The sequence below is a fragment of the Taudactylus pleione genome, unplaced genomic scaffold (assembly GCF_031769625.1).
Source record: "Taudactylus pleione unplaced genomic scaffold, aTauple2 ptg000037l, whole genome shotgun sequence".
Taxonomy (NCBI): Eukaryota; Metazoa; Chordata; class Amphibia; order Anura; family Myobatrachidae; genus Taudactylus; species Taudactylus pleione.
The window spans coordinates 12,283,358-12,860,073 of record NW_028284439.1 but is presented as its reverse complement, the minus strand read 5'-3'; the positions used below and the strand labels follow the sequence as shown (position 1 = coordinate 12,860,073).

The 576,716-nt window shown below is 43.8% G+C and overlaps 2 protein-coding genes across 2 annotated transcripts; one reads left to right on the top strand and one right to left on the bottom strand.

Annotated features, from left to right (window-relative positions):
* Window positions 1-44,524: 44,524 nt before the first annotated feature.
* Window positions 44,525-51,602, top strand: GHSR (growth hormone secretagogue receptor). The gene is made up of 2 exons (XM_088452331.1): window positions 44,525-45,296; window positions 50,819-51,602. The coding sequence occupies exons 1-2, from the start codon at window positions 44,525-44,527 to the stop codon at window positions 51,121-51,123; spliced, it is 1,077 nt and encodes a 358-aa protein (XP_088308457.1). The 3' UTR covers window positions 51,124-51,602.
* Window positions 51,603-117,604: 66,002 nt separating this feature from the next.
* On the bottom strand, window positions 117,605-488,921 carry FNDC3B (fibronectin type III domain containing 3B). The gene is made up of 26 exons (XM_088452330.1): window positions 488,783-488,921; window positions 402,842-402,981; window positions 376,749-376,824; window positions 310,244-310,320; window positions 302,125-302,365; window positions 299,652-299,933; window positions 242,409-242,467; window positions 239,781-239,938; window positions 239,251-239,310; window positions 236,631-236,769; window positions 235,828-235,881; window positions 230,246-230,370; window positions 223,115-223,286; window positions 217,822-217,908; window positions 212,200-212,338; window positions 193,239-193,310; window positions 189,996-190,114; window positions 186,863-186,968; window positions 184,115-184,287; window positions 179,674-179,787; window positions 174,322-174,471; window positions 168,514-168,794; window positions 149,867-150,079; window positions 128,461-128,627; window positions 123,454-123,581; window positions 117,605-117,916 (listed from the first exon to the last, which is right to left on the bottom strand). Exons 2-26 carry the CDS (start codon window positions 402,950-402,952, stop codon window positions 117,605-117,607), a joined length of 3,615 nt encoding a protein of 1,204 aa, XP_088308456.1. The 5' UTR covers window positions 402,953-402,981; window positions 488,783-488,921.
* Window positions 488,922-576,716: the final 87,795 nt, after the last annotated feature.

The window sequence follows — 576,716 nt, the reverse complement described above, 5'->3', positions numbered from 1 at the left end:
GCATGTCAGAAGGTATATTTTTCCACATTTGGTGGAGCTGCCCAAAACTCAGTGGCTTTTGGCTAGATATTAAGTTGATTATCTCAATCACTCAACTCCCAATCCCTATGGACCTCAATTTTTTTCTTTTAACCCTACCTTTTCCGGCTGCCACCTACTATCAAAACAAATTAATCAGGCATATCCTCTCAGCTGCTACCTGTCAGCTTGCGGCTGACTGGAAAAGGATCTCGCCTCCCTCCCTTCATTGGGGGCAGCAATTGCATTGTCTGATGGCATCCCTATTTAGCAGGGGCAGAACTATGAGAGACAATGGAGGCGCCTGCGGCCGGGCTCCAGCACTGAAGGGACACCTCCTCCATTGCCCACAATACATTCACCCCAGTTAGGGTTATAACTATGTACCAGGAGTGTACCGTGATGGCCACCCAATACATGGTACCTCTTCCTGGCACCTAAGAAGCCACCATACACTAGTGGTGAGCTCCGTGTCAGACCATCAGCTGCCGTCTCCGTCTATCTATAGGCTGTCCCTACTTATTAGTGTTGCTGTACCTAAGTGTAACACCTTGCAATATTAAAATAGGCACCTATAAGCATGTAAATAGCATATTTATAGTTGTGTATAATTTATAAATATGTTTAGTGTGCTACTGTAATGTAATGTATATGCAGGGGTTTAACAGTGGGATCATTTATTCAGAGGACTGTGGACTATTGCAGTATCCCTGGCACTGAAGGGGGGCCATTGACAGTTTGTAGAGGGAAAGTTGGAGCTGGCAGTTAAGCAGTTCTCCCAGAGTTGGTGACGGCTGTTTACCTGAGCAGAGGAGGCTGTGCCTGGTGTTGGAGAGCTGGAAACCAGGAATTAATTGAAGGAGGAATGCTGAGGTGACTGCAGTTAGATATTAGGGGGAGGATCAAGAGAGGGCGCTGCCTATAACTGAGATTTGAGAAGGCGAAACATGAGAGTCAGCCAACCAGAGGGTCTGAGGCCCAGCCCCTAGGAGGAGTCTTAGTCAGCGCTACTGTGCTTGTGGAAGAGAAAGAAGACAGAGATAAGTCTAAAATCAGTCCAATAGTGCATTATCTTAAAGACTACATGCAAAGTAAAGTTCTACTACAATATTTCAAGCCACCAATACCTCAGACGATTATAGTAAGAGCTATTGGATAACACCACAGATACGTATATATAGAGGAATTAGTTATACTAACATCCAGCACCAGCTCAGCATTATAATTCTGGCCCTCAGACACCATAGACTCCTGCCTATTGTATTTATAGTCATACACAATTGCTAACAATGCACCGAAGATTATAAGGACCAACTCTACAGACTGTTGCATATCACTACTAAAGCCCATTGGATGAGTAGTGACTAATTTTAGGAATTTCCTATAAACCTGGATTTCATAACTTAAATGCATATTAATCTACTAGCATGTGCACCAACGAGCATGGCCATTCACATTGACTAATAAGGGGAGTTTAAGAACAGAATATGAGAGGGATAATCTCTTCAAAGCTTTAAAGAAAATGGGTTATTATTAGTATGTAATTTGTATAGAGAAATATTATGATCTGATGCTCAGCTTAATTGATAAATGTGTAAATGTTATTCTAAAAATGTTATGATTACTGCATTGTTCATTAACTGAATTCATCTTCAGCAGAACAGAGAGCCGCAGTAAAATAAACTATAACTAATTTGTGTATAATTTTGAGTATAAACGTAGATGTTATAGTGAAGTGAATGATTGCTGCTGCATATTTATAATTGTCATTGGTAGGTTACCAGTCTGAAATTAAGGTATAACATGACACAAAACCAATACTTACCATTCAGGGTATTCCCAAGTCCACTCCCGGTATAGCGTAAGAAAATCCAAGACTTGAGTGGAGACACTAAAGGGAAAGAAATATAGAGAGGTCTATTGTAGCAAGTAAAGGAAAGAGGATACCTGTTACATCAGCAGCTTCTTTTTTCAGTGTGATACCTCCGGTGCCCCCCTCACTCACAACTCTCGGTCTCACTCCTCCATGGCATGCCTATATTCTTTGTGCAACTATGGGTGTATCTCCTTGCGAAATACTACATTACAGTGTCAGCGGCTGTGACGTGGGGGGGCACCAAATTATAACTTGCCTCCGGGCATCTGGGATGAATTTACGCCACTGCTATTGAGGTATATAAAAACATGCCAAAATATTTGTTCAGACATTGTTAGAAATATTTAGTATGATCTTTGAAGAGGACTGCCTCCCTTTATCTATGTCAGAAGCAATTATTGTTCCTCCCAAACCAGGGAAAAATCCAAATTTTTTGGATTCCTACTGTTCTATTTCGTTACTTCCCACAGACACAAAGATTTTAGCTAATATCATGGCTATTAGTTTAAATAATATTAAAATCAGTGATACATCTGGACCAGTCTGGTTTTATGCCAGGTATGTCGACAGTAGTTAACATCCGTCGTTATGTACTCATTTGCAGATATCCCATGGGGAGGAGTCCTCCTCGGTTATAGTGTCATTGGATGCAACTAAGGTATTTGACTCCGTGGAGTGGCCCTTCCTGTGGGATGTCATGCGTCAATTCGGATTTGGCCCAATATACCGGAAATGGGTACAATTATTAGGGAAGCAATCGGGAAGCCGACTGCCTAAATACCGGCAGCCGGCTTCCCGACTGTCATATCCTTGCAAGGGTGAAATGCCGGGCATCTAGATGTAGACGCCCGCATTTCCCAGACGCCGGGAGACCGGCGCCCGGCATCCCGATCGTAGTGATGCCGGGCGCCGCGAGCGGACAGCCGCGGGGGGGAGGGTTAGGTTTAGGGCTCCAGGGGGGGACTTAGGGTTAGGCACTCCCCCGGGAGTGTTAGGGTTAGGCTAGGGGGAGGGAGGGTTAGGGCTAGGCACCCCCGGGGGAAACTTAGGGTTAGGCACCCCCCCTGGGGGACTTAGGTTTAGGCAGCGGGGAAGGGGGTGGTTAGGCTTAGGCACTTAGAGGGGGGATTAGGGTTAGGCACTTGGGGGGGAAGTGAGGGTTAGGGGGGTTAGGTTAGTAGATACTCACCTATCCATGATTGGGATTTCCAGCGCTGTCGGGCTTCCGCTGCTCGGAACTCTGCTGGTGTCGGCCTGCTGCTGACGGGAATCGAACCGCCATGGCCGGCGGTATTTCATTCCCATTCCAATTATTATATAACATTGCAAGTGCCAGATTGTCTGTGAATGGTTCCATTTCTGCCCCTTTTTCATTGGCCCGGGGCAGGTGCCAGGGGTGCCCATTGTCTGTTTTTATTTGCTTTGGTGATGGAGCCACTGGCATGTATCTTACAGTCTCATTCAGACATCACAGGTTTGCGAGTGGCTGGGAGGGAAGAAAGGGTGGCTTTATATGCCGATGACTTATTATTGTTTTTATCTAATTATGTAATCGGGCTACCAGCGGCTTGTCATAGATTTATTTGGAGTGTACTCTGGTCTAAAAATTAACTGGGATAAGTCATATATTATACCACTTAGAGGTAGCTGCTCGGTAACCCCTTTAGACTCTTTTCCTCTTTGTTGTGTAGACCATTTTAAATATTTAGGTATTTGGATAACAAATACACCTAGTGATTTTGTTTCCCTTAAAATAAACCCTTTATTTATGTTAAGGATAAAATTAGGACGTGGAGCCGACTACCCCTTACAGTTATGGGTTGGGTCAATTTAATAAAAATGGTACTGCAACCCAAGCTTTTATACATACTTCAACATTCTCCTGTTTTTCTTTCTGCTGGTAAAGTTAGGAGATTTAATAGTATCCTTTCTTCATTAGTTTGGGCAAATCGTCGTTCTCATATTAGTTTAGATACTCTTACTAGGACTAGATCTGCTGGAGGACTTGCATTGCCGTATTTTAAATACTATTATTATGCAGCTCAAATGGTACATCTGCGGATATGGTTTCAGGACCTGTCTTTTGATTATTTGCATGTTCTTTTAGTATCTCAGTCAAACCCTCGGTTTACTCCTCTACAAATATTGTTAGAATGTAGAATTATTGCATCCAGCCCGCCCTTATTAAAACAAGCAATAAGTTTGGAGGTATGTCTCTGGCATGATAGAGGCTCCTGGATTAGATTCTGATACTTCCTTGAGCAGCTCAAGTATACTGACCGAACTTGCTGGTTTACAGAATAATTTAGTCTGGAAGCCTGTGGGCATTTCTACACTTGGTCAGTTGTATGATAACCAGGGGCTAGCTGGCAACTTTTAGCCTAGGGGGCAAATGCATGCAGGCGGCCCTGGCAGAGGGGTAGCGTGTATCCAAGGTGCCCGAAGAACATGCGTACTACGACGCCCCCCCCTCAAGTGTTCCAGGGAGGAGGCGGGTCCATATGGGATTAATGTAAAGTAAAAATAAAGATTAGGAACAGCCCCATTGTGGTGCCCATATGCACTGCCCCCCGTGCCCCAGGAGAGGATCCCCTTATGCAGGCCTCCAGTAGTGCCCCCAGTAGTGATCCCCCTATGCAGTGCCCCCAGTAGTGGTCCCCCCTGTGCAGTGCCCCTTGTGCCCCCAGTAGTAAGCCCCTTATATAGTGCCCCCATTAGCAGTCCACACCCCATGCAGTGCCCCCAATAGTGGTAACCCTTATACAGTGCCCCTTAAATAGTGGCCTCAGTTGTAGTCTCCCCCCTATGCAGTACCCCCAGTATTGCCCTTTTTATAGAGCCCCCAGCAGTGGTCCCTCGATGCAGTGCCCCCAGTGGTAGTCCCCTCCCCCCTATGTAGTGCCCCTAGTAGTCCCCTCCCCCTTATACAGTGCCCCTAGTAGTTGTCCCCTCCCCTTGTAGTGCCCCTAGTAGTAGTAGTCCCCCCTTGTAATAGTCCCCCCTTGTAGTGCCCCCAGTAGTAGGCCCCCCAGTTGTAGTCCCCCCCTTGACGTGCCCCCAGTTTTAATCCCCAGTAGTGGTCCCCCTTGTAGTGCCCCCCCCTGTAGTGCCCCCAGTAGTGATCTCCCCCTTGTAGTACCCCCAGTAGTGGTCCCCTCTTGTAGTGCCCCCAGTCCAGTAGTGGTTCCCCCTTTGTAATTCCCCCCCCTGTAGTGCCCACAGTAGTAGTAGTCTCCCCCTTGTATTGCTCCCATTAGTAGTAGTCCCCCCCTTGCAGTGCCTCCAGTAGTGGTTCCCCCAGTAGTGGTCTCCCCCTTGCAGTGCCTCCAGTAGTGGTTCCCCCCTTGTGGTGCCCCCAGTAGTGGTCTCCCCCTTGTTGTGCCCCCAGTAGTGGTCTCCCCCTTGTGGTGCCCCCTGTAGTGGTCTCCCCCTTGTGGTGCCCCCAGTAGTGGTCCCCCTTGTAGTGCCCCCAGTACTGGTTCCCCCCTTGTGGTGCCCCCAGTAGTGGTCTCCCCCTTGTAGTGCCAGCCTCCCCCCCAGTAGACACACGTAGTAAAAAAAAAACACTTACCTGAATCCCCGCTTCCGCCGTCGCCATCTGCTCCTCCGTCTGACCTTCCCGGGCATTATGGGAGAGACGTCATATGACATCATGACTCATCTCCCATTGCCCACTGCCGGAGCCGGAAGATGGAGCGGCTCCCGCAGTGGGCGCAGCAGCAGCTAATTAGAGTCTGACAGACTTTCATTGGCTGCCACTCAAAACAAACACACAGCTGCCGGTGCCGGCGGCTGTGTGTTTGTCACTTGTGTAGCGCTGACCGAACTCCGTCCGGTCAGCGCTACACACGCGGTGCAGTCTGTGTCACAGTGACACAGACTGCCCGCAGCCCGCGGCCCGCATGATGCTGCGGCCCGGTGGGGCACATGGCACCCTGCCCCCCGGCCCAGCCCGTCACTGATGATAACTCAGTTCTTTGCTCATTTGATCGCTTAGACAGAAGTAATACTTACCATCAGAGTATTTCTATCGATATCTACAGCTTAGCCATGCCTTGTTGACACAGTTTTCAAATTCACCCCGCTTTAATTTCTTCTTTATTAAAAACATTCTTGCTGACTCTCGGCCCCCGTAAGCCTTTATCACACTCTTATTAGTTTTTACTATACTTTCACCATACTGAAAATTTACCTATCTCAGTGGGAAAAGGATTTGGGTCTTATTAAAGATGAGAGGGTCTTATTAAAGATGAGACTTGGGCAGAGGCAATGAAGTATCCTAAGGTTTCTACAAAATCTATTAGATTTCAACAAATTGAATTGTTTATTTTACATCATACGTAGCTCACTCCAATTTGTTTAGTTAGATATGGAGGTCGCTCTCCTGATCATTGTCCTCAATTCCACATAGAGGAGGCGTCATTTATGCATTTATTGTGGGAGTGTCAATCAGTTTGCCAATTCTGGGAATCTGTTTTAATTGAACTTGGAAATCCTAATGTAATACTCACCCCAGTAGCGTGTTGTTTGAGAACGATCAAGGGAAATCTTGTTAATAAAAAGAGTAAACACTTTATAATAAGTATGTGTGCCTTAGCTAGAGTGTCTATTGCCAGTTTATGGATGGCTCCAGAGGGACCGGAAGTTGAAGCCTGGTTTTCTTTGTTTCGCCTTACCGTACAGCATGAAAGATACATTTATATTACACGTAAGGTGGAAATTAAATATTTATCAGATTTGAGGTAAATGGCTGGAGTCCAGATTTGCCTCATCATAAAGAAAAAAGGAAGATTTCATAGTAGTTTATCTCTAGGTGAACATTTGCCAAATATTAGATGTACATAATAGTGTATGGTTTTCTTGTGTATTTAAGTTATGATGAGAGCCATTGCAGATTTTTAATTATTTTTTTATTTTTATTTTCTCTCTGCCTTTCTCTTTTTTTGTTTTTGTATATATAAGTTATGCTATGTGTAGGCATAACATTTATAATGTAAAATGAGATAGATATTACATTTTATATGGGAATATAATTTTTTTTCATAAATTATATATTTTGGTTGTAATTGGGTTGTTTATAATTATTTAGCATATAAAGGTTGTATTTATAATTAGTATATATGTCATTATTATATTTATAGACACAATATATATGGTTTAATAATGGTAATTAATAAGTTACTCATAGTCACTATTATTACCACGATGTAATTAGTTAGTAAAATGATAGTTATTACACCTATATTTAATACACTTATAGTTATTACAACTGAAGCAAACACATTTATAATCAATGCACTTATAATCAGAAAGGTACACTTTTATATTTACAATATTTGAGGTTAATAAATGTGTAGTTGATGTGTTAGTTGTTTTGAGGAGTCGGTATTTAAATACCGACAGCGGAACACTGATAGACATAATTCCCGACTGGAGCTAGTAAGTACCATAACCCTACCCTAACCCTCCCTTAGTGGTGCCTAACCCTAACCTCCCCCTTAGTGCCTAACCCTAACCTCCCCCAGTTAGTGCCTAAACCTAACCCCCCCTCCCCGCACCCTAAACCTAACCCTAAACCCCCCTAATGGTGCCTAATCCTAATCCCTTTCCCTACCCTAACCCTCCCGGGGGGGTGCCTAACCCTAAATCCCCCCAGGAGTCCCTACACCTAACGCTCCCCCCTGCGGCTAGACGCTAAGACACCCAGCTTACCTTTGTTCGGTATGTCAGGTGTTGGGATTTTGTAGTGGGGCTAAAGATAGGCGTTGGGATTTCACTGTCTATCTTTAGTCCCATGTCGGGCTGTCAGTGTCGGGATATATCAGCGGGCGGGATAGCGCCCACCTGTATCCTGATTGCATCCCGGTTTGTATACCCATAATAAGTATATAGATTTTCACCATGGTTAATATTTATTTTGTTTAAGTTAGTTGTAATTGTTAAAATTATTGTTAGTTTAATTGTTATAGTTGTAGTTATGTTTTAGGTCACTTTATTTAGAATATTTATAATGCTATAATGGTTAAATGTGGAAGTGGATTTCAATCTGCCACTAGGCACTATATATTGTGCTTTGGTTCTATTTACCGAATTATGGAATTGGTATTGAATTTTAGATATGTTGCTGTGTTATGTCTGTCCAGCATCACTATGTTGTATTATTTGTTATGTTTTAAAATGGCAAATTAATAAAATACTACTCAATTAAAAAAAAAATCTATACATATCATTTACTATGAACATGGATCTCAGATAGATGAAAACTCAGTTCAGGTATCAAGTGGTAAGTGCCCTCCAAACGTTGAATGCATTAGGGAAAGGATTTGTGGATCTGGGCAAAGATCACAATAATGAACTTTTAACCAAAGTTAGATCCAAGGTTTCATAATGTTATCATCACAGTTGTAAAAGGAACAAAACAATGGTTATTTACATTATACCTATTTTGATAAGCATGTGATATAGGGTGTCTATTTGTTGTGGGTTTGCACACTTTACATCAGGGGTATTCAACATGTGGCCCTCAAGCTGTTGTGGAACTACACATCCCAGCATACTCTGCCACAGATTTGCTATTACTGCATGCTTAAACTGTGGCACGGCATGCTGAAGTTTGTAGTTCCACAGTAACTGAAGAGCTGCACATTGAATCCCCCTGCTGTATTTTTCAGCAGTTTAACATGTTTTACAAGTAAGAGCAACTGTAAAAATGAAGATCTAGAGATAAGGCATATAACTTAAGAAACTAAACACCTGGACATCTCAAACACTTGTGAAAATGCAATTTCTCCATGATATGCAGTACTGTGCAAACATTTTAGTTTGTGGAAAAATCGATTAAAATGAGCAATTGAACGATAATGATATCGATATCATTTGATTGTTCAACAATCGTTCGAAAATAGTTTGCAGATTGTTTAAAAAATTGGTCTTTTAGACATCTATCATCGTGCAAACATTCTGGTCAACCTAACGATAACGTCAGGTTCAGCATGGAATGTGTCTATACTGAACAACTGCTCGTTCACTGTAGGCACATATTAGACTGACAAACGACTGCACGATTACAATGTCATAATCGTGCAGTCTTTTGCCTGTCTTCTAGTGGATAGGCACCTTAAGAATGCCTTCAAAAATAGAAGTGTTAATAGTTTATTTTTATCAATTAACAAAATGCAAAGTGAATGTACAGAAGACAAATCAAATCAATTTTTGGTGTGACCAGCCTTTGTCTTTATATTCAGGTATATGATTAATCAATCATAACAAACAGGTGATGATAATCATTTTCATATGTAGGTTAAAACAGACATTAACTGAAACATAAACAGTTGTGCAGGAGGCTTAAAACTGGGTGAGGAACATCAAAACTCTGGGCCTGATTCAGACCCGCTCGTGAGCCGAGTCGATGGTGGCCCAGTGCGCATGCACACGACAGAGCCGGCTCCATCGTGCGCATGCAGGAGACCCAGATAGCGACGGGCAAACCGTCGCTCCGGGTCTCGTACCAAAGGGGCCATGCTGTCGATGTTGAGTGACAGCATGCCCCCTTTGGTGGGCAGGCAGGGGGAGTGACTGGCCAAACGGAGGCGTTCCCATTTTCACACCTGGCAAAACTTTTGCACAGTATTGTATGTGTGGGGCTTTAATGAAAGTTCTTATATACTGGGAAAAAAAAACTAAGGACCTCATTCTGAGCCACTCGCAAAATGCGAGCGCTTTTTTATTAGCCGGCCTCCTGGCCGCTCGCTAAGCTGTGGGTGACCACCCACAGCTTTTTAGAGCAGCCAGGTGATGGTCGCAACCATCGCAACCATCAGGCTTGCGACGAGACCCTTGTGGTAGGGTCTCTTCTGCCGCAAGCCCCAGTGAGCTTCCGGCTTTAATAGAGCCAGAAACTCACTACTGACATCACTGGTGATGTCAGGAGGGCCATCCACAAATGGCAGGCATTCCTTCAGGAACGCCTCCGTTTGTCCAGCCACCCCCCACCCCGCCTACAAAACGGGGCAAGCTGTCGATCAACATCGACAGCTGCCCCATTTGTAGCGAGCACCGAAGCAAGTGAATTTCTCACTCACTACGGGGCTTGCGCACGCGCATTGCATACGCCGCGCGTGCACAATGCACAACCATCAACCCGCTTGTGAGCGGGTCTGAATCAGGCCCTAATTGTGCTACCAATTTTGGATTGATGATTCAAATTTTTTCCATCCTTTACATTTTTTCATTTTCTGTAATTAAAGTTTATGTACACCGAGTGCCTGTGTTTTCCCTCGCAGTCTCTTTGCTAACAGCTTGTGAACCTGCACTTCTTCCTGAAATCAATTAAGTAAATCAATTATTTTGGATCACAGTAAAAAGCCTTGTTTATATGTCTGAGGGGCCTATTCATCAACACTAAAATAACATTTTTAAGGACATTTTCCTTAAATAACGTTATTTTGGTATTCATGAACAGACTTAGCACAGGACATTTTTGCAATGACAGCTTTTCAGGAAATAGATACTTTTCCCTGCCTACACTACCTTAACGCATCTGTAGGCAGTGCTGCGCAGGTGCTGGTTTTACAGATGTAACAGCGCATGCGCAGCACTGTTTCCAGATGCGATAAGGTAGTGTAGGCAGGGAAAAGTATCTATTTCCCGAAGAGCTGTCATCGCAAAAATGACAGCTTTTCGGAATAGATACTTATGGAGAGGTGGAATGATGAATTCCACCTATAATTAGGTAGAACTCCATGCGAGTTCTAAACCTAATTATCTCCATCAAATTTTTCGGTTTAATGAATAGGCCCATAAATGAGATAAACAACCCTTGAATGCACAATTAAGGCCCCAAACACGGTAAGATTCAGAGTTGGTAAGATGAGTTGTACGATTGCAATTGAAATTCTTCCCTTGAAATTTTTCATAAGACGTGGTCAAATGGTGTGAGATTGAACACTACAATCATAGGATAAGATGCATAGAAGTGTGTCATATCGTACACGATCGGTTGGGATCTCTCTGCAAAACCATTTGATCTGCGATCCAACTAGATGTCGGCGGGGACGTGCATCGGGTCGCAGAAGACTCAAAATACATCTATTTTCAAACAATTGGTCTGTAGAAACTGTCAAAATCATGTTAAAAATCGTCCCGTGTATGGGCACCTTTATGTTGGCAATGCATCTACTTGATATTGCCGCATAGGGTGCATCAAAATGAACACAATCATTTGGCTCTTTGGGCCTGATTCAGACCCACTCGCGAGCGGCTGTCCGCTCGCAAGTGGGTCGATGTTCTGCACTGAGCATGCGCACGACGGAGGGAGCTCCGTCGTGCGCATGCGCCAGACGCGACGAGCGAAGGACTTTCCTTCGCTCGTTGTGTCTGATCAAAGGGGGCGTGCTGTCGATGTTGATTGACAGCACGCCCCCTTTGGTGGGCGTGCCGGGGGCGTGCCTCCCTGACGGGGGCGTTCCTAAGGGAACGCCTACCGTCAGAAGCCGGCCCACTGACATCACTAGTGATGTCAGTGGGAGTGATTTTGGCTCTGATAGAGCCAAAATCACTCCGGGCCTTGCGGTTGAAAACCTCAACCGCAGGCTCCGGCTCGCAGTTTCGATGGTCGCGATGGTCAAGACCATCGCGGCCATCAAACTGCACGCTCGTATAGGCTGTGGGTGGTGACCCACAGCTATACGAGCGTCCAGGAGGACGCTCCATAGTTATGGAGGACGGCCCTCATTAAGAGCGTGCGCTCTGCTCAGAGCGTACGGCTCTGAATGAGGGCCTTTATCAGCTATATTGCTAAATATGGTTGGAACAATAATCGCATGAATGGTGTAATGGTTAGCATTAAGGTGCGTATCCACTACTAGACATACAAACAAGAGCACGATTACGACATTGTAATCATGCTCTTGTTTGTTTGTCTAGTGATGTGCCTAGACTGAACCTTCACTCATTCAGTCTAGGCACATCCATCATCCCCGCACATGCTCAACCTGACGGGACCAGCATTTTCGGGCAATGATACATGTCAGAAGCGACCAGAATGCACGGCATCGCTGGTCGTTTCCGACCAAAACATGCCTGATGCATGCGCGATTTGCAAGCGATTGCATGATAACGACGTCGTTATCGTGCAATTGTTTGCTAAAATCGCCTAGTGGATACCCGGCCAGAGCCGGCCCTAGGCATAGGCATTGTAAGCAAATGCCTAGGGGCGACTCAGAATGCTAGGGGCATTCCAGGGCTCCGCCTGTCTGCCCCCCCCATCCCCTCCACCGCTGCTCCCACCTACCGCGATGTCAGCCAAACCCCGGCGCTGCTACCCACTCTCCCTCAGCGTGCTGCCGCAATCGGATCTCTCCGATTGGGCAGCGCAGCGGATGGCCAGGCCGGTCATGTGACCGGGATCCGCATCCGCCCGGTCCTTAGTCAGAATGAGCTTCTGCATAGAAGCTCATTCTGTCTACAGGAGGAGCCAAGATGGCCTGCCGCTGCCAACAACACCTCCAGGGCCAGACTGGCCATCTGGAGGTCCGCCCGGCAGCAGGGCCAGCCCATAGTGGCTGTGCACGGTCACCACTGTCTGGACTGGAACCATAGGCGGAGGGGGGGCACCTATTGCAGCTGCATGGCTGCACCAGGATGTGGCTGCTTGTGTCAGCCATCCCTGGGCCGTGCAGGTACTACAATTGATTTGCGCTGTGCGTCCGCCAATGCATGCAATAAAGTTAATTAAAAAAAAAGACAAAAGACCCGGCGCGCGTGACGTCGCACCGCGGCGCTTGATCGAGGAGCCACTTCGCGTGAGCAGCAACAAGGTAAGTGTGGGGGCAGCAGCTGGGTACAATGAGTGGGGGGCTGCTGGGTACATAGGAGTGGGGGGGCTTCTGGGTACACAGGAGGGGGGCTGCTGGGTACATAGGAGGGGAGGGCTAATGTGCACACAGAGGTGCTGCTGGGTACAAAGGGGGAGACTGCTGGATACATAGGAGTGGGGGGATGCTGGGTAGATAAGAGGTGGGCTGCTGGGCACACAGATAGGGGGCTAATGGGCACACAGAGAGGGGATGCTGGGTACATGGGGGCTGTTGGGTACATTGGAGGGGGGGCTGCTTAGTACATAGGAGGGCGGGTGCTGGGTACATAGGAGGGGCTGCTGGGCACACAGAGCGGGCTGCTGGGTACACATGAGAGGGGGTCTACTGGGCACATCGGGTCTGCTGGGTACATAGGGGGGCTGCTGGGCACACAGAGGGGCTACTGGGTACATAGGAGGGGGTCAGCTGGGTACATAGGAAGGGGTCTCCTGGGCACACAGAGGGGCTGCTGGGTACATAGGAGAGGGGGGCTGCTGGGCACATCGGGGCTGCTGGGTACATAGGAGGGGGGCTGCTGGGCACACCGGGTCTGCTGGGTACATAGGGGGGCTGCTGGGTACATAGGAGGGGGTCAGCTGGGTACATAGGAAGGGGTCTCCTGGGCACACAGAGGGGCTGCTGGGTACACAGGAGAGGGGGGCTGCTGGGCACACCGGGGCTGCTGGGTACATAGGGAGGCTGCTGGGCACACAGAGAGGGGCTACTGGGTACATAGGAAGGGGTCTCCTTGGCACACAGGGGGCTGCTGGGCACACAGGAGGGGCTACTGGGTACATAGGAGGGGGTCAGCTGGGTACATAGGAAGGGGTCTCCTGGGCACACAGAGCGGCTGCTGGGCACACAGAGGGGCTGCTGGGTACATAGGAGGGGGGCTGCTGGGCACACAGTAGGGGCTGCTGGGTACACAGGAGGGGGGCTGCTAGACACACAGAGGGGCTGCTGGGTACATAGGAGAGGGAGCTGCTGGGCACACAGGGGTTGCTGGGCACACGGGATGATTACATAGAAGAGGGACTACTGGGGCTGAGTACATAAAAAAGGGGGTCGGCTGAGGACACACGGGCTGGCTGGGCAGAGTACATAGAAGTAGGGCTGCTGGGGCTGAGCACATAGAAAAGGAGGGACACAGTAGGGCTGCTGGGGCTGAATACTTAGAAGCGGGGCTGCTAGGGCTGAGTACATAGCAAACGGGCTGTTGGGGCTGAGTCCATAGAAAAAGGGCTGCTGGGGCTGAGTACATAGAAAAGGGGGGACAGAGAGGGGCTGCTGGGGCTGAGTACATAGAAAAGGGGGGACAGAGAGGGGCTGCTGGGGCTGAGTACATAGAAAAGGGGGGACAGAGGGGGGCTGCTGGGGCTGAGTACATAGAAAAGATGAGCTGCTGGGGCTGAGTACGTAGAAGGGGGGCTGCTGGGTACACAGAGGAGCTGCTGGGGCTGGGTACATAGAAGGGGGGGTTGATGCTAGATCCAAGTTGGCAGAAGAACCTCTGTTGTCACAACCATGTTACCACTATTACAGGGCTGGTCAGCTACAAATTACTATACACGTGGACATAGAGGGGAAATAAAAACCTGTGAATATTGAAGGAAGGTGGGGGTGTTCTGATATGATGAAGAGGGGAGAGTGCCATGAAGTGGGGGAGTTCTGTGAGAGGAGGCCATTGAAGGGAGGAAGACACTCATCCTGTCAACTACCAGACCACTCCACGCATACTCACCCTGTCGCCTACCATCATCCACCAGACCTGTACCCAAAGACTTTACTGCCTCACCGCACTGAGGTCCTGGGTTCTATTCCCATGACCCTAACTATGTGGTGCCTGTATATTATCCCTGTGCTTGCGTGGGTTTCCTTCCTTATTCCAAAAGTATCCTAGCGTTCCCGCTAGACTGTGTTAGCGGGACACGGTGCCCTGCCCTCATTCTGGAGGGCAAAAAGTGCCCTGCCCTCACAGCCTGCGGGTGCCATCTTCACCAGCGTGTCACAGTGTCCTGCGGGTGGGGAAATTTGCAGTGACCCGGTCACCGCCGGTGAGTAGACGCCAGGCACATGCGCCCGGCATCTATTCTCCCTGTCAGCAGCGCTTGGGGGCTGCCCGGCATGTCCGTAAGTGCCAGGCACACCCCCAAGAGTGACGAAAAGGGTGACGCGTCTTATAGACATGCCCCCTTTTCAATGACCACGCCCCCTTTTCGGGTGTGCTTCTCTAGCTCCGGCGCCCTGCCTGCCGCCGAAGCTAGAGTGAACACTAGTATCCTGGTAGATTAATTGGTTGCTTACAGATATTATCCCTACTGTAGAAAATAGATTGTAAGCTCCACTGGGACAGGGACTAATGTGAATGTTCAAATATTCTCTATAACATGCTGCAAAATTTTTGAGTGCACTATGTAAGTAAGTACTAATACATAATCTTACAACCACATTTACAGACACCACAGATGTACATTGTTGTGGTTCTTGATATATACCTTTGACGTTTTCATAATGTTATATATGTTCTCAGGGCCACCATCAGGAATCATGGGGCCCAGTATAAGTGAATCATGCAGGGCCCCCCCTCTCTCCCAAAGCCTGGAGGGGGCAAACGTGTAGCATAGAGTGCTGAGTAAGAATTTAGTTGCGCTTCCCTTCATCCATGCGTCTTCTGATCTCCAGCCAATGGCCATGGTTCTATGTAGTACATTCAGAAGATTAGGATGGAAAGACATAAAGAGTGGAGAAGTAGAAGATGAAGTGGTAGAAAGGTGTGGCAAAAGAGGAAAGTGCATGGTGAGGGCAGATAGGAAAATAAGGTTGGGGAACAGATGGTTTGGGGAGAAAGATGGGTTAACGTAGCGTGATACCCCTAGTTCTGGGAGTATCACTGTTGTGTGCTCTATAGCGTAAACCACCTATTTATATATATATATATGCCTCATGTTGCCGGGGCATTGTCCCCATCTCCCAGGGTTGTGGACCGCTTTCCCATGTTCTGGACTGGTGCTATAGCAAGGCACTGGACAAGGATTTCCCCAGTGTGCTTTGATGGGGGAGTCCAGCTTGCCCGCAAGCCCGGAGCAGTGTGGCTCACACGACCACGGCGAGAGTAACAGCCAGCGCGTGGTCAGGGACCTCACTGCAGCCGCAGCATATAGAAGACCTTCCCCCCCACACTGTGACACGGGAGTGCAGGGGCAGAGCGGGGCAGCGGGAAGCGGACCTGCACGTGACCACTGGACATATAAGGAGCACTCGTGGGGGCCGCTGGGGGAGTGCTGGCTGAGGGGACAAGTGAGAGGTACTCACCGGAGTGCTGCCGGGGAGAAGCCACTGCCGGGACCGGAGCAGGCTGTGAGGGGAGCCTCAGGCATCTTGAGGAGATTCAGCAGCAGCTGTAAGAGAGCTGCCTGGTCCGGAGCACACAGGAAGCTGTCGGGGCTCTGCTGGAGGAAGCAGCATCAGCAGGAGCCACCCATGAGCCTTCCCCTTCGGGGTGACTGGCAGCCGGGGGCTGAATAGGAGCAGAGAGAGCTGTCTCTGGTGCTGAGTGGAGAAGCTTAGAACAGGTCTGTCAGAACTATAAGAGTTGTATTCAGCACAACACATTTCAGGCAAGACAAACTGTTGTAGTGTGAAAGCTTTAGAGAATAGTTTATTCTCCTCATCACAGAACAAAACAAGTATATATAAATATAGTTTTGGCTATTCAGGCATTCCCAACCAATAAAGCAATTGGTTCCAGTTAAATTGACAAGCGCAGCTTCTTACACAAATAACACCCTCAGGAAGAATAGAGAGTAAAGAAGCTAGCTCAGTGATTTCTGAGGCAATTCTACACCGTCGAGGGAAAAGAAGGGCACCTCAGATAGCGTAGCCAAACGTCTTGATGCTACACTAAAGAATGTTTAGTTTATGAAGCCTGAAAGACTTTAAAGTAAAAGGAAGCCCAGATGTTAACAAAAGATCAGCAAGAGATTATAATTATCAATTGTATTACCTTAACATACAGTAGGATATTAGGTGATTCAGCTTACTATACAGTGGATCTTGACTTCTGTCAGGAAAATACGCCAGTATAGTTAGAGTTGAGTATTTTCAGTGTCAGCACAGGCCCAGGCTTGCATCTTACAAGCAACAGAACAGCCTTAACAACTAACTCCAGCATAGTAAAGTAAATTTGGAGGCAATCTTTCTTCAGGTTTAAACAAGCTTTTAATGTGCACCACCGAAAGAAGGTCTGGCCAGACTTAAAGTGCATTGTACATCCCGAGTTAGTTAATTGCATGCAAGGATAGGACTAGTGACTATTGTCTTCTGATTTCCTTTGTGCACCAAGTAACAGCCATTCAAATTTCTGTGATTGAACCATTGCACTTGAATGTGATGTTATATAAATGTTTGCAGTTAACCCATTGCTTCCACAGGTGGATCAAGTATCCTGAGTTCCAGTTTTAATAAACAAAACACGGATCGAAGTGTACTTTTATTCTCTTAAAAGAGTGTCAATCCTATTGTAATGTAATTGTTTTAATATAAAGTTGTTGTGAACCTTCGCCTTTTAACACATATATTCTATTGAATAAATACTACTTGTGAGAATACCCTATTGCCTGTGTCTATATCACCTTCCGGAAGAGTCCAAGACGAATCAGAGGCTGTGTATTTGGTAAGGAAACCCTCCAACACCCTACACTTGGAACAGTACACCCTTAGCAGGGTGTTACAGTAGGTCTGGACAACCTTCCAGCTGTTGTGATACTACAAGTCCCAGCATGCTTTATCAGCTGATCGGTGGGAGGGTATGCTGGGCCTTGTAGTTTCACAACAGCTGTAGAGCCACAAATTGCCCAGGTCTGGAATGTGATACAGAGGAAGAAATAAAGTGACATGGGTTAGAGGCACACTTGGAATGTGAAGTGGTAGGCAGAGGCTCTCATTGGGAGTGCAAGGGGTAGAGGGATTCATGGTGCGAGGCAGAATCACCAATGAGGTGGTGTGGGGAGGGAATGGGAAGAGGGGGAGGGGCAGAAGCACTCATACTAAGCAAGGTGGTAGGGAGGGAACATAGAGCTACAGACACAAGTGAGTACTTACTGTGGTGTGTCTGCAGCGTTCTTCCTGGGCTGTGTGTGCCTGACAAAACATCTAACCTCCAGGGAGTCCAGGCTAAAGTGTCGATAACAGGTCTGCTTCAGACCCTCCAACATGACTCATTCCATTAGGTACAAAATGTTCTGCTCCTGGATTTCCTTAATTTGTGATTGCAGCCACCTGTGTTGAAACACCCTCCTCATCAATTAACTAGTTCAACACAGGTGACTGCAGTCATAAATTAGTGGGAGGTCCTGGAGCAGAGCATTGTGTACCTGATGGAAGGGGTAATGTTGGAGGGTAGGCTGCTTAGAAATCCAGCATGATAGCATCTATTCTAACAGCACTAGCTTGTGTGCTGCTAGCGCTGGCTGTAGAGTTAATTAATGAGTGACTCATCACACACACAGCTTAGCTCTGTGAGGAGTCATTCATATAGCTCTGGCCAGCACTAGCAGCTTGTGCTGCTTTGTGTTAGGGCAAAGATTTATCAATTGACCCTGCCTGCAACCGGGCCCCCACAGCTATCGGGCCCAGTACAGGAGTACTGGCTGCCCCCCCCTCCCCCTGATGGCGCCCCTGTACGTTCTCACAGTAGGAATAAGTAAATGTTATAGGTTTATTTTGAACTTTGAGAATGGTAACCAAGACAAAGTGCTCTTTAACATGTTTGTGTGTATTTCCTTTTGTCATTGGAATTTATTACCATAAGTATTGTCAATTCTGAAATTTAAATTCATGTTTTTTGTTTTAAATCTCTTTATTAAGTTTTTTGTTGTTTAATATAAGTATTGAAGTCAAATATGAATACAATACAATAAAAGTATGGTCGTCAAAATATAAACTTGAATTTAGTCATAATAAAGAAATAATCTACTAAAAGACTGTATGGTGTTATCATCATTTAATCTTAAACGTCGGCCATATCAAGATAAGTGTACAGGTTTAAAGGAAGACATGGGGGGGAATGGTAGATGGGGCGAACCAGTCGGAGTTGATCATTATAATAATAATAATTTTATTTATATAGGGCTTTTCTCCCATAGGACTCAAAGTCGCTTTACAGACATCAAAAAACATGGTACATTGTACAAGGATTTGGTGTTGCAAAAAAATAGAAAACCACACCGAGATAATTAAAATCAACCGAAACCTAGTTTTATTAACACTAAGGTAAACCTAGATAGTCGTCAAATGAGGTTCTGCCTCAAAGTGAGTTGTCCACAGGCATTTGGCTGAGTTTAATATGTGTTTGATCAATTTCTGCTTTGAACATGAGGCATGAGGAATGGGTCTAGATAGCAAGGTGTAGAAGAGAATTTGGGACCTGTTTTCCAACAATTGATGTTATTAAATTGTGAACTTCTGTCCTATAATGTTAGATATGAGGACACATCCACCAAATATGCAACAGGGTTCCTCGATGACCGCACATACGCCAACATAGCTCAGTACCATAGGGGTAGATTGTATGAAGACGAGTAGGTACCATGTACCAGCGAAGAAAAATTTTGTATGTGTTCTCTTTAATAATAACTGAAATAGAACTTTTAGCTATTTCTCTTCTAATTTTGGACCACTCTTTGGGGGTCAAAGTCTCCCCTCCATCACTTTCCCATGCTAATTTGTGTACGTCCTTTTGAGTTTGGTTATGGGAGAGCAGTAGTTGGTATATGAGTTGATTGGAAGTGTCAACACAGTGATTTTATGGGTGTTCTGTTGGTTGTGTCTGCAGATTTTATGAGCAAGTGAAAAGTGTTGTATTTGTAGGAATTGGTAAAATACTTTATGTGGGAAAGAGTAGCAGGATTGAAAGGTGGGTATATGTGCCACATCTAGTGGAAATAGAATATTACGACAGGCCCAATATGGAAACAAACTGTGGCCTATAACCGGGGGAAAAAGCAGGGTTATTTGATAAGGGAGTTGATAGGGGCTAGAAAGAGTGAATTTGATAGAATCAAGTACAGAAATCCCAATTGGTTAGTGTGAAGTGTATGGTTGGAAGCAATGTAACAGTTTATGGACAGGTTTGAAGTGGACACCAAAGGAGGTGGGAAGGCGAATATACTGATAGTATATCAGTTTGTTCAGGGGAAGCATGGCAATAAATACATGGAGTCAAATGTACTGCGCAAAAGTACTTGATTATATTGGGGACACCAACACCATCATGTTCAGTATTTTTGTAATAGGCACATTTGAACTCTCGGTTTCTTCCCCGCCCAAATGAAGTAAAATATCTTTATTTGGAGGTGCTTATGTGTTTTTGTAGGGATTTGATTTGGAAATGTCTGCAAGAGATATAGTATGATCACGTTTACCGCGGCAGTACGGCCAAACCATGATAATAGCAATTCCCAAACAGACAGATCTGATCTTATTCAGGCTAGTAGTCTTGGGAAGTTGGCTGCATCGGATGGAAGAAAAATTTGGATGAGATACATCCCTATGTATTTAAGTTTACTGGTTTGCCATCAAAACTTATAGATGGTCTGTAAGAGGTGAAGATCTGTAGGTGGCATATTGAAGTCTAAAATTTCAGTTTTATCAGAATTGACTTTAAAATTGGCTATAAATACTAATTTCTTCAAAGAAGCTTGGGAGAGAGAGATGTGGATTACCCAAGGTCAGAATCACATTATCCTCATATAGGGGTCAATCCAAATGTACACAATGTACTCGCGGGTGCTTGGTGGCAGCCCAGATTCGCAGAAAAATGCTCACAGCCCCATAGGGCTCCAAGCAAAATTAAGCAAATTTGGGCTTGAAGTGGGCCGTGAAGGGTGCGAGGTGCGGTACTATTTCCAGCGTTCTAACACTGTTGCAACGCCAACTCGCACCCTTCGCATTGAAATAGAATTGACCCCTTAGTGTGATTTTGCGATCCATAAGGCCAACATAATATTGCTGTTAAGTCTGATTCTTGCAGCTAATGGCTCTATTACTAGGGCAAAAAGGAGATGGGATAGGGAGCATCCTTTACGGGTATTGTTTCCAATGGGAAAGGGGTTAGAGGAGAGGCCATTCATTAGTACGGAGGTGGAGGGGTTACGAAAAAGTGAGGAGATGCCCCTATAAAAGGCTCCATTGAATTCCATGCTGATGAGGGTTTGTTGAATGAAAGACCAAGCAACCCTGTCCAATGCCTTTTCCGCATCGAGAGCCACCACCAGGGCTGACAAGGATCTTTCCTGTGCAAGAAGGTTAATGAGTCATCTGGTATTGTCGACAGCTTGCCCATTTGGGATAAAGCCCACTTGATATGGATAAACTGAGGATGGTAAAATTGATGTTAGACGGTTAGCCATAATTTTAGCAAAGAGTTTAATATCAACATTCAATAGAGAAATCGGCCTAAAATTCCTCATATCTAGAGGGTCGCGGTCTGACTTTGAGATATCAATTATGTTAGCCCTGGTGGCATCATCGTCCAGTGAATTGCCTTCTAGAATTGAGTTAAAGAGTAGTTGGAGCATAGGAAGTAGGGACTCTGAATTTTTTTATAATAGAAGGCAGTAAACCCATCAGGGTCTGGGGTAGCAGACCAGTGGAGTTGCACTATTGCTGCAAAAAATGTTCTTCTGTAATAGAGGCATTTAGGGAGTTAACATGGGTTGCAGAAAGTTGTGGGAAATAGCAGTACGATAAATATTGGCGGATAGAGTCTATGTTTTAAGGCAGTGATTCCCAAACTCGGTCCTCAAGGCACACTAACAGTCCTGGTTTTATGGTGATATCCATGATTGTGCACATATGATTAAATCAAAATAACTGAGGTACTAATTAAGTCACTTGTGCTCAAGTATGGCTATCCCCAAAACCTGGACTGTTAGCGTGCCTTGAGTACCGTGGTTGGGAACCCCTGTTTTAAGACATTGTTGTATTTGGCGTGAGTTTGTATAGGGATGTATAAAAATTCTGAAATTGCCTGGCCATTTCCTGAGGGTTATGAGCAATGGAGCCATCAGAGCATTTCAATGAAAGGATACGATTGAGGGTTCATTTAGCAAGTAATCTGCAAGATAGCAATGTGTCCACATTGTTTGATTTTTCATAAAATCTTGATGGATCCACAAAAGGACTCTAGCAGATTTTTTAGTGAGGATCTGTGAAAGTTGACCTTTAACTGCTAGTACTTTGAGGTATGTGCACTTTTTTGGGGTATTGGTGATGGAGATGAGTTAGGGAGGTGAGAGTAACTCAAACTCGAGTATACGTTTAGTTTCAGCATTCTTTTGAGCAGCTAAGAGATTAAGCAGACCACGGAGGGTAGCATTAGTAGGCCCAAAACTAGGATGTTCGGCACCTGGGGCAATGCAGTAATTTGGAACCTGCCCTCTCAACATAGAGGATGAAAAAGATGTGTGGTTTCGTGACACAGTAATGCCCCTTACAACACATTATGCCACACATTAATGCCACCCAATGACCGCAGACCCCCCCCAGAACTGACACATAACACTATTAAAAATGGACTCACACATTAAAATGGCATCTCTCAATAAGCCAGCTCCCTTCTCTTACCTGCCGAGGGTGAGCTTGGGGCAGCGCGGGAGGAGACAACGCTTCCACACACCGGGGAATGGTCAACACTACTGTCATTCTAATGTGGCGAGGTCATGAACCAATTGGAGCTCGCGGACTTGCAGCCACTGCTGATTGGCTCACAACTGGCGCCACATTTGACTGACCGCGGTGATGTGTCTCTCGAGGCCAGGCTGCAGACAGCTGCCTGCAGGTCCTGACATGTGGCTCTAAACCCACACATGCAGCTACCTGGGCACCCCCCCCGCACCTAGCAGCCTCTCCTCATAGCCCTCTCCGGCATCCGGGCATGTGCCCCCTTACCCTCTCTAGTTGAGTTAATAACTGTGTAAATAAGTAACATTATATATAGAACAACGCTGACATCCTGAATACGTAACAGTATAAAAAGGTGGGCTACTCAAAGTCTGAATCTTGCAAATTATAAATCTCTCACAAGTGGAAAGTGCAACATATGAAAAAAAAAAGATAACCAGTTCAGGAACTCAGGAGAACTCGGGTGTGTTTAAATACATGGTGATAAACCAATAGGAAGCAACCTGGAAATATGACAATCCAATATTTAATGTATAGAAGTTATAGGAATAAGATATAAAACAGTTAATAAACATCTATAAAATAATCAGAGAAATATTCTGGGATGCTCGGGGCAGTAATACAAGATGAATAAAAGGCTGGTATGTCAAGTCTAGAAAACAGTCCATGCTATTCTACTGAGTCAGAAGGACGTTAACAGATTGATTTAAAGGGATGTAGTTTTAAATCTCGATGGCTGAAGCCCGACAAGGGACTTAAGATGGGCGTGGAAATACTGATGCCTATCTTAATTCCGATGCCGGAACACAGATGGACGCCTGCCTGAATGAGGTAAGTCTGGGACATCCTTACTGTTAGTTGTGGGGGGGGGGGGGAGGGTTAGGTTTAAGTTACATAGCAGAGTTAGCGTTAGGATTTGGGGGGGGGGAGTTAGGGTTAGGCACCACTAGGGGAACGGTTAGGGTTAGGCACCACTGGGGGGGGTTAGGGTTAGGCACTAAGAGGGGAGGGTTATGTTTAGGCACAAAGGGGGGAGATTTAGGGTTAGGCTACAAGAAGGAAGGGTTATGGTTAAGGGGAGAAGGGGGGAGGGTAAGTATACTTACCCAACCCCTGTAGGGATACCAACCATCGGGATGCCGCTGTCGGTATTGTGACAGGAGGCATCCCAACAGCCGACATTAAATACCGATTCCGATTTAAACTATGGCAGGAAAAGTGAATGAACTAGCTTCAGGAGCGTGCCCTTAGGATGTATCATAAACATTAGTCTTAAGGGGTCTATCCATTACACGACTTTGTGAACAGTCCGACCAAAACTTGGAAGTTTTGGTCACATTGTTCATGAAGTCGTGTAATGGATAGCCAGCAAGGACAAACGATGCGCGTGCACGCTGGGTCCTTGCCGACCCAGACTATCTACTGAAGATGCCCATCATCCTGACTATGCTTGTCAGGTTCGACATGTTCAGAGATAGGAGGACAGGCTCCTGCACTGAATGATGTTCAGTGAACACCGTTCAGTAAGGGCACGACACCACAGCGACCTGAAGGTCTGAACGCTAGACGTTCAGTCTTTCAGGTCTCCTAGTGGATAGGCCCCTTTTGGAATTGCGTGTGCTAGTAATCCAATCAGATTAATCTATCATAGATAAAGGGGGTTAACTATAGAAGATGTGAAACCAGTATAGAGCAATATAACAATGTAACAGTGAAATCTAGGGTAAGCTAGCATATGAAACAAGAATCCTGGTTTTACAACATTTAGGCCAAATAAAAGTATCATAGGTACATATGAGATGTCAAACTTCCAATCAGAAGGTCATTTAAGCTGTAGACCATTCCGTGGTTGATGAAGACAGGCTATGGTGTGGAGCAAAAATTTGTTGTTGGATAAACTTAGGGAGTTCGTCTATAATTTCAAAAGTTTTGAGCAGTTTGTAACCCTGTGCTGGGCTTTTGATCACATGGGTCTTCTCACCTCTAGAGACTAGCAGTTGGAAAGGGAAGCTCCATTTGTACTTGATCGAGTGGTTCTGCAGGGCTTGGTGATGTGATGAGATCTTGTAAATTTTTAAGCGTGGATGGAGCAAGGTCTTGAAATAGCTGGAGTTGAGATCCAGAGTAGGAGACTGTAGGTACACCTCTAACCGAACATGATCTTTTTCTTCGCTGTAAAATAATGGAAGTGCGGGATGCCATCTTTTTGGCAGCAGGTTGGGCGGCGGCTTAGGACGGAGAGCTCTATGCGCTCAATCTAGGTGTAGTACGTTTGTAGAAATATCTGGGACCAGTTGTAGAAAATGTCCCACTAAGTAGACAGGGAGAGATTCAGCAGAATCATTCTCAGGGATATTACGAATGCAAATATTGTTTAGGCAGTTTCGATTTTCAATATCCTCCAGATGGTCTCTATACAGTATGTCTCTGTATCAGACCGAAGATCCACAAGAAGCTCTTGCTCCACATTCTGATATTGACATACTTAGTCCATCTTTTGTTCTAAGATATCTGTACGGGAGCCAAGGTCAACAAGTTCAGTCTTAAATTCTGCAAGAACAGATCTCATCTCGTATTGGATAGTTTTGTTGACAATGGAAATATCTTTAGTAGAAAGGGGAGTATCCAATGGAGGAACATCCTCTACTTCTGAAGTGTGGTCTGCAGCTTGCGAGTGATGAGAAGGGGGCCAGTTATCTCCCATACACGAAGAATGCTGGGCGTTTTTTCTGTGACATGTTAATCTATGGGAATACACTGAGATCGTGGAAAGCAGATTGTGTCAGTGAAGCGGTGCTTCCCTATCAATATATGGAAATCAACAACAGTCACTTAGATGTAAGAAACAATAACCCCTTATGCACTTTGATGCCGCAGCATGAATCAGTGGCGAGTGAGCATCCTAACAAAGAATCCAAGTGTGTCACTGGATGTAATAAGTACATTATTCATTGTAAAATTAGAGTACTATGGCTTAGGAGTCTTCAGTTGCTTGTATGTAGTTTAGTTTGCAAAAAATATGGCTGCTGTTCCTAGAAAGGAGCAGAGATCCTGCTACCTGGTTTAATGACTGTAGTGCTTTATCAAGTGGATTATCAGCTAGGACAGTGTTGGCTAACCTTGACACTCCAGCTATTATGGAACTACATAACCCAGCATGCACTGCTACAGTTTTGCTATTAGGGCATGCTAAAACTGTGGCAGGGCATGCTTGGATATATAGTTCCACAACAGCTGGAGTGTCAAAGTTAGCCAACACTGAGCTAGGATACTATTCAACAGGAGGCTAGAGAGAGGAGCCTGAGTGCAGGCAAGTAGTGCAGAAGGACTGGTGGATAGCACGGGGTTGTAGCCGCCGCAGCAGGTCCTAAGATGACGCCTGACAACTTTATCCTCTTAAATTCATGTTTACGTCGACTCATTCAATGATGGTGTTAGAAAAACATAGGCAATTTATTAAGTCATCAATATTTAACTGAGCATTATAAATTGATATCCACAATACTACATAGCCCCCCAAAAATTAGAAAAATAACTGAATTTAATGGAGGACACCATTGTCTGTTTCCGCTTATTGTTATGTCAAGAGGGGAGCGGCTTATGGGAGAATCTGGGGTAAATTTCCTAAAGTGAGAGTTTTTCCTAAAGTGAGAGTTTTTAGAAATGAGTTTTAGAAGAGATGTTGCCCATAGCAACCAATCAGATTCCAGTTATTAAGTTCTAGAAGGTACTAGTTAAATGTTAAGTAGAATCTGATTGGTTGCTATGGGCAACAGGGCCGTAACTAGGGTGGTGCGACCAATGCCATGGCACAGGGCACCGCAGGGCAGGGGGCGCTGTTTGGACCTGTCAATTTTCCTGTTTATTATCATTCTCATTTGTAGCTTCCTCTTTTTTTTATCCCCAGCATCTCCTGGGCTCCCCTATCTCTTCCCTGGCCCTTCCCCATGAGGCCATGACCCTTTTTCAGGTGCACCATCTTATGTCTCTGTTTAAAATATGGGGAGGAGGGGCGTCAATGCTCTTTCTGGTACAGGGCACCAAAAAGTCTAGTTACAGCTCTGATGGGCAACATCTCTTCTAAAATCACTTCTAAAAACTCTCACTTTAGTAAATTTACCCTTTGGGTGGATCTATTCCATAAACAATGTGGGCTAGTGGCAGCAACACTCCAGATTGTGCAGCTAAACTCAAAACTGAGACTTTATTTAGCAGAATAAGATACTTAGGGTCTGATTCTGAGTGGCACACAAAAGTGCATGAAGCAGTGGCTATTGGTGGAAGTTAATGCAAATGCTGCTACAAACCCCTTCCCTTGTGTACATCGCCGAATGTGCAAGGACTGTGACGCCTCTTTTAACACCTGTGCGCGCTGTAATACTGATTGGCATGTCCTTATACGCCACCATCGGTCGCACCATCTACACTTGCACTAGTGCTATGGCAGGTGCAGCTTCTCTGTCTGACCATGGCCTTCTATGCTTGCGGCTATGAATCTGGAAACACAGCTGCTTGCATTGACACTCCCGCAACACTTCCATAACACGCCCACTGAATGGACCATATTTGTGTGCACTACTAGCCACCTCCCAGTCACCGCCCAGGAACGCCCATCACTTTTCCGCAACATTTTGGATATAGTCTGACCCGATCACAACAACACCTTTGTGCATACACTCTGTGTGACGCATGCACTGTAGGTGTTTTTAAAAATTTTCATGCATGGGCAGTTGCAAATAATCGCTCAACTACATCCATGCGGATTGCGTGCAGCTCTGAGTCAGGCCATTAATGGTTTTCTACAGTTAGATAGCGGACATTTTGAGAAATGTTCCCTGGTTAGTGGATATTTACAGAACCTTTTTGGGCTTGCAATTTGACTTAACACCTTCACAGATAAACCTAAAAAAAAGGAATGGTGTATCCCTTCCCTGCTGCTTTACACCCATGGTCCTCTATATGTGAGGTCTCGTAACCTTTTACTATGCTGCTGTGTGTCGCTTAAGTAGTACTCCCTCTCCCCCTCCTAAATGCTCTGCAATACTTAATGTCTAATTGCCGCAGTATACTGTGAAAATAAATTATAATGATCAGGACCAAGTCCCGATAATTGATAAATATGCCCCTTAGTATGCTGGATTAAGAACAACCCTGGGAGCAGAGCCATAAATCCCTCTCCCCCTCCCCATTTTTTAAATAGGGACATACTTTCTTTGACTGGTGTTCAACTAGAATTCTTAACCCCAGGTCTGTCAAGATGCGGCCTGGGATCGGCCGCTACTCACCTCTGCGCTGGTTTCCTTGGGATTAGGTGTCCAGACGCTGGGAGTGGAGGTGAATGGTGACTGAGTATTCTCCCTGGGGTCCGCTAGGACTTCCGTGTCCTGGTTTCCGGACATGGGCACAGCCATGTTGGCTCATATCACCTGACTAGTCTCTCCCAGTGATAGTCCTGTGGTCGCTCAGTTGATCCCCTGATCCAATGATCAGCCACCCAGGGGTATTTTAGTCTGACTCCAGGAACAGGAAGCTGCTGTTCAACTTCGCTGTTCCAGTGACTTGTGATACTCACCAGTGTTACTCTGTGCTATTCCTTCAGAGAGTTGCTTCAGCCTGCTCACAGTTCTCCAGTTTCCTGTATTAGCTTCCATGTTAACCCTTAGTCTGAGACTTTAGCTCTCTCACAGTACTTCAGTGTTTCATGTCTCTTTCCTGTGGATCTTTGTATATGTGCTGCTAATTCTATTGCAGCTTTCATGTGGCTATTACCCTGTGTCACTGAGGTGTAAGATTACCTGCTATTACTATTAGCTCCCAGCTGCACCTTTTAGCTTTCCCAGTATATGCCTGTGTTTTCTCTGTGTCTTGTCTGTGCAATCTACACCTGCATATGTAATCATTCCCAGTTTATGCCTGTGTCCAGTCTGCTCTGTGTTTGCCTGTGTAGCCAGCACAATCAGTACCAGCGTTTCTAGCTTTCCCAGTATTAGCCTTTGTCCATGCTACTCTGTGTTTTCTGCACTAATCAGCACCAAGATATTTAACTGTTTACAGTCCATGCCTGTGTTCTAACATCCAGATTCTTCCCGTTTTCTAGCATTCAGATCCATCTCCAGAGTTCATTCATTCCGTTCACCTCCAGTGTTAGAGCTTTCATTATAGTATCGGTCTTCTGCCATTCCCAGGTACCTGTCCAGTGGGCCGTGACCTGCTCACTTGGTGCAGCAAAAACCAAATCCCAATTGGAGGGGTCACTGGAGAAACCACCAAGTGAGTTAGACTACGCACCTCTGGGCAGGTCTCGCCAAACCTGGGTTTGGCCGCAACTATGAGACCTAGTCCAGTCACTCCCCTAGTCACCCGAACCACCCGGCTCACCGTCCTCCACAGAGGAACTGTCACACGCCGGCCTGGAGACCCCAGAATCAGACCCCGTCGCTTACCTGTGCGGGCGCTGACCCGCGCTGTCTTCCGGCTCCCGCGCTGTACACTCCTTCCTCTTCTCCCAAGGCAGTCTCCGCTGTTGTCCTCTGGAGGGTCCCGCTGCTGTGCTGCTCCCACGCCGGCTCCTGCTGACCGCTGGTCCCCGCTGACTACCTCCAGGAAGCGCTGTCCTCCGGTCCATGGGCGCGGCCATCTTGGATTGCCCATGTGACCCCACTACCACCAATGAGGAGCCTTCTCCTTCTCTCTCAGCCTGTCAGCTCCCAGTGTCCACTATAAAAGGATCCCCAATGCTCACACAAGTTGCCAGTGCAACTAGTTTCTTAGTTTAGCTAAGCAAGCCTTCCCACTGCGCTCCAGCCGCTCCACGTAGCCGCTCAGCTACCAACGTCTACCCATGGCTATCCAGCTGCTCCACGTAGCCACTCAGCTACCAACGTCTACCCTCGGCTATCCAGCCGCTCCACGTAGCTTCCTAGCTACCTCGTTACTGCCGCATTCCTCAAACTCCTGTCAGTTCGCTGCACCCTCTCATGCAGAGAAACTTCATTAAGCCAAGTCTCCTCCAGCGAGCGTCTGCGCCAAGTAATACAGATCCAAGGCCCAGTCCGGGAACACAGCTCCTAAATTCCACGCTTGTGACAGTTTGCACTGGCCAGATGGACTCGGCAAGTGGTCAAGGATCTGGGATAGAAGCCTCGCAGGATGTACTATCCCGTCTGGAAAGACAGGAGACCTCTCAGGCTCAGCTGATCCAATTTATCCAAGATATGTCGTCACGCCTGGACAACACTCAGTCCTTACTGGCTCATCCCGCTCCCGCTGGCTCCCAAGCCGCCTCTCCTCCTGTGGTGTCACCTGCTCCTCCGGTTCTACCTTCTGCTCATCTTCAGCTTTCCCCTCCGAGCAAGTTCGATGGCAACCCCAAATTATGCAGGGGTTTTTTAAACCAATGCGAAATCCAATTCGAGCTACAATCCGCCAACTTTCCGACGGCCAGAACCAGGGTGGCATATATCATCTCTCTACTCTCTGGCCAAGCACTCGATTGGGTCTCGCCCCTCTGGGAGAAGTCGGATCCCCTGCTCTCCAACTACCCCGAATTTGTTGCTACATTTCGCTAAATCTTTGATGAACCCAGAAGAACCACTTCCGCATCAGCTGATATTCTACGCCTCCGTCAGGGTAGCAGGACCGTCGGCCAATACGTAGTCCAGTTCCAGACTCTGGCTTCAGAACTCAATTGGAACGAGGATGCCCTCATCGCTGCCTTCTGGAGTGGCCTTTCTGAAAGGCTCAAAGACGACCTAGCTTCCCGTGACCTTCCAAGCAGTTTGGATGGGTTAATCTCTCTCTGCAACAAGGTGGATCTCCGTCACAGGGAGCGTGCCTTGGAAAGAGGCAGATTTGATCGTGGAAGGCCACGTCCAGTTTCCCGCTTACCCTCTCCTCCTCTGGGCGAAGAACCCGTGCAGGTCAACCGCTCTCATTTATCGGCTGAGGAGCGGCAGAAAAGGCAGAGGCAGAACCTCTGTATGTACTGCGGATCTCCTCAACATTTAGTTAAAACTTGTCCCATTCGTCCGGGAAACGCCTCCTCCTAACTTATGAAAGAGAGGTTAAGTTAGGAGTTGCCATTGAATCACAAAGGAAGTCTGATTCCACCGTCCAGGCTCATTTAAAGTGTCCTCGAGGTTCCAAAGCTGTATTAGCTCTCCTGGATTCCGGAGCAGCAGAGAACTTTGTCACTACTGAATTTGTCCAGAAGCATCAAATCCCCATGGAAGCGTTGCCTCGAGTCATCACTTTAACCGCCATCGATGGTAGTCGCATTTCTAGTGGAACCATCACCCATCGTACAACACCACTTAAACTTACCATTGGGGTGCTCCATTCCGAACAACTATCCTTCCTAGTGATTCCCAAAGCCTCTCATTCTTTAGTCCTCGGATTACCCTGGCTACAGAGACATTCACCTCAAATCAATTGGACCACCATGCAAATAATCTCCTGGGGTTCCAATTGCTTCAAAGGTTGCCTTCAGCGGGTAATACCTATCAGATCTTCCGTTGTACGGGATTCTACAGACCTGCCCAAAGCCTACGATGGGTTTCAGGACGTCTTTAGCAAACAGAGCGCAGACCTGTTACCTCCCCATCGTGATTGGCACTGTCCCATAGATCTGATTCCCGGGAAGAATCCTCCTAGAGGCTGAACCTACCCTCTATCTCTCCCTGAGACTCAGGCCATGTCGGAGTACATTACGGAAAACTTAAATAAAGGCTTCATTCGACCTTCCACGTCTCCAGCAGGGGCTGGATTTTTCTTCGTAAAAAAGAAAGATGGTGGCTTGCGCCCGTGTATTGACTACCGGGGTCTTAATGAAATAACTAGTAAGAATCGCTACCCTCTTCCTCTCATTACAGAGTTATTTGATAGAGTCAAGGGAGCCAGTTTTTTCCAAACTCGACCTAAGAGGAGCCTATAATTTAATTCGTATCCGTCCAGGCGATGAATGGAAAACAGCCTTCAACACCAGGGATGGGCACTACGAGTATCTCGTTATGCCCTTCGGCCTCTGTAATGCTCCAGCCGTCTTCCAGTTTTTCGTCAAAGAAATCTTCCGGGACCTCTTGTACAAGTGTGTGGTCGTTTACTTAGACAACATTTTGATTTTTTCTCAAGACCTCCAAACTCATCGAGACCAGGTCAAACAAGTCCTTCTGAGGTTGCGGTCCAATCAACTGTTTTGCAAATTAGAGAAGTGTCTGTTTGAGGTCTCAAGTGTACCATTCCTGGGATACATTATCTCCGGAACAGGCCTTCAAATGGATTCGTCAAAACTACAAGCCATTCTTGATTGGTCTCTTCCTTCTTCCTTAAAATCCATACAAAGATTCCTAGGATTTGCCAACTACTATCGCAAGTTTGTAAAAGGTTTCTCGACTCTGGTAGCTCCGATTACAGCCCTCACTCGCAAGGGAGCAGATCCAACTATATGGCCCGTCGAAGCTACCTCTGCATTTCAACTTCTTAAGCAAGCCTTCATCTCCGCTCCCATCTTAAAGCAACCAGACTCCACCCGGCCCTTTATCCTGGAGGTGGATGCATCCTCTGAAGGTGTCGGTGCAGTGCTCTCCCAGCGATTTAAAGATGAAAAACTTCATCCCTGTGATTTCTTTTCCCGGAAGTTTTTGCCTGTAGAGAAGAACTACACCATTGGAGATCAAGAGTTACTCGCCATGAAACTAGCCCTCGAGGAATGGCGATATCTTCTAGAAGGAGCTCATTACCCCATTACCATTTTTACTGACCATAAGAACCTCCTTTATCTTAAATCTGCAAATTGCTTGAACCCTCGTCAAGCCCGGTGGGCAATGTTTTTCTCCAGATTTAACTTCAAAGTCTCCTATCGCCCCGGTTCACAAAACCTCAAAGCCGACGCACTCTCCCATTCCATGACGAGCAACCCTGATCTACCCATGGAACAGCCCCAACCAATCTTGAATTCAGGTTTCTTCGCCTCTACCCAATTATCTTCTATACCCCCGGTTGGGAAGACTTTCGTCGCTCCGGAACTCCGCAAGAGGTTACTGCATTGGGCTCATGCTTCACGGTTCTCTGGTCACCTGGGTATGGATAAAACCCTAGAATTTATCCAGCGGTCCTATTGGTGGTCTTCAATGAAAAAGGACGTCAGGTCTTATGTGTCTTCATGCATCAAATGTGCCCAACACAAGATACCTCGGCGGGTTCCACACGGTCAACTCCAACCTCTTGCAATTCCATCTAAGCCATGGACTCACCTATCTATGGATTTCATCTCTGATCTTCCTCCATCTCGGGGCCACAACACAAGTTGGGTTATCGTGGATCGTTTTTCTAAAATGGCTCATTTCGTACCACTTACTGGGCTTCCGTCTGCACCTCTACTCGCCCAGAGCTTTATAAAAGAGATCTTCAAGCTCCACGGCCTTCCTCAAGAGATCATCTCCGACAGGGGAGTACAGTTCGTAGCGAAGTTCTGGAGGTCACTCTGCTCAGCCCTTCAGGTAAAATTCAAATTTTCTACCGCTTATCATCCCCAGACCAACGGTCAGACCGAAAGGGTCAATCAAGACCTGGAACAGTTCCTGCGCACTTTTGTCTCCTCCTCCCAAGATGACTGGATTGAACTTCTTCCTTGGGCCGAATTTGCCCACAATAATCATTATCACACGTCCACCAGCTCAACTCCTTTTTTTACAGTTTTTGGTCAACATCCTCGAGTGCCAGATTTCCCTCTTCTTCCCACATTAGATGTGCCTGCGGCCAAAATGTCCCTTCAACGGTTCTCCAACATCTGGAAAAAGGTTCGTTCCTCTCTGACTAAAACGTCAGCCCGGTACAAGAGATTTGCTGACCGCCAAAGACGAGTGGTTCCAAATTTCCGACCTGGGGATATGGTCTGGCTCTCTACCCGAAACCCAAGACTCCGAGTACCCTCGATGAAATTTGCTCCGCGATTCATTGGTCCATTCCCAATCATCAAAGTCTTGAATCCTGTGGCTTACAAGTTAAAGCTTCCTCCATTTCTTCGCATTCCAAGTTCTTTCCATATTTCTCTTTTAAAACCACTAGTCTTAAACCAATTTTAGAAGGTCCTGCCTAAAGCTTCTAGTGTTCAAACACAGCAGGGAGAGGAGTTTGAAGTTGACAGAATCTTAGATTCCCGTTGTCGATACAACCGTCTTCAATACCTCATCGACTGGAAGAATTATGGTCCGGAGGAACGAATCTGGATAAATGCCTCCGATGTCCATGCACCCCGTCTGGTCAAAGCGTTACATGTGAAATTTCCTCATAAACCAAGGAAGTGTCCGGTGGCCACTCTTGAAGAAGGGGGTACTGTCACACGCCGGCCTGGAGACCCCAGAATCAGACCACGTCGCTTACCTGTGTGGGCGCTGACCCGCGCTGTCTTCCGGCTCCCGCGCTGTACGCTCCTTCCTCTTCTCCCAAGGCAGTCTCCGCTGTTGTCCTCTGGAGGGTCCCGCTGCTGTGCTGCTCTCACGCCGGCTCCTGCTGACCGCTGGTCCCCGCTGACTACCTCCAGGAAGCGCTGTCCTCCGGTCCATGGGCGCGGCCATCTTGGATTGCCCATGTGACCCCACTACCACCAATGAGGAGCCTTCTCCTTCTCTCTCAGCCTGTCAGCTCCCAGTGTCCACTATAAAAGGATCCCCAATGCTCACACAAGTTGCCAGTGCAACTAGTTTCTTAGTTTAGCTAAGCAAGCCTTCCCACTGCGCTCCAGCCGCTCCACGTAGCCGCTCAGCTACCAACGTCTACCCACGGCTATCCAGCCGCTCCATGTAGCCACTCAGCTACCAACGTCTACCCACGGCTATCCAGCCGCTCCACGTAGCCGCTCAGCTACCAACGTCTACCCACGGCTAACCAGCCGCTCCACGTAGCCACTCAGCTACCAACGTCTACCCACGGCTATCCAGCCGCTCCACATAGCCACTCAGCTACCAACGTCTACCCTCGGCTATCCAGCCGCTCCACGTAGCCACTCAGCTACCAACGTCTACCCACGGCTAAAAAGCCGCTCCACGTAGCCGCTCAGCTACCAACGTCTACCCACGGCTAACCAGCTGCTCCACGTAGCCACTCAGCTACCAACATCTACCCACGGCTAACCAGCTGCTCCACGTAGCCACTCAGCTACCAACGTCTACCCTTGGCTATCCAGCCGCTCCACGTAGCCACTCAGCTACCAACGTCTACCCACGGCTAAAAAGCCGCTCCACATAGCCGCTCAGCTACCAACGTCTACCCACGGCTAACCAGCCGCTCCACGTAGCCGCTCAGCTACCAACGTCTACCCACGGCTATCCAGCCGCTCCACGTAGCCGCTCAGCTACCAACGTCTACCCACGGCTATCCAGCCGCTCCACGTAGCCACTCAGCTACCAACGTCTACCCATGGCTAAAAAGCCGCTCCACGTAGCCGCTCAGCTACCAACGTCTACCCACGGCTAAAAAGCCGCTCCACGTAGCCGCTCAGCTACCAACGTCTACCCACGGCTATCCAGCCGCTCCACGTAGCCACTCAGCTACCAACGTCTACCCTTGGTTATCCAGCCGCTCCACGTAGCCACTCAGCTACCAACGTCTACCCACGGCTAAAAAGCCGCTCCACGTAGCCGCTCAGCTACCAACGTCTACCCACGGCTAACCAGCCGCTCCACGTAGCCACTCAGCTACCAACGTCTACCCACGGCTATCCAGCCGCTCCACGTAGCCACTCAGCTACCAACGTCTACCCACGGCTATCCAGCCGCTCCACGTAGCCACTCAGCTACCAACGTCTACCCACGGCTATCCAGCCGCTCCACGTAGCCACTCAGCTACCAACGTCTACCCACGGCTAACCAGCCGTTCCACGTAGCCGCTCAGCTACCAACGTCTACCCACGGCTAACCAGCCGCTCCACGTAGCCACTCAGCTACCAACGTCTACCCACGGCTAACCAGCCGCTCCACGTAGCCACTCAGCTACCAACGTCTACCCACGGCTATCCAGCCGCTCCACGTAGCCACTCAGCTACCAACGTCTACCCACGGCTATCCAGCCGCTCCACGTAGCCACTCAGCTACCAACGTCTACCCACGGCTAACCAGCCACTCCACGTAGCCGCTCAGCTACCAACGTCTACCCACGGCTAACCAGCCGCTCCACGTAGCCACTCAGCTACCAACGTCTACCGACAGCTATCCAGCCACTCCACGCAGCCACTCAGCTACCAACGTCTACCCACGGCTATCCAGCCGCCCCACGTAGCCACTCAGCTACCAACGTCTACCCTCGGCTATCCAGCCGCTCCACGTAGCTTCCTAGCTACCTCGTTACTGCCGCATTCCTCAAACTCCTGTCAGTTCGCTGCACCCTCTCATGCAGAGAAACTTCATTAAGCCAAGTCTCCTCCAGCGAGCGTCTGTGCCAAGTAATACAGATCCAAGGCCCAGTCCGGGAACACAGCTCCTAAATTCCACGCTTGTGACAGGAACACTTGCACCGGATCGTGACAAGGTCATTTCGACTCGCGAATTCATTCTTTCTTCTTTGCAGGTGGGGCTGGATTTGGGCCTCTACCTTGCTCCACTGAAGGTGCAGGTTTCAGCTCTTTTGGTCCTCTTTCAGAGACAGATTGTGCTGTTGCCTGATGTTCGGGCTTATCTACAGGTGGTCCTCTGTGTACATGTTTGTACCACCAGTGGCTCCTTGGAATTTGTCTCTTAGGGCCCTGCAGTCTTCACCCTTTGAGCCCTTGGATACTGTGGACATTTCTTAGCTTACCTGGAAGACAGCCTTCCCCCTGGCCATAGCTTCGGCCCGACGGGTGGCGGACTTGAGCTCTTTATCCTGTCTCTCTCCATTTATAATCTTTCACAAGGACAGAGCTGTCCTTTGAAAGCGACTAGGTTACCTTTCTAAGGTTGTTTCCAGGTTCCACATCAATCAAGAGATTGTGGTTCCTGCTTTCCAGGTTCTTCTCTGGAGGAGGCCTCTCTGAATGTTGTGCGGGCCCCCGGATTTATGTAGATAGGACAAAGGACCTGCGTAGAACAGATGCTCTCTTTGTCCTGTATGACTTTCACAAACAGGGTTGGCCAGCAACTAATGAGACACTGGCCAGATGGATCCGTCTGAATAGTCACCACGCTTATACTGTGATGAATCTTCCTGCACGGTCTGTGGTGAGGGATCATTCAGCCCCTTCGGTGGGAACTTCGTGGGCAGTACCATGTGGTTCTTCTGTGGAGTAGCTGTGTAGGGCAGCCACGTGGTCTTCTGCCAATACATTCCTTTGATACCTTCTCCACACCTGATGCAGCTTTTCAGCAAAGGGTTCTCAGCGCAGCCCAGGAGCATCCCCTCCCCTTAAGGGATTAGCTTTGGGACATCCCAGCATAAAGCCTGTGTCCCCTATGGGGGAAGAAGAAAAGGAGATTGATGTGCTTACCTAGTAAATCCTTTTCTCCGATTTAATAGGGGACACAGGGCTCCCACCCTGATGCACCCGGCTTGTGGAGCTTGCTCTTTTTTCAGTTCTCCTGGTCCCATGTCTTGTGCGCTTTGACCTGAGTGCATGCTGGTCTTCCTTCTTCTCCTTCTTGCTCCTTGTCTTAGGCTTGTTAACTTAACTAAGGTAGCCTGTGGCTGGGAGCGGGATATAGGGGAAGGGGGGAGCCTGGGCGGTGTCTAACAAGGTTAACTGTGTGGTGCCCAGACTCCTTTCCACCAACCTATACCCAGCGTAAAACCTGTGTCCCCAATGGAATCAAAGAAAAGGATTTAACAGGTAAGCACAGAAATCTCCTTATTGACATTTTGACTGTTGACATGCACAATGTCGACATAATGAACATGTTGACATTTTTGTATGTTGACATGTTACATTATGACATAATATCCATTCAATGTATATCTCTTCCCTTGTACTTTGTGGGGGAGCATGGATAGTGTAATGGTTGGCAGCACTGCCTCACAACACTGAGGTCTTAGGTTCCACAGCCCTAACTGTGTGGAGTTTGTATATTCTCCCCGTGCTTGCGTGGGTTCCCTCTTTGTACTCCAGGTTCCTCACACACTCAAAAAATATACTAGTAGGTTAATTGACTCCCAACAAAAGAATTAACGTGTGTGCAGAGCTGGCCCTAGGCATTACAGGCAAATGCCTAGGGGCATCCCGATTCCCAAGCTTAAGGCCAGCTTAGGAGTGGGACAGCAGCAGCTACCATGATTGAAGCTCAGCTACAATCAGGAAGCAGTCAGAATGAGTGTCACGATTGGCGTCTCAGCATTACCTGACTCAGGTGTTGAACTGGATTCCGCGGAGACCGGCTTGACTGGAACCATGGATAATGTAAATAGCTCTGTTTGCATAAGAATTATATGGCAGTGAGAACTGCCTTTGATGATAAATGACAGGAACAGGTAACGCTGGAGTGGAACCAGAGGGAAACCTGGAGGAATCGGACTGGGACCGGCAGGAAGGCTTGGTGAGCTTGATGGGATATCAGTAGGTACACTTGGTGCGGCTGGGAAGCTGTATGGAGAATGAACTTGGAATTGGCTCTGGACTGCAGTAATGTAGATTGAACTTGGAAATGGAATTGACTCTGGACTGGAGTAATGTGGAATGAAATTGGAACTTGGAATTGACTCCGGACTGGAGTAATGTGGAATGAACTTGGAGCTTGGAATTGACTCTGGACTGGAGTAGAGTAGACTGGAATGGGTAACTTGGAACTTGGATCTTTCTCCGGACTGGAGTAGAGTGGAATGGGTAGCTTGGAACTTGGATCTGACACCGGACTGGAGAAGAGTGGAATGGGTAACTTGGAACTATGATCTGACTCCACACTGGAGTAGCGTGGAATGACCTTGTAACTTGGAACTGACTCCACACTGGAGTAGCGTGGAATGACCTTGTAACTTGGAACTGACTCCGCACTGGAGTAGCATGGAATGACCTTGTAACTTGGAACTGACTCCGCACTGGAGTAGCGTGGAATGACCTTGTAACTTGGAACTGACTCCGCACTGGAGTAGCATGGAATGACCTTGTAACTTGGAACTGACTCCGCACTGGAGTAGCGTGGAATGACCTTGTAACTTGGAACTGACTCCGCACTGGAGTAGCATAGAATGACCTTGTAACTTGGAACTGACTCTGCACTGGAGTAGCATGGAATGACCTTGTAACTTATAAGCAAAGGTTTCACACTAGGAACTCAGGAACACAGGTCATGCTGCAGCAGGACCTCTGGATATGCCAGGTTTTGCTGTTAGCAGGATTTCCGAATATGCCAGGTATTGCTGTACCGCCTCCTGTGAATCCAAGCGAGCGACCAGGTTACGGAAAGCATTTGGTCCAATATTAACTGCTTGATCCGCCACCATCATTTATTCCTGAACATACTGTCACGATTGGCGTCTCAGCATTACCTGACTCAGGTGTTGAACTGGATTCCGCGGAGACCGGCTTGACTGAAACCATGGATAATGTAAATAGCTCTGTTTGCATAAGAATTATATGGCAGTGAGAACTGCCTTTGATGATAAAGGTAACAGGTAACACTGGAGTGGAACCAGAGGGAAATTTGGAGGAACCAGACTGGGACCGGCAGGAAGGCTTGCTGAGCTGGATGGGATATCAGTAGGTAGACTTGGTGCGGCTGGGAAGCCGTATGGAGAATGAACTTGGAATTGGCTCCGGACTTGAGTAATGTAGATTGAACTTGGAATTTAGAATTGACTCCGGACTGGAGTAACGTGGAGTGGACTTGGAACTTGGAATTGAGGCCCTGATTCAGAGCCGGACGCTCTGACAGAGCGCTCGCTCTGAATCAGGGCCAGGCTCATTTTTTTTTGAACGGCCTCCTGGCCACTCGTATAGCTGTGGGTGACCACCCACAGCTATAGCGAGCGGCCAGGAAGATGGTCGCGATGGTCAAGACCATCATGACCATCGGGCTTGCGATGAGACCCTTGTGGTAGAGTCTCGTTGCCGCAAGCCCCAGAGAGATTTCGGCTCAAACAGAGCCGAAATCTCTCCCACTGGCATCACTCGTGATGTCAGTGGGGCCGGCCCCAGACGGAGGCGTTCACATGGGAACACCTCCGTTTGGGCAGCCACTCCCCCAGCCCGCTCCACCAAAGGGGGCATGCTGTCACTCAACATCGACAGCACGCCCCCTTTGGTATGAGACCCGGAGCGACGGAGTGCCCGTCCCTATCCGGGTCTCGCACATGCGCACGACGGAGCCGGCTCCGTCGTGCGCACTGGGCCACCATCGACCCGGTTGCGAGCGCTCAGCACTTGCAACCAGGTCTGAATCAGGCCCTGACTCCGGACTGGAGTAACGTGGAATGGACTTGGAATTGACTTCGGACTGGAGTAATGTGGAATGAACTTGGAATTTGGAATTGTCTCCGGACTAGAGTAATGTGGAATGAACTTGGAGCTTGGAATTGACTCCAGACTGGAGTAGAGTGGAATGGGTAGCTTGGAACTTGGATATGGTTCCGGACTGGAGTAGAGTGGAATGGGTAGCTTGGAACTTGGATCTGACTCTGGACTGGAGCAGAGTAGAATGAACTTGTAACTTGGAACCGACTCCGCACTGGAGTAGCATGGAATGAACTTGGAACTGACTCTGCACTGGAGTAGCGCATGGAATGACCTTGTAACTTTTCACACTAGGAACACAGGTCATGCTGCAGCAGGACCTCTGGATATGCCAGGTATTGCTGTTAGCAGGATTTCCGAATATGCCAGGTATGGCTGTAAGGAGGATTTCTGGATATACCAGGTATTGCTCTAAGCAGAATTTCTGGATGTACCAGGTATTGCTCTAAGCAGCATTTCTGGATATACCAGGTATTGCTCTAAGCAGGATTTCTGGATATGCCAGGTATCTCTGTAAGCAGGATTTCCGAATGAACTGGTCTAGGAACCAGCAGGAACAAGAGCCTGGGGTACCCTTGTACTCAGAAGTAGCACAAACTATACACCACGGGAAGTAACAAGATGTTCAGGTCCGGAATGCTATCAGAGGAGGATCTTTATACTCTGGGTCTAGCAGGAATTGGTGGATACAGTCAGGTGGTCTGGCAGTAGCATTCTGAGTGGTGGAGGGATGTTGTATGCAGAGAGAGTAAACATATCTGCAGCATTGAGAGTCAGAACTACACCTGCAATTCCAATCAAGCCTAGCAGTGTTCACAGACAGAGGAGAGCCCAGGTGAATAATCAATGTGGAAAGGAGATCTCAGTCCAAATGCAATCACAGAAGTGTTACAGCCAGCATGATTCAGAGCAGATCTCCCTGGCAAATTGCACACACAGATCCACAGAGCAGCTAGCAGAGACAAGCCTCAAGGCAAAATGTAAAAACTAGTCAGGGTTGTGACACTGAGCTTCTGCACATGCGCAGAAACTCATTCTATCCAGTGATGAATCAGGGTGGGACGTTCACATTCCATGAAACACAGTTATAGCCATGCCTACTTATCTATGCTGCAGTCCCCTGCCGGGCCAGCCGGTCTAATCAGCTGTTACTATGATTCATCCCCTCCTGCATGTATCCCCCAGGAACAGGAAGTGAGGTGGACATATTGCTATTGGCTGAAAGAGTCACTTGATCTCTCAGCCAGTGTAAAACAGAGCATGCTGGGAGATGTAGTTCTATTGTTCACAGCATCCAGTGAACCAAAATGATCTAGATTGTGTTAGCTGGCAATGAAATTCATTCTGACAGCAACTTTTTCAACAAAGGTATAATGGATCGCTGTCCTCTTTTTAATATCTATCTACCTATATATCTCTGAAGTCATAGATAACTTCCAATTGTAAGATATCACTAAATGTAGTAAATATAAAATTAAGCATTGCTGCATTGTATGAAAGTGTCAGTGACTTGGGAGTCATTTGATTTTATATATATATATATATATATATATATATATATATATATATATATATATATATATAAATAATCAATTTCTGTACATGTCTTATGTTGTATCACAATAGAATATATCAAAGTGGTTTTAAAATGTACACAATAGACAAGATGTAAATGTTATGTTTTGCATGGTTTCTTTAATACTCAAGTCTGAAGTTGAGCTGGGCCAACCCCTTTTCATAGTATTTTACCATTGCTTCTAATGCTAAATCAGACTAGCTACAGGAATGGAAGTGCTTTGTTGAATGTGGATTGAATCAGCCGCATAATCATACAACTCCCTCAACGTATTTATACAAAAATACACTAAAACCATCTATAATTCTTTAGTTATCCATATCGTGGGGTACATAGGAATGGAAGTCCTTCGTGTATACTTGTACGTTGAGGGCGTTTTATGCTTTTAAGGGCGATTCAATTACTGTACATGCTTTTGTACTGTGCACATTATGGTAAGAAGTTCTGCGCTCATTTCTGCTCACACCTCCTTGGGCTGTGAGCAGAAATGAGCGACAGACACATCGCAAATACATTCAAGTGTAATTGCTTCGGCCCCTATGTGTCTGTGTATCTTTATGTGCACTATGTATATGGAACAGTATGGGGTGCATTTTTCCCTTGTATGAGCAGCTTGTGCTTACCTCAGTAACGTTCATGCCCCAGCCCTGCAGACTCTGTGTCCCTCGCCAAACACATCCTACACCTGTACTGGTAGCAGGCTGAGAGTAGACGCCAGAGAATACAGCTCACTTATTATGACGCAGGATAGTATAATAGACCCTGCAACATGACCCCTTCCACCAGGTACAAAATACTCTGCTCCTTGACTTCCCACCTAATGTATGATTGCAGACACCTGTGCTGAAACACCTTTCTCTTCAATTACCTAGTTCAACACAGGTGGCTGCAATCATACATTAGATGGGAAGTCAAGAAGCAGAGCATTTTGTACCTGGTGGAAGGGGTCATGTTGCAGGGTCGGGGAATGCTGTGCTGGATGAGGCCAGGGGTGCTATATTGTATAGGTCGGTGGTATTTATATTGCCGTTTGGTTACTTTTATATTTATACTGTAGTTGTATAATTTGTGAGTTTAACACGTGTTTCTTTGCCAATAAAAAATTGGTCATAAACCAATGTGTTATTTTTTGCCATCCATGTATAAACACAAAGCTTGGTGGTGTGATTATCTGCTAGAGGGCACCAGCCAAAATCTTGCCTAGGGCACCAAATTGGTTAGGGCCGGCTCTGTGTGTGTGCGCACGCGCATATGGTTGGGAATATATATTGTAAGCTCCTCTCTTTGAATGGCTACATATTCTCTGTAAAGTGTGGCAGAATATGTGTGTGCTATATGAGTAACACACTAATTGCCTGCTTACATTCATGATTGCCTCCAAACTTTCAGCTGTTCCACAGTAACTCACCTCTTTATCCGTTTTTGACATTCCCAAACTAACCCTTCCTAGGCTACTCTACCTTATTACCACCACCCTATTAACACAAGTTTACCTATTATCTCCCTGGGATGTAGTCGGCATTCCAGAGATCAAAATGGTCAGAATCCTGGCTCCAAAATCCCGACCACTGACATCCTGATGGTGAGTATTAGCGTTAGGGTTAGGTTTAGTGTTTAGAGTTAGGTACTAGGGGGAGGGTTAGGGTTAGGCTGCAGGAAAGGTGGGTTAGGGTTAGTGTGTGATACTTATTAATTCTGTCAGGATTCTGACTGTTGTGATGCCGCTGTCAGATTTCTGACCGTCTACATCCTGACTGCCGGGATCCCAAATCCAACCCATCTTCTTTTATACTCAAAACCCTCTGACACTTAGCACTCTTTCCCATTGCTATCTGGCTGTACCAATATGGAAAAAGTGGCACATAACCTCATGTATCAAACTCCTATTTGCTTATTGATTGGAAGCTTGCAAGCAGTGCCCTCTTACAGCTTTATCTGTCTGTTATTATTACCTATTCTTGTTTATTCTTCATCATCAATTGTAAAGTGTGAGATACTCTGGTTCTACAGAAATAAATGTTAATAATAATCATTATCATCATAATAAAGGGAAATGCCTGTTGCTATATGTCACTGTACTTTTGAATTTTGCACTTCTGCTAATAGTTGCCTACATTTTAACTTTATATTTTATGCATCCTGTAACAAATGATGGCATCCATTAATTATTTAACTGCTGTTGAACTAGAAGTTGAAGAACACCCAAAGGCTGTTGGAGCATGCTGGGACTAGTAGTTCAGCTGGATCGTTACAAATTGCCCAAACTTGAATATAAACTATAACACATTGTTGCAGACCAGCAGATTCGTATCAGTGTGCATGCATGTAAATATAATACATTAGATTAATGCTAGTAAGGAACCATTAACCCACTCGTCAATTATCCTCATGTTGGTATTTTACATGACCGTGTTCTATTTTAACTGCTGTAATATTTATATTTTATCAGAGGGAAAAATGTATCTTGTCCCCCTGTCCGGAGCTGAGCACACTGACAGAAGCCAGCTTGGATGGGAGGGGAGAGGGGGCGTGCTGGGGGCTGAGGTCCCTTCAGCAGCTCCCGGGATACACAGAGCACCCTCAGCCAGCAACGGGAAGACAGAGCTGGCACTCCAGCCCAGCAGCATGTGCCCCTTGTGCCTAAACCATGAGATGGAAGTATATAATAGAAGGGTGCCAGAGCTGGGTTATTATTATGAATATACTGTCCAGCAGAGGAACCTCTCAGTCTTCTCTAATCGACCATGAACTGGGAGCTGAGCCTTGATACACTCTGTAAAGCAGCTAGAGATGTATGATCGGCAGGTTAGTGGGAGATAGGACGCTTTCCGTGGAAGGCAATGGGTTGTGCACCTGCAACCAGGAGTTTGCAACTGTACCCTGGTATGGGTCTGTGTTATACCCCCTAGCTGATGGTATACTCCTATACACAGAGGAACCGAAGACGTACCCTGGACATCGCTGCTGATGGAGACAGAGCCGTCTCACCGCTGTGTTATACCTCTAGCTGGTGTCTCCCTGATACTCCTATATGCAGAGGAGATGGAAGTGCCATAGGTTTGCCCTTCACATTGCCCCCTTACCTCTGTATGCATGGGCAGCTGAGAACGATGCCCAGTGAGAGCCGCCGGCAGAACAGCAGCATGGATCACCGCTACTATAATCACTCCTGGCCAGAGGAGCCCGTCTACCTGTTCCCCTTCCCGGTGCTGACAGGGATAACTATCGCCTGCATCCTGCTATTCATCATTGGGATAGTGGGGAACATCATGACCATGCTGGTAGTGAGTAAGTACAAGGACATGAGGACCACCACCAACCTCTACCTGTCCAGCATGGCCTTCTCCGACCTGCTCATCTTCCTCTGCATGCCGCTGGACCTCTACCGACTCTGGCAGTACCGGCCCTGGAACTTCGGCAGCGCCCTCTGCAAGCTCTTCCAGTTCATCAGTGAGAGCTGCACCTACTCCACCGTCCTGAACATCACCGCCCTGAGCGTGGAGCGCTACATGGCCATCTGCTTCCCCCTCAGGGCCAAGGTGCTCATCACCAAGGGCAGGGTCAGGCTGCTCATCCTCCTCCTCTGGGCTGTGTCCTTTCTCAGCGCCGGACCCATCTTCGTCCTGGTCGGAGTGGAGCATGAGAACGGCACCGACCCACTGGACACCAGTGAGTGTAAGGCCACGGAGTACGCGGTCAGGTCGGGGCTCCTCACCGTCATGGTGTGGACCTCCAGCATCTTCTTCTTCTTGCCCGTCTTCTGCCTGACCGTCCTATACAGCCTGATCGGGAGGAAGTTGTGGCGGAGGCAGAGGGACACCATAGGACCCATCAGCCTCTCCCACAGGGACAAGAATAACAAGCAGACTGTGAAAATGCTGGGTAGGAGCTACACTCACATCACACTTCACTTTGTATAGAACAGATCCATAACACACAGCTGAGAAAGTCACATTGCTGCTGTATCCTCTATTACTCACCCCAGGGACATACAGATGTGTCATTCTCATAGCGATTTTACGCTGTATGGCGCGAAACTCGTGGCGTGACCTAGACATTGTGCAACAGGTAGCTAGTTTCGGACTTTCGCACTTTGGGGCTCATTTATCATTGTATATTTGCGGCTTAACCCCCGAAAACACACGTTTCCGGGGGTTAACCGCAAATATTAAGTTTCCCCCAGACGTAAGAAGGAGGGACTGCAGCAGATATCTCCGATACCTGCTGCAAGCCCTGAATTCCCGCTGGCGGCCGCATCCTCATAGTTATATATGGGGGATTCGATGCTGCCAAATTTACCAACATTCTGGAGATTGGCCCCCGCAGCTATCTGAAGATGGCGTTAGCCGCTGTAGCCTATGGGCTTCACTCCGCAGAATTCCCCCGTAACTCTCCCCGGCAATGACTGCCGCACATGAGCAGTAGCCCCAGCAGCACTCCTGGAACGTTGCAGGAACAGGCTCCTTTTGGAGTCCATATACCTGCATGTGATGGATGATACTTCCCGGCACAATGCGATCATGGGTGGTAATGTCATGCCCAGATCACATTGCAAATGCGATTATTAGTAAATGGGCCCTTGTAGCGTTTTTTTTTTACATTGCAGCCGCAAACAACATTATAGTGTACTGAGGGCTGAGAGTTTGTACTTTTCTGGCAATCATGGCAGTGTAAATGTTCCCAATGTTGCGTGGTGCGATGCATATCAGTGCTCAGAGTAACATTCTTTCTGTTACACAGAAGTCTGCTAGTGAAGTACAGGGTACAGAGTATGTGTACGTTGTGCTTTTATCACATTAGCAGTGCAAAAGATATGCTAAGTCAGTAGAAATACTGAGCGACAGGACGCATGGTGCAGCTTAGGCACATTTTTGTGGGATGATTAGAGGATAGGCGTACTGTATGAGGACACATCTGTATAGGATGTTATAGGTTGTATAATTGTGATCACTGGGCAGTTAGCTTTATTATTCTAATTATTCCATAATCTGTCACTCAAAAGAATTTATAGAGGACTGCATGTAGTCTTGTCTGTGTTGTTAAATTACATCTCTGCACAAACACTTGTCAGTGCAATCATACAAAGTAGTTTATGTTTTATTATATACGTCCTAGATTATTGTATATGTTTATTTTATGCTTTTACTTCCACACTATTGTTTTCTGGTAACACTGCAGTATCCTCCTCACAGGGACGGTGCTGTATGATTTATATTGTATAATCCCTATGTAGTTTCCGAATGTACCCTTGTGTATCTAGAAAAATAAGAAACTGCTTAACCACCGAAAGTGACAGGGTTAAAGAGAAAGTGATTGTTTGGTTTATAAAAATGTTTTGCCATGAGTTCTCATGGTAACCAGTACTTGGGCTGACTACCATCTAGTAAGCTTTTATCCTATTAGCAGGCAATGGGTCTTTATAGAAAATTAGAATTTTCCTTCAACAGATATTAGGGGGTATAAACTTATTTTTCTATGTTTATAGAGATGGCATAATGCCTGATATTAATAATGCAATAAAAAATATATTTTTTTATTATTATCACTCATATAATAAATATACAAATTTGAAAATGGAAAAAGGACCATTAAGAAGATATTTTTCATTTCCCTTGACTAGTAGAAGTTAGAGGTCCTACTGTTTTGACTCACCAGCAGACCGAAGACGAGTTCAACTTCTACATTTTGTACTCACCAGTTGTGTTTGCCTAGATAGTTCAGAAAAAAGGTTCCACTAGTCCAGTGGTTCCCAAACTTTTTTGAATCACGCCACCCTAGAGTGTCAGCATTGTTTTCATGGCACCCCTAACTTTGTTATTGAGAAATTCAGAACAAAAGTGGTGTATTACATGCCGTGAATTCTTTTACGTTGTAGAACACCACGGTGCACCACAGTACAGACATCACGCAACATTCCAAGGCGCGACTCTGAAACCTGAATATCGTGCTATGAGCAACAGACCAGCTGGGCCCATCTGTAGTAAAGTAGTAATGTATAGTAAATTGTGCTGACCTGTCATCCTTAGGTTCAGTTATGTGGTGGTGGACAGGTTTGCGCTTTTGTTTGTCCACATATTTACATTACATTGACCATAAATAATTTGATTTGGTGCTCGAATACCAACCTGAGGCACCTCTACAAGTGTCCCAAGGCACCCCTGGGTGCCACGGCACAGTTTGGGAACCACTGCACTAGTCACCTAAAGTTACAAGTTGAGACAAGATTTACAGTAGCTTCCATACTCTGCATACCTGCACAGATGCTTATTTTACTCATATGTGAAATGACTTCACTTGGTTCTGTTTCTAGTACTAGTTAAAATAATTAAAAAATAAATAAAATTGCCAATACTACATACCTCTGAATACAACCTGTAAAGAAAAAATAAAATAAAAACACAAAGCATTATTTTGTAACCAAGTGACACCTTAATATGAGCATATGCAACATACAAGTCTGCTCTAAGGGTACAATTGCTGTATATTGTGTATAAGCAAAAAAGAAATACATTTGGTGGCAATACTTAAGCCAGCCATAGGAAGCACGATTAGTGCAGACCACCCAGTGGATGATAGTCAGATGAGGGGAGGAGAGATAACCCTATAATTATAATGGTAAGATGTATGGAGGTGATCTCCATTCACAGCGCGGAGTTGGCTGAACAACAGTTAGGAGGATGGTATAGATTTGCTAACCAAACCATCAGACTGTTTTATAGGCTTTTTATGCTGTGAACAATTATTGTTCAGCTCCATACACAGAACCATAATCGATTAGAGCAGTAGTTTCATTGGCTCATCTGATTATCGTTCAGTGTATGGCCAGCTTTACTCACCTCCAAGTCGAATCCTAGATTTTCCCATCTTATTTTAAAATTCTTGAAAATGATTTGCTATATTCTAGTAAAAATGGATGTAAGTAAAACAAAAAAGTCTCCAATATCAAATAGCCGTACATTTTCATTTATATTGTATTTGTATATTGAGAACATTTTCTTTGTAATCTGCCATAATGTCACAGCAGTAAGAATGACTGGAGAGGAACACTGCCATCAATATTAAATAGAACAACTGAAATAAAATATATGCTGAAGTTTATATATTGATTTCCATTTTCTAAACATTTGTGTAACACATAAATCGCTATGTAAGGTGAACTAAAATGTTTTGGAATATATCTGCTATGATACAGATTATTTATAAAGCAGATATAATACAAAACACTCAAAAAAAGTGCGCGGAAGAATTTACATGTTATTGTTTATGTAGCTGTTACATCAGTCATTGGAGCAGGGCAAAGAGAGGCAGGCAGTACACACTATTCTCATTTGAAAATATATTTTCATTTTGGGTTAGAGATATTAATATCAAAGAAACAATCTCATCTGCATAGACACAACAAGAGAGATTACGGGAAGACGGACGCCAGGAAGGACTGCAAGGTTTATTCTCCACTTTAGCTTTGTTTAAATAAATTAATAGGTTATTAAGGGGCCCCCGATAATTAAGTATCCAACTCGCCGCAAGTTGCGGCAGTGGATCCTTAATTACCAGTGTGGGGACAGCTACTCCGAAAAGCATCTGTCCTACTGTCCATACTGCTACTTCAATAGCAGTGATAGCTACTGGTGCTGGGTCTGTATGCATGCGTGACCTGAAATCACACATTTGCACGTCCGTAGGTCACTCACTTCGGAGGAGGTGGAGGTATCCGTTTGCCCGGATTCGGCACAGAACATGATCTGCCAAGCTTCCATCAGCAGGATTACTGCCTTGTCCAAAAATACATAAAAAGACACAATGGTACTTATAGTGGACGCAGTAGTGATGTCACATGCAAACAGCTGATGTTGTAAGTCTAGACATGCGTCTGAGTCGCACTACGCACGTGTCACTATTGTTACCGCTCAGAGAAACAGAATAGATTCGGACACAAGGTCTGTGGATTTAGTCGGCGTTCCTAGGAGGTGGGGGGGGGGCGTAAACAGACGTGGGTGTGTCACAGGCATGCTGCTGGAAGACGCTGAACCACCCAGAGGAGGAAACTGGATGGTGCAAGTGTCGATGGTGCGTCCAAGATGCTCCGAGACAGAAATGCACCGTCGCAGGACACTGCAAGCGGGCATCTCAGTTTGTTGAAAATCATCTGCGGCATTAGCATAAGACGCAGATGCCACTGCGGAAAAAGGCAGCAGACCCGAGTCAGGACTCGGTTCTGCTCGGAACCCTAAAACTGATTCGAGATGGTACTCGAGTTGACTCGGAAGCCCAAATCTCGGGTTTGTTTGGCTTTCTGGAAAACCAAACCACTCATCTCTACTACTGACTATAAGTGAGATTCTCATTTACATACATCTATTGAATTTATCTCCATCCCCACATCTGCATACAGATGACAATGTCAGGCTGGTTACCCAGTGGCAATAGAAATCCGCCATTGATTTCGCATATAAAAAGCTGTCACATTTAATACACAGTTATAACCAGCACTTTCAGCCAGGGTACTAAGTGAACATTGGTTAAATATAGGGCAATCTTAACGTATTGGCTCACTGGGAAGCTGCCCAGGGCTCCACGATTCTAGGAACTTTGAGCAGGGGTGACCTGAGCCAATGGGCATCTACATGGAGTGTGCGGCCGCATGCAATGTGCATAGGGCAGGCTGGCTGTGATTGTGAATTGCACACAATCAGAGTGGGCATGCAGCATTCTCTACCTGCCTCCCAGTCTGCAGTCACAGAGCTGGATTAAGGGGAGTGGGGTATGGCCCCCCAATCACTCTCCTGGGGCCCCCATACTCTAATCACAGCTGCACTGCGAGCTTTACATCATATTTTTTTATGTCTAAACATTGATTTTGTTGAAAGTACCAATAAATCTAAAGGTTTCATTTTATTGAGCATTTCAATTATTATTCCCGTGAATGGGTGGGGAGGGGCCCCAGTGCATTGCTTTGCCCAGAGCCTACAATGCTATTAAGATAGCCCTGGTTAAATAGATTTGAAGCATTCAAAAGGATACTGCTATGTTGACATCAATGTGGTCATTGAAACCTATACTGTAAGTTTCATGTTTCATGCCAGTACTCATTTACCCACTTTTGTTATCATTACAAAACCCACACAGATAGGACCCTGGGTGAGAATGTCACTCATGACCCCAGTGCTGCGATTCAGCAATGCAATCCACTTTGCAACCATACCACCCAATTATTATTATTAATATTTTATTGTATTTAAGGGGCCTAAATGTCACAGCAAAAATTAAGCAATGTGATTATGCACACCCAAGACAACATACTGGGCTGACACAATGTTATAGTTGTGTAATCCATTGAATAAAAATTATATATTTGAATAGCATATGGTTGCCTTGTGTAAAATGCCATCTCTTTTCTCTTCCAGCCGTGGTGGTGTTTGCATTCATCCTATGCTGGCTGCCGTTCCATGTGGCACGCTACCTGTTTTCTAAATCCTTTGAAGCAGGTTCCTTGGAAATAGCTCTGATCAGCCAGTACTGTAACTTGGTGTCATTTGTGCTCTTCTACCTGAGTGCTGCCATCAATCCCATTCTGTACAACATTATGTCTAAAAAATATCGTGTGGCTGCCAGCAGACTATTCAGTTTAAAGCGAGTTTCTCGAAAAGCACCTTACACAATGAATGATGAAAGTTCTCCGGCTTGGACAGAATCCAATGTGAGTACATGACAATGAACTATCAGCACTTCGAAAACATGAACCACCCTATTGTCAGGAAACATCAAAGCCATAATATTCCAGAATTTACATTTGCGGGATGTAGGATTCATCGACTGTGTTGTGTGTTTATTGGATTTTCACACACAATAGTATCTCAGGATTATATGAAACAGGAAGAATGAACAGCGATTTGCGCCAGTGCATACCTTAATATTCATTATTTTTCCTATTGATATTTTTTCTTAAGAGAAAGAGAGAATTTTTGTATTGGTTTCTCAGAAGGGTGCTCAGGGCAGTATGGTTCTTTTCTGAGGTTTGATACATTTAAACAGTATTTAATAAGTTATAACCTATATGTCTGAAGTGCTGCTATGAACGTTTGGGTTTATGGTTTTATGTAATGCATAGTAATGTTTCCTGCACTTCCTGTGGTGATTCGTGGTGGTGTTACTGTTGAGTACAGTATGATGTTTTAATGTCACGTGAGAAAAGAGAGGAAAATAAAATCTCATCAAAATTATATTTGCCTCCTACATTGTTTTTATTTTCTGAGATATCTATACTCGTTATGAAGCATCTCTTGGGATTTTCGATTTATGAGCTGTGCCATTCAAGTCAATGGTGATTTACCAGTGAGAGTAAGAAATCTCCAAAAATCAAAAATAGAAAATATTTTATCTCTTGTCATATCTTATGTCATGAATATACCCTTGTGTGGGTTATAGGGTTGTAGTGTACATTTGCAGAGGAGGAGGACTTTAATTTCAATATGAAGGGAGACTACAGTCAATAGTTTGCCAGTCCTGAGCATTGCTCTGCTGAAGTAGAGTAACCCCATGGTGTGTGAGATTATTCTACTTTAATGCTTCCTTTAGACCTGCATGCAGTAAATCCCCCCCTCCCCCCCCCCCAAACCCTGCAACCTTATGGCAAACTAATCACAATACTGAAATATGTGTACATATCACCACAAGGCATGTGTAGGCATAGGTTGTCTGGAAATCCCATGTTGTCAGTTATTTGTAAATGGGTTTAAGAGGTTATTATGCCTGATTCAGATGTGGAGAGGTAATATTGTACTTTCTAACAAAGCTACAGTGGAATGTTATATTAACACTGAACAATTTATTTTATTTAATTTTATTGTATTTTTTCAGCAGTATTTTTTATGTAATAACATAAAAGTGATTTATGGGGTACAGAAGAAAATTGGAAAATGGTGGAAGGAGTGATCACATTGGAAGCCATCATTATAATTTACAATTTTAAATAACAATAAAACAACGCGACACAAACCAATGTATTGAAGTTTTAAGTCCTAATATGACATTAAAATTTTAGGTATTAATGTCACAGGGCCCATATTAAACAAAAAAGTTTATTATTCACCAAATTGAATAATACATAAAATATAATGATGATAATAATAATAATTATAATTATATAATAATTATAGTTGATTAATGTAATTAATCCTACACTTTATAAATTACTTTACAATTGGCTACAAGTGAACTAGTATTTTCAGTAAAATTTTCCTGTTCGAAAATGTGATATTTATATAAAATTATATTTAATTGATATTTAATGTCTAGGATATAAGTAAAACATATTTGTAACTTTTGTTTATTACTTTTAATAACGATCTATTTTTGAAAAACCTATGAATAATCTATTAAAAAAACTCAAAGAATATTGCTTTAAATATGAAATATATATCAAAAATATAAATAAATATAAAATGTAAAATATGAAAGTGATAATTATGAGAATTGTGTATTATATTTGTATTTAAACATTTGTATTTTTTCCATTTTTCACTTAGATCTATTAGCAAGGATAACATTGAAACAATTGCATTGTCATAAAGATTGAGTTTGAAATGTTATTAGCCAATTCAAATGTCAAAGACATGTACTTTATATGCATGTTCCATGGACTATTACATGTTAAGATTTTAAAAAGGTCATACATTTATGAATGACTTAATGTCTTAAATTAACCCTGACCAGAGCAAGTCATTTTGTTAGCGCAGATACATCTAATTAACCATAATATTCATTTGAATTAATTTCTCTGAGTTGGAGGTATCTCATTTTAAGTATCTGCTGTACGTTGTAGTCCATTTATTTCTGAATGTTATGGAATATCATTAGCTTCTGTTTGAGCCGTTTCAAGGCTGATTAATTAAATGTAATTTATGACAATAGCAATAATGAGTTTATACACTGCTTAAGAGAACAAGAGAAGACGTTTCACAGCCAACATATGCAGACATGTATTTTATGTGCTATTGATGCACATTTATCATAGGATGATAAATCAAGATGCCAGCTAAATTTGTATTCACTAGTTAGTGAGAAAGGCTGCTAGTCCAGCCAAATAAGTAAAATTTATTTTCCCATACATTGGTGCTCCCTTACTGGGGCCTATTTATCATCTGTAATGGGCTTGCTATACATGCGGAAATGCTAGTTTCTACATGTCTAATGTAACAGGTTAATTCAATTTTAGAGAGCCCATAGGGCCACTTGATATTCAACAAACTCTAAAAACGGGAAGTTTTTGGAGTTTGCTTCTGAGATTCAACGCCATCTTGAGATGGCGCTGATTCCCGGCGCCCTGCTCCTTACTATGTGAAGAAGTTCAGGGGTTGGGAAAAGAGGGATCCGAGAGGATCCCTGTGACATCTTCATACTGCACGGTTGGCGGCTGTGTGCATGCATGACCTCAGATCACACGTGCAGTCGGAACGGCTGCAGAGAAGTAAGTAACTTCTGTAGTAGTGTTACTGATCATGGGGGCAGCTGGTTTCCGGAGCAGCTGTCCCTGCTCCAGAGCATTAATTAATTGCTCCAGTACTTAAGTATCTGCTGCCGAAACTCACTGCGAGTTGTATACTTAATTAATGATGAATAGGCCCCATTATCTGACACATTTTAGATTAAGATCTTAGTATTATTTGTAAGTAAATATTAGTGTATTATTTTATCAATCCTCTCATCCTGTTATTATATACATACCTAAAATTTTAGGAAATATATATGGGCGCCCACCTATTGGTAGTTAAATAGTAACAGGCAGCTCTCCTAGGGGTCTCCCAACACCCTAATTCGAATAGAAATAAATGAATGGATAAAAGGATAGTGCCACAGTGTCTGTCCCGGACCCCAAAGACACACAATCCAGATAAATACAATAATATTTATTTTACTGAATCTGAAATGTATTCACAAGATAATCATTTGTATAACATTTATAACAATCATTGGGGCAGAAACAACTGGATATCAATTGATCTATACATATTCTCTAGACACACACCTATATATCATAAAAATAGATAGAGTACCAGCTGTGTACTCTATTTCCAAATAATTGTATATAATATGTCTCTATTCATTTAAAAATTGGAATAAGAGAAAAAGCTTACATATGCATATGAAAAAAGAGAATCCTTTCTGTTTCTAGACATTAGTTAAACCAGGGTACTGTACAACATGGTTGGCCAAGATGCATGTTGTGTTATGTTTGTAATGCAGGTGGTGGTGGGGGATAGTCCACACGTGATACAGCTTAACCAGTTATCACAGGTGTAACAGCAATATGCATATTTTATATTTTATATATATATATATATATATATATATATATATATATATATACACACAAAAAAACCTATCATGCGCTGAAAGAAAACATGGATGCACCCTTCAGTAAGTCTTCTGTTAGTAGGACTGGTCTAAAAATTATACAAATTGGTTACTGCTGGGGCGCCTCAATCAAAGTAAAAAAGAAACAAAACATAAATTTCTTATGCTATATGTTGTAATCCTTCAGGGGCATATAGGTTCCAAATGATGCAGTTTCACCGATATTCGTGCTTGTTCACATTACTGATCGATTAGTCCTTATAACAGAGCTTGTTTATATCCTCCTTGAGGCTCTACAAAAGATACCCTCATACCAGAAAAACACCCAAAAAAGGCCAAAGGCCAATATTAATAAAATATCATCAACATTAAAATACACTTTTATTAAAATAATCCAAAAGTGACAGATGGACAAATATTCTTACACAGAATTGATAGAATATCAACATCCACTTTGCAAATAAAAATTGATTTCTCTACACCTTCCAAGCGAGGGGGTATTAAGTGTTATGTCCACCTTTCACAAGAACCCTACGCGTTTTGTCTCTTATCGAGACTTCATCAGGGGTGAATCTCAAAATCAGTGTATATGCCTGTAGTCATAGTTTGACAGTAATTCTAGACGATTCTAAATCAAGAAATATACATCACAATTGGTGTATATATTGCGTTATTTGTAATAAATGACTGATCTTTTATCAATTGAATTCAATAACCACCAATGTAAACACCAGCTATGTCCTTTTGTCTCTCTGTCAAACTGCTACACCTATATATATTTTGTGATACGGCCGGGACAGGAGTCTCTCTCCTGGGGTAGATGGACTCCCTCTTTTCCACACACAGCAGCTGGGAAACAGCACACCAGTCTGGGGTTCTCATGCAAACTGGTCGGAAGCAGTCTTTATTGTGCCAAAGTACATAAACATAAGTCCTAGTCCGGCTTGGCACTAGCTACACAGCAGATTCCCTCTCTAAAATAATGGTAGGGCCTATTGCCCTCACCATCAACAAAACACATGCACAGTACTTACAAGGCTTATAACCAAGTGTCTCTGAACAGGCTAGTCTGGCTGCTCTCCCAGGTGTGAGACACTCAAACAAACCCAGCTTATATTAGCAGTGTCCAGGTGCAAGCCCTTAGGAGCCTGCTGTCAGGCTGAAAGACCCAAGGCCTGGAGTGGCCTGTGGATAGAGCCCTCCCTCTCCTCACATCCACACCCCCAGGACCCAATCCGGCTTTTCTCAAAAGCCGACACTGGTCTTTTAGCACAACAGACTTCTCTTGGGGGTTTTAGAACACATAGGCCAAAAATCTAGGGCAAATGTATCTGCCATTGACCACTTTACCAGTGCTTCTAACACATATCCCCCCCTTTGTTTCAACCTGTGGGGCGGAACAACTGCAACCCTGAAACAATACACACGCAACAGAGCGTCTGCATTGGCCAGCTGGCTTCGTGGCCTGTGTTCTACGGAAAACTTAAAGTTTAGTAATGCCAAGAACCACCTCGTTATTCTCCCATTGCTCTCTTTGACATCCACTTCAAAGGGTCATGGTCAGTGATCAGCCTGAATTTCCTTCCCACCAAATAGTACCTGAGAGTTTCTAACGCTCATTTTATGGCCAGCGCCTCCTTCTCGACTGTAGCATAGTTTCTTTCATGTACATTTAATTACCTACTTAAGTAAAAAATAGGGTGTTCTTCACCTTCCTTGCTCTGGGATAGAACCGCCCCTATACCTACTTCTGACGCATCAGTCTGCACCACGAACTCCCTGTCAAAATCAGGAGTCACCAGAACTGGTTGGGTACACAATGCTGTTTTTAATGCTTGGAAAGCCTTCTCTGCTTTAGGACTCCACTCCACCATGCCTTTCTGTTTGCCTTTGGTAAGGTCAGTCAGTGGGACTGCAATGGTGGCAAAATTGGGTATAAAGCTCCTATAATACCCAGTAATCCCTAAGAAGGCTCTCATCTGCTTCTTATTCAGGGGTCTTGGCAAGTTTTGTATTGCCTCAATTTTAATAAGCTGTGGCTTTATCAAACCTCTGCTAATGGTGTATCCAAGATATTTCACCTCTTCCTTCCCTAGACAACATTTTTTTGGGTTGGCTGTCAGACCTGCCTTATAGATGGAGTCCAACACTGCTTGTACTCTGGGCAAGTGAGACTGCCAATCAGGACTATGAATGATAACATCATCCAGATAAGCAGCAGCATACTGTCTATGGGACCTTAGAATCCTATCCATCATTCTTTGAAAGATAGCAGGTGCCCCATGTAACCCAAAGGGCAACATCTTGTATTGAAACAACCCTTCTGGTGCAGAAAAAGCTGTCTTTTCTTTGGCATTCTCAGTCAATGGCACATGCCAATACGCTTTGGTTAAGTCAAGAGTGGTTAATATCTGGCTGTTCCTAGCCTTTCAATTAGTTCATCCACCCTAGGCATTGGGTAGGCATCAAACTTTGACACACTGTTCAATTTCTGGAAGTCATTGCAGAAATGCACACTCCCATCAGGCTTTGGAATAAGCACGATGGGGCTTGACCACTCACTATATGACTCTTCAATTACACCCAATTCTAACATTTTTTACATTTCTTTAGATACTGACTCCCTTTGGGCTTCTGGTAACCTATAGGGCTTTAGGTTAACCTTAACCCCTGGGTCGGTGATTATGTCATGTTTAATGACCATGGTTTTTCCTGGTATATCAGAAAACAACACCCTATTTCTGATAAGAAATTCCTTAACTTCCTGCTGTTGAACAGCTGACAGGGATTTTGCTACTGTCACTTTGGGAACCAAGGGCCCTGGGTTTACTGGAGGGGCTCGGATGGCTGACAGAGCTGCTCTATCCTTCCAGAGTTTTATAAGATTTACGTGGTATATCTGTTCTAGCTTTCTTTTCCCGGGCTGGTGAACTTTATAATTAACCTGCCCCACTTTTTCTAAAATTTAATAGGGCCCTTGCCATTTAGCCAGAAGTTTACTTTCTACTGTGGGAACCAATGCCAACACTCTGTCCCCAGGAGCAAAGACGCGTAACCTAGCATTGCAGTTGTATACCCTCTGCTGTGCCTGTTGGGCCTGTTTCAAGTGTTCTCTCACTATCGGCACCACAGCAGCAATTCTTTCTTGCATTTGGGAAACATGCTCACTAACGGTTTTATATGGACTGGGCTGCCCCTCCCACGTCTCTTTGGCAATGTCTAGTAACCCCCTTGGGTGTCTCCCATACAGCAAATCGAAGGGTGAAAACCCGGTGGAGGATTGAGAAACTTCTCTTATGACTAACAACAAATAAGACAACAAGTAATCCCAATCTTTACCACCTTTGTCGACTACTTTTCTTAGCATATGTTTTAACGTCTTGTTAAACCTCTCCACCAACCCATCAGTTTGGGGGTGATAGACCGAGGTTCTTAACTGTTAAATTTTGAACAGGCGGCATAACTCTTTCATGACTTTAGACATAAATGGGGTTCCTTGGTCAGTCAATATTTCCTTAGGTATTCCCAACCTGCTAAAGACATGGGCTAACTCCCTAGCAATGGTCTTGGTTGACGTATTGCGCAATGGTACCACTTCCGGGTACCTGGTAGCATAATCCATTATCACTAGAAAATATTGACGGCCCCAGGTAGACTTCATTAAGGGTCCAAACAAGTACATACAGATGAGTCCACATACACCTTTGTGAAAATTGAGCCATGGCCTGCCATTCATGGCATCAGATAACCAGCCCTACCAAGATATACATGTCGGGACATGTGTAAGGAGGCTGAAATATAGTGTAGTACAACTTTTCAGACAGCAGGTGGCATTTTTAGAAAAGTATACTGTGGCTGCCTAAGTAGAAAGCTGGAGAGGAAGATCCAATACAGTAAGCTGCTTCCCATTGCAGTGCCAGACAGGCTTACAAAATTTCCTGCATACTTTGGCTACATATACAGTAAAAAGTCCTACAGAATAGAAAATAGCACTTGGAAATATAGTACCATATTTCATATACTAAAAAAATCTATTGCTATATTTCTAGCTGGATCTAGAACAGAAGCTGTCAGTTTCAGTTCATTTTCACTTTGTAAGAGGTAAAAGACTTCAGTATTTGCCTGTAGGTGTTATAGCGTAGTGGTAAGGTGACTGCACATCACACCAGGAAATTAGGGTTTGAATCTCAGTGTAAACCTATTTTTTTCTCCAAAAATACATTTTTATGATTCAATATATATATATAGTATAATTCAAAAACTGACCATCAGTAATATACTATATGTTTATGTCCTTCTCCAGGTAAACCCTTTGCTTTTCTCAACACAGAGGGGAGGGGGGAGGAATTAATTTTGTAAAGGCTGCACACTTTCCACAGACAGACAACAAACCACATTTTCATGAGACACTTATGTACATTGACACAGAAGCACGGATGGGATCAGTGAGACCCCTCTGTGCGGCTGTGTATTTCAATTACATAGATGCATGCATGGACCAGGAGATCCATGCTACATGCATCTGGGTCATTGACACAGAGCATAGACAGGATCAGAGAGACCCGTCTGTGTTGCTGTGGTAAAAAAAAAACCCTGTGAAAACAAATAAATAAAAAAATGGCATGCCCCCCCTCCACAAAAGAGCCCTGAGCTTTTAGTGACCCAGTGCTGGTTTTGATTAAATACAGGGGACAAATGACATAGGGGTCCCCTGTACTTAAGCACAACAAGCACTGGGCTAGTCAGAACCAGCTCTGGTTGCAAAAATATGGGGGACCAACGACATAGCGACAGTGCGCAACTAGCACTGGGCACTGATCTGATTTTGGAAATACAGGGGGAAAAATGAGTAGGGTCCCCCTGTAAAATTCAGAACCAGCACCAGACTTTTTCTAGTGAGGGGGCTAATGCCGCAGCCAGGGGAGCCCTTTCACTGGGCCCCCCAGTCAAAGCATTAAACCTGACCGCTAATCAGCCCAGGCCGGGGATCCCTGGGGAACTAAGGACCCCCTAATCAGAGCCAACTCTTGGGATGTTTGACCAGTGCGGTCAAACTAGGGCGCCGACCAATAGAGGGTGCTCGGATCTCTCTGCCTGCCCCAGATCCCTAACCCGAGGCAAAACCTCGTGATCCCACTCTTGGGTCGCGAGGTTGTGGGGTCACAAGGTTTTGTATTGAGCGGGCTTAACGCTGATTGGCTGAGAGAGCCTTCCGTAACAGCTCTCAGCCAATCAGCATTAAGCCCATTTAATATGCACACAGGAAACAAAAGAAGATGGTGCCCACCATCCCCCGCTGCCCTACACTGCCTGCACCCCCGCTGCCGACACTGTTGGCACCCCACTGGCAGCATCCCCCGTTGCTGACACCACCGCTGCCGACACTCCTGCACTGCTGCCCCACGTACTGAGGACACAGTCAACGACCCCCACACTGCCGGCACTCCCACACTGTGGACACCACCAGCACCCCTGCACTGCCGACACTGTCAGCAGTCATGCACTGAGGACACCGCTGGCACACCCACTCTGCCAAAATTGCCATCACCCTGCATTGAGAACACCCCAACACAGTCAGCAAACCTCCACTGAGGACACTGCTGGCACCCTTGCACTGCTGACATCGCCGGTACCCTTCACCGAGGACACTGGCAGCACCACAGCACTGCCATTCCATGTACTGAGGACAAAGCCAGCAACCCCCGCACTGCCGACACAGCCAGCAAATCTACACTGAGGACATTACTGGCACCCCCGCTCTGCCGACATCGCCGGCACCCTGCATTAAGAACACCCGTGTACTGCCAACATAGTCAGCAAACCTGCACTGAGGACACTGCTGGCACCCCTGCACTGCCAACATCGCTGGTACCCTACACTGAGGACACTGTCAGCACCGCAGCATGCCACATGCTGAGGACACTGTCAGCAACCCCCTACAATGCCGATGCAGCCAGCAAACCTGCACTAAAGACACCACTGGCACTGCCGACATCATCAGTACCCTTCACTGAGGACACTGCCAACACCAATGCACTGCCATTCCATGTACTGAGGACACCGTCAGCAACCCTGCTATGCCAACACTGCTGTCACAGTATGTGCACTATTGGTGTATCCAACCCACACTGTATAACACACTGTATCCATGTTGGAAATTGGAAGATGAACTGCCACATGTTAGTGTCGCCCACTGTGTCACTTAGCTTAGTCAGCCAGCTAGCTGGATGCAACCTTTTGGCCTTAACAAGATGAAAAATATAATATTGTGAGGTGGTCAAAATTGATTGGAAATTACTGTAAATAAATGTTATTGAGGTTAGTAATACTGTAGGAACAGAAACAAGCCCATATTGTGATTTTAACTGCTTTTATGATATTTTAAGAAAATATCCAGATACAAAACCAAAACACCAAGGAAAAAAATCCAAAACCAGGGGAGAGTCTCTCTCTATCTATCTCTATCTCTATCTCTATCTCTCTCTCTATATATATATATATATATATATATATATATATATATAGACCAGGAGGTGCGGCACTCACGGACCCATATGGGGAAACACGAAGGTGAGCCAAATGATAATGTTTCAGTTCTTTATGTAACTGTTTTCTGAAGACAGTTACATAAAGAACTGAAACGTTATCATTTGGCTCACCTTCGTGTTTCCTCATATGGGTCCGTGAGTGCCGCACCTCCTGGTCTGTATTTCGCTATATTGTGGGGGCACCCGGCAAAGCTGCTTATATTTTTAATGAGTGCCGGTCCTGTGTTGTTTATATATATATATATATATATTGTTATAGGATCACTGGTAAAGTGGTCTGTGGCAGGTACATTTGTCCCAGATTCCTGTCTTTTGTGTTTTAAACCCCCAGGAGAAAGTCTGCAGTGTAGCAGGCTTGAGTTTCGGCTTTTTGAAAAGCCGGTTTGGGACCTGGGGGTTGTGGGTGAGAGGAGAGGGAGGGCTCCACCCACGGCCACTCCAGGTTTTGGTTCTCGCAGCCTGGTAACAAGCTTGTTAGTTTTCCACCTGAGAGTGGCAAATATAAGCCTAGTGTGTTTAGGGCTGAGTGTCTCACCTGGGAGAGCAGGCAGGAAGTTTGCTCAGAGACACTTGAAAAACCTATTTGTGAGTACTGTGCTGTGCTTTGTTGCTGGCGAGGGCATTAGGCCCTGCCAGGTTCTGGTAGTGAGGGAACTACCTGTGAAGTTAGTGCCCCGACAGGGCTAGGATTTGTATTTGTTTTCTTTATATTTCTGTCATTGTACAATAAAGACTGGCGCCGACCAGCTTGTACTTGCATCCAGACTGGTGTGCTGCTTCCCTGCTGCTGTGTGTGTGTGTGTAAGGAAGGAGTCCTCTACCCAGGAGAGGGACCCCCTAACCTAACTGTGTCACAATATATATATATATATATATATATATATATATAGCAACTGACATACTGTGTATACTTTACTGTAATAACAAAGTGGAAAACAAAACATTATGCTTCCAGCTACATTACTGGTCTATGAATGTACAATATAACCATGGAAAATGAGTACAGTTTTGGGAGGAAGGGAGGGACTGAAAGTACTAAAGTGTCTCTAGACATAAAGGGCAACATTAATGAGTAGTAACAACATACAGGGGGAGGGCTAATGAAAACTTGATTTGTTGTCTGTGTAAAAAGTGCAACCTTTACAAATGAATTCTTCCTCCCTCCCCCTCTGTGTTGAGGCAAACAATGGGCAGGGTTATTCTGATAAAGGACATGAACACACTGTAAATTACTGATGGGCAGTTTTTGAATTATAATGTATATCTAGAACCAGTACTGTATATAAAATATTGAGCCATACTTTCAGGGGGAAATTTCTACACTAAGAAATCACTACACACACATGCCGTCCTCACTGACTCAGATCCCCACATAGTGTACACGGTGTTCACAGCCTCTAGATGAAATATGATATTATTCTAAAAAGTTATTATTATTATTATTACAATAATATTATTGATATTATATTATTGAATTATACAAATTTATTTTTGTAGCAAAAAAAAAAAATTTTTACACTGGGATTCCAACCCTAACTGCCAAGTGTGATGTGCAGTGACTTTACCACTAGTGACAGTTTTTTTTGTGCTAGTACAGTGTTTCAGCAGTTAGTACAGTGATATAGCCGCAAATGCATATAAGCCCATTTAATATGCACACAGGAAGCAAAAGAAGATGGCGCCTGTCATCACCCTCTACATGACACCGCCTGCACCCTCGCTGCTGACACAGCCGGCACCCCACTGGCAGCATCCCCCGCTGCTGACACCACCGCTGCCAACACTGCCAGCACCCCTGCACTGCTGCCCCACGTACTGAGGACACCGTTACTGACCCCCACACTGCCGACACTGCTGGCACTCCCACACTGAGGACACCACCAGCACCCCTGTACTGCCGACACTGTCAGCACACATGCACTGAGGACACTGCTGCTCTGCAAACATAGGTTCTATCATACTACCAAAAAGTAGTAGTAGTATGATAGAAGCTATGTGGTGACTGTCTTGCCTTTAAAAGCCATAACTGGCAGGTAAGCTTTAAACCAGTTAACATTTTTTCAGTTTGAACTCTGTGGTAGCAGCTACGTAAGTATAATATATAAGTATGATATATAGTGTAGAACCTGCAGAGAAATGGGGTCCCGTGATGAGGGCTGCAGGCTTAAATGCATTGATCAATCCATGAACCAAAACCCCATTATTTATTTATTATTGTGAGTGATTTAACAATGGTGAGTGCTGAGTTTTCTGTTTTTATTTATTTAAGCAATGTGGTCACAAGCCACTTGCACCCCAGTCCTGGGAATGGCGAGTGCAGGTTTGCACCCCAAATCTGGGAGTGGCGAGTGCAGTGGATATATATATATATATATATATATATACACACACACACACAGTGTATGTATATATATATATATTATAGGCAGTCTGGAGCTCGGGGTGTTGCTGGGCCTTGTAGTGCGCCAAGAGAGGTAGTGACTAATACAGCTGTGGATGGTAGCAGTGATGCCCTGCACTAAGATGGTGCATGGTGGTATTCAGGGGCGTATCTATAATGAGTGCAGGGTGTGCAGTGCACACGGGCCCCAGGGGGGCCCACACCGCACACCCTGTACCCATATACTCTTTATACTTACCTGTCCGTTGTCTCCATAATGCTGCTCTGCAGTATCGGGCCAGCGATGCAGAGCAGCAAAAATCACTGGGAAAATGGCAGCGGGCATTTTCCCGGTGACTCGCACATGCGCAGTACCAGGGGCGGATTGGGCATTTAAAGTGGCCCTGGAGAAAATACCTAAAGTGGCCCTAAGTGCGTGTGCCTGAAAAAGTGGGTGTGGCCTTACGGTAAGGGTGTGGCCGCATGTGAAATGCTATGCACGCAAGCTACTCCCCTTGTTTTCATCATGCTGGGGGCATGCCCACCACTCTGGTAGCTGATGGATAGGAACGGGTTCGATTCCCGTCAGCGGCAGCCCGACAGGAGCAGAGTGCGACGCAGCGGAAGCCTGACAGCGCTGGAAATCCCAATCGTGGATAGGTAAGTATCCACTAACCTAACCTAACCCCCCTAACCCTAACCCTCACTTCCCCCCCAAGTGCCTAACCCTAATCCCCCCTCTAAGTGCCTAACCCTAACCCTAAGTCCCCCCGGGGGTGCCTAACCCCAACCCTCCCTCCCCCTAGCCTAACCCTAACCCTCCCGGGGGGGGTGCCTAACCCTAAGTCCCCCCCGGGAGCCCTAAACCTAAACCTCCCCCCCCCGCAGCTGTCCGCTCGCAGCGCCCGGCATCACTACGATCGTGATGCCGGGCGCCAGTCTCCCGGCGTCGGGGAAATGCGGGCGTCTACATCTAGACGCCCGGCATTTCACCCTTGCCGGGATAAGACAGTCGGGAAGCCGGCTGCCGGTATATAGGCAGTCGGCTTCCTGATTGCTTCCCGATGGATATGCCCCCGGTCCCTCTCTCCAGAGAATAAACACACCATGTGGATAAGTATTTTCTTACCTATATGATTTCTCTGCAAAAAGGAACCTGGACACATAGCGTTTTGAGTAAGTATTCATTAATCATGCAGGAGATCACATGGTCCGGAAGCCGCCTGTTAGCGTAGGAACAAAGCCAATGTCATCAACATGCAACAGAGGTTCTCACCAGTACCACCCCCTGTATCTCACCAGAACATCCCCCTGTCACTAATACCATCCGCCTGGGTCTCTCCAATACTTCCCACTGTCCAGCTCCTCTTTGCCCTCAGGGCTATCTCCTTTTTGCTCCAGCACCATCTCCTCTGTGTCCCCAGTGTCAACCCTTTCCCAGCATCACAACATCCTGCAAAACCCTTTCCCCTCACAGCACTCCTCACAGCCCCCTTCAGCACAGCCCCTCACAATACAACCCTCATCACAGTCCCCTTCATAGCACTGCCCTCCACAGCTCAGCCCCCTCATCATAGCCCTTCACACCACAGATCCCCTTAGCACAGTTCCCCTCATCACTGGCCCCCATCATACCACAGTCCTCCACAGCTCAGCCCCCTCATCACAGCCCTTCACACCACAGCCCGCATCAGCACAGTCATCCTCATATGCAGCAGCAAAGAATTGGTAGCCCAACCTGTGGGATTCCAGTGCTTTACTTACCTTACTGCCGGGCACTGACCTGCTCTGCCTCTGAGGTGAAAGGCTTGACTGGCGAGAGGACTGCTGCTATTCAGATGGGCCACTGTACTTGCTGTGACAGGCAGCTTGCGGGCCTGCCTGTCATTCAACTGCACAGTTGGCCCCACAGACCAATCGGCCCACCCGGAATCTTCCCGCTACAGTTAATGTCCAATTCGCCTACTGTCCTCTGGAAACCGTTGCTGACACCATTTTCCAGGAAACTCACGCATGCACAATAGATTCTGGCACTAAGCCATAATCTACTGCTGCACCTGAAGGTCACCGTTGCAGTGGCACCGCTAGAGAAGAGGGCCCGCACTGAGTCTGCACACGGGCTCCCTCCTCTCTTGAATCGCCCCTGGTGGTATAGTATACTTGTGGTCCAGTTATGTGGCTCTGGGTGGCTCTATACTATGAGCATCTCCTGGATCTGTCCTTCCTTACAAATCTTTAGGAAGCAAAGAAACACAGAGATTTCGCACATGCGTAATAGCGCATGTCAGAGATCAGACCTGTCTGAATGAGCCCTGGCAAGTCCTAGTGACTGCCAGCTCAGTCCTTCCTGTCAGATGTTGAGCACAGGAGTGCGCTCCTTCCAACAGTTAAAGCTTGTTCTCCTACTACCACTAAGATTGGAAGGGTGGTGAAAATTCGATATTGTTAGCTCAGCTCCTTTGGAATTTCCATCATTTCAGCAATGAGTTTTGCTTCAAAAAGTAGAATTGTCCTTTTCCTGAAATGCATTTCTGCAGAAACATCCTTATAGTTCCATACTCCTATCTTCATGGAAATCAATATGCATGTAAGAATCTTGTACTTTTCTTCCAAAAATTCTAGAATCTTGACCCAGAATGCTGTGATAAAATTTACTTTCATTATCATTTGCTCCAAGATGAAGATGTCATATGTTTTGTTTGTCTAGTTGCTATTCAATGATTTCATTTCCCATCCCAATAGTGTGGTTCCAAAGCACAAAGCGATTTAATAATAGAAGATAGCAGATTAACAATTAATTCAAAAAGTACAGCCGATACACACGCATGCGCCCTGGATCCAGCAAGCAGCCATTCAATCCTGAAGTCTGTGGTCACACAAAGGAGATTGTTTGCTGGTCCCAGGGCTCAGAGATATATACAGTTTGTTACACAGAAAAACAAAGGAGGCGCAGGGTAAAATACCCCGTACTCGCAGAGTTTGTTTGGCTAAGTCCTCTATTAACGGGAGTTTAGGCCTCCCTATTTTTGAACATTATTATTTTGCTGCACAGTTCAGCCATATTATGTCTTGACATCTAAGCCCTGGACATAAAAAATATGTGGATATTGAAAGCGATTTAATTGGAGACCAAAGGGTGGGTTTTCTTTCATGGCTCCCTCCACATCTGAGACCAGCCTCAGTGCATACGGTTCCATGTGTTAAGGCCACTTTGAGTATTTGGGACAGGGTGAATAAACGGTTGGACTTAGCCTCATACCCATTCCCATTGACACCCCTTTGGAGACATCCTCAGTTCCCTTTGGCTTGTGTGGGCCCTTACTCGCGCCCATGGGTAACTGTGGGCGTCACTAGAGTCTTGCATGTTATTGGGGATTTTGCCCCTCGAACTTTTGAGGAACTGTGCGAAAAATCTACCACTTTGCATATTTACAGATCACTAGTTTTATTAACTCCCTCAGTAAATCACGTCCTCTCAGGGAACTCAGCTCATTTGAGCGCCTCTGCATTTACAACCCTGACCGTAAAAGTACTATTTCTATTCTATACTCCCTATTAGCTGGGTTCCCCACTGAATTCAAAGAGCCTTTTGAAATAGCATGGGAGACTGATCTGGGTAGGAATCTAGATGATGAGGAATGGTCAGATATTTGTCAGCTGGTCTCTAAGACGTCCATTAACACCAATTTTAAAGAAACCGCTTACAAACTTTATACCAGATGGTATATGGTCCCTGAAAGACTTCATTCCATCTACCCATTGACCTTCAGACCTTTGTTGGCGTCAGTGTGGACATAAAGGCTCCTACTTCCACATTTGGTTGGACTGTCCGCTGATTTCAATGTACTGGGATGCAGTCATGTCGTTGTTAGGTAATATCTTTAACTCTGCACCTATTAAGGATCCATTACATGTTTTGCTTTGTACACCATTTCCTGACACTCCTAAACCCTATAACAGACTATGTGGTCATGTATTTAACACTGCTAAAATTTTGATTGCGACTAACTGGAAAAAAACACATTCGCCCCCTATTCCTGCATTACTCAATAGAATCTGGTACACTGCTTCCATGGAGTATATCACTGCTCTCCTCCATGACAAAATGCCAAAATTTCATGAAGTATGGGCCCCCTGGTACTGTCACTTTAATAGGACCCTTCCAGGTCTGGTTTAATCCTCACTTTATACTTTTGAAACTATTCTAGTTATTTCATTTTTATTATTAATTAATTAAAATTGCTGTTTGGTGTCCCCCCCCCCCCCTCCCTCTTATCTATTTTTTAATTATTATTATTACAGGTTGAGTCTCCCATATCCATATATTCTGAAATACGGAATATTTTTATCATGACTGAGAAAGTTAAATCTTTGCTTTCTGGTGGTTCAATGTACACAAACTTTGTTTAAAGCACAAATTATTAAAAATATAGTATAAAATAACCTTCAGGCTGTGTGTATAAGGTGTATTTGAAACATAAATGAGTTTCATGTATGTACACAAATTTTTTTTGATGCACAAAATTATTAAAAATATAGTATAAAATTACATTCAGGCTGTGTGCATAATGTGTATATAACACATAAATGCATTCTGTGTTTAGATTTGGGTCCCATTCCCAAGATATTTCATTATTTTATGCAAATATTCCAAAATACGGAATATTCCGATATGCAAAATACCCCTGGTCCCAAGCATTTTGGATATGGGAGACTCAACCTGTATTATATATTCAATATTGTATTTATTAGATATTATTGGGTTTTTTTATATACCAAATTTTCTAAAACCAAATTTAAGAAAATAAGGTAGTTTGATGTTTTTCAATGTCTTTCTTTTCTATGGCTGTATGTTCTATTTTTTGAAAAATAAAGAGATTAAAAAAAAAAGAAAAACAAATGAGGCGATTATCATGTTTCCATTAGTTCAGGCTTCAGGTCAGTCTGGTGTAAAACAGGACATTGGACAGTTCAAAGGGTGCCCACAAAAGGTGGGGGTCAGATCTCCAACTGCTGCAGACATGATTTCCCTCCGAAAAACCTAGTTCAAAGTGGTCTATTTACATTACACAAACAATAGCATTCTTATCATTAATTCCCTATAATCCATAACTTGCATACGCAAGGTGTGATCTCTTTGCCGATAGGAACGGATGTCTGCGAATAAATAGGGATTTAGAATGATACCAAACATGATATGTCCTCTGAACCTTAGATCTCTATATGGTATATCTTACATCATTATTATTAACTATAAATAACTCTATCAACCCTGGTTATAAAGACAGTAGCCCTGATTCAGAGCGGCCAAAATGATGGTTGTGATGGTCAAGACCATCGCGACCATCGGGCTTGCAACGAGACCCTTGTGGTAGGGTCTCATCTGCCGCAAGTCCTGGAGTGCTTTTGGCTCTATCAGAGCCAAAAGCACTCCCACTGACATCACTAGTGATGTCAGTGGGGCCGGCCCCAGACGGTAGGCGTTCCCATGAGAACGCCTCCGTCTGGGCAGCCACGTCCCCGACACGCCCACCAAAGGGGGCGTGCTGTCAATCACCATCGACAGCACGCCCCCTTTGGTGCGAGACCCATAACGACGGCTTGGCCATCGTTATTCGGGTCTCGTGCATGCGCACGACGGAGCCGCCTCCGTTGTGCGCATGCGCACTTGGGCAACATCGACCCGCTTGCGAGCGCTCAGCGCTCGCGAGCGGGTCTGAACCAGGCCCAGTGTATAGGAACCATTTTATAAGTGAATGTGTATGTGTGCAAATGTATAAATATGCATATGTATAAAAAATGCGTTCGCATGTGATGTGCAAATACACGCTAACACGCCGTAGCGTGCTAGTCGCATGTTTTCATACAAAGATGATAGTATCGCTAGATAATAATTGCAAACTACTTCATCCAATAATTTGACTTCGACACATAACACATTTTTTTAAAGAACTTGGCTACAAGTTATCTCACTTCTTCAGCTGAAAGTAGTATGGTTAAACCTCAAGAAACAGGTGCAAACTCAGGATTTCTATCAGGGTTTTTCCAAATTCTTGATTTAAGAGTGAGTGTAGCCAGGTCATGAAAAGGGCATATAAAAACACACAAAAATCTATAGTCTGCGTCATAAAAAGTGCAGTGTACAGTATGTAATCCTTTATACTTATACCAGGTAAGCTGTTGAAAATAGCAGTAGGGCCTGAAGTGAGTATTTGTTATTCCCGATGTGAGCACCATTCCACAATCTAAGTCTGCTCTACGGAGCATTGCAGCAAGTCTGGGAGTCTGGTTGAGTGGCAGAAGAACCTAACACTGGCCCTGGTCATACTTGTACACATTGGTCTGGACAGCTGGAAACCCCCCCTGTGTTTGCCTATGAAGAAGTAATTTTTTATGACTACTTCAGAACAAGCCTCACTTGAAAGTTTTCTGAATAAATTATTTTGTTTTAAGCTTTAATGATACCTGGTAGTATTAAGTTATTGGACAAAAAAAGCTTCCACTCTTGCTCTCCCTCCAGTGGTACGTAAGCCATGTAAAGAATTTCTTCTTTTAGAATGTGCCATCTCTCAATCACTCCTCGCCATCCCTTACCTTTGGAACGGTACTGTATATACCACCCTAACAACAAGGGATCCATATCCTCTTTGTATCATACTATCATAGACCCAGACTCTCTACCTATACCCACACATGAACTGGCATGGGAATCTGACCTAGGCCTCTCTTTAACCAGACTGGGCTTTCCCGGACACAGTCGCATTTGATGCGACCATGTCAGAGGAGCCTGCCGGAAGCTAATATTTCTGCCCACTTGGCAGGCGCCTCTGTTTCCACAGGAACCTCTCCTCAGCCCCCTGCTGCCGGCTAGGGTTCAGAAGGAGGGATCCGTAAAGGTTATTTTTAACTATATAAAACAATTTTTTCCATAAATGTCCCCAAAATTGCTGATTTCTCTTGATCATATTATGGGGTCTATTTACTAAGCAGTGTTAGGAAACAGAGTGAAAAGTGATAAGGTGCCAGCCAATCAGCTCCCAACTGTAATTTTTCAAACACAGCCTGTGAGATGGCAGTTGGGAGCTGATTGGCTGGCACCTTATCACTTTCTTATCACTTTTCACTCTGTCTCCTAACACTGCTTAGTAAATAGACCCTTATGTTTTCTAATAAAACCATACTGAAACGTTTGCACGTTTGCTAATAAAATTATACTGAAACTGGTTTAAATATCTATTATTTACATAATCTGATAATAAAAAAAACACCACAATTGTTGGGGACACTTTTTGGGAAAAATATTAGCCAGTTAAGTGTTTAAGGTGAGACATTGGGCACACCAATCATTACCCCTCCCTCCATACTGTAGCTCTCTCATTGCCCTCTGCATAGCTCTCTCTCTCATTGCCTTCTCTCCATAGTACTCTCATTGCCCCTCCATATTGCCCTCATTGCTCTTTCAATAGTTCTCTCACTGCCCTTCCATATCTCTGTCATTGTCCCCCTCATAGCACTCTCAATGCTCGCTCCATAGCTCTCTGCAGTAGTTTCTTTCTCATATATCCCTCATTGTCTCTCCGTGTTCTTTAGACAACTTACCTTTTGTTGTCAGGCCTCCAGGGCTGCCATCAGAAATTGCGGTGCTCAGTACGCATGACACAGACAGGGCCCGCTCACTAATTCCTCCTTTTACCTTGACTTTTAATTGCCCAACCTCCTTATCCCCACCTTTCCCTCTCCCCACCCTTTACACTGTTGGTCTTGAGTAAGCCTTAGGAGCGAAATGCACATTGACGACACTTCCACTGTGTCAATGTGTCTATAATGTGTCTAATGCTTTTGTTACAATGTAAATGTCATGTTGCCGAATAAATATGCAGGCGGTAAGCCAGTGAATGGACTTGCAATATAGCGGCGGCAGCAAGGAGGATAGCTAGCGGCAGCCCTGTCAGTAGTGGGCACACAGTCTGAAACACGTGGGGTGTGTGAGGGATCTACAAACACACACCACTGTCACCGCATTTAAGCGTATAACTATTGTGAAGTGTAGGTAATGGATCATTGGCTTATGTAATACTTACCATCGCGACCATCCGAATCTCAGGATGTGCAGATTTCTAAGTGGTTAATAGATTGCAATTCAATGCCGAGCATATGTAAGACTGCACATTCAGATAGGGAATATTTATAGGTGGTGGGGCACTAATATTGGATATTAAATCCCTCAAGAAAACTGCTGAAAATGGACAGGTTGTGACACTTAGGGGTATATTTACTAAAGTGAGAGTTTTTAGAAGTGGAGATGTTGCCTTTAGCAACCAATCAGATTCTACTTAACATTTCAATAGCACCTTCTAGACGATAATAGCTAGAATCCGATTTGTTGCTATGGGAAACATCTCCATTTCTAAAAACTCTCACTTTATTAAATTTACCCCCTACTATCAGTATAGATCTGGCTGGATTTTAAGAAGAGGGATTTATCAATTTTTCCCCCTAATAATCCGTGGTCATAATACTGTTCAAGATAGGGTTAACCAGAAGGATTGTTGGTAACCTTGTAGTACCATCAGGCGGATGTTTTGTGTTCATATTAAGTTTGGATAATATTATATTTAATGTGAAATGAAACAGTAAGGACTAGAAACATCCAGCTAAGAAAACGATTTTTCACATTTGAAAGGTGAAAGTAACATACTGTAAGGACCACTTCAAATTGCTGCTATAAAGCACTTACAGTTCTGCCCTTTACATGACATAATATCAACATAAGGGAGACTTAACATCCAAGAACTATAAATGACAAGACACAGACACAGTGGATGTTTATTTTAAATCACAGCATTCAAACTTTATTCACTTCTTGTTCTATCATTTTAACATATTTTGCCCATAATAAATAGAACATGGATGGTTTATCATAGTTTTTAGTTATAAAATAAAATAAAGGTTATGTTTTAGGTTTACTTACCCGAGAGAATCTGTAAATAGTGTTCATATAAATTCTGGAGTGCACCTAGTATTCTCATTCTTTTCCTTTGTTACTTGATGTTGTCTTAATGAGTTAGGTAGCACCAGACCTCGCAGTATAGAATTGTACTAGGTGGATACAGTATGGATATAACTGAATTATCAGAAATGGTGGGCGAAGGAGATTATAACTGTGACATATAATACTACCTGATGCAGATGTAGGAGGCATAGAAGTTTGAGTACAAATTTATATAACTGTAAAGGTACCTGTGAGAAGCGACTTCTCATTGCTACTTTATACAGCCCAAAACTGAGTGCGTGCAAGGATATACATGGAAATATAGATAAAATGCTGTCTATATCTCAGCAGTTGACATCGCTAGGCGTTGAAGTGGATGAGGAAATTGCAATGGCGAAACTGCAAAATCATACATCGGAGATTGATTTTGTAGTAGTTGGTTTGGAGTCAAGCGTTTCCAAGCTATCAAAAGATATTGTCTAGGCAAAGCTGCTGCAGTTTTAAGAACGCATTCCTGGAGACAAATGCTAAGAACTCTGCCTTACTAACAAAAGGTGCACAACAAAAGAAGCAGAAAGTACAAGTTTGTTAAACGTCACAAAATGGGACAGACGCGGTCACTCATACTGTAGAACAAGTGAGTCAAAAGGCACTTCATGGAAATGTGATAAAAGAAACAAGTCAGCCCTAAATGTATCTAACAGCCATCAAAATGACTGATGGTACAGGGACTCAGGTGCCACAAGGCAGTTTAGCTGCATCCAAAACTGGTCATAGGAATAGGAGACAAGATCCTGGCTGCCACAAAAGTCGGGACAATAACTGTGTGCTTAAGGATCAAGGGCAAGACAGTAATCTCTGACAGAGGATGTGTTGTTTGAGCCAGATTGAAGAACCAACTTTATAGCCATATGTATACTAGAGAAAAATGGATATAAGGTCCAACTGACAGTGGGGCAGCATGTTGTGCAAAATAAAAGAAGTAGTGTGATAGCAACTGCAAGCCGGTGCCAATAGCTATATGTCCTGGACACTGAAGAGTGTTGTGCAATGGGGCCTTTGATTCCAGCCATTCTCTACAGCTATTGCATAGGAAACTGGGTCACCTAAGGTGCAACAATGTCCAGAAACTCCTATATGGCATGGTGATAGTGATGTCCATAAACAACCATGAGAGACCGGAGTTTGAAAGTTGCGTAACGGATAAGCAAACATGTTGCCCATTTCTTAATTCAGCATCCAGAGCTGACGTACCATTGGCACTTGTGAGACACATAGACATACAGTCAGGTCCATAAATATTGGGACATTGACAGAATTTTCAGATTTTGGCCTCTATTCACCACCACAATGGTTTTGAAATGAAACAAACAAGATGTGCTTTAACTGCAGACTTTCAGATTTAATTTGAGGGTAATTACATCCAAATCGGGTGAACGGTGTAGGAATTACAACGGTTTCAATATGTGCCTCCCACTTTTTAAGGGGCCAAAAGTAATGGGACTATCAACTAAAAAGCTATTTCATGGACAGGTGTGGGCTATTCCCTCGTTATTTCATTATCAATTAAACAGGTAAAAGGTCTGGAGTTGATTCTAGGTGTGACATTTGCATTTGGAATCAGTTGATGTCGACTCTCAATATGAGATCCATAGAGCTGTCACTATCAGTGAAGCAAGCCATCATTAGGCTGAAAAATCAAAACAAACCCATCAGAGAGATAGCAAAAACATTAGGTGTGGCCAAATCAACTGTTTGGAACATTCTTAAAAAGAAAGAATGCACCGGAGAGCTCAGCAACACCAAAAGACCCGGAAGACCACGGAAAACAACTGTGGTGGATGACAGAAGAATTATTTCCCTGGTGAAGAAAAACCCCTTCACAACAGTTGGCCAAATCAAGAACACTCTCCAGGAGGTAGGTGTATATGTGTCAAAGTCAACAATCAAGAGAAGACTTCACAAGAGTTAATATAGAGAGTTCACCACAAGATGCAAACCATTGGTGAGCCACAAAAACAGGAAGACCAGATTAGAGTTTGCCAAACAACATCTAAAAAAGCAATTAAAGTTCTGGAACAACATCCTATGGACAGATGAGACAAAGATCAACTTGTACCAGAGGGATGGGAAGAGAAGAGTACGGAGAAAGAAAGGAACTGCTCATGATCCAAAACATACCACCTCATCAGTGAAGCGTGGTGGTAGTGTCATGGCATGGGCATGTATGGCTGCCAATGGAACTGGTTCCCTTGTATTTATTGATGATGTGACTGCTGACAAAGCAGCAGAATGACTTCTGAAGTGTTTAGGGGAATATTATAAGCTCATATTCAGTCAAATGCTCCAGAACTCATTAGACAGTGCTTCACAGTGCAGATGGACAATGACCCGAAGCATACTGCAAAAGCAACCAAAGAGTTTTTTTAAGGCTAAAAAGTGGAATATTATGCAATGGCCAAGTCAATCCCCTGACCTGAATCTGATTGAGCATGCATTTCACTTGATGAAGAGAAAACTGATGGGAAAATGCATCAAGAATAAGCAGGAACTGAAGACATTTGCAGTAGAGGCCTGGCAGAGCATCACCAGGGATGAAACCCAGCGTCTGGTGATGTCTATGCGTTCCAGACTTCAGGCTGTAATTGCCTGCAAAGGATTTGCAACAAAGTATTAAAAAGTGAAAGTTACATTTAGGATTGTTTAGTTTGTCCCATTACTTTTGGCCCCTTAAAAAGTGGGAGGCACATACAGAAACTGTTGTAATTCCTACACCGTTCACCTGATTTGGATGTAATTACCCTCAAATAAAATCTGAAAGTCTGCAGTTAAATCACATCTTGTTTGTTTAATTTCAAAGCCATTGTGGTGGTGAATAGAGGCCAAAATATGAAAATTCGGTCAATGTCCCAATATTTATGGACCTGACTGTATGTGAGCTGATGGAGGTGGAGTCAATAAGTGGCTACCAATACTTCATGACACTTATAGGTGATGCTACGAGGATGACACTTCATCAAGACAAAAAGTAAAGGTGCCATTAAAACTGGAGAATACAAGAGCCTAGTGGAGACTCAAACAGGGCTAAAGTTGAATGTCTGGAGGCATGACAATGGTGGAGAATATGACTGAAGTATGTCCTTCTTCTTCAAAAGGTATGGCATACTGCACCAGCAACAATTACCCTATCAGCCCTCCCCCCTACTTCACACACACACTCACTTAGTTTTGCCTCTCCTGTAGCAGAACAATATAAAAAGCATCACTCCCATCTGATAGACCTAACCAAATCACAGGTTTCACTTATTATTATAGATAAGAAATAGAGCATTGTTAAGTAGGACCCTTCACAAAGTTTAATATAATATAGAATTTATTAACTGTCATGAAATTGTTACAATGAGGAAATTTGAAGGCCAGCAGAACTATATGGGATGTCAAAATGCTATTGTACTGGTGGACAGACACATGGCTGTTATTATAATGACATGCCAGCATGTAAGTAGAATAAAGTAGCTAAGAAAAGATCAAGAGCAAAAATTAATACCCAGCTATAGATAATATTACTATGTATAAATAATGAGCTCTATGTGCCATGACTTTCATTTCCTGCTTTATGTATGTATGTATGTATATATACTCTATATACAGTGCAATTTTTCAGCAGGAACTCAGGGTCTGATTCAGACCCGCTCGCGAGCGCTCGCAAGCGGGTTGATGTTGCCCAAGTGCGCGTGCGCATGAGGGAGCCGGCTCCGTCGTGCGCATGTGCGAGACCCAAATAACGATGGCCAAGCCGTCGTTATGGGTCTCGCAGCAAAGGGGGCATGCTGTCGATGGTGATTGGGGGGCGTGCCGGGGGCGTGGCTGCCCAGACGGAGGCATTCCCATGGGAACGCCTAAAGTCTGGGGCCGCCCCCACTGACATCACTAGTGATGTGAGTGGGAGTGCTTTTGGCTCTGATAGAGCCAAAGGCACTTCTGGGCTTGCGGCAGTGAGACCCTACCGCAGGGTCTCATCGCAAGCCCGATGGTCGCGATGGTCTTGACCATCGCGACCATCATTTTGGCCGCTCGCTCTAGCTGTGGGTGGTCACCCACAGCTATGCGAGCGGCCAGTAGGCCGCTCCAAAAAGGAGCAGGGACGGCCCTGATTCAGAGCGAGCGCTCTGTCAGAGCGTCCGGCTCTGAATCAGGCCCTCAGTTCCTGAACCTCTCATTAACTATGATGCAATGTCCTGGGCCAGGATGAATTTTACATGAGATAAGTTTAATTTTATAGTCCCTTTTGAGTGCCTTCTTTTCTAAATACTATATATATGTATATACAGTATAGATAATACACATATATTTGTTTTTCTATAGCTCCATCCACAGTTCCTGAACCGCTGTGTGTGTGCGCATGTGTAAACCAAATTAGGATCTCCATTTACATCTGGCTTCAAAATTAACAATGATTATATATATAGGGGTTACATTTACTCAACCTAATTCTAATGTAACAGTTTCCAAGCTTTTGTAGGCTATTCTCCCGTCCCCCCCACCCCGATTCTGTAAATATATTCTATTACCCCGCACCCATTGAGGCCATTACTCAAAACAAACTTTGCCATTGTAAAGAGGGGAACAGGGCCATGATACATTTCATATTGAATCTTGTCATCAATCTGCATAGATCGTCCACTTCTCTCGAGATGTGGGCAACAGTGGGTGGCAGCGAGGGGGCTCCATGAGTCCTGCCCACTCTTCTGGGCTAGCTACCCAAGATTCGGGAGTCTCCTGGATGTTCCGGGAAAGTATGCAAATATGCCCTTCTGTAGTAAAGAAACTAGGGGGATGTTTCATTAGTGAGGGATACTTCATGAGTGAGGGGAAGAGGCTGAGCAGCAGCCAGTATGTGCAGTGAGATGTAAGCGGGTAGCTCAGACCCCCATTCTTCTTACCAATACTAGCAAGATAAAGAAAGCACTAGCAATCAATATGTATTTTAACAAGCGTATAGAAGTAAAAAACACACAATATAAAATATTACACCGGCCGGTAATTATGCAACCACAAAAACACAGTACATAATTCACAGCCCAAGGAATGTCCAAACATAGGTAATGATCTGTTTGATTAGTGAAACAGCATATAGGGGCCTATTCATCATCCCTTATTTTTCACAAAAGCATGTAAAGATTTAAATATTCACATACTTTTAAAAAAAATAAGTGTCAGGGCTATTCATCAAGTTCCGAAAAAGCATTGATGGTGTTACTGAACACCACCCTGAGATGGCATTCAACCCCAGACAACCTTCACAGGCTGCTGTTTACACGGCAGCCTGTTAAGATTTGCAAGGCAGCCAAAGCAGAGGGATCTATTCAGATCCTGCACTGCAGAGCCCTGGAGCTCTCTTGTGACCCGGACTCACTGACAGAAGACAGATGAGCCCAGGTGGGGAGAAGATGCACGGGAGGGGATAATCGCCGAAGATCGGACACCCGCGCGCGCCGGGGGGGTTATCGGACACCCACAGGGGAGGGGGGATGGTGGTGATTGGACACCTGCGAAAGAGGGGGGGGTGCATTTGACACCCGCGGGGGTCAGGGAGTATTAGCCAGCGGAGAATAGAGAGAGGGAGGGGGGGGACAGACACACAGCAGTGAGGAAATCCTTGTGGATACCTCAGCTGCAGGGGAAAAGTAACACTTTTCCGAAAGCGGACTCGCAAAAAGAGCAGTTTTTCGGAAGTGATACTTTAGCGAGGGAGGAATGATAAATGCCTCCAAAACATCTTTTAAACTCGCACTAATGATAATTATGTCATGATGAATAGACCCCTAAGTCTTTAGTCACAATCAAACTGTATGTTAATGAAGCAGTCTTTAATGTAAATTAGCTCACTTGCAGGCCCATTTATTAATGATCGCATTTGCAATGGGATCTGGGCATGACATTACCGCCCATTACCGCAATCATAGTATATCATCCGACACACACAGGGACAGGGGCTCCTGTAAGATTTGTCTTTGTAATTATTGTCTCTTGACAAAGGTGCCGACGAGCACCGAAACGTCTACATTCTGGATATTTGAAAACTTGTACAGGTTGAGTCTCCCATATCCAAATATTCTGAAATACGGAATATTTTTAGCATGACTGAGAAAGTAAAACCTTTGCTTTCTGATGGTGCAATGTTCACAAACTTTGTTTAACGCACAAAATTATTAAAATACAGTATAAAATAACCTTCAGGCTGTGTGTATAAGGTGTATGTGAAACAAATTAATTTCATATATGTACACAAACTTTTTTTGATGCACAAAATTATTAAAAATATTGTATAATATGACCTGCAGGCTGTGTGTATAAGGTGTATATACAATATAAATGCATTCACTGTTTAGACTTGGGTCCCATTCCCAAATCATTTCATTATGGTATGCAAATATTCCAAAACACAGAATATTCCGATATCCAAAATACCCCTGGTCCCAAGCATCTTGGATATGGGAGACTCAACCTGTAATACAAATTAATTACCGATTCCTCTGTGATTTTGCTGGTTTTCTTGTTCTTGGATTTGCCCCACCTCGGGTGGGGCCTACTGCGTTTAAAGGAATATCAACTTGAGAACGAGTGTATACACGTGGTAATGGAGGTTACAAGAACAAGAAAACCAGCAAAATCACAGAGGAATCGGTAATTAATTTGTCTACCTATAATTTGAGTGATACAGAAATGTGTCTTTTGTCCAAGGGACTCACCTTTGTACCCACCACCAATCATGATAAATTTAGATGGTCAATTGACAGTTATAAACTTAGTTGTAAACTTAGGTTGAAAGAGAAAATTAGAGATGCTGTCAACAACTATGATAAAAACATTTTTAAAAAAAAGAGTTCGTTTGATCCGCCCTCACAAAATTCCAGCATTAAACTTTTACTAGACTATTAGATCTAGGTATACATAATTCTTTAAAATCTCAACAGAAGGTTAGATATAACTTGTCACCATTAGAACGACAAGCATTATGTGACTTAAAAAATAATGATAAAATTACAATTAGGTCAGCTGACAAAGGGGGAGCAGTGGTGGTATTGGATAAGACAGACTATATTATGGAAGCCAAGAGACAACTTTCAGATGAGCAGACTTATCGGCCACTGAATGGAGATCCCGTTCAAAGATTTAAGAATAAAATTTATGGCATATTAGATGGAGCCATGAATAATGGCTGGATCAATCAGGATGTCCATGGTTTTATGAAAACACAATTTCCTTTATGTCCCATATTGTATCTATTGCCTAAGATACACAAAACCCTTGATAAGCCACCAGGGCGACCTATAATCTCTGCCCGGAATTCTCTGTTTTCTCCCGTTGCCCAATATTTAGATCATTATCTTCAAAACTGTATTGTTAAGATTGGAAGTTATCTTAAAGATACTAGTGATTTACTTGATAAGATCAGGGCCTTGTCTGCAATTGATAATGGTATTTTAGTAACCCTAGATGTATCATCCTTATACACTGTAATCCCGCATGAGGAAGGGATGGTGGCGGTGAGGAGAGCTCTTCTTGAATCACATGTTGGGCCACCGCCCATTGAATTTCTGATGGAATTACTTGAGTTGACATTAACTTGTAATTATTTTAGATTTGGTGACCAGTACTACCTCCAGACAGCGGGAACCGCAATGGGTAGTAATATTGCACCGGCTTACACCAATTTATATATGGATACCTTTGAGACAAATTGCATGTTCCCACTGTTTGGAGGTAGTATTGGTTTCTACCGGAGGTTTATAGATGATATTCTTCTTAATTGGAGTGGTAGAGAGGAGGCTCTCTTGAATATGTTGAAATATTTGAAACAACTTGATACTCCAAATAAATTAACTATGTCTTATGACTATAAAGAGATAGATTTTATAGATGTGACCCTATAGACCACTGATACAGGCTATGGCTATAGACTTTATAGGACGCCAACTGACCGCAATACTTTCTTGGACTATAAGAGTCATCATCCTGACTCTTTAAAGCATAATCTACCTGTTTATCAATTCTTACATGTTCTTCATAATAATTCTGACCCTACGACCGCAGAAATTCAACTTGGTGAGATGCAAGAAAGATTTCTAACAAGAGGCTACAATTCCAGTATGACAGAGATGTCTGTCTAAGTCAAGGGAGATCTTCAGTGAAGGGAATTACAGGAAACAGAAACCTGTTATACAGGGCCGGCCGGCCCATTACGCCAGGTACGCAGCCGCGTACGGCGCCAAGATGTAAGGGCGTCACCAAGCTGAATACGGCCGCTGTCCCCCACAGCCGCCGACATTACATTGAGTCACACTGACTCATTAGTTGCCACTGCGCAGCCAGCACAGCTGTTGGCTTCAAAACAGCCCAGACGTTGTTAAATGACAGGCCGGAGGGGGAGGAGTGGCTGCTCTCTTCTGCTCAGCTCCTCCCCCCAGAGTCACAGCTTACAAGTCTGTGCCTGGCTGGTGGAGAAGGGGCCTCACTTTTCCATCTTAGCTCCTCCCCTTTCTGCGTTACCAGGCTCGGCGACAGGGGGGGGGGGAGACTGTCCCGGCCCCGAGGTCCTAGGGGGCCCCAGAGTGTAAACGCTGCCTGTGCTGCTGTAGTAGTCATCAGAGTGCAGGCATGTATGGGCCCCTGTTGATCACCGCAGCAGCAACACAGGCAGCGGTTCGAGGTCGGTCCGGCAAGGTGCCACTGTATTGCTCCCATGCCTTTTTTAACGAGGGCGGCATGGGCATGGCCGCTCAGCTGATGGTAATGATTCGGCTGCCATGAGGAACAAGCTGTGCGCCGGCATCACCATCCCCAGTGAATGAGGTTCCGCTACCCGCGCACGTCTCAGACTGACTCATCATCAGCTATGTAAGGGAGAGGAGGCAGGGAGGTCTGCTGTGTTTGCAGGCAGTACGGGCAGTGCTGCCCTGTCCCAGTCCCATTCATTCCCTGCGCGGTGCTGCAGTTGAAGAGGACTCGAGGCTAAGCTGCTCAGCAAAGTGTGTGAAGAGGAGCAGCCCACAGGAAGTGGAGAAGCAAGGAATAGAAAAGAAACATCAGAGAAGTAAGTAAGAAATAAATGAGTGTTCTAATGTGAGGCTGTGTACTAAGAGGGAGGTAGACTGTATGATAAACCAGTGTACTGAGATGGGGGGAAGGGGACTGTTTGTGTTATATACCAGTGTACCGAGATGGGGGAAGGGGACTGTTTGTGTGATATATGGGGGGAAGGGGATTGTTTGTGTTATATACCAGTGTACCGAGATGGGGGGAGGGGGACTGTTTGTGTGATATATGGGGGGAAGGGGACTGTTTGTGTTATATACCAGTGTACTGAGATGGGGGGAAGGGGACTGTTTGTGTGATATATGGGGGGAAGGGAACTGTTTGTGTTATATACCAGTGTACTGAGATGGGGCGAAGGGGACTGTGTGTGAGATATATGGGGGGAAGGGGACTGTTTGTGTTATGTACCAGTGTACTGAGATGGGGGGAAGGGGACTGTTTGTGTGATATACCAGTGTACTAACATGGGGGGAAGGGGACTGTTTGTGTGATATATGGGGGGAAGGGGACTGTTCGTGTGATATACCAGTGGGGGGAGGGGGACTGTGTAACATACTAGTGTACTGAGATGGGGGAAGGAGACTGTCTATGTGACATACCAGTGTACTGGGATGGGGCACTATCTGTGTGACATACCTGTATATTGGGATGGGGGGGCACTGTCTTTGTGACCTTTCTGTGGACTGGGATGGGGGGGGCACTGTGTGACATACTTGTGTACTGGGATGGAGGGAGGGACACTGTGACATGCCTGTCTACTGAGATGGGGGGGTGCCCTGACAGCAGAACCCATCATGCTCATCCGCTGTCACAGGCCCTATTGCCAGACCCCCACTGCTGAATTTGAATGGCTCCTTCTTTCTACTCCAGCAGATGCCCATTCAGCTCCGCGCCCCCTGCAGCATTGGTATCCCACACAGCTCCCACCCCGCCCATACTCCTGAGCCGCACACACATAATGTTGTTTTGCAGCAGCCCACCACCTTGCTCTACTTCCTAGCTGCAGATCCTCTTCCCCGGCATACCCAGGACAGCAGCCCCAGGTAAGAAAATTGAACTACCCTGTATTTGTCATGCACTGGTTGTCACCATCTGCCTGTCGTCAACCTCTCCGTCACCTAGTGCTTTCACTCCCTGTGGTCATTCTCTCCCTGCCATCCAGTGCTGTCACCCTCTTCCTGTCACCTAGTGCTGTTGCCCTTATCCTGTCGTCACCCTCTCCCTGTCACCCAGTGCTGTCACCCTTTCCCTGTAACTTAGTGCTGTCACCATCTCCCTGTCACTCACTGGCTGTCTCCCTCTCACCCACTGGTTGTTACCCTCTCCCTGTCATCACCCTGTCCCCATCATCCATTGGTCATTCTCTCCCTGTCACCCCTTGCTTTCACCTCCTGGCGTCACCCTCTTTCTGTCACCCTCTCTCTCACCCAGTGCTGTCACCCTCTCCCTGTCGTCACTCTTTCCATGTCGTCACCCTCTCTCTGTCACCCAGTGCTGTCACCCTCTCCCTGTCGTCACTCTTTCCATGTTGTCACCCTCTCTCTGTCACCCAGTGCTGTCACCCTCTCCCTGTCGTCACTCTTTCCCTGTCATCGCCATCTCCCTGTAACAAAATGCTGTCGCCCTCTGCCTGTCGTCAACCTTTCCCTGTCACCTAGTGCTGTCGCCCTCTCCTTGTCGTCACCCTCTCTCTGTCACCCAGTGCTGTCATCCTCTCACTGTCACCCTCTCCCTGTCGTCATTCTGTCCCTGTCGCCCTCTCCCTGTCGTCACCCTCTCCCTGTCACCCACTGGCTGTCTCCCTCTGTATGAATATGCATCTTAGGGTGTAATTGTAGCTTAGCACCCAGGGTGGTCCTATTGTATAGGGGCCTATTTCTTTTTTTCATGCAAATCCTATATGTTTTATTACTTTTATGTGGGTGCTAATGTGTGTGTTTATATGCTCATGTGGGGGGTCTATGTGTGTGTTTTTTTTCCTGCAAAGCACTATGGGACAGATGTATGAAGTTTTGGAAAGTGCAGAGTGATAACTGTCCAGCTACTCAGCTCCTAACTGTCATGTCACAGGCTGTGTTTGGAAAATGACAGTTGGGAGATGATTGGTTGGTCGTTTATCACTCTGCACTTTATCACACCCCAGAGCTTCATACAACTGCCCTTGTGTGTTTTAGTTTCACGTGGGGGTTAATGTGTTTTTTTTTATGCGAAGCCTATGTGTATTGTTATTTTCATGCAAAGCCTATGTGCTTTATTATTTTCATGTGGGGGCCTATGTATGTGTTTTTTATTTATCATGTAGGGCCTTCCGCAGTGGGCTTTAATGAGTGTTTTTTTTCTTCCTGTTGGGTCCATTGTATATTATCACTAAGGATTCTGTATGTCTGATGCAGGACAAAATCCATGTGTGGGTGACACTATGTGTGACTGCACTCATTTACACCAACCCTAGTGACGCCACTATAGTATAGTATTACATTATAACCATTTGTATATAAAGCTGGTCTTTTCATCTACAGATTCCCTTTTGTCATTGTTGCATTATTATATGTACTCCCGATATTTCACACACCGAAATATGAGGCTTTATTTCAACAAGGGGCGCCAAAATCTATATTCGCTTACCAAAAAAATTAGGCTCGGCCCGGCCCTGCTGTTATAGCAAATCCCTTTTACAACAACTTTTGATACAGCTGGGCCACTAATTCGCAACACAATACATAAGCACTGGCATGTGGTCACGAGTGATCCAGTTTTTAAAGGGTGATTACCAGAAAAAACATTGATGAGCTTTAAAAGGGGTCGTTAACTCAAGGATATACTAATGAGGCCAGATATAACTAGGTCTCTGGAAGCTTCAACCTGGTTAAATCCATTAAAATCTGGGTGCTATCGGTGTGTGAATTGTACCATGAGTAGAAGTATGATGGTTGGACAATTCTTTCATCATCCCCACACAGGACGGAAGATTCTTATTCGACATTGGGTTACATGTACATCAGACCATGTGATTTATATCTTGGTGTGCCCGTGTTCGCTCTATTATGTGGGCAAGACCATTTGCCCATTCCGCGATAGGATGGCTAATCACAGATCCTCGGTTAGATCTGCCTTGTCCACTGGATCATATGATAAGCCGGTTGCCCGACATTTCCATGAGTTGCATCATGCCTTCATTGAAGTGCATTATTATTGAGGGGGTGACTGCCCAAAGTTACTGCTACGTAAGGAGGCTCTTTGGATGCACAAGTTGGACACTATTTACCCTCGTGGCCTCAATGAGGCGATCCAACTAGGAATATTCTTAGATTGATAAGGATTGGGGGTGCACCATCAGACATTTTTTATTTGAATTTTTTTATTTTTTCATCTATTTTTCATTTTTCAATTTTTATTTTTAATTTTTTTCAGTTTTTGGTCAGTTTGGCAACACTGTGAAATCTTTAGTCCATAGTATATATATATCTATATTGACAAAGGTCCACGGTTGGGACCGAAACGTTGTTCCTGTATTTACTTTTAATTGTTGGAATAAAGGACTTTTTTAGAAGACTGGTGAGTGCACCCCTCTTTTCAAGTTTATATACAGGACCTGTAGGTCTCTTTTGTCTTGTATAAGACAGTATAAAATATATATATATATATATATATATATATTTTATACTGTCTTATACACATATGCATCAGTGGTATTTGCCTTTGATGGGTTTGTATGTATTATTAGAATGATGCATTTTTGGTAAATTTTCACTATGTTCACAGATATGTTTTTACATTGCAGCTCTTATGTGTGACACTGTGTATTCAGTCTGTTTTGTTCCCTCTCTACACCCCCGATTACTAGGTATTATCAACCTTTTATGATTGTGTATATTCTTTTGATTAAGTGACTCTTTAAGGTATTCCTTTCATATGTATGCACCGCTCGTGGTGCTGGCGCGTATAAGATAACCTTTGTTATTGGTTGCTTAGCAACCAATACGTGATAGCGTCTAATGCCATCAGGAAATTGAGATTGTCTCCTAGGAGACTGGTTGGCGTGCATTCCAGCTAAAGGAAGTGAATGATTATGAAGCTCACGCTAGCAGCGGCCATTAGAGCTCCCTCAGCGCTATATGCTGATACATCTGCAGCACCGTGTAAGCGATCAGGTATGTGCTATTGACACATTATAGGGTGCTTTCTGCATACTATTTGGTGGAAGAATCTGTATGTTTATTAGCTAGTCTAGATATTATACATTACTACTGATTGTTCATTGGGAGTGAATACCAAGCCCATATGGGAGGGGCTACGTAGTCACTAATTGACCAGGTGTGTATTTAAGAGGGATGCGTCACTTGTTCTGGCATCTTGACAAAGGTCCAGGCATAGGACCGAAATGTTGATCCTGTAAACTGCTGTTGTTTTATTCATTTGAATAAAGAAATCTATTTAAGAAGATTGGTGAGTGCACCCCTAATTTTTTCTATATATTATATATATACATACACCCACATATATATATATATATATATATATATATATATATATGTTACTGTGTATAATATATAATACTAATACATATATATTATATATATATATATATATATATATACACACACACACACACACACACACACACACACACGTGTATACATAGATACAGTCAGGTGCATAAATATTGGGACATTGACAAAATTTTCATATTTTGGCATCTATTCACCACCACAATGGCTTTGAAATTAAACAAACAAGATGTGCTTTAACGGCAGACTTATATCAAAATCAGGTGTACGGTGTAGGAATTACAACGGTTTCTATATGTGCCTCACAATTTTTAAGGGGCCAAAAGTAATGGGACTATCAACTCAAAAGCTATTTCATGGACAGGTGTGGGCTATTCCTTCATTATTTCATTATCAATTAAACATGTAAAAGGTCTGGAGTTGATTCTAGGTGTGACATTTGCATTTGGAATCAGTTGCTGTTGACTCTCAATATGAGATCCAAAGAGCTGTCACTATCATTGAAGCAAGCCATCATTAGGCTGAAAAATCAAAACAAACCCATCAGAGAGATAGCAAAAACATTAGGTGTGGCCAAATCAACTGTTTGGAACATTCTTAAAAAGAAAGAACGCACCGGAGAGCTCAGCAACACCAAAAGACCCGGAAGACCACAGAAAACAACTGTGGTGGATGACAGAAGAATTATTTCCCTGGTGAAGAAAAACCCCTTCACAACAGTTGGCCAAATCAAGAACACTCTCGAGGAGGTAGGTGTATATGTGTCAAAGTCAACAATCAAGAGAAGACTTCACAAGAGTGAATATAGAGGGTTCACCACAAGATGTAAACCATTGGTGAGCCACAAAAACAGGAAGACCAGATTAGAGTTTGCCAAACAACATCTAAAAAAGCCATTACAGTTCAGGAACAACATCCTATGGACAGATGAGACAAAGATCAACTTGTACCAGAGTGATGGGAAGAGAAGAGTATGGAGAAGGAAAGTAACTGCTCATGATCCAAAACATACCACCTCATCAGTGAAGCATGGTGGTGGTGGTGTCATGGCGTGGGCATGTATGGCTGCCAATGGAACTGGTTCCCTTGTATTTATTGATGATGTGACTGCTGACAAAAGCAGCAGAATGAATTCTGAAGTGTTTTGGGCAATATTATATGCTCATATTCAGTCAAATGCTTCAGAACTCATTGGACGGCGCTTCACAGTGCAGATGGACAATGACCCGAAGCATACTGCAAAAGCAACCAAATAGTTTTTTAAGGCTAAAAAGTGGAATGTTATGCAATTGCCAAGTCAATCCCCTGACCTGAATCCAATTGAGCATGCATTTCACTTGATGAAGAGAAAACTGAAGGGAAAATGCCCCAAGAACAAGCAGGAACTGAAGACATTTGCAGTAGAGGCCTGGCAGAGCATCACCAGGGATGAAACCCAGCATCGATGTCTATGCTTTCCAGACTTCAGGCTGTAATTGCCTTCAAAGGATTTGCAACAAAGTATTAAAAAGTGAAAGTTAGATTTAGGACTGTTTAGTTTGTCCCATTACTTTTGGCCCCTTAAAAAGTGGGAGGCACATATAGAACCCATTGTAATTCCTACACCGTTCACCCGATTTGGATGTAATTACCCTCAAATTAAATCTGAAAGTCTGCAGTTAAAGCACATCTTGTTTGTTTCATTTCAAAGCCATTGTGGTGTTGAATAGAGGCCAAAATATGAAAATTCTGTCAATGTCCCAATATTTATGCACCTGACTGTATATACACATTTTACATACATATATATATAGATATACAGTGTTCTCCCCAGGCTGTTTCTTGAGGGGGTTACGCCTGCAACAAACAGCTACCGCACGGCACTTCCCCCCGCCCCAAAGCACTGCGTCCCCTGTCGCCCAGTCACCCTCAACATTTACTTGTTGCCACGAACACGGATGCTGAATGTGACACAGAGCTGCGCTGACTTCATGTGTTCTTCACATCAGAGGCTCCATGTCCACCAGCAGTAAAAACATGTTAGTGAGGGTTCCGGGTGACGGGATGCGGCACATTGGGGTGGGGGGAGTGCCAGGCAAGGGATGTGGCATTGTGGCGAGGGGAAGTGCCGGGCAGTGGATACGGCATTGGGGCGGGGGAGAGTGCCGGGCAGGGGATGCGGCATTGGGGCGGGGGAGAGTGCTGGGCAAGGGATGTGGCATTGGGGCTGGGGGAAGTGCCGGGCAGGGGACGCAGCATTCGGGTGGGGGGAATTGCCGGGTTGTCCATCACAGTGCAGAGGCGTTGTAAGGCTGGAGGGCAGAGATCCCTCTCTCTGTATAAAAGCACTGGCATGCTGTTCAGGTGGGAACAGTCGCCTGAACACAATACAGAGAGTAGTCCTGCATCCACTCTTTGTGTAGGAGCTGAAAAAAAAAAATCGATAAATCCAGTATCTGGGAGCCAGCACTGAATAACCTGATGCTGATTTCACTAGAGGGACCAGATCCTACAGACTTTGCTTATGAAAAAGCTGCAGACGACTGGGACTCTAAGAAGAGGAGAATTAATATATAAAATGTTATTTTAAGTTTAAATTATTTTAAGGTCAGGAATTAAAACATTTTACTATTGCGAAGGCCCCCACCCGGCTACTTCTTGATGCCACCCGGCTGGAACAATTTTCAGGAGAGAATAATGGATATATACACATATATATATATATATATATATATATATATATAGTTATATGTTGGTGTGTATAATATATATAATACTAATGTGGGCACATTATATCTATAAAGAATGTGCATGCTGCAGCACCATAGCTTCTCTGACAGACAGTACCTCACTGTTTAGACCCCGCTTCTCACTGCTGCACTACACGATCCTCTTCCAGGCCCTGGCTGTCGAAGCTGGATAATTGGCTGAGACAGAATCAGTTTTAAAATTAGATCGGAGCGATGCCATCTTGCGAATGGCGACAAGACTCCATCTTAGAAATAGATCACACAGCGCCATTTTGTCAAAACCACATAGTACACAAAACACAACGCAAAATTGCTAATAAGTAGCACAGCCAGCTTTTTAACAATCTTCCTCAAACACATACCGACGGTGTCTGACATACATAAAAATGACTTTCCAACACATTAAAATCACCACAGACTTAAATATGAACAGCACTAAAAACTAGCAAATTAGTGGTGTTTTCCCTGCATTCACATTATCACATACACACAATGTTAAACAGTTCACAATGCAAAATAGCTAATTATTAGCACGTTCAGCTTTTTAACGATCCCTACACAACCAATACCGACTTGTGTTGCTCGCTAAGTACCCCACAGACCCCCAGATGCACAACGCTATTTAGTGTTGTTCTCCCTTGCATACATACACTTAAAGCAATAGTTCTGTAGCGCAAAAGGGTTATTACATGATTCATTCACAATGCCAGCATGTAAATAAATGACTGTTTTCTGCAACTAAGGTTTAGTACATAATAAGCAAACCGTATTTGGTGTTGTACTGATCTACTCTGTCTCAACAGCTTTCCGGTGTCATCGGTGAGAAGATCGCAACATGCATTCTCAACTTATGGACTGTAGAGAGTTAAAACACTAAAATGTACTTTGTAATATTAACAGCTTAGATTTGCATGCGGTGGGAAAAAGGAGACAAAAGGCCATCTGAGACTGATATGTGTCCATTTGAATCAACCTGTTAAATATCCTGTAACAGATGCACGCGTACTGGGAACCAATGGAACCATGCCACACTCTTCTATTGTGTTGCTTATCCCTGTAAGAGTATAAATGTGCGTACCGACTCCAATCTGTAGTCTTCATGATGATGCTGTTGATGGAGGTTTCTTATGGTAACTGGTCCCAGTGCAGGTGCAGGTGCAAATGTATAACTGTACCTTGGGTGTGTATAATTTCTTTGCGCTAAATTGTCTTTAGATCACAGCATGTAACCTACTGTTTTTATGTTGAATATTACACTTTATGCGTTGGACACACATTTCAATGTCTGAAGGTTTTTATTTTACTGTATGACTGCGTACGCAAATAGTGTCAACTTAGAAGGTATAGGCAGGAAGGCATAAAGCTTTAGAAGGTATAGGCAGGATTGTTCAGAGGTTTAAAGTCAGTACTGTTAGTTGGGGGCTCATCGAGTGAAGTCACGATACCAATTTACACGATAAATATACGGTTATCAATCTCTCATCAAAGGGTGGAGTGGCCACACGCAGTTTACCTGCAACCACTTGATGCTGAGAGATAGCTATCCGTTATCATGTGAGTTAAGGTACGCTGAATCCAGGGACAAGAAAGGAAAAAGTTTGTTTTCCTTTGTTGATAGAATTGCATGCTAAAAGGGGTACCGCAGTATTGTGTACACGGCTGGGTCTCATTTTTGCGTACGCAGCAGAGACACATTTTTGAGTACGCAGTTAAGGGTAACAGTCATACGGTTGTGTAGTGGTCGCATTATTGTGTATGCGACTAGTCGCACAATAGCATATACGTATTTCCGGTCTTGCTACCACATGTTTTAAAACAAAGCCGTTGAGATTACTTTATCAATTGTTGCCAATAACTGGGTTAACGTGTATTTTACTGCACAGGAAAAAAAGTGTGTAACTGTGAGTATTTGCTTAGGGTGTAACACGGGACCTAAATGTTAAGGGTATCGTAGGACCCTTAAGTGCTAGGCGCAGGAGTTGGCCTAGTGACTCGGTAGCAGCTTACCATTTACTTTACACAAGGCAGGTGTATGGGTTGTTATTTTTGTTAGGGTTCGGCTCCCAGTGTGATTATAATATTCAGTAATCAGTGTGTGATAATCTGTTATTTGAGCACTATAATTGAACCGCATAGTTTTGGCTAAACTGTGATTGTGAACTGGTGAGAGGGTGGACGAAATCAACTGGAAAACAAAAGGTACTTTGCTGCCCCCTAGCAGTTGGAGAGTAGTCAAAAAGGGATTGCTGCGTGGAAGCGGCCTTTCTTCCATATGTGAGTGGAGGCATCTAGAGGTCTTCCATAGGATTCGTGGATACACCCTTTTTCCAAGGCGTCCGTAAGGTAAGTGAAAGTATTTTGACTCTCTTTCACCAGTTTAAATCTTTATTGAAAAACGTAGGAGTTGTCCCAAGATGGGAGCCACACAAACAATAGAGATGTTAGACAATGATGTGCTGCTAATGGAAGCGTCGCTTGGATCGGCCCGTCGTATTATGCATACGAAGTACGGTGCTTATCAGGGCCGTAGCTAGGGTAGTGCGGCCAGTGCCATCGCACAGGGCACCACAGGTCAGGGGGCGCTGTTTGGGCCTGTCAAATTTCTATTTATTATTATTCTCACTTGTAGTTTCCTCTTATTTCATCCCCAGTATCGCCTGGCCTCCCCTATCTTGGCCCTTCCCCATGAGTACATTCCCCTTTTTTGGGTGCATTATGAAAAATGAGGGGGGCGCCAATGCTCTTTCTGGCACAGGGCACCAAAAAGTCTAGCTACGGCTCTGGTGCTTATGCAGTAAGGTATTGTGACATGGTTTAAGATAACGATGAAGAGTGTTAGACTGTTTCCCAGAATTGGTAGTTTTGATAAGTATGCAAAATATTATGAATGTTTAAAATTGTGGCAGCATGAAGCGGATGCATGGTTTAAAAATGTGCAAGCGACGCAAACTAGCGTTGCGAACACATTATCAGAAAGTACACCCGCAGCGCTAAATTGCACCTTATGTGGATGGGGGTGCAGGTACAGTTATTGAAAAAAAACCATAAAAATATAACAAGTAATTTGTACCCTCTCTTAAGTAACCATAAGGAAAATGTTTATGATGTGGATAATGAGCCTATTGTTAGGTCTGCCATTTCCCATGCTGTACACATGTTAGATGCTCCACCATGATCACAAGTGGTGCCACCATCTCCATCAGTGATAGTACACGAAGTGTTAACATCCACTGCACCCGTAGAGGAAGTTGTTAACCCTATACGTAGCAGTAACAGACTAAACCCCCAGACAGGTACTAAGGTCAAAAGTAGCAGTGCGGCCGGTCTGCATCCCATCCGGACAATAACTGTTCCGAATGGGAATGCGGATGCGAACGGAGTAGTGCCCACAAGGGAAGTAGTAATGCATTGTCCTTGGACAAGAGCGGAGCTAAGGGCCTGATTCAGAGCCGCTAGTAAGCGGCCGCTCGTTCGCTCCGAGCGATGTTCGCACATCTGCGCATGCGTATGGGTCGTAATGCGCATGCGCCAACCAGTCAGTGCGGTCGGAAATCGAGTGCCTGCTAATTTGAGTGACAGGATGAGGCGTTTGTGGGTGGTAACAGGGGAAGGTGCTTGAAAACGGGGAGTGGAGATCCGAACGCAGGCGTGCCAAACGGTCAAAACGGGCGTTTTAAGGGTGTGCATAATTAACAAAGCAGCGTCATCGACCATGTCACTTGGTTGTTTCTTAGCCTGAACTGTTTGCATGATTGCGGTAGGAAAATCCTACCACAAGCACTGCGAGCAGTTCAGACGACTTTCGATGTACTCGATTAATAAAATAAATAGCGGAGATGACGTAGGATGCGAGCGGCCAAGGGGCGTCTTTACAAAATAGCGAGTGCATGTTTCATTCGCTCGCTCAGACATAGAGGCGTCAACAGACCGCAAAGAGCGAGCGCTCAATTTAAATATCCGGCCCCTTTTTCTGAACGAGCGAGTGCAAATAGCGTCTGGCTCTGAATCAGGCCCTAAATTCCATAATGAATGATTTCCCCGATCCCAAAAAGGAAAAGGAAAAAGGAATTAGCCAAATGTCAAAGACTTTTGATACATTTTGGGTAGTTCTCACGAGCCAACCAACAAAGATTGGCGAGTGGTGTTAAGGGCTTGTCTACCACGCAATTCCAACGTGACAAAATTTATCACGGATTGTGTATTGGATGGAGATGTTCACTTAACAGACTAAATTAATCAAGGAAATATTTCCCGCATTGTAATTCAATTGGGGGTATATTTTCCAGTAGTAGTTAGCTGGAACAAAATTTTCACCGTAAAACAAAAGGAGAGTGAATCTGCAGAAGATTATTGTGACCGGGCTCTGCAGGCTATCACCCAGTACACTGGGTTAGAAGATATTAAAAATAGCACTCACCACTGGGGAATGATTGTCACTATACTCATGGATGGTCTTAAAGAGAACCTAAAGACCCGGGTTCAGACCTCACAGCCTGGCTGGAGGGGAGTCACAATAGATACCCTCATAGAATCCACCAGAGAACATGACAAAAACATCTCTAAAAAGAGAGAGACCCAGAGCGAGAAACTAATGGCTGTCAGTATTCAAGCTCTAGAAGGAATGACGGTAACATCACAGCCAACCGACACACCTGCACCCACATCCACACCTGCACCTGAACAGTTACACGTCCTCACTAATCCCACACCACTGCAAACACAGCCTTACCCCACTTATCAGACACAGCCACAGGTCCCATACTATCCACAAACCCCATATCCCCCACAATATCCTTTCCCTCGATATCCTTACCCATACCCACCACCTTTCTCTCCTGCTCAACCCACACAACAATCCTTTCATCCACTTCACCCACAAAAGTGTTTTAATTGCAACCAGCCAGGACATGTAAGAACTGTACGGTGAAGAGGATAGGATCCCCTAATCAGGGAGCACCTGGATATCACCATAAAGGAAATACACAGAGACCAGCAAATGTCCAACAGGCACCAGCTCCAATTGTGGCCGTTAATGCTTTATTGGAGAGTGGGAGCCAACGCTAGGAGTCGGGTCATACCTGTGGTCTACAGATAGACAGGTTGACGGGAAGTACTAGGGAAAAACCGGTAATGGTAATTGATGTAACTGATACCCAATCTCTGTTCTGCTTTCTTCCCTGTGTCCTAACACCCTGACTGTCAGTATCTTTTTGCTTTCACATAGGGGGAGGTGTACACCACACATGGACACAAGTGTCCCATGGGTTCATAGACAACCCCAGTATCTTCTCCCAGGCCTTATACGACTGTTTACAAACTTTTCAACCTGCCAATGGATCTGTTCTGATACAATATAAGGACGATTTATTGTTCTTCCCTGTTTCATTTATGCCCTGTTTAAATGATACTAAACTGTTGTGCTTCATCTCTGACACACAGGACACAAGGTTGAAGGAAAAATTGCAGCCATGCCAGGCTAAGGTCAAGTACTTGAGAAACTGTCCAAACCCAGGGGCTGAGACACTACCTAGAGCAGGAGCTATTAATAACAGGGTTCAATTGTACAGAAGGTTGTATGCAGATACGCTATCCCTAGAGTATAGGGATACTCATTTCAGAGGTGTGGTCATCCAGAAGCATGTGTAAGTTGATGAGTAATAGATAGCACCAGGACCACCCCCAGGCCCCCTCTAAATTTGTCCCCCTTTGAAAAACTGTTTGGTAGACAACCTCATTTGATTATAAGTCCACAGGAAGATTCGAAAGGTAACAACGAGGTAACTGAAAAGTATCTTATATAAATGAGTAAGCAGTTAAAACAGCAGCAGCAGAAACTGAAATTGTTGTCACCTGATATTCCAGAAGCAAATTGTCATGTCGTCAAATCTGGAGAATTTGTTATGATCCAAAATTTCTTACGCTCAGGTTGTCCGGTAGATCGGTGGGAAGGTCCGTATCAGGTGTTGCTGAAGGTGGCCGAGAGAGATACCTGGGTTCATTCCACTCACTGTAGAAAGGTCAACCAACCAGTGGAGATACGGGGCGGAGTCGAGGCAGATAACGTGAACCTGTCGATTGCGAGCCTGTTCCGGGAGGGTTAAAAGGTGTGGTGAGATACCGGAGCTAAAGAAATGTGTAGATCTGTGCTTCCAGCAATGGAGTGGTCTGCTGTGGTCATCCTAGTTTTTTCTTCCAGAGTTTCTGTTGTGATGATCTGTTTGGGGATATCCAGTTTCTGTGATGGAGGACAGAGGACGGAGAGTGGAGCTGATAGTGATATCAATGAAGTGGACTCGAGAGGAGGAGTACTATGCCAAATCAGGGGAGTGTCTGACCAATCTTAGTATCATAATTATTATGTTATTTGGGAAGAATACTTCCAGAAGTTATGACCCTCACACATGTTGAAATGCTTGGTATTCATAAAAAAACACCATCACCATATCTTCACACACAGTATGAACACAAAGGCAAAAGAAATATGATACCTGGTGATGTGCATAAAGCCACTCAGTTAATTAGTGAGACAACTGGCTTTCAAGTTTTAGTAGCATTGGATTCCACCAGGATCGCTCGGGGTACACTAAATTTTAGATATATCCAAAAACTAAATTGATAGATAATATCACCGAGATGTATGATGACATCTTCAGGTATACAGGTAGGGAATTGCATGCGTACAAGAAAGAGCTGGTGCAACACAGACTAGTGTTAAATTATTTAACAGCTGTCACTGGGGGGTACTGCATAACTTTGTCCACCCAATTTGGAGTGATGTGTTGCACTTATGTCACGAATGATACCAGCGACCCCATGGAGGTGATAGACCAGAAGATGGATGAAATTCTGCAGCTAAAATGGGAATTTCGGAAGAACCATAATGCTTCAGTGGCTGAAGTAGAGGAGAAGGTAGAGGAATGGGTTTCATGGTTGAACCCAGCAAAATGGTTCTCAGGTCTAGGAGAGTGGGTCCAGGAAATGATCGCAAGCATAGGTAAACTCCTGATCCTCATACTGGTTGTCATTATAGTAATTGGAATATGTGTCAGATGTGTCCCTACTGTGTTGAAGTGTGGAAGATGTAAAAATAAGGTAAACCGGAAGAACGAAATTATAATGGTGGTCAGTAATGACAATATGAATACTGAGGTAAATGTAGAACTGCATTACAACCCTGAACTAGGAAATACCATCATATAATGTATTATGTTTAGACATACATAAAATGTATTATTAAAATGTTATCTTAAAAACACCTCAAATAATGTAAGTCCCTATCTCCCCCACAAGACTTCCTTTATAGGATAGGTGCATTCTCACACCTTTCCCATGATCCTCCAGGATCCGCGGTTTGCGTACAAAGGTAGTTTTATATCCCCTCCTAGAGACACGTTATTGATGGATTAAGAACCACCGTGTGCCATCCCATACTATAATTTAAAAATAATATGTCAAAATGTAAGTCTAAAATAAATGTAAGACCAGTGTATGATAGCATGTTGGTTGCTATCAAAGGGTGGACTGTCGAAGCTGGATAATTGGCTGAGATGGAATCAGTTTTAAAATTAGATTGGAGCAACGCTATCTTGCGAATGGCGACAAGACTCCATCTTAGAAATAGGTCACACAGCGCCATTTTGTCAAAACCATATAGTACACAAAACACAACGCAAAATTGCTAATAAGTAGCACGGCCAGCTTTTTAACAATCTTCCCCAAACATATACCGACGGTGTCTGACATACATAAAAATGACTTTCCAACACATTAAAATCACCACAGACTTAAATATGAACAGCACTAAAAACTAGCAAATTAGTGGTGTTTTCCCTGCATTCACATTATCACATACACACAATGTTAAACAGTTCACAACGCAAAATAGCTAATTATTAGCACGTTCAGCTTTTTAACGATCCCTACACAACCAATACCGACTTGTGTTGCTCGCTAAGTACCCCACAGACCCCCAGATGCACAACGCTATTTAGTGTTGTTCTCCCTTGCATACATACACTTAAAGCAATAGTTCTGTAGCGCAAAAGGGTTATTACATGATTCATTCACAATGCCAGCATGTAAATAAATGACTGTTTTCTGCAACTAAGGTTTAGTACATAATAAGCAAACCGTATTTGGTGTTGTACTGATCTACTCTGTCTCAACAGCTTTCCGGTGTCATCGGTGAGAAGATCGCAACATGCATTCTCAACTTATGGACTGTAGAGAGTTAAAACACTAAAATGTACTTTGTAATATTAACAGCTTAGATTTGCATGCGGTGGGAAAAAGGAGACAAAAGGCCATCTGAGACTGATATGTGTCCATTTGAATCAACCTGTTAAATATCCTGTAACAGATGCACGCGTACTGGGAACCAATGGAACCATGCCACACTCTTCTATTGTGTTGCTTATCCCTGTAAGAGTATAAATGTGCGTACCGACTCCAATCTGTAGTCTTCATGATGATGCTGTTGATGGAGGTTTCTTATGGTAACTGGTCCCAGTGCAGGTGCAGGTGCAAATGTATAACTGTACCTTGGGTGTGTATAATTTCTTTGCGCTAAATTGTCTTTAGATCACAGCATGTAACCTACTGTTTTTATGTTGAATATTACACTTTATGCGTTGGACACACATTTCAATGTCTGAAGGTTTTTATTTTACTGTATGACTGCGTACGCAAATAGTGTCAACTTAGAAGGTATAGGCAGGAAGGCATAAAGCTTTAGAAGGTATAGGCAGGATTGTTCAGAGGTTTAAAGTCAGTACTGTTAGTTGGGGGCTCATCGAGTGAAGTCACGATACCAATTTACACGATAAATATACGGTTATCAATCTCTCATCAAAGGGTGGAGTGGCCACACGCAGTTTACCTGCAACCACTTGATGCTGAGAGATAGCTATCCGTTATCATGTGAGTTAAGGTACGCTGAATCCAGGGACAAGAAAGGAAAAAGTTTGTTTTCCTTTGTTGATAGAATTGCATGCTAAAAGGGGTACCGCAGTATTGTGTACACGGCTGGGTCTCATTTTTGCGTACGCAGCAGAGACACATTTTTGAGTACGCAGTTAAGGGTAACAGTCATACGGTTGTGTAGTGGTCGCATTATTGTGTATGCGACTAGTCGCACAATAGCGTATACGTATTTCCGGTCTTGCTACCACATGTTTTAAAACAAAGCCGTTGAGATTACTTTATCAATTGTTGCCAATAACTGGGTTAACGTGTATTTTACTGCACAGGAAAAAAAGTGTGTAACTGTGAGTATTTGTTTAGGGTGTAACACGGGACCTAAATGTTAAGGGTATCGTAGGACCCTTAAGTGCTAGGCGCAGGAGTTGGCCTAGTGACTCGGTAGCAGCTTACCATTTACTTTACACAAGGCAGGTGTATGGGTTGTTATTTTTGTTAGGGTTCGGCTCCCAGTGTGATTATAATATTCAGTAATCAGTGTGTGATAATCTGTTATTTGAGCACTATAATTGAACCGCATAGTTTTGGCTAAACTGTGATTGTGAACTGGTGAGAGGGTGGACGAAATCAACTGGAAAACAAAAGGTACTTTGCTGCCCCCTAGCAGTTGGAGAGTAGTCAAAAAGGGATTGCTGCGTGGAAGCGGCCTTTCTTCCATATGTGAGTGGAGGCATCTAGAGGTCTTCCATAGGATTCGTGGATACACCCTTTTTCCAAGGCGTCCGTAAGGTAAGTGAAAGTATTTTGACTCTCTTTCACCAGTTTAAATCTTTATTGAAAAACGTAGGAGTTGTCCCAAGATGGGAGCCACACAAACAATAGAGATGTTAGACAATGATGTGCTGCTAATGGAAGCGTCGCTTGGATCGGCCCGTCGTATTATGCATACGAAGTACGGTGCTTATCAGGGCCGTAGCTAGGGTAGTGCGGCCAGTGCCATCGCACAGGGCACCACAGGTCAGGGGGCGCTGTTTGGGCCTGTCAAATTTCTATTTATTATTATTCTCACTTGTAGTTTCCTCTTATTTCATCCCCAGTATCGCCTGGCCTCCCCTATCTTGGCCCTTCCCCATGAGTACATTCCCCTTTTTTGGGTGCATTATGAAAAATGAGGGGGGCGCCAATGCTCTTTCTGGCACAGGGCACCAAAAAGTCTAGCTACGGCTCTGGTGCTTATGCAGTAAGGTATTGTGACATGGTTTAAGATAACGATGAAGAGTGTTAGACTGTTTCCCAGAATTGGTAGTTTTGATAAGTATGCAAAATATTATGAATGTTTAAAATTGTGGCAGCATGAAGCGGATGCATGGTTTAAAAATGTGCAAGCGACGCAAACTAGCGTTGCGAACACATTATCAGAAAGTACACCCGCAGCGCTAAATTGCACCTTATGTGGATGGGGGTGCAGGTACAGTTATTGAAAAAAAAACATAAAAATATAACAAGTAATTTGTACCCTCTCTTAAGTAACCATAAGGAAAATGTTTATGATGTGGATAATGAGCCTATTGTTAGGTCTGCCATTTCCCATGCTGTACACATGTTAGATGCTCCACCATGATCACAAGTGGTGCCACCATCTCCATCAGTGATAGTACACGAAGTGTTAACATCCACTGCACCCGTAGAGGAAGTTGTTAACCCTATACGTAGCAGTAACAGACTAAACCCCCAGACAGGTACTAAGGTCAAAAGTAGCAGTGCGGCCGGTCTGCATCCCATCCGGACAATAACTGTTCCGAATGGGAATGCGGATGCGAACGGAGTAGTGCCCACAAGGGAAGTAGTAATGCATTGTCCTTGGACAAGAGCGGAGCTAAGGGCCTGATTCAGAGCCGCTAGTAAGCGGCCGCTCGTTCGCTCCGAGCGATGTTCGCACATCTGCGCATGCGTATGGGTCGTAATGCGCATGCGCCAACCAGTCAGTGCGGTCGGAAATCGAGTGCCTGCTAATTTGAGTGACAGGATGAGGCGTTTGTGGGTGGTAACAGGGGAAGGTGCTTGAAAACGGGGAGTGGAGATCCGAACGCAGGCGTGCCAAACGGTCAAAACGGGCGTTTTAAGGGTGTGCATAATTAACAAAGCAGCGTCATCGACCATGTCACTTGGTTGTTTCTTAGCCTGAACTGTTTGCATGATTGCGGTAGGAAAATCCTACCACAAGCACTGCGAGCAGTTCAGACGACTTTCGATGTACTCGATTAATAAAATAAATAGCGGAGATGACGTAGGATGCGAGCGGCCAAGGGGCGTCTTTACAAAATAGCGAGTGCATGTTTCATTCGCTCGCTCAGACATAGAGGCGTCAACAGACCGCAAAGAGCGAGCGCTCAATGTAAATATCCGGCCCCTTTTTCTGAACGAGCGAGTGCAAATAGCGTCTGGCTCTGAATCAGGCCCTAAATTCCATAATGAATGATTTCCCCGATCCCAAAAAGGAAAAGGAAAAAGGAATTAGCCAAATGTCAAAGACTTTTGATACATTTTGGGTAGTTCTCACGAGCCAACCAACAAAGATTGGCGAGTGGTGTTAAGGGCTTGTCTACCACGCAATTCCAACGTGACAAAATTTATCACGGATTGTGTATTGGATGGAGATGTTCACTTAACAGACTAAATTAATCAAGGAAATATTTCCCGCATTGTAATTCAATTGGGGGTATATTTTCCAGTAGTAGTTAGCTGGAACAAAATTTTCACCGTAAAACAAAAGGAGAGTGAATCTGCAGAAGATTATTGTGACCGGGCTCTGCAGGCTATCACCCAGTACACTGGGTTAGAAGATATTAAAAATAGCACTCACCACTGGGGAATGATTGTCACTATACTCATGGATGGTCTTAAAGAGAACCTAAAGACCCGGGTTCAGACCTCACAGCCTGGCTGGAGGGGAGTCACAATAGATACCCTCATAGAATCCACCAGAGAACATGACAAAAACATCTCTAAAAAGAGAGAGACCCAGAGCGAGAAACTAATGGCTGTCAGTATTCAAGCTCTAGAAGGAATGACGGTAACATCACAGCCAACCGACACACCTGCACCCACATCCACACCTGCACCTGAACAGTTACACGTCCTCACTAATCCCACACCACTGCAAACACAGCCTTACCCCACTTATCAGACACAGCCACAGGTCCCATACTATCCACAAACCCCATATCCCCCACAATATCCTTTCCCTCGATATCCTTACCCATACCCACCACCTTTCTCTCCTGCTCAACCCACACAACAATCCTTTCATCCACTTCACCCACAAAAGTGTTTTAATTGCAACCAGCCAGGACATGTAAGAACTGTACGGTGAAGAGGATAGGATCCCCTAATCAGGGAGCACCTGGATATCACCATAAAGGAAATACACAGAGACCAGCAAATGTCCAACAGGCACCAGCTCCAATTGTGGCCGTTAATGCTTTATTGGAGAGTGGGAGCCAACGCTAGGAGTCGGGTCATACCTGTGGTCTACAGATAGACAGGTTGACGGGAAGTACTAGGGAAAAACCGGTAATGGTAATTGATGTAACTGATACCCAATCTCTGTTCTGCTTTCTTCCCTGTGTCCTAACACCCTGACTGTCAGTATCTTTTTGCTTTCACATAGGGGGAGGTGTACACCACACATGGACACAAGTGTCCCATGGGTTCATAGACAACCCCAGTATCTTCTCCCAGGCCTTATACGACTGTTTACAAACTTTTCAACCTGCCAATGGATCTGTTCTGATACAATATAAGGACGATTTATTGTTCTTCCCTGTTTCATTTATGCCCTGTTTAAATGATACTAAACTGTTGTGCTTCATCTCTGACACACAGGACACAAGGTTGAAGGAAAAATTGCAGCCATGCCAGGCTAAGGTCAAGTACTTGAGAAACTGTCCAAACCCAGGGGCTGAGACACTACCTAGAGCAGGAGCTATTAATAACAGGGTTCAATTGTACAGAAGGTTGTATGCAGATACGCTATCCCTAGAGTATAGGGATACTCATTTCAGAGGTGTGGTCATCCAGAAGCATGTGTAAGTTGATGAGTAATAGATAGCACCAGGACCACCCCCAGGCCCCCTCTAAATTTGTCCCCCTTTGAAAAACTGTTTGGTAGACAACCTCATTTGATTATAAGTCCACAGGAAGATTCGAAAGGTAACAACGAGGTAACTGAAAAGTATCTTATATAAATGAGTAAGCAGTTAAAACAGCAGCAGCAGAAACTGAAATTGTTGTCACCTGATATTCCAGAAGCAAATTGTCATGTCGTCAAATCTGGAGAATTTGTTATGATCCAAAATTTCTTACGCTCAGGTTGTCCGGTAGATCGGTGGGAAGGTCCGTATCAGGTGTTGCTGAAGGTGGCCGAGAGAGATACCTGGGTTCATTCCACTCACTGTAGAAAGGTCAACCAACCAGTGGAGATACGGGGCGGAGTCGAGGCAGATAACGTGAACCTGTCGATTGCGAGCCTGTTCCGGGAGGGTTAAAAGGTGTGGTGAGATACCAGAGCTAAAGAAATGTGTAGATCTTGCTTCCAGCAATGGAGTGGTCTGCTGTGGTCATCCTAGTTTTTTCTTCCAGAGTTTCTGTTGTGATGATCTGTTTGGGGATATCCAGTTTCTGTGATGGAGGACAGAGGACGGAGAGTGGAGCTGATAGTGATATCAATGAAGTGGACTCGAGAGGAGGAGTACTATGCCAAATCAGGGGAGTGTCTGACCAATCTTAGTATCATAATTATTATGTTATTTGGGAAGAATACTTCCAGAAGTTATGACCCTCACACATGTTGAAATGCTTGGTATTCATAAAAAAACACCATCACCATATCTTCACACACAGTATGAACACAAAGGCAAAAGAAATATGATACCTGGTGATGTGCATAAAGCCACTCAGTTAATTAGTGAGACAACTGGCTTTCAAGTTTTAGTAGCATTGGATTCCACCAGGATCGCTCGGGGTACACTAAATTTTAGATATATCCAAAAACTAAATTGATAGATAATATCACCGAGATGTATGATGACATCTTCAGGTATACAGGTAGGGAATTGCATGCGTACAAGAAAGAGCTGGTGCAACACAGACTAGTGTTAAATTATTTAACAGCTGTCACTGGGGGGTACTGCATAACTTTGTCCACCCAATTTGGAGTGATGTGTTGCACTTATGTCACGAATGATACCAGCGACCCCATGGAGGTGATAGACCAGAAGATGGATGAAATTCTGCAGCTAAAATGGGAATTTCGGAAGAACCATAATGCTTCAGTGGCTGAAGTAGAGGAGAAGGTAGAGGAATGGGTTTCATGGTTGAACCCAGCAAAATGGTTCTCAGGTCTAGGAGAGTGGGTCCAGGAAATGATCGCAAGCATAGGTAAACTCCTGATCCTCATACTGGTTGTCATTATAGTAATTGGAATATGTGTCAGATGTGTCCCTACTGTGTTGAAGTGTGGAAGATGTAAAAATAAGGTAAACCGGAAGAACGAAATTATAATGGTGGTCAGTAATGACAATATGAATACTGAGGTAAATGTAGAACTGCATTACAACCCTGAACTAGGAAATACCATCATATAATGTATTATGTTTAGACATACATAAAATGTATTATTAAAATGTTATCTTAAAAACACCTCAAATAATGTAAGTCCCTATCTCCCCCACAAGACTTCCTTTATAGGATAGGTGCATTCTCACACCTTTCCCATGATCCTCCAGGATCCGCGGTTTGCGTACAAAGGTAGTTTTATATCCCCTCCTAGAGACACGTTATTGATGGATTAAGAACCACCGTGTGCCATCCCATACTATAATTTAAAAATAATATGTCAAAATGTAAGTCTAAAATAAATGTAAGACCAGTGTATGATAGCATGTTGGTTGCTATCAAAGGGTGGACTGTCGAAGCTGGATAATTGGCTGAGATGGAATCAGTTTTAAAATTAGATTGGAGCAACGCTATCTTGCGAATGGCGACAAGACTCCATCTTAGAAATAGGTCACACAGCGCCATTTTGTCAAAACCATATAGTACACAAAACACAACGCAAAATTGCTAATAAGTAGCACGGCCAGCTTTTTAACAATCTTCCCCAAACATATACCGACGGTGTCTGACATACATAAAAATGACTTTCCAACACATTAAAATCACCACAGACTTAAATATGAACAGCACTAAAAACTAGCAAATTAGTGGTGTTTTCCCTGCATTCACATTATCACATACACACAATGTTAAACAGTGCACAACGCAAAATAGCTAATTATTAGCACGTTCAGCTTTTTAACGATCCCTACACAACCAATACCGACTTAGTCCCTTACACTCAGAAATACCTTTCCAGCTTAGTGTTGCTCGCTAAGTACCCCACAGACCCCCAGATGCACAACACTATTTAGTGTCATTCTCCCTTGCATACATACACTTAAAGCAATAGTTCTGTAGCGCAAAAGGGTTATTACATGATTCATTCACAATGCCAGCATGTAAATAAATGACTGTTTTCTGCAACTAAGGTTTAGTACATAATAAGCAAACCGTATTTGGTGTTGTACTGATCTACTCTGTCTCAACAGCTTTCCGGTGTCAACGGTGAGAAGATCGCAACATGTATTCTCAACTTATGGACTGTAGAGAGTTAAAACACTAAAATGTACTTTGTAATATTAACAGCTTAGATTTGCATGCGGTGGGAAAAAGGAGACAAAAGGCTGTCGGAGGCTGATCTGTGTCCATTTGAATCAACCTGTTAAATACCCTGTAACAGATACACGTGTACTGGGAACCAATGGAACCATGCCACACTCTTCTATTGTGTTGCTTATCCCTGTAAGAGTATAAATGTGCGTACCGACTCCAATCTGTAGTCTTCATCCTGATGCTGTTGATGGAGATTTCTTATGGATGCCAGTAACTGGTCCCAGTGCGCGTGCGTATGTATAACTGTAACTTGGGTCTGTATAATTTCTTTGTGCTAAATTGTCTTTAGATCACAGTGTGTAACCTACTGTTTTTATGTTGAATATTATACTTTGTGCATTTTATTTTACTGTATGACTGCGTACTCAAATAGCGTCAACTTAGAAGGCATAGGCAGGAGCGTATAAAGGTTTAGAAGGTATAGGCAGGATTGTTCAGAGGTTTAAAGTCAGTATTGTTATGGCCACTGCCCGGTGGGCAGAGTCTGATGAGATGATGATGTCATCATCTCGCAAGACCATCACTAATAGCTCTTCAGCGTCTCGTTGTTGTGATGCTCGGGGGACGGGTTGTTGGTGGAAGCTCAGGGTATATGAGTGAACCCCACCCCTTCCCAATCTCCCGGGCACAGACACACGAAGCTCGGCCGCCCGCTGCCGGGTTTTAAAAGACAGTGGGGGTAAATAAAAAAAAAGAAGTCTGCTGCCTGCAAGGTGCAATGGGATGCTTGCTGGGCCGGCAGGCCCCTTAAGCCGCCGGGCACCATAGCAAGTGCACCCCTTGCACCCTTCATAGTTATGCCACTGCTGTGTATGTGTGCTGCCTATAATAATGCAGGAGGATACATTTAGACTGAGCAGAGATTTTGTTCAATATACTGCTTTACTGCTGATAATACACCAAAATATTTTAAGGCTAGACCTAATTGGCTGCAGTTCTAGACACCATGCAAGCCACATGCAGGTGCTGTGGGACAGGGATGGTGATGCCCCCAGGATCGCACACCCCTGGTTAAAGCTCTGAGTAGGACAATAGTACACAATGGACCTGATTCAGAGGTGCACGCTATTGCAGCTGGAACTGTGTCTTTATGCTAATGCAGCAGCCAATGGTATTTGTACAGAGACGCCCACCAGCTGCAACACTAATCTGCTGAGCAGCCCTATGGAGGTGCACATCTAAGTTTGAACATTGCCGCTTTGTCTTAATGCTGACCACAACGCCCGCATCTGGGTAGCCACTCCTCTGTTACGATCCAGAAACGCCCACCGAAATGGCCTGTTTACATCCAAAGTTGTTCTGCAGCTCCATTTGGTAACCATCGGGACCCATGCACAGTGTTACTTGGGCGCACAGGGGCACAGAGAGATAGGAGGTACTAATTACTTGGGCATGTAGGAGGGGCCTGTCAGCGGCAGCAGCCTCTTACCCCAGCACAGCACATGCTGCTGTGTGCTGAGCTGCGGTGAGTCCAGGAAGATCCAGGAAGACTACTGCCACGGAGCTCAGCAGCGGTCTCCGCTGACTGATCCCCCACCACCCCTCGGATCCTCCCCTGGCTGAGGGGCACAACACCCCTCCCCCCCCCCCCCCCCGTTTGTTTGGTGCCAATAATATTTTTTTCCCTTAAGATGCCACAATCATGCTGCCTATATTAGTGTATAGCGGGGAGTAGCCATGACCCCCTGGTGGCCTCCTGCCTTTCCAACCCATTCATAAATGTCAACATGGATAAACTGATATGTATATGTAAATGTTTGTTTTATTTTTAGGGTTAGGCTAAAATATAAAAAAAACGGTCTGTTGACATTCTGGTTTCTACATTTTAACCATGTCGACAGTTGTGAATTTCGACATACTGCTTTGTTGACGTAATGTCCATGCTGACATTTTGACTATTGACATTTAGAATGTCTACTTTTAATACCACATACATTTTTAGAATTTAAATATCATTTATTGATATACTTCATTGAGGTTCCGTCTCATTTAATATAATGTGCAATTCATTTCTTAGTTTTATTAAATTGTTTACAGGTTTGTTTGTCCAATTGAGTAAATTGATGTATAAATGTTGTATATCCAGGATTGTTGGTATGTTTCTAGTTACCAATGTAGTCATTATTTTTCCAAGTGAGAGCAAAGAATAGCCAGTAAATTGTATTGTGTGCTTGTGATTTGTTATTCACATCGTATTAAGTGAGTGCAAAACATGTTGTGTGCAGAAAAATACATTCTGCTGTTTGCAATGTGGGTCTTAACTACTGTTTTACTTTGTGACTTGTGCTGTACTGTATGTTGAAATTAATTCTCTGCTTAAGCTCATATGTTAATCAAGTACAGCTGCCACCAAGCAAATTATAAAATGCCACTCAACTGCTCCCAAACTTTATATTCATGTGGTTGAGATTCTTTGTTATAACCTAGTGCGTGACGTGTATGAAAGAGTTAGCCTCATGTTAACAACCAAGCAATTGTGCAAAAACCTTTTGCAGTAATTTGCGTTCATTTTATTTATTATGAGGACAATATTTCATGATCATCATCATCATAAAAATTGACAGTGTTGAATAAACTCTATGACAATGTCAATAGGAAGTAAAACATTTATTGGGCTTAAATATATTACATATACACTAGAAGTACAATTAAGTTTTACATACTGTAGCAATTTTTATTTTGCTAAATCTATACATTAAAGTAGATATGACAGATTTAATACAATGCATATAAAGTAGTCTTAAATTTACAATACATAAAAATGTGATAATCTTGAAATGTTTGGAATGTTTGTCCAACAGGGAGGTAAGAAATATTTAAAAAATGTAATGTAAAAGGTTGTACAATGATGCCATTCAGACATGTCCAAGTTCTAAAGTTATTTCTGAAGTGACAAGAAAAGCCACAGCCTATCACTGTTGGGTACCAAAGAGCCTGGGTGCTGGTTAGTTCAGATTTTTGTAACCAATTTTCTGCATCCGCAGTTTTGAACAGAAAGCGAAAACAGAAAGTTGGATAGCGTACTGATAGTTACATTGTATTTTCCACCAAAGGTATAATTCTAATTCTTTATTCATATTTTCTTCTTTAGCAAAATGTCATGACAAAAGGTAAATTAAGTATATTAGTCACTAATGCAAAGGTCAACTATAATCTTAAAATGGTTGTAATTGGATAAACTTAAAATATACCAAGTATAGAATCATGGTATAGCAATTAATAGCATGGCTTGCTCTACAGCAAATAACCATGAAAAAAACAACAAAAGGACTATGACAAAATATAAAAAAATGCCTTTTTCTGTCAATTTCATCTTTTCGGTGGACACACACATTATACAAAATAACATTAATCCCATAATAAAAATAAGTCCCTCCAGAAATAAAAGAAGACATCTTCTAAAACTGGCCAATTATGTTCCTTTTTCTAAATGCATATATAACATGTTCCCATAGTGGCTTATTAAGAGTTGGAATAATGTAACCACAACACTTTTGTGTTCTAATCAGAGCATTTATAAGGGTCACATAGTAACAGTTATCATGAAACATTCAAAGCAGCATTACTACATAATATGATATTCTGAAAATGACATATGTGTTTTTAGTGCCTAAAATGTTTTCTACCATCTGTCCCCTAAATTTTCTTGTATTGAGTTAAAAAAAAGAGATATAAGGTGCAATTATGGCTTATTATGAATATACTTGCTCTTAAATCAAAGGATCTACATGTACCACTGCGGAAATCATATTGTGCGGATAATTGTGCTGCTGTAAAAGTCATATACTCTCATTGCTTTCCAAACCATTTTTGGTGTATGTGGGTAATAAATAATTTACAAATGTTACAAATGCTATACTTAGCCTCCACATAACAAAGTTAGCTATTTATTCTTACATTTTCAGTGTGACTTTTCCTAAGCAGAATAAAGGTAATAATGCTGCTTTGAATAAGAGCATAAGGAATTAATTGAAAATATTCTGTGGTAACAGACTTTTTTTTTTTAAGTCTGATTATACATAATTTATTCATTTTTTATATTTGTTTTAGTTAGCAGCACTGCTAATTTTTTTTTGTAAAATCACAATTTTTTATTTTTCTTTTAGTCAATGGGACAAAGATTTATTTTTTACATTTCTTTTGCCTGAATAAAATACAAAAAGATATTTTTATTAACACCGATGTAGATTATGCTCATAAAATACAGGAGACAAAACAGACTGCATAAAAATACATTTAAATTAAAAAATATATATATATTTATACTGTATAGAAAATATGTAATTCGCCACAACACTGGCAGAAATATTAGTTTGCAGAGCTATGTTAACATAGTGTTTACATTTATATTACAGGACATTTCTAACATATGCTACATCATTATAGGCACACAGCATGATTAGTGGATCATAACACTTTCCTCAGAAGAGATGATTAGAGCATTTGGTTACATGTAAACATTTCAATCACAGATGTTTTTGGCTTTACATGCGCTGATTTTTTTATTTTTAAACATTAAAAAAATCTAAAATAAAGACAGTTAACACTTAAAATGCTGCTGGGTAACAATTTACCTTACTTACAAGAACTGAAAATGTAACATGCTACGAATATTAGTAAATATTTTTTATAATTTTGTTTTTACAATAAATAAAAGATTGCACTGTAGTTGGTATTTCAAAGTACTTAATGTAATATACTGTAAAAAACAAACAAAATATTGTTGGGTTTCCCATTTCTTTGGTTATGGGAGTAAAAGCAGATATACTATAAAGAGGCATATCAGACAATACATCAATGAATTTCAAACATTAGACTCTATAACAATGCAAAGTAAAGCAGCAAAAATATACAAAATATAGATTTATATAAAAGCGGGCATACGTTGTGTGTCTGTTGCACCTTTTTGGAAATGTGTTGCACCTTCAGCTGAAAAGTTTCCCTGAGGCACTTTTGTCATATCAATATAAAACTCTAAATCTGATTTCTTAGTGTAAAGTATATATAGATGCACAACTACATTAAAGTTGTCTGGTTGGTAAAATAAAACAACCAATGGCTACTTTATAGGGCTTATGGGTTACTAGGAATAAAAAATGTGCTTAATTCAATAACAGCAATTTTTCAATATTGAAGTAAATGAAAGTGGACTGTAAAACATAGTATTGCTAAAGCTTTCTAAATGGTTTGCTCTTTTGCACACTGCTGAAAGCAAGCTTCATTTCTTGTGCACTTGAAAACAGTATAAATGACGGGAAATCTTGGTTTATATACTGTAACATTAAGGAAAACTATACCAACATTAGTTTTCCTTTTAATACTGCTGGCAGTGGAATAATAGGAACATCAATGTCCCCTAAAGTTATAGAATGACAGGGGTTTTAATCAGCACTGTTTTAAAAACTGTAGATACATAAAAATGTTGAAAGTCACTGACCAGTACATGGTCTTACTATTGAAAATTGATCTGGTGACATCAGTTACATGTCAACCTGATGCCCATATTCTATAGAGTAAAAAATCCTTAAATACTGAAATAGGATTTACCACACAAAAATATATTAACCTAACAGCTAAATTGTGCATTTCAATGTTAAGTCCCGTATTCAATTAGCAGCGAAAAGCCGTAATCTGCGAAAAAGTTTTGCGGATGACGTCATTTCGCCAGGCGTAAACTTTCCGCCGTATTCAACTGCAAAGACTTTTTGCGTACGCTGAAAGTCAATGCAATGTAATAGGCAAAGAAATTTCACCTATGAATACCCGGCGGAAAAAAGTGCAAAGGTGCGGAAACCACTCTGCACCCTTTGGACAGACCCCCAAAAGATAACTGCGTCAAAAAAACGCAAAAATAAAAAAAAGAGGAACACCCCTAAAAAGCACTTTGAAAAAGTACAAAGTTGGGGTACAAACTTAAAAACTAGTGAAATAAGCATTTAGGGGATCTGCAAGTATGAGGGAGGTATTTTTTTTGATTGCAGGTGCTTGTTGAAGGTGCGTTTTTAACGCTTTTTAAGACTTCACATCTGTGTTTTTAAACATGCTTGCACCCATTTTCATGTACCCCAAATTTGATGGAACTAGTTATTTTCACCAAAAAAACCTGCTAAATCCTATTCTTCACTTATACAAAGACGCTATATAGAGGCATTTGAAAGCACTTAAATACCCCAAATAGCTCCAGAGGGGAAAATCGGGGACATCTATACACATCCCCAATGTTAGTGCATCTTTTGTGGGGTGTCAGGCTGATTTCCCCAAAACAGCCAGCACTTTTTGCCTGTTTGAGTTTCGCCATGACACGTTTTTGCGTCATTTGGAATTGAATACATCGAATAGCATGGGCACGCACGATAAGTTTCTGCCGCTAAAACACACAAAGTCGTCGAAAAGTGCGGCATGCGGTGCAAAACTAATTGAATATGGCCCTAAGTGTTAATAATAGTCACCTCTTAAAGACTGTTTCTTTAACTCTACTTTGGAAATTAGGAAATATTATATAGTTGCTCATGCCTGATTGTATTATAATTCAGCATTGACTATCTCACATGTGTTTCACTAGTTTGGCAATCAGCGCTTTTTACAATAAAAGTTTAATTATAGGCAACTACATCTAGTTACCTTTATGAAAGCATATATTTTTAATATGTTTACATTTTTGTGTTGCTTATTTTGCAGATTCAAAAGAAGGATTTAGTGTTTGTCTAATCTGCATCAGTTTGATAGTATACTAATGTTACGGAATACAATAAGGTGCAATGTGACAAAAAAAAATAAAAGCAATCAAATTAAAAAAAAAGGTACTGCACAAATCTTTTTTCGACACAAAATACAGCGTATAGTAATAAAGTGTAAATGAAGATACTTCCAGCATTGCTAATAACTTAGTTGGCAAAATAGATACACAAACCATTATGGGAAATTTAGTACAGTGCATCCTGAAAGTATTCACAGCGTGTAATTTTTTCCACATTTTGTTATGTTACAGCCTTATTCCAAAGTGGAATAAATTCATTGTTGTCCTCAAAATTCTACACACAATACTCCATATTGACAACATGGAAAAAATGTTTTTGAGATTTTTGCAAATTTAATAAAAAAACATTAAGAAATCACATGTACATAAGTATTCACGGCCTTTGCCATGAAGCTCAAAATTGAGCTCAGGTGCATCCTGTTTCCACTGATCACCCTTGAGATGTTCCTACAGATTAATTGGACTCCACCTGTGGTAAATTCAGTTGATTGGACATGATTTTGAAAGGTATTTTACCTTTCTATATAAGGTCCCACACTTGAAAGTGCATGTCAGAGCACAAACCAAGCATGAAGTCCAAGGAATTGTCTGTAGACCTCCGAGACAGGATTTTCTCGAGGTACAAATCTGGGGAAGGGTACAGAAAAATATCTGCTGCTTTGAAGGTCCCAGTGAGCACAGTGGCCTCCATCACCCGTAAATGGAAGATGTTCGGAACCACCAGGACTCTTCCTAGAGTTGGCTGGCCATCTAAACTGAGTGATCGGGGGAGAAGGGCCCTAGTCAGGGAAGTGATCAAGAACCCGATAGTCACTCTGTCAGAGCTACAACATTCCTATGTGGAGAGAGGAGAACCTTCCAGAAGGATAACCATCTCTGCAGCAATCCACCAATCAGGCCTGTATGGTAGAGTGGCCAGATGGAAGCCACTCCTTAGTAAAAAGCACATGGCAGCCCGCCTGGAGTTTGCCAAAATGCACCTGAAGGACTCTCAGACCCTGATGAGACAAAGATTCAACTCTTTGGCGTGAATGCCAGGCGTTATGTTTGGAGGAAACCAGGCACCGCACATCACCAGGCCAATACCATCCCTACAGTGAAGCATGGTGGTGGCAGCATCATGCTGTGGGGATGTTTTTCAGCAGCAGGAACTGGGAGACTAGTCAGAATAGAGGGAAAGATGAATGTAGCAATGTACAGAGACATCCTGGATGAAAACCTGCTCCAGAGCGCTCTTGACCTCAGACTGGGGCGACGGTTAATTTTTAAGCAGGACAACGACCCTAAGCACACAGCCAAGATATTAAAGGAGTGGCTTCAGGACAACCCTGTGAATGTCCTTGAGTGCCCCAGCCAGAGCCCAGACTTGAATCCAATTGAACATCTCTGGAGAGATCTGAAAATGGCTGTGAACCGACGCTTCACATCCAACCTGATGGAGCTTGAGAGGTGCTGCAAAGAGGAATGGGCAAACTGCCCAAAGATAGGTGTGCCAAGCTTGTGGCATCATATTCAAAAAGAATTGAAGCTGTAATTGCTGCCAGAGGTGCATCAACAAAGTATTGAGCAAAGGTTGTGAATACTTATGTCCATGTGATTTCTTAGTTTTTTTATTTTTTATTAAATTTGCAAAAATTGCAAAGAAACTTTTTAGACGTTGTCATTATGGGGTATTGTGTGTAGAATTTTGAGGACAAAAATGAATTTATTCCATTTTGGAATAAGGCTGTGACATGACATAAAATGTGGAAAAAGTGACGCGCTGTGAATACTTTCTGTATGCACTGTAAGTATGACTGAATTATTAAATATAACGTAGCTTTGCAGAGATGACTGCCGCCACTTCGGAGGTGACGAAAGAGTCTGGCGCTGGGAAGTGAGAAAAGAGCAGTACACATTCTTAAAGGTAATAAATAATATCATTACCATACGTATGCAGCCTTGCCTTCTCTGATTACTCCTCGGACCACCGTAGACATCATCACAAAGTGGTCATGTGGAGAAAGTGCGGAAATGCGCCCTTATCCTCCATATATGCCTTTATACTTACACTCCTTAACAGGACTACTCTGTTATATTATACTTTATTAGATGATATCTTGGTGACTAATGGAAATAAATTATATCCAACTTGAAACGGATATATTTTAGGAGAATTTAGCATCTTTCTAAGGCAATTATAAACTGTATATCACTGTTTAATAGCATGTTTTACACTGGTTATATAGTCCTACAGCTAAGTTGCAGCTGAACAAATTAGATAACAAACTATTGCACAATGCCCTTTTGCGTTAAATTGCTTTACAATAATCTGAATTAAGGTAAACAAGGTATACGTTTCAGCATACAATAGGCTGCAGAAACAGGCACGGAACTGTGTTTTGTAAAAACTCTGTTATACAGGCGTAGCTAGTTTTCAGACTGCATTGCTTTATGACAATGTGATATCAGGAAGAAGAGGGAGGTAGGTTCAGGGGACATTTGAAGAAAGATTACTTCACAGAAAGAGTAGGTGATTAGTGGAATAGGCTCCCATCAGAGGTGGTAGAGGATAATACAGTACAGCAACGAAACATGTTTGGGATAGACATAAAGATACCGTATCATTACAAAGAACTAGAAATCACATGGGTTTGAGTTTACCATAAGGTTAAATAAGGGGCAGACTAGATGACCCAAGTGGTTCTTATCTGGCATCAAATTCTATGTTTCTGGGAACCCAACACATGGACTAAATAATCAAACGGTTTCAATTATTTACTAAAAACAATAAAAAGATAATAGAAAACACAGTTTTTGTAAAATCATTTTTAACCATTCTATAGTCCCAACGGTGGCTTCCAGTAGGAACTGAATGCTCAGGTGCTAGAACAGATATCAAGATTAAACTATATCACATCTGTAGCTCTGGGCGATTCCTTCCTGTCTTCTATACTACGACAAGCAAAACAGGTTAGTGAGTGTGAAACCATGATTAAATCATTTAAGTATATCCTCAGCTACCCCAAAATTGTATGTAAATTGTGTACTGCACCAAGCAGTAGTTTGGGTAGTTGGTTGTTTTTTGGCTGCATTGGTTCAATGTAAATTGCACACTTATGCTGTAATTATTGTTATAGAGTGTGTACATTAATATCACATTTGTAGACTAATTATTAGTCAACCAAAATGTATATATGAATATTACATTCTTATACAGCTATAGATATACTGTAATATAAATTACTTATTCCATAGCTCAGAAACTGGCTTGGTTGGTCCATTAGCATTTGAACACATATAGCCAGCTCCCACTAGTATCAACTGACCAAGAGTAGACCTGGGCTTGAGTTTCAAAATAAGGTTTGAAACACCCCTTGCATCAGGTGAGGGCAAGGGGGGTTGGGTTCACATACACAGAGCTCAGAGACAGTAGCTTAGTGGTGTCAACCTCGGGCCCTTCAGCTTTTGTGGGACTACATATCCCAGCATGCCCTGCCACAGTTTTAGCATGCCCTAGTACCAAAACTGTGGCACTGCATGCTGGGATGCGTAGTTCCACTGCAGCTGGAGGACCCGAGTTTGACACCACTGCACTAGCAGATGGATAGAGCAGTTACTTATTGAGGCTGCTGCAGCCATAGCAAGGATGGGATCTCAACACTCCCCATCGGAGAATCTGGCTCCTTTTCTCTCTGATGGATAACTAACCCTCTCTCTCTCACAACCCACACTTGGCTTACACGATAATGGCATGGCGTGGTTAATGATTTGTTAAATAATGTAGTGATTTGTACAGTAGTTAGCCTATACGGGTATTTGTAGTGATTTCTGTTAACATGTGGTAGATTGTATGTAGCAAGTTTGTAGTGATTTGGTAAAGTGATTCATAGAGGAGTTTTTGTCTATTCATATATTTAGTTTTATATATGGCTGGCTGTGAGATATATATATATATATATGGGCATCATGCAGGAAAGGAATTTATTTTAGAATCTTTGTTCATATACACAGATATTGTAATAGGCTCATAAGCACTATGTACTGTTTGCTGTATATTATCAAAATGGCTGCTCACATGTGGTTTAAACAATAGGTTCCATGTGCTTCTCCCCCTCCCTCCACTGAACCATGTGCTTGGAACAATAACATGGCATAGTGAAAGATAGGTTTGGTATATGTTGTATTCTTGTGGTGTAGCTGTAATATGGTGTAGTTAGAATTGAGATGGAACTGTTTGATGTCAGCTGGTGATAAGGGTTGTGTGTATAATATGATACTAGGGATGGATGCGATTGTATAGTTCAAATAGGTTTGTTATCGTGAGAGATGAATTTGGAATGGCGTCGGTAGTTTGTTAATATGGCTGCCACCATGTGGTTTAAACAAAGGGATTCCATGTGCTTCCCCCCCCTCCACTGAATCATGTGCTGAACAATAGCATGGCCTAGGAAGTACAGCCTTGTTAATGCTGACTGTATTCTGGAAGGATTGTGAGATCTGTATTAAGATGATATTGTTAAGACATTGGAATCAGCTTATGTTATGCATTCTGGAATACTATATAATGCAATGTTTGCCTGTAAACATCACAAAGTTGTGGTGTGTGAGAATGGTGTCACTTTTACCAAAAATAGCTTCAAGGTGAGGTGAGCTCCACATCTCACTAATAGATATTGTATTTGCCAAAGAGCATTGAAGTTTATTTCCCTTAATACCAGTTTGCATATTTATAATAGTAATACAAGTAATGTCTGATGAAGTGGTGTAATGAAGGAGGTGGATGGATAGATATGTGGATTACTGGATGCATTACGTTGGTATTACAGAGCTATAGCATCATGGGCGTTTCAAAATGGAGGTTATCTTTGTGCCATGAGGTTTGGATAAAGCACATGTGCCATCCCATCCCCCATACATCCCATACACTCTCTCACTCATCTATGTATATCTTATTGTATTCTGACTAATATTGTGAAGTTTAAATACAGTTTTATGATATACTTTATGTATGTGGGCTTTATGAACATTTATTTGATTCTATAATACACCTTTACTTTACTACATCTGGTGTGCTATGTCTTATTGAAATGAAATTATCCTAATAATTCAAAGGTATATAATTCTGGGTAACACTTTGCGAGTTCATATATGAATTATAATCTGTTAATAAAAGAATAAAAATTGAATATTTGCTTCAGACATATGAGATTAAAACAGGCAACTGCATGCATGTACAAACAAACAAACACAAGCAAGGAAGAAAAAAGGCACAAACCCCCGAACATTATATTGTAGTTGAAGATGACACTTAATTGCCAGGCACCTTTCCTGTACTACAGACAACACAGTAGCCTAATCAAGCAAATATAATTTTAAGGCATTGCTTTGTGTAAACCTATTCTATCACTTTGTAAACATGAAATTCATTTCCCTTCTTACAATTAGCAATATCACATCAGTTATAAAGAGCAAATATAAAGGTACTCTAATATATGTAATTGCACAGAAACTTTCCATGTACATACTTATGTATGTACTCGATATGCAAGTACACACACGTATATTTCTAATATATATATATATATATTATATACATATATATATGTGTGTGTTCTATAAACACATGTATGTATGTATATATATATATATATATATATATATATATATATATAATATACACACACACCTACCAATAATATAGAAACTTACACACATGCATAACTAAGCTGTACACACACGTGTGTGTAAAATAGAAAAACGCATGCATATATGTGTATGTGTGATGTGGATATAAAAATAGAGGAAAATTAAGAATTATCACATGCCACAAGCATTTGGACTGTATTTAACTATTCTGCATTTTTAGTTTACAACTAAAATCTAAACTGAACATTTAGGCAATGACCAAGAAGACATAACACTATTGCTGCACTGTTATATAGCAGAAACAAATATCAGCTATGTCCTGGGGTTGCATTTCAAAAAGGTGCATCAAAACACTGAGAATGTATCTAGCTGAAACAGTAAAAATCGGAATATAAAATGTAGAACTCAAAATGTCTGTATTTCTTTTAAAATGAATATCTGAATAAATGTCTGGATTATAATGCGTAGCATTAGTTAAGTTTATACCTCTAAACTGCCTTCATTATTTACTTCATAAAGAAGTACTGAAGTATAAAGGCAAACAAAACAGACAAGGTTGCAAAGCCTAAAACAATTAGAATTGCAAACTGTTCATCAGTAGGCATCATGCTCTTCAGTTTTGTATGGTCTAATTGAGATAGGTCCTCCGGTAACATGACATCACTCCGCCTCATAATGAAAGATGCAGATGGACTGTAAGATCCACAGAGCTCCTGTGATGTCTCCACACATCGGCGACATACACAAACGCGAAATCTGTAATCCATATTGGTTTGAAGGCCTGAGATTTGAAAGGATGAGTCGTCTCCCTTATATACCTGCAAACCACAAGCCAGAATATAATGTGACTATGGTGGGAGCATTGAAACAAATGGACATTAGCAGTGGCGGCTCCAGATGTGGGGCTGCAGTGCAGTCTAAAATTGAAATAAGGGAGCCACACCAATTGCCAGTGAGTCCCGGCTGGCGATGTGTGGCAGCATTTGGAAGGGCTGTTGATGTTGCTCCCCTATTTCAATTTTGCGCTGCAGCCCCACCTCTGGAGCCGCCACTGGATATTAGTGAAACCATTTAGTTTATTTCATGATTACTGTTTTTAGCTGTCAGCTAGCAAACCAAAGCAAGAGGTTGTAAAATAATATCTAACTGATCATAAGAAAAAATAAAGAAATAAAATCCTTGAACAAAATTGTACATTTCAAAGATATTTTTGAACAACAAATATTGTAAAATGTTGAAAATAAAATTGAACAAACTTTTCTTAGCAAACTATATCTTCTCTTCAATTAATTTTGCAGCATTAACCAATAAAAAAAAGTTTTGTGAATTGACTAAGTAAAATTAGAACTATTTACCCAATATCATAACTCATTCAGTCAGTGAATTGAATCGCAGAAAATTCACATTATGGAAACAACTAGGGCCTGAATCAGAGCCGGACGCTATTTGCGCTCGCTCGTTCATAAAAAGGGGCCGGCTATTTAAATTGAGCGCTCGCTCTTTGCGGTCTGTTGACACCTCTATGTGTGAGCGAGCGAACGAAACATGCGCTCGCTATTTTGTAAAGACGCCCCCTGGCCGCTTGCATCCTACGTCATCTCCGCTATTTATTAGATTAATCGAGTACATCGAAAGGCGTCTGAACTGCTTGCAGTGCTTGTGGTAGGATTTTCCTACTGCAATCATGCGAACAGTTCAGGCTAAGAGACAACCAAGTGACGCAGTCGATGACGCTGCTTTGTTAATTATGCACACCCTTAAAACACCCGTTTTGACCATTTGGCACGCCTGCGTTCGGATCTCCACTCTCCGTTTTCAAGCACCTTCCCCTGTTACCACCCACAAACGCCTCATCCTGTCACTCAAATTAGCAGGCACTCGCTATTTTGCGAGCGCTCGATTTCCGACCGCACTGACTGGTTGGCGCATTACGACCCATACGCATGCGCAGATGTGCGAACATCGCTCGGAGCGAACGAGCGGCCGCTTCGAGCGGCTCTGAATCAGGCCCTGAGTCGGAATTGGTATGTAATGTCGGCTGTCGAGATGCCTCCTGTCAAGATATCGACAGCGGCTTCCTGGTGGTTTTATATCCCGACAGGGGTCAGGTAAGTATACATACCCTTCCCCCCTAACCCTCCCTTCTTGCAGCCTAACCCTTACCCTCCACACCCCGCACCCTAACCCTCCCCGTTAGTGCCTAAACCTAACCCTCTGCCCTTGGTGCCTAAACCTAACCCCCCAGTGGTGCCTAACCCTAACTCACCCCCCTAGGGGTGCCTAACCCGAACTCCCCCCAGAACCTTACCCCGCTATGCTACCTAAACCTAACACTCTCCCCCAGCGGTTAACAGCTAAGGGCGCCCCAGACTTACCTCGTACGGGCTGGCGTATTTATGGATTCCGGTGTAGGGATTAAGATAGGTGTCGGTAGTGGACGCCTATCTTAAGTTTCGTGTAGGACTTTCAGTATCGGGATTCAGACCGGCGGCATGCCGTCCGCCGGTCTGATAACTACATCCCCCTGAGTAGGAGGTGTTCGCACTGCCGATGTTGGATGTAGTGGAACATTTTTTTGCTACTGCGCGTGCAGCAAAGTGCAATGCACTAGCGCCCCGATTGTGTCCGTGCTGAGTTCCAGTTGTAATTTCAGGTGGACACAAGAAGTGTATTGAAACTGTAGTGGGAATTTCAGGGTAGTGTCTTAGCGCATGCATGGAAATGGTTGTCATATGGGCGTGTTATGGGACTGCTGCAGGCGTTACAGTGAAAGTGGTTGCGCGCACAGACGCTCAATCTGTCACATAAGAGGCCATACTCAGACAGAGAAACTGCACCTGTTGTACGGCTGGTGAATGTCTTTATGGTGCGACTGATGGTGGCAAATAAGGATGCACCAATCAATATTAATGTGTGTACAGATGATGAAAGTGGGCATCTCAGTCCTTAGACATTTGAAGGCACGGATGTAAGCAAGGGAAGGACTTTGTAGTATCATTTGCCTAAAGAAGCAGACGGGCATCCGCCAGGAGATGTAGCTGCAGGAGCATCTACGTTCACCTCAAATCAGTCATGTTGCAAAAAATCAGCCACTTTTAATTTTGCTGTAGATTTGTGCAGGGGTGTATTAAGAGAGGGGGGCACCATGTGCCGTCTCCATGAGGGTCCCTTCCTCTCAGTGGCGCAGGCGAGTAGACTCTCGTGCAGTGCCATAGTTTACTGTGCAAGCTCAGGTCTACAGGAAATCTTTTTCCCCCGCCATGTTCCCTTTTATTTTTATACTGCACATACACAAATTGCTGGGAGAATACCCCCAACGCCATTTTTCAGGTGATTTATGCAGTGCTGATACTGCTGGGAGTTAAGTACTGCACATGGGTGCAGGGTGTGGGCCTGTGTGCACTACACATCTTACATTCATAGATACGACACTGGATCTGTGTTCAGGAAATATACAGCCATGGCCAAAAGTTTTGAGAATGACACAAGTATTGGTTTTCACAAAGTCTACGGCTTCAGTGTCTTTAGACCTTTTTGTCAGATGTTACTATGGTATACTGAAGTAAAATTACAAGTATTTTATAAGTGTCAAAGGCTTTTATTGACAATTACATTAAGTTTATGCAAAGAGTCAATATTTGCAGTGTTGACCCTTCTTTTTCAAGACCTCTGCAATTCGCCCTGGCATGCTGTCAATCAACTTCTGGGCCACATACTGACTGATGGCTGCCCATTCTTGCCTAATCAATGCTTGGAGTTTGTCAGAATTTGTGGGTTTTTGTTTGTCCACCCACCTCTTGAGGATGGACCACAAGTTCTCAATGGGATTAAGGTCTGGGGAGTTTCCTGGCCATGGACTTAAAATGTAATTTTTTTGTTCACCGAAAATGGGGGCGTGGCCTACTTACCATAGGCCATGCTCCCTACGTGGCATTATTTGGAGTGGTGCCCGTATGGCACGCCTCCAAATAACGTCAGGCTGGGAGGAGCCTCATTAGCTGGGCTTCCCCCAACCCTCTCCCATCACTGAATGGATGCCGCGCGCAGCATCCATTCAGACTCCGGCACCGCTGCTCCCGATTTGACCACCCGCGGGCCACTTCGGCCTACAGATGGAACAGCGGGGCAGTACTATCCCACTGAAATTGGGATGTTGGGGAGAGGTACACCCCTAGAGCTGGCCCTGTTTGTGCCATTCTCAAAACTTTTGGCCACGGCTGTAGTTAATCTTTCCAACATATTCTCAGTCAATAAACAACTGCCTTATAAAAAATGTAATTCTCATTATCTAACCATATTTGCTTCATAAATTCTAGTAACATTTAATACACAGTATACATGATATGTTTCTTAGAGTGGGTCTTCTCTTCTTCTGATTAATAGATGAAAGGGACATTGTCATACATAAAAGGGGTAACCGAGTTCACAGTCTTTAGTACTGAAGCTGCCTGTCAGGTGGGCGTGGGCTTAATGAGGAATACAGTGATCAGTGATTATGCTCCATAATATCTGTGCTGACATAATACTGAATTTTCTAACCCCCTTTGTTTTATCGGTGTAAATGGCAATTGTTGTATGGAAGAAAATATAAGTTTATAAGTGGGATTTAGATTTTCCCACATCACGTAACAATATAAAAATGTAAATTCTGTATCTCAGAGCACAAGTGCTTAGTTCTTCATATTTTGATGCAATTTCCACATTTCCATGTCATGCTGAAGATAGCTTCATGTGACAGGAGAGGCTGAAATTAGCTAGCAGCCTCCTTACTCTGTAGCTCAATTTATCATAATTCACATATTGTGCTTCAATCTATGTTATTTTTATCTTACTGCAACTCATCTGTATGTGATGATTGCTATCCTCGTGTGAATTGTACATGTCATTTCTTTTCAAGCACGTCCTTTACAGCAGCCTCATTTTGATGATTAGGGCAGTTGAGCGACCAATTAAAAAACAATAAAGTCAAGTGTTAACAAAAGAAAGATTAGCTATTTTAAAATATAGTTTTAATTTAAAACTAGCAAAGTCTCAACCTCAATCATGTTTGGGTATCAGTCTAGCACTCTACAGGTAACAGCGTAGTCTTATAGTTCTATAATAGATGGATAATCCTAAATCACTCAAGCCAGATCTTCAGTTAAAAAGCCAACTGTATTGAAAACATGATAATCATTAATTCTGTGACAACTTTAAGCTACAGTTTAATCCTTCTTTAAAATAAATCATTAGATGTGTTTGTGCACCATCGTACATAAGATAAGGTTAAAACCCATGTAAATATGTAGACAGCTTCCATTGCGTGGTATTCAGTATAGAATGTGTATTATCAATACTAAGAATATGAGAATAACAAAGCTGTTGCATTAGCACTAGAAATTATACTAATACCCAACAAAGAAAGACACACACAGACAATTATTTGCGTGCTTCCTAATGAGACACATTATTTAATTTCAGGAATATGATTGCATTCTGGTCTGAATTAAAGAATACAAAATAAATGCTACCTATCAGACGAAAAGAGAAAGAAGAGATGTTTTGTCATTAAAATGAAATCTTACTGTATACTACAATTCTTGGGGGAATGGCAGTAATTTGTTATTTGGTTACAATTGCACTGTCTGACTTATGATTTTAGAACAGTTTATAGTTTGACTTATGTTCTTTTTTTTCCAAGAAATCACAATTGAATTACTATTTTTCTAAGACAAATGGAAATGAGTCTTGCAGCTAATTAAGCCCAAGGTAAATTAGATGAATAAACAAACAAGGCCAGTACTTCAAGTAAGTGGGAACTGAAAGAAAAGCAATTAAATAAAGGCAGTTTTGGGGAAATTTATGATTTTGAAATAGGATATGAAATATATATCTTCATGGGTGGCAACATGGAAGTTGAAACATGGCACGGCAATGCTCTGCTACATTTGTAGAGGTTAGTAAACTCCATATTTGCCTAACATCCTGGAAAGGCAGAGGCTCCCGAAAATTATGTGGTGCTCTCAGCCGCCCAGAAAAGTGGGCAAGTCTCCCAGTGGCTGGAGCCACCCTGCTGCGGCCACCCTCTACCAGAGTGAAGTGGGCGGTGCAGGCGGCCGATAACGCAATTTGCATTGAATTGTGTTTTCGTGGATCCGCCCCCACTTCACAATGCTATTAATTGCGGCATTGCACAGTGGAGGACAGGGCTACAATGATGCAATTGCGCCATCTTGTCCACAGAACCGCCCACCTCAATTGCGTCACACCCCCCACATTGCCAACCTGGCTCACCCCTACCGGAGGGGGCAGCCAAAAGGTTGGCTAGTATGGTAAACTCCCTAATTGGTACACATAACATAGGGTTTTATTTTACCTGTTTGTATTCAGACTCCCGACCAACCTGTACTTGTAAAATGTATCCAATGGGATCTCCTCTCATAGGCAATACTGTCTCCCATGCAATTTCACACGTGTTTCCTTCTAACTGTGTTACACGAGGTGCTGAAATAAAGGTTATGTTTGTAAGCAAAACAAAAAGCTCACAGGAAAAACAGCAAAAATAGAATACAATACATGAATGTAAGCAAGAGGATTGTATTTACAATACACTACCATTGGCAAAGAGCCTGGTTTCATCCTAAGCAAATAGAAATGTAAATTGCTGGACTCTTAGTAAAGTGTGTGGTTGTACACAGTTATACATTAATGTAACAAGCAATTAAGAGCCTAACATAGCTTAATATTTGTTTTTGGGAAAACCTAATGGATCTATTCATCAGGTAGTTCATATGATATGAAATCTGTGATGTGTGCAGGGGTATATCTGCTATAAGATGAGGTGTGAACCTTGCTTGAAATGTCAGATTATAGGTGGCGGCTTAGGTAACAAAGGTACATATTATGATTAGTACTCAAAGACTTCATTTGTTCATGCTCCATTCAGGAGGCCAATAGTGTGACAGGGACAGTTTGTACTTGAATACTAACAGTGATTGGCATTATATGACAATGAGAAATGTTAACCAATGCTAGTTATTGGGGTTCTAAGCACAGTGGGAACCAGTCACATGGTCGACAGTTACCATGATGACATCCATAATGTCGATACCACATGTTCCACATGATACCACATGCACCATGTCAACATCCTCAGAATGTCGACTTTTAAAATATCGCCCATGTGACATGTCTGCATTCTAAGGATGCCGATGCACAAGAAGGGGGTGTTAGGGTTGCAATACTCACCTAAACTGCCACTCTGTCAGTGATGTCACATGACCGTTGAGACCTGGAAACTGCGCTGGGGCCAGGTAAGTGACCACTGGGCCACCAGGGACATTACGTCGACATTCAATCATGTCAACAGGTCATCCAAGTAGACATGCTGAAAGTCGACATGGTCTCTGTTGACATGCTAACCATATCCACATGCCAACATTTCAACCATATCCACATTCTTATGTCAACCTGATGTATTACGCAATATTAGAGAAAATTATTCTCATGATTACTTCAGTCTTATAAAAAAAAACAAATTACAGAAAATAAAGAATTATGCAGTGTCTCCAATGTCCAAAGAAATATTCAGGAAAAAAAAGCAGGAAGGAGCAGCTGCAGAAACGGTGGGGTCAGACTTAGAATTTTTCTAAATTCGACCCCTTAAGGGGGTGGAAAGTGGTAAAATGTTTCCTCTTGACCACGGTGATTGGGTGACAAAGCAACATGGCCCGAGTGCTGTGGATCTGTAAGCTCATTGTCTGGGTCGAGAGGCAGCTTCAGAGGTGCAGCCCCAACTCCGGAGTAGCGGATGCTAAGGACTTAACACTGACTAGGTTTTTTCCATTTGGATACTTCACTTACTTTGTATTTGGATTTTTCATTTTCTCGAACATGGCAACTGAGTTTTTGAATGTTAAAGGGGAGATGGTATGAAATATCTAAGGTCTACCTGAGTGAAACCAGGTACATACAGGGAGTTTAGAAAGTCCCTCCGCAGTGAGTGTGTGTGCTCCAAATGTGTGACAGTCCAATATTCCAACTGTCACACACTTAGCCCACAGTGTATAAAGGGGTCTCAAACCTACTAATTACCTCAACTGTGATTTTCTTATGTGACTATATATTTGTAGTGGTTATTGCAGATTTTATATTTTTGCATGTACGATACATATTCATTAAATTGTCTAATTTATAAATAGCATGTCTTCACATTCTATTTCTGCTATTCCAATCAATGTGGTATTTAGTATGAGTGCAGTTTCCTTTACATTCTTTTGTAATTTACTTTATTGGATTTTATTCACAAATCTATTATTGGAACTAGTTGCTATTTCTGTATATTTTACTCATCTGTTACATACTACTACTACTAATAATAATAAAAGACTTGTGTTAAGAAAGAAAATAAATAAAAATGAAAACATTACAAAAAAATAAAAACGTTCCGATTTTTTTCAATCCTTTTGTTAAGGGGGACCCTACAAAGTACAGCAATAGCTGGGCACAGGTGTCTATAGTCACATGGGGGTGGAGTAGGCACACTATCACAGGCCATCCTAAAGGGGTATAAGTGAAGGAGAATCTACAGGTGCCTGGTGAAGTACATAACAGCAATACTTGGGAACAGGTGTCTGCACTCACATGGGTGGGTGTAGCGGGAACAATATCACGGGCCATCCTAAATGGTAGAAGTAGAGTGAAGCAAATGACAGCAATACCTGGGCACAAGTGAGTGCACTTACATGAGAGGTGTAGCAGGACCAGTATCACTGGCCATCCTAAAGATTAGCTGTAAAGTGAAGGGGGAGAGTCCAGGTCCCTGGTGATGCACATGACAGCAATACTTGGGCACAGGTGGGTGTACTCATATGGGGTGATGTAGATAGCACATTGTTATCACTCATTCCACCTGCAAAGGCTACATCAGGGGTTGACCACATGCTGCAATTCATGCCGTGAAACAACACATGCCGGCATACCCTGCCACAATACATATAGCTGTGAAAGGCATGCTGATATGTGTAGTTCCACGGCAAATGGTGTGCCTTATACTATCTTTCCCTGTGCCACTGACATAACGTTTATTTGTCTGCTGAGAAGCCAAGGGAAGTCACGTCATAGCTGATTTAGACCTAAATGCCTACAAGCGAGCAATGTGTATCAGCAGACATTGGGCGAGGTCTGTACACACTGCACTTAATGAATGATACAAAAATGACGGGACCGATATAGCGCGACAGTCTGGAGCCAATTTGACAATTTTTAGACCAATCGTTGGACCCAGATACAATTATATGCCCTAACAGGTATAGCCATACCAGGCAGAGAATCACATAGTGTGTACCCAGTTTAATACGATTTACATTCATGAAATAAGTGAGTAATACTCTTGCTCTCTGGAAATATATGTGCTCTATGGGCCTCATTAACTACGGATCGCTATTGCGGCTGCGATTACACGTACAGTTCTGCTACGAAAATATGCTAATGAATGCTATTGCAATGCCGTTGCACAGCCAACATAGAGACATCCACTGCCTCCCACTACCACTATCTCACATACGTAATTCCTTGCAGTCCTGCGTATACATCGGGAACATCGAGTAACATCGGCCCCTCACACACAATTACAAAAGGTATGACCTTACTCAGAAATTGCTAACCTCATCATACGCAGTGAGTACACAAGCTGAGTATGCCATCGCAGTGGCTAATTTATGCACACCCATGCAACAGCGTTCAAATGGACTGGTACTCCTGTGTTTCTCCTACCACTCTCCCGCAGTCTCCACCCACAAATGCTCACAGCCTGTCACTCACTCTGTGATGGATTTCTGTCAGCGTATATGATTGCAATGCTAACTCACGCACGCAAACTGCGATGCATACACACCATCAGCCGATTCGTAATGAATCAGGCCCTGTATTCACACTGAATTGCGTCATCATAGCCCTGCTCTACAATACCTGTAATACTCGCCATTGTACAGCGGGCGGTGGAGCCACATTGATGCGATTGTGCCATAGCGCTCCCCCTCTGCACCACCCACCTATGCCATGCCCTTCTCCCCCCGCTGGGCAGAATAGGTATGTATTGGGCACATTCTCATTGTTCTCTACTGTTTACACGGTTACTAATCATTATTGGCAAGATGTATGGGAGCTGGAGCATTAAGTAGTGAATGAATAGATGACATGACAAATGTTATTAAACAATGAATAGTGTCTCAGATAGCAGATGAAAATACATAGAAAATAAAACAATGAAGTGATTTCTTACAAAGCTTACTGTACATAGGACTACCTGAATAAAGAAAAGTGTAGAAGCAAAATGTGGATAAATTCCTTCTCCTCTCTCCAGCAACACTAAATAGTATTGAACACTATAAATATTTAAAAGATAGGTTGGAAAGACAGGTAAACTAAGCATAAAGAAAATGATCTTAAATGTTAGGTTAAGAGGAAGGTAGATCGAAAGATACGAGATATATAGACAGATAGAAAAACATGTAATACATATGATTTACCGGCAGTCGGGAGACCGTCAGCGGCATCCCGATGATCAGAATCCCGACAGGGACTGGTAAGTAGTCTAACCCTCACCCTCTCCCATCCTAGCCTTCCCCCAGTGGTGTCTAACCCTAACCCCCCCTGGTGCTGCCTAAACCTAACCCCCCTTCCCGCACCCTAAACCTAACCCTAACTTCCCTTCAGTGGTGCCTAAACCTAACCCCCCTCCTCGCTGCCCAACCCTAACCCTCCCCAGTCGGTGCCTAACCCTAACCCCCCCTGGGAGGTACATAAACCTAATCCCCCCATCACTGGCCTAACCCTAACTCTAACCCACATACTTACCATCGGGATGCGAATGGGCGTCGTGATTACGGCGTCGATATACTGACGTCTGGCATCCCATCTGCTGGCATCAGGGGCGTTTCATGAGAGGAGGGGGCCCGTGTGCAGTCTCCGTCACAGGCCCCCTCCTCTCAGTCTGGCGGCCAGCAGCACACTGATAGACTCTGGGCACTAGAGTGTGTCCAGAGTCTATAGCGCATGCGCAGGTCACCAGGAAAATGGGAGCAGCGGCCATTTTCCCTGTACTGCGCATGCGCAAAACGACGGGAAAATGGCCACGGCGGCCGTTTTGCAGGTGTTTTTGCAGCACTGACACCGGCGCCGACGTGGGACTCTGGATAGGTAAGTATAATATGGGTGCAAGGTGTTCGGTGAGGGCCCCCTGCACCCATTATAAATACGCCTCTGGCCGGCATCCTGACAGTATCCCGAAAAACATATATGAGACAGATATAGTAAGAAATTAGATAGATAGATAGATAGATACATGTGTATGTGAGATCCAGTGATCCATTCACTTTCTCACCTTTAATTGTTGGTGGAACTAATTTGGTTGTGCTGAATGTGTAGACATCAGAAAATGGCCCTTCCCCAGCATCATTCACAGCCTGAATCCTGAAGCTGTAGAAGGTGAACTCAGCCAGCCTTTGTACTTTATAAGTGTGACTTGGACCTCTGTATATGGGAAGAAACCTACAAATACAAAATTACATCCTTACTAAGATACTAGAGATTGGTTGCTTATCGTCATATCCTACACAAGTCATGTTAATACAGGGTTTGACAAATTTTTCGAAAATCTAGGAGCCAGGATGAAATAGTAGAAGCCAGACCACCGTCCCCCCAAAAAAATTACAGGAGTGAGGAGCACAGCTCTGTGTGTTATGAAACTGTTATACACTATACTAGTCCACAAAATGGTCACAGTTGAATGAATACAGTGAAATGGAGGCCCCCTCACTGCTCTGCACAGCTCCCCTGCTCCGCTCCCCTGCTCCACCCCCCACCCTCCAGTAATAACGGACCACATTTCACATAACATAATGGTGCCAGAAAGTACAACTAAACCCCCCTCCCCTTGTGGTCACACCACTATCCCTCTGAAGCCGCTCCGCAATCCCTAGCTAAGCATAGACCCTACTACCGGAGAGCTCTATGCAGCCGGAGATAGGAGACAGTAGACAGCCAGGACATACAGGAGGATCAGCGTAGACTGGGACAGACAGCAGGGATCAGAGCAGGCCAGGATGGAGAGGAGTCGTCAGTGCAGGCCGGGACGGACAGAGGCACCGCAGTCAACACTCAGCACATGCACTCCTGTGCATGATATGAACACTGCAATACTATAGGCACGAATCTCCGCCTGAGCTGATGAGGATCTGCTTCCTCCCTCACTGCAAAAACTAGTAGCCAGGCAGCAAAATCTGGTAGCCATGGTGACCTGGCAGTGACCATACAATGGAACAGAACCAATCTGACTTGTGGGAGTGTCATGGGATGTAAGGCGACTATTCCTATAGTGAAGACAGAGATGCCTGTTCAAGTCGGATGTTTGGACCCAGCATGGCCCCAATACTAATGATGACAGCTGCAGATAAAGAATCAGTGGACACATGTAGATGTACAGATAATCGGCATAGACGGACGGGTACTCGCATTACCATACTGCAGCAAGCAGGCTGCTGCAGCCGTACTGAAAATTAGCCCCAATATATGTATAAAAGAAGAGTTGATGACGTTGGTTAAAATTATGATGTATTCACTTTAGTTTACATTAGACAAATATTTACATATATCTGTTTGAAGAATGACAGTTGGGAGCTGATTGGCTGGAGCACCATTTATCATACGCAACGAGTTTTAAATCTCATTGCGTAAAATAAAACTAATTGATAAATGAGCCCTACAGTCTGTAAAATGACAGGAGCTGATTGGTTGATGTTTTATCTCTCTCCAAGCTTTGATACATCGCTCCCAAATGGCAATGCCCATAGGCTGATTAGGCTTCCCTTCCTTATAAGACACACTCACTATTCTTCCTAAAACAATACAGGTGACTCTAGCCAGCGAGATAGCTACCGATGTGCCTTTATACATCTTTGCTGCAGTTTGGCGCAGCACCCCCTATGCATCAGACCCACATTCCATTCACCCAAATGTTACATTTTCATGGTTCATTATTGAAAGTGCTGTTATTCAAAACATTAAACGCTACTGTACAAGATCATGGGCATATTATATTCAAATGGTGACGAACAAAAAAACAAATGGATTAAAGGCTGGTGCATGTCTTTATTTCCCCAAGAGGAAAATAAAATCAGACAATGAACCTTGGCTTGCATATAAAACTAATGTAGCAAAAACTTAGACGATTCAGGCGCGTGTCCCTTACAAACCACTTAAGTCATGTTCTGTTCTGAAATTGTAGAACATTTAATATAAAAGCCGATTAAAGATGTATGCATTAATGTCACTGTACGTTTACTCCCACTTCTTGTTTTCTTGCAACGTTTTGCACTCTACTTATAACTCACAGAATACTTTGCATGTATACATATATAGTTTTTATATACCATTGTGATTGTATGCAATTTGCAGAAAATATAGGATTTGTACATGGGTAAGGGTTGGAAAATTTTAGTTGAGTAATGAAAAATGTGTCAAAACACAGTGAGTGTGGACTGTCCATTGAAAAGAGATATAATCAGACCCAAAAACCCTATCTGATTCAATATGGTATTCAATTGAGGCTGAGGGTCAGCTCAGCCTCAATTCAATTGAGGCTGAAGCTCAGCAATACAATACTGAAAGATTTATTATGTCACGTTTACAATAAAGAAAGTATTCTAGCGACCACTATTGAATGCAGGAAGCATTCAATTGCACACTATACAATACAGTGAACATATTAGTGATTAATATTAGCGATGAGCGGTTCAGTTTTGGCTTGTTACGTTCAGATCAGAAAAACAAATCTTTTTGGTTTTTGAGTCTCACGTGTTTTGGATAGCCAAAAGAATAAATCCAAACTTGCGCTAAATTTGGTGAAAAGAACTGAGAAGAACCGAATCACTTATCTCTACTTAATATACAATACAGAGAGCATCTTATTGATCATTATACAATAAAGAGAGCATTACATGGTTGTAATTACCGGGATACCTACTTTGGTAAAAGAAAACACATTGAATAGATAATACATTTACTGGCAAAACAACCTCTGTGGAAATCTCCAGCATGTGAGCTGAAATGCGTTAGTCCACCTGATACCATTTGCTAATCCATCTGATACCACTGACAGGACTTTTACTCTACATGCCATTAGCAGACCATTATCTGCTACTTTAACATCGTGGGTGGCCAGCACTCTGTGTTTACTAATCTGCCCAGCACGGAATAGGAACTGCAGCTGTGATCTCACCATCATGACCAACATGGGAAGAGACAATGTTGAACACCCACCCGAGTGCCCGTCCAGCTAATCATCTTAGCCCCATTATTCAAGTTCCAGCCTATCGGAATAAGGTGATATCAATATTTATTTTATGTTTGCTGCACATTTTATATTTTCTAAAGTTGTGTGGCTGCAAGCAAGGGGGAATTATCTTTACCGACACATATGGCTGTTTGTATTCATCCTCAAACACTAACAAAAGTCTTTGGGACGGATTCCTGAGTTGGATGCTGCCACATCCGTGTGTGTGACTTTAGGTTAATACCACTACAAGCCCTTCCCTGGTGTACATCCGTGTGTCTGCATGTGCAAAGACTGAGACACCCACTTTGAGCATCTTTAGATGCTAATATACTGCTTGGTGCATCTGTAGACGCCACCATTGGTTACACAATTGAACCTTGCACTAGCTCCATGCTAGGTGGATAATCTCCATCAGAGTATGGTATCCAATGTGAGTGATTAAGCGTCTGAGTTCCCAAACAGTTCAGTGATATGCCGTGAGACTCCCATAAGACGGACCATCTCTGTGCGTCTGAATAGCCAACACCCAGTCGCCGCCCAAGAACACACAGCACATTTCCAAGACACTTCAGATACCATGCGTCTCATTCACAATTGCACCTCTGTGCAATTGTGAATGAGACGCACGTTTGTACACACAATGGTACGCATGCGCTGTGTGACTTTTTAGCAACTTAGACACATACGCGCTTGAAAAATGTTGATCATTTGCACGAATATCAACATAGCGTGCAACTTAGAATCAGGCCCTTTATGGAGGACAATATATTTATTTTCAATTCTAAATAATCAAGACGCTATGGGGCATATCCAATTGGCCAGGGTTTTCCCCACAAAAAAAATAGCAGGCATAGAGACCAGTTTTCTATTACCGCGGGTACCGCGAGCACACATACCCGCGGTAATAGAAAATTGGTAGGAAGTAAAACAATATCGGTCTAAGCTATTTTTTTTTGGCCAAAACTCCGCTGGAACTGTACAAGAAGAAATGGGGAACAGCCTCACACAACCCCCTTCCAAAAAAAAACATACAAAAAAAAACCATTGGGTAAAAGTAATAAATGGTTATTACTATCCAAAGAAAAATAAATTGTTATTTAAAAATGCAGCAAATGGATGATGTGTATTTTTTTTAATAATTTTTTTTTAATACAAAGCAAAGTTTTATGCGCTTTATTACAAAGGAAAAAAATGTCAAAAAAAGTAGAAAAAAAAGGTGATTTGGGGGTAATTTTTACAGAAAAATAAAACTAAAAAAAAAAAAAAAAAAAAAGATATAAAGTGATTATATTTCATTTAAATAATTGATTTATTTAAATTTGTGGTGCATAAATTCCAATGCCTACTGTGATCCCTCCATCCCTGCTGGCAGCTGCATCCCCCATAGGTTTCTATGGGGGATGCGATATGCTGCCAAATTTACCAACATCTGGAATGCGATGCATTCCGGATATTGGCCCCCCCGCAACTAGCGCCATGTGAAGATGGTGTTAGCCGTTGTAGCCTATGGGCTACACCACGCATAATTAGCTGGCGGAGGGTCCCTCAGCGTGACTGCGCATGCACAGCAGCCCCGGCAGCTCTCTGGGCACATCGCAGGGACCTGCATGTGCCGCATGATACATCCGGGCGCTATGATTGCAAATTGCAATGTGATCATGGGCGGTAAAGTTATGCCCAGATCGCATTGCAACGAGGTGTCTGAAGGCCGAATAGGTAAAGTGAGGTGAGGGGATGCTTCTCCCTAGAAAAATTGCCTACCACTTTAAAATTTTACAATGGAGCCAACAAATTTCTTATTATGCCCCTGTGGAGAGAATTTTATATCTGATGTACAAAACAGCATCTTATATCCACGATAGAGTACAGAGAGCATTCTAGTGACTGCTACATAGTACAAAAGTATTTCAGTGATCATTAGTTAATATAGACAGCTTTGTAGAAATGACACAATACAAAGAGCACCTCAGTGACCATTATACAATACTGAGAGCACCTTAATTACCATTATACAATATATAGAACATTTTATTGACTGAAACAAATATACCATAGAAAGAGTGGCTATCATATAGATATGTTCACTTGCATCTTTTCCGTATGTGTATCAAATTGCGCCACGTACGTTCGCACCCATGACCCATAGGATTGCATGGTGCGAACGCAGTGCACGGCATGGCATACCGTGGCGCACACAGCCACGGCAAATCGCATGGTACGAAGCATGCGCACGTTTGCCAAGCAAGTGGCAAGGATGTTAGAGGACACATCTGTACGTTACAGTGAGGAGCTTTGTATCCATTACACACAGAGATCATCCTATAGACCAGAGGTTGGCAGCACCTGACACACTTGCTGGACGTGGAATGTGAAACATATTTCAGTGGCATGGTGAAGTCTAGGAGACTCCCCTTCCTTAAATGACCTGCTCCCCAGGCGGCTTCCATATCTTGTGGGTGGATGCATTGTGCTCAAGAGAAGACAGTGATTGATTAGAAAATTATGAACTCCAGGATTGCCCTCGTTCCTCACTAGGGAGCAGGCCTCTCCTTCCCAGACATACAATAGGGGCTGCCATGTCTGCATATATTTTATCTGCAGAAGAAGTTGCGCTAGCTATCTGCTGAAGGTTTGTGTGTCCATTTCACAGGGGACTTGCAGGTATACTCCCAGTATCCTCTTCCCAGTATCCTCTTCCCCTGACATACCATACCATACTACTGTACTACTACACCCAGCTGTCATCTGTGTCCTTACCTCTTCAACTGAGCTGCTTTGTGCCCCTGATACTACCACCCCAAATTGTCATGTGTCCCTACTACAGATACTGTCCCACAGCTGTTGTCATGTGTCCTTAGTCAGTGACAGATCTACATTTTGGGGGCCCGAAAGCTTGAAATGTTATGGGGGCATCTTTGCAACCAGCAACAATAGGGCAACATCCAACAAGATCCAAAGAGTTTTGCTGCCTTTGCAAGGACCTTGAGATCTAAATGGCGAAGATGTAGAAACCCCCCCAAAGAGTGAGAGACTGTAGACATATAGATGTAGAAACCCCTCAGAGAGTGAGTCACTGTAGATAGATAGATGTAGAACCCCCCCATAGAGTGAGACACTGTAGATAGATGTAGAAAACCCCCAGAGAGTGAGACACTGTAGATAGATAGATGTAGAAAACCCCCAGAGAGTGAGACACTGTAGATAGATAGATGTAGAAACCCTCCAGAGAGTGAGAGACTGCAGATAGATGTAGAACCCACCCCAAAAAATTAGACACTGTAGATAGATTGATAAATGTAGAAACCCCCCAGAGAGTGAGAGACTTTAGATAGATAGATGTAGAAACCCCCCAGAGAGTTAGACACTGTAGATAGATATATAGATGTGGAAACCCCCCAGAGAGTGAGACACTGTAGACAGATAGATGTAGAAACCCACCAGAGAGTGAGACTGTAGATACATAAATGCAGAAATACCCCAGAGACTGAGAAACTATAGGTAGATAGATGTAAAAAAAAAACAGAGAGAGATACTGTAGATAGATGTAGAAACCCCCCAGAGAGTGAGAGACTGTAGATATATAGATAATGTAGAAACCCCCCAGAGAGTGAGATACTGTAGATAAATAGATGTAGAAATCCCCCAGATAATGAGAAAATGTAGATATAGATAGATGTAGAAACCCCCCCAGAGAGTGACACTGTAGATAGATAGATGTAGAAGCCCCCCCCAGAGAGTGAGAGACTGTAGATAGATAGATATAGAAACTCCCCCAGAGAGTGACGGATGATAGATAGATAGATAGATAGATGTAGAAAGGTTAGGGTTAGGGACCCTGAAGCTTAAGCTTCATTAGTTTCACAGTAGATCCGCCACTGTCTTTACTACTACTACCTCCACCCAGCTATTACTGTATGTCCCTACTATTATTACCCTGTGCTAACTTATTAGAAAAAATATTATGGAGAGCATTTTCAGAAAGAAAAGTCAGTGATTTAATAAAACAAAAAAAGCACAAAATAAAAAAAATATATAGAAGAGGTTTGGAGAATAAAACATGGGCAAAAAAATGAAAATATATAAATGTATATGTTGTAATGATGGAAACACTCAGGTTTTTTTTGTGTATTGCAATGTTGAACATCTGTCACCCAAAGTGAAAAACATTGCCTACCCCTGCTGTAGACTGACAGACAACACAAACAGTATTCTAGTGAGCACTATACAAAACACAGCAAACTATAGTGACCACTGCATTGTTCAGGGGGCCACTATACAATGCAGACCCTCTAATCTCTGGTGACTTTACAATATGGGCAAGCACATTTCTGCCAGCTTTAAAGTTAAAACCCCCTTAAATTTCTTTTGGGTTTACAATATGAACCTTATGCATTATCCGCTTTATAATGCTTGTCACCCCAAAAACTGATGGTTGCTCAATGCAGATACAAGCAGGGTTGCCAAGAGATATGTCACTACAGTATACCACCAAAAGGAAGCACTATCTGTCATGAAAGATTAGCATAAAATTGACTTATTTGGGCTAGGTAAAAAAACAAAAAACTATTCCCTATGGAACATACACAGTTGAACTAACAGTCGCAGCATGACCTTCTACATAAATCTGTCAGGGCATGCTGAGTCCTGACCTGAATATTGTTAAGTTAAGCAAAGTGACAAATTATGTATGAGAAAAACTGTTAAGTTTAACCAAGGCGATTTATTTACTGCAACAGTTTAGCAATATCCATAAATAGAGTCATATTACAAATATTCAAATTCACTTTGCAGTGAGCATGAAATAAATGGCTTTGTTTAACATGTCCTGCCTAGACCAACCGTGAGATAATGGTGTAACCTTGTCATATAACAACATTAATCTTTTAACATTGTTTATTACTTTCCCTTGAAGCCAAATTTTCAGTCCAAAAATGTACTCAATATATCAAGTTTCAGCTATGTGGCTGTATCAGTATTGCAATTTGTGTTATATGTGAGTTTGTATTTTCATTTTAAGAGACACGGCTCTGTTTGTCCTGGCACCGCTGATTTTTCTGTGGAAGATTTAAAAAAAAAATCTATTATTCATATAAACTTTGGTGCTTCATATGAAAGTGACTTTTCTAACACTCAATAAGACATCAGCTAAATCATATTATTATATAATGCATATAATGAATGTTTTTTCTATGTGTAATATGATGCTGATCATGGCACCCACCTTGTCATCCCCTTCAGATACTCTGGTAGGGGGGGAATAAGGACATTTTAAAAGGTAAGTATGGATATAATAATGACTTAAGTGTCAATATTTTTTTTTTACAGTGGTAGCATTAACGTCTTTATTATAAATCTGTCAGTGAGTAGATAAATAGATAGATGGATATAGAGCGATTATGTAGATTATAAAATTAAAGAATAAATACTTTTAACTAAGGCACCTAGTTAAAAGTGATAAAAGGTGGCATTACAGGCCTTTCCCCCAACCTACCCAGAGCCCTTGGGACTGGTCTGTGCAGTTATTTTCCTGGAAGTTCCTCTGTAAATGTTATACTGGCCACAAACATAGGCGGCAGAACAGGAGGGGGGCGGCAAGAGGGCGGCTCGCTTCCCCCCCAAACATTTGAAAGGTGGCGGCCATGGACACTCAGGGGCTGTACTTTATAGCAATAGGCTGCATGGCCCATGCATTTCACGGAGGAGGAAGTGTAATGTGCACCTCCTCCTCCGTGCAGTGCAAGGGCTGTGCGGCCTATTGCTATAAAGCACGGTCCCTGACTGTCTGCGGCCACTGCTGTAGTCCCTGTGTGCGGGTAAGTTATATACTTCACACCAGTCTTGCCGACCTTTTGGCTGCATCCTCTGCCAGCCAGGTCAGCACTGAGAGGAACAGGGATCTGTGGGGGGCATGAGTAGACGGGCCTGGTGGTGCGATGATGCGATTGTGTCATTGTAGCCCCACCTCCCGCTATGCAATGCCGAGATTACCAGCATTGTGGAGCGGGGGGCGGAGCCACAATGGCACGATTCAGGGCGAATCGTGTCATTGGCCGCCTGTGCCGCCCACTTCACTGGGGCAGAGGGCAGTCGCGACTGGGTGGCCTCAAAACTGAAAGACTTTCTAGAGTCCCCCGTCCTTTTCTGGGAGTGTAGGCAAGTATTCTCCACACTTCTAAACCAACTTTATTTTCACACCAGCAGACTGTACAATTCTAACGTAACACCAGTAGGCGGGCACTGAGCCTTATCCAATGAGGAATATACATATCCGATGTTACTAGGTTTGAATGACTTGCTGTGGCAATTGGGGGGCGGAGCGGGTGCGTGGCTGATCACCGCTCCCGGAAACGTGGGTGTGACACCCACGTTTTCCGGGAGGGACGAGGCCAGGAATCTGCCGTGGACACAGATTCCTGGCCTCTTGCGTGACCAGCACCCGGTCTGGCTGCAGGAAGCATCAGCTCCCACAGCCTGACCAAAGGAGCAACACTAGCAATGTAAACTAACTGAATGGCTTAAAGCAGGGATAATACTGGATAAACAGTCACATTTGATAACACACAGCATGCATAAAGTTAAAACACACATAATTAATAAATTCGGAGAATATACTACTCAGTTATTTTTTGTGCTAATGAGTAGTATAGTCCTCCCTTATCAAAACACAGCAATAATTACTTGTCATCAGTGGATCCCATCTAACTTGATGCCGTTGTTCCAATGTGCAAATATCTTGATGGAATCGTTCCCCTTGCTCACCACTCACAGCTCCCAAATTGTCCGGAAAGAAGTCCAGGTGCGAATGTCAGAAATGCATCTTTAATGACATATGGCATTCTAACCTTTTATTGTTATACAGGAATTGAGCTATCAGCTCTTCTTAGGTTTCTGCTTTTTAATTTCCTAAATGGCATTTTACAAGACTGACATGGCATCGTAAGTTTCTTTCATAGCTACCAAATGAGCCACTGGTACTGACAGTTTGGTCTTCCCATTATGAAATAATGCAGCTTTAAAACTCAGTTTAGAAGAACCAATGAATAATCTCCATTCGTCAGGTTTATGCTGATACCCTGGCAGATGTAAAGGGAACCTTGCATTTCATAGTAATAGGAAAGGTTTTCATGTCATTTTCTAAACACAGAAATTCTTGTGTCTTTAGCAAGCAAATTCCTAATATTTCAGCTTGTTGCTTTGAAAATTTCAAATCCCTAACAAAGTAATTTAGCTAATTTTGCTCAATGAAGAATGTTATTTTGTCATGCTCGAGACTGTAAGTGGGGTCGCAAGATGTAGAGGGACCAGCGACAGGCTCTTCTGGAATGGTGAATTCCTCCCAGTTAGATGGAGTAACAGGAAACAGGAGTTCAGGTGTATGTGGCACTGGTTTTATTGTGGATGTGAGATTTGGGATAATCAGTGATAACTTTAATTTTCTTTTTGTTAGACAGAAATAACAATCCTCTAAGTGACTAGTTTGTTCTCGCCATATACCATTAGATATACAGAAGCCATACTATTCTTGTTCCTCTTCTTCCATTCCATCAGATTTACACAGCACGTTATACAGCACATATGTAGTGCCCACACCCACATGGCAGCCTAAATAAACATAATAAGCTTGCATTAACTTATGTGTGATTGACAGACGTTGGGACTTCACTGTAAAATGTCCAAAAATACATCAAAATCTATTTGGCGAATTTATACATGTGCAACGTTTTGCTTCATTCTATAATACCCACTTAACGCAGGTTGTGGTGGGTCGAAAATGTTGTGTTTTCGCAAAATAAGGACTTAAACAAAACATATTCTTTGCAATCGATATTCATTCTAAAGGTAATGTAGGAGATATCACTGATATCCCCTGCTTACCTTTCAGCACCGATTTATCCTGCTGTCCTGTCCCCATACATTAGTATGGGGACCTAAATTCATCAAGCTCTGAAAATATTTTAGTTTCAGAGCTTAACTGCGGAAGCATTCGCCGTTCTGTGGGAAGGAGTCTTGGGTTGCAAAGAAGGATCTTTCCGCTGGGTGCAGGGGCTTTGTGCGCCTGCGTAAAGCCCAGTTCACTCGTACACTAGCACTGCCGATTCAGACTCGACATTACTAAATTTCACTGCTATGAAAGTAGCAGTCAAGGGGATCACGGAGACAGCTGATTTTCGGATCAGCTGTCTCCGCACCGAAGCAATGTTGAATTGCTCCGGTTAATGTGTATCCACAGCTGCTACTCGCAGCGAGTTGGATACTTAATTATCGGGGTCCTCCCTGCACCTGATAATATACATAATGAATGGATCCCTTTTAGTGTTATATTATTAATCAGAACAGAGTCTCCCCTGTCACACTCCCTGTCAGACTGCAGAGTTTTGACTACAAAAATGATTAGAATAATACAAAGAAGATATTTATAACTTATACATATCTTCTCTGTATTATTCTGATCGATTTTATAGGCAAAACTCACAAAAATTGCAGCACTCCCTGGATATATAGGGAGAGATGAGAGATGAGGCAGTAAGAGCTCAGCCTCACCTCTGACAGTTCAGGCACTGCCTGGAGCTGGGGGCTGGGCCATGAAGCAGACAATAAAAACACAGAGAAAAAGAGCTAATGGAGGCATGCCTCACCGTGAGGGGGCGTGCCTTGAGCTCTGATGGACACCAATGATGATCAGGTGACCACTCCAGGAAGTACTCGGGCATCGGAGCTCAGCAGCAGCACTGAGGTGGGAAGGAAATTGGAATATGCAGACAGAAGAAATACACAAAGGAGAAAAACGCGAGGAGAGTCTGCTGCTAGGGGGTGATGTGTGTGTGTGTGTGGGGAAATATTTTGTACTATGGGGGATCTTCTGTGCTAGTGGGAGATTTGTGTGTGAGGGAAATGTATTGTGCTAGGGGAGATCTTCCCTGCAAGGAGGAGGTGTGTGTGTGTGTGTGTGTGTGTGTGTGTGTGTGTGTGTGTGTGTGTGTGTGTGTGTGTGTGAGAGAGAGAGAGAGAGAGAGAGAGAGAGAGAGAGAGAGAGAGAGAGAAAGAAATATTTTGTGCTAGGGGGGATCTTCTGTGTTAGTGGGAGATGTGTGTGAGGGGGATCTGTGCTACGGGGAAACTGTGTGAGGGGGAGATCTGTGCAGGTGGGGCAGGTTGATACAGTATATGTGTGTGTACATCTGGCTCTGATACTAGCCAGTGCCTCCCCATCCATTGACCTCACCGCAAGTCCCTGCCGCTATTTGACATTTATCTGCATTTGAGAGTAAACAACTGATTGTCACTTGCTCCCATACATCACCCAGTTATCGTTCCAACCAGCCAACCAGTTGTCAATGATAATCTTTAGATGAATGGCCAGCTTTACTGTTCCTGTTATGAGCGGGAGAACAAATCAAGCCCTCTGCTGCCAAACTATAATCAAGACCCCTTTTACCTCCCTGCTAGGGGGAGATGTGTGTGTGTGTGTGTGTGTGTGAGAGAGAGAGAAATCTTTTGTGCTAGGGGGGATCTTCTGTTTTAGTGGGAGATATGTGTGAGGGGGATCTGTGCTACAGGGAAACTGTGTGTATGGGAGGGAATCTGTGTGAGGGGGAGATCTGTGCAGGTGGGGCGGGTTCATACAGTACATGTGTGTGTATTGACCTCACCGCACGTCCCTGTTGCTATCTGACTTTTATCTGCATTTGAGAGCAAACAACTGATTGTCACTTGCTCCCATACATCACCCAGTTATCGTTCCAACCAGCCAACTAGTTGTCAATGATAATCTTTAGATGAATGTCTAGCTTTACTGTTCCAGTTTGAGCGGGAGAACAAATCAAGCCCTCTACTGCCAAACTATAATCAAGACCCCCTTTTACCAGATGGTAGTGCAGCTCTAAAATACATTGGGTGGGCACAAAAAGACAGAGGTTTGGATAGAACAAGAATGCAACTTTTCCAACTTCTCTTATCTACATAACAATGAAAAAAGCAATAGTGGCTTTCTCACTCTCTGACCAATCTTAGCAAAGTTAATATCACGTCTATGGCATATATGGGCTTGAAACCTCTGCACATCGCTGGTGGTTTTGACTTCCAAACTGCTAGATTTATATATTCAGTAGTTTGCATGGACATTCTCAATGTATTTAAGACGGGGGCAACATTTATTATTTTATGGCCATGGAAATGGAGTCCACATCATAAAAACATGTTTTATATCAATTAATTTATATTGCTAGTTTAGTTCGATTAAACATTATATTTTTCCACTGAATATACTGATAAAATAATATTGCCCCAATAAGCGAATTTTATTAATGCTATTTTCATCTTAACTGCTGGGAAAACCACCAAAAAACAGCTAACTGTATTATTTTGTAAGCACAAATAGGAAACATTATTTCATCCAGTGACATATTATCGCAGGATGTTGAGGCTAAATACATGTCACGTTGTCCTTCCTTTATTCCACAATAACTGTCCTCTCATCCAATATGGAGCCCACTAAATATAACGTCACTGGTAGGAGATAGCCTGTTGGGAGCTAACTGCAGATGTTATAGAGAATGAAACCAGGGAACAACGTTATATGTGAGAATGTTGTACTTTATATTTCCTGCTCAGAAATCATATTTAATATTTTATATGTTCAGTTATATAATACTATAAAATTATTTTGTGAGGTTGCCACCTAACGTTAGAACAAACCACAGTATACTAATGCCAAAACAATACTAAAAACGAGGTTCAGAAGCAGGGGCGTTTCTAGAGAGGAGGGGGCCCGTGTGCAGTTTCCGACACGGGCCCCCTCTCTGTCTGGCGGCCGGCAGCTTACTGAGCTCGCTGTGCGAGGCCAGCGCCGGAGTCATAGACTCTGGGCACTAGAGTGCGCCCGAGGCTATAGAGTATGCGCAGGTCACCGGGAAAATGGCCACGGTGGTCATTTTCCCTGTACTGCGCATGCGCAAACGGCGGAAAAATGGCCGCGGCGGCCATTTTCCACTCATCTTTACAGCGCCGGACCCCAGCGCCGATGTGGGACTCCAGAGAGGTAAGTAAAACTATGGGTGCAAGGTGTGCGGTGCAGGGCCCCCCTGGACCCAGGGGCCAGTGTGCCCCGCACACCCTGCACCCATAATAGATAGGCCCATGTTCAGAAGGTTTTTCTTTCAGCATTGGGAAAAGACATGACTAAGCTACTCATATGCATGTTGTCACAATAACCTAATACGTACTAGATTTACAGATGCTGAATGGACAAAACGGAGTTCTGTGTGCTGCATTAGGCTGCAGTGACCTAATATATAAATCTAATACATAAAAATCTTGCCATATGTTCCACTACCTTATTTCAAAGGTTTACAACAGATTAATATAGGTTAGGATATGAAATCATACTTGATTACACCCCCGGAACATCCGGACCAGGAGACTCACTAATTATGTGAAATCCCAACCACTTCCTAGTGAAATGAGCGGGTGTGGGCACGTTGATGCAATTCTCTTAAGTTGCGTTATTGTGCCCATGCCTCATGGACCAGCAATTTGCTGCATTATTGGATGGGGCCTAATGACAATAAGCCCCCATCCCCACCACCCACAGTGATCAGTTGCATCCCCATTACAGGAACTAAGATGTTAAAGTTGGCGAGTATATATTAAATAATACACACCACCTCCATTATACATTATAAGGCTATTAGAAGTCACAGAAGACTTTATTAAGTTTTAGATGGGCCATGGTTATATTCATTGACTTCAAATATCCGTAACAATCTACAGCAGTGGGCACTTAACAGTATTTAAATTTTCCTAATGAATAAACACTAAAGTGATGATATCACAACTTCAAATAAATTATACGGATATTACTTACAGATGTTAATACACATATTAACATCTCAGCGTTTGTGTAGTATTTTGCAAGTATCAATCCTTATAACCGGAGAGGTGAAATGGGGGAGGTAAGGGGCATTTTCACATAGGCATAATTCAGTAAGCGAGTCTGATCACAAATGCATGTACAGTAGGTGCATATATGCCTGTTAGGAGGCTAAAGGGCCAGGGCTATCTTAGCAGCATTGTAGGCCCTGGGCAAAAGCAATGCACTGGGACCCCTACCATCAGACATCCACTGCCCCCTCCAACCCACTAATAAAATCAGACCCCAGATTGGACACCCGCTGACACCCCCACTAATAAAATCATACCCCACAGCAGAAACCCACTACCCCCTCTCCCATATTAATAAAATCAGACCCCAGATTAAATGCCCAAATGCCCCCCCCCAATTAATATAAGCAAACCCAAGATCTAACAGTCCCCACCCCATCCCCCTGCACAAATTAAGAAAAAAATTTCAGACTCCAGATTGAAAAATAAAATAAAATAAAAACCCCCTCCTGCAGTCCCGCGCAGTCTCTCCAAATGCTTCCATACAGTGAATGGCTGTAAACACTGACTGATGGATAGCTCCAGCCATTGACCAATCAGAATTCTGACAGCTGTTCACTGTCTGGCTGCAGGCAGGGAGGCAGGTAGAGACGCTGCCTGGCCGCTCTGATTGTCTGTAATTCACAATCAGAGCAGCTGGGGAGCATCTTTCACTGTTTGCCTCTCAGCCGGCTGCTTTATGTACGGAGCGAGCAGCCACACACTCCATGCTTCCCTTGCACATGGAAATGTATGCAGTCATGTCTGGTACATCTCGCTATATAGATACACACCTCTATAGAGTGTATACGGTTTCATTGAATTTAATAGCCTTTTTAGTGAAATGGGCTTAACTTTTTCCATATCCAGAAGAGGGATATTCCCAGCACGTGGCCCAAACTGCAAACTGAAGACATCACAAAACTGTTACGCATTTATTAAATAAAAAAAACAAGCCATGTATATGTACTGTATGCAATGACTGACTAATATACATGTCCTAAACTGTTAGTGCATGCTAGTACAATAATAACTTATACTCATTTCAATACATACGCTGCCATAGCATTAAATATACAGTTTTTTTAGGATTTCATAATTGTCCAACTGAGAGCATCTGGGGTATTGAAAACTCAACCAGACAATGATATGATTTACATTGTTCAGTTCTATACTGTTTGAGCACTCTAATATATGATATTTATTTTACTGTACTGTACGGATAATCTCCCTTTTTACATTTCAGAATAGAGGGGTAGCATCTAATTTATGCAAACATTGTTCAGAACAGTGATCCAGTTACTGTAGGTGTAATTGGATTACTACTTTGAATAAGCAGTATTATAAATCATTTTATTAGCTCACCCAAAGACAATACATAAAACCATTCTAATCACATACTCTGCCTGAGACTGTATGTCGTCTCTTCTATTTTGCACCAGAAGCCACATCCACTACTCTCAGACAGACAGACACTGTCTATGGAATTCAGCACAAGCTATTATAAATTACTTCATTATGGTAACAGATCTCATCTCACTAACAAAGCCTATATTGAATTTGAATATATATAATTCACATATACATACAAGGTGTACAGACACATAGCGTTACTGCCTCACAGCACTGAGGTTGTTGGTTCGATACCCACTACGGCCCTAACTGTGTGGAGTTTGTATATTCTCCCTGTGCTTGCGTGGGTTTCCTCCGGGTACTCCGGTTTCCTCCCACGCTCCAAAAATATACTGGTAGGTTAATTGGCTCCTAACAAAATTACTCCTAGTGTGTATGTGTGTGTGTGTGTGTGATAGGGAATATAGAGTGTAAGCTCCACTGGGGCAGGGACTGATGTGAATGGCCAAATATTCTCTGTAAAGCGCTGCGGAAAACGTGCGCGCTATATAAATAACTGGTAATAAATAAATAATAAATAAAATAATGTACACTACATATACTAACAAATGCTTATGGTGCTATCCATATGACGAATGCCTACAGCACAAGGCTATTTTACTAAATGCAGGGCTGTAAAGCTGAGCAAAGCAATATAACAAATGTTTACTATCTATAATAAGCTTTGTAGTGCTGTCAGGCACATCAGTCCTGGCAGATTCCAGAATTCAGACGTCCAGTCCAGGCTTGTACACTAGTAATTAGCACATTGCTAATTTGTGTTGTGTTATTTGCTCAGTTCCCTACACCAGAGAGTCAATGTACAATTCTTGTGCCTGCTCCTTAGGAGAATTTTGGAAACGGAAACAACACATCATTTAATTAAAATATTTACAGAACATTTATATTGGATTTCATGTTAGGAGAAATAACAAATTTGCCTTCACCTTCCTATTAGGGACACAAACATATCTCCTGACACTGTCAGGTCTATACAGACTTTTGGACCCCATTAGGGATGTGGCAATCTGCAAAGCAGACAGGTGTCAGTGGATGCACTTTGGAGGGGTTTGCACAGTTCAGGATTGGGGACAATGTTGGGATCTATACACAACTAATTCCCTAGCACATATAGAAAAGATCACAATGATTCCAAATTCAGTTATTAAATAACAAGACGTATTGTTTGTATCAGTCGCATTCACTTGAAGAGTCACTAATCTTCCAGGACACCCAATTATAAAACAAGTGGGCGTGTAGGACACAAAGGGCAAAATGCTGAACAACCTGAATACTGCCCACATAGTCTGCCCAAGTGAAACACCCACATTGTCTATAGTCCTAAGAAGCCAGCGCTTGCATTGTGCAAGTGTAGCTGGCACTTTACTTTTCTTTTAATGTTAAGACATGTCGCCTACACTTTACAAAGAAACACAATCTACACAAACAGCCGTGTATTGAGAGTATAATCCATAAACAAAGCAACAAAAAAGCCTCAGTGCTTTTGATAACAAGCCATATTGAAATGAAATGCTTTGCGTGGGCAGTATGAACAGAAACAGCCCATTTGTACTCTTATACTGTAATATATTGTATTAAAATATATAATATTGTACTGTATATGATCATATTACAATACATGAAAAAAATACCATTTTCAATTGGCACAATTATATTTATGTAGTTAAGTTAAAAAAAAGAAAAGAAAATAGATCGTGTAAAACTTTACAAAAGGAGAAATGTTTCCGTAGCAGATACAAATGATAGGTATCTTGTCAGCTACTAAAGTCTTTAATAGGTCATTTGGACTATGCAGCTGCAGCTAATAACACACTCATGATAAAGACCACTGATCAGTAATTACACCACGCATCCACCTAGCCTCCCTGATCTCAGAGGAACACTCTAGTCAACAGCTATCTGAAATTGTGATAATTACCCATCAATAAAAGTAACATGGGCACTTCAGTCAATGGTATTTCAATTTATAGACATGTGGGCTTGAGATGCACAACAAATACATTACTGCCTGAAGAGTGTCTTCTTGGGTAATGCTCACTAATCAGCAGCACCACATTATTGACAACAATTACAGTATGTTGATTCACTTATATGTGAGTTTATCTAAGTTTGAAAAAAAAACAACACTGAACAAGAAATAATGAGATGTATTTACTAACAAAGTGATAATGTGCAGAAACCATAGTAAGCAATCATCAATTACTCTATGTTCTAGTGTACGTTAGATAATAAGCAAATGATGGATTGTTTACTCTCAGCTCTGCACGTAAACACTTTTACACTGTTGTCTGGAAAAGAGAAGAACATAATAAGAGACGATGGGACTGATGCAGAGCTAGAGCTACGCCAGTTAGTATACCTTGTGTGAAACTGCTCTGCACGTGCCCAGAAAAGTGTGACTTTGTAGATTTAGCTGACTCTGGCAGGGCTGGGTATTGGATCCCGATAGTCAGGATACTGATGGTCAGAATATCCACAGATTTTGTAAGTATTATAACCTTTACCACAACCTTCCTCCTAACCAACCCTTCCCACAGCCTAACCCTAAACCGCCCGTCCCGCAGCATAACCCTAACCCTCCTGTCCCGCAGCCTAAAGCTGGCCACACATCTAAAGATTATCTGTCCAACCAACCAACTAGTTGATTGGTTGGAATGAAAATCTGGTAAGGTATGAAAGCAAATTACAATCATCAATTTGCTCCCAAACGCCGGAAAATGGACAAAAACTGTTTGAACAAATTGTTTAGATCAAACATTTAACAAACTTGTCTGATGACCATTTTCATCTGTTTTCTGGCATTTAGGAGCAAATTGCTGATCATCATTTACTCCCATATGTTACCAGATTTTCATTCCAACCAATCAACTAGTTGGCTGGTTGTATGTAAGTTGGTCTAGTGTGTGGCCAGCTTTACCCTCCACTCCCGCAGCCTAACTCTAACCCTCCCCCTAGTCCCTAACCCTCCTACTATTTCCTAATCCTAACCCTAATACTTACCTCCACAATCCATTGGTCTTCTAACCGTTGGGATGCCGCTGTCGGTATTGTGCATCCTGACTACATCCCCTCGTACATCGTCGTCGCTGATCAATTGAACCTGCAGAAAGATATCGACCTATCTTTCACGATTTGGCACACATCGTTTCGTGTGTGTGCATGATGAACGATGCGATGGACGATATGTTGTCACTTTACCTCCCATTATTTAAACTCCAGCATCGTAAGGTTGTGTGCTACAAAAGATATATCATTTACGATCTGAAGTTGTTTACGACCCATCTATATTGTTTGGTCATTTGTACAATCGTTCCGTGTGTGGGCACAATATCGTTTGACCGGGAGAGTTCAGGAATTCAAGGGAAATCGCAAACAAGATTGGATTGTTTGTAAATCGCACCGTGTATGGGGGCCTTTTTTTTCTGCTTACAATAGAGTAAAGTTTGTTTTATATTTGGCTCCTCATGAGTGTCTCTACCCTCCCCCACTTTGTACAGTATGTATGTGTGCAGCTCTTGTCTCTTTGTCTTTCTGCCTCTGTTTCACCAATCCTGCTTCTCCCCCCCTCTGTGATTGTGTGTCTGACCATACAAGATAAGCATAAAGAATATTTTTAATTATATGGTCATAAGAGAACAAGTATTGCGGTGGTACAAGTACTTTTGGCTTATGAACAGTAACAGAGCCCCACTGAGACTTTTGTGAACGGAAAAGTCCCGATATCAATCTCACTTATGAGATTACATAGTACAGTGCAGTGTGGAAGAAAATAGACATTGTGGGAAAAAACATAGTTTGTTTAGAATGATTAAAACTGTGCTACCAACTAAGAGCCGTATTCAATTAGAGCGGATCCGCAATACTTTTTCGCCTCCCAGACTTTTCGCTTACATTGCGCCTTTTGTACGCGGAAAAGAATCGCGGCAGTCCTCGCTTTACCCCGTATTCAATATGGAAGTACGCGAAAATGGGACCCAGCGAAACTTGAACAGGCGGTAAGTCCTGTCAGATTTGGGGAAATCAGCCTGGCACCCCCCAAAAGATGCTCTGACATGGGGGTTCACTATGGTACCCCCCGATTTGGCTTGCTGAAGGTATTTGGTGTGTTTAAACGGGTTCAATATCTGCTAAATAGCGTTTTGTATAAGTGGTGCAGAATAGTATTCAGGAGTATTTTTTCCAGAAAATAACTTATCCCAGCAAATTTGGGGTACTTGAAAATGGGGGCCAGTATATATAAAATTTGCTAAAGTTAAGTTGAAAAAAATCGTGAAAAATCCACCTTCCGCAAGCACCTGCAATAAAAAAAAACACTTGGGGCATGCTTGGGGACCCCCCCCAGAGTCAAGAAACGGCTTTTCGCTTCAACTTGAATACGGCCTTAAGTAGGCAAACATTTCAATTTTCTACTTTAAAATAACCACAATGGGGGGATAGGAGCAACATTTGGTTGGTGGCTCTGCTCGTTTCAGCTGGGAATGTGAGACTAACTGCAGGGCATGAAAAGAAAACAGCTGCCCAGCGCAGCCCCGAATAACAGGGGGAGGAATCAGATCATTCTTTGGTAATAAGCAGCTTTAAGTGGCTGCCATACTTTAAACATAATGAGCCTGTTTCGGAATTGGATGCAAAACAGATGACATGGGCAGCCGGATTTACTAGCTTATGCTAATGCGTATGTATGGCTACAAGGTCATACCATCCACTGTTTTTTTCCTCTGCAGCCATCATCATAAGTATCATCACTTACACTAGCCCCATGCTGGGAACAAAAGGTTAGAAACAGGCATTCCTACTCTGTACGTAACCTAGCATGGAAGTCAGGCTACACTCCCACGAGACAGTCTGTCGTCCATGTGCTGCCCAGAAACACCAATGTCACAGACTGAGAGATCCGGCTGCTCCTGTACCCTCTGTACATAGCGTATGCCTGCGGTGGCACATGTGCACTCTGTAATTGGTTTTTGTGGAGCATGCAGAGTCTGCACATATTAACAGGATGTGCCAGATGCAGAATAAGGCCAAATATTGTTTATTTTATGTTATGATGCAAAACAAATAAAAAACAAGTGATTAATGGCAAAAATAACTAATAATTCAAGATGAATAATGATAAATGTACCTTTTATTTTTGTCCTCTATTTGCAGGATAAACATGACATCATCTGATGCTTGGAACTTGGTGCTACTTTCTCCCCATTTTAGCTTGAGGCTTTGTGGTCCAGCAGCTGCACACTCAAGCCGAGGAGGCAAAGGTGGAAGGGGGCTTGTTTTTACATTTATGGTATGACTGAAGGGCCCGACCCCAATCTCATTCACCGCCTGGATCCGTATTCTGTAAGAGAAACAACATAAGATATAAGGACACTGTAGGACAGGACATTACAGGTTAATGTGTATTATTATAGCAACGCTCTAATGTTCCTTTCTGGCCATCTGAAATGCTGGATGGTAAGTAGCCAGAAAATGTATTTTGGCACTGAGATAGAAGGATCTAGTTCTAAAGAATTCTGTTAGAATGAGACCATTCAAGTTTCGAAATCACCTCCCGAGCAACCATTTCACTTTTAATGTATAAAACTTAGTGATTTAATAGTATCTGAGGGTGATACGACTGTGACTATTTATCTGCAGCTGTTTAGAGTGTCAGGCGCCCAAAACGACTTCAAACCTTATACCTCATATTACTTTTAATGTTTAGACATTTTTCAATTGTGCAGAAATTTCTAAATGTCTGTATAATACGTGCCGAAACCTCTTGTTGCAGTCACAGTATCTAAATAGATTGGTAAATCAGTGCAGTATATAAACAATGTTACTACCCTGGGACAGGGAGGACATAAACTGTTTAGGCAACGATTCATGTAAACCACAATATATTTGTGTTAAAATCATTTTAACAAGCTGAAAATATATTGAATCTACACACAGTGACCTCTCAAAGTTAATTCCCTCAAACTTTGTTGTGAGATGTGTTATTCTTCAGTCTACTGAAATTCAGAAAGCAGAACTATACTGAATTCTGCTCCTATATTTGAGGAAAAATGTGTATATGTATATTTTCAGGTCTTTACATCCAGATATCATTACAGTATGTAGCAAGCTTTCTGCAGAGGTACCTAAAAATAATGCTGCTAGATTTCCATTGAATTATTATGCACTTTTTGAGATCTGCTGCTATCACTATACACTATATTAAAATTGTCTCATTGTGATTACATTTTTTTGTAATATATTTTCTTTACTGTAGCAAAAAAGTACAAAACACATTTAACAGGATAATACAATAATGAAGGATAATAATGAAGATACAAATACAAAATGCATCATCCATTAGAAACAAAATAAAGCACAAATTGAACATATAAAATGACCTCTTGAAAATAAAAGGAAGAGGACAAATCCCATTTTCACAATATGTAAATAAAGTCAAGAGGTGGTTGAGAGAAGTCCCAGGTCACCGATACTAGTAATAACTATATTACTCAGAATACGACATTACTGTCCTCTTTCTCCGAAATGTTATTTTATTGCAATTCAAACGCAAAATCCCTCTGGATTAACAGATTTAGTACGAACACATCCCTATTTTTTTTTATATTGTACGGTGTACACAAAAGACACTCTAATGATGGTCTATAACAGGGTTGTACTGGTCTTTCAACTATATGGAAACACTAAATAAAATTGTTTGTTTGTCACATTTACGTATATATTCTTTCTCTAGGCTGATAATGAGACCTCTTATAGAGAGAACCATTTACTTGCAATGAATAAGCATCGATTACAAGATTTATGTATTTATGTATGATATTACTTTTGTAGATTAGTGAGTTAAAAAATAAACAAATAACCATATGCATAATATTGTATTGAGATATTTGGGTTGCATAAGAAAATCCATAACAAGAGACCATTGTATACACCATATATACACAATACTGCATTGTGTAGACATATTTGGTTCATTATTAGATGATATCAGAGGATAACAATGTCAGGATCATTCGCAGAGCACAAAGTTTGAAAAATAAACACACGCATCTCTGAATCTACTATTTAAATGAGAAAAAAAGGCGGTTGACTATGCCATTCATTTGCAAGGGTTTGCAGAGATTTTTTTTCAAGGTGTAAACCAGATGGATTAGTAAAATTTATTTATATAAAAGAAGAAGTTTGTTTGTTGGCGAATATCTTCTACAGCTCTCAAGGTAAAGCTGCCCAATCTTACATAGTTATTTAGTATTGAAAAAGTAAGCTATTAGAACCACATAGCGACAAAGCGACAAATCTTAAAATCTATAAAATCTTAAAATCTATAAAATCCATTGGTCTGTTTGCTCGTTTGTCTGTCCGGTTATGCATTCGAACACCCCTGCACCGATTGAGATGAAACCAATGCGAGGTGATCCAGTTGGATCCTGGCCACGTTTTAGAGGGGTTAGGGTCCCAGTCGGACTTCCCATTGGTGTACACTGAGCAGAACTTTGATCCTGGGAGCTTTTTCTAAGCCTTCCACTGGATGGATTTGGACGAAAACTTCACAGAGTGGTAACATTGGATGCCAGAAGACATAGAGGGGTTCCAGAAAACATAGGGGGTTGAGATCCTAGTCGGATCTCCAATTGGTCTACGCTGGGCAGAACTTTGACCTGGGGAGCCTGTTCTGGACCTTCCACTGGATGGATATGGATGAAAACTTCACAGAAGAGTGGAAATTGGTCTGGGATGCCTAATGGAGTGGTTGGGGTCCCGGATGGATCTCACGGGCAGACCTTTGACCAATGGAGCCTGTTCTGGGCCTTCCACTGGATGGATTTGGATGACATCACATAATAAAACCTAATAACTTGAAGATGCCGTGTACTTCAGCTAGTAGCTATATATTGCCATGGTATGCTGACAGTGACTTTCATATTGACTACAAACAATGACATGTCACATACACATAAGTGTATGCATTTGTATGCTTGACAAACATCCGATAAGGAAAATACTACTCTACCGTGAGCATAAAGGGGGTCATTCAGACCCGGTCGTTAGCGCCGATGCGCTCGGACCGGGTCGATGGCCCCCCACAGAGCATGCGCACGATGGCGCCGGCGCGCGCATATGTGAGACCCGCTACGACCGACAGCGCCGGTCGTAGCGGGTCTCGATCCAAAGGGGGCGAGCTGTCAATGTTGATTGACAGCTCGCCCCATTTGGAAGGCGGGCCGGGGGGGTGGCAGCCCAAACGGAGGCGTTCCCATGGGAACGCCTACCGTTTGGGGGCGGCCCCACTGACATCACTAGTGATGTCAGTGGAGAGCTTCCGACTCAGACAGAGCCAGAAGCTCTCCGGGGCTTACGACAAGGGAGACCCTACCCTAGGGTCTTGTCGTAAGCCCCGATGGTCTCTGACCATCGCGACCATCCCCGGAGCGGTCGGTAGACTGTGGGTGATAACCGACAGCCTAATGATCGCAACAGAGGCGGCCGGTCAGGATGCAAGTGGCCGCCCAGTTTCTGAGCAACCGCTTGCATCCTCCGACCGCCTCTGAATGTGGCCCAAAGTACTTGGCAACTTTATGCAGTTCCCCTCTGAGAGAGGACATGCAGGTGGCCAGTGTTGTGGGTGACTCAAATCATGTCATCAGTCCCTCTGTTCCACCTATTTCCCTTGGAAGTAGGAGGCATGAGGGAGGGTAACTTGCTCTTTCTGTTGTGGGTACACCCCAAAATTCATAAGGATTTGTTTCAGGAAGGTGTGTATGGCTTTGAGCTGGATATATGTTGAGTTATTTGTGGCTCAAAATAAAAACAAGTCCCCAATTTTTATGTTTGATCAGGATGTCAAACTGTAAATCAGGCCCTTATTCAAGATGAAAAATGAGAATTTTGCAATAAACATTTCGATTGTCAACAAAACCTAAATTTTGTTTTTTAGTAGATTTATTAAAGTATTTTATAGGTTTATTGCTATATTTCAGTTCTATTATTTATGGAACATTAGTATTTTCCCACTACCACTGCTATAGACCTCGATTGCTGTTCAAACCATGCAAACTTCTGACCTCTAGAAAATGCCATAAATACATGCAAAATACTGTTCTTGACCTAATAATATAAACATGGCAACGAGAAGTCTATTTGCAGTCTCGATACTGCTCATACACCAGAAAAATATCTCACCAGTGAATTAATCATCAACAGGATGACATGAGAATGAATTGATATGATCATTCCCAGATGATTAACTCATTCACTGTGTCATACGCTTCACATAGGAGCCAGAATATACAAGGTAACCAAATTATCTAATAAAAAATATGGCTAAAGCACATACACAACAGTATTTCAAACTGTATAGATCTGCAACTGGAATAAACAGTTATGTGTAATATAATTGGTATTCAGTGATGATCCATTACTATTAAGTAATTACTGATTAACATTAATAAAAGAATATGGCTTGCTTGACTTTTCTTGACTGTTGTAGACACACACCCTAGTCTATCACATACCTCTGCATTTAGAGAATTTAAGGGTTAGGAATTTAACTGAGAGGAAGTAAAAAATCCAGAGCAGCATAGAAAATGTGAGAGTAACAATTCAGTTAAGTAATCGCTGCATTAATATTGGTTGCTTATAAAGACAAAAAGTCTGCTGATGGCATGTCACACTTAGGGAGCATAGTAAACAAAATGTGCACTGTCCTATGTGTGCATTAAGCAATATAGGCAGACAAAAGAGAATTCTAATGTACAGTGTCACACGGAAGATTAGTGTGGGGCGGATAGTGGGCACTTTATGTAATGTACAGTAGGTGGAGACATGGGCTGTAAACTTAATGGTGAGGATGGTGGGTTGGGTACATGATCCTGGATGACAGAATCCTGACAGTGACAATGCCGGCTCAGGAATCCCGACGGTCAACATCCTAATGCATGTTGGTGAGTATTCTGAGCTTTATCCCAACCCTCCCCCTTACCCTAACCCACCCGCAGCCTAACCCTAACCGTCCCCTCCCGCAGCCTAACCCTAACCGTCCCTTACCAAAGCCTAACCCTAACCGTCCCCTCCCACAGCCTAACCCTAACCCACCACCTAGTGCCTAACCCCTAACCCTGAATATCTATGTGCTACTGAGTCTCTTAATCTATATACAAAGTGCTAAAATGCAGCGGACACTGCTTTTTCCATGCCAAGTTCCATTGTGCTTAGTATAAAGATTCAGTTGCACATAGATATGCAAGTGTCGCATATCAATGCAGTGCGTGGTGCGTCTTGGTCGCATCGTATTGCGACTAAGACTGTGCTCAGCGCTAGCAGAGTTGTTCAGGACCTGGCTTACTCACACCAGGCATCTTGCTTTGCTCCACATGGAGTATTCAGGCTAGGTGTATGAGACTTGTTATATAATTGGTTTTAATCCATTGTGTGACTCTGAATATAATAATCCAGAAAACAGTCCTATTGTTTAATAGTACATACATTGAGCTAAAACTAAAGCTCAATGCATGCATTAAATATTAATTGCAAGCTAAATATATTTCCCCAATATATATTCCAATAAAAAAAAAGAAAACCGAACTGATCACAGGTGTGGTGTCACCAGCTGGCTGGAGAGGCAGTATACGGGTACTGACATCAGTGCACAAGCTCAAGGATATCAGTTTTGTGAATGATATTCATATATGGGTGGTAGTGTACTATGTGCCCAATCAAGCTCCTAACTGCACCTTAACATGTGGGGTATGCATCATTACCGGCGAAAGAATACGGACGCTGGTCAGAATCCCGGCGCTGGCATCCCAATCCTGAAGGTAAGTAATGGGGTTGGGGGGAGGGTTAGGTTTAGGGATTAGGGGGATGGTTAGGGTAAGGCACTAAGGGGGGAAGATTTGGGGAGGGGGAGGTTAGGTTCAGGCACTAGGGGAGGTTAGGGTTAGGTACTAAAGTGGGAGGGGTAGGGTAGGGAGAGGGGGAGGGTTAGTATACCGACCAACAAGTGACTCATGTGGGGACTCCCACTTTTACAATAGGAGAGTTCTCCCTTTTACATAGAGAGAACCACCAGGTAGCATCATAGAAAAATTATGTTCTCCAAAGGCGGCTCAAACACTTGCGGGGCCCCCGTTAGTAGCTATAGATTGCTGATCACCAGGCAATAACTGATAAAGTATATATAATATATTCCACAGATTTGGGGGATCTAATGCCCGGATCTACCTAATCTTGTGTCAAAGCAAAAAAGGGATCCAATAATTTATTGCAGTAGGTTTTCTGGTTAAAAACTGTTAGTCTACCATAGTGCTCATACATACTATAGGCGTTTAACGACAGCAAAATTTAGCAAAAAAAAAAAAAAAGAATGCCATTATCATGTGCAGAGTATTTTATGAAAAACTACACAAAAAATCCTGACTTTCCCATTTTTTGAAAATGTGGATTAATGCAAAAGCAACTTCAACTACAGATAAAAAAAAAATTACATTTGCTTTAGTTCGCTTTATTCAAATTTCAATAAAAAAACAAAACAAAACACTTTTTGACTATTTTGGTTACATTTCTTTTTACATTTTAGATGGCGCAAAAAGAACATGCACATGAAAGGCCATTGTGTAGGGTTGCACAGAACAGCAAGTTCTCCATGACGTTCAACAGGTTGAAGTTCGCATTACATTAAGTTTTAAACTGAGGGCCCCATTTATCAATGATGCACTCGCTAAAGGGGTTATGTCATGCTTTCAATATGTAACAAACAACGGTAATCTAAGATTACCACTGTCTGTCACTGCATCGCTCTCGCCGTCTTTAGATGACAAGAGCGATGCGGTCACCTTTGCCGGCAATGGGGACCGGTCAGCTGCCCTACTGGCTTCAGCAAAGCTTTCCAGGCACTGCCGGGTCCCCGCCCGGTTAATCAGTCATGCACATAAACAGACTGACTATCGCACATGCACATGACAAAGTAGACAGTCATTGGCAGCGATGAGCTGCCAACAGGTGAGCGAAGGACTCCGTCGACGAGGAGTACGTTGCTGCACCTCGTCGTAGGGGTAAGTAATGATGAATACCAGTGGCATATTCATTTGTATCACTGCGATACTAAACGAAGTATGCTGCTTGTATTACGCTTTGTTAATAAATGGGGCCCTCAGTTTCAAGAAACACTGCCTGTAAACAACCTAGGGGTTATACTAACTAAAGTGAGAGTTTTTAGAAGTGGAGATGTTGCCCATAGCAACCTATTTGATTCTAGCTATTATCTTCTAGAAGGTGCTAGATAAATGATGAGTAGAATCTGATTGGTTGCTATCTCCAAGTCTAAAAAACCAAACCTTAAGCCGGCCAGACATCTAAAGATTATCTGTCCAACCAGCCAACTAGTTGATTGGTTGGAATGAAAATCTGGTAAGGAATACAATCAGCAATTTGCTCCCAAACACTGGAAAATGGACCAAAACTGTTGTTTAAACAAATAGTTTAGATCAAACATTTAACAAACTTGTTTGAATGACCATTTTCATCTGTTTTCTGGCATTTAGGAGCAAATTGCTGATCATTATTTACTCCCATACGTTACCAGATTTTCATTCCAACCAATCAACAAGTTGGCTGGTTGGATGTAAGTTGGTCTAGTGTGTGGCCAGCTTTAGCAGGGCCGCCGTCAGGGGGGGACTGCCGGGCCTGGAGTCCCGGGCCAGGAGAGAGCGGGTGCCCGGGAGACAGCAGTGCAGAGTATATGAATCAGCAGCCGGGGAAACACAGCGCCGCCGGCGGTATTTAATTTATGGTGCCGGCCGCAAGACATTACAGCTCGCGGACCGGCAGCCAATCAGGAGCAGCCTTTGCGGCTGCTCCTGATTGGCTGCCGGTCCGCGAGCTGTGATTGGCTCGCGGGCAGCGTCGTATTTCAATTACCGCCAGCGGCGCTGTGTCTACCCGGCTGCGGCGTGGTTTGGAGTGTGACGTATTTTTCGGGGCGCGGCTTGCCGGGGCGGGAATGATTTGAACTCCGGGAGGTGCTAGCGATGACAGCGGAGACTCCGGGGATATACAGGGCCTGAGAGTTGAGAGAAGGGCCCCCACCGCCCCCTCCCGCTGAGCGGCCCTGGAGCGCCACCCCCAGAGGACCCTTTACCGGGGAGAGAGCAGGTGAAGCCCGAGATCTGAGCCGCACTTCCCGCAGCAGGGTCGGCACCCTCCCGCCCCAGCAGCCGTCCTGTGTGAGGTAAGCAGCGTCGGCCTTCTTCTCCCGGGCACAGTTCCCCGGTGTGTCCTCTGATAACTCGGCTGTTGCCATGGGTCTGGGTTGTGGCCCTCCCCCCACCGACACCCTGCAGCTCACCCCAAGGTGGATAGGAGCAGAACAGTGACTACCTGGGAAGCCTTGTGTGTCACCCTGTACCCCCTACCCCTGTGTGTGTCACCCTGTACCCCCCCACCCCGACCCCTGTGTGTCACCCTGTACCCCCCCACCCCGACCCCTGTGTGTCACCCTGTACCCCCCACCCCGACCCCTGTGTGTCACCCTGTACCCCCCACCCCGACCCCTGTGTGTCACCCTGTACCCCCCACCCTGACCCCTGTCACCCTTTACCCCCCACCCTGACCCCTGTGTCACCCTGTACCCCCCTGACCCCTGTGTGTGTGTCACCCTGTACCCCCCCCCCCCTGTGTAGCTCCACCCACACTAAATATACAGCTCCTCCCACCTCTGCGCCATCCCCCGGGGGGGCCCTGCCTTCTCTGTCAGTACCGGGCCCCACGATTTCTGATGGCAGCCCTGAGCTTTAGTAAATATACCCTGGACCCTAGGTAACTGCTGGTAGGGCCTGTTTGAAATGAATTTGATGTAAACTGTGAACTGTCAGTTTCACTTTCCTCAACAAAGATTTATAGTGGTTCCAGTAAACTTTTCAAAAACTGTATTTGATCATTTGAAAGATCTTAAGCTAAAGTTAATTAATGTAATAAAACACAAGGAAATTAAAAAATATATATTTTGATGACATTATTTCCCTTTTATGTCCCTGCTAGTGAATGTATGTCACAGATATCTTGCCACTTCTCTTGTCATATCTATCAAAAAGACAAAACGTTTATGGAATGTTTCCCCAGAAACAGCTTATCAAATGAGGAGACCTGATGGATATTCTAGCTCACCTTATTGCCTAATGCAGGCAAATCTAATTTCCATTGCCAGAGAAACACACATCAATAAGCACGGCAGCAGACACATACTCTATCACCCTGGTAGTTATATCCCTGTATTGTCTTGTAATCATTGCAGCTACTGTATCTGAATGGTTAGGGCATAGACAGATTATTTTTTTATTTATCCTGGAGACAGACTATAAAACCAAAGCTGTATAATTCAATCTGATCATTTATAAAGGACTAAAGTTGACAGAAAGTGCATGTAAAATAAAATAGAGATTGGTGATTAATTGGCTTCTTTGGTATTTTTTTCTCTGTTTGAAAAGAACAGAATTATACCAAAAGGAGGGAAGTAAGTACAGGTTGAGTCTCCCATATCCAAATATTCCGAAATACGGAATATTCCGAAATACGTAATTATTTTGGCATGACTGAGATAATGAAACCTTTGATTTTTGATGGTTCAATGTACACTTTGTCTAAGGCACAAATTATTAAAAATATTGTATAAAATTACCTGCAGGCTGTGTGTATAATAAGGTGTATATAACACATAAATGCATTGTGTGTGTATATTTGGGTCCCATTCCCAAGATATTTTATTATAATATGCAAATATTCCAAAATACGGAATATTCCATTATCCAAAATACCCCCGTCCCAAGCATTTTGGATATGGGAGACTCAACCTGTATATGAAAAACAGGCGATTAATTGTTGTACTGTTTTCTGAGTTAATTGAGCAATGAACATTTTAACTGTCCTTATCTAAGGCCAAACTACTCAAACAATATTTGAGGCATTAATGAATAGCATTAATGAATGAATTAAAGCACGGGTTCTCAAACTCAGTCCTCAGGACCCCAAACACTGCATGTTTTTCATGTCTCCTCACAGAATCACACGTGAAATAATTATCTCCATCTGTGGATCTTTTAAAATGTGTCAGTGAGTAATGAATACACCTGTGCACCTGCTGGGTGACCTGGAAAATGTGAACCATGTGGGGTCCTGGAGGACAGAGTTTGAGAACAACTGAACTAATGGATGTCCAAAATGCTGGCCATACACGGGACAATTTTTACACGATTTTGGCATTTTCTACAGGTTGGTCAGACCAATCGATTGCAAATAGTTGTATTTTGAGTCTTCTGCGACCCCGATGCGTGTCCCCGCCGTCGTCTAGTTGGATCGCAGATCAGATGGTTTTGCAGAGAGATCTCAACTGATCGTGTACGATGTGATACACTTCTATGCATCTTATCCTATGATCTTAATGATCAACCCTGTACCATTTGACCACATCTTATGAAGAATTTCAAGGGAAGAATTTCAAGGGAAATCGTACAACTGATCTTACCAACTTTGAATCTCACCGTGTATAGGGGCCTTTATTCACATGCCACATTAACGGTTTTACCTTATTCAATCATCATGGTGTCCAGTTGTACACATTACTGCCTATTATGTTATGCAATAATTTTCTTTGTACCTCTATAGCACAGGTTGTCAAACTAAGTCCTCAAGACCACAAAGTGCATGTTTTCGAGGTCTCCTCACAGAATCACATGCAAAATAATTAGATTAACCTGTGAATCTTTTAAAATGTGTCAGTGAGTAATGAATACACCTGTGCACGTGCTAGATGACCTGTAAATGTGAACTATTTGGGGTCCTGAGGACCGAGTTTAAGAACCACTGCTCTATGACAGAGGTTCTCAAACTCGGTCCTCAGAACCCCACACAGTTCACGTTTTCCAGGTCACCCAGTAGGTGCACATTTGTATTCATTACTCACTGACACATTTTAAAAGTTCCACAGGTGTGCTAATTATTTCGCTTGTGATTCTGTGAGGAGACCTCGAAAACATGTACTGTATGGGATGTGAGGGAAAATTAACAAAAATAGTGGCTGCAAAGCGCCATAGCCCCCGACTGCTCTAGAGGTACAGGCATAAGTGGAGCATAGTTAAACAATAAAAAGTTATGAACACAGGTAAAGACATGGGGGTCTATTTAGTAAACAAATATTATCCTACTACATTGTTTTCCAAAACTTGTTCTCTCTATATATATATATATATATATATATATATATATATACACACACACACACACACATTTTTCTGCTGAGACAGCCAATGCGAAAAAATGCTGTCCCGGCAAAGAGATTGTTTGAATCTTTCGCAAAACGGAAAGATGCACGCTCCCACTTTAATACAACTGTGAATGTTCCGATTACGGCACACAGCGGAGCAGGAGAGCCATCCTGGTAAGGAGAGAACCAGCCGGTGGAGGGGACAAACAGCAGGTGGAGGGGAGAACCAGCGAGTGGAGGGAGCCTGTCCTGAGGAGGAGAGAACCGGCCAGGGGAGGAAAGACTGTCCCGGAGAGGAGAAAGCTGGCCGAAGGAGAATACAGCCAGCCAGTGGAGGAGGAAACCAGCCAGAAGAGGAGAGAAGCGGCCGGGGGACCAGAAAGCCGACCAGAAAAGCAGAAAGAGTATGCTTCTTCCTGGCTTTTCTTCACACTATCAGGTAAAAAAAACATAACACCATACAGAGATGGCGACATAGCGTTGTGTTTGTCATCCATATAAACATCGCCAGGAGGCAACCCCAAGGTGCTGCCAGTTCTTTTGTGACAGCTGGAATTTTCACTGCAGTTAAGTATAAGGGATAACTTCAATATCGCGATTATTTAGTTTACTAAATAGACACCATGGTCAAGAACAATGCAGTTCACTACACATGTAACAACAGGAGAAGTAGCAGGGCGAGATTATGGGTATAACTAGAGGAGCGGTTCGGTTTTACTGAAAACCAAACACACATTGGGGTTCCGAGTTGATCAGAGTACCGGCTCGGATCACTTTGGGGTTCCGAGTAGAACCAAGTAGTGACTCGGGTCTTCCCGCAAGTTCAGATCTCAGAAATGTATCTTGCATTTTTTGGATTGCATGCAAGTCCCTTCCCTCGTGACCAGGCGATATTTCACACAAGAGAATGTACGGAGATGGTGTGGGCTGTAGTTCATGCTGTCATACTACATACTAGTCGCCAATAGAGAGTTGCAGGTAGATGGAATGGGTGTAAAAGACTGCAGGCATCTTTGTCACTGTGTATGTTTGTTTGCTAGACACTAGCTAGCACCTGCAATCCAGGATCTTGTATATATTTGTTAGAACTAGTTCCCTTGAAGTGAGCTGCACTTATTTAAAATAGTTTTTTATAGATGTCCTATATTCTTCTAAACTGCCATGTGTTTGTCGCTTGGTTTAGCCAGCCAGCTCATTGCAGCCTTTGGTCAATATTGGTGAAAACATTGTGAGCTATGAGGTGGTCAAAGTTTACTGGAAATTAAGGTTATTTACGTTAATAAAAGAAACAGGTCCATGTTACAAGATTTTGGAATTTTTTTATCAATTTTAAAAAAATCCAAAAGAGAAACTGAGCCAAAACACAACAATGATTTAGAACAAAAGCCAAAACACGGGGTCTGTGCACATTTCTAGTACAAACCACAATAATCAAGCACAGAAAACAGGTACAGTAACTGCTGGATTTAAACAACCCAGTGCTTCCTCTGATTGGTCGCTGATAAGGTACGGTGTAGAATTCCTTGGGCATAGCCTCTAAAAGTCACAACAATGAATCCAGGGTATGAGGCCCCAACAGGTTGAATTCCTGACATTTAGGCTGATATGTACAGGGACTTTACATGGATCACTGACAAATGCTTAAAAACAACAGCCAGTGTTCTATTAACAAATGATGAATATTTCAGATACTTCTGAATAATAAATGGTGCTTGTGAAGTTAATCACTTTCTAGAACGTATTGTTGTTAGGTCTGTGACAGGAAGTCGCAGAGAGAGTTTTGATGATATCGAGATTATTTAGATAAACAAGAAAAAAAAACAACTATAGGGACAGACAATTGCTTAGGTTTGTGATGATCCCTTGACAATTTCAGGGATAGGTACGTAGTAGTCAGACAGCGTGTTGGATTTCACCATAGCTATACACCACAAGTATACTGGTACATATAGTACACATATTGTGTACTCTACATAGAAAATTACATACAATATACTGACTGATGTTTTGGAACATTTCATGTGTTTTCAGATAACAAAGACACTTTTCCCTTGTGAATGCCCTACAACTCCAACGGCCAATAAATGTAGTTTGAAGATTGTCCATCTTTAGACTGCAGCTGGAGTGGGACTCACGTGTGGATTGCTCAAACTTAGCTAAATAGGTCTGCAAAGCTCTCTCTCACTCCAAATCTCTGACGTGTTAGTAGGCAGAGAATTCTCTAACACAGCATGAACATAGATCAGGAATTGCCTCCTCTAGCGCCTACATCTTTACAACAGTGTTATTATGGGATCTGGCAGAGGGCCTTATTCAGCAGCATACGCAATAGCGATTACAGATGCATTTGAGCAATTGTTTGCCCTTATGTACAAGCTGAACTGCGCGTGCACAGTGATTGCATTGCGATTACGGGCGCACAAAGGTATCCATCGCAAAGTGAGTGTCAGGCTGTCAGTGTTTGGGAGTAGTGACGTGGGGGTGGTGGTAAAAACGCACGCGTATCTGTATGTTTGAACGCCGTTTCATGGGAGTGCATAAATTAGCCACTGCGATTGCATATGCAGCATGAGAGCTCTCTGTCTGTGATGAGACATCAGTGTCTGGTCAGACTTGTTGTAAATGCTGCGTGACTGGGCGATGTTCGTCGATGGTACTGATGTTTATGCAGAAGAGCGACATTGGACGGATATGAGAAAGCAGCAGTGTCTTTATGTTGGCTGAGCTATGGCGGGCATTAGCATATTATCGCAGATGCGTTCTGTACGAAATCGCAGCTGTGTTTGCAATTGCGTACGCTGCTAAATCAGGCCTAGAGTTAGTGATGGGCAAGGCACAAATACACACACCACAACCTTAGATTTGCAATTTAGGAGACGTATATCTCTTGCGGATGCTGGTACAACCATACACAATCATGGTGATGACCATACGTAGCACTTTCTAGGTGCTTCTGATTAGCTGATTGTATTGACTCCTCCAGTGGATGTAAAAGGGCAATATTGTATTAACATGCGAAGCCCTCCTAAGTCTTCAGTTGTCCCTTTAAATTACCGGAATCCTCACTGGGCTCAATACGTCTGTGGAAAAATGATAAGGGCGGTGCATCAAAGTGCATTGAAGTTTATTACAGAAGCTTTTGGAACAAACAAAATGATAAAGTTATGAAATGATAAAGTTATGAAATGATAAAGTTATGCTTGCTCATAAGGCACAAGTCCAGTAGCAGCACTGCGAGGCAGCAGAGATCGGGATATTTGAGTCAGAATGGATTGGGACCACGCCAACCCTTACGTGTTTCATCATACTGACTTATAAAAGCTGGTGTAATAAAGTTTAATACTCTATGAAGTGCCCCCTTTTCATTTAAGAGAGCTGCAGTGAAATGATATGTTAATATTGAACTAAGGGCCTGATTCATGTTTGTATACAAATGCCGATGTTTACACATATTGAGCGATTATTAGCTATTTCACATGCTACAAGACGCACTGAGCAGTGCAGCGATTGTTTTGCGGTTACATTCGCACAGAAGATTAATTCGCAAAGTGAGTAACAAGTAGTCAGCGTTTGGGGGAGGCAATGGAGGGTGGCTAGAGAAACGCAGGGGTGTCATGACCATTTAAACACTGTATTCTGGGTGTGCATAAATTAGCCACTGGGTTCTTACTCACATCGGGAGAGCCCTTTGTGTAAGTGGAGACTCGCTATGTCTGCGGCAGGTTAGACGTACTCAGCAGGCTGATGGTGGCATGATCTGTATTTGATGTATCCGGTTATGTGCGTGAGCGGCTTTCAGTGGCCGTCTCTCTCTATGCATTGGACGGCAGGGGGAGTCATCAGCATATTTCATAATTCATGAACGATTGCAACTTCGATTGTATTTGCATACAAACATGAATCAGTATTATAGTTTTCAGGTTCATATCTGGAAAAAAACAAAGGTCTTTTTTTTCCCATAATACCAACTTTCCTGTTTTCTCCTTTCTCTTTCACTATAATAGCTTAGGGGATTGTCTAGTGGCACAGGGAATGTGTAACATAATTATGGGGTATTATGTGCTCGGGATATGGTCAGGTCCAGTAGATATTTGAGGTTACATCCTTTTAAATAAATTATATAGTTGTGCAATTTGCAATATGAAAATATATTTTTCCTATATATAGTGTAGCTCCCCACAAGTGCATGTAATAGGACGGGGTCTCTAATCATGGATGATCATATGGCATTTATGCTCATCATTCATATATCACATAGATGTAATGGAATCGGCACTTTTTCCAGCAAAAGTGAAATGATTATGATGGATATATGGATTCAGTGCTTACTGCAACGCAGTGTCATAGTTCAAACAGCCATCATGAATCTAGCAGTAATACTTACTGATAAAGATGGAACTTTATTCCATAACATAACACTAACCATTTATCAACATTTCTTCTATTTCTCAAGCCATAAAATAAAATGTGCAGAACAGCTTTGAAGAACCAGTTGAAGGTCAGACACAATGCAAATAAAGGCACTGGAGCCCCCAGTGGACAAAAGTTGCACAGCATCTACAAAAAATTCACTTCAGTGGAGAAATCCTAATTTATGCTTTCTACATGGAAGTAGGGATGTGCGCCGGACCATTTTTGCCGGATTTGGATTTGGTTCTAATTCGTCGTCCGGCTTTGGATTTGGATTTGCCAAACTGCGGTGACTGGCTTTGGATTTGGATTTTTTTACAAAAATTGACAAAAAAAGCTAAAATCACATAAATTGGTCTTTTTTTTCTTCCTAGAGTATTATTAACCTCAATAACATTAATTTCCAGTAAATTTAGACCATATAGACCATATCACAGCTTATAATATTGTTTTCAACATTATTGGCCAAAGGTTGCAGTGAGCTGACTGGTTACTAAGCGACAAAGCAGCGACACAGACACCACAGTATAAAGCACATCTATGACACATTGCCACACAGCAGTGGCAGAAATGAAAAGTAGCGCACCCACCCAGTGGGTACGGCCAGCAGAGTCACAGTACTTGTTTACATAGTGGGCTACGGCCCAAGGAGTCACAGTGCACAATCTTATTCACATTACACCGCACATAGGGCCTGATTCACATTACACCATAAAGTAGTGTCTCTTATTTATGTTACGACACACAGTAGTGCCCCTTTTACACAATGCCCACAGTAGTGCCCCTTTTACACAATGCCCACAGTAGCGGTGTCCCTTACACAATGCCCCCAGCAGTGGTGCCCCCTATGCAGTCCCCTTAGTAGTAGGGTCCCCTATGCAGTGCCCCCAGTAGAATGCTCCCCAGTAGTATGCCCCCCATTAGCAGGCCCCCCCAGTAGTATGCCCCCCATTAGCATGCCACCCAGTAGTATGCCCCCCATTAGCAGGCGCCCCCAGTAGTATGCCCCCCATTAGCATGCCACCCAGTAGTATGCCCCCCATTAGCAGGCCCCCCCAGTAGTATGCCCCCCCAGTAATAGGCTGCCCCAGTAGCAGGCCCCCCCCAGTAGTAGGCTGCCCCAGTATTAGCCCCCCCAGTAGTATGCCCCCCCCAGTAGTACTAAGCCCCCCCAGTATGGCCCCCCCCAGTAGTAAGGCCCCTCAGTAGTATGGCCCCCCCAGTAGCAGACCCCCCCTAGTAGCAGACCCCCCCCAGTAGTATAGCCCCCTCCAGTAGTATAGCCACCCCCAGTAGCAGACCCCCCCAGTAGTATACCCCCCCCAGTAGCAGGCCCCCCCAGTATTATGGACCCCCCCCAGTAGCGCCCCCGGCCCTTGCACAAGTAAAAAAAAAAAAAAAAAAAACTTACCTGTATCCCCGCTCCCGCGCCGTCCGCTCTGTCACACGCTGAGGAGGGAGCCGGAAGACGGAGCTCATGTGTGAGCTCCAGCCGCCTCCCTCCGTGCAGCAGCCAATGAGAGTCTGTGTGGCTCTCATTGGCTGCTGTAACAAACACACAGCTGCCGCTGGCGGCTGTGTGTTTGTGTCTGTGTAGGGCAGAGCGCTATCACAGCGGTCTGCCCTACACAATAGGAGCCCTGATGTCGGATTCTCTAGTGAGAATCCGACATCAGTTGGCCGCCGTTCGGCCCCGAACGGGGATCCGAGTCAGGCGGGGAACACCCGAACAGGGTTCGGGTGGACTCGGATCCCCAATGTTCGGGCGGTTCGGATTCCACAGAATCCGAACCGCTCATCTCTACATGGAAGCAGGGCCATCTCTTCCACTGGGCTTGTTGGGCAGTTGCCCAAGGGCCCGAAGCTTCAAGGGGCCCGCCAACCCGCCCCCCTGCAGCTGCGGGCAGTTGGCAAATTTTTGTTATTTTAAAAAGCACACTCAATCCACCCCCTACCCCCCGTAACGAGCGACCACCAAACCCCCCCCGTCCGCCACCCCCCCCCTCCGTCTGCCTGCGGTTGACAAGTACTTGCCTTAGTCACACAGTAACACTACATCCGCAGGTCAGACAGCGTCTCTCTGAGTGTGGGAGACGACTGCTGCCTGGTTGGTGCATGAGCCGCAGCAGCTCTACCCAGGCCAGGCAGCTTGAGCGTTGCCTGCTTTGAGAGCTACTGCTGGCTGCTTCTATGTGAGCCGCTGCCGCCACCTGCTGCGTAGTCTGGTGTCTCGGACTGGAGGATCCGTCGTCCCGGTCTCAGCCTCCTCAGGAGACTCCTCTGCCGGCGACTCCCGACCCAGCCACAGGCTACCGCACCGCAAAGGTAAGGGCTGAGCTCAGCTGCGCAGCATGAATCAAATTACTGCGCAATCCTATAATTATAACATGACAAAATCTCACTATGATGATGGGGCTTATTGCTGCAATAATACCATATCATACTATGATATGGTATTATACCATATCATAGTATGATACGGTATTATTATTAATACTACTACTGTATCATACTTTGATATGGTATAATACCATATTATAGTATGATATGGTATTATTGCAGCAATAGGCCCCGTCATCATAGTGAGATTTTGTCATGTTATAATTATAGGATTGCGCAGTTAGTTGATATTATTGCAGCAATAAGCCCCGTGCCGTGCGAGAGACATGACTGCTCATACATGGCAGCCTATCGCCAGTGCTGCAGCTGCTGTGGGAAATTGATTAACTTATGGGGACAAAAAAGTTGCAGGTACTTGATTTGACTGCAACTCCACTCCTCTGGTTTCATTATATTGACCATTTACATTTTTTTCCCGTGAATGGGTGGGTAGGAGCCCAGTGCATTGCTTTGCCCAGGGCCCACACTGCTGTTAAGACAGCCCTGCATGGAACTATAAATTGTCACCACATATCAAGTGACAACATGAAGTGGGAAGAGAAATGAAAAATCAATAAGATCCAATGTCAAATCTTTTCCTCTGTAGACATCTTTCATTAAATGTTTATTCAGAGTAACATAAATAATAGCTCTAGTCAGTCTTATCTACTTCTGATATGCTCAATATTTTCCAGTGCTGATCTTATATAAGGCAGAAATGAAATGACACATACTGGTATGTTGCTTCCGGCTGTAGATCCTCAATGACGTAACTTGTTATGTTCCCTACTGAGATGCTATTGTCTCCCAAGTGTATGTGGTAAGCAATCATTTCTGATCCATTGCAGCACGGCTCCTCCCAACTTAGCAGTAGGCACACCGCTGATAGCATTGTGCACGAATCTAGATGGGCACCATCAGTCACATAAAGGTTAGGTACTGCGTCTGGGACAGAAGCTGGCGTTCGGCAGCTCACTAGATCACTAAAGGGTCCAACTCCAGATAAATTTACAGCCTGTGAAAAGAAAGATACAATCTGCATTATATAGGCAATGCACATTTTAATTTTATTACTCCCATTACAAAATCACATCGACAGAAAAGTATCTGAAGGGAAAATGACCACAAAATAAAATACTTTGTGGTTCCTATTTTGCCAGAAATCCACATTTATGAAATTGTAAAAAGCAGGATTCTATATGTAGGTGTTGAAAAAAAAAATCTGCACTTGAACTAAAAATGCATTTTATTTTTACAATTTTTGCTGTTGTGATGTAAACGCTTATGAAGTGTAGGAAAATTATGATAGCTCACCAAGGCCTACCATTTTAAAAACTAGACAACCGACTGCATTAAATGACACTTTATTTATTCGATGAGATAAGGGCTCTAGATACCCCCGTCTGTGGAAAATATTTTTAGTCTACTGTTTCAGATACTGTATGGTGATCAGCAGACAATAACTACTAAGGGGGGCACATCGTTTGAAAGAGGAGACTCCCTTCTTTCTAAACAGGATGCCCCCATGTGTGCGGGGCCCAACATGGGGAAGATAGGGTACAATGACTGGGACTCATCATCCACAGTTCTAAGGTATATGCGGATGACGTATATAACTCATTCTCCTCAGCGAAGGGGTTCATTTCTGTTATAGAATGTGTAATCATTCATACTTTAGGTTGACAGCTTTTGCTGTACTTTCCTTACAAATGGCTGGTATAGCAAATGCAAATGTGCTAATATACTTTAGATTTAAGTTGCGAAGTCCTCGGGTCCTTGCTGTGCTACAAGAAATTGTTCTCCACCCTCCTGCACACAGAAAATGGGCACAGGTCTCTTAAACACACAGAAAGAGTTTGCAACAATAAATTGTCTGTCCTTCCGAGCACACAGAATGAAGTGCACTACAAGCAAATAGCTGCTGCTCTAATACTATGAGAACTAATGTCATAAAATAGCTAGAAAAGAAAGGTGTCTGTCTGTCATAGTTGCTTACGCCCCAGGATTATCTGGGAGATCTCGTCCGGAAAGTAGGCTAACCTCCCAGATCCCCAATGTGCTCCCAGTTCTACTGGTTTGTATATGCAATAATGCAATGAGTCTAAGGCTGGGTACACACGTAAAGATTTTCTGTCCAACCATCCAACTAGTTGATTGGTTGGAATGAAAATCTGATAACGTATGGGAGTAACTAAATGCCAGAAAACAGATGAAAATGGTCGTCAGACAAGTTTGTTGAATGTTTGATCTAAACAATTTGTTCAAACAACAGTATTTGTCCATTTTCCGGCGTTGGGAGCAAATTTGCTTTCAGACCTTACCAGATTTTCATTCCAACCAATCAACTAGTTGGATGGTTGGACAGAAAATCTTTATGTGTGTACCCAGCTTAAGCTAGCATAGACACACTTGTCACTGAGTGCACATATCAGGGTACAGCAAGAAGAATGAGGATCTTCATGGCACAATGACTCAGCATAAAGCTGGTATCACAAGTTTTGTTATATATTTATTATCTTTTCAATAATTTTTAAGAAATCCACAATTAATGTTAAAGTTTCTAAGAGGAAATTTAGGACTCACTTAATAATCAAGCTGATGATACAATGTTGTTGTTGTTTTTATGCTCTATTTATTCTACCTATTGTCACAAGGAATTGTCCCCCATACTTCTGCATAAGATACATTATTTATCAAGCAGTGCAGCAGTGTTTTCACTACTGTACTACTTGGTTACCAACGGCATTATTGTAACTTTTACAGTAAAATAAAAATACTCTTCCCTTTAACACTGCTATATTATTCAACCATCTGCAGAGTGCCACTCGCACACCACACATCTCTGGCAGCTTGCTGCACACAATACTATAGGTTCCACCTGGTGGCGCTGGACTTGCACCCGAGCAGCACTAGTTACTGTACACCCATGTATGGAACTAGACACAACCTTTTGGCGGAGCAGTACTCGCTCTCTTTATGTTACTTGCACAATCTCCCTGAAATGGTTTACCAAAAGTAGGCATGTATTTCAGGTATGTGCACACAGAGGTAAATATGAGTTTCTCTTTCCCCATGACAGATACTTGGGCAGCAAGCATCCCGATTCTCTGCTGAACCACTAACCTGCCAACATTAAAGCTGGGTACAGACTACACGATCCGTCACACGATATATCATTCTGTCATGGATCTGAACGACATATCACATGGATCATGCAGTGTGTAAGCCTGATCCGTCTTTCATCACCTTATTCCATCTGCTGTTCTACACTGGATCGTGCAGTGTGTTCGGTGTGTGTGAAGTATGTAGCAGGCTATGGGGGAGATTTATCAAAGCTTGGAGATAAAGTGGATACAGATAAAGTACCAACCAATCCGCTTTTAACTGTCATTTTACAGTTTACAGGCTGTGCTTGAAAAATGACAGTTAAGCTGGGCATCAACTATACAATTATCTGTCAGATATCTGTCCAATCTGGCTGGTTGGAATGAAAACCTGGTAATGTATGGGAGCAAATGACAATCGTCCATTTGCTCACAAACACTGGAAAATAGCCAAAAATGGTCATTCAGACAAATTGGTTAAAACACACAAATGTAACCAATTTGAACAATTTTATTTTGTCCTTTTTTCAGTGTTTAAAACCATATGATCGACTGTCATTTGCTCCCATACATTTCCAGGTTTTCATTCCAACCAGCCAGATTGGACAGATATCTAACAGAAAATTGTATAGTGGATGAACAGCTTTAGGAGCTGATTGGTTGGTACTTTATATCTCTCCACTTTATCTCTCTACAAACTTTGATAAATCTCCCCCAGCAGCTGGGTGGGGCTACTATTCACTGAGGGCGGGATGCACTATACTGAACAATGCAGTTTTAGGAGGTTTGGACCGCAGTCACTATTACAATTGGGTCGTTGCCCGAAGTGGAATACCCCTAGGCTCTTTATTTTTTCTCACAATTTTTGACAATGCCCAAACATTTTTGCAGAAAATTCTTTGGGTCTTTAACTCTCCTTAATTTTTGTCTTGATAACCTGACGATGATTTATTTATAATTCTAGTTTGACGACTCAGAATCTCTTGGCTCTTCTTTTGTGCAGGATCGCTGACCCCTCTCCTATGTCTTCTTTGTATGTTTTGTTGAAATATTGTGCACGACTATGTCTTTCAATACCCTAAATTTTGTAATTTTACACTGCTGTTAATGTTCTCTCTCTCATTGTTGTTAGGGACCTTTTCTTACAACTCTACGAAAATCAATAAATATATATACATTTTTAAAATGTACATGCATACGGCATTAATAAACGCCGCTAAGCATGCGATCAGTTGCGGGACGCATCGCATCCAAAATGCAATGCTTGATGGATCCCACCCTGAATCAAAGTTTCTCTCAGCACTGAGGATAGAGGATGCAGTGTCAGTCTCTAACACGGACACACTGCAGTTTGCTCCAAAAACAAAAGTGCAAATGAACCTCAGAAAGCCCCACAAAAGTATTAGGAAGAAAAAAGTGAAAATTCCGTTCACAGGTGAAAGGGTCTCCACACAATTTCCCAGCAGCGGTCCCTCATCCTTACACCCACATCTCCTACTAACCCACAGAGTGTAGAATGGGAATCTGAGGAGGTTGTCAGGTCTGTAGCATCGTTTAAGAGAGGTGAGCTAAGCGAACTACAAATGGCAAGGGTAGCCTTAGCAGGTAGGGTTCCCCCTCCGAAGTTTCTCCCTGGAGTACAGATTCTTCAGCTCTCCTCAAAAGGAGATAACCTCAGATGACTTGGGGAGAGGAAGGCCCATAAGGGACTACACCCAAACCCCCACAAAAACACACACACACATAACTGGCTCTTTCTTAAGAATCAATCCATACAGTGCAGTCAGCATCTATAAATGTGTTGAACTAGGCCCAGCACCTACTCCATTCCTATGGCTTCAAGATCCTTGCTAGAGAATAGCTGAGTTCGATCAGGATTAGTGTTGACCATTATGTTGGAGAGGCCACCACTCCATGGATATATGGCAATTTAATTGTGGGAAATAAAAGGAAGAGATACTGTGTTTTTGTTCAAAAATTGCTTTTTTGGCATCTAAATGAAAAAGAAAACAGAGGAGCCTGCTGCAATCCTCTAAAATACGCGGTAGGGACAGGTCCTCACTAATGTAGCAGCAGACAGAAATGCTTTCACGTGATAAAACATTATTTCTACAAACCATTTTAGCCATTCAAGGAATGGAAGTTGTGGAACATTACTTTACCTGTAAGTCCTGTTGAGCTACAGCTGGTGGACAAACATAAGGCAACACTCTGGGGTGTGGAGAATAAGTCATTTTCTGGTTGTTAATGGGTGATTAAGTCATTGTGCCCAAACTACCATTTGATCGTGCTAATGAGGACTTTGCATGTCCATAGAAAGGGACCATCTTCTGTCACCGCTCTCAGAGATCAGCTCTCTCCAAGCTGTGGTCATATAAAAATACTGAGTATTGCGGATGCTCTGATTGCTCATGGAAGAGGACTGGTGGGAGTGTGAGGAGAGTCCTGTCAGATTCACATGCAGCATGGACAATCTGTAACAAGTGCAGTGTCAGGTAATTGCACACTGCTTATTGCAGTTGGGTGAGTCAAATGAGTGAAAGCTGACAAGTGACTGGCTGAAAATAGCATATCATTGCTAATTTCACTGTACTAATGACAAAGGAGCGGATTCAGACCCGCTCGCTGTGATGCGAACGCTCGTAGCTGGCCGATATTTGCAATCTGCGCATGCATCGCAATGCGCGTGCGCGAACCAGTGCGAGAGATCGGGATGCGTTTGCTCGCTGCACATAGACTGCTCAGTAGAGTGAGTGACAGGAGAAGCTGTTTGTGGGTGGTGACAGGGGCTGGCCACTGGAAACGGGGAAGTGGAGGTGCGAAAGCAGGCGTGCCCAAGTGTATTAAAGCTGTTTCAGAGGCGTGCATAATTAAAAGACAGCATCATAGTACACGTCACTTGGTGGGATTTCACACTAAAGTGATCACAGTGCTTGTGCCAGGGTATAGTCAACCTCAACCGTTGCGATCGCATCCAATGGTGCTCGATGTACCAATGTTTTCATGCACTTCCAGGAGATGACGTGCGCAGGTGGGCGTCTTATGAATGGCTGGTGGGGGTCTGCATACACTAATTGATCGCACGCCAATACATAGTGGGCGTGCTAATGTCTTTCCGTGCGATCGTCTGCCTTGCTGGGCATGCGCTAGATTTGCATACGCAGAGTGCGAGCGAACGCATCTAGCGACCTGGTCTGAATGAGCTCCTAATCCCATGTGAAAGGTGGAGGTTATTTCTACATGACTGATGTTTTTTAAGTTTACGCATCAGATATGCATATAGGGACACTATGACAATTTACTGACAAGTTCTGTGTGACATATCCGTCCTGTAAAGAACACATGTGGGAGGGAAAAACGATTTCTCTGCAGTCATATAATATATGTAGGTAATAGGAAATGAACAGTCACTGGTTGTCAAACAATGCCTCAACACACCTGAAGTCTGCAGCAGTATTGTGTTGCTGGTATTAGATCAGACATATGAAAACAAGTATCAGAACCACTGTAAACTAATTCTGGGGTATCCTCTTCTTTTGCCCATTGTAGTCTGTATCCTGAGATGTCTGCCCCGTTGCTCTCTGGACTCTACAAAGGAGAAAAAAAAGATGAAATCTCCGTTAATAAAAAAAAGTGAGTGTGGAAGAGTTAAACAGATTTCAGTACTTGAATGGCACACTGATAATACAAGCGGCAGCACAAGTGCCTGCTACATTACAGGCTTCCATTTCTTCCATCTGACACTATATAAACTCAACTCACGGTATAACTAAACAATACCTAGTGCAAGCAATTAGCCATTACTATGCTGTGTGTGACAGCATGATCTTTAGGAGAAAGCATTTACCTTCCACTTGTCATTTCAGCCTAAAGTTAGTCACAGAAAATATGGAGGCAACACCTCAGCAAGGTACCTCAGGAAGAGTAATTAATGAACTGGCAAATGGCAGACATCAGGCCAAATGCAGCTTTTTTTACACTGACCGAGACTTTAATTCAAGAACATGATAGATGTTAAGCTCTTCTTTCACATCAATGTGATAATAGCGAGCACCATTCTGCGTATGCACAGAGGGACTTCTGGGTAATAAACTTGGAAGTGCCTCTAGCATTTACCTAGCGCAAAGGACAGATCTTATCGGGAGAGCTGTCCTCTGCGATTTTAATAACATTTCTAAGTACGTAATTGACAGTGGTATGTACCTGATAAATGGCAGGATGTAACGCATTGCGAATGAGATGCTTAGTACATCCCGCCCTTAAATCATTTAAAAATGATGTGATGCGCACAAATGAAAATCAAAAGAAAAAGTGCTAGGTGAGAATAAATAACTAGTGCTCAAAGGCAGCAGCCTTGCAACTGTATGTACTGTATATAAAAAAAATAATAATAATTCCTGGCCATAACGCCAAGTCAAAGGGGTAAATTTACTAAGGTGACAGTTTTTAAGAAGTGAAGATGTTGCCCATAGCAACCAATCAGATTCTACTTGATATTTAACTTGCACCTTCTAGAAGATAATAGCTAGAATCTGATTGGTTGCTATGGGCAACATCTCCACTTCTAAAAAACACTCACTTTAGTAAATTTACAGCAAAGTATTAAAAGTGTTGATATTCCCATTCACCAGTGTTATTCAGATACCCCTGACTCAGGCTTCATGCAACCAGTCATTTGGCCAGAGGAACAGATACAACATACATGGGCTTCTACACCTGATTTTACCCAAAAAGCAGAGACCAGTCACTGCTCTACTCTAAGATTCCTGTTAGAAGCACTAGTTATTACCCATTGCTACAAAGCCATGTAGAAGTCAATGAAAAGTGGCTTAATTATGGAGAAATAAGATTCATAAAAGAGAAAGAAATGGCATGTGTACTTTATATTTTTAATGATAAATAAACCTTAAGGATTTTTAGTAGTTTCACCTACACATCTTGTTGTTCCAATCACTTAGGGCAGGGGTGGGGAACCTTTTTTCTGCCGAGGGCCATTTTGATATATATAACATTAAATGCGGGCCTGGTGCAGGCCACACGCCTCAGTGTGATGTCACACGGGGGCGGGGCTACAATCTCCAGTGATTACAGCAATGCCTGGAGCAATCTGAGGAAGCTCTGGGGAGCTGTAAGAGCAGCAGTGTGACCATCTGAAGTGTCCTAAGGACGCTTCAGGCGGCACGGCTGCATAGATTCTGGCTGCATGGTGCCATTCTAGGCACCCTGCTAGCCAGATGAGGCGAGCAGTAAAAAGCTCAGGGGGCTAGTCCAAATGATTCCGCGGGCCTTATACGTTCCCCGGGCCTGAGGTTCCCCATCCCTGACTTAGGGGAATATTTATTAATTATCGTGTTCTAGACCCGTTAATTAGAATTTCTTATAGAGAAGGTGTTGCTGAATTCTGCAATTAAGAAATTAATTATAAAATGGCTCCCATTTATATAGTGTGTTGCTAAAGGGGATTGAATGTGTGGCTACACACTACATATATCATAGATCTACTTAGCTGCTATGGTTTTACACTGGCAATTACAACTAGCTTCATCTAGTTAGAAATAGCAGGCTTCCTATGCAGGAGAAAACAGCTCCATGAGTTAGGTGTCTAACTGTAGTGTATGAGGTTGAGAGTTTGAGTCCTGAGTATCACATGCTCAGTATTGTCTGTTTCAAATACAGGCGAATTTAACTGTAAGACAAGGTGCACACACATCACACTATTACTGATAGTTAAGTGTACGAATAAATATATATATATATATATATATATATATATATATATACACATATATATATATGGTATAAGAGGATTTGTGCTCAAATAAATATACAGTACATACATACATACGTACACACATACATGTTGTGAAGTGCGGCACTTTGAATATTCCAAGCAACTGCCGAGGTGCGTGCCCAGAATGTAGGTAACAGGCTGGTATCCCAACACTAGGAAAGGTGGCACTCGTCAGTCTTTTTGATCAAATTCAGATTGTATTAAACCAGAAACCAACGTTTCAGGCCTACCAGGGTTTTACACCCTGAGGAAAAATAATTGAGAGAACAATTTTTTTCTTTTTAAGTGACCTATCATTGTAGTCTCTGCTGGTGGCAGGCATGTAAAAAAACATCTAAAATGACTTTCACAGTATCATCGCCCCTAAAGCTAGTGGGGGCAAAGTGGCCCCTAGGCCCCTGGCCATTCACTTTACAGTTTCCTATACTGTACACAACAGTGGGTTTTTGTGTGTGCATGTATTATTCATCCCAGTCATTGAGATTTTAAGTGGCTCTTGCACTTCCCTATTTGGTGTTTGCAATGTATATTTCAGTACCAATATAGGTATACAGCAAGCATTTTAAAGAACGGTTTTCATGGGGCAATATTTTTTTTTTATTTGCTCTAAACACCATCAACCCTAGTTGTGACTCTGGAAGTGGCAAGACACCATCTCAGAGTAGCTTCGCCTAATAGGAAGGGGGGGGGTCGTGGCGTGGGCGAAATAGATATAATTATGCAGAACAATGTAGCGCTTTACTGTTATATATTGTAGATGTTTCACTATTTTCTCGCACAGTATAATGTAACTTTTCATTCTGCTTGTTCAGAATTTTGCATTGTCTGAGAGCAATCATATATAACAGAGAAAAAAAAAAAGACTCTTGGTTTGGGGCACTGTACAGTGTAAGTTTGCAGGTACATATAATAGCACTTTGAATTAATATTAATTATTTTGACCCTATCGTGCAATTAAGGTATAAAAAGACATGAGAGCACCATCTCCTTGTGATGTGAAAATGGGTCATCCAACCTAGGGCTAATACCTGAGGGGGACCTAGAAACGATTACCACAGATAAATCACAAGTAGGGGACTAGCATTAGGAAAAGAATTCGCCATGCTCCTTACAAATCCTCTTAAGAAACAGAACAATAGGAGTGAAGGGTAAGATTAAACTATATATACTCATATATAAAGGTCCAGACCCAGAACCATAAGGGTGACAATTATTGACGTATTGTAGGTGAGAGGACAACTCAGTAGAGAATAAATAAATACACTACCAATTTTTAACTATTTAGACTCAAATTATTTTAGATACATCTCATTAAAAGTTACGTTTTAAATAAATTCATTATTTCATAAAGAGTGCCCCAAACCAAGAGTCTACTTTTTTCTCTGTTATATATGATTGCTCTAATCTGACTCATGGGTGCACCCCCAACTCAGTAATTTTCAGCACGCAATATGAAAGCGTCATTATCCTTCTCAAGTTGGCTTTGACATGAAATAGTGGGACTACAATTACCCCAAATCCAGGGAAACTGACACCAAAGATACACAAACCAAGGTTTGTCTAGAAATCTCCAGTGCGGGTTCAAAACAAGTTTATTGTCTGAGAGCAATAAGTGAGCCTAGGTTCAAGGAGACGTGTACAATTCTGAAGAGGCATATTGAGAACACCTACAAGGACTGAGAAGGGAATGGGATTGAAATACCGGCGGCTGGTATTTCTGTTGAAATCCCAACTGCGGAAGCCCGCCAGGAGGAGATCCCGACTGGGGCTGGTAAGTATCCTGACCCTCCCCTCCCCTTCCCCTAACCCTCCCTTGGTGGTGCCTAACCCAAAACTGCCAGGGTGGTGCCTAACCCTAAGTCCCCCCGGGGGTGCCTATACCTAACCCCCCCTTCCCGCACCGTAAACCTAAACCTCCTGGGGGGTACCTAACCCTAACCTCCCCCTAGTGGCGCCTAACCTCCCCTTTCTCTAGCCTAAGCCTAACCCTCCCTGGGGGATGCCTAACCCTAAGTCCCCCCGGAGGTGCCTAAATCTAACCCTCCCCCTGCGGCTAATTTCTAAGACGCCCTGGACTTACCTTGATCGGAACAGCGTCCTTCTGCATTCCGGCATCGGGATTAAGATAACCGTCTGTATTTCAACGCCTATCTTAAGTCCCGTGTCGGGCTTTAGCAGTCATGATTTAGACCGGCGGAATCCTGGCCGGTCTAAAAACTACATCCCCTGAGAAGTAAGCGCACACAGTGCATTGCATGGAGAGCACCATATAGGTGTATCTACGCAAACCCCAAGCAATTTGAAATTCCCATCCAGTGCCATTCATAAATAAGGTCCTCAGTGATTCCACATCAGTTAAAGTAAATTAACTTGCCATTCCATCATTGTAACATTGATTACAGTGCCCATTGCCAGTATATTAATTTTACATTTCTGCTTTCATATATTTTAAGCAGTCTTTACGCCGGGATGGGTACGGGATTGCCAGAGCTCGGGATCCCGGCGGTCAGAATCCCAACGTCGATGTCCCGACAGATTTAGAATACCGACACTTATTAGTCAGTATTCTAACCCTCCACCTCTCCCTAACCTAACCCTCCCTCTCCGATGCCTGAACCTAACCTCCCCCCCCTAGAGGCTAAACCTAACCTCTCCCTCCCCGCAGCCTAAACCTAACCCTCCCCCTTAGTGCCTAACCCTAACCCTCCCCCCAACCCCGCTACTTACCTTCGGGATTCTGGCGGTCGGGATGCCGGTGCCGAGATTCTGACAATTGTCGGGATTCCGGCGCCGGCATTCTGAGCACCGGAATCTCTGAGGTTGGGATACTGACCGCATCCCCTTTACGCCCTCTTAAGTGTTATCAAGTGAGTCCAGATTACTGTTCATGAAATGCATCTTACCAGTAAAAGTGTACTGTAATGCAGTAAAGAAATACATGCGTGCATCTGACATCACCAGTATCCCAATCATACTATGAAGGCAGACACTCATCTTACCTCCCAGCTTATATGTACACATGTGTCAGAAAGGAATGTCAGCACTGGAGGCCTGCACTGTGCGGGTGGTCCTGCTGCCGTCGTGATATCTGTGGCATCTGAGTATGGCCCATACTAAAATACATTAAGTCTATGTTAGTTATATACTCTGATTTAATATACATTACAATATATGCTTGGCCTACAGTAGGCTCCACAAAGAGAAATTTTATGAAATACACCAAACAAAAGGCGCCAAAATCAAAACTTTAATAGCAGTTAGTCATTGTTATATAGCAATACATGCCAGTAATTTAAAAAAAACAAATATATATATTTTGCTGGAAGGCTAATATGCCATAAGAATATACCAGTACGAATGCAAATGTAACACCAGATGCAGATAACTAATTAGTGCAGGAAAGAGTGAGCAGTGAATGGGAATCTAATAAGCAGGTATGAATTGCACCAATGTGTACTGAACTCCACACGCCTCTGTTAGCTCAAATAAGAACTATAGCTGGATCATTATTATTGTAAAATGTGTAGAACACCTTGCATGGGTCGTCAGAACAACTCCTTTTACTCAACCAAATAACTGGGTATGTTTAATTATCTGCTCCATTGATTGTCAAATCCAGTAACATATAATCAGGTTACACCAAGCTGCTGTTATTGTTAACATATATTACAGTAGCATATATTCAAAGCTGCATTTTAGTATAGCCAATTTAAAACAGAATGAAAATAAATGATTTGTTCAAATAATATTATGACTTCCTAGTTAGCATCGCTAATATAAATATATATATATACATATATATATATACACACACACACACACACACACACACACACACACACACACACACACACACACACACACACACACACACACACACACGAGGGCAGATTGAAAAGAAATAAGACTTGATTTTTTTATTCCAAATCAAGATGACTCTACAGAATCTCAACATTTTTCTTTTTCAAATTAGCGTCCTTCACATTCAATACATTTTTTGCAGTGTTTCAACAACAATTCAAAGACGCGCAGCAGACTGTTATGTGACATGGATGATCTGTTTCCGCGCAGTTGTTTTTTCAGGGTTGGGAATGCCCTGAAATCACAGGGCGCTAAGTCCGGGCTATATGGAGGGTGTTCCAGTGCTGTCCCATTAATTTCAGTCAGTGCTGCCAATGCAACAGCAGTAACATGTGGACGGGTATTGTCTTGGAGCAAAAACCACTGTTTCTACAGCAAGTGTGGTCTTTTCTTCCTCATGGCTCCATGCAAATGGGTTTTCCGGGCTTTTGCATAGTAGTCACCATTAATTGCCTGTCCACGGGGAACCCAGCGCTGTAGGAGCATACCATGCGCATCAAAGGACAGCAGAAGCATCACTTTACACGCCGAAAGAATCACACAGAATTTATGGGGCAGAGGCGAATTCGCGTGTCCATACACTGGAATGTTGTTTGGATTCCAGATCATAATGACGAATCCACGATTCCTCACACGTCACAATCGATGTCAGGAAATTGGGTATCCTCTCCGACATTTGATCAGTGGGCCTGATTCAGACGCGGTCGCAAGCGCTGAGCGCTCACAACCTGGACGATGGTGGCCCAGAGCGCATGCGCACGACGGAGCCGGCTCCGCCGTGTGCATGCGCAAGACCCGGATAGCAACGGGCAATGCGTCGCTCGGGGTCTCACACCAAAGGGGGCGTGCTGTCGATGTTGAGTGACAGCACGCCCCCTTTGGTGGGCGGGCCGGGGTGTGGCTGCCCAATTGGAGGCGTTCCCATGTGAACGCCTACGTTTGGGGGCGGCCCCCACTGACATCACGAGTGATGTCAGTGGAGAGATTTCGGCTCTGTTAGAGCCGAAATCTCTCTGGGGCTTGCGGCAACGAGACCCTACCACAAGGGTCTCGTCGCAAGCCCGATGGTCGTGATGGTCTTGACCATCGCAACCATCTTCCTGGCCGCTCGCTATAGCTGTGGGTGGTCAGCCACAGCTATACGAGCGGCCAGGAGGCCGTTCTAAAAAAAAAAGACCGGCCCTGATTCAGAGCGAGCGGCTCTGAATCAGGGCCAGTGTTCTTTATGTACGATTCAACTCGTCATCGCATCTGCTCTTCTGTGAGCTTTCTGGGTACCCACCTGGCACATACATTATGCATTTTCAGTTCCTATGTCACAATATGCTGAACCCTTTCGAATGAGATGCCAAGTGAAGCCGAAAGTTTGCATAAAGTTAACCTTCTGCCATTTTGCAACATCTCTGCAGTTTTGGAAATGTTGACATCTGTAACTATGGTGGATGGTCTCCCAGAACGCGCTTCGTCAGTCACTCAAAAACAGAGGCAGTCTCATTACTTTTCAATCTTTCAATCAGCCCTCGTGTGTGTATATATATATATATATATATATATGAATCTAAAGTTCACTCATTACACTCATTATTCTAATACATCGCGAGTTCTGTGCTAATTAGACTATTATATACACGTGTGTCACTACTGTGCAAGTGGTACTGTGCAATTCCAATATACTCAGTGACACTAATTGTGAGACCTCTATTGACATTCCAGCTTCTATAATAAGAAAAAGTCTTATGGACATTTCCTACTTGATTCTAGAGATGAGTGGCTCGGTTGTGACTCGGTTCATTTTGCCAAATTAGCACAAGTTTGGATTTATCTTATTGATTATCCAAAACATGTGAGAGCCAGATAGCCAATATGATGCCGGTTTTGATATTCGAACATAACTGAGTAAAACCGAACTGCTAATCTCTACTTCACTCATCTAGGAGTGCAAGCTTACAAGCATTACAGTATCTATAGTGATATGTTTTATACGCAATCCTGTATGTTGTTTTATACAATACAGTGATTGGTCAGTTCACTGATCTGTTGTTTCGTATCCATTATTTGTTTTTTATTTCTTTTCTTTATATTTATTTCATATGGTTTTTGTATCTTTTTCTATTATGTTACTATGAGCCTGATTCAGATGTAGATGCAGAACACACAGCAGCTGTGTCTCTGGATGCAGCTGCTCTGTATAAATATTCTAATGCTGCAGGAGGCAGCTGAAGGAAATGATGACTCTTGACAGCATGGCAGCTCCGAGTACTGCATCCGGAGACGCAGTATTAGATCATCATCATGACTGTCGGCCGCTATGGTTGCAGCTTCAGGCCATCTGAGAAAGCCAAAGGCTACTCAGAATGGCCTCGGCACTCCCAGAAAACAGGAGCAAACCCCCCCCCCCTGGCACTGCACATTTGGGAGGTAGTAGGCATCCTGTCATGCAGGATGCCGACGGTCAAAATACCGGCGTCGGAATCCCAAAAGCGCCAGGATCCCGGCTCCAGTATCTCGACCGCCGGCATCCCGAAGGTAAGTATCTAGGGTTAGGGGGAGGGTTAGGTTTAGGGAGAGGCACTAGGGAGAGGGTTAGGCACTAAGGGGGGAGGGTTAGGTTTAGGTTGCAGGGAGGGAGAGGTTAGGTTTAGGCACCGGAGAGGGAAGGTTAGCGTTAGGGTACTTACCTTAAGGGAGTCGGGATTCTCATTGTCGGGATGCCACTGTTGGTATTCTGACCAGCAGCATCTCGACCGCTGGTATCCCATACCCAACCAGCACTAAACGGCTCCTGTGAATGCGCAGTTCACCCATCATCGGGTTAGTACGTAAACCATTGGGTTTATGTTCCTGAATATATCTGCCTATATTTTATATGGCATCAGTCTATATCTTGTTCAGGCTTACTACTCGCGCTGCATTTCTTGTATTTTTATGTGGGGTTGACAGATCCCCCTTTGTTTCTGAAGCTGCAGCATGAAGATGTCCTGTTAGCATTTGAGCTCAGCAGTGAGCCTAGGCATTGGGTTATTCCCTTTTTAAGTAGTTCAAATCAACATAAATGTGAAAAACATTTTGCTATCACTCAATGGATGGGATGTACTGTACTAAAGCCTGCAATGCGGTCAAACTCCAGTTTTGGCCGCATTTCCATAAGTACCAAGCTCTGACATACGATACATTCCAGAGCTTAGACCTGGCGGTTAATGCCATCTTTAGATGACGTTACCCAATAGAAGCCTATGGGCTTCTTTACGCATTTTCCCCTGAAGACGATCTCGGATCCCTCCCATGAACCCCCACAGCACGCTCTTCATTCTGTGCATGCATGTTCTCTCCTCCTTGCTCTGGAGATAATATATTAGAGTAAATTAAACAAATAGCATTTAAATAGAAAATAATATGAATTAAAAGAATGGTAAGCACTTAAAGTACTTATGGAGACATTGGATGGATATAGTAAAACTCAAAAATAAACAGTCAAATTGAACAAAGTAGCAAGTATGTCTAATGATGGCACTGAAGGATTATACCAGAAACTGTGTGTGACACATTCATTTTCATGAAGCAATGAATAGAGCAACTCACTCCTCCGTCATTCAGAGCTCGTACTCTGAATTGATAAGTGCTTCCAGGAAGTAGATCACTGACTGTACACTCCAAGTCACAACCATGATAGACCTCAGTGGTATGTCCTCCAGGTACACCGAGCTCTAAGCTGTACTCAGATACCTGACACCCAGACTCCGTCTCAGGGGCATCTGAGGAGAAAGTCAGAGCAATGTAATCACACTGAAGAATGACTGTTGGAAGCAAATCATATAATAATAATGCCTTCTAAAACCAGGATACAGGACAGTTCTAGCAATTTGCATGGTTTACTGAGCCTGCAAGACTTCTGGGAGCAGATCCTGGAATTTGTAAAAGATAACATAGGCACTTCTGTGTCATACAGCCTAAGAGGTAATATTAAACTTGAATTATGCCAACCCATCTCAGGCCCTTATAAGTGAAGTCCTGTTTTACATTCAAAAAATAAATTCCAGAAGGTGGCTGATCCGTAGAACTGGGATAACTTGCCTCATTGTGTTCTTCCCTATCATATAAGAAATGGTTTTAACAACACTGGGCCTGATTCAGCTTGGATCACAGTTGCTAATATGCACGCAATCGGACAATTGTTGCATTCTGCGCATGCCTATGCATCGCAGTATGCCTGCGCGAACTGGCCACTGCGATCGGAACTGCGATCGCAGTGATTACGCAGACCCCTCGCAGAGTGATTGGCAGGTGTGTCAGCGCGTTAGCACGCAGTTTAAGGGAGTGCAAAACGATATATCTTGCATCAGTTTGTGGTTACATCGATAACTATATAATGTAACCATATCGCCTGATCGTCCGGTAGTGCGTACACACTGCACGATCTGAGGGGATCGTTAATGAGATTGACAGATCTTCCTGCATGTACAAAAGATCTTAAGATGCAACGAATGACGTTGCGGGAGTGCGCATAGTGCGTACACACTTGATGATTTGAACGATTTGTCGTTCTGATGCTTTGGAATCGTCCGAATCATTCAAAATATCGTCTAGTGTGCAGGGTCCTTAACACGCTCTATTCACCCAGGTGCATCCTGCTCACCCAGATCCAGATCTTGCAGAGACTTGCTCCAGAGCTAGGCCACACTATTCTATATAAGCTCTTTCACCTCCAGCTAGCCACCATTTCTGCAACTACAAAGCTATAACTTGGTTGGGTATGTGAGATGTAACATAAACCTTACAGGGTGTACTAGGATGTATAACTTCACCTGTTAAAAGGAAACCTTGTACTTTTCATAGAAATAGTGATTTGTGCCCTGTACTACAACGTTCCACATTACCCAGTACATGTCTGTTAATAATAAATAATAATAATCAAAATAAAAATAAGAAACATAGGGCCTGATTCAGAGCCAGACGCTCTGACCAGACGGCTCGCTCTGAATCAGGGCCCTCCTACATGAAAATGGAGCGTCCTCCTCGACGCTCACATAGCTGTGGGTGACCACCGACAGCTTATGCGAGCGTCCATGATGATGGTCGCGATGGTCAAGACCATCGCGACCATCGGGCTTGCGACGGAGACCCTGCGGTAGGTTCTCGCTGCCACAAGCCCTGGAGTGATTTTGGCTCTATCAGAGCTGGGTCTCGCGCATGCGCACGACGGAGCTCCCTCCGTCGTGCGCATGCGCAGAGGGGTAACATCGACCCGCTTGCGAGCGTCCTGCGCTCGCGAGCGGGTCTGAATGACCCCCATAGTTCTTTAGACACGTCAAAAATAATTTCTGTACGATTTATGGAAATAATTGAACAAGTTTACACTGTGGGCCTGATTCAGCAGTACACGCTAGTGCACAGCTGAACGCAGATTCCCGATGTTTGGGAATCTGCGCAGGTGCCAGACCCATTCTGCGCATGTACAGAACTGGTCTGCGATTTTGCCTGCAAACTGGCAGCAAACTGTCAGTGATTGACAGTCTGCTGTCGTTTGGGGGCGGGGGCAGTGACAGCCTCCATTGGGGGGGAGGGAAGAGGCCTGGATCTCCGTCGGGTGACAGAGATTTCCTGGCCTCTTCCTCTAAACTGCTGCGGCCGGCTGCGAGACCTATGGGTCACCGCAGCCGGCCGATGGTATGCAGATTGTCCGATGCTGCGTTGAACAATGCAGCTCGGATAAGTAATGCACAGGAGGCATGATGCTTCCTGCTGCATTACCATATCTGCAAGGATCACAATTGCAAAGCTGCCTGCGTGCATACATCATATCTATAGCCTGAGTGCAGCTTTGCATTACAATCCTTACAGAATCAGGTCCTGTGTTCACTGTATGTCTTCAAACTTGAAAAATAATAAAAGATAATCAAATATCTAAGAATAATAGAATAAAATATATAGAATAGTATATAATTAACATAAATGATCCAAATGGCAGTAAACGTTTGTGATTGTTTTATTAATATTTGGTTATGTATATATACACAGTGAAGGAAGTTCTTTACTGGACTTAAGCATTATGCCCCAGCAGGCAATTCATTGCTTCATTAGTAACTAGTGATATCACTAAGCCGTGAGATGCAAACTGGTATTACTAGTGATGTCACTATTAGCTGCCTGCATCGTGTGCAGGGGATACTGTAGGTACACTGTTTATTTAGTTTTCATTTCTGTAGTTTTTACACAAAAAAATGGAAATAAAACACATAATGATATAAAACACAGCACATAATGATTTCACGTTTAATACAAATAAACACAGCTATCAATACTTCAAACAAGAACAAAGCAGTTACCTACCCCATTGTAAGTAAACTTCTTTGTGCTTTGGTTTGCCTACCACTCTTGGTGCTGGACAAGGACCTGGTGCTACACATAATGTGCGAATAGGTTGACTCTCAGAACACTGGGGAAAATATAGAAATAGAAGACAATTACTCATTAAACCACAAAGATCTATGACACATTATAGTGTGAACTGCTGATATAGTGACAGTAAACAGTTGTTACTGGCATACGGAGCCCACTACATGTAGAAATGTCTTGGTTTTCAAAAGACTAAGGGGGAATTCAATTAGACGGGATAAAGCAAAAACTTAAAGTCAGATAAATTTTCGCACAATTCGCGTGTTTTGGTGTTATATTTTTGTGTCTTTTGTTTATGCGCACTCCCGTTTTTCGCACTATCCAATTAAAAAACACACGAAAACGCATTTGCACAAAAACTGTGAAAAGTAGAGTACATTTTGGGGAAATCTGTACCCCATAAAAAGGCTAACTGACATCAATTTAGAAATGCAATGTTTAAAACACCTGTCCCATCCATACAAAATACCTATCCCAATACTTTAAACCTATTTCCCACTCCAAAAATAATTTTTGCCTAAATTGTCAATAGGGGGAGGATCCGAGGGGTTCTGAACCAAGTCCCCACATTTTTAAGCAAACAATAGGGATTTTGCACAACTTTTCACCTGCTCAATTGTGAAAAAAGTTTGCTGTATTTTGTCTATGGAGAATTCGCACGTGCAAAAACTTCAAAAACTGGATTGCACGATGCACATATTTTTGAAAAGTTTGTACGCGCGAAAACTTTTCACCAAACCGTGGCTATTCGTGGCTAATTGAATATGGACCTAAGGGGGAGAGATAAAGTGGACAGAGATAAAGTACCAACCAATCAGATCCTAATCAGATCCTGTTACTTTATAGTCTGTGCTAGAAAAATTACAGAAGATAATTGATTGCTGTGCGTAACTTCTCCACTTTATCTATCTACAAGATTTGATAAATCTCCCCCTTACACTAAGTTCATTGTGTTCCTAATTATTCCTAAATGCATAGAATGTACAGTTTTTTATAAATTAGGACATTACTCTTTCTTGCTGTTGATGTCAAACAGTTTAAGTATCTCAAATATGCTGATATAAAACAACAATTACAACAATTTAAGTGGTTCCTATCATTATCTTCTTCAATATCTTTGCTAAAGGTTAATTGTATCAACTGAATTACCCTGGTCTTGATACAAATTGTCTACTACCATCCACTGAGGAGCTACTGCTATTTGTAATACAAGGTGATAAATGCTTGGGATCCACGCTACACCAGGCAGCTGATAACCTGCGTGATATTCACCAATCACAAAAGTATAAGTGCACAAAAATTTGAAAATTGCTAAAAGCGCTCTAGTTAAGGTACATGGTGTAATATGTCTAATTTGTCCAATAAGCATAAAAGAGTCTCAACAGTCTTATATTTATATAGTCTCTTTTCGTAGTTTAGTCATCGTATAAATTTCAATCCTGACCCTTCTGTATGATCTAAAAAAACCTGGTCTCTCCACTTGGTTTCCACACTATTACCCCTCAGCGTCAGTGGCTCATACAAGGAAAACGCATATAGTGTAAAACCATTTACATTTATTTCAGGTGCTGTATCCTGTGATGCTACCAGCCAGAACCTAACTGTGGGAAGGTATTGCTTAAAACTGTGCCTTTCATAAAAGGTCCCGGATAGTACGCGACCATTGTTTATCTATGCTATGCTTTGAAATACAGGTTGAGTCTCCCATATCCAAAATGCTTGCGACCAGGGACATTTTGGATAACGGAATATTCCGTATTTTGGAATATTTGCATATAATTAAATATCTTGGGAATGGGACCCCAATATACACACAGAATGCATTTATGTGTTATATACACATTATACACACAGCCTGAAGGTCATTGTATACAATATTTTTAATAATTTGTGCCTTAGACAAAGTTTGTGTACCATCAAAAATCAAAGATTTAATTGTCTCAGTCATGCCAAAATGATTCCGTATTTTGGAATATTTGGATATGGGAGACTCAACCTGTAAATGTAAATGGTTTTACACTATATGCGTTTTCCTTGTAGGAGCCACTGACGCTGAGGGGTAATAGTGTGGAAACCAAGTGGAGAGACCAGGTTTTTTGAGATCATACAGAAGGATCAGGATTGAAACTTATACGACGACTAAACTACAAAAAGTGACTATTTAAATATAAGACTGTTGAGACTCTTTTTCTGCTTATTGGACAAATTAGACATATTACACCATGTACTCTAACTACTGCTATCTGTGTCTGGCTAGCTGTATACAGGAAACCTATTAGCAGCACTGGTCACTGGAGCCTGCGTTAGACAGATGCTGCATGCTGGACACTATGTCATTAGAGCCAATTGAGGTTGGATCCAGCGTGCTGCTATACGTCTTGGTGTTGATGTCTGTTACAACAATATTAATCTATTACGGCAAGTAATATGCTGATGTTTAGTAGGTTCCGATTTATGTTCACAATTGGGACTGGTTATATCAGCTGACACTGTCATGTAGCATTTCGCTTGCAGATACACCTGCAGTTGCACACAGAATATAGGCATGCTACATATCATTTTAATCAGCAGAAGCTACTTGTGCGTTCTATTCACTATTCCTATATTGCTTTGCAAATAAGACATATTTGAAGGTAAAAAGTTGCACAAAAAGATGATTAGCGCTACCAAGTCACGCCACGACATGGCGCAACTAGAACTGTTTAAAGCGCAAGGAAGTAAGATGTATGTGGACACATCTGCACAAATTCCCCATTGTGCTATTCTGTTGTATACAGGTGCCCTGCATAAGTTTTCTACCCACAGATTGTTACTTTTTAGTATACTCCTGGCAAAATGATACGTGATCATTTTTATTTTCATTAGGTCAATTGTCTGGAAGCTTTTGTGAACAATTACTATAGTTTTAATCAAAATCAACTACATTGTAGCTTGTTTTTAAAACAGTTCCTTCAAAACCTTTAATTTTTAACTTATTTTAAAGTTAGAATTAAAGATTCAGAAACAAAACAAAAAACATTGTGCTCACTGAGGTAGATGTGGTAACCAAACAGGAAGCTCTACCTACCTGACTGTGTCCCCCGGTGCTGATGGAGCACACGCGGAGTTTGTATAAAGTGCCCGGTTTCAAGTCATTACAGGTATAATCTGTTGCAGATCCACTATATGCTACCTTCCATTGTGTTGCTGTAAAAAGAAAACTTATTATCATAATGTAATGCAAAATATTCAGCTTTTACAATAGTAATTAACGGAGCGTGAAAACAACAACAAGCACAATAAAGGCTTCTTACAGATCACAAGCTACATTAGAAAAATGGCACTTTTATTTATGAAAAGGCACTGGCCAATTTCAGCCGGAAAGTGAATTTGAAGCTGTAACTGTCGGATTAATAACCACAGGACCAGGTTCCACTTTAATTCCCATTTTTCCCTGCAATACAGATTGCCAAAGAAATTGGCCATTTATAAAGCAACTTCAGCTGCTGTGATAGCGGGTGAGAAGAGCACGTGCCTATTGAAGTGCATAGTGATTATCTGACTGTCAGCCATTATTAATTTACAGCACATGTATATGCATTGGCCACAAATTACTGCAGTACAATACAGTATAGGCAAAAGAACAAAGCATGAGGTGATAGCTCTTGTGTATTACTATAAGATATATTTGGTAGTAACCGCAAAGTGTCAATGAGTAGCTGATGATGTGCATCTTGTGGATCTATTGACTTTACATTTAATTTTATTTTCCTTGAATCCAAAGCTCAGGAGAGAACAGAACTTTAAGTTGACCTGTTTCTTGGAATTCATTAGCGGTACACGAGCAATCTTAGCCGAGTAATTGGTAGGAAGTGACTAGACCGCTGTATTCCATCCGGCCTCTACTGTGGCTCATTTATGTGTGTAGTGCTCCCTAACATTACCCTGTCCTTTCCAGAGCTTTCACATTAATGAACTAAAATGAATATACACAGCCTGTGCGTTAACTGCTAAACTGAGGTGATATCACATGAGCCGAGATGAGCGATTTATAATGTCAGTGGATTTTTTTCCAATCAGTTTCAAAATTATATACATGCAATTAGTGGAATTGTGAACAATAGAAACAAAATTTGTATCTTCCTTTACAAAAATTTATAGACAAATAATTATATCATTTATGTCAGATATAATTTAATGGAGGAAAACTACAATACAGAAAAAATGTTGCCACATTTGACTGGATTAATACACCTCTGCATTTTAGAAACCCTATAGGGTAGGCTAAATTGCACCCTCTGCCCAGGGGCTTATCTATAATGGGTACATGGTGTGCTGTGTACACGGATTCCCGGGTCCAAGGAGGCCCATCCCACATACACTGCACCCATTCATTCAATACTTACCTCATCAGTGTCCTGGGTCAGCAGGATCAGCGCTATACAAATCAACGGCAAAATGGCGAAGCATCAATTTTCCTCGTTTTTTGCGCATGCACAGTAGGTAAGTCACCAGGAAAGTGGCTGCCGTGCCATTTCCCCCAGGACCTGCACATGCGCAGTAAAATCTGGCACAGCACTAGAACCTACTAGTGCCCGGAGTCTACTGCTGCGCTCAGTGTGCTGCCGGCGACCAGGTCCCAGGACGGAGACTGCCCACGGGTCTCCTCCTCTCTTAATACACCCCTGCCTCTGCCTATTATTTGTTTGTTAGATACAGGGTTTATCTAACAGTACCAGTAAAGTAATAATGTTCTCTCATAGGTACAATGTAACATTCCTAATTTACACCATCACACCTAATCTACCCTCCGTATTATTGGAGTCACCTGTACTTATGCTGGGTACATACTATACAGATATATCTGCAGATGATGGTCGTTCATACACACTGAGCGGCCATCATCTGTGTCTGCCCGCAGGTCCCGGCGGGCAGGGGGCATGTCCCACCCCCCTTCCCGCGGCTGCCGCTGTGTGTGTACGGGCGGTCTGCAGACATATCTGTTCAGCACAGCCAATGCGATATGTCGGTGATCGACGACATTCACCGACATATCGTGGATACACACTGGCCGATGTCCAGCAGATATATTGGCCGATCAATTGATCGGCCAATGTATCTGTCAGTGTGTACCCAGCTTAAGATACTGAATAAGATCTTACTAAATAACATCATAGATATTATCAGATTTAGATAACAAGAAAAAGCCTAGAGCCACATAAGGAGTGACTGGTCTGACAAATTTTTTTTATACGAGTGACGTCATTACAATGCTTCTATATACGAATATTACTGTATGTGAGCAGTAATATGCAAGTTGGTGTATTCTGAATCCAGACAAAGAGCATATTTGCAGCAGGGGTAAGATTGCAATCATCGTGTTTAGGTTTGGACCTAAGGCAGCTGCCTCATCATCCTACCCATAAACCTGGCCGCAGGCACTTATTACATTAAGGAACGTTGTAACTAAGGAAACACAGATAGATTCAACTAGGGGATCTGAGCACAGCATCTATCTGAATAAAGACAGAAAATAAACATTTATATTGGTGGTATCACCTCAGCTACATATTGTATATATTTGTGAATTATATAGGACCAGGTGTACAGACATTAAGGACCTCAATCAGAGTCGGTCGAAGCGGCCGCACGGTCGTACGTGAAAAGGGGCCGGATATGCAAATGATTCCCTCGCAAGTTGCGTCCCTAAGTTCGGATCGGTAGCTGGCCGACCAAGGGGAGGAAGCGGCCGGAATTAAAAAAAATACGCCCCCTTCTGTACGCATTGCATGTCATCTCCGGGCATATAAGGATTAATTGAGACCATCGGGAACCATCGGAACTGGTCGTAGAGCTTAAGGTTGACCATACCCTCTCTTAAGCTCTACGATCATGTCAGTGTAAAAACCTCCCATGTCACATGTGCCATGACGCTACTTTGTTAATTATGCACTCCCATAAACCGTATGCACTCCCATAAAACGCTGTTCGCATAATTAGGCACGCCTGCGTTCGGATCTCCACTCCCCCGTTTTCAAGCACCTTCCCCTGTTACCACCCACAAACACCTCATTCTGTCACTCAAACTACCGACCTGGCTGTGTTCAAGGAGAGAGAAATTTCTGATCGTAGTGGCTAGTTTGCGCACGCGCATTGCGAACTTTACGCATGCGCAGTATAGCGAACATTGTTGGCGTACGACCGTGTGGCCGCTTCGAACGACTCTGAATGAGGTCCTAAATCTTTATCCCTCATCTGTTTTCAATAAGCAATTTACTTGCATAAAAATAATTCTCTAAAACATGATTGGAGTGCTTACAGTAAAACACACCTTCAGACGTGCCTTCAGAAATCTCCAAAAGGTATTTCAGTATTTCTGAGCCACCATTGTCTTCAGGAGCATCTGAAAGAAAGATAGTTATATTATGTACCGCAGGATGTATAAGACACAGCACTTAGCTCTCCCTGCTCCTGCTAATAGCTCCTTTCACAGCACTTGTTTGATGAAGAGCACCAGTTGGCTCATCTTGAGAAAAGAACATTACTTAGCACTGATTGCTGTTATACCAACTGGTCCGGCGTTTTCTTTTATATATCTAGACACAAATATTTATATAACCAAAATCTGAATAATGTCAGATGTCTGTGCTTTAAATAGCACATATATTGAGTACGGTAAATGTTGAAATTGTACTACACAATTAAATAAAAATCTATATGGTCTTAAAAACTCAATTTTACAATGCATTTTGAATTGCAAAATACAGGAACAGTACACATAGATGGAATCGGTATGAAATACCGGCTGACACATGACCGGCAGTTCGATTCCCGGCAGCGTCAGTGCGACAGATGCAGAGATCCTGGCAGCAGCAGCCCGACAGCGCTGGAAATCCCGTTCGTCCCTAGGTAAGTACAAACTAACCTAACCCTCCTTAGGGGTGCCTAACCCTAACCTCGCCCCCCTCTGCCTAACCCCAATCCCACCTCTAAGTGCCTAAACCTAACCCCACCCTTCCCCGCTGCCTAAACCTAAGTCCCCCAGGGGGGTGCCTAACCCTAACCTCTCCCCGGGGGTGCCTAACCCTAACCCCCCCTTCCCCTAGCCTAACCCTAACCCTCCAGGGGGGGATGCTATACCCTAAGTCCCCCCTTGGTGCCCTAAACCTAACCCTCCCCCCGCGGCTGTCCGCTCGCGGCGCCCGGCATCCCTTCGATCGGATTGCCGGGCGCCTGTCTCCCGGCGTCGGAAAAATTACAGGCCTCTAGATTTAGACGCTGGTCATTACACCCTCGCCGGGATATGACAGTTGGGAAGCCGGCTGTCGGTATAATGTCAGCCGGCTTCCCGATTGCATCCCCACATAGATTAGCAGTATGTGAGTGATTGACATTATACAGTAGTGAGTACAGTACATACTGTAATCCGTATTTCTTGTCATCATTTTCATTTATTGTGTCACCATGTAATTCTGCAATGTTCATTAGATAGACTGTTTTAGCTTTCTGACTTCACCCACTGCATTACATTTATGTGCTTAGATGTCCAAAACAAAGCTTATCACCTTTCCTTCTACCAGAGTCACCACCTACCCTCAAATCTCCCTCACTTGCAACACAATTCCTCAGAACCCCAAACCCACTGCCTTGGTGTCACTCTTCAGGGATCCCTCTCCATTACTATTTTAACCAGATCTCTTTCCTGTTGCCTCTACCTTCAAAATGTTAATAGAATATACCCTTTCTTACACAATATTCAACAAAAACACTAAAATATTATCTAATTCATCTCCCGACTCAACTATTCCAACCTCATCCTATCAAGCATTTGGTACACCCATCTATCCCTGCTTCAATCTGTCATTGATGTGGCAAGACTTATTTTCCTCTCTATGCTCCACATCTGCCACACCTCTCTGCAAATCCCTATACCGAATACCTGTATTCCCTAGAATCCAAAAAAACTATAAATAATATATAATAATAATAAAAAAGCATTCAACAGCTTCCCTCCTGTCAGTGTCCCGACATTCATTTAAAATCTCATCTCAAAATATACCTCCCCCTGTTAACACCCACTAGAGGAGGGGTCTTTAACCTTGGCCCTCCAGCTGATGTGGAACTACACATCCCAGCATGCAGTGCCATACTTTTAGCATGCTGTTATATCAAAAAAGTGGCAGTGCATGCTGGGACGTGTAGTTCCACAGCAGCTGGAGGGCCAAGGTTGAAGACCCCTGCACTAGAGGATAAATGATATAGGGCTCTTCCAGAACCTAGGGCAACACTGCCAAACTATTTTTATTTTATTTTTTAATTATTTTAGCTTTTTGTTTTAAGGGTGGTTGGGATGGAGCAACCAAATGAGCAGGGAGCCTGGCAAGAATAGAGAAGCAGGCTCAGGCTGTAATCACAACATAATGTCACTAAAGCCCGGTTCCCAGCAGTTGTACCAATAAAACAAAACAGAAAAGATATACATACATAAATAAGTAACAAATCAAGCTTAAAAAAAATGAGATAACAATTAATTTCCATTATGTTGTTTAAGATTAAAGCTGGCAATAAATATTCAAGCTGCTGTACATTTTCATGGGTTCCGGACTGTAGATAGACAGTAATTTGATAGACAATGTCTAGATAGACCCCAGATGTTAGACAGTCAATAGGTCGACAAGAACAAAAGGTTGACAGGGATAAAAGGTTGACACAATAAAAGTCGACATGCCTCCCCGTGCTCCCACTGAGCCTGCCGTGGGCCCCCTGCTACTGTCCATCTCTACCCCCCGGCGACAATGCCGCTACTCCCTCTGCCCTGGCCTCCTTCTGCTGCCCAGCTAACATTTCCACTGTCCCCTCTGACCCCCATCTGCTGCCACTGAACCCCAGCTACGCCTTTTGCCATACCCCTGTGGCTGCTGCCCTAGCCCCTGGAAAGAAGAAAAGAATACTTACCTGCACTGGGGGCTGAGCAGTGACCTCCTCTCACTGGCAAATCAGCTGATGCTGCAGTTAGCGGAGATGCAGGAAAGTGCCAGCCGGCTGCGAAAAGCAGGAGTCAGAGAATTGGGGGAACCCTGCTTAACGCCTTTTTCAATTTTTTTATAGTAAAAATAATATTGATAAATAGACACCCTTCAGAGATTATACTGGTAACTGCACAGCAGCTGTGGTACAGCAGTAGTGATTAGAAAGAATTTGGGGAGGGCACAGAAATCACATGAAGGAATGGTGGGGATCACGGAGACCAGCCTCTCAGTAGCGAATGCAGCCTGTTGTGAGAACCAGTATTGGAAAGAGATAGGTGACTCCAATGGGGCTCCTCCAAGTGTCAGTGAGTACCTGGTGTATGAACACTTCTCCACGATCAGGAAGCAAAGTCCGGCATGCAGGGACGGTGTATGAAAGCAGCAGTACAGCTCCTCACCACTGACGTCTGATTGTTACTCAGAAGTAGACAGTACCAGGCACACTCAGTGGGGAGGCCCGCTGGACGTGGAGAGAAAGACAGCGTGTGAAGTGCCTAGTTGAGGTCATGCCAACGTACAGAGCTGCGAGGGTCCTAGTACCTACTGACTTGTGCCTTTAAGTAACAGAGGCAGCACAGAGTGCGTCTCCAGCAGACGAGCCAAATGTAAAAAAAAAAGAAATACGGCTCGACAGGTGGCCCAGCAGGTGCGTCAGCCCACAGGGATCTTCCCAGTGAGGCCTATGGCGAATACGCTCCTAGTTAGAGGAGCCAAGACAGGAGCAGGAAGAAGGAGTTCTTTTGTATGCAAGTACGTCCTGTGCTGCACTCTGTCGCCCCTTCCCTCCCTCTCTCCCTCCTTCTGAGTGTATACCAATAACGCCAGCTGGTGGGTGGAGGGCAGGTTTTTCCAGAGCTGGGTGGTGGTGAATGTTCAGGCAGGAAGCAGTGCTGCGCCTTTCAGGCTATGGCGCTCCAGGCGACAGCCATACTAGCCCGTAGAATGGGGATAGTGAAGCACAATGAGAAAAATACCACAGTGGATGAGGCTTAGGAGTTAATAGATCCCAACCCCGACATAAAGGAACTCTTTACACAGTTCAACGAAGCCGGTGAATGTACCGTTGCATGGAGCTCTATGCTGAAGTTAGATCAGTTTATTATGTATATTTTATTGTCATATAGAGAAAAGATGGTGGGGGCCCAAACCATTATCTTGTCTGGGGTCCCAATGGGACCTAATCCAACTGGAACCTATTGGTCCCAGTGACCATACAGGCGCTTTCTGTCAGGAGCAGCGATCGGGTCTGCTGTATTTACTCGTGATCATGTGCAGTGAGCACGAGTTCCGGACTATAGATAGACAGTAAAAGTTCGACAATGTCTCTAGATAGACACCAGATGTTAGACAGGCAATAGGTCGACTTCGACTGGGACAAAAGGTCGACAGGGGCAAAAGGTCGACACACTAAAGGTAGGTCTGTAAGTAAGTCTAGTTACAAATGGTCGACAGGGTCAAAAGGTCAACATTAAAATGGTCGACACATGATTTTTTAATATATATATATTGTTTTTAGGTTTAGATTTAGGCACTTACCGGTTAGGGTTAGGCACCAGGAGGGAGGGTTAGACACTTACCGGAGGGTTAGGCACTACAAGGGACGGTTAGGTTCAGGCACCTACCCAGACAGTAAGGGTTAGGCACCAGGAGGGAGGGATAGGCACGAAGGGGAGGGCTAGGGTGAAATTAGGGCAAAAGAAAAACAAAGCATGTGTCAACCATTTTTTTGTGTCGACCAATTTCAGGTCGACATTTTGGCCATGTCGGCCATTTGTACATGTCAGCCTTTTTACATGTCTACATTTAGTGTGTCAACATTTTGCCCTGTCCACCTTTCGTTCCAGTCGACCTATTGACTTTCTAACATCTGGTGACTATCTAGACAAAGCCGACCTTATTACTGTCTATTTGTTAATCCACACCCAGTGAGCACACAGCAGTCAGTGGCGTGTCCTAAGTGTGGTGTTTTGCATGCATTGTCACTGCCATTTTATTAATACTACAGGGTAACCATGATAACATTAGAGCAGAAATGATCTATGTACATGTACCCCTGCGCCGTGGAACCCTGGGGTGCCTCAGGACACTTGCAGGGGTGCCTCAGGTTGGTGGTCCAGCACCAAAACAAATTATTTATGGTCAATATAATGTAAATATGTGGACAAACAGAAGCTGAAACCTGTCCACAAGCACATAACTGAGCCTAAGGATGACAGGTCAGCACAATTTACTTCATTTTACTACTTTACTAAAACAATTTTGAATTTCTCAATAACAAACTTTTGGCTTAGGGGTGCCGCGAAATCAGTGCTGTTAATCTAGGGTGCCAAGATTCAAAATAGATTGGGAACCTCTGCCCTAGGAGTAGCTAATACATAGTCATGGGGTACTGTAACTCTTACACTGAAAATAATATATTAATAAAGACTAAACCTTATAGAAAACTGAAAGTAGTATTATGTGAGATAATACCTGGGCATAGGTTTCATCTTGCGCTGAATATTCCCTTTGCACCCAATTACCTATCAGTGATTGCAAAGTACGCGCTATAACGTGTTTTTACACGCCACAGGCAGAGAGGGACTCAAATTCTAAAAATGACCAGGTCCTGCAGGATGCGCTGTCAGCGTCTCCCTAACAAATCACTGTGGCAGCAGCATCCCCTCATCCAATAGCCGCCTGAGGCCTCGGCCCTTCCCTCCTCTCGTGTGTCCTCGCCCTCTCCGCTCCCATCAGCCTCACTCCCGACGCTACCCGAGACGTATGTCCTTCCCTCTTCTTGGATGTTGCATAGTAGTAGGGGCCCCAGCTCTCCGCTCCCATAGGCCGCACTATAGACTGGGCACCGGGAATGGGGTTTGCAAAGATGGGCTTCATCAGGTAACTGCATCCTGCAGGGGAGTCTCACATACTCCCGATTTAGGTCACAGACTGTCCCCTTCTCCCAGAGTCACCATGTCAGATCCCCACACACACGACTCGCCCTACAACCAACCCCACAGAGACCCCTCTACTCCCACTATAGCCAGTAACTCCCAGACCTCACACAGCATACCATATAGGGGTAGCAGCAACCCCCAATATTACAGCCCCCCCACACTCACAGTTATGGCACAGATACCACAGACACATGCTACACAGATAAAACATACTATTAGTCACACACACTACATGCATTTGCATTCACCCCGATGATCAGTCTATTGCCACAGCAATTTACTTACCCTTTTATTGTATTTTTATTGTGTTCTACAAACACCCTTACATACAACAATTTTCACTAAGTTTTGTTTTCACACTAAAAAAATTGACTTTATACAGAAAAGTATATAGGTGGTTAAAATGACAGTATCCTTTAATATTCACTTGGAAAAGTTTATAGCCCGTGCTCATTTCATGTGGATTTGGGTGCTGTTTGTCTGGGGGCTGGAGAGATCCCAATGTTGACACTAATGGGCTGGGGAAGGGCTGGCCCGGATTATGGGGTTTTCACCTGTGAAGGGTGCAAAAGTTTATTTAAAAGGAGTATATATAGAAACCTCAGTTACACCTGCAGGTACTGAGGTAGCACTGTCATGGAAGTGAAGGCTATGCTGTATAAATTTAAGTCAAATTCTATCTGTGAAAATGTTTTGTATGCTTAGAAATGTACTGTAATACTTTGGAAAATCACTGTCCTACTGCAGTTTCTTTGCTTATAGTGACTGCTGCTGTTTATTCTATTGCCATGGACAACGATATTACCTGGTGTTTTATGACTGACTTTCCATTGTGTACAGTATGTGTAGGGCATGTGGGTGGTGTCATGGCATATGGTTATCTCAAAAGCATAAATTGTTATGGGACCCAGAAATTGTGGCGTAGGACCCCAACTTTTTAAAGTGAGGGGTCCCTGGGACCCACATTTTTTTTTGCTCAGCGCAGACACTTCCTATCAGTATCTGTGTTGAGAGCTGTAGTGTTATTTGTCTACTGTACAATACAATACAGTACAATGTCTACTGTATTGTACGGTCATACCATGTACTGTCTTGTACTGCAGACCACATGTGGCACCCAATAAAGGTTAATAATAATAAGATATAAATCTTATTCGTTCTGTGTCGCCTGGCGGTAACCATCAGGATGCATGCATATAGGGGTGTATGTAGGGGTCCAAGCGACCCTGGCAAAGTAAGGGACTAGCACCCCCCCATATTTCCGGAATAATCCTACCATCCCAATGTTTTTTCCCCCCTACCACACGTTAAAAACAAAAAAATTTAAATAGAGATTAATTTAATATTACGGAGAGTCAGTCAGTCACAGGAATACAGGTATGAGTTTACTTACAATAACTTAGTGTACCCCATGTTCTGAACTTTAACCCTCTTTATGTGTGTATATGTAAAACAATACACCCACTTTATCATTTCTCTACCTCCCACAACATTAGCATATACTCAAAAACTTCAACATATCTCAATACAGCAGAAATATACAATCCAATAAAGATGATACTGCCACCTCCCCACATGCAGTTAAATTACAATCCACCCTCCTAGAAAACATTAATACCCTCCCACACCACCACCATGATAATATTAATATACATCCCAACCAGGGGAGTAGCAAGGGTGGTTCCAGTGGAGCATGTGTTCCAGGCGCCAAAATGGACAGGGTTCCAGAATTCATGGGGTGCTGCACAGTGTGACAGCTGTCTGTTACTTTTATCTCGGTTTGTTTGCTCTATATCCTAAATAAGTTATGAATCTGCTCCTTCAAGCAGCCCAGATTGCCTCCCCTCAGGCCCTCCCTCCTCTGTGATCATCTTCTGTCACCTCCCCTTACCCGTCAGATAGATTACATTCACTTCTCACCTCTTTAATTCCCTCCCCTCTCGACCCTGTGATTGGCTCTTTGCCCCTGTTCACTCCTTTCTTATTGGCTTTTGTCACCACCCCTCTCCTCTCCTTTTTTTATTGGCTTCTGCCACTGGCCCTCTCTGATCGGCCCTTTGCTTCTCCCCACTCCTTTCATATTTGCCTCTATCATCTCCCCTCTCTGATCGGCACTTTCCTCTCCCCTCTCCTGTTTGATCCCCTCCCTCCTTCTCTCTTCATTCATTCATTGTGTTTCAATGGACTTAATAGTTAAATATCTGAGGTAAAATCCTAAACTTCAATTATAAGGTTTGAGTTTAAAAAGTCACTGCTTTGCTATTTAAAGAAATTGTGGTATTCCCAGGCATGACCACACAGTGTTATTTGAAAGGTCTTTTAAAAAATATAAGGAGACCTAAAATAATAATAATGGTGGTAGACAGAACATGATTAGTAATACTCACATTAATTTAGGTGCAATGTAAATTTGCAAAGTAGGAGCATAGCTGAGAATGGAGCTTCCCATAGGTGTTCCCACTCCAGTGAAAGATGCTTTGGGCAGTAATTGCAGTAATAAGCTGTGCACCCTGTGGAATCTCACTCTAGCACATGCATTCTGTCAATTTAAGTTAATTGATCAGAATATATAATACAATCTCCTCTATTGACTAATAACAATGATTCAAAGGATATAAAAGTCAGATCCTAGGTGATATACATAAGTAAAGCAGTGCCAAAGGAGCTACGCCTTAATGTCAGATCACCAAAGCATTCTATTTCCCCAGTTGGACCTCTACGCCCAGCGAGATACTGACACTGTTTGCTGTTTTTCTCTTCACTTCAGTATTCCCCCTACAGGCTGGCCATACCCCACTGGCACAGTTCAGGACAGAGGGGAGCTATGACATGCACTTTCTCCGGGCGCCATGGTTCCACGCTACTCCTCTGATCCCAACCCCACCCTAGCAGTCACTCCTCCCCAGGTACTTACCTCTGCTAGCAGGAAGAGGCTTTGTCTGGTCTCCTCACACCAGGGAGCTACAGTAGATAAGGACAGACAGAGAAGCCTCTGCAGCACAGCAGAGGAGAGGGAAGGGGCAGATACTTGGAAAGGGAAGGAGACTCGGGAAGGAGCATGGAAGCAGTGGGGTGAGTGAGAAGGGACTGACTGACACAATAGCCTAATGGTGGCTGGCGCATGCTGGAGCAGGAGAAGCCAGCCACCATACAGCAGCACAGCAGAGCGCGTCCCCCTTTATGGATGGGCTGACGTGCTGCTCCAAATGTCTCAAACTGCAGCTACTGTATGTAGATCACCTGCTGGCTGCTGCCAGCTCAAATCGCTAGAGGTCCAGCCCGCAAGGAGGGATGGGGGCACATTCCCCCCTGGCCACTGGGGGCACAGCTGGCTGGTGCCCCTACTCAGCTGGTGCCCCTGATGAGTGCCATCCTGGCCAAGGAGGAGATACGACCCTGCATGCACAGTGTGACTCTGATGCATGCACAGACGTAAAACATTGGCCGCTTGCATGTGAATCGACGTTATGTGCACCTCTGAATCAGGCCCACAGTTGTATAAGATGACTTATAAAGATTTGTATTCATATTATGTTTGAAAACAAGACTTTACATTTTCAGCGTCTCTTCAGCAATTCAGGTGACTGTTTTGCAGATAGTTCATCAACTCTGAATGCATCAAACCTTCTAAAGAGTGAAGTTGTCCAGCTGGTCTTTGATAAATGCTAGCTAGAAACTGATTGGTTGCTATGGAAAATGTCACTCTGTAGAAGGTTTGATGCGTCTTCCTCAGTCCTGTGCATCCAGGCTGTACTGGCTGTGTAGGGGGCGGGGCCTCACTTTATGTCAGTCAGCAGTCACTGAGCGCTCTGAGGTGGGGGAGGGTGCTGCCTAGGATATATATATATAGATAGATAGATAGCCAGCCATTGCGACCCGCAAAAGCATCATGTAGCTAGCCATTGTGACCAGTACGCTGTGGCTTATATGCAAAGCACCTGACAGTTACTGAGCCATCAGTTCTAGGCAAAGTAGGAAGATGGAGGCCGATGATGAACTGACTGTGCAAGACTACACTGAGGAGATTGTTGGCGATTTTAGTGAGTCCTTATCGATAGTGGATGAGGCTTGGGAGTTGATAGATCCCAAACACAACATCCAAGAACTCTTTACCAAGTTCAATGATTTCTTCGGAGGGAAGTTGGCGGATGTACCCGTTGCGTGGAGCCCTAGGCTGAAGCTGTGAGTGTGGATACTGTCAGATCAGTTTATTATAAGATATTTCTGCTAAGAAATACACTATTTATTAAGGTTTATCAATATAGTCTGCAGCACCTGGCACTGTGTTAACATTTATATTACTGTATAATAGGCTTGCCCTTACAGTGCAGATAACTATACATTTAGATGATCTTCTTTATAAGGTTTAATTATATCCAAATATTGACAACACTGAAAAATTAATGTTATGTTGTTCATATCAGTCAGTGGCGTGTCCTATGTGTGGTGTTTTACATGCAGTGTCACTGCCATATTATTGATAACACAGGGTAACCATGATAACATTACAGCAGGTATTATCTATCTATGGTACATGTATCCCAGGGGTAGCTAATACGTACTGTTGTCCAGGGCAGGTGCTCCAACTTTTACACTGAAAAATAACATTTGAATGTATTAATAAAGACTGAGCGCTAAATGTATTAGTTTGCGATTTTAAGACGCTGCAGGGATGAGAGTGTCCCCAGATTTTTAAAGAGTCAATCATTTTAAAGGCTAACCAAGCTGGTTCAGCCTTTATAATGATTGCCACTTTAAAAATATGACCTTTAGTCTCAGTAATATATATAGGCATGTCGCATATCATATTAATAAGCAGAAGCTACTTGTGCGTCCTATTCACATCTCTTTGTAAATAAGATATATTTTAAGGGACAAAGTCGCACGAAAAGATGCTCGGCGCTATCAAGTCGTACGGCATCCACACATTATGTGTAACGCGACTTATAGCACACAAAGGATAGATGTATGTGGACACATTTGTATGGCTCTAATGTTACTCAAAACAGCAATGTAACTGGCTTCAGTAGTAGGATAAATGCTGCGCATTATGTAACATAGTAACGTGTGTGCCAAGCCTAAGGGAACGTAATGTATGTGACTATATATGTCCACTAGTAACCAGGAATCCTGCCAATGTCTCACCACATGCTGCTGGCTGGTATGTAACCTTATGGTAACGTGTGTGCCAGGCCTAAGGGAACGTAATGTATGTGACTATATATGTCCACTAGTAACCAGGAATCCTGCCAATGTCTCACCACATGCTGCTGGCTGGTATGTAACCTTATGGTAACGTGTGTGCCAGGCCTAAGGGAACGTAATGTATGTGACTATATATGTCCACTAGTAACCAGGAATCCTGCCAATGTCTCAAGGGAAAAAGTTGTACAAAAAGACATTCTGCGCTACTGAGACACACCACGGCATGGCGCGTCTAGAAGGGCTAGATGTATGTGGACACATCTGTATATCATTAGTGTGGATCCTCATCCCAAAGCCTGAAGATGGCACAGGTTCCCATAGGCAAACTCAAAAAACGTTTTTGTTTTTGCGTCAGGTGAATACTAGGTGGCCCCTTTACTAAAGACAAGCAAAAACTATAATTATCACATGTGTAATGGGCCTACTAGTGATCATGAATAGGCCCCCTAACTCTTACCACTGTGTTTAGTGAAGTTGTCTCTGTAGCCCATCCCGTGCTGACCAGAACATGCTGACCTGAGGAGATGGAATCAGGCTGCCTGTAGCTGGGTGCTGTGTCAGCAAAAGCCGGTGACATGTCAGGAAACTCCAGTGGGTGATGCAGTGAGTGGGTGAAGTGTTCAGTGGGGGCAGCATAAGCTGAGAGGGGATTACTCAAATGTCTATACCCCATTAGTAGTTCATTTGCTCGTTCTTATGTTACACTGCAAAATAAAATATTGTCAGAATAACATTATTCTGTATATCCCTATCATGTATGCAATTATGTACGGAACAGAAGACTTTAGAGCGATTTTTAATTAATACATTTGTGAAATATTGTCACCATTTGTATATATAATTTAGAAAATGGTATCTATGCTTTATAGTTTATATTATTTCTACTATTTGATTAGATCTACCATGACTATTATGAGGCAGAAGAAGCACTGAAAAACACTGGTGGCAATGCAACCGGTGCCAAGTCTATCTAAAGAGGATGAATAACCGGCCTCCGTCTACTAGGGTGAGATGGTGGTTGGTGCATGAAGAGCTGTGCGGAGGAGAATTGCGCATAGTGAAGGAGCCTCATCGCCAAGGTAAGAAACATAATGATTCTTCTGAGGCTCAGACCACTAAGTTCTCTGTACTCACCTAAGTGTGACGGTTTGGGGGCAGGCGGCATGCACCCATTTGTCAGAGCAAAACGTCACATTATAACTGTACAAATAGAAAATCCTTGCTGTGTGCAACCCTAACAGCTTGGCCGAAACTAAAATTTATGTCACCCGGGGCAAGGCACCCCTAAACTCCGGCACATGGGGCCTGTGCCCCTCTAGCCCCCCCTAGTTGTGGTCCTAATAACAGTCAGACACCAAGGGCCTGAATACATGATTATATGTAGCAATCCTGTAATATATAACCTTATATGTGTTGAACAGTGATAAAGTCCCATGATGTACCCGATAACTGTCAGTACAGATAAAAAGATCACCTTGCACAATACACTTGCTGTATTTCTAATTCGTTACTTGTGTATTATAGGAACAAGAAGACAGAGGACCACTGGTGATGCATCTCTTGAAGAGACCTCTTGCTCACAATCAAAGAGAACAAGGCAGGGAGATACCACCTAAAACACTGGTGGTTGCCTTCATTGTGCCTGTCATGCATCAGGGTCTTAGCTCCCATTACCGGGTCCAGCGGAGTTATGCTATCACCATCCTTGCACCCCATGGTCTTTCCTGGTGTTCCTGAGACCCTGGCTTGCACATCTCCATGTGGGCCTGGCAAATCTCATATGGTTGTACCCACGGCGGCAGAGCACATTTGCCACCATCTTGGATTTATTCATGAGACTACAATGTCCTACCAGATTCCTGCAATCACGCTCACATGACATGTCTTACGCCCTATTTAAACCTCCACTACTGGCATGTTCGTTGCCAGAACAACAATCCTCCCTGAGATCAGTATCCTGGCTCCTGGTACAGTGGCTCCCAGCTCCTGTCCAGCTCCTGTCACCTGCAATTACCAACGTATTCTGTGCCCATTATCTGCTGTTTTCAAGTGCTCTCTACTAGTAGTCTGTACACAACCCTGCATTCAGATGCAGTCTGCAGCTGACTACCACCAGTATCCAGCATTTATAAGTGCACTATGTTATTGACTTTGTATGAAGTATCCTGTACTCACAGTGTGTGTGCTGCATTGTACCAGTTTCCAGCTGCCTACTTTGTCTCTGCATCTGCTTCAGTCCACATTCCACCAACAGGGCTGTCCTGCATTTGCACCTATATCAGCTGGCATCCTACCTGCACCTGTGTCTACTATATGTTCCTGGGAGTACGCAGCATTCTATGTGCCTACACCACCTACAGGCTGCCAAAAGTACTACAGCCACCCTAAGACCTGCCCTAATCAATGGCTGTATTAACACTGCTTCCAGCACTTTATTCAGTGCACCTATAGACAGTGTGCCAGTCAGGGGCCTATATTCATGATCAAACTTTGCCCACATAATCCAGACTAGGCCCGCTGCATGAGATTTCCATATGCTTCCTCCTGTATAGAGGCGGATCACCACTCACCATGCACCTGTGCCTCTTCTTTCTAAAAAGGTGCCGGGATGACCTCTCTGCTTTCTCCGGCATCAGCAGACAGCTGCTGCATCCAGATCCCTTCAACGTTGTGCACATGATGCGTGCTGAGGTGGCACTGACTGTTAGAGACATGGGCATATTGAGAACTAAAAGTGGCCACCATTAGCCTTAGCCCAGGGGTGGGGAATTATTTCAGCTGATGGCCACATGTATTAGCTACAGTACCTGTCTATTATGCAAAATAAAGTCATAATGTGCTTCTTTCTCTACACAACTTATTAGTGATTGCATGAGTGTTACATTTCTGATCCATCTTCACTACAAATACACCTGACTTAGGGGCCTATTTATCACAGCGCCTGATAATTAAGTATCCAACTCGCCATGAATTGAGGCACTACTACTTAAGTACCGGAGCAATTCAGCATTTCTCTGGTGCAGTTCAATATTACTCCGGTGAGGGGACAGCTATTTCGAAAAGCAGCTGTCCCCAGGATCTCTAACACTTTTACTTACCCCTCTGGAGCCGGCCTTCTGTACATGCATGATCTGATGTCACACATGCACATGGCCATTGGTCCCCCTCTGAGATAACTTTTTGCAATCCTAGACCTCCTTCCTATAGGAAAGAGCAGGGTGTCAGTAATCAGCGCCATCTGAATTTTCTGAATATTAGGTGACCCTATCAGGCCTGATTAAAGAGTGAAACAGCAGGAAGGTATTATTTATAGATAATATCAACAATTTTGAAACCAGCCCTCATAAAACTCTTACATTGCAGGAGACCACCCACTCACTTGTGTCAATCAGGAAGCTTGAGTAAAGGATGACCTTACCTGTATCCAGTCATGGATAGCCTTAAATCCTGCTATTCTAAGGATTCCCTGAGGACTGGTTTGAGAACAGTTGCTGTAGTATGCATTGCTCCACATAACACATGTACAACATTCATTGATGGGTTTTAGGAATCTTTCGCCAATACAAATTCCTTTCAATGTGATCACTGCCTGCAACCAACACTTTGGCTACATTCCCATTAAAGACAAAAATGACAATTTTTTTATGTTAATAAGGAGCTTGATCAGCAGTTACCATGTTATTCCCCACACAGCAAAAACATACATGTGGCTGTACATGACTAGCACCAGAAAAGGTGGTAGGTAGTGATTCTGCCATACAGTGGGTGCAGTCTGCAGAATCACAATTCACAACATGAAGGATCTTGGGGATCACAAAATATGACCCCTCACTGTGGTGCAAGATACAGGGGCAGCTGTGTGACCCAGGAATACCATTCACTTAGTGCACAGATAGCCATTTACATCATATATAATCAGTGGTACTAGAGAACCATGAACACCACATCCATGCCACATACACAGCCAGCAGCTGGTACAGAACAAAATCAGCTCTTCCTCAAACAAAATGAAATAATAATGATGCAATCTGAGTATATGTATGAATGCATACAGTACTTCTGCAATCAAGCCCTATTTATGAATGCACAAACCTGCAATCTAGACTGATTATGAATGCACACATCTACAATGTAGAGCCATTTACCAATGCACAAATCTGCAATTTTGTGGATTAAGGGCCTGATTCAGAGCCGCTCGTAAGCGGCCGCTCGTTCGTTCTGACCGATGTTCGCACATCTGCGCATGTGTACGGATTGTAATACGCATGTGCAAACCAGTCAGTGCGGCCGAAAATCGTTTGTTCGCTATATAGCGAATGCCTGCTACTTTGAGTGACAGAAGGAGGCGTATGTGGGTGGTAACAGGGGAAGGTGCTTGAAAACGGGGAGTGGAGAACAGAACGAAGGCGTGCTTAAAGGTCAAAACGGGCATTTTAAGGGAGTGCATAATTAATCCAGCAGCGTCATTGACCACGTCACTTGGTTTTTTTTAACTCAGAACTCAAAATAGCGGTTGAAAAAACCAACCACAAGAATAGCGAGCAGTTCATACGCTGTACGATGTACTCGATTAATCTAATAAATAGCGGACGACGTATGGTGCAAGCGGCAAGGGGGCGGTTTTTTCAAAATTACAACCGCAAGTTTTGCTCGCTCGTTCAGACTTAGAGGCGTGAACAGACCGCAAAGTGCGAACGGTTCATTTGAATAGCCACCCCTTTTTATAAAACGAACGACCGCAAATAGCGAGCGGCTCTGAATCAGGCCCTAAATGCCTTCACACTGGTAATGTGACTTGTCATTAATAATTCAAGAACACAAATCAATGTGATAACAATGTTGGTGGTGGGGAGCTTTCCTGCAAAGGTAGATGACAGGTCTTTAAAGTCACCATGAGTGTGTCAGGCAGTTGCTGGGTAGTGGGCAATTTAGATACCATACATAGCTTTTGTGTGCCTTTGCAATGCAGTTTTAGTGCAGTGTTTAGATGTGACAGCAATATCAGAGTTCTACACTTGATGGCATAACAAAAATTTCCAAATGGAAACAAGGCTTCCTCGAAGTCACTGGGCACTGAAAAGATCAACACAGTTTTTGTAGACCAATAAGGGTACACATATGTTCAGGTCGCAGCCACAACCCCACAGTGAGCTCCATAACACACACCTCTTCAGCTGGTGACTCCAGTTGTCCGGTCATCAGCTCCTCCGCAGTCTGACTCCTCACTGGCTGAAGCAGGGATCACTGGGAGCAGTGCTGGATATAGACTTGGAGTGCCCGGGGCTTCTGTGTAGGGGGGGAGAGGGGGGCGGGTACTAATTACCCAGGCTTGTTGGAGGTTTTTTTTCCCCTGAAGGGGGTGTGGCCACATCTCCTGTGGCTAGGCCACGTCCCTTCCCTCGGCTGACTCTCTACTCAATTAGGACCATATTAAAGAGTTAATAAGAAGAATTCCATTATAAAATGCATATTTACTTAAAATATACCAGAGCACAATACACATACAAAGAACATACAGTGGCTGCCAAAGAGTACGGTGACCATCCCAGTGACTGCATAAAGTACAAATATGTCCTAATTTACTTCGAGTTTTTGCACCATATGGTGTGAGATGCTTGTCGTGACTTAGAAGCTCCGTCGGGTGGTTATTTGTAAATTTTTCTTAAAGTTTGCATTTTATTTGCATTGTAGCTGCATAGAAAGTCGTACATAGTGTACCAGGGACACAAGGTTAGTACTTTTGTTGCAAAGAAATTGGTATAAAGTCGCAGGTTGCACATAATAAAGCATAAGGATACATGGCGCAGATCGCTTGTATCGGACCTCTGTCTTTTGTCATTATACCAAGATTAGCGACTGACCAGCGTCAGTAGTCATGGTAACCTTGCATTGTAATTTTGTCGCATTAGTGACGTGAATAAGACGCATAAGACGTCTGGCGCGGCTAAGTTGTAAAGTCTGTGGTGCGCCAAACGGGGCTATTTATCGCGAGTTCAGCAAAGGTGAATGTGGACACATCTGAACATTGACCATTCCAGTGACTGCTATACAGTACACAGACCATCCCATTGAGCATCCCATCCTCATAAATGTTCCCCTCCAGAAAAATAATTTACTCCTTCAGCTTCATCGTTACAATCCCATTAAACATAATTAACCTCATTAACACCCACATCCCCATTATTAATTACAACCTCCACTTCATCAACTATATTTATACACATTAACCCTCTAATCACCTCCCTCATTAACCCCATTAAAATCATTAACCCCTCCACCCTTATAATCTAACAAAATGACATCCTCATTATATAAACTGTAACTTCATGAACAATACCCCCCAGTAGTAGGGAACATGTGAGTGGATGTGACCTCAGGTGAAGCTGGAAGTTTGCCCAAAGATACTGGTAACTGCACAGCAGCTGTGATGTAGCGGTACTGATTAGAAAGAATTTGGGGAGGGCACAGAACTCACATGAAGGAATGGTGGGGATCACTGAGACCAGCCTCTCAGTTGCGAATGCAGCCTGTTGTGAGAACCAGTAATTGGAAAGAGAGAGGTGACTCCAATGGGGTTCCTCCAAGTATCAGTGAGTAATTGGTGTATGAAAACTTCTCCACGATTAGAAAGCAAAGTCCTGCATGCAGGGACAATGTGTGAAAACAGCAGTACAGCTCCTCACCACTGGCATCCAGCTGTCATTCAGAAGTAGACAGCGTCAGGCACACACAGTGGGGAGGCCCACAGGACACTGGACTCGGAGAGGAAACAGCATGCAAAGCCGTGCATACACAGAAGTGCTGGGTTGAGGTTGCATCTCTTTGTAGAGCTGTGCCCGGTCATAGTGCCCACCGGCTACTGCCGGTAAGTAACAGAGGCAATGCACAGGGCATTTCTAGCAGACGGGCCACATGTAAAAAAATTAAAATAGATCACGATCAACAGACAGCCCCACAGGCACGTCGGCCCACCAGGAATTTTCCCGTTGAGGCCTATGGCCATTCCACCCCAGTCTGTAGCAAACGACACTGAAGCTAGTACCTCTATTAGGCTCCCATAGATCTGAAATGGTATGACCTCAGCACTTGTCACCAGTTTTGCTCAGCTCATACAATTAACAAAGTGTTCCCTTTTTGTCAAAATAAGGTAAACCCTATCTCCTTATCCTGTTCATATAGTTTCATCAGGAATCTGAATTATGGAAAAAACCATGACCCCAAATTAATGTTAGAGCACATTCATAGACAGCACAGGCTAGGGCACCAAATTGGTCAGGGCCGGCCCTGTGTAAGCATTATCTGAGCACAGCAATAAACAGCTCCATCACTTTCCACTTCTACTGTTCCTATGATGGAATGCAGCAAACTTTGTGACATCCAAGTTTATGAATACAAGTGGTAAATAATACTAATAATAGTAGATTTTCCCAAGCAGCCTATGAAATCAAACCATTTTCATGTATTGAGTTTTGGCAGTATTTTCAGTCTCAGCATTAAAATATTTCACTACTAATGTTCTTAGTTTTAAGAGTTTCTGGCAGACTTGTGAATCTGTCATACTGCAGATTTATACTAGATTACATCTCTTCAATTCAACCCTTCAACTCAACACAAAACAATTTATTTTAACTCTTTGGCAGCAGAGAGCATAGCGTACATGACAGTGTTCTGCTTTACCCAATATACAGCTTTGTTAGCATCACAAACTGCCAGGAACAGTATTGTCAAGAGAGGACAATGGTTCTTATCTGTGAGTACGATAAGGTTGGTGTCTGTCTGAATATGAATGAGATTTTATTCTATTCATTTCACTAGAGACATGTTTTGTAGTTACAGACATTTATTAAAATGCTTTATCGGTTTTCATCTCTATACAGTTGTATTTTTGGAGCAAAGTTATAATATTGGAGCAGAGCTATTGTATAAACAAGTATACCAAAGTTACTAAATCAAGGAAAATAGTGACGAATGTATTCTGCTGTCTAATAGTATGCAAAAACTTTCTTTACAAAACAACATAAAGGCATACAATTGCCACAATAATACAAAATGTCAGTTTGCAATATGCAAAGGGTAACTGATACAAATTAAATATAGGGACATGGATAGGTGTACTTACCCCACTGAATGGTGAAGCCATGTGCACTGATAGCACCCCTAACAACAGGCCGAGATGGAGGTCCCGGCCGGTCTGGGCTAGTTGTGCAGACCAATATTTCGCTCGGACTGCTACTTCCTTCAATGTTTGAGGCTATTAGCTGTAGCACAGACAACAAATATTGATATATTAAAAATAGTTAATACATGATAATTAAAAAACGATGGGGTCTATGTACTAAACCTTGGCGAGAGATAAAGTGTATGGAGATAAAGGACCAACCAATTAGCTCCTGTCATTTTTCAAACACAGCCTGTAAAGTGACAGGAGCTGATTGGTTGGTCCTTTATCTCCGTCCCCTTTATTTCTCTCCAAGGCTTAGTACATAGACCCCCTTATACGTTAAATAGGTCAATCTATTAAGTGGCTTTCTTTCCACAGAGTTGCGTCTAGAATTGGCAATTCTGCATTACTCCTATTGATAATGAAAATTTCTAATTTGAGTCATCCCACCTAATCGTTTACTAATGATGTCACCTTTATTTAAGGATACTGTAAAATATATTCAAACATAAATAATATCAGCTTTATAGAAAAAGAAAAAGCACTGAGCAACATTAGGACTGGAGATGCTTAATCTAGTTATTGGTTCACTCAAATGTCATGAATTACTTAGACGTATTCATCCGTTTAAAATTCCTGAAGGGTTGTTGCTCCTAGATTTAACATAATAGCATACAGAAAAAGACAGCAGTAGTGAGTACCTGAGTATGTAGGAACATAATAAAAGGGGATACTTTCAGTATCCCGACACAGGGGATTCCGGCGCTTAGAATACTGGCGCCGGAATCCCGACACCTGTCAGAATCCCGGCGCCGGCATCCCGAAGGTAAGTAGCGAGGTTGGGGGGAGGGTTAAGGGTTAGGGTTAAGCACTAGGGGAGGAGGATAGTTTCAGGCACCGGGAGGGAGGGTTAGGGGTAGGGAGAGGGTTAGGATACTTACCGACAGATGTCGGTATCCTAATCTTGTCGGGATGCCGGTGTCAGGATTTTGACCACCGGGATTCTGTACCCACCCCGAAAAAAAAGAGAGTGTGATTAACCTGAGACTAGAATGTTGGCTGAAACCTGTGAGGACCAGTTATAATAGAAATATCAATGCACATGAGCGGAAGCTGTCTATTTGTGTAATCTGTTCACCACAAGTACCAGATTACATTTTAGTGTTTGGGAGTGAATATGTGGGCTCATAAGGCTGCACATTAAGGGGTTAATTCTGAGTTGAGAACAAATAAAAAAGCAAGTCACTTTGTATCTGGAGCAAACCATGTTGCAATGCAAGGGATACAAGCACATTTTTTTCTGCATGCAGGTTAAATACTGGCTGCTTTCGTATGTAAAGGTGTCTACACCCTTAGCAATATTTTACACGATTTGACCTTTTCAGACGCATCGTGACGACAAATAGTGTAAAATATGTCCTAATCGTGAGTGTCTACTCACGATGCCGATGCGCGTACCCGCTGGTCGTACATCTCATCTTCAGATCTTCCGTGCTGTAGGGCAGATCTGACAATCTCAGTCACGATGCACTAGAATAGTTAGGAGGCACGATAGATCGTTTGTCACATTGGACAGTTTTTAACACCAAATCGTGCTCATGACTGCCGGGGAGCTGCTGGGGAGAGTGCAAGGGGAAATCGGACACGATGTTGGATCATGAGCACATCGCCAAGTGTGTAGGCACCTTAAGTGGCAAATGCTGGACAGCTTAATTTTTACACTGCAGTTTAGATTTTAGGGCCTGATTCAGCAAGGAACACACGGATGCAGACGCACGCACCCGTCCTCTGCGAGAATATGCTAATCAATGCATACGCACGGAGACCGCAGCACAATAAGCAGACGCCCAGCCCCATAATAAGCCGCCCATCTCCCTTTACTCCGAGCCTGATCATCACGACAGATAGCGTAACCATCGGTAACATCGAGAACCATCGGACCTATTAGCATAATAGTGGTTGACCTGACCTGCCGCAGGAATTTGTCTGCTTCCTGTGTACAGCTTACGGTATGGCTGCGTATGCCGCTGCACTGCCTTAATTATGCACGCCTCCATAATGGCGTTATAGCACCTGCGTTCGCCTGATCACCCGCCGTCACCACCCACTTACTGTCAATCAATTTCTGAAGAGTCTGCTTACGCACTGCGTGTAGTCTGCGTACCATAACCAGATCACACTGGCTAGTTCGCACATGCGCAATGCAATGCATACGCAGTGCAAAAACATCGGCCAAGAGCGTGCGTTCTCTCCTTTGCGATCCTTGCTGAATCAGGCCCTGAGTTTGGATTTGTTAGTCTCAAATCAAAATCTCTCAGCACACTTTAAACCTCCTTAACTTGCAGCTCAACATGGTTTTGCCAAGGTCGCAAAGTTACTGTACCTGCTTTTTATTTACTCCACACTCTGAATCAGCCCCTAATGGAGAGAATCACTCAGTACAAATGTGTGTTATGTAAATGCTTCAGGTAGAACAGCACCCAGATGTATACTGGTAGATACGTAAGCTAACCTGCATATAAATGGCAAGCTGCAGTATCCAATGATTATGAGGAACAGTACACAGTACTACACAGTATCTCTCTGGCCCCCAGGAGTATTAGGAATAATAACAGGCAGTCACAATGAAATTAGGAAACATTGTGGTGACAGAGAGCTATTACAGCCCTCAAATGTATACACATGGAGAAATTACAGCCTATTGAAGAATATACTAGCAACTTACAGACTTTTATAAACAAGCTGGAATAAATATGGTGACAGAGTTATTATATCTATCAGAGAAAATGAAATATATCAGCAATTTATAAACATTGAAATGATGTGCCTGTATAACTACTATTGTGCCCTGGTAGTTACTCATAATATGAATGGCTGAGAGGATAAACAACTAGAAGTACTACCAAAAGCCTTAATTTCAGCAACCAACAATAAAGTGGGATGTGTATTCCTGAAATATATATACAAACTGCCGTGAATAAAATATAAATACATTAATCGTGTTACAATCTATAGAATACTCTTAAAGGGATAAATCAAAGACTGTATATTGTTAATCACATTTTCTTAGTAATCAACTGTTTATTTTTATATTGCTGTTGTTATTGTACTATGCTGTAAAAGTATTACATGTTTTAATATCCACCAATAATAGTTAAGCTTTAGAAGTACAATTTCATATGGTCACCAGTGCACTCCTTTACAAAGACTTTACACGCACAAAGATATATGTAATAGATATACCACTCTTGGGTGTGCTGTCACACTCAGATATGCAACTAACCAAGGCATGCGTATATCAGATGTGATCAACATCGATGTGTTTCTGGGGCTAAATCACACATTTACTAATACTTTAAAAAAAAAAAATGTCTGTTAGCAAGGGGGAGATGTATTCAGCCTTGGAGAGAGATAAAGTGGAGAGAGATATAAAGTACCAGCCAATCAGCTCCTGTCACTTTACAGGCTGTGTTTAAAAAATGACAGGTATGAGCTGATTGGTTGGTACTTTATCTCTCTCCAAAGCTTAGTACATCTACCCCTAAATGTGTGATTTAGCCCCAGAAACACAACATAGATTTGTATCGATTTTAAATAGATTAAAATTAAACTTTAGTGAATATACCCCTTAGAGTGGTTCAATTTGGAAAAAAATGTGTTGAACAGTGAATTGTACTGGCAGAAAGTGCTTAATAATTCCTCAGGGTCAAGGCTGGCATGTCTGCCCACTGTTTGCTGTGCTGGATACTGAAGTGGCTGCTCGGGTAACGCCTGTTCAAGTATCAGTCAGTCTTTGGTGAGGACTGTAGTAAATTTGACATTTCTTGAAATTTTTATGTCAGTGAGGCAGTGATGTGTATTCCTGTCAGTGAAGCAGTGATGTTTATTCCTGTCAGTGATTTGTATTCCCGTCACAGTGAGGCAGTGATGTTTATTCCTGTCAGTGAGGCAGTGATGTGTATTCCTGTCACAGTGAGGCAGTGATGTTTATTCCTGTCAGAGTGAGGCAGTGATGTGTATTCCTATCAAAGTGTGGCAGTGATGTGTATTCCTATCAAAGTGAGGCAGTGATGTGTATTCCTGTCAGTGAGGCAGTGATGTGTATTCCTGTCAGTGAGGCAGTGATGTGTATTTCTGTCAGTGAGGCAGTGATGTGTATTTCTGTCAGAGTGAGGCAGTGATGTGTATTTCTGTCAGAGTGAGGCAGTGATGTGTATTTCTGTCAGAGTGAGGCAGTGATTTGTATTCCCGTCACAGTGAGGCAGTGATGTTTATTCCTGTCAGTGAGGCAGTGATGTGTATTCCTGTCAGTGAGGCAGTGATGTGTATTTCTGTCAGAGTGAGGCAGTGATGTGTATTTCTGTCAGAGTGAGGCAGTGAAGTGTATTCCTGTCAGTGAGGCAGTGATGTGTGGGCCTGATTCAGAGCTGAACGCTCTGACCAGAGCGCTCGCTCTGAATCAGGGCCCTCCTACCTTTTTTTGGAGCGTCCTCATGGATGCTCGCATAGCTGTGGGTTACCACCCACAGCTATAGCGAGCGTCCATGATGATGGTCGCGATGGTCAAAGACCATCGCGACCATCGGGCTTGCGACGAGACCCTGCGGTAGGGTTTTGCTGCCGCAAGCCCAGGAGTGATTTTGGCTCTATCAGAGCCAAAGTCACTCCCACTGACATCATTACTGATGTCAGTGGGGCCGGACTCAGACGGTAGGCGTTCCCATGGGAACGCCTCCGTCTGGCCGCCACGCCCTCGGCACGCCCACCAAAGGGGGAATGCTGTCAGTCACCATCGACAGCACGCACCCTTTGGTGCGAGACCCCGAGCGACGTATTTCTCGTCGCTCGCCGGGTCTCGTGCATGCGCACGACGGGGCTCCCTCCGTCGTGCGCATGCGCATTCTCACAACATCGACCCGCTAGCGAGCGAACTTTGCTCGCGAGCGGGTCTGAATGACCCCCTGTATTCCTGTCAGAGTGTGGCAGTGATGTGAATTCCTGTCAGTGAGACAGTGATGTGTATTCCCATCAGAGTGAAGCAGTGATGTGTATTTCTGGCAGTGATGTGTATTCCTGTCAGAGTGAGGCAGTGATGTGTATTCCTAGCAGAGTGAGGCAGTCAGTGATGTGCTGCTTTTCTGTGAGCAGTGTGTCTCTGAGAGATGTTATTGTCTACACTTGTGGAGTGATACAGCTGTGGCTTTGTGATGAGGCTCAAATTACAGTAAGATGTAGACCAGGCCTGAGGTGTGGGTCATTGGGAAATAATGCACGATCATGTGATCTAGTGTGTCCAGTCAAGTTGGTGGGTTCTGTCTCAAAACTGTCTTAATATACCACACTATATAAATATAGATATATATACACACACACACACACACACATATATATATATATATATATATATATATATATATACACAGTATACATACATATATATGTATCAACGTTTCAGACGCTGACCCTATTTTATCAAGACATCATCTATATATAAACCATGTCTAACAAACAAGGAAAAAATATAAAAAATAGCACCATCTGCTGGTAACATATGACTTCTGTCACTTCTACTAGTCTTACCCTAAATTTGTATTGTGTGCTTCTTTGGAGATTATTCACAGTACATGTTATCTCTTCTCCACTGTACGTTGTTTGAAATACACTGTCCTAAAAGTGAAACATGACATAAAACAAAAGGAGTTATGACGGATATACATTGTAGCTGTTCCTTATATTATGATTATACAGGAGATGATGCATTTTAAAATGTAGATTTCAAAGATATTACAACTGTCGCCACATAATTCAATTATCACATAAAACTGCAGCTAGCTCTTGCTTATGTAGGTTACAGAACTTCAAGGTGAAGTCTAATATAATTATTTAAATTGCAGATTATACATTATGGCTATAAATTTCATTGAAATAATAACTACAGTATATATAACGGGGAGAGTTTAGTGATGGATACTCTACATTTGTTTTTTAAATGTGACTGAAAAATAAGTGAAGGGAAATATATTTTGCTTATTTATGGAGAGGCCTGTTTACAAAACTGGTCTGAAATTCTTCTTGGGCTACATCTAAAAATATAAATAAAATGTCAGGGTAACTCAATGATGCCCTGTTCCCTGGCAACCGTAAGGGGTGACTTACCCTTCTGCACATTGCTGGGCCACACGGTATCCGGAATATAGATAAGACAGTTAAAAGGTCGACAATGTCTAGCTAGACACCAGATGTTAGACAGGCAATAGGTCGACAGGGACAAAAGGTCAACGAAGTAAATGTCGACATGGAAGATGGTTGACGAATACAAATGGACGACAGGGACAAAAGGTCGACATGCAAATGATTGACACATATATTTTATTTTTTTAAGGGTTAGGTACTCACCGGAGGGTTAGGGTTAGGCACTTACCCCGACAGTTAGGGTTGGGCACCAGGCAGGAGGATTAGGGTGAAGATTAAGGTTAGAAAAAAATCACACATCGACCATATGAGTGTTGACCTTTTGTCCCTGTCGACCTTCTTCCATGTTGACCTATTGTCTGTCTGACATTGTCGACCTTTGAACTGTCTTGTATACCACAACCGGGCCTCAGATGCACTGCACTGGATGCACGGCCTCTGGCTTCCAGTGCAGATTCAAGTTAAAATAAATAAATAATTAAATACATTTTGAAAAAAAAAAGTATAAAATAATAATATAATTTAAAAAAATGCTTTGTTTTAGCATGATCGGCATCCTCAGATGACTTGTACCATAACTTTATATATGTAAACGCTACCTTTTGCAGGAAAAGACTGCCTCTGGCAAAACTCTGCAACAGTCTTTGATGAATACCAAAAGGCCCTAAATTACAATTTTAAATTGCGATTTTTAAGGGTTTAATAAATAAATAAATAAATGTTTTAGGAGTTTTTTTGCAAAAGGGAAGAAAACCTCTATGTGGCTGAAGACCTGCTTATTTGTAAGTGTTTTTTTTAATTGCTCCATAATGAAATACACAAAAACAAAATGTGAATCTTATTGACAGTTGTGTAGTAAAAGGATAAATGTGCAATCAAATGTAATGTTAGTTCTCATTGATAATACAGTAAAGTTATTCTGCACAGAATGTAAAGGTACTGTATATAGCATTGACTACTATGTACCACACTATGAATTAGAAAGGGTTACACTGGTTGTGGCTGGTCTAACTCTCCCTTCTCTATATAGTTAACTGCAAACAGGTTCTCTGAATTCATTTCTCTTCCAAGAAATGTGAAAATAATTTGCTTAGGATATGTGGTCATTTAATCCATATAAAAGTCAGTTCTGGCACTCAGCAACAGTGGGAAGCAGTCGGGACTGTCTAATCCCGTCACCTGTCATTTTACCTATGCCGGGAGCCCGACACCCGGCTCACCGATCGAAGGTAAACCGGGGCGCGGACAGCTGTATGTAGGTTTAGGGCTCCCGAGAGGGATTAAGGGTTAGGCCCCCCCTCCCGGGAGGTTATGGTTAGGCTAGGGGAAGGTAGGGTTAGGCACCCCCGTGGGGAGGTTGGGGTTAGGCACCCCCATGGGTGACTTAGGTTTATGCGACGGGGAAGGGAGGGTTAGGTTTAGGCACTTAGAGGGGGGATTAGGGTTAGGCACTTGGGGGGGGAGGTTAGGATTAGGCACCCCTAAGGGAGGATTAGGGTGTAGAATAGAGTAGGAAATACTTACCTTGGGACGATTGGGATTTTCACTGCTGCCTGGATGCCGCTGTCATACTGAATCCACTGTATTATACCGGTCCAGTTTGGCCACACAAGTAGTTGGCCAGTTCTGACATGAAGGTCTGAGGCCAGATTGGGCTGGACTACTTCTAGTATGACTGGGCCTGAATATGGCCAATATTAGTTTTCTGCACTCAGGAAAACTGCCAAATGTTTGCAGTGTTTGTGTCCAGTGTTAATTGAGATGCTGGATTGTAGGTATTTTATATCTTTTTCAAAAACCAAATTAAAAATGATGCACCACATTTTGGGTATATTTTGCAAAAGAGGCCTGAAACTGCAGTTTATCTAGTCTGTGTAAAGGTATAAAATGAGCAGCAATATAATTATTATTTATTATTACCAGTTATTTATATAGCAAACACATATTCCGCAGCGCTTAATAGAGAATATTTGGCCATTCACATCAGTCCCTGCCCCAGTGGAGCTTACAATCTATATTCCCTATCACATGCTCACACACATACTGTACACATTAGGGTTAATTTGTGTTGGGAGTCAATTAACCTACCAGTATATTTTTGGAGTGTGGGAGGAAACCGGAGTACCCGGAGGAAACCCACGCAAGCACAGGGAGAATATGCAAACTCCACACAAGTAAGGCCGTGGTGGGAATCGAACCTACGATCTCAGTGCTGTGAGGCAGTAATATATATATACAGTTTGTACGTACGTATGTATGTATGTATATGTGAGTGTCCGCGATAAATGATAGATAGATAGAGATATATAAAACGTTTATATAATGCACTATTCAAGGCTGATAAAAAGGCAGGGACAAAAACTGCTATCCTGCATAGGGTCCCATTTGATCTTAATTCCGCTAAATACACAGTATTCTGGTAAATGATTGACTAGTTGATCTGCTTTATTAAACAGCAGTAATTCTCAACCATGCCTGGTAGATAAGGTCAATTTTTTTCCAGTAGCTTGTTTTCCCTACATTTGAGTTGTAAAACAACTCAAATTGATAGCAAATATAGGATATAAAACTCTTGAATGAGTTACTAACTTGCATAGCCCTGTATATGCCAGGAAGCATTTATACGTTAAATATCACTGAGCATGACATGACAACACCTGGGCAGAGTTGGTCTTCAGCCTTAATGCTGAACAACCAGCCAATTTGACCATTCAGCAGCAGAGTCAAACAGTACACTAAAGAAGTGAGGAGATGTCCTGATTTATGGTCAGCAGATAACCCAACATAAAATGGGGATCAGAAGCTAACAACATTTTCTGTTCTGAATAATCAAATCTGATTTATGCTAACAGAATGATGATCATTTATAATGATAGTCCGGTTGGTCACATATTGCAGTGTTACGGTGGGTACACACTAAACAATATGTCGTTCGATCCCGCGGATCAGATGCGACAAATCGGGTACATCGTCTAGTGTGCACCCACGATATGTGCGCTCCCGCGGGTCGTTAGCGACATCACCCATCGGCTTTACTGCAGGGCCAAAGGGGGATGTCACTAACCATGTCATGCTGCAGAATGTCATGCTGCAGAATGCAGAATGCAGCATGACACGTCCCTCCCTCCCTTTGGACCCGGCATCAGCAAGTGCGTATGCACTTGCCGCATGCCGGGTCCCATCGCTGGTGATAACTCACTGGATACCCAGCTTCAGTTCATTTTGAACAAAAATGTCCATTTTACTCGAGCCAAATGAGCTCTGTCAATAAACACTGCCCTACGGGGTTGGGTAGGGGATCCCAGCGGTCGCGATGCCGGCAGTCAGAATACCGACACATGCAGGTAAGTACCCTAACCCTAAGCCATGTGTGTTGAGACACTTATGTCAGTAGTTACATTAAAGAGTATGTAAGCACACCATTGGACAATTTATCCATCTTGAAATCTGTATCATTTGTTTTCTAATTTAATGGCTGTCTACATGGGTCTCTGTATTATATGCATTTCTGTATTGCAAATGCTCCAGGATTGTGGAGGAAGGCAAGTGCATAGAAAACAAATGCTGCATAGATGTGATAGGCTTGCATTCTCTTTCCATAAATGTCAGCTATTGATAATATTGACTGTCAACTGATCAATATATTTTTTGACACTGGTACTAACAGGTAAGCAAATATTCCATTTTATATCGATAACTATTTCTAAAGATAACTTTATACAGATGTATCATGAATTCACAAATACAATACAACTGCATGACATCTATACAAATTCTGCATTATAAAAACACAAAATTATAACTAAGCATGTTGAGCAAAATATCTTTCAGGCCAAAATCCCAGATCTGACCCCGTATTTTGAACACGGTTTCAAGCCATATTACAGCTGCCCAAACCCTTTCATACCGTACCTTGGACCTGGGTTATACCCAGGTTGGCCCCTTTCACACTGCACCTGTGTCTGCCCTGCCAAACTTGTGATTCATCAGAAGTGGATGTCACAGGGTGCCTGCTCTGCTGCTGGGAGATGTTATCATCTCCCAGTGCTCCTTAGTCGCCAATGAGCTGCTTTTTTGAATAACCTGGGTCACCCCTTGCACACAGACAGCTGACCCAGGTTGCCCCGGCAATATCCCGGGTCAGAGGCTTGGTGTGAAAGGGGTAATAGTGGGAAGGAAGCAGGAAAATAAACTAAGACAAGAAGGGTGACTGCTTGCATGTTGTATGGAATTTAGCACAGTCACTGGTCATGAAAGATGTAATCTAGATTTTATATCGGATTTTAGCGTGATGTTAGGGTACAGATACTAAACAATGCATGTACTCAATTCAGGATATATGATATATTATACACATTAGTTGAACTTAAAGTCCACAATAGATAATGTTTATAAAACAAAATAGGTTTGTGGAAACATTAGACAACAAGATAGAGGTGTATTTTCTGTTCTAATCGTTACAGACAAAAGCATCTATTTCAGAAGTGCCCATAGGCGCTAGAGAAGAACATACAAATTACTATAACTGTGTTATCTTGAAATAAAGGAAGACGAAAGCATATTTATTTGTCAATGACAGACTTTGAGGGAGACCGACATTTATTGCGACTACACACAAGACCTGGAGAAATCTTTCACATCTCAAGCATGAAAACCACAAGAAACAAAGTAATAAACGTACGGTGTCCTCCTGAATCTCCAGGGTGTATGAAATCAACTCTTCTGGAAAACATCCCTCCGGCCTCGTCCAATGCAGAGTTATCCACGTAATTCCAGCTCGATTAAGTTTAGGGGCTAAGGGCGTTTGAGGAATATTGCCTGACGTATAGTACACAACCTCTTGGCTGTACTCACTATGAATAGACAAGAGACATCTGAATGAGTTACAGTGGTTCTTTATTATGGTTTGGTAGCATTCCATACTTTAGTCACAGTTAAGTTAATTATGTTGGTTTACCCAGCAGTGTAACTAGAAGACGTCACGTTCAAATTAAATAATTACCTTTCCCAAAGTAACTAGTCATATGAACGTAGCCCTTCCTAACAAACAAGGCAATATTTTCTAACAGGTACGGTAAAATAAACTCATATCATCACGCCGTTACAGTTCCTCTTTTGTCCCTATACTGCTCTTGTTTTGGAACTAATAATAGATCCAGAAAACATTGCTAGTATCCAAATATACAAAAATATTTATACCTCTCAAGCCACAAATAGCCTCAGTGAAAATTATTTTCACACCTTAATCATGAACATTTGCAGTTCTGTGGTGATCCCTGTGAGGTGATCCCTGTGAGGTGATCCCTGTGTGGTGATCCCTTTGTGGTGAACCCTGTGAGGTGGATCCCTGTTGCTGCCAATTAATTCATACGTGAAATCTGATATTGCACACACCTCCGAAGGGTCTATTTACTAAGCAGTGTTAGGAGACAGAGTGAAAAGTGAAAAGTGATAAGGTGCCAGCCAATCTGCTCCTAACTGCCATCTCACAGGCTGTGTTTGAAAAATGACAGTTGGGAGCTGATTGGTTGGCACCATATCACTTTCTTATCACTTTTCACTCTGTCTCCTAACACTGCATTCTGAGTTGGGAGCAAAGCGACAAAATAAGTAACTTTGCACCTGGACAAACCATACTGCAATGCAAGGGGGCAAGTACATTTATTTCTTTGCATGCAGGGTAAATACTGGCTGTTTTTGTATGAAGCCCACAGATTCTGAGCAGCCTTAAGCTGGGCATCCACTATACAATATTCTGTCAGATATCTGTCCAATCTGGCTGGTTGGAATGAAAACCTGGTAATGTATGGGAGCAAATGACAATCGTCCATTTGCTCACAAACACTGGAAAATAGCCAAAAATGGTTGTTCAGACAAACTGGTTAAAACACACACAATTTTGTTTGTCCTTTTTTTCAGTGTTTAAAACCATATGATCGACTATCATTTGCTCCCATACATTACCAGGTTTTCATTCCAACCAGCCAGATTGGACAGATATCTGACAGAAAATTGTATAGTGTATGCCCAGCTTTACAGTGATCAATGTCACTGTGTATGATAAATGGTGCTCCAGCCAATCAGCTCCCAACTGTCAACTGTTAGAAAAATGACAGCTGGGAGCTGATTGGCTGGAGCACCATTTATCATACACAGTGAAATTTATCACTCGGTTTGGTGATAAAGTTCGATAGGAAATGGGGGCCTCAATCACCTCAAACACCTAACTCCAAAGTAGGGGATGTAGTCAGCATCCCGACAGACGGGATGCCGATGGTCTAAATACTAGAGCCGGAATCCTGACAGCAATATTGTGTGACAGGAACAATGGATTCTTGCAGATTAATAATAAACCTTCATTCTTAAATTCTGTCACAGAAAAAAACTAGACTGACTTTAAAGACTTACATTGAGCAGATTAGGAAAGTCACTGTCCATTTACAAGCAAATGGAAGATAATTGTTTTTTTTTATATTACTTGCATCTTTTGGCTACTGTCAAGTTGAAATCCATGTTAGCAGGAGGATGTGTGTGTAGTTTGACAAATGTTCTGAGCAAATGAAATTTTTAAAAAAGGTAAATTGATTATACAGAAAATAATAATACCTATAACTACAGATGTATCCGCATACAGTACATCTTATCTCCTTGTGTGTTAAACAGCCCTTCTAGTTGTGCCATACCGTGGCGTGACCCAGTAGCGCAGAGCGATGGCAAAGGGGGCAGTTCCCTCCCCCCAACATTTGATAAAGGCGTCAGTCAGCTAACTGTGCTGCAGGGCACCAGTTAATGCAGGAATGGACATAATACACATGTTTTATTATCAGGCTGCCTTTAATTGATATGTCCAGTTTGATAAAGTTAGGAAAGCAGCAGGCTTCGCTTTGCATGATGGTCTCTGTAGTACTAGAGTGAGGCTCAGAGCACCATAGCTATAAGCTTCTAAGCCTACACCAAACTACAACTCCCTGCAGCAAGAGGGTAACTGTCCTCCTTCTCTCCCGATGCTGGTTGAATAACTTGTCTGTATAGGGACACGCTATTGGCTGCATGTGTTCCTGGAGCTGCACGGTAGTGCTGTGTCAGTGTTGTGTCTGTGAAACTGGGGGCAGGATGTACTAAAGGCAAAAATGCGGCCAAAACTACACTTTTCTGGGTTTTGGACGCTATATGTACCAAGCTCCGGAATATAATACATTCCGGAGCTTGGACCCAGTGGGTAACACCATTTTTAGATGGCTTTACCCAATAGAAGCCTATGAGCTTCTTTATGCATTTTCCTCTAAAAGGGATCCAATCCCAGTACCCTCGGCGGTGCACGCATCATGATGTGCATGCACAGAGGGACTTCTGGGTCATAAACCTGAAAGTCCCTCTATTAGGAAAGGACACCCCAATCAAAGGAGCCCTTGCCTATACCATACTGCCCATTATTGTCTGAGCACAATAAAAGCGTGCGGTTACGCCACTTGGGGATGTACAGATGTGCCCACATACATCTATCCCACGTGTGCTACAAGTCGCGCCACACATAACGAGGGATCTCAGTGTGACTCTGTAGTGCTGATCGTCTCTTCGTACCTTTTTTTACCTTCAAATGCATCTTATTCGCACAGTAAGTAAAATATATAATAACTGGATGTTTACAAACCTCCCTCTGTCCAAATTTAGGACCAATTAAGACAGTCACTGCATCTGGTTACTGGTACTGTATGTTTCAATGCAAGTGTTAACAGTTGCTAAGGCAAGGGGGACTTGTGTAGCTCTAGTGCTTTAAAGTACTCAACAATCCCCTGGCAAGCAGTGTACAGTGTCAGCGGCTGTAACACTGTAATGTAGCATTTCGCATGTAGATACAGCGATAGACGCACAGAGAACACAGGCATGCTGCATATCATATTAATCAGCAGAAGCTGCTTGTGCGTCCCATTCAGTTACTGTGCGAATAAGACGCATTTGAAGGTATAATGACGCACGAAAAGATGCTCAGCGCTACCGAGTCACACCACGGCATGGGCTGTGTAACGCGCCAGGAGGCTAGATGTATGTGGACCCATCAGTACTACGCTTGCCAGGGGATTGTTGAGTACTTTAAAGAACTAGATCTTAACAAGTCCCCCTTGCCTTAGCAACTGTAACACTTGCATTGCCAAACATACAGTACCAGTAACCAAATGCAGTGACTGTCTTAATTGGTCCTAAATTTGGACAGTGGTAGGTTTGTAAACATCCAGTTATTATATATTTTACTTTATATTTCATCTGTGTTCAGAATCATTTAATTCATTTTGATTCTGTAGTAACAGGAGTGGTGATTGTCCCAGTAACATATATCCCTCCGGTGCAGGTGCTTTCTCAGTAAATCTGTGCACTGTCCTAAACGGAAGGTTCATGCTGGTCATATAATGCCATAAACCCTCTGCACTGTGCTCCATTTATCAACTTAAGAGTATAAGATGATAACGTTAATACTAGTTGAATATTCAGAAAGAAAAACTATTAGAAAGGTAAATCTGTTCAGCACATGAGGAACCACAAACTTTTTGTATAAACATTTGGTTAAGCAGTTTGTTATTGGATTATGAAGCCTGTTAAAACATTATTGTCCTTAAATGGGAAAGAACCTAAGATGTATGGCAGACAGTTAGTAATAGCCAGTATGGCCAGAACTGCTCATGGCAGTAGCTGACTGATTTCTAATGCTGGATACACTTTTAGATAACAGTCAGCTATACACACATACCAATCAGCCACTTGATCTGGGCTGACATTACAACTGGGCAGACATTTAAATTTGCCTGACCAGTTATGATGTCAGTGTCGGTGGTCCCTGCAGCCGGTGTACAGGTGGTCGGCAGATTGCCTGTAGACATATCCCAAAAGGCATTCACTGTGTCGCAGGTCCGATCTGATAGGTTTGTCGTTCACAGACACATTGGGTGTATACACCAGCCGATGCACTCACGATAGATCATTCATCGATTGAACAAACGATATATTGCCAAGTGTGTACCCAGCATAAACTCTGTGATTCTTTACAATAGAAAGCTTCTAATACTAATGTTTTATCTTTTTTTTTTAGTTGTTTTTTTGAAGTTCATTGCGCATCACATATGTTTTTTAACCCCAAACAGCAAGATTTACTACTCTCAAACTGCATGTTATGTGTAGCGGTTTAAAAATTCCATTAACATTGGTTTATTAAAGAAGAAAAATAAATAAATAAAAGTTGAAACCTTCCCAAATTGTGCATTTTTTTCCGTTAGAACTCATTACATGAGTGTCTCCCAATCTGGGTGTTGTGGCACCCTGGGGCACCACGAGGGACTTGCAGGGGTGCAACTGGTTGGTGGTCCAGGACCAAATCAAATTATGTATGGTCAATAGGCAAAACTAGAGCTGGTGGCTGCCAGTCATATAATATGTGAATTAACAGAAGTGCAACCCTGCCCACCAACACATTACTGACCCTAAGGGTGACAGGTAAGCACAATTTAATATTTTTTCCAGAATTTCTCAATAAGAAGCTATGGCTTAGGGGTGCCATGGAAAGAATGCTGCTTCATTAGGGTGCCACACTTCAAGAAAGTTTTGGGAACCACTGCATTACATACAGAGCTGGATTAAGGCTTTGGGGCGCCCGGGGCATTTAAGCCTGGCCCTAAAAAGCAAAATTTGGGACGCAGGAAACATTTTTGTGCAGAAACTTTCAGTGCGTACATGAAAAGGGAGCGTGACCACACATCATGCCCCCGATTCATGTCATGCAGGATGCATGTATATAGCTTCCACAGCTGCTAGGCTGCCCTCTCCCTTGAGCATGCAGCAGCTGAGAGAGTTTCCTTGCTATCTTTACTCCCTGCAGGACAAAGCAGCCAATGGGGAGACATTACTTGAAAAGCAGAACTGTCCAACCAAAATCGGTATAGTTGGGGGTTATGCATACATACATAGTCATACACTTATATACATTCATTCACACAGAACATACACTCACATGCATGCAGACATACAGTCAAGACACATATTCACATACATACAGACACATACATAACATCACACACTAATACACATATATTTTGTCATATACATATACACATACAAATGTAGTCACAAAAGTGGAGGCTCCAGAGTTTGGGCTGCAGCGTAGTCCAAACTTCAAATAGGGGAGCCACACTAACTGCCAGTGAGTCCCGGCCGGCAATGTTTGGCAGCGTATGATGTGGCAGTTGGTGTGGCGCCCTTATTTTAATTTTACACATACATATATACACAGTCATACATATACAGTCACATACATGTACACACACGCATAGTCACAAATGTATACACATAGTCACACACATACATATACATAGTTACACACATACATAGTCACACATATACATACATACAGCCATGGCCAAAATGTTTGAGAATGACACAAGTATTGGTTTTCACAAAGTTTGCTGCTTCAGTGTTTTTAGACCTCTTTATCAGATGTAACTATGTTATACTGAAGTAAAATTACAAGCATTTCATAAGTGTCAAAGGCTTTGATTGACAATTATATTAAGTTTATGCAAAGAGTCAATATTTGCAGTGTTGACCCTTTTTTATCAAGACCTCTGCAAGTCGCCCTGGCATGCTGTCACTCAACGTCTGGGCCACATACTGACTGATGGCCGCCCGTTCTTGCCTAATCAAAGCTTGGAGTTTGTCGGAAATTCTGTTTTTTTTTTTGTCCACCCGCCTCTTGAGGATTGACCACAAGTTCTCAAGGAATCGGTATGACATACCGCCGGACGTAAGCCCGCCGGATGTAATACCGACGCCGGAAGGCAAAAAGCAGTAAATCCCGACTAAGGTAAGTTCTAACCCTAACCCTCTCCCCCCCCCCCCTTAACCTCCCTTAGGGGGGCCTAACCCTAACCTCCCCCTTCCCCTAGCTTAACCCTCCCGGGCGGGTGCCTAGCCCTAAGTCCCCCCGGGAGTCCCTAAACCTAACCCCTCCCCCTTCATTCGGTATGCTGGGCGTCGGGATTTTGGTGTCTGGATAATTATAGGCATCGGTATTTCGATGCCTATCATTAGTCTCATGCCGGGATTTCACAGTCGGGAAGCCGGCGGTCTGCATTTCGACTGCCGGCTTCTTGCCTACATACCATTCTCAATGGGATTAAGGTCTGGGGAGTTTCCTGGCCATGGACCCAAAATTTTGATGTTTTGTTCCCCGAGCCACTTAATTATTACTTTTGCCTAATGGCAAGGTGCTCCATTGTTCATCACCAAACTGTTCTTGTATGATTGGGAGAAGTTACTCTTGGAGGATGTTTTGGTACCATTCTTTATTTATGGCTGTGTTCTTCAATGTTGTTCAAAATTGTGAGTGATCCCACTCCCTTGGCTGAGGAGCAACCCCACACATGAATGGTCTCAGGATGCTTTACTGTGTCAATCTCAAAACTTTTGGCCATGGCTGTACATAGTATCACATAAATACATAGAGTACCCCCTCCCTGAGTCATTCTTACCATACAGGCTGCTAAGGGCAGTCAGGTCTCCTCCTTCCTCTCTCTGCCCCCTGATCGTACTCCACCTTCCTCCTATTCTAAAGCTGCCAGTGCAGTCATACCCTGAGAGAGGGGGGCCCGAGGTAACTTGTCCCCTGCGCCCCCACCCATTAATACAGCTCTGATTACATACCTGCATAATTGCTCACTACACTGTTGAATGAATCTGCTAATCAAAAAAAAAATACTAGAGTAATTATATAAATAATGAAACCACATGTAATAAAGCAAAACTCACACATGAATACAATGACACTTACCTTTTGCCAATATCATTGCGTGCAGCGACTCTGAATGTGTACCCCATTGCTGGGCACAGCTTTGTGAGCTTACAGTGCCTTTGGTTCCCTGTGTAACATTCTCTAAATACACTGTTTCGTTTTCCCTAAGACAAAAAAAACCAAAACATTTTTGTTACGTTTTTTTATGGAGTGTTTTTTTTACTAGTTATTAGCACCTATTGTTTTCTCACAAGGGGCCTGTGTCGCAGTGCTGATGTTCATGTAAATTTAAATTTTTTACTACTGCATATGCACACAATTCCCTATAAACTCAGATCATGCACTCTAAGGTCTATACGCACAGAACTGCAGAAATCGACTGAGGCACACGGTGACTGAAAAGTATTGGAAATGGATTTCTGTTGCCCAGGGGGTGGCTTTTCAGATGCATGTAGATGTACCATATTATGGGTGTGTTATTATTAGAGATGAGCGGGTTCGGTTTTCAGAGATCCGAACCCACCCGAATTTTGTAGACCAGAGTCGGATCCAAGCCGGCTCAGATGTTCCTGCCTTACTCGGATCTCTCAAATTGAGGCAAAACCATAGAGACGAAATCTCGTGGCTCGCGAACTTTCATTTCTATATATAAGGGACACGGCGGGCGCCATTTCACTCTGGCTGTGGAGACTGAACAGGGAGGGTGGGTAGTGTAGGGCTAGGGAGAGGTGATGTGCTGTTCTGTCTGCTGTGTTCTGGGCTGGTGCTGATCCATTCTGGGCTGGTGTTGTTGTGCTGTCTGCTGTGTCCATCTGGGCTGTTACTGATCCATCAGGGCTGGTGCTACTGCTGTCACTGTGCTGTCTGCTGTGGCAATCTGGGCCGTTGCTGATCCATCTGGGCTGGTGCTGTCTGCTGCGTCCATCTGGGCCCAAGTTCTGGACCCCCCCCCAAAAATAAAAATATATTTTTTTGTGTGTAATATATATTTGTCTGTGTGCGTGTTAGGCTTAACTGCACAAGATCTAGCAAGTCGGCAACGCAACCTAGTGCTGCCCGACTCCAGTCATCATCAATCTGTGCTCTGGGCCCAAGTTCAGGAGCTGGAAAAAAAATAAAAACATATTGTCTTTTTTTCAAATAATTGTGTGTGTGTCTGTGCGTGTTAGGCTTAGTCGCACAAGATCTAGCAAGTCGGCAACGCAACCTAGTGCTGCACGACTCCAGTTGTCATCAATCTGTGCTCTGGGCCCAAGTTGTGGACTGGCAAAAAAAAAAACATGGTGTATTTTTTTGTCAATTATTTTTCTGTGAGAGCACGACTGCACGTGTGTGAATTTTGTAACCGCACCTTGGCTACACTATTGGTGCTTGTGACACTGCTTCAAGACCGCAGAAAATATGGAGGGCTGTCACATGACAGGAGAGCAAGGCCAAGAACCACATGTTGTAGCTGCCGCCAGCAGTGCAAGGCCATCAACTTCCTCGTCCTCTATGAAGGCCCATGCCCCAGGACTTAAGTCACGCCATCGATATGGTAAAGCTACTTTTAATGAAGTTAAGAAAAAAAATTGAAAGGAAATTTGCCTTTAGATAAACAAAAAATTGGCAATATGCCATTCACTACACGAAGTGGCAAGGTCTTTCTTTATGAAGACTGCTGTTTCTGATTCTAATAGCCCTTCGGAAAAAACAACTGTGTGCCCTGAGAAATCGAAATCACAAATCCCCGAGGAGAACGCAAGTGTGTCCGCGGTTGCCATGTGTGAGCCAGACCTAAATACTAGTGTACTGGAGGATCCTCCAAGTTCCAACAATTGTGTGCCCTCTGTAAATGTGGGGAAGGGCAGTCAACATCTTGCAGACGTAATCAGTGAGGATGCTTCTGTGGATTTGCACATGGAGGAGGATATTTTTGTAGTTGAAGGTGCTAAGGATGATGAGGATGTTGATGATGAAGATTTTGGTATTGAGGATGTTGATGCCGAGGATGTCCTTTGTGTAAGTAAGGCAACAGCTGTTACCCATGGATTGAAAAAGCCAAAGCTCATTGTTGTCATGCCAGGGCAAAAGACAAAAAAATCCACTTCTCACGTGTGGAATTATTTCCACCCCAATCAGGACAACAGTTTTCAAGCCATATGTAACCATTGCAAAGCAAGAGTGAGTCGAGGGGGGGACGTAACCCACCTAGGAACCTCCTCCTTGTTACGTCATTTGGAGTGCATTCATCATATATCAAAGTGTATGTCGCCAAGTTCCAAAACTCAAAATGTAACAAGTCCAGTGTCACCTACCTGCTCCCTCTCTGTGGGATCCAAGCGTCTTCGATCTCCAACACCAACACCTGCATCATCATCAACATCCTCATTCGTGATGGGAAGTAATTTAAAAAAAACAATTGACTACTAAACAGTCCTTTGATAGAGGAAGTAAGTATAACAGCTGTCACCCAATTACACAGCGAATCACTGACACCATGACGGCTGTGCTAGTATTAGATGGTGAAATAATAAAAAATGAGGATGATAGTGTGGAGGAAGTGCAAAAGGAAGATGAGGGGGAAATTTGTCTCCTATCTGATGCTAATGTTGATGATAAGGATGTGGTTTGCGTAAATCAGCCACCAGTGGCAGCAGTTCTTGCTGATAAAAAGAAAGACAGAAAAGCAACATCTTGGGTGTGGAATTCTGTGCCATTTGTAAAGCCAATGTTAGCAGAGGAAGGGACGTTAACCATCTAGGCACCCCCTCCCTGTTACGTCATTTGCAGCGAGGTTCATGCAATTTGTTTAACAAAATTATAATTTGTAAAATAATGACAAGCAGTCCAGTATCAGCTACCAGCAGTTTGGACCAGCACATGCAACCAACACCCTCATCATCAACCTCCTCCTTAATAATTGAAGGTAGTCCTTCCAAAAAATTTTTGTGGGGGCTCAAACAAACCAAGGAGTTCAGCCACGAAAGTGTCAGTCCTAGTGGCCAAAGTGCTTGGTTTGTTAAACTGTGCATGTCCTTTATAATATCTCACATAAGAGTGGGTGGGAGAGATAATTCCATCTTGCACCTCTTTCCTTTACATTTGGCACAATTTGGGGCATTGCCGACTGACAATATTATAGTTTATTAAACTTCCATCCTGTCTGCCACTGCTCTGTGGTAATGTTTCATAGATGTCTGATATTTTTTTAAACTGCCGTGCATTTGTGCTGCTGCTCTGTTGCTCACTTTAGCCAGCCAGCTCGCTGCAGCCTTTGGCCTATATTGGTGAAAAATAGTGAAATCAATATTGTGAGCTGTGAGGTGGTTAAAAAAATGCCTAGAAATGCCTGAAAATGATTGTTATTAAAGTTAACAATACTGTAGGAACAAAAACAGGTCCAAATTATGTGGTTTTAGCTGTTTATATAATTTTTTGGAAAAAATACAGATCCAAAACCAAAACACCAAGGAAAAAAATCCAAAACCAGATTCAGATCCAAAACCAAGGGAGATCCAGATCCAAAACCCAAACACAGGGGTCGGCGCGCATCTCTAGTTATTATGGGAGTGGTTGTGCCGCTTATTTGCTCACACTGGATGCCATATGATGGAATATCTGCACCTAGCATGGAGGTGATGTAAGTCCCAATGGTGGTTCCAATCAGTGCAACTGTAGCATCTCAAGGTGGGCGTTCCCAGCTCTTGCGCATTTAGATTCAGGGTTGTACACAAGAGGAAGGGCTTATAAGTAGCATTAGTATAAAGTCCCAGACGCGCTTATTACAGCCACAGACACTAAAGCGGTCGCAGCGTGCGAATCAGAATCAAGTCCTGGATGTCTGCATAAAAGCTATATTGGAATGTCACTATGGTCTAGAAAGTATTTATAGTAAGAAAGGACTTTTAAATGCCCCAGAATGAAATGATGACTGAGGAGAGGCCTTGATAGATCGTTAGAACCACTGAGAGGACAGACCGGATCAGATAATCAGAGCAATAACCTCAGACAAATGTTTCAGCTAATTCCACCTAAATCTAATATTAGCCGCCCAAGTTTCAATATCTAGAGCAATACTTGGCCTAGAGATATCGGGGTTCATAGTGCAGCATCTGTAGTCCTAAAACCTCCTATACACCTGATAAAAGTCCAATCAGAACCAGATTTTAGATTTTGATGAAATTATCATTGGATTGCTAATATTTTATTTCATCAAGAAAAAAAAAAAAGACAGGAATGGGATTGTCTTAGATTGTCTGATATACAGTAGTCTACCTTTGCTCAATCAGCTTCTAGCTATCATTTTACAGAACGTACAAAATAAATGATAGCTAGTATCTTACTGGTTGCTATGAGTAACACCTCCATTTGCTCCCATTAAGCTTTGATAAATATCCTCCACATCAGTACAACATTTTACAATTATCACTTTTTTTTTGTGCGGCAAATTCAATTTTTTTCTCCTGGTAGCAAATATTTTCGAAGCGCTTTTTTTGTATAGGTCAGTTCTCTCTGCATCTGTTATTGACATGTACTCCCTAAGTGAAGAGCTAGTGAAATCCTTGTGAACCAATATTTCCTGAGTGCAAATAGGCCCACCATGCGGAGGTAAGAAAACAGAAAGAGCTGTCTTATTGATTGCTCTCTCCTGACCCAGCTTTATGTTCAGGCTTCTTTTATTCACTGGTTCTACGTGCAATGTCTCTGTTTACATCCTGTTTCTACCTAATGAGCGCAGCAGATGAGAGGCTGTGGGGCCATTGCTTGATCTTTTTCACAGCAAAGAAATCTATTTGGTTTTTCCCATGCTTGGCACTGACACAAGACGAGACTGGCCATAAAAAAAGCCAAAATAAAACAAAATACAAGGACCACGATTCAGTGCGATGGGTGCACAGCGTCTCCGGGATTGCTGAGTGAAGGCACTCTGCGACCAGTATCTTCTGTCATATTTCATCGCACCCGATATTGGCTCGCAGGTAAATGAGGGAATACTGCTTACTATAATAAAAGGTAACGTGCGCAGCCAGACTAGAATGAATTCCCCCCATAGACTGTTACTATAACATGCAATCTAAAACTGATAAAATCTGTACTAAAATCTATATTGCCACAAAATGATGATATTTAGGGCTCCATTCATTATGTTAATTATTGGGGGCCGGACTGCCCCTGATAATTAAGTATCCAACTTGCTGCGAGGAGCAGTGATGGATACAAGCTAATGGTGGAAACAATCAGCTGTTTCCGTGATCCTCAAAACTTAGCACTGCCGAGTGTGACTGGTTATTAAGTAAAATTTCTGCTTATGCTTTAGACCAGGGGTGTGCAATCAGCGGCCCTCCAGCTACTGTAGAACTACAAATCCCAGCATGCATTGCAACATTTTTAGCAAGGCCAAAAAGCAAAGCTGTGGCAAGGCATGCTGGGATGTGTAGTTTTACAACATCTGGGGGGCCGCTAATTGCCCACCCCTACTTTAGGCCCTAATTTTGTACAGATGTTTGCACAGCACTTTAGCTTTATAGGTTTTGTATGGCCCTAAATATTTCTTTATACTTTTGAGTTTATACAGAATAGTCTGGTACCATGGAAAATATAATATTAATATTAACAAAAATGATCTTATATCTTCATACCTCGTCCCATTGTAAAAGGTAGCTGGTAATTTTTGAACCATTATCAACTGGTGCCTGAAATAAAACAAACATAATATTTTACACATTTGTAATATGATAATTGTGGGGCAAAAAACATATTTAGAGCCATAGCCAATAATAGATTTTGGGGGATATTGCTTAATACACAAGATCACAAAAAGACTTCAGGGGGGGGGTATCCAATTAGCCACGGTAATTACCTCGCTCGGGGCTATCCAATTAGCTCCGAAGTCGGCCTGACGCCGGCACTCATCGGGGTATTTTTTTCGGGACCTGATGTGTCCCGAAAAAGAATCCACAATTACTGCCATTTTTTCACTTGAAAAGAGGTAAAAACACATAGGTCCGTGAACTTATCGTGGCACCTATATGTTTTCGGGAGAACTATCCTATTATTTCGACCGAAACAATAGGATAGTGTGAAAAAAAACATAGGCGAGCATTGGGGATAATTGTCGAAAAATCCCCATTTTTCGACGATCACGAGGGTCAATTAGCACCCGAACAATGTTCAGGGCTAATTGGATACCGCTCTTAGACTAGAACCGGCATTTGATATATTAGTTTGGGGGCACATTTGCTTGTGGAAGGATAGTATCAGCAACAGGTAACTGTGTAGTCAGTAAGGCATATTGGAGGTATATTGTTACAAAACAGGTTATAAAGGAGATTCCAGCTGCAGACCTGGCATAGAGCATACTGGGAGAAGGAAGATCGCTGGGGTGGAAATCATTGCTATTCAGTTTCCACATGTGAAAGAGCAGCAGATGAATGAAAGTTACCTTCCACTGTAGTGTGAGTGAGCTTTTGGATCTGTGAGACAGCTTAGGTGGGAAAGGACATTCTGGTGCACAGCTGTGGGTGGTGAAGGTGATGGGCTCCGAACAGGATCCCTTTACTGATTTATTTGTTGTATATACCCTAAAACACATGGAAAACAGCGGTATGCATTTGTTCTTCCCCAGGTATGTCATCACACTTCATCTTCATATACTGCACTCACAATAATAACCTTTAGATAAAGCTAAAATTATGTAAAAAGCTAGTAATAAAACAGACACACATCTGAAGAGGCAGCTATTTCAGATAACATTGTAATTATAATCATTTATAATTAGTATTAGAATTTATTTATAATGGAGGTACCTGATTTTTTTTTTACTTATGTGCAACGCAATAACGTGTACTCATATGCATAGCTGATAAAAACAAAACTAAAATCATATAAACTTCTATCAAGATATGGAAGCTTTACGTATATTTGTCAATGTTATTAGTATCTCAGTGGTTTATACTGTGTTGATACTGTAGATTTAATAATTATTAAACTGGTACTGTGATATCTTTTTACTAAGTAGCAGTAATAATTGATATCTTAATTTGCCTCTGACCACAGATAATATCAGTCATTGGTAGTTTACTGATAAATCAATATAAAACAATAGCGATCCACATTAAATAGGGCAGCAAGGGAACTGAAAGTGTTTTTCACAAATCACCACCGTAATGTCAGACAAGAGAAAAGGGTTGTTCCCAAGCGCTCCTAATGGGAATGATGGACAGTATTCTAAATGTCTTTCTTACACAGTTGTCCGTGTGTGATGTAATATCACCACCAATAAATCCAAGTGAAATACTCCTATATCAATGTCACTGCTCCGAAAAAAGTTTGAAATAATTCACCGTGACTTCTATTGTATCAGGTCGTCATTCAAGATTTGGTTTAGATTCCTCCTTCCAGGGCAGCACCTCCTGTATGCTGATATCTTTCAATGTGCATACATGCAAAACAAAGAAGGGGTTGCCACAATAGTGTGAAATCTTCACAATTTTTAATAAAGTTTAAAAAGTACAAATGGATGCGTACCATAAAAGACCTTTCAAGTGAGGTACACTGTAGAACATATAGGGGTGTTAATATGCTCCCCCTATAGAGCGTTACCTTCCCAGTCTTAGGTACTCCAAGTGTGATAATCATACAACCACCAACGCGTTTCCACCTTCTATGAGGTCTTTATCAAGGTATATGGTTAAATCTAGACTGACCTGATATATATAGTAGTAGTGGGCGGAGCCACCCTCATTATATAATATATTTAAAATTTGCACTTACTGCTTTTACACGGAGCTGTCTCCACGCTCCATGGTGCTGAGGCGTTAGCAGCGCACCACATGACCGCGCTCGAGTCCTGGAAGCGGATACGCGGCACTTCCGGGACACAAGCGCGGTCATGTGGTGCGCTGCTAACGCCTCAGCACCATGGAGCGTGGAGACAGCTCCGTGTAAAAGCAGTAAGTGCAAATTTTAAATATATTATATAATGAGGGTGGCTCCGCCCACTACTACTATATATCAGGTCAGTCTAGATTTAACCATATACCTTGATAAAGACCTCATAGAAGGTGGAAACGCGTTGGTGGTTGTATGATTATCACACTTGGAGTACCTAAGACTGGGAAGGTAACGCTCTATAGGGGGAGCATATTAACACCCCTATATGTTCTACAGTGTACCTCACTTGAAAGGTCTTTTATGGTACGCATCCATTTGTACTTTTTAAACTTTATTAAAAATTGTGAAGATTTCACACTATTGTGGCAACCCCTTCTTTGTTTTGCATGTATGCACATTGAAAGATATCAGCATACAGGAGGTGCTGCCCTGGAAGGAGGAATCTAAACCAAATCTTGAATGACGACCTGATACAATAGAAGTCACGGTGAATTATTTCAAACTTTTTTCGGAGCAGTGACATTGATATAGGAGTATTTCACTTGGATTTATTGGTGGTGATATTACATCACACACGGACAACTGTGTAAGAAAGACATTTAAAATACTGTCCATCATTCCCATTAGGAGCGCTTGGGAACAACCCTTTTCTCTTGTCTGACATTGGTAATTTACTACATACTGGAGGCCAAATGATCATGACAACTATAAATCCAGTGGTTTCCACCAGCTGTGACCGACAGTTACTAAAGAAACCCCTGGTAATGTCCCTCCTTCTAATCTGCGGCATACACTACCTGGTTACTACGGCAACCAGGATACTGAGCAGTGTGGTCAAAAATAGATTATGATAAATAAATATCTGGCATTGTGGCACATGGGCTGGTGGATGCTGAGGGGTAAACTTACTAAAGTGAGCGTTTTTAAAAGTGGAGATGTTGCCCATAGCAACCAATCAGATTCTACTTAACATTTAACTAGCACCTTCTAGAAGATAATAGCTAGAATCTGATTGGTTGCTATGGGCAACATCTCCACTACTAAAAACTCTCACTTTAGTAAATTTACCCCTGAGTTTCCACAGAACTGGGAGTAACATCCTTCTCACTGCAACGACATTGCTGTTGTTTTCCTAGCTCCAGTGCAGGAGCCATAAGACAATAACTCACCTGACATGGTAATCTGTTGCCGGCCTGAGGTCTCTCAGATGACACTCTAATTCTTCTCCGCTACAGAGACAAATTGTTTATGGAAAGCGAGAGATAAAAAGCTGACGTTAATACAGGTTTCTGCCCTCAGCTCTGAAATCATCATCAATATCTGCGACACAGAATACAGCACATCCATCTACCTAGACCTAGAAACATTCCTCATGAATGTAACAGATTCATAGGTCACATATGAGATTTCAGGTGCAAGTATGTATATAAATATAGACATATACAAAAAGAGTGATAGAGACATCATATCCTAATTACACTGCTTATAGTCTACAGTGCAATGTCTGAAATAAAAGATTTTATAGAAATCAGGCAATGCAATGCCACCTCTCCGCTAATGACTCCCAGTGTCACATATATTTTTTACAGTACATATATTTCTTGTGCACACATTACAGACGTCCTGTATTACCTTCTGTATAAATCTATAAAGCATCCAGCACTATCGTATGTTCCACAGGTAGAATGGGATTGATTACCTGTAAATAATCTTGTACTTCCCATCTCTTCCTTTGTCTGATAAAGCAACCTCATAACTACAGGAATACAAAAGGCCATTACTGGATTTATCTCCACTTGAATAGCTGTTGGCAGGGAACCATGTTACTAAAGCTGTTCTGGACTGAATGTTAGAAACCTGGAAGGGAAAAGTAAATAAAGTATGTCATTATTCTTACATGATGAGGAGTGCAGAACTTGCACCAAACCTATAGGAAGTGTAGTGTGGAGGTATCACGGTTCCCAGAACAGAATAACTCAGCCATATAGAGTATGACTCTGGCAAAATGAAATAATTAGCTTTATGCAAATTCAGAAATATTTTTATAGAACATTCTATACTTTATGCACTTGTTCTTGTCCTCAATATGGAGGTAGAACGCTGTTATTCCTATTTACTTCCAATAAGATGTACGCTACTGTATCTAACTTTTCTGACTTTGGGTAAAGACTCCTACCTGTCTCCATTCCCTAATTCAGTATGTATGTATGTATTTATGTATTATTATTATTATTATTATTAACAAACATGTGTACATGAAAATATATGTAAATACAATAGACCAACCTACTTTTGTGATATAAAAAGGCTTATTGGTGTAATGACAATATAAAGTACACATCAGGGGCAGAACTAGGGGAGACAATGGAGGCGCCTGCCGCCGGGCTCCAGCTATGAAGGGGCACCTCCTCCATTGCCCACAACATATTCACCCCACTTATGGCTGTAACTATGTACCCGGAATGTATCGTCATGGCCCTTCACGGCACCTGAGAAGCCACCATACACTAGTGGAGAGCTCCGTGTCAGACCATCAGCCGCTGCCTTCGTCTATCTATAGCCTGTCTGCATGTGAATTGCTACGTTACAGTGTCAGCGGCTGTGACGGGGGGGCACCAAATTATAACTTGCCTCTGGGCGTCTGGGATGAATTTACGCCACTAGTACACATACACATATACAGGTTGAGTCTCCCATATCCAAATATTCCGAAATACAAAATATTCCAAAATACAGATTTTTTTTTTTGAGTGTGACTGAGATAATGAAAACTTTTTGATGTTTCAATGTACACAAACTTTGTTTAATGCACAAAATGATTAAAAATGTTGTATAAAATTATCTTCAGGCTGTGTGTATAAGCTGTATATGAAACAAATGAATTTGTATATGTAAGCAAACTGTTTGATACACAAAATTATTAAAAATATTGTATAAAATTATCTTCAGGGTATGTATATAAGGTGTATATGAAACATAAATGCATTCTGTGTTTAGACTTGGGTTCTTTCCCAAGATATCTCATTATAGTATGCATATATTCCAAAATATGGAAAATTCCAATATCCAAATTACTTCTGGTCCCAAGCATTTTGGATATGGGAGACTCAACTTGTATACGTTTTTTTTTTCCTACTAATGCCAAACAAATATAATATGCAAAGCTACATCATCATCATTTTCCATTTCCTTTTCTTAAGAGAGTAGGCATTGCGTTTGCTGCTCATCTTAGATCCATTAATGTAGTGATTATAGAGCCATGAATATTTTATATAGAGCAAATACAAAACAAATCTAATAAGAGGGCAGGCAAACAGAAACCTGCTTCTCAATAGAGGATATGAAAGTAAACAAAAGCTTGTTAAAAAAGAATATATATTTTGACATATTGTTTAGGAAAAGGCAAAACCCAACATATTTTACTGATATAAATCCTTCTAAATGATAGAAATGTACAAATTCCATTGTAAATAAAATATGTTGTTGTCTAGTGCAGAGGTTCACAAACTTTTTCGAATCACAGCGTCCTAGTGTATTTTTCCACGGCACCTGTGGGACAAAAGTTTGTTATGGAGAAACCCAGCAGAAATTAAATAGAGTCAATTATGATTATATATCACCCTTAGATTCATGTGGTGGTTGACAGGGCTGCGCTTCTTTTTGTCCATATATTTTTTGATTGGAGGCAGCAGCAGCACTGGTTTTGCCCATCACACTGACTAAAAAAACTATTTTTTTTTGGTACTGGACCACCAACCTAAGGCACCCCTGCAAGTTCCCTGAGGCACCCCAGGGTGCCGCGGCACCCAGTTTGGGAACCACTGGTCTAGTGTGAAAATGCTAAGAGTTAAAGGGGTTGAGTCAATCCTTATACACCTAGCATCAATATGCCATGGCTAGCATCGAGATGCCTGGCGCATCTTTTATATATCAAAAAAGCAGAGTCACACAGAACCTGGCACAACGAGAATGGCTGTTTTGCGCGACTGCGGCAATAGCGTAAGAGGACACATCTGTAAGGACGATGCTCACAATGCAGTGCACACTTAAGCTGTACATATGGCAGTCAGATATTTTAATACCCAGTCATATTAGACTGTACACTGAAATGTATATACATGTAGTTTTGACATAGTATACAATCTTTATTTCCTGGGTTTGTCTAGCACTGACCATTTGTCAAAGAACAACATAGTAATGACATGCTATCACCATAGCGATAGATTACACTGCATCTCTAAGCAGAATGTTGTAGCAGGTTGCTGAGTTACTGTATTTATATAGAGATAGGTAAAATACCATTTAAAAATGTCATTAAGTTACCTACCGTTAATTTCTCAATCCCTGAAATAACCTCATGAGTTTTCTTTACTTCTGGTTCATACTCTGTAAAAGAAACAAGTTTGATAACAGTCATATTTATTCCATTTTATATATTAGTCATCACAAATTTTCACAAATATTCTAAGGGGTCTATTTACTAAGCAGTGTTAGGAGACAGAGTGAAAAGTGATAAGAAAGTGATAAGGTGCCAGCCAATCAGCTCCCAACTGCCATCTCACAGGCTGTGTTTGAAAAATGACAGTTAGGAGCTGATTGGCTGGCACCTTATCACTTTTCACTCTGTCTCCTAACACTGTTTAGTAAATAAGACTCCTAAATTACAGCTGGGTACACACTAAACGATGTGTGTACCCAGCGATGTCGCCGACGATCCCAGCGCCGACGAGCTGACATATTGGGAGAGGTCCGTATACACCACCCGATATGCCGCCCCCCCAGCATAGCTCTGCATGGGATCGTCAGCCGCACCGCCTGATATTACATGCTGCACATAAGATCTGGCGATGAGGCTGAGAACCCCACTGAAGCCATACTTGCCTACTTTTGAAAATGCATTTCAGGGAGATTGTTAAAGCAGCGCCTATGAGCGCGGCGGTAAAGTGGGCGTGTACTGCTACATCTGAGGGGCGTGTCATAACATTGATTTACATCCACATGTAAATGAGCCGCAAAAGCAGTTAGTAAGATCTACTTGTTGATGAAAACACACTGACACTTCTCAGAAAATACATGTAACCATAGGGATCATTGTGCTTTCTAACCAATGCAGGGAAATGATACTAATGATCCTATTTGAATGTATATATCTCTGTTTTTTCTTTTATATAACAGTGTCATAATGGGGGTAAGGTGAAATGAGGGAGATTGGTAGACTCTTCAGGGAGACAGGGAGATTGTTGCTATTTCAGGGAGTCTCCCTGACAATGAGGGAGAGTTGGCAAGTATTACTGAAGCGTGCACGATGTAGTTCATACACGCTACACATTTTTAACGATTTGTCGTTCCGATGTGTCAGACTCGGCCAAATCGTTAAAGATATTGTGTAGTGTGTAGGGGCCTTACAATTATTGTGAGTATGGTGTTACATGGAAATGTACAGTATACTGTAGCTAGCAGTGCCAAGTTTTATATCATTTTTCTATAAATGGTCAGTAAAAGTCATGTTTCAATATAAAATAAAAAAATGAAGAAATGATGTCAGGACTGAATAATGATGTGTACACCAGCAGTTCCTGCAATATATTACTCATGGTGAAGCCCCTCAGTACATTCTGCTTGGTTCCTGTTAGCCTAATCAAATATTCAATATTCTGTGCAAAGAAGCAAAGTCATTGTAGCAGGGGTGCCTGGGGGATAAAGTCTCCCAATGGGGTCCAAGAACAATAGCCCTGTAGGTGTCTGGGGCACAAAACTGAAGCTTTCTGCAGAATAGCAAATACACACTACAAACTATGCAATTTATGCAATGCTAGCTATAGTCAACAAAACATCACTTCGTCTTACATTGTGCAAAATGTTGAAACTTGCAACCACCTCAATTTTTCTTTAGAACTTGAATGAAGTTGCAAAATTAAAACATCCAAATGTGTTGCTATGGGCAACAACTCCCGCACTTCAGTAAATATACCCCCTACAGTCTATATGCCCTATAAATAATAGAATTGCACAGTTCTGCTCAACCAAATGTTAAAAAATAAAAGCAAACTTGCCCAATGTTCAACCAGATAAAATCCAGAATGTGACGTTTAAATGTCTAGATCTGTAAACGGATGAAAATGAGAGGTATCTCTTTAAAAATGTGTGAGTGGGGTTGATTGATGGCCCAATAGAGAAAAGAAGGTCATGGTTAGAATAAGATGCCTTGTATCACTTAAGTTATCCGCTTATGGAAAAGATCATCATATGATGACTGTTTAGCGCATTAAGAGGTTGCTTATATAACTTTTATATACTGAACAGAAAAAAAAAAACAATACCCTAAGTTGATAAGCCACATTAAGGACAGAGGGCCTGATTTAGTACGGATCGCAACTGCGAATGCAATAGCAATTACACACGCAGTCTCACTTAGTATGCGAATCCTTCTCGATCGGTATGCCGTCGCAGCACAACATAAGGATGTCCACCTTACCTTTCACACATCCATAATACTTAGCAAGACTTCGAAACCATCGGTAACATCGAGTACTATCGCATTGCTAACCTCATCGCACGTAGTGCAAGCCCAAGCTGCGTATGGCATCGCAGTGGCTAATTTATGCATGCCCCTGCAACGGCGTTCAAACGCACTGGCACGCCTGTGATTCGCCGATCCCCCCCATTACCACCCCCAAACGGTACTTCCTGTCAATCACTCTGCGATGGGTCTGCGTAGTCACTGCAATCGCAGTCCAGATCACAGTGCGTAATCGGCGGTTGCGATCCTTGCTGATCAGGCCCAGAGAGTGCTCAATGGGTAAAACATCGTCGTAACAGTAACATTGTCATAACGGGGGGAGATCAAAAAGTCCCTTTAATCGTTTTTGCATTCTTTGTGAGATTGCATCTATAACAACATGAAGCAGAAAACCCCTATTCTGAAAGTCTATCTCAGAATAGGCCACTTGCCTAGATCTTTCTCAGAATATCCTGTGGGTAAACCAATAACTCAAAGCACTGATGTTTAAATGATGTTCTCAGAAGTGACAACTCCTGCAACTGAGATATTAACTGCATATGGGATAGAGGGCCTAATTCAGACCCGCTCGCGAGCGCTGAGCACTCGCAAGCGGGTCGATGGTGCCCTAGTGCGCATGCGCACGACGGAGGGAGCTCCATGGTGCGCATGCGCGAGACCCGCATAGCGACAGCCAAGCTGTCACTATGGGTCTCGCACCAAAGGGGGCGTGCTGTCGATGGTGAGGACAGCACGCCCCCTTTGGTGGGCATGCCGGGGGCGTTGCTGCCCAGACGGAGGCATTCCCATGGGAACGCCTACCGTCTGGGGCCGGCCTCACTGACATCACTCGTGATGTCAGTGGGAGTGCTTTTGGCTCTGATAGAGACTCTCTACCGCAGAGTCTTGTCGCAAGCCCGATGGTCGCGATGGTCTTGACCATCGCGACCATCTTTTTGGCCGGAACATGCCGTCCTTTTCACAAAGGACATAGTAACTGAAATTACAGCTTGAAAAATGCCACAGTAGTAGCCGAAATGCGTTGCTGCTCTCCATACCAGCCACTGAAGCTACTACCAACCTGGAACCAGGTGCCGCCACATTGAAAACTAGCCTGAAAGTTTTTTCCTGCGAGATTTGAACCATCGTTAGACCATTGCCCTATCAGCATCCTCCGATGCCCACTCCAGTTATGGATCCGGGTCACGTGGCCGCTGACGGAGGTCCCGGCGGCTGTTAAGCACAGGACGGGTGCTGACGCCGAATAAGAGACCAACAAGCGGCTTGCAGACCTGTTGGACATCTATGCTTAGCACATCTTGCTGAAATATACTGGTAATTTTCAGTTACTATTTCCTTTGTGAAAAGGACGGCATGGTCCCTATCTACAGGTACTTATTGACAGCCTAAATATTTAAGTACCCAACAGAACTTTGCGTGACTGTTTATTGCACAATAGGGTACTATTCTACATGTTATACACAGGCTCAACTTCGGGAACATATGGTCAGCCTCATTAATCAGCTTGAGATTGGCTATATCACTTGTGACTTTGATACAAAACTGGCATTTTTTCAACGGGTTCCACTAATATCATTATTGATACATTGTTGGGGATAGCTATCAGTGGCTACAGGCTTCACCAGTGTCTTAACAATTCACTTGCTACAGCATTATACAGCTCATTCTGCACAGGTATATGGTGTAGCTATTCTCACAGGAGAGTGTGTTTAGATCTGGGAGCCTGATCAACTCCTACATTTGCATGCTTGGTTATTTCCTGTTTGTTATGAGCTTTTAGCAGGCTCGCTTATTATTATTATTTAATATTTTTTACAATTTTCATATTTATCTATGTGTTTATAGTGAGCGGGTTCGGTTTTACTCGGCTTTACTCGGTTCTTATCGCCACTTTACCGCAATTTCGGCTCGATTTCATTCGCTATCCAAAACACGTGTTCGGCGATAGCCAATAAAAAGATCCGAGTAAAACCGAACCCGCTCACCCCTAGTTTATACATGTGTCTTTGTTATTTATTATTATTATAATTTAAGCATTAAATTATTTTAATACATTGATGTGTTGTTTTTATGTCCCAACATAAATATCAGAGCACAGTGTTTTTCTCTTCTATTGTCAGAGAATTAACCCACGCAGGCTCCTGAGAGACCTGAGAGAGGGAAATAGGGAGACTGTGGGGTACCATCAGTTGTCTCGGGAACCCTTGCATGGGTGACGATACCACTGACTGCTGGGACAATCCCATTTGAGGGAACGCAGGTTGCGGAGCTAACTGGCCCACCAGGGTTGTAAGCTCTTTAGCGAAACAAGCCCAGGGCGGTTCCTGTACCGGAGCCGTGACAATAATTGGCCGCGTCAATAAAAAACACGGCCGACTTAGCCCCTCCGCGCTACCCTCCCCCTCCGCTATAAGTACCTTACATGTAGTACACAGAAGCTGGAGAGGAAAATCACTTTCAGACATGATGGCAAGTATGTGACCCCTCTCACTGATACGCGTTAGTATAGTGAGAGAACCGCCCTGCAATCACCGCACTGCAAGGGCTTTAGAGAAGAAGAGCAGGGACAGTGAAAAGGCTGACAGTAGAAAGTGAAAGTACAGGCAGCAGACGCTAGCAGCAGTCACATACTGTACAATGCAAAGAAATCAATCCCTGCACTATCAGCGCTGATCCTCAACTACGCAGACACAGGGCCTGGTAGGACTCAGCGCTGCATACACAGACCTGTTCCAACGGAGGAGAGGTATGCCGGGGGACCCAGACCACGATCAGCAGCTTCCAGCAGCATTCACCATGCTTCCATAAAGATGGCAACCGAGGAGAATACAGGAGGCCGGCCTGGGGGAGGAGCGCTACCACAGGGCCAATCGGCAGGTGCAGAGAGGGCTGTGTGCAACGGGGGAGGCGCCGGCTGTGTACAGGGAAGGCGCGCTCCCCTGGCATGCAATTAACCCCTGGGACGCCGCAGCGCTACCGCTCAGCTGCGGTCCGCTGTCCCAGGGGGGTAATGGAAGCGCAGGTCCGAAACCTGGCTCCACGCTGCAGCCAGTCCCCAGGGAGCCCCCTGCCTGGGGACTCCGGACCATGTTCCAGCGGGGACCCACCGCGGGACCCCGCTGCTTACCTGCTGTCCCCCTTAAATCCGGCCATGGTCCCAAACATCTGGGGTCACCGCTACCTGTGACCCCAGATGCCTACCAGCATCCCCGGATCAGGCAGCTGCGGATCAGTGCCGGCGTTCTGGTACCGGCGGGGGTGTAGGGAAGACAGCATGGACGTCAAGAATGACTGTCCATGCTGTACCTCCAGATGTGCAGCCACAACTGCCTTGAAGAAAACTTCAGGGGCTATCCTTAGCCCCCCTCTAAACAGGTGCATCCGACTCCAAGCCAGGCACCAACGAAACTGAGATGCCTTGGCTCGGGGGAGGGGTATAGGAGGGGGACCCTAGTGCATCCTGGGAGGCTGAACACTTAACTCTATGGTGCCCGATGCCGGACGTCATCACCTATACCCCAAGGTATCCTGTGGATACCCTATGGACCCTGAAGTAGAAAAGAGTACAGATTTTGATTTACTTTCTCAGTGGGGTTGTTTGCTAACTTGTCAATCCCGCACTTGTAAAGGAAACCATGTTCACATTTGCATTGTGAAAACATAACTAATTTTCTATGAGATTATTACCACAAATAGGGTTATATATCAAGCAGTGAGGATCCTTTTGATGGAGTTATAAGGCATGATTGGTTGGGTGGACCAGTTCAATTTGAAATTCTTACTTTATCTGTCATTTTAAAAATTCATCCCGTAGCCAGAGACATGCAGCATTATAGCCCAGCATTGCAACTTCCTGTTACATGAGCACTCTACAGTATACAACATAGGAGGTGGGAGCTAGAAATCTACATGGGTTAAAAACTGACACGGCAGATGCGTAGATGCGTTTGAAGCAATGGGCCGTATTCAAATAGAGGCAAAATGATTACATAATTTTCGACTATATTCATTATCCCCGTATTCAATTTCATAGACTTTGAAAAAAGACGGGGATAAGTTTTCACCATGTTTTACATGGAGAAAAAAGTGCAGAATTGTGGGTTAGAGGTGTAGGCTTAAAAAAAAAAAAAAAGCCTGCACCCCTGGAAATAGCCCCTAAAAATGAACTGTGTAAAAAAAAAATATTTTAATTTTGGGGTTAAAAAAATAAATAAAAATATGGGGGAACACGTTTTTAAATTACGAAATTAATTCAGGGGGGATTCCCAAGTATGCGGCAGGCGTTTAAAAGAATGCGGGTGCTAGCGGAAGGTGCATTTTTGAAGAATTTTCAAAATGCACTTTAGGGACTTAAAAATATGCTTATCCCCATTTTCATGTACCCCAAATTTGATAGGAATACAGTCAGGTCCATAAATATTGGGACATTGACAGAATTTTCAGATTTTGGCCTCTATTCACCACCACAATGGTTTTGAAATGAAACAAACAAGATGTGCTTTAACTGCAGACTTTCAGATTTCATTTGAGGGTAAATACATCCAAATTGGGTGAACGGTGTAGGAATTACAACGGTTTCTATATGTGCCTCCCACTTTTTAAGGGGCCAAAAGTAATGGGACTATCAACTCAAAAGCTATTTCATGGATAGGTGTGGGCTATTCCGTCATTATTTCATTATCAATTAAGCAGGTAAAAGGTCTGGAGTTGATTCTAGGTGTGACATTTGCATTTGGAATCAGTTGCTGTAAACTCTCAATATGAGATCCAAAGAGCTGTCACTATCAGTGCAGTAAGCCATCATTAGGCTGAAAAATCAAAACAAACCCATCAGAGAGATAGCAAAAACATTAGGAGTGGCCAAATCAACTGTTTGGAACATTCTTAAAAAGAAAGAATGCACCGGGGAGCTCAGCAACACCAAAAGACCCGGAAGACCACGGAAAACAACTGTGGTGGATGACAAAAGAATTATTTCCCTGGTGAAGTAAAACCCCTTCACAACAGTTGACCAAATCAAGAACACTCTCCAGGAGGTAGGTGTATATGTGTAAAAGTCAACAATCAAGAGAAGACTTCACAAGAGTGAATATAGAGAGTTCACCACAAGCTGTAAACCATTGGTGAGTCACAAAAACAGGAAGACCAGATTAGAGTTGCCAAACAACATCTAAAAAAGCCATTACAGTTCTGGAACAACATCCTATGGACAGATGAGACAAAGCTCAACTTGTACCAGAGTGATGGGAAGAGAAGAGTATGGAGAAGGAAAGGAACTGCTCATGATCCAAAACATACCACCTCATCATTGAAGCATGCTGGTGCAATGGCGTGGGCATGTATGGCTGCCAATGGAACTGGTTCCCTTGTATTTATTGATGATGTGACTGCTGACAAAAGCAGCAGAATGAATTCTGAAGTGTTTCGGGCAATATTATATGCTCATATTCAGTCAAATGCTTCAGAACTCATTGGACGGCGCTTCACAGTGCAGATCGACAATAACCTGAAGCATACTGCAAAAGCAACCAAAGATTTTTTTAAGGCTAAAAAGTGGAATGTTATGCAATGGCCAAGTCAATCCCCTGACCTGAATCCGATTGAGCATGCATTTTACTTGATGAAGACAAAACTGAAGGGAAAATGCCCCAAGAACAAGCAGGAACTGAAGACATTTGCAGTAGAGGCCTGGCAGAGCATCACCAGGGATGAAACCCAGCGGCTGGTGATGTCTATGCGTTCCAGACTTCAGGCTGTAATTGCCTGCAAAGGATTTGCAACAAAGTATTAAAAAGTGAAAGTTAGATTTAGGATTGTTTAGTTTGTCCCATTACTTTTGGCCTCTTAAAAAGTGGGAGGCACATATAGAAACCGTTGTAATTCCTACACCGTTCACCTGATTTGGATGTAATTACGCTCAAATTAAATCTGAAAGTCTGCAGTTAAATCACATCTTGTTTGTTTCATTTCAAAGCCATTGTGGTGGTGAATAGAGGCCAAAATATGAAAATTCTGTCAATGTCCCAATATTTATGGACCTGACTGTAGTTAATACTAAGTGCTATTCTTCACCACTTCTTCATAGCCGCAAACCATCATCTGCAGATATATCTGTTTAGTGTGTACCCATCAGGGGTGGGGAACGTTTTTTCTGTCGAGGGCCATTTTGATATATATAACATTATTCGCGGGCCCGGTGCAGGCCACACCACCTCTGCATGATGTCCCATGGGGTGGGGCCATAATCACCGGTGATTACAGCAATGCCTGGGGAATCCTGAGGATGCTCCGGGGAGCTGTAAAGGCAGCGGTGTGACTGTCTAAAGTATCCCAGACGACACTGCTGCATAGATTCTGGCTGCAGTGTGGCATTCTAGGCAATCTGCTAGCCAGATGAGGCTAGCAGAAAAAAGCTCAGAGGGCCAGACCAAATGATTCCGGGGGCCTTATACGGCCCTCGGGCCTGCAGTTCCCCATCCCTGCACTAGATAAATGATAAGTGAATCTGATTGGTTGCTATGTGCAAGAACTCCACTTCTAAAAACTCTCACTTTAATAAATATACCCCTTAGTAACCTTAATGCAGGGCCGTTTCTAGGGGCGGGCGACCCGTGCAATCGCACTGGGCGCGCCGCCTCCGTCGGTCCATCCCCTGCTGTAGAAACAGCCCGTGAACTGCCGGGCGCCTGCTGAGATTCAGTTACCAGCGGGCGCCCAGCTCCCTCCCCGCAGAGCAGCCGGAGACGGAGGCTTCTGGCTCCCGCAGTGTGCACTATGGGAGAGACATCATGACGTCTTTTCCCATAGTGCAGAGGAGCAGCCAAGCGGAGCAGACGGCAGCGGACGCCGGAGCGGGGCTGAAGGTAAGTATTAGGGTATTTTTTTTTGTGCAGGTGGCTTTTACAAGAGACAATACTTGTGGGGGGCACGTCTACTGGGGGAGGCACTACCACTGGGGACATTAGTCTGGGGGGAGACACTACTACTGGGGGCACCCGGGCACTACTACTAGGGACATTACAAGGGGGGCACTTCTACTGGGGGAGGCACTACTACTGGGGGCACCCGGGCACTACTACTGGGGACATTATATACAGTCCATCCGGAAAGTATTCACGCTTCACATTTTGTTATGTTACAGCCTTATTCCAAAATGGAATAAATTCATTTTTGTCCTCAAAATTCTACACACAATACCCCATAATGACAACATGTAAAAAAATTTTTTGCGATTTTTGCAACTTTAATAAAAAAAAACAACTAAGAAATCACATGTGCATAAGTATTCACAGCCTTTGCTCAGTACTTTGTTGATGCACCTTTGGCAGCAATTACAGCCTCAAGGTTTTTTGAATATGATGCCACAAGCTTGGCACACCTATTTTTGGGCAGTTTTGCCCATTCCTCTTTGCAGCGCCTCTCAAGGTCCATCAGGTTGGATGGGAAGCGTCGGTGCACAACCATTTTCAGATCTCTCCAGAGATGTTCATTTGGATTCAAGTCTGGGCTCTGGCTGGACCACTCAAGGACATTCACAGAGTGGTCCTGAAGCCACTCCTTTGATATCTTGGCTGTGTGCTTAGGGTCTTTGTCCTGCTGAAAGATGAACCGTCGCCCCAATCTGAGGTCAAGAGCGCTCTGGAGCAGGTTTTCATCCAGGATGTCTCTGTACATTGCTGCATTCATCTTTCCCTCTATCCTGACTAGTCTCCCAGTTCCTGCCATTGAAAAATATCCCCACAGCATGATGCTGCCACCACCATGCTTCACTGTAGGGATGGTATTGGCCTGGTGATGAGCGGTGTCTGGTTTACTCCAAACATAACACCTGGCATTCACGCCAAAGAATTCAATCTTTGTCTCATCAGACCAAAGAATTCTGTTTCTCATGGTCTGAGAGTCCTTCAGGTGCATTTTAGAAAACTCCAGGCGGGCTGCCATGTGCTTTTTACTAAGGAGTGGCTTCCATCTGGCCCCTCTACCATACAGGCCTGATTGGTGGATTGCTGCAGAGATGGTTGTCCTTCTGGAAGGTTCTCTTCACTCCACAGAGAAATACTGTAGCTCTGACAGAGTGACCATCGGGTTCTTGGTCACCTCCCTGACTAGGGCCCATCTCCCACGATTGCTCAGTCTAGACGGCCGGCCAACTCTAGGAAGAGTCATGGTGGTTCCGAACGTCTCTGTGCTCATTGGGACCTTCAAAGCAGCAGATATTTTTCTGTACCCTTCCCCAGATTTGTGCCTCAAGACAATCCTGTCTCGGAGTTCTACAGACAATTCCTTGGACTTCATACTTGGTTTGTGCTCTGACATGCACTGTCAAGTGGTGGACCTTATATAGATAGGTGTATGCCTTTCAAAATCATGTCCAATCAACTGAATTTAACACAGGTGGACTCCAATTAAGCTGTAGGAATATCTCAAGGATGAGATGAAATAGGATGCACCTGAGCTCAATTTTGAGCTTCATGGCAAAGGCCGTGAATACTTATGTACATGTGATTTCTTAGTGTTTTTTTTTTTTTTTAAATTAAATTTGCATTGTCATTATGGGGTATTGTGTGTAGAATTTTGAGGACAAAAATTAATTTATTCCATTTTGGAATAAGGCTGTAACATTAAAAAAAAGTGAAGCATTGTGAATACTTTCTGGATCCACTGTAGTTTGGGAACAATACTTCTATATCATGTAATCCCTTGTGTAGACTTCAACATAGGAGTTATGCTGCCCATCCACTAGCAGGCCTCAAAACGACTGCACGACATTGTAATCGTGGAGTCGTTTGTCAGTCTGTGATTTGCCTACACTGACGAGCAGTCGTTTAGTGCAGGCACATCAATCATCTGCAAATATGCTGGATCTGACGTTATTGTCAGGTTGTCCAGCATGTTTGCACAATGATAGATGTCTAAATGACCAGCGGGAGCGCTCATCACTGGTCGTTTTAGACATTTTTGCAAACGATTGAACGATAACGATATTGTTATCGTTCAATCGCTCAATGTAATCTAGTGGATGGGCACCTTAACACATCACTGTCTGTTTAGCAGATTTATATTGTCACTAGAGTACTGATTGCAACAAGCAGAGTGCCTGATTCAGAGCCGTTCGCTCTGACAGAGCGCTCGCTCTGAATCAGGGCCGAGCTTTTTTTTTTTGGAGCGGCCTCTTGGCCGCTCGCATAACTGTGGGTGACCACCCACAGCTATTGTGAGCGGCCAGGATGATGGTCGCGATGGTCAAGACTATCGCAACCATCGTGCTTGTGACGAGACCCTTGTGGTAGGGTCTCGTTCATCGCAAGCCCCAATGAGCTTTCGGCTCTAACAGAGCCGGAAGCTCTCCACTGACATCACTCGTGATGTCAGTGGGGCCGCCCCCAAACGGCAAGCGTTCCCTCGGGAACGCCTCCATTTTGGCAGCCACCACCTCCGGCCTGCCCACCAAAAGGGGCGAGCTGTCACTCAACATCGACAGCTCGCCCCCTTTGGAGCGAGACCCGGAACGACGGATTGCCCGTCGCTAGCCAGGTCTCGCGCATGCGCACGATGGAGCCGGCTCCGTCGTGCGCATGCGCCACCATCGACCCGGTTGCGAACGCTCAGCGCTTGCGACCGGGTCTGAATCAGGCCCAGAGTTCCTTGATTAAATATAGCTGTAATAGAAAGTTTTCTACAAAAGTCTATTGGAACTAATGCACATACGAATCTGTCTGTCACAGTCCGTTTTATAGAGCCGCGTTAATGTTTCAGTGTCTTAGCGGCACCTCCAACAGCTGAGGCTGGGTTGTATAATCAGCACTATTCGCAAGCCCTGTTATATTTGGGAGGCACAAATATTCTTTTTTTTAGCAGCACTGTGACGGATAATTTAGGAGAGGGTCAGATATTACCAGAGCATGAGTGGTCCGTCTGCTTTGATATGCTGGTGTGATAGCGGTTAGCAGTAATCGACACTGTGGCCACATATAAAGAGAGATCACCACAAATTTTCTCCTTATTTTATAATACTGTGGTATTAATAACATCATATCCCTCCCTACAATATTGTCTTGTTTATATATGTGTCATGGCTCTCCATAATTAATTTGTCATGACCGGCTGTGTGGAATCCCCTATTGAGGGGATAAAAGCTGAGGAAGGAATCGGAGGCGTGGGGCCTGTATGTAAGATCTCCTCATCCACAAATACCGGATGTTGGCAAGACCTGATTAACGGTGCAGAGTCTAACCAGCCGGGAGGTGTTCACCAGTGACCCCTCCAAGCGGGATATGGGTTTAGCTACACCCTGCTGGAAGGTCGCGGCCCTTTGATCAGGTGTCCAGTACTCACGGGAATGGAGAAACTACTACCGTGGCCCTAGAGAATTACTTCTGTAAGAAGTAGACGGAACCAATGAGGAGCTTGCAATTAGTACACTGAGGAAGGGTTTATGACGCACACTTGCGCCGATAGGTGGCACTCATACTTGTACACAAATTAAGGTAATTTGACGCAGAGTTGCACCAAGGGGTGGCGTGGTGTCCTGATGCATAATTGCATACCAAGAGGGTACTGGCTGGATACATAGGTAAAGATGAAAGTACGCTCTGTTGCACAATGGATAGGCACTTGCCAGCACACAGGCGAGATGTTATAGGACGCTCTATTGCACAAGGAGTTGGCAGTTGTTCAGCACACAGGCGAGATGTTATAGGACACACTGTTGCACCAAGATATATTGGTATCTGTCAACACACAGGCAAGATGGTACGATGCTCTGTTGCACAAGGAGTTGGTATACGTAGACACAAGGATATCACGAAGAGGGAACCTGGAACGAGGTAGCAGCAGTAAACACTGGATAGCGACAACATTGCACAGGCAACTTCCTTCTGTCCGGAGGTAGGCTTTATACCCTCAGGTAGCAGTTCATAGGTGGACAGCGTCAGCTGACCACTACCATGCTACCATTGGGTAAAGGGTAGTCAGGTGATGTGAACTATCATGGCCGCGTCCATGACGGCGACCACAGTAACCAAGGCATGGCGCGACACATGGATGTCCACATGGCTCTAAGAATAATGCTCAGCACATCACCCGCTGCTGCATCTGGCGTGTGACCACCCGAGGGATCAGGGGAAGCCGGCACGGTGAGTAACGGCCAATCCTAGGCCGCAACCTGACATAATTATTGTATTAATGTCTATGCTGAGCATCTTTTTATATATGAATATATTTAAATAAATATGTTTCTATTGTACCTATTTGTGATTACTTATTCAAGCTAGCGCTCTACTTTTGTTTATGTTTCACAATTTTTAGCTGTCTGTAGAACCAGCTGTGGGAGCAGCCTGCTTATTAGGTTATATGAATTTATGGATTAGCATACCTTATATTTCTTATGCAAAGTGACCAACATTGCCATCACTAAGAATCCTCGGACCTTCCCCATTGGTCTCCGAGCTAATGCCTGGGACAGACAGATAAGTAGGCCGCCAAATACCTAGATGGCTCCCAGGGGAAACATACTGTTACGCTTTCCTGCAATTGGCCATTTGACTTCAAAAAGCCACCCTCCCAAAGACTCCCCATATAAGAATTGCAGGACCTGCGGTTCTAGCACTCTGTTAAAATATATAAATCAACATTTACAGACCCTATACTTCTGGAGGACATTGCTTTATTAATGCCCATGTGGCCCTCTAGATCATGAGAGACCCCAATTCTGGGCACCACTCGCTCCACTTAAAAAAAAAATGTAAACAAACTAAAGTAAAAGTAAATTTAACACATCTTTGTTAAGTGAAAACAGAATTTTACTTTAATAATTACTTAAATTAATGTTTTGAGTAAAACTGATGAAGTTGGTTTGTTCAATTTTGTTACATATGGTTTATACCTCTCATGCCATACATCCATTTATTGCCACAGCAAGCTGTTGTTTGTCTTCTTATGTTAAAACAACATTATTTTTTATTAGCCTAACTAGAAAAATGGTATCATATGAAGCATAACAACGTGATGGCTCTTCATCAGAGGCATGAGGCTTGATACTTGCTACCGATGTGAATAAAGATACTATTTTAACTAGAGATGTGCACTGACCCCCGTGCTTTAGTTTTGGATCTGGATTCATCTTCTTGTTTTGTTTTTTCAAAACTACCCTCATGTGTTATGGATCTGGATTTAAAAAAAAAAAATAGATGAAGTTTCTACAAACAGCAAAAATCATTTATGTAAACCAAGACTCGAAATTCCAAACCTCAACAAGATCAAAAACTCGACTTGGATCTCCTCAGAAGATCAGAACAGCAACTTGGACTTACCCAAATTCATGAAAATCGTGTGGATTAGGATTTCTGGAGAACCGAATCGCACATCTCTAGTTTCAACATGAGAAGAGCAACAGAGGTTTCGTATGATCAGCGCGATTCCTTCTCACATATCACATTACTTTAGCAAGCGGCTGTCACATTAATACAACCAGAGCCGTAACTAGACTTTTTGGTGCCCTGTGCCAGAAAGAGCATTGGCGCTCCCCTCATTTTTCAAACGGACATAATGCACCCAAAAAAGAGCCATGGCTTCATGGGGAAGGGCCAGGGAAGAGATAGGAGAGGCCAGGAGATGCTGGGGATGAAATAAGAGGAAACTACAAGCAAGAATGATAATAAACAGAAATTTGACAGGCCCAAACAGCGCCCCCTGATCTGTGGTGCCCTGTGCGATGGCACCGGCCGCACTACCCTAGCTACGACCCTGAATACAACTTCTACTACTTTAGAATTGACCATTTCATTACATCAAGTATATCTGTGGGTTTTTTTATATAAAAATGGTTGATTTAGCGAGTTTTATAACTTGAATTAATCATGAGAATGGGAGGACATTGTGACTGTGCTCATTACATGTGGCACTATGTGTGTGTTTGAAGATATACTTAACATTCAGCACAGTGCACCTGAAACATGGTTCTCTGCTACAGTTTAAATGGAAGGTGCAGAGCAAGGAAAAGCCCAAAATTGTGCGCTTCTCGAAGATTTCATAGTGAGTACGCTCTATATTGTGTGTTCTGGGATTGTATGATTGTAAGTACCTAGCTTATCACTCACTAAATTAAATACAAATTGAATACCTTCATAGAATTCTGTGTCTAAAATGACCAAAAATAGTTCAACAACAAGCTATGCCAGCTCTGTGTTAAATAACTTACTAAAACCACAAACCAGTAAAATAGCATCCTGAAACTCACATTTATTGTTGTCTGTGGAAAGTAGAGTACAAGTTTTGTTTTTTGCAGTAGAAATATATGACTTGCCCAGTAGAGGGCAGCAAAGACCAAAGACTACAACTTGCTGCACTTTTAGGATCTTGAAGCAACATCTTGGAAAAAAGATACATTTTATCTTTGTAAGTCCATATAATATTTAAATCAAATTCAGAAGTGGTTGTGTGCATGTGTTTTTCTGCTTATTGTAGTATGCATTTATATTTTTTGAGTTGCAAAAGAACTGATTACACTAATAGATAGATACATTGGGCTTTATGAATAAAACCTGACTTTATGGGGGCGATTCAATTGTTTTTTTTACGGCGTGATAATTAATGAGCGCCCAGTGTTGCAATTCAATTGTTCTGGGCGCTCATTAATTATCGCCCTCTTCGCCCCCTATGAGACTGGGTTTAGCCGTGTAAAACGGCTAAAACCGACTAAAGTTCTGGTTAGGTCGCCCTAACAGCGGTTAGCGCGCCCTAACCAGGGTGTTTCTCACACATTTCTGCTCCCACCCTCATGAAGGTGCGAGCAGAAATGGCGGCGCCGGCGGCTATTGCACCCTGACAGAGCAACAACTGAATTGCTTTGTCGGGCGTCTTAAAAAATAAGCCGCTGGCAAAAAAAATGTATTCGCCCCCTATGAATTGTGTTCCTTTAAATAGTTTGTGCTTTAAAAATATAAAGGGAAAGAAAGAAAATGATGAGAGAGACACACACAGAACTATGCATTAGATGTGAATATGGGGCACATCTGCCTATTCTGGTAATAAATGATACTGAACTGTCTAGAAAAACTTAGTTAACATTATGGAATTGCAGTTGTAATCCATAGCAGTGTGTCTAACATTCTGTCTTCTATATGATCACTAGGCTTTGTGAAGGCAGGGCCAGATTAACAATGGGGGGGATGGGCAGGGCCGATGGAAGGTTTCTTGGCACCCTAGGCATTTCTTCAGCCTTACGCCACCACCCACGGATAGCTACACAAGCCCTTATACAGTGCCCCCAGTAGTGGTCTCACCTATGCAGTGCCCCCAGTAGTGGTCCCCACATGCAGTGCCCCCAATATAGTGCCCCTTGTACAGTACCCTCAGTAGTGCCCCTTATACAGTGCACCCAGTAGTGGCCCCCCTATACAGTGCCCCCAGTAGTAGTCCACCTATGCATTGCCCCTTATATAGTGCCCCCAGTAGTAATCCTCCCTATGCTGTGCCCCCAGTAGTGGTCCCCCCTGATGCATTGCTCCCAGTAGTAGTCCCCCCCCCAGCAGTGCCCCCAGTAGCAGCCCTCCCCCAGCAGTTCCCCAGCAGTAATCCCTCCCTATGCAGTGCCCCCAGTAGTGGTCCCACCAGTGCAGTGCCCCCAGTAGTAGTCCTCCCAGCAGTGCCCCTAGTAGAACTCCTCCCCCCAGCAGTGCCCCTAGTAGTCCCCCCCTATGTAGGTCCCCCAGCAGTAATCCCCCCTATGTAGTGCCCCCAGTAGTTATCTCTGCAGCAGTGCCCCCAGTAGCAGTCCCCCCCAGCAGTGCCCTCAGTAGCAGTCCCCCCCAGCAGTGCCCCCAGTAGCAGTGCCCCCAGTAGCAGTCCCCCCCCAGCAGTGCCCCCAGTAGTAGTCCCCCCAGCAGTACCCCTCTTAGTAATCCCCCTCTAGGCAGTGCCCCCAGTAGTGGTCCCACCAGTGTGCAGTGCCCGCAGTAGTCCCCCCAGCAGTGCCCGTAGTAGTAGTTGTAGTTCCCCCCCCCCCCCCCCGCGGCCAGACAGACAGACACAAAAAAAACCAAAAAAAAACCCCTCTACTTACCTTATCCCCCGCTCCGGCATCTGCTCCTCCATCCGGCGTCCTCCCGGGCCGGCCCGCTCTGCATGATGGGAGAGACGTCATGACGTCTCTCCCATCACCCACTGCGGGAACCGGAAAATGGAGCTCATGAGTGAGCACTGGCCTGGCTCCGGCAGTGGGCACAGAAGACGATGAGAGTCTGTCTGGCTCTCATCGGCTGCTAAAACAAACACACAGCTGCCGGCGCCGGCGACTGTGTGTTTGTTACTAGTAGTGTAGTGCGGACTGTACTTATGTGCGGTCCACACTACACCTCAATCCAGCGGCGCCCTGCAGTGGCTGGCGCTCTTAGGCAGCTGCCAAGTTTGCCTAGTGGTAGCGCTGGCCCTGGGGATGGGACTACAGCCCCAGGCTTCCACATAAAAATAAGCAACATCATGACGACAACCAGCCACCCACACGGTTGTCCATAAATCATAATTATTATAATTGAATTTCTATTTTCCTCTCAAGAGTATGCAATTTTTCTACCTTTACATATTTAAGGAGACAGTGGGGCTTGTAGTGTATGGGGTGTACACACACAGCACTGGTCACACCTTCTCACAATAGGCTTTTCAGCATTTTTAGTCCATGACCATGTGGTCCTTAATCCAGCCCCATGTGTAGAACAGCCATTTATTCCGGCACTATGACAAGGACAGTTATTTTATACAAGTAACATCCCTTTTTGTCTTCATATTCATGCTGTCCATCTTAATTGCTCCTGGACCAGTTTCAGTTTGGCTTTCCCCTGGACCTGCCAGATACACAAGTTTGAAGACAGTGTTGTACTGGGTAGTGAATTGCTGGACTGGAAAAGTGTGTATTGGGTCTTTTGCTTTAACCTTGAGAGTAAAGAGGATGACATGTACAGTATTGCAGATATTTGAGCATATTTTAGCCTTTAAAAAACAGCTTTTGCTGATGTGCTGAGTTTCTCGTTCATAAAGCACTTGTGTGCCGCAGCCTAGGCTCACCATTTGCACTGCCTGCTCCAGGCAGCTCAATAGTATATAATACACTAATTTCATGACACAGATATCCTAAAGCTGGCCATACACGCTACAATTATCGGGGCGATCCGCCCAAGATCAGCGGATCGCCCCGATAATTGTAGCGTGTGTGTGAGCGACCGAGGGTTAAATATTGCTCGGTCGGGCATGCCAGATTGTCCAGCATGCCCGTCCGATACGATATTTGCCAGTATGCCCAGCCGCGGCCGTCAGACCGACATTTCCTGTGTTCCTTCCCATGGAAGGAACAGGGAAATGTTTCCTCCCCCGGGGGGCGGAGCGCGGATGTCAGGGCTAATACACAGCGAGATATCTCACAGTGTATGCCGCGGACATCTGCGGCTGGCAGGCTGCCAGATAAAACGTCTGTCGGTCTGACAGGCATTTTATCTGGACCTGTATGCCCAGCTTTAGGCTGCAATTTGCTTTTTTTAATTGAGTGTGAAAATGCAAGAAAAAGGGTATATTAGTCACATTATATTTATGTGTACTAGAGAATTATTCTTGAAAAGCTTATGCTTTGGTTACTTTAACAGTATGTTAAAAAGACTACACCCTAAAACAATTTGTCTATAAAATAAAAGATAAAACTAAACTTGCCCATATTGTTTGATTTAGGTTGATCAAATACCTTGTCTGAAATATAAAATGCCACAGCGGATTGCTCTATATTTAATACAACAGGATGGCTGATGACCCCACTGACATTTACGTGCTCATCAGACTATCCTTAATTAGTGCGCACAAAGCAATTGCATTCTGATGTTGGATATTTTATGCAAAGCACACAGAAAATGGGAACGCTGTGCTTATTTTTCTAACGACCACAAAAACAGAGGAGTAAAGCATGTATTGGTTTCACCCAGCTAATATTTTCCATGCACTAAACCTTTTCTCAATTACTTATCCACAAACAATCCCACATGCCAGCAACTCTTTCATAATCAGTTAGCTGGGTTCTCATATCTGCTCAGGAAGAAACCACCTCTCCAAATTAAAGCACACTGCACTGGGTCAGAGTGGGTCTCATTAACATTGGTTAACTGTTAAGAAACAACAATTATAATTTAATTAAATGATGTCCTGGGAAACTTCCCAAACTTTTTACAAATTTATTTTTGGCACTGAAAAAACTTTAAAATAATGGACTGATTTTCTCCGATGGCACCAAACGACAATGAGACTTTGGAAAAACCCAGGCAGATCGAAGAGTGGTATATCAAGGGAAAAACCCATCTCTGCCTGCTCATCCACCCACATAAAAGTGACAAGTAGTATGCATTATGTTTAATCTATAGTGCTGTATAGTTGTTTAGAATTGCTGCCTAGCTGCACTGGGGTCATGGGTTTGATTCTGAACAGGACCTTATCTGTGTGGAGCTTGTATGTTCTTCCTGTGTTTGTGTGGTTTTCCTCTAGGTGCTACCACACTTCAAAAGTATAACCGTAGGTTAATTGTCATGTAACCAAAATAGACTTCTGTGCGTATGGTAGCAAATGTAAACTGTAAGCTCAAAGGTGCAGGGACTGATGCACATGATTAAATATCCTCTGTACAACACTGCATAATATAGTCGCCTTATATATTATAAAATAATAGTAATATTGTTTATTCATGTGTTATCTCACTCTGTGATCTGGTCCCAGAAAAGCATAATTTGATTGGCTGAAAGAGGCAGAGCCGCCATCAAGTGGGGACTGCCGGGACTCCAGTCGCAGACCTGGACAGAGAGAGGGCCAGTCTCTGCAGCTGTGGACGAGGGTATAACTTTATAGAAATGTCCTCAACAAAATGGTCACCACCATGGCGGAGACAAAACAACCGACAATATGGAGTTAGAAATACATAGGAACAAAAGGAAGCATCACTTTTATACACAGGTCAGAGAGAATGCAACATTATATATGCAGGATCAGCTACTGTAGCAAGCACACTGGGGAACTCTGGCTGACAGCGGTGAGGCAGAGCTAGGATATATAGGGAGGTGGCTGGCAGTGGCGTAACTAGGGCAGGGCGAGCGGGGTGCGTGCCCTGGGCGCCTTATGACCGGCGGCGCGGGGGGCGCCGCCGGCCACGGTACCGGCCCGCCCTAGTTAGCCAGTGTAGCGCCGACCGCAATGAGTGCGGTCAGCGCTACACATTTACACAGGACCGGCGCTAGGCTTCCAGCGCCGGTCCTGTGCTGCACAGCTAAGCCAGTTCCCTCCCCCTGAGCGCTTGCACAATAGCGCCAGGAGGCGGGCTCAGGCTGTGCATAACACACCCATCGCCGCCAGTGCTGGCGGCGATGCGTGTGTTAAACAGCAGCCAATGAGAGTCAGATAGACTCTCATTGACTGCTGCAGCACCCACTGCAAGAGCCGGGTAATGGGACAGACGTCATGACGTCTGTACCATAATGCTGAGCGGGCGGCGGGAGCGGCGTCGCGGACCAGAGCAGCAGCGTGGATTCAGGTAAGTATATTTTTATATATATATATTTTTTTTTAACCTATCTGCACTACTGGGGGCACAATGGGGGAGGGGGGTGGCTACTACTGGGGGTGGGGCCACAACGGGGGAGGGGGGTGGCTACTACTGGGGGTGGGGGCACAACAGGGGAGGGGTGGCTACTACTGGGAGGACCTCTACTGGGGGGGGCTACTACTGGGGGCACTTAATCGGGAGGGGGAACCTCTACTGGGGACTACTACTTGGGGGGGGGGGAACTACCACTGGGGGCATTATAAAGGGGGCCTACTACTAGAGGCACTGCACTTGGGGGACCACTACTGGGGGCAATAATAGGAAGGGCCACTACAGGGGGCACTGGATAGGGGGGATCACTACTGGGTGCCTGCATAAGAGGGCCACTACTGGGAAAACTGCATGGGGGGGGACTACTGCTGGGGGCACTATATAAAGGGCACTGCATAGGGGGGGGGGACTACTACTGGGGGCACCATATAAAGGGCACTGCATAAGGGGATACCGCTACTGGGCGCACTGCATTGTGGGGACTGCTACTGGGGGCACTGCATAAGGGGGAACACTACATGGGGCACTGCATTTGGGGGGCCACTACTGGGGGTACTGAGTAAGGGGAACTAATTGGGGGCTGTATAAGGGGGACCACTACTGGGGGCACTACTATGGGCCTGCATAAGAGGGACCACAACTGCATACTGGGAGTAGTGTATAAGGGGTACTACTGGGGTTAAGGTGCATATGGATAGGAATGTTCAGTGTGAAAATAAAGGGGTGTGTCATGTTGACACGCTTCATTTTTAAGTGACCACGCCCATTTTTTTTGCTGTGCGCATCGGGGGGGGGCCTCCCTTTTCAAATTTGCCCTGGGCTCCAAATACCCTAGTTACGCCACTGGTGGCTGGGGATTGTGTGTGAGAGATAGATGGCTGGGGAAGGGGTGGGAATAGGTGTGTGAAAGGGAGGTGGTTGGGGTGTGTGTGTGTTAGGTGGAGCTGCCATGAGGGTATTTATGTATCATACTGAGGTGGGGCTGGGGTATGTATGTGAGAGGGAGGTGGCTGTGGCAGGAGCATATATGTATGAGAGGTAGATGGCTGGGTTATATGTGTGATAGGTAGGTGGAGGTGGCTGGGGCAGGACTGGTTATATGTGTGTGAGATGGAGGTGGTTGGGGTTTATGTGTATGTGAGGTGGAGCTGCTTTGAGGGTATTTATGTATCATACTGTTGTGGGGCTAGGGTATCTATATGTCTGAGTGGGAGGTGGCTGTGGCAGGAGCATATATGTATGAGAGGTAGGTGGTTGCGGTATATGTGTGTGAGAGGTAGGTGGCTGGGGCCCCCTATTTTGTCAGTCTTAGGCCGCACAATTTCTGATGGCAGCCCTGGAAAGAGGAGAGACTTCACACCATTAGTAGTGCACTTTCCTACTAAGGTTATTATGCATTGCTGTAAGCAGGACGTTGCAGGACGTTGCCCTCCTGACATCACCACCCTATATAATACACAAGACAGCAGGGCCGCAACTAGGGAGGGGGCTAGAGGTGCACGTGCACCGGGTACCAGATTTGAGGGTTTGCTGAAGGGCTGTCTCAGCCCCCGCAGAGGCTTGGGGGCGCGGAGGCTTGTGGGGTGTGGTGACTTGCGGAATGCAGATTCCATGCGGACTAGCCGTCCGCATAGAATCTGCTGAAAACGGCCCTCCAAAAATGTCCACCGCCTAGGAGGAGACAGATGCTAAAGGTCCTACTGGACCTCTAGTGTGTTAGGGCCAGCGCATAGCACATGGCTTTCCTGGAAGTGCCGGGAACGCTGGCGCTGCCGGGAGAAGGTGCAGAAAGCTGCATCTTCTCCCATGAAACCCCTGGCACCGAGCGTAAAACCCCTGGCAACGAGCGTGAAACCCCTCACAACGAGCATGAAACCCCTGGCAACGAGCATGGTACACCTGGCATCGAGCGTGAAACCCCTGGCAACGAGCGTGAAACCCCTGGCAACGAGCGTGAAACCCCTGGCAACGAGCATGAAACCCCTGGCAACGAGCATGAAACCCCTGGCAACGAGCATGAAACCCAGAGCATGAGACCCCTGGCAACGAGCATGAAACACCTGACAATGAGCATGAAACCTCTGGCAGCGAGCATGAAATCCCTGGCAGCGAGCATGAAACCCAGAGCATGAGACCCCTGGCAATGAGCATGAGACTCCTGGCAATGAGCATAAAACCCCTGACAACGAGCAGGTAATTTAAAAGTAATTAGAAGCCTTACTGTGTGGCATAAAATGGCGTCAGGGGAAATATGTAAGTGGCACATTGGTAATAGGTATTACAGTGTGTGGTATAATGTGTAATGGCCATTATGGTGTGTGGAATAATGTAAGTCACTATACCAGGGACGTCTGACTAGTGCACTGCCTTATGGAGGAACAAGAACAAAATCAGGTACGGGAAGGGAGGGGGCGCAAAATTACTGCCTTGCCCAGGTGACAGATATCCTAGTTTCGGCCCTGTTCATGTCTGTCCTTAAATCAGAGCACTGCTTACAGAAGATGAGGATCTGAAGCAATTATGGAGGGGCATGTTGGAAACCATATACCCTTCTGTATTATCATCAGGGAACCATACTATAGAAGGGTAAACTTACAACACACCCAAGAAACTTGTCAGCCAGTGAATATAGAATAAGGGCACATTTACAAACAGATCACTGATGCTTATGTTAAAACATGTAATTCCCAGTTAAATACACTATAATAACCCACGGCAAACAGTGATATCATATTCTGTGATGACTTATACTACCCTATAGTGTACAATGTAAGTGGGGAAAAGAATTTAGTAGGGCTCAAAAATGATTACCCAAAAGGTTACCAGCTACTTAGTGTAATATTACATACAATGCTGTTGTAGTAGTCTTGTAAGCTCCATGAGCAGGGCCCTACTCCCTCCTGTTCTCATTACCAACTTCTCTTACACACCAGCTACACTCTACACCAGTGATTCTTAAGCTGGCCACACATCTAAAGATTATCTGTCCAACCAGCCAACTTGTTGATTGGTTGGAATGAAAATCTGGTAATGTTTGGGAGTAACTGATGATCAGCAATTTGCTCCTAAATGCCAGAAAACAGATGAAAATGGTCGTCAGACAAGTTTGTTAAATGTTTGATCTAAACAATTTGTTCAAACAACAGTTTTTGTCCATTTTCCGGAGTTTGGGAGCAAATTGCTGATTGTCAGTTACTCCCATTCCTTACCAGATTTTCATTCCAACCAATCAACAAGTTGGCTGGTTGGATGTAAGTTGGTCTAGTGTGTGGCCAGCTTTAGACCAGTTATCTGTGCCCAGGCTAATAGGTATAGGTTTCAGCTAACTCTGAATATTTCCATTGCAGCCCTTACTAGTTACTAGTCTACTGTATTGTACTGTTCTCTGTACTGTTTTACATTGTACTGTTTTATCGTTTTGCCATCTGTACACTTTATTGTGCACTTGTGTTGCCCTATAAATAAAGTTTATAATAATAATAATATTAATAAATAGTGTTTATGGAAAGGGCCATATGAATATGATGGAACAGTTGTCAATGTGTCTCACTTTTGCAGATCGCTGGATAAACCTGTGTGGGTAAATACACGTTATGGTTAGTATCTACCTCTCTATAGAGTTAGACTAGGAACATTTTTACAGATGGAATGAACTAAATATTGAGAAAAGGCCAAATCTTTGCATGCTTCTGTTTGATCTGGATTTTTCTCTTGCAAATGTCCTTTGCAATATTCTTTCATATTTTTCAAGCTGTTTTCCCTGTAGAAGAACTTCACGAAGAAAGTCAGATTTTACTGCGCAGCTGTAGAATCACTTACTATTTAAAATAAAATATTAGGCACACTGAACAAGTTAAAGGGGTATTTATGAAGGTGATGTAATCTATTCTTTGATGTGATGCAAGATTTCGTTCTTGCATCAGTTTGTGCTGGCATCTAATATAGGAAATGTATAATTTGCTGGGTTTTTACTCCCTTTGCCACATGTACAGAGCTTAACATGACTCTGAGCCAGATGCAAAGAAATGAAAACACTTCTAGGAGTTTCAGACAGATCTGGGACACTAATCACACATCGTGCAATAAAATGACAACTTCTCTTCCCAAACTGTGCCCTGACCATCTTTAAACACTAACCCTGACGTAAGCAAAGACGATCACGAACATATGGACTGAGTGTTGTCCACATATGCAGAATGTATGCTGAACTGATTACCTGTTTCTGATGTTTGCCATTACCATTACTCACAATGAGATAAGTGGGACGTTCTGCATACAGCTGTGCATTTTGTAGTACAGTCCTGAACTGGCCTGAATCATCTAAGCCCAATTATTTTTACCTAATTGTATCTGCAACCTGGCTCAGCCTAGCTACTCAGGGATCACTAATTAGCTAACAATTAATAGAATTCTTGTCTATGTGTATAACAGAAAATAAATACACAATTTCAAATGAAAGCCAATTCCAGATACATATTGCAGGTCAGTGGTTGGCAGGTATCCTTATACCGCGCTCTACCTGTAGCTCTCCTGCTAATGGCAGGGCTGCTGTACGGACAGGGGGACTATCCTGTAAGCTGGGCCTGAGATGCAGGCACTTGTTTTCCAGAAGTAAAACAGAAGTCCCATTGTTTGTTATCCACTACCACACTCACTGGACATCACAGTCATCCCATGTATTTCTGGACTATTTTCCATTGCACATTTGTTCCCTGTGTTGATAAGATTTGGCTTAATAACAATGCACTAAGTGGCCTATTCAAAGCTTTTCCCTGTACCCGTTTTAGTGTATATCACAGTTCTCTGCAACTACTCTCCCACTTAGGGCCATAATCAATAAGTGTCGCACCCGCGATACTTTTTTGCATGCCAGACTTTTCGTCTACATCTCGTGTTTTGCATGCGAAAAAGTATCGGGTGCGCTCCCGCTATTCCCTGTATTCAATTAGACAGGACGCGAAAACGGCACCTGGCGAAACTGAAACAGGCGAAAAGTCCTGTCAAAAATGGGGAACACCCCAAAAGATGCACTAACATTGGGGATCACTATAGATGCCCCCGATTAGCCCTAATAAAGGTATTTGGGGTACTTAAGTTGTGACAATTGGTTCCAAATAGCGCATAGACACAAGTGGTGAAGAATAGCATTAAGCATTATTTTTGGAGGAAATAACTACTTCCACCAAATTTGGGTACATGAAAATGGGTACTAGCATATTTTGATGTTGCTACATTGAAGTTTAAATCACGTAAAAAAAATCCACCTGCCGCAAGCACCTGCAATTCTAAACACACCTGCCCCATACTTGGGGACCCCTCAGAAGTCTATTTCGCTAGTTTTTAAGTTTGTCCCCCAACTTGGCATTTTTTCGACCCAAAAATGAAAGTACCTTTTTGGGGTGTTCTAAAGTCTTTTTATACATTTTTTTTGACACAGTTTATCTTTGGGAGACTGTCCCAAGGGTGCAGGTTTTTTTCCAAAGTTTGCACCCCAAAACCGCAATTCTGCACTTTTTTCCTCCTGCTATTCAGAGGCGAAACTTTTCTGCTGATTACATTGCATTGACTTTTCGCATAGGCGAAAAGTCTTTGAAATTGAATACGGCGGAAACTGTCCACCAGGCAAAATGACGTCATGCGCGATACTTTTCCACGGATTCAGACTTTTTTGCCTCTAATTGAATATGGCCCTTAGGGACTCCAAAAATATACAGGTAGGTTAATTGGCTTCAAACATAAATTAACCCTAGTGTGTATGTGTGTGTGCATGTGATAGGGAACATAGATTTAAAGCTCCACTTGGGCAGGTACTGATGTGAATGGCCAAATATTCTCTGTAAAAGCGCTGCGGAATATGTGTGCGCTACATAAATAATTGGTAATAAATAAATAATAAATTTACTACAGTTTTACAGAAGTGGAGATTTTGCCATAACAACCAATCAGATTCTAGCTATTATCTTCTAGAATGTGCTAGTTAAATGTTAAGCAGAACCTGATTGATTGCTATGGGCAACATCTCCACTTTTACAAACTCTCACTTTAGTTAATATACCCCTTACTGTCTAAGCTTGGGGAAAGATCTTTCAGCTTCTGGTCTACAGTCCCATCCCTATATCTGTATAATGGATTTCCGATACAGTCACACCATTTACCATTCTTCTGTAAATACTAAGGTGTATATTTATTAAAGGTAGATAAGTTGGGTGTTTTTGCTCCATATAATGCTGCTCCCTACTTAACAAGCCACCTGGATGGGGAGAGCTATTGCTGGCTAACGCTGGAAAAAGATTTCACTGTCTATCTCCAGCGATAACGTCCTCTTTAAGAAGGATCGCAGTGGTACATATAGCACTGCAAAGCTCTTATCAGTAATGCCATTCTGCTGGAAAAATTGCTATTATAAGAAAGCATTTTTCTATAGACAACTATATTTAAAAAAAAAAAGTGGAAATGGAGGCCAAGGCCGGGATTCCAGTGCACTTCACATATGTAAACTGGTCATCAAAGAATTAAGAGCCCTCTTGGTACTGCCAGCCAGTATTGCAGAGATTCTGGGTATCACTGAACCGCCCCAATAAAAGCCATCTTGGTGCTGCTGCCAGTATCGCAGAGAGTAATACTGAGCCGCCCCAGCGAAATTTTACTGGTGAGAGAAGATAAACTGGAAAACAATAAATAGACCCTTGCATTCATGTGGTTAGGTGTGCCTAGGTGTAATGGTTCAGTGTATGGTCAGTTTAGGATTTGTTTGTATGACAAATTAAAATGTTGCACAGTACAATAAAATGTGTCACCATTTTATCTACTGTTGAAGGAATATTAAGTAATTCTATACAGAGACTATAGCTTCCCCGCATATTCACATTGATTATAATGGATGGGAGTCTCCATAAAGTTTACTCTGTAGAAGGAAATTAAAATAGATTTAATAATTTATCTATTTTATTGCTGCTACCTAGTGATCCTTGGCCAATGGTAGCTTAATTTGGCCCACATAAGTATAGCAATTACTATCTGAGACCTCAAAACCACATTTTTGTCTATCAGTAGTTTATCTTCATTCATATGGTGAGTGCCAGCTCCACACTTAGCTGCTGGTGGCACTGAATATTTACTGTATCTACAGCAACTCTCCATTCCTATGCGGTGACCTCAGTACAAGATCTCTGCTGTCCAGCCCTGACTTCATAAAAAGAGTTTAACACTTGCAGGAATCTCTATCTTTACATAAAAAGCATCTAATAGAGAGCATTGATGTGCTAAGTCCACCCATGAGAATAATTTACAAGAGAAAAACAATAAGTAATTAATATTTGGCGACATCTATATTATATATATATATTTGGTATGAAATTAAAGGCATTTGTTGTGAATGCAAGCCATGTGTTTGTTATATTGTATATACACACTTTCAATCATTTACAAATACGACTTCTGCTAAACATACTATTTACAATTAATTTTGTTTGTTTTTATGTCATGTTTTCTACACAGGAAAGCATGTATACACATGTGTTTACAAATAGTGTCTTCTGTATGTTTTCTGTTACCAAAGCAACATAATATTATCTGGGACCAGCGCACACTCATTTCTGCCTCTCTAGAGACCCAATTCTCAAGGACCTGCCAGCTAATCTGCTGTATCAGCCAGACAGTTCATCTACCCAAGTGCTTCCTGCATTCCTTCCTTACTGTCGATCAAGTCTTACTGCCCGTACATAGCTCATGTGTACTTCCTATGGTCCCCACAAGTAACGACACTGACTGGGCTGTCCTCAATGTGTTACACAAGAATAATGTATAGAATCTAAATTGTCAGATCATTACAATATGAAGATAATGATACTTCTGCATTCAATAAGGCTCATGTCTGAACTGCAGACTAAGCATAGCCACACTGCTTTTTATATAGTTGTGCAGATTTATGGATCAACCTGAATATGCACATGGTAGAATTTGTAGAAATGTCCATTTTCATTCATAGAAACATTTTTCCTAATATACCGCTCAGTTTAGGTTCATTCTTGTCTCAAATTAATTATGAGACTGAAGCGACAATCGTGTCTGTCTTTATTACATGTGGTACATTTATGTGTCCCAAACTTCCCATTACAATAGTTAACATGTGATTTTCTGTAATAGTGCAACTCAGAGTTTCAACTGAAAGTACAGCTAATGCCTTCATTTTCATTACTACTTTTATAGAGAGAAAAGGACTGTGCACCCCAAATAAACCACATGCACCTTGTGTTCCCATTTAAATACCTTATGTAATCTTACCTTGCAAATATAAATTACATTTTTGCATGTTGTAGATCCACAAAGGAGATTCTCGAACCACACAACAAATGGTGCCCAGCTCTACACACATACAGATGCAGCATCCAACCCCGCAAAAGCATGCGCTCATGTTATAATGGGCACATCTGTGCTAAAGTAGGCATGTAACATGACAAAACATACCTGTGCTTCACTTATTCATGTTTATAAATGAGATCTATGGGTAAATATACTAATGGGCATTAATTTTTTGAAGTTTCCAAACCACCACACATCATCAACAGTTTTCACCTCTAAACCGCAAGATTTCCTATCCAGCTGCTTGACGAGTGAAAACTGAAACTGGTGGCAATATCCGTTTGTTTACAAACTCTAAAACCGATTCTGCTCTAAGTCATATCAACTAGTAATACAACCAGATGGGAAACATTGTGTATGAGCACATGGTGTTACCCTACATTGTGTATGAGCACATGGTTTTACCCTACATTGTGTATGAGCACATGGTGTTACCCTACATTGTGTATGAGCACATGGTTTTACCCTACATTGTTTATGAGCACATGGTGTTACCCCACAATTGTGTATGAGCACATGGTGTTACCCTACATTGCGTATGAGCACATGGTGTTACCCTACATTGCGTATGAGCATATGGTTTTTACCCTGCATTGTGTATGAGCACATGGTGTTACCCTACATTGTGTATGAATATATGGTGCAGCCCTACATTGTGTATGAGTGCATGGTGTTACCCTACATTGTGTATGAGCACATGGTGTTACCCTACATTGTGTATGAGCACATGGTTCTACCCTAACCCTACATTGTGTATGAGCACATGGTATACCCTGCATTGTGTATAAACACATTTTACCCCGCATTATGTATGAGCACATGGTGTTGCCCTACATTGTGTATGAGCACATGGTGTTACTGTACATTGAGTATGAGCACATGGTGTTGCCCTACATTGTGTATGAGCACATGATGTTGCCCTACATTGTGTATGAGCACATGGTGTTACTGTACATTGAGTATGAGCACATGGTGTTGCCCTACATTGTGTATGAGCACATGATGTTACCCTTCATTGTGTATGAGCACATGGTGTTACTGTACATTGAGTATGAGCACATGGTGTTGCCCTATATTGTGTATGAGGATATGGTGTTGCCCTACATTGTGTATGAGCACATGATGTTACCCTGCATTGTGTATGAGCACATGGTTTTACCCCGCATTGTGTATGAGCACATGGTGTTACCCTACATTGTGTATTAGCACATGGTGTTACCCTACACTGCGTATAAGCATATGGTGTTACCCTGCATTGTGTATGAGGATATGGTGTTGCCCTACATTGTGTATGAGCACATGGTGTTGCCCTACATTGTGTATGAGCACATGGTGTTGCCCTACATTGTGTATGAGGATATGGTGCTGCCCTACATTGTGCATGAGCACATGGTGTTGCCCTACATTGTGTATGAGGATATGGTGTTGCCCTACATTGTGTATGAGCACATGGTGTTGCCCTACATTGTGTATGAGCACATGGTGTTGCCCTACATTGTGTATGAGCACAAGGTTTCATGTATGTGCACAAGGTTTTACCCTACTGTACAATGTGTATGAGCACATAGTGTTACCCTACATTGTGTATGAGCACATGGTTCTACCCTACATTGTGTATGAGCACATGGTGTTACCCTGCATTGTGTATGAGCACATGGTTTTACCCTGCATTGTGTATAAACACAGTTTTACCCCGCATTGTGTATAAACACAGTTTTACCCCGCATTGTGTATGAGCACATGGTGTTACCCTACATTGCGTATAAGCATATGGTTTTACCCTGCATTGTGTATGAGGATATGGTGTTGCCCTACATTGTGTATGAGCACATGGTGTTGCCCTACATTGTGTATGAGCACATGGTGTTGCCCTACATTGTGTATGAGGATATGGTGCTGCCCTACATTGTGTTTGAGCACATGGTGTTACCCTACATTGTGTTGCCCTACATTGTGTATGAGGATATGGTGTTGCCCTACATTGTGTATGAGCACATGGTGTTGCCCTACATTGTGTATGAGCACATGGTGTTGCCCTACATTGTGTATGAGCACATGGTGTTGCCCTACATTGTGTATGAGCACATGGTGTTGCCCTACATTGTGTATGAGGATATGGTGCTGCCCTACATTGTGTATGAGCACATGGTGTTGCCCTACATTGTGTATGAGCACATGGTGTTACCCTACATTGTGTATGAGCACAAGGTTTCATGTATGTGCACAAGGTTTTACCCTACTGTACAATGTGTATGAGCACATGGTGTTACCCTACATTGTGTATGAGCACATGATGTTACCCTGCATTGTGTATGAGCACATGGTTTTACCCCGCATTGTGTATGAGCACATGGTGTTACCCTACATTGCATATAAGCATATGGTTTTACCCTGCATTGTGTATGAGGATATGGTGTTGCCCTACATTGTGTATGAGCACATGGTGTTGCCCTACATTGTGTATGAGGATATGGTGTTACCCTACATTGTGTATGAGGATATGGTGTTACCCTACATTGTGTATGAGCACATGGTTTTACTCTACATTGTGTATGAGCACATGGTGTTACCCTACATTGTGTATGAGCACATGGTGTTGCCCTACATTGTGTATGAGCACATGGTGTTGCACTACATTGTGTAAGAGCACATGGTGTTGCCCTACATTGTGTATGAGCACATGGTGTTGCCCTACATTGTGTATGAGCACATGGTGTTACCCTACATTGTGTATGAGCACAAGGTTTCATGTATGTGCACAAGGTTTTACCCTACTGTACAATGTGTATGAGCACATGGTGTTACCCTACATTGTGTATGAGCACATGGTTCTACCCTACATTGTGTATGAGCACATGGTGTTACCCTGCATTGTGTATGAGCACATGGTTTTATCCTGCATTGTGTATGAGCACATGGTGTTACCCTGCATTGTGTATGAGCACATGGTGTTGCCCTACATTGTGTATGAGCACATGGTGTTGCCCTACATTGTGTATGAGGATATGGTGTTACCCTACATTGTGTATGAGCACATGGTTTTACCCTACATTGTGTATGAGCACATGGTGTTGCCCTACATTGTGTATGAGCACATGGTGTTGCACTACATTGTGTAAGAGCACATGGTGTTGCCCTACATTGTGTATGAGCACATGATGTTGCCCTACATTGTGTATGAGCACATGGTTTTACCCTACAGGTGCACACCCCTACTAAAATACATTTTATAAAAAATATACCTCCCCCAACTGATAAATAAAAAAGAATGCCTTCATATGTTTTACTTGCCTAAAATCTTCTTATTTACTTGATCTAACATAATACCTACTGTATGTAAATTTATATATATATATATATATATATATATATATATATATAAATTAAGAAGAGATACACCGCTCATGACGAAATAGCAATGCCAAATGAGTTAATCTCCAGTAAATACGCCTATTTAACAGCTGGGCAGCCAATAATGTTTTCGCATTGCTTAGTCATTTTATCCATTCTGATCTCACCTATGAGAACCATTTTTAAAAATCCTGCATTTTCTCTGGCGGATTAATGTGCAGTTTTGCAAACTGCAGCTTTATAAATAGCACAGTTTCTATGCTTGCACTTCAAAGTACAATGGCACTTTATTAAGTTTACCTGCTATTGTCTTACATTTTCCCCAATGAACCTGTCTAGGTTTGTAGTCAGTTACCTCATTGCAAGTTAAAAGCCACAAAGGATGGAGGATTTATCATGGATCATGGAAAGCACCTTGTATACACACAGTCGCCTCTTCACAAAAGAGTATGGAAAACAATATGAACTGACATAATAAGACCTTGGAAAATATTACTAGCCAGGACAGAATAAAATCAAAATACCTAGTTCAGCCATATATTGATAATAATTTTTTACTTGTGTAATTTGCCGATCTATATGACATAATAAATAAAATAATTATTGCTTGATTTGGTTTATCATTTTAAATGTAAATGTTTTGTACCCCTTCAGAATTCCACAATGTGGTGCACACAGAGCCTTTAAAAATAGAGCACTGGTCTATAAACCAGTGGTACAATCACCAAGTGGTGGGCCCATGTACAGGATGAGACAGGCGTTGCAACGTTGTGACCTCGTTCCATGCAATGCAAGAGACAAAGGAGGAGGGGAGCTAGGTGCATCGCCCACATTATCTTTTCCGCTGAGAGTGGGTACTGCGATTCCCCTAAGAGGAGTCTTCTATGCACAGGCACATTGGCACTGGATGAAATGGTAGTGGGCCCTTGAGTACCTAGGGGCCCTGGTGCATCTGCTTCACCCCCTAAACGTTTAAACCAGTAAAGGAAATAATAGGGGTGCACTCTTAAAAAAAGGGCTTAGGGGTGCAGTCTTAAAAAAAAAAAAATAGCCTGCACCCCTGGGAATGACCAATAAAAAATATCTGTGTAAAAAAAAAAAAATAGGGAACACAGTTCAAAAATAGCACAATTGATTTCAGAGGGATTCCATTAAATGTGGCAGATGTTTTCTTCATTGCAGGAGTAGCGGCAGGTGCGTTTTTGCAGAATTTTTAAATATAATTTTATTTCCCGAAAATTCCAGTTTTTTGGCGATACCTTTCCACCGGCTCCCGTTTTAGTTGATTTCTAATTGAATACGGGGTTAAAGCGGGCACGCGCCCGATACTTTATCCCCGGAAAACCTCAGAAGTGGAGCGAAAAGTCCAGCACGGAGCATAATTTATTTTACGTTGCAAAAACATGTGGTCACAACTTTTTGCTATTAGAAAATCGCATTAAATTACACAGCTTTGAAAGGGAGAAATCACAGCATTTAGGCCCTCATTCAGAGCCGTACGCTCTGAGCAGAGCGCACGCTCTGAATGAGGGCCGTCCTCCATAACTATGGAGCGTCCTCCTGGACGCTCGTATAGCTGTGGGTCACCACCCACAGCCTATACGAGCGTGCAGTTTGATGGCCGCGATGGTTTTGACCATCGCGACAATCGAAACTGCGAGCCGGAGCCTGCGGTTGAGGTTTTCAACCGCAAGGCCCGGAGTGATTTTGGCTCATTCAGAGCCAAAATCACTCCCACTGACATCACTAGTGATGTCAGTGGGCCGGCTTCTGACGGTAGGCGTTCCCTTAGGAACGCCCCCGTCAGGGAGGCACGCCCCCGGCACGCCCACCAAAGGGGGCGTGCTGTCAATCAACATTGACAGCACGCCCCCTTTGATCAGACACAACGAGCGAAGGAAAGTCCTTCTCTCGTCGCGTCTGGCGCATGCGCACGACGGAGCTCCCTCCGTCGTGCGCATGCTCAGTGCAGAACATCGACCCACTTGCGAGCGGACAGCCGCTCGCGAGTGGGTCTGAATCAGGCCCTTAGTTTGCAGCTCCAAAGTTGGTGATAACTTTTTTTTTTAATTCTTCTTTTAATGTAAAAAGCACAGCACCAGAGATACACCGTCCTAATGAACAATAATCTATTTAATAATAATGTATTTAAACTTGTTTAAATTGCAAAATATAGCCAATAAAGACAATTAATTTTTAGATTTAATTATGTGGATGTATTATATTGATCCAAAAGTTGTTGTTTTTTTTAACTTGTAAGTATTTTATTTTTCTCAAATTTTCTATACACACTTACAAAACATTATACATATATTTAAAAGTATCCAAAATAATGTAAAACACTTTGCTGGAATACACATGCTAGTTATCATTTTTCATTCATTAATAAAAACTGTAGAATTTAACTTTTGAACAGTTGCCATTTTATTTAACACTTTTTTGGTATTAGGTTGATCTCCTCTTTCATGCACTTCACATAGATTGCGCACTGCAGAATTAATGCAGGATGTCCGCTACTTCATGTCTGTATTTGCATGGTGCCTGTTTATTTGTGAAAATATCACGTAAAATCGCCGATTACTAAATGTATTCCCAAACCAAATTATCAGATTCCAAGGTCCTTTTTACACATGCATACTTATACATACACATGCAGAATGCGAAAATGAGTTAATATGAAAATGTAAAGCTATATGGCATTTGTTTAAATTCAAAATAGGGTTATCTGTTATAAAAAGCACATCGTGAATGCACATTTATAAGCTGTAATCAATTGTGTAAAATAAAAATATATAAATGATTGCTATAGGTACTATTGTAGAGAAAGGGCTCGATGTTCATGCAATTAAACGATTATCGGTGGATGGCGATAACGTCTTAGCCACAAAGAATCTATGTGATGGCACCGCCTATATTTGTATGCTTATGCTGGGTACACACTGACAGATACATTGGCCGCTCAATTGATCGGCCATTGTGTACCCGCGATATGTCGGTGAACGTTGTTGTTCACTGACATCGCATTGGCTGTGCTGCACAGCCGATAGACAGATATGTCTGCAGACATATCTGTCCATCGGCAGGTGTGTACGGGTGGTCAGCTGACCGCCCGTACACACACAGCGGCAGCCCTGAGGAGGGGGATGAGACACGCCCCCAACCCGCCCACCGGGTCCCGCCCCCCGGGGCGCTGGGAACCGAGGGCACAAGCAAATGATGGCTGTTCAGTGTGTATGCAGATATATCTGCAGATCACTTGATCTACAGATATATCTGTCAGGTGTGTACCCACCTTTAGTTTCATAGTTGTCATCACTGTCAATGTGGACTTGCACCATCCCTATCATTGGTAAACATGATACATCTAAACATTTTTATTTACACTTATGCATAATTCTGTACAGCCAATACAATGAACCCCCAATTCCCCTCCCCATCCCCTCGCTAGCCTATGCTATATGAGTACACCCCGTTACCATTAAGCTACATGTAGAGATGCAAGCAAGATGGGTCCGTACGGCTCAGCATCAGTTACGTACTCTAGGCTCTGGGGCACCATCCACCCACAAAACTGGCTTGCACTCAATTCAGCCTCAGCCCCTACACATCCTGACCATGTAAGATTTCATGTCTGGTTAGTGACTAGTGAGCTCCACCAGTAAGAGTCTGGGGATTGGGTAGGATTTTCCATCAGCCCTCTCACCTAAACATTTAGGGAATAATGTTCAGCAATTTAGTTTAAGTATAATAACTGAAAAAGTTAGCTCTTACACTATGTTTTGCTTATTTTGTTATTTTTCAATGTGTGAGGGGAATTCTTACAATGTAATCATCTGTAAAAAAAATGTATGATGTCACATGACTGAAATATCAAGTCCCTCAAATGTACATCTTACTATACTATATATCTGTGTTACATCTGCCTGGACTGGCAAGAAAATGTACATGGCAGTCCTGTATATATATATATATATATATATATATATATATATATATATATATATATATATATAAAAAAAAGGCTGGAAACCATTCATAATGGGTGAAAAATATGACAGCTTGCTGAAGCCAAGGAACACAAAATACCTCTATTCTGAGGGTTGTAAAACGGTGATTTCTACTAAATAAAACAAATCTGCAGCACCTTAGAGAATTTTGGTAGCCTTGGTGAAACAATGATGTTGTCGGTAATAAATAAAATAATATATTAACATCTCCTGCAATAGTTTTTTCTTTTCCTACAAGGTTTAGTTTCTGCCTGCTTTCTGCTTTGAATACCAAGCATTCCATCTGCCCGCCAGCTGTGCGCCTTAATCCTCTCTAATAACTGCAGCTTGCACTGTACCCTGAGAATCCAGAACTTTGAAAAACTTTGCTTCACACTCTCTGCCAGAATTGGTTTTTAGACATTTGTCTCATATGAAAAGCAGTGTAAACAGTTTTCATTGACAGGTGGTAAATTTCCAGTCTCTTGCAGCTGCACTGGTTACAATTTACTCAAATACCCATCATACCATATTCTTAAAACTGAAGATTAACAAGAGCTCGTTGTGTATCAATGGTCGTTGTCACTTAAAATATCAGAGATTTTACAGGGACAACACTATTAATTATGGGTAACCATTCCCTATGTGCTGATATGTTAAATAAAATAAACATTCTGCATGTTTCCTATAAAAATATGTCTATCACAGAAGTTCAAATGTCATTAATAACCAATTCATGCGTTACCCATGTAACTGGTACAAAAATGTGCATAAAGAATATATTCTTCTACTGAGTAAATAAACACGTTCTTTACTCTAAGGACACGGATATTGTAAAAAAAAAAAAACATTTTGACTTAAACAATTATGTAACAAAAAACATCCACGTAGCATATATGACCTTGACAAGCAAGACATTGAGCCCATGCTAGGAAGCATGCTCTATGGGTCAAGGAACTTTGGGGGATTGCTATTTTTTATATTTATATATATATATATATATACACACATAGATTATATATATATATATATATATATATATATATATAGTCAGAGGTTGTTGCATGATTCATCAATTTTAAAAAACCTAGAAGAAAAAAAACGATGCGAGTTTGCTGCTGCAGCTCTGGGACAGCACAAAGGTATTTATTGTACAAAGTGGAGTGCCGGTCATACAATACATATATAATTAATATTAATTATATTGTTAAGTGAATAGCATTGATTATCTCGTTACAATGGCACCTGTCAAGGGGTGGCATATATTAGGCAGTTCTTGATATTGATGCGTTGAAAGCAGGAAAAATGGGCAAGCATAAGAATCTGAGCGACTTTGACAACCGCCAAATTGTGATGGCTAGACAACTGGGTCAGAGCATCTCAAAAACAGCAGGTCTTGTGGGCATGCAGTGGTTAGTACCTACCAAGAATGGTCCAAGGAAGGACAACTGGTGAACCGGCTACAGGGCCATAGGTGCCCAAGGCTCACTGATATGAGTAGGAAGCGAAGGCTAGCCCGTCTGATTGGTTACACATTGGTCTAGCCCAAATGTTCTAATTAGCTAAACTTTGGTCTTTAAAGTCCAACCCAAAATCATTCTAATTCTTTGATTTGTGGTACAATTAAACAAGTAAAATTATAATAATTTATTATTACTTTAAAACCATATGATATCATAACAATGGATTGACAATAGTTTATCTTAAAACATTTCAGTTAAAATGGTTTTGTTTGCAATACAACTTTGCATTAATAAATATGTGTCTGCTAGTGGCGATACAGCATTATAAATTGTACTGTTAGCAGTTTTCATATTGTGTCCCTGCCAAATAAAATGCAATCATTACTATATGCTCTTAAAGCTGTTGTCCAAAATTTACCATGAGTTGATTCAACACATCTGGTTAATGAATGCCTTTAATATTGCATCATTGCTCAAGATAATAAAACAAGTTCTGAGTGTTCATAAACTCATTTACTGTAAACCTCTAAAGAGCTATCTTTATTCCAAATCACATACTAGCATGGAGTTCAAACAGCAGGAATTTATTATTCCTTCATAGTCTTTATTTTATAGGATTTAAGAATCTGCTCACAGAAAAAAAATATGGATTTTCAGAACATACAATTACAATGGCATGGTGTGCAAGACTATGCATTGAGGGACTGACACTCCGTCAGCTGTAATTAACTAGCCATAACTACCTTATTACTAGATAAATAAAATACACTAACAAAAAGGGACCAATGATAAATAAGACAGGTAAAAAAATTTGGTAAGAAGCCCGGTAAATATAATGATTTAAGCCCAACTCCAGACAAGAAGGGCAGCCATGCCACCCCTAAAACATAGTATGCTTTTTTATGCTTGCATCTATAAACTAATCCTGATCAACCTATGGACAGCCTTTGAACAGTTTTTTCATGTAAATGTTTGGAGTTTTTTGGGGGGGACCTGGTTTTGACTAGCACTGGGCACATAGCATGTTAAATACAGATGTCCTCCATTTCTGAGATAACTATTTAACTCAATTCCAAACACATAACAATCATGTACTCTCTGCTCTCTGGGAAAAGTGTATTTTCTGCCTTCTTCACTAAGTTGCTCTTAGTGAAGAAGGCAGATCTTCTTCACTAAGGCACATCGGATCTTACATACTTGCCTACTCTCCCAGAATGTCTAGAGACTGAATTTGTGGAAGCTCTCCTAGGCTCATGAGAAAGCAGAGTACCCTACAAGAGATGGGATTCACTGTGAATCATGTCATCATGGCCGACCCCTTGCAGCAAGGGCCAAGATTATGCGATCTGTGGAACCAAGCCCCTGACTACCCACCTGGAACCCCTCTGCCCGGATAGCACCATTAAAAATTAGGTAAGTATGGTCTTAATCCAGTTATTGGAACCTCTCAGCTCAGCCAGAGAGCTCATACAGTCATTAAGCAAGCTAAGTGGATGCGTACAACTACAGACCATTCCTACCTGTCTGCAGGCTTTGGACTTTTTTGAGCTAAAATGCTGAGAAAAACAGTTCTAGACATGTCTCTGTGAATTGAAAGCCTGGGTGCGGACATAAAAAAGGGGGATGGAATAAGACAGTACTGACACATGTCGCTTGTTTGGGTGGAGTTCTGCTTTAAGACCTCATACACATAAAAAGTGAAATTTGGCGCATACAACAATTTGTTCATCTGCTTTGTACATGGTTATTGCCATAGTTACAATATATTGGAATATTGTTAAACAATATAATTGGGCAGTGGTGCCTGTATTAAAGCAAGCAACTAAATATCTAGGGGAGATGTACTAAGCCTTGGAGAGAGATAAAGTACTAACCAATCAGCTCCTGTCACTTTACAGGCTGTTTGTGAAAAATGACAGTTTGTATGGTACTTTATCTCTTTCCACAGCTTAGTACATCTATCCGGTATGTAGTTGTGTGTCACAATCCCGGCGGCAGAATGCCGGCTAGGGATTCATGATAGGCGTCGAGATACAGACGCCTATCATAATCCCAACCCGGAATCCAGGACGACGCGGGCCAGTACGAAGTAAGTCAGGGGCGCCCGTCCTCTTAGCCGCAGTTGGAGGGTTAGGTCTAGGGCACCCCGGGGGGACTTAGGATTAGGCATCCCCTGGGGAGGGTTAGGCTAGGGGAAGGGGGGATTTAGGGTTAGGAGCCACCGGGGGTAGGTTAGGGTTAGGCACCCCCCCCCCCGGAGTTATGTTTAGGGTGCGGGGAGGGAAGGTTAGGTTTAGGCACCCCTGAGGGGAGGTTAGGGTTAGGCACTAGGGGGGAGGTTAGGGTTAGGTACCCCTAAGGGAGGGTTAGGGGTGGGGGAGGGGAGGGGGTTAGGTTACTTACCTGCCGCTGTTAGGATTTCCTCCCTTCAGGCAGACGCTGTTGGGATATGAACCGGCGGCTAAACAGCTGCCGGCATTTCAACCCCATTACATCTACCCCTAAGGATGCCGAGAACAATATTATCTATACAAATGAATGCATGACACTAATAGCATTATTTCTAGTACTCCCACCACTATGCTGGTTTCTACATATTGAAGTTTAACAATGTGGTACTTTACTTCCTTTTGATAATACGGTCTCTGTGATTTTATTACAACTTTGGTCATGAAATTAATGAGAAAATGATTTAGAATGTGATTGCAAGACAAAAATAAATAAAGATTAATCTGCACTGAGGACAGTGCTAATGCATCTTCTTAAACTGGATTTTATATTTGCTGTTCACCTGGAGTATGCAGAGTGAAACACTTACTACAGACTGTATAAGAGCATGTATTACATGGATCTGCAAACCTGGCCACAGCCCAGCTAATCTAATAAGTTATAGGTCAGTCAAGGTAAGTAATGCTGACATAGAAATGTCAGTTTCTGCAAAAGCAGGCTGCTTACATCCACACTACAGTGCCCTCCCAGTCCCAGCCTTATTATCCTGAACACATAGGGTTCATTTAGAAGCGAAAACAATTTGTAACACAGCCACTGTCATGCAGCTGAGCCCGGCCAAAAAGCTCTTTGATTGTTACGCAAGCTAAGAACCTTTGACTCACTACAATGGTCGAACATAACTGTAATCTCATATCCAACTTATAGGCGTTTAACCTTAGCGACATCATAAAAATACTGTAAACTAACCATTTAAGGATAAAGGTTCCACATAATCAATCTATAAAAGAGAAGGACAGTGTTGACTATTATATACATTGATGGGGATGTAGTTATATTACCGTCACCCGTAGAGCCGTCCGTCGGTTCCCAACGTTGGAAGGCCAGCCCAGGACTAAAGATAGACGTCGAAATCCCAACACCTAATATTATTCCAACAATGAAAGTAAGTGGGGATTGTTAGCTCTTAGCCACAGGGGGGAGTGAAGGGTTAGGATTAGGCACCCCCGGGGGGGGGATTTAGGGTTAGGCACCCCCCGGGAGGGTTAGGCACCGCCTGGGGGAGGTTAGGGTTAGGTACCCCCTAGGGCATGGCTTGACAAATTTTTCTAAAACCTAGGAGCCAGGATGAAAGTGTAGGAGCTAGACCCCCCCTTCCCCCAGGGCAGAATTACTGAGCACCTACACCCCAGGCAACCAACCCCAATGGCCACACCACTAACGGGGTACCTCAGGTAAACCACCCTCCCACAGCCACATTATTGAGCAGCTAACCCGCCTCTCCAAGCAACCAACCCCCAGAAAGACCACCCCTCCGCAGCCAAAAAAACCCGGGCAAGCAAAGCCACCGCCGGCAGTGGGCGAACTAGAGAGTGGTGGGCCCAGATGCAAGAATATGCTTTGGGCACCCCTATGCAGTGCCCCCAGTAGTGGTCCCCCCTATGCAGTGCCCCCAGTAGTGGTCCCCCTATGCAGTGCCCCCAGTAGTAGTCTCCACTACGCATTGCCCTTAGTAGCACCCCCCTATACAGTGCCCTAGTAACCCCCCCACCTTATACAGTGCCCCAGTAGCGGCCACCCCCCCTATGCAGTGCCCCCAGTAGCGGCCACACCCCGTATGCAGTGCCCCGTGTAGTGGTCCCCATATATAGTGCCCCTTTAATCAGTGCCCCCAGAAGTGGTCCCCCCTATGCATTGCCCCCAGTAGTAGTCCCCCCCTTGTAGTGCCCCCAGTAGTGCTCTCCCCCTTATAGTGTACCCAGTAGTAGTTCCCCCTTGTAGTGCCCCCAGTAGTAGCCCCCCCCCCTTGTTGTGCCCCCAGTAGTAATCCACCCATGTAGTGCCCCCAGTAGTAGTCTCCCCTTGTTGTGCCCCCAGTAGTAATCCATCTTGTAGTGCTCTCCCCCTTATAGTGCCCCAGTAGTGCTTTCCCAATTGTAATGCCCCCAGTAGTGCTCTCCCCCTTTTAGTGCCCCCAGTAGTGCTCTCCCCCTTTTAGTGCTCCCAGTAGTGCTCTCCCACTTTTAGTGCCCCAGTAGTGCTCTCCCACTTGTAGTGCCACACGTAATAAAAAAAAACAAAAGAAAAACTTACCTTAATCCCCGCTCCCGCCGCCGCCATCCGCTCCTCCGTTCGTCCTCCCGGGCCGGGACGCTCTGCTCTCTCCTTTTACCCACTGCAGGAGCCGGAAGATGGAGCGGCTCCTGCAGTGAACGCAGTGGCAGTCAGTGAAAGTCTAACAGACTGCTGTGTTTGTCAGTCACTGTGTAGCGCTGACCGAACTCCATACATGCACGGTGCAGTCTGTGTCACAGAGACACAGACTGCCCGCGGCCAGCAGCCCGCATGGTGCTGCGGCCCGGGGGTCACGTGTCACCCTGCCCCCCGGCCCAGCTCGCCACTGACTACAGGGCCCAGATTTGGTCGCCATGGTGACCTGGCCCCCGGGTTTTGTCGAGCCCTGCTCTAAGGAGGGTTAGGTTTAGGGTGCGGGGAGGGGGGTTAGTCACCACCAGCATAAGGGGTTAGGGTTATGGCACCCCCCCAGGGAGGTTAGGGTTAGGCACCACCAAGGGAGGGTTAGGGTTGGGGGGGGGAGGAGAGGGTTAGGATACTTGTGTGCGGGATATGTCTTCATCGGGCTTCCGGCATTGGTAAGAGAACCGGCGGCTATTCAGCCGTCTGTATTTTATACTGATTCCCATTGATACACATCTTTGTTTTTGAGCCATTTGTAAGTTAATATACAGTGCTGATGATAATCAGCATGCCATATTAAAACTAATTAAAAAATCAAATATGCTCTCTAGTCTGGGGGATAATGAGCACTTACTTGTAACTCTATAGAACTATGGGGTTGATGTATGGAGAGGTGAAAAGAGTGGAGAACTGTGCCAGTGGAGAAGTTACCCATGGCAACCAATCGTAGGGCCTACCCTCCCCCCTCCCCTCCCCCGGGTATAGGGCAGAGTTGGGCGGAGCTGTGGATAATATTGGTGGAGCTATATCAGGGGTGTTGCCTCACTTGGTGCGTAAACCAGGGATGGCTAGGTATGGGGGGTGGCACAGGGAAGGGAAGACTGGACAAGGGGAGGGGACTGGGCTGGGAGGGTTGGACTGGCGTGGCAAAGGGCAGGGAAGGCTGGCTGGACTGGGGGGGCAGAGAAGACAGGCAGGCTGGCTGGACATGGGGGGGAGCGCAGGGAAGGCTGGCTGGACTGGGGCAGAGAAGACTGGCTAGACTGGGGGAGGGGCAAGGCAGGGAAGGTAGGCTGGCTGGACTGGGGGACGTAGGGAAGTTAGGCTGGATGGACTGGGGGAAAGGCAGGAAAGACAGGCTGGCTGGACTTGGGGAGGGGCACAGAAAAGGCTGGCTGGCTGAACTGGGGGGGAACAGAGCAGGGAAGGCGGGGGGCACAGGGCAGGGTCAGCATACCCGCTTTCTTCTTTGTTCTCCTGTCCTGAGAGAGAGGGGGCCCGGCTGGCAGCGGCAAGGAATGCACCGGGCGGCAGGCAGGTAGATAGAAGCTGCTGCTCCTGATTGGCTGCCATTCCGCTAGCCAATCATAGCTCGCGGCCGGCTCCAGTCCATAGTTGAAATTGAACAGGGCTGATGCTCCTTCTTTCTCCCTGCCTGCCGCCCGAGGCATTCCTCGCTGCTGTCATCCGGGCCCCCCCTCTCTCTCCAGGCCCGGTACTAGAGTCCCGGCAGTCCCCCCATGATGGTGGCCCTGGTGACTGCGGCTGTATCTGCATGCAAAATGCTACGTTACAGTGTCACAGCCGCTGACACTGTAACGTAGTATTTCACATGCAGAAACACCCACAGTCACATACACCGAATATAGGCATGCCACATATCATTTTTGTCAGCATAAGCTGCATGCTTTGCAATTAAAATACATTTTAAGGGAAAAAGTCATGCGAAAGACGCTCAGCACTACTGAGTCACATGGCACTCACGCGTAACGCAACTTGTAGCGCACGAAGGATAGATGTACAATATGTGGACATATCTGTAGGGTCATATCTGTGTAGAGTTTGTGTGTTCTCCCTGTGCTTCCTCCATCTACTCCGGCTTTCTCCCACACTCCAAAAATATATTGGTAGGTTAGACCGCTGTTGACCAAAACTGTACCCTAGTGTGTGTTAGGGAATTTAGACTGTAAGCTCCAATGGAGTAGGGACTGATGTAAAAGACAAATATTCTGTGTACATTGCTGCATCATTAGTGGAACTACATAAATAAACAATAATAATATTAATACCCCTATTGCTTCCATATAACGGTTAAAATGACAATTCATGCAGTTCATGCCAACCAATAATTCCTTGAATTGTTTATTTATGATCATAAGCCAGAAAGCGGACTGCGTGGAGGTTCTCAATCTTTTGCTATTTTATTTTGCAGTAACTGTAACAAAAAGTAACAATAAGTTCCAGCACTAAAGGCCCCTACACACTACACGATATCTTTAACGATTTGGCTGATTCCGACACATCGGAACGACAGTTTCCTATATTTCCACATGATTGTAAACTCTCCTTTGTCTCAATAAAAAAATATTGATATAAAAAGTGCAGTGTGTATGTACTACATCATGTAGTGCACGCTTCTGTGGGGTCATCAGCCTCATCGCCTGATGTGCAGCATGGAAGATCGGGGGGACTGGTATATTGGGCAGTCGGGCACCAGATCGCCCAGTTTGTACGGATGGGCCAAAATGTCGGCACGTCGGTGCTGGGATCGTCGGCAACATTGCTGGGTACACACATCTTTTAGTGTGTACCCAGCTTAAGAATGGTATAAAATATGTTTGTCCATAGATGACTACGATGCAACTTAACAAACAGCAACACAAGAAGAGAAATCTAAGCAAACTAAACAACAGTCCACATACATGATTCAACAGTTACACACATGACAGACCTTGACTAAAGTCGCAGGAAAGTTAGTGATAAAGGCTGGTAGTGTTTATTTGTTTGTTTCCTCTTTCCCTGAAGCCAGGTTTGTGGTGTCTAAGGGCGATATTGTTCACCGGTTATGTATGGGACTCCCACAGCACCACCCTTGGCAGCTCAAGTGGCAACATTAAATAACTTTAAAGAAAACTGCCAAATAGAGTTCAATGACATTAAGTAACCAAATTTCTTCAAATACTGCCCCGTGTGTCTTTCAGCATCCATTCCCTAACCGTATTACCCATGTGGAGTACAGAATGTGCTAAAAATGTGTTAGATTTCACGATGGTGCAGAAACTGAGCTGTACAATGTATAGTTCATTCACAATAACACCAGTGTGCTCTCATCAGTCACCTCACAGGCCTCTGGGACAGCTTACCTCCTCCGCTCAACATGCCACAGTCTGTGGCTAAACCCCCAGAGAAATGACAAACACAATTTACCACACTGCTATAGATTCTATCCACCAACGGATCATGTACTGATCTTATTTATGATATACAATTACACCGTTCCATAGTTATATTCACAGGAGGTCTCATCTCTACAATGAAACATTTGTACCATGTACCGTAAGACCAAGGCTTAGAGAATTATAGATATTATTTCTGTTTAAATATTTTATAACACCAAGGTGTAATTTGTAGCACAACATATAAACTTCAGCGACTCATCTGGGCTGTGTGATTTGTGTTCAGTTCAGGACATATTGGGAAATTTAAGAGGGTCAAAGCAGCCACTGCCCAGCTCAGTGTAAACCAGCTATGGATCTCAATATGCTGAAATGCATAGCGGAGTCTCCTGCTGAGGGGCACAGGTTTGTGCAGTAGTGGACGTTTGCACAGACAGAAGGGCGCAGTTTTGACTCCCAATGTAATGTGAAAAAGAGTTGCACCTGTGCATTTCGTTTTGTGGAGCAGTGCAGAATATAAGCATGGAGAGGCTGCATTGTTAGTGCTGGACTTCAGTCCTGCAGCCGCTCAGAGCAGACGAGACTGGTATTATACTTTTAAATCAGGATGAAAAGATTTTTTTTTTTTTTCCTTTATTTAACCAAGTGGCAAATAAATTTTTTGGGGAATTATTTATTGAATTCAATTATATATTAAAATTGTGTAGCTACACTATGCTCATTCTTGTGTTACTATATAATGAGTAGACTCCTGGCTATTATACTGGTACTATTACAGTAGTAAAATTAACATTACAAGAGTCTCACTCTTCTTAATTACCCCGGCCTAAACATTTTTAGGTGCACTCATACAATATAAAGCTTCACATGCTAAATTGAAATGTAATAAAAAATCAGGGCCGTAGCTAGGGTAGTGCGGCCGGTGCCATCGCACAGGGCACCACAGGTCAGGGGGCGCTGTTTGGGCCTGTCAAATTTCTGTTTATTATCATTCTTGCTTGTAGCTTCCTCTTATTTCATCCCCAGCATCTCCTGGCTTCTCCTATCTCTTCCCTGGCTCTTCCTCATGAAGCCATGGCGCTTTTTTGGATACATTATGTGCCTTTGAAAAATGAGGGGGGCACCAATGCTCTTTCTGGCACAGGGCACCAAAAAGTCTAGTTACGGCCCTGATAAAAATAGACCCAGTGTCCCCTTAGTCTCCTAATTTATTTAAGCCATAAATTAGGCTGAACCAAGCAGGCATGAACATAATGTGCACTGGGTGGACTATTGAGGGTGCTCGCGAGTATGTATTGGATGTGCTTTGTAAATTAATTATATACACATATATGCTTGTATAAAGGCCTCCTCCCCTCTCTGGCTGCCACATCCACTCCGTTAAGGCCCCTTTCCTGCGGCTTTGTGCCAACCCCCTTGTTGCTGTAATCCCCCTATCCGCCATTGCTTTGTGCTGCCTCCACTCCCACTCAGCTTCCATACTTACCGTGGTAGCCACTGCCAGTACTCCTCTCCTAGGTCTGTCCCATCTCACTCGTAGTGGGAGCTGCTGAGGCGCGTGCCCAGGCATCCACTGTGCACGCATTGAGGAGACAAGACAGACCTTCTACAATTGTTATATAGATATATATATGTCTATAAATATATATATACATACACACACACACATACACACACACACACACACACACACACACATACACACCATAAAAAACGGCGGCACTCCAGTCAAATAAATCACTCAAAACGTAGCGTTGTAATATCAACGTTTCAGCGCTTTAATGTAGCGCCTTCGTCAGGAACAGCATAACAAATACAGATAAAAACAGTCTCACCTTAAGTACCCTTCACCAGTAGAGGCTGTACGCCGCTGCCCGTGATCCTGTCCGTGAAGACGTTGAGGGAAAGTGACGTCAGCAAGGCGCACCCTGTTACTGAGCAACCTACGTGCACAAAAAAGCATGTGTTAACATTAATCAAAGTGATACACATGATTGCTGTGAGATCCAAAACTTTAGAAGACTCAACTAGACATGCAGGTGAGGGTACACATAGACATTCACAATCCAGGTAAATTATGACTAATCGATCTGTCAACAATAAATATCAAATAAAAAATATTCAATGGCACTCTCAATGAAAAAATAATTGATTTTGAAAAGACAAGTTTACAATTGGAGCAAAATGGATTCATAAATTAGGGACGTTAGCCCCTGGTGGTCTCAATGAGACAGTAGGGTTACATTGTTATTTATGAATAAATTAGGTCCTTATGTGATATGATTTTTGTGCATTTGAAGCCTCTGATATTTAATACCATATTGACTATAAATCAACTTGCCTTTTCTAAATCAATTATTTTTTCATTGAGAGTGTCATTGAATATTTTATATTTGATATTTATTGTTGACAGATTGATTAGACATAATTTACCTGGATTGTGAATATCTGTGTGTACCCTCATCTGCATGTCTAGCTGTGTCTTCTAAAGTTTTGGATCTTTCCTTGGACGTCTTCACGGACAGGATCCCGGGCAGCAGCGTCCAGCAAGTACTGGTGAAGGGTACTTAAGGTGAGACTGTTTTTATCTGTATTTGTTATGCTGTTCCTGACGAAGGCACTACATTAAAGCGCTGAAACATTGATATTACAACGCTTAATTTCGAGTGATTTATTTGACCGGAGCGCCGCTGTTTTCTGTGGTACAAGTCTCACAGTGATTTCGGCTGTGCATATGGAGGGCACCCGGACAGTACATACATTGGAGACCATGGGATCGGCGCTCAATTCAGCCAAACCAGCGTGCCCCAGTGCCTTCTGGAGTAAGAATGGATATCAGCAGCATGAAAACAGACAGCGGCACTCAGGGACTTGTAGTAGAAATACAAAAAGTGTATTGCAATCAATACATGATCTGACATTTCGGGACACACACGTCCCTTAATCAAGGTATATGTAATATATATGCTTGCACACATAATTAATGTAAGTATCTAATCAGCCATCATAAAGCATTGACTCAATGAATAAAAGCAAGCAGTCATGGTCAATAGGTTTAGTTGTTGTTCAGGTTCACCAAGACTGGACAGTTGAAAATTGGAAAAACACCAGGTCCAACAAATCTCAATTCCTGCTGCTACATGCAGATGTTAGGGTCAGAAGTTGGCGTAAGTAACATAAATCTCTATCCTGCCTTGTATCATATCAATGGTTCAGGCTTCTGGTGAGTGTTTAACGGTATTGGGGAATATTTTCTTGGCACACAACTCCTTAATACCAATTTAGCATAATTTAAATGCCACATACTACCTCAGTAATGTTGCCTAAGCGTGTTCCATGAACAAGACAATGAGGACAGTATATTCCAATGACCTCCCTAGTCATCCTAGTCAACAAATCTGCAGCAGATACATGATGCCAGTATGTCAACATGGACCAGAATCTATAGAGGCATATACTTATTTTTAAATTGAAAAGTAAAGAATATATTCTTCCGCTGTATCTGTGTTACAAAAACTCTGTACATTTTGAACCAGACTGACTCCAGCTGTGGGCAGCATTTGTAATATACTTATATATACAACCTCATAATTTCCAGCACTTAGACATGCAAAACTGGGACAAAATAAGCCAGCCATTGATCCACCTGCACTGTGCCCTGAACCACCAAAACTCTGCCTCCATACGCCCAGAAACACTCTTTTTTGGACAAAAATGTGCCCCTTTTGTTGTACGCAAATCCCCTGCACAAATCAGGACTGTTGGAAGGTATGCCACTGGCTTGGGCCGTCATTAGTGAGGATTGCATGTGGAATTTAGATGTGTGTAGAGGGGAGTTTCCAAGTAATTATAATTATGGCACATACAAGTTCAGAAGCCCTTGAAATTACAGATGTGTCCTTGCTCATCTAGCCTCGATACGCCATGCAGTGCGATAAGCCTGGCGTGAGTGAGCTACCATGTCTAGTGCAACTCTGCTAGCATTGGGCGTCTCTTGTTGCCGAAAATGCGTCTGCGATGTGACCTGGACGCACCAGGAGACTGTGATGATTAATTTATGTGACACTTACATATCTGAGTGTGACTGAGTCTGTAAACGGAACTTTGCAGGGAAAAAAGCTGCTGGATTGTAGCACTTCACATCCGGATTCATAAACTTATACTTTATAACATTATTTCTTCAAGGCATATAGACAGCATAGCATGTCTCCAAAAAAGAACATCAGTTCAGAAAATAAAGTGCATAAATACATAAGTGAAATAAGATAATACTTATCAGTAATTATCAGTGCTCGTGCTTTAAGAACCGGTGCTGCGGCATAATGGTGTTTATATACACTAGCTAAAGTACCCAGTGTTGCCTGGGTTTAAATCTACAAGTTATTAAGTTTTATTATGTGATATCGTCCACATCCATCCAGTGGTAGGCCCAGAACAGGCTCCCTGCCCAGTGCACTTCGCCGTGAGGTCTGACTGAGACCCCAACCAATCCATTAGGCATCCCAGACCAATTGCCACCTCTCTGTGAAGTTTTCATCCAAATCCATCCAGTGAAAGGCCCAGAACAGAAGAGCTCTCTTTGTTATGTCAGTATATTATTCTACCGTTGAATGACACTACATAAATCTTAAACATTAATGAGCAAGTTAAATTGATTTTATTAACACGATGGTGCATTCCAGTGCCAGATGCATCTATCTTCACACTCCAGAAGTTACATATACGTACTGCTACTGTACATAGTAACATTGCAATGTATAATAAGAGCTTCTTTGGTCAGACTGTTAATTCTTTATTTTAGTGTAATGTGACTCTGAGCCATTGAAATAATTTATTGCTGTTAGCTGACAATAGATACCCTAATGCACAGGGAGAAAGAAAGTCTTTGTACCATGTGGTGAAATTCCAGAACCTATGAACAAAATACCCATCATAAAGGAACAAAGGGATCTACTGTAACAACTGCACAGGTGTGTGATCTTCCCTACTGCTAACGGACATTGTGGTACCGGTAGTGCCCTCTAGAAAGAATTCATAGGTTGTAAAGCAGCCATAAAATATACTATTTGTCAGTGTTTCTAAAGACAATGTTAATATGAGAAGGGTGACAAGACCAACTCAAACATACAATCCCACACAACTTAAGGAGACTGCAAACAGTTAGTTATAGTTAATTGTTAGTTATAGTTTTTAACAAGTGTGTGGAACTTCAAGTGCAGCTGTGGCAAGGTATTATTAATGATGCAATAGTCCTGCAATGAACGTAGCCATCATCTGGGACATTTACAGAAATTTGTCTCAATCATCTTGAAGAATTAAGCATAGACATCTCTCTCATACTACGGGGGATATGTATCAAGATATTTTTTTCGATGGGTTTAAGAAATAATTTGGCATTTTTTTCCGGTAATTAGTCACTTTCGACATGCTGATTGCACATTTTTGTTTTGTATGGGAAGTGAGTGTGAATCGAATGTATCATTCTCAGATCGTGAAATCTAGCCGATGTTTAATGTCTATTTTTAACGACAGCTAATGCTTGTGTTAAAAGGAAAGACCCTCTGTGACCCATCAATAGATAGATATTAATCTGATCATAAGCTCCATCTCCTCTCTGTCTCTTTTTCTTGATTTTTCCTTCAATTCCCAATTTCTTCCTGGTAACAAGGTATGTGTATGCTAATGTACTTCACCATAGAAACATCCTTATTTACTGAACTTTTTCATAAGATATTACAAGCCAATGATCGAATAATTATTATTAATTATTTATTTGTGTAATATTTGCAAGAGAGAGAGAGAGAGAGAGAGAGAGCGCTTATTGACCAGAATAAACCGGAAGACCAGCACACCACTTATAAAATTATTCCTTCAAGGCATATAGACAACATAGCATGTCTCCAAAAAAGAACATCAGTTCACAAAATAAAGTGCAGAAGTACAAAAAGATATACTTATCAGTAATTATCAGTGCTCGTGCTTTATGAACCGATGCTGTGGCATAATGGTGTTTATATACACTAGCTGAAGTACCCGATGTTGCCCGGGTTTAAATCTTCAAGTTATTAAGTTTTATTATGTGATGTCGTCCAAATCCATCCAGTGGTAGGCCCAGAACAGGCTCCCTGCCCAGTGCACTTCGCCGTGAGGTCCAACCGAGACCCAAACCACTCCATTAGACATCCCAGATCAATTGCCACCCCTCTGTGAAGTTTTCATCCAAATCCATCCAATGAAAGGCCCAGAACAGGCTCCCCGGGTCAAAGTTCTATCCAGCGGCCCCGGTTCAAATTTCTGCCCAGCGTACATTAACATGAGGTCCGACAGGGACTTAATTTTCTAGTATGTCTTCTGGGATCCAATGTTACTCTGTGAAGTTTTTGTCCAAATCCATTCAGTGGAAAGTTCAGAACAGGCTCCACGGGTCAAAGTTCTGCCCAGCGTACACCAACAGGAGGTCCGACCGGGACCCTAACCCCCCTAAAACCTGGCCTCGATCCAACTCGACCACCTCACGTTGGTTTCATCTCAATCAGTGCAGGGGTGTCCGAATGCAAAACCGAACAGACAGACAAACACGCAAACAAACAAACATACCAATGCATTTTATATTATGGTATATAGAAATGGGATGTAGTTAGCAGACTGGCGGAATCCCGACGATGGAAGTCCGACATGGGACTTAAAATAGGCGTCGAAATACAGATGCTTTTCTTAATTCCGACGCTGGAACACAGACAGACGCCAGCCCAAACTAGGTAAGTCCGGAGCGTCTTAGCCGTTAGCCGCAGGGGGGTGAGAGTTAGGTTTAGGTTCCATAGCGAGGTTAGCGTTAGGTTTTTTTTGGGGGGGAGGTCAAGGTTAGGCACTCCTGGGGGGGGATTAGAGATATGAACCACTGCTGGGGGTTAGGCACTAAGGGGGGAAGGTTAGGTTTAGGCACTATCGGGGAGGATTAGGGGTGGGGAGGATTATGCTATAAGAAGGGAGGGTTAGGGAGAAGAGGGGGTAGGGTAAGTATACTTACCCGACCTCTGCTGGGATACCATTGGGATGCAGCTGTCGGTGTTTTGACAGGAGGCATCCTGACAGCCGGCATTACATACCCATTCCATATAAATATATGTATATACATATATGCAGTATTAAGGAATGGCAAACAGTACTCAGAATTAGATGCAATACACCAATGTGTTTATTGTGCAAACAGCATCTTTTCGTTGTTATCCTTTTTCATGCTTGAAAAAAGAATCACACTGATTTGAAATGTTGCCGTTTACACAATAAACACATTGGTTTATTAACGTTCTTTCATTTCTCACTAACAAAACTGGACTCTGGCTCCTGGACTTTAAAGATCTCTCTTCTCTCTCTTTCTCTCTCTCCATTTTATAACTATACTTACTATTTGCATAACTATATTCATTCATGCACAGTTCATTTTTCCTTATCGCATTCGTAAAATTAAAATGCAATGTTATCGCATATCCGTAACAACAGTTGTCTAAATTTACAAAAAGTTTGACAGAATATCACAGTCATTTACTGATACAGTACATCTGCCATATACATCACATTATGTTGGAGAGACAATTTCTTCATGTTAGTCTCCTAACCATGGAAAACAACTTCAGTGAATTATACTGTAGATAAGTTTTTTTTTTATTGTATGATAAACTTAGAATGACTCTTTAGAATATGTACTGTAAGACAGAAACAAATGACAGTGCTATACACTAACATGCACCAGCATGTCCTGGCAGTGCAGCGTGATTTGTAGACTTTACAATAGGGCCTATGCAGAGTTATACACAAGTTGGTTTTGCAGACGGACCTCGCGTGTTCTTGCACTGCGCATGCTGCAGAGCCAGGGGATGCAGAAATGTACACAACCCAGTAACATCTCCTCTTGCTGCTGAAGTGGGAAATAGCAGGGTGATAGTGGTCTGCTCGCATGTAGGTTAAATTCAGTGATGGCATCTAGGGGGCTTGCTGACAGAATTATGGGCTTATAAGCATATACATAATTATGCTTGTTCAGATATTTCCTATGCATTAAGGGCTGGCGCAAGCATGCACTGAAGATGTTGATGATGATGAGGTCAATGAGACCAAGTGCATGGATGGAGGCAATCTGCCCGCATAGATGGGTACAACTGCATATCCACATTTAGTTCTGTGCACTCAACGCGGGAACTATTATGAGACTTACTTTTATTATAACCATTGTAAGAGAGTATGCACGGAATGTTAATACTATAATAAAGGCAAAGGTGGAATCTCCCAAAGCCATAAGCAGCTCTCAAGGAACATGGCGTCTGCTCAATGTTTCGGGTGATTTCTCTACTGTATATGTACAGATCTTGGGGAAAATGATGGCCCACACTATTTTACCGGTGATTTCTGCAGTGCCGAGGTAAGTATAATGTATGGATACAGAGTGTGCGGTGTGGGATCCACTGTGCACATCACACCCTGCACCCATTATAGACATGGCAATGGCTAAATGCTAACTTTACGCTTACTGAATTCTATGAATGGTTGGAGTATACTATAGGACATCCAAAGCACAGATTGATTCTAGCAGTGGACCATACTGTGCCTCTGAGCAGGTTTTTTACTGGAGACTGAGGGCCTGAATCTGAGCTGTAAGTAGGAATGCCACGGCACATAGCAATTTTTAGCAAACTGCATGCATCCTGGGCTGCATACACATCTTTGTGGACTTACAACGGATTCAGAATCGGCCGCTCATGGGACATTTCTGTTTGGCAACTGGGCGGCGACAATAGAATTGTAGCGTGGATGTGACGTGGGCATGTAGCCAGAGTTAATTACTATTTAACCTGCAATGTGGGTACCAAATTCAGATGAATCTCCTGCACCAAGCATGAGGTAGGTGTAATAGCCGATGAGAGGGAAGAAGGCTGCTCTTGTGGACAGAAGTGTGGGGCGGTTCAATCGCGTAGACACAACACAGGCAGACAGTCATATTAGCATTGTGCCAACAGCATGCCTCCGTAATTACATTATATACGACTTTAATTCAGGCCCTGAATATGGTCTGTAAGAAGCGCTCTGTATATGCTATATTTATAGTTTCTATTTGATGACATTCCTACCTGTTCTTCAGCCACAAATTGAGCATTTATGAGTGTGAAAGAGTGGCTATAAAATTGATTTTTTTTTTCCAAAATGACTTTTTTCCTTTCCTGTGTACACAACAAACATCCTATATTTTTTAGTACAATTATTTCACTGTTACGCAGGAAAAAGAAATACAGACTTCTATGTGCATTTGCTGCCATGGCATGAATACCAGGTCAAAGAGTCACTTCCCTTCCTGTACAGTCATTTACACCCCAGCAAAGACAAAATTATAATCTTCCTAGATTATTTTTATCCTGGCAGCATTCCTTGCATGATTCAATTCAAAGAACTCATGAACTACAGTCTGCCACATGAACAGCCTGTATACATTCTGACGTTTGCTTAGAGCTGAATATTGTATACAGAATTAACAGTTATTTAGTAAATTTTTATTCTGAATCTTCATTTTCATTATATGTTTGACATATCTTTTACCAAGAAAGGATAGCATTTATCATGTGCATGTTACATCATGCACATACAGAGTTATATGACACTTGCCAAGAACAGCTGAATGGAGAAGACATCACCAAAACCTGGAGATTAATCAGACTAATGTTAGCACAGAAACTGGTTATAAAGAGAATGAAGGTAATCTGTGTGTATGCACATGTACCGCACCCACTCATAGCTAGGTGAGCTGGCATGTGTGCAGTGTGAGAAGAGAAGGAGGACTGGGAGTAGCTTACTAAGTTATGGCACAGCTGGGGCTGATGCAGAGATGGACACAATGCTGATATTTACGCAGTTAGAACAATTATCAGTAATCTGCGCAAGAGTCTGAGTCGCACTACGCATGCATCAAGTGAGGATTTCTTTGGAAAAGGATTGACAGAAAGGTACCACTTGTGAGCGGCAACGGGGAGGTGGCGTATCTCCACCCTTTCTGGGGCAAGTCTCTGTCTGCGACTGCGATCCCGTTCGCAGTGAAAATGGCTCCGGCATCTCCGTTGCATTCCGCAGGACTATAGTGTTACTCAGATTTCCGAAACCACTAATGGGCGTCTCGGAACAAATCCTGGCGGCTGCGACATTTGCATATGTTCATACAGCCTCCGCGTACAGATTCCATGCTGCGGTGGCATTAGCGTACATCTCTGAATCAGGCCCACTGACCCCGAGGGCCTGATTCTGAGTTGGGAGTAAAGGAAAAGAGAGCATGTAACAGTGCCCCTGAACAGACCGTGCTGCAATGCAAGGGGTGCACATACATTTATTGTTATTGCATGGTCAATTCTGCCACAAATGCTGGATAGCTTTATTTTTTACACTGCAGTTTAGATTTAGTTTGACACAGCCCTCTCAAATCTAAATTTCTCTGTCTATTTTAAACCTGCCCAACCTACCGTGCAATATGGTTTTGCCAATGTGCAAAGGTACATTAGCTCTACCTACAGGCTTTCGTATGTTTGAGACTTATAAGGTGTAAACCAGCAATATGATATAAGGCCGGGTTTCTTCTCTGTTGGATGTGAATAAGCAAACTGAGCAATTTATAGAGCTGCAAATTGTTATGAATAACAAATAGAACACTATGGGCCTGATTCAGCAGAGGAAGTTAAACTGTTGTTGGACAGATTCCTGATTATCGGGAATCTGCGCCTGCGCATATGCAGAACGGGTCCTGTGAGATCGCTCGCAGCCCCTGTTATGCCTCTGCCTGATTGACAGACAGAGGAGTTTGTGGGGCAGGTACGGCTGGAGTTCCAGAAAGTGACAAGGCCAGGGTCTGTGTCCATGGAAGCAGGTTCCTGGCCTCAGATACAGGACCAGTCAGGCCCGTTGCCGTCCATCATCATCCCAAGCTGCGACCTCAGTCGCAGCGCTGGGATTGGAGATGCAGCTGGGGGTGTCAGACACCTCTTGCTGCATTTGCATTTTAGCAAGGACGGAATTACACAGCTGCTTGTTTGCGGATTTGCAATTCCGTCCTCTGCTGAATCAGGTCCTATGATATTAAATATAAGATATTCTTTAACTGTGTGCTAGAACAAAAGGTTAAGTTCCTATGTAAACATGTATAGGCTGTACATCTCTGACCACTGGACACTGCACTCAATTATCACAACTACCAGTCACCTTATTTGAACTAGTAAGTTCAAAGGTGTTTTCAGTGCAGTACATTGCACAAGCCCAATGTGTTGTCTAGCATACAGTGGTAAAGGCATGAAAACATTCTTGATTGATATGATAACTGCACTCAACACACATAAATCATTTAAACATTTGCCTCCCTTAAGACGTATGAAAGAGACTGCTGTTTCCTATCCCATTAGACATGTACACAGGAGACATATACATACCTTGTGTGTCTTGCTCATTGGACTTTGGACTGCTTCTCGCCCTGCGTTCAGTTTTTTTAATCCCTGCTACATTGCCAACTCCTCCGCATCCAGCGCCATTGTGAGATTTACCATTACCATTATACACAGTCGTACAGTTTCCTAAATGGGTTTTGTACAAAGTAGATGGAGGACTGTTCAGCCGATTTTGTCTGTCAATCTGTTTGAGCTTTTTGTGCTGAGGCTTGCAGTACTGGTCTTCTCGTGTGATGTAACTGGACATCCCAAACAGTGGTATGATTTCTGTACACATAAAAACAAGATCACAGTAATGTCATATATAAGGTATACGGTGCTCAGAGTGGACATTTCAAATACCATGTCTAGGCAATATTATCAAATGTTTACTTTAAGTGTGTATCAGAACTATAAATACTTGATGTGTATGAAGAATTTCTAATGCTGTTTCTGTATCTATGTACCTAATGCTTATCTTTTGGTATATATTATAATATTACCTGTATAGTAGTATTGCTATAGCTATAGAGGAGATAGGACACAAGAATGTATTCTAATCTACCCAGAGCTTGTTTTATTAGCCTCAGTCTGCCAACCTTACACAGAATATTTATAATTAAAAAGTCAACTAATCATTTGCAGGTGCTGGTTCGGAGATTTATCATCCTTAGATAGTTAAGCTATTTTGTTGGGAGGGACAAGGTGTTAAAATCTAAAATTGAGTTTGACTGGCGTTCCCCTGTAAGATGTTATTGTCTTAAATTAATGTAGAACATTTGGAAATGTAATGTGCACCAAATAATTACATTTCCACAGTACATGTAAGTGGTAAAATGGTGGTAAAACCAATGCGTTATTTTTTATTCCCATTGGTGGAAAAGCACCTGTTCCAGTAGTGACCCAATTCCTTTAACCAACGATTAACTTCTTCTGCCCATAGCAAGCCTGACCTTGGCCTGACATTAAATAAATCAGTCTACAAAGATGTTCCAATAGGAGTCTCCATGAGCCAAGGTATGGTGAGAACGGCGGCTGTACGGCAGCCATCACTTTTCATGTAGGTGTCACAAAACGGAACTTATTTAGCTGGTCGTAAACATTAATACTTAAAAAACATGCATCACCTGCCGTCATGATCTGATCCCAAATGTTTTATAAATTCATTACAATTCTGCAAGTTATGTTGTTAATTGTTCTTTTGATAATTGTGGAATGCACGTTGCTTCCACTCTTAAATGGTCTCTAAACAAATGATGCCAGTTGAGATGATGACAAATGAGCTGAAGTGGCATCATTTGTATATAAAAATGTACAATAAATATATTACTTCGGCTGATATGCTGGGCAGTACACATCCAGAGATGTAATCTTCATGTGCCCAAGGACAGACTTCTCAGCTTCAGCAGTACCATCACAGTGAGCCCACCGCAAAGAAATCCCTAGTGCTGATGAACATCACCATCACCATCAGTGCACTGGCACCTGCCCCTGACCACCCACAAATGGAATGACTTCTCCTCGTATATATGCGCCTGCATGTGCTTGTACTCCAAGATGCCCACATTCTGACTGCTCCAGGGTAGCGTTAGAGGAGAATGAGGCAGGTAATACAATTTGCACAAACTAGTTGCACTTTGGGGGACAAGCGCATCTCTAAGTACACTTTGTTCAATGTTAACCTAAAAACAATTGCAAAAAAGAGTCACATACCATAAAGGATGATTCCCTCACTCTTAATGTAAGACATAAGTGAGGCTAAAACAAGGAGTATATTAAGAGAAAAACTGAATGGTTTATTTTAAATAAAGATCTGGTCCTAAAATGGTTGGACTCTGATGGGATGTGAAAACCTTTGCACAGTGTTCCTCCTCAGGCTCCTGCACGTTCCTGCAAACCAATGTGCACTGCTACTGTAACTGTGCAGGCATCGCCTAAGAGCGTAGAGTAGGGGTACACTTTGAAATGCTTTGGGTCACTGAAGCACAGCTGCAAATCCAAAAAACACCCATATAAAACGGTTTAGAGTAATCTGAGCCCCCAGTGATCACTGAACCCTTTGCAGGAAAATAGGTTACTAATGGATGATTCGCTATGTAATGGATGGTTGTGAAAGCTCCATCTACTATAGATACAGTATATGACAGCATAATTATTATGCAGCACAGAAAGTTAGGCTAAAAACTATTTTCAGACTAGTCCACTGCAAGGTGGATTGATGCCAAAAATGTCTGATAATTTGCTACTGATGGGGTCCACTAGAAATATTCACAAACCATTGCTGTGTGGAAGGCAGTGCTCTGTGCATATGCTACGTTACCCCTTAATCATAGAGCTAGGATAGTCTCACAGGTTGGGAATTCTGCTTTAAAGCACATTAAAATAATAAGATTCATTCATATATATGGGTGACAGCAGCACATTACAGTAGGGAACATGTTTTACATTATTACTAAAAATAAAAATTCTAAATACTTACCTTGCTCTCCATATATTGTGGGTGGGAGATGGTGCGGGAAGAACTGTGGTGGTATATCTCCCGGACCAGTGACTGGCGGGTAAAATGGTGTATGGGAATTGTGTAAGAAATGTGGATGATGAGCAAGGTAAGGAGGCAAATGGTGAGTTGGAGAGATGGCAGATGGATAACTGGGAGGGTAGCAATCTGGAGACTGTGGTGTTACGACTACACGTCGAACTCCTGTGCTGTCTTCTATAACCTGTAAAAGAGAATAGAGCATAGCTTAGTATGATACATAAAGAAAGAACACAATTAAATATGAGAAAACAAAAAGTAACATCTCCTACACACAATAGATACAGCAATTAGAATGCTGTATATTAACTCAGACATCGGCAGTACGGTTGGCACCAGTCCGGGATTCCTCTGGACATATCGGAAATCCGAACCTCACTCTGAAGTTTGTAGGCTGCCTAATCCTAGATGGGAATTATCTGGAAATCCCATGGCTGGGCGTGCCACTGCCCATTCCTCTCTGCTGCTCAGCCCTGTAAACAGCAGGGTTTCCTTGGTAACATCCTGCTTTCATGTCTGCACTTTTAACCAGCAACTTTAGTCAAATAGGATTGGTCTGATTGCAGTGGTTATGGTACAGGCTTAATGAAGATCACACAACAGGATGATTTGTCAACATGTTAGAAAACAACAATACAATCAGCATGAGACTGATGTTTGTAGTAAGTATGTATATGCAGCATTTCACCAGCATGATCTCATTTGGTAACCTCTAAAAATGTTGATGCCATAGAACACCTGTGTTTACACATTTTGATTGTAGGACAATAGGCCAGTTTCTACGCAATATCAATCTCAATATGTAATATAGTAATATGTTGGAATTTTGTCTTACTTGCAACATGTTATTGTATTTATTTCCATATGTGTGTGTTATTTAAGTATTTTATATGTGTTGGCTGATCTGTGTGACATCATTAGTGTGTGCTCTGAGTCATATAAAGGGGCATGAGGGTATCTGAAGCACATCCTGATATGCCCTGTCTCCCCTTTAGTGTTAAAACCTGTTAATTTCCAAATACCCTGACAGGGAATGTGACCAGGGAGTATGACCAAAACCACAGTTGTGTTACAGCCATTTTATTTGTCATATTTCATGCCATTTTCTTACCACTCTAATAAAGAGCCCCCTCACACCCAGTCATATACCTCGGAGCCCCATCAAGCTCAATTATATGCCTCAGAACCCCCATATGCCCCATTATATGCCTCAGAACCCCCATATGCCCTTACATGCTAGTCCAGAGCCTCCCATGCCCCTTTATATGCCTCAGAACCTCCATATATCCTTATATGCTAGCCCATAGCCTCTCATGCACCTTTATATGTTTCAGATACTCTCATGCCTCTTTAGCTATGACTCAGAGCACACACTAATACTGTGTGATTGTGTGCCCCCCCCCCCTGGATTTGCGCTGGACTGAGGGGCTCAGAGCACCCCCTCCCCAGTGCATAGCGCCACAGAGTGTTTTTTTTGTTTTCTTTTCTTTTCTAAGAGGCCGTGGCCTTTCGTGATTAGGCAATGCCTTTGATGGTAATGGGGCCCAGGTCGGCTCTCTATGGCCCTGCCTAGAAGTGACCTGACCCCTAAATCCGCCCCTATGAAATGTAGCTAAGCCAACCTCAGAGCAATGTACCATAACTGCTGAAAGACATCTTCACATAAACTTAGTTTTACTTGAATGAACCACAACTGGAACTGAACTTGAAACGAAGAAGAAAAAGACAGTCAAGAGGAACTGGATACAGCAGGAGCTTTACCACATTACATTATCTAACCATAGGAGATGGACCCATTAAATGGGATTGCCAATAATTATATTCTTCTTTGTAGCCTATTTTACTTTGTTTATTTCACTATTTATGCTTAATATTTAGGAAAGGTCATATGGCTCAATTTAAAAGGATATTCAGAGAACTATATAATTGTGAGTGAATGAAAACCAAACCTAGCTTGATGTGGCTACACATTTAGAAAGATCTGACTACTCAGCACTAAGCAGGCAGAGGCCCATAGGTCCATTGTGATGTAGTCGGCATTCTGGCAGTTGGGATGTTAGCAGTCAGAATCCCGGCTCCAGAATCCTGACTGCTGACATCCCAATGGTAAGGGGTAAATTTACAAAGAATCGAGTCTGGTCGAGTTTTTATTTTTTTCAACTCGATTAGCATCGCCAAAACTCGGATGATTTGAGGCTCCAGAAACTCACAAATTTACTAAGATGTGAGTTTAGCTGAGAGTGAGATGGTCGATGGTGAAGCAGATCGAGATATCTCCCCTGAGTACCACGTTTTGAAGGAGATTACTCACTCGAGACTGCAGAGTTTTCTCTCTGCAAATCTCTCCCAAGCAAGCAGCCTGCAAATATCAGTGAGATACGTGAAGGCCGATTGTATTTTGTAGCTGTAAAAAATGGGTTAAATGTAAAATAAAAATTACGTATGGTCACCACCCAAGAGCATAACCAGCCCCCGACTGCTCAGCCAGTCCTGGTTCCTAAACTTACGGGGAAAAAAACATGTAGGGTTCCACTGTAATTTAGGACCCAGCACCTGGCTGCAGGGCCAGTGCTGGTTTTAAAAATAGGGAGGAAGAAAAATTTGTAGGGGGTCACCCTATATTTAAAACCAGCGCCGGACCCAAACCGACCTGGGTGTAATACCACAGCCAGAAGACCCTATATCCGGGGCTCCATGGCCAAAGCATTCACACCCCAAGACGGTCAGCCCAAGCCAGGGATCTCAGGAGAGGTGGGGACCACCCTAAGAAGGGGTCCCCCCTCTCCCGAAACCCCAGGCTTGGTCTGGAACCCGGGGCTCTTCCACGCAGCCCTGGGATGTGGGTACAGGGGTAATAATGTGTTAAATATTATAAACTATTGTATTTTACAGTGGAACTACAGGTGCCAGCATGCCTGCCCTTTTGCAGTTGTGGAACTACAAGTGCCAGCAGGCGGCTGGCACCCGTACCTCCACCGTAAAATAAATAGTTAAAAAAACACAGTACACACACACACTGTATACAGTAAAACTATATTACACACCTACCTAACTCACTCACACATACTTACCTGCTGCCAGCTGGTCTGTCCCCTTGTCCCCGTAGATTCTTAGAATCCATTTGGAGTAACTGGAATAAAGATCTTATACTCACCTCCATCCTCACGCTGGTCTCCATAGCAACCAGGGGTCTTGGCAAAATAAAAAACGGAACCCGGTCCCTTTACTTACTGTAACGATGTATGTGTGTGACCACATACACTGCTACCCGGCTCCTAACTGATCAGTGTGAACTGTCAGGAGCCGGCAGTCAATCAGCACTCGCTAACTGGGTCCGGTGCTGGTTTTAAATATAGAGGGACCCTTACGACTTTTTTTCCCCCCTATATTTAAAACCTGCAGCCAGATGCTGGTTCCTAAATTATGGTGGAACCCTACTCATTTTGTTCCCCGTAATTTTAGGAACCAGCACTGGCTGAGCAGTCCGGGGCTGTTTATACTTTTTGGGTGGGGAAGGGGGTCCTATGTAATTTTTTTTAAACTGTAACCCTTTTTTTTCTATACACACTGATCTGTGTATGTTTCTGCAAAACTCGCAGCTCACAGGCAGGTGAATTGATTTCACAAATTTTTACAAGAGTGTTGTCCGTTCTCATGAGAGTTTATAAACTCTCCTCTTGGTAAATTCCCAGATCCTATCTTCACTAGTGGAAAGTTACTTGAGTTTAGCCGATGGTGAAGTGAAGAGAGTTTGCTAACTCTCCAGTATTTTCCCGTAGCAAAGCAGATTTCTCTCCCGAGTTTGTCATTAGTAAATTTGCGAGAGGAAAAAAATGCCCAAACTCTCCAGAGATTGCTAACTTGAATCTTAATAAATTTACCCCTAAGTATTAGACTTGGAGTCAGGGTAGGGGTTAGGCACTAGGGGGAGAGTTAGGGTTAGTCTGTGGCAGTGGCGTAACTAGGGCAGGGCGAGCGGGGTGCATGCCCTGGGACCGGTGGCGGGGGGGGGGGGGCGCCGCCGGCCACGGTACCGGCCCGCCCTAGTTAGCCAGTGTAGCGCCGACCACAGTGAGTGCGGTCAGCACTACACATTTACACAGGACCGGTACTAGGCTTCCAGCGCCGGTCCTGTGCTGCACAGCTGAGCCCGTTCCCTCCCCCTGAGCGCTTGCCCAATAGCTCCAGGAGGAGGGTGGCAGGCGGGCTCAGACTGTGCATAACACACACATCGCCGCCAGCACTGGCAGTGATGTGTGTGTTAATCAGCAGCCAATGAGAGTCAGACAGACTCTCGTTGACTGCTGCGCGCCCACTGCAAGAGCCGGGCATCCGTCCGGCTCCTGCAGTGGTAATGGGAGAAACGTCATGATGTCTTGACGTCTCTCCCATAGTGCAGAGCGGTCCGGCCCGGGAGGATGGACGTGCGGACGGCGGCGGGAGCAGGAGCGTGGATACAGGTAAGTATTTTTCTTTTGTTTAATTTGTAGTGTGTATTTCGGGGGGGGGGGCACGCTCTATTACAAAGAAGGGGACTACTACTGGGTGGACACTACTGTGGGCACTGCTTCAGGTGGGGGGGGACCATGACTGGGGACTACTACTGGGTGGGGGATACTACTGAGGGCACTGCTTCGGGGGGGGACCACTGTGGGCACTGCATCGTGGGGGACCACTACTGGGGACTACCACTGGGGGGGGGATACTACTGTGGGCACTGCATCATGGGGAACCACTACTGGGACTACCACTGGGGGAGATACTACTGTGGGCACTGTATTGTGGGGGACCACTACTGGGGACTACTACAGGGGGCACTGCATCAAGGGGGACTCCTACTGGGGGAACTATATAAAGGGCACTGTATAGGAGGGACTACTACTGGGGGCACTATATAAGGGGCTCACTACTGGGGGCACTGCACAGGGGGTCCACTACAGGGGGCACTGAAAAGGGAGAACCACTACAGGGGGCACTGCATAAGGGGGACTGTATATGAGGGATCACTACTGGGGTCCTGCATATGAGGGATCACTACTGGGGGCACTGTATAAGGGGAACTACTGGGGGCCTGCATATGAGGGATCACTACAGGGGGCACTGTGTAAGGGGCACTGCATATGGGGGACCACTAGTGGGGGCCTGTATAAGGGGGACAACTACTAGGGGCACTGCATAGGGTGGGCACTGTATAAGGGGCACTGCATTAAGGTGCAAATGGAAAGAAATGTTCCCAGTGACAAGAAAGGGGTGTGTGTCAAGTTGACACGCCCCATTTTTTAGTGACCACGCCCATTTTTTTGACACGCGCGCCTGTGGCGCGCGCTCATAGGGGGAGGAGGCTCCATTTCCAAATTTGCCCTGGGCTCCAAATACCCTAGTTACGCCACTGGTCTGCGGGTGAACGGGAGGGTTAGGGTTGGGCTGTGTGTGGGGAGGATTAGTGTTAGGGTTAGATTGCGGGAGGAGGGGGTTAGGGGCAGGGTTATGGGTTGGGTTACTTACCTGCAGACATCTGGATTCCAACTGTTGTGATGCCGCTTTCAATATTCTGACCACCGACATCATGATCACAGGGATCCCATACCCAACCCCTCCATTGTGGTTTCATTGTGTGATCCCCATATAAGTCACAATTTAGTTAACATTAATAGGATCACTATCAGGTTTTGTAGAAAATGTGGGCCACATAAGCTGCAATATTAACAGCTAAAATTAACTGTGGCATACAGATGTGTCCTCATACACCAAGCGCCATACGGTGCATGACACCCGGCACGACTGAGCTGCATCGAGTGGTACAGCAGAGCAAATTCTCTTTAAATTTTTTTAAAAAAGTCTTATTCAACACAGCGTAACCCCACTCACTCTGTACTAGAGAAGCTGGGCTGCAACTAACTGTACAGGTATTAGTTTTATTCAAATATGTACAAAGTCACAGATGAAGCACAAAAGAACTTGGCATGAGTAAAAACCGCGGCTGCTGCATCATAGCACTTTGTATACAGAGATTCGACTCATTCACACACACACACGTTTACAAATGTTGCACATTAAATTGATCAGTGCAATTTAGCACAATAGTAATATGGCAGTTGTTTCATTAGTGCTCATAAGACGCACATATTGAGCGAATAAGATGCTCGGCTAAGTCCCATGGGATCTGGGGCGCACAGAGATGGGCTGTTTGGCGCTACTGCAGCAATGGTATATGACGACACATCGTAGGATTGTGTGACCTGTCTAAGTCTCCTACAACCCACAGACACAATGCAGTGCGTGGGGAGGATAGGGCTCTGAAAGCCTACATTTGTCTATGCCAATCATTTTGCTGATCCTGGGCATTAGGGTTGTGATCATGCATGTATAAAGTAAATTAAAACGGCAAAATGAAGCACATGACAAATTCAATACGTATTATAAATATGCAACTCCCACAATTATACGTACAGTGAACTGTAAACAAAAGGTGTACATAGATTTAAACAACAATATGTTATTTCCTACAAAATTTAATACAATTAACATAATTCCTAAGGAAAAGTAGAAAAATGGCAGCAAAAATTCCATTGCTGAATATTTTTCTAAGCACTAATTATAGTAATGTCTAAATGTATATACAGTGTGTTTATTTCATATAATTTTGCCTATTTTTTTTTTATAAATTCTCTGTTGGTTAGGTTATAATAACCAGCAATTTTGAGCAATTGCTTTTTATTTGGCATTCCGGTAAAGCTATGACAGTTGCCCAGGCTTGCCTACCCTCCCGATTTGGCCGGGAGCCTCCCGATTTTCGGGTGCCGCTCCCGGCCCCCCGGAAAGGCAGGCAAGCCTCCCGGAAGCTTTTGACCCTCCCAACCTCCCCCCTGATACAAACGGAAACCCCCGCAGCGGGGGGCCCGGTGACGCAATTCGTGCAGAATCGCGTCATCGTGGCCCCGCCCCCTGCTTCGCAATGCTGAAAATAAGAGCATTGTGAAGAGGGGGCGGAGTCACGATGACGCGATCGTGCATCCCCGCCCCCGTCCCCGCCCCCAGTGTGCCACCAAATGGCCGCCCCCACCCCTGGCTCCGCCCCCAAAGGCCGGCCCCGCCCCCTGCTATTAGCCGACAATCAGCTCCCTCCCGGAAGGCTGGAGCTGATTGCCGGCAAGTATGCAGTTGCCCATATATTGCAATGTGTACAGATGGAGCTATAGTTTTGGAGAATGCACATTGCTGGTCATATCAGATCTCTATAGCTCCACACACTGACATAGAAAATTCAGGGGTCTATTTACTAAGCAGTGTTAGGAGACTAAGTGAAAGGAGATAAGGTGCCAGCCAATCAGCTCCCAACTGTCATCTTTCAAGCACAGCCTGTGAGATATAAGTTAGGAGCTGATTGGCTGATACCTTATCTCTTTTCACTTTGCCTCCTAACACTGCTTAGTAAATAGACCCCTGTATGCTGAAGTCTACAGCTTGTCACAAGTCTGAAAAATCTGTGTATGCATGGATACAGCCATCTAATAGTTACCATAAACATTGAACCTTACACCTGTGTAAATAATAAATCTAACTTCAAATACAAAGCTATGATTATATTACATATTTATTATCATATGGGTTTATAACCTAGTTAAAAATTCATTGGCCATTTAATAATAATGTTATTTAGTACCTTAACGAATAATGTCAGAAATGGATACTGTTAACACTAACCATGCCCCTACATATTTAAATATAGATATAATATGTTTTTATGTGACCTCAATAACGTCCCAATGCTTTTATAACACTAAATATGACTCTCTTTGAACAATGAACAGAGATGATTGTTGCTCCTTTTCACATTTAAAAAGGCCTATTTATATTATCAGTTGTTACTATGACAACAGACAATTACAATCCAGACATGCACGAGTCCAATGTTTAGTTTGAGATCAGCAAGAGCACAAATTCTTCAAACAATCGCTTCTTGCCCAAATTCCACTAAAGGCTATTAGTGCATAACAAATTATATGTATAATTAAGTTTACTGTTATAACTGTCTCTACAATATGTCATTGTATGAATGTACCTGTGAGATGTAGCCAGGAGGTACGTGTATTGGTGGGATGGATCCATTAGGAGACATCATTGGAACTTCTGCAGGACCTAGGACAAAGTATAAGAATATAATAAATATAATAGGCAAAATAAAGGATACCACAGCGTTCTTTCATAACGTTGTGCTGACTATATATTTACATAGCTGCTCTTGATTTCTTAGCTAAAGAACTGATATGTGTTAGTTAAAAAGACTATAACCTGATATTACACAGAAAACCTATACTGTATTTATATCAAAGAGGTATACGCTGGGGAGGACTTTTGCTATAATTCACATCTAAATGCCCAGACAGTAGAGTTCCAAGGGAATACAATGATGTAATATATTTCCTTGCAACACAGTTTTAACAGTGTCACCGACACTTATACAATCTATACATCAAAAGATATTTTTTAGACTAAATAGTCCTAGACATTGCCAGTAACACTTCTGAGAAAGAAATACACTTGTATATAAGAAAAAGCAACTTGAAGTTTGGACTTTAGGGTGGTATATTGGAAACATAGGTGTGTGCTATTCTATTGTAAACACATTAAAAAATAATTTCTGCCTCATTTGTCATTCTTCACGACATGGCTAAGGGGGCAAAAACACTAGCAATGGTAGAATGCTACAGGCAGAAACACATGGTTTAATACACATTATCCGTCATTATCCATTTTTGGAATTCACTGCTAAAAGCTTTTTAACGCTATTCATGTATTTTCTTGGTAAAACCTGAAGGTAAAAAGATATATTCTGAGCTGTAGTTCACACAATAGAAAAATATGTTTCTTAAATTTTGAAATAATAATTGTTAATCTGATTAATATATATATATATTTGTATATATAGTGGGGAATTCAATTAGCCGCAGTAATTTATCGCGGGCAAGTTGATCCCCAGGGGCTATTCAATTAGCTGCACTTAATGGGGATTTTATTTTCGGGTCTCATCAGACTTGAAAAGAAAACCCCAATAGATAGGTGATAAGACCCTGTTAATGCATAAATCTGTGAATTTATCACAGATTTTATGTGTTAAAGCCTGTTAACATGTTCATTTGACGGCCGTTAAAAAGCGTTTTTTATTTGAAAAAGGCAGTGGAATTGAATACACCCAGATGTTAAAGCCCGAGGCAACCACCCTTTTTTACCCCCGTTAAGTTAACGGAGCTAATTGCATTCCCCCCATTGTTTTATTTGTAACAAATATTGGTGAAACTGACAGTTTGTGCTGTTAAAATTGGCAAAAAGTATATGTGATTTGAGGAGCCCATATACCTATCTGCTATTGTGGCAATTCCCCGTTCTGACGACTACAGTGTCTGGGAATCGGTGATATTCAACATGTTGAAAAGTCTCGATAAGGGCAGAATCGTTGAGTCTGGGATTTTTTACATGTTGAATTTCCCTGATCTGCTGACGGATTGCCGATCATCGATAACCACAGATTTGCAGTTCAGGTTAGATCGTCTGAACAAGGAATATGGCATGTAAGGGCCCATTAGACACAGAGATTGTAAACTATAGAAAGATATTTTGAAATAGAGACCCTCTCCGCTATTTCCATGAAAATAGCTTAGTATCTGCTTTGTTGTTATGGGTTTAAATACATATTTAACAATCATTTGTATAGCTCCAGCATAATCAGTTATGCTTTACAATTGGGAACAAATTATAACAGACAGAGATACAGACAGAGATGTAAGAGGGGACTGCTCACAAGCTTACAATCTATGATGGATATAGGAATTTGAAATATGTGGATACGTGGTACATATTGCATTTGGTCCAGCCAGGTTACAAGAGTAAAATAGTATAATTTGCTCACTGCCTTCTGGTATTAAACAAATTCCAATGTGCAATATACAGTATATAGATAATTTATGCATGGTAAATATTATCCAAGCCATATAATGTCACATTTATATTAATTTAGCATCAACAGCTCAGGCCTTAGGTCCTCAACTTTGGCCCGTGGTAGGCAACAATTCCTAATATTCTCACTGGGAAATATATTGCAGCACATTTTATTTTACCTATACGGTGCGGAATCTAATATTTCATAACTTTTTTACTTACTGGGATTTATCCCAGAAATGTAATATTATTCCAGAAACATGCTTTTATGGTCATCACAAATTATTACATTACAAACTATTGCTATGGATGAAACAATAAAATGTTATTTATTATGTAGAGGCCACGTTATCACATTTCTAAGTTGTGAATACTATAAAACACACTTGCACTTTAGATCTGTATGGAAAGGACACACACACACACACACTTACTAAAGTGCTGGTTTTTAGAAGTGGAGATTTTGCCCATAGCAGCCAATCTGATTCTAGCTATTATAGAAGGTGCTAGATAAATGTTAAGTAGAATCTAGTTGGTTGCTATGGGCAACATCTCCACTTCTAAAAACCGGCACTTTAGCACATATACCCCAAATAGGCTTGAAAAAGCTGCATCAAACTAAAGCTAACAAATTTCCAGATATATCAGCGTCTAATCAGGCGGCAATCTTGTGCTGAGGGATTGGTTGCATGCAGGAGCGTATCTATAATAGGTGCAGGGTGTGCGGGGCACACAGGCCCTCGGGTCCAGGGGGGCCTGCACCCATAGGTAATTATACTTACCTCTCTGCCAATTCCTGAAGTGCTGCTCCGCAGCGCCGAACCGGCGCTGTAGAGCAGCAAACACTCACTGGGAAAATGTCGGCGCCCATTTTCCCAGTGATCTGCGCATGCGCAGAAAAGATGTCCCCAGGAAAGTAGGCGCGGGCGCCATTTTTCCCAGAGACCCGCGCATGCGCTGCAGATTCTGGCATGAAGCCAGAATCTACAGCGCTCAGTGCCGCTGAGCCACCGTCATAGAGGAGGGGGCCCAAATGGAGGCTGCTCCAAAAAATTGAGGAATACAACTTCCTTTCATGAGTTCATACCTACATAACTGGTAGGACAGTTCCCTGTCCAAAGTATAGTGCATAAACCACAGTTGCAAAGTGTTAAAACTTTTAGATTTTACTGTTAGTTTCTTTCAAAAGCAATGCTGGGTTTTTCCCACCCAAATCATAATTTGACAAAGAGTTCCCTGCACTCAGGAGTCTTTTTCTTATCTCTCTCTGACATGAAAGTACAAGTTTACTTCAGGCATATGTCACATACATTTACACCCATACTTTTAACCATTTGATGCAAGATATGCATTCTCTTAGTTTTCAATTAGACGCAAAAACAACCTGCCTAATACAGCAGGTATGATTCTCTAGACCATTATAAACCATGCACACAAAACAGTGGGGTAGATTCAATTGGGGCAATGTGCTATACATCACATTCCAGAATGGTGCAGAGCAGGAACCGTCAATTTTTCCTCACAGCCATAGAAGTGTGTGTGCAGGAAAACCAGCAATGTAATGGTTAGTAGTGATGTAAAGCAGCATATCGCCTCTAACTCAATTGACCCAATACTTGCACAAGCACCAAAGAAGGCACCAATCAGCTTCAGAGATGAATTCACAATCAGCCAAGTAGAAATAGTTCGGTAGTGCTGAGATTGTTGTCATCATTAGCAACAGTGGCGTGTATTTCATCTGCCGATGGTCACCTGCAAACTATATGACTTGCACAGGCATATACAGTATACGATCTGTGTCTATGCATTCAATTAACACCTACGGCAACTGTACCCGGCCTACGTTAGTCAGCCAATTCATTCACCAATCCCACCTCTATAATCTCAAATTCACACAAATATGAATGTGTATTTATGCACGGGTCTCCATTCTGGCTATGAGCGTAACAACTTTACATATTTTCCACTATGCAAAATGATGTTTAACTCAGCATCAGCTTCTAAATTAGTATTGAAACCCTTCCCTCTGGGCATATCTGCAAACTGTGGAATGCTGGAAATCATGACATATAGCGTGACCAGCGCAACATGCTGGGGCAGTGATCATGTCATGATGGAAGTGTGGCCACATCACATGAGGGTAAAACCTAATGCTCCAAACACCCATTTATTGCCATGCTGAACCCGTCTCACCAATGATCTAGAACAGTAGATTCCTCCCAACATTCCGGCTGAAGGACAAAGCCGTTAAGGACAGCAGGACAGAGCCTTTAAACCAGACCTGTCACACTAAATTGGGTCTGTTGGGAGTTATACTTTGCCTTCAACTGGTGGCTTGGGCCTACTCACATTAAAGTGAAGCTGCAGCGTAAATTAAATATAGTATAATGGGCATTGGAGAAGTGCTGCATTCAACTTAGTAGTAATATCCCAGGGGAGGGTCAAATTATTTTGCCTATAGAAAGTACAGAACACAGTTGCTAGTATCCTAATATGTAGCAGCAATAGGTGCATTATATATTTTTTTTTCTATTAACTACATGCAGTTTATGAAACAAGATAAGTGCTAGTGCACAGCAGGATAATATTACAAAAAAGAAGCATTTGTGAAAAAATAAAACTTCTAAGAACTAAATGTAATAACTGGTATTGTCCCTACAGATCAAGTGGAGCTTTGTCTAAAAGTATGATTTTATTGCCCAAGTAACCACATAAAAGTTGAGGACAATAACCGAATCAAGCAGCTTATAGATGTTAGTTCTACCAAGCAAATGTTTGCAAGATTTCATGCTTAGAATATTCAAGTAGTACTGCAATGTGACTGCATCTTACTTGTGCTGCTTTTCAGTTTTCACTGAGCTCTATTCTCAAGTAGACTTACCACACACAACTAATAGGGAAGGTTTTAGGCTGAGAAAATGTACTTCCCTTTCTCCAGTAAAGTATTGAGCACAAGAGGAGCCATTCAGTGCATGGTAGGGTGCCTCACAGGGATTGAAATATGTTCACAGTTGGCAAACACAGCTCTGTTTGGACAGTATGTCCAGCCATCCACTCAGCAAACATCAGGATTCCCATTACTACACAGAAAGAAGCAACAGACTGTGTGCATTAGTGTTGGCAGTGCTTCAGATTTGCCAGCTCCAGCAATAGACTGGCTCTATTACCTTAGCTCCAGATCTAGGTTGGTTCCACTGTCCAGACAAACTCAGCTCATTGCTCCAGAAAACCCTGCTCCATTTCATGAGCTGCTCCAGAGCAGATTTACAGTTACTCCAGCTACTTTTACAAGCTACAAATCCGGAGCTATTAAAAAATTATTTTGGTGGGTTTTTTTTTTTAAGGTTTTGTGTCTATTTATGCTTAGTGCCCAATGAAAGTAAATACAGTTTATTCAATTTAATTGTATAATTTTAGATAGATACATCTATAGCTGGGTACACACTGACAGATATATTGGCCAATGTATCTGCTGCACGACGGCCAGTGTGTACCCGCGATATGTCTGTGAACGGCGTCATTCACAGACATATCGCATTGGCTGCGCTGCACAGCCGATGGACAGATATGTCTGCAGATATACTGTATCTGTCCATCGGCAGGTGTGTACGGGCGGTCTGCAGACCACCTGTACACACATAGCGACAGCCGCGGGGAGGGGGGGCGGGAGGGTGGTGGGACCACCCTTCCCCCCAGCCACCAGGTAACGCCCTCGCCCCACCCCACCCCCACCCACCAGGACATGCCCCACCCCCCCGGCCACCAGGACCCTCTGCAGCCTGCAGATGATGGTTGTTCAGTGTGTGTGAACGACCATCATCTGCAGACATATCGCATAGGGGTGTACCCACCATAAAACTCTCACTTTATGTATCTCTCTCTTTCAATCTATCTATACTCCAATATTATCTCTATGATCTCTATGCTGATGATACTCAGATCTGCCTCTCCCCTGAACTCTCCTCATGGATGAGCTGACTGTCTTCTCACCTTCCTGAGTCTCCTCTGCTTCCTCAATTTCACTATCTATCGACAACCTGCAAAGTGCATCTACAGTAGTGTACCTTGACACATGTGCAGTGTAACTCAGACTCCTGTGCAGTGTGACCCAGACGCCTGTGCAGTGTGACCCAGACGCCTGTGCAGTGTGACCCAGACGCCTGTGCAGTGTGACTCAGACGCCTGTGCAGTGTGACTCAGACGCCTGTGCAGTGTGACCCAGACGCCTGTGCAGTGTGACTCAGACGCCTGTGCAGTGGCAAAAAAAATCACTTACTTTGCGAAAACATCAGCATTGCATACAACTCTGAATTAGGCCTTGAGTTTGATCAAATGTACATGTATAAACTCTAGGACCACGTTGTAGACGGTAATCCGAAGTGCACAGGATTACCAGGGGTGGCCATCACATAAAAGAGTCAGACTGTCTGTGACCTGTCACTGTGGTGGCAGGCCACACGGGACCTGACTCAGGAATGAGGAGGCACTGGCAGAGAGGAGGCAGAGCCGGGGAGAGAAGACTAAGAAGGAGGGGGGGCGGGGGGTGGACGGGGGGGGGGGCTTCACTCCTCTTCTTCGACCGGACCGCATCTGCTGGATTCCACTCCACTCATAATGTGGGCGGCTGCTGGTCACTCCGTAGCACCGGCTGCATCGCAGTTAGTTCCACCCCTGCTCCAACTTATCCTTCAAACCTGCATTCAGTCCCTCTCATAGTCTTACCGCCTCAACTTTCATAATATCTCCATGATCAGATCCTCTCTCACCCAAGAGGTAACAAAGGGACTGATTCAGCAAGGATTGCAACTGTTAATACGCACGCAATCGGCCGATTGCTGCCGTCTGCGCATGCATATGCATTGCAGTGCGCGAACCAGCCACTGCGATAAGGACTGTGATCGCAGTGACTACACAGACCCAATGCAGAGTGATTGACAAGAAGTCCCGTTTATGGGAGGTGATGGGGGGTGGTCGGCGAAATGCAGGCGTGCCAGAGTATTTAAACGCTGTTGCAGTGGTGGGCATAAATGATCCACTGCGATGCCATACGCTGCTTGAGTACTCATAGCGCGAAACGAGGTTAGCAATTTCTCAGTAAAGTCACAGCCTGTGCAAGTGTGCGTGAGGCTGTGATGGTACTCGATGTTACCGATGGTTTTGCAGTCTTGCTAAGGATTGCGGATGTGTGTAAGGTAAAGTGGGCGCCCTTATGTTATGCTGCAGCGTTATAGCGATCACAGTGGATTAGCATTCTTGCGCAGTGAGACTGCGTGTATAATCGCTATTGCAATCGCAGTTGCGATCCGTAATGACTCAGACCCAATGACCCTTATCCACTCACTGGTCATTTCTAAACTGGACTACTGCAACCTCCTCCAATCTGTCTTCTCTCACTTCCACCTCTCTCCACTCTAATCTGTCCTCATTGTTTCTGCTCTGTTCATATTCTGCCCCCCTTCTCCACCAGGCCTGTCAAAGCTGGATAATTGGCTGAGACAAGATCAGTTTAAAATTGGATCGCAGCGACGCCATCTTGCGACTGGCCGCAAGACGCCATCTTGGAAATGAGATCGCAAGACGCCATTTTGCGAATGGCCGCCTAAGCGCCATTTTAGATAAACTCACACTTTAGTACATGTGGCGATATTACTATTAGCATCATGCGATTGCATCTTTCACCATTTCTCATACACACATTAATACGCACAATTGCGCTGTTAACTAGTCGCATATTAGCGAATGCATAAGATCCTGTATGAAAACGCTGAATATTAGCTTCATGCACACGCATCTGACCCAAGTTAACTAGCGTCTTTACATCAAACCCCACATTCTCACACAATAAATATTCACATACAAGGTTCAATAAGCTTTAAGGTATAAGGACCTTATTCAGAGGCGGCCGTACAGTCTACGTCCGCACGGCCGCCTCGATGTTTTGCCAGTGCGCAGGCGCACGAGGGAGCCGGCTCCCTCGTGCGCATGCGTGAGACCCGCTACGACCGACAGCGCTGGTCGTAGCGGGTCTCTTTCCAAAGGGGGCGAGCTGTCAATGTTGATTGACAGCTCGCCCCATTTGGAAGGCGGGCCAGGGAGGTGGCAGCCCAAACGGAGGCGTTCCCATGGGAACGCCTGCCGTTTGGGGGAGGCCCCACTGACATCACTAGTGGGGCCTCCCCCAAACTAGTGATGTCAGTGGAGAGCTTCCGCCTCTGACAGAGCCAGAAGCTCTCCGGGGCTTACGACAAGTGAGACCCTACCCTAGGGTCTCGTCGTAAGCCCCGATGGTCGCGATGGTTTCTGACCATCGCCCGAGCGGTCGTTAGAGCTGTGGGTGTCAACAGTATTCCGATAATATCGATGGAGAGATCGCAACATGCATTCTCAACTTATGGACCGCAGAGACTTCAAGCAACAAAATGTACATTATATGACCAACTGTTAGGATTTGCATGAGGCGGGAAACCAGAGACCACCAGTTGGTAGAGGCTGGACTGTGTCTATTTGAACCAACCTGTTAAATGCCTTGTAACATATGCCCTCTCCTTTAGGACCAATGGTATTAGCAACAAACTTCTCTATTGTGTTGTTTATTTCTGGGGGGTATAAATATGTGTGCTCTGACCCTGGGTTCCTAGTCTTCGTGCTGAATGCTGATTGACGGGGGTTTCTTGCTGATGCCTACATCTGGACCAGAGAAAGCTGCGTATGTATAACTGTACTTGGGTCTCTATAATTTCTTTGCGCTAAGATTATATGAGGATCATAGCGTGTAACTGCTGTACTTTTACTTGAATAATACTTTGTGCTTTGGAACCACAGGTTCTAGGTCTGGAGTCTTTTATTTACTGTATGACTGTGTACGCAAAATAGCGTCATCCTTAGAGGTTTATAGGAAGGATATTAGAAGGTATAGGTAGGGGTATTTATAAGGTTCAAAGGCAGTATCGTTAGTTGGCGGCTCGTAGTGAAGTCACTTACCCACTCACACGGCACTTACGGTTATCGATATCTCACCAAAGGGTGGAGTGGCCATATGCAGGGTTTACCTGCAACCGCTCGGTGCTGAGACATCGCTACCCGTTTTCGTGTGAGCCAAGGACGCAGACTAGAATCCAGGGACAAGAGAGGAAAAAGTTTGTTTTCCTTTGTTGATAGAACCTAACATTTAAAGGGGTGCCGCAGTATTGAACACGCGGCTGAGTCGCAGTTTAGTGCACAGTAAAGACGCACTTTTGTGTACGCAGCTAAAGGTTGTCATACGGTTGTGTAGTAGTCGCATCATTCTGTATGCGACTGGTCGCACAATAGCGTATACATACTTCCGGTTGTGCTGCCATGTGTTTAAACAAAGCTGTTAAGGTTTACATTCTTTTCAATTGTTTTCAATATCTGGGTTAACGTGTATTTTTCTGCACAGGAAAAAAGTGTGTAACAGTGAGTATTTGTTGGTAGGGGTAACTTGTTCCCTAAAGTTAGAGGTATCGTATGACCTTTAAGGGTTAAGTGCTAGCCGCTCGGTAAGCAGCTTACCGTTCTATACACAGTAGCAGGTGTACATGTTGCCTTTGTTGTAGAGAGGTGTGTGGAAGTGCCCGACTTAAACTTCCATAGGTGTGGAAGTTGCCTTCTTAAATCTTATCCGGGTGTGTGGAGTAGCCTTCTTCAAATCTTCACAGGTGAGTGGGCGCTGCCGTTTAAATCGTCCACAGGTAAGTGAAAGTATCTTGACTGTCTTTCACCAGTTTAAATCTTTATTGAAAAACGTAGGCGTTGTCTCAGAATGGGAGCCATGGAAACAATAGAGATGTTAGACAATGATGTGCTGCTAATGGAAGCGCCATTTGGATCGGCCCGTCGTATTATGCATACTAAGTACGGTACTTATGCAATAAGGTATTGTGATGTATGGTTTAAAATGAGTGTTAGACCGTTTCCCAGAATTGGTAGTTTTGATAAAGATGTATTAGATAATGTCCGGGATCACATCAGTCTGATGCACTCCCGAGAGAAAAAGGTCAAATATTATGAATGTTTAAAGTTGTGGCAGCATGTGGCTTAAAAATGCGCAAGCGACGCAAACTAGCGTTGCGAGCGCATTGCCAGAGAAAACATATGCGACGCTGAATTGCAATGCGGGCGAGCCACAAAATGGCGCGCACGTGCAGCAAGGTAGCGTTGCAGAAGGTACTGCCAGCAGTTCACGCGCACCACCCCCACCTTATGTGGATGGAGGTGCAAGTACAGTTATCAAAAATACCCATAAAAATGTAACAAGCAATTTGTACCCTCTCTTAAGCAACTATAAAGAAAATGTTTATGGTGTGGATGATGAGCCTATTGTAATGTCTGCCATTTCCCATGCTGTACAAATGATAGATGCTACGCCACAACAATCACGAGTGGTACCATCGCTAACAGCAAGGGAAGTGCTAACACCCTCTGCACCCATAGAGGAAGTTGTTAATACCATACGTAGCAGCAACAGATTAAACCCCCAGCCATGTAACAAGGTCAAAGGTAGCAGCGCTACCGGTCTGCATCCCATTCGGACAATAACTGTTCCGAATGGATATGCAGATGCGAACGGTGTAGTGCCCACGGGGGAAGTGGTAATGCATTGTCCTTGGACAAGAGCAGAACTAAATTCCATCATAAATGATTTCCCCGATCCCAAAAAGGAACTAGCCAAATGTCAAAGATTTTTGAGGAATTTGGGTAGTTCTCATGAGCCAACTAATAAAGATTGGCGTGTGGTGTTAAAGGCCTGTCTACCATGAAATACCGACGTGACAAAATTTATCACGGATTGTGTATTGGATGATGACGTTCCCTTAACGGACCAAGTAAACCAAGGTAACATTTCCAGCATTGTAACTCAATTGGGTATATATTTTCCGGTAGTAGTTAACTGGAACAAAATTTTCACCATAAAGCAAAAGGAGAGTGAATCTGCAGAAGAGTATTGCGACCGGGCTCTGCAGGCTATCACCCAGTACACTGGGATAGAAGATATTAAAGATAGCACTCACCTCAGGGGAATGATAGTCACGGTACTCATGGACGGTCTTAAGGAAAACTTAAAGACTCGGGTTCAGACCTCGCAGCCTGGCTGGAGGGGAGTCACAATACATACACTCATAGAATCTACCATAGAACATGATAAGAACATCTCAAAGAAGAGAGAGACCCAGAGCGAAAAACTAATGGATGTCAGTATTCAAGCTCTGGAAGGAATGACGGTAACATCACAGCCAACAGACACACTTGCATCTACACACACCTATACCTGAACAGTTATATGCCCTCACTAATCCCACGCAACAACAAACACAGCTCTTTTCTACTAACCCTACACAACCACAGGTCCCACACTACTCACAAACTTCATATCCCCCACAATACCCTTATCCTCCATATCCCTACCCATATCCACCACCTTTTCCCCCTGCTTAAACCTCACAACAACCCGTGTCTTCATCCGTTCCACGAATATGTTTTAATTGTAACCAGCCAGGACATTTAAGTAGAACCTGCAGAGTAAAAAGGGTAGGACCCCCAAACCAGAGAGTACCTGCATATCCCCATAAGAGATATGCACAGAGACCAACAAATATCCAGCAAGCACCAGCTCCAATTGTGGCCTTTAGTGCATTATTGGAGAATGGTAGCCAACGCTAGGGGTCAGATCATACCTGTAGTCTACAGATAGTCAGGTTAACGGGAAGTACTAGGGAAGAAACAGTCATGATGGTTGATGTAGCTGGTACTGAATATCCTTTTCTTGTAGACACAGGGACGACCAGGTCAGTGCTAAAATCTCCCGTTTAATTTACAGGTGACCAACGAGACAGTACCAACAATGGGTGTAACAGGTAAAGGGCAACATTATCCTTTAACAAAGTCCACAGAGGTTACTATTGGGCCGTTGCATACCAGGCATTCTAACTAATCTAACTAACCTGCTGGGTAGAGATTTGTTATGTAAGATCGGATGTGTCATATATTGCACCCCTGATGGTGTATTTTTAGATATCCCAGAGAGAGTTGCGCATGAGGTGCGGGATATGTTGGACACTCCCCAAAGGACAATGTATCACTCTACCAGTTTAAATGAAAATCCATCTCAGGTAGATCAAATGTTGTCCCTAATTCCAGATTCCCTTTGGACTAAGGATGGACAGGACACTGGATTAATGGCAAACGTAAGCCCCGTTATGGTAAATTTAAAAGGCGGTAGGCAAGCTCCAAAAATTCTCCAGTACCCACTAAAACAGAAGGTAGAATTAGGGGTTTTTCCAATAATTGAGCGATTATTGCAACAGGGAATTTTAGTTCATACAGCTAGTGTAGCCAACAGTCCCATCTTTCCAGTGAAGAGTGGTGGGAGGGGTTATAGGCTGGTACAGGACCTTAGAGGTGTTAATAAGGTAGTAGAGAGCCAATTCCCTGTAGTGCCAAATCCAGCTGTCATTCTTATGCAGATCCCTCCAAACGCAACCCATTTCACTGTCATTGACCTCTGTTCTGCTTTCTTCTCTGTGCCTCTCCACCCTGACTGTCAGTATCTATTCGCATTTACATACAGAGGTGAGCAATATACATGGACACAGTTGCCCCAAGGTTTCATAGACAGCCCCAGTATCTTTTCCCAGGCATTCCACGACTGTTTACAATCTTTTCAACCTGCAAATGGATCTGTTCTAATTCAATATGTGGACGATTTATTGCTGTGTTCTGATTCGTTTATGTCATGTTTGAATGATACTAAACTTTTGTTGCTTCATCTCTCGCATACAGGACACAAGGTGGCTAAGGACAAACTACAGCCGTGCCAATCCAGAGTAAAATATTTGGGACACTGCCTAACCCAGGGGTTAAGACATCTCACAAATGACAGAATCCAGGCCATACAGAACATGACACTCCCGCAGAATCAACAGCAAATTCATACCTTCTTGGGAATGTGTGGATACTGTAGAATGTGGATCCCAGGTTTTTCTATTTTGGCCTTGCCTTTACAGGACTTGGGCCCTCATTCAGAGCCAAAATCACTCCCACTGACATCACTAGTGATGTCAGTGGGCCGGCTTCTGACGGGAGGCGTTTCCGTGGGAACGCCCCCGTCAGGGAGGCACGCACCCGGCACGCCTACCAAAGGGGGCGTGCTGTCAATCAACATCGACAGCACGCCCCCTTTGATCAGACACAAGGAGCGAAGGACTTTCCTTCGCTCGTCGCGTCTGGCGCACGACGGAGCTCCCTCCGTCGTGCGCATGCTCAGTCCAGAACATTGACCCACTTGCGAGCGGACAGCCACTCGCGAGTGGGTCTGAATCAGGCCCTTAATCTCTTCCTCAAAGCCTGATAGTGTCATACACACAGAGGAATCAGAGCAGGCTTTCCTTAATCTTAAACATAGTCTGACCAAAGCACCTACATTGGGAATACCTGATTATGAAAAACCTTTTGATTTGTATTGTATGGAAGCCGATGGTTGTGCCGCAGGTGTCCTTACACAAAAACATGGTGGTGCCAGCAGGCCCGTAGCATACTACAGTGCCCAATTGGATACTGTGGCGAGATCACTCCCCACCTGTTTGAGAAGTGTAGCAGCTACCGCTTTATTGCTGAGTAAAAGTGAGGATGTAGTATTGGGTCATGATATGATTGTATACAGTCCCCATGCTGTATCTGCTCTGCTGAACTCTGCCCAAACCAGACACATCTCTTCGGCTAGGTTTACCAAATGGGAACTAGCTCTAATCGCACCTGCAAACATCACTGTTAAACGTTGCAGCACACTGAATTCAGCAACGTATTTACCATATGTACAACGTGATGTACAAAGGGTGGAAGGAGAAGAGTTGCTGGCGGAGGGTGAGTTCAGCAGACATAACGATACACACGATTGTATGTAATATCTGAATCAGACCTTTACTGCTAGACCTGACATACACGACACACCTTTAGAGAATGTAGATGTGACTTTTTACACGGATGGGAGATGTCATAGACAAACAGACACAGGTGAATTATGTACAGGTTATGCTGTTGTAAATGACACAGACATCATAGAAGCCAAACCTCTTGGTCCTCCTCACTCAGCCCAGGTGGCAGAGTTAGTAGCACTAACTAGAGCATGTGAACTGGCAGCAGGCAAATCTGCTAACATTTACAGTGAGTCGAGGTACGCGTTCGGGGTGGTGCACAATTTCGGGGCTCTATGGCGTCTGAGAAATTTTATGACAGCAGCAGGCACACCAGTTGCACATTCCCGACACATAAAACATCTTTTAGAAGCAATCCAACTGCCCAAAGTGGTGGCAGTAATCAAGTGTAAAGCCCATACATGTGAGAATGACCCGGTGTCACTGGGCAACAACAGAGCCGATGAAGCTGCAAAATGGGCAGCAGGGTTAAAAATGTTTTCTCCAACTGAAAAAATTATGGCCCTCATTCAGAGCCGCTCGTTAGCGGCAGTACGCTCGTTCCGAGCGATGTTTGCACATCTGTGCATGCGTACGGTTTTTAGTACGCATGCGCGAACCAGTCAGTGCGGCCGAAAATCGTTTGTATGCTATATAGCGAGTGCCTGCTATTTTGAGTGACAGAATGAGGCGTCTGTGGGTGGTAACAGGGGAAGGTGCTTGAAAACGGGGGAGTGGAATTCGAACGCAGGCGTGCTTAAAGGTCAAAACGGGCGTTTTAAGGGTGTGCATAATTAATCCAGCAGCGTCATTGACCACGTCACTTGGTTTTTTTAAACTCAGAACTGCTCGCAAAATAGCGGTTGAAAAAACCAACCACAAGAATAGCGAGCAGTTCATACGCTGTACGATGTACTCGATTAATCAAATAAATAGCGGACATGACGTATGGTGCGAGCGGCCAGGGGGCGTTTTTATCAAATAAACGAGCGTATGTTTTGCTCGCTCGTTCAGACTTAGAGGTGTGAACAGACTGCAATTTGCGAACGGATCATTTGAATAGCCACCCCTTGTTTTTGAACGAACGACCGCAAATAGCGAACGGCTCTGAATGAGGGCCTATGTCTTTCCAAACAATTTATACAGTATGCTGAAATTAATTGAGATGCAAAATTTGTGTTCAATCCAGGAAAAGTCCATTTGGAAGTCCAAGGGATGTGGGCAAGAGTCCTCCGGGCTCTGGAGTGACGGACAAGGTAAGCCAGTAGCCCCCAAGGCATATTACCCCAGCCTGGCTGAGGCAGCACACGGTCTGACTCATCTGGGAAAGCAAGGTATGTGCAAGTTGGTGAGAGCATACTGGTGCGCACCAGGTTTTTCTTCACAAGCAGAAAAGATAGCAATGTCCTGTCTGACCTGCTTGAGGAAGAACATAGGGAAAGCGATCCCTACCGAACCGTCCCACATTCCACCGACTGATGGACCTTTCCAGGTGATACAAATTGATTTCATCCAATTACCACCCTGCAGGAATCTTAAGTATGTATTAGTGTGCACTGATGTATTTTCTAATTGGGTTGAGGCCTACCCAGCGGCCACTAATACTGCTGCGTTTACTGCCAAGAAAATAGTTCAGGAATTTGTATGCAGATACGGTATCCCTAAAATCATCAAGAGTGACAGGGGTACTCATTTCACAGGTGATGTTTTCCAAAATATGTGTAAGCTGATGGGTATTAATAGCCGACTTCACACCCCCTACCGACCGCAAGCCAGTGCCAAGGTAGAGAGGATGAACGGGACTATTAAAAATAAGTTAAGTAAAATCATGGCAGAGACTGGACTAGGATGGCCAGAAGCATTACCTTTGGTCCTACATAGTATAAGGACCACTCCTAGACCCCCTCTAAATCTGTCCCCATTTGAAATACTGTTCGGTAGACAACCTCATTTGATTATAAGTCCACAGGAAGACTTGAAGGATAACAACGAGGTAACTGTAAAGTATCTTATATCAATGAGTAAGCAGTTAAAACAACAGGAGCAGAAACTGAAATTGTTGTCCAATGATATGCCTGAAACTAACTGTCATGATGTTGAACCAGGAGAATATGTTATGATCAGACATTTCTTGCGTTCAGGTTGTTTGACTGATCGGTGGGAAGGACCATACCAGGTGCTGCTGACAAATACTACATCTTTGAAGGTGGCTGAAAGAGATACCTGGGTCCATTCTACTCACTGCAAAAAGGTCAACCAACCGGTGGAGAAACGAGTTGGAGACAAGGCTGATAGCGTGGACCTGTCGCTCGCGAGCTTGTTCCGGGAGGATTGAAAAGGTCGTAGTGAGATACTTGAACTAAAAGAAATCTGCAGGTCTTGTTGTGGCAATGGACGGGCCTGCTGTGTTCATTTTTATGTTCTCTTTTAGAGTGTTCACCATCCTGGTCGGTTCGGGAATGTCCGGTTTCTGTGAAGGGGGACAGATTATGGAGAGGGGAGTGTCTGACCAATCTTAGTACTGTTATTGTTAAGAGAGCTGTTATTCCGGATACTCGGGGACGGTGTGGAGGTTTATCGTCTGAAGATTCCTGTGTTTGTGAGCTTTGTGGGTCCCTAGTTGATGAGAATTGTATCCAACGGTGCCAGCCTAAATATAACCCGTACTGGGGTGGGTATCCTCTAGAGGATTATCATAGCATGGTAGGCAAAGTGTTAAATCAAACTGATTGCCGGGTGTGTTTACATGTGCCACAGGGACAGCATAACGTAGGATTGGTGCCATTTCCACTGAATATCACGGAAATTTTAGAATTACAGAAAGGGAAAACATTGGATGGAAAATTCCTCTCATCCAAACCACCTCATTTCAAACTCTATCAATTCCAAGTAGATAGATCACTTTTGTGTTTAAACATAACTAACCCCAATAAACCCGGGAGTTGGGAAGTGACAGGGAATAATCAGACGATGACCTTCTCACAAAGAGCTGAAAATGAGTCCATAAACCATGATCTGTTACGCTCAATTAAATCAAGTGGGAGACATTTTAGGTACCGGTATGCATGGAGTTCCACCAAAGAAATTATTGGTAAGGTGCCAGATGGTTATTGTGCTAAAATAATACAGCCAGAAACTTGCATGTACCAGATGGAAGACCCAGAAATAGAATTGTTTGCAAGGGAAATGTGCTTAATGGTAATGATGCATACCATTCCTTATGTTCTCCCTGATATTTTATATGTGGAAGAAAAGCGTATAAGTGTCTCTCCCCGAGTTCCGAAGGTTTGTGTCACCTGGGAAGAGTAGTCCCAGAAGTTATGACCCTCACACATGTTGAAATGCATGGTAAAAATAAAAACACACAGTCACCATATCTTCACACACAATATGAACACAGAGGCAAACGAAATATGATACCTGGTGACGTGCACAAAACCACTCAGTTAATTAGTGAGACAACTGGCTTTCAAGTTTCAGTCACATTGGATCCCACCAGGATCGCTCGGGGTACATTAAACTTTAGATATATTCACGAACTTGCTAAATTGATAGATAATATCACCGAGATGTACGATGACACATTCAGGTATACAGGGAGAGAATTGCAAGCGTACAAGAAAGAACTGGTGCAACACAGGCTAGTGTTAAATTACTTAACTGCTGTTACTGGAGGGTATTGCGTAACGTTGGCCACCCAATTCGGAGTAAAATGTTGCACCTATGTCACCAATGATACCAGCGACCCCAAGGAGGTGATAGACCGAAAGATGGATGAAATTCTGCAGCTAAAATGGGAATTTCGTAAGAACCATAATGCTTCAGTGGCTGAAGTAGGGGAGAAGATAGAAGGATGGGTTCATTGGCTGAACCCAGTGAAATGGTTCTCAGGTCTAGGGGAATGGGTCCAGGAAGTGATCACCAGCATAGGCAAATTCTTAATCCTTATACTGATTGTCATCATAATAATTGGTGTATGTGTCCGGTGTGTTCCTATTGTGTTGAAGTGTAGAAAATGTAAAAATAGAGTAAAACGAAAGAACGAAATTATGATGGTGGTCAGTATGAATACCGAGGTAAATACAGAACTGCATTACAACCCTGAACTAGGAAATACCATCATTTAATGTATTATATTTAGACATGCATAGAATGTATTATTGAAATGTTATTTTAAAACACCTCAGATAATGTAAAGTCTCAAATTTCCCCTTCAAGACTGCCTTTATAGGACTGGTGTATCCCCACACCTTTCACATGATCTTCCAAGATCCGCGGTGTGCGCATAATAGTAGTTTTATGTCCCCACTCAGATACACATTATTGATGGATTAAGAACCGCCTTGTGCCATCCCATAATAACACTAAATAGTATATAAATGTAAGCCTAAATTATATTTTAAAATCCGATTGTGATAGCATGTTGTTCGCTATCAAAGGGTGGACTGTCGAAGCTGGATAATTGGCTGAGACAAGATCAGTTTAAAATTGGATCGCAGCGACGCAATCTTGCGACTAGCCGCAAGACACCATCTTGGAAATGAGATCGCAAGACGCCATTTTGCGAATGGCCGCCTAAGCGCCATTTTAGATAAACTCACACTTTAGTACATGTGGCGATATTACTATTAGCATCATGCGATTGCATCTTTCACCATTAGTCATACACACATTAATACGCACAATTGCACTGTTAACTAGTCGCATATTAGTGAATGCATAAGATCCTGTATGAAAATGCTGAATATTAGCTTCATGCACACGTATCTGCCCCAAGTTAACTAGCGTCTTTACATCAAACCCCACATACTCACACAGTACATATTCACATACAAGGTTCCATAAACTTTAAGGTATAAGATTCAAGTATGCACATTTACTATAATTGCTATGAAATAAAGATTATTTTGTAACTAAGGTTTTATACGTGATAAGTAAGCCATGTTTGGTATTGTACCGATGCATACTCTCTCAACAGTATTCCGGTAATATCGATGGAGAGATCGCAACATGCATTCTCAACTTATGGACCGCAGAGACTTCAAGCAACAAAATGTACATTATATGACCAACTGTTAGGATTTGCATGAGGCGGGAAACCAGAGACCACCAGTTGGTAGAGGCTGGACTGTGTCTATTTGAACCAACCTGTTAAATGCCTTGTAACATATGCCCTCTCCTTTAGGACCAATGGTATTAGCAACAAACTTCTCTATTGTGTTGTTTATTTCTGGGGGGTATAAATATGTGTGCCCTGACCCATGCGTTCCTAGTCTTCGTGCTGAATGCTGATTGATGGGGGTTTCTTGCTGATGCCTACATCTGGACCAGAGAGCGCTGCGTATGTATAACTGTACTTGGGTCTGTATAATTTCTTTGCGCTAAAATTATGAGGATCATAGCGTGTAACTGCTGTACTTTTACTTGAATAATACTTTGTGCTTTGGAACCACAGGTTCTAGGTCTGGAGTCTTTTATTTACTGTATGACTGTGTACGCAAAATAGCGTCATCCTTAGAGGTTTATAGGAAGGATATTAGAAGGTATAGGCAGGGGTATTTATAAGGTTCAAAGGCAGTATCGTTAGGCCCTACACTGACTCAGGTCATTATCCAATTCAAATACAGTTTAATTTCTTCACACTTACTTATAAACCTCCTACCCTATCCTGTCCCTCCTTATCTCCAACCTCCTCTCCCTCCACATTCCCACCTACCCACTTTACTCAGCCAATGACTGCTGCCTTTACTCCCACTGATTACCTTCTCCAAGATTCACCAGTGCTGTTCCCCACCACTAGAACTCTCTACCCTCCCCGAATCCGATTATCCACCTCTCTCCAAAGTTTCTAATGGACTTCCAAAACCCACTTCTTTATTAAAGCCTTCCAGCTCTGATCCTAACCCATCACTCCATCCTGCTCACTCACTGTCTATTCCCTCTGTGTTACCGCTGCCTATCCGTTAGATTGTAAGCTCTCATGAGCAGTACCCTCTTCTCTTATATGCTTTTTCCTACCTCACTTACACCATGGCTGTGAAAATGGCTGTGAATTGCTGAGCAGCTATTAACATTCCCAGTCTATTCAGGTCACAGCCATTCAGTGACTGGTGTTCCTGGTGACCATCTCCCATTGGATTATGACAGCACTTGTAAAGTGGTAAACCAGTTGTTTTGGTAAATTTTTTAACCTCAAACTTTATTTGAAAAATGTTTGACTTTTCCTACTATTGTGTTATGTGCAGTGTATTCAGGACCCCTACCATTATACTGGGAGTGGGACTTCTGAAGAGGTTCCACTCTAGGGATCCCAATCAATTTCCACTGCCCAAATTGGCTGTAATAGCATCGGACTTGCATGCACAGAACTAAGGGCCTGATTCAGAGATGTACGTACATTAAAGGATGAACGCACACCTGGTTAGGGGTATGCGCCAGCGCAGGACCTGTTCTGCACATGTGCAGAATGGGTCCTGCGATCATGTTAGCAGACCCCCCAAGCCGCAGCATAGCTGACATGCTGCGGCGTTTGGGTTGGCGGAGCGGGAGCGTGCCTGGTCGCCGTTCCCGGAAACGGGGGCATGTCGACCCCGTTTTCCAGGAGGGACGAGGCCAGGGTCTGCTTTGGTGGATGCAGATTCCTGGCATCTTGAATGACGAGGCACTGGCCAGGCTGTGGGGAGCTTCAGCTCCTGCAGCCTGACCAAAGGAGCAACCGGTCGCAATGGTGATCCCAGCCTGCTACATCGTTCGCAGGGCTGGGATTGCAAATGCGGCAAGGAGCTATCTAACACCACCTTATGCATTTGCATCTGAGATGGACGGAATAGCACAGCCGCTTGTGTGCAGCTCTGCAAATCCATCCATCTCTGAATCAGGCCCTAAATGAGAATATTCATCTGTATATATGCTGAGTTGCGAACAACTTTATGACGGACTGCACCTAACCATTTGCTTGCTTTCATGGCCATAATAGGTGCACATTTGCACCAGCCCTTTCCTTTGAGTAAAAGATCTGTCTGAAAACAACCACACTTCAAAAAACATAATGGTAGGTTAATTTGCATAGTGTACAGGAGATTTCTTTGAACAAATTGTATTTGTAAATTGAACGAGGAACTCTGTATTTCATTACTCACACAAGCCAATAAGCATAAGGTTTTCAGCACAAAAGTAGTTTGATGATACAATAAGCTCCCCACTGAGAGTATAGGCAGAGAGCCTCATTTACCATGTAGAAATCAGGTTACCTTGCAGAAGTACAGGGATTGGACTGCTGAGGCCTGGGGTAAAGTTATTTTTCTCTGATGAATCCCCTTTCAGATTGTTTGGGGCATCTGGAGTAACACTTGTCTGGAGAAGGGGAGCGCTACCATCAGTCCTGTGTCATGCCAACAATAAAGCATCCTGAGACCATTCATGTGTGGGGTTGTTTCTCAGCCAAGGGAGTGAGCTCACTCACAACTCTGCCTAAGAAGACAGCCATGAATAAAGAATGGTACCAAAACATCCTCCAAGAGCAACTTCTCCCAACCAACTAACAGTTTGGTGACGAACAATGCCTTTTTCAGCATGATGGAGCACCTTGCCATAAGGTAAAATTGATAACTAAGTGGCTCAGGGAGCAAAACATCGACATTTTTGGTCCATGGCCAGGAAGCTCCCCAGACCTTAATCCCATTGAGAACTTGTGGTCAATCCTCAAGAGGCGGGTGGACAAACAAAACCCATAAATTCTGACAAACTCCAAGCATTGATTAGCCAAGAATGGGTGGCCATCAGTCATTATGTGGCCCAGAAGTTGATTGACAGCATGCCAGGGCAAAATGCAGAGGTCTTGAAAAAGAAGGGTTAAAACTGCAAATATCGACTCTTTACATAAACTTAATGTAATTGTCAATAAAAGCCTTTGCAACTTATGAAATGCTTGCGATTTTACTTCAGTATACCATAGTAACATCTGACAAAAAGGTCTAAAAACACTGAAGCAGCAAACTGTGTGAAAACCAATACTTGTGTCATTCTCAAAACTTTTGGCCATGGGTGTACAGCAAGTGTTCACTCTCTTAAGGTAACTACACGACTGGGATGCTCAAAAATCTCAAGAGAGACTTTACTCCAGGCATTGTTCAAATCCGAAGTTGATATCTGAACTTTGTTTTACCCTTTTTTATTTCCTTTGAAATTTACTAATCTGCGTGTACTTTTAACAATCATAATAATCTTTGTAATTGTTTTTGTATCAGTAAGCTTTGAAGTTATTCTCGAAATTAAAATTTACTTTCTAGTTCTGATATTCTGTGTTCTTAGACCTACCTTGTGGGGCGCATGCTACTGATTTTTAAAGCGTATATACTGTGAGCGGAACTGAAGGGCCGCTGTGGGAGGAGTTCCTTTCTAATGTAGTCCCTTGGTGGTGGCAAAGAGGTATCATTTATTGTTAGGGCAATTTGCAAAACACCACGGTCACGACCACCCGACTGGGATGGAGTTCTGAGTCCGGGCCCGATCGTTACACTGCCCATATTATATGATTTTGTAGGAGCGACTTAAATTATTTTTTGCTACTTTCATTTGTACGCGATAATGAATATTATGTCTGCTGTATTATAATAGAATTATTTTTATTCATTTTAAATTGAATAGAGAAAGTACTTGTCACTGTCAAAACAAATGTTAAAAAAATCTTTCTTGTGTCTATGACCTGGTTATGTGGGCGAGCATATATGGGTGTATATAAACCGTATTGCCATAATTTATCAATAAAAGCTCACCAAGGCAGCTGAACAATACTCAGCTGTCTCAGCAACACTGGCCTGGAATTGTAAGGCTTAATTTCCTGCTTCACTAGGCCATTTTCAGGGAATATATGCACACGTTCCATGGCTATCCGATTCAAGCACATGCAGTGGAACTAATACCGTCTTAGGTCTCCCTTCAGGTCCGGTGGCCTTTATCCATTTGTAAGATGATGATAACAGAAAAAGGACTGTGGTGGTACCATGCTGAGAAACAGCAAATCATTTTTCCAGGGAGCATCATTTTTGCAGAAGAAAGTGCTTTTGGCCCTTTAATAAAATGAGCCCACGCTATTTATCTGTATCGATATGATTTTGCTACAAGATTTTCAACTTTTTTTTGTTTATTGTAACGGTTTATAATTGACTGCTGTAGTTACAGGTTATCCATTTTTTGACAATATAATGTTTTGGCTGTGCTCTCCTGTTTGATTTTGGTGTTGGAGTGTCGTACGCTGGGTACACATTATACAATTATCTGGTCGATTACTTATTATCGGATAGTCAGACATGCCGAATCGTCCAGCATGTCCCATACATCCAAGCATTGGTTGGTCACATTTGGCAGTGTATAGGTTGCCACAGCTGATCGCTCAACATTTCCCTTTTTTTTCACATGGGAGGAACAGAGAAATGTCGCCTAGCCATGGGAGGAACCCAGATATTGTGTGGTCATACACTGTGACATATCTCATAGTGTATAGCCACAATATCTTCAGATTACCAGATAAAATGTCTGCCAATGTATGCCCAGCATTAGGCCCTTTTCTCCACCGTTTAAAAATACTTTGTATATTAATAGAAATGAATTTGGTCTAAAAAATTACGTGGACACACACTTGTTGCTTTTTCCTATAAAGAGTTTTATTTTTTGCAGGGATGCCAGATGGGCAAATTGTGCTCCTGCTACCCAAGTAAAAATAGTATAACATACCAAGGAAGTTATTTGCTATTTGGTTAATATACTTAATATAGTACACATTTAGTATTAGTGTTCAGAATTATAAAAGAATATTTCACTAGGTGTATTTATATAAAAGGCAATGGAATCATAGTTCGTATAGAGCATCAATTGCACGATGGTTACTTTTAAGTATTGACCTAGCAAGTTGTGTGACTATAAATATATGCTTAGAAACTTAGGTCAGCTTAGAATTTACAATAGAAAAGTTTCTTTCAGAAAAACCAAGGTCAGCCCATAGTTTGAATTCTTTGTTGGTTTTTACTTTCTGTGCAAGTTCAACACGAGTTCAGTGCATTCACTTCTTATAGCCAATATGCTAAGTATGATCTTTCCTGTGAAGTTTAAGAACTTGTTGCTTTTTAAATACATATATTAAGTGCATGCACTGGTCAGAAGAGGCACCGGGGGAGTGTTAAGGTTAGAGGGGAAAGGGTTAGGCTACTTACCAGCCCCTGTCGGTTTTGCAAGATTGAGATGCCGCTGTCAGTCTTCCGACCGCCGGAATCCCGTCCACCGGTAAATCATACCGATTCCCAGGGTGTGTGGGGGCCAGATTCGCACACCCTGCAGCCAGATTAGTCCCCAATGTGTTCAGAGCAGTGAGCACACCTTTATACCTGCTGCTGACGGTGATCTATCAGGTGATATAACGCTAGCAGGTGATAAATCTGCCTCTGTCAAGGCTTGTATCATACTTACCTTATATGGATCGAATAGAAAGTGGAGTAGAAGATGGTGGAGGGTTCTGTCAGCCCCATCGCCAAGGTGGAACACTAGTACCTCATGTTTTCTTTACTTTTTTTTTAAACCTATTTATCAGAAATCTAACTCAGTGTAGAAGTAGAAATAACATTGCACAATGTAACGGGATCTGTGGTTTTATATTCATTTTGGTAGAACAACATAAGAACATAATAAGTAAATTTAAAAAATTAGTTTGGTAGGGAATGGAGGTAGAAGGGGATGGGTTTCACAACTCTTATGTCCAAGTAAATTACGGTGATGGAAAAAATAATCATCAATAGCTAATTATATAAACAGGCAGAAAAAGGAAAAGAACAACCTGTACATAGGCAATAGGTATTGCAGACAATTTATATGACACTGGAATGTTTGGAATACAGACTAGTGATATTACTCATAGTTCTCAAGACCCAACATACACAAGCCAAGCTTGACTCTTAAATATAAACAAACATATTGAATACTGACAATAAAATCAAGTTTTCTTTTTTTATATTTTTTCATTCATCACTGTTTTAACATTAGTTGCATGTATTTTAGATGTCATCCTTACCCATTAGTAACTTGTTATTAAAGCTAGGTACACACTGGAGCGATGTTGCTACGATATTCCGTTTCATAATAACATATTCCCAACTTCGCTCAGTGTGTACGCAACGAATGCCCATCGCTCCATTGTGTACCTAGCTTGAGCTTCATCTAAAGTAACTGGATTGATACAATTCATATATCATCCAACATAGTACCAAATACAATCTAACATGCCATGTTTCATCCAACATACCATGTGTCATTTAACATGTCATGTATTCGACTACATTTTAAATCCAAAATAATTACACTAAGTTACTTCATAAAATACATATGACTTTTAACATGGATATGTCATCTCCACACAAGTTGAAATTGGTTCTCTCCATGCTTTGTACATTTTCAGTCTTTATTCCCCTCCTTTTAGATCACAACTGTAACTTTGGTAGGTATTCCACTGCACCCTTGAACAGCCACCATAATGCCGTGTTTGGAGCAGGTAGGGAAAAGATTTTACACTAGGTCTCAGCTTGAAAAAGGCTACGGTTTTAGCCGAAATGCATTGCTGCTCTCCTCTAGGATCACTGGGTATTTACTCCAGTCCAGTCCAGCCACCCGCAGACCTTCCACTCCACGGCTGCTTCTGAGTGTTCATCTTCCGCCACGGGCTCCACACAGCCAGGTCATTACTGAGACGTGGGCTGAATACGGAGGTTGGCTGCCTATTAACACCCGCTGTGTCCCTATGATCCCAGAGTCCCGGCACCTTAAGTCACCTTCCAGCGCTGGGTCCAAAGCCAGCATACAGGTACAGAGCTGGGTACAGTGGGCCAGCGGTAGGACAGCAGCTGGTCCCCCTCTGTTCGTCGGCACTCTTACGAAATATACAAATGGCAGATGAGTCAGGGGTGACACTGGACTTTATTTATTGGGTTACTGAACGGCTGAACTGTTACATACTAAACTAGTCCGTTTATTTGAACAACCAGCCTGATATTTATGCTGAAGGGCTAAATATTTTCTACTTATCTTTCCATATTCATACCTAAAGGAAAATTTGTATCAAAAACTGCCCATTCATATATCTTTCAAGGAGTATCCCCAGGAAATCAGCATCTAAACACTGATTACCAAGAATCAGGTGTGTGGACACATTAAACCACAACTTGGAGTCTGAAATCTAAAACAGCTATGTTACATTTTCAAGCTGCTACATATTGATACATTTTAACTGTTTCTTTGAGCCTGATCAACATTTTTTATGTGTTTGAATGTATTTTATGTGTAGATATTATATGTTGTGTCTAAAGTTTATATAGTATTCTACCTCCTATATGTCTTTTTGAATTATATGCCTAATTTATGTGTTTATACATTTTGTGTCATTAGGATTGTTTTTTAAATCAATATTATACTACTCATTTGTCCTTGGATTTCACTTTTATCCCAGAATAAGAGATTATGCACAGTATATTTTTGTATGTCTTGTTCTGTAAGTGAGGTACTGCTGCATTATTTCTCAATTTTCTTGCTCATTTAGCGCTTGGTATTTATGGACACTAGGGACTCAGGGCCTGATTCAGAGACGCTCGTAAGCGGCCGCTCGTACGCTCCGAGCGATGTTCGCACATCTGCGCATGCGTATGGGTCGTAATGCGCATGCGCCAACCAGTCAGTGCGGTCGGAAATCGTGTGTTTGCAAAATAGCGAGTGCCTGCTAATTTGAGTGACAGGATGAGGCGTTTGTGGGTGGTAACAGGGGAAGGTGCTTGAAAACGGGGAGTGGAGATCCGAACGCAGGCGTGCCAAACGGTCAAAACTGGCGTTTTAAGGGTGTGCATAGTTAACAAAGCAGCATCATCGGCCACGTCACTTGGTTGTCTCTTAGCCTGAACCGTTCGCATGACTGCGGTAGGAAAATCCAACCACAAGCACTGCGAGCAGTTCAAACGCCTTTCGATGTACTCGATGAATCTAATAAATAGCGGAGATGACGTATGATGTGATCGGCCAGGGGGCGTCTTTACAAAATAGCAAGCGCATGTTTCGTTCGCTCGCTCAGACATAGAGGCGTCAACAGACCGCAAAGAGCGAGCGCTCAATTTAAATAGCCGGCCCCTTTTTCTGAACGAGCGAGCGCAAATAGCGTCCGGCTCTGAATCAGGCCCTCAGGCTGCAAGGTGGTGACATGTGTATTGAATGTCGCATTAAATTAAATGGCTCTATCTCCTGTTAGAACAAGATCTGCATTAACAACACTCCTCCAAGGACGGTAGCTTGCCCATTTCTGTATTCCAAGCAGGAGCGCAGCTCGGTTTGGCACCAAGGGCAAGGGAATAAACGGTGCCAACCCCTATCAGTGCCACAGGCCTAATTACCCCATGGAACTAGTCCCTGACAACCTAGTGGTCTAGGGTGGGATTAATGATAGCCTACCTGTCTGGTCCTCAGCCGCATTCTTCTGCAGCTGGCATGTCCTGGCCAGCGGCACCGCCTCCGGAGCGCTTTTTTTAAATATAAATATATATTTTTTATTGAGGCAAAGAAAAATTTACACTCATGAGGGCTTATGAGAGACAAAACATCACATAGGGTATGGAAATGGATTAAGCATAGTTTGCATTTACAGAAGCTATAATCATAATGATTCCAAAATACCAATATACAGTAGTAGAATTGGGTTCAATTGTCTCTTGTTTTACTTTATGTCTTCATAGCGTCAGACAAAAGCAAAGAAAAGTCCATGGTGTAATGCAAGTTCCTCATGAGTACGTTCAACATGAACAATTATTAATCTGTGTAATTTTCATTGGTAAACATAACAAATACACAAAGATTCATCATTAAAGAGAAGAATAAGCATAAAGAGTCAACTATTTGTGTCTTATTTGAAGATAAGGAAACATTGTAGGAGAAAAAGAAAGAAGGGAAGACTGGAAAAAAGGAGATTAAGGGGGGGTAGGGTATTGGAGAAATAGCCAGGAAAGTGTGAGGGGAAGGAAGGGGAGTAGGGTAAGGGGATGCGGCCGACCCAGTACAAGGGAACACCCATGTCAGTATGAACACCAGCTAGGCTACTCATAGCAAGGCCACTTAAATTATCATAGTTCGAATGAAACATGATAGTGAGTGCCCGATCTACGGTGTCACGTGTGTACCGGGAATACCTAAAGAAAGGCTTTACCACCCACTGTGGACAGCGCCGTGGCCAACCATGGGTGCTCAATGATTGTGACCCGCGGCGACTGGCTAGAATTGTCCGTAGTAACAGACAAGCAACACTGGATCAAATCACATCCACATTCAATGCAGGAGGTACCAGACGCATATCCAGCAGGTCAGTGCAGCGTTCTTTAGTTTCCATGGGATATAGGACCAGAATACCCACACAGTTTGCCTATCAACACTACAACACTGTATACAGCACCTCATCTGGGCTTGTGACAATGCTAATTGGACCCTGGAGGAGTGGTAACATGTGGCATGGTCTGATGAGTCACGGTTCCAGTTGTTTCGGGCTGATGGCAGGGTTCAGGTGTGGCACAAACCCCATGAGGCATGAACTCCAATTCTCAACAAAGCATCGTGCAGGCTGATGGTAGGTACCATAATGGTGTGAGGTGTGTTCACGTAGCATGGGTTGAGACCACTTAAACACGTTATTGACCAGTAAATCGCTATATTTTATTGCTTGATGACCAATAGTAGCCTTTCATGGACTTCATGTACTCCCTAAATGATGGAATATTCCAGCAGGATAATGCAACGTGTCATTGGTCCCTACCAGGGCCGGCCCTAGCCCAAATTTTTTGGTAAGCGAGTATTTTTTTGGCGCCCCCTCCTATGCAGTGCCCCTTTTACAGTGCCCCCGGTAGTGGTCCCGCCAGTGCAGTGCCCCTTGTGCCCCCAGTAGCAAGCCCCTTATATAGTGCCCCAGTAGTACTCCCCCCCCCATGCAGTGCCCCCAGTAGAGGTACCTCCCTATGCAGTGCCCATTATATAGTGCCCCTAGTAATAGTCCCCCCCCTTGTAGTGCCCCCAGTAGTATCCCCCCATTGTAGTGCCCCCAGTAGTATTCCTCCCCTTGTAGTGCCCCCAATAGTATTTCCCCCCCCTTGTAGTGCCCCCAGTAGTATTTCCCCCCCTTGTAGTGCCCCCAGTAGTATTCCCCCCCCCCTTGTAGTGCCCCCAGTAGTATTTCCCCCCCTTGTAGTGCCCCCAGTAGTATTTCCCCCCCTTGTAGTGCCCCCAGTAGTATCCCCCCCCTTGTAGTGCCCCCAGTAGTATTTCCCCCCTTGTAGTGCCCCCAGTAGTATTCCCCCCTGTAGTGCTCTCAGTAGTCCCCCCCTTGTAGTGCCCCCAGTAGTATTTCCCCCCCTTGTAGTGCCCCCAGTAGCATTTCCCCCTTGTAGTGCCCCCAGTAGCATTTCCCCCCTTGTAGTGCCCCCAGTAGTATTCCCCCCTGTAGTGTCCCCAGTAGACCCCCCCCTGTAGTGCCCCCAGTAGTATTCCCCCCCCCTTGTAGTGGCCCCAGTAGTATTCCCCCCCTTGTAGTGGCCCCAGTAGTATTCCCCCCCCTTGTAGTGCCCCCAGTAGTATTCCCCCCCCTTGTAGTGGCCCCAGTAGTATTCCCCCCCCTTGTAGTGTCCCCAGTAGTATTCCCCCCCTTGTAGTGTCCCCAGTAGTATTCCCCCCCCTTGTAGTGTCCCCAGTAGTATTCCCCCCTGTAGTGTCCCCAGTAGACCCCCCCCTTGTAGTGCCCCCAGTAGTAGTCCCCCCCTTGTAGTGCCCCCAGTAGTATTCCCCCCCTGTAGTCCCCCCCCTTGTAGTGCCCCCAGTAGTCCCCCCCGCTTGTAGTGCCCCCAGTAGTCCCCCCCCCCTTGCAGTGCCCCCAGTAGTATCCCCCCCCCCTTGTAGTGGGCCCAGTAGTATTCCCCCCCTTGTAGTGCCCCCAGTAGTATTCCTCCCTGTAGTGTCCCCAGTAGACCCCCCCTTGTAGTGCCCCCAGTAGCAGTCCCCCCCTTGTAGTGCTCCCAGTAGTCCCCCCCCTTGTAGTGCCCCCAGTAGTATTCCCCCCCCCCTGTAGTGCCCCCAGTCGTAATCTGCCCCCCCGCAGTAGAGACATAATAAAAAAATAAAATAAACCACTTACCTGACACCCGCTCCTGGTCCCGCCTCCGATACCAGCTCCTCCGTCCGCCGCTTTGCATTATGGGAGTGACGTCACTCCCATTACCCACTGCGGGAGCCGGAAGATGTCCGGCTCTGGCAGTGGGAGCAGCAGCCGATGAGAGTCTGTCTGACTCTCATCAGCTGCTAAAGCAAACACACAGCTGCCGGCGCCGGCGGCTGTGTGTTTGTGCTGTGTCCGTCCGGTCAGCGCTACACACACGGTGTAGCTGTGTCACAGAGACACAGTCTGCACCGCGGCCCGCATGGTACGCAGCTGAGGTGCCCTTCACTATGTGGCGCCTTACGCAGCTGCGTACCATGCGTAACGGGAGAACCGGCCCTGGTCCCTACGTTGTCCAGAATTGGTTCGAGGAGCATTCTGGAGAGATCCGAAGAATGGTGTGGCCACCATGTTCACCTGACATTAACCCAATCGAGTATTTATGGGACATGGAGGAGAGGTCCACTCGTCACCAAGATCCTGCACCTACAAATATCAGGGATCTGTGGGAAGCTATCCAGATGGCATGGGTCAACATCTTTCCAGAGGTCTTCCGTCCACTTGTGGAATTAATGCCACATTGAGTTGCTGCACTTAGCCGGGCTACAGGTGGTCCTACACGATTCCAGGCATCTATCCCATGACTTTTGGCACTTCAGTGTAGTATACCTACCGTAGTAATACTATACTGTGTACTGCAATGCTGCCCTCCTGATTTTTTTGTGATCCATGTTCGATATATATATATAAAATAATCCTTGATGATTCATTGTGGATTTAATCATGTCTTAGCTCCTCCTGCCAATTAATATAAACACATTTTAAGCTTTGTTCCTGCATGGTATTAAAACATACTGTGAATGGTATCTTTACTAGAGAGAGACTCTTCTTATCTGTACATACTGTCCTGGGCATGATGTATTTTGTGTGTTTAATACTTGTAAAAAAAAAAAAAGACAAGAATATTGATATGAAAACATCATGCTATGCTCACAAGGGGAAACGTGAGGACAGACGGGGTATTAACATGCCAATCTTTCAAGGTTGAAGAGTAGCAAAGACGACACAATCTCAGGAATTCAGTGTTACTGGCCAAACCACAACCAGACATTGTGTCTGAAGGATGGCATTCACCTGCATCCCTTGCCAGTGCTTTCACAGCATAAGAATCTCAGGCAAGTGTTTTCAGTTTCACCTTTAGTTGAACACCTGAATAGCAGCCGTATCTTTTACAGGCATTAATATGTCTGCACCAGAGCTGAATTAAGGCTTTGTAGGCCCGGGGCACTTGACTGAAGGGCCCTAAAAAGCAACATTTGGGCTGCAGGGATCGCAAGCTTGTGCGCAAGCATTCGGCACGCACACGAACAGGGATCACACCTACACATCACACCCCATATTTCATGTTGTGCTGGGGGTGTACACATCGCACCCCCAGCCTTCTGCGCACAGTAGGTGGAAGAATTCCGACTCTACCTTTCCTCCCTGTGTTGGATAGCACCCAAAAGGCAGAACTGTTCCACCAAAATCCAGATTGTTGGGGATATGCATAGGTCACACACATATACACAGACATATTGTCAAATGCATAAACACTTACATAAATACAGTCACACACATACACATATACAGTATATGCAGTCACGCAAATACATACCTTATAGACCAGAGAGTCATCATCACTCTGGGTACTCTGTAGCAGCTCCTCCCTTCCTCTCTCCCTTGCTGCTTGCACTCACTATACAATGTCGTGCAGCCCGGCCCCCTGCACAGACTCCACCCTCCTTCTCTTTTTCAATTTCTCCAATTCACAGTGCAGTCGTCTAGTACTGCAGCTATTATGAAAGGCTGCGGGCAGAGCCGGATTAAGGTTTCCAGAGCAACTAACTTCTAGGATGCCTACCAATAACATTGTCAATTTGATATGATGGCGATGTCATTAAATAGTATAATGTGCAAATACTCCCAGTACCACAAATGTGTTTAACACACTGTAGTGTCCCCAGTTCACTGTATGCCACAAAGAAACCCCAATTCACATATTCCTCACAATGATGATGTGTAGGAGGCCCCAAGGCAACAGCCCCAGTTGTCCTGTTGTTAATCTGGCAATGACTGTCCCCTCCTCAATCCGGCTCTGCCATGCACCTGTATCACAATTTTGTGATGAGTTAACAAAGGTTTTATCTTATTACAATGTTTAATATATACCATCCAAAATGTATACAGTAGCAGTGGTTGTCAAACTCGCCCCTCAGGACCCCAAACAGTTTGTTTTCCAGACAACCTGTAGATCTTTAAACTTTGACAATTGGTAATACCTTTGTTCACCTGCTAGGTGGTCTGGTAAACGTGAACTACTAGTAGTCCTTAGGACTGGGGCTGAGAAACACTGATGTACAGTATAGCATTACTAGAAACTAAATACATTTTAAAACTGCTCAACAAAACATTTGCTTCATTTTGCAATTATATGTCAATAATTGCCAGTAGAATTTGCCCTTAAAGTGTTCCCAGTCCTACCTCAAACACATTTAACACTCCAACTGACAGTAGACAGTGTGGAAACGGTATGAAATGGTGGCTCAATAGCCGCTGGTTCAAATCTCAACAGCGGCATCCCGACATCTGAAGATCCTGACAGGGGTGGTAAGTATGCTATCCCTACCCCTCTTCCCCCTCCTAACCCCACCTTAGTGGTGCCTAACCCTAACCTCTCCCCCTTGGTGCATAACCCTAACCCCCCTTCCCGCACCCTAAACCTAACCCCCCTCCCCCGTAGCCTATCCCAAAAAAACCCTGGGGGTGCCCAAACCTATCCCTCTTCTTCCCCCCCCCGTGGCTAAGAACTAAGAAGCCCTGCTACCTTTGTTCGGGGTGCTGGGTGTTGGGATTTTGGTGCGGGGCTAAAGCTAGGCGTCAGGATTTTGATGCATAGGTTTAGTCCCAGGTCAGGCTTCCACTGTCGGGATTCCCGGCCACTGGTAATCTAACTGCATCCCGGCAGTGTAATACAGTGCTATGTGTGATCTGTTAGTAAAGAGAGGGGCAGAGTGAGATACACGGCTGTGGTGATTCCTGAAAATATAGGAGGACATGTTAGTATGGATGGCCGATCGCCGATTACTTATCGATATTCTGTATCGATATGGAATCGGCCTGTGTGAACCGAGAAAAAAGCTATATAATCACATGAAAATATGATATTTTGGGGTTATGCTGCGCATGCACAGTAGCAATATCCACTAGTTCTAGGTGTGAGGAGAATAGGATAAAGTAGCTGGGTGGCACTTAAAGAGCTCTGTCATATCTAGACTCGCCTGATATACAACCCAACGTATATATCTGGCAGAGAATTACATCGAATTGTGCAGGAATATTGATGGTTCATATCGGTAATTGATACCCATCCATAGGTCTGAAGATTTCCTCAAAAAGTGCTTAATAAAAATGTATCCCTTAAGAAAAATAATCTGCAGTTTAAATAGTCTTTTTCTGTTAACACGTTTTGCTAAAATTAGACTAGCAATATAGAATTACATTTTATGGGGTCTTAATGAAATGATTATTTTCATTACAAGGATAGCAGAACAAGCTGCAATTTCCTTTTACTGACACAGTTTCCTCCGGTTTCATAAGTGTAAATTCTCGTATTGGACACCATTAGGTGATGGCAGTGTTAGTCAGACATTGCTTTGCAGTATTTGTTGGCAGACAGCTGTGACATTTTTTAGATTACAGTTAGCTTCCTGTAGGAAAAGACAAACCAAAGGTGAAAACACACTCTCAAGCATTCAATGAATGCCTCTTATTATTGTGCTGGCACAGACTGCAAGCATTTACTTAGACATCTCCGATCTGACTCTTGTCACTTCTCGCTTACCTCTAAGCACTGGAAATGGCTCTCTTCCAATGTAAAATGGAGTTTCTTACCTTTACTACACGTTGTAGCCCATTAATCTCTACAAAGACCATAGTTAGCCAATAAAATCTATGGGGCCTATTTTTAATTCCCAAAATCTCTATATTGGGAATAGGTAACCTGGGACATATATTTTAATTGTTGAAACAACTTTTATTATAGTGCATTGACCTGCAACTTGCAGTGATCAGGAACTTTGTATATTGTACAGGCTTGGAGAATTCAGCTGAAGATATCTAGAGGCCTCACTTTGTGCTGTAAAGGTGCGTATCCACATACAGACTGTGAAACGAGTGCACGATTACGACATTGTAATCTTGCAGTCGTTTCACAGTCTGTGATGTGCCTACACTGAACGTTCAGTCATTCAGTGTAGGCACCTCAATCATCCCCGAACATGGGCAACCTGACATCGTCGTCAGGTTGACCAGCATTTTCGGTCGATGATATATGTCAAAAACGACCAGCGGGCATGCACATTGCTGGTCGTTTTTGACATTTAAATGGCCAATTTGCAAACGATTAACAAGCGCTTCAACGATAACGATGTCGTTATCATTCAATCGGCCTGTTTAATCACGCAGTGGATACGCACCTTTACGTTTTGCACATGCCTTAAGGCGCACATCCACTAGACTATATTAATGTGCGATTGCACATCCACTAGACTATATTAATATGCGATTACACAATTACAACATCGTAATCGTGCAATCGCTCATTAATCGTGCACAAATCATGCACTATAATGTTGGAAACGACTAGCGATGCACGCACCCGCTGGTCGTTTCCGACATCTATCATCACCTGAACTTGCAGACCAATCTGCTGATAACGACAGATTGGCCATGTTCAGGGGATGGGGAACAACTGTACAATTACGATGTTGTAATTGTACTGTTTTTCCCTAGTCGCCTAGTGGATGTGTGGCTTTAGCCTCAATGTCTGGCACACAATACAACCTATTTATAAAATCTGCTCAGTCTCTTATTAAATTCTTCTATCAGAGCTTATTTGGCCCTGATTTGACTTGACTAAATATTTGGAAACATAATGTATCCAATACAGGTCTTGATTCAGAGATGTTTGCAAAGTCGATATTTACAGTTGACCGATTATCAGTAAACTGCACATGTATCTAAGTCGCACTGCGCATGCATCAAGGTAAATTGTGATTGACAGTCAGGGACCATTTGTGGGAGGTAATGGGGGAGTGGCCGCGAAAATACAGGTGTGTCAAAAAATGGCATTCCAGTACACGGGGCCATTCTGCACGACCATAGGGTTAACCAGAAGGTCGCTGCCGCGTCTTTGTACGCAGTCGCTTGGAATTGTGATGCCGCGTCTCAATACAAATCCTGGTGGCTGCGACTTTTGCATAATTTCAAACAGCCGCTGCACTGCATCATTAGCGTACCTCTCTGAATCAGGCTCACAGTCAAATATAGATAGATAAAATTGATCCAAGCAGAGTACGTGGACATTTTCATTCAAATTGATACTGGAGTTTTTTGATGTGATACAGATGTGTCCACATACATCTTACCTCCGTGCGCTACAAGTCACGCTACACAACGCTGGAGCTCTGTGTGACTTCATAGCACTGTTGAGGACTCCCGGTATGAATACCGCTGATATGGCCGGGAGATTGCGCTCCGCCCAGATCAGGATGCGGGACACCTCTACGAGTGCCGATTTATGTAGGCCACGGTGGTGGCGTTGTCCGACTGGACCTGCACGGGATGACCCTGGAGAACCCGATGGGCCTGCTGGAGAACATTGAAAACGGCGCGGTTCCAAGATGTTTATCGGAAGCTCCTTTTCCGCCTGAGTCCATCTGAACTGGAACAAGTGTGGACCCGAGACCGCTCCCCAGCCCCGAAGACTGGCGTCCGTCGTCAATAGGACCCAGTTCGCCACCCAAAACGGACGACCCTTGTTGAGATGGGTCGTCTGCAACCACCAGGCAAGGGACAGGCGAACCTCCGGAGTGAGCACCATAGTCTGGGATTTGAGACTCTGAGGCAGTCCATTCCATTTGGACAGGATCAATTGCTGCAGAGGTCTGGAGTGAAATTGGGCATATTCCACCATGTTGAATACGGACACCATGGAGCCCAGTAACCTCATTGCCGAGTGAAGAGACACACGGCGACTCTGCAGACAACTGCGCACACTCAACTGCAAGGCAGAGATCTTCTCCCCCGTCACAAAGATCCTCTGCTGACTGGAGTCCAACAAGGCTCCGAGGTGCAGAATCCTCTGAGACGGGATCAGGATGGACTTTTGCCAGTTTATCAACCAGCCGTGCCGTTGCAGTACTGCAATCGTCAGATCCAAATGGTGTAGAAGGAGCTCCGGAGATCCTGCTACCAACAGAAGGTCGTCTAGGTATGGCAACATGCGGACTCCCTGCAGCCGCAGGGAAGCCGCCATGACCAACATAACCTTGGTGAACACACGTGGTGCTGTCGCCAGGCCAAAAGGTAACTCCCGGAACTGGAAGTGATCGTTGCGGATTGCAAACCTGAGGAACTGTTGAAGGCGTAAAAGAATAGGGACATGCAGGTAAGCGTCCTGTATGCCCAACGACACCATGTAATCCCCAGGTTCCAGCGCCGGAATGATGGACCGTAGGGTCTCCATCCGAAACCTCTGCACCCGCAAGGACTTGTTGAGTGCTTTGAGGTTGAGGATCGGATGGTATGACCCATTGGGTTTCTGCACCAAAAACAGATTGGAATAGAAACACAGGCCCCTCTGGGAGAAAGGCACTATTACTTCAGCCTGGAGCATAGTGTGCAAAACCTTCCGCAGTTCCGTGGCTTTGTTCCGGTCTGATGGAAGACCCGTGGTGAAGAATCGGGATGGGGGTCTGTGCCGAAAGGAGAGGGCATACCCGTGAGAAACCACCTCGTGAACCCAACTGTCTGTCGTGGTTACCGACCAACACGGGGCGAACCGTAGCAGGCGGCCTCCCACTATGGGATCCCCCAAAGGGAGGCCCGGACCGTCAGGCCGCAGGTTTGTCATCAGACTTAGGGGCCGGACGTCTGGAACTCCAGGCCTGCTTCCGGGGCTTGGCCGATTTCTTGGGGCCAGCCTGTCGGGGAAAAGACTGTGCTTTAGGCCTACCCTGGGCCCTGTAAGGCCGAAAGGACTACGTAACTGAACTGGAAGGAACTGCAGCAGACGGGAGACATGCCGATTTGGCTGCCGCCAGCGTGGCTACAATTTTGTCCAGATCCGGACCAAATAGAACTTCTCCATTAAAAGGCAAAGCTCCCAAGCCCTTTTTGGAATCAGCGTCCGCCTTCCAAGATCGCAACCATAAGGTGCGACGAGCCGCCACAGCTGCCGAAGAAATCCGAGAAGTCGGGGTACTGATATCTAAAGCCGCTTCATTAATGTAAGTGGCTGAATCCCGGAGATTGCCTATCAACTCGGTCTGTTCAGCCGAACAGTCGGAATCGAAAGACGCCTCTAAACTATCTGCCCAGCGCTCCATAGCTCTGGCTACCCAACAAATGGCCATAGCCGGCCTGGCAGCCCCCCTCCCGCGAGGGAATAAACGGACTTCAGGCAGATCTACACCTTACGGTGCGTGGCATCCTTTAAGGAGGACATGGAGGGCATGGGCAACGTGGCACTTCGGACCAGGAGTGTCACATGGGAATCCACCTGTGGCGAGGAATTCCCACTTAGAAAAATAATTGTCCGCAAACGGATTATCCACTGCTAAACGTCTTTGAGGCTGATACCGTTTGCCAGGATGTTTCCACGCCTCCTCTAAGTGGTCCACCAATAGACCCGAAAGAGGAAACACTGTGGCGTCACCCTTAACATCCTTGAAAAAGGTATATTTGGATTTTGATACCGGAGGTTCATCATCCTCAATAACTAAAGCTGTGCGGACTGCACGAATAAGTCCAGGTATATAAACCTTAGACTTAGCGTCCGACTCTTTAATACGGAGAGGTTCTTGGTCCGAAAGATCCAGAATCTCCCCATCATCGGTCGTCCCCTCGTCATCCTCATAAGGAGTGGACAGAGATGCCACCGGCTGCTTGTGAGGCCGCAACACAGAATCCCCTTGTAACACGTCTGACAAATGCTGCACAGAACTTGTCAGAGAATTAACCCACGCAGGCTCCTGAGAGACCTGAGAGAGGGAAATAGGGAGACTGTGGGGTACCATCAGTTGTCTCGGGAACCCCTGCATGGGTGACGACACCACTGACTGCTGGGACACTCCCATCTGAGGGAACGCAGTTTGCGGAGCTAACTGGCCCACTAGGGTTGTAAGCGTTTTAGCGAAACAAGCCCAGGGCGGTTCCTGAACCGGAGCCGTGACAGTAATTGGCCGCGCCAAAGAAAAACACTGTCCGCTATAGGTACCTTACACGTAGTACACAGAAGCTGGAGAGGAAAATCACTCTCAGACATGATGGCAAGTATGTGACCCCTCTCACTGATACACGTTAGTATAGTGGGAGAACCGCCCTGCAATCACCGCACCGCAAGGGCTTTAGCAGAAGAAGAGTAGAGTACAGTGAAAAGGCTGACAGTAGAAAGTGAAAGTACAGGCAGCAGACGCTAGCAGCAGTCACATACTATGTAAAGAAATCAATCCCTGCACTATAAGCGCTGATCCTCAACTACGCAGACAGAGAGTCTGGTAGGACACAGCACTGCATACACAGACCTGTTCCAATGGAGGAGAGGTATGCCAGGGGACCCAGACCACGATGCCACCGATCAGCAGTGTCCAGCAGCGTTCACCATGCTTTCTTGTAAAGATGGCCACCGAGGAGCAGAGAGGCGGCCGGCCAGGGGGAGGAGCGCTGCCACAGGGCCAATCGGCAAGTACAGAGAGGCTGTGTGCAGCGGGGGAGGCGCCGGCTGTGTACAGGGAAGGCGCGCTCCCCTGGCATGCATTTAACCCCTGGGACGCCGCAGCGCTACTGCTCAGCTGAGGTCCGCTGTCCCATGTCTTGTGATCATACAAGTATCCAACAACTATCTTACATTGTACATGTACTGAAAACGTCTGTCAGCTTTGTCAGGTCAATCGATGAATGCAGATAGCGCGGCAGGTGATTGGCTGGCGGGACTGCAAAGCCCGTGCAGTCCCGTCAGCTGGCATTCGGGAGGTATCAGTATGTGTGACAACACACATACTGATACTGGGTGCGTGGATTGGTAAGCTCGGTTTTTTTTTTACGAAAGTCCATGGATTACTGCGGAAACCAGCGCCAGGATATAGGTGAGTATGCAATCTTTTTACAGGGCCAGTTATTACAAAACTACTGGAGAAGAGGACAGAAGCATCTGGTATAGTTAAGTATGTGTGAATGGGTAGGTGTATGTAATCTAGTTATATTTGGCACGGTGTGTGTGTTTGGTCTTTCTTTAACTATTTATTTTACAGTGGGGGTACAGGTGCCGTCAGTCTGCTGGCACTTGTAGTTCCACAAGTGCCAAAGGGCAGGCATACTGGCACCTGTAGTCCCACTGTAAAATACAATAGTTTACTTCTATTTCCCCACTTTATTACCCCGTACCCAACGCTCCAGGGGTGCGGGGAAGAGCCCCGGGCTGCAGTCCTAGCTTCAGTCCTTCTTGGGGGGGGTCCCCACATCCCCTGAGATCCCCGGCTTGGCATGATAATGAATGCTTTGGCAACGGAGCCCCGGAGAAAGGGTCTCCGGGCTGTGGCATTACAGCCCGGCCGTTTTGGGTCTGGTGCTGGTTTTAAATATAGGGGGGACCCTACGCAATTTTTTCCCCCCTATATTTAAAACCAGGACTGGCCCTGCAGCCTGGTGTTGGTTTCTAAATTACGGTGGAACCCGACACATTTTGCTCCCCATAATATTAGAAACCAGGACAGGCTGACAAGTCCGGGGCTGGTTATGCTTTGGGGGGGCCCTTAACCCGTTTTTTACACGTACAACACAAGCAGCTTACACATATCTCACTGATATGTGCAGGCTGCTTGCTAGGGAGAGTTTTGCAGAGAGAAACTGCAATCCCGCGTGGGTCATCTCCTGCAAAACCTGCTATTCGGGGGAGAGATCTCTGCAAAACCTGCTACTCGGGAGAGAAATCTCGGTCTGCTTCACCATTGGCCATCTCACTCTCAGCTAAATTCACTTCTTTGTAAATTTGAGAGTCTCAGGAGCTTCAAATCACCCAAGTTTAGGTGTAGCTAATCAAGTTGAAAAAAAAGCAAACTCTCCCAGACTCGATTCTTAGTAAATTTACCCCATGGTGTTTAAAAATCTAAATTGAAAATCACAGCAGATGTCAAGGGATGCAACTAAAAAATAGAAACAGCCCCATACACTCCCCAAAAGACAGTTTCCTAATAAAATTAACATTTTAACAGGGGAATAATTTCCTTAAAACTAGCACCTACTGTAAAAGTTTATTATTTTTTTTTAAATTAAGAACATTCTTTATTAACTAAATGGGCTCTAAGAGTCATTTCCGAACTGCAAAAGTGAAAAACCGCAGCGTAAATTTTATTTGATCACTTCCACTGCAATAGGTTGTACAGTGAAGCATACGGATTTGGATTATACTATATAGATATATATATATCTATCATACAGTACATACTTATATACATATGTGGCTGTGTGTGTGTGTGTGTGACCTTAAAGTATGTTAACCTTTTAGAGTCTTCTATCTTTCTTTGTAAGAAAAAATTAAGAGAACCCAATAACGCAAGTAACAAAAAAAGAACCAATATACTTTTTCATGAATTTATTGATTAAAATAATCCAACACTACACTTTTTTTTTGTAGGAAAAAATATGTGTAAGTCTAGGACTGAAAACACAAACTAATCTGCTTTACTGGCTTCAATTTCTGATGACGCCCAACCAATTTCCGCTAAGATCCAGCCATTTTAACAGTATGACCTATACAATAGGGGGCTAATTCAGGGAGCAAAGAAAAAAAAAAACAGAAAGGAGCAACATTGCACATAGACAAACATAAATATATATATATATATATATAATGCATTGCAGAGTAAATATGGGCTGCTTTTGCGTGTAGCCCACAAATGCTGGACAGCTTTAATTTGACACTATAGTACACTGGAGAGTTCAGATAGGAGACACTCCTCCCAACTCTAATGCTGGGTACATACTTCACGATGTGTACCCAGCACATCATCGTCAGCAACAGGACCCGGCATGCGGCAAGGGCATACACACTTGCCGATGCCGGGTCCGACGGGGAAGGGGGCGGTACATGTCATGCTGCATGGCATCGTTAGCGGCATCCCCCATCAGCTCTGCAGTAGGGCTGCATATCAAGGCTACACACTAGACAATATACCAGATATGTCGCTGCGATCCACGGGATCGGACGACATATCGTCTAGTGTGTACCCAGCTTAAATCTCTATGCACATTTTAAATCTGCCCCACCAGCAGTGCAACATGGGTTTGCCAACGTGCAAATTTGCCCCTTTTGCTTTGCTCCCAACACTGAATCATATGTGTCCAATTGTGCAGCCGATGTCCAATCAACGTTGCGACTATTGTGCATATTGGGGGATTACAGCCATCTCAGTCAGAAGTCCATCAGCTGTGGCATTAGAAGAATTGTGCAAGCAACACCCTTTTTATTACACTATATTGTGTGCATTTATTGTGGAAATTCTGTGTTCTGCATAGATCATCATGATCTCTTCATGTCTGGCCCGCTCTGCACTTCATCAGGGATAAAAATGTTCTCTTCCTGGAAGTGACTATAGTACATACCAACTGCACACAGAGAAGTTTGCGGACAGGTTATTCTCGATATGTTATGAAGCATTGTACCACGTCATATTGCAGTAAAGTAAATATCCTATGTGTACAACTGTCGTCCATTCCTCTGCCAAATGCATAACTTCTCATGCAACGTAGACAATAAATAGATAAGTGATCTGACGCCAATAGTTTACACTTAAGGGATGTTTCCCAATAAACAGTGAGATTTATCAAATCCCTGCAACCTCCAGATGTCTTGGAATTCACCCTCCACGAAACTAAATAGTTCTCCTCAATGAAAACAGACACAACAAGAAAAAAAGAAACTGAATAACTGTTATGTTAGGAAACTGCAGCTTCATCCTAATGTGTGAATGCCAATAAAACAATTGCTGTGTTATTGTACTCGTGTACACAAATGTGCTAAAAGTCATAAAATAAATTGAGAGACACACGATAATATATGGCCAAAAAGGAGGTTCTCCTATAAACATTTTGGGGGAAAAATCCTTATATTTCCCATTGCCAGTGACTGCTGCCATGCAGATGTTTCAGGTCACCATTGGAATCTGCTGCAGTAAACATATCCCAGACGAAACTTCGTTAGTTTTGCTCTTATATTTACATTTTCAGGATGATGCCATTTTAAACCAACCATTTAAAATGGCACCACAAAAGTTATACTATTTTATTTCTCCTCCACCCACCACAGTATATTTTTGTCATATAGAATCTTTTACATCCTTCTTCGATTTTTTTTTCATGGTAATGCACTCCGTCTCGTGATTAAACCTTTGGTGGGTATGCCATTGTGCTCACAGGAACCATTCATCAAATGCAATTATCCAGTGTAACCATAAATATGAGGCACAAGCACCAGCTAATATAATACATTCAGGCTATAGACCGAATCTAACGTGAGTTTTAATCATTTAGCCATCACTATTCCCACAGGAAGCGGCAAACATTTTTGTACAATATGTAAACTCTCCAGTAAGAAGAGCTCATTCGACAATGATCAAGCTACAGAAGTTGTATACAAAGGCCCTTTGTACACAAGTTCTGGAGAGATTAATCCATATTGTTACTTGGAAAACTCTCCACGGATCACCTTTCTGTGGAGTAGGGGTTTTATCTTACAGAAGAAACCTGAAAATATTTCTATTTTATTACAATGGTTTTATCAAAATGTTACAATAAGATTGCATAAAGGACATGAAACTATGACAACTGTATGGAAAATACTTTCTTACTTTTAGTCCTTCTAAGTACAGTGATGAATTTATGCCTTCAAGGTTCCTGTCCTACAGCTATCTCTCAGTGGAATCAGAGATCAGTGCAGGCCAGAAACAGTGCTATCAGCCAGTAGTGTGGTATATCTGACAGGAGGAATCACTGATATTGTAGGGTCGGGAATAATGGGCTGCCTGGGACCTGGTGGGAAACAGTTTCAGATTGATAAGTCATATACTTTACTAGTAAATGAATCCAGTGCTGAGCCCCGGCTCCTACTGTGCATGTCATAGAGTCATAGGCAGAACAAGACGGGAATTATATTATTTATTTATTATTACAAGTTACTTATTTAGCGCACACATATTCCGCAGTGCTTTACAGAGAATATTCAGTCATTCACGTCAGCCCCTGCCCGAGTCACATGCACGGGTTCATTGTTGTTGAGAGCCAGTTATCCTACCAGTATATTTTTGGATTGTGGATGGCAGCTGGAGTACCCGGAGGACACCCACATAAGCACGGGGCGAACATACAAACTTCACAGTTAGGGCATTGGTGGGAATCAAACCCAAGACACTTCAGTGCTGTTAGGCAGGAATATTGACCAATACGCCATCCATGCTGCCCATATTATAGCTATGGCTTGGTGCCTCCTCTTCAATTGCAGTGAGTGGGCCGGGTTAGAAGTATAATGAAGCTGGAATCGTGTGTGAAAGTGGAGCTTGTCCAGTGTTCTCAGTGTATCATGAATTCTGTCTAAAGGGGCCTATCCATTAGGAGATGTAATTCTGAAAGATGAAAGACAAAAGATATCTATTGAAAATTCTGGTGGCTGTGCTGAAAGATATCTGTCATGTACATGACAGATTTTGGCAAAAGACGAACGATGAACTAAATCGCATGACATCATTCAGGGAGTGGATTTTTTTCTCTGCAGCGCTCTGTAGCTGCTGGTAATATCTTTCGTCGTTTACCGCATATAAACTGCCAGATATTTCTAATAACTGGCATCGATATGCGATAATTGGCCAACATGTTGGAAAGATGAAAGATTCAATTTATCGGCTGCAGGAGTGCGCATCTGTCATCGTTCAGGGCCTATCCATAGCCGATAAATTGAACGATTGAACGATATATCGTTCTATCGTTCAATTTATCTGCTAATGGATAGGTCCCTTAAGGGGTATATTTACTAATAGTCAATTTTAATAAATTGGGGCTAAATCACACATTTTAATAAATTCTGGGGCTAACTCACACATTTACTAACAAACAGACATTTTTTTTTTTTTCAGCATCAGTAAATGTGTGATTTAGCCCAAGAAATACAACAATGAATTTAAATAGATCAAAATCGATTAAAATTGACCTCTAGTAAATATACCCCATATACCTATTTGGTGTAAAACGGCCCCTGATTTTTGAGACAAAAAAAAACTGACTTTACTGTGACATTTTTATTCCATGGTAAAATTAAATCTAAAATGCTAAATTATTTATTTTAAACCTCTAGGAATTTGTCAACAGTGTAGATTTTTCCCAATGATTTGACCTTTCTCAATGGGAACTGGTATGTTATACCGCCAGACGTCAGCCCGCCGGAAGGTTGGCATATGGACATACCGACAGGGTAAGTATAAAGGCCATCCCTAACCCTCACACCCTAACCCTCCCTCAGGGGTGCCTAACCCTAACCTCCCCCTAGTGCCTAACCCTAACCCACCCCCCCCAGGGGTGCCTAAACCTAACCCCCCTCCCCACACCCTAAACCTAACCCTCCCGAGGTGGTGCCTAACCTTAACCTTCCCCCTGGGGTGCCTGATCCTAGTTCCCCCTTCCCCTAAATCTAATCCTAACCCTCCCGGGGGAGTGCCTAACCCTAAGCCCCCTGGGAGACCCTAACCCCCCCCCCACCCTCCCTGACCGGCTTACCTATGATGGGTATGCCAGGCGTTGGGATTTCGGCATGGAGCTAATGGTAGGCGTCAGTATTTAGATGCCTATCGTTAGTCCCATGCCAGGATTTCACTGTCGGGAAGCCGGCGGTCGGCATTTCGACCGCCGGCTTCCTGACTACATACCTCTCAATGATATGGGGTTTTTTTTTAACATGTTTAAAACACAGTGAAGGAAGTACTATAAGTCATTGTAGACAATTGCTGAAAACATTGGGGCCAACGCAGTGTTGCACCGTAAATGGCACCCACTTTTCGTGCATACAACAAAATGTGGATATTCGCCTGTATAAAGTTGTACGTAGATCTGCGGCCAGATCACTACTATCAATATTCTTGGTTTCACAGCAGTGTTTATCGGAGCGTACTTGCACTCTCTGAAAACAGATGTTATACGCATACACATTCTGCATAGTTTCCACTTGTCACTGGAATATGCTCAGTGCAAAAATATTTTTCACACACTTGTGCATCAGTTTTTCACAATCATCCACCCGACTTGAATTGGTGACTTTGCACCAATTTAGCACAGTATATCAAGACTTGATTAGTCCAGTGTTAGTTTTTATCCTCGGATGGAAAACTGAGACAGTGAGAGGCCACATTTGTAGAAAGTGATTTAGATTGGCAGACTCACAAACACTAACATACTACACTGTTAAGTCTAATTCAATAGCCAATGTCAAGATCAAGTTAACTGTACCAGATCAGGGTAGTAGTGCTAACAGGATCCCCTGGCCCCACAGTTTGCTTATGCATCACTTCAAAAGCATTCCTCACTATACTCTAAGAACAGTTCATCTTAAAAACATTTAGGTCTAACCCCAAAGGTAATATTAACAGCGCTACTTAGTAATGATTCTAGCAGCCCAGCACTGTGTGTTTCCATAGAGGAGAATTGATATTCCAGCTCTATGTGCTCACAGATATAATACAAGCTAACTACACTAGCGCATACATATGCATATTATATATATATGCATATTATATATATATATATATATATATATATATATATATATATATATATATATACATACACACACATATACAGACACCAGAAAACCCGGCACTCTCATGAAAGGGATGAAATAAAAATACTTGCTAGGGTGCCTCTCCAGAGGTGCAAACAGCTATCTCCATGTAGATGGTGAAGAAAGGATGGCACTCCATAGACTGGCAAAATGATAATGTAAAAGCAGTCCTAAATTGACGTTTCGGGGTTTCCCCCTTCTTTCGGGACAACAGTACAAATAACACATACATGAGGAAGGGGGAAACCCTGAAACGTCAATAAAGGACTGCTTTTACATTATCCTTTTGTCAGTCTATGGAGTGCCATCCTTTCTTCACCATCTGTATATGTGTGTATATATATATATATATATATATATATATATATATATATATATATATATATATATATATATATAGGCTCTTGTTCCCTCCTGCACCCATGTATTTACTATTATGTGGACTCATATAAGGTATTGGGCTTTGTAGATGCTTCTAGCATCAGTTGTTACGGGAGACGACGCTGGTAGGTGGAGTCCCATGGGTTATGTCCGCCGGATGTTGTCAGGTGGCCCGCAAGCATAGCGGTTTCCATGACAACAGGAGGGGTGCGGCATGGCGTTCGTGCTCTGGGTCTCTGCCGCCGGAAGTTGTTTTCTATCGCGAGTTTTTAACATTGTGGGGGAGGTGTGTCCCGGGTGTTTGGTATGTATATATGTCTGTATTGTTTCAGTATATGTTTGTATGGTCCTGAGGAAGGAGCGACAGCTCCGAAACTGTAGATCAGTCAATATAAAATTTTTCATATATGATGGTGTCCTAGTGCTGTTCTTTTGGTGGAGTTATTCGTGGATGGCTGAACTTGGCACAGGATCAAGATTACCTGTTATTATGGAGTGCCGGCAGAACTGTGGAGATATATATATATATATACACACACACACACGCAGGCTTTTTCCGAGTAAACAAGACGCAAACAAAAGTACCTTAAATTGTTATTAAAAGTCATTGATGTGTAGATTGTAAGCTAATATGAGCAGGGCCCTCTCCCCTTCGTCTTCTCTACATAATTATTCTACTGCTCACCGTAATTATGCATCTATGTGAATATATATCCTGTCTGTACTATGGGGCCCATATATATAAGATGGATTGCCGCAATTCCCCAATATTGTTGACGCCGGGGTCGTGGAGTCTGGGAAATTCAACATCTCAATTCCCCGATCCCGACTCAAAAAATGGCCGGAATCGGTGAATCTGGGATTTTTTACATGTTGAATTTCCTCGATCAGCCGGCAGATTGCCGATGATCACTGGCCGCCAATCTACGTATCTGATCACGGATTGGCTGAGTGGGGTATCGGGGCCGTAGATGTGGATAGAGCGCAGATACGTGCGCTCTCCCATTTCTTTGCATGGTTACATATTTTATTTAAGTGCTCTTATTAGATCTGTTTTTAAATACAGTTTTTGAAATGTTGTATTCAGTGATGTAGCTGGGTACAAACTATATGATCGTCATTTCATTCCGACCCAGACTTGAAAGATATATCGTGCACATTGTATAATGTGTTTGCCCAGTCTGTCATTCATTGAATTGTCTTATCTGCTGTGCTGCATTTTTGATGGGAAGATTCCTCAGCCGGTGCAGTGTTGTTACATGCAGCATACTGTACATTGCACCATCGTACGCCGGATTGTGTAGTGTGTACGGAGACGCAATGTACCTTTACATCGCATCGTCTGGTTGCACCACTGACTGTTTAGGTGCGTACCCAGCTTAAGAATAGAAGGACAGGAATGTAGTTCTTATAGGGCTGAGCAGTTCTTCAAAATGTATCAATAACTAAAAAAAACTGCAAAGTCCCAGAGTTCATTGGAGAGGTTAGTAAACTAATCCTATGACTCCAGTCAGTACAAAAGGCATAATGTATACAGCAAAAAGAGGTCCACTGATATTCTGCTTAGCATAGCACACCAATGCCTGATTGGATAATCAGAACAAATTAGGCAATTCCAGTGAGCTCTGACCATGTTATAATCTGAACAAGCCATGCCCAGCCACGTTCCCCTCTCCAGCAGCCTATGCCCCTTGTTTCTGATGGAATTCAAAAAAATGTTACTAAGAACCTGTCAATTAAAAAATATGAATATAACATTTTATTTACGCAAAAGATATTTTATTTGGAAAATAAATCTGTTATATTAATAAGTTTAACCCCCCACTTCCCCTATGCCTGTGTTTCCCTGAAATAAACCAGTATATATATGCAGCACAGCAGTATTTTAATGATTGACACTGGTGGATTGCTAATTGTGGTATAGGCAACTGAGCAATAGCAATGACTTATCTCATGGGGGTATAAGTACTAATGTTCGGTTTTGATTTTTAAGTGATTTGACATTCGATTTTAATCTGATTTTGCATTTGGAGATTTACTAAAGGCAAAATTGAATGTCAAATCAAACCTAAAACCGAATTTCACTCAAATCCCATTCAAAATCGAACATTGGACCTTTTATATAGACCAACACACAAATCCCTTATTTACTAATATTCGATTTGAAATCGGACAAAACTTTAAATCTAGCTTCAAATTCTCAAATGAATAGAACAGCTTCAGGCTATCGATTTTAGCATGAGTAGGTCTGATTGACACAGATGCATGCTTAGATCAAAAGATCAAAAGGAAAAGCACGAAGCAGGTCTAGTACTTTTGGGATTTGATGTTCGATTTGCATATGAGCATGCAAAATCGAACATCAAATCACTGTTCAAAGTCGAACCAAATCTAATTCGATTTAGAAAAGCCTTCTAAAATCGAATTTTAGTAAATGTGGCATTTTGACAGGGATTTGTACATGTGATTTGATTTGAGGTAAGCGAAATCGAATATCAAATTGAATGTAAAATCGAACTTTGATAAATATACCCCATGGTGAGTATTAAAGGTGCAGAGTGGAGCATGTAAATGATGGCTATAATAGTATGGGGTTGGTCATCAAATGGTCATCACCAGTTTTTTTAATCCTTTAATTGTCTTAAAAGCATATTAAAATGACACAACTGAAGTTCTGTCTATATAAACTCGGTTACTGAAAAATAGTATTCTATTGATAAAGTACTATATTAAAAAACATAATAGGGATAATTGAATTCCACCCATAGTAGTCAATAGCTAATCATTAATTAAGATGCAGATCAACAATAATACTTAAAATACTATTTGATTGACAACATCTACAGTAACTGAAGGCAAAATACTAGTACATTAGCAAACAACAGCATATTACTCACGTAAAAACGGGATAACAATATCTTGTAAACTTACAAAAGTTAAGTAAAAGGTATGGTGACATCTCACATTTCCGAAGATATTAGAAGTATGCAAGTATGATACTCCTATATTTGAAAAACAAAAGACAAGCCTACATCTTTGCAACTAAAAGTAAAATATTAAATGCACAACAAACAATTGGTATCGTTTGTCTTTTAAATGACTTTACTGGTGCTAAAAATGAAAGAATCCTTTAGAAAGGTCTTTTAAGGTTCAAGCTTAACTGATCAAAGGAATGCCTTTAAGAGAAGTCCCATCTCTATTTCACACTCATTCAGCTTTTTGCATTCCTAGCTTGGTCAAACAGCTTTGAATCAGGAAACACAAATTACTGTATAAGAATTCTGGTGATAAAAGCCACTTTGTGATGGTGAGACCCACTTTTCGATCATGGCTGTAGCAAGTAAATATACACCTGAATGCTTTCTATATGAATAGCAATTGTGGAGTTTAAACTTAGGGGTTAAATAAACATATGGCCTGAATTTACGAAGGGATGAAAAGTAGTGTAATTTTGTTTCCAGAACTCTCAGGCTACAAAGAGGTACATTTCATTGCTTAGGTTGGACATGTCATGGCTGAAGACACTATACAGTACATAAAGCTTAGACTTTTTTGTTTGTGGCCTCTCAGTTGCCAAGTATATAATACAAAACATAGCTGAATTCCAGTGACGTGCGGTTAGGTCAATGGCTGGGTAGGCACACATGGAGATGGGTCTGAGTGCCTGTCTCACCCCCTACTCACTAACTCTTCCCTCACTACACTAAGCTTCAATGTCCATTGATTTTCCTACCTGCATCACTGTCTTCTCTTGCTGCTGTGACCCCCGATCTCTAAACACTGCAGGGCACTTCCTGGTCACATGAGACATATAAGGTGTCCATCAGTGCTCAGAGGCATGCCTCTATTAGCTCTCTTTCTGTGCAGCTTACTGCCCATGGTGTGGTCCCGCCCCCAGCTCTGCAAGCTGTATTTACTATATAATGGCAAGGTTGAGCTGTTGCTGCCTCGTCTCTCATCTCCCTGCAGTCCCATGAAGCTCCACAAAGCTGGTGAGTGTTAACTATAAAAATGATTACAATAAACAAAGATGATGTTTATAAGTTCTAAACATCTTCTTTGTATTATTCTTATCATTTTTAGATCACATCTCAGGATTATAACAAGGGAGGCTCTGTCTCCCCTACCTACCCTGACTGTAAATCCCTACTGCATTCATCTGTAGGCAAAACAGGTCAGTTCCTACGGATGGCAAATTCTGAGATGCAAAAAAAAGGGATTTTCCCTCCAGCACACTGCAGCAATATTGGCAAAAATACTTGAATCCTACATGATAACAGAATTCAGAGGTATTAGTTGCATACATTTGCAAATATATGATTAAGCGTCGGGGCCAATGTCAAGGCTCCTCTATACCGGCGTCCCTAAAATTAAGGGGTTCACATCCGAGGCGTAAAGCACCCCAAAAGAATCCAGCCAAGGACCATCCCCAGGGCATCACATGAAAATGGAAGAAAGGTGATAGTGAAGTGTAAAGTATAGATGTGTAAAACATAACTCAATAAGTGTTAATGTAATAAGAAAGAATTAAAATTACATAGATAATAAACAAACAAATAGAAAAGTGATGAACAAGTATTTATGTGAATTAAGTGGTGATGCCCTGAAAAAGGCCCATCCAGTACAACCCTGGGGGCCCCATGTCCAAACGCTCACCCCAAAATAATTATTACTACCAAATAGTAGCACCCACTCTGGGTCATATAATTACAATTAATGTACTGCATAATAACAGCACATATATAAGCCGAGAGCAGACTCACCTAGGAGGTACCCCAGAAACCTCCAAATGGCACTATAAGGACCAGCACATCCTCTCAATGCTGGCTCCCTTTACAAGCACCTGGGCATTATCATTAAGCTGATTTGAGCGACCACCATACTTTCTATTTGAGATTCTGAGTTGCAATGGTTTCCTTACACTGTACTATGTTCCCCTCCATGTTTTATTCTTTCATCAGCAATAAAAGAAAATAATTAAAGGAATAGAAAAAAAATAAACATGTGTGTATCTGATATGGTAATTATTTTTTGCTACTAAGAAATTATTTGTTGGTGTTCAAGAAAATGAACATGACAAACCTGTTGGGATCATAGAATCTTCTTTAGTTCCGATTTACATGTATTTACTTAGATTGTAAATGCATATAATCTTGCGAACAAGGCCGTCTTACCTTTGTTCCCAATTGTAAAGCGTGACTGAATATGCTGGTGCTATATAAGTAACTGTTAGTAATAATACTGTTTCATTCATGTACTCTCATTCTCTTGCATCATGAAATCCTACTCTACTGTCATCCAATCCATCATCACTTCATGTCCTCCTCTTACATCTAAACAAAACATCATTTCACAGTGTACCCAACATACCCAATGTCATTTCATCCTGCACTCTGCCATTACTCACCCCACATATACAACTATTCAGAACAAACTCGTCCCAAAATGTGTCCTTACAACAGTACTCAACATCACCTCAACCAGCTCTCTTGTGTCACCACCAAGGGGATCATCACTTTATTCACAAATAGCTGGAAACTTCACTTAACAGAGCTTTTATTTATTTTAGGTCACTTCCCATTTACGTCTCAGTTCCATTTCTCACTTCTGACTCATACATAAAGCAACTGTACTCTAGATAATATATTAAAGGGCATACAAATGTACCTGGCGTAATATGGTTTCATTTTTGTGTAATAATACAAATGTGAGAAAGGTACATTAAATACAGACATCTGGCCATTAGCAGTAATGTTATTTGTTTTTAACCAAATATGTTTTTAATGTTTTCACTAATCTCTATTTACTTGTTTGATTTTTTTTGTGCTTAAAATGGGAGACCCTTGCCTTAAGCTGCATACACACAAAACGATTTTGTTACCAACGCTTTTCTGAACGATTTTCTGCCAGATTTTTTAAAGTGTAATGAACGATTTTTTGAACTACAAACGATTTTTGCATATTCCCTTAATGAAAATCGTTCAGTTGGTCAGTCTGACTGAACTACAAACTACAAACTACGTGAAGGCGCATGAACGATAATCGTTCATCGTTTGACTCAGAAAGTGAACGATTTTTTCAACGATTAACGATATCGTTATCGATAATCGTTCAAAAAATCGTTGTGTGTGTATGCACCTTAACACCTCCAATCTTCTCATCCACTCTAAGTTGTCACTATCTAGAGTAATTTCTATTCATTACCCATCCACTTTACATGATTTATATAACATGTATTTATAGATCGCCAGCATATTCATTCTGCTGCGCCTTACACTTGGGAACATAACAGTGTTAGAATAAGGTAGCTGTCTGTCTGTCCCTATTATTACCAAGTCTTCTTTTCTTTACCCACCCCACACCCCTTCTTCCCTATTTATTATCACCTCCATATATTTAATTTCCACAGTTCTCATAATTAGACATCAAATGATTAAAGAAATGTCTTCGTTTCCAGACATTCTGGTTCTTTCCTGATCACTCCGAAAATAAATATTAACATACTGTATGAAATACACATGGCTCATTCACATTTGTTAGAATTTTATTTACTAAATGTGATTACTGAGTGACTCAATGGGACATAGAGTCTCTAAGTGACTCATAGATAGAAGGTCACAAAAGGCGGTTGTACATAGAGCAGGAAGGAGGCTATATAAGAGACATAACCAGTCAGTGACAAGCCACAAGGATGTAAACTGTTCTCCCAATATTGTTAATAGGGATGTAAGAAAAGCAGCTTTGACCCACATGTCTTAGGTCAAACAAACAGAAGTGACATCAAGTCAAGCCAAGATCCCAAATATACCAAAGACCACATCCAAATAAATAAAGTAAGTAACTTGATTGACGCCTAACAGAGAACAATGCAGATTTAAGTAATGCATCTAATGAAATAAATGACTGTAGGTTTGGTGGCATAAATATATCTAAACTTTATATAATATCCAAAGGTCAGATGCTGAATACTTTAGTCATTGTAACTCATTTATCATTGCTCTACAACAAGAAACTATTCTATGAGTTTGACCTCGTATGTCCTGGCAGGGACAGCCCACAGATATATAGAAAAATAAAGCAGTTGGTGAGTTCTAAGTGGTATCATATTTAAACTACCCTCCAACATTCCAAGACCACACCCACACCAGGGCAAACCGCAACCACTGATGCCTCACACTCTAAAATGTGAAATCTTATGGTGCATACACACTGGGCGATAAAGTGGACGACTGAACGATAACGATATCGTTATCGTTCAGTCGTCCACTTTATCGTCCATTTTTAACCCCAGAAAGATGAACGATGACGACGACGCGCGTTCCCGCTGGTCGTTCGTCATTATCGTTCAACGGGCTGACATGCAGGCCAACCTGACGATCTCGTCAGGTTGCTGCATGTCAGGGAATGGGGGAGAGAGCCCAGCGCTGAACGATATCGTTAATGATATCGTTCAGCGGCTGTGCTCAATGTCATGAACGACATTGAGCACAGCCTGCCGGGGTCAACACTACACGATATCGCTCAGGGAGCATATCGTGTAGTCTGTACCCACCATTACCTTTTTCATGTCCTGAAAATTAGGTCTGTAGGGTAATCCCATTTGTTTTTACATATTTAAAAAATAAACCACAAAAAGTTTTGTGCAATCCATTCCTCTTTCCAACTAGGACACACACCTCTACGTCACTGGAAATTGGGAAACTCACATAGAAACCAGGACTGTTGGCCAGTATGCTTACTGTCTGCTACAGAAACATTTCTTCCCACCAGTAGGGCATAAAGAGACAATATTTACTGTTTTTTTAAACAGTTATTAGCTACATTCTGGTACAAAACATAAAAGAGGTTAAAGAACAATAAAGTACACACTGTGGGCCTGATTCAGACCCGCTCGCGAGCGCTGAGCGCTCGCAAGCGGGTCGATGTTGGCCAAGTGCGCATGCGCGATACCCGAATAACGATGGTCAAGCCGTCGTTATGGGTCTCGCACCAAAGGGGGCGTGCTGTCGATGGTGAGTGACAGCATGCCCCCTTTGGTGGGCGTGCCGGGGGGGCCAAGCCATCGTTATGGGTCTCGCACCAAAGGGGGCGTGCTGTCGATGGTGAGTGACAGCACGCCCCCTTTGGTGGGTGTGCCGGGGGCGTGGCTGCCCAGACGGAGGCGTTCCCATGGGAACGCCTACCGTCTGGGGCCGGCCCCACTGACATCACAAGTGATGTCAGTGGGAGTGTTTTTGGCTCTGATACAGCCAAAAGGACTCCAGGGCTTGCGGCAACGAGACCCTACCGCAAGGGTCTCGTCGCAAGACTGATGGTCGCGATGGTCTTGACCATCGCGACCATCATTTTGGCCGCTCGCTATAGCTGTGGGGGTCACCCCCAGCTATGCGAGCGGCCAGGAGGCTGCTCTTAAATTCAGAGGGACGGCCCTGATTCAGAGCGAGTGCTCTGTCAGAGCGTCCGGCTCTGAATCATGGCCTGTGATTTCTCTGCTGTTCCTATAACCCTCTAACAGGGCTGACCATGGGTGGTGACAGGGGTACACGTCAAGGGGCCTGGCCAGAAGGGGTAAAGCTGGGGGGGGGGATATCTGTGTATAGGGGCACAAGCAGGGGCATCAAGGCGAGGTTTAATACCTAAAGTGACTACTCAGCTTGCCATCTGGGCTGCCCCACAAACCCATTCTCAGAAGAAATGTCTGTGTTCACTCCCTGTCTAAGCAGCATAAAAGGAGCACACAGAGCACAATGGTAGCAGAAGATAACCCAGGCTGTCACAAGTTAAGTTTTTATGGGTGCAATGAAAGATCTATGGACTGAAGGGGGCAGTGAGAGGTATGGGTGGGGGGGGGGGGGGAGTTCCATAGACTGGAGGGGTCGCATTTGGCTTTTCAACACTTGGGACTCTTTTGTTCCAGGATTATCGGTTATGCTGCAGTGATCTAATTATAGTCAACTAATATACATTACTAAGAATTTGCACCTCCACAAGTGTGGCTCCAATACACACACACAAATAAATCTATATACGAGTATGCATCAGAAGACGCAGACACTGGCATCAGTGCACCTCGAAAATGGGGGCGACACACCCTCGCTTTCTTAAACACTACCCGTTGCCGCCCCTTCCTCACCTCAGCCACAACATAGATGGGCACATGCGCAGTACCAATCATGTGCATGCGCCGATAGGGAATCTTCAGAGTTGTACGCAGAATTTGGGGAAAAGTACTCAAGCACGGGAATTACTACCAGTGGTGGAGCTTCTAAGTCACAACATATGGAGCTAAAAGGATAGGTTTATGAGGACACATCTGTACTATCTAATCTTCTATTCCTCCATACAGCAGGTAGAAGTACTTTACTATCTTATCATATGTTAGTTAAGGGTTAGCAGGAGAATATGGAAAGAGCATTTGGGACCTAAGTAGAACACTCTGCCTGCCTGCCTGCGCCCGTTGTATGTAAGTAAGCCCATAGTCTCCATCAGAAATGTCTTCATCCAAAAGATCATAAAAAAAATAATTTTGCTGTAACAGTCTCTGTTAACTAAAATACCTTCTGTTTTGGACAACCACTGTTGCCCCAGTACTGACTATTTATTATACTGAAGATACATCACAAACACCCCAGCTAAATTAAAACACTGTTATATATTCATATGTCTTCTCTTTCGTGAAGCAATAACTTGTGTTTCTTGGTGCTGCAATCAATGTAAAACTTTTGCTAAACACAATGATTTAGTATCTACAATATAAGAAAAATACAACAATGTAGTAAATGAGTTCTGCAAATGTAAAACCAAGTCAACACAATTTTTATTTTTTTGCTGAGAATGGGGATTTCTTTGTTTTTGAATATATGAACATTTTGTCTCAGCTTTAGCCTTATCCCATTTTTCTCTCATAGCTGTGGTGATTCATCTTTTAACCGTCTCCTCTGCAGTACACTGAAGCTGCTCTGTTCTGCTCCTGTTGTGGGAAGCCACGTCAGCAGGAAACCCTGCTGGCTGCCAGTTCACATTCATAACTGTCTAGAGCAGTCAACAAGCAACACAGTCCAGTTATTTTGCTTTTCACAAGTACTGTATACAGGGCTCAAAGCCTGGAACCTAGTGAAGGCCAGAAGACCGAGCTACCTCTCTATGTCAAATGAAGCTCCATCAGTACTACTGTAGCTCTCGCTTGTGAGTTAATTAATTCCCCGTGGTCTGAAAAAAATATAAGGAATATCTTATCACTTAAAATGGTGACAATTATTTCCAATATATTATTTTCAGCAATTTACATGACTAACATTTTTGCAAAGTGACTGCTAAATCTCACAAAGCTGGACACTCACATTTACTTTTATGTTATGTCTCTCCCAAAGCCATTCCTCACTTCATATTGGTATAAAAAGTGATTCTGCTCTGAATTAAATTGATGGTTGAAGGTAGAAATAGAACTAGAATGATGTTTTCTATTTAAACAGTTTCAAACTTAGCAAACTTTACTTCTGACTGTTATTCAAAACCAGAGCCGACCCTAGCTAATTTGGTGTCCTAAGACCAGCCACAAGGAAAAAAAAAATAATATATATAACTATATATATGCACTGCCAGCACCCGTCTCTGCCCATTGCCCAGTCAGTGCCCGCCCGTCCGCCCCTCCTGACCTGTCTCCCAGCTTCAGCCTGAGCTAGCTAAGTTCCCCAGAGTAAGACTCACTCTCCAGGCTGGAGTGGGAGTCGCTGGGACAGTCTGTCCTCCTGGACTGTGCTGGCTGGACTGGTGCCTCGTGGTCTGAAGGGCAGCTCTGGGTGGTGGCTAATATGGAGAGAAGTGGGCGGAGCCATGTGTTGTCACTCACAGCTCTGCTCCGCAAAGGCCCATGGGAGGAGGGCCGCGGCTGAGCATGCTGCGCATTTCCTCCCACGGCCATCTTCCTTGTATCCTCCAGTAGCCAGAATGAGTTTCTGTGCAGAAGCTCATTCTGACCTGGCTGTCAGTGACTTTCACCACAGTCACCTGACCGGCTGGGCTGACCGCTGCACTGCCCGATCGCCAGCAGCGCATCGGGGTAGATGTAGAGCTGTGAAATGCCCTTAGGCATTCCAGATGCCCTAGGCCTTTGCTTAGAATGCCTATGCAAGGGCTCTGTTCAAAACAGGTCGCCAACCTTTGCTGCAGACTTTCGTATTACAGCTGCTGTAGAACTACAAATCACATAATTCCCTGTCAGCCTCTGGTTTTAGTTCTATAACAGAGGAAGACCATGGATTCAGTACCTCGGCTGTATAAGGTACTGGACAAGCTTTTCATGCAATCAGCCAGACATGCTCTGGAACTGCATGCTGACTGCCAGATCTGATTACATAAATGGCACTAGGTAAGAGATGATATGATGGTGTATTAATGTATACTGTATGTATAGATGTGTATGTTGGTGGGCACAGAAAACCTTCGACAGTTACATATGACCTATAACCACAACATCAGGTGATATATAGGTATAGACTTCCCTTTTACACTCCTGTCCATCATGTATTCACTCTACTTATTTAGTAATGACTACAGTTTCACTTTTACACTTTATCTCTATGCCCAATCTATGTACATTCCACCTGCTGCTCTGTTGGGAACCCTGCTTTTATTTTAGAATAAGTTATGATAGCTGCAACATGGTTATATTTCCTGATCATCAGACAGACAGATATGTCATAGAATGGACCTTCCTGATCATCAGACAGATATGTCATAGAGTGGACTTTCCTGATCATCAGACAGACAGATATGTCATAGAATGGACCTTCCTGATCATCAGACAGACATGTCATATGCTGGCCATACACGCTGCAATTATCGGGACGATCCGCCCGATATCGGCGTATCGCCGCGATAATTGTAGCGTGGGGGGGGCGACCGAGGGTTAAATATTGCTCGGTCGGGCATGCTGGATTGTCCAGCATGCCCGTCCGATGCGATATTTCCCGGGAAACTGTCGGCCGCATCGGGCAGTGTATGCCCAGCGCAGCCGACAGACAGACATTTCCTGTGTTCCTTCCTACGGAAGGAACAGGGAAATGTCTCCTCCCCCGGGGGCGGAGTGCAGATGTCGGGCTATACACTGTGAGATTTCTCTCACAGTGTATGCCGCGGACATCTGCGGCTGGCAGGCTGCCAGATAAAATGTCTGTCGGTCTGTCAGACATTTTATCTGGCAATGTAGAATGGACCTTCCTGATCATCAGACAGACAGATATGTGGTAGAATGGACCTTCCTGATCATCAGACAGACAGATATGTGGTAGAATGGACCACACACTCAGATGGACAGAGCAGGCAGATCTGGCAGCTTGGCCGCTAATAATAATTGGATTATTATCTGCCCTATTGGCAAATGTGGTACAAAGATTACTGCTGCTGGCTGGTATGCACCTTCATCCTCTGACCTCACTCACAGACCCCAGTGAAGCTAAATGAGACTGAGGACCTCATATAGATTTGCATACAAGAAGCCGATAGTGCTGTTTATGGGCTCAGTAGCCACAGTCAGGATTACTGACAGCATGGGGCAACCTATGACACCAAGTAAAACTTTGTGCAAGGTGACCTGTGCACAGACAAATCAATCAGACAGAGGGATAAACTAAAACTTTGAAGTTTCATTTGGCAACAAAAATGTAATTATGCTATGTATGTATGACATTGTGCTTTTACCTTTTCAGTTACTTACTGTTTTACAATATGCTACTCGGGATATATAAATCACAAAATATGCATACAGCCAATGTATTTCTATTTGCAGGAATCTACCTAATGCACATGTCGCAGTGAACGCCCTCTTTCTGGATTTATGAACTGCCCCCATAGTAAAGCTGGTAACGTGCTTGGTGAATAGAGCACAAATATCCTGCACACCACCACCTTCATTATATACCATTTTAAATGTTTCCCCTACAGTACTACCCATTTTAGCCTAACTGAGATCTGAAATTATCCACGAAACTTAGTGGACATGAGGCTGCATATTACATAAGTCACTGGTGCATGTTTTCATATTTTTAATACATCAACTGATAGTGCTTTCCGATAAGGAAGAAAATATATTCTATAGAAAGTCTAGGCCAATACCTTGTTTTCTCCTTCTTAAAGGACCTCTACATCACCGAACGTGTGACAATGAAGTGCAGACTATGACAGGGTTTAGCATGAATAAAAAAAACACAGGCAGCGACAATTTACAGTGAAACCAATTTGGAGAACTGAGACCATGGTTATTGTAAATTAACTGTAAATTGGAGCTATAATTGTGCTGTCAAACCTTAATATTTTGTGAAACATCATCACTGTATAACAAAATTCATGTGAACTGCAATATAATGCAAATAATTTGAAGATGTTGTTGACTTGGTAATGTAACGCATTCAACACACTTGTTTCTCAAATTCTATGTTATTTAATATTAAGAAGCTTCTCTATGGAAAAAATAAAGGAACAGATTCAATTAATGGCTGGGTAAGTATGAGAGGGACACCCTGTGGTACAGGCAGAAATTAACGAGATTATCCTGTCCAAATTATAGCAGGACGAGAATTCCCAATGGAACTTTACTCCTAATTGTATCAGCCCACAAAAATTAATTTAAACTAATTTAAGGGAACTAAACGTTCTTGTTGTAGTAAAAATGACAGTTTATTCAGAAAATCTTTCAGAAGTTGCTAATAGAATACTGCCATATGTCTTTGAAAGTCCATACCACATCCAAACTTAATGTTATCAGGAATGTATATTGCTTTTTTGTTATTTCCTTTAACTATTTACAAATCACACTATAAAAAAATAAATCCAGTGATGGTATCCTATTGATTACTGTAACTTAGACTGTATACAAATGCACACATGTTCATGGGATGTATGTCAGATTGTCCCTCAGGAACTGATTCATTATCCCATGACAGAGTTGTGTGGGTTAGATGGAGATTTATTAAGCAATGATTTATCAGAACATAGATAACAACAACAACAACACTATAAAATTTAATGGTAATAGTGGGCTCTTCTAGAACTGGATCACCTAATATATTTTGCAGAAAGGCAAAGGAGTCATGCAAAGAATTGCAAACATATTAAAAGATACTTTCCTCATAAAAATACATTAAAAAAAAAGAATTTCCCCTCTTTTTCAGGCACATCTGGGAAGAATACGGTTCTGTTACTTTGAACTTTTTGACTTAATATGATGCTTCAAACTGTCAGTGTCCACTTCAGATTCAATTAGTATTCAATTAGTTTCTCACCCGCGATACTTATCTGCCTGCCGGACTTGTCGCCTACATCGTGTGTTTTGGACGTGAAAATTTTTCGTGTGCGCCCCAGCTATTCGCCGTATTCAATTCCAAAAATTGCGAAAACGCATCCTGGCGAAACTCAAACAAGCGAAAAGAGCTATCAAAGATGGGGAAATCAGCCTAACACCCCCAAAAGATGCACTAACATTGGGGATCAGTATAGATGTCCCCGATTAGCCCCACTGAAGCTATTTGGGGTACTTTAGTGCTTTCAATTGCCTCTATATAGCGACTTTGAAGTGGTGAAGAATACCATTAAACAGTATTTTTTGGGGAAAATAAGTAGTTCTGTCAAATTTGGGGTACTTGAAAATAGGTGCAAGCATGGTTTAAATTAAAGTGAAGTTTTAAGTGACGTCAAAAACGTACCTTCAGAAGCACCTGCAATCAAAAAAACACCTACCCCATACTTGCAGACTCCCCAAAAGTGTATTTCGCTACTTTTTATGTGTATACCCCCAATTTGTACTTTTTCGATCCCATTTTCAAAGTAATTTTTTGGGGTGTTCCTCTTTTTTTTTAGTTTTTCTTTTATGCAGTTAGCCTTTCGGGAGCTCTCCCAAGGGTGCAGAGTGGTTTCCACACCTTTGCACCCCAAGAGCGCAATTCTGTACTTTTTTCCGCCTGCTATTCATAGGCGAAACATTTTCACCTATTACATTGCATTGACTTTCTGCGTACGCGAAAAGTCATTGCAATTGAATACGGCGAAAAGTTTCCGCCTAGTGAAATGACGTCATACGCGATACTTTTTTGCGGATTACGGCTTTTCGCCTCTACTTGAATACGGCCCTTAGTATGTTAAACAAAAGTGACAGAATGTGCCTGTCTTGAGATGCTGCATTACGTGACTCATGTAGTTTATGTAATGGAGCAGAGGAAGCCTGGCCATGGAAAACTTAATGTGAGATAGTGTATCTATAGTCTCTCTACTTGGATCTCTACAAGCTTAATGGCCAATCAGTCTGAAGGTGGTCAGGTCAGAGGGGTAGATTTACTGAAGTACCTTAAAAGGAAAAGCAGAGGTGCTGCCCACAGACTAGTGATCACTCAGATTGTAGCCATCATTTATCTAGTATTGTCTAGAAAATGATAACTATAATCTAATTGGTTGCTTAGAGTAATACCTCTACTTTTAATTTTTATATATTTTAGCAAATTTACCCCAAGCTCCTCACTGGCATCATGATAATTATCACAAATCTTATTTATTGCTTATACACTATGTAGACAAAAGTGATTGGACAATGACAGCAAATAGAGCAACAAAATTGTATTGACGTCAGTACTTTGTAGGTCCACCACGTGCAGTGATTACTGCAGACACCCTTCTTGGCAAACTGTTCACAAGTCCCTGGATAACAGCAGGCGGTATGTTTTGCTATTCCACCTTAAGTACAGTGACCAACCGGGACACTGAAGAGTCGGCTTGGAATGCAGCCGTCGCTCCAATTCACCCCAGAGGTTTTCAATGAGGTTAAGATCTGAACTCTGAGCTGGCCAGTCCATCCGGGTTACAGAATTTATTGTATACCAGTCCAGCGTCGCCCTGGATATGACAGGTGGCATTGTAGTCCTGATAAAAACATTTGTTGTTTCTGTAGAACTGCAAGTGCACGGGCCTCCCTACAAAGTGCTCTTGTAGAAACTGCCACATTAGTGGCCATTTGGAACTCGTGTGCAATGGAATGCATTTTGCTCGCGTGGGGGTGTCCAATCACTTTTGTTTACCTAGTGTAGGACAAAGAAACCTGTACTAATTTCATAGATAATGTGCCTCATGCCTCTACATGTACAGTACATAGAGTAGTGGGATGTTTTTCTTTAGTAGTGTCTTTTTGTTTTACATTGTCATATTAAAAATTGTAGGACATACTACACTATGTAAACAAAAGTGATTGGACACCCCCACGCAAGCAAAATGCGTACCATTGCACACGAGTTCCAAATGGCCACTAATGTGATGGTTTCGACAAGAACACTGTATAAGCACTTAGGGGCCTATGTATTAATAATCGTGGAACTGCAGCGATTAGTAAGCATCCATTTTACTGCAGATATTTTTATTTGCAGGTACACTGGTAGCGGTAACCACTGTCCCTGCGAGTAATGTCCCCGGCATTTTGTGGAAGTAATTCGTTCACGTCTTTTCCAGGGGAAGTTGACACTGCGCATGCGCTTAGTGTTAGCTTCCACAGCCGGCTGCAGGAAAGAGATTGAATGATATATCTCCTGCTTGTAAGCGTTCATAGGCTTAAAGCAGTTTACACCATCTAAAGATGGTGTAAACTAACACAGGGCTAAACTCCAAACAGCTTTGCTTTTCACAGTTTGGTACATAATAAGTACTGCGATATGCAGTGATAATTAGCCTTCTACAGGAGAATTCTGTAAAATCTGCTGCATTGTGCTATTAGTACACGGCAACAAACAAACAAAATGATGCAGAAAATGCAGTTTCTACATCATTTTATGGGGTTAAAAAGCTTGCTAAATAGGACCCTAAGTCATGTCAGCTTATACAGCCATGGATGACCAGCATTGGGCTACGATGTGATCAGAGGAGCAAGTGTTGCACGTTTCTCAGTTCACCCCAATTGACACTAGTTCAAAGAGATTAGTCCTCAAACAATAACTTGGCAAATGCCTTTGGAGCAAACCAAGTTCATGCTCAAAGAAAAGCAGACTGAATAGCATGAAGATAACAGTTCAAGAAATGTAGACTGTTTCTAAAATATAAAAATAGCAGCAACAGTCTGGAGTCAGGAGAGGTGCTACACAAATAATACATTCAATAATTTGACCTTACTTTCACAGAAGAAAAGTTACATTATTGAATGCTGTTTGGATATGTATTATTCTGTTGTATCAAACTTAAGGGATGAACACTATTTCAAGGACAGCATCTGTTATGAACCGAACATTGACCAAATATTATCTGAATGTATCATTTATGCAGTGGAAGCCTGGGAACAAATGAGGAGTGTAGGAGAAACAAGTAAAGTGTTTAGAAGATATTACCCACTGTATGTAAACCTCTATACAAGCTGTACTCTTTATTAGACAATGCGACAATGAATAAGTACCACTGACAAACAAGTAAGAGTGCAGTGCAAATGTTTCGGGGGTTACGTCATATTACCACTTATGAGCAAATGCAGCTTTTTAAATGGTAAATGCAGAAATTAAGATAAATGGGATTTTTTTAGGGGGAAAATGAAAATTTTAATGCTATGAAGGGAGTTGTCCTATTGTGAATAATTTGGATTTTAGTGACATTTCCTTCTTTTGATCATGAACATTTTTAGGTGTATCTAAAATTCTTCAATACTGGGCAAAGTCATGGCTGTAACTAGGTCTGTGCAAGTGGTGGTGCCACGCAGGGCATAAAGTTAAGGGGACGGCACTGTCGCCATCCCATGGCACCTGTATTTGGATACTTGGAACAGCATCCTGCAAATCTGCCACAGTGCCGCCCTGCATGTCCTTAGAACTTGCAGATCTGCCAGAGAGCCACCCTGCACAACCTTATGAGCTCATCAACCTTCAGGTTGGGTATGAAATCCCGGCTGACGGGATGCCATGGTCAGAATACCGACAGTGGCATCCCGACACAGAAAGTAACGGTGAGTATTTTTCTAACCACTACCCTAACCCCAAACCTCCCCCCTAGTTCCTAAACCTAACCTCCCTCTCCCCGCACCCTAAACCTAACACCCCCTCCCCGGTGCCTAAACCTAACCTACTCCCCAAGTGCTTAAACCTAACCGCCCCCTTCCGGCAGCCTAATCCTAACACTCCCTTCCCGATGCCTAACCCTAACTCTCCCCCTAATGCCTAACCCTAACCCTGTTACCTAATCCTAACCTACCCCTAACACCCAGATACTTACCGTCAGGATGCCGGCGGTCAGGATACTGGTCCCGGGATCCCGACCTGTGGGGATTTTGGCACTGGTATTCAGACCGTCTGCATCCCGCATGTCATGATGTCATAACGTTGCATTTGCTAGCGTGAATTATCGCCCTACTATGGCTTTGCATACATTGATATTCTAGAAGCAGTTCCAAAGCCAGGAAATTGGAGGTGCATCTTGGAATGTGGTTGGCGGAGAAAGAGGCATACTTCTGCAAATTAAGAAGTTGTACAAGTTTGTCTTTTATAGGGTTCATAAATAAGGTTCAATGAATGCAGTTGCAACTGTAGCAACATGACAATAGATGGGCTCATTTCCTTCTCATACTCAATTCTATAGTGTACCTACCACGCAGTGAAGGACAGCCATTTTGCTGGTCTAAACCAATATTTTCATTCACCACTTTAAAATTGCTGCAGGACAGCGTTGATAGAAGTAGGATCAATGGGTGCACTCTCTGTAGCTGAACGTGCAGTGTAGACATTAAGTGATTTGTAAAAGTTTTTAATTCTTCAATAGTGGTCAAATGTATGCCAAACTTGTCAACTTTAATATTAACAATGGGAAAGTCCTAGTATCACTGTGGTGGTGGTGTAACAATGCAAATTGTGAGTCTGTGAAAAGGAGGCATGGCCAACATAAGGCTATTCACTAACAAGTGGGCGGGACATGTGAGAGTGACTTACCCTCTAGGGCAGGGACGGGGAACATCAGGCCCGGGGGCCGTATAAGACCCACGGAATCATTTGGTCTGGCCCTCTGAGCTTTTTTTCTGCTAGCCTCATCTGGCTAGCAGGGTGCCTAGAATGGCATCCTGCAGCCAGAATCTATGCAGCAGAGCCACCTGAAACGTCCTTAAGACACTTCAGACGGTCACACCGCTGCTTTTACAGCTCCTCAGGATGCTCCGGGCATTGCTGTAATCACCGGTGATTGAGGCCCGCCCCCGTGTCACTTCATACGGAGGGGGCGTGGCCTGCACCGGGCCCGCGAATAATGTTATATATATCAAAATGGCCCTCGGCAGAAAAAAGGTTCCCCACCCCTGTTTTAGGGAGTCCATGGGATGCCCTAAACACTTGTTAGATGCAAATATGCAATGAATAAAAGAGAGGCAGCGTACTCAAAATGGCTTTGCAATATGCAGTATATACTTAGGAAGAAGATATTTCCACTCCCGGATGCAGGTTTAATGGTTGTACTGGAGCACTCTCGCAATACAATAAATCTCATAAGCTTTCATGCTTCATTTTCAACACAAAAATAGTTTAAAAAGCTATAGCCACTGTGTACTCATTGCCCAATGAAACCAACATTATGAAGTTACTGGAGCTTTTAAGATTATTATAACTTAGGCTCCAGCAGAATATTCAACACAATGAAACAAAAATGATAACGTAACACATGAGATAGACATACCACAGAACATACAAAACATTAAGGAGATCGGCCATATAAAACGTAAACAGGAAAACACCAGTCTTATAAAGGAAGCTCTTTGTTATTTATCCTAATGAGTGTATGACTAGTATTTCCACACAATACAGGCATCCCCCTCTGCTCACCGACCTAGGAGTTCTGCTATTGTGTGCGGCATGGATGCAGCTGGATAAGACAGAGGATAAAATGTATGATATTTCATAGTGCGCACTTATTTCTAGATGCACAGGTAGTCTCAGCAAAGTTCTCTAACGCGGTGCACAGGAATGTATATAGCAACAGGGCTACTGAAACTTTCCTCTAAATAAACCCATTATAGTTCAGCTTCAAGTGGAAGAAGTATAAACCAAGTGTAATTTTCCCTTCTGAAAAGCTGACTGAACGGAGCTCCCAGGCACCAGAAACCACAGTGAAGGATTTAGAAGTTTCAGTGTCACATATTAAATGGGCTAGTGTGAGAAAAGCTCTGCAGTTCCAGTCTAGCACAGACGTCAGTCTCCCTTACCTTGAATGCACTGCAGTGTTCCGTCTTCTGCTCTTATTGTAAAGGTTTCTCCTGGGTTAACCTGAACTAGAATGACCTGTCAAAATAAGATAAAAGTCCTTCAGAATATTGTAGCATCTGGTGACTCTATTGGATAACGGACATGACTTCATACACTAACAAATCATATTTAATTAACATACTTCAATTAAACTATATACTGTATATTTTTAAAGTAAGAAAACTAGAGAGTACAATAATACTTTAAAACAAATAAAAAAAAACAAATAAATAAAAAAAATTATATATATCTATATATATATATATATATATATTTATATTATTCACGTGCACAAATATATATAACTCATTTACACACACATCTTGCATGCTGCAGTTTTCTTACAGAATATTACAAATGCGTATTGGCATAGTGTTTTTTGACCGCTGAATCACGGTGCTAACAGTCCACCAACCTAATGTATTTGAATGTAGGATGCACAGTAAGAGCGCACGACACGGTGTCCTCTGACCGTTGGATCATGGTGCTAACAGCCTACACACACAGGACCTCATTCAGACCCGCTTGCAAGCGATATGCGCTCGCAAGCGGGTCGATGGTGGGGCACTGCGCACACGCCGCACGCCCCATACCGAGTGAGAAATTCACTCGTTCCGGGGCTTCCTACAAACGGGGCGGCTGTCGGTGATCGACAGCTTGCCCCGTTTTGTAGGCGGGAGGGGGGGGTGGCTGGACAAACGGAGGCATTCCTGAAGGAACGCCTGCCGTTTGTGGGTGGCCCTACTGACATCACTCGTGATGCCAGTAGTGAGCTTCCTGCTCTATTTGAGCAGGAAGCTCACTGGGGCTTGTGGCAGACAAGACCCTACCACAAGAGTCTCGTTGCAAGCACGATGGTCGTGATAATCGCGACCATCACCTGGCCGCTCGCAAAAGCTGTGGGTGGTCACCCACAGCTTAGCGGGCGACCAGGAGGCCGGTTTAAAAAAAAAAAGTGACCGCCCGCATTCATGAAGTCCACAGTGAGCCTGAATGCATTAAGCGCAGTAACAGCGCACGATCTCTAATTACACGAGAGACCATATAAATAGCAGCGGGCAGTATCAGACCCATCTGCTTTCTCTAACATGCGATGATAGGAAGGGGAAATTTCTAGTGTAAATAATACTGCAGCTGAATCCATAAGTACCGATAGAGCTGTTGCTGACAGAAAAAGTGACAGTGCTATATGGAGCGGGGGTTCTGCATATATACCAATAATAAGGATGAATAAACGATACCCTGCCAATTAGGGGAACCATCAAAAAATAATATAAATAATAAAAGACAGAGCGTGGCTGTTTCATCAACAATTAAAATAGATTAACGAAGAACCAATGAATGTTAGGAGATATCGTATATGACCTCTATTTATGTCATATAATCACTACTCTCTGTCCCCCTATCCCCACCCTTAATTTTTTTCCAATAAAAGGAAAATAATAGCAAAAATATTATCTGTGGACTGTTACAACATTGAGGCAACTAACAGCCTACAATGTTGCAAATGCTCTTTTATTACATAATACATAAACAACTTGTGTTGCAATAAAACAGTACTGCACTACAATATAGTAAAGTCATACTAACCACATACCAACGAATCCGAGTTGAACATTTGAGTATCAATTACTATTTGAATCTGCAGACTGTACCAACTAAGGAACATAATTAAATAAATTATAAATGTAAAGCAACCAATAATAATACCACTATGATTCAGCGGATCAACTTATTGATTTTAAATGTAACACACTTTTTCTTACCTTTTTGCAAACATTCTTATTATCTACAGTCAGGTGCATAAATATTGGGACATTAACAGAATTTTCATATTTTGGCCTCTATTCACCACCACAATGGCTTTGAAATGAAACAAACAAGATGTGCTTTAACTGCAGACTTTCAGATTTAATTTGAGGGTAATTACACCCAAATCAGGTGAACAGTGTAGGAATTACAACAGTTTATATATGTGCCTCCCACTTTTTAAGGGGCCAAGAGTAATGGGACAAACTAAACAATCCTAAATCTAACTTTCACTTTTTAGTATGTTGTTGCAAATCCTTTGCAGGCAATTACAGCTTGAAGTCTGGAACGCATAGACATCACCAGGCGCTGGGTTTCATCCCTGGTGATGCTCTGCCAGGCCTCTACTGCAAATGTCTTCAGTTCCTGCTTGTTCTTGGGGCATTTTCCCTTCAGTTTTCTCTTCATCAAGTGAAATGCATGCTCAATTGGATTCAGGTCAGGGGATTGACTTGGCCATTGCATAACATTCCACTTTTTAACCTTAAAAAACTCTTTGGTTGCTTTTGCAGTATGCTTCGGGTCATTGTCCATCTGCACTGTGAAGCGCTGTCCAATGAGTTCTGAAGTATTTGACTGAATATGAGCATATAATATTGCCTAAAACACTTCAGAATTCATTCTGCTGCTTTTGTCAGCAGTCACATCATCAATAAATACAAGGGAACCAGTTCCATTGGCAGCCATACATGCCCACGCCATGACACTACCACCACCATGCTTCACTGATGAGGTGGTATGTTTTGCATCATGAGCAGTTCCTTTGCTTCTCCATACTCTTCTCTTCCCATCACTCTAGTACAAGTTGATCTTTGTCTCATCTGCCCATAGGATATTGTTCCAGAACTGTAATGGCTTTTTTAGATGTTGTTTGGCAAACGCTAATCCGGTCTTCCTGTTTTTGTGGCTCACCAATAGATTACATCTTGTGGTGAACTCTCTATATTCACTCTTGTGAAGTCTTCTCTTGATTGTAGACTTTTACACATATACACCTACCTCCTGGAGAGTGTTCTTGATTTGGACAACTGTTGTGAAGGGGTTTTTCTTCACCAGGGAAATAATTCTTCTGTCATCCACCACAGTTGTTTTCCGTGGTCTTCCGGGTCTTTTGGTGTCGCTGAGCTCTCTGGTGCGTTCTTTCTTTTTAAGAATGTTCCAAACAGTTGATTTGGCCACACCTAATGTTTTTGCTATCTCTCTAATGGGTTTGTTTTGATTTTTCAGCCTAATGATGGCTTGCTTCACTGATAGTGACAGCTCTTTGGATCTCATATTGAAAGTCGACAGCAACTGATTTCAAATGCAAATGTCACACCTAGAATCAACTCCAGACCTTTTACCTGCTTAACTGATATTGAAATAACGAGGGAATAGCCCACACCTGTCCATGAAATAGATTTTGAGTTGATAGTCCCATTACTTTTGGCCCTTTAAAAAGTGGGAGGCACATATAGAAACCGTTATAATTCCTACACCGTTCACCTAATTTGGATGTAATTACCCTCAAATTAAATCTGAAAGTCTGCAGTTAAAGCACATCTTGTTTGTTTCATTTCAAAGCCATTGTGGTGGTGAATAGAGGCCAAAATATGAAAATTCTGTCAATGTCCCAAATTTATGCACCTGACTGTATAATTTTATTATACAGTGTGTGATCTTAATTAATCACCAATAAAGGTTATTTTTTACAATTAAAACATTAATAAAAAAATAATACACAAGAAGGCCCTGGAGGGCACCTTTCAATCTCACACTGGTCTTTTTTGTTTTGGTTTAAACTGTATTTAGTAAGCTAGGTAGCACCACTCCCCATTTATAGTGGTCATAAATACATAATGGAATGTTTACCAAATGTGAAATATATTGAAGTATCATGGGAGAAAAGGGACAATACATTTGAAAATTGAAGAAAATCAGTGCGGGATTTCCCCAAAAACCCTTAAGAATATTACAAAGTATGAACATTTTTTTTAAAGCATGTAACTGTATTTATCACTAGTTGTCCAACAATTAGTGAATTTATAAATAGGTAAGTCTAAATGGGCCTATCCATTAGGCGACCTGAAAAATGGTGCCCGCACTGAATGGCGTTCACTGAACGTCATTCAGTGCAGGAGACCGACCTCCTATCTGCGAACATGTGGAACCTGACGATCATCGTCAGGTTGATGAGCATGTTCCACAGATAGTCTGTGTCGGCAAGGACCCAACGCGCATGCGCATCGCTGGTCCTTGCCGGCTATCCATTAGACGACTTTCTGAACGTTCTGGTTTTGGTCGGATTGTTCAAAAAGTCATCTAATGGATAGGCCCCTTTACATAGAAGAAAAAAAAAGTTTTTCCTTCATTTTAACTTCTGTATCATTAGTTATTTATTAACCTACATTTACAAAACCATTAATTTATACAGCACCAGTGTGCTCTGCAGTGCTTTATATTTGGCATATCGTCCTAAATTTGATACAAGTATAAAATATATCATCGATAAAATACTACAAATAATGAACAAGGTAAAATGAGGTAGAGGTTAAGGACCATCAATGATGCCTAAGTTTTTCATGGGAATGCAAAATAAATGCTAATAAATATTTTTTTTTATAAAATCCATATACAATAAATCGTTCTGGTATACAAAGCCACAATGGTATAATGCAAGGGGTGCCAAGAGCCAATATCCTGGATGGCAACTATACTGTAGGTGTATGGCAAAGGTGCTTTTGGATAAGAAAACATCATAACGTAACTCATCCTCAGAGACCAAAAAGCAGAGGTAAATATGAGATTACCAACCTGAAAAAGGCTTGTTTCATTTATACCAGTGTGACACTGCAGGGTTGTTTTTTCAGCTGTTGCTTAATCTTTAATGTGAATATGAACACGTGAAAAACATAAGTGAACTAGAGGGACATATGAGTAAATAAGCCTTAAAATTAGAGTGTGTACCTTACTATGCTCCACTTTCCAACACTCTGTATATCATTATTTTTACTAGGAAACATGCTAAAGAACAATTAATAATAAAAGATTACTGGAAACTAAAATACAATGAACATAAAACAGCTCCTGTACTTTTTCCCAAACCGAGCAGCCTCAGGCATGTGCCTAGATTGCCTACTAGGCAAATACCTGTCTGTTTTCCATTCAAGGTTTAGAACTTTGGAAGCTATTAGTGGGGAATTACGACTATTCACAGTACAGATTAATGACATTCATTTAGCCACAGGCTACAAAGGTCGATGATCAATCAACTAAATGTTCAGGGCACTGTATATGAGCTTTTGATATGTTTACATATACAGGATTATGTAAGTTAAGGTGGAAACTGAACTGCCCTCAGACTTCAGCAGAAGTGATAGGAAAAGTAATTCTCCATGTCCATATTTAGCAGATTAACCATCTGTACCCACTTGTAAAATGACCGGCTCAAACTGTTATAAAAAAAATTCTTAAAGCATAATTTTTAAATTAAAAGATGAAATTAAAAAGAAAAATTATTTTACAATTTTTTTTAATCATTAAAAAAAGATTTGTGAATCTATACATGAAAAATAATAACACTGGTCCACGCGCACCTGGAAAGGGGTGTGATCTAATTTCCATAGACCACACCTTCTAGATGACGATATTTGGGGGTGTGCCTGTATGACAAGCCTCCCGTATTACGTCAGGCTGGGGCCGAGCCCAGCACTCCGTCATCAGCTGGATTGCCCCCAGCCGTCTCCCTGCAAATTTTGTTCCAACATTACACCACGTCACTCTGGCCTCCCCACATCCGAGCCTGTTCACATGCCCCAAACATGCCACTCAGCCCTCTTCACATGCCCCCACATGGCACTCAGACCTCCCTTTATCTCCTGACTTTTCAGACATGTCTCACATATCACTTAGCCCTCTCAAATGCCACTCATTTCCCCCACATGCCACTCACCTCCTCCACACAGTGGCATAACTAAGGGGGGTCGGGCCCGGTGGCGCACGCTGGGGGGGCTGTCAAGGTAAGTGGTTTTAGTGTGTAATGCGGTCCGCACTACACAGTAAAACAAACACACCGGCGCTGGTTTGTATACTCACTGACAGTGAGTGTACTATCCGTCGGCGGTGTTTTGTTTTAGCAGCCAACAAGAGTCAGACAGACTCTTATTGGCTGCTGCACCCATGGCCAAAGGCGGGCTGGAGCTCACTCAGAAGCTCGGCCTTCCGGCTCCCGCAGTGGGTTAAGGGAGAGATGTCATGACATCTCTGCCTTAGTGCCGAGTGGGAGGAGTGGACGGCGAAAGAGGCAGGAGCGGGGATTCAGGTAAGTATAGTTTTGTGTTGTGTGTTTTATATGTTTGGGGGAACTACTAGGGACACTGTATAAGGGCACTATATAAGGGGCACTACCGGAGGCACTGTTTCAGGGGCACTACTGGGGACACTGCATAAGGGGCACTACTAAAGGGGCCCTTGCATAAGGGGCACTACATAAAGGGCACTACTGGGGGCACTGTATAAGGGGCCTGCATAAGGGGCACTACTACAGGGGGCACTGTGTAAGGGTCACTACTGAAGGCAATGCATAAGGGGCATTGCATAAGAGGCACTACTACAGAGGGCACTGAATAAAGGGCCCTACTACTGGGGGTAATGCATAAGGGGCACTTCTACTGGGGGCATTAAGGTGTATATGGAATGGAGAAGCAACGGTCATGTTGACACGCCCCATTTTTCCAGTGACCACGCCCACTTTTTTTGGCGCACACGCAAAGTGGGGGCACCATTTTTCATCTTTCCCAGGGCTCTAAAGACCCTAATTATGCCACTGCCTCCACATGATACACTGCTGTACTTTTCTCTCCTGATCCCCTAATTGGCTATGCTGCATGACTTTCCTGCATTGTGCAGAGGAGATCACATGATGTGAAAGCAGACAGCACTTCAGTCTTTTTCCTTGCTTTGCAACAAAGCAGAGAATAAGGGAATAGCTATCAAACCTTCTAAGGACTAGAGAAATGGACAAGTGGAGAAACTGCCCATAGCAACCATGCATCTACCCACAAGTCACAGCACTGCAGAGATTTGGAGGCCACAGGTAAAGTCTCGCTGTGCCTCTGGTGGGAATGGGATTGATATACCTGGCGGCTGTCTAGCCGTTGGTTCAAATCCCGACTGCACAAGCCCAACAGGAGGATATGTCGATTGTTGCCTGTTTCTGACCCTCCCTTCTCCCCCCCCAACCCTCCCTTGGTAGTGACTGGCCCTAAAACTCCCGGGGTGGTGCCTAACCCTAAGTCCCATCGGGGGTGCCTAATCCTAACCCCCCCCTTCCCACACCCTGCGGGGGGGGTACCTAAACCTAACCTCCCCCCAGTGGCGCCTAACAATAACCTCCCCTTCCCCTAGCCTAACCCTCCCTTGGGGTGTCTAACCCTAAGTCCCCCCAGGGGTGCCAAAACTAACCCCCCCCCGCCCCGCAGCTAACAGTTAAGATGCACCGGACTTACCTTGATCTGTCCGGCGTCTGTCTTCCAGCATCAGGATTAAAACAGGAGTCGGTATTTCGAAACCTATCTTAAGTCCCATGTCGGGCTTTAGGTGTCGGTATATAGACCGGTGGCATTCAGTCTAATAACTGCCTCCCCTCTGGTGGCCTGCTGTCTACCTGTTGTCCACCACTGATCTACACTACAGTACATTCAAGTCTATAATGTCAATAATTCCAGATGTCATCTGCCAGAGGTTGAAAAAGAATGTTACTAATAGCTTCCTGAGGTACATTAGTTAGGCTGCTGATGTTATCTGTTGCAGGTGAATAACTGCAGTTGTTTGATGTTGTTTAAATGTAATGACAGGCAGGCACATGGATGATACAGAACTTGGTGCATCACACAAGATGAGTCACTCACAGGCAGACTGTGTAGAACTTCACTTTCATTCTAACTAACAAGCTCAAGGATTTCATAAATAGTCCCTGAAACAAGAATGGCAGTAGTGCTCATCTGTATTACCCTGCGCACAAGTATAATTTATTGGATCTTACACATATTATACATCAGCAAGTATATTGTTGTCCTTTCTGTCACTTTTTCTGTTTTGCATAAATACTGTTTTAATTTGTCATCTTTACCCAGATTTGCTATTTTGCATAATGAGACACAATACAAGATCTGGCAACAGCTCTAGTATTTATCTAAGCTCCAATTCATTTTCTAAAGCCAAAATACAATGTTATTTCCAGTAATTGGATATATTTTCATGTCTCTGTCAACCAACAAAATAAGTTGCAAAATGGGGATGCTCAGTCAGATTTCCAGGGGCAGCTACAAGCATGTGTTGTTCCTTAGGCTCTGTCAGTCCTGTAATACAGGACCCACATCATGGATGGGGAGCAATAAGTGGTATGTTACTTTTAGACTTGCAAACATTTTAATAAAATATTGTTCAAAAAGTTTACGATTTATATAAATGTGGTGCAGAGGAAACTACTAATTAAAAATAATAATATTTTGGTATTTTTGCTATACTAAATGAGCCTAATTAGGTACATCACCAGCTGGGGTCCCAAGGCTGTGTAGGTGGTACTCGAGCTTGTACCACCTAGCTTTGCTGATTGAACCATCTGTGATATATGTGTACCACAATTTGAGAACCACTGCTCTAAAGCAAGAAGATTTTATTGAATTCCCCACTTTCTATTTAGATTCCAAACTCTAGTAAAAAGGCCATCTCACCTACTGTTGCAGTATATGTTACTGGAATGGCACCCTGCAGCCAGGATCGGTATTGCCGTGCCGCCCGTAGCGTCTTTTGGACACTCCAGGCAGACACAATGCAGCTGATTGGACCGTCCTCAGGACGCTCAGGTCAGTGCTGCACTTACCAATGCTGGCGGCCCTGTCCCCTCTCCGCAAGATCATGATATTATGTCACGCGCTTAGTTGAGCCCTGTTATGGCACTGATCGTGCATGTCAAGGGCCCTCCCACACAATTGTATCTAATAGTATTACTTTAATGAAAGTTGATATTGTCTGGTGAATGTTGACCACAAGATAAAATATAATTTAAAAGAGGGTACTCACCTCTTCAAATGCGGGTACACCTGAGTCTGAAGGAGCTAGAATGTCGAAAATATGTCATTTTAATGCTGTTCCCCATTTCTGGCATTTTAAATTTTTCCTTTTCTTTTTATTTATTTTTCATTGAGGGAGTGGGTCTTAATGGCATCATCACTCAGAGATTATGGAGGCGATGTAGCAAAACTTTTAAAGATTGGAGAAGCGGACAAGTGGAGAAGTTGCCCATAGCAACCAATCAGCTTCAACCAATCATTTATGGAAGGTACTTGATAAGTGCTAACTAGAAGTTTGTTCACTTCTCTCTTTAGAAGGTTTAATACACATCCCCTATGTCATCAATTTCTGCCACTTTACGACTCCCAGTGAAATCAACTATTAAGGGAGGTATTTTAAGTAAATTTCCACCCCATTTGTTTACCTACAGGCTACAGTGCTCAACAGCAGTGAAGAGACAAAGGGGGAGATTTATCAAAGCTTGGAGAGAAGGACCAGCAAATCGGCTCCTGCCATTTTTCAGGATGTGTTTGAAAAACGACAGTTAGGTGATGATTCGTTGGTCCTTTATCTCTGTCCACTTAATCCATCTCCAAGTTTTTATAAATCTCCCCCAAAGTGATGTTAGCTGTCATCATCATTATTATTGCATCTCACTGCACCAGTCCTCCAGCACAATAGTCTCCTGTCCTGGCAGATGCAACAGTGTTGGTGTTAGGTCTACTTGACCTGCAATTACATGAAAATGCACTTATTGTACTTGGCCTATAATTCCCCTCCTTTCCTTGTTCTAACTCTCCATGTTCTGATGCACTGATACATTTTTTTTACCTAACGACGGTCTCAAAGTGAGTGCAGCCATTGGAAACCACACTGACAAGGCCCCGTCTGATCCATTGGTTTGGTTAGCATGCCTTACAGCCAGCAGGATCTGTGTAAGTTGGCCAACTATGTGTATGAAAACATAAGGCACAGATTTGGTAGTTGGGCAAACAGACTGAATAACCGGTATTGCCTGCATGGGGCATCAGAAGACTCCCATCTGTATTCTAATTTTAATTAGTTACCCTTTAAAAGCGACTGCTTGCAGATTATTAGTTTCTCGTTAATAGAGATCTTATATTTTGTTATTCTATGGAGTTCAAATTACTGATGATTCCACTAGCTATTTTGGAAAACCCATTCCCCCCACCATTCAGGTAGACAGTTATAAATCAATTCAGTGAATACCTGGACCAGAATACTGTATTATTGCTCTCAAATTTCTGTTGTTCTTGAAAAAAAGTCAAGTAATGACAGAGAAAATATCCTGCATTAAAAAAAAAAAAACAGGACTAACAGTGAAGTGATTTATAAAAAAAAACATGAATGTTCTGTCCCTATAACTCATTTAGAAGCACAGGAAATGTCTCAATAATTGCCATGCTTGGCAAGTCTGTTAACAAAATTCTGCAAACTGTAAACTCCAAGGCAAAACACACAACGGCCCTTCCAAATAACACACACGGCAATTACTATAGGTCCTGTTCTCAATTCTGATTGGTTGTGCATATTGCATAAGGAACTTGCATTGAACATTTAAATATTTGCATTTTCCAGTTGTCACACACAAGAACATTTTATTACATGGAATAGATGTAATAAGACAGCAATGCACCATCAAATTAATAGGACTGACATTTTTATGGTTTTTAACATATATTCAATTTCAGAAGAGCTAATACTGTAGGGTAGCAATCCTATAAAAACAGCACTGGAGTCTGTACATTGATAGCATACTTTGAGTTCTGTAATGGCACCAAGGATAATTCCTCCAGTCATAGCTGCACCAGGCCCATTTAATGTATTTTATTACAGACAAGACTAATTGAGAAGGTATTTGTTATAGCTTGGAGGCTCCCCTTCCTACAGAGATATGCAGTCATTAGAGTTCCTTATAGGTTACAGGGAAGTCAGATTGCCTGGAGCTCACTATAGGAAGTGTAACCACAGCACGCCACTGTAATGAATATCAGCACTAAGATTGCTTTCCATTAACAGCTGGCATTACAGAACATGGAAGGGGCACTATGAGGAGGGATATGGTGGCAATATGGGCCTGTATGGTGACATGGCATTTTTGGTAGCAGTGTCTGGTTATATGGAGTCATGCTGCTAATTACAACAGGGACATGTAGCTATTACCTATCACTTGCTGACCAATTACATATAGATGCATACCTTTCAACATTTTGGAGTTTGGAATTGGACAGAGATGCAAGCTGCAGCATGATGTTTACTGCAATATTAATAATGAAAATAGAATAATTGAATAGCCTGGCTAACATGGGGGGAGGGGTATATCCAAAATATGATGTCCTCCTTCCCTGCCCCAGCACAATGCCAGCTTCCGGAATAAAATTAGGTATGATAACAGGACTATTGTCAGTGGCAAATGCAGGATTTCTAGAGGGGGGTTTCCAAATGCGTGATTTTAGAGTGAGTGTGGCCAGTACATGAAGAGGGCATAATTATCACTTACCCAGCTATAATGTGCATGATACAAAGTGTATTGTGTGTCATAATTCGAGCACAGTATGCAATGAGATGCAGCAGTAGGGCCATCCTCCCTGAGCTGAATGTTCTTATTTTAGATGTTGGCACCATTCCAGGGTATGGGAGCAAGTCCGGGAGTCTGGGGGAGCAGCAGAAGAACCCAGCACTGTCCTGGACATATAAGTAAATATTGGGCTCTATAGCAGTGCATCCCTAACAGTGCATGTTTTCCAAATCCCCTAATTGGTGCACAGGTTATTTATTAGTGGCTGATACATGTTAAAAGATCCACAGGTGATGCTATTTATTTCATTTATGATACTGAGAACAACATGGAGCACTAGTAAAATTCCTTTATATTACTATTTATATTGTGGTCATGGTGTGGGCTGGGGAGGGGGGTTTCCAGGCTGATGGAAACCCCCCCTGCGTTTGCCTATGATTGGATGGGCGAGGTAAAGTAAGCGATTGTGAAAAAGGCTGTAATTTAAGAGCAAAATAAGCCACACTAATAACTGTTAATTGTCACTTCTAGTTGTGCCATAACAATCTATGCTCGTAAATGGAGATGTCAGATCAGATCAGAAGCACAGAGCTGGGTGCCATACTGTAGGTCAAGACTCACTGGGCATCCTGTTGCCCACCACTACAGCACAGGGTAGCTTGTAGCTTTCCAGGCGCTGTAGTAGTTTTGGGAATATTTATTGAAAACCCAAAATAAATTATGTGGTCTCAGATCTGCTTGTGTATATCACATGAACAGATTGTCCTGCTTTGCAGGTAAGGAGCATTCTAAACCAATTCATTAAAAAAGCATCTTACAATGGCTACTGAACATTACTCAGCAATAAGGTCCCAGAGACAGTCTCTCCCCATTGTCACATGCATGAGCCAAGCATTACGATTTGGGATTTCAGTTCCACTAATTTCAAAAGATAAAAAAGAAGAAATTGTTAAATAGATTAAAATAAAATGTAAGCTAGCTCCAGCAAAAGCCAGTGGCTCTTACTGCCCATTTATACATATACCACCATAGAAGGTCTGCTATTATCTACTAAACAAGAAACAAATTCCCCCAGCACACTGCAAAGGATCATCAAATGAGATTTACATTCTACATTATGAGACTGAGGGGTCTATTTACTAAGCAGTGTTAGGAGACAAAGTGAAAAGTGTTAAGGTGCCAGCCAATCTGCTCCTAACTGCCATCTCACAGGCTGTGTTTGAAAAATGACAGTTGGGAGCAGATTGGCTGGCACCTTATCACTTTTCACTCCATCTCCTAACACTGCTTAGTAACTAGACCCCTAATTCAGAGATGTACGCCAATGCCACCGCAGCTGCGAATTTGTACACAGCTATTGTGAGAAGATATCAAACTGTCACAGATGCCGGGAGATGTATTGAGGTGCCCACAGATGACTTAGCAGATCCAAGCAGCTGCGTACACAGATCCTTGGATAATTGGCCTCCTGAGTAACCCTATGTTGCGCAGGATGACCGTGTGTACCATGACGCCAGAGTTTAATGCATATGGGATCGCAGGCGCAGCCTGTAACATGCCCCCTAAACTGTCACGACACTTCTACGGTTTTGCAGCCACTCCCCCGTTACCTCCCCCAAATGCACCCGGACTGTCAATCAATTTGCAAATAAATCATCACTGCAAGCAGCATCAGTAATGTACTTTGACACGAGCGTGGTGCGCACTTTACTGATAATCGTTTATCGTAAATATCGGCATTGCGTACAACTCTGAAATAGGCCTGGTAATAGCAATGCAGAGATCTCAGTTACATACATTAGCAAACATATGGTAGGCCACCAGCCACGCCAATGCATCTCTGCTTTGGGGGTCCTACACTACATAACAACAGTACACACTCTGGGACATACGTTTATGTATTCTCTTACGCTACATAATAAATATCATGTAGTGTAGGACCACCAAAGCAAAGACGCCTTTGTGTTGTTGTTTTCTTGTCTGATTGATTGAAGAACTGCCATTCTGTGTTATCACATATCTACTAAACAAGCCATGAGCAGGCTCACATATGGCTCCACTGCATACGCATTAGCGATCCTAGCAAATCTTCCACTAAAATGAAAACAGACCAATGAAAAATGCCACAATATTGAGAGATCTGCAACACGCTTGTTTGTTCATAAGTTATAAATTAGCATTGAATAATAGCAATAGCAGAACAATATGGCAGCTGATAAGCTTCTTTTAACATTCCCACCAGGCAACAGAGGATGTCTACCTCTTATCTCTCTTTGGGGTCCATTTATCATTGAATATTTGAGGTAAAATCCCCGAAAACACCCGTTTTCGGGGGTTTACCTCAAGTATTAAGGTTCCCCTGGATGTATCAAGGAAGGACAGCAGCAGGTATCTAATACCCCTTTTCCACCGGGCAGCACAGACGGTGTAATGGTTAGCATTACTGCCTCACAGCACTGAGGTCATGGGTTCAATTCCCACTACGGCCCTAACTGTGTGGAGTTTGTATATTCTCCCTGTGCTTGCGTGGGTTTCCTCCGGGTACTCCGGTTTCCTCCCACACTCCAAAAATATACTGGTAGGTTAATTGGCTTCCCACACAATTGACCATAGTGTGTATGTGTGTGAGCATGAGGTAGGGATTATTAGATTGTAAACTCCACTGGGGCAGGGACTGATGTGAATGGCCAACTATTCTCTGTAAAGCGCTGCGGAATATGTGTGCGCTATATAAATAACTGGTAATAATAATAATAATAATAATAGTAATAATAAATTCCGGGTCTGACCCGGAGTTGGAACAAAGTTCCTATCCGGATCAGACCCAGAATTTTGCCGGCGCTGACTCGGGATATTCCCGAGTCAGCGCTGCTCACACCGCAGTCGGGTCTGCATAGACCCGGCTTTTGCGGAGTGAAAGTGGACGCTTGGAGATGACGTCATCTCCAAGCACCACTGAAGCCGGACCAATCGGCCGGCTAGCAGCACACTCCAGGTCTTCGTGACCCGGAGTGCGCTGTTCCCATAGCAGAGTTTCATGGGCTACGCCCGTGTTAAACCCTGCTAGTTACCTGGGTTGGATTGCCGGGTCACTCGACCCGGCGATCCAACCCTCTGCCCTTTTACACCAGGGAGCTGCCCGGGTTAACTAAAACCCGGGTTAACCCTTCAAAAACCCGGGTTTTAGCTCCGGTGTAAAAGGGGTATAAGATACTTGCTGTGGTCCCTCCATTTCCGCAGTCAGCCACATTCCCCCATAGGTTTCTATGTGGGATGCGATGCTGCCAGATTTACCAATATCCGATATGCGATGTATTCCAGATATTGGCCCCCTCAGCTAAGGCCAGATGAAGATGGTGTTAGCCGCTGTAGGCTATGGGCTACACTGCGCATAATTTGCCAATGGAGGGTTCCCCCGGCAATGGTGGCCAGTCACCGGTACTGCACATGCGCAGCAGCCCCGGCACTGGCCAGCAGGTCTCCGGAGACATCGCAGGGACAGGCTCCTTTCGGAGCCCGTGTCCCTGCATATCCGGATGATACATATGGCCGTTATGATCGCAATGCGATCATGGGCGGTACTTTCATGCCCTGATCGTATTGCAAATGTGATCATTAATAAATGGGGGCCTATCTGTGGATAGCAGGAAAATAAACCCTATACCTCAAGCTTTCTGTCTGGGTGTTCTGCTGGGTACACACTGACAGATATATTGGCCAATCAAGTGATCGGCCAATATATCTGGTGTCCGTCGGCCAGCGTGTATGTCTGAACAATGTTGTTCACATGTTATCGCATGGACAGATATATTTGTGTACGGGCGATCGGCCGGTCGCCCGTACACATGCAGCGGCTGCCTGGAAGATGATGGTCGCTCCGTGTGTATGAAAGATCTGCAGATATATCTTGCAGTGTGTACCCACCTTTAGCCTTTACTTAGAATGGTCCTTTGTTCTCCACACTCTGAATCCAAATCCTGTTACTGTACATCAAAATTTTTTTCCAGAATATGCACATATCTTATGTAAAACACTGCAACAACTTTAATACATGAACTCATTATAATCTCACATTGACTATTGCAATTCCCTTCTTACCAGTCTTCCACTAAGCAGACTTTCATCCCTACAATCTATTTTGAATTCAGCAGATATAATACCATCCCCTTTAAAATGTTTTTCTACTACTGCTAACTTCTGTCAGTACTTTATTGAATTAAATATAAAATGCTTCTATCAAACAAAGCCATTAGCAAAACTGCAGCAACATGTACTGTACATCTTTTCCCTTGTCTTACAATATCGCCTAACTCCAGCCCTCCACTCTGCACAGGATCTTCATCTCTCATCCACACTCTGGGCCTGATTCAGAGCCGCTCGCTTTTTTTTTTTTTTTTTGGGAGCCCCGCAACTATAGCGAGCGGCCATGATGATGGTCGCGAGAGACCCTTGTGGTAGGGTCTCGTTCATCGCAAGCCCCAGAGAGCTTTCGGCTCTAACAGAGCCGGAAGCGCTCCACTGACATCACTTGTGATGTCAGTGGGGCCGCCCTCAAATGGCAGGCGTTCTCATGGGAACGCCTCCGTTTGGGCAGCCACCCCCCCCGGCCCGCCCACCAAAGGGGACGAGCTGTCACTCAACATCAACAGCTTGCCCCCTTTGGTGCGAGACCCGGAGTGACTGATTGCCCGTCGCTAGCCGGGTCTCGCGCATGCGCACGACGGTGCCGGCTCCGTCATGCGCATGCGCTGTGGGCCACCATCGACCCGGTTGCGAGCGCTCAGCGCTTGCGACCGGGCCTGAATCAAACCCTCAGTACAGTGCCTGCTCTCATTTACCATTACTACAACCATTTTCTGCACTCAGGGCCTGATTCAGCAAGTAACGCAGATGCGATTGCAATAGTGATTACGCACGCAGTCTCACTGCGAAAGTATGCTAATCCATTGCGATCACAATGCAATCTCAGCACAGCATAAGGACGCCCACTTTACCTTACACACATCCGTAATGTTAGCAAGACTGCAAAAACATTGGTACAATCGAGTACCATCGCAGCATCACACACACTTGCACAAGTCCTGACCTAACTCAAACATTGCTAACTTCCATGCACGCTATCAGGCCTCAGGCTGCGTAGGGCATCGCAGTGGCTAATTTATGCACGCCCCTGCAACGGCATTCAAACGCACTGGCACGCCTGTGTTCGGCTGACCACCCCCCATCACCACCCACTTCCTGTCAATTACTCTATGATGTCTCTGTGTAGTCACTGCAACCGCAGTCCCGATCGCAGTGGCCGGTTCGTGCAGGTGCACTGTAACGCATGCGCAGAATGCAACAATTGGCTGATTGCGCACGTATTAGCAACTGCATTCTTTGCCAAGTCAGGGGTCTTATAACGTGCACTGCTGAACGCAGATTCCCGAATGGCTTGATCGCGTCCTTACGGCCCACCCAGCCCTTCACTATACAATGGTGAGATTCCCAGCATTGCAAACCTGGGGGCGGGGCTACAATGACGCGATTCAGCGAGAATTGTGTCATCGTTCACCCTCCTGTGAAACGCCCACTTTCACTCGGTAAGTGTGAGGATGCGGGAAAGGGGGGGGGGGAATTATGTGCGAATGGCGGCCTGCAGCAAGTGTACAGACGGTGAGCGGGGCGCTCATTCACACAGCCAGACATGTCAATATATCGGCTGTGCTGCAGGGAAGATGCGATATACCTGTGAACGACATTGTTCACAGACATATCATCTGTACACACCCGCTGATGCACTATAGATATATCGCCCTTTCCATTGAATGGGCGATATATCTGTCAGTGTGTACCCAGCATTAATGTGTGGCTGCGGGTTTAATGCCCTGGGCTACCCAATTATCTGTCAATTTCCACACGTGGTTAGCCAGAGGCAAACACACATTAGCTCATAACTCTCGGGTTAAGTGCCCCATGCTATGAAATGCTCCCCCTGTGCTTACCGCGTGTGGTTACTAGGTTCAGCCAGAGCTACAGCAGCAGGGAAAGTCCCGCAACTAATTTAATCTGCCCCTATATTTTTATGATGTATAAAAGCATTTAAAAAAAAAAAAAAACAGCTAATTGTTATACAAAAGACCCATAGTTGCACCATAAGTACCATTTAGTTATTAAATAAAATACAGTCATGCTCAAACATCTGATTGGTTGCTCAGGGCAACTACAACCTTCCATTGCAATGAGCCAAATAGGCCCGTATTCAAATGCCGGCAAAAAGTTCTGAACTTCTCGCATGCCGGAGCTTTCGCCGTCATCGCCAGTTTAGGCTCCGAAAAACATTGCGCTCGTCACCGCAATTCACCCATTCAATTGCAAAGGAAACAAAAACGCGTCCCGGCGAAACTCAAACAGGCGAAAAGTCCTCTCAGATTTGGGGAAATCAGCCTGACACCCCTCTAAAGATGCACTGACATGGGGGATCACTATGGATACCCACGAATATCCCTGCTGAAGGTATTTGGGGTGCTTTAATGCTCTCAATTGGTGCTATTTAGTGTCTTTGCACAAGTGGTTAAGAATAGCATTTTGCAGGGGTTTTTTGGAAAAATAAGTAGTCCCAGCAAATTTGGGGTACTTGAAAATGGGTGCAAGCATGGTTTAAATTAGCTAGACTGCGTTTTTTTAAAACGTAAAAAACGCACCTTCAGCATGCACCTGCAATAAAAAAAAAACCTTGGGCATGTTTGGGGAACCCCCTGGAGTCTATCTCACTGCTTTTTAAGTTTGTCCCCCAACTTTGTTTTTTTTCGCCCCCAAAACAAAAGTACTTTTTTGGGGTGTTCTAAAGTATTTTTGAAACTTTTTTGATGCAATTTGGGGGACTGTTCCAAGGCTGCAGGTGTGTTCCCGCAGCTTTGCACCCCAAACCCTCAATTCTGCACTTTTTTCCACCTCTATTCACAGGCGAATCTTTTCCACTGGTTACAAGGAGCAGATTTTTCGCACTGGCGAAAAGTGTTTGCAATTGAATACGGCGGAAAGATTCCGACAGGCGAAATTACGTTATCAGCGAAAAACTTGTCGCCGAGAACGGCTTTTCGCCGGCAATTGAATACAGCCCTTAGTGTCATATTTAAAGTAACATAAAAGAGAATTTGCCTTAGCTCACTAACAAGAGCACTTACTAGTACAGATGTGCCCAGCTAGTTTGTTGCTCCATACGCTATGTAGCAGGCCACGCAAGGTGCGCCACACACCACCCCATGAGTCGCGCCACACAAATGTAGCGTAGGAAAAAAAGTCATAACGTGTAATACAACTTTTTGTCCACCAGATGTCACATTTCCTAAACTACACAGCACATGCGTCTGATTTCCAATGTATGTTCTGTATCACCGCCTGATGATTGGCTGACAGAAGCGGTGACTCGGTACACTACACAGTAGTACATCGTTTTCCACATGGAATCAGGAATGTATAATAAAACGGTAGAAGAATGTCTAATAAAGTTTGAACTCATTAAGCTCTGTATTACACACTGTGCGGTTGAAATTGCACACTTGCGCCAATGTAAGTACTGTCGGTACTGTCCCAGACTTAGACATTGTAGTGATTTCATTACTTTAGTAACTTCTGTAGTAATGGGATGAGGCATGTGGCCTAGGGGGCTAATGCCTAGTCTCACTGCTTCTCCCATCTTCTTGTCCCATGGGTTCAACACCTTGAAAATATAGGGTTTTTTGTATTTTTTATTTTTTTTTAAATCTTCACTTATTCAGTATTCAATACATTAACCACAACTTCCCACCACCTGGCATTTCTATGCTACTTTATGCCACTGTGTGCTCAAGAAAGGGTGTGTGGCGCTCCAATAAGTTCCCACATAGCACAAAGCTAGTCGTGCTACAGTATGGAATTTCGAGTCTATTTCTACTGTGCATGCCCAGTGGGTCTGGAGTCAAACACAGCAAAAGTGGGATGTCTTTATTACAGTACATACTGACTGTGCATTTAAAGCGCAAACTTGCGTCAATGTTGGCGCTGTCCCAGTCTTGGACACTATAGTGATTTCTCATGACCAGTAACTGGTAGTGGGCTCTGTTTGAGAGAGAGGTCTCTGCATTACAACTGACTGTGCATTTAAAGCGCATACTTGCAACAAAGTCTGCACGGTTGGCGCTATGGTGGCTGAGAGCCAGCTCCAAGGGGTTACAAATTGGATCTCTGGCGCATGCCCAGTGGAGGGGTTGCAATGGGATTTCTGGCGCATGCCCAGTGGAACCAAGCAATACAGTACGCCATGTAGTGCTATACTATGCCATGGTGTATGGAAGATCACATCACTGCGCATGCCCAGTGCGTCGGGAGTCAATCGCAGCGAAAGTGGGACGTCTGTATTACAGTACATACTTTAGAGCGCAAACTTGCGTCAATGTCGGCGCTGTCCCAAACTTGGTCGCTATAGTGATTTCTCATGACCAGTAACTGGTAGTGGGCTCTGTCAGAGAGAGGTCTCTGCATTACAAACTGACTGTGCATTTAAAGCGCAAACTTGCATCAATGTCTGCACGGTTGGCGGTATGGTGGCTGACAGCCAGCTCCGAGGGGTTACAAATTGGATCTCTGGCGCATTCCCAGTGGAGGGGTTGCAATGGGATTTCTGACCCATGCCCAGTGGAGCCAAGCCATACAGTACGCCATGTAGCGCTTCAGTATGCCATGGCATATGGAAGATCACCGCATAGTAATACAGACAACTGGGCATGCACAGTGCAATGATCTTTCATACATCATGGCATAGCGCTACATGGCGTATGACTTGGCTCCACTGGGCATGCGCCACAGATCCCATTGTAACCTCTCCACCCGGCATGCGCCAGAGATCCCATTGCAACCCTTTGGAGCTGACAGCCACCACAGCGCAGACATTGACGCAAGTTTGCACTTTTTAAACGCACAATGAGCCTTACTATTAAACAGCCCTCTACTACAGTAGTTTCACTATAGTGTCCAGAGCCGACAGTGGCAAAAAAAAAATAATTTTGCAGGGCTCGAACCTGGGACAATCATTGTTGCAAAGCGATCACCTAACCACTAGCCCACAAGCCAGCTACAGTATATGAAGGATAGCACATACTGTAGCGGGCTCATCCTTGGGCACTCCACTCACCCGCTGCTGTTTTTAATAATACAAAAATTTGTCTTCCTTTCCAGATATTATACAGTACTAGTACATACTGTATATACAATACACAGTACCCCACCATTCGAGAATAATTCATCCCATCTCATTGAAAGCTGTGCGTGCATCTCATTAATCTACAGTATCAGTTATACTGTGATAACTCGGGCAACTACACTACTATACAGTTATGTACAATATGTGTACTGATTTGCATCCCGTTCTAAGAGCTTACTGTAGGTACTGTATGTGATATTAAAAATATTGGTTGATACACACTAGTAAACCTATATGCCCCCAACAACAACACGGGTGACTTTCTTCGCTCGTTATTACAGGTGTTGGCTTGTAGGTCCTCTTATCCTCTGGTGGTGGGTGGGGATTTTAACTCTTTGGATGACCCGGTACTGGATAAGTCTCCTTCTGCCTCTAGACTATCCTCCCCATGCTGGAAATACATACAGGAATTTAGAGAAACGCTACAGTTAAGTGACCCCTGGCACTTATTAAACCAGACAGATCACTCCTTCACCCATCTATCTAGAGCCCATGGTTCACTATCCAGAATCGATTACATCCTCTTAGCTAACTCTTTACTCAAAAGGTTGGCCCTGGGTGACATCATAATTTCAGACCATACCCCAGTGACACTAGAGTGGTACTGTGACTCTGTCCGTACTCCTGGCTGCTTTTGGAGCTTACCGGATTATTTAACCAAATCTGAAGATTTTCGAAAATACTTGGCATATTCATGGTCCAACTACCTGGACAACAATATCGAACACTGGGACAACCCAGTCCTGTTCTGGGAGGTGTCGAAGGCGGTCATGAGGGGCCATATAATCAGCTATGTTGCTAAACTCAAAAGAGAAAGGGCCTCCAAATATAATCCTTCCAAGAGGCTGCCTCACAGAGCTTTAATAAGTACATAGAATCACCCTCTGAGACAACCCTAGAAATATATCTTAAAGATTAAACAGCTATTTGATTCCTTTCTACTTCACAGGCACAACAACGCCTGGATGATACAAAACAATCCCACTACAAGTGGGGAAATCGCTCGGGCAAACTGTTGGCTGCAATGTCCAAGCCTTGGAAAAAGCGCTCATTTGTGACTGCGCTGCGGGGTGTCTCCTCGAACACAACCTATACCCATACTAAAGACATATTGGAACAATTTCATCAATTTTACTCCAAGTTATATAGCCCTATCCCCACACAGGAGGCTACACATGCTCACCTATTATCTCAAGCTAAATTGCCCAAAATAACGCAATCTCAACGGGCGGTTTTGGAGGGAGACATCAGGGAGGAGGAATTGGACTATGTGATTGCTGGCTTGTTGCCTCACAAGGCCCCAGGGCCGGATGGTTTCACTGGAGCATATTTTAAGATGCTCAAAGGTGAAATCATACCCACACTCCTTGAATTGTTTAATACAATTTATAGATCCTGTCCTGAATACCCTTCCTTTACCAAAGCACTCACTACACTTATTCCTAAACTGGAAAAAGACCCGATGTTGGTGAAATCCTACAGGCCAATTGCTCTCCTAAACATATATTTTAAGGCATTTTCAAAGATACTGGCTAATAGGTTACAACAGATCCTTCCGGAGCATCTAACTTCCCACCAACTGGGTTTTGTTTGGGGATGACATTCTGTAAAAGCAATACCCACTGCAATAGTGGCAACAGTGGCTGCATCTCGAGGGGGAAAAAGGGGGCAAATGCTCTTAAGTTTAGACACACATAAGGTCTTTGACACCGTGGCCTGGCCCCATCTGTTTAAGGTGTTGGAGGACAGAGAATTTGGTGACAATTTTATAAAACTTATTCGTTACTTTTATACAACACCCCCCACTTCCCTTCTAGTTAACGGCCTCAGAGGAGAACAATTGACTATGCAAAGGGGTACAAGGCAAGGGTGCCCATTATCGCTGCTTCTCTTTAGTTTATCAATTGACCATTTACTGCGTCTTTTACAAGATTCATCTATATTTAAGGGAATCCAAATAGGTAATATGGAGGTAAAAATATCTGCATTCGCAGATGACATATTGCTATATATAAGCAACCCCCAAACTTCTCTGCCCAAAGTCCTTGACCTCTTGCGAGACTTTGGAAGTGTGTCAGGATTTGAGGTCAACTTCTCAAAGTCAATAGGTATGTACTTAGGACCAGGGGTAATTAGGCCAACTTGGAGCCGAGAACTTCCGCTCAAATGGGCAAAATCCCACTTTACATATTTGGGCATTAAGTTATCTAAACATCCCTCAGAATTATATTGGTTAAATATAGGGGAGGCAATATCGCCCATTTCAAGTGAATTGGAAGGATGGAATCATTTGACTCTTTCTTACCTAGGCAGAGTGAATCTAATTAAGATGTCAACTTTCCCACATTTTTTGTATTTAATGCAATCCCTACCGCTACTGATAAGCAATACTGACTTGATAAAAATTAATGGTCTTTTCCGAAAATTAATTTGGAAAGGAAAGAGACCAAGGATAGCAATGATAAAGCTCCAACAACATAAATCGAATGGAGGTATTAACTTTCCCCAGATTCAAATTTACAATCATGCGGCTATAATGAGACACCTGTGGGATTGGATTTCAAACAGCGACATTTATACTAACACAGTGTTAGACGCCCAATTCCTTTCAATAGGTAATCTAACAACCCTTCTTCACTGTTTTGAAGCGGAGATAGATCAGGATATAAAAGATAACCCTTTACTCTGGTCGACATATCGCTTATGGCATAGACTGCGACGTAAAGCGAATCTAAATGAATACAAGTCTCTATTTCTGACATTTCTGGATAATGAGGCTTTCCAGCACGGGGAGGCTGCTCATCCTTTTACAATTTTTTGGGAAAAGGGACTTAAAAATCTTAGAGGGGTAGTAGACTCGTCTGCCAGAAAGCTTTTACGCTTTGATGAGGCCAAAACAAATTTTCCAACTCTACAACACTTCCCACTGGCTTATTTCCAGATGCAACAATACGCTGCCTCTGTCGCAGAGAGATTCTCAGAAGGAGATTGGCCGAATCCGCTAGATGAACTGTTGGGTTCCCTGCCTGCCAGCAGAAAAGCCATAGCTACACATTACATATTTTTATGTTACACGATGGACCATTCTACTAGTCATTCAGGAATACGACAATGGCTAGTGGATTTCCCAGATCTTAATTGTCCCCTCAGACAAAACTTGGTGGGAATGTCCACTTCTAATGAGTGCCTCCGCTGCCGAGCACCTAGGGCAGATCTTTTTCACTGCCTCTGGGCATGCCCTCTGCTACGACGCTTCTGAATCCAGGTTAAAAAAATGGATCATTTAGTGAATTATCTGCCATTTACAGCTGAATGGGCTATTTTTGGTATTATACCGGAGAATCAGTGGGTCTCTAAAGGCTGCAGAAAACTGCTACTAGCAATTAGTACAGCTGCACGCAAATCCATCCTACGGGAGTGGATTCTGACGCCCCCCCCTCTTTAAAATTATTTAAACAGAAAAACCACCACATTTTTCAGATGGATTGGTAAAGACAGATTAGTTGCTACATTTTTTGATTCTTGGGAGAGTTGCATCTCCCTCTTACCAACAGATCTCCAGAGTCGAATTAAACACTCACTTCATAACACAGAATGGTATGAGACAAGAATTCTACTGGTTGAACCTCCCATATTACTAGAGAACTAGTAATTTTCCTTGATTGTCTATTGATTTTGGGCTCTTCTTGGCTCTCCTCGTCTCTAGGCCCTAGCTGGAATATATCTCCAAGACATCAGCTAGGCTGCGGTATATCCACCTATATATAGGAGAACTGTTTTTTTTATTTATATGTATCAGTCTGTAATTTTGTATCTTGTGTGGAATTGCAGACGCATATATATGTACACCAGTATATCCTTTATTGTATTATACTATGATGGACTATTGTAATTTGATGTGATGCTTAAATAAAAGTATTTGAAAAAAAAAAATATTGGTTGTGCGAACATGCAAATACTGTACAGTGCGTGAATGTGATATCCATCCAATTTAACAGATGGGTATTCAGTACAAATTACAACAGTGGAGCACTCACCACACAGCGGTTAAGCGCTGTATTACATGCCGTAGCGTATCCTTTGTTGAAGAATACCACGGTACTCCACAAGTCCAGCCATCACGTAACGTTCCATGGCGCGACTCAGAGCCATGAACAACAAACTAGCTGGGCACATCTGTATATACTGTATTTATCACTGTCATAACATGGCATTTCAGAGGGCATTAACTTTCTTGTACAGGGGATCCTCACATTCTTTTTTCTAAACTTCAACAAATTTATTTTGCACAGGTTGATCAAAACAACATGTTAAACACTATAAAAGATTATTGCTGATTAAAAAAAAAAAAAAAAAACACCAAAAACAAGAGAAATGTCTCTGTTGAAATTATGGAGCCAAAATACACTCAATGATGTTAACAGTGATCTCTACTTCAATCCAAATTCTGCAATAGTCCTCACTAAATGATAGAGCGGTAATTTGCATCTGAATCATATTATACAATGTTATAATTACATACATTAAAATTTCCAATTGTAATTCAGTGTACATGTACATGACTTGGGGTAAGAACTTCAGCAAGGGGAAGCAATGATCACATTTTAAATTATGGTCATTGTAATCCAGTCCTCAACATAAACCATTAAATGAATACCTTTGTATTATTAACAGCCTGGGATCAAACAACCATAAAATGATGATTTAATATTGTGGTTGGAAAAACTTTTGAGAAATGAAAAAAGAAAAGAAAAGGGAAGAGAATGAACAAAAAAAAACAATTACACAAGGAAGGTTTCCCAGATTTTTCTTTACATGGAAAAATCTACCCGGTCCAGGACAAATATAAAACTGAATACTCAGCAAGATGCACACTCGACCATGCAAACAAATCAAGTGAAGATATATTATTATTTAGATAATAAAAATTATAAAAACAATTACATATGGGATAATACACCAATTGCTGTGAGAATAGATATGAGGATACTGGAAGTCATGAGGATTCATTGACCATAAAAGCACAATGTTACAATCCCAGTTACTTGTCCTTACAATCTCAGAGTGCTTTATTTTTTATAATACATAAGAAGCAATTTTATGAAGATAATAATAAATGTAACGATTTACATATTTTTTTGTTTGATCTTACATGTTATTTTTTTATTTTATTTTAACCTTGAGGTGATTCTACAGTACCCATGAAAGGTTGCAAGGAGCAGGGACAAGTCTGGGCCAGGTACAGGGCAGATCCTGTGTGTAATTTATGCGCTGCAATGCCTAGTTTATGTAGAATCATCCAGATTAATATGAAGAAAAAAATGATGAAAGATGAATAAGAAGACGAAGGAAAGTATATGCAAGCTGCATTCATAACAATCCAAGAACAAACTTTAAATATATTATTTGTGTCACAATCCAGCTTTACCAACCTGCTGTGATCCATCTCCATTTACTATGTGTGGCATCATGGCTACCTCCCCATTCAGCAAGGGTGGCAGTTCCAGTGGGATTTGGTCGGTCATCATCATTGTGACGTACATTCATGGAGAATTTTAGCTCAGCTGCCTTCCTAAAGATACCAGAAGAAAGCATTAAAATAAGAAGGCCTATAATATTTTACTTTAACATAATTGAACAATTTACAAATTACAGACTGATGGCAGAACACTCAAACATTTAATGGACCTCTAGACCTAAAGAAAAGTTTCAAGACATTGCCAAAACTGAAGCTGTGTCAGGAATGTTGCTCCATGTGGAGACATTTTGATGAACACCTAACAAATCTGCACTTAGAACTGCAGTGAGTTTTCTAGTTTTATGGTGGGCCTTAGATACATTAAGCTATATATCATTGGACAAACTGCCAATAACCGTTCATGGTTAATTACATCCTGCAACAGTTATTACCCAGCTTGCTAACATTACATAGACTTTATTCTGTCAAAGCACCATAAGGCAACTTTTTCTCCTCATATTTTCAGAAAGGCCATTGGAGCTGCCATATTACATATCTATATGGGACATATAGGACATGGTTATATATTAATATCCTGTTAACATTTACTAACACCCCTTTTAAGCCGATAATGTCTATTGAACAAGCAGTTAGTTTTGTATTGTGCGCAAGTATGGATCAAGGCCTTATAGTACATATTAACTATTGTACTGTATGAACAGACCAGTCTATTAAAATATCCATAGGAGTGGAACAGTTGCTAAAATTCGCATTAATTAAAAACTTTAGTCAGGCATAGCAGTATGAAGGACAAGGCCGAGCCATGGCTAGCAAGGTAGCAGGGCCGGCTCTTGTGAAAATATTGTGAGACATGACCCAAACCAAGAAGAATGTACACAGCTGCTGGACCAAGCAACAAATAGTCTGGAAATTGTCGCTTTGTCTCTAGTGAAGAGTGAAATCACACGTTACATTTTGCAGTTACATTTCACGGAATAAGACTGATGGATTTCCGTGAACGAACATGCAAAATGTAGTAAAATGCCATGTGATGAAATTTAGCGAAGCACTTTAAAATTAAATCACACTGTGCCCATACACACTGCCTATAAAGTTATGTCATTATTTTTTAATTCAGCTGGTGCTTTGGCAGTCTGGGTGGGGGCATTAAAAAACAAGCAGAAGCTACACTTGATTACCTGGGCAAGTTTAATATTACACAGATTCAGAAGCGTCAAGAGATAGATTGGATGCATGAATTTCATTTCCTACAGAGGTATGTTTGACACCACAATCTTTCTACATCAGGAGCCTCACATCAATATTCTGTGCCATCAGTTAATCCTTGCCCTAATTCTCCTCCACACATCACATGCATCCCCTGCCGTCACTTACCCAGTCACACACATAGAATTAAATTATTTCGCCCTCTGAAAAATTGAAAGTCTAGTGACAAAATGCGTAAGATGAATTTTGGAACTGAATTATTTTACAAGTCCCAGAAGGGTTTTATGCATCCAGGTGACTCTAATCTCTGGATTAACATCAAGCACCAATGGAATATTTTGCTTAAGCATACTGGGACTTTTGAGGACATTTACAACTTGCAAATATAATGCTTGCTAATGGTTTTCATCTTTCTGTTCTATCAATGTGGATATATGAGATTCTAATTCATTATCTGTATGAGAGTCTCCATTTTCAGAAATTTGGGAGAGTTTTTGCTTTTCTATAGTCTGACTTTTTTTTTTAATCTCGAGATCGATATGATTAATTATTTTTTTCTCTTATCTATATTATATAATTGGAATGCCTATGTCCATAATTTTTCACTGCTGTGATTGTTATTGATTAGTATTTATTTGAATAAAGCTTTTTTATAAAACTAAAAGCTATTATTATAATTATTAGCAGTAGTAGTACAAAGTGGTTGTTGTGTATCACATATATATATACAGTATATATATCTTAACTATAGCCTTTTGTCAAACACACCTTAAAAGACAGATAATTTATTTATTTTTTAAATATTTTTATAAATATTCATTAGAATATAATGGAATATTACCATTATTAAAAGTAGGGAAGGGAGGGACAATGTGGAGGTTAGAATAATAAAAAGGAGGTAGTATGGGCTACATAGGTACAGATATATGAAAAAGGTTCTGTCATGAGTTCTGAGCTTCAGAGATTCCAAGAGCCTGGAAAGTTTTCACCAGATAAAATTGGAAATTACTTAGTAGCATTAAACCTATAGTAAGAGATGGTATATTAATTAGAGGAATTACATCCTTCATTATTGGATTCAAAAAAGATTCATCATATGCACGCTTCTCCAAAAACTTGTTCTCTATCATGGAAATAATCAGCAAACTTGTTGCATAGAGGCTACATGCCAAATGAGGTTCGTATGGGTTAGTGTAGAGGAAGGAAGGGGGAGAAAGGTTCAGGGATGTTTCTGAGCTTCAAGGATAGAGTTTAATATAAAAAGTACAAACAGATCAAACATTGGGATACATTAAACAGTGAAATTATAAGATGACAAAGTAATTGACATTAAAAAAAGTAGCAGTCAATGACCCAGTGCCCTGAGAAGGGTGGATAGAAAGGATCATAGACATAGACACTAGAGACAGGTATAGTACAGAGAGAACACAAGAGGGTGGAGGGCCCTGCACGTAACAGCTTACAGACTAGGGGGTTTGAGAATAACAAAGGTAAAGAGGGAAGAATTGAGACAGAGCGTTGAGAGTTAAGAATGACAGGTGTGTTCATCAAATAATAATAAAACATACAATAGTTTTTAGCTATCTTACAAAGCATTTATTAAGAAGTTTCCCAATTCTTAATGAACAAGACATCCCGTAATACTGTACCGTATGATTAATATAGAGAATGTGTTATATGTTCACTGTGATAAGTATAGTCAGTATTAAGTTTGCACCATACAAAGCTTGCCTTTAGATTACTAGGTATATGTGACCAGTTATTTTAATACCAGCAAAAAAGTTTTATAATTGAATTAGAGTAAAACTGTGTAGGACAACATATAAAATCTGCATATATGGTACAAGCCTAATTTTATATGTTTAATGGAAACCAACTAAGCCCTCATATTGTAATATTTGTACACAAACACATCAAGCCAGATTGTGGGCTCTCAGTTTATGCTTAGTTATAAATAAAAGTGATGCATTAGTGAATTATTGTTATTAAGATGGCTAATTTCACATTGTCACTTTCTACAACACTTTGCTCAGGCCGTGGTGCTCAAAGCTCCAGCGCTAATAAATTTCTCGCTTGGCTTTAAATAAGTGATGACTTGGCTACGTGCAGGGCAGATACAGCATTACTGCAACCTAGACACTCCTTTATACAGCTCTAAATGCATCTTGGACCCAACAGCACATAAATAGGTGGCATATGCTGGGATCTCAATAACTCAATTGAAGGGCCCAAGGACTGAGAGATGTATTGTTAAATAGATGTATATGAGCCTTTACTCATTCTCTTATCACTAAAACATCTGAAAGTGAAACTAAAAATGTTATTCTCCATTAATTTATACCTTCTTGGATTAGAAGCATTAGTGCAGAATAAAAATTCAGTTGTTATGCAAGAAGTATATGGCTTTAATTTAAAAAAGCAGGTTATTTATAAATGCGTACTAGTGATGAAAAACATCTGCTGACTCACAGACCAGCAAGGGAAGAAATATATTAGGTTGCAACTCTAAATGTGGTGCTGAGCTATTGCTGTAGATGATGCAAGTAAATAAGAAATAGGTCTTCAGTATTTATCTTTTTTATTATTTTAATAATATTTAAAAACGGCTGTTATTCTATGCGGTAGTAATTAACTCAATTTGTCACCACATAAATTGTGCAAATTTAGCAAAAATAAAAATCTGACAAACTGCATTCATTTAAAATGTAAATGTAAACTCTGTATAAATAGATGTATATTAGGTAAGGAACAGTTCACAGTGAGGTAGAAGTGGCATACTCAAGTGTATTACAGCTCTGAATCTGGCCAACTTGCTGACAAGATTGATTGCCAATGTGATTTATATTGGCAATGATACTGAGCATGTTGTCCTTTGTAGGTCCTGTGAGGAGTCACCATGTAGCCATAATATATGCGAAAGTAATCCCTCATGTCTGTAAATGATTACTGAGAACCCATTATGGAGGTAATGCTAAATAAATATTGCTTTTTAAAACATTTTATTTTCTATTCATATTTTTTATTTGAATAATTTTTCTTTTTCTTTTGTATTACTATATATTTGCCAAGTATTTGCCCCACTCCCAGCCCCAGCAGATTTCAGATTCACAAATGATAACCTAAAATTTCAGTGACTATATTTTGTAGTCCATGGCCGATACCACCCATGTGTATATGGTGCAGGCATACTCTGTGCTGTGTACAGCCATGGCCAAAGGTTTTGAGAATGGTTTTGGTTTTCACAAAGTTTGCTGCTTCAGTGTTTTTAGACCTTTTTGTCAGATGTTACTATGGTATACTGAAGTAAAATTACAAGCATTTCATAAGTGTCAAAGGCTTTTATTGACAATTATATTAAGTTTATGCAAAGAGTCAATATTTGCAGTTTGAGCCTTCTTTTTCAAGACCTCTGCAATTCGCCCTGGCATGCTGTCAATCTACTTCTGGGCCACATACTGACTGATGGCTGCCCATTCTTGCCTAATCAATGCTTGGAGTTTGTCAGAATTTGTGGGTTTTTGTTTGTCCACCCGCCTCTTGAGGATTGATCACAAGTTCTCAAGGGGATTAAGGTCTGGGGAGTTTCCTGGCTATCGACCCAAAATGTCGATGTTTTGTTCCCCGAGAAACTTAGTTATCACTTTCACCTTATGGCAAGGTGCTCCATCATGCTGGAAAAGGCATTGTTCGTCACCACACTGTTCTTAGATGGTTGGGAGAAGTTGCTCTTGGAGGATGTTTTGGTACCATTCTTTATTCATGGCTGTGTTCTTAGGCAAAATTGTGAGTGAGCCCACTCCCTTGGCTGAGAAACAACCCCACACATGAATGGTTTCAGGATGCTTAACTGTTGGCATGACAAAGGACTGATGGTAGCGCTCACATTTCCTTCTCCAGACAAGTGTTTCTCCAGATGCCCCAAACAATCTGAAAGGGGATTCATCAGAGAAAATAACTTTACCCCAGTCCTCAGCAGTCCAATCCCTGTACCTTTTACAGAATATCAGTCTGTCCCTGATGTTTTTCCTGGAGAGAAATGGCTTCTTTGCTGCCCTTCTTGACACCAAGCAATCCTCCAAAAGTCTTCGCCTCACTGTGCGTGCAGATGCACTCACACCTGCCTGCTGCCATTCTTGAGCAAGTTCTGCACTGGTGGTACCCCAATACCGCAGTTGAATCAAATTTAGGAGACGGTCCTGGCACTTGCTGGACATTCTTGGGCACCCTGAAGCCTTCCTCTCAACTATCGAACCTCTCTCCTTGAAGTTTTGATGATCCGATAAATGGTTGATTTAGGTGCAATCTTACTAGCAGCAATATCCTTGCCTGTGAAGCCCTTTTTGTGCAAAGCAATGATGATTGCACATTTTTCCTTGCAGGTAACCATGGTTAACAGAGGAAGAACAATGATTTCAAGCTCCACCCTCCTTTTAAAGCTTCCAGTCTGTTATTCTTACTCAATCAGCATGACAAAGTGATTTCCAGCCTTGTCCTCGTCAATACTCTCACCTGTGCTAACGAGAGAATTACTGACATGATGTCAGCTGGTCCTTATGTGACAGGGCTGAAATGCAGTGGAAATGTTTTTGGGATTAAGGGCCTGATTCAGACCCGGTCACAAGCGCAGTGCGCTCACAACCGGGTCGATGGTGGGCCAGTGCGCATGCGCACGATGGAGTCGGCTCCGTCGTTCGCATGCGCGAGACCCAGATAGCGACTGGCAATCCGTTGCTCGGGGTCTCGCACCAAAGGGGGCGTGCTGTCGATGTTGAGTGACAGCACGCCCCCTTTGGTGGGCGGGCTGGGGGGGTGGCTGCCCAGACGGAAGCGTTCCCATGAGAACGCCTACCGTTTGGGGGCAGCCGCACTGACATCACAAGTGATGTCAGTGGGGCTTGAGGCCACGAGACCCTACCACAAGGGTCTCATTGCAAGCCCAATGGTCGCGATGGTCTTGTCCATCGCGACCATCATCCTGGCCGCACGCATTAGCTGTGGGTGGTAACCCACAGCAATGCGAGTGGCCCGGAGGACGCTCCATAAAAAAAAATGTAAAAAAAGACGCCCTGATTCAGAGCGAGCGCTGGCGTCCGGCTCTGAATCAGGGCCTAAGTTCATTGTCATGGCAAAGAGGGACTTTGCAATTATTTGCAATTCATCTGATCATGTCGTTCTGGAGTATATGCAAATTGCCATCATAAACACTGAAGCAGCAGATTTTGTGAAAACCAATACTTGTGTCATTCTCAAAACTTTTGGCCATGGCTGTGTATGATTCAAGTAGGTGTACCCTGTGACGTGTACAGGGAGCAGGAGGTGTACTCTGTGCTTTGTATAGGATTAAAGTACGTGTACCATGTGACGTGTATAGGGTACAGGAGGTGTACTCTGTACTTTGTAGAGGATTAAAGTAGGTGTACCCTGTGATGTGTATAGGGTGCAGGTGTACCCTCTGACGTGTATACGGTGCAGGAGGTGTACCCTGTTACATGTATAGAATTAAAGTAGGTGTACCCTGTGACTTGTATAGGGTGCAGGAGGTGTACCCTGTGACTTGTATAGGGTGCATGTGGTATACTCTGATGTGTATAGAGTGCATTTTATATACAGAATATTTATACATATGTATATATACATATATTCATACACACGGGATCCTGGCGGATAAAATGCCAGAGGCCAGAATTCCAGGGCAGGAAATCCGACAGCAGCCAGAATTCCGGCTCAAAAATCCAGACGTCTGCGATTCTAACAGTGAGTATTATGGTTAGGTTTAGACTGCAGGAGGGGAGGGGTCGGGTTAAGCTGCTTGGGGGGGGGGGGGGGTCGGTGGAGGTCTACGGTTAGGCTGCAGGAGCGTTAGGCTGTGGGAAAGGTGGGTTAGGGGTAGGGTTAGGAGCAGGACTACAATACTCACTGCATGCATTGGGATTTCAAACGCTTCTGGGATTCTGACCGGCGGCATTATCAGCGCCAGGATCCTGTACCAAACACATACACATACACACACACACACATATATATATGTATATACACACACACACACACACTACCGTTCAAAAGTTTGGGTTCACTTAAAAATGTCCTTATTTTTGAAAGAGAAGCACTGTTTTTTTCAATGAAGATAACATTAAATCAGAAATACACTCTGTACATTGTTAATGTGGTAAATGACTATACTAGCTGCAAACATCTGGTTTTTAAAGGAATATCTGCATAGGTGTATAGAGGCCCAGTTCCAGTAACCATCACTCCAGTGTTCTAATGGTACATTGTGTCTGCTAAGCGCGTTAGAAGACTAATGGATGATTATAAAACCCTTGTGCAATTATGTTAGCATAGCTGAAAACAGGTTTGCTCACTAGAGAAGCTATAAAACTGGCCTTCCTTTGAGCATGTTGAGTATCAGGAGCATCACATTTGTCGATTATACTCTCCAAATGGACAGAAAAAGAGAAGTTTCATGTGAAACTCGACAATCAATTCTTGTTCTTAGAAATGAAGGCTATTCTATGCGAGTAATTGCCAAGAAATTGAACATTTCCTACAACGGTGTGTACAACTCCCTTCAGAGAATAGCACAAACAGGCTCTAACCAGAGTAGAAAAAGAAGTGGGAGGCCCTGATGCACAACTGTGCAAGAAGACAAGTACAATGTTTGAGAAATAGGCGCCTCACAAGTCCTCAACTGGCAGCTTCATTAAATGGTACCCGCAAAACGCCAGTGTCAACGTCTACAATGAAGAGGCGACTCCGGGATGCTGGCCTTGTAGGCAGATTGGCAAAGAAAAAGCAATATCTGAGACTGGCCAATAAAAGTAAAAGATTAATATGGTTAAAAGAACACAGACATTGGACAGAGGAAGATTGGAAAAAAGTGTTATGGACAGACGAATCGAAGTTTGAGGTGTTTGGATCACACAGAAGAACATTTGTGAGACGCAGAACAAGGGAAAAGAGTGCCTGTCGCCACCTGTCAAGCATGCTGGTGGTAATGTGACGGTCTTGGGTTCCTTTGGTGCTCGTAAAGTGGGAGATTTGTACAAGGTAAAAGGGATTTGAATAAGGAAGGCTATCACTCCATTTTGCATCGCCATGCCATACCCTGTGGACAGCGCTTGATTGGAGCCAATTTCCGCCTAAAACAGGACAATGACCCAAAGCACACCTTGAAATTATGCAAGAATTATTTAGAGAAGGAGCAGGCAGCTGGAATTCTGTCTGTAATGGAGTGGCCAGCGTAGTCACCAGATCTCAACCCCATTGATCTGTTGTGGGAGCAGCTTGACCGTATGGTACGCAAGAAGTGCCTATCAAGCCAATCCAACTTGTGGGAGGTGCTTCAGGAAGCGTGGGGTGAAATTTCTTCAGATTACCTTAACAAATTAACAGCTGACATGCCAAAGGTCTGCAATGCTGTAATTGCTGCAAAAGGAGCATTCTTGGACGAAAGCAAAGTTTGAAGGACAAGATTATTATTTGAAATAAAAAAGGATTTTGGTACTTACCGATAAATCCCTTTCTCCGATTCCACAGGGGACACTGGAGCCTCAGTACAATGGGGTATTGGAGTGTGTTAACCGGGAGCTGGCACCTTTAAATAAAAAGCTACTGGTAGCTAGCTCCTCCCCCTCTATACCCCCCCCCAGGTCAGTCTAAAAACAACTGTGCCCGAGGGGAGCTGGAAAGTAAGGAGAAGGAGACAGAAAAGCTACATTAATCACATATACATAAGAAAACCACATATACATGAAAACAAGAACAGGTCAGTCAGACAACATTAAAACGCAAACTAGTGGGTGTCCAGTGTCCCCTGTGGAATCGGAGAAAGGGATTTATCGGTAAGTACCAAAATCCTATTTTCTCCTTCATCCACCAGGGGACACTGGAGCCTCAGTACAATGGGGATGTCCCAGAGCTTACATCCCGGGTGGGAGAGCGCTGAGAGCCCTGCAACACCGCATGGCCAAACTCCGAAGCGGAGGCCGCAAAAGTATCAAAACGATAGAATCGTAGGAAGGTATGCGTGCCTGACCAAGTGGCTGCTCTACAAAGCTGGTTTAAGGAAACCCCGCGAGCAGCCGCCCAAGAAGGACCTACCAAGCGCGTAGAATGCGCCGTAATAGGACTCGTTGGTTGTTTGGAAGCCACCACGTATGCTTGCCTAATAGTGAAGCGAATCCATCTAGAAATGGTCTGTTTGGAGGCTGGCCAACCTGGACGGGCCACATCAAACCGAATGAACAAAGCATCTAATTTACGGAGGGAGGCAGTCCTGTCGACGTAAATCCGGAGTGCTCTGACTACATCCAAGGATTTTGAATTAGAAGAGTCATCCTTAAACACCGGAACCACGATAGGCTGGTTTATATGAAAAGCCCTTTGAGTACGCAGCTCCGCCCTATCCTCATGGAAAATAAGATAAGGAGGGCGGCAGGATAAAGCACTGAGTTCTGACACATGCCTTGCCGAAGCGCAAGCCAACAACATAACCACCTTCCAGGTTAAGTACTTTATCTCCACTCTCTGTAATGGCTCAAAAGTATCAGACTGGAGGAAGGCCAACACCAAATCCAAATCCCATGGTGTTGTGGGAGGCACAAAGGGGGGTAGAATCCTCACAACTCCTTGGAGAAAAGTCTGTATATCCGGAAGCAAAACCAATTTCCTCTGAAAGAAAATGGACAACGCGGATACCTGTACTTTTAATGAACCGAGACGAAGGCCTGCTGTGAGACCAGCCTGAAGAAAAAGAAGGAGACGTGATACCTTAAAGACTGAAGGAGGAGAATTACATCTCTCACACCAAGCCACATATGTCTTCCATATGCGGTAGTAATGTTGAGAAGTGACTTCTTTCCTAGCCCGAATCATTGTGGGAATGACACTAGACGGAATACCCTTCTGTCTGAGGATGGCCAGGCCGTCAAACGAAGCCGCCTTAAGTCGCGATAAACAAATGGGCCCTGATGAAGGAGGTCGTCCTGAAGAGGCAGTGGCCACGGCTCGTCTATTAACAGATTCTGTATCTGGGAGTACCACGCTCGTCTGGGCCAATTTGGTGCTATCAGAAGCACCTTGATCCCTTCCCGCTTGATTCTTTGAAGCAGGCGCGGAATAATGCGGAAACGGAGGGAATAGGTAAATGTAATGAAACTTCCACGGAGCCGTCAGTGCGTCCACTCCAGCTGCCCGTGGATCCCTTGTTCTGGAGTAGTAAACTGGTAGTTGGTGGTTTAACCTTGACGCCATAAGGTCGGCTTGAGGATAGCCCCACCTCAGAGTTAGTTGCTGGAACACCTGGGGATTGAGTGACCATTCCCCTGGATGAACGTCCTGCCGACTGAGGTAGTCGGCCTCCCAGTTGTCTACTCTACCATGTTGCACCCCAAAACTAGGAATGGTGAGTGCCGTGGATTAGTGCTTTTTGTTTATTATGATTAATTTTTATAATTAATCATTTTTGTGATCACATTTTCTCATGCACCCCTTTTAACTAGTTATCTAACTTGTGTCAGCTGTTTTCCTAGGTGCTTTGCAACAGGTGTGCTTGGTAACTGTCTCACATTTAAAAGCAAAGTTGCTGTGAGCTTTAAACCTTGATAGCATACCCTGAGTTTAACACTAATGTGATGGCTATGTCCATGTTATAATTTTGAGCAATAGAGTAGGGACTTGCAGTAAAATGGGGTCCCGTGACAATGGGCTGCAAGCTTAAATACATTGATCAATTCATGTACCAATATATATTTATATTGATAGGTGTGTGTGTATGTATATATATATATATATATATATATTCACACCTATGTGTGTGTGTGTGTGTGTGTGCTATATATATATATATATATATATATATATATATATATATATACATACACACATACACGCACATATATATATATATATATATATATATATATAGCACACACACACACATAGGTGTGTATATATATATATATATATATATATATATATATACACACTCACACACACACCTATCAATTTTACAGTTATGAGATAGACTGAAATGACTGACAAGACCAACTAAGATAATTAGCTGACCTAACAGACTAATTTCATGATCAACATCGAAGTAAAAAATATGTTTCTATATAGTGTAATACTTTCCAGTGCTTTAGTCAGCTGATCTACAATTAAATACAGACTGCCAAAGATGACCACTTCCATTTAGCAGCTGAGGGAGAATGAAATGACCACATCCTAACTATCAGGATGAGGGTGGCCAGGCCAGACTTCACTACTAAACAAATGTATTAATCACTGGAATCATTAATTCTAATAAAATCGAGCCAACCTGATATATCACATCCCTAAAAGTTCACATAAGGGGAAAAACATTGATCCATGACTCCTACACTATAGCACAAGATACCCTGTAAACAGAAGTACAGTGTTTTACTACAAGTGTAAAACCAACAAATTTAAGTAAAATAAAACTCATTCTATTCTATATGTCCATAGCCATTTGCATTCATACTTGTTTCTGAGTGCATTTGTGTTGTGGAGCTTTTTGTTGGACACTGCTGGTCATTGCATTGCAGTGTGTTTAAAGCATGTCACAACACTTGAAATAGTCCATTTCTATACGAGTGTATTGCGTATATACTTTCTAAGTGTTAACACAAGTGCCTTAACCAGCATTGTTCTACATTTGCCTATTCATAGTGATTCATAGTTACTAAAGAGAGAGTTTTTAGAAGTGGAGATGTCGCCCATAGCAACCAAGCAGATTCTACTTAACATTTGATTAGCAGCTTCTAGAAGATAATAGCTAGAATCTGATTGGTTGCTATGGGCAACATCTCCACTTCCAAAAACTCTCACTTTAGTAAATAATATACCCGTCTATTCATTTAATGTAATTGTGCGTTACAGGTACAAACTCAAATTAACAGGCCATTGACTAAAATGCAGCTCTCCATCAGTGCTTTTTTTATCTTTTTTTCCACACCAGTCTGTTCATCTCTATTGATATATGGTCAAAGCAGGGAGCCCTTGGAATAATTACTTAGCACAAGCCAATCACACCGTGGCTAGCGTGGAAACCTACTTGTGAGAGGCTGAGTGGCTAAGAATTACTCCAATCAAATGAGATCACTGCCATTCTAAGGATCACATTCTTTTTTTATGATTTTAATTTGTTTCCTGTGAATAGGAAGATTTTGCCTTGAGTCACAAGGAGGAAGATTCCCTAGTACTACAGGAATTCCTGTGGATTATAGATAAATAACATCTGCCCTTGGATTACAAAATAAAGACATTTCTCATTGATTAGAAAATTAATGATTGGATTACAAATTAGGAACATTTTTAAGCATAAAAAGGGGAAAAGGAAACTCTCAGGTCAGGGGCACTCTGTCAATAGAGACCAGAGAGTTTCCTTTTCCCCTTTTTTTTTAACGTAAATTTAGTACACCCTTACTGGATGAACCTCCACTGCTTGATATCTGCATTACTATATATTTAATAATTTGTGACACAGTGGATAGTCCTATAAATGGTCACCAAGGATTACCAGTGCTCAGCTACTAACCCTTCTCCCATTATCTCTGGGATATTAAATTAGGAACATTCCCTGTAGATTTTCCTTGGATTATAAATGTTTTTTAGGAATTCGAATTATGGATATTTCCCATGAATTCCAAGAAGATTCATTGTAATAGAATGCAAATTAACATTTTCTGTGGATTTAATCACAATGGATTACAAATATTTAAACTGAATTAAAATAAGAATTTCCATTGGATTACAAAAGATTATTCCCTTGGAATAGAAGAGGAATAATTTCTATTTTATGAATAAATTGGTGAATAAGGATTTGGGGTGTTATTATTTAAATATTTATTTGTGTCCACAGTATGTTTTGATTTCATTTTATTACTATTTTTTTTACAATGGAACAAGGATTAATAGACCCCTAGCCACTATACTGAAATTAATTAGGGGCAGTGGTCATACCAAGGAGGCATACTGTACGTTTTATTATGCTCAGAGTACTATGTGTAGCACTTGTATGTTATTTCCATGTTTGCCAGACTCCCTCAGGGTGCTCTGATTTATGTTCATGGTTCACTGGTAGGTAAACTGGCATCTGACTAAACGGATTTGTAAAGTGTACTGGGGAAGAAAACAATGTAACAAAATAAAATTATTTGATACAGCGATTATCGGAAAACTGTGCATGCGCAGGACCAGTTCTGCACATGTGCAGGGCGGGTTCTGCGATCTTCCTCTCAGATCCGCCAAGACAAGCTTTTGGGTGGAAAAGTGGGGGCTTGCCTGGCCAGTGTTCTCCAAAACGGGAGCTTGTTGCCCTTGTTTTCCAGGAGTGATCAGTACGGGGTCTGCGTCGGTGGACATAGATTTCCTAGTCTCGCAGGCGGTCACGCTAAGAAAGCTTTATCGGTCACGATAAAACAGATAGTCGCAATGGTGATCCGAGGCAGACTCTATGGCTCCTGCCTCCTGCAGTATTTTAATATTTGCTGGACAGTATTGCACAGCAACTTCTTTGCAGCTTTGCAATACCGTCCGGACCTGAATCGGGCCCTTTATGAATAAAGAAAGCATAGCTTAAAAACTCAGAACAGATTGGGCTTTAGGTCTGAACATCTTTTCATATAATTTGTAACATTTTATGTACTAAAAAAAAGTTGTTGTTTTTTTTTTTTTTAAATAAAATGTGTAAAAAGATTTAAAATAAACCACAAAGTTTCTGAAGTTCTGTTAAAATCTAGATACAGAAGATACAGTGAAATAATGAAAGACAAAAAAACACAACAGCATAAAAATAAATAAAAACAAAAATATAAATCTGCAGTATGTTTGTATTATGAAGGAAAAAGTCTCAATAGGGAATATAATATGGAAGTTTGACATGGTTAAACATAGACAAGTCTTTGTGTTTTGAAAAGCTTTCCTCACATGTGGATTTTGCACAGCTACACATCTGTTCACAGCGGAAGTAACATTGGCATGAAAATATTTCTAAGCATGCAGCAAATCAATTGACCATTGTAAGTACATCATTCATTGCTATCTGATACAACTGCAATGAGGCTGACATTTGCATGAATTAGAAAAAAAACAGAACAATACAATTATTCGTAATTAAGAGTGTGATGCTTATTTTTATAATTTGACCTTACAGAGTATTTTGTGTTGGTCATTGTTAAGAATTAGTAAAAAAAAAAAACTGATTTATTTATGTAAGAAAATAAAATACCAAAGTGGCTGAATATATTTATAGCCCCTGTAGGACAGGAAATCACACATGTGCACATATTATTTAATAATTACAGAATTATTTATCACCATAAGGGGAGCGTGGCTGTGGTACCAGAAAGGGTTACAGTCAGAATGTTGATAGTCAGAATGTCGATATCAAAATGTCAACACCAGACTGTCGACATGTTTTGATTGTGACCAGTCAGGATGTCAACATGTTTAAAACGTTAACATCCACAATGTCACCATTGACAAAATGTCAACATTGTGTCAACAGTAACAATGTCAACATATGGAATTAGGGTTAAGGCTAGGCAACAATTAGGGTCAGAAATATCAGTGTTCGGTTAAGGCATATTACGGTAAGGTTTAGGGCATATTAGGGTACTGTTTACAGTTAGTTCTTATCCTAAAAAACTACAGTCGACAGTCACAATGTCAACATTCTGAACATGTCGACATTATGTCGGTGTCAACATTGCGGAATGTCGGCATGTAATCTGTTGACGCTTTGAACACGTAGACATTCTGAACATGTCAACATTCTGCATGTTAAAATATCATGCCTAACCCCCAGGAAGGACCACAGATGGTGTTCTAAGAACTATAGTCAACTAAAGCACCGTTGTGACCTCATAATCAAATTATTTGGCCATCTGATGCCCTGATTTTGTTAACCAAATACATTTGTAATGATCAGAACATCATAAAAATAAGTTTCATCTTCTAAATTTAAATGTAATAAATGATAACTTTTTCTTTTGCAGACTTTCCATTTTTAGCCTAATTACACTGGATACTTCTCAGTATTAATTCTCCCACCAATCATTAGATAATTAGCTACATTGTGCCTGATTTAGAGTTGCATGCTATTACATCTGCCAATTTGGTTTCATGATTTTTAGCAGACAGCGCATGCATGCGTTGTGGCCAGCATCAGGGTGTTCACGTGTAGGATAAGTATTCTGTAGGTGTGCTGATGGAATTGCAGGCTATTCAGAAGGGAGCGTATGAAGAGATTCAACCGGCTTCAGATGGATCAGGTCTTAATATTTGTAGATGGGGTCTTAATAATGAAAAATGACTATTAATGTACTACAGTCCATAATACTTTGAGTTAATTACAAGAACATCATAGTCAGAGAGAGCATATGAAGAGGCAGTAACAATTAATATGGAAATGTGGTATACTATGTGTGTGCCTTAAGTTCAGCCCTGTTAAACAGGATCATAGAACAGAAGTCTCTCTCCAGCTGCAGTTAAGATGCCACATTCAGCATGTTGGAACAAGCAGCTCGCAATCATGTAAGAGTAACAGATGATATAAGCAATAAAATAGACAGCGCACTGCAATTTTTCATAGCATGGCATGAGCCTACAGCAGATTAGTGCATACAGAGCACGGCTCCTCCCCCTGCAGTTAGGGTGCTCCCAGTGATACTGTAACTCAGATTGATTAACCCTGCCAGTTTAATACTTATTGCACTAGTAAAACAAATAATACATTAGACAAGGGGTAGGCTACCTGTGGCACTCCAGCTGCTGCAGAACTACATTTCCCAGCATGCCCTGACTCAGTTTTGCTATTAGGGAATGCTAAAACGTTGGTTGGGCGTGCTGTGATGTGTAGTTCTACAGCAGCTCGAGTGCAACAGGTTGACTGTACCTGGTAGCTTTAACAGACCTGATCAGCACAAAGAAAATTAAACACAATCAGCTATATTACTGTGACCAAGATGTAGTACACATAAACAACAATATTTCCATTTTGTGAAGTGTTAAATTCTAATTTAGAAAAAGCCATTTGGTTGTAGTGGCCGCTATACTGTAACCCTACATGAAAATCACATTAAGCAGCATTTCTTATTTGAGTTCCTGTGCGTAATTGTGATTACCTTCTTATACTGATATATGACTTATTGATGGATACAATTGCATTTTATTATAATCTCATCCTGTGTTCATATACATCATGTAACAATTGTACTGCCCTATGCACATTTCAGCCTCACCCTCCTGAATGCAAAATATTCTTGGATATTGTATTCAACTGCTGGCAACTATAGCAGATGAAAATGCGTATGTAACCTGCATGTTCAGTACTTGAATTTTGTCAGACAGGAAATGTCATCTACAACCTACACCTATTTTCCTAACATTCCTTGTGGTAATTACTGACCAATCCTTCCTGGAATCTCAAAATATCTTGCACACCATCTATAATATGTTTACTGATATGTGTGTATTGTGGGCCTGATTCAGAGATGGATGCTAATGCGATCGCAACTGCGTTTTCGTACGCCACGCAGTTGCGAAAATATGAAAATGTCAGCAAAGATCACCTGAGCATCAAGACGCCCACAGCTGCCTTCTCACCTGTGCGCGAGTACGCATACCTATGTAAACATCGGTAACATCGAAGTACTTCGGCGGCCATCTTACCCTTGTGGCAGGTATGATCTGCCGCAGCCATGGGAGCACTTCTGACACCCAGAGCTGCATATGCAATCGCAGTGGCTAATTTATGCACACCCATTTAACGGCGCTTAAACAGACAGGCACGCCTGCCTTTTTGTGACCATTCCCCATTACCACCCCCAAACACTGGCAGTCAGTCACTTGCTTGACAATGGATTCCTCTGTGCATGTGTGATTGTAACACGACTGCAGTACGGTGCATACGCAATGTCAAACAATCACTCGATCTGTGAGAAAATTGCATTAGCGTCCGTCTCTGAATCAGGCCCTCATTTGGCTCCTTCTCCCTTCATGGACACAGTAGATATTTAACTGACTTTGGGCCCGAATCAGAAGTGGACGGTAATGCATGGTGGCTGTGAAGTTACAGTGTGGTAATATGCAAATACTAATTTCAGGCATCCTCTTGTGTACTAGTGTACAGAGCCGTAACTAGACTTTTTGGTGCCCTGTGCCAGAAAGAGCATTGGCGGCCCCCTCATTTTTCAAAGGGACATAATGCACTCAAAAAAGGGCCATGGCTTCATGGGGAAGGGCCAGGGAAAGTATAGGAGAGGCCAGGAGATGCTGGGGATGAAATAAGAGGAAGCTACAAGCAAGAATGATAATAAACAGAAATTTAGTAGGCCCAACCAGTGCCCCCTGACCTGTGGTGCCCTGTGCGATGGCACCGGCCGCACTACCCTAGCTAGGGCCCTGCTAGTATATGACGGACTATGCAAGCTCTGAGACGCCTACTTTCAATGCTCGCTGACAGTGCAACTCCTCTGGCATTTGTCAATACATCACCATCGGGGCACTATAGCTTGCACCATCGATACTTATGATGCAGTGACTGCTTCTGAAAATTCTCTAAAAATGGCCTCGGTGAATATGAACCTGCATTTGAGAACAGTAATGGGATGCAGTTCATATGCCAACGAACGGGATGCTGGTAGTCAAAATACTGATGCCGGAATCCCGCTGCCCGGCATAATGATGATGCTGATATCCCGAAGGACATCAGGATACCAGCATCGGCATCCCGACCTTCCGGAATCCCGAAAGTCCAGACGGCGGTAAACATGCGCGATTGGCCGGGTATGGGGAGGTACGGATTAGGCACCCCAGGGGGGGATATTAGTGTTAGGCACCCCCTGGGGAGGGTTAAACTACGGGAAGGGTGGTTAGGAATAGGCACCACTGGGGGGAGGTTAGGGTCAGGGAGGGTTAGGTTTAAGGTGCGGTAAGGGGGGGGTTAGGGTTAGTCACCACCAGGGGAGGTTAGGGTTAGGCACAACCAAGGAAGGGTTGGGGGGTGGGGGAGAGGGCAGGTTTAGGGTACTTACCTGCCCCTGTCGGAACTCTGCACCATTTGGGTTTCCAGTGTCGGTATTTGAACCGGCGGGTATTATACCGATTCCACAGGAACACCCATGGCTTTCTGCCTGTAACTCAAATGGGAGTGATGCCATGTGCAACAGCGATCTCTGCATACACTCAGTGGTACATATGCGCCGAAGGGGACATTTTGCGCATGCACAGTAGCAAATAATCATTCAACTGCTCAAACAGCTACATTGTGTCCACCTCTGTATCAGGCCCTATTGCCTCATTTCTCTTATTTACTTCTCCAAACAATAGGTTGCTCCTACATCCTTCTGTTTAGTAACAAATATGCACTTATCAAACAGCTGCTGCTCACTGTACATTAGAAAAGGTGCAGTCCCATCCTCTGTACAGTGTTTTCTATTTAACTCATGGCAGAACAAATGAGTCCGGATTCTGAGTCGGACGCAGTTTTTCTTCTGCGCATGCGTCTGAGTCAGTGGGACTCAGACGCATGCGTCAATGCGCTCCATATCTGTCCAATACACTTCTGCTACCGTGTGTCTAAATGTGCAGTGCAACTCTGTACAAGCCAAATCGTGACGCATGTGTAGTGCAGACATGCATCACGATTTTGCTTGTACAGAGTACGGTAGCAGTGCACATTTGGACACACGGTAGCAGAAGTGTATTGGAAATATATGGAGCGTTCCTGGGAGGTATCAGGGCTAATCAGAGGCATGGAAATGTTGCGCCTTATGGTAGAGTCGCGTACATATAGAAGGCCAAAATCAGTTGGATAATCTGCACCTGCTATTGGGCTGATGCAAGTTTCCATGGTGGCGCCCAAATACGCTCCAAGCGGTATTTGAGCGTCTAAAGATGCTGAAAGTGGGCGTCTCAGTCCTTGCACATTTAGACACAGGGGTGTACACCAGGGAAGGGCTTTGTAGCGACTTCGGTAAAAGAGGAAGACACTGGTGTGGCTGCATCAGACTTAGTATTAGGACCATGGTGCCCAAGCTGCATGTAAGTAAATGATGTATTAGGAGTGTGTTGTATACCTTTCTGTATAGGTATATAACAACATCAAAAAATAGTATCACAAATATTCTGATTCAGCTACTGTCCCAAACTAGCCCATGATTTAATATTCAGCAACAAAGTCATAAACTATGCCATGATTTTGTAAATAAATCAGCCATATAATAAATTATATGATCTAGTATTATATACTGTATTCATCAGTTATATCACAATTAACATTTGATTTAGTATATTCAGTAGCAACATTAAGAATGACCTTATGATTTACTAGACTCTGCCGCTACAGCACTAACTGGCCCATTAATCAATTTATATCAATAAATATCAATAAATGTCGTTTTATTTACTATATTCACCTAATTTCGCCCCAAATGTAAAATCATTTACTACACTGAAGCACCAAAAGTCATGGGATAGCAGTATGTAAAGGTAATGGTGCCACCGTACTGTGACATCTTGGAAATGCCCAGACATGCATCAGTTGTAATCTGAGATCTTGTGAGTCAGTTTGAACACCGGCTAGGCTGCTCATGGCAAGGCAACATGAATTGCCGGTGTTTGGATGGGGCATGATAGTGGGTGTCCGAAGGATGGGACTTTCCATTTCCGAAGATGTGCGGACATTCAACGTTCCTCGATCTACGGTGTGTCGTGTATACCGGGAATACCTCCTGGAAAGCAGTACAACTCCACCGTGGACAGCGTAGTGTCCGACCATGGGTTCTTAATGATCAGCGGCATCTGGCCAGAATTGTCCGTTGTAACAGACAAGCGACACTGGTTCAAATCACATCCACATTCAATGCAGGAGGTACCAGACACATAGCCAGCAGGTCAGTGCAGCGTTCTTTAGCTTCCATGGGACATGCGTGCAGAAGACTCACACTACGAAACTGGTAGAGGCTAAGACAGTGGTGCAATTTAAACATGCTTAGGACGTGTAGGACTGGGGCATGAAGGGCCCACCAGGGAAATATAATGGAAGGGGCGTGACCAGCCAATTGGTAGGTGTTGTTATTAACTGGAGGGGTGTGGCCAAAGAGTTTTAGGACATTAGAGATAAAAATATTATGAATGGACGCCAGTTTACTGCAGACAGATCTAGCAATCCAGAAAGTGCCCAAGAATGTTGGAGAGGGTCTGAATCAGGACCAGAGTCAGTAGGAATAAGATGTAGACGGAAGATTTATAGGTGAGGGGAGTATACTGGAAAGAGTAGGTAGCTGAGGGGATGTAACCAGTGCTTGCAGTGGTCCTAGAGAGGTGGTGGAACTCATCTCTTCGGCCGCCTACTTCCCCCTCACACACACACTTGGCAGAGCTACTCTGAGAGGCCAGAACAATGTGAACACTGATCGTTACACGCACACATACACAAAGTGAATGCAGCTCCAAACCCACAAGAGCAGCAACCTAGCCTCCCGGCAGCCTCTCCCCGGCACCCCGTCAAGTCCAGCACCCAGGCCACGTGCCCACTTAGCCCCCCTAGTTGCTGCTCTGCCCAATGTCTCCTCTCCCACCAGCAGCTTATACCCCCTGGGTCCCTCTAGCAGCAGCTCCCTGCCCCTGTGTCTCCTCTATCACCATCAGCTTATCCCTCCCATGTCCCTCTAGCAGCAGCTCCCTGCCCCTGTTTCCTCTCCCACCAGCAGCATACCACCATGTCCCTCTAGCAGTAGCTCACCTTTGTGCCTGCCCTGGCCCTTGCTCCTCTTCATGGCTCCTCAGTGCACTATGCAGCAAAAAAGGCATGACATCACATACGCTGTGCCGCAAAAAGAGCCGCCAGTCCGCAGGACAACAAAGTGAGTGACAGGGAGAGGCAGGCCCCGGAGGAGAAGGAGGAGGAACATGGAGCCGGAAACCGAGGGTGGGGAGGCGGCCGCCACCAGACAGTGGTACTCTGTCTGTAGGACATCTATTCAGGAATGTGGCAGAGGGGGAACTAGTTCCACTAACCATTAGAGGTGACAGAACTCAGTTCCATCCCGTTCCTGTCCACTTTAACCACTGGATGTAACTAAGGGTGGCAAAATATATCATAAGAAATTTGTACCAGTGAGGAGTAAAGTGGAGGCAGGTGGGTGAGGTGAAGGATGAGCTGGTTAGGAGGAGGTGGAGGAGGAGGGATGGTGCAGAGGAAGCAATTTGGAGCAATGCAAAGTGAAGGAACATCAACAGAAGAATGGAGCAGATGCATGGCTGTCAGGGCTATGCACTATCATACCTGTGCTGCCATTCTACAGTACTTTAATGGAGAACTCCCCCTGCTCTGTTAGTGGAAGAGCTTTTAGGGCCTGATTCTGAGTCGGGCACTATGTCAATGCTGGATACAGTTGAGCGTTTTGTTTTTTGTTTTTTTTACTGCATACACATTCTGATAGAGTAACAGTGGAGATGCACGGATGCAGAAGTATACTGAAAATGGACTGGGCATTCCTTGGCGGTGACAAGGAGGTGGCTGGTCAGACACATGGATATGGTCCATCTTATGGGCGTGTTATGGGTGTGTCCCAGGCGTGTTGCTGAAATGGTTCTGTACACAGACACTACATTGGAGCCCATACTTAGACAGAGATTCTGCGCCTAGCATGGGGATGCTGTAAGTTCCTATGCACCAAGATGCATCAAAAAACACTGCAGTGTTTGGGGACGTACAAAATTAGCGTTCCTGTCCTTGCACATTCATACACACTGGTGTACACCAGGAGAAGGGCTTGTAGCAGCATTAGCATGAAGTCACAGACGTGCAACTGGCACAAGATGCTGCGTCCAGCTTAGAATCAGCCCCTTCGTCTCATCTTCAGTAATATCCCTGCCATATGCCACTATTTTATATTATTTTTTTAAATGTCCACTAAGATATCAGTATCAATATCTTATTTCTGGACCAGAAGTTGTTTCCTCCCCCTACTCACCACTGGTAGCAGAAGTCTCAAGGCCATTGTGATAGTGAACTTAGATATTTACTTACCATTACTGTGCCTGGTCAGCTGTGCCCTCCATAGACACGGCACTCCTTCAGAAGTTGGGGTAGGATTTCCCCACTGCTGCTGACATGGTAATGGATAGATCCCCTTCCGTAGATGTACCCTGACGTCATTAGTTACTTTCCAACATCATTCCTTACTATCCATGTGAACATAGAGGGGGAATATGACCTGCGGCAAGTGAAATGAGCCACCTCACCCGAAGTGTGGCGAGCGAATCTAGCCTGCACAGTCCATCAACTATAGAGCTCTCTCACTGTAAAGAGCACAGCAGCATGTAATAGGAGTTTGGGGACAAAAGGCAGAAAGCTGGCAGGCAAATCTGGCTTGGGGGACCCTGAGAGAGGTGGCAAGGGGCAATTTAGCATCATAATTCAGCTGACTGCAGCAGGGATCTCTGATCCTCACAGGACTGCTCCTGGTGTTAGGCTTCGCCCCCTGCATTAGGCTTAATTCCCGTTGCTGAGCTGCTCCATAGCAGCATTAGGCAGGGATCTGGGACAAGGTGCAGGTATTGGATGGCAATGCCTAGTGCTAATCCTGGCAGGTTCTCAAGAAAATAAATTGCAGATGCACTATGTGATCATTATTCAAGTTTAAATGTATATTGTAATTTGTTAGTGTTAGGGACATGCTTGGCGAGGTGACCTTGACACTGGTGGGCAGGCCCATATCATCGGCCAACAATATGCTAACTACCTCTGATATGATATTAATTACGATATACATTTAAATTTGAATAATGATCACATAGTGCATCTGCAATTTCTTTTCTTGTGTATATTACTTTAAAATCTCAGCATGATAGCACCGTTCATTATTATTTTGGTGTGCAGTCTAGAGCCCCTCCCCATACTCCATACCTGCTAAGCCCCGTCCCCTCCATAAAAGGGGTGTGGCCTGAAATCAGTGGGGTCAACCAGGGATTTACCAAAATCCCTGGCAGCCCAGTCCGAGCCTGTGCTTGGGTTAGGTATAGTAATATCCTTACAAAGAACTAAGGAACAAATAGGGATGAAGTTACCAAAAAGTTAAAAAAGGGGCAGACTAGATGGGCCAAATGCTTCTTTTCTGTGGTCAAATTCTGTTTCTATGACAACGGACACAGCACCTCACCTGGGCTCATGACATTACTAATATTAGGCCCTGGAGAACTGGCAACATGTGGTGTGGTCCGATGAGTTACGGTTTCAGTTATTTCGGACTGATGTTACAGTTCAGGTATGGCACAGACTCCATGAGGCCATGGACCCCAGTTGTCAACAAGGCAGGCTGGTGGTGGTTCCATAATGGTGTGGGGTGTGTTCACGTGGCATGGGTTAGGACCACTGGTCCATCTGAACATGTAATTGATCGGTAAATCACTATGTTGCATTGATTGATGACCACTTGCAGCCCTTCATGAACTTCATGGACCACAACGATGGAATATTCCAGCAGGATAATGCACCGTGTCATTGGGCCCAAATTGTCCAGAAATGGTTTGAGGAGCATTCTGGAGAGTTCTGACGAATTGTGTGTCCACCACATTCGCTCGACAGGAACCCAATCAAGCATTTTTGGGATGTGATAGAGAGGTCCATTCACACCCAAGACCCTGCACCTACAAATATCAGAAAGCTTTATATCCACAAGAAAAAAGTGCATGACTACGTCTGTATGGATACTTGCTCACATCTGGAACTTGCACATCCTTACACTTGAAGAGACTGAATGGGGGGGGAAGGGCGATCAAACACAATCTGAGTATAGTAAGGGCATGTTCCCATAATTAAAAGCTGAGAAGCTGCTTGTAAACACAAAACTACTGTCATTAGTCATGTCCAGGTGTTGATAGTCATCAGCACAAGCTAGTTGCTTCTGGTTGGCTCATTGTTTATTCACCTCTGAAGCTAAAGTGTCTTATTCATGGATCTTGCTTATGACTTTGTATTTTAAAAGTAATATAATGCTACTTATAGTCATACACAAGAAAGAAGATTGTACCTGCTGTATAGAGGGTCTTTTTGGTTAAGTAAAAAAAAATGTAAAATAGAAAACCTATGTAGTTGCTATCAAAATCAATATTATAAAACTTTCCTTATGATCTTGTGGTTGGATTTAAGCCATACTTGCCAACTCTCCTTGATTGTCAGAGAGACTCCCTAAAATACTAGCAATCTCCTTGTATCTCTGAAATGGCTAGTAGTCTCCCTGATTGCACCCATTATGAAGCTGCTATATATATAAAAAAAAACAAAAAAAAACAGATATATACATTCAAATGGTATCATTAGTATCATTTCCCTGCATTGGTTATAAGGCACAATGATCCCTATGGCTACATGCATTTTCTGAAACGTATCAGTGTGTTTTCATCAACAAATAGATCTTACTAACTGCTTTGAGGCTCATTTACATTTGTATAAGTCACTTCTATGACACGCCTCTCAGATGTAGCGGTACACATCTACTTTAACGTGCGCTCATAGGTGATGCTTTCACAATCTCCCTGAAATGGTTTTCAAAAGTAGGCAACTATGATTTAAGCCCCATGTTATAAACAGGGGCATTTCAATAGAGGAGGGGGCCCTTGTGCAGTCTTCGTCACGGGCCCCCACCTCTCAGTCAGGTGGCCGGCAGCGCACTGAGCGCAGGCGGCCAGTGCCGCATTGATAGACTGTGGGCACTAGAGTGTGCCCTGAGTCTATAGCGCAGGTCACCGGGAAAATGGCCGCGTCGACCATTTTCCAAGCGTTTTGACATTGCTGACACCGGCGCCAACATGGGACGCCGGAGAGGTAAGTATAATATGGGTGCAAGGTGTGCGGTGCAGGCTCCCCCTGGAGCCAGGGACCTGTGTGCACCGCACACCCTGCACCCATTATAAATATGCCCCTGGTTATAAACCTGAGGACTATGCCCCTGTTACATATTTCGAGATGCCTCTTAGCTATTTTTCTGGCCAAAACTGTTCAGCTTGTTTTTTTAGATAGATTTGCATCCTACTAGGTATAATCTCAAAAATTACTAACTATCCTGGTATTTAGTCTATTCCCCTGCTACGACCCAAACTAGACCATGGTGATTTAGCATATTCCACAGCTATATCACTATCATCTTATTTACTATATTCAGTAGCGATGTCCCTATCCCATAAACTAGTATGATTAGTACTGTATATGCCACCATAAAGATTACAGTAAAGCTCCAGAAAAGCATCCTCAGTCCAGTAGAAAAGCATCCCACGGTAAGACTATTGTGATTACTGCATGGATTTCAAAGATGTATCACTGGTTATATATCTACATGTACCGATCTTCCCTGGTCTTAGCAGGCAATAAGGAAAGCGGATGAGCAGAGTATTTGATATGCATTCTTCTGCTCTTTGTTGCACTGAATAAGCCGGTTATCTATTTCCTCCTCAATTTACCCAGAAGCCATTGTTATAAATGCCATCACCTCTTGTGCACCTGCATATCAAACTCTTGACTCTGAATCCTCATACAGTGAGCTTTGCATTCATTTTGATTGTATCTTAATCTTACTATGGGACGTTTCTATCCAATCCCTTTGAGATACATGGAGAAGGTTTGGATTCCCTCTTTGGTATACAGTAGATTGATAAGACATGCAAATGACAAGCAGTATCTCTCATTCAACAGAGCTACACTGCCAGAGAATGTATATTATGCAACCTATTCACTGAAGATGGTTGTTGCACTGGGCTAACAGAAAACACTTTGGTTTTAGTAACTGATCTCTCAGTGGAACCAACAAAACCATTCTTTATAGATCAGATGAACCAAGTTTCCCAAACGTTTTCTTCAATAGTTTCTCTGTAATCTCCACAAAAAAATATACTGTAGGTTCTTTATCAGTTAAAGAAAAAAATATATATATATAATCCAACATGAAATTAAATCTGAACCTTGGTGTTTTGACAGTAAATTCATATTTTTGTCATATTACTTATACAAATTAGACAGTTCTATATGTTTGGATGATACTAAAGGGGAAATTTACTAAGATTAATATTCAAGCCGTACATGAAAAATCAGAATGGCTTTTGCATAACAGCTTGATTTTGTAAAGCTCTGCATCTATATCTTATGTTGAAAGGTTTAAGAAATTAATTCTTCTCTGGCAGCATAAATGAGACGACAAACTTCACTTCAGTAAATCTCCCTCCATGGTTTTTTTTAACATGGTTTCAAACAGTACACCAAAATGCAATAGTGTCATAAGAGAAGCACATAATTAGTGGTAATAACGTACATTTACTATCAGTGCAAGCTGCAATGAAGAGTCAAATCTGCGTTATGTGTTTTGAACTCAGTCTTCCATAACTCAATGCAATAATTTTTACTCTTAACTATTCCTCCTCCCTAATAAATCCCACGACGATCAATTACTGCTGTTGTAAAACAATACCCGCTTGTGACAGACAATCCATGAAATTTACATGCAGTATTACAACCAGGAAGCAGACAGGTTGGTTACAGCAGTGGGAGGCAAAACAAATATAAAACATTTTGTTTCTAATTTGCAGTCATATCTCCTATGTTTGTGTGTCTGCAACCAGTAATGTTTAAGATGGAGGAATTGTTTGTGAGTGATGATATTATTCTACAAATATGAACAGAACCAGGCTGCAAGAATGGTGTTTTAAAGTGGCAATAGCCTAAACTATCTCCTTCTCTGCCAAGGACGACTGGTACTCATCCAAAGGGGTGTGGTATTAGAGATAGACAGTAAAAAGGTTGACAGTGTCTAGATAGACACCAGATGTTAGAAAGTCAATAGGAGGACAGGGACAAAAGTTCGACAGACAAAAGGTCGACATGCAAGAAGGTCGACAGGTACAAATGGTCAATAGAAGATGGGCGGTAGAACTGCGCTCTCGCTGACCAGGGGGTGGTGTGTTGTGGTTTCGGGGTGCTGCACCTTTGTGTGGGAGTACCTTTCCCGCACTGAAAATGTATGGGGGTAGGGGGGGTAAGGTGCGCTCTTCCTGCTAGTAATGGTGATGGTGATGACTTGTGTGTGTTTGTGAGTGGTGTTAATTAGAATGTTTCTTCTGGTGGTGGTGATGTTTTGGGAGTGAGGAGGGTGTGATTGGGTATGGAGTGTAGTTTGGAATAATGTGAAAAGGGGAATGGAATAGGATCAAAATGAGGCCAGCTAGACACAGTAATTTTGGGCAAAATCTTTTATTGAGTAGTCACAATGCTGCTCTGTTAAGATCCCGGGCAGGTGGGTGGGGTTCAGTGATGAGTGGTGATGAGACTTGGGAGGTAGGTGGACCCTTTTAGGGGGCTCCTTCCCGTGCGGTTCAGTGACCTTGCACGTCACCCCTGCTGGACCTATGGTCGACAGTCTAGGAAGTCTCGGGGGGTGGGGGGATTTGCAGAGTGGGTTGGAACACCTGTGCGGCGTCCCGCGTGTTGGTGTGAGTCTTGGCAGTACTTACCTACCGGTAGGTTTTTTGTTATGGTGATGTAGGTCGACGTTGCGGCCGTTGCAGATAGGTTGGAAGCTGCAGGTTTGTTGGTGAGCTGGATCAGCGTGTTGCTGGTGTGCTGCAAGTGCACGGCTGTTCTGATTGGTCTGCGGAGGTCAGCGACCGTAGTATGCAGCTGAAATTGGCTCTTGGTCGTGCCGCTGGTGGTGCGGAGCCAGAGGTGTGGATGGGTGAGCTGCTGGGAGGCTGGGTTGCAGCGTGTGTGCTGGGACCACCCCTGAGCTGGTCACTGGTGATGTTGGCTGGGCGGACTTGCGGCCGGATGTGCGGGATGCTCTTATCACTGACGGTCCCTCGTGGAAATGGGGATCGACGGTGGAGACACCCCTGGCCAGGAGTGAGTTGCTGAGCACGCCTGGGAGCAGGGGGGGAGAGGGGCTGGTCCGGGGTGTAGCCGGTCACTGGAGGTGTGAGTGGTGCGGACCAGCAGGCGGGTGGGCTGAGAGCTTTCTGCACTGGTGGTCCCTGGTGGGGATGGGGATCTTTAGTGGAGGTCAGCCTGGATCGGTGTCGGGTGTGATGTGAGGGTCTCCAACGCATTTCGGCACAGGTGCCTTCTTCAAGGAGGTGTGGGAGGATCAATGCTTCTGAGGTTCTTATGTAGGTCACTTCCGGGGGTGGGGGTGTGATCAGGTGACTCATGGGGCCAATGGTGTGTTTGATAGGTAATATGGTGCAGGTGTGTGCAGGGACTTGCTGAATGGTGATGCGGTGCAGGTGTGTGCAGGAGCTAGCTGGAGTGGTAAGTGTAACCATATTAGGCCAATGGTGTGTTTGAGAGGTAATGCGGTGCAGGTGTGTGCAGGGACTTGCTGAATGGTGATGCGGTGCAGGTGTGTGCAGGGACTTGCTGAATGGTGATGTGGTGCAGGTGTGTGCAGGGACTTGCTGAATGGTGATGCGGTGCAGGAAGTAGCTGGAGTGATAAGTGTGATCAGGTTAGGCCAATGGTGTTTTTTTTTTTTGAAAGGTAATGCGGTGTAGGTGTGTGCAAAGAATTGCTGAATGGTGATGCAGTGCAGGTGTGTGCAGGGACTAACAGGAGTGATAAAAGGTGAGGTGATAGGGGTTGGGGCTGGAGTAGAGCGTGGGTGGGCTGGTTGGAGATTACTTCGTTATAACGGATTTGACTTCGTTGTCAATGTTGAGTCCCCCCTGGGGGTTAATGTTTTCAGCGTGAATATCCATCTAAGTTCCTCCTTGTTGAGGATTTTGTTATGGTCTCCGCCTCTCCAGTTTTTTTGCATGTGTTTGATTCCTATAAAAGTGGTGCCTTGTGTGCTGCTTTGGTGGTGCTTCTACTTGTCACTGGCACTTACTTACGGAAGATGCACAATTGACAAGTATCCTACCCAACAGACCCAAAGTCATCTACCGCAAGGCCCCCAACATCCATAACAAACTCGTATCCAACCACATTCCTCCACCCATCCGAACACAAAGCAGGCGGGTGGGCTGAGAGCTTTCTGCACTGGTGGTCCCTGGTGGGGATGGGGATCTTTAGTGGAGGTCAGCCTGGATCGGTGTCGGGTTTGATGTGAGGGTCTCCAACGCATTTCGGCACAGGTGCCTTCTTCAAGGCGGTGTGGGAGGATCAATGCTTCTGAGGTTATTATGTAGGTCACTTCCGGGGGTGGGGGTGTGATCAGGTGACTCATGGGGCCAATGGTGTGTTTGAAAGGTAATGTGGTGCAGGTGTGCGCAGGGACTTGCTGAATGGTGATGCGGTGCAGGTGTGTGCGGGAACTAGCTGGAGTGATGAATTTAATCAGATTAAGCCACTGGTGTGTTTGATAGGTAATATGGTACAGGTGTGTGCAGGGACTTGCTGAATGGTGATGCGGTGCAGGTGTGTGCAGGAGCTAGCTGGAGTGGTAAGTGTAACCATATTAGGCCAATGGTGTGTTTGAGAGGTAATGCGGTGCAGGTGTGTGCAGGGACTTGCTGAATGGTGATGTGGTGCAGGTGTGTGCAGGAAGTAGCTGGACTGATAAGTGTAATCAGGTTAGGCCAATGGTGTTTTTTTTTGTTGTTTTTTTTTTAAAGGTAATGCGGTGCAGGTGTGTGCAGGGACTTGCTGAATGGTGATGCGGTGCAGGCGTGTGCAGGGACTAGTTGGAGTGATACGTGTAATCATATTAGGTCAATGGTGTGTTTGAGAGGTAATGTGATGCAGGTGTGTGTATGGGCTTGCTGTTGTTTTTTTTTTTTTTGTCAAAGGTAATGCGGTACAGGTGTGTGCAGGGACTTGCTGAATGGTGATGCGGTGCAGGTGTGTGCAGGAAGTAGCTGGAGTGATAAGTGTAATCAGGTTAGGCCAATGGTGTGTTTGAGAGGTAATGTGATGCAGGTGTGTGTATGGGCTTGCTGTTGTTTTTTTTTTTTTTGAAAGGTAATGCGGTGCAGGTGTGTGCAGGGACTTGCTGAATGGTGATGCGGTGCAGGTGTGTGCAGGGACTTGCTGAATGGTGATGCGGTGCAGGAAATAGCTGGAGTGATAAGTGTGATCAGGTTAGGCCAATGGTGTTTTTTTTTTTTGAAAGGTAATGCGGTGTAGGTGTGTGCAAAGAATTGCTGAATGGTGATGCAGTGCAGGTGTGTGCAGGGACTAACAGGAGTGATAAAAGGTGAGGTGATAGGGGTTGGGGCTGGAGTAGAGCGTTGGTGGGCTGGTTGGAGATTACTTCGTTATAACGGATTTGACTTCGTTGTCAATGTTGAGTCCCCTGGGGGTTAATGTTTTCAGCGTGAATATCCATCTAAGTTCCTCCTTGTTGAGGATTTTGTTATGGTCTCCGCCTCTCCAGTTTTTTTGCATGTGTTTGATTCCTATGAAAGTGGTGCCTTGTGTGCTGCCCACCCACGCTCTACTCCAGCCCCAACCCCTATCACCTCACCTTTTATCACTCCTGTTAGTCCCTGCACACACCTGCACTGCATCACCATTCAGCAATTCTTTGCACACACCTACACCACATTACCTTTCAAACACACCATTGGCCTAACCTGATTACACTTATCACTCCAGCTACTTCCTGCACACAACTGCACCACATCACCATTCAGCAAGTCCCTGCACACACCTGCACCGCATTACCTTTGACAAAAAAAAAAAAAAAACCAGCAGCAAGCCCATACACACACCTGCATCACATTACCTCTCAAACACACCATTGACCTAATAGGATTACACGTATCACTCCAACTAGTCCCTGCACACGCCTGCACCGCATCATCAATCAGCAAGTCCCTGCACACACCTGCACCGCATTACCTCTCAAACACACCATTGGCCTAATATGGTTACACTTACCACTCCAGCTAGCTCCTGCACACACCTGCACCGCATCACCATTCAGCAAGTCCCTGCACACACCTGCACCATATTACCTCTCAAACACACCAGTGGCCTAATCTGATTAAATTCATCACTCCAGCTAGTTCCCGCACACACCTGCACCGCATCACCATTCAGCAAGTCCCTGCACACACCTGCACCACATTACCTTTCAAACACACCATTGGCCCCATGAGTCACCTGATCACACCCCCACCCCCGGAAGTGACCTACATAAGAACCTCAGAAGCATTGATCCTCTCACACCTCCTTGAAGAAGGCACCTGTGCCGAAATGCGTTGGAGACCCTCACATCAAACCCGACACCGATCCAGGCTGACCTCCACTAAAGATCCCCATCCCCACCAGGGACCACCAGTGCAGAAAGCTCTCAGCCCACCTGCCTGCTGGTCCGCACCGCTCACACCTCCAGTGACCGGCTCCACCCCGGACCAGCCCCTCTCCCCCCCTGCTCCCAGGCGTGCTCAGCAACTCACTCCTGGCCAGGGGTGTCTCCACCGTCGATCCCCATTTCCACGAGGGACCGTCAGTGATAAGAGCATCCCGCACATCCGGCCGCAAGTCCGCCCAGCCAACATCACCAGTGACCAGCTCCATCCCGGTCACACTTTCCACATCCCCCCTCCTCCCTGGCTTTTTTTGAATCAGTATCTCGGGCAGACCACCCCCCAGGGGTGGTCCCAGCACACACGCTGCAACCCAGCCTCCCAGCAGCTCACCCATCCACACCTCTGGCTCCGCACCACCAGCGGCACGACCAAGAGCCAATTTCAGCTGCATACTACGGTCGCTGACCTCCACAGACCAATCAGAACAGCCGTGCACTTGCAGCACACCAGCAACACGCTGATCCAGCTCACCAACAAACCTGCAGCTTCCAACCTATCTGCAACGGCCGCAACGTCGACCTACATCACCATAACAAAAAACCTACCGGTAGGTAAGTACTGCCAAGATTCACACCAACACGCGGGACGCCGCACAGGTGTTCCAACCCACTCAGCAAATCCCCCCACCCCCCGAGACTTCCTAGACTGTCGACCATAGGTCCAGCAGGGGTGACGTGCAAGGTCACTGAACCGCACGAGAAGGAGCCCCCTAAAAGGGTCCACCTACCTCCCCAGTCTCATCACCACTCATCACTGAACCCCACCCACCTGCCCGGGATCTTAACAGAGCAGCATTGTGACTAATCAATAAAAGATTTTGCCCAAAATTACTGTGTCTTGCTGGCCTCATTTTGATCCTATTCCATTCCCCTTTTCACATTACTCCAAACTACACTCCATACCCAATCACACCCTCCTCACTCCCAAAACATCACCACCACCAGAAGAAACATTCTAATTAACACCACTCACAAAAACACACAAGTCATCACCATTACTAGTAGGAAGAGCGCACCTTACCCCCCCTACCCACAAATGGTCAATAGGGTCGACCTTTTTACTGTCTATCTACAATCCGGAAACCCATCCAAAGCACTGCAGGAGTTTAAATGGGGAAGAAGCTTATCAAAATGTAAGGGACCATTTTTATATCATTAAGTCAAGCCCAATCAGGCAAAACACTGTCCTCTCTTTCAAATAATGAGACTCCTGATAAGTTATTCTCTGGTGATCATGTCTGGTCTCCTGAGTACCCCCCTGCACTGCAGAAATCATTATGAAATCCAGGGACTGGGGAATATTTCTCCCGTATGGGCTTCAAAACCATATGTTAAAGAGGAGAGACCCCTCTTTCAAATGATTTTGCACCTTAGGGGTTATTGTCTGATGATCATATGTGGTCTCCTGAGAAAACCAAACCTGCACCTAAACGCTCATGGGGCACGCTCATTTGAAAAACAGAGTTTTCCCTTTCAAACATGTGCTTCTCTTGGAGATCACAGACAATAACACCCTATACTATAGAAAAGGTCAGCAAATACAGAGATGGAGAGGTTCTAATGCCCAGATCTCCTCTATCCTGGCATCAATATACACTGGGGTCACCACACCTGATGTATTTTTGGAAGTTGTATATACCCTGTTGAGTCGTCATGTTATTCCTACATATTTTATGTGTTTCATTCAACATATTTAAAGAAAAAAAAAAAAAAAACATTTTTATTTTCCAAGTGCAGATTTTATTATGAATGCTTCTGTTTAGAATCCATCTTTTTGCTGTTTTATTGGGAAGGTGGTTTAATGCCAAAGTAATATCCACAAATTATCACTTGGTGGTGGATAAAAAAAACACAGGTGCTTTTAGCTCACTTTCTGGCAGTTTCAAACAAAAAAGCACTTTTTTGGGCTATTTTGGCTAGATTGCCTATTACTCTTGGCAAAACCAAACTAATGCAATTTCCAGGAAAGTCTTCTGAAAAAATAATAAAAACAAAAAAGTTTTCAATAGTGGGTACTGCATAATTAATAACTAAATATTAATGTAGGAATGTGACCAGCAAAAAGTGCCAAAATAGGCAAGGAAAAGCGATGGGGCTAAAGATGCAATAAGGCCAGTGACATAAGTTATTGACTACATTCTCAGCTATTTGGCCGGTATCAGAGGCAGATTAATTTAGTGCTCTGTGGACCTGATTCAGAGTTGTACGTTATGCCGATGCTTTCGCAGTTAAGCGATAACCGGCAATCTGCGCATCCAAGTCACACTGCGAATGCATCAAGGTACATTACCGTATTCGCTCAGTAGGGAAGCATTTGTGGCAAGTAACGGAGAGTAGCGGCAAAGAATGCAGGTGTGTCGCGACTTGTTGGGGTGTGTTACTACCTGCATCTGTGAACTCGTACGCAAGAAAAAGGTCTCTGGAGTCTCAGTACATACCGCCATTCTGCGCGACCATGGGGCTACTCAGAAGACTGATAATCGAAGGATCTGCGACCTATGATGCGTATTTGCTCCAGATGCTTAGATATGCAAAGCCGCGGGTTGGGCGGCTCAATACATTTGACTGCGACATTTCCATATTTTCGAACATTCACTGCGTACACAGATATAGCAGCGGCGGCATTAGCGTACAGCTCTAAAATCAGGCCCTGTCTTACCGATGTGGGATGAGCTTAAACTGCCTAATGAATTGGAGAGGTAATATTTTACTTTTCACAGAGTTGTAGTGAAATGTCAGATTATCAGTGCACCATACTTGTCTGCTCTCTGGGAGAAGCCAGGAGATGCAGCATATTACTGTAGGGAGTGGGGCCAGACTGACACGGCATTAGGCTCTGCCTTGTCACTGGAAAATACGGCAAACCCTGGGCCAGTGGGGATTGGCGGGGCTAACATTATGTGATTGCGTTATGTTAGCCCCGCCCCCTCCCTATGGACCGCCGATTCCCAGTATTATTTCCCCATCCTGCCCACTTCACTAGGAAAAATCGGAAGTCTCCCGCACCTTCCGGGAGAGTAGGCAAAAAAGCAGTGAACAATGTGTTTTATCTTCATGGTTCATCACAGCTGGGTACACACTGGAGCAATGTCATTCCGATTTGGCCAAATTGGGAAGACAAATCGTGCATACCGTGCAGGGTGTATGCACATAGGTATGCGCGCTCCCGCAGTCACTTGCAACATCGCATGGTTTGAGGTGCTGCACATCAAACCTGACAATATCACATGTGGCGCCATGCAGTGTAATGAAGGACGGAACGAGTGATCGTGCCATCGTTCATTACATCGCTCTGATGTGCAGACGGGATCCGATATGTTGGCCTGTCGGGCACACATTGCTCAGTGTGTACCCAGCTTAAGGTTCTATTTTGAAGTCTAGAGGACTTTCTGTGGAAATTTCATACGCAAGAAAATGCAAACAATGTAGACTGTATACATAAATACATTCAAATATTTTTAAATAAAATTGCTAGACACGACAGTGCTGACTTTTGAGTTTAGGAATGAACATTTCCAGCAAATGCTTAGTTACCAAATACAGGTCTATAGCCATCAATAACGATTTCACTCCTGCCATTTACTGATACAGAAAACAAATTTAGTACAAATCCCAACATACCATTCATCTGAATGTGACTTTTAAAGCATCTATCTCTGCAACAATGACATAACCATTCAACTCGCCAAACCACAATATTCTCTATCACAGGCATTTTCCAAGATTGAGCAATTTCACTTCCTTTGAAATGTTATTTTATTCACTGAAGTCTGAGGCAACTTGAACATAAAATTGTGTTCCGTAGATGGAATTTCTAACATCAGCCATTCGAGTCTCAGTTAGTCTGACTGCAAGGCCATTCAATGGCCTTGGCGGTCTGACAGGATATACTGTAGTGTGCATAGGAAAAATATCTTCCCCATGAAACCCTTGACTTAAATATCTTCAGCTCTGATATTTTTTTATTTTCAAAACTTTTTAATTAAAAATTGTGAATGTTTTTAGTACAGAAGTACCATGCATTTTATGTTTAGTTGTAATTAAAACCATGGGACTTCCCCAGTGTGATGTTAGACTTTAATTTGGGAGCTTATAGCGAGTACTTACAAATGATTAAAATGTAGGTTTAATATAAAACTGCAACCTTATTTTTATTCTTTTTTATTCATTTCAAAATCAATCACTATTTGTTCTGTTGAGTTTTGGCTCTTAAAACCACTGTAGGATACTTCTAGAGACTTTGAGGTAAAAATTGCCGTTGATATGCCCCAGTTTCCAAACTGCCAAAAACAAAATCCTGCAGACTGATACATTTCCCCCTATGGGGGAGAATACAATTAGCCGCGATAATGTAAACTTTACCGCACTAAGGGCCTGATTCAGAGCCAGATGCTCTAAAAGAGCACTCGCTCTGAATCAGAGCTTTTTTTTTTCTTTGGTGCGGCCTCCTGGCCGCTCGCTTAGCTGTGGGCGACCACCCACAGCTATTGCGAGAGGCCAGGTGATGGGTGCGATGGTCTCGACCATCGTAACCATCGGGGCTTGCGACGAGACCCTTGTGGTAGGGTCTCGTTCCCGCAAGCCCCAGTGAGCTTTCGGCTCTATTAGAACCGGAAGCTCACCCACTGACATCACCTGTGATGTCAATGGGGTCGCCCCCAAACAGCAGGCGTTCCTTGAGGAACGCCTCCGTTTGGCCAGCACCCCCCCTGCCCGCCTCCAAAACGGGGAAAGCTGTCAATCAAAATCGACAGCTGCCCCACTTTGGTCCGAGACCCGTAGAGACGGATTGCCCGTCTCTAGCCGGGTCTCACGCATGTGCACGTCGGAGCCGGCTCCGGCGTACGCACGCGCAGTGGCCAAACATTGAACCGCTCGCGAGCGCATATCGCTTACGAGCGGGTCTGAATCAGGCCCTAAGTTTTCTCACCCTTCGCAAGATTTTACCGCTTATCACGTCAATGTGCGTCCCTGTTTTTTACGCAATCCTATTACAAAAGTCGTGAAACAGCATTCACGTGATAAGATTTCATTTATTTTGTCACAAAAAGTATTGGTAAAAATACCAATCTGCCAAATACCAAATCTGCCTGTACCCCAAAAAAAGCCAAACTGATATAGGATAACAATCTAAAAAAAGTGTATTAGCGGCTATAATAAAAGTATTTGGGGTTCTGAAAATGTGTCAAATGGCTGTTATGCATGTGTCTAAAACAGTGAAACCTTAAAAACACTCCTCTAAAACCCACCTGCAATCTTAAAAACACTTGTTCATACAGCACCCCCATATACCTATCCCACATCAATTAGCCCATTTTCCTGCATTTTGGACTTTCACCCCAAACATTACGTGATTATTGTCCAAATGAAGCTAAATAAAAAAATATTTTTGTCTAATTAGCCATTAAGGATAGTGTTCCAGTGAATCTTAATCAAATCCTGACATTTTTAAACAAAAATAGGGGTGATAGAATAGAATAGAAGGTGGTGAAAACTTTTTGCGGCAAATGGTATGGACGATTCACCCCCCGTGAAAAGTCACTGCTAATAGGATTGCGCGATAAATACCAATTTGCACTATAAGCCGTTTTTCACAGAAAATCGGCTTATTGCTTATTGACTTCCCCCCTAATTATTAAACAAGTAAATAAACTTAAGGTGCATACACACGGGACGATGTGCTGTATGAACGATATTGGTGTAAGATTTCCCTTGAACTTTCTGTAGCGCAGGACAAACGATATTGGGTGTACACACTGATAGATATCTATTATTATTAAATATATCTTTCAGTGAAGTCATCCTGCCACATCTCTGAACAGGCAATTATTGGCGATATCGTCAGACTGGCCTGCATGCATGGACGACCAATGATATCATTATCGTCCAGCGCGCGCATCGTTGGTCGTTCACTGCATACACACTGAACTATATGAATGATATATCGTTGAACAATATCGTTATTGTCCATATCATTCATAAAAATCGTCCCGTGTGTATGAACCTTTACTCTATTATGTGCAGCAACCTAAAATCTCTCTCTCATCTGGCATATTGGTGCAGCTAAAAATTAAGGCAATTGCCAAATTTCCATATACAGCAGTATATCAGTCTACAGATGATCTTGAGGCAGCATGTCAAGACAGCAACACATTAGCAGTGACTACAATGTGTGATCAGTGAATGCGAATGTCAGCATGTCTGTGTTAATGTCAGTGTTAGTGCCAATGTCAGCGTATCTGTGTCAGGGTGAATGTCAATGTCAATATTTCTGTGTCAATGTTAGCCTGTGCATATCAATGTCAATCTATGTTACTGTCACTCTGTCTCTGTGTCACTCTAGCACACAGGTTCTCAAACTCGGTCCTCGGGACTCCAAACGGTGCATGTTTTGCAAATCTCCTGACAGAATCACAAGTGAAATTAGCTCCACCTGTGGATCTTTTAAAATGTGTCAGTGAGTAATGAGTACACCTGTGCACCTGCTGGGTGACCTGGAAAACGTGACCTGTGTGGGGTCCTGAGGACAGAGTTTGAGAACCACTCTAGCATATGCTTTGCTGAGTGTGTTTTCATGTGTGTGTGTGTGTATGTTCAAATAAAATAAGTATATTTTAACAAATAATCACCCAAATACAGTGTACTGTACTATAGTAGCACCTAAGTTTAATTGTGGGACTTGTAGAATTGTTATATTTCACAGTAGAGGGAGTATTATTTTATAAAGAATAATTTATTGTGTACTATACATAGGGGTCAATTCAATTAGGTGCGAGTTGGATACTGTGAGCCCTTCTCCTGGCTAACTCGCATTGTGAATTTTATTTGCAACCAAACTCTAAACTAGCATTGCTTATTCACAGGAAATTCGCTTTTTTGTGCGCAGCCCCATGAGCAGGTGAAAAGGTAGGGAAAATCTTTATTTTAAGGTAAAAATGTGAAAAAACCTCTGGCACACCCCTGCCAATGAATAACCACAAACTTTGAGGGGGTTTAAATAGCATAATTTGCCCAAAAGTGACGTCACTTTTCAGGTGAATGTTTCTAAAAAGCTCAATGAGGACTTAAATGATGTGAGACAGGTATGTGGAGGTATAAATGATGTGGGGCAGGTATGTGGGAGGTATAAATGATGTGGGACAGGTGTGTGGAGGTGTAAATGACGTGGGACAGGTGTGTGGAGGTGTAAATGACGTGGGACAGGTGTGTGGAGGTGTAAATGATGTGAGACAGGTATGTGGAGGTATAAATGATGTGGGGCAGGTATGTGGGAGGTATAGATGATGTGGGACAGGTGTGTGGAGGTGTAAATGACGTGGGACAGGTGTGTGGAGGTGTAAATGACGTGGGACAGGTGTGTGGAGGTGTAAATGACGTGGGACAGGTATGTGGAGGTGTAAATGATGTGGGACAGGTATGTGGAGGTGTGAATGATGTGGGACAGGTATGTTGAGGTCTTTTATTGATGGGAGAGGTAAAAGGGTTTTGTTCCAGCTTTTTACAATCTATATATATCAAATCAAATGTCCTGACTGACTGATTGACTCATCAACGACCACCCAAAATCCCTGGACCTAGAAACATGAAAATCGGGGAGTATATGCCTTTCATGATGTAGGTACCCACTAAGCAGGGATTTCTGTGACTCCTAAGGGAGTTAAAAGGGCTAAAATGTTTCCTCCCCCTGTGCAATATCCTGACTGACTGACTCATCGTATCTTCAGCATTATTCAATATTCAAACACCAACTGTCACCCCAAGTGCTGCCAAACATCACTGGCAGTTGGCGCGGCTCCCCTATTTGAATAGTGAGGGAAGGAAATGTGTTACTACCGAGGTATGGGAGGGGAATTTGTTAATACAGTTGTGTGAGAAGGAATGTGTTACTACAGAAGCGAGAGAGGAAAATGTGTTAATACAGAGGTGAGAGAGGAAAATGTGTTACTATAGAGGTGAGGAAGGGGAATGTGTGACTACACAGACCAGGGAGGGGAATGTGTTACTATATTGGTGAGGGAAGGGAATGTGTTACTACATAGGTGAGGGAGGGAAATGTAAAATGTGTTACTACTGGATGAGGGAAGGGAATGTGTTGCAACATGGGCGAGGGAGGGGAATGTGTTACTACAGGGGTGAGGGAGTGGAATGTGTTACTACAGAGGTGAGGGAGGGTAATATCTTACTATAGCAGTGAGGGAGGGGATGCATTACTATAGAGGTAAGGATTAATGATGTGTTACCATGGTGGTGAGATGGAAATGGAAACAATAAGGTCTACCTGGGTGAAACCATGTACATCAGCTAGTCTTCTATAAAAACACACAAAAAATTACTCTGCAGTCATTTTTCTGTACCCCAAATGTTGGAAAGACTTTAATTTGTTGAAAAACACTTGCTTGATATAATTTTTCAACCATTAATAAAAAAGTACAAAAATCAGCTATTTGACACTTATTAAAAACCTCCAGTACTTTCCTTATGGCTACTGACAGAATTCTTTATGGTCCTGCTACCTCAGTTGCCTCTTGTTTGGGGTCCCTGGTAGTTTGCCCACTTTTTCATGCACTTTTCTCAGGTCGCATTTTGTAGGAAAGTCGTGCATCCTCACCGCGACTACCACGAATAGGCATTTCTAATTGGATTTTGCATTTCTGAGGTGCGTGCATTTGTGTGATTTTCATGAAACAAACTTGCATTCTCAATTGGATTAAGCCCTATAATGTCAGATATAAAGAGTCATCTTGGAAATCCATTTCCAATTATCTATATAATAATGCAGGATGGGATGTCCTAAGATGGATATGCGCATTCTAAACTGGGAAGCGAGTTTTCCTCCCTCCCCACTATCGACTTCACTGCAGAGCAAGGGGGAAACAGGGAAGCAGGTTTCTGCTGGGTTATGGGAGAGGGTTGATGCTGAGATGACCCAGGTACATTCTTCTAATAATACGTAATCTATACAGTCATGTAACTCAATCTGACAATATGTAGTGGAGTATGAATTTGTACCCTATGAAACACTTATTCGCCATTAAAAGGACAGTAATTTTTCATCCAAAAGAACAATATAACAGACTATTTCTGAGAGCACAGTACATTGATTAGAATGGTAATTAGCAAATCAATGTTATTGCCACTATTGATGAACTGCCACTAAGACCTGTACTGATAGACGTGACATGGGCCTGAATACATCTCTCCTTTTGCCAGTACCTGCTTCCCACAAACTGTACTAATCTTTGCCTCATTTACACACACTATACCAGCCTGTGCCTCCTTCACACATACCATATGTACCACATACATGCCTACTCTCCCAGAAATCACAGGAGGCTCCCGATTTTTTGGGTAAACCCCCTGCACCCCCAGTAGAGTAGGCACCTCTCCCGCATTCCTGCCCACTTCCTAGTGAAGTGGGCAGAATGTGGAAAATTTTCGTGGAGATCGGGGGTCCCCAAGTAGGGGGCGGGACTTAATTTAAATATGCAATATTCACAGCAGTTTAGTGCAGGGGTGGGGCTTAATGACGCAAACCATAAGGCCCTGACCCCCATCGCCGCTCACCTGAAAAGTAGGCGAGTATAGTGTACCAGCCTGCATCTCCTTCACACACTATACCGGGCTTTAACTCCCATACACTACAACAGTCTGTGCCTTCTTCACACACTGTACCAGCCTGTGCCTAATTTACACACACAATACCAGTCTGTGCCTCTTTCTTACATACACTGTACAATACTGTGCCTCACACACACACACGCACGCTAGAAGTTTGTGCCTCCTTCACAGACACAATACAAGCATGTGCACCCTTCATACACATTATGTGAGCCTGAGCCCTCTTCACATACATTATACCAGCCTGTGTTCCTGAAAACACATTATACCCCTATATGTACCTAAAAACACATGTGGTAAACTTGTGGCCTCTTCACACATATTGGGCCTGATCCAGAGTTGGGAGTAAAGCACAAAAAGAGCGAGTACTGTAACTGTGCATCTGGGTAAAACCTTGTTGCACTACAGGTGGGCAGATTTGAAATGTGCAGAGATTTAGTTTTGAGAAGAATGTGTCCAACCTTTCCTCACCTATCCCTTTTAGTATTATGCTTACACAAAATAAGAACAAATACCTATTTTAATACCAAAAAAATCCGTACTTACAAAACGCATCATAAAAGATAACATTGAATAAATCATCGTAATCTTGTTAATAGCAGCAGGCACAAAATTAAGGGAAAAATTTACTAAGTGGCGGGTTCTAAACCGCGGCGATTTTGTGGCGGTTTCTAAATGACACCAAAACTGCTGCTTAGTAACTTTAGCCCTAGCCCTGTTCTATTCTAAATTGTGTTTTGACGGCGGTTTGCAGAGGTTGTGGGTTTGCTAAATCTGCGGATAGCAAAGCCACCTCCAAACCGCCAGGGTTTAGAACCTGCCGCTTAGTAAATTTTTCCAGAAGTGTCAATTCTTTCTACTGGAGTTGGATTTTAAATATGCATGTCACTGGTAAAAACCAGGGAGGGGTGGGGGGGGGGGGGGTCGTCGGAGGCGGGCAGAGCTGTGGGATCAGCCGGAAAGGGTATTACTTTTGTCTGCATTGACACTGCCATTAGTAATTCATCAAAGACGGCCCCTCGGCCCAGGATATTGACTGGCACCTTTCTGAATAGTTTTTTTGGGGGAGGAGCAATATGGCTTATATTTGAAATCTGTAGCTGCATACTTTGCTGCCAAAGGTGTAATATATTTCCATTGCATATTTCCCAATAGTCCTAATTTTGTAATGACTGTCCCAATTTGTTGGTCCTAAAATGGTGGTGTAGTCGAGTGGATTGAGCAAATCACATTGTATAGTGTTATGCCCAATCCGTCATTCACTGCCATTGTTCACTGAATCATCGGATGGGACGATGCGGTGTTGTTACATGCAATATAAGTCATAAGCTGGATGGTGTAGTGTGTACCGTTACATCGCATTGCTGGGTCACACCGTCATACAGTGTGTACCACTTTAGCCAATCTATGATAATATATGACTATTTCCTGGTAAAATGTTATAAGATAAATCATGGTTACAAAACTATTATCATCATTTTCTTATATAGCGCAACACAATTGGAAACTTAATTAATAGTACAAAACTAGGTAATAACAGCCAGACATAGAGGTAGGAAGGCCCTGCTCAGAAGCTTACAATCTATAGAAACTAGACCATCTCTAATAGAAGGTCATTCAGGTGAGTTCTTTACAACAATTCAAAAATATGCACCTGTATATATGGCTTTATTTATGAAGGAAAAAACTACTGTACTTTGTTACATATAGTCACACGTGCACATTGTACATTCCAAAATATGCCAAATATTCCAGCACATATTTTACATTAGGATTGTTTCAACAATGTATGGGTTATGCTATAACTTGCAACTGCAAAAATGCAACCTCAGCAACACAAGGCAGCTGTTTAACTATTTAAAGACAGAGAAAACTTTCTGCACCAGTCAGCACACACAAAAATTGGGATATAAGCCCACCTTTTCCCCATGTACTCCATGTAATATTCTCCAGCTCTTACAGACTGTAAAAAAGGGCGCACTTAAGCCCGACAGCCGGCTTCCCGACTGCTTTATCCCGGCGAGGGTTAAATGACTGGCGTCTAATTCTAGATGCCTGTCATTTTACCGACGCCGGGAGTCTGGCATCCCGATAGAAGTGATGCTGGGCGCCGCTGCGGACAGCCGCGGGGGGGGAGGGATAGGTTTAGGGCCCCCGGGGGAGACTTAGGTTTAGCGCCTCCCCGGGAGGTTAGGGTTAGGCTAGGGGGAGGGGGGGGGGGTTAGGGTTAGGCACCCCCCGGGAGGTTAGTGTTAGGCTAGGGGGAGGGGGGGTTAGGGTTAGGCACCCCCCCGGGGGACTTAGGTTTAGGCGGCGGGGAAGGGGGGGGTTAGGTTTAGGCACTGGGGGGAAGGTTAGGGTTAGGCACCCCTAAGGAGGGTTAGGGGAGTTAGGTTAGAACATACATACCTGCGGACGATCGGGATTTTCAGCCATGTCGGCCTGCCGCTGCTGAAATTTTGAACCACCGTGTCCAGTGGTAATTCATATGTATTCCGTAAAAAAGTATGAATCTTGCAGAACAGTTGCCCAAGTATCACCGAAAGCTGATTGGACAAAACGAGGCTGCCATCCTATCAGAAACTGTGGCCAAAATGAAAATACTATGCAGGTAGTAAGGTTATTTCAAGTGCAGGCTCTATGTATCACCTGACACATGGACATCCTAAGCTTTGGTCTACTGCAATTCTTGCAGTTACAGGATGGGGGTTAAAAAAAATTGACTTAAAGACACCCTTAACAGAGATGCTACAAATATTTATATTCCTCACTCTTTCATAAACGCATTTATTATAAAATGTTTTCAGTTTCAATTTTACTGACGCAAGTGTCAAACCACAGACAATATAACGTCACACCATAAGTCATAAATGTACGTTGTTTAGAGGTTTTTTGAAAACATTAACAAGTTACTCCTTCATTTTTAACAAATTATAGAATGCATTGTAGGGTTAATGAATACAGATGCAACTTACAGAGTTATTTTTTTTAAGTCTGTTGAAAGGTGCAAACTTGCACTAAAAACAGCAAGCATCAGTGACGTGCATGGGCACAGATGATTAATGTACATCTCCGATGTGATTTACATGCTGCAGCGTTTGAGTGGGGTGTGCCTGGTTACCATTTCCGGAAACGTGACTAGGTATTGGTGGACGCATATTCCAGGCCTCTTGCATAACTAGGCACCGGCCAGGCTGCGGGAAGACGTGTTGCTGACAGCAGGGGCGGATTAAGGCTTTTGGGGGACCCAGGGCAACTAAGTTGTGGGGGCCTCCTTCAAGTCACACAGAACCCCCCCCCCCCAAGCCAAGCAGAGCCTTCCCCCCCCTTCCCAAGCCACACGGAGTCTAAACACTTACCTCACCTCCCAATTCCAGCAGAGCTGCTCTCGAGTCCCCTCATCAGTGCCACCATGTGTCACGTGATGCCGAGGAGGGGTCTCGGGAGCCGCTCTGCACTGTATGTAACAGCACTGACTGTGCTGCTGCATGCAGAAAAACACAGAGACGCGGCAGCTGAGTCCCCATCCAGGAACAGGTGCCACTGGACACCTGTTCTTGGCCGGGTCACATCGACCCTGTGTAGGGGGCCCCTCTGTGTGTTGGGGGGCCCTGTGGCGACCTTCCGTGGCTCCCCTGGTGGGGAGATTAAAAGGGGGGGCCCTCCTCTCTCCCCATACACCGTCCCTCTTTCTTTCTCTCCCTTTACAGGTGAACTGTGGTTCTCCAAGTACCAGCATGCGGGGGAGGCTTGCTGGGACCTGCAGTTCTAAGACAATGTTTCACATATTCTATTTTTACACTATATTTACACAATCAACACGCCACCCACCACCCAGGGGAGGTGGGGATAGCCCCGGCCTATCAGCCTAGGCTAGGGGTGCCCTGAAGAGGGGGACCCCTTTATTGGGGAGGTCCCCAACTCCACAGGGATCCCTGGCCTGGGCTAACTAGCAGTCAGGACTGATGCTGCGGCCGGGGGGCCCAGTGATAGGGCTCCCCTGGCTGTGCCATCAGCCCCCTGCTAGAAAAGGTCCGGTCCTGGTTCTGGAACTTACAGTGGAACCCTACGCAAATTTTTCTTCCCTGTGATTCCAGAACCAGCACTGGTTCCCAGAGCCCAGTGCTGGTTGTATTAAGTCCAGTGGAACCCTACATATTTTTTTCCCTGTACTTAAATAACCAGGACTGGCTTTGCAAAGCCCAGGGCTGGATGTGTGTTGGTGGGTACCTCACGTAATTTTATTTTTATACATTTAACTCTTTATTTGCTTTTTACAGTCAGATACACGCAGGCATCTCACTGATGTCTGCATGTATCTGTGTTAATTCTACTTGCTCATACTCATTTGGGGATTGAAGTTCGATTTTTAGTTCGATTTCAAATCGAATTATAGTAAATAAGAGTTTTGTGTGTTGGTCTATGTAAACGTACCAATGTTTTCCCGATGCTCGATTTGAAATTCGATTTGGCCTTTAGCATATACCCAAATGCAAACTCGCATGCAAATCGCATGCCAAATCACTCAAAATGCTAAATCGACCCTTAGTAAACTTACCCCTAAATACTGTATAAAGCAGTGTAGTGAATGTTCTTAGTGGATTGGTTTGGTTTTATAAAGTGATAGTAATGAAAAAAGTTTACTAGACATTTAGTTTCCTGAGTTTCTTAGCGACCATCTTACAAATGGTGATATTTATTATATTATTTTATACTTTTAAATATCCTTTGAATTTGTGCCATATACAGTATGCCCGTCCTTGTCGTATCATAAAATGAATGTTTATCTCCTTAATATATCACCTAAGAAAAGTGCGGATGGACTCACAAAACATAACAACCAAAGCAGTTATTTTAGGTGAGGTAACATTATCCTGCTTCATAATAAGCATAACTGGGTCTACAGGAATTTTTAGCATATTCTATGTCATATATAGTGATACTGGCCTAGTACTGAATATTTTAAAGGTAGATTCTATACTAAAAGGGGATCAATGTCTGGGCATGTTCTGTAAATACAGTAAAAGCAGAATATTTACTGTTGCTCTTTAAAGCCCCAGCAAACACTAGGAGTAAAATGATATAGGGTCTGATTCAAAGATGGACTTCGTAGAAAGAGAGATAACAAGGGTAAGTTCTTACCATATCTCATATTTTCTACTTCAGGGTCCATAGGGTATCCACAGGATACCTTGGGGATGTCCCAAAGCACTATCCTTTAAGGGTGGGGACGCTCCTGTGCAGAAAGGAGAATCCGCCGCCCGAAGGAAGCATCCTGAGAGGCGAAGGTGTCAAACCTGTAATACCTCACGAAGGTATGGACAGAGGACCACGTAGCAGCCTTGCAGATCTGGACTGCAGAGGCACCACGTCGAGCTGCCCACGAAGGACCAACAGACCTTGGGGAATGAGCCTTCAGAGAAGAAGGAACCGGTAGGCCTTCATGAAGATAAGCTTCAGAAATAGCCATACGGATCCAGGCTGCCAAAGTTTGCTTTGAGGCAGGCCAACCCTTTTTACGGAAGCCATAGAGGACAAACAAAGCGTCCGACTTCCTAAACGAAGAAGTGCGGTCAACATAAGTCCTTAAGGCCCGCACAACATCCAAAGAGGCCTCACCCACGGAAAGACCCGGTGAGTTAAAGGCCGGAACAACGATTTCCTCGTTAACATGAAACTAGGAAACAACTTTTGGGAAGAAACTCTGGCTCGAGTGCGGAGCACTGCCCTGTTCCCATGAAAAACCAAGAAAGGGGGTCTACAAGAAAGAGCCCCTAACTCAGAAACACGTCTGGCCGAAGCAATAGCCAGAAGGAAAACAGTCTTAGCTGTCAACCATTTAAGATCCACTGAGCCCAGTGGTTCAAACGGCGGTCCTTGGAGAGCCCTCAGGACCACAACCAAATCCCAAGGCGCCACAGGTGGAACAAAGGGCGGCTGAATGCGGAGAACACCTTGCATAAAGGTGCGCACATCCAGGATTGTAGCAATCCTACAGTGAAACCAGACAGACAGGGCCGAAACCTGTACCTTCAAAGAAGCAAGGCGAAGCCCATGATCTAGTCCCGCATGTAGGAAGGCGAGAATCCGAGACAGACGAAACTCCCGCGGTGCATAACCTCTCGGTCGACACCACTGGAAGAACGTATGCCACACGCGATGTTATATATGTTGAAGGCAAGGACCCTGAGACAGAAGGTCCGGTCGTAGCGGCAACCGCAGAGGACTGTCCACGGACAGACCCTGAAGGTCTGAGAACCAGTGCTGTCTGGGCCACGCGGGAGCTATCAACAGGAGCGTCCCTCCTTCCTGTTTGAATTTCCGGATTACCCGTGGAAGAAGGGAGACCGGAGGGAACAGGTATGCGAACCGCAACGTCCACCGGACGGACAGAGCATCCACCAGAGACGCCCCTTCGTCTCTTGTGCGAGACCCGTACACCGGCAACTTGTTGTTGTGCCGGGACGCCATGAGGTCGATCTCTGGAATACCCCATCTGTCCACCAGCAGTTGAAAAACGTCCGGTTGCAGGGACCATTCCCCCGGATGAACGTCCTGGCGACTTAGAAAGTCCGCCTCCCAATTTAGCACTCCCGGGATGAAGACCGCTGATATGGCCGGAAGATTGCACTCCGCCCATACCAGGATCCGAGAGACCTCTACGAGAGCCGCCCGACTTTGGGTTCCTCCTTGCCTGTTTATGTAGGCCACGGTGGTAGCGTTGTCCGCCTGGACCTGTACCGGGCGACCCTGGAGAACCCGATGTGCCTGCTGGAGAGCATTGAAGACCACACGGAGTTCCAAGATATTGATTGGAAGCTCCGCTTCTGTCGGCGTCCACCTGCCCTGGAACAAGTGTGGACCCGAAACTGCTCCTCCGCCCCGAAGACTGGCGTCCGTTGTCAACAGGACCCAATTTGGAACCCAGAACGGACGTCCCCCGCTGAGATGGGTCGTCTGTAACCACCAGGCAAGGGACAGGCGAACTTCCGGGGTGAGCACAATTGTCTGGGACTTCAGAGACTGCGGCAGCCCGTTCCACTTGTACAGAATCAGGTGCTGCAGAGGTCTGGAGTGAAACTGGGCATATTCCACCATATCGAACACCGACACCATGGAGCCCAGTAACCTCATCGCCGAGTGTAGAGACACCCGGCGACTGAGCAGACAACTGCGCACCCTCGACTGTAAAGCAGAGATCTTTTCCTCCGTCACGAAGATCCTCTGCTGTTCCGAGTCCAATAAGGCTCCGAGGTGCAGAATCCTCCGAGACGTGATTAGAGTGGACTTCTGCCAGTTGATTATCCAGCCGTGCCGTTGCAGTAGCGCAATGGTCAGGCCCAAGTGGCGTAGAAGGAGCTCTGGAGATCCTGCCACCAATAAAAGGTCGTCCAAGTACGATAACATGCGGACTCCCTGCAGCCGCAGAGAAGCCATGACCGCCATCACCTTGGTGAACACACGTGGTGCTGTCGCCAGGTCAAAAGGTAACGCCCGAAATTGGAAGTGGTCGCTGCGGATTGCAAACCTGAGGAACTGTTGATGGCGCAAAAGAATAGGGACATGCAGGTAAGCGTCCTCTATGTCCAATGACACCATGTAGTCCCCAGGTTGGTAGGGTCTCCATCCGAAACTTCGGTACCCGCAAAGACCTGTTGAGAGCTTTGAGGTTGAGAATCGGACGATATGACCCATTGGGTTTCTGTACCAAAAAAAGATTTGAATAGAAACCCTGGCCCCTCTGGGAGAATGGAACAGGCACTATAACTCCAGCCTGGAGCATAGTGTGCAATACCTTCTGCAGCTCCGTAGCCTTGTTCCGGTCTGATGGTAGACCCGTGGTGAAGAATCGAGCCGGGGGTCTGTGCCGGAAGGAGAGGGCATACCCGTGCGAGACCACCTCGAGAACCCAAGTGTTTGTCGTAGTGACCGACCAACACTGGGCGAACTGCAGCAGGCGGCCTCCAACTTTGGGATCCCCCAAAGGGAGGCCCGGACCGTCAGGCCGCAAGCTTGTCATCTGGCTTGGGGGCCGGACGTCTGGTACTCCATGCCTGCTTCCGGGGCTTGGCCGATTTCTTAGGGCCAGCCTGTCGAGGAAAAGACTGTGGTTTGGGCCTGCCCTGGGCCCTAGATGACCGAAAGGACGATGGTCCAGAACCAGAAGGAGCAGCGGCTGACGGGAGACAAGCCGATTTGGCTGCCGCCAGCGTGGCCACAATCTTATCCAGATCCGGACCGAAGAGAACATCTCCGGTAAATGGCAACGCCTCCAGACCCCTTTTGGAATCTGCGTCCGCCTTCCAGGATCGCAGCCACAAGGTGCGACGAGCAGCCACCGCTGCTGAAGAAATTCTAGACACCAGAGTACTAATGTCTAAGGCCGCCTCATTGATATAAGTGGCCGAATCACGGAGATTACCAATCAACTCCGCCTTTTCGGCCGGACAGTCGGAATCAAAAGATGCCTCTAATGAATCCGCCCAGCGCTCCATCGCTCTGGCAACCCAGCAAATGGCCATAGCCGGTCGTGCTGCCCCCCCCCCCGCAAGGGAATAAGCAGACTTCAGGCAGATCTCCACCTTGCGGTCCGTAGCATCCTTAAGGGAGGACATGGATGGCATCGGCAATGTGGCACTACGGACAAGACGGGTCACGTGAGAATCCACCTGTGGAGGGGATTCCCACTTTGCAAAATAATTATCCGCGAACGGGTAAGCCACCGCCAGGCGCCTCTGCGGCTGGTATCTTTTGCCAGGCTGTTTCCACGCCTCCTCTAAATGGTCCACTAACTGACCTGAAAGAGGAAAGACTGTGGCATTGCCCTTCACATCTTTAAAAAGGCGTACTTAGATTTAGCCGCTGGGGGAACTTCGTCCTCAATCACCAAGGCTGTGCGGACTGCCCGAATAAGTCCAGGAATATATACCTTGGACTTAGCGTCAGCGTCCTTAGTATGGAGAGGTTCCTGATCGTAAGGATCCAGAATCTCCCCATCATCAGACGTCTCCTCGTCATCCTCATAAGGAGCCGACAGAGACGCCACCGGCCGTTTATGTGGCCGGATCACAGACTCCCCTTGCAACACATCCGACAAGTGCTGTACAGAACTCGTCAGGGAGTTAACCCACGCCGGCTCCTGAGAAACCAGGAGCGGGGAAATAGGGAGACTGTGGGGTACCACCTATTGTCGTGGGAAACCCTGCATGGGTGACGACACCACTGACTGCTGGGACAAACCCATCGGTGTAAACGCGGGTTGCGGAGCTAACTGGCCCACTAAGGTTGTAAGCGCCTGAGCGAAACAAGCACAGGGCGGCTCCTGTACCGGTGCTGTAACCGTAAGAGGCCGCGCCATGGACAAACACTGCCGGCAGAAGCCCTCCGCGCTACCCTCCCCCTCCGCTAACAGTACTTTACACGTAGTACACTGTAGCCGGAGAGGAAAATCACTTTCAAACATGATGGCACCAAGTATGTGACCCCTCTCACCAATTATATATCAAATAGGCGAGAGACCACCGTGCAGCACCGCACCGCAAGGGCTTAGCAGAAAGAACAGGGATAGTAATAAAGCTGACAGTTTAGAAGAAAAGTTACAGGCAGCAGCGCTAGCACAGTCACATACAATGCAAAGAAATATCAATTCCTGCACTAACAGCGCTGATCAATCAACTACGCAGACACAGGGCCTGGTAGGACATAGCGCAGCATACACAGACCTGACCCAAATCAGAGGAGAGGTATGCGGGGGGTCCCAGACCACGATGCTTCCGTCCAGGCTTCCAGCAGCGTTCACCATGCGTTCAGAGGAAGATGTCTGCCGAGGAGCAGAGAGGAGGCTGGCCTGGGGGAGGAGCGCTGCCACAGGACCAGTCGGCAGCGCGCAGAGAGGGCTGTGTGCAGCGGGGGAGGCGCCGGCTGTGAGACAGGGAAGGCGCGCTCCCCTGGCATGCATTTAACCCCTGGGACGCCGCAGCGCTACCGCTCTGCTGCGGTCCGCTGTCCCAGGGGGTAGTGGAAGCGCAGGTTGGTCGCCTGGCTCCACGCTGTATCCAGTCCCCAGGGAGCCCCCTGCCTGGGGACTCAGGACCATGTGATCAGCGGGGACCCACCGCGGGACCCCGCTGCTTACCTTTGTCCCCCTTGAATCCGGCCATGGTCCGGAACATCTGGGGTCACCGCTAGCTGTGACCCCAGATGCTCACCAGCATCCCCGGATCGGTACAGGCTGAAAGCTTCACTCTTTGGTGCCCGATGACTGACGTCACACCTATACCCCAAGGTATCCTGTGGATACCCTATGGACCCTGAAGTAGAAAAAAGAAATCTGTTTTTGAATATAAGCTAAACAACATATTAAATAGCATTAAAACAGTATCTAAATTTACAAATAAATAAGTGGAAATGGGTTTCATGTGTACTGGGGCCCACGATTTCTGATGGCAGCTATATATGTACAGCTCTGTGTATGTGCAGAAATACACCATTTATTTGACAAATACAGTATGTACCCATTTGCCTATCATCTCGGTGAGAACTGGTGCCATCTGGCAAGATAGGTGCTGGATTTAAGTTTATTTTCAGGTATAACCAGGTTGCTTTTTCACTTTAAATCTAGAGGTGCCAGTGTCTGAAATCACTGGCTATTACATTTGGGCAATAGTGTCTAAACCTAGAACAAATAGGTAAGGCATACAGATACATGAAAAGGATATAAAATTGCACAAGCTGGTTTCAATTTTACAGCCCTGATTTCTCCCAGATATCCTTTCCAACATTTTATGTAACTAAACAGTTAGATACAAATCAGAATGGGGGGAGCTATTACCACAGCCATAACTAGCTATGGGTGACAGAGTGCAGCACCCCGTGGATGCTCCAGACGCCTGCTCAGCGCTGCACTTACCAGAGCTGCCAGTCAGGCCCCTTTTGTGCGACATAATGACGTCAAGCACGTGACATCATGATGTCGCACTTTCAGGGGCCGGCACAGGGCACAATTGTGCCCTGTTACGGCTCTGGCTATTACTATATATTGCAATAGCAGTTCGATGTTATAGGGCTCGTACAGATGTATGTAATAGGTAAGGTGCATAAAAAGGAACATACTTATGATACATTTGGGTTGCGATTTTATAGTAGTTTACAGTGCACTTTTCATGCATTGCACCTTTATCAATACAGCCTAATGTACTGGTAGCATGCATTCATGCATGAGAATTAGGTCATGCTGAAGGGTTAAGTGTTGGTAAAATTAGACAATGGTGGTAATGAGCCTGTAAGAAAACATCCATGACATTTTTAATGCACTATTCAGATGTTAGCTCAGGAGAAATGCAATAAAAACGGATTTGTGTTTAACAAACCCATAAAAATGTTCTCCATCTTATTTTATTAGTCTATTGTAACTGATGTGAGTACTTTGTAGTCAATGTTTAAAGCAGTGGTTCCCAAACTGTGCGCCGTGCCACCCTGGGGTGCCTCGGGACACTTGCAGGGGTGACTCAGGTTGGTGGTCCATCACCAAATCAATTTATTTATTGTCAATGTAATTTAAATATGTGGACAAACAGAAGCTCAAACCTGTCCCCACCACATAACTGAGCCTAAGGATGACAGATAAGCACAATTTACTTCACTTTACTACATTTTTTTCTGAATTTCTCAATAACAAGCTTTTGGCTTAGGGGTGCCATGAAAACAATGCTGATACTCTAGGGCGCCGTGATTCAAAAAAATTTGGGAACCACTGGTTTAAATCAATCTTTAGAAAGGCTTTAGTAGTCATAATGTCGACATCCAGAATGTCGACAGACGATTTTAGGGTTAGGGTTAGAGTAGGGATAGCCTTAGTCTGTAGTGAAGATTAGGTTTACATTCAACGCGAATGTAAAATCGCATTGTCGACATGACAACATTCTGTCCATGTCAGCATTCTGAATGCCAACATTTTGAACATCAACTTTTTATACTACACCCCTGGAAAGTACTCGGGCCCAGGATGCACTAGTCTAGAGGCAAAGAAATGCATAGACACTTCCTCCACGATGCCACAACCACACCCCCATCTGCGCACCCCACCCAAGTGCAAACATGAGAAAAGAGTCTGTGATGGGAGTGGCCGTGCCCCTTCCAGAGGCCACATCCTGTCCACACTGAGGCCCGACCGATGTCTCAGCAGCCAGGGGGCAGAACCCTGCAGTGTGAAAATACTGGTTCTAGTGTTCGCCAGAAAAGCTGTTCTAGCATGAATATTTTGCTAAGTTATTCCTTATAGCAGCAATATGTGGAGATAAGGAATTATCTTTTTTTTTGGGGGGGGACCCACTGCCACCAATGAAAAATACTCTCCTTTATCTTGAGACAGGCCATTTTATATGTTGTGGATTAATAACCTTTGTTTGAGGAATTTGTGAAGAGTACATAACTGGGCAAATAGGAAGCAAATTGCAGGAGACGTACGCTCAGCGCTACCAAGTCACATAGTGCTCACACGTTATGTTTAACGTGACTTGTAGCGCACGGAGGTAAGATGTATGTGGACACATCTGTAAAACAGATCACAAAAAGTGTATTAAATAGGAAACTGTATAAAATTAGGAAAAATACATAAAAAACACATTTAAAATGTTCTAAAAACCAGACGTGAGCATTATAAATATGCATACAGTATAAGGTTTGTTGGAGGGGTATGATTTTTTCCCTATGCATGTCTGACTTCCTGTTTTTACTCTCACTGACAGACAAATTGACGGTATTAGTCAGACTGAATATTTTTGATAACAAAGAACAATACCTTACATTTAGCTGTATATCAAATGTACGTAATTACAATTTCAAATTGTGTCAGGGTATTGGAATAGATGGAATTTCCGTATTATATAAACTTGTATTCTAAGTTTAGCAATCCTTTAAGAAACATGATCTACAGTATGTCCTGGAAGATTATGCTGTTGTGATATCTTGTGGAACTCATGGACTGGAGCTATTTTTCATGGTTTCTCACCAGCAAATCCCCAACGAGTACTTTATTTTGGCCAAATCCTTATCAAGTTACACCTAATTTTCTTATAAGAATTGAAAATTACTGAATATATTTAAAAATATATTTCTGGGGATGCAGTATCTGGCAAATAATGTTGTAATGTAATGTAAAGGACAGTTAATGCTTTGGAAAAAAAATGTTTCATAGTTAAATGTACCTAAATTCTGCAATTGTGGTCACAAAGAGACCAGGAAATGTGTTTATTTTCAAGCAAACTGTACTGATATTACCAGATATTTGGAGTCAAAACAACCATAAGCCACTCAAACGCTTGTTAGATTTGATGACATTGTTGACCCCAATGCTTGCATGGAAGCTAGACCCAGTTCTTTTTACAGATTTGTCCATGGAAATGTTTAAATTATTCAATAATAACACCTGCAAATATTTTGTACATAAATTACACTAATTATTTCTAGTTTGTGGTCTTTAAAGTATGTAATTTTAAAAGTGGAATATGTAAAATTAAACAAAATATAAAGTATAATAAGCAAGATCATTAAACATGCCACAATGTGAGCTGATGTACATAAGTGTCCCAAAAATGTATAGTGAGTTTTTGGACACCAAATGATTCAGTTATTAAACATGATTGCTTAATAACAGATTTGCACTATTTGGACAACAAAGTGTGGGCAAACTGGAAACAGATGTGGCCGGTCTGTGATCACGCTCGGGAACTGAATATGCTTAGGTCTTTGCAACTTTATATGAAGAGGAACTATTACATTTATATGTGTGATTATTACATAATGTCTTTTTGTACTGTATCAGTTTACATCTGGAGGACTGGATAACAATCACATGCTCACCCCCTTGCAACAAAATATACACTTTATCTACTGTTTTTAATATAAGCATGTATATTGGTATGTCAATGGAATTGTGAGCGTATGCGTTGTAGCATATTTTCTTCAATTCTGGCTGTCCCATTTACTTGCCTGATAATGATCTTATTGATTTCAATAAACCCATGATCATTTTGGGCCACACTGTTGATGATATTGGACCAACTGGCCGACAATGCAGTGCTTGTGACCAGCATTAGAACCTCCATAGCTCCTATTGCATATATACACAGCTAATCAGGCATGTCTATGTTCAGAACAGTCGGGCTCATTGGGTAACTTGCACTGGGCAGTGAAAAAGCTAAGTGCAGTTTTGTGTCTGTGTTTCTGAGCCAGTGTTGGAGGAACACTCTTGAATGGACTACACTCTTTTTAGGTATATTTCACCGAGCTGTGGGGGCCTCTTTTGATTTTTGTTTTCTTGGAGGGCCATCATTGTGTAACCAAGCTTTGAGTGGTCTATAATGTTAACGTGACTAATATGTAGCAGAGGTGTCCACTTCACGGAAAAACAATTATTTTCTTTTACTTGTGTGGGCAAAGATAAACATAATTGATTTGTTCAACCTTAAAGCTGTACTAGATGATTGTGGTTTGTGATTCGTCCTCCAGCTCAAAATAAAAGGTGTAGGTGGTAGCGCAGTTTAAACAACTATGTACTGGACTCGTCTCAATTTGAGCTTTGTACTCTTGAGTAAATTAAAAACAAGTCGTCTTTTGCCTCATATTTGTCTATATAAAATCAACATCAAACAATACAACTCACCAATTTCCCTTTAAAACATATAAGCCATAACAACATTATGAAGACATAGCAACAGCTTTAAAAAAATACATTTTAAAAAACTTCTTGCAATTCCCCCTTTAACAAGCGGAATAGTAGACTCTCCTATCCTATACTAATGCTGGTGTCTTAATAACACTTTATAACTCTAACCAGAATTTCAGATTTCCAGAGCCCGTTATAAAAAAAAAAATGTACAAAAATAAATGATCATAAACATTGTAAAAAAAATTGGATTTGGCAAATACTATTGAAGTTTAGGTAAATAATGTTAATGTCAGTCATTACCTAGTGATCTATAACCATTTGTTCATGGCCTTTCTCTGTAGCGGGAAGAGTATTATTGTAATAGAATAATTTCATAATAAAAAAATGGTAAATATATAATTTGGCTGAAACCTAGCAAATAAGAATGAATAACCCTTTGTTCAGTTGACATGAGCTCCTAAGCATTACCCCTGGCAGCCCTAAATTCCAATATCACAATAAACTTCTGCAGCATCCTACAACTTAGCAGCATAAAGATGACACAGAAGAATCTGGGTTAACACATATCATACCAGCAAGCTATTTGCAACTCAGGAGCTCGAGAAAATCTTTATGTTCCCGATGAAACCTCATACAAAAAAAAAAACGACTCTGTCCCACGATTAATCATGACAGACTACATAAAATGTGTAACAGTTTACAGCTTAGCAGAGCCTCACATTTATTTTTTCTTCTATCTAGTTGTTTTTCTTTTGCTGAAGGTCATGTAATTAACACACACTGATGCTAGTGCTTTCATGTGACACTGTTCCTCTGCACTTGACTGGATCCACATGAAGAAACAGTAGGGTGACTGCACAGAGAAAGACCCAAAGGTTATGTTTTTATCACCCTTCAAGCGGCCCCTATTAACTTTTAGGATGGATTGCACCTTAAACAGAGAGAAGGTAATGTTGCATTTTAGGCACAATAAGATAAATTCTGAAGACTCTAGAAATAAAAACTGAGTACACACTACATGATGTGTGTACCCAGCGACGGAACAACGTAATATATCAGAACGTAGCCAAAACTTTGTGTGCCCCATACAACATTTTGAAGGGGCTCCTCCCCGATGCTTCTAGGGAGACACCTCTCTCTACAGTGCTTGTTAATTTTATGCCCCACAATATTGCCTTAGTTCATTTTATGCACCATATAGTAATAGTGCCCTAGTTCATTTTATGCACCATACAGTAATAGTGCCCTAGTTCATTTTATGCACCATACAGTAATAGTGCCCTAGTTCATTTTATGCACCATACAGTAATAGTGCCCTAGTTCATTTTATGCACCATACAGTAATAGTGCCTTAGTTCATTTTCTGCACCATATAGTAATAGTGCCCTAGTTCATTTTATGCACCATACAGTAATAGTGCCCTAGTTCATTTTATGCCCGACAGAAGTGCCCTAGTTCACATTATATCACACAGTGCCAGCAGTTCATAATATGCCACATTGTAGTGCTGCCAGTACACATTATGCCACACAGGAAGCAAGAACCAACCAGCTCTTACCTGAGGGGATACTTCCTATTGCAGGACATTTCATTTTGAGTGAAGATCTTCTTAATCTAGACACACTGCCCTTTTCTGGGACAGTCCTAATCTCTGAGCCAAATTACTGCCCCCCCAGCTTCACAAAAACTGTAAACAAGGAGAAGCCTATTCTCCGACAGTGCTGGGTTTACCGACTAGCCCAGCTGTGTCTGTGAGCGTGAAACAGGAGTGTGGGAGATGGCTCATATCAGTGTGGCGCTTTCCTGAGAGGGAGAGATCACCACTGAGGAGTCCCTCTTTTCAGGCATGTCGGAACAAATTTCTCGGCAAGCAATTCCAAGAACATGGTAGACAACTATAGGAACTGGGTTTGGAGCTACGCAAGTAACTGAGCTCCATAGCAATGGCAGATTGCTAGAGTTACGCCCATGATCACGCGCCATACACACTACACAATCTAGTGTATGATGGTGCAATATTATTACGGGTTGGGTATGAAATCCCGGCAGTCGGGAAACCTCCTGTCAAAATGCTGGCAGCGGCAGCCCGATGATGGGATTCCTGACAGAGGTCATGTAAGTAGGTTAACCCTCCCCCCTTCTCCCCCTAACCCTCCGGGTTTGAACCCTAATCCTAACCCTCCACACCCTGTACCCTAATGCTCCCCGATAGTGCCTAAACCTAACCCTCCCCCCTTAGTGTCTAAAGCTACCCCTCCCCCCTTAGTGCCTAACCCTAACCCTCCCCATTGGTGCCTAATCCTAACCACCCCCCAAAGCCTAACTGTATCCCCCCGTGGTGCCTAAAGCGAACTATCACCCCTCCTCCTTACCTTCGATCGGAATGCCGTCTGTCTCGATACCGGCGGCGGTCTGTGAGCTGGCCTCGGGATTTAGCTATATATGCTAAATCCCGATTCAGGATTCCGACGCCGCGATTTCATCAGAGTCCTGGCTGTCGGTAATTTAACTACATCCCTATTGTTACACGCTGCACTGCATCGTTCATTGCATCGTCCCATCGGTTGTGCAGCACAGCAGATCGGACGATGTGATGAACGGCCACCGTGCACACGCAATCAGGTGGCCGTTCAATTTGTACGATATATCGTTCTGATCGTCAATGGAACAATATATCGTACAATTATAAAGTACTTTACAGACTACAAATTTACTTTTTTAGGCAACTAAAAAATAAATATTTATAAAAAAAAATTATATTTTTAGTTATTAAAATGATCCTGAAAAACATTGTAAAGATTTGTATTTATTTGTGTAACTGTGTATTGTTACTCTTACTAAGCAAGCTACTTGTAATTCTACTGAAGCAGAACAACCACCTCTCCAATGATTTCATTCACTTCCCCATGCAGTAATTTTCTGTATCTTCTCTTCTCTGATCCGCTACAGCCCAGGCTGGAAATCCAGAAAGGTGCTGTGATCGGGAAGACCAATAAATGGGCACCCTAAATTTTTAATCCTACAGGAAATCAGTCAACGTCTTAAGGCGTTTTTGACCCTCCATAAGTAATAGCCACTCGTCTTTTGAATCATATGTGGGGCTCCCTTCCCTGACACTCAAATGGAGCCTGCCTTACACAGAATGCAGAGGAGGTGTGTAGTGACAGCAGCACTAGCTGTTCACAAACTTCCACATCTTTCAGTTTTTAGGGTGAGGTGAAGCAAACGTTCTAAATAGAAAGAAGTGGAGTAATTGCCCATAGTAACTAGTCAGCTTCTAACTGCTCTTTTATAGGATAAGGATAAATGAAAGCTAGGAGCTTATTGGCTGCTATGGGCAACTTATCCACTTTATCTCTTTAGAAGGTTTGATACATCTCATTAGTCTGAAGTGTTACAGAATCCTGTACACAGCGGGCACCAGGGTAATATTAAGACAAAGGAGGAGCAGCTAGCATCACCAACAGAAGGGGGTAGTCGAAGTTTTATGAGCAACATTTGTGCTGGTGATGTTAATTTATATCACTATAGTCCAGTGGTTCCAAAACTTTTTTGAATCACGGCGCCCTAGAGTATCAGCATTGTTTTCACGGCACCCCCAGGCCTAAAGTTTGTTATTGAGAAATTCAGAAAAAAAATTAATAAAGTGAAGCAAATTGTGCTGACCTGTCATCCATAGGGTCAGTTATGTGGTGGTAGACAGGTTTGTGCTTCTGTTTGTCCACATATTTACATTACATTGACCATCAATAATTTGATTTGGTGCTGAACCACCAACCTGGGGCACCCCTGCAAGTTTCCTGAGGCACCCCACGGCACACAGTTTGGGAACCACTGCTATAGTCTATTCATGAGCATTAGAAGCTTGTTTACAAGCTTCTAATGCTCATGAATGTTTGTTATGTGAATTTCAGGGAACAATGGCAGTCAAATGGGTAGAGCAGTGTGATGGGCAGGGGAAGCACCTAGAGCAGTGATTCCCAACCTTGGTCCTCAAGACACACTAGCAGTCCTGGGTTTGGTGATATCCATGCTAAAGCACAGATGGTTTAATCAAAATAACTGAGGTACTAATTAAGTTGCCTGTGCTCAAGTATGGATGTCCATAAAACCTGGACTGTTAGTGTTCCTTGAGGACCGTGGTTGGGAACCCCTGACCTAGAGGCTCCTGTAGGTTCAGTCTGCAGGGAACCCTGCGTTTCTCTCCCCCCGAGTGGGTAGCATTGGGGGACAATGAAATTTCATTTGAGGTGAGTAGAGTTAAATAACATAGGAAGGGGAGACTGATGGATGAGAAATTAATAACAATGGATGGTATTGGGGGACAGTAAGTTACTCTATGCATCTATACGTTAGATCTAATGTCAGATGTTTTCTAAAAGTTTTTACTGTTTCCATACCTCTGGTGCAGCACCATCCATATGGGAATCTGGATAAGTTTTTGTGACAATTCAATATATAAATATGTCAGAAACACCACCAAGGGCAAAGACTAATGATGTCCACCTTACCCACAGATCCCTTGAGCCTCTGACACTAAGCACTCATACTATACTGGTCATTGCTTCACAACTTCCACTCATTTGGACCCGTTGGACTTGATCATAAATCGTCCATAATTCACCCATATGCAAAGCTGATGGCACTTTATAGTGAACCAGCTAACTATACGAACACTTAGTATGATACTCATCAATATCATCTGGGGTATCTGCACAAACCGATACTTGTTGCAAATGAAACCCCTGGAAACAGACATAAGCCACACTTCCGTGGACACACATTCACTGAGCTTTGCCCCATTACAACCCAGTTACGCTGTCTCTGTCACAGAAGAAGATAAGGCAAATGTGTCAGAAAAGCGCACGGCTGGCTCCAGAGCACACGCAGTATAAAATCATGCTTCGCTAAGGGTCATACTCCAAACTCAGCATCGGGTCCTTTGAATTTAGCAGTAAAGTTGTTTATCACAATGAAACAGGCTGATGACTTTAAAGTCTCACAATACTTCTAATTAAGAGAGAGAAAACAAGAAAAAAGCTAACAGCGGATTTGCACTATTTAGCCCACCAAGTCTGCATATTTTTCCTAATGACTGTAAATACTTAAACTTTATCTGAACTCTGGCTTTCCCCCATTTTTGGTCCCCTTTCCTCTATTCCGAGAATTATTTTAGTGTATCTAACTCAGTTTGACATCAGGGAGGCCTGTGTTGCATTTGCTCAGCGGTGCAGGACAAGTTTCTCCACCACCATAGGAGTAAAACGCTGCAGTCATGTCTGGCTTTCTTAAAAAGTGTATTCAGAACATCTGGCCTTGGCTACAACTGAACATAGCAACAAAGGCATCTTCTTTTTTGCAAATAACATGCTAAGAAGCCAGGAAATCTAAAAATCTAAGGATAACATTAATAGGAATTAAAAAAAGAGAAAAGGTTGTTTTTTGTTAACTGATATATTGAGAGCTGTGAAACAAAGAAATTTGCAAACACAGCTAAATCTGAATGACTACTCAATGAGTCAATTAGTAATTTACAGCCAAAAGACAGTTTAGCCTCACTGCACTATTGTTTATTGTAAATATAATATTAGTATGATGGGTGGGGAGTCTCGGACTCACAATAAAATGGAGGTGGGAGGTGTGCCTCTTAAGGCGCATACACACTTAATGATTCGCTCCATGAGCGATATCGTTAAGTGTTAGCCAAGCTCAATGTTGTTAACGATATCGTTCAGTGACGTCACTGGCAGCATCCCTGAACATGCACAACCTGCCTGCATGTCCAGGTGATGAAAGATATCGTTAACGATCCGCGGGAGAACGCATCGTTAACGATATCTTGCATATACACTTGCCGATATTGTGACCGGTTGAACGATAACCATATTGTTATCGTTCACAATATCAGCAAGGGTGTACACAGCATTAGCAGTAGCCCAGAATAAAAATGCAAGTGCCAAAAAATCAAAGGGGAATTACAGGTACAGTCAAGGGCTCATTACCTGGTAAGTCCTTGTACAGTGGGACAGTGTTGGACCAGCACCATGTGAGACCAGCACTTGGAGTTGTTGTGAGACACACACACGTTTCAGTGCCAGCTTACCAAAGCACAAGCTTACTCCTAGTACAGCTAACAGCACCTATGATGATATACAATACGTGTAAGCTGGATGTTTGCAGGACTTTGTAATCTGTCAGTCTTCCAGAAACACCTCCGCATACTGCATAAACATAACACAGGAGTGCACTCAATTGAAAGTTGATGACATAGAAGGCCACATTGTCAGACTGAATAGGCACTCACATCAAAAAAAGTGAAATGCATTTCATGTGCCATCTGCCACTAATGGGAATAGTTAACCCATATTTACATTTTATAATATCACAAGCTAAACTATAAATGGATATGATGAAAAATCATTAAAGCCAGTCACCAGCTGTTCTCACATCATGTATCCAAATGCGGATGGGATGTGTGTCAAGTTCATTCTGGTATTAAGCAGTTGAAAATTACTTTTCATTCAGAAAGCAGATGGCATACTAGAATTTCTAGCTGTGTCCAATAATTCTTAATTACATGGCATATCATAAATAAATCCATAATATATAAACCACTGTCACTTATCTTGCTGATCATTCTATACCCAAGTTGAAGACATCCACCAGCACAGCAGTACGGGGCAGAACTCTGGCTGCCACAGAGTACATACAGCTTATACAGGAAACCCATACTTCCCCATCACCCAGTGGGCCTGATTCAGACCCTCTCACAAGCGGCCTCTCGCTTGTATGCGGCCGATGTTATGCAATTGCGCATGCATCGCAGTGCGTGAAATAGTTAGAGCGATCGGGAGGCGCTCGCTCGCCAAGCAAAGACACCTCAGAGGAATGAGTGACAGGAGAGGAGTTTGTGGGTGGTAACAGGGGCAGGCCAGTAGTAACGAGGGAGTGGAGGTGCGAACGCAGGCGTGCCTGAGTGTTTCAACGCCGTTTCAGAGGCGTGCACAATTAACAGGCAGCGCCATAGTAAACGTCACCATGTTGAATTTTACACTGAACTGCTCGCAGTGCTTGCGGCAGGGTACAGTGAACCACAAGCGCTGCGGTCAGATTCGATGGAACCCGATGTACTGATGGTTGTATATACTTCCTGGAGATGACGTTTGCTGGTGGGCGGCTAAAGACAGGCTGGTGGGCGTCTATAAACACAAAGTGATCGCTCGCCAAGACATAGTGGGCGTGCTTATGCCTTGCCGTGCGATCGCTTGCCTTGACGTCACTTAGCTGAATTTCCATACGCTGGGAGCGAGCGGCCGCATCTAGCGAACGGGTCTGAATCAGGCCCAAGGTCCCTCAGGAATACTAAACAAACAGTATTTTTTATTTTTTTTAAACAGTGAAACAATATATTAATGAAAACGAATGCAACTATTAAGCAGTGAAAAGAGTGGAGAAGTTGTCCATAGCAACCAATCAGCATCTACCTATAATTTTATAGAATATACTTAATAAATTATATCTTAAAGTTGATTGGTTGCTATGGGGAACTCCACTGGCCCACTTCTCCACACTTTTCATAGCCTGATACATCAACCCCAAAGTACCAACCAATCAGCTTCTACCTGTCATTTTACAGGCTGTGGTTGAAAAATTAGGAGCTGATTGGTTGGTACTTTAGGGGCAATGTGGATAGAGATAAAGTAGAGATATAAAGTTCTAACCAATCAGCTCCTAACTGTCCTTATACAGGCATGTTTGAAAAATGACAGTTTGGAGCTGATTGGTTGGTGCTTTAGATCTCTCCGCTTTATCTCGCTCCAAAGCTTGACACATCTCTCCCTTAAACTAGCTACAACCAGGCAGCAGGATTAATGCTTAGTTTGATCACGCCCATAGGTGGAAAATTATAATACTTTGTTAAAAATAGGATGGATTAGTATTTGGAATCGCAGCTATGCAATGTGAGATATTGTGAATTGCTGGTATTAGATGCAGCATCATAGCATGTGTGGCTAGCATAAAAAAACTAAATTCCTCTTACATACATGATGATCTGCTTTCCAGTACAAAGTTGGACCCAATGTGCCAGAAGCTGTAGTTAGTTTTGCTTAAAAAGTCTTTTACGCAGATGACACAGAGAGCACCAGTTATTTTGTATGTCATATATTATTTGCTGATCTTTAATAGTGGAAGGGTTAAGAATAGGGGATATCCAGATATGTTGAAAAAAAAAAAAGTGAACGTTATTGAGGCACTATTTCCATACTGTCCCTCTCTATGTTCCACATTTCATTTTTGGAATATAGGATACCACTTACTGTAGTATCCACTATACCAGCAGACCCAGGTGATATTTTCATTAAACACTACATTAGTATGAGTATATTAACATCCAGCAACTATACAGTATATCATTGCTAGCCCAAACATTCAGCTGATGCACATCCCCAGATCTGTGAGAAAGCCGCGCACAGAGATGTCAACCTGACCGATTTCATCCAGAAGATAAGTGTCTGCTCCTGCAGATAGCATTGAGTTTTTTACTTGAGGTAATTTAGGCTGAATTAAGTAGCTGTAATAGATTTTTTTAAAGAAATACATTTTACATCAAATACTTAATGGAACACAGATTGGTTCAGGAGTAAAGTCAGTGCTAAGTTAGGGAACAAATATCAGCCACATAGAACATAGAGAGGCATTTGTGCTGGTTCATCCTGTGGCATGAGGGTGGGTGGAATTTGCCTGCACATGATCTATGAGTAAATAGAAGAGAGGTCACTGATAGGTGTGTACCACTGTATAAGATTACATGCTATAATACCAAACCAGTAGAGATGTTAAAACTAGGCCTGTCTGATACCGAAATTGGTCAGCTGGGAACTGTACCATCTCATTTTGTCATAAATGCACCTAAAGGAAAGCTGGAGCTGGATGACCAGCAACAAGTGACTTTTACTGCTTTCAGACATAAAATCCCGGCTCAGACTCGGGACACCGAGAACGGGTGGCAGCCGGGCTACCCTTTTCACACTAAAGGGGGACTACCCAGGTTATTCCCGGGTCGTCACCCTACACACCTTTCAGCATCAGAGGGCACTTGGAGATGATCTCATCTCCAAGAGCCACTGTCCCCAGCCAATCAGTTTGTTTTAGGCGAGACCTGGGTCATCAAGACCCGGGTTGCACCTTTCAGACCCAGGTTGCAAGTCCTGGGAAAGACCCTGCTAGCGAGCCCGCGGACCCGGGACTGTCAACCCAGGTTGCACCTTTCAGATTTACGTCAGACCCGGGTTGATGCACGTTCACGCACAAAAACCCGGATTTTATGCTTAATTCTGAAAGGGGTATAAGATACAGGGGGCTAATAGCATGACCCCAGGCCTTTTTGCATATTGGCTCTTTATTACATTTTCAAAAATATAAAGGGTACAGAAAAAGCCTAAAAAATGGGGTTATATAAACTGGAAGCAGCAATTTGATTAGGTCTCATTCAAATCCCCCAGGGATTTATTAGCTGTAGAAAAAAAAACAGAAATATGCATATACTAGTTAACAGCAAGTTAATTTACAGGTAATTACTCTTAAGTAAAAAATATAATAATTTGGGAACAGAAAAATATAATGGCTTGTGGGTATCTGGGGAGTATGCACAACATAGTGCTGCCTGATCCATCTGCTTATTTGCACTATCACACTATACTCTACTGTAAGATCATGATATACAAGTAACTGTATAAATATAGATTTGCAGTGTCAGATTAAGGTATACATGAGCTTAAAGCTGAAATATATAACGGGCCTATTGTGCCGCCGCAGTAGGTGTGACCAGAGCTGTGGGTGTGGGGCCTGCGCCATGGGGTGTGATACACTGAGAACTGTGTCACTCTTGTTCAATGTTTCAGTCAAAAAAAATTATCAGAAACATCTTGATAAAAGTATCCTTGACTGAAACGTCGAACGAGAGTGACACAGTTGTCAGTGTATCCTTGTCAAGACACGTGAGTGCCGCCATTCATTTTTACTAATAAATATAATATATACATATACACACACATACAGACATAAACTAAAGATAAGGGGTGGCACTGGTGGTTTTAGTGAGCAAAAGATAGTTGTTAAATCCATATTGTTTGCTTACTAAGACCTCCAGTGCCGCCCCTTATCTTTATTTTGTTATCTTAATCATGGAGGGCACGGATGCAACTTAAGTGTGAGGACTCGTAGTGCTGGACCGCATTGGACCTTATATATTACACATATATATATATATTTTTTAGAATATGTGGGGTATATGTGCATATGTCCACACATACATAAGTATAAATACAACACATATACAAAATATATATATATATATATATATATATATATATATATAGCAGTCCAGTGTCCCTATACTATATACTATTCAGCTTTATGCCCCACAGAATGTGCACTGAATCACTGCCCCCTTTATCATCATCACTGCAGTAGGGCTGAACATTGACGGATCTGCCATAGATGGTGTTTTCACCATCAGTGGGAAGCCATCAATGGTTTGTCTATGTACATGCGCAGACGGTGCCCGATGTGTATAGCAGTGTAGGCGCTCACCATCAGGGATCAGCCACAGATGCTTACCATCGGCGGCCTTCCATCGATCCCCATCAGTTAGAATAGGATTCCCGGGGTAAATACCTACAATAACAGGGAATTTCTAAACTTGTAAACCGAAACAATTATTATAATGTGACCAGTGTTTCTGCTGACTGTATAGCTCAGCCCATTGTAATAATATAGTAATTGTGGGAAATATTAATAATGATAATGATTTACGATTAACGATTAATGTGCCGGAGGTTACAGGCAGAGTGCATAAGGGATGGAATAGTTATAAGTAGGTCTCCAGGTCTTGTCTTATATTCTGATTAAGGTAAATCAAGTGAAAAGTTTTTAAAAGAGTCCAGTGTCTGTCCCTTCCAGAAAAGTGCATGCACTGAGCAGATTACCTTCTGCTTACCAGCTCTGATTTATATTATTGAGCTCCGTCTCGGGAGGTTCACAGGTGTCTGTGTATTGAAAGGCAGGGTGTGCCAATCTCTCAAACAAGGGTGCATCAGCAGAGGTTGATCCCCAGTAAGTGTGGATGGCTATTACAGCGCATCCCTATGCCATGCCATCACCCCCCCTCCCCCCTCCTTTTTCTACACAGCCAGGTTACTAATAAAAAAAGAAAGTAGTAAAAAACAAAAACGGGCAATAGGCTGTCTGTAACTACCACTGATGGGCGGAGCCAGACCACAAGATTCGGCGGTAGGTGAAGAGCATGAAGGGGAGGATCGGATCAGCCCATAGTAATGAGGAGGAGGGGACAGCCGCTGGAGGCAAGTTAAACATGTTGGATACGACCCCTAAGAGGACAGAGGGTTGAGGCCTATTTTCATGAGGAACCTGAAGCTGCAGCTCCACCCGCCCTATTGTTAAGCCGGCCCTGCTGCAGATCTGGTTAAAAAAGTGAAATTAATAATATACATAAAACACAAAGTAATGTTTTATTATTTCAAAACTTTTTAGTATAGAATGAAATATTCTCTGACCATCTGGAGCTAGTCATGGCAGGGAGCCAACATTTTGCATTTCTTTCCTCAAAGTAAATGACAGATCCGTAACTGCCACGTTGCTAATAAAGAGCTAAGAGGGAGCACATCTTATCTCAGGGAGGATTCAGACTAGAGAATAGAACAACTATACCTACAATGCTGCAAAATGTGCAAAGTCCAATCAACTTCAGGTATGCCCCAGGTTGTTACACTGAATGTACATAGACCAATTGAAACATATTATAGTCAGGCAAATAGTTAATAACATTAGTTTCAATTTAGCATTCTGTGAAAAATAAAAAAAAGACGCAACATCGGTCGCAGATAATTTTATTATCGCAGTTCTGAGTAAACTTATGGTCGTGCAAAATGGACACATGTACTAAGACGTTTGGAGCCACTTTCTCTGCGTACGGGATCACAGACACAGGCAATGTCACTCCCTTAAAACGGTTGCGACACGCATGGGTTATTTGCCGCCACTCCTCGTTACCTCTCCCAAACGCTGCCTGTCAATCACACTGGGAGTAAAAAGTCACTACGATCCACTACGGTAATGTACTTTGATGCATGCGCAGTGCGACTTAGACGGATGCGCAGATTGCCGATTATCGGTCAACTGTGACAACATGGGCATAGCATACATCTCTGATCAGGCCCATTGTCACAGATGTCCTATATAACATTTTGAAGGATTCTACCCAATATCCATCTGGTCCAGGGGATACAAGATACCTAAATCATTTCAGAACATGTAGGGGGGATTCATTTCAGAGCGATAGGTCACCAGACATCACCGCAGTGCTTAGCTATGCACATTACCGTCTATCATGGCAGACAAACTACGCCAATTTTCCTGCGCCGGCTTAGCTTTATGCGGTGCAAGAGAAAATTGGTGAGGTTAACGGACATAAAGTGCTTTCACTGACCATTCCCGAGACACATCGTGGCCATTGTGCTTACTAGAATTCCCCCCTTAGAATCTCCTCTATTCAGAACAAACAGTTATTATCAGGGGAACCATTTTGTATACAGTACCATAAAATTATGTAACCTAATATCAGAGCATTTATGTAGCAGTTTAACTGATTTGTTTTTGAGGATGAGAATATTGGCATTTCACACTTCACAAATAAGACAAAATCAGATTTAAAAACTATAGAATCAGTATTGCAAGTGAGACATTTGTGTCTGCTCAATTTGATGCTTCATGTCATAATTATCGGTATGACTTACATTGGATGAGTGACTGCCTTAGCTTGGCTAGCAGTGTGTTATATAATATATACAGCTAACATGGGAGTTTACCAGGTTAGGATTCATTTTTCCACTATTTACCACTTTACCAGAACTCCAGACAGGGTTATCTATAGGTTGTTTATCCTCAGCAGGACAGTTCTGTAAACTTTTAGCATCCTCTGAAAAAGACCTGAGCTCGTAAAGGGGCAGATGTACTAAGCTCTGGAAAGTGATAAATTGGAGAGTGATAATGGGCTCGATTCAATTGAACGCAAATTAAATAATGCTGGGAGGGAGCTCCAGGAGCTATTCAATTCAGCGAACTGTTGAGGAAATCCAACAAAAGTCCATACGCAATGCTGTTTTCTGCCCTTAACGTGGCGGAAACAGCATCGCGCCGGCCAGTTTAGTCGGAGAATGCCCGTTCTCACGACTAAACACCCAATAAGGTAGATGTATTAAGTGTCAATATGGGGAAGAAGTGGTATAAGCATACTTTATGTGCCCTGAAACCTCTTCTGCTCCATGTATTACTGAGGGGTTGGGTGGTAATTGAGAGGGGCGCTTTGCACCCGTTATTGGCGCTGTTATCTACAAGTTAGCAGCCCAGAGGCGGGATGCACTGAATGGAACATGAAATAAAAACCCTGTTTCCGGGGTTTTACCGCATTTCCATATGCACTATTGAGTGCCAGGGCTCCAATGCGGAGGATAATGCCAGCTTTTGCTGGCTTTACCCTATAGAAGCCTATGGGCTTCTACCGCATCGCGCTGGTATGAGGGATCCGATCGGATCCCTCCCAGTATGCCTCGAGGCCACTGCATCACTCTGCGCATGGGCAGATGGACTCCCGGCTTCCTGGGCTGCACGCGGGATCTTGCGATGCTTACAAAATCCCGCGTATGCCCAGTGGAACGGGCCCGGGAGTGAGACACAGCGCATCAGCGCTAGGCTGATTCGCTGTGAACTCAGCCGGGGATTGCCGGAGGGGGGAGTTTTCACTCCCCACACTCTGGCTCATCGTTAGTGTATCGCTTCGCCTCGGTAAAGAGACGAAGCAGAAAGAGATCTGTGCCGCTATAATACATCTACCCCAAAGTACCAACCAATCAGCTCCTGTCACTGTTCAAACATAGCCTGTAACATGACAGTTAGGAGCTGAGTGGCTGGTACTTTATCACTTTCCAATTTATACCTTTCCGGAGCTTAGTACATCTCCCCTATAATGTGAGGTGGCATGTGTATCTGAAACTAAATTAATGCATGGCGCTAGATTTGTATGGGCTCTGTGTGTTGTACAAATCCAGGAGAGAGGGAAAAAAAGAGGTTAGAATGAAGTCTATCCTGGGTATTGTGTCATGTGCATTCCACAGACACATAAAACCCTTCTGGCCATATATTGTGCCATAAATCTATAAAGTAAAATAGTTTTATTATATTTGGCACCCTGAAAAAAAGTTTTTATAATGAAAAGGTTGCTAAGATGATCTGTCAAGTATATTCGAAGTAACAATATTAAATTCTTCACCCATAAATTAAATTACTCTGGGCCACTGGATATAATGGACCAAGACATGAAAAATAATTGTTTCTCCTAAACAATCAAAGAATCTGTAACAACACAAGTCTTCCATTAGGAACTATAATCCAGGACTGTTCCTCTAGTTGTCAGATGTCATTCCTAACTACAATACAAACACCTATGACTTTAAAAGTAATGGAAGCATATGCTATGTGGATCATGCCTCCAATATTCAGGCTTTCATGTTCTATGGGTATTAATTGGGTCTTTTGTGAAATAAGTGAAATTTATGTGTTTGAAGATAAGTAAACATTTACTTTGCTTTCATTGTCTTCTGGGGCTGGCACAGTTAAAGCCTCCCACATTTAGGGTGGTATATGTTGCAGCTTTGCAATATATACACATATTGGACCTCATTCAGAGACAGTCGTTAGATGCAAGCGGTCGCTCTGAATGAGGGCGGTCGCTTGCATCTTGTAGTGCCGACCTTTGGTCGATCGCTAAGCTGTGGGTTACCACAGCTCTAGCGAACGACCAGGGTGATGGTCGCGATGGTCAAGACCATCGTGACCATCGGGGCTTGAGACGAGACCCTAAGGTTGGGTCTCGGCACTCGCAAGATACTAGACGATTTTTATGAACGATATGGATGATAACGATATAGTTTAACCATATATCGTTCAGTGTATATGCAGTGAACGACCAACAATGCGCGCTAGGTACATGTAGGCCAATCTGACGATATCGTCAAGAATATCCTGTTCAGAGATGTGGCAAGATGACTTCACTGATTCACTGGTGGGTTGTAGTGGAGCGATTTTTTGCTACTGTACATGAGATTCTGGGCCTAATTCAGACCAGCTCACGAGCGCTGAGCGCTCGCAAGCGGGTCGATGTTGCCCAAGTGCGCATGCGCACGACGGAGGCGGCTCCATTGTGCGCATGCGCGAGACCCGAATAACGACGACCAAGCCGTCATTATGGGTCTCGCACCAAAGGGGGCGTGCTGTCGATGGTGATTGACAGCACGCCCCCTTTGGTGGGCGTGTCAGGGGCATGGCTGCCCAGACGTAGGCGTTCCCAAGGGAACGCCTACCGTCTGGGGCCGGCCCCACTGACATCACTAGTGATGTCAGTGGGAGTGCTTTTGGCTCTGATAGGCTCTGATTTTGGAGAGCAAAAAGCACTCCAGTGCTTGCGGAAGCGAGACCCTACCGCGAGGGTCTCGTCGCAAGCCCGATGGTCGCGATGGCTTGATCATCGCAACCATCATTTTGGCCGCTCGCATAGCTGTGGGTGGTGACCCACAGCTATGCGAGCGGCCGGGAGGCCGCTCCAAAAAGGAGCAGGTATGGCCCTGATTCAGAGCGAGCGCTCTGTCAGAGCGTCCGGCTCTGAATCAGGGCCTCTGTACAGAGTCGCAGCTGCGGATTCAGACGAACGCACGGAGAAGTGTATCGAAAATGTAGTGGGCATTCCTGGGTGGGGACAGGGAGGTGTATCTAGTTTATTTAGAACATAATGTACAGCACAGTATAAAATGCAGGTGCTAATAAATAGTACACAAACAGGTAGCAGAATATTTATATGCTAATACCTCAGCCAATAGGATTCCTAGGGGGTATATTTACTGAAGTGCTGGTTTTTAGAAGTGGTGATGTTGCCCATAGCAACCAAACAGAGTCTAGCCATTATCTTCTAGAAGGTGCTAGATAAATGTTAAGTAGAAACTGATTGGTCGCTTTGGGCAACTTCTAAAAAAAAAAGAAAAAAAAAAAAAGTACTTTAGTAAATATACCCCCTACAGAGACGCCCACCAGCTGCTTCGCAAATCTGCTGCTTTGCGTAGTAAATCATACCATCAGATGCACATCGGCTGCACCATCGGACATTAGAGCAGTTCTATGGTTGCTCAGAATGTCCTTTGAAACATGCCGCCGGTGCCATTGCAACTGCGAAAAATCTCAGGCCGTAGTCAGCCACCCCCATTACCACCTAGGAACACCCTCTAAATTTGTCTCTCTCTACGTCCCCCGGAGCTAAGTAAATGGGACACGTGCGCAGTGCGACTTGGATACAATACGCAAACTAAAACAGTGTCCACTTGCGACTGAAATTGACACTGCGTCCATCTGTGCACCACACTCCAAGAATATACGGATATTATTTATTTATTAACAGTTTCTTATATAGCGCAGCATATTCCGTTGCGCTTTACAATTGTAAGCATTAATAGGATCGGCTCCCGATAAAAAAAAACAAAACTCTAGTGTCTGTGTACATGTGGTAGGGAACATAGGGGTCTATGGCCCTCATTCAGAGCCGTTCGCTATTTGCGGTCGTTCGTTTAAAAACAAGGGGTGGCTATTCAAATGATCCGTACGCACATTGCAGTCTGTTCACACCTCTAAGTCTGAACGAACGAGCAAAACATACGCTCGTTTATTTGTTAAAAACGCCCCCTGGCCGCTCGCAGCATACGTCATGTCCGCTATTTATTAGATTAATCGAGTACATCGACCAGCGTATGAACTGCTCGCTATTCTTGTGGTTGGTGTTTGCTACCACAAATTTGCGAGCAGTTCTGGCTCTAAAATAACCCAGTGACGTGGTCATTGACGCTGCTGTTTTAAATATACACACCCATAAAACGCCCGTTTTGACCTTTAAGCACGCCTGCGTTCGGATCTCCACTCCCCATTTTCAAGCACCTTCCCCTGTTACCACCCACATACGCCTCATTCTGTCACTCAAAATAGCAGGCACTCGCTATATAGCGTACAAACGATTTTCGGCCGCACTGACTGGTTCGTGCATGCGTATAACGATCCGTACGCATGCGCAGATGTGCAAACATCGCTCGGAACGAGCGTACTGCCGCTAACGAGCGGCTCTGAATGAGGGCCTATGTACTAAGCCTTGGAGAGAGATAAAGTGGACAGGGATAGAGTACCAACCAATCAGCCTGTAAACTGACAGTTAGGAGCTGACTAGTTGGTACTTTATCTTTATCCACTTTATCTCTCTCCAAGTCTAAGTACATAGACCCCATAGATTGTAAGCTCCTCTGGGGCATGGACAGATGTGAATGGGTAAATACCCTCTGTGAAGCTCTGCAGAATTTGTGTACGCTATATAAATAACTGGTAATAACTAAGAAATATATCTCTATATATCTATAATATCAATATAAATAACATTACTATATAAGCAGATGTGCACAATACAAACTGCAACAGAAATGTCATGTAATAATTATAGACAGTAACTATGTATACATTATAGGCAAATGATCATGCTGTACTTTACCTGACACATCAGCAAGAATATAAATAACATCAATAAGAATATGAATAGGACTTTCTTTACACAATATCTACCAGATGAGATGTATCTAGCTTTGGAGAGTGATAAGGTGGAGAAGTTGCATCCAGTCAGCTTCTAACTGTCATTTTAAAGGCAGTGCTAGATAAATGACAGTTAGAAGCCGATTGGTTGCTAGGGGCAACCTGCCCACTTTTTTCTCCATCAAAAGTTTGATACACCTCCCCTATAATGTTGTATGTATTAAGACGTATTTGCCTTGGGACAGCCTCTGAGTATAAGTGCGCCAAAGGTAGGGATCAGACGAGTCAGACTGGAGCAAAGGTGCCTACATTGTAACAAGATTAACGATAATGATATGGCCTTGACACCGCTCCAGCCCTAGGACAAAATCATACGGCGCTGCTCTGTACATCATTGACGTAAACTGTACATTATTGATGTAAACTGCCTTCCATACAATGGTGACAAATCTAGTAAACAGCAGACACGTAAGTAGAAGGATGTAATTAAGAGGACTATAAACACATAATGACAAAGTTGCCCACTACAAGGTAACACCATTTTACAAGGCCTGCTTGAATTTACTGCTGTGAAAGAGAACACAGCTTGTTGGTTGAACTGACCTGGCCCTCATCAGCTGGGTCACATAGTTTGAACATACCAAGCCATTTCCTGCCTACCATATAAAGACATTCAACTGACTTGGATTCTGCTGTAACTCGTTTGGGAAGTTATTAAGTTTACAACATGTTATCAGTACACAATGGTAGACAGTTCTATACACACAGAGAGCTTAGCACCACACTTCTTTCATTCCCAGTCTAATAATCCCAAAAAATTGATCTTGAATCACTAGAATGTCATTTTGAGAAGGGGCACGTTCTTTTCAATACATGCTATCTTTATTTAAACTTTACTAGATATTAGAGTAATGGTGGGTACACACTACACGATATGCTCCCTGAGCGATATCGTGTAGTGTTGTCCCCGGCAGGCTGTGCTCAATGTCGTTCATGACAAAGAGCACAGCCGCTGAACGATATCATTAACGATATCGTTCAGCGCCGGGCTCTGTCCCCCATTCCCTGACATGCAGCAACCTGACGAGATCGTCAGGTTGGCCTGCATGTCAGCCCGATGAACGATGATGACGAACGACCCGCGGGAACGCGCGTCGTCGTCATCGTTCATCTTTTTGGGGTTAAAAATGGACGATAAAGTGGACGACTGAACGATAACGATATCATTATCGTTCAGTCGTCCACTTTATCGCCCAGTGTGTACGCACCATAAGTCAATGTTTATATTTACTACTTGCTTGTATCACAATGACAAGGCACTGTAAAATGGGCAATTCACTTTGGGCTATATTAGTCACACTCACAAGAGGAAGGAACTTTTTTTCAAGAGTTCATCCATGGCAACATAAGATTTTAACATTTTTTTTTTTATCCCTATCAGTGCTCTAAAAATAGAATAAAAAATAAAAATATATGTAGTGCAAATCACAAATTAAACTTGCTAATACTTCATGAGACACATATGTAAACTGGACATCCGTTGTAGAAATACAATTTATGATACTTATGCTGCACATTTGTGAAAATTTAGCATGTGCGGAATTGTAAAAACATGAAGCCAATATACTGGATATACTATGCTCCACATAGTCTAACCTGCCACCATCTATAGAAAATATCTATATGGAATGAATATGGCCCATATAACGTTACCTGCCAGTATATAGCCATTAGGCCCACATGCCACCAGGTAGCCAATATGCAGATATTGTGGCATGTAGGCGCCACATCATCTGTATAGTCCGATAGCTCTCCATATCAACCAGAGGCATGAGTTTCGGGCACCTCCATGGCAGTGGCCAGCACTCATTGGGGGAATTCTTGATGATAATGAACTTGTGACATTATGTCACTCATTCAGGGAGAGATGTATCAAACCTTCTAAAGAGGACAGGTGAAGTTGCCCATAGCAACCAATCAGCTTCTACATATCATTTTATAGAATGAAGTTGATGAGAACTAGAAGTTGATTGGTTGCTATGGAAAACCTCTCTACTGTCCTCCTTAAGCTGGCCATATACCTACACGACCAGCATAAGATCCGATTCATCATACGATTTCCCTCCGACTCCCTGGCAGTCTCGGCAGCATGTTTGTAGGTTTTCTTAGCACAGGATCTGTCATATGATCGATCCTGTGTCTCACAGGCTCATAAGGGAAACAGTCATTGTAATGACTTCAATTTCTGCACGATGGATCGCATGAACAAAATAAACGACACGATCTGCACACGATACGATGGACAAGATGTGCTGCACATCTGATCATAAGATCCGATTATAGAAGCTGCGGGAGTGCACATTGGATCGTATCTTGCTAAAAAAAAATACACGATTTTCACAAGATCCATCTTATGACCCGTCGAAAATTGGGCAATCGGCCCGAAATTGTGCAGGTGTATGGCCAGCATTAGAAGCTTTGATACAACCCCCCCCTCCCTTGGTGTTTAGGTAGAGATAAAACAAATCAGAACTTGCGCAATGTTGGCGCTAAGAACCGCTTGTCTCTAGTTTTAGGAACCCCCTACATTTTGGTGACCTAGGCAACCTACAGTATCAGCATTGCTTTCACTGCACCCCTAAGCAAAAAGTTAGTTAATGAGAAATTCAGAAAAAAAAATTTAGTAAAGTGAAGTAAATTGTGCTTATCTGTCATCCTTAGGTTCAGTTGTGGACAGGTTTGCATTTCTGTTTGTCCACAAATTTACATTACATTGACCATAAATAATTTGATTTGGTGCTGGACCACCAACCTGAGGCACCCCTGCAAGTGTCCCGAGGCACACCAGGGTACCATGGTGCACAGTTTGGTAACCACCGACCTACTGGTAACACTGTCCCTGCTCCATACTCTATATGGGGCATATAAAAGACCAATGTCACCATAATGGCACATTGTTGTCTCCTGCCATGATCAAGGGTGCTCATCCCCACTTTGATATGCTTTATGGCCTTAAGCAGACCTACCTAGCCACACAGGTTCTTATTCAATTTTTGCTGCCCACACTGGGTGTAACAAAAGCCTGTGTTTCCGCTCTGACTGCCTTCTAATGGAACATTACCTGGCTGTTTACCTTGTTTGATATAGCCCTGACCTTAGCCTAGACCCGGGCCTATGTGCTGTTTTTTCTACCAGTGCAGTGTACAGAAGCTGGTACTTGTTGCTATGTAAATCCAGCTGAGTACTATGGTGGGTCCTGTTCTTGCTACCTGTGTCTGCAAAGTACCCTTCTCTGTCCATTACTTCAGTCTCCAATATATAATGCACCAATGTCAGATCTGGTGTAAGCTATTACTAGCAGGTAGCAAGTGTTATGTTCTAGGGGAAATTGAGTACTGGTGAGGATATTGCACTCTATGGGAAAGGGGGCTGCTACAGCTGAACGCCACTTGCACCTATTTCTATGGGACTTATCCCAGCCTCACAACGACCCAAAAGTAGTTAGGCAGGTAAGTATATGGGCCTATAGAAATATTTATTAATGATATAATTTATTCTACAGCAGCATCACCACGGAAATATTATTCATAAGTTCATTACAGCCAGGAGAATATAAATTTGTCATTTGTATTCCTTTAGGATTTACTTTTTTTTGTATTTACGACTTTTTGGCATACTGAAATGTGTTATTATGACTTCCTAAATGAGTCTTCATAAAATGTTATGCAGCTGCAATAATTAAATTGTTTCTGAATCATACAGTACTATTTTCCATGACCATGTATTTAGATATTTCAAAGAGATCTGGGCTTAGATGAGTGACAAAACATATGAAAGGGAATCAGGGAATGTACCAGACATTTCATTTTGCCTGCTTACCCCAAACAATGATTATGGTATTATGGGGGAAATTATTATTACTGTGCATGCCGTACTTCCTGTTTGTAATTTCAGATGAAAAACATGGCAACAAGCGAGAGAAAACAAATTCACATGTACGTTTGTGTTATTAGCTGCTTTGTGATGCAAAACAACTTGCACTTAATTGTGTAGCCCTTTATTACAATGACAAATTGATGGTACATTATGTACTCAACATTAATACATATATGTTTTATGGTCTGACACTTTCAAAAAGGTATAACAAATACCCTAAAAATATCCAATTGTCAAATTTGAACACAACTTTTGTATAAATATAAAAACGTTGTTTCAAGCATTTATATTATGCAGAGCCATACTAATATCTAGAAAACACTGAACACAAAGAAACAAATTCATGTGAAAATTACTTCATATAATAGTAAACATACAATTATGAATAACCAGCAATATACTTGATTCACTTAGGTGACTTTATAAACCTGTTACATATACTGTTATATACCAGACAATAAAAGACAATTATGGGAGGCTATCAATCACAAATTGGGACTAAAAATCCAAAAAGAGACTTAATTTCAGTAACTGGATCAACAATGCCTGTTTTACCCCCCTTTTGTGAGGTAAATATAGGTTAATGAAATGTATCATAATAAGAATACATGGTATAGACATGTAGGCCAATAACCGTAAGTCCAGAATAAAGAAAGTCAATCTGTGTCTAGTTCTCATCTGTTAGAGCAGTGATTTTCAACCTTATCAACTCGAGGCACACTACACAAGATTTTCAAATTGCCAAGGCAAACCATTCAGCGATGTGTTGTGCGTGGACCAATGAAAAAAAACATACACATTGGCCTCCACATAAAGAAAACACACTACATTGGCCTCCACATAAAGAAAACGCACTACATTGGCCTCCACAGGAATAAAACGCACTACATTGGCCTCCACAGGAATAAAACGCACTACATTGGCCTCCACATAAAGAAAACGCACTACATTGGCCTCCACAGGAATAAAACGCACTACATTGGCCTCCACAGGAATAAAACGCACTACATTGGCCTCCACAGAAATAAAACGCACTACATTGGCCTCCACAGGAATAAAACGCACTACATTGGCCTCCACAGGAATAAAACGCACTACATTGGCCTCCACAGGAATAAAACGCACTACATTGGCCTCCACAGGAATAAAACGCACTACATTGGCCTCCACAGGAATAAAACGCACTACATTGGCCTCCACAGGAATAAAACGCACTACATTGGCCTCCACAGGAATAAAACGCACTACATTGGCCTCCACAGGAATAAAACGCACTACATTGGCCTCCACAGGAATAAAACGCACTACATTGGCCTCCACAGGAATAAAACGCACTACATTGGCCTCCACAGGAATAAAACGCACTACATTGGCCTCCATAGGAATAAAACACACTACATTGGCCTCCACAGGAATAAAACACTCTACAGTACAAGTGCACTGAGCTGACCGCTGCGGCACATTTGAAAACCGCTCGCAGCACACTAGTGTGCCGTGGCACAGTGGTTGAAAAACGCTGTGTTAGACAGTAAATATGATCTCTGTGAACTACATTAATTAAATTACACAAATCATGAAGGCTCCATATTCTTATTATAAAAGATTCAAAAGAAAGCCATATCCCAGTGTCTCAAGTATTGCACCCTTCAGCAGAATGGGGCAGGAGTTTCATGTGTGGAATTATTAATGTCAATTCAGATGACTTTACCTAGTAAGTCAGTATCAATCTCCGCTAATGGTAATGATGTCTATAGGTTTGCAAGTATTGCTGTCTTCTTATATACTTCTGTGGTGGTCTACTACATGGGCATGTGTCACAAAGAAATTAAGTTAATTATAGTATATTTCAGAAATTTACCAAATGACAAAATCAATAACCCATTTTAACTAAGAAGGAATGAAATGCACCAGCAAATATACATATAAAAAAATAAAATAAGACAATAAATGAATCAGTTACTGAAAGAATCAGCCCACATTTGTTCATTATCTTATTGATGTATGCTGACTAAGCTGAAACACTCTACGTCATCTGGTGTTTTGGGGTAACACGAAAAAACAATGACATTATATAAAGCTGAATGATATTTACCAGCAATCAGGTGCATATACCTACCAAGCTGAAAGGACAATGAATATTAACCCTTGTGTTAATGTGTCATTTTCATCCAATATGCTCTATCCCATTCAGTACAACCCCAACATTTATAAAACATCCACATACTTCTTGGCCTTTGCCAAACAATATCTGTGAATCAGCTCCAAAACATTGTTCGGTTTAGTCAACAACCCTATTTGTTGTAACTTTACTATTGTGTACGATTTAAGTGTATGTTATATTGCTAGTATATGTAATTTGAAGACAATAATATCCTCTTTATCATGTCTGCACCATCTCCATCAACCTCGTATGTCCTTCTCGCAGGTATGATTTTTTCGTGTTTGTGGGGGTTTTAATGATATTTTTGATATACTGACTATTTGACTTTGCAGAGTTTTTTGTTGTAAATACATGATGAGTATGAAAAAGTAGTTAAAAACTTATGCAAGATATACACCTGGCCGACTTGTCCGAAGACCCACATATCCACCTACCGAGAGGCCATTTGGTAAACCAATACACACTTACTAATCTGCCGCTCAATATGTCAGGGGTTCAATCACAACTGGGCAGGTATTTAAATGTGCCCACGCAGTTCAGATGTCAATGTTGGCAGTACCTGCAGCGGAATCAGTATGACATACCGCCAGACGTGAGCCCTGCGGATGTAATACCTATGCCGGAAGACAGAACAGTGAAGATCCCGACAAGGTAAGTAACTATACAATCCATAACCTTCTCCCCCCCCTAACCCTTAGGGGTGCCTAACCCTAACCTCCCCCCCAGTGCCTAACCCTAACCTCCCCTCAGGGGTGCCTAACCCTAACCCCCCCTCCTCGCAGCCTAAACCTAACCCTCCCGGAAGGGGGGGTTCCTGACCCTAACCTCCCCCCCGGGGGTGCCTAACCCTAACCCCCCCTTCCTCTAGCCTAACCCTCCCGGGGGGGTGCCTAACCCTAAGTCCCCCAGGGAACCCCTAAACCTAACCATCCCCCCCATGGCTGTCCGCTCCCGACACCAGGCTTACCTTCGTTCGGTATGCCGGGCGGCAGGTGGATAAAGATAGGCGTCGGGATTTCGACGCCTATCATTAGTCCCATGCTGGGATTTGACAGTCGGGAAGCTGGCATTACGACCGCCGGCTTCCTGACCGCATACCCCTGCAGCAACTATACGGGCGGTGGACAGGTCACCCATACACACAGCCATATGTACAGATATATCTGCAAAATATATATCAGCATCGGCTGTGCTACAGGGCCAACATGGTATGTCTGAACTACGTCATTCACAGACATCTTCTGTACACAGACTGAACGAATGAAATATCACATAATGTGTACCCAGCATAAGACTAGGAAAACTTGCATTAGACTCAGCACCTGTTTAGTCTGTTTTTATGGTTTTATTTTCTATTGTTCATTTGTCAGGGTCTTGTGGTTACTCTGTGCAGGATGTCACAATATGTTGATAATAAATAGATAACATAACATTAATAATTCAAATAAATATTTCTTAATAATGTATTTTCTTTAGTATACTTTAGGAACTTGCATGTGATATAAGCAAAACATACCTTTAAGTTCCCTGACCAATATACTTTACACTTGGCATAAACCGGGTACATATGCTCCTGATGCAGACTCTTGCGCACGCATCTTGCCATAGTTGTAACTTTATACACGCACACAATTGCTTCTTTTCTAGCAAACTAATTTTTACACCTGCGCTTTGCTGCGTAACTGTGGCCAACACTGTGTCAGCCCCTATGTATTATATTTGTTATTCAGCAGATTTATTTTATAAGTAGGGCAATCAGCATTTTACTGACGCAGTGAATTTCAATGGCATCAAACTGGACCGTTATTGTTTATGTGTGGGTGTACCACTATCTCTGTGGGAACTTTAACATTTTGATATTATACAGATGAGGTTTTCATCACAGAATAGAGTCAAACGAGGACATTCTGCTGGAATATGCAGAAAAACAAATGCAAAGTGATGGATGTTAAAGAATATTAATGACATAAGAGATCTTGGCTATGCAATAAAATATTAGAGCCAGAAAAGAATTCAAGCATTGCTTTTACATTAGTTGGTAAATATTAAGCTTCTATATAAAAAGTCATTACACATTCTCAGCTTGAACGAATGTGTGCAATAAGTGAAACATTACTGACTTATTAATACATATAGGTATATAAAACTCTAAAAGAAATGAACAACATATGTCTGAGAACACCGATCTATTTTGACATTTGTTTCTATAAAATGGCATTTATAAACGCATACATTGTTAACCTTACATAAATAGCTGATTATCTGTAAAGCATTTCGGAATTTGTGCACGCTATATAAATAACTGGTAATAATAATAAATGATGTTGTAAACACTAAAGACCACACATCAATAAATGTATAAGAAAAATATATATACATGAGACATTGCGTGAAATACTGCAATTAAGCGTGATCAAACGATGTAAGAGCTTGATTTTTGCTATTAACACTGGGTAAAGCATATAGTGTAGTATACATCCTAGTGATGTTTACTCAGCATCTAAAAATGACATACAGCTAGCAAGATAACGGTTTTGAACCAAACCAACTTCAGCTAAAATTGATAGAGAACCCCAATCAATTAATTATATTTGTGTAATTCAAATAATGTATATTATGCCAGCAAATAAAAAGCAGTCATATCCAAAATCACTGCGACAGACTGCAAAACTGAAGGGGTAGAAGCTGCATTCACAGACTCTGTCATTGGGAAATGACAGAAGTTACGCAAACTGTGCTCAACCAATGGAGATATAGATGTCTGTTGTACTTACTTTTCATTGGTTAAATCCCTCTTGTACTTTAGAACATTGTCATACACATCCAGTACAATCAGAGAGAATATAACCCGCACGCTGTTATTGTTAAGAAAAGCACAAACGTAATAAATACAATGCACGATTAACTGTTGTCGCAACTGAGAACTGATTTCTTTGAATGAGTACTTAACAAAAAACCATACTCAGTCCAATTGTCAATTTTCTGATAGTACCTTTCCCACAAAAAAGAGGTATTTGCCTCCTAGAGCAATCATGGTTCAGCAAAAAGCCTAGACAATCAAGTATGAGGGGAATGTCCCGTTAATGACAAGATCACCGTATTAATTAGCAACCCATCAAAGAGTCTTACAAAAGCTTTTCTAATTTGTATGTATTGACCAATAACATGAATATACATAAATATAAAACTGTATATGCTACAGATTTCTCAAATAAAAAACAAACAAAAATCCTTTTTTTTTTTACTGCAAACAATGACAAATATATAATCACTGCTGTGTCACAACCAAACCAGATACTACTAAAAGTTGGTAAATTCTAAAAAGCCAACATATTACTGTATAGTGCTACGTTATGAGTTACAGACCAAAAGGGAAGAGGTACAGAAAATACCAGAATGCCAAGATGCACAACTTTAATTTATCCTAATGGTGAATAAAATCTACACAAATTATACAACACATAATAACAGAAAAACAAATTAGGACCTGAACTAGTGCAAATGTTTAACATTTTCAAAATGCCTTGTTAAGTATAAACATAAAATAAAATTCACAAAGACAAATCACACACAAACATGGTATTTTGAAGTGTATAGAAATTACTTAAACCCCATCAAATCGGAAATGCAAAAACACCTATATGCTGTCTGATCCATTAAATAGTAACTGTGTAATGTAAAATAACAGAGGAACTGTTTGTAAGCTACATCAAAGGTGGTATACAAATACTCCATCCAGGGCACATTCCACCCTGCAGGTGGTGTATTACAGTTGTGTACCTATCCTCTGCTATGTCCCATTCTTAATACTTTTTTTTTCTCCCTTCACTGAACTGCTGTATCTAGGGCTAAATCCCACACTGCACTAAAGACAGCTAAAAATATAGGTAACTTAGGGTTCTGCAGATATTTACAGATTAGAAATTTAAATCACACTAATATGTATGTTGTAGGGAAGCCCAGGTTATCTACCAATTCAGTTTTAAATGTACACATGTATTTAATTTATGTAATAACTAATCCGCATTAAAGTACATTACACCAGATTATTTTCAAATCTTCTACATTTAAATTAAATTATATTATCCACTACATATAACTAGTAAGGATGATGTTTCAAATCTGTTTTATTGAAATTTTTACATAATAATAAAGGTCAAAAGAGGGAGAATCAGTCCAGAGTATTGTCATACATGTGGTGTACAATGTGAAAGACCTGAGAGCATCTCAGAACATTTACTAGTATTATATAAAGGTAACAAATATACCCAAGCCAGCAACATCTATCCAATTTTAAACAACAAAAGAAATGTACAAATCAATAACAGTTAGTATAAACCTGACCAGTTAGACTTGACAAACAAAGGCAACATACAAATACATATACACACATACATTAGGGAAAAGTACATAAGGGGAGAAATGGTGGGGTTGGGGAAGTGAATATGAAGCAAGTATGTAATCCCAATATGTTCAGGTGAAGACTATAGTATAGGACATTAGTAAGGGCAATGTATGTTTAAATGTTTTCTTGGAAAAATAGTAACTACAGACTTAGGAATGTGAGAGAGGATCTCTAGGGTTTCCCAGCAATTGTGGTACTACAAGTACAAACATGCCCCGCCTGCAGTCCCACCACAGCTGGGAGAGTAAATAGTTGTCTGAGACTGAGAACAATATTGCTGGCTAACTTTCATTCATTGGTAAATCGAAGCCTAGCAACAAAATTGTATTGGCATGATCCTGATTTTCAGGAGAAACCCTACAAGCAACAATGGGCCACAGGATAAAGAGGGATAAACAGTGGTTATTCATTTTATTGCAGCTAGTTACATTAACTCGTGATCTTCGGTATGAATAGCCCCAAAACATATAACAAGAATAAAAGAATAATGCTACAACAAAATATTAAAAGCAGCTAACTTTTCTTGGTCAGTCAATAGAAAATCATCTGGTTAATAGAGTGAGATAGATTATTGTGCAAATAATAGCAGTGACAGAGTGAAAGAGCAGTGGTGTGCCTCAATTTCTCCAATGTGCCCCCTGGATCCAGACATTTGCACTGTCTTTCCAGATAGCTGCAGGCTTCGGATTCTTTGGGGTTTTGTTGTAGGAGGAGTTTTGTCTTCACCTGAGTGACATCTGGCAGAACTCTGTGCCAGACAGTACGTGCCGCACAGAACCTTCCTTCATGGCAAGCCTCTTCCCTCTGTCTGCCTGCCTCCAGGATGACATGGCTGCTGCTCAACGGGAAAGCTCTCCTGTTTGTTTTCCCACAGGTTAATTGGAACTATGGACAGGGGAAATGCCATACCAGTCACTGTTACAGCCAACGTATAGGACTCCTGGCTGCTATAGGCACAGAACACACCTACCTACAACCTTATGGATGGTACAATGTGACACTGAGAAACCACCCACTGATTACAAATAATGAGAGCCAATGACAACTAAACAGATGCATGCAACAGCCAGGCGATGCTCAGAATGATGGGCATCAGGAAATCAGTCACTGCTAAAGACACACGCTCACTGCGGGACACTGACACTGATCTACAGCTAGTGCACTATAGTAACAAACAAAAAAAAACACATAAAAGCAAATAGGAAGAGGTATGAGGCTGCAGCTGCAGTAGCCCCAGGCCGGGGTCTGTGTGTGCACAGCAGAGCCAGAGTTGGCAGGGAGCTCACAGTAAGTCATCCCCGGCCAGATGGAAGAGAGTCAGCGCACTGCAGACAGACGCAGGGAGAGAGCGGGGAGAGCCTCCCTGGAATGCTAGGGTATGATGGTGGGAGCTTCCCAGCAGACAGTCACATAACTTCTCCCCCATCATACATGAACCTCACACACATCATCATTCTGCAGCCCTTCTCCCCTCTGCGCTCACAAGACGCAGCTGCTGAGTGCACACTGTGGCAGGGGGGATACGTCTTACAGCAGATTCACAGAGAACAGAAGTTTCCGCCAGTCCCGGGTGAGTGGGCAGGGGGTGTCAGTGAGGCAGACCACAAAGCATTACAGACGGAGGGAAGAATGAGAGGGGATAGAGTAATCACTGACACTGCCCAAATCACCACTCTCCATAGAGTGCAGCCCTGCTGAATGATGCCCATCTGATGGGTGCCCAGCATTACAGTGCCATGCTGGTGAGCTAACGGATCCAAATCACAGCTAAGCTCTGGGCGCAGGGAAACTTTTTTTATTGATTGCTGCTAGTGCTCCCCTGCTTCATGTCGGCGGCTACACACAGGCGGGGAGGACGCGACACACAAGCGGCTATACAGCTCTGTTACCTTATGTAGCGCTGGAATGGGGGGGATTGGACGGCAGGTCGCTCGACGTGCACAGCTACTCCAGTAAATCCCTGCCAGCATGAGACCTATGAGAGGCAATGAAAGGGGCCTCCTGATCCCAATCCCTGTCTGCTCAGGGCACAGCCTCCACATCCATCCCCGCCTCCGCTGCTGCACGATTGGCTCGGGGTCTGAGCAGGGTAACACAGACTGCTGCAGCCGAGACCACACCCAGCCAGCTCTCCTCTGTTTCCTGAAGCCTGGGAATGGGATATATAGCACAGCAGCAGCATACTGCAGGGTTACACCGAACATTACATTCTCAATGTTACTTTCCTTGGGGAGGTCTCACATAAATAAATTCTGTTTAGAGCAGTGTGTGCTTTCCCAATACTGCTACCTTACACCTTGGTGGATAGGATACATCATTCATGATGCTCCTTTTGTCTGTGTAAAATATAATATTCTAGTGGGTCACTTACAAATTAAGGGGTCTGCTAATTACAGAACTGCAACAATTCACCTAATTATCATGCCAGGTCTGCTCTGGCAAAAACCCTGCTCAGCGATGGTTTCCCCACTGTCACTGGCAGCCTAACGCTGCCTACGGTTTTGCGAATGATTAAAGTGATATACGCGTGCGTGGCAAACATCGGCCAATGCGTGTAGTGATTTCACCAGGAAGGTATCCAGTAAAACGTCTCTGGCTGCTTGGTAATTTGACTAAGGCCGTTGTCCCCTTATAGGTCTTAAGGAGCGTACACACTAGACGATATGCTCCCTGAGCGATATCGTCTAGTGTGTCCCCGGCAGGGTGTGCTCCATGTTGTTCATGACATTGAGCACACCCGCTGAACGATATCGTTCAGCGCCGGGCTCTCTCCCCATTCCCCAACATGCAGCAACCTGACGATATCGTTGTCAGGTTGGCCTGCATGTTTTCCAGATGAACGATAATGACGAACGACCCGCGGGAATGTGCATCGTCATTATCGTTCATCGTTTTGGTGTTACAAATGGACGATAAAGTGGACGACTGAACGATATCGTTATCGTTCAGTCGTCCACTTTAATCGCCCAGTGTGTATGCACCATTAATCCTTGATTTCTCCAGAGTCAACTACTTCTTAAATATTTGAATAGCACAATAAATATTATTTAATTATAGCTGATCACAAAATAATGAACATTTTCAATCACTTGCTTGGAGGGCAACTTGATCCCTCAAATCAATGTATGACAAGAATAAAAATAAGCCAGTAGCACTGACAGTGTCATAAAATTACAATTTGCACTTTAACAAGGGTACTCAATTTGGAGCGAAAATTTCGGAATCGGTGATAAATTATCGCTGATGATGTCATTTTCGGTGATTTCAATTATCCCCGTATTCAATTTCAAAGACTTTTCGCAGGTTCGAAAAGTCTTTGAAAAAAAACAGGGATAACTTTTCACCACTGAATAGGTGGCGAAAAAAAGTGCAGAATTGGGGTTTAGCGGTGCAGGCTTAAAAAAAAATAGCCTGCACCCCTGGAAATGACATTTAAAAAATAACGGTGTCAAAAAAAGTTTTTAAAAAAAAAAGGTACACCCTAAAAAATCAATAAAAAAATTTGGGGTGAAAAAAAAAAGGAAAAACAATGTTTAAAAAAAGGGAAATAGGTTCAATGCTATTCTGCAAATATGCGTCAGGTATTTTCTAGAATAGATTATTAGCGGCATGTGCATTTTTGCAGAATTAAAAAAAAACACTTTAGGGACTTTAAAATGGAATCGGTATGAAATACCGCTGGCCGGCAGCGCCTGGCCAACAAAAGCAGAGTTCCCGGCAGCGGAAGCCCGACAGCGCTGAAAATCCCGATTGTCGCTAAGGTAAGTATAAACTAACCTAGCCCTCCTTAGGGGTGCCTAACGCTAACCTCCCCCCAAGTGCCTAACCCTAATCCCCCCTCTAAGTGCCTAACCCTTCCCCGCTGCCTAAACCTAAGTCCCCCGGGGGCGTGCCTAACCATAAGTCCCCCCCGGGGGTGCCTAACCTTCCCTCCCCCTAGCCTAACCCTCCCAGGGGGGTGCCTAACCCTAAGTCCCCCCCGGGTGCCCTAAACCTAACCCTCCCCCCCGCTGCTGTCCGCTCGCGGCGCCCGGCATCCCTTCGATCGGGATGCCGGGCGCCTGTCTCCCGGCACCGGGGAAATGACAGGCGTCTAGATATAGACGCCTGGCATTTCACCCTCGCCGGGATATGACGGGAAGCCGGCTGTCGGTATTAAGGCAGCCGGTTTCCCGATTGTATACCCTTTAAAATATGCTAGTACCCATTTTCATGTACCCCAAATTTGATGGGACCACTTAAAAAAACGAAAAAAATAACCTAAGTGCCCTTCTGCATCACTTCTTCAATGTCGGAAAAAAAACACCTGCCGCGGCTATTTAAAACCCAGACTTTCATTTGCAGGCTAAAATGGGGGTACCCATAGTGATCCCCCTTGTTTTGACAGCTTTAGGGGGGTTCTACATTTTATTCCAGGTAAATCCCGTTTTTTTCCGCCGATCCTATTTCGCCGGGTCCCGTTTTCGTAGTTTTTTAATTGAATACGGGGATAAAGCGGGCGCGCACCCGATACTTTATCCCAGGAAAAGCTCCGATGTGGAGCGAAAAGTCCAACACGGACTTTTCGCTCCCATATTGAATTTCTGGATTTATGGACAGCAATATCACCATGTTATCAGAAATTGTATCACCAATATTTATTGTGCGGGTTTTATGCATAATTGTATTGATGCGTTATCTTGTTGTAATCCCCATGCAAAGTATGGGAACCTATCACTGAAGATGGCTAATGCCAGTAAGACTCACCACATGCAATAGTCTTTGATAAACAGATAAACAGAATATTTTTTTCCCTAAGGATACAAACTTTTTTCCCAAGAAGTATCAGTATATGAATTTATACCACACACATTCTGTTTCATCTTTGGATGTGTTTCCATCAACAGCATTGTTTTGTGTCCTGTTAACATTATACATGGTTGTATTTGAGCACCTATATTTGTGGTGCATGCTGATGTATTGATATTGTGTATTTATATATTCTCTTCTTTTACATTCATTTTTATTTTTATTTATTTTTTATTTTTATTTTCACCTTTATTATTGTTGTATTTTTACATGTGTTTTATTTCTTGGAATTTTATTCTTATTGCCCTATATTATTAAATGCCTTTATTATCATACCATACCTTTGATTAGCGCACCACTACTTTTTGTTATTTGATATTCCACATGTAAGAGGATGCAAGAACATGAAAACTCGCATGTTACTTGCATTTCCACAACTCGCAATGCCAAATCTTGCATCCAGATGGTTTCCCATAGAAAACATACAACTCAGCCAATGTAATAGGGTGCAAGTTTTTAACTCTCACAAATTTGCCTAAATCATGTAAAATAATAGACCTGCTTCAGGCTAGGGAATATAGGCTGAGCAGGTGTGAGTTAGTCAGAAGCCTTCATAGATCAGTGAGATCCGTGAAAGCTTCTGTGTGAAAAGCTAGTAAAGTGTTAAAATAATAAAAAAAAATGACTTGGGGTTTCCTCCCAAAAGCACAACCAGCACCAGGCTTTTTTTGAGCTGGTCCTGGTTGTTAAAATACAGGAGAAAAAAGATATAGGGGTCCCCGTATTTTCAACAACCACCACTGGGCTCAGTGAGACGGTCTGAGTTGTGGAATTATCTGGGGAAAAAAAAGAGTTGGGGTCCCCTACTAGTCTAATATCCACAACCAGCACCATACTCTTTCTACTGGGGGTGTAATGCCACAGCCATGGAACGCGATTCACTGGGTTCTTTGTACCGGCCCTTTTTGTTCCACGTAGGCATCCACAGTCTTCTTAAAATAAAAAAGACAAGCACAGACCCAGCAGACACAGTACCGTCCTCTAAGGGCAGTACTACCCGAATGTCGTTGCAGTTGCCGCATTTCCCATAGAACTGCATTGGCTGAATGTTCATTGGCTGAGAGAGGCAAGCCTCCACCTCTCAACCAATGAGGGCATTCCCACCATTGAAGGTACTTGTGGTTCTCTAAGTACCAGCATGTGGGGGCGGTCGCTAGAAAGTGTCCAGTGCTGGTTGTGGCCCCCTACTCATTTTGTCCCCCGTATTTCTACAACTAGGACCAGCACACTGAGCCTGGTGCTGGTAGTTGGAAATACGGGGTACCCATACGTCCCCCCCCCATATTTTCACAACCAGGACCAGCTCAAAATCGGTTGTGCTGTTAGTAGGGGGACCCCACGTCATTTAAAAAAAAATTTTTTTTAACAATTTCATAGCTTTTTACACACAGAAGCCTTCACTGATCTCACTGATCTGTGAAGGCTTCTAACTCGCACATTGTAATGAAAGTCACATTACAAGGTGCAAGTTTACCCGCAGTTTAACTCGCATGCCAGTCAAACATGCACCCTCAAACTCGCACCCTATTACATATGCGAGTTGCGGGACAAACCCACGCCTTCAAAAATGTGCGAGAAAGTGCGAGTTTGTACTCACACAAAAACTCACACCCTATTACATCCCGTTCAGAATGCAGGAATAATAGGCAATGTTCATCAACAATGTGTCACAGTGTGGGGAACTTCTGTGCTGGAGGAGATCTGTTTGAGAGGGGGGGATTTCAGTGCTAAGGGAGATCTGGGTGGGGCTTCTGTGCTAGGGGGAGATCTGTGTGAGGGGGGACTTCTGTGCTATGGGGAGATTTGTGTGTTGGGGGATCTGTGCTATGAGGAGATCTGTGTGTGGGGGGAGATTTGTGCTAGGAGGAGATTTGTGCCAGGGGAAGCTGCGTGCGATGGAGTGAGAGCTGAGTATGAATTTATTATACATTAATACAGGGCCCCTAGAATCTTGCTTAGGGCCCCGTGAGGTCTTAATCCGGCTCTGCCTCTGCCCCACCATCCAGCCTCCTGCCGTCTTGAGGAGTGGGAACTGGAAGAAATCACAGGGGTGAGCGGGGAGTGTGGGTCATGCAATGTCATGGGAGGTGCGGAGGTAGTTGTCGCTGGGCCAGTAGGAGTAGAATGGGGTGGGGAAGTAGCCTGCCATAGCCAGTGTCATTGGTTAGGTGAGGTGTAGCAGAGCAGGAGGCATCATAGGTTTGGATAGGGGTCCCAATCAACAGGGTCCGACACCCTGTTGTCCCGACTCAGCATCACTGCGTATGTAGTGTGTTGAGTGTGGGGCTGGTGCCAGAGCGTGGCTGATGGCATTATAAGCTTGCCAGACTAGGCATCTGATGTCATCCACAATGAGGACTCTGGCTTTTTCAATATATTGCCATGTTAAGAAGGATGGTCGGCCCGCACTTGTAACATTCTTAGTTATCTCTCCATGGGCCTGGCCTAGGCATATTTCATTTACAAAAAGCCAAGACCTTGCATTATTATTAAAAAAAAAAACAGACCTTGCTTAATTAGTTAGATTAGGGTCTGGATTCAATTAGAGGCAAAAAGTGCCGTTTGGAGAAAAGTTTCTGCGGATTCGGACTTTCCGCCTGTATTCAAAGTATATCCATATTCAATTTCAGGACAATTTCGTCTAAGCGAAAAGTCAATGCATTGTAATAGGCGGAAAAGTATCTCCTATGAATGGCAGGTGAAAAAAAGTGCTAAATCGTTATTTTGGGGTGCAAATGTGGGGACATGACTCAGAACCCTTGGGACAGCCCCCCAAAAGATAAATCAGCAATAAAACTTAAAAAAATTACCTCAGAACACCCCAAAAAAGTACGTTTGTTTTGGGGGCGAAAAAGTAAAAAGTGGGGGGACAACTATTAAAACTAGCAAAATAGACTTCTTGGGGTGCTCTAATGAGGGGCCAAGTGTTTTTGGGATTGCAGATGCATGTATTTGGGTGTTTTTTCACGATTTGTAAAAGTTCACTTTAGAGACACAAAAATATGATAGCACCCATTTCAAGTACTCCAAATTTGACTGGACTACTTATTTTCACCGAAAAATACTGCTTTATGCCATTCTTCACCACTTTTGCAAAGACGCTAATAAGAAGCAATTTATTCTACTTAAGTACCCCAAACACTTTTATTAGGGCTAATAGTACACATCTACATTGATTCCCTATGTTAATGCATCTTTTTGGGGTACAGACTGATTTCCCCACTTCTGACAGTACTTTCCGCCTATTCTGCATTCGCCACTTTCCGTTTTCGCCTGTTTAGGAATTGAATATGGAGAAAAACGGGGACACACGTGTAAAGTTTCCGCCTCTGAAACAGGCGAAGGAGGCGGAAAATCGGACAGGCGAAACTTTTCTGACATTTCGACTCTAATTGAATAGAGGCCTAGATTAGAGCATTACCACATTCTTGTACTATGTAGGTTTGTCATCTATGGCTTTTCTGTATACTGTGGGCCTGTTTCAGTAGAGATCGCTACTGAGATTGCTGCTGTGAATTCGCAAAGAACACAGCTGTGAAAATATGCTAATGCTTCTCAAAGCACCACCGACATAAATACGTCCACTTCTGCTTTCTCAAATTGTCCACTGTCGCTCTTCTGTGTAAAAATCAGTACCATCAACGCACATCGACCACTCACGCAGCATTTATACCAGGTCTGACCTGCCGCAGACACTGCAAGTCTATTCGCACGCAGTGGGCTCTCAAGCTGCATATAGAATTGCAGTGGCTAATTTATAAGTGCCCAAGCAACAGCGTTCAAACGAACAGGCACGCCTGCGTATTTCCGACCACTGCCCTGTCTCCACCCCCAAACGCTCACAGCCTATCACTCACTCTGCAATGGATTCCTCTGTGAGTCCGTAATCGCAGAGTGATCGCAGTGCATGAGCAGTGCGGCTTATACACATGCGCAATGGCTAACAATCGCTCGATCTGCGTACATAGTTGCAATTGTTATCCATGCTGAATCAGGCCCAATGACTGCTGATGCAGCAATGTTTATAAACCTTGTAGTCCTTATTCTGCAATTTTTGGTACTGTATTGCTGAGTACACAATGGTAGATATATTAGCCGATCCATTGATTGGCCAATATATTGTGTGCCCATCAGCCAGTGTGTACCAGCGATATGTCTGTGTACAATGTCATTCACAGAAATATCACATTGGCTGTGCTGCACAGCCAATGGCAGATATTCACTATATGGACAGAAGTATTCGGACACCTGACCATTACACCAGCAGGGACTGTAATGACATTTTATTCAAATACATTTACTTTAATATGGAATTGGTCCCCCTTTTGCAGCTATAACAGCTTCCACTCTTCTTGGAAGGCTTTCCACTAGATTCTGGAGTGTTTCTGTGGGAATTTGTGCCCATTCATTCTGTAGAGCATTTATGAGGTCAGGCACTGATGTTGGATGAGAAAGCTGGCTCACAATCTCCATTCCAGTTCATCCAAAGGTGCTCGATGGGGTTGAGGTCAGGGCTCTGTGCGGGCCAGTCAAGTTCTTCCACACCGAACTCATCAAACCATGTCTTTATAGTCCTTGCTTTGTGCACTGGGACACAGTCATGTTGGAATAGAAAAGGGCCTTCCCCAAACTGTTGCCACAAAGTTGTAAGCATAGCATTGTCCAAAATGTCTTGGTATGCTGAAGCATTACGATTGCCCTTCAATGGAGATAAGGGGCCTAACCCTGAAAAACATTATCCCTCCTCCATCAAACTTCACAGTTGGCACAATGCAGTCAGGCAGGTAATATTCTCCCAGCATTTGCCAAACCCAGACTCGCCCATCTGACTGCGAAACAGAGAAGCGTGATTCATCACTCCACAGAACACGTTTCCACTGCTCCACAGTCCATTGTTGGTGTGCCTTACACCACTCCATCTGACATTTGGCATTGAACTTGGAGATGTGAGGCTTGCCTGCAGCTACTCGGCCATGGAAACCCATTCCATTAAGCTCCCGCTGCACAGTTTTTGTGCTTACATTAATGCCAGTAGAAGTTTGGAACTCTTCAGCTATGGAACCAGCAGAGCATTGGTGACTTTTACGCACCATGCTCCTTAGCAGTCACGCTCTGTGGTTTTATGTGGTCTTCTGCTTCATGGCTGAGTTGCTGTTGTTCTCAAACGCTTCCACTTTGTAATAATATCACCTATAGTTGACCGTGGAATATCCAGCAGGGATGAAATTTCACGAATCAACTTATTTCAAAGGTGGCATCCTATCACAGTACGATGCTTCCTATCACAGTACCATGCTTCCTATCACAGTACGATGCTTCCTATCACAGTACGATGCTTCCTATCACAGTACCATGCTTCCTATCACAGTACGATGCTTCCTATCACAGTACGATGCTTCCTATCACAGTACCATGCTTCCTATCACAGTACCATGCTTCCTATCACAGTACCATGCTTCCTATCACAGTACCATGCTTCCTATCACAGTACCATGCTTCCTATCACAGTACCATGCTTCCTATCACAGCGCCACGCTTCCTATCACAGTACCATGCTTCCTATCACAGCGCCACGCTTCCTATCACAGCGCCATGCTTCCTATCACAGCGCCACGCTTCCTATCACAGCGCCATGCTTGAAGTCACTGAGCTCTTCAGAATGTCCCATTTTGTACCACCAATCATTTGCCATTGAATACTGCATGGCTAGGTTGTTGATTGAAATACCTCAATTCAATAATTATGTGGCCAAATACTTTTGTCCATACAGTGTATCTGCAGATATATCTGTCCATCGTGGTGTGTGTACGGGCGGTCAGCTTGCAGCAGAAGCCGTGGGGTATGACGTGACCCCTGGCCAGCGGGACCCGCAGCCAGATGACAGATGATGGTTGTACAGTGTGTATGAACAACCATCATCTGTAGATATATTTTCCAGAGTCTTTTTTTTCTTGTTTTGTTCCTACTGTTTGTTTATATATATTGTGGCGCCATATAAATAGAGGATAATAGTAATAATAATAATAATAATAATAATAATAATAATAATAATAGTAGAAGAAGAAGAATATTTAAGAAAAATATAATTGCAAAACTTGTGCAAAGTGGCAACAATCTTAAAATGCATGCTGGTCAGTAACGGTAGCATACAGCCTTGGTATATGCCAGTCATAATTCTCATACACTTACATCTCTCTTGTGCCCATGATTAAAAACTGTTGAGTTGCAACAAATGCATTTGCTATTAGACATCAATAAAACTGCCAAAACCTCATTACTACAGAAGGATCAAGTATTCTCAATCAACCAATCACAAATGGTTTGTAATCAGCATCTCCTCTTTGCACCTGTCCATGAATACAAATAATCCGTCTTCCTGAGGGCCACATAGATCTTTGTCCCAGTCTGCATGTGTTTTCCATGCACAGGCAGGTGTAAGTGTCACACTCACACAAATCTGCATGCACAGAGTAAAGTCAGACAAAGGGCCTGATTCAGACCCGTTCACTATATGTGTGCGCTCGCAAGCAGCCCGATGTTCTGCGTACGCGCATGCGCACACGTCATTCTGTGTGTGCGCGCACTACTAACTGCGATTGCATACCGCTCGCTCGCCCTGCAAAGACAGCTCAGTGTACTGAGTGACAGGAGAGGCCGTTTGTGGGTGGTAACAGGGGCAGGACACTAATAACGGGGGGTTGGAGATGCGAACGGTTTCAACGCCGTTTTAGAGGCGTGCATAATTAACAGGCAGCATCATAGTACACGTCACTTGCCTTTTTTTTACACTGATTTCCTCGCAATACTTGTGGTAGGGTAAAGCTACCTCAAGCACTGCGTTCACATCCGATAGTGCTCGATGTATCAATGTTTTATACACTTCCTGGAGATGACGTGGTGCTGGTGGGCGGCTCTGCCTGTGCGATTGGGCATACGCATACACAAAGTGGCCGCTCGCTAAGACATGGTGGGCGTGCTTATGCCTTGGCGAGCGTTCGCTTCCTGTGGCGTCACTTGGACAAATTTGCAAACGCATCCAGCGAGCGTACGCAGATAGCGAGCGGGTCTGAATCAGGCCCAATGTACGCTACTCAAAGTGGTGTAGTACTAACTTTGCATTAGTTCCTATCATTTTGCTAGTATGGAGAGCATACAGTATCTACGTGTAAGCAGAAATAGAAGGATGTGCTCTGGATCATCTGGCGCTTCAACCTGAGTGACTTCTTTATTAAGTTTTATCATTTCTCTTATGATTGAGCATTGCTAATGCCATTGAAAGTATCTCTGAGGTATTTAACGTTATACTGTTGTCATTTAAACTGAAGACTGCTCTCTAATAAGACTTTCATGTTCAGCTAAGTAATGAAGGATACCACAATCCCCATTATGCCCATGGTCTTGGACAATTATGTTGGCTTTTCAGAACTTGGTTCCGACAGCTTATGCCATCTTCAGATGGGGTTACACACTACAGGCTACAGTTTTGCAAGGAAGGGACCTTCAGATTCCTCTCTGACAACTGTACTGTGTGCAAGCGTAGCTTCCAGCAGGGCACATAGGCAATAAAGTCTTTTACTGCTGCTTTAAGCTTCTACAGACTTCATTTAGGGGAAAGTGCTTACCCAGGGCAATCTGTTTCGGATGTGTTGTACCAGCAAGCAAAATGTCATAAATAGCTCCAATAAATAGCCGCTATTTATCAGGTAAAAAAAATTATAAATAAGCCCCAAGCCATAATAAGAGGGTTGCAAGCCCCTGAATCAATTACTGCATGTATGTGTGGTTATCCAGAGGACTACCCTTACCTTTCTTGGAGAGTGGGAGTCACAGTATAATAGTTTGTGCTTAGGGGTATTACAGTAGACAAGTTTAGAACTTTAGATATATTGTAATTAGTAGTTTAGTGGTGGTTGCAAAATCACCAGCCGCCTTCCACTGGGCCCATCACCAGCTCCCTGCTTGCATCCATTTTGCAATGATTCCACTGAACCTCAGACATGAAATTAAGGAGTAGTATTTTTACAATGAGAAGTTTTAACTTAACAATGTTTGTTTGTGTATTATTGCACTGTAAATGTGCATGTTTGTTTACTACTGCACTGTGTGTATCTGTGTATTACTACAGTGTTTCAGTATACTTGTGTATTTTTTCACTGTGGAGTCCATTCATCGTATTAATTATCAGGAGCCGGGCAGTCCCCGATAATTAAGAATTAAACTTGCTGCGAGTAGCAGTGGTGGATACATATTCACTGGAGCAATTCACCAAAAAAGGGGCATGGTCTCACAAGGAAGGCGAGTGGCCACATAATAGTACCCCAATTCAGACAACTCCACACGGTAGCACAATCTTATTCACATTACACTGCACATAGGGCCTGATTCAGAGCCGAACGCTCTAAATCAGTGCCCTCCTACCTGAAAATAGAGCGGCCTCCTGGCCGCTCGCATAGCTGTGGGTGACCATCCACAGCTATCGGGCTTGCGACAAGACCCTGCGATAGGGTCTCGCTGCCGCAAGCCCTGGAGTGATTTTTGGCTCTATCAGAGCCAAAATCACTCCCACTGACATCATTACTGATGTCTGTGGGGCCGGCTTCAGACGGTAGGCGTTCCCATGGGAACGCCTCCGTCTGGCAGCCACGCCCCCGGCACACCCACCAAAGGGGGCGTGCTGTCACTCACCATCGACAGCACGCCCCCTTTGGTGCGAGACCCTGAGCGACATATTCCTCGTCGCTCGCCGGGTCTCGCGCATGCGCACAACATCGACCCGCTTGCGAGCGTCCTTTGCTCGCGAGCGGGTCTGAATGACCCCCATAGTGCCTCTTATTCACACTACACTACATAGTAGTGTCCCTTATTCATTTTATGTCACACAGTAGTGCCCTTTATTCACATTATGCCGCACAGTAGTAGTGCCCCTTATACACATGCCACAGTAGTATTGCCTCTTATATATATATATAATGCCACAGTGGTAGTGCCCCATATACACATAATGCCCACAGTAGTGCCCTTTATACACATAATGTCACACAGTAGTAGTGCACCTTACACATAATGCCTTCAGTAGTAGTGCCCTTTATACATAATGCCTTCGGTAGTAGTGCCCTTTATACATAATGCCTTCAGTAGTAGTGCCCTTTATACATAATGCCTTCGGTAGTAGTGCCCCTTATACACATTATGCCCACAGTAGTAGTGTTCCTTACACATAGTGCTCACAGTAGTAGTGCTCCTTACAGGGATGTAGTTAAAATGCCGGCCGCGATATTCTGATGCTGGAATCCCGATCGTTGGCAAAATGCAGACGCCGCTATCCCAAATGAATCAGATACCATGCTGATGTTGGTAAGTAACACATATGAAACAGATATATGTGTGGTCTGGCGCGCCCTTGAACTGTAAGCTAGTAAAGGGATGGTTTCTCAAAGTATTGGAGTTCCTGTGTTGATCTTAATCCTAATGCTGCCTTTAATACATGTGGCTTTCCTTTGCCACTGTGATTCAAATAGTGAATGTGAACCATACCAGGCGCAAAATAGGATAAATGATTTTATTAGGGTGTCTTGAAGCGATGTTTATAAAAAAATTGTGTGTAGGTTTGCAGTAAATACAGTTATCCTGGTAATAATAAATGGTGTTCAAGATTGCACTATGTAGACTAAGAACAGTTTCCCCGGGAATGGGGGGTTAGGTTTAGGCCCCCCCCGGGGAGAGATTAGGGTTAGGCACCCCTCAGGGAGGGCTAGGGTTAGGCTACAGGGAAGGTGGATTAAAGTTAGGCAGCACCGGGGGAGGTTAGGGTTAGGCATCCCCCAGGGAAAGTTAGGTTTATGGTGCTAGCAGGGGATGTTAGGGTTAGGCACAACCGGGGAAGGATAGGGTTAGGCATCAGTAAAGGAGGGTTAGGGTTGGGAGAGGGGGAGGGTTAGAGAACTTACCTCCCCTGTTGAGATCTTCACCATTCGGGCTTCCGGCGTCAGGATTTGAACTGCCGACATATCTTACCCAACCCCCCCTTACACATAATGCCCACAGTAGTAGTGCACCTTACACATAATGCTCACAGTAGTAATACCCCTTACACATTATGCCACACAGACACACAACACAGTCCTTACCTGAAACCCCACTCCTGGCCCGCTTCCGCCCGACAGTTCCTTGCGCTCGGCACTATGAAAGAGACATCATACACACTGTGGGAGCTGGAAGGCAGAGCTCAGGAGTGAGCTCCAGCCTCTGGCTGCAGGGAAGAAACCGGGCACCCGTTGAGTGGCAAACGCAGGATTTTGAAAGGGAGGTTTCCAAATAATTGGTTACAGAACCAATGACAAAAAAGTCTAACCAGAATAGGCCTGCAACATACACTTTATTGTGTACTTCAAATGTTTTAATATAAATAATAAATAATATAAATAACAAGGCAACTGGGTATAAAACTTGCTTATTCACAATGTGTAACAGTATGTACGAACAAAATTTAAACTACCAGTGCAATTTACGCCACACAGTAGTCCCTTATTCATGTTATGACCACAGTAGTGTCCCTTTTCACACAATGCCCACATTAATGCCCCTTATACACAATGCCCACAGCAGTAGTGCCTCTTATACAATGCCCACAGTAGTAGTGCTTCTTATACAATGCCCACAGCAGTAGTGCTCCTTATACAATACCCACAGCAGTGGTGCTCCTTACACAATGCCCCTGGTAGTGGTTCCCCCTATGCAGTGCCCCCAGTAGTGGTGCCCTTTATGCAGTGCCCACAGTAGCAGTGCCCACTAAGCAATGCCCCATTAATAGTGCCCCCTAAGCAATGCCCCATTAATAGTGCCCCCAGTAGTACTGCACCCATTAGTAGTGCCTCCATTATTAATGCACCCTGTAGTAATGCCCCAAGTAGTAATGCCCCCATTAGTAGTGCCTCCAATGGTAATGCCCCCATTAGTAGTTCCTGCAGTAGTAATGCACCCATTAGTAGTCTCCCATTAGTAATGAACCCAGTAGTAGTGCCCCTGTAGTAATGCCCCCAGTAGTAATGCCCCCAATAGTAGTGCCCCAAGTAGTAATGCCCCCAGTGGTAATGCCCCCATTGGTAATGCTCCCTATAGTAGTGCCCCCAGTAGTAGTGCACCCATTAGTAATGCTGCCATTAGTAGTGCCCCCAGTGGTAATGCCCCCTATAGTAGTGCACCCAGTAGTAATGCACCCATTAATAATGCCCCCAATAGTAGTGCCCCCAGTGGTAATGCCCCCTATAGTAGTGCCCCCAGTAGTAATGCCGCCAGTGCTAGAGCCTCTAAAACAAAAAATAAAATTAAAAATACAAACACAATCCTTACCTGCATCCGCTGCCGTCTGGTCCGACCACTCCTCTGATCTATGGGAGAGATGTCATGACGTCTCTCCCATAGTGCTTACTGTGGGAGCTGGAAGCCGGAGCTCAGGAGTGAGCTCCAGCCTCTGGCTGCTGCTGCGAGGAAGGAGCCAGGTGCCCATTGGTAACAAAATCTCAGAAGGTGCCAGCAAATGGAGCCTCCTTGCGGCGGCTAGAGGGGGGCTGCGGGTAGATGGAGCAACGGTCAGGGGGGGTTCTAGGTACTCAGAACTCCCCAGGCGTGTGCATATGCCGTTGGTAACAAAATCTCAGCGAGGGCCTGGGAAATGGAGAAGGCGGTGGCGCCTCTCCAGCCTAGCGCCTCCCTGCTGCACAGGGCCTGTATACCACATCGAGCTTGCCCTGGCAGGACAGATCGGAGCTGAAAGTTAAGCAAGAGATATCAGTGATATCGCCTGCATTATCTTTATAATGAAAAGCCTGATCTTTAATTTCTACAAAAGTAGGTTACAAATTTAATTTTCACCTGCTTTTGTTGAAATTAAGTGATAATGAATGGACCCCTTTGTGTATCTGTGTAGGACTACAGTGTTTTAGCATATATGTGCATTACAGTACTAGTGTATTGGTGCAGTGTTTTTACCCTTTTTCCACCAAAAAACTCGGTCCAACCCGGGTTTTCAAACATGGTTCCAACCCATTTACACTGCACATTGGAACCGGTGATACCTGGGTCGGCCCCGTTTACACTGAACCCACGTATTGCTCTGAAAAACCTGTGCATGTCATTAGAAATAGCCTTTTTTAGGCTCTCAAAGAAGAGGTCATAAAAAATTCACTGAAGCTTCAATCAGCTTCTTTTTTGCGTGATCCGGGTCGGATAACCCGCGTTGCACCATTAACATGGCACCATTACCTGGGTCTTTCCCTGGTTTGACCCTGGTAGCTACCAGAGTTGGATTCCCAGGAAACTTGTCCCGGATTAATTCTCAAGGACCCTTTTACACTGAGCCACGACCCAGGTAGACCCGGCAATAACCTGGGTTATTGCGGCTGTGGAAAAGGGGTATATCAGTGTATTGCTGCACTGTTGTGTACATATGGAGGAACAGTTGATTACCAAAGTTATCAATACCCATTTCAGACCAAGACTCTAACCCGGGATATTGCCATGTCAATCCGGGTGCGTGCTTGGTTTTAAAGGGTCATCCCGGGATCTCGACTCTGGTCGAAACCAGGTTCATTCCCAGGTCCGATCCTGCTTGTAACCCGAGTTACAGTAAAAGGATTTCAATGGCGGCTCAGAAGCGCTGACACCCAGTTTTCATGATTCATCGTTGTGGACCTGTAACAAAATGTCCACTTCTAATGACTCACACACTTGGCAGGGCAGACATGGGTCCAGTGTGAAAGGGATCAACCCAAGAATAACCTGGATTTTTGGTCAAAGTGATATTAGTTACTCCTTTACAATTACTGTCTAGCTGTATATCTGTTAGGCCAAGGGGCCTATTCATCAACACTAAAATAAAGTTTTTAAGGACATTTTGCTTAATTAACGTTACTTTAGTATTCATGAAGAGACTTAACACAGGAGATATCAGTGCTAAGCTCCCCTGCGTTCATTTCCACACTCCCCATACATTAGTATGGGGATATGGAAATTATGGTATTCATCAAATTCCGAAAATTATGTATTTTCAGAATTTCATGGAGTTACTATCCGCCACTGTGAGGTGGTGAATAGCAGGTAAAACTTACCTGTGTCAGCGTGTTCAGGTCCCCTGGCATCTTCCTCCGGCGCTCTGGTTCGTCCTTTGGCTTCGGTGGCTGCTCTGACACGTGTTCTCCCAGCAGAACACAATAAAGTTTAGAAAGAAAAAAAAAGTTGTTTTTTTTCTGAACTGTACTGTGGTCTGCTGGGAGAACACGTGTCAGAGCAGACACCGGAGCCGGATGCGGCTGAAGTGGGCAGGTAGGTCGGGGATGGGGGGGAGGGTATGCGAAGGGGAGAGAGGGGGTGAGGGGGACACAAAATTACCGCAGGTGTAAACAGTGCTGCGCATGCGCTGGTTTTACAGATGTAACAGCGCATGCGCAGCACAGATTGCAGCTGCGGTAAGTTAGGATAGAGAGGGAAAACTATCTATTTCCTGAAAAGCTGTCAACGCAAAAATGACAGCTTTTCAGAATAGATAGTTATAGGGAGGAGGAATGATGAATTCCTCCAGCAATTAGGTAGTACTCCATGCGAGTTCTAAACCTAATTACCTCCATCGATTTTTTTAGGTATGATGAATAGGCCCCCAATTTATTAATGTGCTAATGTAGTGCAACTGTAGGCATCTTTAAATTGACATCTTATGCATCACATGTCATTTAAATGAATTGCAATGTAAAGTTTGCTTCATCATCACTGACTATGGGTTCTCTAGTCTTTTTTTAATAATGTGTATTCAACATCTTGAATTCTGATTTTTCCTCATCTACCTTTCCCCTTTCTTTTATCTTCTCCCTCTCCCTTCCCACTTTTCATGATGGATATAATCTAATAAAATTCCAACAGACATGTTTATGGTACAGCTGTCTACAGACGCCATGTCATACTTTCCACATTCACTGTTCGTGGTACGCTGGTCATTATCTTGTTTCTACTTCACTGCTCACATTAAAATTAGTATTTTAAAATATTTATATATTAGGGCACTATTTAAATAATGTTTAAATAAGAAAAATATTTTACCTTTCTAAATTGGAATTGCTAAGACATCTGTTTGCATTTGCATCTAAGTATCCCCACTCACTTTTGCGGTTCGAGATTCACAAAAACTAAAATATGTTAACGCTTATCAATTTTTAGCTTGAATGCGTTTGAACTAGTTTGCTTGAACCCGCTCGTTCATGTGCAAATCTTCTTCACCGTGGTCGAACATAGTCAAACCTGTTCTCAATTATTTTTTTTTATCAATAAAAAATTTCTGCACATTTATGGCTTATCTAATTATTGTTTTTTATACTTCAAATATAAACTGTTGTGATGACAACTATTTCATCCACTTCAGTGTTTATAAACAATGCTTTGGGACACTACTTCGGTGTCATCTAAACCTCTCTGCATGTACCGTACTTTGCAGCAATGTGTGGCTGCTGCTTTGCAGTTAATTAACAGTTCTATGGGACAGTTTTCAGAGACAGATCTTGCCTTGACTTCAATAGATTTTCTTAACTTCATTTCTTATTGATGTTTCTGGTATTGGAAATGTTGACCTAGGAGCATTTAGATATGTTGTATAGCCTCCTCTTGCATAGCAACAGTCAATTATTTTTATGTTCAAGTTCTCAGTCAAATTTTTAGAAGACTTCAAACAAAGCACAGCGCACACTTGAAGCTGCAATTAACTCATGTCACTCACTGCTACTGATAACTGTGAAAAAATCACTTTGAAAGGTCCTTCAATGACAAACTTGCAAAAAGGAAATCACAAGCTACACATGAAGACGTGGTATAACTCCTACCAGCATGTGTGTTCCGAATGGGCTAATAAGAATTACAGGTAGGTGAAGGGTAATTAGCACTTGTGGCATCAATGACATGTATAGGTAATTGAGATATAAATTACAAATTACAATGCTCACAAAAATTACTTTGTGCCATAATCATAGTGAATAGTGATGGATATGCAAGGTGAATCCATTGATTTTGTAAATCTAAAATAAATATATTATGTTAGATATTAAATCCATTGTAATTGTAACATATTGTCTGTTAACTAAAGATCGACTAATGAAATAGATAAAAAATGTTTTCACTAAAATCGCAATTTCTGTTAAGACAGAAGAAATAGCCAACGTTGAGGAAACATTTAAAACAGAAATGAAAATATTTACAACTAAACTAATTCATAGGCTGGGCTATGATTGATCATACTTGAAAATGTTTGGCTATATTACAGAATAAACCTGTTTGGGAGCAACTAATTGTGACCGGATGCAGAGGCATAGCGTGGAGCCATGGCAGCTGGATCAAGCCCATGTTACGCTGTCCCCATCCAGTACTGAACTGTGCCAGGGGGGAGCAATGCCAGCATATAGGGGAACGGTGAAGAGAGAAAAAAAAAATAACACCCACACACAACAAAAAAATGCTTATGAGTAGGCTTACCATACTATCCCTTTAAACCGTGACTCTCATGAATTACACAGGTTCTGTGGCTGATTAAACCAGGTGAAATGTCGGCTTGAAATCAGCCAACCACAGAACCTGTGTAATTCATGAGTGTCCCGGTCTAAAGAGATGGTATGGTAAGCCTACTTATCAGTATTTTCCTTTAAAATATTGCAAACGTGGGTCATGGAAAATTAAAGTTGCCTCAGCTTACACACTCCTGGGAGCTACATGAGGAAAAATATCTATGATGTTTATTTACAAGATAATAAAATAAAAATCCATCTGGGCATAGCTTTATAGTTACTAATAGGTTTTGCAGCAAATATTGCAAATATCGCCCATCTTTGATCGCAATAGCAGCCACCAAAGGTTTCTATGGGGTCTGCTATTTACCAAGCTCAGAAAATGTGAAGCATTCAGATGCTTGGCTCTGGTAGCCCTCTTTAGATTGTTGTAATTTGATCATTCAGTTGGTAATATTCAGCATCCCAATAAGAGTATAGCATTTCCATGTAGTAAATTACACACCTGTGATAGGTCAAATGATGTTTAACACCTCACATGCCTGTAAAGCTGAGGTTATGTCTGCCAAGAAAAATCAAAAACTGTCTGGCATAACATAAAATCCAAATAAAAATTACAGCCAGATATCACTGAATTCAGCCTTAAGGCAGAAAACTTCTTAGTGCAACATATTTTTAAAGGGTGCAACATAAATTTGCAGATAGGTTACATTTTTGTACTAATAGCATTACCCAGCATTTAAGAAAGTTGGTTGAATGTTTGTTTTTTATGCCATGTATAGAAGCCATTATTATTGAAGTACTGCAAGTCAATGGGCCTGATTCTCAGTTGCACGCAGGTGTGGTCGTGAATACTGTGATGCCTACTTTCAGTAGTGCAAATCCATCTCGGTACACCATTGGACACTCCATTGAAACTTGCACCAGCCCTATGGAGCAAGCGATTGTGCATCTTTGGATGTAATCTCTGTCAGCAACACGTTCTCTTCTGCTTAGCCACCCCATGTTACTTCCCAGTAATGCCCACTACAAACAACACTCCCTGCGACCAAATTCGTTCTGCGTCTCGGTGCAGTAACAATCAGGACGCATGCACAATGCATAAAACATAAGCCAACTAAGCTCATATCAGCATAGCATGCAATTCTGTATCTAGCACACAAGAGTAATTTCTGTTCTACTGATAAAATGTATATACTGCATTACTCTCTCACTCTAACATCTGACACGTATTGTTAATCTCCCCTCCCTGAATTGTGTGCTGTATATAGAGTAGACTTTATTCATGTTACCTTGGGGTGGTTAGGGCATGCCTTCTGTATTATTCCTATATTGTGATTTTAAACGCTTCCTTTTAAACAGGGTTGTTAATCAACACTTAGCAACTACTTCCCAGAATATGTGTCGTCTGGTTTAGGTCTAATCTGCAATCATGAATGTCTGGTTTGCACGCTTTTGGCACATTCCCGTTTTAGTATTTGTATCTTAAAGAGCAGTAGAAATACACTTCCTATTGCAACATTATTTCAGCAGGTACCGGCAGGTCCCTAAATTAAGCCTTTTCTTCCCAGTCTGTGTTTACATTCACCTGGTCTTTTAACTTTTATCACATGCTGGGAATATTGACTGTTTGCCAATAAGCTAGGTTCTTTCCTTCTCTTTCACTAGGGCTGCTCCAATACCAGTGTAAGCAAAATTAAACATTGATTATTTTAAAAAGCTAGATGTGTTTCATATGATTGTTCTTACAGAACAAGGGGTCTATTTATATAGGCAAAGAGGTCTAAATTCTTTGAAAATAGGATATGTTTGTACAATTTAGTTCTGCTCAGCACTGGATTTAAGGGTAGAGAGAATAGGCTGCAGCCTAGTGAACTCCACCAAGAAGGGACTCCTACCACCAAGAAGCAGGACTGTATGCTATTTGCTATTGCATGCTAATATTAAATCACTACCCTGGTGGCTGCTGGCAGCATCAGCCATAACTCCTGCCGTGGTTGACATTTAGCTGTAAGGCTGGAGCAGGAGGATGCAGGGTTTGGAGCTGGAGAGACACTGGGGACTGGAGAGACAGAAGGGGACAGAAGAGACAGAAAGGGTCTGGAGCTGAAGAGAGAGGGGGCTGAGAGATAGAAGGGAGCTGGAGAGACAGAAGGGGCTGGAAAGTCAGAAGGGGGCTGGAGAGACACAAGGGGGAATGAACTGGAGAGAAACTTGGGGGCTAGAGCAGGAGAGACACAAGGGGGCTGGAGAGACAGAAGATGGCTGTAGCTGGAGAGACAGACGGGGTCTGGAGAGACAGAAAGCCTGCTGTGGGTGCTATGGCTATATACTATGACTCTGTGTGGAGGAGGCTGAATGATGTGTATGGCATATGTACAAAGGAAAAAAATTATAGGGGAGGGGGCAAAGAAGACCAGGCATAAATAAATATAAATATAGGTGGCTGACAGAGAGAAAGACCAGGCCCAAATGGAAAAAATATATAGGGAAGGGGGGAAGGTGAAAGGACCAATCCAAAATGGAAAAAATATTGGGGTTAAGGGTGGCAAAAAAAAGCTTCAAGCCCAAAAGTAAGACAAAGGGGAGAGAGGGACAAGGTCCAAATGTAAAATATATACAAGGGAGAGAGGTAGAGAGGACCAGGCATACATACCTAAAATATTGGAATTGGAAGCCTGAGTCACTCCAATTTGTATGCAGGAGTCAGTTAGCTGGCTCATGCATGCGCTGATAGATTATTTACTGGCTTGACAAGTAGTAAGAGTACACTTACTACTGCCGGCCAGTGATGGCAAGGAGCTCAGTGTTGCTCATCTGCCATAGTGACTATGGGGTCTATTTACTAAGCCTTGGATGGAGATAAAGTGGAAGGAAATAACATGCCATCCAACCAGCTCCTAACCTCTATTTTTCAAACACAGCCTGTGACATGGCAGTAAGGAGCTGATTGGCTGGTACTTTATCTCTGTTCACTTTATCTCCATCCAAGGCTTAGTAAATAGATCGCATAGTGGTTTACAGGATGAAAATGAAAACGCATCAGGTGGACGCAGTGGTGATGTTACACACAAATGGTCGATGTAAGTCTGCGCATGCGTCGTACTGTACATGTACCCTGAGGTGGTAACTTGGCTAAGCAGATGCGGGCATGTCGCAAGAGCTGTGTCAGAAGATGCTGAAACAGTCACATGGGAGGCCATACTCAGATGGAGAAACTGCACCTGCCATAGGTGCCAGCGTTGATGGTGCATCTAAAGGTGCCTGAGCCTGAAATGCACCATCCCAAGATGCTGAAAGTGGGCGTCTCAGTTTGTAGAAAATCAGCCTGGTCATTAGCATAAGATGCAGATGCGACTGCAGGAAAACTAGTGACCACGTCTGCGCCCAACTCAGAATTAGGTCCCCAATGTGTTGCGGTTTACAAATCTACTAAACTGCATATGGTGTTACTCTCAAAATATAGTGCACGCTCTTGTGCCAACATGCACATGGGCACCAGTGTATATACTAGTTGTGCCACAAGGCCATTCGCTACAAGTGTTTATAACTAAGTAATGTGTCACTCATTGATAAAATATATCATAGCAATTCCATTGATAATTATAATAAAGTAATAAAAGAATTTAGGTAAATATTTAGTAGGGAAACCGCATTTAATAATAATTTGTTAACAAGCAGTGGTGTCACACGAGGGGGGGAGAGGGATTGTGAGCTGCGCCGGGTGACACCAACCAGGGAGTGACACCAAAATAAAAGAGCTGCTCTGCTATTCTGGTGTCACCACCTCGGATAGTGCCACGGGCAACACTGCAGCGGTGATGGATAATGTGCACGTCATCCACACTGTGCTGGGAGAGACTGAAGGCTTCCCAGCAGCTCGTGGAGCATTGGGCAAATCGCCAGCAAGATGAGAACGGGGGCATGACATGTGGTCAGTGGCGTAACTTCATCCCAGGTGCCCGGAGGCAAGATAAATGTTGGTGCCCCCCCAAACTAAAATCTACCACCCCCCAGCACCTATGCCAGCCCCAGCTGCCGCCGTCCCCCTTATGCAGTTCCTTTTATATAATGCCCCCAGTAGTGGTCCGCCTATGTAGTGCTCCCCAGTAATGGTCCCCCTATGCAGTACATCCAGTAGTGAGCCCCCGGTAGTTGCCCCCAGTAGTGAGGCCCCTTGTAGTTGCCCCCAGTAGTGAGCCCCCGGTAGTTGCCCCCAGTAGTGAGGCCCCATGTAGTTGCCCCCAGTAGTGAGGCCCCTGTAGTTGCCCCCAGTAGTGAGGCCCCTGTAGTTGCCCCAGTAGTGAGCCCCTGTAGTTGCCCCCAGTAGTGAGTCCCCTGTAATTACCCCCAGTAGTGAGGCCCCTGTAGGTGCCCCCAGTAGTGAGCCCCTGTAGTAGGCCCCTGTAGTTGCCCCCAGTAGTGAGCCCCTGTAGTTACCCCCAGTAGTGAGGCCCCTGTAGTTGCCCCCAGTAATGAGCCTCTGTAGTTGCCCCCAGTAGTGAGCCCCTGTAATTGCCCCCAGTAGTGAGCCCCTGTAGTTGCCCCCAGTAGTGATGGCCCCCACCGCGCGCGCACAAACAAAAAAACAAACAAACAATTACCTTTATCCCCGCTCCAGTGCTGCTGCCGTCCATCCCAGGTGTCTGCTCCTCGGCACCATGGGAGTGACGTCATTACGTCACTCCCATAGTGCACTGTGGGACCCGGAAGACGGAGCTCCCTCCTGAGCTCCGTCCCCGGCGTCCGCTCCTCGGCACTATGGGAGTGGCGTTATGACGTCACTCCCATAGTACACTGCCGGACCCGGAAGACGGAGGGAGCTCCGTCCTCCGGCTACCGCCAGGAGGATAGGAGCCGGGCGCCCGCTGGTAACACACTCAGTGGGCGCCCGGCAAATGGAGGGTGCAGGGGTGCGACCGCACCCCTTGCACCCTCCGTAGTTACGCCAATGGAGGTGGAGCGCCGATCAGCGGCGCTCCTTCTCCATGCAGCTCCCGGGGACAATGGAGCCAGGTGCCCCCTTCAGGGCTGACGACCGGCGGCAAATGTCTCCATTGTCTCCGGGAGTTCCGCCACTGCATGTGGTTACACTCCCAAAACGGCACACATTGGGGGCTTGCCTTTATGGGCACAAGGTTACACCCCCTTTCAGAGAATTACTGAAGTGTTGCACTGGATGTCAGCACCCATAGTGATGCCACTGTCAACAAGTGCAAGATTATTTATATAATTATCAATAGGGACACTATTATATATGTTATTATCTACAGGGCAACGTCATTTATTTAATTGTCAATGTGGGCAACGTTGTATATTTTTTACCACTCTGACAGTCAAGATGGCTGAAGCTCCATGTCTGAGCCATCTTGCCTGTGTGAAACATGTCTTCTTTTTTTACTAATATATTATAGTATAGACAGAATTTGCATGACTTCCTTCCATGTATTAAAGTTGCAGTTGGTTTTAAACACAACACCTCCAGGTTCCTCCTAAATCCCTAATCTCCCGGTGTAAATCGCACCTGTGCTCATTTGTTGTTGAAAGTTCTTAGTTCTTTTAGTGACTTGTTTTCTTTTATCTTACCTTGTGTCTGGTTGGTTATTTCTTGTACCACGCAACCAGTGTCTTTCCTCGGCCCCCCACCCCTTCCTGATTTTTTTTTCTCGTGTGTTTTTTTTTTAATAAAAATGAAGAAACTAAAACCCATTTATTTCTACTGTTACCCGTGTGCTGTGCCGTTTTCTGCTTTTCTCTTTATGATCCTTTTTTTCTTGCCTGCACTTGTCTACATCTGACTGTGTTCTTGTTGATTCTCAGGCTGTTGTTGTAAATAAAGAGTATTAAAAAGAAGTACCTGAAAACATGTCATTTAATCCATACATGATTTTTCGGGTAACCCCCCGCACCCCCGGAAGGGTAGGCATTTCTCCCGCATTCTGCCCACTTCCTAGTGAAGTGGGCAGAATTAGGAGAATACCCGCAGTGATCGCGGGTCTCCGTGAAGGGGGCGGGTCTTAAGCTGTGATTCTGCATGAATCACAGCATTTGGCCCCGCCCCCTATGTAAATTGTACCACGAGGGGGCGGGGCTTAATGACGCGAATCGTCAAGCCCCGCCCCCGTCGGCCCCCTGCTGCTTCTCTTACCCGGGTTCTCCCGGGAAGAGAATGTTAAAGGTAGGCAACCCTGATTTAATCATATCGCAGGTTAGTGAATCTCACAAGCTGTGTTTGAAAAATGACAGTTGGGAGCTGATTGGCTGGCACCTTATCACTTTTCACAATGTATCCTAACACTGCTTAGTAAATAGACACCACAGACTGATATGTAGAAAAAAAATGGGCCTGATTCTGAGTCCCTGGTAATTTTGTATTTGGCAGCATCTATCAATTTATTGCATTCTGCACATGTGTCCCAGGCTGCATCTTTGTGATCATACAAATAAGAGTCACATGTACATCACCCATTTTTCTGTGTACACTGAATGGGTTTCTGGGTGCCCACTGGATAGCAACATTGCCACCGCATGCAAAAGAACCATATCATGGGTGATTCGGGGTATGTCGTGGCCATATAGGCAGTTACTATTCTGAGTCTTGCATATGCATTCTGTACGCCAAATTCAGACAGATCTCCATCTAGCACAGGGTAGGTGTAAGTGATAATGACGGCAGCTCTCACAAATGGAAGGTGAGGTTGTCCAATCACATAGATAAGCATGTATTAGGACATGTGTATAGTCACATTACCATTCTGTAGGTGGCTTCATATGGACCTGGGTGCAACTAAGAATCAGGCCTCTACTGCTTAGACCTAAAGAAGAACTCTTGAAAATGTGTCTTCAAAGTTGAAGTATCAAATGGACAATGTATCACCGAACACTACTGTGCTCACTTAGGGTTCAGTGATTCTAATCATAGTACAAAAACAGAATATAATGTATTTAATTATAATATAGTTTTAATTGTTTGAGATACATTTTACGTTACTACATACAATTATTTAAGAGTTTGTGATATAATTATTAATTGCTACTTTTCTTAATTTATTTCAGTCTTTATACTCAACACTGAGACCTATGTTTGTTACATACTGTACCAGCATTTTGGCCACCATTTGTTGAACCATGGTCTTCTGTCATTAAATCAGCCTCCTTCTCTGTGTTATGAGGCATTTGTCTGCTCTGGTCTGTTTTGGAATCATTGCCTCCTATACTTGTGTCCCCTCTGTGGCCCTTAATGTTATTGGCTTCCTGTATAAAATCCTTCTGTTGCACTTACTCCTTGTCCATGCAACGGGTTTATTTACGCTGCTATATGACATAATCCAGTGGTTCCCAAACTTTTTTGAATCACGGCTCCCTAGAGTATTAGCGTTGTTTTCACGCCACCCCTAAGCCAAAGTTTGTTACTGAGAAATTTAGAAAACAATGTAGTGAAGTAGTAAAGTGAAGTAAATTGTGCTGACCTGTAAGCCTTAGGTTCAGTAATGTGGTAGTGGAAAGGTTTGTCCTTTTGTTTGTCCACATATTTACATAACATTGACCATAAATAATTTGATTTGGTGCTGGGCCATCATCCTGAGGCACCCTGCATGTGTCCCAAGGCACCCCAGGGTGCCGGGGCGCACAGTTTGGGAACCACTGATAAACATTGCCTGGATGTGCTTGGTATCTGCCTGACCTCGGCCTTATCTGAACTATCATTTACTGCTCCTTTCCCTGACACCATTGGCTGGTATTTTGCTTGTTTTGAAATCAGCAGTCTTCTGGTACAAATCCATTGGTGGCCATTAATTTTTATTGTGGGGTTATGAGGTGACAATCAGGTGATTCATAACACACTCTAATCTCAAAGAGACAATTGCAATATAATGCTCTATTGAGTGCTTTCCTGAAATATAGAGCAAAGTAAATGTAGAAAGTAAATGATGTGCTCCTCTACAGCTTTGTGATGTGAAACAGGGGTTGACTAATTATAAACTTAATTATATGAATATATAATATTTATTTTAAATGGGTGTAAATATAAATAAATGCATAGATTATTTTAGTTTTGCATTTTATCATATTTATGTCATTTTTACTTCTCTAATTATAGTTTTCATATCTTACTCTTGCACTACTGACTAAGGGCCTGATTCAGTGATGTACTGTATGTTCATGCGAGGATGAATGCATATCTCCGATGGTTAGGGACCTGTGCATGTGCAGAATCAGTCCTGCGTTCTTGCTCGCAGATCCCTCGAAGCCACAGCATGATTAACATGCTGCGCATTTGGGGGGGGGGGAGGGGGAGCAGGGGCGTGCCTGGTCGCCATTCCCAAAAATGGGGATGCATCGTCCCCGTTTACCTGGAGGGAGGAGGCCAGGGCATGTGTCTGCGGACACAGATTCCTGGCCTCTTGTGTGACCAGGCACCGGCCAGGCAGTGGGAAGCTTCAGCTCCCGCAGCCTGACCAAAGGTGCACCCAGGTAGCAATGGTGATCCCAGCCTGTATGTCTCCATTTGCATCAGAGATGGACGTATTTACACAGCCACTAAGTACAATGTGTGTACTGCTAAGTGCAATGCCCATGCTCACGTGATTGTCCTCTTTAGCAATCCCTGTTTTCCTTAATGTCAAGTAAAAATGTGGAGAAGGAAGAGGTAAATGGAATGATCTGGCACTATGTACAGATAACATAAAAATATTTAGAATTGTATTATTATTCTAAAATGCCAGCAGTTTACCACTGGGGACTGTGGACCTCATTCAGAGTCGGTCGAAGCGGCTGCACGGTCGTACGGGAAAAGGGGCCGGATATGCAAATGATTCCCTCGCAAGTTGCGTCCCTAAGTTCGGATCAGTAGGTGGCCGACCAAGGGGAGGAAGCGGTCGGAATTCATAAAAATACGCCCCCTTCTCGTACGCATTGCACGTCATCTCCGGGCATATAAGGATTAATCGAGACCATCGGGAACCATCTAAACTGGTCGTAGAGCTTAAGGTTGACCATACCCTCTCTTAAGCCCTACGATCATGTCAGTGTAAAAACCTCCCATGTCACATGTGCCATGACGCTACTTTGTTAATTATGCACTCCCATAAACCGTATGTACTCCCATAAAACGCCGTTCGCATAATTAGGCACGCCTGCGTTCGGATCTCCACTCCCCCGTTTTCAAGCACCTTCCCCTGTTACCACCCACAAACGCCTCAATCTGTCACTCAAACTACCGACCTGGCTGTGTTCAAGGAGAGAGAAATTTCTGATTGTAGCGGATAGTTTGCGCACGCGCATTGCAAACTGTACGCATGCGCAGTATAGCGAACATCGGTGGCGTAAGACCGTGCGACCGCTTCGACCGACTCTGAATGAGGTCCTGTATCCCCAAAATATTAAACAATGTTAAAGCTTATGTTTACTACTGGGGACTGTGGGCCTGATTCAGCAGTGAACGCAGATTCCCGAAGTTTGGGAAACTGCGCAGGCGCAGGACCCATTCTGCGAGTGTGCAGAATGGGTCCTGCTACCTCGCTTGCAGACTGGCAGCAGAGCAGACTGGCAGTGATTGACAGTCTGCTGTCATTTGTGGGCTGGGGCGCCGTTGCCCTCCGTTTCGGGGAAACGGAGGCATGTCGCCGCCGTTGCGGGGGAGAGAAGAAGCCAGGACCTCCATCAGCTGATGGAGACTTCCTGGCCTCTTCCTCTAAACTGCGGCGGCCGGCTGTGGGACCCCATGGGTCACCGCAGCCGGTCGATGGTATGCAGATTATCCGATGCTGCGTTGGACAACGCAGCTCGGATAAGTAATGCACAGGAGGTGTGATGCCTCCTGCTGCAGTACCATATCTGCAAGGATCACAATTGCAAAGCTGCCTGCGTACATACATCATATCTATAGCCTGTGTGCAGCTTTGCAATTACGACAATCCTTGCAGAATCAGACCCTGTATACCCAATACAGTATATTAAACAATGTTAAAGAACAAAATAATGCAGTGCTGGGAAGGCATCATAAATTTTAGCTATAAAAATGTCAAGTATACATCAAAATATATATACAGTAGAATACTATTAATAAATATGATATACTTGTGTGACTTGTATATTTAGCAAAATTAGATCCTTTTTAATTACCAGGGGTGGATGTACTAAGGGCCTGATTCAGAGCCGCTCGTAAGTGGCCGCTCGTTCGCTCCGAGCGATGTTCGCACATCTGCGCATGTGTATGGGTCGTAATGCGCATGCGCCAACCAGTCATTGCGGTGCCTGCTAATTTGAGTGACAGGATGAGGCGTTTGTGGGTGGTAACAGGGGAAGGTGCTTGAAAACGGGGAGTGGAGATCCGAACGCAGGCGTGCCAAAAGGTCAAAACGGGCATTTTAAGGGTGTGCATAATTAACAAAGCAGCATCATCGACCACGTCACTTGGTTGTTTCTTAGCCTGAACTGTTCGCATGATTGCGGTAGGAAAATCCTACCACAAGCACTGTGAGCAGTTCAGATGCCTTTCGATGTACTCGATTAATCAAATAAATAGCGGAGATGACGTAGGATGCGAGCGGCCAGGGGGCGTCTTTACAAAATAGCGAGCGCATGTTTCGTTCGCTCGCTCAGACAAAGAGGTGTCAACAGACTGCAAAGAGCGAGCGCTCAATTTAAATAGCCGGCCCCTTTTTCTGAACGAGCGAGCGCAAATAGCGTCCGGCTCTGAATCAGGCCCTAAGTCTTGGAGAGAGATAAATTACCAACCAATCAGCTCCTAATTGTCACTTTACAGGCTGTGTTTAATAATGAGTTAGGACATAATTGGTTGGTACTTTATCTCCATCCACTTTATCTCCAAGGGAGTATAAGTACATTTCCCCCCAGTGTGAAAGATACTTATTATAACCATATTATTCAAATGAAGAGAAACATCAGCCAAAATGAAAACTTTGGGCCTGATTCAGAGCCACTCGTAAGCGGCCACTCGTTCGCTCCGAGCGATGTTTGCTCAACTGCGCATGCGTACGGATTGTAATTAGGGGTGTGCACCGGCCACTTTTCGTGTTTTGTGTTTTGGTTTTGGATCTGGATCTTTCTTCGTGTTTTGGATCTGGATTGGTTTTGCCAAAACCACCCTTCCGTGTTTTGGGTTCTGGGTTTTGTGTTTTGGATCTGTATTTTATTGAAAAAAAGCATAAAAACAGCTAAAATCACAGAATTTGTGGGTTTTTCTGCTCCTATGCTATTATTAACCTCAATAACCTTAATTTCCACTCATTTCCAGTCTATTCTGAACACCTCACACCTCACAATAGTGTTTTTATGTCCAAAAGGTTGCACCGAGGTAGCTGGATGACTATGCTAAGCGACACGAGTGGGCGGCACAAACACGTGACCCATCTAGGCGTGATACTGCAGTGGCAGACAGGATGGCAGTTTGAAAAACTAGGCCCCCAAACTGTGCATAATTCAAAGAAAAAAAAGAGGTGCAAGATGGAATTGTCCTTGAGTCCTCCCACCCACCCTTATGTTGTATAAACAGGACATGCACACTTTAACAAACCAATCATTTCAGCGCCAGGGTCTGCCACACGACTGTGGCTGAAATTATTGGTTCGTTTGGGCCCCCACAAAACAAGCTGGCAATGAATCTGTCCCTGCACAAACTGGCTCTACGGAGGCAAGATGTCATCCTCATCCTCCTCATCCACCGATTCCTCACCCTCTTCAGTGTGTACATCCTCATCCTCACAAAGTATTAACTCGTCCCCACTTGAATCCACCACCACAGGTCCCTCTGTACGTTCTGGAGGCTGGTCTCCCTGGAAGAGCTGATAATTTATTTTGATGAACATCATCTTCTCCACATTCTGTGGAAGCAACCTCCTACGCCTTTCGCTGACAAGGTTCCCGGCTGCACTAAACACTCTTTCGGAGTACACACTGGAGGGGGAGCAACTCAGGTAAAATAGAGCCAGTTTGTACAGGGGCCTCCAAATAGCCTCTTTTTCCTGCCAGTACAGGTATGGACTGTCTGACATGCCTACTTGGATGCTGTCACCGATGTAATCCTCCACCATTCTGTCAATGGTGACAGTATCATATGCAGTGACAGTAGACATGTCAGAAATTGTTGCCAGGTCCTTCAGTCCGGACCAGATGTCCAAACTTGGTCCTGCCTGCCCTGCATCACCGCCAGCGGGTTGCTTAGGATACCTAAGTTTGTTCCTGGCAGCCCCAGTTGCGGGAGAAAATGAAGAAGGAGCTGTTGACGTGTCACGTTCCGCTTCAGCTGACAGTGTGTTCACCAGCAGGTCTTTGCACCTCTGCAGGCTTGTGTCGGCCGGAAAGAGAGACACCACATAGGCTTTAAACCTAGGATTGAGGACGGTGGCCAAAATGTAGTGGTCTGATTTCAACAGATTGACCACCCTGGAATCCTGGCAAAGCGAATGAAGGGCTTCATCCACAAGTCCCACATGCCGAGCGAAATCGCTCTGTCTTAGCTCCTCCTTCACTTTCTCCAGCTCCTTCTGCAAAAGCCTGATGAGGGGAATGACCTGACTCAAGCTGGCAGTGTCTGAACTGACTTCACGTGTGGCAAGTTCGAAGGGCTGGAGAACCTTGCACAACACGGAAATCATTCTCCACTGCGCTTGAGTCAGGTGCATACCCCCCCCTTTGCCTATGTCATAGGTGGATGTATAGGCTTGAATGGCCTTTTGCTGCTCCTCCATCCTCTGAAGCATATAGAGGGTTGAGTTCCACCGCGTCACAACCTCTTGCTTCAGGTGATGGCGGGGCAGGTTCAAGAGTGTTTGCTGGCGCTCCAGTCTTCGGCACGCAGTCGCTGAATGGCGAAAGTGGCCAGAAATTTTTCGGGCCACCCAAAGCATCTCCTGCACACCCCTGTCGCTTTTCAGAAAATTCTGCACCACCAAGTTTATTGTGTGAGCAAAACATGGGACGTGCTGGAATTTGCCCAGATGTAATGCCCGCACAATATTGGTGGCGTTGTCAGATATCACAAATCCCCAGGAGAGTCTAAGTGGGGTAAGCCACTGGGCGATGATTTCCCTCAGTTTCTCTAAGAGGTTGTCGGCGGTGTGCCTCTTACTGAAACCGGTGATACACAGCGTAGCCTGCCTTGGAATGAGATGGCGTTTCTGAGATGCTGCGACTGGTGACGCTGCTGCTGTTGCTGCGTAAGGTGATACATCTACCCAGTGGGCTGTCACAGTCATATAGTCCTTAGTCTGCCCTGTTCCACTTGTCCACATGTCCGTGGTTAAGTGGACATTGGGTACAACGGCATTTTTCAGGACACTGAGGACACTTTTTCTGACGTTTCTGTACAGTCTCGGTATCGCCTGCCTAGTGAAGTGGAATCTAGATGGGATTTGGAACCGGGGACACACTACCTCCAGCAATTGTCTAAATCCCACTGCACAAATGGCGGATACCGGACGCACGTCTAACACCAACATAGCAGTCAAGGCCTCAGTTATATGTTTTGCTTCAGGATGACTGCTGTCGTACTTCATCCTCCTCGCTAAGGACTGTTGGAGGGTCAATTGTTTAGTAAAAGTAGTGGTGTTCCTACTTCCTCTCTGGGATGATGAACGACTCCCAGCAGCAACAACAGCAGCAGCGGCAGCAGTAGGCGTAGCAATGCAGGATCCTCTGGAGGAATCCGGGATAGGAGAGTCAGTCATGCCAGTGACATGGCCTGCAGGACTACTTCCGATCCTGACTAAGGAGGAAATTGACGAGGAGGGAGTTGACGGTGTGGTTTGCAGGCGCTTGGATACAACAGGACAACGGGATTTAGGTGTCCCTGGACTGCTTACGGTCTTAGCCAAAGTTTCTGAACTTGACAGTAACTTATTATGAACGCGCTGCAGGTGCCGTATAAGGGAGGATGTTCCTAGGTGGTAACGTCTCTACCCCTACTTATTCCACCTTTACATAAGGTACATATGGCAAGACAGTTGTTGTCCGGATTTGGATAGAAATATTGCCAGACCAAAGAGGTGGAATGTTTGGTCTTCTGCCCAGGCATGACCGTGATGGGCTTTTTCATCCCACAGACAACAACTGTCTCCCCCGGAGCCTGATTTAAACAAACCACATCACCATCAGAATCCTCCTCGCCAACTTCCTCCTCAGCGCCAGCTACACCAGTATCCTCATCCTGTTGTACTTCAACAGTGACATCTTCAATTTGCATATCAGCAAGTGGACTGTGGGTGCTCCTTTCAGCACTTGCAGGGGGCGTGCAAATGGTGGAAAGAGCCACCTCTTCCCGTCCAGTGCTGGGAAGGTCAGGCATCGCAACCACCACCACACTTGGACTCTCCTTGGGGATTTGTGATATCTTCTTAGAAAGCACAGTTCTTCACTGTGCTTTTGCCAGCTTAACTCTTTTGATTTTTTTAGTGGGAGGAGGGCTTCCATCGTCATGTGAAGCTGAACCACTAGTCATGAACATACTAGGGATCGACCTTAGCCGTTCCTTGCCACTCCGTGTCGTAAATGGCATATTGGCAAGTTTACGTTTCTCTTCAGCTGATTTAAATGTTTTTTTCAAGGTCATTTTCCTGAACTTTGTCATTTGGGATTGTATGTGCCCTCTATTATGACATTGGGCATCGCCCTTGGCAGACGACGTTGATGGCATGTTATCGTCTATGTCATGACTAGTGGCAGCAGCTTCAGCACTAGGAGGAAGTGGTTCTTGATCTTTCCCTATTTTATTTTTATCGGAGAAAGTTTGGTCCTCCATTTATGTTATATCGATTTGATATATACTTGCGGCTAAACACAGAAAATATTTTTAAATTTTTGCTGGAGAGTAGTGCACTTTGTGGGGTACACCAGCCTTTAAGAAATGAGCCAGCCGGCTCTTTACTTATGGGACACAGGCGCACGCTTGGCGCTGCTCCTTTGTTGATGCACGTGCGGCTACTGCGCACACAATTCACAAACACAGAAAATATATATTTTTTGGTTTGGAGTGTACTTTGGGGGTTACAGCACCCTTTAACGGTCAAGCCAGCCGGCCCTTTACTTATGACACAGGCGCACGCTTGGCACTACTTTGTTGATGCACGTGTGGCTACTGCGCACACAATTCACAAACACAGAAAATAATTTTTTTTTGGCTTGGACTGGAGTGTACTTTGGGGGTTACAGCACCCTTTAACGGTCAAGCCAGCCGGCCCTTTACTTATGAGACAGGCGCACGCTTGGCACTACTTTGTTGATGCACGTGCGGCTACTGCGCACACAATTCACAAACACAGAAAATTATTTTTTTTCTGGTTTGGACTGGAGTGTACTTTGGGGGTTACAGCACCCTTTAACGGTCAAGCCAGCCGGCCCTTTACTTATGACACAGGCGCACCCTTAGCACTACTTTGTTGATGCACATGCGGCTACTGCGCACACAATTCACAAACACAGAAAATATATTATTTTTTTTGCACTTGGGGGGAGCACCCCTGACGGACAGAGCACCCCCTGGACAACACTACAGCACCCCTTTAGGACTGGGACACTGCACAGGACTTTGGAGTGGACACAGCCCCTATGGAGAACTGACTGCACAACACAGTCCAGCCAGCCCCTATGGACTTTGAAGTAGTGAACACAGCCCCTATTAACAACAGCAGCACAGCACAACACAGCCAGCCCCTATGGACTTTGAAGTAGTGGACAACAGCAGCACTACACTACACTACACTACACAGCCCAGCCAGCCCTAACTCCCACCCTCCCTCTTCACTGTCCACAGCCGAGTGAAAAAATGGCACCGACGCGGGTACCTTATATAGGATCCAAAACCCGCGATACTTGGAAGGCGGGATGATGACGTTTTGCCTCGATTTCAGATCCGAGTCAGGCGGGAAAAGTCGAGCCTGACTCGGATCGGACTCGGATCGGGGGGGCTCGGGGGGGTTTGGATTTCAGAAATCCGAACCCGCTCACCCCTAATCGTAATACGCATGCTCGAACCCGTCAGTGCGGCCGAAATTCATGTGCTCGCAAAATAGCGAATGCCTGATAATTTGAGTGACAGGAGGAGGCGTATGTGGGTGGTAACAGGGGAAGGTGCTTGAAAATGGGGAGCGGAGATCCGAATGCCGGCGTGCTTAAAGGTCAAAATGGGTATTTTATGGGTGTGCATAATTAAAACAGCAGCGTCATTGACCACGTCACTGGGTTATTTTATAGCCAGAACTGCTCGCAAAATTGTGGTAGCAAAAACCAACCACAAGAATAGCGAGCAGTTCATACCCTGGTCGATGTACTCGATTAATCTAATAAATAGCGGACATGACGTAGGATGCGAGCGGCCAGGGGGCGTAGTTTCCCAAAAAACGACCGCAAGTTTTGTTCGCTCGTTCAGACCTAGAGGCGTGAACAGACCGCAAACAGCGAATGGTTCATTTGAATAGCCACCCCTATTTTCTGGACGAGCGAGCGCTAATTGCGTCCGGCTCTGAATCAGGCCCTTTATCCATGAACAGTTTCATGTATCCTATTAATTTTGGGAAGAAGATGGGTAATCAGTAATTCACTACTCTTTTTAAGAGCATAGCTGGTCCAGTTTCTAAGTGTAGAGTTTCCACAGAAAAAAACATAACTCACCAGTCAGGTGTAAGAAAAGTTCCCATTCACTTAAGGTGCCCACACACATACCGATGTCCTCACGATACGATTTTATGACCAATTTCCTCATGAACTTTCACCGGAGCTCCCATGCCGTCGTGATGACGATTTTGGAAAAAAGACACCCAATCTGTCTTACGATCTCACGATCTATCGGATCGTACGCATCGTGAGATTGGCCATAACAAATCGTGAGTTTAAAAAAGAAAATAAAACAGGCTCTTGACTATTGGTGGGAAATTTAAATAGCCATAACAATGGGAGGGGCTATCTAGGGAGTATAAACAGCAGGAACCCTTTAAACTCTGTGTACATTCTTCTCTGCTACTAGATGAGGCTAGGTGTATTCCTGCTGAATCCTGTACATTGCTACTGTGCTCTTTGTATTTGGCTTGCCTTATACACAGGGGTGGATTTACCGCTAGGCAACCTAGGCGTCCACCTAGGGTCCGGCAGGTCCGAAGGGGCCCGTGTCTGGGGCCTGAAATTCAACCCTGACTTTCACAAATGCAGGCTTCTCTTCTTAATTTTGTAATGTTTTGCAGAGGCTCCGTTACTGTGCCTCTGCAAAACATATCCCTGACGTAATGTGGTCCCGCCCACTCTTCTGCACTCTCAGTACACAAGCCCAGGTTCAGCAGTGAAGTGAGGACCGGAGTAATTACAGCCCCTGCAATTACAGTTATGAGATGCAGGGCTTCCCGCACGTCTAAACATCGGTATCGCCGCAGCGCTGTCCTTACAACAGAACAGGGACATTGATATGATATACTGGGGAGCAGAGAGGAGCAGAAGAGTCAGGAGCTGATGAGCGCACAGGAACCGAGGTTAGTTTTAGTGCTAAAGGTGTCTCCAGAAAAAGGGGAAGGTGGGTGGGGGGTTGTCTGGAGGGGACTGGGAAGATGGGAAGTGTCTGCATCGCTAATTTTTTTCAAGTAGTGACAGTGACATAGAGGTATATTTATTAGCAATTTGACATTTGTGCCAATATATGATTATACATTGTATAGTATAACCTGCCTAAGTATAGTAAAACCAGGCTCGGACTGTTATTGAAATTTCTTGCGCAGGGGAGAGGTGGTGTTTGATGTTTTCATCACCCACCTGCTCCTGGTATAGTCTACGGGGGGAGGGGGTTCTGCGGGGGGAGGGGGTTTGGTTTGTTTGCTGCAAGCAAATGAAGACTATCTTCTTGTAATGTGTGAATGTATAATAAATTATGTCAGTGTCATGTAAGTGCATGTCAGTAAGTGGTATCTGTAAGTCTGTGTGCCAGTAAGGGTTATTTGTCAGGAAGTGGTGTCTGTATCAGTAAGGGGTTTATGTGTCAGTGAGTGTATTTGTGTCTGTAAGGTGTATGTATGTCAGTAAGTTGTATCTGTGTCAGTAAGTGGTGTATGTGTCAGTAAGAGGTGTATGTGTCTGTAAGCACTGTCTGTCAGTAAGTGGTGTCTGTGTCAGTAAGTGGTGTCTGTATCAGTGTCAGTAAGGGGTATCCGTATCAGTAAGGTGTGTGCGTGCGTGCAGCTACTGTATAGGGGCAATGCATGTATGTATGTGGATATGGGGGCAGTGTGTGTGTGTGTGTGTGTGTGTGTGTGTGAGGCTTTGGGGCAGTGTGTGTGTGTGTGTGTGTGTAAAATTACACGCAGTTGAGGAAGGGGGGCCCCAAACTGATATCTTGCTTAGGGCCCCATGAGGTCTAAATCATACTTGCCTACCCTCCCGATTTGGTCGGGAGCCTCCCGAAAATCGGGTGCCGCTCCCGACCTCCCGGGAAGGCAGGCAAGTCTCCCGGAACCAGCCGCAGCCATCCCACACCCCCCCGTTGGCGGCCACATAGTATGCAGCCCGGGGGATCAGATGACGCGATTCGCGTTAAAACGCGTCATCGAAGCCCCGCCCCCCGCAGTACAGTGTCTGTATTACGGGCTCTGCACAGCGGCGGGCGGGGCCACGATGACGTTTTGAGCCGCCACGCCCCCCGCTCCACCCACCTGATGTGTAAAGAGCGTGGTCCAGGCTGTCCCCTCCCGGAAGGGACAGCCTAAAGGTAGGCAAGTCTGGTCTAAATCCACCTCTGCTTATACAAAGTTTATTCTACCTGCAAGTGTGTGCTACCTACCTGCATTCTATCCTGTTCCTGAATTCTGTACTGATGCATCCCTATCAGTATAGAGTGTTGGTCGCTGAAGCTGGGGTCCAGGAGATTAGGTAGAGGGCCCAGCGAAGAAGGACGAGAGCATGCTGGACCAAGGAGTGGCTGCTACAAAGGGATACCCGCTCTCACATGTCCCTGCTGATGGAGATCAAGGAGAACAACCCGGAGGACTATCGGAACTACCTGCGCATGGATGACGCCAGCTTCCAAGAATTTCTGCATCTGTTGACCCCCCCACATCCAGAGACAGGACACAAGGTGGCGGAGGGCAATCCCTGCTGAAGACAGACTGGTGGCTACCCTAAGGTACATGGCTTCAGGAAGGTCACTGGAAGACCTAAAGTTTGGGACACTCATCTCACCTCAGTCCTTGGGCGTCATCATTCCGGAGACCTGCAAAGCCATCGTAAAAGTGCTACAGTACCATTATTGCAAGGTAAGTTAAAAAAAACCACCACACATTGTTTTCTTGTGGAAAGAAAAACATTTTTTTTATTTTTTACTCAACATAAAGCAAAAAATAGCCTTCATTTAGTACAATGTGCACTGACCTGCAGGCAACTGAAAGTGTGCACTAAACTGTAGGCAATATCCTTTTTTTATAACAATTTTACAAAAGAACATTATCACCAAATTTTATGAATCCCAATAGGTAGCCCGCTGTATGTGATAGGGTGGGTCAGACGCCAGTTTGAACAGGCCAATACAGATATGGCACAAGTATACATTGTGGTCCCGGCTTCCAGCAATGTGTACTTGTGCCATGTGCGTAGTGACCTTGTCCAAATGGCGTCATCACCACCCTATCCCATGCAGCAAGCACCTATTAGAATTCATAAAATTTGGTGACATTAAAAGCAAGACAGAAAAAACAACCAAATTAAATATCAAATAAATTTACATCTCTGTATATTGGGGCGACTCATCTGCTGCATCCAGCAGAGCATTATACAAGGTGGTGCTGGTGCTTGGGGTGCTTGGTGGGGGAGTAATATCTAACTGGGCAGGGGGGGGGGCGGACATACGTATTTGGGGCAGGGGAAAATAGCATTGGATCTGCAATGTATGTAGAATTTGTGAGATTTTTGCTCATACAGCGACTCAATAGGTTGTGGGTTAACCTTAGAAAATTTCTTTGGATATCTGTATCCATATTTCTCAATGTGCTGTTCACATGAGCTGTGAAATCATCTATTGCAAATGGGGGTTTCTGCAGCAGCCGTTCTGCGTTTTGTAAAAAATGGTCCTCACGTTCAGTAAGATTCTCCTTTCTCCCTTGTTTTTTTTTTCTTTTTTTGGGGTTGTTGAGAAGATGAGGGTCCAGGTGGAAGTGGAGTTTCCACTTGTGTGCTATTCTCCGGATCACTGTCACCACCGAGCAGACTGAGGTCCTGTGTGGATGCTAAATCAGGGTGTTGGGTGGGAGTCTATATAGGAAAAAAAGATATAAAAAAAATGATAGTCATGTTTTAACCCCTTTTTTACTATTTTTACAGTTTCCTAACACGGTGGAGGAGTGGACCAGCATCGCGGAAGATTTTGAACAACGTTGGAATTTCCCTAACTGCGGAGGAGCCATCGATGGGAAACACATCCGCATCAACCCACCTGTCAACACCGGATCATACTACTACAACTACAAAGGATTCTTCAGCATCGTTCTCATGGCAGTAGTGAATGCCAACTACGAATTTCTGTTTGTGGATGTCGGCAAGAATGGGCGTGCTTCAGATGGTGGGTCCTTCAAAAAGACGGCTTTCTACCAGAGACTCGCCAACAAAACCCTCAACTTGCCCTCACTGGACCAGACAAAGCATGGCCTAAATTACGTTTTCATTGCAGACGAGGCTTTTGCATTACATGAACATGTGATGAAGCCATTTGCACACAGGGGCCTGACCAGAGAGAAAAGGATCTACAACTACCGTCTATCCCGGGCACGGCGCATTGTGGAAAATGTTTTCATTGCAGACGAGGCTTTTGCATTACATGAACATGTGATGAAGCCATTTGCACACAGGGGCCTGACCAGAGAGAAAAGGATCTACAACTACCGTCTATCCCGGGCACGGCGCATTGTGGAAAATGCGTTTGGAATAATGAGCAACCGCTTCCGCATTTTCCACACCACCATCAATCTACATGTGGAGAAGATAGACTGGGTCGTGATGGCGTGCTGTGTGCTGCACAACTTTCTGCAAAGAAAATCTACTCAACGAGGACCTGTCCCAGCTAGACCAGAAGATGTAGGACCCCTGGAGGACATTGAACATTTGACATCTGTGTCTGCACCACCAATTACAACAACATCCACCGCACATGCCAAAGAAGTGAGGGAGGAGTACATGACCTATTTCAATGGACCAGGTGCTGTACCATGGCAGGAGGACTGTCTGTGAACTACTGACTAAATTGGAAATTTGGGATTTAACAACAAAAACATTAAGGATTTTGGTTTAAACTGTGTCACTAATTACCAAGACTTCTGCAACCTCCTCATCTCCCTCACGCTCAGACATCAAGATGATTGATTCCCTTTGAGGCTCTTGTTCACTGATGAATGACATCATATGGTAGTACCACAGTGCAGGAGTATATATTTCATCTGTGCCCACTCCTGATTTTTTTGAGTCATCCACCTTCTTTTTTTCTTTGATGTACACTGTCCTGAGATTTTGAATCTGTTGCCGTACAGTTTTCAGGTCTGCATCAGATATGTATTTTTTTGTATACACCAAAAGTTCCTCTAGTGCTGCCAACTTGTGCGACTTATTGTGGTACGTCCGAGAACTGATCTTCCACAGACACTCTTTCGAGTTCAGGATTTCAATGAATCCTGTAACGAATTCAAGTTCAGAATCCATGGACATTATCTATGAATAAGAAAAAAAAGGACATTTAAATATTTGTGTATATAGGCCCTGATTCAGAGCCGGACGCTCTGACCAGAGCGCTCGCTCTGAATCAGGGCCCACCTCCATTAAAATGGAGCGTCCTCCTGGACGCTCGTATAGCTGTGGGTCACCACCCACAGCATATACGAGCGTCCAACAAGATGGTCGCGATGGTCTTGACCATCGCGACCATCGGACTTGCGAGTGAAACCCTGTGGTCGGGTTTCTCAACCGCAAGGCCAGGAGTGATTTTGGCTCTATCAGAGCCAAAATCACTCCCACTGACATCACTAGTGATGTCAGTGGGGCCGGCTTCAGACGGTAGGCGTTCCCATAGGAACGCCTCCGTCTGGCAGGCACGCCCCCGGCACGCCCACCAAAGGGGGCGTGCTGTCAATCAACATCGACAGTACGCCCCCTTTGGTGCGAGACCCGGAGCGATGGAAAGTCCTTCGCTCGCCGGGTCTCGCGTATGCACAGTGGGGAACATCGACCCACTTGCGAGCGTACTGCCGCTCGCGAGTGGGTCTGAATGACCCCCATAGTTTTGTTAAATGTAATGTTGTTATAGTTCACATTTTTTATGTTTTAATATTATCTTTTTTACAGGTTTTTAAAGGTTTGTTATGGTATTCTAATCATGTTTTCTTTTACAGGAATGTCATGTGTTTATTGCTTGGTAATATAATGTTTTTCTTTGTTTGACAGTATGGGTTTTCCACCTTTGGGCCTGTCATTGTGGTAGAACTACAGATCCCAGGATGCCCTAAAAACAGTTTCAAAGGTGGGTGGCAGGTCATCCTGGGATCTGTAGTTCCACAACAGCTGGAGACCGTAAGGTAGAAGACCCCCAGTTTAAATAATGTGTGTTTTTAAATGTAATGTATGGTGATTTTTTTGTAAAATACGTGTTCATTTTTTTGTTATATTACACACATTGGTGGGCAGCAGGCACTAAATGCATGATCCAGCCACCGCCCGCCTCAATACGGCGGGCGGTGGCTGGGTCATGCATTTATTACCTGGGGGCACACATTGGTGGGCAGTGGGGAGCACATATTGGTGGTCAGTGTGGTTGTATTTAAACTGTACCAATACTCACCAAAACAAGAATCCAGTGTGCAGGCTCCTCAATGTGCGACTGTCTTGCTCCATACACGATGCTGCACAAGATGGGGATGGGGCGTGTCCAGGCTTCTGTCAGTCAAATTCCGCATTGTGTGATTAATCGTATGAATCATCATGAGGGAAAAAACCCTCACGATCTGCTTCCATCGTGTTCATGGCTGGCTAATCTGCCCTACAGCACGGCAGATCAGAAAATGCGATGTACGACGAGCGGGGACGCGCATCAGCATCGTGCTCGTGAGTACAAACTCACGATTTGTACTTTTACCCGATTCATCGCCACGATTCGTCGAAATCGTCCAGATCGTGTAAAATGTCGCTATATGTGTGGGCACCTTTACACTGTTAGGTGTATCAAATTTTGGTATTATTCCAGGTGGAATTTGATTCTGAAGCACTGTTCGGACAAATCTCTAATCCATGGATCGTGTTCTAATGTCCCAGTTGTAAAACTCTATTAACATTCTGACACAATTCATTGCAGATGGCAATTTCTGCATAGGCACTCTTGTTTACCTTTAAAACGTGATAAATATACCATTAATCTAATACCACTGGGTCTGTTGGGGATGAATGGGAGAGTGGCAGAACTATCTCTGTACTCTCTGCAATGGTGGAATATCAAACACTGATGCTAACTCATCTCACAGATATTGATTAATATGGGTTATTGTCAGCCTCACTTATAATATGCTTAATTCAGGGTTTTTGAAACTGCCCTGTAAACTCAGTCTGTGCCGACTTATTTGGGATGGGGTTGAGGGGGCGGCTGAAGACACGGGCTGAAAGGGCCATTGCCTGGAGCGCCATAGCCTTAAGGGCGCATCCATGCGCCCCCAGCCGCCTCCTGAACTAACTTGCCACAAGAGAAGATCCCCTTCTATTTGCCTGAAGAAACTTGTCTTCATGCACTGGGCGGAGCTGGGGGTGGACCATAGACAGAGGAGACGGATTGATGGAAACTGAGGACAGTAAGCAAGTAAAGCTGGTTACACACTAGGTCGACTTCAGGTAAGTATACACACTTACTGATCAGCCTCTTGACATGTTGTCCTGAAGTCACAGCTGGGCGGGCTGAATTTGCCCACCGAGCTGTGACATCAGACCCTGCAGCAAGTGTATAGATGGACGGTGGACCGCCTAATTAAGCTAATTTCCAAGTAGCTTAAGTAGTCCTTAATTACTCACCTTCTGAAGAGCTGTTCTCCTTCTCCGTCTCTTCTCCGGCATCGCAGATAGCTTTTATGGACTGGCCGAGCACAGGACAGGTACTATCTCTAACCTTGCACACACTACCTACACTACACTACCCCTAACCCTGCACCCGCTCCCAGCAGTCACTACACTACGCTACACTGGACGACAGCTGTGTTAAAAAAAAATCCCTCCCATGGTAGTTTTCCCGTAGAAAACCCAGCAACTCATTTTCTAAAAAGGTATAAAGCGAGTATCGGGAGCGTACATACCCGCGGTAATCCAAAATTGGTTGCCAATTCCGCGTAATATTTTGCAGGCAAAACCTTTTGTTGGGAGAAAAATACTGTGCCTAGTCATCAATTAGGGCTATATTTAGAGGTATCATCCAGCTACAAGGTACAAATTAGCACCTGGACAAACCATAATGTGATGCCAGGGGTGCAAATAATATTTTTTTGAAACACAGGGAAACAACTAGTGTTGAGGTACAATGAACCCCCTCCCAAATCTAAATATGTTTGCACAGCATAAATGTGCCCCTCTCCACCACAACTAATGGGAGGTGAAACTCCGGGAGGGGGCAGCCAGTTCGGCACAGAGGGGGCTATGACCCTGTATAGGTGGGCGGTGCAATTGCGAAATCATGTCCCCGCTACCCAATGCCAAGATTACCACCATTGTAAAGTGGGTGGTGTGGCTACAATGATGCGATTCAGGACAAATTGCGTCATAGGACGCCCGGACCGCCAACTTAACTCAGGCAGTGGGTGGCACCAGGCAGATGTGCAAGGCCGGGTGGCTGAGAGCAGCACTTGAAGTTCTTTAGCTTCCCGAACGTTCTGGGAGAGTAAGCAAGTATGTATCAGATTGACCATGCAGACACCACACTACAATAATATATACCTGCTTCACCAATATCAAAAACATAAACGTGCTTAAGAAGCAGTACTGGTGCCAGTGCTGGAATCGATCTCGCATTGAATACCCTCTGTACACATAAAAATGACAGTGCATAAGATGCATGTAGTGGCAGGAATCTTTTATTGAACGAACCTTACATGAAACTTGAATGTTTTGTACCCTCAGGTGGTACAGGTTCCACTGGTTAAAAACCCTTGTTCTAGACTAGTGATGGATAACAAGCAGCATTCAGAACAGTGGCCCAACTAACACCTGCGGCCCCCCTGGCTCAGTGTCCCTCCATTATTCCCCACTGAGCTTTACCCGCAGCCCTAGCCTTTATTGGCTGAAGGTCTAAATGTGATTATAACAGCAGGCTTTCACAAAGCATGACCTTCTCTCCAGGGCGCTCATGCAGCACCTATTAGGAGGAGGAGACGAGAGTACAGTAATCGACACCATCTGATCTCCCTTGTTACTCTGGGTGAAAAGACTGATGGAACTTCATTAACAAGAAAGCATGACATTTTAGGCAAGGTGGTGTCAATAATTAATAGTGAATGCAATTACAACCAATTAAAGTCTGCGTTGTGTTTTAGCATTATTTATAAAAGATGGGTTTGGCTGTACGGGATCTGCCAAGTAACGATGAGTTGTGAATATTATAAAGAACAATAGTTCAGAATAGAGTCCATGTATTTGCATTGTTATGGGGTGATGTGTTATGGGGTGATGTTGCAAATTCATATGTATAAAAGATCTGCCAGATACGACTAAAGCAGTCCACTGCAACGTCCATCAAAATTTTAGGGTATAGTAAGCAGAACCTGGGCAATTCCCATAGGATAAAATGGGGGATGCCTGAACCTCAATCCACAGCCACCAAAGTACTATATTCTAACCATTGTTGCAAAGTGGATACAATTCTGGATAATATTCAGAAGAAGTCATCGAGATATTTTCCATATTAATATAGAAATCAATTCTAGTAACCCATTCCCTAATATTTGTAGGAGAGGGGGACCTCCAATGCATTGATATTAATGATTTTGCTACATTGTGTTTTCTTGTAACAAGAATTGGAAGCATTTGATAGATTAAGAACCATGGGCCCTCCCACACTATTTCCAAAAGAATTTCAAAAGCATAAAATCTGACTTTCCACCAAAATGGGACAATTAGCAAGCATTCCCACCAGATGTGTCTCTAGCTCACATGTATTGAGAATGTCAGGGTACATCTTGCTAAGTTGATTAGGATAACTTTAACAGGGAAATAAATCTGAATTTAATTTTCATAACTGACAACTTGGACCAGAAAACATAAATGAAAATATTTTATGCCAGTGCTTCTTTTCGGAGCAGCTGTCCCCGCACTGGAGAAATTATGAATTGCTTCGGTGTCAAGTTTCCCCCACTGCAAGTTGGGTACTTTAGTATCCCTCGCAGTGAGATGATAACATAATCATCGGGGGCCATACGACCTCCAATGATGAATAAGCCCCTATGTCTGAAAGGGTCTGACCAGGGTCATGCCTAAAAGGGCTTGATTGGTGGGCACAGTAGTGCTTATAGATTACATCATCTCCAAGCATCGGCTGTTAGACGGAAGACCCGGGTGCGGTATGAAGGGTGATGACCAGAGTTTAACCTGGGTCCATCACTCAGGTATGAACGGGGGTAAGTTGTGAAACCCCAGCTTCAACCCGTGTTCAGAGTCCAAGGGCTGAGCTCTGTTAAAGCTGGGGTGTATGTCTGAAAGGGGTATTAGAGTTACTTTCAGAACACTGAAAGCAAGGGATTTGAACACGAAACTTCCTATACCATATGCATACTCTTAACTTTTGAGCTATCAATAAGAGTGTGATTTTTGTGTATCTTGTCATTCACCCACATCCCCTTTTATTTAAAGTACACAATACTCAGTATGCCATACTCTGGGCTCAAACTCTCAACATCACATACTACAGTAAGACACTTAACACACAGGACTATTTGGTCCTGCGTAGGAAGCCTGTTAATTTTAATTATATGAAGCTTGGTGCAATTGTCAGTTGAAACCATCGCAGCTAAGCAGATCTATGTAGTGTGCATCCACACATCCAATCCCCAACTAGCTTCATATACTGTAGTTAGAATTACCAGACTGCTCCATATGTTAGGTGTCTGACTAGAGTGGATGTGGAGAAATTTGTGTTTAAATATAGGGGGATATAACTGAAAGTGCATTCCCCCAAGTACATCATGGCCCATTGTAAAGACTTTGTCTCATAAAAAAAATTGGTCCGTCATGGTGGGTAATCTGGGTACTTAGAAACCCCCCCTGCATGTACCACTGCTTTCATATAGTGTGCTCTCTTCAGATTTCTTGCCTTCCTGAAAACCTTGGTACAGTATGCTGTAGTTTGCAATGTTGTCTCTTGACTTCCGAGTAGGCACAATCTTAAAATGAACTAGGTACAAGTTCATATCCTGAGGTTAGCTGGGGTACCAACTGCAATAGAGACTGGCAGCTGAGGATGCCATTTTCTGGGCCTCTTAACTGGTGGGCCTCACGTACCTGGCACTTGTGCCACCAAAATTTTATTTATACCTGTGACTGGGCAGATCTTTTCAAAGCCGTATTTGTAGTGTCTGCGTATGTACTCATTCATACAGACATACAAGTAGATCAGGAGCTGTAGACAGCATGCTTTCAACACCTTTACTGACCTGGGGACAAAACATAAAGCAACAACATTTTACAACAGTGCTATCAAACAATGCAGTGAATATAACACAGTGGTAAGATATGGTACTGCAGGCATTAAACAACAAATCTGGCAGAGTCAGATTCCAATATATAACAGTATTAGTATAAGCAAGCTTCTGTTTCATGAATCCCCCTCTCTCCCTACAAGACTGCCTTTTCTAGACTGACTTGCAACCTTGGTAACCTGGCTGGTCCTTGGAGGGGGCATATGTCACCATGAGATCTGTCCCATGATCTTATATACAGTCGAGTCACATTATTATGACCACCAGCCAGAGTAACCACCATGTGCAGCACAGACAGCAGCTAGATGGGCTGGGAGTGACTCAATAAGGTGCTGGTAGGTTGGCACAGGTATCGGGAGCCATGCTGACTGCTGTGCATCCCACAACAGCTGGAACCCTGTGGAGTATCCATAGAGGGAACACAACGTTCGAGGTGGTCCCACAGATGCTCAATTGGGTTCAAGTTCAGGGAATTAGGGGGCCAGGGAAGCACTTGGAAGTCTTGGTCGTGCTCGTCCAACTACTGTCTTACATTTCTAGCACGTGACATGTTGCATTGTCTTGCTGGAAGACCTCATCCGTCTCAGGGAAGACAATCAGCATGTATGAGTGTACGTGCTCTGCAAGGATAGAGTCATAATCAAACTGGTTGAGGGTGCCTTCCACATGGATGATTGGGCCCAGAGAATGCCATGAAAACATTCCCAAGACCATAACGCTGCCACCACCAGCTTGTGTTCTTCCAGCAATGGTTGCAGGGTGTTTGTTCTCTGATGTTTCTCACCTGACACGCCAACATCCATCCATTCGATGAATCAGAAAATGTGACTTATTGGAGAAGGCAACCCCTCGCCAATCAGCGGAGGTCCAATTCCGATACAGCCGTGAAAAGTGAAGCCTTTTCCGCCAATGCACCTTCGTTAGCATAGATGCAGTGACCATCTGTTTGCTTCGGAGCCCCATACTCAGCAGGGGTTGCTGAACTGTCATTTTATACACATGTTTGGTGGCCCCCAGGTTCATTTTGATGGTGAGCTGCTCCACTGTAGTGTGTCGGTCGGCCGTCACTCACCTTCGTAGCCGACATTCACCTTTCACATCAATGGCACGTTGTGCTCTGCAGTTTCCACGTAGGTTATTTGCCACGATACACCTCCACCACAGCAGCAAGCGAACAGTTCACAAACTGCGCTCTTTCGGAATTACTGCCACCCTTGGTACGAAAGCCAATAATCATCCCTTTTTACAACTCTGAAAAATTGCCCTTTTTACCCATGACAGCAACGAGTGATATGCGTGCAGACGACCTATCACACACCTTAATATACCCACCAAGCCAGCGCATGGCAACATGACGTACTTCGTGGGCTACGCACTGCCGACTTCAGATGTAGGAGGTGGTGATAATAATGTGACTGTGTAGATGCATTGGTGCAAAACAAGACGCTTTACAATTGTAGTTTAGGAATGTTACAGGTAATTATTATATAACTCTATGAATAAATTGAAATAACATCTGAATTGAGACAAATTAGTTAAATACTGCAAAAAATCTTACATCAGTGCAAAGGCAAAGTTTGAACTGTTTGAGTCCAAGGTTTGTATCTGAATATTACAGGAGGCCAAAAATAAGAATATTTTAGTTAAAATAAAAGGCTGATAAACTCATAACTCTGACCCTCCCAGTCCTCCCCTGTAAACATGCAACATATTTATTGTAGTCTTTGCAAAAAGATCACAATGATGTCTTAAGGCCTTGTTAAATATTGTCCATTATCTGAACCACTACCTTATATTTTATTATTATTATTATTATTATTATTATTATTATTATTATTATTATTGTTATTATCAAGTTAGCATCAGCATACTCTTTAGACAGACTTTGCGGGCGCCCTGCTCGCAAGTTTATAATCTACAGGAACAAGTTTGTTATTCAAAAATTGGATACTTTCATCTGTAGTGAATTATTAATATAATTACAGGTTGAGTCTTCAATATCCAAATATGCCGAAAAACTGAATATTACGAAATACGGAATTTTTCTAGCATGACTGAGATAGCAAAACCTTTACTTTTTGATGGGTCAATGTACACAAACTTTATTTAAGGCACACAATAATTAAAAATATTGTATAAAATTACCTTCAGGCTTCGTGTATAAGGTGTATATGAAACATAAATAAATTTAATGCATGTGCACAAACTTTGTTTAAGCCACAAAATTATTGAAAATATTGTATAAAATTACCTGCAGGCTGTGTTTATAAGGTGTATATAACACATAAATGCATTCTGTGTTTAGATTTGTGTCCCATTCCCAAGATATCCCATTATGGTATGCAAATATTCCAAAATACGTAATATTCCCATATCCAAAATAACCCTGGTCCCAAGCATTTTGGATATGGACTGAGGGCCTGATTCAGACCCGGTCGCAAGCGCTGAGCGCTCGCAACCAGGTCGATGGTGGCCCACAGCGCATGTGCACGACGGAGCCGGCTCCGTCGTGCGCATGCGCGAGACCCGGCTAGCGATGGGCAATCTGTCGCTCCAGATCTGAAACCAAAGGGGGCGAGCTGTCGATGTTGAGGTTCAGCTCGCCCCCTTTCGTGAGCGGGCCTGGGGGGTGGCTGCCTAAATGGAGGCGTTCCCATGAGAACGCCTGCCGTTTGGGGGCGGCCCCACTGACATCACTTGTGATGTCAGTGGAGAGCTTCCGGCTCTGTTTGAGCCGAAAGCTCTCTGGGGCTTGCGATAAACGAGACCCTACCACAAGGGTCTCGTCGCAAGCCCGATGGTGGCGATGGCCTTGACCATCGTGACCATCATCATGGCCGCTCTGTCAGTGCAAGTGGCTCTGAATCAGGCCCTTAATCTTAAACTTTTATGTGAAATGAACATAGGGCCTGATTTATAGGGCCCGCAAGCAACTTTGCAATTCCATCTGTGCAGATATGGTAATACTGCAGGAGGCATCACGCCTCCTGCTGCACAAAGTTCTCCAACGCAGCATCGGATACTCTGTAGAACATCAGTCGGCTAAGGTGACCCATGGGGGTCATGCAGCCGGCCACCGCAGTTGATGGGAAGAAGACAGGAAATCTCCGTCTGCCGACAGAGATCCTGGCTTCTTCCCTCCCCCCCAATGGCGGTGACACGTCTCCGTTTCGGGGAACGGAGGGCATAGCCGCCCCCTCCCCACCCACAAACGGCAGCAGACTGTTAATCACTGACAGTCTGCTGCCAGTCTCCGTGCGGGATTGCAGACCCGTTCTGCACATGCACAGAATGGGTCATGCGCCAGCGCAGATTCCCGATCATCGGGAATCTGCGTTCAGCAGTGCACTAGCGTGCACTGCTGAATAAGGGCCATAGGGCCTGATTCAGAGCTGCTCACTAGATGTGATCGCTCGCACAATGTGTATGTAAATTGCGTAGGTAGTGCTACTGCACAGCAATGCATTAGCACGCCCAGTATTTCTTAGAGAGCGATCACATAGTGTATGCAGACACCCACCAGCCTGTTTTAAGATGCCCACTTGTGCACGTCATGTCCAGGAAGTGTATTCAACCATCGGTACATCGGGTAACATCGGATGCTATCGCAGCGCTTGAGGTTGACCTTCAGTGTAAAAACAAGCCAGGTGACGTGTACTATGATGCTGTCTTTTAATTATGCACACCTCTAAAACGCCATTGAGATGCTCTGGCACATCTGTGTTTGCACCTCCTCTCCCCCGTTTTCAATGGCCAGCCCCTGTTACCCCCTACAAATGGCTTCCCCTGTCACTCACTCTGCTGGGCTGTCTATGCGCAGCAAGCAAATGCATTGTGAACATTCGCTAAGGTATGCACATGCGCACATTGCACATTGAAGAGTATTAAAGGATATATTCATGTACTTTTACAGTACTGAATTGCTACTTTTTACTACAGATGTGATCTATAGCTTGGTTAAGTAGCAATTCATGCATGTATACTTACCCTTCCGGCGAAGTGATCCGTTATCCAGGGCTTCGGTGGTCCTGTTTCTGCAAAGCGTAGAGTCGGCAGCCAGGTCCATTCTGCGCATGTGACGGGGTCGCAGATCATGAGACACTGCAGGGGCTGCTGGGATATAAAGGGGCGGGGCTAGAATTATTATTATTAACATTTATTTATATGGCGCCACAAATGTTCCGTAGCGCCTTACAAAGCACATAAACAAGTTGTAGACAAGCGACTTACAGAACAATACAATACAGGACCAGGACATGGATAATATATATTGCTACATTAGTGACCATAACACCCAGATAAGCAACACAGCATAAGCAGCCAAGTGTTAGGTGCCCTAGTGGGGAGTAAGAAGTAGATGAAACTAAAGTAGGGAGAAGCACAAGAGGTTAGAGAGAATGAGTGCCTGGCTGACAAACAAGGAAGTAAGTAACTTCCCTGTCCTTTTCGCACTGTAGAACAGATTATGCTATCCTGAGAGGGAGAATCTGTACACGGCAGCTTTTCGTTCTTTTATGAATCTCACTCATCATATAAAAGTATGGTGAATGCATTCAGCCACGGAGTGGGGATGCAGCTGGAGAAGTAATGAACTTCTCCACGGAAACCCACTCTGTGAATAGCACTGAGCAGAGAAAAGCCTTGTTTACCGATAAACAGGGCTTTTCCCTGCTCTATGAATAGACCCCCAAGTCTACAATGATTATGTGTCAGGGAAGACCCATTTGTAGGAATTCAAGTAATGGTAACAGCTATGAGACAGTCACACAGAAAATGTCTTCCGTGATTAAGCCATGCCCCCTTCCCCCGGGCATAGGCTGGCTCTCTACGCCCCTGCCTACAAGCCCCACCTCCCACACAGCAGCAGTACATTGGACACTGAGGGGGGCCCTGCAGCTTGCTGATTATTCTGGCAAAAAACTGCTTACATCACAGGTGAGATCATCGGCAGGTTGCAGGCCCTCCTCTGAGACCAGGTCCAGTTCATTAGTACTGTTTGTACTCCCCTGAAGGTGGCCTAGTATGTGTAAAATATTTGGAAAAATGACACAGGTGATAGTATATACTGTGCCAGAGCCTTTTCTATGGCACTTGCAGAAAATATCCCACAAAAGGTGGTGCTGCATTCAGAAGGTGGGGGGCTGCATGGTAGGTGGCAGGATGCAGCACACAGGACCCCCAATCCCCTAATATAGCAATAAAAAACTACTAGTTATGTATACATAATTATTATTATAATTTTTGAGAGCAGTGTGGAAGTGTCAGTAGGGCCGAAACTAGGAGTTTTGTCCCCCTGGGGCAAGGCAGTAATTTGGCACCCCCCCATTATGCCACATACAGTAATGCCCCTTACCCCAATATGCAATACACAGTAATGCCCCTTCTACATAATGCCACATGCAGTAATGCCCCTTATACATGCCACACACAGTAATGCCCCTTATACATAATGTCACAGACAGTAATGCCCATTATACATTATGCCACACAGTAATGCCCCTTACACATTATGCCATACACAGTAAAGCTCCTTATACATTCTGCCACACACAGTAATGCCCCTCACACCATTATGGCACAGTTGATTCTATTTCCCCTTCATCATGCCACACACAGTAATGCCACTTACACAATTATGGCCACCCATCCTGCAGCCGCTCATCTGATACCCCTTCTTCCACAGCAGCCCAGCGGGTGTTGATATGAAGTTGCACGCCCGCTTTGCAATCAGCTGCCCGCAGTCAGTCCTTGAGAGCAACACAGCGCCTGCCGCCATCATTCTAATGTGGCACCAGTCGCGAGCCAAACGGAGCTCGCGGACCAGCAGCCACTGCTGATTGGCTGCCAGCCCGCAAGCCGATTGGCCTGCGACCGGGGCCACAAGCGGCCACATTATAATGAAAGTGGAGGGCAGGGTGTCTCTAAGTGCTGCGGGCGGCTGGGTGCAGGGGTGCAGCTTCAAATCCACTCCTGCTTGCACCAGCCCTCCCTCGGCGGCACACATTCTTTGCCTGGGGTACGTGCCACCTTAGCCCCCCTCCTAGTTGCGGCCCTGGTATCAGACTGGCATGGATCCAGAGCATTAAGTGGGGAGCAGAAGCCTCCAACCAGGAGAATGACCAACATTGCCAGGCCCCCATCATTTCTGTGCCCTATAGTTGCTGCACCCCCTGCACTAAGATAGTTCCATCGCCTCTGGTTGTATCCTTAGTAAATATGTGAAATCTCCTTTTATTCTTCCATTTTGGAATACAAAGAAACCACAACCTACAGTAAACATTAAATTGTTCCCGAGAAGCACATGATGCTAATCTATGGTGAGACTGCCTACTTAATAGCAAGACAGCCGATCAAGAGTGGTCTCTTATCCATAAGGGGGGAGGCAACAGTGACATAGCCCTACAGAATGAATTTATTTAAATTAAGTTTTTAAATGCTCTATTTTCTATTTCTCAGTAGGTATAGAAACCTTTGGATTTCTGGCTCTTGGGGTACTACAAGTCCCTGTCACCTTTCTGTCTTGATCTACTGAGCTTAGAGCCATAGGTTATCTGCTTTTGTCTTACTCATTGTATTTGACTCGATTTATATTAGGATGATGTGTACTATAATATATTATTTCCTGATATTTACATGTACATTCATGGTATTTCGCAGTCAGTATTCTTTGGCATTGCACACTTTCTTACTGAACATATTTCTTCGACAACTTGAGCACTGACTGTATAGATGTGATAAAAGTGGCAACAGTGCACAGCAACATATGAAATAATGGTTACACAGTTCCTTTGTCTTTGTTCTAGTTTTGGAGTTTTGTCTTCGAGGATTTGTTCCCATAAATGTGGTAATGAGTCATCGCACATTGCTGAATTAGTGGAAGGTTACTTACTAATGTTTTCCAGAGAACTTTAGCATGGCTTTTGCCAGGATTTTTTTCTTAACAATGACGAAGTTCAGATTTATGCATTTAAAGGGATATTAAGGACTCTATCCAATTATATGCGAGTTCCCTCTCTGGGCAGTAAGTGAAATTGTATGCCACACGTACTGTACCTCTGGACTGACGGATTTTTACTTGCAGTCCCATAGGGCTGCATACAAAAATGTGCCAGTCCAGGGTGAGATCAGACCACAAGGGGGGCGAGTTGTGGTGCCATTGCTGGCGTTTCTATGCTGTTGTAACAGCAACTTGCCCCCTTTGCAGCTAATTAAATTGACCCCTAAAACAGTAACATGTTTATTTATTTCCTGATAATATTAACATTATTGTTTATTAATAAACCTTTAACTGCGACACACCAACCAGTCAGCAGTTTGCTTTTATCTGCTTATCCCAAGTTAAACAGTGAAAGCAAGTGCTGGATTGGTTGCTAAAGTTTGGTCCAAATTTTACATCTAAATGCAAGTTAGTAAATACACCCCTAAATTTAATTATTTGTGCAAAAAAAACTCTAAAACTGTCCTCTTTGTGTAAAAAATACCAGTGAATACAGTAAGGGAGTATTTATGTAATTGCACACTGAGGCAAAGTACACGGAGACTCATTTAGTCAGTTGTAGTATCATTTTCAGGTGCCTGATGTTTGGTGCAAATAGACACTGATGATGATGGCTGCAACCAGCACTAACTAGAGATGAGCGGGTTCGGATATCAGAGATCTGATCCCACCCGAACTTAGTGATCCGAGCCGAGATCCGAGTTGGCTCGGGTTTTCCCGCCTGACTCGAATCTCAAAGCGAGGCAAAACGTCATCATCCCGCTGTCGGATTCTCGTGGGTTTTGGATTGTATAAAGGTTCCCTGCACTCGCCGCCATTTCATTCCGGCTGTGGAGACTGAGTGAAGAGAATGCAAGTGAGGGGCTGTGCTGCTGCTGTGCATAGGGGCTGGCTGCTGTGCATAGGGATTGTCATAGGGGCTGGCTGTTGTCCAATGTCCATAGGGGCTGGCTGTTGTGCTGGGCTGTGCCTGTTGTCGATAAAGGCTGTGTTGACTCTATCTATACTAGAAGCTGTGCTGCAAAGAGAAAAGGGGGGCTTCAGTGGCTCCTGTGTCACTGCAGTCCATAAAGGGGTGCTGCTGTGTTGTCCAGAGGGTGCTCTGTCCACCAGGGGTGCTCTTCACAGTGTAAAAAACCCCCCAACAAATTAATGTGTTTTGTTTTCTGTGTGTGCGCGTGTTAGCCACACTTATCAGCAACATAGCTGCGCAGGGGTGTTGCCTGTGTCATTTATCAAGGGGCTGCTGCCTCGATCAGGAGGGCTCTCCACCCCCCCAGTGTAAAAAAAACCCAACAAATTAATGTGTTTTTTTTTCTGTGTGTGTGTGTGCGTTAGCCACACTTATCAGCAATGTAGCTGCCTGTGTCGTTTATCAAGGGCTCCTGCCTCGTTCAGGAGTGCTCTCCTCCCAGTGTAAAAAAACCCCCAGCAAATGAATAAGTCTTTAATTTTCTGTGTGTGTGCACGTTAGCCACACTTATCAGCAAAGTAGATGCGCAGGGGTGCTGCCTGTGTCATTTATCATGGGGCTGCTGTGTCCATTCAGGGCAGTGGCAAACCCAGAATTTTTAGAGGGGGGTTTCCAACTGCTTGATTTTAGAGTGAGTGTGGCCAGTCCATGAAGAGGGCATAATTAGGACTTAACCATCTTTAATATGCATCATACAAAGTGTATTGTGCATCATAATTCCAGCATATCCAGGACCAGCAATCACAGTAAGCCATTAAATGTGGCAGTAGGGCCATCCTGCCTAAGCTGAATGGTTTTATTTCAGATGTTGGTACCATTCCAGAGCATTGGAGCAAGTCCAGGAGTCTGGGGGTGCAGCAGAAGAACCTAGCACTACCCTGGACATACTGTATATGTACACATTGGTCTTATTGACTGAATAGTGTATTATACAGTATTAATAATTAACCCTATTGATGGCCTGTAACAATGCACCCCTAACAGTGCATGTTTTCCAGATCTCCTATTTAGTGCACTGGTGTATTTAATACTGGCTGACACATGTTAAAAGAGCAACAGGTGGTGCTAATTATTTCATTTGTGATACTGAGAAGAACATGCAGCACTAGAAAATTCTATTATATTACGATTTCTATTGTGGTTATGGTATGGGCTGGGGAGGGGGGTTTCCAGGTAACTGGAAACCCCCCTGCGGGGGCTGCTGTGTCCATCCAGGGGTTGTTGTGTTCATCTAGGGCAGGGGCTGCTGTGTCCATCCAGGGCCAGGGACTGCAGGGGTGTAACAGTATTACTATTCGTAAAACATATTTTCACATTGTAAGTGCAAAACGCAGTGTATTCGTACAAAATATTGTCACACCGTAAGCACAAAACGCAGTGGATTCATAAAAAATATTGACACTGTTAGTGGATACACAGAGTATTTGTAAAAAATATTGTCACTCTGTAAGTGGAAAAGGAGGTGTATTCGTAAAAATAATTGTCATACTGTAAGTGGTAGCGCAGTGTGTTATTCTTTGCTTATTCATAAAAACTTGTGACACTAAGTGGAAACTTCACAATTTTACAATTTAATAACACAAAGTAGCAATAAAAAATGCAACTTTTCACTTCTTTCCTCAATCATGAATAAATGATTATCTACTCTGCAAGCCGACTACAAGACCACAACAAAGTGCTAAATAACGTGCATTATATATTAAACTTAGTGACATCACAAAGCTGAGATTCACATAAACATTGTCAAAAGGTGAAAATAGAGGATATCATTTAAAAAATGGAATAAAGCAGCTAAAACTGCGTTCTCTGATTATAGTGTCCCTACTCCCTACCCATGGCCCCTCTACCTGAATTTCAGTGAGTCAGAGGGGTAACTACATGCAACCGTATGCCAGAGTGCAGCTGCTTCTCCTGTAGCCCAGGTCAGAAGATGTGTAGGAGGTGTGGTGATATGGACTAAAATGGAGCTCACATCCACTAACGTGGACAATGAATCCCCAATCTAACAGGGAGCGCAGCTTTAATTTATACACAACACAGGATGGGATGACGATATAGGCTTGAGTGATGGTATAATCTGGGTGATGTATACATCATCTTCTTCACACAATATTAATTTATCCCCGCTGGCATCCAGATCCAAAACCAAAACACGAAAACAAAACACGGAGGTGAGGTTTTAGCAAAACCAATCCAGATCCAAAACCAGGGGAGATCTAGATCCAAAACCAAAACACGGGGGTCAGCGCACATCTCTACTAATTATGCCCTCTTCATGGACTGGCCACACTCACTCTAAAATCAATCATTTGGAGATCCCCCTCTAGAAATCCTGTGTTTGCCACTGGTCTACTATGCAAATTAAAAGTCATACTGTGCTGTCTCTACACAACTAATTAGTGATTGCAGGAGTGTTACATTTCTTATACACATATTAGAGATCTGGTAATGGGTGGTGCCAGTTTTAGCACCATGTCAGATATTGGGAAAAAAACACCAGTGGTGCCCTTCCCCATGGTGTCACTGGAGCAAGAAGGCATGTGGTGTGTGCGGTGCCGCAAAAAAGGGCACATGGCCTCGTGATCAGGGGGCGTGGTCACTTGAGAAGGGGGAATGGCCTCGCAGCCCGAACCCCAGTGTTCTGGTGTGTGTCTAAGAAGTACAGGTGAGCACTATGCAGTGCCGGCTCCCTCACACTGTCAGGAGCAAAGTGCTGCATTTGATGCTACAGTGCAGCACCCGGCTCCTGTCACCTTGTTGTCACCCCTAGGCGGGTTTTTGGGACCCCAGTCAGTTTGAAAGTCTTTTCTTACCTACAGTATATGGTGGTTTCTCTGCAACAGGGAACCTCTGAGGAATTTGGGCTTCACTGGGCAGCGTCTTCAGCCGGTATTCACTATTCATGTAGGAGATCACAATGTCTGGAAGATGCCTGTTTACGTAGATATATAGCCCATATCATCATCATAACCAGATAATATATACTGTAGTAACAGAAGCTTTTGTGCAGGAAAAATGTGAATTTCCCTGATTAAATTTCTGTGTCTTTCCAGGCTCCCCTGTGTTACTCCAGACCCCTCAATGTCTCCATCCCCAGGCCCCTCTATGGTTCTCCAGGCTCTCTGTGTCTCTTTATCTCCAGGCCTCCTTGTCTATCTATCTCCAGACCCCCTGGTCTCTTTCCATCCCCAGGACCCCCTGGGCCTCTCCATCCCCAGGACCCCCTGCGTCTCTCCATCCTCAGGCCCACCTGTGGCTCTCCATCCACAGGCCCACCTATGGCTCTCAGCTTTACTCCACCAGCCCCAGTGTGCATCTCTCAGCCCCATTCCCCCAACCCCAGTGTACGCCTCTCAGCCCCAGTGTGTCTCTCAGCCCCATTCCCCCAACCCCAGTGTGCGTCTCTCAGCCCCAGTGCCTCTCTCAGACCCATTCCCCTGGCCCCAGTGTGTGTCTCTCAGTCCCAGTGTGTGTCTCTCAGTCCCAGTGTGTGTCTCTCTGCCCCAGTGTGTCTCTCAGCCCCATTTCCCCGACCCCAGTGTGTGTCTCTCAGCCCTAGTGCATCTCTCAGACCCATTCCCCTGGCCCCAGTGTGTGTCTCTCAGTCCCAGTGTGCGTCTCTCAGTCCCAGTGTGTGTCTCTCAGTCCCAGTGTGCATCTCTCTGCCCCAGTGTGTCTCTCAGACCCATTTCCCCGACCCCAGTGTGCATCTCTCAGCCCCAGTGCATCTCTCAGACCCATTCCCCTGGCCCCAGTGTGTGTCTCTCAGTCCCAGTGTGCGTCTCTCTGCCCCAGTGTGCGTCTCTCTGCCCCAGTGTGTCTCTCAGCCCCATTCCCCCGGCCCCAGTGTGCATCTCTCAGCCCTAGTGTGCGTCTTTCAGCCCCATTGCATCTCTCAGCCCCATTCCCCTGGCCCCAGTGTGTGTCTCTAAGCCCCATTCCCCTGGCCCTAGTGTGCATCTAAGCCCCATTCTCCGTGCCCCAGTGTGCATCTCTCAGCCCGATTCCCCCAACCCCAGTGTGCGTCTCTCAGCCCCAGTGCATCACTCTGCCCCAGTGTGTGTCTCTAAGCCCCATTTCCCCGACCCCAGTGTGCGTCTTTCAGCCCCAGTGCATCTCTCAGCCCCATTCCCCTGGCCCCAGTGTGTGTCTCTAAGCCCCATTCCCCTGGCCCTAGTGTGCATCTAAGCCCCATTCTCCGTGCCCCAGTGTGCGTCTCTCAGCCCCATTCCCCCAACCCCAGTGTGCGTCTCTCAGCCCCAGTGCATCACTCTGCCCCAGTGTGTCTCTAAGCCCCATTTCCCCGACCTCAGTGTGCGTCTCTCTGCCCCAGTGCATCTCTCAGCCCCATTCCCCTGGCCCCAGTGTGTGTCTCTAAGTCCCATTCCCCCGGCCCCAGTGTGCATCTAAGCCCCATTCCCCCTGCCCCAGTGTGTGTCTCTCAGCCCCATTCCCCCAACCCCAGTGTGCGTCTCTCTGCCCCAGTGTGTCTCTCAGCCCCATTCCCCCAACCCCAGTGCATCTCTCAGACCCATTCCCCTGGGCCCAGTGTGTGTCTCTCAGTCCCAGTGTGAATCTCTCTGCCCCAGTGTGTCTCTCAGCCCCATTTCCCCGACCCCAGTGTGCATCTCTCAGCCCCAGTGCATCTCTCAGACCCATTCCCCTGGCCCCAGTGTGTGTCTCTCAGTCCCAGTGTGTGTCTCTCAGTCCCAGTGTGCGTCTCTCAGTCCCAGTGTGCGTCTCTCAGTCCCAGTGTGTGTCTCTCAGTCCCAGTGTGTGTCTCTCAGCCCCATTTCCCCGACCCCAGTGTGCGTCTCTCAGCCCCAGTGCATCTCTCAGACCCATTCCCCTGGCCCCAGTGTGTGTCTCTCAGTCCCAGTGTGTGTCTCTCAGTCCCAGTGTGCGTCTCTCAGCCCCAGTGCCTCTCTCAGACCCATTCCCCTGGCCCCAGTGTGTCTCTCAGTCCCAGTGTGTGTCTCTCAGTCCCAGTGTGTGTCTCTCAGTCCCAGTGTGCGTCTCTCAGTCCCAGTGTGTGTCTCTCAGTCCCAGTGTGTGTCTCTCAGCCCCATTTCCCCGACCCCAGTGTGCGTCTCTCAGCCCCAGTGCATCTCTCAGACCCATTCCCCTGGCCCCAGTGTGTGTCTCTCAGTCCCAGTGTGTGTCTCTCAGTCCCAGTGTGCGTCTCTCAGCCCCAGTGCATCTCTCAGACCCATTCCCCTGGCCCCAGTGTGTGTCTCTCAGTCCCAGTGTGTGTCTCTCAGTCCCAGTGTGTGTCTCTCTGCCCCAGTGTGTCTCTCAGCCCCATTTCCCCGACCCCAGTGTGTGTCTCTCAGCCCTAGTGCATCTCTCAGACCCATTCCCCTGGCCCCAGTGTGTGTCTCTCAGTCCCAGTGTGTGTCTCTCAGTCCCAGTGTGCATCTCTCTGCCCCAGTGTGTGTCTCTCAGCCCCATTCCCCCAACCCCAGTGTGCGTCTCTCTGCCCCAGTGTGTCTCTCAGCCCCATTCCCCCAACCCCAGTGCATCTCTCAGACCCATTCCCCTGGGCCCAGTGTGTGTCTCTCAGTCCCAGTGTGAATCTCTCTGCCCCAGTGTGTCTCTCAGCCCCATTTCCCCGACCCCAGTGTGCATCTCTCAGCCCCAGTGCATCTCTCAGACCCATTCCCCTGGCCCCAGTGTGTGTCTCTCAGACCCATTCCCCTGGCCCCAGTGTGTGTCTCTCAGTCCCAGTGTGTGTCTCTCAGTCCCAGTGTGCGTCTCTCAGTCCCAGTGTGTGTCTCTCAGTCCCAGTGTGTATCTCTCAGCCCCATTTCCCCGACCCCAGTGTGCGTCTCTCAGCCCCAGTGCATCTCACAGACCCATTCCCCTGGCCCCAGTGTTTGTCTCTCAGTCCCAGTGTGCATCTCTCTGCCCCAGTGTGTGTCTCTCTGCCCCAGTGTGTCTCTCAGACCCATTCCCCTGGCCCCAGTGTTTGTCTCTCAGTCCCAGTGTGCATCTCTCTGCCCCAGTGTGTGTCTCTCTGCCCTAGTGTGTGTCTCTCAGCCCCATTTCCCCGACCCCAGTGCCTCTCTCAGCCCCAGTGTGCGTCTCTCTGCCCAAGTGCATCTCTCAGCCCCATTCCCCTGGCCCCAGTATGCATCAGCGTCATTCCCCAGCCCGTGTCACCACAGCCCTGTGTTAACTCCAACCCGCCCAGCCCTTTGCAGTTCAGCTCCAAACCCCCCCAGCCCCCTGTGCAGTCAGCTCCAAACCCCCACAGCCCTGTGCAGTCAGCTCCAACCATACCCCCCAGCCCACTGTGCAGTCAGCTCCAATCCCCCCTCCCCCCTCAGCCCTGTGCAGTCAGCTCCAATCCTCCCCAGCCCTGTGCAGTTAACGCTAGCCTTCCTCCCCAGCTCCCCTGTGCAGTCAGCTCCAATCCCCCCTCAACATTGTGGACAGCTCCAATCCGCCCCTCCCCCCCTCAGCACTGTGCACAGCTCAAATTCCCCCTTCCCCCCTCAGCACTGTACACAGCTACAATCCCCCCTTCCCCCCTCAGCACTGTGCACAGCTCCAATCCGCCCCTACCCCCCTCAGCACTGTGCACAGCTCAAATCCCCCCTTCCCCCGTCAGCACTGTACACAGCTACAATCCCCCCTCCCTTCTTAGCACTGTGCACAGGTACAATCCCCCCTCCCTTCTTAGCACTTTGCACAGGTACAATCCCCCCTCCCTTCTTAGCACTTTGCACAGGTACAATGCCCCCTTCCTCTCTGCAGTCGCTGCCAGCACTTATCGCCTGTTTTTCTGTTTTGCTACTTGTTGTGGGAAAAGCGGTTGCCGAGCATGCCCAGCAGCTCCCGCGGTGGCCATCTTTATTTTAATTTTTTTTAGTGAACTGGGCTAATAGGTGGTCCTGTGCACCCCCGGACCACCCCCCAGTTGCGCCTATGCTTATACATCTTCACTACAAATACACCTGACTTAGGGGCCTATTTATCACAGCCCCTGGTAATTAAGTATCCAACTTACTGTGAGTTGCAGCGGTGCATACTTAAGTACCGGAGCAATTCAATATTTCTCTGGTGCAGTTCAATATTACTTCGGGGAGGGGACAGCTATTTCGAAAAGCAGCTGTCCCTGAGATCTCTAGCACTACTACCAAAGTAGCCATGTTACTTTCCCCTCTGGAGCTGGCCTTCTGTACATGCACCACCTGATGTCACACATGTGCATGGCCGCTGGTATGGCAGTACGTGATTAGGAAGAAGTTTTGGGGAGGGCACAGAACTCACATGCAGGAATGGTTGGGATCACTGAGGCCAGTCTCTCAGTAGCGAATGCAGCCTGTTGTGAGAAGCAGTGTTGGACAGAGAGAGGTGATTCCAATGAGGCTACTCCAAGTGTCAGTGAGTGCCTGGTGTATGCAGGGGCGCCGAGATGGAGGGGGGGAGTGTGTACAAATTACCTGGGCCTGGGAATGCCAAGGGCCCGGACCACACCAGTTCCATTGCTTTTTTTTATCTTTACATTTTTGTCAGTCATTTACTTTTAATATACCTCCGCAGATGAGCAGCGGGCAGCGGGCCAGGAGGAGGGGGAGGTCGAGTGAGTCACTGGCCAGCATGAATCTTCCTAGCTCTGCACTGTACACTTGTGCAGCTGCCGCTGGGCTGCGGTGCTACTGCTGTGTCTCTCGAGATCAGGATATCATCTCTGGATTTTCTTCTCCAGGCTCCGGGCACTGCACTGGGAGGGACAGGCAGGGCAGCTGGGTGGGCGTGGGTTATGTTCTTGAATCTTGTGGCCGCAGCCGCGCAGTGTCAGAAGAATCAATCAGGGACAGAGTTTGTCCGTCGGATCGGTGCGAGGGAAGAGCGCAGTGGCTGCCTGTGAGTGACACTGTGGTGCTGCTATATTGAATATAAATATACATCTATTAAGTCTGTTCAGAATCATGCTGATTACAAAGTGAAATATCGTTTTCCGTCATGATTACTTTGTGAAATGATTATTGTGAATATGATCAATATAAAACTTACAAATTGTTAGTTTACTGTGGGTTCCTACCACACACACATACATATGTATATACTATATATATATATATATATATATATATATATATAGATATGTGTGTATGTACTATCTATATATAAATGTATGGATAAATATGTATGATATATATATATATATATATATATATATTAGGGGTGTGCACCGGCCACTTTTCGTGTTTTGTGTTTTGGTTTTGGATCTGGATCTTTCTTCGTGTTTTGGATCTGGATTGGTTTTGCCAAAACCACCCTTCCGTGTTTTGGGTTCTGGGTTTTGTGTTTTGGATCTGTATTTTTTTTTAAAAAAGCATAAAAACAGCTAAAATCACAGAATTTGTTGGTTTCTCTGCTCCTATGCTATTATTAACCTCAATAACCTTAATTTCCACTCATTTCCAGTCTATTCTGAACACCTCACACCTCACAATAGTGTTTTCATGTCCAAAAGGTTGCACCGAGGTAGCTGGATGACTATGCTAAGCGACACGAGTGGGCGGCACAAACACGTGACCCATCTAGGAGTGACACTGCAGTGGCAGACAGGATGGCAGTTAGAAAAACTAGGCCCCAAACTGTACATAATGCAAAGAAAAAAAAGAAGTGCAAGATGGAATTGTCCTTGGGCCCTCCCACCCACCCTTATGTTGTATAAACAAGACATGCACACTTTAACAAATCAATCATTTCAGCGCCAGGGTCTGCCACACAACTGTGGCTGAAATGATTGGTTCGTTTGGGCCCCCACAAAACAAGCTGGCAATTAATGTGTCCCTGCACAAACTGGCTCTACGGAGGCAAGATGTCATCCTCATCCTCCTCATCCACCGATTCCTCACCCTCTTCAGTGTGTACATCCTCATCCTCACAGAGTATTAATTCGTCCCTGCTGGAACCACAGGTCCCTCTGTACGTTCTGGAGGCTGGTCTCCCTGGAAGAGTTGATAATTCATTTTATGAACATCATCTTCTCCACATTTTGTGGAAGCAACCTCCTACGCCTTTCGCTGACAAGGTTCCCGGCTGCACTAAACACTCTTTCGGAGTACACACTGGAGGGGGGGCAACTCAGGTAAAATAGAGCCAGTTTGTACAGGGACCTCCAAATTGCTTCTTTTTCCTGCCAGTACAGGTACGGACTGTCTGACATGCCTACTTGGATGCTGTCACCGATGTAATCCTTTAACAGACAGACGCACGCTTGTCGCTGCTGCTTTGAGGATTCAAGTGCGGCTACAGCCCACACAATTCACAAAGACAGAAAAAAGAAGAAGAATATTTTAATTGTTTGTGTAGAACACTTTGAGGTGTCACCACCCTTTAACAGACAGACGCACGCTTGTCGCTGCTGCTTTAAGGATGCAGGTGCGGCTACAGCCCACACATTTCACAAAGACCGAAAAAAAAAGAACAATATTTTAATTGTTTGTGTAGAACACTTTGAGGTGTCACCACCCTTTAACAGACAGACGCACGCTTGTCGCTGCTGCTTTAAGGATGCAGGTGCGGCTACAGCCCACACAATTCACATAGACAGAAAAAAAAAGAACAATATTTTAATTGTTTCTGTAGCACACTTTGAGGGTGTCACCACCCTTTAACAGACAGACGCAAGCTTGTCGCTGCTGCTTTGAGGATGCAAGTGTGGCTACATCGCACACAAGTCACAAACACATTAAAAAAATAGTTTTTTATTTTTTGGAACACTTTGAGAGTTACACCACCCTTTAACAGACAGACGCACGCTTGTCGCTGCTGCTTTAAGGATGCAGGTGCGGCTACAGCCCACACATTTCACAAAGACCGAAAAAAAAAGAACAATATTTTAATTGTTTGTGTAGAACACTTTGAGGGTGTCACCACCCTTTAACAGACAGACGCACGCTTGTCGCTGCTGCTTTAAGGATGCAGGTGCGGCTACAGCCCACACAATTCACATAGACAGAAAAAAAAAGAAGAATATTTTTATTGTTTGTGTAGCACACTTTGAGGGTGTCACCACCCTTTAACAGACAGACGCACGCTTGTCGCTGCTGCTTTAAGGATGCAGGTGCGGCTACATCGCACACAAGTCACAAACACATTAAAAAAATAGTTTTTTATTTTTTGGAGCACTTTGAGAGTTACACCACCCTTTAACAGACAGACGCACGCTTGTCGCTGCTGCTTTAAGGATGCAGGTACGGCTACAGCCCACACATTTCACAAAGACCAAAAAAAAAAGAACAATATTTTAATTGTTTGTGTAGCACACTTTGAGGGTGTCACCACCCTTTAACAGACAGACGCACGCTTGTCGCTGCTGCTTTGAGGATGCAAGTGTGGCTACATCGCACACAAGTCACAAACACATTAAAAAAATAGTTTTTTATTTTTTGGAACACTTTGAGAGTTACACCACCCTTTAACAGACAGACGCACACTTGTCGCTGCTGCTTTAAGGATGCAGGTGCGGCTACAGCCCACACATTTCACAAAGACCGAAAAAAAAAGAACAATATTTTAATTGTTTGTGTAGAACACTTTGAGGGTGTCACCACCCTTTAACAGACAGACGCACGCTTGTCGCTGCTGCTTTAAGGATGCAGGTGCGGCTACAGCCCACACATTTCACAAAGACCAAAAAGAAAAGAACAATATTTTAATTGTTTGTGTAGCACACTTTGAGGGTGTCACCACCCTTTAACAGACAGACGCACGCTTGTCGCTGCTGCTTTAAGGATGCAGGTGCGGCTACAGCCCACACAATTCACAAAGACAGAAAAAAGAACAATATTTTAATTGTTTGTGTAGCACACTTTGAGGGTGTCACCACCCTTTAACAGACAGACGCACGCTTGTCGCTGCTGCTTTAAGGATGCAGGTGCGGCTACATCCCACACAATTCACAAAGACAGAAAAAAGAACAATATTTTAATTGTTTGTGTAGCACACTTTGAGGGTGTCACCACCCTTTAACAGACAGACGCACGCTTGTCGCTGCTGCTTTAAGGATGCAGGTGCGGCTACAGCCCACACAATTCACAAAGACAGAAAAAAAAAGAACAATATTTTAATTGTTTGTGTAGCACACTTTGAGGGTGTCACCACCCTTTAACAGACAGACGCACGCTTGTCGCTGCTGCTTTGAGGATGCAGGTGGAATCTAGACGGGATTTGGAACCGAGGACACACTACCTCCATCAATTGTCTAAATCCCACTGCACTAATGTCGGATACCGGATGCACGTCTAACACCAACATAGCAGTCAAGGCCTCAGTTATACGTTTTGCTTCAGGATGACTGCTGTCGTACTTCATCCTCATCGCTAGGGACTGTTGGAGGGTCAATTGTTTAGTAAAAGTAGTGATGTTCCTACTTCCTCTCTGGGATGATGAACAACTCCCAGCAGCAGCAACAGCACTAGGAGGAAGAGGTTCTTGATCTTTCCCTATTTTATTTTTATCGGAGAAAGTTTGGTCCTCCATTTATGTTATATTGATATATATACATGCGGCTAAAGCGCACACAAACACAGAAAATATTATTTTATTTTTGCTGGAGAGTAGTGCACTTTGTGGGTTACACCACCCTTTAAGAAATGAGCCAGCCGGCTCTTTACTTATGGGACACAGGCGCACGCTTGGCGCTGCTCCTTTGTTGATGCACGTGCAGCCACAGTGCACACAATTCACAAACACAGAAAATATTTTTTTTTTTGGTTTGGACTGGAGTGTACTTTGGGGGTTACAGCACCCTTTAACGGTCAAGCCAGCCGGCCCTTTACTTATGACACAGGCGCACGCTTGGCACTACTTTGTTGATGCACGTGCGGCTACTGCGCACACAATTCACAAACACAGAAAATAATTTTTTTTTTGGTTTGGACTGGAGTGTACTTTCGGGGGTTACAGCACCCTTAACGGTCAAGCCAGCCGGCCCTTTACTTATGACACAGGCGCACGCTTGGCACTACTTTGTTGATGCACGTGCGGCTACTGCGCACACAATTCACAAACACAGAAAATATTTTTTTTTTTGGTTTGGACTGGAGTGTACTTTCGGGGGTTACAGCACCCTTAACGGTCAAGCCAGCCGGCCCTTTACTTATGACACAGGCGCACGCTTGGCACTACTTTGTTGATGCACGTGCGGCTACTGCGCACACAATTCACAAACACAGAAAATAATTTTTTTTTTGGTTTGGACTGGAGTGTACTTTCGGGGGTTACAGCACCCTTAATGGTCAAGCCAGCCGGCCCTTTACTTATGACACAGGCGCACGCTTGGCACTACTTTGTTGATGCACGTGCGGCTACTGCGCACACAATTCACAAACACAGAAAATAATTTTTTTTTGGTTTGGACTGGAGTGTACTTTCGGGGGTTACAGCACCCTTTAACGGTCAAGCCAGCCGGCCCTTTACTTATGACACAGGCGCACGCTTGGCACTACTTTGTTGATGCACGTGCGGCTACTGCGCACACAATTCACAAACACAGAAAATATATTATTTTTTTAGCACTTGGGGGGAGCACCCCTGATGGACAGAGCACCCCCTGGACAACACTACAGCACTCCTTTAGGACTGGGACACTGCACAGGACTTTGGAGTGGACACAGCCCCTATGGAGAACTGACTGCACAACACAGTCCAGCCAGCCCCTATGGACTTTGAAGTAGTGGACACAGCCCCTATTAACAACAGCAGCACAGCACAACACAGCCAGCCCCTATGGACTTTGAAGTAGTGGACAACAGCAGCACTACACTACACTACACTACACAGCCCAGCCAGCCCTAACTCCCACCCTCCCTCTTCACTGTCCACAGCCGAGTGAGAAAATGGCGCCGACGCGGGTACCTTATATAGGATCCAAAACCCGCGAGACTCGGAAGGCGGGATGATGACGTTTTGCCTCGATTTCAGATCCGAGTCAGGCGGGAAAAGTCTAGCCTGACTCGGATCGGACTCGGATCGGGGGGGGCTCGGGGGGGTTCGGATTTCAGAAATCCGAACCCGCTCACCCCTAATATATATATATATGTATATATATTAGGGGTGTGCACCGGCCACTTTTCGTGTTTTGTGTTTTGGTTTTGGATCTGGATCTTTCTTCGTGTTTTGGATCTGGATTGGTTTTGCCAAAACCACCCTTCCGTGTTTTGGGTTCTGGGTTTTGTGTTTTGGATCTGTATTTTTTTTTTAAAAAGCATAAAAACAGCTAAAATCACAGAATTTGTTGGTTTCTCTGCTCCTATGCTATTATTAACCTCAATAACCTTAATTTCCACTCATTTCCAGTCTATTCTGAACACCTCACACCTCACAATAGTGTTTTTATGTCCAAAAGGTTGCACCGAGGTAGCTGGATGACTATGCTAAGCGACACGAGTGGGCGGCACAAACACGTGACTCATCTAGGAGTGACACTGCAGTGGCAGACAGGATGGCAGTTAGAAAAACTAGGCCCCAAACTGTACATAATGCAAAGAAAGAAAAGAAGTGCAAGATGGAATTGTCCTTGGGCCCTCCCACCCACCCTTATGTTGTATAAACAGGACATGCACACTTTAACAAATCAATCATTTCAGCGCCAGGGTCTGCCACACAACTGTGGCTGAAATGATTGGTTCGTTTGGGCCCCCACAAAACAAGCTGGCAATTAATGTGTCCCTGCACAAACTGGCTCTACGGAGGCAAGATGTCATCCTCATCCTCCTCATCCACCGATTCCTCACCCTCTTCAGTGTGTACATCCTCATCCTCACAAAGTATTAACTCGTCCCCACTTGAATCCACCACCACAGGTCCCTCTGTACCTTCTGGAGGCTGGTCTCCCTGGAAGAGCTGATAATTCATTTTGATGAACATCATCTTCTCCACATTCTGTGGAAGCAACCTCCTACGCCTTTCGCTGACAAGGTTCCCGGCTGCACTAAACACTCTTTCGGAGTACACACTGGAGGGGGGCAACTCAGGTAAAATAGAGCCAGCTTGTACAGGGGCCTCCAAATTGCCTCTTTTTCCTGCCAGTACAGGTATGGACTGTCTGACATGCCTACTTGGATGCTGTCACCGATGTAATCCTCCACCATTCTGTCAATGGTGACAGTATCATATGCAGTGACAGTAGACATGTCAGAAATTGTTGCCAGGTCCTTCAGTCCAGACCAGATGTCCAAACTTGGTCCTGCCTGCCCTGCATCACCGCCAGCGGGTTGCTTAGGATACCTAAGTTTTTTCCTGGCAGCCCCAGTTGCGGGAGAAAATGAAGAAGGAGCCGTTGACGTGTCACGTTCTGCTTCAGCTGACAGTGTGTTCACCAGCAGGTCTTTGCACCTCTGCAGGCTTGTGTCGGCCGGAAAGAGAGACACCACATAGGCTTTAAACCTAGGATCAAGCACGGTGGCCAAAATGTAGTGGTCTGATTTCAACAGATTGACCACCCTGGAATCCTGGCAAAGCGAATGAAGGGCTTCATCCACAAGTCCCACATGCCGAGCGGAATCGCTCCGTCTTAGCTCCTCCTTCACTTTCTCCAGCTGCTTCTGCAAAAGCCTGATGAGGGGAATGACCTGACTCAAGCTGGCTGTGTCTGAACTGACTTCACGTGTGGCAAGTTCGAAGGGCTGGAGAACCTTGCACAACACGGAAATCATTCTCCACTGCGCTTGAGTCAGGTGCATACCCCCTCCTTTGCCTATGTCATAGGTGGATGTATAGGCTTGTATGGCCTTTTGCTGCTCCTCCATCCTCTGAAGCATATAGAGGGTTGAGTTCCACCGCGTCACAACCTCTTGCTTCAGGTGATGGCGGGGCAGGTTCAAGAGTGTTTGCTGGCGCTCCAGTCTTCGGCACGCAGTCGCTGAATGGCGAAAGTGGCCAGAAATTTTTCGGGCCACCCAAAGCGTCTCCTGCATGCCCCTGTCGCTTTTCAGAAAATTCTGCACCACCAAGTTTATTGTGTGAGCAAAACATGGGACGTGCTGGAATTTGCCCAGATGTAATGCCCGCACAATATTGGTGGCGTTGTCAGATATCACAAATCCCCAGGAGAGTCTAAGTGGGGTAAGCCACTGGGCGATGATTTCCCTCAGTTTCTCTAAGAGGTTGTCGGCGGTGTGCCTCTTACTGAAACCGGTGATACACAGCGTAGCCTGCCTTGTAACGAGCTGGCGTTTCTGAGATGCTGCTACTGGTGACGCTGCTGCTGTTGCTGCGTAAGGTGATACATCTACCCAGTGGGCTGTCACAGTCATATAGTCCTTAGTCTGCCCTGTTCCACTTGTCCACATGTCCGTGGTTAAGTGGACATTTTGTACAACGGCATTTTTCAGGACACTGAGGACACTTTTTCTGACGTTTCTGTACAGTCTCGGTATCGCCTGCCTAGTGAAGTGGAATCTAGACGGGATTTGGAACCGGGGACACACTACCTCCATCAATTGTCTAAATCCCACTGCACTAATGGCGGATACCGGACGCACGTCTAACACCAACATAGCAGTCAAGGCCTCAGTTATACGTTTTGCTTCAGGATGACTGCTGTCGTACTTCATCCTCCTCGCTAAGGACTGTTGGAGGGTCAATTGTTTAGTAAAAGTAGTGGTGTTCCTACTTCCTCTCTGGGATGATGAACGACTCCCAGCAGCAGCAACAGCAGCAGCGGCAGCAGTAGGCGTAGCAATGCAGGATCCTCCAGAGGAATCCCGGATAGGAGAGTCAGTCATGCCAGTGACATGGCCTGCAGGACTACTTCCGATCCTGACTAAGGAGGAAATTGACGAGGAGGGAGTTGACGGTGTGGTTTGCAGGCGCTTGGATACAACAGGACAACGGGATTTAGGTGTCCCTGGACTGCTTACGGTCTTAGCCAAAGTTTCTGAACTTGACAGTAACTTTTTATGAACGCGCTGCAGGTGTCGTATAAGGGAGGATGTTCCTAGGTGGTTGACGTTCCTACCCCTACTTATTTCACCTTTACATATGGTACATATGGCAAGACAGTTGTTGTCCGGATTTGGATAGAAATATTGCCAGACCAAAGAGGTGGAATGTTTGGTCTTCTGCCCAGGCATGACCGTGATGGGCTTTTTCATCCCACGGACAACAACTGTCTCCCCCGGAGCCTGATTTAAACAAACCACATCACCATCAGAATCCTCCTCGCCAACTTCCTCCTCAGCGCCAGCTACACCAGTATCCTCATCCTGTTGTACTTCAACAGTGACATCTTCAATTTGCATATCAGCAAGTGGACTGTGGGTGCTCCTTTCAGCACTTGCAGGGGGCGTGCAAATGGTGGAAAGAGCCATCTCTTCCCGTCCAGTGCTGGGAAGGTCAGGCATCGCAACCACCACCACACTTGGACTCTCCTTGGGGATTTGTGATATCTTCTTAGAAAGCACAGTTCTTCGCTGTGCTTTTGCCAGCTTAACTCTTTTGATTTTTTTAGTGGGAGGAGGGCTTCCATCGTCATGTGAAGCTGAACCACTGGTCATGAACATACTAGGGATCGACCTTAGCCGTTCCTTGCCACTCCGTGTCGTAAATGGCATATTGGCAAGTTTACGTTTCTCTTCAGCTGATTTAAATGTCTTTTTCAAGGTCATTTTCCTGAACTTTGCCATTTGGGATTGTATGTGCCCTCTACTATGACATTGGGCATCGGCCTTGGCAGACGATGTTGATGGCATGTTATCGTCTATGTCATGACTAGTGGCAGCAGCTTCAGCACTAGAAGGAAGTGGTTCTTGATCTTTCTCTATTTTATTTTTATCGGAGAAAGTTTGGTCCTCCATTTATGTTATATCGATTTGATATATACGTGCGGCTAAACACAGAAAATAATTTTTTTTTTGGTTTGGACTGGAGTGTACTTTCGGGGGTTACAGCACCCTTAACGGTCAAGCCAGCCGGCCCTTTACTTATGACACAGGCGCACGCTTGGCACTACTTTGTTGATGCACGTGCGGCTACTGCGCACACAATTCACAAACACAGAAAATCATTTTTTTTTTGGTTTGGACTGGAGTGTACTTTCGGGGGTTACAGCACCCTTAACGGTCAAGCCAGCCGGCCCTTTACTTATGACACAGGCGCACGCTTGGCACTACTTTGTTGATGCACGTGCGGCTACTGCGCACACAATTCACAAACACAGAAAATAATTTTTTTTTTGGTTTGGACTGGAGTGTACTTTGGGGGTTACAGCACCCTTTAACGGTCAAGCCAGCCGGCCCTTTACTTATGACACAGGCGCACGCTTGGCACTACTTTGTTGATGCACGTGCGGCTACTGCGCACACAATTCACAAACACAGAAAATAATTTTTTTTTGGTTTGGACTGGAGTGTACTTTCGGGGGTTACAGCACCCTTAACGGTCAAGCCAGCCGGCCCTTTACTTATGACACAGGCGCACGCTTGGCACTACTTTGTTGATGCACGTGCGGCTACTGCGCACACAATTCACAAACACAGAAAATCATTTTTTTTTTGGTTTGGACTGGAGTGTACTTTCGGGGGTTACAGCACCCTTAACGGTCAAGCCAGCCGGCCCTTTACTTATGACACAGGCGCACGCTTGGCACTACTTTGTTGATGCACGTGCGGCTACTGCGCACACAATTCACAAACACAGAAAATAATTTTTTTTTTGGTTTGGACTGGAGTGTACTTTGGGGGTTACAGCACCCTTTAACGGTCAAGCCAGCCGGCCCTTTACTTATGACACAGGCGCACGCTTGGCACTACTTTGTTGATGCACGTGCGGCTACTGCGCACACAATTCAGAAACACAGAAAATAATTTTTTTTTGGTTTGGACTGGAGTGTACTTTCGGGGGTTACAGCACCCTTTAACGGTCAAGCCAGCCGGCCCTTTACTTATGACACAGGCGCACGCTTGGCACTACTTTGTTGATGCACGTGCGGCTACTGCGCACACAATTCACAAACACAGAAAATAATTTTTTTTTTGGTTTGGACTGGAGTGTACTTTCGGGGGTTACAGCACCCTTAACGGTCAAGCCAGCCGGCCCTTTACTTATGACACAGGCGCACGCTTGGCACTACTTTGTTGATGCACGTGCGGCTACTGCGCACACAATTCACAGACACAGAAAATAATTTTTTTTTTGGTTTGGACTGGAGTGTACTTTCGGGGGTTACAGCACCCTTAACGGTCAAGCCAGCCGGCCCTTTACTTATGACACAGGCGCACGCTTGGCACTACTTTGTTGATGCACGTGCGGCTACTGCGCACACAATTCACAAACACAGAAAATAATATTTTTTTTGGTTTGGACTGGAGTGTACTTTCGGGCGTTACAGCACCCTTAACGGTCAAGCCAGCCGGCCCTTTACTTATGACACAGGCGCACGCTTGGCACTACTTTGTTGATGCACGTGCGGCTACTGCGCACACAATTCACAAACACAGAAAATAATTTTTTTTTGGTTTGGACTGTAGTGTACTTTCGGGGATTACAGCACCCTTTAACGGTCAAGCCAGCCGGCCTTTTACTTATGACACAGGCGCACGCTTGGCACTACTTTGTTGATGCACGTGCGGCTACTGCGCACACAATTCACAAACACAGAAAATAATTTTTTTTTGGTTTGGACTGGAGTGTACTTTCGGGGGTTACAGCACCCTTTAACGGTCAAGCCAGCCGGCCCTTTACTTATGACACAGGCGCACGCTTGGCACTACTTTGTTGATGCACGTGCGGCTACTGCGCACACAATTCACAAACACAGAAAATAATTTTTTTTTGGTTTGGACTGGAGTGTACTTTCGGGGGTTACAGCACCCTTAACGGTCAAGCCAGCCGGCCCTTTACTTATGACACAGGCGCACGCTTGGCACTACTTTGTTGATGCACGTGCGGCTACTGCGCACACAATTCACAAACACAGAAAATCATTTTTTTTTTGGTTTGGACTGGAGTGTACTTTCGGGGGTTACAGCACCCTTAACGGTCAAGCCAGCCGGCCCTTTACTTATGACACAGGCGCACGCTTGGCACTACTTTGTTGATGCACGTGCGGCTACTGCGCACGCAATTCACAAACACAGAAAATAATTTTTTTTTTGGTTTGGACTGGCGTGTACTTTCGGGGGTTACAGCACCCTTAACGGTCAAGCCAGCCGGCCCTTTACTTATGACACAGGCGCACGCTTGGCACTACTTTGTTGATGCACGTGCGGCTACTGCGCACACAATTCACAAACACAGAAAATAATTTTTTTTTGGTTTGGACTGGAGTGTACTTTCGGGGGTTACAGCACCCTTTAACGGTCAAGCCAGCCGGCCCTTTACTTATGACACAGGCGCACGCTTGGCACTACTTTGTTGATGCACGTGCGGCTACTGCGCACACAATTCACAAACACAGAAAATAATTTTTTTTTTGGTTTGGACTGGAGTGTACTTTGGGGGTTACAGCACCCTTTAACGGTCAAGCCAGCCGGCCCTTTACTTATGACACAGGCGCACGCTTGGCACTACTTTGTTGATGCACGTGCGGCTACTGCGCACACAATTCACAAACACAGAAAATAATTTTTTTTTGGTTTAGACTGGAGTGTACTTTCGGGGGTTACAGCACCCTTAACGGTCAAGCCAGCCGGCCCTTTACTTATGACACAGGCGCACACTTGGAACTACTTTGTTGATGCACATGCGGCTACTGCGCACACAGGCCCTCATTCAGAGCCGTACGCTATTTGTGGTCGCTCGTTTAAAAACAAGGGGTGGCTATTCAAATGATCCGTACGCACATTGCAGTCTGTTCACACCTCTAAGTCTGAACAGGCGAGCAAAACATACGCTCGTTTAATTGTTATAAACGCCCCCTGGCCGCTCGCATCCTACGTCATGTCCGCTATTTATTAGATTAATCGAGTACATCGACCAGCGTATGAACTGCTCGCTATTCTTGTGGTTGGTGTTTGCTACCACAAATTTGCGAGCAGTTCTGGCTATAAAATAACCCAGTGACGTGGTCAATGACGCTGCTGTTTTAAATATGCACACCCATAAAACGCCCATTTTGACCTTTAAGCACGCCTGCGTTCGGATCTCCACTCCCCATTTTCAAGCACCTTCCCCTGTTACCACCCACATACGCCTCATTCTGTCACTTAAAATAGCAGGCACTCGCTATATTGCGTACCAACGATTTTCGGCCGCACTGACTGGTTCGCGCATGCGTACTAAAAAGCGTACGCATGCGCAGATGTGCAAACATCGCTCGGAACGAGCGTACTGCCGCTAACGAGCGGCTCTGAATGAGGGCCACAATTCACAAACACAGAAAATAATTTTTTTTTTGGTTTGGACTGGAGTGTACTTTCGGGAGTTACAGCACCCTTAACGGTCAAGCCAGCCGGCCCTTTACTTATGACACAGGCGCACGCTTGGCACTACTTTGTTGATGCACGTGCGGCTACTGCGCACACAATTCACAAACACAGAAAATAATTTTTTTTTGGTTTGGATTGGAGTGTACTTTCGGGGGTTACAGCACCCTTTAACGGTCAAGCCAGCCGGCCCTTTACTTATGACACAGGCGCACGCTTGGCACTACTTTGTTGATGCACGTGTGGCTACTGCGCACACAATTCACAAACACAGAAAATATATTATTTTTTTAGCACTTGGGGGGAGCACCCCTGATGGACAGAGCACCCCCTGGACAACACTACAGCACCCCTTTAGGACTGGGACACTGCACAGGACTTTGGAGTGGACACAGCCCCTATGGAGAACTGACTGCACAACACAGTCCAGCCAGCCCCTATGGACTTTGAAGTAGTGGACACAGCCCCTATTAACAACAGCAGCACAGCACAACACAGCCAGCCCCTATGGACTTTGAAGTAGTGGACAACAGCAGCACTACACTACACTACACTACACGGTCCTAACTCCCACCCTCCCTCTTCACTGTCCACAGCCGAGTGAGAAAATGGCGCCGACGCGGGTACCTTATATAGGATCCAAAACCCGCGAGACTCGGAAGGCGGGATGATGACGTTTTGCCTCGATTTCAGATCCGAGTCAGGCGGGAAAAGTCGAGCCTGACTCGGATCTGCCTCGGATCGGGGGGGCTCGGGGGGGTTCGGATTTCAGAAATCCGAACCCGCTCACCCCTAATATATATACATACACTGTGATGATCACACTTACATGCAATAGAAACATTATTAATCCCAAAATTACAGGGGATGACCCACTGTTACAAAATTATTGGGGGAACCCGTGGACACACCCTGCAGCCAATGGCGGCTGAGACGCACTGCAGTCAATAGTATCCTGCTGTGGCCAATAGGATCCTGCCCTATCCCCCAGAAATGTCATCCACTGTGTATGGCTGCCGACCCTCCTGCTGTTTAGGGGTGGAGACCCAGGTCATAGAGAGGAACAGCCACTGTGAAGCAGCAGCCTAAGACTTTGGACTTAGGAAATAGGGGAAACAAAGAGTGAGTACCCTGGAGAGAGAAGTGGCTGGCTGCAGAGACTGGCCCCTGGAAGCCCGCAGCCAGGTAAATATCTCTGAGCATCGGCAGGCACCAGCTCAGTGCTGCTGTGGGGTAGGGGTGGGGGTTGCAAACGCAGGATTTATAGACAGGGTTTCCAAATGCTTGATTTCACAGTGAGTGTGGCCAGCCAATGAATAGGGCATAATTAGCACATAAGCTATACGTCTGTGTATGTTATGCTTTATACATACACAAGGCCAGCACCACAGTAAGCCATTAGATTCGGCAGTAGGGTAAGCCTTTCTTCCCAGATGTGGGCACCATTTTACAATTTAGGTCCCCTGCTCTGTGGAGCACTGGAACAAGTATGGGATTCTTGGGGAGCAGCAGAAGATCCTCAATAGTGTTTGTAATATAGTATTAATAATTAACAGTATAGGTGGCCTATAGTATAATCCAGGTAGTGGAGGGGATTTCAGGGCAAATAGAACCGCCTCCTGCCTTTGCCTATGGAGGGGGGCAGGCTAGGGAGGGTGCTGTATGTGACCAAGAACACAACAACAGCAGTGTATAAACAGTATAAACAAACAGTACATGGAACATGCATGGCACATGCAGCAACATTGGCAGTTGCCCTGTCACTGACAACTAAGCAGAAGTTCTGTCAGTGTGCTGCTGTTTGCTGTCACTGTGTCTTGTACCCCGCTGGCTGCAGCATCCCGAACACAAACACACAGGGTGCAGTTTGTTCCCTTAGAGGTTGTGTGTGACATGCACCCCATGATGTTACCGGCTCATCACAATAATCCCATCCCATCACAGTAATCATCCTCAGTTGTTGTGACCACACCCCCTCAAGGCGGGGCCCCGGGAAGTTGTTGTACTGGGGCCCAAGATTTCTTTTGGCAGCCCTGGGTGTATGAACACTTCTCCACAACTAGGAAGCAAAGTCCTACATGCAGGGACAGTGTGTGAAAGCAGCAGTACAGCTCCTCACCACTGATGTCTGATTGTTATCCAGAAGTAGACAGCACCAGACACACTGAATGGGAAGGCCTGCAGGACTCACATGCAGGAATTGTGAGTGTCATAGTGCTCACTGACTTATGCCTTTAAGTAACAGAGGCAGCACAGAGTGCGTCTCTAGCAGATGGGCTACATGTAAAAAAAATAAAGATCCGGATGAACAGGTGGCCCAGCAGGCACGTCAGCCCACAGGGAATCTTCCCAGTGAGGCCTATGGCAAAGCTGCCACTTTTAGAGGAGAAAAGACAGGAGGTCATTCTTAAGTAAGTAAACTACTGAGAGACATGGATAGTGATAGGTTTCTCTGCGCCCAGCGCCGTCCTTTGCTGCACTGTCTGTCGCCCCTTCCCTCCATCGCTCCCTCCCACTGACTGAGCGTTTACCAATAATGCCGGCGGGTGGGTGGAGGGTGGGTTTTTGTAGAGCCGGTGGTGAGATGTTCAGGCCACTACTGGAGAATCATGACCCAGAACGTAGAATGGGAATAGAGGAGCGCGATGAGAAATATACCACAGTGGATGAGGCTTGGAAGCTGATAGATCCCAACCCCCGACATAAAGAAACTCTTTACCGAGTTCATTGCTTTCTTCGGCTGGTAGTTGGCATATGTACCCGTTGCGTGTAGCTCTATGCTGATGTTAGACCAGTTTATTATAAGATATTCCTGCTAAGAAATACACTATTTAGTAACGTTTATTAATATTGTCTGCAGCACCTGGCATTATGTTGACATTTATATTATAATAAGCTTGCCCTTACAGTGCAGATAACTATATTTAGATGATATTTAATCTAAGAAAGTTTAATTGAATCCAAATATTGACATTGGATAGTTAATGTTATGTTGTTCATATCACAACAGGCACAAAACTGTCACTGCGCTCACTGGTTGGCATCAGAAATTATACTGTTACAAGGTGAGTCTCCAATATCCAAAATGCTTGGGACCGGGGGTATTTTGGATATCGGAATATTCCGTATTTTTGAATTATTGCATACCATAATGAGATATCTTGGGAATGGGACCCAAATCTAAACACAGAATGCATTTATGTATTATATACACCTTATACACACAGAAGCCTGCAGGTCATTTTATACAGTATTTTAAATAATTTTGTGGCTCAAACAAAGTTTGTGTTCATATATGAAATACATTTATGTTTCATATACATCTTATACACACAGCCAGAAGGTAATTTTATACAATATTTTTAATAATTTTGTGCCTTAAACAAAGTTTGTGTGCATTGAACCATCAAAAAGCAAATGTTTCACTATCTCAGTCATGCTAAAAATATTCCGTATTTCGGAATATTCCGTATATCTGAATATTTGGATATGGGAGACTCAACCTGTACTAGCATTTTACTCTAATAAAGCCATGTAAATGGGTATAGAGATAAGAGCTGGATCATCCATTAGGGAACAATGGGCCTGATTCAGAGCTGCTCGCTAGATGCGACCGCTCTCACGATGTGTATGCAAATTGCGTAGGCAGTGCTACCGCACAGCAATGCATTAGCACGCCCAATATTTTTTAGAGAGTGATCATATAGTGTAAGCAGACACCCACCAGCCTGTTTTAAGGCGCCCACTTGTGTACGTCATGTCCAGGAAGTGTATGCAACCATCGGTACATCAGATGTTATCGCAGCACTTGAGGTTGACCATACCCTTCCGCAAGCACTGCAAGCACTTCAGTGTAAAATTCAACATGGTGACGCGTACTATGATGGTGTCTTTTAATTATGCTCTCCTCTAAAACGCCGTTGAGATGCTCAGGCACATCTGTGTTTGCACCTCCACTCCCCCGTTTTTAACGGCCAGCCCGTTACAACCTACAAACGGCTTCTCCTGTCGCTCACTTTGCTGGGCTGTCTATACGCAGCGAGCGAATGCATTGTGAACCTTCGCTAAGGTATTCACATGCGCATTACGATGCATACGAATGTGCACAATGCATACCATTGGCAGCAGCTAGAGTATGCATTTTAGCAAGCGGGTCTGAATCAGGCCCCATGTTCCACTTTGAGGACTACAGGTAAGCAGATTTCAGTGAAATCTCCTGCCTTACCTGTTTGATGAATGGGGCTAGTACTTAAGTTTTACAAAAGTAGGTGAAAATAAATATTTTCACCTACTTTTCAGGTTAATGAATAGTCCCCTTATATTTAATCTAGGACATACCCCTTTCCAGCTCTACATCTCTCTGCACATTTTAATCCTGCTCTACCTTCAGTGCAACATGGTTTTACCAATGCATAAATGTGCTCCTTTTGTTATTAAATTTGCTCCTAACTCTGAATCATGCCTAATCCTGCTACAACATAAGTGACATGTAATGAACATCACAGCAAACTATGTCTCCCATAGAAGATACTGTAAATGACATAGGACGGGATGTACGATGCAGTACATCCCACCACTTATCAGGTACATACCAGCGTTAATAATGCCGCTATGTACCTAGAAATGTGATTACAATTGCAAAGGACAGTTCTTCCGAAAAGAGCTGTCCTTTGCAAAGAGAGGACTTCGAGGTTTATGACCCACACTGCGCGGGGTGCTGAGAGGGATGCGATTGGATGCGAAAAGAAACCCAGTGGCTTCTACTGGGCAACGCCGTGTGCAGATGGCATTACCCACCGGGTCCAAGTGCATTACATTCCAGAGCTTGGTACATATGGGGAATGTGATCACAACTCAGAAAATGGGGGTTCTCTGAGTTTTGACTGCATTTCAGGCATTGTATATCCCGCCCCTTGTGTTAAATCTAGCCTTCTTTTAAAACTTGTAGTACAATGAATTCTGAAATCTATAGGGAAGGCATCCCCACCTACAGTATGTGTGCATCAGTATTGAGGAGTGAGCTGATCACCTTCTGATGCATTGCGGAGGAAGGAGAGCAAGGCTACATGCAAGTGAGGAGCCATTTTATGGGGGCTAACATATGCACTGATATTTTATTGGTGCAATTATACAAGAATGATCTAGAATACAAATAGCTGACAAAGCCCTTGTTACTCCTGCAACTGTGGAGTCGTGAGGACGGGATGCAGTCAGCTTGCGGCCGCTGGTCTAAATGCCAACGCTGATATCCCGACAAGGGAGTTAAGATAGGCGTTGAAATACTGACGCCTATCTTAATCCCAACACCGGAAAGCAGATGGACGGATGCCCGAACGAGGTAAATCCGGGGCGCCTGTCCTGTTAGCCACGCGGGGGGAGGGATTAGGGCAGTTAGCGTAGTTAGCGTTAGGTTTTGGGGGGGAGGTTAGGATTAGGCACCCCTAGGGGGGATGGTTAGGGTCAGGCACAACTGGGGGGGTTAGGTTTAGGCACTAAGGGGGGAGGGTTAGGTTTAGGCACGAAGGAGGGGGACTTAGGTTCAGGAACTAACGGGGAGGGTTAGGGTGCGGGGTGGGAAGGGTTAGGGTTTGGCTATTACAAAGGAGGGTTAGGGGGGGAGGGTAAGTATACTTACCCGACCCCTGTCGGGATACCAACCTCTGTCGGTATTCTGACAGGAGCCATCCCGACAGCCGGCATATAATACCAATTCCGTGTGGACATCATTCATTATCACTCTGATCACTACATAAAGGTTTATTAGCACACCAATGGAGATTGTTAATGAGGCAGTAATAGTGCATATTAATAACAAGTTTGTTACATACATTGGACCTGATCCAGAATTTGTAACAAAATGGATGCAAATTATTGAATAACATAGTGATCACACAAATTGTGTAATTTGGCACATACGGAGTACTGTACACATTTTGAGTAGGGGTGTGCACCGGCCACTTTTCGTGTTTTGTGTTTTGGTTTTGGATCTGGATCTTTCTTCGTGTTTTGGATCTGGATTGGTTTTGCCAAAACCACCCTTCCGTGTTTTGGGTTCTGGGTTTTGTGTTTTGGATCTGTATTTTTTTGAAAAAAAGCATAAAAACAGCTAAAATCACAGAATTTGTAGGTTTTTCTGCTCCTATGCTATTATTAACCTCAATAACCTTAATTTCCACTCATTTCCAGTCTATTCTGAACACCTCACACCTCACAATAGTGTTTTTATGTCCAAAAGGTTGCACCGAGGTAGCTGGATGACTATGCTAAGCGACACGAGTGGGCGGCACAAACACGTGACCCATCTAGGAGTGACACTGCAGTGGCAGGCAGGATGGCAGTTAGAAAAACTAGGCCCCAAACTGTACATAATGCAAAGAAAAAAAGAGGTGCAAGATGGAATTGTCCTTGGGCCCTCCCACCCACCCTTATGTTGTATAAACAGGACATGCACACTTTAACAAATCAATCATTTCAGCGCCAGGGTCTGCCACACAACTGTGGCTGAAATGATTGGTTCGTTTGGGCCCCCACAAAACAAGCTGGCAATTAATGTGTCCCTGCACAAACTGGCTCTACGGAGGCAAGATGTCATCCTCATCCTCCTCATCCACCGATTCCTCACCCTCTTCAGTGTGTACATCCTCATCCTCACAAAGTATTAACTCGTCCCCACTTGAATCCACCACCACAGGTCCCTCTGTACCTTCTGGAGGCTGGTCTCCCTGGAAGAGCTGATAATTCATTTTGATGAACATCATCTTCTCCACATTCTGTGGAAGCAACCTCCTACGCCTTTCGCTGACAAGGTTCCCGGCTGCACTAAACACTCTTTCGGAGTACACACTGGAGGGGGGGCAACTCAGGTAAAATAGAGCCAGTTTGTACAGGGGCCTCCAAATTGCCTCTTTTTCCTGCCAGTACAGGTATGGACTGTCTGACATGCCTACTTGGATGCTGTCACCGATGTAATCCTCCACCATTCTGTCAATGGTGACAGTATCATATGCAGTGACAGTAGACATGTCAGAAATTGTTGCCAGGTCCTTCAGTCCGGACCAGATGTCCAAACTTGGTCCTGCCTGCCCTGCATCACCGCCAGCGGGTTGCTTAGGATACCTAAGTTTTTTCCTGGCAGCCCCAGTTGCGGGAGAAAATGAAGAAGGAGCCGTTGACGTGTCACGTTCCGCTTCAGCTGACAGTGTGTTCACCAGCAGGTCTTTGCACCTCTGCAGGCTTGTGTCGGCCGGAAAGAGAGACACCACATAGGCTTTAAACCTAGGATCGAGCACGGTGGCCAAAATGTAGTGGTCTGATTTCAACAGATTGACCACCCTGGAATCCTGGCAAAGCGAATGAAGGGCTTCATCCACAAGTCCCACATGCCGAGCGGAATCGCTCCGTCTTAGCTCCTCCTTCACTTTCTCCAGCTGCTTCTGCAAAAGCCTGATGAGGGGAATGACCTGACTCAAGCTGGCAGTGTCTGAACTGACTTCACGTGTGGCAAGTTCGAAGGGCTGAAGAACCTTGCACAACACGGAAATCATTCTCCACTGCGCTTGAGTCAGGTGCATACCCCCTCCTTTGCCTATGTCATAGGTGGATGTATAGGCTTGTATGGCCTTTTGCTGCTCCTCCATCCTCTGAAGCATATAGAGGGTTGAGTTCCACCGCGTCACAACCTCTTGCTTCAGGTGATGGCGGGGCAGGTTCAAGAGTGTTTGCTGGCGCTCCAGTCTTCGGCACGCAGTCGCTGAATGGCGAAAGTGGCCAGAAATTTTTCGGGCCACCCAAAGCGTCTCCTGCACGCCCCTGTCGCTTTTCAGAAAATTCTGCACCACCAAGTTTATTGTGTGAGCAAAACATGGGACGTGCTGGAATTTGCCCAGATGTAATGCCCGCACAATATTGGTGGCGTTGTCAGATATCACAAATCCCCAGGAGAGTCTAAGTGGGGTAAGCCACTGGGCGATGATTTCCCTCAGTTTCTCTAAGAGGTTGTCGGCGGTGTGCCTCTTACTGAAACCGGTGATACACAGCGTAGCCTGCCTTGTAACGAGCTGGCGTTTCTGAGATGCTGCTACTGGTGACGCTGCTGCTGTTGCTGCGTAAGGTGATACATCTACCCAGTGGGCTGTCACAGTCATATAGTCCTTAGTCTGCCCTGTTCCACTTGTCCACATGTCCGTGGTTAAGTGGACATTGTGTACAACGGCATTTTTCAGGACACTGAGGACACTTTTTCTGACGTTTCTGTACAGTCTCGGTATCGCCTGCCTAGTGAAGTGGAATCTAGACGGGATTTGGAACCGGGGACACACTACCTCCATCAATTGTCTAAATCCCACTGCACTAATGGCGGATACCGGACGCACGTCTAACACCAACATAGCAGTCAAGGCCTCAGTTATACGTTTTGCTTCAGGATGACTGCTGTCGTACTTCATCCTCCTCGCTAAGGACTGTTGGAGGGTCAATTGTTTAGTAAAAGTAGTGGTGTTCCTACTTCCTCTCTGGGATGATGAACGACTCCCAGCAGCAGCAGCAACAGCAGCAGCGGCAGCAGTAGGCGTAGCAATGCAGGATCCTCCGGAGGAATCCCGGATAGGAGAGTCAGTCATGCCAGTGATATGGCCTGCAGGACTACTTCCGATCCTGACTAAGGAGGAAATTGACGAGGAGGGAGTTGACGGTGTGGTTTGCAGGCGCTTGGATACAACAGGACAACGGGATTTAGGTGTCCCTGGACTGCTTACGGTCTGAGCCAAAGTTTCTGAACTTGACAGTAACTTTTTATGAACGCGCTGCAGGTGCCGTATAAGGGAGGATGTTCCTAGGTGGTTGACGTCCCTACCCCTACTTATTTCACCTTTACATATGGTACATATGGCAAGACAGTTGTTGTCCGGATTTGGATAGAAATATTGCCAGACCAAAGAGGTGGAATGTTTGGTCTTCTGCCCAGGCATGACCGTGATGGGCTTTTTCATCCCACGGACAACAACTGTCTCCCCCGGAGCCTGATTTAAACAAACCACATCACCATCAGAATCCTCCTCGCCAACTTCCTCCTCAGCGCCAGCTACACCAGTATCCTCATCCTGTTGTACTTCAACAGTGACATCTTCAATTTGCATATCAGCAAGTGGACTGTGGGTGCTCCTTTCAGCACTTGCAGGGGGCGTGCAAATGGTGGAAAGAGCCACCTCTTCCCGTCCAGTGCTGGGAAGGTCAGGCATCGCAACCACCACCACACTTGGACTCTCTTTGGGGATTTGTGATATCTTCTTAGAAAGCACAGTTCTTCGCTGTGCTTTTGCCAGCTTAACTCTTTTGATTTTTTTAGTGGGAGGAGGGCTTCCATCGTCATGTGAAGCTGAACCACTAGTCATGAACATACTAGGGATCGACCTTAGCCGTTCCTTGCCACTCCGTGTCGTAAATGGCATATTGGCAAGTTTACGTTTCTCTTCAGCTGATTTAAATGTCTTTTTCAAGGTCATTTTCCTGAACTTTGCCATTTGGGATTGTATGTGCCCTCTACTATGACATTGGGCATCGGCCTTGGCAGACGACGTTGATGGCATGTTATCGTCTATGTCATGACTAGTGGCAGCAGCTTCAGCACTAGGAGGAAGTGGTTCTTGATCTTTCTCTATTTTATTTTTATCGGAGAAAGTTTGGTCCTCCATTTATGTTATATCGATTTGATATATACGTGCGGCTAAACACAGAAAATAAATTTTTTTTTGGTTCGGACTGGAGTGTACTTTGTGGGTTACAGCACCCTTTAACGGTCAAGCCAGCCGGCCCTTTACTTATGACACAGGCGCACTCTTGGCACTACTTTGTTGATGCACGTGCGGCTACTGCGCACACAATTCACAAACACAGAAAATAATTTTTTTTTGGTTTGGCTTTGGACTGGAGTGTACTTTCGGGGGTTACAGCACCCTTTAACGGTCAAGCCAGCCGGCCCTTTACTTATGACACAGGCGCACTCTTGGCACTACTTTGTTGATGCACGTGCGGCTACTGCGCACACAATTCACAAACACAGAAAATAATTTTTTTTTAGGTTTGGACTGGAGTGTACTTTCGGGGGTTACAGCACCCTTAACGGTCAAGCCAGCCGGCCCTTTACTTATGACACAGGCGCACTCTTGGCACTACTTTGTTGATGCACGTGCGGCTACTGCGCACACAATTCACAAACACAGAAAATAATTTTTTTTTGGTTAGGACTGGAGTGTACTTTCGGGGGTTACAGCACCCTTTAACGGTCAAGCCAGCCGGCCCTTTACTTATGACACAGGCGCACGCTTGGCACTACTTTGTTGATGCACGTGCGGCTACTGCGCACACAATTCACAAACACAGAAAATAATTTTTTTTTTGGTTTGGACTGGAGTGTACTTTCGGGGGTTACAGCACCCTTAACGGTCAAGCCAGCCGGCCCTTTACTTATGACACAGGCGCACGCTTGGCACTACTTTGTTGATGCACGTGCGGCTACTGCGCACACAATTCACAAACACAGAAAATAATTTTTTTTTTGGTTTGGACTGGAGTGTACTTTCGGGGGTTACAGCACCCTTAACGGTCAAGCCAGCCGGCCCTTTACTTATGACACAGGCGCACGCTTGGCACTACTTTGTTGATGCACGTGCGGCTACTGCGCACACAATTCACAAACACAGAAAATAATTTTTTTTTGGTTTGGACTGGAGTGTACTTTCGGGGGTTACAGCACCCTTAACGGTCAAGCCAGCCGGCCCTTTACTTATGACACAGGCGCACGCTTGGCACTACTTTGTTGATGCACGTGCGGCTACTGCGCACACAATTCACAAACACAGAAAATATATTATTTTTTTAGCACTTGGGGGGAGCACCCCTGATGGACAGAGCACCCCCTGGACAACACTACAGCACTCCTTTAGGACTGGGACACTGCACAGGACTTTGGAGTGGACACAGCCCCTATGGAGAACTGACTGCACAACACAGTCCAGCCAGCCCCTATGGACTTTGAAGTAGTGGACACAGCCCCTATTAACAACAGCAGCACAGCACAACACAGCCAGCCCCTATGGACTTTGAAGTAGTGGACAACAGCAGCACTACACTACACTACACTACACAGCCCTAACTCCCACCCTCCCTCTTCACTGTCCACAGCCGAGTGAGAAAATGGCGCCGACGTGTGTACCTTATATAGGATCCAAAACCCGCGAGACTCGGAAGGCGGGAAGATGACGTTTTGCCTCGATTTCAGATCCGAGTCAGGCGGGAAAAGTCGAGCCTGACTCGGATCGGACTCGGATCGGGGGGGCTCGGGGGGGTTCGGATTTCAGAAATCCGAACCCGCTCACCCCTAATTTTGAGATGCGTCTAGAACAGCATGGGCAGCAAATGAGCCTAGTTTGCATCACCATCATCATTAATGTTATAGCAGGTGCAAAGATACACTTCCAATCATTTGCTGGTCTGAATAGATACATGTGTGTGAACATGACCATTCTGATCATTGCCCATATGAGACCATTCTGATCATTGCCCATATGAGAGCGTTCCTTCCCACTCCCTTTACACCTCTCTGATTGTGTCCATAATGCAACCCACTGTGAACTCCGTCATTTGCATGCGTTGCACAAATTATGTCACACCAACTAGCGTATTGTTCTCTTCATCAACCTCATTGTTTCTAACATTATTTATTTGACATTTATATTCTGTAAGAAAGCCAGTAGTAATATGTATACAGTTTCTGTTAAAGTTATTGAGGAAAAACTATCAGTTGCCAGACACTGTACTACATCATACAAGTCTCACCTTGCACAGAGGACTGAAATCAAATGTATCTAATATTAATATTGGGAATTAATCAAGGTTTTTCCTGGCTTGCTTACGGTGCAGGCTTGCCTATTTACAGTATATACTGTATGTTTATAAGTAAGTACAAAAATGTATAGCTTTTCATGTGAAACAAGAACAATAGTGTATTCTTGGACATGGAAGGTTTTATTGTGTGCTTCTTTGTGATATTCAATATAGGAGTTATTACATGAAAATATCTCAGAATAAATATCACATTAATTTCTAAGGCATCAGCACAGACTGACAAGTAGAGGTGAGCATGCAGAAAATTGGCAAATATTGAGAGGGCAAGGTTCAAAGCATTCAGCATTTTCTGGGTCAATGCTAAGCACACATCAGCTTGTGTTCAAACTCTGTTATATGCTCAAAACAAACATGCTAATTAAACATACATGTGAGCATATACTGGAAACAGGCTGACTTCCTGCTAATATCTAGCCTGTTTGCCAAATCAAACACATAGCTCCTAGTTTAACTTTGATACTCCTGTTTTTTTTGTGAAAAATATTTTTTTCTTCCACTAGTAAACAACATAACCTTTATTTTTAGGTCTAGCTTAAGAAAATAACAGCAGCATGTAAATAAATATATACAGTAATTCACATATTCTAAACCAGTGCTTCTCACCCTCAACCTTCATATTTTCCCAACAGTCATGTTTTGAGGATTTCTGTCTGTGAAAGCAGGTGGGATAATTACTGACCCAGCAAATACAGATTAACTCACCTGTCTGTGATTAAATAATTTCCCAAAACATGACCAGTTATACCTCTTTTACAATGGCCAAATAACCCGGTCTATTGCCCTGTCATCCTGGGTCGTGGCTCAGTGTAAACGGGTTCCTGAAATACAACCCGGGTCCAGTGACCCCGCAGTCCAACACGGATAGCGAGCAGCGTTGGACCCGGGAAAGACCCAGGTTACGGGGCAGTTTAAACGGGTGACCCAGGTCATCCGACATGGGACCCGTTTACAGCATAGGAACAGTTCAGCTCACCGGCGCTTGTAGATGATGTCATCTCCAAGCAACAAGTTAACACTTCACACGTGTGCACTGTAAACGGCGCAACCTGGTAATGTTCATGGGGTCTGTCCCGGGTTGGAAGTATACAATCGACCCATTCTGACCGCAGATATTGCTTAAAGAAAAAATAATAATGTGTATTTTTTAAATAAATATATATAGTTTCAATTTATATAATTTATGTAGTATTTATTGAGTATGTATACACATATGTAATGATTTACCAGTGTAAAGTTTCATCTGTGTCTGAAGCTCCAGGTTACTGGCTCTAACTAGAGTCGCCCTCCTGGGTGGTGCTAGGCAGGCCGCTCTGATGGTGCTATACTGGCTCTTTTTTATTGAAAGTGTTAGTATAAAAGTGGGAGCCAGTTATGCTGTGCTATGACGTGCACCTCTGTATATTTTTCTTCCTCTTATTTTGTAACCTGTTTTGCCTGCTATAACTTTATTTTGTTGAAGATTATAGAAAATATGTATAGCATCCAGCCATTTTAT

What these genes read in the sequence shown, in the direction of transcription:
- GHSR (XM_088452331.1), top strand. Translation starts at nt 44,525, where the DNA reads ATGCCCAGTGAGAGCCGCCGGCAGAACAGCAGCATGGATCACCGCTAC. An exon ending in GCAGACTGTGAAAATGCTGG is followed by an intron (nt 45,297 to 50,818) that starts GTAGGAGCTACA and finishes TTTCTCTTCCAG; the next exon opens with CCGTGGTGGTGTTTGCATTC.
- FNDC3B (XM_088452330.1), bottom strand. Translation starts at nt 402,952, where the DNA reads ATGTACGTCACAATGATGATGACCGACCAAATCCCACTGGAACTGCCA. An exon ending in GCAACAGATTACCATGTCAG is followed by an intron (nt 236,770 to 239,250) that starts GTGAGTTATTGT and finishes CATGTGTTTTAG; the next exon opens with GGTATATACAACAAATAAAT. An exon ending in CGCAATGATATTGGCAAAAG is followed by an intron (nt 223,287 to 230,245) that starts GTAAGTGTCATT and finishes GTCTATTCATAG; the next exon opens with TGAGTACAGCCAAGAGGTTG.